Below are 510,781 nucleotides of genomic sequence, written 5' to 3'. Positions count from 1 at the left end.
GTTTAAACTTACTGCTCCTCATGGCTAATTTCCAATGGTGTTCTTTGTTAAATGTATCATTGTGGCCACCAGAATATAAGTACATCTAAAAAGAATAATTACAATTTAACACATGAGTTCTTATATCTACAAATAATTTTCTTTTCAAAGCTTCTCATTAGAAAAAAATGTAACCTCAAGTCTATTTTTTTTTATTTGTGCACACACATACACACAATAAATATTTCTATCCTACCAAGTATACATTTAACAATCACAAATGTTAAAAATATTTACAGAGGACCTATTGAGATTGAATTTAAAATATATAGGTATACCTGTAAATATATAAACTATTGCTTTTTTTAAAGTATATTTTATTATGTTGTTACAGTAGTTCCAGTTTTTTTTCCTTTGCTCCCCTCTGCCTAGTACCCACCTTCCTTCCAGCTATTCCATACCCCTTCCCCTTAGTTCATGTCCATGGGTCGTGCATATAACTTCTTTGGCTTCACCCTTTCCTATATTATTCTTAACATCCCCCTGTCTATTTTTTACCAACCAATTATGCTTCTTAGTCCCTGCTCCATTTCCGCATTTCTCCTCCTCCCCCCTCCCAGCTGATAACTCCCCAAATGATCCCCATACCTATGATTCTGTTCCTATTCTGGTTTGCTTGGTTGGATTTTGTTTTTATTATTTAGATTCAGTTGTTGATAGTTGTGAGATTGTTGTCATTTTTAGTGTTCATAGTTTTGATCTTTTTCTTAAGTAAGTCCCTTTGACATTTCATATAATAATGGCTTGGTGATGATGAACTCCTTTAGCTTCACCTTGTCTGGGAAGCACTTCATCTGCCCTTCCATTCCAAATGGTAGCTTTGCTGGATAGCGTAATCTTGGTTGTCGGTTGCTTTTCATCACATTGAATACTGCTTGCCAGTCCCTTCCTGCTTGCAAGGTGTCCTCTGAGAAATCAGCTGATAGTCCTATAGGCACCCCCTGTAGGCAACTCTCCACCTCTCTATTGCTGCCCCCAGGACTTTGTCTTTATCTTTCACCTTTGGCATCTCAATCATGATGTGTCCTGGTGTGGCCCCCTCTGGGTCCAGCTCACCCAGGACCCTCCGTGCTTCCCGGACCTGTATGTCCATCTCCTTTGCAAAATTTGGGAAGTTTTTCTCATTTTTTTAAGTTCTTGCTTCCTCATTCTGCATTGGTTGACTGTTTTTCTCTTCCTTATGTTCCAAAACATTGATTTGAACCCCAGTTTCCTTCCCTTCACCATTGGTTTTGTGTGGATTTTCCTTCGTTTCACTTAGCATAGCCTTCACTTCTTCTCTTATGCGTTTGCCATACTCAAGCATATCTATCAAGCCTGTGAGCATCTTTATCACCAGTGTTTTGAATTCTGCATCTGTTAGGTTGGCTATCTCCTCGTCACTTAGTTCTCCCACTGGAACCTTGATCCACTCCCCTTTTTTGGGCCATACTTCTCTCTCTCCTCATTCTGACAGGCTCCTGTGTTTGTTTGCCTCCACATCCCAGGTAGAGCTGTCGCTCCTATTATGTTGTAAGTGGCGGAGCCTTAGGGATTTTTCAGTACAGGGTGACCTGTTTCACCATGTTGTGGTGCTGTATGTGGGGGGAGGGGTCCGAGAGGGAACAATGCCACCTGCCCAGCACTCGCCCTTTTCCAGGCACCTCTCCCACTTCCGCACCAGACTGGCGCCCTTCTAGCTGCTGCCCTGGACATTGTTCCCAGAGTGGGTAGGTCTGCAGATGTTCTAGGACCATGGGGGCCCTTTAAACAAGCAGACTCTGCTGAGACTGGCAGTTTCTGCCTCCACCCCAATCCCCACTGGTCTGCACAGTCAGAAGCAATGAGGCTTGATTTTCCCTGGTGCTGGGACTGTGAGCTGCTAGGTCCGGTGAGGAGCTGGGAATGCTCCCCAGGTGTCCCTCCTGACTTTAAAGCATGTGACTGCACTTTCTGCCACCCTGCCACTGCTGCTGCTGCACCTGTCATCACATCGCGTCCTCTCCACCCCGGCTCTGCCCCTCCTACCTGTCTGGATGAGTATTTCTTTTTTATAGCTTTGTTTTCTGGATTTCCATGCAGTTTGACTTTCCAGAACTTCTGGTTGTTTCTAGTTTTGAGATAATTGTATTCCTTCTTAGTTGTGGAGTGAGATGCAGCGTGTCTGTCTACACCTTCATCTTGGCCAGAAGTTCTATTGCTTATTATTTTTGTGGTGAGTAGTATAAATCCGGGGTAAGAGGAGAGGGACAAAGGCAGGCTACTTTAATGGGAAGAAAATAAATTTAGATTCATGTAATAGATGAGAAAATGATGGACAATATTCATCAGAAGACAAATAACTTAGGTTAATTATAAGTGTGTAAATGTATTTGCTTACAGGGTTTATAAGCATATAATTATGTAATTATGTATGTTTGGGCATATTATGTATTATGTGGCAATAAAAACAGAATGTACAAATTAGTGCATTTATGAGAACATGTCTTGGTCAATTAGATGTATGAGGACACTGGCAGAATAAAGAGGAGGCAACCACTTGTTTATAATCCTATAACCATAAAAATTAGACACAGTTGGATTTCATCAAATTGGAACGAAGGGTGCAGCTGAGACTTAACTATCTAGACACCATGTCTAATTGCCCCAACAATTTAGGTAAAAATTAGTTTCAACTGAAAACCCAAACTAACAGTCACTTAAGATAGATATAAGTACTTCTTTCTCACAGAGCACTGGAAAGGTGGTCCAGGGCAAGGCACTCCATTGTGACTAGGCTCCTTCTACTTCTCTGTGCCTTAATTTTATTGTATCTAGTGGTGGTAACTCTTTCCAAGCCACCAACTAGGAAGGGTGTGAGAGATTTTCAACATAAGAAATATCCAAACCTGTAGAGAGTTTTTGTGACTTTATCTGAGCCATACTGACATCAATTTCTGGGAAGCAAAATCTCAACAGATTGAGAAAGTGCTCTGGAGAATGGCAGTTTTCTCCTTATTTTATACATTAGAACCAAAGGAGGAGACATACGGGCGTTACATGAAATCCATTGGTGATAAGAGCAAGGAGGCCAGAGAAAGCAAAGTGGGAAAACCTCTGGGATTGAATAAAACTTAAAATGAATAGATAGAAACTTCTTCTACACTGGTGGGAGAGGATAATGAACAATTAACATTTACAGCACATAGAGATGGTACAGAAGAACAAATTAATGAGGAGGGGTTCTGTGGTCTGCTCCGGTGAGAGATTGTACCCTAAGAGGTCTGGAAAAATTGGGTTTTTCTGACATTCCGGAGCTATGAAAATTCTGAAAAAATAATTGGTATCTTGTTTTTATATGCATAAAGAATATAAAGAAATAAAAACATTGTAATAGCTGCACCAGAATAGGAGTGCAGAATGAAAAATGTGAAATCAGATGTATACATATAAAATTACTTAGTATATGATAAGGAGCCTTTAAAACTAGTAAGGAAGAAAGGGCCTGATCAACAAGTTAAGTTCATATTGCAAAACTTTTTATATGCCACAGCATACACCCAGAGATAGGTGTATGAATGGGTATCCCACATATTTATATACATATGTTTTTAGTACAGAAAAATGGTGGCAAGTTATAAGGAGAAAAGGCATAGTTTGCTAAATTCATGGCACTGGGATAATTGATTATTTTTGGAGGCAGCCGTCCGTCTCGAGAGACGATGGTGTAGCTTCTTAAGAGTCTATCTGCACCGCCGAGAATGGCTGTGCAGTCCGACTCGGGAGTGACACAGTATCTGTCTCCTCCCGTGTTGAATCGACATCTTGCGATGACGCTGGAGTGTCCTCTCCAGTGAAGCTGAAGCTACAGAGCCTGGGCAGGGTGATATGGAGGGTCTGCTGTTGCCCATGCAGCAGACCCCCCCTCTCTTCGCAGCTGAAGGGTCCAAGGGAAAGACGGAGTCAATACAGCTTGCCTTCAGGTGCGCCACAGGAGTTGCCGGTGTTGACTACAACGTCAAACCGCCTTAGGGACTCCGGCTCCGGATTTTCTGTCGGGGTTTACTCCCTTAGCCTTTCCCCTGAAGAGGTATGCCGCAAGGCAGCGGAGGTTTTTTTTTTTTTGGAGTCAGAGTTTTCCTTCTCTGATGTGCCCTGACTGGAAGATCGAACCAGCGACACTTAGCTCGCAGGCCGACGCTCAATCCACTGAGCCAAACCAGCCAGGGCATAATTGATTATATGGCAAAATAAAATAGTAACCTACCTCTATATCTAACAAAATAGTATATTCTAAAAACATTAAAATGTTTATGGGATGGAAATGCAAATTAAAATGAAAATGTGATACTTTCTTAAATTTGTCAGGTAGAAAGTTTGAAATCACATCATGTTGGTGAAGGTGTAAGGGATACAGGCACTCTTAAATATTGCTTGTAAGTATATAAATCTGTTTAGAAAACTATTTGGCAATATCCATGAAAATTAAAAATACTCATCCTCTTTGACTTACAGTATCAGTTAGGGTTCTCCACTGAAACAGAACCAATAGGCAATATGTGTAAAGAGATTTATTTTAAGGAATTGGTGCACATGATTGCAGGGGCTAGCAAGTCCAAATATAGAGCAGGCCAGCAGGCTGGAAACTCTGGCAGCAGTTAATGCTGTAGTTGTGAGGTGGAACTACTCCTTGTTTGGGAAAACCTGCTTTTCTTCTCTGATTGAATGAGACTCATTCACATTTACTTGAAGTCAACTGAGTGTAGATGTTAACCATATTGACAATACACCTTCACAGCAACACTTGGATTAATCTTGGTATCCTAGCCAGGTGATACGTAAAAAATCATATCGTACTCACTAAAATCACTTCTGAGAGTTTACTCTAAAGGTATACTTGTGCATGCAAAATTTTACATATACACATGCATACATATGAAATAATTGTGCATTTTTTATAAAAGACCAGTAACAACCTAACTGTACAGAAACAGAAGACTTTAGTACAATTGTACAAGAATATTCTTAATAGCTTTATTCTCAAGAATCAAATCTTAAACAAATATTGAACTCTAGTTAATAATATTCAGGCACAGTTAATACATAGTAAATATATATTAATTATAGTAAATAGTAAATATATTTTCACTTATCAAAAAGCAAAGTTTGTTTTCTATGTAAATATACAGTTATTGACTATGGTTCAGTGAAATGGGCACTCTTATACATGATTGATGTGAATGTTAATGTGTAAATAATGTTTATTATGTTAATATTCATAAATTAAATTAATTGAAATTGATTTCTCTAATTGACAAAATCAATTATTATAGGTGTACAAGATGGAATACTAAGCAAACTAAAATTCTAAAAAAATTTTAGAGTATCAATTGCAAAATCACAAAATGTTTGAAAATAAAATTTTTATTTAAAAAGAGAATAACTTTTTGGGTTGGTCAAAAATTCTGTTTAGTTTTTTCTGTAAAGACACATTTTTCATTTTCACCAATAACTTTATTGATTTGAATATTTTGAGAATGTTGACTATCTCCCATGTGGTATAATGTTGATTGTTCTCAATTAATGTCTTGATTTGATCACTATCAACTTCAACTTGTTAACCCGACCATGGAGCATCATCCAGGGAGAAATCTCCAGCACAAAACTTCGCAAACCACTTTCGACATGTTTGATCAGTCACAGCACCTTATTTATACTGCACAACTCTTTTTTTTTTTTTTGCATTTCAGTTACATTTTTACCTATTTTGAAATAATAAAGCATAATATGCCAGAAATGTTGCTCATTTTCTTCCATCTTCAGTATTAAAATGGCTACACAAAAATTCACCAATTTTGATAAGTTGTTTTCTAAACACACATTGATATGACAGCTGTCACAATACAATCTAACAAAATTGTTTTGAATGAAATTAAAGACAACTAAATGCTACTAGAGCCAGTGTATGGGAGAACTGAACAAACTTTTTGGCCAACCCAATATCTAAAATATTTAGAAAATAGACTAGAAAAACATACACTAAAATTTTATCAGGAATTATCTTGCAGTAGAATATTGTATAATATTTTATTCTTGGAAGGAAGTACTCTAAATATTTGAGTCAGTCAGGAAATTAAAACAAGTTTAATTGAGAATAGTAGTTAGTTTTGCTGCATAACAAACCACCCAAAACTTAGACTTTAAAACAATAACCATTTATTTAAATCATGATTCTGTGGATCAGTAATGTGGGTTAGGCTAAATCAAATGACTGTGTGCAGTGGCCAGATTGACCAGGGGTGGCTAGTTGTTACCTGGGGTGTCTTGGCACACTTCCATATTGTTTCTCATTCTCTAGTAGACTAGACCAGGCTTGTCCACACAGTCACTCAGCAAGATTCCAAAAGAGCTACTGGAAGTGTGCAAGGACTGTTCAGGTCCTGGTGAAACTGACTCACGTTGCTTCTCTATTTTTCCTTTGACCAAAGCAAGTCACAAGACCAGCCCAGAGTACAGAGGTAGAAAAAAAAAAAAAGAGATAGAGAGTGAGATTCCACCTATTAATGGAAAGAGCTAAAAGGTCACATCATAAAGGGGTTTGGATACAGGTAAGAGTATATTTGTGGTCATTTTTGCTATTATGCCATTAATGCTATTATATTATAAACAGATAATATATTGAATGTTAAGGATATGAATAGTATATAAAGATCTTTATTGATAAAATTATAATTAACCAATTTATATGTAATTGATTATAAAATTAATTTAAAATCTACTTTTATAATAGTTATTGATCATGGTAAGGTATACCCATGACTTGTTATTTTTAGATTTAGGAAACCTTAGTCCTAAAAAGTTTAATGGGCCTGATTCATTATAGGAAAAAAGGAATGTGGGAAGCAAAAATAAGAATTTAAAATCAGACAAAAACATCAAGCAGGGTCCACTTCATTGTCAATTTTTACTATTTGTATTAAATTTCTGCCAGTTTGCTTTTACCTAATCTTAAGAAATTTTATTAATGAGAAGCTTTAGTTGACTTGAGTTTACATGCACAATACATTTACATATGTATGCTCACATGCATTCCTATACAAAATCTCCCCTCCAAAATGTACATCTACTTTATGCACCTCTTTGAACTCCAGCAAGTTGAAAGTTTACTAGTGTTAGCATAGAAGTGCTGTGGAACTTCTATCCAGTATCTTTTCTCAAGGACGTCTAGGAAACTATGTGGATATATACTAGTAGAAAATATATTTGCATGTACAGATTTATACATGGTTAAAAGATTCAGAATTTTAAAATACAGAGTATATCATGGAGACCACCTACATTCTTAGTTCTATAGAGATGACTAGGTCCCAGAAATTATGTAATTTAAAAATCTAATACTGGTAATATTTTAATTAAAGTAAGAATTTCACAAACTATCTGTAGTAGATATAGTGGATTGGTACTTAATATCTGTCCTGTCTTTCGGTACTATGGAGGATGGAAAACTAATAACTATCATGTCCAGGCTCCCTTGCAGCTAGGGTTCTGGATATGATTTTTGGATCAACCAGCCAGATGCTCTTGCCACTGTGAAACATTGGTTGTGTTTCTGCTGCATTTTTTCCTCCATTGATAAAAAAACAATGATAGAGACATTTTCTTTTTCTGTGGGAATGCTAGCTAAAATCCCACTGTTCAAAAATTATTCCCTGGTCTCTTAAGACAAGGTGTGAACAGTTTGCCTCAGTTGTGGCACAGTTGTGGAGTCAGCAGCAGTGATGACACTTCCTAAGCATGGCAGGTTCCTTCATCTGGTTGATTTACTGACTGTGGTACTACCTTCCTGGTCTTTAAGTCTTATTAATTAAGGAAGTAAAAATGTGGCTCTGGAACTGGAGATTCTCTTACTATGAAAGTTTCAGCAACTCCCTTGGTGCCCGTATTAGTTTTCTAGGGCTGCCCTAACAACATACCACAAATTGGTACTTTTAAAACAACAAAAATTTAATTTTTAACAATTCTGAAATCAAGGCATCATTAGAGCCATGATCTTTCTAAGGCTTTGTGGACAATTGTTCCTTGCCTCTTCTAGTTTCTGGTGGTTGTGGCAATTCTTGGAGTTCCTTGGCTTGCAGATGCATCACTCCAGTCTTTGCATCCAGCTTCCCATGTTTTTCTCTTATGTAAGTCTGTGTCTTTCGTTTTCTTTTAAGGACATCAGTAGTTGGATTAAGGCCCACTCTAATCCACTTCAACCTCATCTTAACTTGATTACATCTCCAAGGTCCTATTCCTAAATAAGGTCACATTTGCAGATTTCAGGAAAACATAAATTGGGGCAGGGGGGATAGTATTCAACCCCATACAATGCTCTAATACTGCAATGTAGCGATTGGAATCTTTTCTGAAAGTTCAATACAGACTCAGTTCATTTATTCCTCCCCCCAAATCTGAAAAATCTTTTAATATCCTGTAATAAATATATCTTCAACTAACTAGAATGGATTCTATTCTTTGAAAGTGAACTCTGACAATATGTTTTTATACATTATTTTTCCTTAAGTGTTCAACTTAGGATTTTTGTTTTGTATCATAGGTATTAGTAAAAAAAAAAAAAAAAAAAGCCTCTTAATTTGAAATATGTCTTTCATAACCAGTACTTTTGAAATCTCAAGAATTTTTTTTTTAATTGATACTTCTGGATCTACCAATAAAGTCCTAGTTAGATACATTTGGGAGGAAGAGAACCAGCATTTATTGAGAGAATATTATGTGACAAAGACTTTATTGGTTAATTTTGCCATACAATTTGTTATCTGAATGTAACAGAAAGCTGAGGCCCAGAAAAAGAGAAATAACTTTAACAATATTTTACAGCTAATATGTGGGAGTCTAATTAATTAACTAATAATGTTCTTTCTACTACTCTATTGTCCCATGAAATACTTTATTGGGCGGGGGTAGTTAAAGGATTTTAAGAATCCATGATTGATAGATCAACATGGCATAAATGATGTAATTAACCAATTTAAAATAAGAACCTATAAATCTAAAGAAGTATTGTTCCCTTAAAATAAGTCAAAGTGGGAACTACATAGTGATTTCAATTATTGCCCCAGGTAGATTCAATTTTTTCTGTTGGAATTGCCATTAGAACTGGAATCACACTCATTTGAATATCCTCAATGGTTGAGTTTTCTTTTCTTTTGGGTTGCTTAGGTTGCTTTTTTTTCTATGTAAGAGTGGCTCTGGTTTTAAAGACCAAGCAAAAGTTGTTCAGAGCAAAGTGTAGTGAATAAAATGGGTGATCAAGCAATGATTTGTGCAGCACACAATGCCCACAAATATTTTAGAATTTCTGCATAATAACCCTGCCTGACTGTTTGACCTTGTAGATTACCGTATTTTTTGCTCCATAAGATGCACTTTTATTTTCCCCAGAAGTGGGGGGAAGTGTCCATGTGTCTTATAGAGTAAATATTGCGTCACAGACCATGATGTTTGTTACCTGACCTGTCAGCGGTGGCAACAGCTATTAGAAGAGGAAGTGGTGGGTCCATGCAAAACCCTTGGGGACGCTTAAATGTCCCACTTTACTGCTGAATCTCAAGGTGTCTGATCAGTATGAAGATAGTGAAGAAAGTTATATCAGCGATTATGAGAAACTGAGCTTCATAAATTCTGATATAGCGATGATGAGTTCTTGGGGTTCCCAGAAAATTAGAAGAGTACTTGAACCTTAAAGACTCTCCTCATTTGTAAATGACAGTGATGATGGTTCTTAATACTGCTGTTGACTGCTGTTCACTTTACATGGTTGAAATATTATTCTGTTATATTTTATTATATATTTTTGTACACCATTGGGTTCAGAATTTTTTTTCTTGTTTTTCTCCTCTAAACCTAGGTGCATCTTATGGTCAGGTATATCTTACAGTGTGAAAAATACGGTAATTTTGCACAGACAATACCACTGATATTGAAGAAGAAAATTAACACAGTCTTCATTTGTGATTTGGGCAAGCATACTTTCTTAGGTCTTTGGTTTCTTGAAATTTTTCACTTGAGGTTTTGGCACCTAGTTTTTGGATTATACTGGAAATACCAAGTTTCCTCAAGTTTCTATTGTCCTCAAAAAAGCGTTACTTTGTCCAGCTTCTCTTGAAAGCTCAGAATAAATGTTAAGTCTTCTGTGTGTCTGTTCATAACTCCAAATGCATGGCAGACTCTTCACAGTACCTTTGCTTTTGCTTAAATTTTCTTTTATAATGAAGGTGTTTCATGGCTTTTAAATACAGAAAAAAGATGCTCAGCATTCCTCCAAATAAGAAAAGCAAAGGTAAGGCTACAATTACACTTTTTCACTTACCTGATGAGCAAAGATAAAAAAGTTTAGTAATCACAGTATACTGCAACAGAAGCCTTCATAAGTTTAACAGGAGTATAAATTAGTATAACCCCTATGGTAAGTAAGTTGTCAATATCCTTCTAAATTAAAAACATACATACCCTTTGATTCAGCAATTTTACTTCTAGGAATTTTTCCATAGGTATATTTGTACACATGCAATATTATGTGTACATATTATTCACTGAGACTGTGTTTATAACAGCAAAAGTTCATCAATAAAGGTTTGGTTAAATCAATCATGGCACATCCATGCAATGGACTATTAGCTTTTAGGAAGAATAATTATTGAATATTCTATATCTTTCTTTGGAAAGCGGTTATACCATGTATTCAATTCTCAAAATGTATCAGACTGTATCTGTGCATCTTAGTAATTGCAAATTATGCCTCAATTTAAAAGAAAAGAAAGAAAAAAGCATGGTCAGCATAAGAGGTTAAAAACAAAAAATTAAGACTCTATGATATCTTTGCCAAGACATTTATTAAGTGGAGAAAAAAAATAGAGTTGTGGATCATCGTCGGCAGCCGTCCGTCTCGAGAGACGATGGTGTAGCTTCTTAAGAGTCTATCTGCACCGCCGAGAATGGTTGTGCAGTCCGACTCGGGAGTGACACGGTATCTGTCTCCTCCCGTGTTGAATCGACATCTTGCGATGACGCTGGAGTGTCCTCTCCAGTGAAGCTGAAGCTACAGAGCCTGGGCAGGGTGATATGGAGGGTCTGCTGTTGCCCATGTTGGACCCTCTCTTCGCAGCTGAAGGATCCAAAGGAAAGACGGAGTCAATATAGCTTGGCTTCAGGTGCGCCGCAGGAGTTGCCGATGTTGACTACAACGTCAAACCGCCTTAGGGACTCCGGCTCCGGATTTTCTGTCGGGGTTTACTCCCTTAGCCTTTCCCCTGAAGAGGTATGCCGCAAGGCAGCGGAGGTTTTTTGGAGTCAGAGTTTTCCTTCTCTGATGTGCCCTGACTGGAGGATCGAACCAGCGACACTTAGCTCGCAGGCCGACGCTCAATCCACTGAGCCAAACCAGCCAGGATCAGGGTGTATGTTATTATTAGTATAGAAAACAACATGTGAATACAGTTGTAAATGCAAAGTATTTCTTGAATGATGCAAGAACAAGGTAATAGTAGTTGATTCAAGGAGAGAGAATAATGTGGGTGGAAGATAATGGCAGGAGAGAGATTAAGTTTTCACTCTATACTCTTTGTACCTTTAAATTTTTATAACTTGTACCTGTAATATGTATTCAAAAGGAAAACAATTTTTTTTAAGTGAAGCACCTCTGTAATCAGCCACTATTCCAATAGTTAGTTGCTTATTTGAAAGAACAAATCTCTGATTCTGTCAATAGACATATAAACCCTTTGGGTTACTGGACTGCTACTTTCCACTTCACAATAAATATTTTTGCTATTGTGCCAAATAAAAAAGTTTTGGCATCATATTACCTCTGTGAGATCTTTCTTTTAATATGGTGAGTATCTCACTTGCTGAATTAAATCCATACAGTATCTATAGAAAATACAAAATGGGCCATACATTTTCATGAGAAAGGATAAAATAATAGCCAACACACAGCTGGTTAAGGCAGTGACCAACCTGCTCTTATAGCCCAGCCACAGGAACACAGAATGGTAACATTCATATAATATGTGCATTAAATGATTTGAGAATAACACCAACAATCATAATGTTAATTTTTTTCAAATTTTTCTTTTATGTTTTAGTGTAATTTTTAAAGATGTAAACTAAATAAAATTAAAAATACTATTGGGTTATTTATTAAAATAGTTCAAAGTTCTTTAGCATTATCTGGCTTTTTGTACTCTCTTGAATTATTTATACCACTATCCTTTGTATCTGAAGAACAATTGATTTGAAGATTATTCACTACTTGACTGAATTAACTGCTCCATTTAGCTAATGAGCTATGAAATACTGTTATATAGCTTTTACTTGATTTGGAGACCAAACTAATAGGTTAATTATATTGATAGTTCAAACTAAGAATCACTTTACCATTTTTAAAAACAGATTAATAATGGCCATTGTTCACAGAGTATTGTCAAGGGTGCATAAAGATAGTTTTGGAACTAATATTAATAATATTTGGATGGAGGAATAGAGGTACATATGAAATATTTGTCTCCAAACTCAACATTGCCAAAAATTGGTGCTTTAAGAAGGAATGCTGTACTCCGTTCTTGGTGATTGTTTCCTGGCTATCTACATAGCCTTACCTTCTAGTTTTAAATGCCACTAATCTGCATAGCACATCAGTAGTCAGTTTTAATTAAAATTACATTGTAATTTAATTTAATACAATTTTGTTTAAAAGTTTTAATGTAATGATAGCAAATATGCCTTTGTCAAGCGATGGAATGGAATATAGTGCAGTGTAATTTTAAGGCTTTAGAGTTGAACAGAGCAAATTTGAATCTTGGTTCTGCTACAGATAAACTCTGATTATGTTTTGGTTTAAGTTATTTAACCATTATGACCTTCAGTTACTCCATCTAGTAAAATGTGATCTACATCATCGGGTTAGATGAAGATCACTGACAATGTATCTAAAATGCTTCTTACAGTGTCTCCATAACTTGTAGCTATAGTTATTGTTGTAAAAGGAAAGGCTTTGCATTGTAGACATTCCCGAAAATTATCCTAAAGCAATAAATGAAGATTCAACGTTATCTTTGTTATGAGGATTCAAATTTCATTTATTCACTCGTGATTCATTCACATGCGGGGTTCTGAAAGAGAAAGTCACACGATGTCTCCTTTGTGTCAAAGAAAAAAATCTCTAAATATCAAGGGAAAAGCTGAATTTTGTGTATGAAGATGATTAATTTGTGGTAAGAGCATTCTTTCAAGACTGATCGTTTTTGAACCTTTCCCATATTAACAACGACCGAAGTTTCAGCCGTTTTCAGCTGCCATTTCTCTTCGTGTATTCTTCTCTCCCAGCCTCAGGGGTCTCTCCACCACCCCCAAGCCACCAGGGAATGGTTACAACAGGACCCTTTGGGCCACTAATTTGAATGTTCTAGTTTTGGAAGCTTTGAGGCAAAACTATAATCTCACTCACATGACCAGTCTATCTCCCTATCCCCGAGGGACAAATTATTTACCTCCATCAATGTCCCTATTAGCTGTTAAGCTCCTCGAAGAGTAGGGATGTGTCCCATTTATCTTCCATTGTTCCTTGGCCCCACACACAAAGCTTGCACATGGTAGTCACCCAGTTTGCTTTTTAAAAATAGTTCAATAAATATTATTTTATTTTAACTGCTTTGATGAAATTGTTTTTAAAAATAATTACTATTTCAACAGTTATTTCAGAAAGATTGAGTCTTTTTTAATGGGTATTTTGCTTTCATTGTCATTTGTTACGATTAATTCAGGAAAGCCACGGATGACCATTGAGCGTTTGCAGGGTGTCACCTCGCTGGGAGCCCCTTGACTCGGGCGCTTTTCTAGTTGTTGTGGCTTTACTGTGTCAGAGTGGTGTTCTCAGGGCTATCACTATTATTTTCAACTCTGGCTGCACATCAGAATAATCTAGCTGTTTCTACTTGCAGGTTATTGTTTAGTAGAATATAGGTGATGCCCAGGCATGAGGAATTTTAATAAGCTGCAGGTGACTCTGATGCCCAACCAGGCTGAAAAACACTTGGATCACTTGTGTTTTACTTTGGGGATGACTGGAGTGCTGTTCTCCCTGGTCTAACCTGAGCACAGGCTGTGAAATGGTGCTCCACTGGTCCGATGGGGACTACAAAGGTTTAGCCTACATAGTACTATTGTTTATAATTGTGAAATATCTCAAACATACAGAGCAGTAGCAACAGTGATGTAACAAAAACTTATGGACCTACCAACCAGCCTAATAAATATTATTTTGTTATATTTAACGCAGATTTTTATTAAAGGAATAAAACGTTACAGGTACCATAGAAGCCCTTTTTGAGTGTCTTTCCTCTGCCTCTCCTCTCCAGGGGTATTGACTGCCATGAATTTAGAGTTTATCATTCTGACCCATGTTTTACTAAATATGTATTTATTCAAAGACTGTGCTTAGTGTTTTCTTGTTTTTAAACATTATGTAGGTGGTATTAGATTCTGTGCAATATTTTATAAAGTTGGGCCAATATTTAAAAACTGAAAAATTTCACATACAATCAGATTTGTTGGCTTCCCTTGAAACAACCAGGAGATCTGGCAACATTAGGCTAGCTTTCTGGCATGACAGCGTGCCATGCTGGTCCAGCGCTGTTCTGTGTGACACGGTCCCCCAGCTCACACTGTGGAGCCATATGCGCTCGCACCTGGACTGTGTCTCCTTTGATGCATGTTTGGTCCCTGATGCTGAACTTCCTTGTATTATAATCCTTCTCTTTCTTCAAGGCCATTTCTGTGGTGCTCTCCTAACTGCTTAATATCAAAGGCATTTACCTCTCAATGTATCCCTGGCTGCCTCTGATACCCACCGCTCCTGCTGTGGACTCTCTTTTGTCTAGTCTTCACTTGAATCTTCCTGCCATTTTCTGTCATTTTGCTTAGGATTCCTAACTTTAGCACCAGAAAGGCATGCGTTTTTTGTTTTCAATTAAGATTTTGCCAGTCAATAGTAAAAGAACTTATTTATTTTGGTCAGCGGATGAAGCCATCATATTACATTTATTTCTGTGACAGCTGGCTTTGGCTATTCTCCACATTTTAAGTGTTGTTCACATGTTTTGGTAACTTTGGGGGACAGCTGGGGTGCCTGAAGACTGGCCATTAAATAAAGTGGGGTTTTGTGGGTTACACAATTCTTAAGGCTGAAATAAGTTTGTCTTTTATTTTCCTACAGCATTTGGCGAAGTGCCATGCAAATTATAGTCCCTAAAATATGTTTAATGAATGAAAGGGTATTAATAAGTTAAATTTTAAGTGTTTTATTACATACACCTTCTCACAAGCCAGAGCAGCCCCTGGCCCTCCTTTGTTTTTCAGAATGCATGTAACCCAAGAGGCCTCTCCTGATAAAGATCTGGGCCTGCCTGGCAGGGAGGCCAGAAAGGCAGAGATGGAAGAATGTTCAGGCTTGGTGGAAGTGTTTTTTAATAAAGAGAAAGAAAGAAACCTTGAGACATTCTTGGTGTTTGGAAAATTCTGAAGGTGAGAGGACCGAACAAAATAATTTCAGAAGGTGCTGTTTTATGTACTGAGTGGGATTTGTATATGTGGTTCTTCAATGGAGACAAAACTGAAGAATCAAATTGCTTTTAATTGCATTTTTATAATATTCTACCTGGGACAGGACTATCAGGTTTCAGATAGATTACATTGTAAAAGGAATACATATGCCGAGTACATTGACTATAGCACCTTTGGATGTTTTAGCAAAGGACAAGCTTTGCTAAATACAGAGGGCTTCCATTATGGGTAGAGAAAGTAGGGCTTCTAGTGAGACCTCTCTCACCAGGAGTCAAATCATGGTCAGAATCCTCTGAGATTAATGAAGAGGCATTAACTAGAACCAGAGAAATTTTGTCTGTAATATCAAATATAATAGAAAGTCAACTTCAAGAGCTGGTTGGGAAATAAATGAAATCACATGTCTGGAAGTTATAATTCATATAAGTTTAATTCCTTAAATCACAAGTTATGAATTTAAAACAGTGTCTTTGCAATAATTCACCCTAAAATAGACTTAAGCCTCTCTTTTCATTTATGGTTGGGAAATAGGCACTAATGTCACCTTAATACTACATCGTGTTAAACCTAATAAAATCAAATCACACCAGCTCTGGACTTTGGGAAATCAGTAACATCAGCTGTGTCAATGAAAAGCACATGACATCCTCTATCAGTATACTAAAGTGTAAGATGGCTTGGTCTTCCAAGTTGGAAAGGTTCATATATTCTCGAATACATTTTTCAGATGGACATTTACCATCTTTGCCAATAATTCATTCACACATTTACTCTGCTGTTTTTTTTTTTTTATTTAAAATAACATTAATAAGAAGTTGTAGTATAAAGTTCAGGGCTTTGGTAGAGTGGTGGTTCCAAAATAGTGCACATTGTTAAAGTCGGTCTGAATAAAATGCAGTTAGCTAAAGAACAAATCTCTTAATCCCGCTGTATTAGTTTGCTAGGGCTGCCGTAACAAAGTACCAGTAACTGCATGGCTTACAGCAACGGAAATTTATTCTCTCACAGTCTGGAGGCTAGGAGTCCACGATGAAGGTGTTGGCAGCGTTGGTGCCTACTGGAGGCTCTGAGGGAGAATCTGTTCCATGCTTCTCTCCTAGCTTCTGGTTGCTGCCAGCAGCCTTTGGCATTCTTTGACTTGTAGACATATCACTCCAATCTCTGCTTTTCTCGTAGTCACATGGCATTCTCCCTGTGCGTGTCTGTGCCTCTGGGTCCAAACTTCCTTTTCTTTTAAGAATACTAGTAATTGGAATACACCCAGCTTAACCCAGTATTACCTAACCTTAACTCAGTTACATTTGCCAAGACTCTATTTGCAAATAAGGTCACATTCACAAGTATCAGGGTTTAGGACTTCAATATATCTTTTTAGGGGACACAAGTTAACCTATAATGCCTACCTTCCCCTGAGACCACCACCCCTGAGTCCCTCCCAGTTGTAAATTCTGGAGCCACTTCTGTACTACCACAGTGTATGCTGTGGGTCAGGTGCATTGTACACACCAACTCACTTCATTCTTATGGCAACCCAGTCATCTTGGGATGACTGTCCCCATGTTAAGGAAACAGAGTCTCAGAGAGTTTAAGCTGCCACTTAATAAGTACAGAGCAAATATTTACATCCAGCTACTACTGACTTAAACCCGTATCTTTTCTGTTATGCCCGGCCATCACCCTCATTCAAAAAAGCATTGTATTCTTGTCTTTGGAAGCAATCATTTAAATCAAATTCAGCTTTTTAAGCAACTTCCCCCAGAACACAATTACTAAAACAGTCACTAGGAGAGAGCTGGATATGGAAAATACCATGATAGATTTTCTACAGACCTGGTACTTTCCACGTAGTCAGGGCAGTAACTTTAGAGTAAATTATAAGATTAGCCACGGGAGAAAGACCATCTGCCAATCAAGAGGGCCTCCTTTTCTTCAGTAGATGAATTTATAAAACATTTAATGAATTGCACTTGTGTATCTCCTTTCTAATGTGTTGAGGCAATTTGATATTTATTCATTTATTTGTAAAGGAATTCTTTTTAAATTAATGAAAGAGAAATGGAGATAAACATTAATTTCTTGTCCCACTTATTTATGCATTCATTCATTGGTTGATTCTTGTATGTGCCCTGACTGGGGCTCAAACCCTCAACCTTGGTGTATTGGGATGATGTTCTAACCAACTGAGCTACCTTGCTAGGGCCCCATTTGACTTTTAAAGGAATCTCATCTGTCATCAAGTTCCATCTCTCTGTTCTTTAAATAATTCTTAAATCCACCCCCTCATTATTATCCTCAATATCATGGCTTTATTCATATAGATGTTTCTCTAACTTGACTACTGCATTGGCTTCTAAATAGGTCTCTCTGCCTCCACTTTTATTCCATCTAATCCACCATTGATACTGCTGATTCATTCTGATGCCTAAAAGCATGTTTTTTTACATGTAAAAAGTGTTATATTCATTGGACAAATATTTACTTGAGTATATTCTGTGCCAAATGTTATTCCAGGCAGTGGGATATAGTCGTGAACCAAAGAAACAAAAATTCCTACCCTGAGGGAGCTTATATTCTTTACAGTTCATGATTGCCATTATTATATATTTTTCTCCTATATATTTTGCTACAAATCTTGGCAGATAAGAATACTGAACATTTCATTTTATTGAACATTTACTGTATGTCAGCAATTATGCTAAGCTGCTTATATATAGATTATGTTGTAACAACTCATGTGCAAGTTATTATGATGCTCATTCTGTAAAGGAGCAAATTGAGACTCAGAGCATTTAAGTCCAAAATCAGAGATTAAAAAGAAAAAGTTGGAGGCAAAATTTGAATCTGACACTGTCTCTCTTTTAGGCCTTGGCCCCTACACTGCACGTCTTCTCTTAGATGCTTTAAGTGTTTTAGAGGATGAGAACAGTTTTCCTCTAACCTCTTAAATTTAATAACAGGAGGGCTGCAACTTAAACCAACAGAAGACATTAGCAAGAGGAGAAAAGGTTTATTTGCCTATGCAATGCACAAACACAAGGGAGTACTCAATGATGCATAACTCAAAGGGTGATTGGAATTGGGGGCCCATACACCATTTTTTAAAAGGCTGATAAATTGTGGAGAAGTGACTAGACAAAGGAAAAGGGGATGTGGGCTCCTAGGCAAGATAAATTGTGGGAAAGTGACTAGGAAATATATGGGGAAAACTAAAGGTAGACATGTATTGTTTATGCAGATTCATCTCAGTGCCTCCTCTGGTGACTAAACTCATTCTCATCTTCCTGGTATGGGGGTGGGGGCGTGCCTTTACTAATGGCAATTTCCTTTATAAATGGAAATTTGTACCCTACTTGTAGGCAATAAGGGGAGGGCAGAGAGCTCTTCCTGTGTTTGTCGCTTCTTCCTTTCTTTTTTTAAATGGACACACTTTTAATACAGCTCAGGTATGCAAAATACCGTACACTGTAAAAGATCTAGAAAACTAGAGTTTCAAGTTTGTTTTAAAAAACAGCCATTAAGCTTAGTTGAAAACCCAAGTATATCAAACAAAACTGAAACAAGGGCCATGGTGAGTCCATGGCCTCTACACCCCAAGTCCTTCATGCAGAGCAGCAGCCTTACTCAGTGGACAGGATGCTGATGGACTGAGTAGACACAAGAAATGTCCTGCTGGGGAGCTGCATCGGAGGCCCATTGTCACTTGGGTATTTCGAACTGGAGCAGGATGCATAAGACCAAGAACCAAAATAAATAAATAAATACATAAATAAAAGAAAAACAAACAATAAAACACCAAGAATGACCTGGCACGAAGTACACACTGTCCACGGTAGGGCCTTATGCCTTGGTCTAATGGTGGTGACTTCTGTAACCTTCTCACAGACCGCAGTCTGATCAACCCTCCTGGAACATCTCACAGGTGAGTCACTTGCAATATTCTGGAAGATCAGCATATTCATTTCCATAAAAGCAAATATAAATCCCCTTGTCCTCCATGTCTTTTTGAAGCTTCTTGAGCTCATCTGCATCTCCTTTCTGAACTGGCATGAAATGTTGTATGTCAGATTTATGCTTGATGGCCTCTGGAAGAGTGCTTGGAAAGTGAGATCATCCAGAGTCTTGCCACAAACCAGGAAAAGAAATGACTTGTTTTTATAGAGTTTCTGAATCTCTCTCAGAACTTCAGTATTCCAGAGCACATTCTTATCCCAGCTGGATGAAGGACATGACCCTAGGCTTGGTGTAGACATCATGGATGTGTAACATGCTCTGTTTCTGCTTCTCTTCCGCCCACTCCAGGATCCTTTTTTCATCAGTAAAGTCGAGGGATTTCAAGTTGTTTTCCCTGATCTGCTACATACAGTTCCAAGAGACTATTGAGAATTTTAGTCAATACCAGGGCTCCATTTTCCACCAGGTGGAGAAATGACTGAAGTAGCTCTTTTCCAGAATCTTCCATCTTTGACACAAAGCTATGGGATGCTGCATATATACGGTCCTTGAACCTCATGGCTTCAACAGTGCTAACATGAGTAGAGTCCCTAAAAAAGGTCCTGGGCAACATGAACAGGATTCTTGTTTTCACAGAGACGTCTCTGAAAATTGTCGTGGTCCTCACATGTTGGAAGTGCAGCATCAATGTCTTCCAGGATCTTGGGGTTGGAACCTGAGGTGTAACCATGGCACTAATGCCTGTTCCAATTACCAGCACAAGTCCCCCAGGCTTCTCATTTGTTAAGCCTGGATGCTGCACATGCATCCTTTTGGTTGGGGGTGCATCACAGAAAAAATCCAAAATGGTGCCTGGATCTGTAAGATCCATTGAGTTTTCTGGTCTGTTCCAAATGCTGGTGTGCGCTAACTATTGTCATTTAATTGCCTTTAACTCAAAACAATTCTCATGTCAAAGTGTCATATTTTGGGGTAGCATTATCTGATCCCCTTCAGGATTTATGAATAAATACCTGAACACTATTTAAACTCTTCGTAAAGCAAATAACTGGCAACCCAGCCAAGGGTCATGCCTAAATTATACCCTAAGGTGAAACCCTGGCTGGTTTGGCTCAGTGGATTGAGCGTCGGCCTGCGAGCTAAGTGTCGCTGGTTCGATCTTCCAGTCAGGGCACATCAGAGAAGGAAAACTCTGACTCAAAAAAACCTCCGCTGCCTTGCGGCATACCTCTTCAGGGGAAAGGCTAAGGGAGTAAACCCCGACAGAAAATCCGGAGTCGGAGTCCCTAAGGCGGTTTGACGTTGTAGACAATACTGGCAACTCCTGCGGCGCACCTGAAGCCAAGCTGTATTGACTCCGTCTTTCCCTTGGACCCTTCAGCTGCGAAGAGAGGGGGGGTCTGCTGCATGGGCAACAGCAGACCCTCCATATCACCCTGCCCAGGCTCTGTAGCTTCAGCTTCACTGGAGAGGACACTCTAGCGTCATTGCAAGATGTTGATTCAACACAGGAGGAGACAGATACCGTGTCACTCCCGAGTCGGACTGCACAACCATTCTCAGCGGTGCAGATAGACTCTTAAGAAGCTACACCATCGTCTCTCGAGACGGACGGCTGCCGATGACGACGAAAGCAAATAACAAGTGCAATGATCTGTTTATAAAATGACAATGTTGTATATTCAGTTTACCTGAAGCTGTGCTATCTGGCGGGTTCTACAATGTAGATAATTATCTGGCACTAAATAATGAGAGTGCTGAAGTTGAGGAACCCTGAGGCAATTGTAAGCACAACAAAATTTCGACTTTTTTTTTTTTTTTTTAAATCTTTTAAAGTCTGATTAAATGTATTGGAATAAATCTTGTTTTTATCTTAAAGGTTTCCTCCCCTGACACCTTTTAGTAATGGGTTTTTCTCTGAATTCACTGCATATCAGTTGAATACAATTTAAATACAAATATTTCTGCGTTTTAAGTACCATTTCACTCAATTGTTTATGGAAACATTAACTTAAAGTTCTAACCTGACACTGTTATATAGCTTAAATATATAATTTACATTGTTCTTCATATATAAAAATGATGCCAAAGGCCACTGAGAGTAGATAATCTTCTTTAAACTAATTTACTGGTAGTGGTGGTGAGTCTGCATAGAGTCATCAGTGCTTGCAAGTCATAATCCTGGTAGCCATTTGGAAAGTGATCAGCTGGGTACAAAGATCTGGTACGTGGCTATGGAACAGATGTTCTTTGTGGGAAATTAAGTGATCAGTGTTTGATAAAATCTTATTGATATTAATAGCATCCTGTTTTCCTAGTAATTTCCAAGAACTTTTCTGGCCTTCACAGTTCCACTTTGTGGTTTGAAAGTAAAAATTTAAATTCATGTCACAAAATAGAAGTTATATTCAGGTAATCATTTTTCTTTCCCCTTAAAAATAGTTCTTAGGAATTCTTTGGGGTGGGGAGCAGCCTGTGAAAAGGTGCACAGGTATAGAAAGCTCCCCCGTTCCCTATTCCTCTCCACTTAAAACATCAGAGGCCTAGAATTTATTGGTTCATGAAGTTGTCTGTTTCTTGACATTAAAATCAATAGTTTTAAACACCCATGCATAAAAGTACTTTCTTAATTTAGCATAAATTTCTGCTCATAGACCAGCGCACCATTGTTGCTTTATGTTTGCTAACTGTTCCATAATGCTAAAAGATGAACTCATTTTCAGTTTACATCAATGTTTTGATTAGACATATAAAGAATTTCTGGGTTTCCTCTGAATTAACTTTAAAAAAAAGTAAGGTGATTTTTTTTGTGTGTGCATAAATACAGGAGACAAAGTATCACAATTAAATAAATTATGTTCATTATTTTTATTTATTCAGTGGTCATCACCATGAAAACTACATAAAATAATTTTGGTCAAATGACCAATAGAGCATTGGGTCACTGCATCTTTTCAGTTTAAGACGAGAATGGTGTAATCTTGGTTATCTGAACCAACCAAACACAAAGAACATTCAACGTTAAATAGGACACATATAATTAGGAAGATCTATGGTTATACCATAGCAATTTTAAGGATGAGGTAATTTGGGGAGAGTTGAAAAAGCAGCAATTAATTAAAAGTTTTCAAAGCAGTTTATTTATGCCGCAGGACATTCTTGGACATCCAGAATGCTCTGTAAAAGAAACGCCTGCTACCTGTTGTCCTAACGGGTTAATGTGGCATGTAATCAATGGTATAGAAATAGTGTCCAAATCTCTCTTACATTTCTTATTCTAACTTCACAGGCCCTAATATCACCTCCCTGAGATCTACGCGGCTTGGAACAAACAAAAAAAGTCTGTGAAACAGCCAGGGGCCTAAGGAATCATGTTTCACTAAGAAAAAGTAGAAGGGCGGCGATTAGATTAGGCAAGGTGGGAAAGTGATATTGGCAGGTAAAGCGTTGGAAAGTTACAACTTGGGTTATTTTTTAACCGGCGTCCTACAAACGGTCGGCGTGTAGGTGTCTCACTCGCTAACTTGTAAATGAACTTGAGGTTCTCTTTAGTTGGGGAGACTGCTGAATCTGAGAACCTGGCGGCGGTTCAACGACCCCGCCCCCGGGGTTTCCAGGGGGCTTCTTCTGGAGAGCCTGATTGTCTGGGGCGAAGGTGCAAGGAAAGCACGGAGTCCAGGGAGCGAGAGACGCGGGCCTCGAAAGCAAACACAAACCGGCCTTGCTCCCCTTGGGTGGAAACTTCCCCGGCCGCAAGCAGAGCAGGAGGGGGTGGCTGGGCGGCGGTTCCCTTTGCGGAGGCAGAGAACCGCGCGCACGAGGTTCGGGGCGCGCGGCGAGCGCGGCGGCCGCCGCCTCCTCCCCTCCCCGCCTCCGCTGCCTCCTCCCTCCGCCGGGCTCGGCCTCCCTAGCTCCCTCCCCTTGTTGCTGGCTCAGGCGGCGGCGGCGGCAGGCGGGGAGGGCGTGCGCCGGCCGAGAGGTGTCGGCTGCGAGGAAAGGGAAGTTTCAAGTGGAAGGTTGTCTGTCGACCGGCGCGTCCTCCTGCTCTCCTCCGGCAGCATCATGGCGCAGCCAAGCGGGTCGCCCGTGCACGTCCAGCAGCCCCAGCAGGCAGCTCCGGTGACAGCGGCGCCGGCCACGGCGGTCCCAGCGGCCGCTACAGCAGTGCCGGTCCCAGCGGCGCCCGCGGCCCCGGCCCCGGCTCCGGCTCCGGCCCCAGCCCCGGCCCCGGCCCCGGCCCCGGCCCCGGCCCCAGCCCCGGCCCCAGCCCCAGCCGCAGCCCCAGCCCCGGCGGCGCAGGCAGTCGGCTGGCCCATCTGCAGGGACGCGTACGAGCTGCAGGAGGTTATCGGTTAGTGCAGCGGGCGCGGCAGGGCCGATCCAGGATGGGCGCGGAGGCCGGGTGGGAGGTGCGGCTGGGAGCGGGAGGGGGCGCGGGATACTGGGCTCGCCTGCATGCACGCCCGGGAGGCAGAGCGGCCGGCTTCGGGGCCTACCGGCTTCAGTAGTTTTTTTTTTTTTTTAAATGTATTTGTTCGTCTGAGAGCGCTGGTGCTGCAGGAGGCGGCGCGGCGGATGTGACTCGCACTGCAGACAAGCCGCATGCTGCAAACTTTTATCTCCCAGGTCGCCGGGGCGGAGGAGCAGGGGGCCCGGCAACGCCGCATCTCCCTCCACCCGCACGCCGGGGCTGCAGCCCGTGGCCAGTGGCCACGCGGGTAGGCAGCTGCGGGAGGGGTGGGGTTGCGGGGGCGCCGCCCTGGGTTCCAGCGACCCCGCCTCGCGTCCCGGGGGACCCTGCGGGCGCAGCCGCACCTCTGCTTTCAAGCTCCGAGCCTCTGCCCCTAGTCAGCAGCGTCTTGCTGGTGGTAACAGAGCTACGTAGAGGTCGCGGAGGCCCAGGTTCTTTTTACTCGAGGCCAGGAGGATGCTGGCCTCCCTCCCCGTCAGCCGCTGCTCCAAGTCTGCCGTGCAACCCGGCTCTCCGCGAAGCGCCGGTACCCGCCTCTCTCGGTGGCCGGGCGCGCCGCCTGCTGCCCAGCCCGGCTGCCCTGGGAAGGCAGGCGCCCTGGCCTCCTGCCCTGCACCAGGCGGATGCTTTCTTCTGGTACGGGGTTGAGCTGCAAGGGTGAAACCCGAGGCTGTCGGTGATCTACTCCCTGCCTTCGGTGCCTTCTAGTCTGCTCACAATATCACCTTATTTTACATTTAAGAAAACCCGGCACAGTCAACCGGCAAGAAGCCAGTTACCTTCCTTGGGCCAAGCACGTGAAGGGCCAGGAGATTCGTGTTGACCCTTCACATAGAACCTTCCCTATTGGATCCTAGCATTTGAGCGGCTTGTTAAACCCAGTTGGTGAAGCCTCAGGTCTAGTGCGCCCTCAGCTTCTAACCTTCCTGAAGCTGGGATGGGATGCAGCCTTCCCATATTTTGATAGTTAAAAGTACGCTGATGAAAAAGGGATTCAGAATATTTATCTTAATTTTTTTTTTCTTTTCGTTAAAAAGTCTCTAACCCTCTCTTTAAAAATACTAAAATGGGTAAGAGTTTCATCAGATGTTTAAATAAGCTTTTATTACTTGCTACAGTGTGAAGGAAACATAGTGAAGATTGGAATTATATGTATATATGAGAAAATGATGGGCAGAACAGTAACCTAGGATATAAAAGCTTCAAATAACCTAAAATGGCATCTCTACATAAAATTCTTTGAAATCCCAAAACTTTCATAACTTTTGGCCAGAGACTCTCAAGGGATGAGTCTTAGTTACTGCGTGGATTAAATAACTTCAAGGGTGTTTGAAAGTCTGGAGTATTCAATGAAAATCCCTTGAACCTGGCATATAAATCCCTTCATCTTTCCAGTTTTACTGCCTGCCCTCAACCTGTTGGCCCCTTCCCATATTGTGCTTACATTAATTGTGCCTGGAATGGTCATCTGTCCTAGGACACATCTGGCCTTTTAGTCCTTGCTGCTTTTGCACAGGTTCTTTAAGAGCCCATCTTTGTAGTGAATCTCATTCAGCTTCCAAGGCTGCCACAGGGCGTGTTCTTGAGAAGCCTTCTGCTTCTCCTGAGGCGAAGTACTGTGCTGCTTCTTCCCCTCTTTTTACATACACCTCATGGCGTGTAACCCTGTAGTTTATGTGCTCTACAAAATCTGACAGTCTACTATGTCCCAAGCATTGTGCTAGGCGGATGAAACCAAACTTGGTGTCATTAGAAAAAAGTGTAAAGTTGAGGTTTTGCGGGACCCTTCAGAAGTCCAGGCCCAGGGCACTCGCCTGGTGCACCTGCCGTTAAATCCGCCTCTGGTGCTAGGTACTCACAGTATAGAAGTTAATAAGAATGGTCCCTGCCCACAAGGACTTCAGGTATTTATGTAAATGATTCTATAGATGTGATGAGTGAGTACTGGGAGAGCACAAAGGAGGGAGTAACAGCTGAAAGAAAGAAGCAGGATATTCAACAGAAGACGTGGAATTTGAGCCAGATTCTGAAGTCTGAGTAAGAGTTTGTAAGGTGCTTAATTATTTCTGTTACCACCCTCTCTAACCAATTGTGAACTCCAGGGCAGTCTTATTTAACCCTCTGTCTGCAACTTGTAGGGATGGTCCATACAAGTTGAGTGAAAGTACATACCTCATAGTTTTCTATAGGAGTGGGACCAGATTTTACTTATAATCAATTTATATGCTTATTTTGTTAATTTTTAGGGTTAAAATTTAAGCTTTGTCTTTAGAAAACGTAAGACTTTTAGTTAACCAGTTTTATGAACAAATGAGTAAAATCTTATTTTAGTTTAATTTATGTGATGGTATTAATTGCAGGGCTTCCTCTGGCTTGCAGTAACAGCATTGTGAATATGGTCGGCCAATTTAATAATAATCAAAAGAAATTTACCTGAGGAATTTGAGAGTAGAAACACCTGCTCATTACTTCTATCCTGATTTTTTCACGTTCATACTGTGGGAAGAACTTTTCCATATTTTATATTTATCTCATTTTTTTCAACTAAAATAGATGTCCTGTGTGGAGGACATGCTATACTGAAAAATTGTTGGAATAGGATTTTACAAGGGCTTAATGTTTATAGGGAATTACAAACCCGTATTCACTTAGTGTGTAATGCTAGTTGAGTAATTAGTGAATGTGGTTAAGCACTTTTGCTTAAACATTACACGCAGAAGTTAGTAGTTGAAACACTGAAGCAATGTGGACATGAATGTGGGGGTCAGCCTTTGCCTCTCTCTGCCAAACAGCAGGTGACATCTGATAGGGCTCCAGCAGTGTGAACTGTGACCAGCAGGAGGCTCAGATGTGCCTGAGCAGAAGGCCAAGGTGTTCTAACTTTCCAGAGTGGCACCGAGTATTTTTTCTTCATTTCCTTCTGGGCAGAGGTTGGGGCTTCAAGATTGGGAGCGAATGGGTTTGCTAATGTCTAAACAAAGTAGGTTCAGTCGCCTGACTTCAGTTTTAGAAAAATAAACGCAGGATTTTGCAAGTCTAAAAAGAAAGTTTTTGTTGTATTGCTCTTGTGTTGTAAAAGATCAGTGGAGAATTTGTAATGCTCTTAGGGGTAATCTGGTTCAGAAAGTTTTACATAAGCTAGAAATGATGTAAACTCTGTGGGAGGGAGATTTATACTTAGGGGTTAGCAGTGTTGTGAAATTATTAAGTTTTCTTTTAGCCATTGGTATTCTTTGTAGATTTCAAATATTTATGTCTTCTATAGGCAAAACTGCACTTCGGAGGCTTTCTAACCTCTTTATACTCTTCAGCCTCATTAATCTTTGTTCCTCACCTCTCCCCCCAACTCACTCTTAAATTCCTTTTTTAGAAGTATACAGGGCACCCAAAGATAGACCATTTGAAAACGTAGTTTGTAGGTGATGTTACTACGATCACCTTGATTTACTAAATAACAAAGAATTAAAGTGAGTCGTGTACATGATGACCTGGGCATCCCTCATAGAATTGAACAACCTCAAGGAACCTTTCTGTCAAAGAGTGGTAGTGATTGCCACACCAGCTTCTGTGTTTGAATCAGACAGTTCCAGCAAGGGCTGTTATCTGCTGATTTTCCTCAGAGAAACCATAAATAAATACACTTGTGCCTCATAGTAGGTTTGGTTTTCTTAGATTCTTTTGCAGGATGAGTCTTTCTGTAGTTTTGCACTTGATTTCTCAGTGTTGTTTTACTTTTATCCTGGGTCATCTTTTAGAATGATCTAGAAGTAACACCTACTGAATTTGTCATCCTAGGAAACAAAAAGAATTCGATTCCTAGACTCCCGGCCATAGTTTGAGGAGGGAACCTTTGAATACTTAGTTCAGCTCTCTTCTCTGAGGCTTTGTTTAACCATTCAGGTGCAACTTCCCCAGGCCCCAGTAGTAGGCCTATGGCCAAGTCTTTAAGAAGAAACAGCCTTTCCCAAAAGGAGACCCACAACAGCGCGAAGCACTCCCGCTTTGCTCTGGGCCCTTAAGAGTTTCTGCACAGTTCTGTGGTTTAGGGATTAGATCTGGTATCAGTGGAGTTCTGGAGGGATCTTGAGGACAGTAGGAGCCACACTGGGTCACTGTTGTTTTTGAAGGACCTCAGAGAGCCAGAGCACTGAGTGTGTATTCTGGTCTCTCAGACCTTTTGGTCCAGCTTGCTTTGCTCCTGCGGCTAGTTTGTTAGTTTGGCATTTTGTTTTTTGTTTTTGTTTTTAACTAAAGGAGGCCTGAGATGCTTAGCCTAAGACAGGACTCTTAATTTTCATATAATTTCATTTTACTTTTGATAAAGAGAAAATTTATCGAGAAATATTCTTTTTGTATTTTTTAAATCATTGCGGTAAAGTAGACACATATACATAGATTTTAACATTTTCTAAGTGTACAATTCAGTGGCATTAATTACACTCACAACAATAATGCTCTTTTGCATGAGCTCTTCAAACTACCACATAAGAAAAATCTTAAAATAAAAAGACACTTATGGTAGAATTACTATAATACTTTATATATGTATTTGATTTGTGATTGATAACATTATGAAATTTTTCCTGACTCTTATAGTCTGTAGTAGACTACATTTTTGATGGTATTTGAGAGTAAATTAAAACATCGCAGGCTCTGGAGTCAGAGGGCCTGGTCTGTTTCACATCTTGGCAATGGCAGTCACTGGCCTTGCGACCTTGAGCAAATTACTTAGATGTGTCTGCATTCAGATCCCTCATTTATAACATTGAGATGATAAAAATAGGGCTGTGAGGATGGAGAGAATGTAAAGCACTTAGAATAGTGCCTGGCAGAGTGCGTTGTCTCAATGAGTCTTAGCCGTAACTACTCTAAACCGTATTTGCTAATCAGATTCAGGTTATCAGGAGAGAACACAGTCTGTCTCTGGCGAGATTTTGGCATGGCTTGGAGAGTTTCCTCTGCTGAGTTTCTATCAGGGAGGAGCAGGAGGAAGAGGGTGCCTGGTAGTCTCCTCCTTCCAGTAGGTGGTTAGAAGGTGGCTTTCAGAGGCCCACATGGGCCTGGCTGCCCCTCGCACCTCTGCCCCTCTGCTGTGGGAGGAAGCTGGAGAGGCCTGTGGAGCTCCTGGTGATTTGGACAGCTCAGGGGTGTAGGTGCCAAATGGCCCTCTGACAAGTGGTGAGAGCATCCTGCGGGAAGGTTGCTAGGAGGAACGGCCCATGATGAAAGGGCTCTGGGAACAACCTGCTAAGACTGCACTTTTCTTCCACCTCTGAGTGTGCCCTGCGGAGGCTGCCATGCTGGCAGGAAATGCTGCTGACTAAAAGAAATAGTCACTGTCCCAGTGAGTGAAAGGACAGGGGCATTTGTTTTCAGATAAAGTCATCACTACTGCTCCTCTATTGCCTTCCTTCCCTCTCTGCTTTTCCCTCAGCTTATAAATATTCTTAACTCTCTCTCTCTCTTATCTTGAACAACAAAAGAGGACAAAACAAGACACTTATGACTCCTTCCTCCTCAAGCTACAAAGACCTTATCTCTTTCTTTCCTTTGACACAGCTGAGCCCTTTGAAAGAACCTCCATTCACTTCTCAGCCCACTGCAGCCTGGCTTGTGCCCTTCTGCTAAGAAACCAAAGTTGCAGTCTCCACAGTTACGGTGGCCCTTCTGCGGCCAGAGCCCGTGGACATGGCAGCCTTCTCCCATCTCCTCTCTGTGCAGGATTTGACACCATTTTTCCTTCTGCTTTCGTGCTTGACCCTGCTCCAGATCCACTTCTCTTTCTGTCTGCGGCTTCAACCACCACCTACAATGCCGAGGGTCTCCCTGGTCTTTGGATTCGTGTGTGGGCTTCCTTTTAAGTGTATTTGTTTAGATATTCCACAGAACTTCATACTCAAAATTCAATTCACTATCTTTTCACTTTTGCTTCCATCTGAATTCTACTCCTTCAACATTCTCTATCTGAAGACCCTCCGATGTGAAACGGAAACATGCCTGTCATCCTCCACTTTCCCATCTTCCTCCATTTCCCACATGTAACTGGTCCCCAGTCCTAACTATTTGGCATACTTGATGTCCTTGCTCCGTCTCTAACTCTTCCTCTTGACCATCACCAGTTTAGTTTAGGCCCTTCCCCAGTTCTTATTTGGATTATTGTAATGACTTCCTGACCAGGGCCTTATCTCCTTTCTTGCTTCCAGCTCCGGTATGCATGGCTACCAAAGTGATGCTGCTCTGCCAAAATTCTTATCAAGTTACCCTCTGGCTTAAATACCTTCAGTGGCTTTCCCATCCTCCTCAAGATTAACTCTGAGCACGGTGTTTTAGGCCTTTTGGAACTGTCTGTTGCCTCCCTTTCCAGTGGTACCGTAACATTTCCATTCTCAACCCAGACTCCCAGCCAGTAGGAGTCTTTTGCACCTGCTGAAATGCTTCATGCTTTCCTAGCTTCTGCTAGGTAAGTTTTCCCTTCCTTGGAAAACTCTTCCACCACCTTTTCCTTCCATTTTCATCTATTTAGCACAGACCTCTGTGTCTCCTTTTGTCTCACTTCTATTGAAATATACTATGCCTGTGGAAAAGTGTACACATCATAAATGTATATATAGCTTGGTGCATGTTCGTAAATTGAACACGTCCTGATCCTTTTAAGACTTGGAGTAAATGATCCCTCTTCACAGAAACTATCTCGGTCCCTGAGCCTCCTTTCTCCTTGGCCCCTGCTCTGCCCGGCATATCACCCCCTATCAGTCCTTGCAGTATATGAAAATCGTTTGCCTTCTTGCCCATCCTGGCACTAGATGTTAATTCTTAATTCCTTCTTGAGTGTAGCATCTCTTGCCTCCATACTCTACACCCCATATTAACTGTTTGATAAGTGTTTTCTGGATGAAAATCTGAATTCTGGGAACAAATACTCCTTTTCTCCTTGTGGAAGAGGAACATTGTCTGACTTCTAAAAATTTGCCTCCCTGGTCCTGAAGAGTTGTTCTTGTCTATGGCTAATGATAATGCTTATTTAGTTGCGTTTGGACCAGTCAGTTTAATGGGTTCTGTGTAAATTAGCTCATTACTTTTCCCAGATCAAGAGTAAACACTTTGAGTGCTTCCACCTGCCTGCGTTGTACAGGTAGGCAGGGAGGCAGCCAGAGGCCAGGCTTTCCTGGGATCATCTGACTGTGCAGTGGCCTCTCTGGACTAAAGGACCCAGAGCTCCCTGCCACCGTTGTGGCATCCTTTTACTTAGGCATTGCAGAGCAGGATGGGAAAGTCCCAACACTGCTCTTTTCTCCTCTCGAGCTTCCCTTTCTTGAGAGTACCCACATTCTCTCTGGTATGTCTTTCTATAGAACCCAGCCTTACAGAACTCTGGGGCCTCTTGCTGTGTGGAAGTGAGGACTGCTGGAGAAAGTCAGGGACACAGGTGAAACACAGGAGCAGACTCTCAGGACAGGTGGTTTTCAAAGGTGGTTAAAATGGCAGGCATTGCATTTTTGTAAATGACAGGGGACTGAGGGTACTAGGATTGGTGTGGTACGTGCTAAAACCATAGAACTGGGTCTTTTTAAGTGAAAACCAATCTAATAGGTATTATAATTCTTTTATGGTTTATTTTTTGGGAACTTTTTTTTTCTGTGTAAATAGAAGTCTCCCTGTCATCACATGACATTTTACACCCCCACCCCCACCCCATCTTACCCCAGGACAGTTTTATTTAACACCAAAACAACTCCAAGATGGTTGGAGTGATTCAAGTGTTTCTTTTTCCAAATCTGGTCTCCATTGGTCAAGTTTTTGCTACTAAAGAATTCACTCTGTTAATTAAAAAGGCATTTTAGATTTGGCTTAACAGGGAAGCAGAGGAGAAACAGCCATCCTTTAGAGAATGGATTGGCAGTGCTTAGCTCTAGAATTGATTGAAGTACGTAAACACTTTGTAATCTGATGTGAGTAAATGCTGATGTATTTCACGTTTCTTCTCACTTGCCAAACAGTTAGTTGAGAATAAAGTCTGGCTAAGCTTTAAGAAACTTCTTAGATCTTGAGGAATGAGATGAATTGACCTTTTAAGCTGACTGTATATTTTGATGTATGGGAAAACATCATTTTAAGGTAGTTTTATTTTCAAACTTTTTCCAAGTAAGTGACATTTATTGTAACTCTCAGAGGCCTAGTACTGGGCGTGCTCATGCAGTTCTCCCCTTAGGTGAAAATTTACATTTTGGTGACATTTGCAGGATTTAGGTTTCCCAATCTGTAGGCACTACTAGAGAGAGCTATTTACCAGAAGAACTGGTATGATGAGTAGAGACTGATGACTTTCTGTCATATGAATGCTAGATCTTCATTTCGGGAGTAATTTGAAGCCAGTGACCTGTGACAATTCTGAGACTTCTCACAATCACTCTATTGATGGTTGAGGTCTTAGCAGAATTTGTGATCTTGTTTTGAACTGGTAACAGCAGTTTGTGTATTCCGATTGCTTTTGTTTCTGCCCTGTTTGGAGATTGAAAAAGGGTTATGTTTTCTGGCTTGGTGCCTATTGGCCTATCTTGTGTTGCTTATTTTAATTTAAATGATCTGGTCTGTTTATCTGCCCTCCCTCTGTCCTTCCCTCCCTCCCTCTCCTCCCTCGCTCCCTCCTTCCCTCCCTCCCTCCCTTCCTTCTTTCCTTCCTTCCTTCCTTTCTCCCTCCCTCCCTCCCTTCCTTCCTTCCTTCCTTCCTTCCTTCCTTCCTTCCTTCCTTCCTTCCTTCTTTCCTTCCTTCCTTCCTTCCTTCCTTCCCAATTGGCAATGTCACCATCCCCCCTTTGCTTAATTGTGAGGTGACTTAAGAAATCAGGGGAGAGTGTTCAAAGGAAGGAATGATAGGTCTGTGCTGGCTTTTATAAATCAGCTCCTAAGTGAGGAATGACAGAAAAACATAGAGGGATAATGAAATTTAATTTTGGAGGAGACTGAAGAGAAAATCCATTCCTGCTCCTTTGTTTTACAACTGAAGACCCTAACACCCTAATCTGAAGTAATTTGTGGTCCAGAAGTCCTTAGAATCTCAGGCTCATGATTCCTACCTAGTTCACTACATTTTCTACTTACATCACATTGATCCTCATTGGTGGTAAGGAAGAAGTTGGAAAAAGTATTGACTCAGTGAATTTTATAACTATCTGGGAATATATTTACCATGTAGATATCATAGTAAAAGTCTTATGTTTTTCATTTAAAGATGTCAAAATGCTCTTTATATTTCATTCTTTACCAGGGCATGTTTATTTAACTTGTAAACCAGGTGTAGTATAAACATAAAATAGCTTCATTTCAACCATCATCTTTTGCTTGGTCTGTTACAATACTATATTTTTAATCTTTGGTTAGAACCTGTCACTGAGGAGGCAGAGGAAGGTCTGTGTGTGTGTGTGTGTGTGTGTGTGTGCGCACGTGTGTGTGTGCGCATGTGTGTGTGTGTTCACTGCAAAGTATTGTAAAAGGTTGAGGAGCAGCAAGTTGAGGGTGAAGACAGCATATGAAGTAGGTGAACTTCACGGCTGCTCATTGCTGGAGCAAAGTTTCTGCACTAGAGCCAGGTCCCTTCGGCCAGGCTGATAACTTTATAACAGTCAGAGTGGCAACAGCATTCCTAGCAAGGTGTCTAGCTTTAAGCTGCCCAGTACCATAGCCACTAACCACATGTAGCTATTTAAATTTAAATGAATGAAAATTAAATAAATTTGGGGAAGGGAGAGGGATGACTAGACAGAGCCCAGAGGATGTTCAGGGCAGTGAAACTGCTCTGTATGATACTGTAACGATGGATAGAGGTCATTATAGATTTGTCCAAATCCATGGAACATAAAATACGAAGAGCGAACCCAAATGTGAACTGTGGGCTTTGGGTGGTAATGGTGTGTCAATGTAGGTTCATCAGTTGTGACAAATGTACCACTCTGAGGCGGGGGGCATGGAATGTTGCTAATGGGGGAGCTATGCATGTGTCAGGGGAGGGGCTATATGGGCAATCTCTACTTTCCTCTCAGTTTTGCTGTGAACCTAAACTGCTTTAAAAAAAACTTTAAAAAAATTAAATAAAATACAGTCCCTCAGCTGCACTAGCCACATTTCAAGCGCTCAATAGCCAGTTGTGGCTAGTGTAGCTGGGGAACTGTATTTTAATTAATTTTGAGTATAATTCTTATTATTCTGTACTCTTTGGGTGCAGCTACAGACTATTTCTGTCAATATGAAAGTTTTATTAGCCCTGGATGGTCATTTCTCAGAAATGTTAAAAAAAAAAAAACTGACTAAATATTACCGTGATGGCTGTAACATGCCAAGGCAGTGCCACTGACTTAGAAGTGCAAAACGGAGACAGGCAATGCTAACCTGATTAAAAAATAATCTTTCATGTTTCCTCTGTGCTCCACTTGAAAGCTAATTGATTCATATTTTCAGAACAACAGTCATTCCCTTTTGAGTGTGGTGAAACAGATACCCCTCTTGACGTAGGAAGATAGTTTTGAAGCATGACTTTTTTATCTTATCCACTTAACTCATTCTGGGATGTTCTTGTGATTACTGTAAACACAAGAGAATCCTCCCAAAGGAAATCCGGTATTTTCAGAAATACCAAAATGTTACACTTTCTTAAGAAATCACTTCAGAGGCTTGGGGTTGGATGTGGTAGACAGAATCACTTCAGTTTATCTTCTTGTATGCTGTTAAGAAGGAACTGACTAGGTTTTTGTTTTTAAATGAAATTTCAGAAAAATTGTGAAATTATCTCTACCTAAACAAAATACCTGTATCAATTTTAGTCACTTAAACCATGTGCCTGAATCATGGTCCCTTCTTTTCCCTTGAGTTTTAAACATTTTGGTATTTGAATAATTAAAGAATTAATGGTTTTGCCTAAGTTATATATTACAAAATAAATAAAGCACCCAATATTAAGTCGATCCATTAATAGAAGTTCAGGCTCAATAACCACTGTTTGGGTAGGATACCTACTTTGTTGGGAAAGGGAATTAATAACTGAGGGGTGAAAAAAGCTATGTAAAGAGGTTAACCAGATTTAATTTTGGACATTTCAGAAACAATCTCTGCTTTCTCACATTTAGTATCCCTTGGGTGACTGGGGCTGTGAAAGAGAATGTTTTACTGTGCAGTCCTTTATTTTTCCTTGTAGATGCCCTTTCGCGTTTTGGAGCTCTAAATCCAGTGCCTGACCTTCAACAAGGGTTGTTGTGGAAACATTTTTAATAGGGCAACTTTCCTGGGCACTTGGGTGGCTGAAATAGGGCTAGGAGGAGTGTTTCTGTGTAGTTTCAAATTGTGATCATTAGGACAAACAGTATTTTTGGCATAAGGCAAGATCAGAGCTAGATTGTTTATCTTTACTAAAATAAATATTCATTAGTTTTTTTTTAAAGTGACAGTCTCTAGGGCTACGAGATAATGAGCCTTCCAGTTCATCTGTAGTTATCTTCCTGTTTCCATAGAAGCAGCAAGACCTTTTAAGGGCTATAATTTCGTGTCCTGCTCTTTGAACACCCATTAGAAACAGACAGTATAGGCAGCTTTGTAGCTTGTGTATTTGCTTAAGTAGTCTTAAAGGTAAAGGGGGATTGTTGACGTGGTCACTAGAACAGGTAAAAATTACAATCGGGCACTTGTTTTGCTGTGCTTGTAGGTGAGAGCCCATTTAATTTTCCATAGTAAGAGTGAATTGTTTTCAGTTGTATGTTGTTGTTTTAAAATTAAATATTCCTCTGTCTCTTAGAGCTATTTGGAAGCAGGAGAGGGACAAAAATATGAAATGTGATCTTTATGAGGGATGACTGACTTTAAAATGGATCTTAACAGAATTTATTACATATAAAGAAGTAGTGTTTCTTTCAAGGGGACATGGAGGAGGGTGTCAACTTACAATTTATAGCTACATTTTATTTTAGATTAAAAAAATTACCCATTTCTATTAGCCCTCCTAATGAAGAAATGAGACTGATTTTCTAATGTGACATTAATTTGCTATTAAGATATTTCTAGAAGTGTTTGAAACAGTTTTGCCCCTACTGGAGCCATTACTTAACGTTATGAAATGGTTCTAGCCTGAAGAGTGCTGTTATTTGTTTAAAGTCAGATTTGTTTCCAGTTATTTTTAATAGATTGCACATCACTACTTCCTAGAGGTAATGAGATTATCCAGGACTGATGATTGCGATTCCAAGGAGCTGTTTGTCTAAGGCAGAGACAGCCAAAGCAAAAGCTGATGGTGGACTGAGAGGATGGGGGTGGGGGTTGGGGTTGGGATTCCAGAGTCAGCCCTGTAAAGCCAGAGACAAGACGGGATCACTGAAACGCAAAGACTAACTCAAGGAAGCAGCAGACCTCACACCTGAGCAGGGGTAAGAGAGACCAAAATCAGGAGCGTTTATCCAAGTTTAAAATTTCCAGGGGTTCAGCAAGAGGTCAAGGCAAATGGGGACAATGTGAGTTGTTTTTCCAGAAAGTTTTCATGGCCACATTTTGTTGAGCGGGGCACATCATTCGAAGCTTCGCCTTGGGTACCTCTGACACACTGAAAGCCTTTGAGTGTGGATTCCAACCATCTCTGTGTCCGCTATGTATAGCTGTGTAACAAACTGCCCCCAAATTTAGTGCCTTAACATAACGGCCACTTTACGTGCTTACAATTCTGTGGGTTGGCAATTTGGGCTTGGCTGGGCTGGGCCATTCTGTTGGTCTCACTTAGCTGGACCTGGGTGACCTATTTGAAGATGGCCTTACTTGTGTGTGTGTGGTGGTTGGTGCTGGCTTGTTGGCTGGCCCTCTCTTTCCGTGGGTTCCTCATTGTCAAGGAGGCTTGCGTATACTTTATTCTTCACCTGTGGCAGTGTTCCATGGTTGCTGGAGAGGAGCTGCAAGGACTCTTGAGGCCTAGGCTTGGTAGTCACACAGCAAGGCCAGCTGAGATTCAAGGGGAATTGACTTCCCTACTTGTTGGGAGGAGAGTTAGAATCACATGGCAAAGTGACATGTGTACAGGAATGGGAGGAGTTCTTATTGTACTTTCTAGCACAGCTGCTTTTTTAGCTCAGGGGAGATGAGTATACATCATTTCTCATTCATTTAACTTTTGTCTTTAAATTGTGATGGAGAACTAAATCTCCAATCACCTTTACTCTGGTTGTGGTAGTGTGGTTGATTATAGGTTTCACAAACCAATTTGCTGTGTGAACAGTCCATCAAAGTGATTTTTGCTCAAAAAGTGACTTTAGAAATGTATTTTTTGCTAGAAAATCTAAAGATGTTGATTCTAATGTGATGTTTGAAGGGTGAAAGAGGGTGTGTGCGTGTGCATGTGCTGCTGATCCTTTTTAGCCTTGAGGCATTTTATTTCAGACTGACTTTCTTAAACCTCAACACCACATTAAAAATATAGTTTGTTTGCATGCATATGTAATTATTTCTCCTGCCACCTAGAAGTCAGCGAAGTAGATCTGTCACAGCCCTAAGAATCACGTCTATGCAGCATTACTTGGTTTAAGGGTAGATTGGTGCTTATACAATTATGAACATTACTTTGAAGTCAGTCCAGCAATATTTTCCTGCCAGTTGTATTGTCAGAGATTTTTTTTAATTGTCAGCCTATTTGGTTACAATGATGAGAAACCTAGTAATAATTATTGACAGAGTCTGTGCATTTTTCTTTAGTTTGTCATATACTGTGGCAGAAATAGTAGAAGGGCGAGAGATGTGCCAGTATACCTTTTATTAAATAGCAAAGTTTCTGGTAAGAGCCCTATCATAAAATATATGCTGTTAGATGTGTAAAGAGGATTGAATGTTATCTTTATAAGTTTACAGATTTAAAAGCTAAGTGACTCGCCCCTTATTTCAAAAGAGATACAGATTTGTGGGGTGCCCTTCTGTGCTTGGCCAACGCCTCTTTGTCATGTGAGGAAGAATGAGAAAAGAATGTTACCTAGACCTCTGAGTGATAAAAAAATCCTCCAAGCTGATTTATTTCAAATTTCCCAAATATTATACAGATAATTTAAATGATCATTATAGAAAATTTGTATAACAGAGAGGGAGTAAAAAGGGGAAAAGTCACTATTTACCTCGTCACCCAGGGCTAGATAATGTTTGAATTTTGGTGTAAGAGTGTAATTTTAAGTGGGATAGGACCTTTTTTTTAAAGTAAATTGATATTTTTGGAAATTGATATTTTTTAACATGCCAAGAACTTTCACATTTAATTTGTTTACAGTAAGAAAAATAAAAGTCTTAGATTAATAGTTATTTGGCAAAAGTAATTTGTTTCTTGAGAATTTGGTACACACTGAGAGCCAAGCATACTTTATCATTACTGGACAGAGTTTGTATGTGTATTTCTCTTACATTTAAGTGTTTGCAGAATCCCAGAATACATTTATAAACTAATCTTTAACACCTGTGTTACATTTTAGTATTTCTTAGAAGTACTTGTTATACTTTGCCTTCTGTCCTCTGGGTGTTATGGATTACCTTATTTTGATATTTGTTAATTTGCTGTTTGGAAGTTCTGGGATAGAAGGAAGTTAAGAGTAAGTAACTTTCTCATTGTTTGTGGGTGCATTTGATCTGAGAGGTCATATAAAACATAGAGCTGGTAGCATGAGAATTTTCTAGGCTGGTTAAATATGTAATCTCTTTTTGTACAACTAGTTACTGATCCTGTGGGAATGTGAGAGAAATGAATGTCTACAAATTTAATTTGATGGTCTGAATGTTGAATTATTTTGTCTTTTAAGTTTCAAGGATTTCATAGCCTTTTGAACAAAATCGCTATTGGCATGACTAGTCTTTATTGAAAAAAATTTTAAACTACAGAGATATAATAAATACTTTTGTATCAAGTAGGTCAAAATAACATCCCTCAATTTTCATTTCTCAGAGATTTCCCTCTGTGGTCATTTTGGTGTGTATCCTTCCAGATGTTATTCTCTTCATACACATACATATAGATTTTTCCAAAATACAATTATTTTACATGTAATGTGGTAGCTAGGCATATTATTCTACAATTATAAACTTTACTACTACAGAGTAATGTATTTTATATGTATATTTTACTTCTATGTATTTTCTGAATATATTTATTGTAAAATACATGTTAAAAACATTCACAGCTATAATTCTAGGTCATTTCTCATAGATCCACCTCATTAAAAATATGCCAGTTTATTTCTGTTCTGGGTCCACTTCTGTTCTGTGGCTGTATCAATACTTTAACTAATCCTTTATTGATTAACTTACTGGTTGCCTCTAGGTTTCCATATGTCTGTGGGATGGTATCCAGAAGGAGGATCGCAGGGGACAAATGGTATTGCATTTGTACTTTTGATAGATGCTGTGAAAATTCCCTCCGATTGTTTCACTAATGATTGCCTTCTTAATTTTTCCCATTTCTTCCTTAAAGGTAGGTGGGGAATTAGACTGAGAAGGCATCTTGCCTTACTCCCTACTTGACCCAGACCCACAATATCTATGACCACCAGGAGAAAATGGTGGAGGGGGTGGGTATGGTGGATTGGGAAAAAGAACAATTACATCCGAGTTTAGGAAATGGAAGTTGCATCATTTTATGGACCAAATATATGCACTGTCATGAAATTTAATACTATGAACAAATTTATGGAAAGATGTTCTGGATTGATGAAAAGTTTGGAGTATTGAATGTAACAAATTTGATTAATATGGCCTTTTGGTTACAAGCACTAAGGACTCACTAAAATTACCCATAAGTAATAGGTCATTCCTTAAAAAGATAGATGTGGGACTAGGGAGACAGGAAGCTCACCCTTAATCCCAGGTTGTGCAGCAGCCCAGGTCTTCGGGAATTCCAGTCAAGTGTGTTCTCATGATCCCTGGGAGTGGACCTGACCTCAGCAGCAGAATTTGCACCTCACTTCTGGGTCCTCTGCCCTGAGTGTGACTTAGCCAATCAGTGTGTGTGTGTGTCTGCCATTGTTCATGACTACCTGTTCATTCTTTCTATCCTGTAGTTTCGGCTGAGTCAGAATTTTGGCTCATTGAGAGCCCTTATCGTTCCTCCAGCTCCCCTCTTTCTCTCCCTTTTAGCTACAGCTGCTAATTGCTGTGTTCTCCTTTTATTTCACACTTTGAATCTCAAAGATTCAGAATCCAGTTTTTACCAGGGTCCCCTGTATAGGACACCTGCCAACCTATGAATTGCTGCCCTTAGCCCAGGTGCTTTCCTCCTGTAAGGGTGATAAAGGCATAATATGGAAGGCTCTTGCCTGGGAAGGGAAGTTGGGTGTTGTGTCAGGTACTACGAGTTAGTATCTTTGTAACATTACCCTTAGGTAAGGAGCCTATCCAAAATGTAATCCAGATTAGCGGACTTCGTTGTTAAAAATATTTATACTTATAATGTCTTGAAAAGCATTTCATTCTTTGAAGTCATTAGATACCTTCCTGGGAAGCACCCTCTCTTTTTCCATATGGCGTGTAAGTTGGGAAAACTTGTGTCCCTTCTCAGTTGTAAAATGTCGTCAGTTCTAAAGTACCAATGCCTGGGTTATGAGACAGGGCTATGCCTCTCCGCTGGGTTTAAAAGTACCGTTAAATAGTTCATTCGCTTTGTGTGAAGACGGCGAAGTTCTAAAACACCTGGAACCTGATATTGCTGGAACAACTCTTTTTCCTGTATGAATACGTTTATCTCAGATGTGTCTTCTCTTTGTATATTGGGAAGAGTATCCAGTCCTACCTAATTTTATTAGGTGTTTGGTACTCCATTGTTTAAAAAAAAAAAAGTTGTTACTATTTCTCTGGAAGACTTCCCTTGGATGCTTTCTTTTCTTCTTGAGGTTACAGTCAGGCATCCCCTTCTTTCCTGTCCTCCCTCCTCAACTCCAGTCCACGTCTCTTTCAGAATAATGCTGGTGGATTGAATGATTTAGTGACTCTTGAATTCCCGAGCCCTTAACTTTGGTGTCTCGTCTTCAGCACCTCAAAGGGCAGTTTCCTTGTTATTTTAAAAAATGAGAGCAATGCTCATAAAATGCTGTTATAGTTTGATTTACGATCACTTGAAATGTAATCCGATTTGAGAGGCAGCATTTAAGCTCATGTTTAATGAAAGGTTTTGATGATTTTGTAGGAATTTTTATTGGGTAAAAGAAAGATGAACAATTTATTTGCTCTTTGGAAAAGACAACCAAATGGTTTTATTTCAATTTGAAAAATTTCTTCTGATAGTGTTGGATTCTGTGTTTTAATTTGCTTTAAAATGCCTTTTAGCACATAAACAACACTAAACACTGTTTTATTAACGTCTATGCAATGTTCTTTATTATTTAGGAGAAAAAAATTTTTAATTACTTTTTGGTAAGGACATGTGTAATTTAAAACTCTGATTTTGACAGCCTGATCTTAGCTGATAGGCATGTTAATCTCGATTTGATTGCTTTGGTGGGGAGTTGAAAATGACCTCGTGCCTGGCTTAGAGTACACTTATAAATGTTCTTTATTTTGGTTTTCATTTTGTGGAATAATACAGTAAATTTTCCTGCATGCTGTTTTATTATAGATTTGAATTTTTTAAAAAATCTGATTACCAGATTTAAAGAAAAAGTTGACCATTTTCCCTCTTGGCTGTATGTCCCCTTGTTTATGTTTTTTTTTTTTTTTTTCACCTCAAATTCTGGTGTATGTGTGTATGTGTAGCGAGCTGCCCTTTCATCAGTTACTGTGTAGCATGATAGTGCTCCAGGCAAGTGAATTTTCTTGTTTTGTAAGAGTTTCCCATTCTTTTCTATTTAGGTTTAATTTTCATTACACTTTTCTCTCTCCCTTTGGAAGTGCCAAAAGGTGTGTAAAAGTATTGTATATAACTATTATGTGTGTAGAGGCAAAAGATATATGTCTGTAATATTATATACGACTGAAGAAAAGTTATTTGACTCTTGGGGGAGAATTTATTATTATATTTCTTGAGATATAGCAATCTTTGGGGAAAAAGTAGAGAATTAAAATTCTTGGAGGTTTTTTTTTTTTTCCTCTCTACCATTAAGATTTGAGGACATACATGTAAAGGCGATTTAAGCCGACAGGATGATTCTGGTACGAACTTATGGCGCACCCCGTGTGCCAAGGGCTAAACCGAGTACTTTACAAATTTTGCCTCATCCTTATCTCATTCCTGTCAGGATTGGTATGATTATCCCAATTTTATAAATTAAGAAGCAGACTTGGGCAATCACATGATCTCTTGAAGGTCAGACAGCTGGACCTGAACCCAGTGACCTCTGGTTGGAAAGCCCCCACCTTTCCTGGGTTCTGTTTGCCTCTGGTGATCTGCCTTTAGGATGCTCAAGCTATCAGGGCAAGGAGTTAATTTCTAGAAGAAGGGTCCCTAATTTTAAAGCAGCATCACATGGCAGTTAGAACTGAAACTTGCACATCAGGCTGACTCTGGCTTGGATCCCTTTGGCATCGTTTACCGGCTTTGTGACTGAGCTGGTTTCTTGGCCTCATTGTATTTCATGGTGTTTTATCATCAAAATCAGGACCATCATTTGGCCTTGCAGGGTACTATAATGCATAATAAATAATAATGATGATGTTGATTGTAATAATAGCATTTAGCGCCGTGGAGCTATTATGTGTCAATCCTTGGGCTAAAAGCTTTCATTTAATCCTCAGAACAACCTAGTGAGGCAGGTTCAGTTATCTCTGCTTTATATACAGAATTATCACTATATTAAGGCTTTTTAAGTATATATTTTCCACACCATGTGCCCTTCCATTGGTATAGATAGTTGAGTGTTCACTGACTTAGAGAATTCACTGTCATTCAGTAATTTTAATTGACACCTATTATATAGTCATTAAAAGAGATAAAATTTCTTACTCCAAGCCTTTTATTTTAGTGATAACTTTTTACATATAACTAACATTTTAACACGTTTCTGTTGTTACAAAAGATTAATCTTATGATAACTTAAGCACTGATTTAAACATTTCACAAACGGAAGATAATGGACAGAAGTACCTATATTCTAAACCAAATTTTTTGTGCCCTCAAAATAAAGTAATGCTACTCTATTGGTAGAAATGGTTCTGGAAATTATATGAGAGGACAAGGAATCTTTTAAAATATCCTCTACAATTCAATCTCTCATCCTTTCTTCTCTATCATACTAAGTACCTAAGAACTTAATCAGAAAATAGTTGCATAAAGCAGCAGTCCTGAGGGCCTGTCATCTACCTAAATCAATGATGGGGACATTGAGAGGTTTAAGAAAGTTATTAGCATTAATGCTAACGTGTTGACAACTGTAAAGAACACAGAAGTTTGGCAGTGAACTCAAATACATTTCATTATAGAAGAGGGAGACAACCATAGCTTTGTTCATGTACTTCCCAGCACTGAGACCCAACTAAAGAATTTAGCCCAAACACCAGACTATTAAACATTTGAAAGAAAAAAAAAATCATGCAAACACACCTCTCTAAACACTCCTGTAATATCCTGGAATTGCCTGGCAGACAGTACGAGACTTGATATTGGTTAAAGAAGTTCTTACATCCTGGAGAAGGTGGAAGCATGCTTCTCAGAACATGAGCAAGATGATGGGGAGGGTGATGAACCTGTTCTTTAGAAAGACTTGAGCAGTTCTGAGGGGGCTGGAGGTGAACATCTGTACTTGCCTGTGTTCACTTCATCAGAGGGTAGGTTGATTATCCTCTGTCTGTTTAGTTGGTGTAGTTTGAGATCCAGTGTGTGCCAGGCATTGCTACATCTTGGTGACATAAAGAGGAAGCTGTCTCCCTTTGGGGTCTGATCTTGAAGAACTTAAAAAATCTACAGGAGAAAATAGAGAGGGACCCAAGTCCACCCCAGTGAGGCAATGCTCTAGTGGAAGTGTGTAAATTTAGAGCTAATTGCCCCATCTCCAAAGTCCTTCTATTTTTCATCAACAGCATGTCACATATTTATTGTCAGAATCTTAAAGGAAGGAATTTTAATCCAGTTTGTGAAATTCTTGCTATGTGCTCTGTGTGTGTTGTAAAGTTTGTTCTGAGGCAGAATTATAGACAGAAATAGACAGGACTAATGTTTTGATCAATCGTGGTAATTCTCAGAATAAAAACAATTTCTGTAGTTTAGTGCTGTCTGTACAAATACGGGTTAAATGCTAATATTGGCTGAATATACAGGGTGGGGCAAAAGTAGGTTTACAGTTGTGAGTACATGAAACACAGGGTTTATTCTTGTATTATTATTTATTAATTATTGTATTTTTCCATGCAAACAACTGTAAACCTACTTTGGCCCCACTGTGTGTGTATGTATCTATCTGGCTTTTTGATGTGCATATATTAACATAATGCTTTTATCTTATATGTAAACTGTGGACTCTGAGACAATCAGTGTTTAAACTTTCAACAAGGAAGAGAAATAATGGAAAGGAACAATAGTTTCTTGTTTTCCCAGTAACTAAATTTACCATTGTTCTGAGAACTCAACAAATGACTACAGGATGTGAATTTAATCAAGTTGTGCCTTTGAACAAAGCTATCCTGGGTGTAGTGGAATTTTTTTACTTCCCATTATCCTGTTCACATGTCTCTCTGTGTTGAAATGAACAGTTCACGATGATTTAACCGAGCTAACAAATAATAATTTCAGTACAAAAGAAATGGACTTGGGAAACAAAAGGAAGGGTTATTTCTGACTCTGTCTTTTAGATCAGCATTTGAAGTGGAAGATTTATACTGTTTACTGGGAAAATGTCTTTCTGTGTCAGGTGGCCCCACCTTAGAATATATAACCCCTTCAGTGCAGCTTCAATTTAATTGGAGGCACTTTGATTGGCAGTGAGCCAGGGTGTATAATCTTAATCTTTCATCTCCTCAATTGCACACACATACGGTTATATTATCTTTGACAATTTAAATAGGAGTGGTTTTTTTTTTTTTTCATTCGAAAGAAACTTAAGTATTTAGTGGAGAACAAGTTTAGAACTAGAACCTTCTTTAGAAATGTTGGCTTTCATGCCTTGCCTTTGATTTTGATGTCCTGGCACGGCCTGTGCATGTCACCTTGGAGAGAAAAGCTCTGAGCCTGTGTGGCTCATTGTCTCTTCCATTTCATTAGTGCTGCGTTCGTAGGGCCTCTGCCGAGGACTGGGCATGCCCATCTCAGTTAATACTCACAGCAAGCCAATGAGGAAACCAAAGCCCGAAGATTAAAAAACTTGCTGGGGTCTCTTCAGAGCCCCCCCCTCTTCACCATTACTGCAGCAGAGCTTGGATCGGTTGTCTCTCTGTACCCAGGAGAACTCTCACCAGCTAAACCCAACAACATGGTCACTGCATCCCTGTCAAAATGCTTTGTTTGGTATTTATTATTGTTGCTAATTGAAGCGTTTAGTTTCACTCCATTACTTCTTCTCACATTGAAATTTGTTGATTATCATGATTATTCAAATACACAGGGAAATTGGGACTCTTGATCTCTGTTCTGTGTGAGTGCTCCATAGTGTGCCATTCTGTTTGGAGGGGCATTCCACAGTAACATAAGCAAATAAATGCTTACATGATACAGTTCAGATAGCTTGTGAATCAAAATCAGCAATATACGAGTATTTATAAAAAACTAATTGACAGCCAGAAAAACAGGTTCAAGAAACTTGACTTATCTTCCGTCCTAATGTCAAGGTAAGCAAGGACCTGGATGTTACCTGTTAAGCTGGGCATGCAGCCTCATCTTTTTTACAGGTGGAGTCTTAAGAAATGGCTTCTTTTGTCCCTAAGTCTGAATCCATTACACAGCACTGGGATTGCTCGGAAAGCAATTAAATGACCAGAGGGTGGTTTTTCTTTATTTTCTTTTATTATTATTATTTTTTGTACTGAGAGAGGAGTGCCAGCTTGCTGCACACCACTTGGAGAGATCAGAGATTAGTTAGAAGTGTTTTTTAGCAGAAGGCATCTGAGTGGCAGGGTTGGCACGATGGAGGACAGAGCAGGCCTACAAACAGCCCCCTGTGATCTGATAGGAGAGAAGCAAAAGAAGCTGAAGGAAAGTCTTCCTATCTCCCTGAGGAAGGGGATAGGTGGGGGTTGGGCTATGCGACCTCAGCACGGGCTGCAAGGAATACCCCTTAGTCATGACTTACCTGTGCTCTCTAAGGCAGCTGACCAACACATTGAAAGTTCAGTATATGTGAAAAGTGTCTGAACACACCCAAAATATATGAAATATTTGTTTTCTTTTTTTTCACTTACTGGACATAAGGAGACATGTTTGGGCCACCAAGGTGCCTTAGGTAGCACATGAGACTGGTAAGAGGGTTGAGATTTTGCCTGGCTAAGATAACAGTGCTCCATAGTGACTGATGTTACCTTCCTGGGTACCTGGGGTCATGGCTCATCTGTTAGGCCAGTTGAGTATCTTTTCTTTCCTGAACAAATAGTGCTCAATGGAAAAGGAACAGAGAAAAAAAAAGCAAGAGTCATGGCACATTTCACACTGGGAGAGGAGAGGACGCGGACACCTTTGTCCTTACCTGGTATGTGTGGTGCTTCTGAAACCCCAAGGACACTACTTTTGATGGTAGGACTTTGTCCAGTCAGCTTCCTGGAAGAGATGATGCATGTAGACACTGCGAAAGTGAACTTTCCCAAGACATTCTCTTGCGAATTTTCTCAGCTTCTGTGGTTCTGTACAAGTTCCTTGCCTACTTTGGATACCCAGGGCAGGCTACTGAACCCTCTACAAAAATGAAACAAAGACCTCCGCTGTCCTCTGGGCCTTCCGTGAATGACTGGCAGTGCCGATGATTCAGAAGAGAAAGGCTTCGGTGGGCAGAGCACAGGCCTGCTCTCAATCCTTTGTCCCTCAGGATTCCCCTCAGCAAGAGGCATCCCAGTAACTCCCGTTTATTGCCTCCTTAATGATGACGCTGTATTATAAGATGTTTAAGTGATCCTTATATACCCTAGTATGTTTAAAGTCTAGAGAATTTACATTATTTGCTGTTAGTAAGCTGTTTCTGTGTAAATCATGATGCTAACATGAATTTGACCTTGAAATCTATAGTTATGCTTTATATATATTTCTTATATATGTACATATGTCTATATGCATGTACACACACACACACACACACACATAAAGAACACATGAGTTTCCAGGGCTGGCTTTGAAATCTATACTTATATGTCCTATATGTGAATTTCCTTCTCTGATAATGAAGGTCAGTAGGAAATTGAATTAGGTAGATCTATAATGGAATGCATTCCCTGTGTGACTGAAGGAATTCCAATTCCTTTACTTTCCAGGCACCTTGAATGTTCTTCTTAGATCACTTGGGAGAGTGGGATGCTTTTGAAGATACTGGTAGAGCTGCAGTGAAGCACATCATCACTTATTTGGGTTTTGGTAGTTTGTTCAGATTCACAAGGAAGTGTCTTGTGGCAATATAGCCCTAGCAGGCCTCCGAGGTCTCCTTCGCCTGACACAGCACATCTGCTGTGGCACCTGGGCTGACTTTTAAAAGAGCTTTGTCCCCAGACACTGTTGGGGGAAATGTCCCTGCACTGAGAAGGGGCGGGGTATGCGGGCAGTCAGCAGGCTGGGCGCCTGCTGCAGCCCTGGTGTAGGCCTCCTTAGGGCGACCTAAGTCCTCGCCTGTGCTTGCATCATCCCCGGACCAGAGATGCCCTGGTGGGATGAGCTTCCCCTGTAGAAGCTCGAAGCATGTGGGTTAATGTCTTCTTTTGAAGGTGGCTTATAACAACATTTCTTTGCCCAAAGACTTGAATTTCTGTAGGGTTTATCCAGGCTAAGAATGGGGATTCACCATGTTCTTAGATGACTGACTTCCCTGAAAAATGCCATTGATCCCCTCCTGGACCGCCCCGATCCGCGAACTTCTGGCAGGGATTCCAAGGAAATTTTTAAACAACCAAACACTACTTGTGTCTGTGTGTAGGCACACTTCTGTTCTGTCAAAATAAATTAGACTGGTAAGTCATAACTTAGGAAAATATTTTTGTGACTTGTGTTTATTATTTAACAAGTAGCATAAATAGTGGGCCTCAAGAAAATGAAAAACAAACATAAATCTAAACCAATCCTGGGTTGCTTGACAGAAGGTCATTTTACTCTTCGCCAGCAGTGACGATGTGCCTTCTCTGGGAGAAGGGAGGCCTTTCCTATATCATCCTCTGATTTTGGTCATTGTTCCCTTGAGTCTTTCTTTGGTCCCCTTGCTCCTGATTGACTGTGCCCTGTGGTTTGGGTGGGGAGGTGAAAACTGAGGAGGGAAGTGCCTGGGAACCCTTTCTATATCTTCACTGTTTATTTCCCTTCTTTGCTCCTTGTTACAAAGTTTCTCCTTACTTTGCTTTTATCAAGTCTATGAATGACTCCCTTTGTTAAGACTATTGGAATGCCCTGTGGGAGGGATGCTATGCAAAAAAAATAATTGTATTGCATAACTGTCCAGTCCTCAGAGATGCCAGATCGCCCTTGGCACAGGAACAGACCCTCTTCTCTGGCAGGTCCTATGAGAGCTGGGAGCAGTGCATCTGAGAGGTGGCTCTGTCCTCCACCCAAGTACCACGGGGATGACCTTTACCCTCGCTCTGATAAAAGGCTTATTTTAGATTTCTGAGATGCCTGTCTTTCCTTAGCCCAGAAGGGAATGTTTCCGTGTGTCTGTTTTCCCTGTGTGATTCTTTCCAGCTGCTGTTTTTTCACAAATGTCAAGTTTGTCTCTCCTGTGTCACCTTGAGGCAACTGACATTCGTGACTAATTATTGAAAAGGGCAGCTTTTTCGTTTATTTTGATGAAAACAGAATCCCAGAGAACTCTATTAGATACACTACACTTGAGCAGGTGACACGTTGGTGTTTTGGGTTTGGAAAGTAGATCCAAAAAGCAGGTTTTTGGCCTGGTAGTTGGAGGAGCCAGCGGGTCCTAGGCGAACTTCATGGACTTATTACTGACACTGTGTGTATCCTCTGAACTAATTCCAGGCCTTTAAACTTAGTACCAAACAGCCAGGCCAGGCGGCCACTGGGCTTAGAGGAGAGCCATCTTGAAGCAGAGAAGCATACAATGAACTCCTATGCAGCTAACTCCCCATGCCTGTGTAAAATCAAATTAAACCAACATCAGTTTGGAGGGTGTGGAATTGGAGGGGGCTTCATTGCACTCTTTTAGCTGTTTGTGGGAAGCCGTAGTGGTTGAAGAGGGGGTTTGGCTATGAAGTATGCATATAAAATAGCTCTAAGAACTAAATTTATTGCAGAATAGGGTTTGATTTTCGTATAGGCAGTTGCATACCATATTTGATACTTCATTATGAAACTTTATTAATTGGCATATTATGTATGATCAAGTAAAGGAAGTTGAAAATGTGTGCATCATGCTACCAGCCTAGAGCTTCAAAATGATTAAGGATGGTACATACTAACAAGGGAATTACAAGATATACAAACTCTGTCTGGAAAAAGTCCAGCCATTGTTAGTATATAATGCAAATGGTTTGCGTGACATCAGTGTAACCTGGCAGCCAAGGAGAGTGGACTGGGATGTGCATGCGTGAACAATGGCAACTTTACGGTACTAGTCAGTGAGGGCAGTAGACGCAGTTGAGTGAACCTGTGCACTGTGTGGCCATTGCATTCAAAATGACTGAGTCAGTAGAGGAAGGAATCTACATCAAATTATGTGGTAAGATTGAACATTCCTCTGTGGAAACTATTGGGGTGATTCAGAAGACCCCAGCTATGTGCAGCGGTGACTGGCAGCTTCATCAGGACAGTGCACCTGCTCTATCACATCTTGTGCAAAGTTTTTTGGCAAAATATCAAAATCACCCAGGTGACTCAGCCCCCCTACAGCCCCGATTTGGCACCCTGTCACTTCTGACTTTTTTCAAAACTAAAATCACCTTTGAAAGGGAAGAGATTGCAGACCATTAATGAGATTCAAGAAAATATGATGAGCCAACTGATGACGACTGGGAGAACGGTGTGAGGTCCCAAGGTGCCTACTTTGACGGGGACTGAGGTATCATTGTCCTATGTACCATGTTTCTTGTATCTTGTATTTTCTTCAGTAAATGTCTTTATTTTTCATGTTACATGGTTGGATACCTTCTGGACAGACCTTGTATACCAGTGGGTAGAAATAACAAATGGCAAAGAATATAGGTGAATATCATTTCTTAAAAAAAAAAAAAAAAAAAAAAAAGGCAGCCAAGCAAGACTGTTTGACCACCAGGTGCAGAGGATTTACCTGTCCTGTGTCACATGGCACATTGTCATCAGTGGGCTGGGCAGGGCTCTTCCAAGAATTATGCTGTGTCATATGATTTTTTGGCTTTCATTTATGGGTGTTCCCAATACTCATCGTTTCCCCCCTTTGAACCTTTGTAAATGTTTATGTTTACCATTTAATTTGTATTTATTCTTGTAAAACATTTTTTTGTTTTACATGCATGTATATTTCTTGCATAAAGTTAACCCTTTTTAAGCAAACAAAAATCAATTGCATTGAGTGCATTCACAGTATTATGCAAACACTGCCTCTGTCTAGTTCCAGAACTTCCATCACTCTACGGTGACACCCAGGACTCACTCAGCACTTATTCCTTCATCTTCCCTTTCTCCAGCCTCTGGTAACCACCAATCTCCTTTCTATTTCTATTTACCTGTTCTGGATATTTCATAGAAATGGAATTATACAATATGTGACCTTTTGTGCACGTATGTATATTTTAAAATCAAGTTTATTGAGGTTTAATTTACATAAATAAAATACACACCTTCTTTAGTGGGCCTTATGCATAGGTTGTTTTTTATTTTTGTTTTTGTTTTTCCGTCTTTCACATTTCTTTACAGCAGCCTCGTGAGGGGCACTGTCACCCCCCTGGTTTGGTAGATGAGGACTGAGGTTCAGAGAGGCTGGGTGATCTGCCATTGCCCAGCTTCTGAGTGGTAGACAGGATGCGAGCGTGGCTGGGCTGGCTCCACAGGCTGTGCTGCTGACCACTGTTTTTCCCCACCTCTCAGGTCTCTGACATGTGCATTTCCGGAGCTTTTTCCTCTCACACAACAGTATGGATTTTCCCACATTGACAAAAATTGGCTATGGAATATTCTGCTATTTGCATGTACCATAACATTGATGGATTTGGGGATGTTTCTTTCTTTGGTCTTGAATTAAATAGTTTTATTTTTATTAAATTACATATTTTTGTTATGAATTATGAAAGGAACACTAAAGACCAAAGAAAGCTCTAAAGTAATATTTATTCATTTTAGAAATATGGCCGAGCAAGGAGAATAAGCTAAAGCACATACAATTCCCATCAGAGGTAACTACTGTAAATATCTTTAGCATATCTTTTCAGTCTCTCATACATTTTTTTAAATAGGGGGAAAAAAAGCCCTTTAGGGAAAGATGGTACTGTAAATGAAGTTTTGTAATAGAAGGTTTACAATATATTGTGAACATCTTTTAATCTAACAATAGTGAATATTTACTAAGTGCTTAAAATGTGACAGGAACTCTTTTTAGTGTTTTCCACCATTTCACAGGAATCATGTGATGTATGTGCGGTTATTATAGCAGATGAGAAGATTTATGTGTGTTTTAAATTTACACACGTTTTTTGTGCCCTAGCTCTTAACTATTTCTTGCTTTAAAATTCAGCCCTACGTTCTTATGATTAACCTGTTTACGTTGCTATGTTTACCTAACATGGGTCCCCACCATGGATTTCCTTATCTTTTCCTCACACTCCATGCAGAGGACTACAGGGAACATCCTTGGACAGGCCCTCGTGGACCCGTGAGTGGAGTTGTTGGGATGTATGTCCAGGAGCTAGATAAGTGGATCATGAGAGTATAGACAGGGGTGGGCAAAGGTAGGTTTGCAGTTGCCATACAAACAAATAATACAATACTTAATAAATAATAATATAAGAATAAATTCTGTTTCCTGTACTCACAAGTGTATGTACTTATGACTAAGTATTCACAGCGTCAGATTCTTCTCCAGAATGACTGCTGGAGTCTCCACTCCTATATGTTTTGTGTGGTTTCAAAGATACATGTATAAATACCTAGGAAAAGGACAGCAACCCTGGGACATGTCCAAGGGCACCAGGAGGGCAATGATGGGCAGAGGGCACCTGAGTCTTATTGGTCGTGATTTGATATATTATAAGGAGAATGTCTTTGTGTGTAATGTGTCATTATAATTTACTATTTAAGAAAGAAGTGGACAGATGACCTTTATCTGAAGTTTACAGTTTTATTTTGTGAACACATGTGGAATTGTGAATGTGTGGGTTAACATTAGTCATGGCACATGGGTGGGTTCTTTGGCAGCTTGGTGCTTTCTGAGGCATGCCCTGAACAGTTATCCTAGTAATTACTACTTGTAAGCCCTCTTTAGACATTTAATTCTAGTCCGCCACCTGTCTGGTGGCTCAGAGAGATTCGGTGATATTCCAAGGGTCCAGGGGCAGGAGAGCTGGCTACATTTGATGTGGAGACCTGGTGCTGGAGAGGTGGGCCCAAGTAGAAGACTTCTTTCTGGAGGCCTTACTGATTTCAGACCAAGTTTGGGGGGAGAACTGGATACAGTTTTTCTGCAGGTGAGATGAGGAGGAAACATTCTCAAGAACAGTAAGTTTCAGTAACTTCCTTGTGCAAACACTTAACTGAATGAATGTATTAGTTTGGTCTGTTGACCAAGCACAAGGTATTAAGGTAATTTTTGCCAAGTACTTCTCTATAAAAGTGAAAGTGTGTGGTCTTCAAGTCAGGACTCAAGCTTCCTTCTTTTCACCTCTTCTAAAGTGAGAGAAATTAAGATCTGGTTGACTGAAGTGATACTTTTTAAAAGTACCTTTCAGGTTCCTCTTGGATTTCTTTTTTTTAATCCTCACCCAAGGACATGCTCATTGATTTTTAGAAAAAGGGGAAGAGAGGGAGAAGGAAAGGGAGAGGAACATCAATGTGAGAGAGAAACAGCAATGGTTGCCTCTTGTATGCCTATGACTGGGGACCAAACCTGCAAGCTAGGCATGTGCCCTGACCAGGAATCAGACCTGCAGCCTTTTTACAGGACAACGCTCCAAGCAACTGATTTACACCATTCAGGGCTCCTCTCGGATTTTAGTTTCAACTGAGATGCCTCATTCTTTATGTAGAGCCCAAAATGAATAATAACAAGGCACACTTTAAATAATGGTGATAGAGCAGGGCAGTTTTCTCCAAGGACCTCTTTTAAGCCTCTGGTCCCATCACCTTCATCACGCCAGTGAGTGTTTGTGTCTGAATTTCACTTTCAGAACTAAGAATAGGAATATTTACACAAATGCATTGTGCTGAAAGAGGAGGTGTTTGCACACAGCTATACTGATAGATTCTTTTTCACTCTAACCCAGTGATAATATATGTAGATGATAAGACAGATGAGCTACTTGGAGGCAGAAGGCAGGATGTTCATGATACCTTATGAAGTACACATGTGTTTTCTACTTACAACTAAGTAAAGTAAAAAAATTTAAAAAATATTGGAAGGCAGATGCAGCTCTAAAGTCACATCTCTAAGACAGAAATGTATCCCTACTACTAAATAGATGTAGGAACTCACTCGTTCAGAGGTTAAAAGCACTAAGCATCGTTGAAAAGGCAGACCTTCCCCACTTGTTTGTTGTTCCCAGGGTTGGTGAACTCTGTGTAAACGTTAGAACAGAAATGACCCTTATAAACAGTTGCACACATGTGATAAGTACCTGATGGATGTGTGCTAACCAATAAATAATTAGTACTACTTCCTCTTGACTCATAGGGTTGAAATAAAGGATAGTCACTCTGATGGCAATATATACTTGTTCTTGAGCAAGGAAGTTGGGCAATCCTGCCACATTTGGTAACTCTTGAGGTGAAATAGGTGGGTCTGTCATGGTTTTCCTTTTGGGTTAATCTAGTTAAAACCTTTTTATTGTCTAGGTTTATAGCTACTTCGTAATCTTTTGTCCTAGAATAGTAAAGGTGCAAGATTTTTAAACTGGGTTGAGAGGAACTGAAGTTTCAGTTTGCTTGGTGTGATTAGATGAACATAGAGAAAATGGGCTAATTAATTACTCTTTCTTTTTAAACTATGTAATGGTTGTTCATGATTGAAATGTTGGTTAGCACATTTGTGCTTTATTTCAGAGAAAGACAAGTAGAGTAATAATTAAATTCTATATCCTTTTGTGTAGATTGTCTTTTAGATAGAAAGCAAACAAAAGGATTGAAGATTTTTCCGAGTGCAGATTTTAGATCCCTTATTCAAAGTGTGACAGTTTGCTTCACTGGTAGATAAACAAATGGGAGTGTGTGTCTTTCTTGATGTTTCTGAGTAGCTTGTAAGATCTGGGAACTGAATTTTACACTTGTAAGCTAGACCTTTTTTTATGAAACCACATATATATTTTCTTTCAAAGCTATTCTCTGAGCCTGCAGGAAGGAGTAGGAAAAATGACGATAAATGACTTTTGAAGTAAACCTTTGGTATTTGCATTACAGTTTTGTGGGTTTAAGCTTTTAATTTTTACAATTGCAGGTGATATTTGTAAGACATGTCAGTTTTCAGTATGTTCCGAGTAGTGGCAGTATGACCCTTAAAAAAAATGTAAGCATGTGCCTTTTTTATCTGTTCTTGCACCTTCAGAGTTGGCATGCCCTTGCAGCCTGGGTGGGAATTGAGATTGTTTCAGTTACATTATTAATTTATGGTAAGGGAAAAGTTTCAAAGTGATATATCTAAGTAGACGTTCAACTTCATAATTGAGCTCCCCCCCACCAATTAAATGTTTTTCTGGTGATCTCTTGATAATTTCCATTATTTTTTTGTCTAAGTTATTAAAATCCATTTAGCTTTTGCTTAAGACTTTCATCACCAGCAATAAATATTTATCCAACTGCTCTGTGCAATTTCTTCATCCATACCTGTGGATACAAAGGAGAGGGGCAGAACCTAAGATTCTGGGAGTTAACTAGGATAGAACGTAGGTAGGCTTCTCTGGATTTAGGCGGCAGTAGGTGGAAAATATAATTTTAGATGGATTTTCGGTGCCCTTGGGATGTCCAGGCTAGGCTTTGCTGTGGTGACAGACAGCCCTCAAATCACAGGGACCTACCACAACCAACCGTACTGTATTTCTTACTCTGAATCCTCTGTGAATCTGGGAGATGCTCCAGGTCATCTGTCCTTCCTGCAGCAACTCAGTGATCCAGGTTGCTTCTGTCTTGTGGCTCTGTCATCCAGTTGCTGTGGGGGGTGGTGTGGGTGGCAGTTGTGAGGAGCTTTCCTCTGCCTCCTTGATGGAGAGTTATTTGTCACAACTCACATTTTGTTGCCTCAGTCATTTACATGGCCCTGTCTTTTGCAAGGTAATGCAGTGCTTTTGTGCTTAGGAAGTGAAATTGGTGAGCCCCCATAATGTCTACCACATGTGTCTCACTGGGGATTGGGATAGCAGAGAAGAGATTGGAACTAGAGGTGAAGATGTGAGAGAAGTCATTTACAGTAAAGGAAGTGGTGGGGTGAATTTATGAGGGAAAGGGTACACTTAGAGAGGATGGAGTATCCCATGATGGTTTCTCTACATGAAGTTTTCTTCACCACCCAGGCAGTGTAGTGCTCTAGAAGGGTGTTAAGGATAACTATTGCTGCTTTCAGTAAAGTCCAAAAGGTTCTCTTGGTCCTATTGTTGATTTTAGTTCCATGTTGACATTGTCTGCCTCCAAAAGCATACTTGCATTTGGTGGATTGATCATTTTAGGGTGATGTGATCTTGTAGTAGGTAGCAGATCCTTAAATATTGATGACAACAGGTTGTCTTAGCCAGAGTTTAGGTCATGATCAGGTAAAAATGCCTCTTCTTCTTCTTCTTCCTCCTCTTCTTCCTTTTCCTCCTCCTCCTCCTCCCTCTTACCTCCTCCCTTCTCCCTTCTTTTATTATTATTATTATCAATGGGATTAGGAGAGAGTTTGTATGTACTCTTATGCACATTAAACATTATGAGGACACTGGTTTTCTCTTATCTTTTCTTCCAAGACTGTTTGTTACTTGACTTTCACATTGGAATGCATAACCCTACTACTTCTGCCACTACACCTGGAACATCCACAGAGAAGCAATCTACTGGGTCAGAGGATGAGCCACTTTTTGTGGGTGTTTGTTTGCTGCTCTGGTTCTTCATCTCTGATCTAGCCTTTCCCACCCCTGATTTTTCTTCTCAGCAACTCTTCCCATTTATTCTCCCCTCCATGGTCCTTGGGAGCAGGCAGACCTGAATTTGGAGCTTATTGCTGTGACCAGCTGTTTTACTTTGGGCAAATCATTCTCCAAGCCTTAGGGTCTTTATCTGTAATATGGGACCAAATAAAATAGCTGCCTCATAAGATTCTTAGTGTTTAGGAGTGCATGCAAAATATCACAGTACCTTGTACATTCAAATTGCTCAATAAATGTCATTTCCCATAGTTCAAGGCACATGATAAATAGTTTTTTCATGAAAACTTTTTATTACTTCACCAGACAGTGGATATGATTTATTCTATTGAGCTGCCAAAGCACTTTAGATCTTTGTTGAAATTTTGTGTTATTCTTTTTATATGCTTATACTGTGTACTGAGAATTAACATCCCACAGGACAATGGGTATCAGTCACTCATTGTTATATCTGCTGCATTGCATTGTGCAAGTAATAGGTGTTCAATTAAAAGTTAAAGTTTATCAAAATGAGGTGTAAGGGGAGAGGGCTCTAATATATGAGGTATGTCCAGAAAGTATCCAGCCATATGTTATGAAAATGGCATTTATTCAAGAAGATGCAAGATACGAGAAACATCGTACAAAGGACAATGATGCCTCAGTCCCTTCAAAGTAGACACCTTGGGGGCTCACACAGTTCTCCCGATCACTATCAGCTGCCCTGTTGTATTTTCATGAATCTCATTGACGGTCCGAAATCTCTTTTCTCTCAAAGGTGATTTTAGTTTTGGGAAAAGCCTTAAGTCGCACGGCACCAAATCTGGGTCGTAATGGGGCTGAGTCATGTGGATGATTTGATGTTTTGTCAAAAACTCTGCAGGAGACTTGATGTGTGAGTGGGCATGTTGTTATGATGAAGCTGCCAATCACCAGTTGCCCATAGCTGCGGCCTTCTGAGTCATCCCAGTAGTTTCCGCGGAGGAATGTTCGAGCTTAACACAAAACTTGATGCAGATTATTGCTCTACTCAGTCGTTTTGAATGTGACAGCCACACAGTACACATGCTTACTGACTAGTACAGTGAAGTCATCATAATTCACGCATGCACATCCCAGTCCACTCTCTTTGGCTGCCAGGTTATGTCGATGTTGCCCAAACTATTCTTGCTATATTAACAATGGCTGGACTTTTTCTGGACAAACCTCGTATTTATAAAATTATCTCCCTATTTGAGAGAATTCTCATAAGGTGGAAAATATAACCAGTTTTGAAATAGTACTCAGTTACTTCTCTGGTTAGAGAACATATATGATTCTCACTGTTTATGTAATTGAAACTTTCATGTAAAAAGGGAAATGAAAAGAAATAATGAAAACGATGCAAATGGCATAAAAGATTATCACTATCATAAAGTAACAGATCATGAGTACTCAGAGGAGAACTTAATATGACCTTGGTCATTCATACAGCTGAGAAGGTAGCTTTCATTTCTCTGTGTTCAGCAGCTTGCAAGACTCACAACTTTCTGACTGGTTCTGCATATGGGAAATTGTATCTGGTAAAGCAGAAGAGGGGTATTAAATGAATCTCTCCTGAAGTTGGAGACTTATAAAGTGGGTGGATTTACCTAGAGTTGTGCTCATATTTTGGACCCAACTTGTGTTAATGGAATTGGTTTACTTTAATCTGGAAGGGCATGGCTGGTCTTCTTGCCTCTCTGCCCAAGGGCATCACAGGAAGCTTTGGAGATGGTGGATGAGGTCTCTCCCTCCTCAGTATCTACCTCAGACTGATCACCAACCATCTCTGAACACTGGATCCTCAAAGATATCCTTGAGAAAACCTTTGTTTTTTCATTCCTTTATTCTCTCCCAGAAGTGAGTGCAATGTTGGGTATCTATACCACCATGAAATGTTAACGAAGAGAGGGACACCTTAGGATGTTGAGACAAGCGCTCTTCTTGTTTTACAGTCTTATGGTTGGTTTGCTTACCCAAGGAATCAGGCATCTTGACCTCATGCCTGCTACAATGCGACTCATCAAGGATATTTTTTTGTTCGTGCTGGAAAGTAGATATTGTGCTCTCTGTGCTGGACAGAGAAGCAAACGTAGACATGCCAGCTGTCTTCGTGGAGACCAAAGGAGGCCTCCATGAGGGCGTTGCTGTCAGGGATTGTGCTATGGGTTGGTGGTGAACCTTATGGGGCTGGTAAGAATGATATGAATTGGGGGCTTTGACTTAAAGGAACTGACTGCTAAAACATAGTACCTTATTTTCTTTTCTTAATTGTCAAGAGTGGGACATAGAGCATCATCTTCTCCTGAGCTGCTTCTTCAAAAGTTTGCTACTAAGGGAGTTGAACCTATATATAAAAAAATGCAGTAAAACTCATGGTCCATATAATTCTCAATAGTGAATAATTTAGGTTTGGCTGTAGAGATTTTGTTTTCTTAAACTTTAATGTTATAGAGTAATGTTTTTTAATTTCATGACAATGCATGTTCATTGAGGAAAAATAGGAAAGTTTAGGAAAGCACAAAGAAGAAAAAAGTCACCCCTAATCCCATCTTTAAAGGAGAAACAGTATTTTGGTGTTTACTGTATATTCACAAAATTGGGATTATATTGTATATAATACTTTATAACTCTTACTTCTATTGAATATATTATTAACGTTCTCCTTGTCATTACATAAAAACAGGGTTATTTTAAAATGGCTTTCAACATCTTCTTATGAATAATTTTCAAACATGCAACCAAGTCAGAGGGAATTTCCAGTGTCCATCACCTATATTGCACCATCTACTCCCCTCCACCCCCCACTCCATTCATCAGTCTATCTTACTGCTTTTTCCCTGCATTTCTAAGTACATTTTAGTGTGGCATATTACTTTTAATCAAGCTAGTTTACTTTCATAATTGTGTTTGGTTGACACCAATATTCAAGGGGGTTTGTATTCGCTGAGTACACACAAAGGAAAGCCCAGAAAACTTTCCAAGCGAATTTTGTTGGGTGTAGTGAGAAAGGACATCCGGGGATTTAAAATTTGCCCTTTAGCTGAGTATGCATCATTAGTATCTGAGGAGGCAAAGAACCAGGAAGAATGACTTCCTTCTCACTCATCTGCTTTTATGCTGATTCATACTCCAGCAGGGGTCAAGGAAATCTTTAGAGGGGCTAATGCCTTTCTCCCTTGTAATTCTCCACACTGTTAGAAACCCTGATGCTTGGTCAATGGTCAACATAGACTGACTGGGTAGGAAGAGCACTTTAGCCTGGGATCCACCAGCCTGCACGTGAGGTTGTTGACTCGCAACTGCTCTGTGGACCCAGGATCCTGCCCCCACCCCACCCTCTCCCCATCGCTCTGTGTCACTTTCTTCCACAGCTTCCCTGGGTAGGAGGCCAAGGCACCGTTGCTGTGTAACTTCTGTAACTTTGCTCTGCTGCAGACAAATTTCCAGCCAGTTTACCTGGCCTCTCTGTTTGAGTGACAGGTTCTTTTGTATTTTGGTGGCAGTGGTGGTGGAATGTTGAGGGGCCAGCACAGGATGACCTCAGAGGCACAGAAAACCCGTTTTGCTTGTATTTCTCCAATGCTCTCTTTTAAAGTTGCCTCAAGCTGTAGGTTCCAAGGGGTAAAGGCCAGTTGTGAGGACCTTGCTTGGTGTACAGTTCCCACCGTAGTACCTTGTGTATTTAGGCACTTAAATGCTGACTGACAAGGGGCCTGCCCCAATTAAACCCTCCCAAATCCCTGTGCTGGTGGTTCTCTGTGAGCCTGTGGTACCTTTCACCGGCAGACACACATGGGTTCTCCAGGTCGTATAACCTTTACTTGTGCTTTCAGATGACTGGAGGCCCTTAAGAGAGCGCAGGCTCTGTGTTTCTCCCCCCTCTTCCTTCTCACGTTTCATGTTCCAGGGTGTCCAATCTCAGTGTTACGTCAGCCTCGTTGAAAATGATAAGTCTCAACTCTGACATTGGTGACAGCTCTGACACATTCTTTCTCACAAACTCAGCCTCAGCGAGAACTCCTCCCTAGGAACTGAGGTTTTGGAGCCCTGGCTTTACATAACCGGGTCCCATGGCCAAAGCGAGTCCTCTTCCCGTCTTTGGCCTCCATCTCTTCTTTTTTGTTGCTTTCCCGAGGGCAGTCTGTTGTTGGCCATCTCAGGCAGATCACTCAGTTTCTGGGCTATGCAGATACCTTGATTTTTCCCTCAGGCAGTTTCAGTTCTCAGTGACTGGGTTGGCCAGGACCTTCACACTTGGATAGGACGTCTGGTTTCTCTCTCACCCACCTCCCTCTTCTTCCCTCTTTCAGACAGATACCCCCTCCAGCTCAGACTTGTGGTCATCAACTGAGGGAGATTTTCACCCCTTCTCCCTCTACTTCCTGGGACATTTGTCAATGTCTGGAGACACCTTTGATTGTTACACTTGGGGAGGGGTGCGGAAATGCTACTGACCAGGAATGCTGTTAAACATCCTGCAGTCCAGAGGACAGGTTCCACAACAGCAAATTATCTGGCCCCGCCTGTCAGTAGTGTCGGGGTTGAGAAACCCTGCCCTAACTGTAAAGGTGCTGTTTTAGAAAATCTTCGCATCAGTAGTAGTATATAACCTCCATGCCGGTATTACACTGTTTCCTATCAGAAAGTTCACGTACACATCTACCCTGAGTCCCTTATGTTTCAGTCAGTTGGTCTGATGTGAAGGTGAAATGTGTTCTCACCACCTTATGCATATGATCATATTCTCTGAACCTGATCTGTTAACTTTAAAAATTTATTCTCTTATAGCCTCTTTTTTTTTCTTATTTTGTTAATTTTTGATTTTAGAGGGGAAGGGAGGGAGAAAGAGAGGAAGAGAAACATCGATGGGCTGCCTTCCGTATACACCCTGGCTGGGGATTGAACATGTGACCCAGGTTTGTGCCCTGACTGGGAATTTAACTGTCAACCTTTCGGTTTGTGGGACAACAGCCAACCAACTAAGCCACACTGGTTGGGGCTCTTTTGTAATCTTTTCATGGCGTTCTACGAACTTTTCATGTATTATGTCTCATAAATTGTAGTGACCCAATCCAGAGGTAGCTTTCTGGTGGTTTGGCCACTGCAGCATATGATGGAAGTGTTTATCCTTGGTTGGAATTGGGGGTGCGGCACATATCATGACCGACCATGTAAGTGACCAAGAGGAGGGTAGATAAACAGTCGATTACTTCTCCTGCTTAGTAGAGGGAGTCACGTCCACATTAGAAAGACCGGGGTACAGACCTTTGCCACTTAAAAATGACCTTGGGCCTCAGTTTTCTGAGGCATAAAATGGGCACAAAATACTTCCTAGGGTTGTTGGGAGTATAAATGAATAGGACTGTGTCTGTACTGATAATCATTAGCACTTCTGAGTAAGCAGGGACTTGGCATTTTAATTTACTGCGCCTATGATTTCTGTTGAAGGAGGTGCCTCAGCCTTCTTAGGAAGCTTCATCTCTGGCTAGTAGTTTTCTGTTTTCCTGGGACCATTGACAGAGAATAATGCTTTAGAACGATTTCAAGAAGGACAAAACTGTTCTTTGTTCTTGTTTTTGATGACAACTGGAGATATCTTTTTATTGGATGGTCTCCTTGGGCATTACTTTGACTTAAGATTCCTAAGTCTTTTGGGCATCAGCTCAGAAACCCAGGCTGGGAAAATCTCCTTGTTCATTGGCTGATGGAATTGTGATTTGGGGTGGGGATGGGGAGGTTGGACAGAGATGGTATTTATTCTCAACAGGGGTTTTGGAAGGCGTTGGGGAAAAATAGGTGAGACACGGACAGCATTTTATCCTAGCTCTGAATTGCATTTCTTTAGGAATGGGATGAAAACAACCATACTCCATCCACTTGCAAATTGCTTGTGTCTAGTTCATCTTTTCTCTCATTGCATTTTGCCTGGCAATCTAGAATATTGACCGTATTTGTATGTTAAAGAGTTTATGTTTGCAGTTGAGATTTGAGGGGTGGGAGACTGGCTCACCGAGTGGACCTGTGATGACCAGAGTTTGCTAAGGCCTAAAATGCGTGTTTGTAATTTCCTGACATAAGGACAAAATAAACATGCCAGGCTTGCCCAGAAATACATTTTAGTGCTTCTCCTGTGCTGCTCTGCTGGGACTGTGAGTGTTCTCACAGAGCTCTTGTGCTGTGGGATAGTTTTACCCACACTCTTCTTCCAGGCACAGTCTTGCTGCCAGCCAAGGTTTGGCCTCTGCAATGTGGGACTTGAATCAGAAATGTTTAAAAAGAAAATCTTGGAAGGAATTTTCATCATTTATTTAATAAATGGAAGTGTGAGGTAGAAATTAAAAGTCAACTGGGGAATGTAGCTGGAAAATGTAAACCATGTGAGACGTGCCTTTTGAGTTTTAACTCCTTGTTAACATTTTTTTCCCTCTAAGAACTCCCTTGAAAGTCCTGTCAGTTGAATTTAGTGAGCTCGAAGTTGTGAATGGGAATCTTACTTGAAAAGCCTACAAACCAAAGAGTCAAGTTATTCCAGGTTGCTCTTTTTCAATCGTACATGTAAGATGTTTGTTAAATAAGTCTTAGCTTGACAGAGTTAATAGGATTGTTCTGTTGGATACCACTAAGTCCCTGAGCCTGTGGCAGGTCGACACTTCTGTGGGTCTCATCATAATAAAACCAAGTGGATGACATAAAATTATTTATAAACTGATACAAATACAAAAGATGAGTGTTGAGTGGTTAAATGGTAGTGAAAAATGAGAAAGGAAGAATTAACTGAATAGTTTTTAATTCCAATTTTAGTTAGAGGTATTTTTTAAGTACATTTGGTGTAGAGTTGAGAGTGAGGTAAGATGGTAGTTCGGTATGCATGTTTCTTGCAGATTTACAGTGTTCTGACATTGCATTTAATATTTCCATGGAGTTTTTGGTCTGGTTAAGTATAGCCTTTCCCACTTCTTAAATATTTGGTGTATAGTTTTTGAAATACAGATGAAAAAAAAGCATGGAGATGTTACTTTAAAGTTCAAGAGAAAAATGAAAATGCATGGAAAATAAACATTTTTTGTTGGCCCTGTTTGGTCATTTTGGTTCTGGCTGGAGAACGTGAGGAATTGTAATGCAGGTCAGATACTATCGTGAAACATAATATGACATCCAGATACTCTTATAGCCAAACATTTCCAAGGCCCTGCTGACAGCTTAATTATTTCAAGCAGTATTTGATAGGGCCGAATGCCAGTTGTCCAAGAATGTGGACATCCCTTGGAGTCTTTGTCCCGTGTAAGCCCTCGAAGTTGTGGAAGTCTGTACTGACATAATGTGAAAACCCAGGGTTGCCATTTCCCTTTACAAGGGAATCATCATGGAATGCCTTAAAGCAGCATGTCTCTACCAGTGGCTTTGAAATATGGCACAGTTTGCAAAACTGCCTCCGTTTTCCAGGATGAAGTAGGCTCTCCCGTGATGAGATTGAAACTGTCTTGTAGCTAGCCCTCCCGTTTTCTCCTTCACATGTTCTCCTGAAATGGTTGGACATGCAAGTTAAGGATCTTGAATAAAAACATGGGAGAGGTGACCCATTTTGGCCTCCAAGGCTTGTGAGAGGCTTTGCAGACTTGCCTTGGCCTCCTTTTCAAGCTGGGAACAAACTTCTGTGGAGTCAGCCGCATGTCTGCTGACCAGTGTGTAACCCCTTGAGTAACAGGGTATCAAGGGATATGAGACTTTTCTTCTAAATGTTTCCTGAAGCTAAAGCCCTGAAGTTTCCCTGCCCCTCTGCTACTTTTAGCATTGCTTGAAATATGGTACCAGAGTGAGGACGTGGAGGACAGCTGGGACCCTGGCGGTTGCGTGAGCATGTGACCTTTTTTTAGACATGCTCTGAGGGGATAGGAAGCCTTAAAGGAAAGACACCTTTAGAACACAGTACAGTATTCTCTCTATATAACATGTATCTGTATGTTATGTACATGTCTAAATTACCCACATGTTTAAATATAGTTAACTATTTTAATGTAGTACTATTCTTAAACCATTCAAAGAGTTGTCCTTGCAGTGTTTCATCTGTGGACTCTTAACAGTACTTAGCCACCTGGCGAAGGCTAAGACTTTGGTGAAATTATAGTGCAGAGAATGTGATGTCCCATCTCAGTCCATAGTCCATTTACTCATTAAAAAAAAAAAAAAAGAGTTCACACTTTCTGGTTCAGGTTCAGCTGATTTTGTGTTGTGCTTTGTGAGTTATTCTAGTGTCCTAGGTAAATAATCCCAGAATGAAATTGCAGTATTTCTTTTTACTCACTTGGTTTGGCAAGTCATTGACACATAAATGATTTTATTAGCAATTTAATGCGTTACCAACTATAGTGAGTCTCAATGCTTATGCACTTGACATTGTTTTAACGTTTATTTGCACCAAAGATGGGTTAACCTTTTAAAATTATACAAAACTGAGAGAAAGGAGGATTTAAGTGCCCAATTTTAGGCTTAAACACAATAATTTATGGTTCAGTAACAAATTGGGATGCTGTGTAGCAACTAATATAAACATATTTTAGAAACATGAAAAAGGTTTACAATCTAATTCACAATGCAAATAGCAGAATACACAGCATAATTATTTTGACTATATACATATATGTGAGTATAAGTTATGCATGTCTATGTATGAATAAGGATTAGAATGTAATATGCTATCATGAAAATAGTTGTGTTTGGGTAATGGAATTTTTAAAAATTGTATTTAAAACACTCTATGTTGTTGTTATTTAGTATGGTTTAATTTTAAGAAAGGGAGGGAAAAGGTTTCAATTGACTGGTTAATTACTTCTTTTCCGCCTCCAAAAGCAAAATAGTGGGATGGAAAAAAATACCTTTAAATATCAAATATTTGTATTTCTTCATTTGTTTTAATAAAATGTTTCTTGCTTGCCTCCCCTCACTTACCAAGTGGGAGAGAGCTCGAAGGAGGTTTTCATATCTCCTTCCCCTGTATCCTCACCCTTCCTTGTTCTTGATGTTGGAGGTTGATCCTACAATGCATGCAATGAGAATATAGTCTGGTGGATGGACCAGCTCCAGACCAGCCCTGGACCAGTTCTGGTGGCAGAGTTTTGGGCAGGACTATTCATTATATAATGCGCTGGTGACTGTAGTAGAGATGATCACGTATTTCGTTTCAGTACCTCGATGATTTCTTCCCCCTGCTGCAGATACTTTCCAATCCATCAGCGAAACCTGTGGCCCTACCTCCAAATATCTCCCTAAGTCAGCCACTTTTCTCCTCCTCCACCCAGCCCCCCTAGCTCCGGCCATCATGTTGTTGTGCCTGGACGTCCACAGTAGCTCCCTGACCCAGTATGCTGCTTCTGCGCTTGCCCCACCTGCAACCTTACTGCCGCAGAGCAGCCAGAGTGAGCTTTGTAAAATGAGAGGCAGGTCACGTAGTTCTTCTTTTCAAACTTCTCCAGAGCACTTATTTCAGTCTCCAGGGCTCGCTGCTTGTGTTCAGTCCCCTTCCCACCTGTCCGGCCATCCATTTTCCAGCAGCTCTCTCAGTCAGCCAGCTGTAGCTGCATCTCCCTTGTTTGTGTCCCTGGGGCTCTCCACACTCATGCCTGTATATGCTGGAGGCTGATTGAACAGTGCGTGGGGGCCCAGGACTTTGAAATTATTGTCTGGAGCAATGAGAATATAGTCTGGTGGATGGAGCAGCTCTGGTGGCAGAGTTTTGGGAAGGACTGTTCATTATAAAATGCAGTGATGATTGTATGAGAGGTGATCACGTATTTTGTTTTGATACCTCAATGTGTCGTGCCCCCCCCACCCCCAGATAATTTTCTAGGGGAGGGGGGAGGGACCTTGGGCCCTTTATACATGCTGCCCCTTTCCTTGGAATGCTTCACTCATGGGTGATTGCTTGGTGACTCCTTCAGCCCAGATGTCAGCACCTCAGAGAGGTCTCTGACCATCGCAGGTCAGGTGCTGTCCTCACCAGATGGTAGCATCCTTCATTTTATTTTGGTCATAGCACTTATCACAAAATGAAATGATCTTATTTATAATTTAAAAAAAAAAACTACCCCTCCCATTAAAATGTAAACCATATGGGAGGAGACACTTTTTGCTGTCTTCATTTTTTCCAGCACTTTAAGGAGTACCTGGCACATTTCAGAAGCTCAGTAAAATCTGCTAAATGAGTAAGCAAGTACATATTCTCTGTCATTACATGATGGTATGAGCTATAAACTCCAAGTTGCTATTCTTTGTGTGTGAAGGCATTGATTGTTACAGTTGTTTTATGTGCAGTGCATAGTATAGTTTGAGTTGCTCGAGTGCTCCAGTCACTCCTGCCCACGCCAGCTACATTAGTGGCATTGTTACACATGTCTCTCTGTTTTGTTCTCCTTACTGGGACCAGATAGGCTGAAGTAACAAAGGGAATCTAATTGACATACATGGAGACTGAATCTGAAACTTGGGCTTTTTCAGGATTTTGGTCCATATACTGTAGGTTGTAAGCCACAGCCTAGAGCCCAGCCCTGAGGGTTTGGCCATTATCACCAACAGGCTTTTATTACACTGTGTCCAAGAGGGGTCATCTTGCTGGTGAACAAGGCAAATCAAGGGTGTGGGTAACTACCTTCTGAGAGCTTAGAGTTCAAGGTGGACATATTAGTTGACCAAAAACTTGACAGCAAATACATAAAATTAAATACTATCATTTGTTGAGTAAATGAAACAGAAAAGAAACAAACAAGTTTGTTAAAACATCAGTTTAACAAGTACTTATCAATCTAATCAGCCTAGCTATCAAAAAAAGTCATAAATGAGTAACCATAAGTCATATTTAAACATCAACCACCCTCATCAGCGCTCCATAGAATACACACCTGATTCCCATTGGAGATATGGTCACAGATATTGAGACTTCATGCTGTAAGGAAGTAGTTTTAATTAAAAAAACAACAGCAATATTTGTAATGACTTTTTTCCTGGAAGTATTGTACCAGGTAGTCTGTCTGCGTTGCATTTGGATACAGTATTGCTGTGATGAAACTGAGCTGTTTAGTGTGAGTGTGATCGAGGGCTCAATATGTGTTAAATTAAAAGTGTGTACAGTGTTTACTATGTATCTTACCCATTATCGTTGAAGAATTATGTTTTCTGGGTTACTAAAATAAGTTTCTAGATAACTGAAGCTCAATTAAATTTCACCCGTAGTGCTGGAAGTAGCTCTGAAGCTTAATTGCACTTCATCTTTTGAGGCAGGAAAGTGTAGTTGTCCTCACCTTTCATTTGGAGTGACTTTCTGAAAACATACCTAAACAATGGGATAGTAAGCTTACATGTTATGGGGCGGAGTATTGAATCTTCATTTCTGAAGGGCTAAATGCACATATAATTCCCCAGTGTGATTTCCCGGAGAGGAAGTTGCTCCTTCGGGACTCCTGCGAGCCAGGGCTCACCATCCTCAGGCTGGTGCCTCTCACCCCCGAGTCCCCCAGTGTCTGCTTTCCCAGGGCTCACGCTTCCCTCCCCAGTCAGCCACAGGGGACTAGGAGTGGGGCAGGACGTTTCTGTTAGGAGGTGGGTGCTGGGAAGCTTCTGGGTGATTGTGTCAGCTGTATCCCCTCTGCTCTAGCAATTCCAAGTGTGGTCTGTGGACTAGATGCATCAGAAGCTTGTGCAAACAGGGACTCTCAGACCCCTCCCAAACCTATGAAATCAGCATCTACATTTTCATAGGCTATTCAGGTGACCCCCATGCTCTCTGTGCATCTTCCAGCTCTAACACTTTGGCCCCAAGGCCCAAGACTATGGGGGTAACATGGGATCTTGGTGGTGGCTTCCATTAGGAGGACCCACAGGGTGGGGCTGTTGGAGGCAGGAACTGAAAGCATGCTGCTGCATCCGTCAGGGCCCAGTGGGCTCTCGGGGCCCTTCATGGGGTGTCTCTGCTGTCCTTGCAAACTGTGGCATCATCCCCCTGTTTCTGGGTGAGAGTGCATCAAAAGAGGCGAGAAAGGAAGAACTCTACGCTATAGGGGTTGCCTTTACTTCCTGTTGTATGGTTGTAACTTGGGGTAGAACCTCAGGTTACTAGGGGCGACCAGATAAGCAGGAATTTGATTACAAGTAAAATCAAATCAGATGGAGAGATGGGGAGGGGTGGGTGGCATTAATGTGAAGGATATCTTTCCCTTCTGTCCTTGAGCTAGGAGACATTTTTTTTTCGGTACTTGCTGCTTCATGGATGTGATAGCCAAGGATATTTGATTACCGGAGAAGTGGATCTGGAATAATGAATCATTTCCCTTCCTAATTTCCTGTACACCCAATCATGTGGTATAGAAGGTAGTTTTCAGTTCTGGCTGCCCAAAGCAGGGTTTGATGAGGTGGGCTTAACAAGAAGCTGGCAGGAACTGGGGCTCTGTGGGAGCTGAGGTGACAGGGGATCGAGGTAAAAAGGCGTTTTTTTAGAAGCCATAGTAGAGCTGGTGTCCGTCTAGGTGTCTAGGATAATCATATTGTTTATAATATTAACAGTCAAAAGGTAATTAAACACTTAAGTGCCAGGCACATGTTCATTTGTACGGTTATGTTTGCATGCATCATCTCACTTAACATTAACAGCCACCCTGTGAGGTAGATGCTGTTGTCATTCCCTTTTTATAATTGATGAAATTGAGGCACAAATACACAGCAGCTTGCCCAAAGGTCACATGGATAGAAGAGCTGTCTGGCCACAGACTCCCACTCATTAAGTACTTACATGACCAAGAGGAAGTACCATGGGGCTGGGCTGGGTTTGGAAGTTCAGAGTGTTAGACATTAAAAAGGGTCATATGAAGAATTATGTTTGAAAACAGAGTGAAATGAGAATTGGGGGCGGGGGGAGCTTGTCCTTTGTTAGGTGAGCTTGGAATAGGCCGACCTCTCCTGGGCACTGATGCATGCTGTGCTCCTGGGCTTCTGGTTAAGTGGTTGCCTGGAAGCGTTAGATAGACCTTTCTAGACTGGCTTGTGTATTGGACTGGTACTAGGCAAAGCACATTCCTTCTCTGCCTGCTGCTCCCTGTTAAACCCTTCTCATAGGGGGTGCTAGGGCAGTGCTGGGAGCTGGAGGAGGGAGAAGGGACATGCTTCATCCTGTTCGCTTACTGTTCCTGTCAGCTCTTTCCTGGCAGCAGTGGCTCTGGTCACTGGCTTCTTTCTATATCCTGACCCCCCTCAGAGGTGCCATTCCCAGCCGGTCTTCAGAAACTTGGTCCCAGCCCGATGTGGGCTGTTACTGATAGTCTTTCCTCAGAGATCCTGAGGGTCAGCCCTTGCCCCTCTGAGGTCTGAGTCCTGCCCTTGTGGGTCTTCTCTAAACTGTTAGATTCCGATAACCCCATCCCCCCTCTTTGATTTTGCCAGCCCTGGGGGTGGCAGCTGCTTCCTAAAGTTACTTTGGTCTGTATCACTCAGTATTTTCAGGCCTCTAACACCTATTGAACCAATCCTTTATATTAATAATATTTGTTACAGTATGTAGTGCACCTGATTTTCCCAACTGACCACTGGCTGAAACATGTTCTCAAGTTCTGGCCTTCTGGCGTCCTGACTCCCTGGCAGGGGAGGAGGGGAGAGAAGCTAGTATCCCAGATCCATGGTTCTCAAGAGGGTAGGGGAATTGTTGGAGAAACTTATTAAAAATGCAGATTGCAAGCCTCCAGTTGTAATAATTCTGACTCAATAGATTGGATATGGGCTCAAGAATCAGCTTTATAAACAGACATCTTAGATGTGTCTAATATAGTTTTCCGGTCTCAGGGGCTTTGAGAAAATCTGCCTTAAACCCAGGGCCTTCTCATAGGGCTATTTTTTGAGTCTGGGGTTGTTGTCCTGGGCCTAGAAACAAACTTTATTTGTTTAATAGAAAATTATAGGGGCTATGGATATGCTAATCTTTGCCCAAAGGCCACCAAAGTCATACATTGCTCCTAGAGGCTGAACATCTAACTTGTTCAGCCCAATGAGCTCTGATGCGATTTGCTGGAGAAAGGAGCAACCCCCCCCCCCCCCAATTGGGCACTGTCTACTCATCAGGGCTCGCACTCCCAGGTTGCTGTCCATTCCGAGGGACACGTTTTTCTTCTTCATACAAAGGCAACATTCATGCAGTTGAGAAGGGGTGAACGGGACTGATGTCAAAGTATGGTAGATACTGGTTCATCTGTTTGCATTTAGAGCCCTTCCCATTTCCATGTGGCTCAGGTTGGAGCAGTAAGGACCTGGAGACCACCATCATACCATATTAGAACCAGGACATTTGTGTCTTTTGGCCCATGCCAGTGGGTGTATCTGTTTATCTGTGTGAATAGCAATGGACATTCCTTTGTGGAATGTTGGCTTCTATGGTTGATTTAATCAGTAAAACGAGTGGGTTTTGCTGGGAGTTTTTGCTACCCCCTCAGAGCAGAACAGGAAGTTTTTCAGTCCTGCCAGATCATGGGGCTTTGAGTTTGCAGGGTACAAGGACTTCAATGTGATCTTTAACTGAGCATAAAAATCCAGTTTGCTCTGTAGGAATGTGTCTCTCCTTCAGGCAAGGGTGTGATGCTGTGTCTCCTGAGATGGATTTTGAGGGCTGTCATCAGCTCCTCTCTGTCACCTCCTCACGTTGTTAGGTGTTTTATATCACCTCTTTATACTCAAGTAGAATTAAAGAAGCTCCTGCTTTATTTTAGCCTACCTCATCTCGTATGGCTTCTGTGTGCTGAGCAGTGGCCAGGGGGTTGTTATTTTTTTAATTGAGGTTCCCGATTCATTCCAGTGGAACATTGCTCTTCAGTATGAGCTTTTCAGTGACGCTTGAGTCTAGAACTGAAAGGGGTGTCCTGCAGATCAGAACAGCCTTCAGGCAGATGACAGATGGTCTTCTTAGGTTCATTCTTGAAGGTAACTGCCACATCCACCAAGCGTATTGAAAAAGGTGCTCTTCTTCTTTGCATCTAGGTTGTAGAGCCGCTATCTAGGTGTACTCTCCTGTGTGCAGACCCGGCCGTGAGCATAGCTTCACCTCCTGTGTCCACAGGTGGCCTCCCCAGGGGTGGGTTGATGTGAGCTTCATTCACGTAGCAAACACTTACTGAGGGCCTCCTGCTTGCCAGGCAGGGGCCTCAGTGAAAGGGCTGCTTCTAGAAGTAACAAGGCTGAGGGAGACTGCAGGTGGGTGTTACAGTGAGGCAGTAATGAATCTGTGGGAGCAGAGAGGAAGTGACTAACTCCGCTTGGGGTTGTTAAAGAAGGTAGCATCTCAGATGATTCATAGCCAACCCCTGGGACCAGCCTACCAACAGCTGAGTCCCCCCGAATTAAAATAGGAAAATCTTTTTCTTAAGAAACACACATCCACTGATAGCGATTATATGATTACTCCAGGTTTTGTGTTGGTCAGTGTCAATATTAGGGTTAGAATCCTAGAATACAGTCTCACCTTTGAGGGTCTAACCTCTGAGTGCTCTTCAGACTTATTATTCTTTTTACCTGGCAATTAAATATATTCACAGAATGATTTTTTAGCTAGTGTGTATCATTAAGAAAACAAAACAAAAATGACTAGGTATAAATCTCAATATTAATCACATTCAATTAGAAGGAAATTAAAGTTTGTTATTTAAGAACTCCTTATCATATACAAACCATTCCCCTTTAAACTGGTGCTTAGAATTTCTTTGTACCTCCTTATAACTTCTTTAATGGTTTTCTTTATGTCAGACAATCCCAATCCATCTGCTTCTGATTTTATTAAGTGTAATATAAGTTTTTTGAATGGTTTAATTTTTTTTTTTTTTTTTTTAGTTTAGATGTAGCTTGAGATCCAAGGTGAGTTTATTGACATTTCATTTGTTCCAATTTGATTCCACACACCCGTTTCCCTCTCTCTCTCTCATGATCAGAACCCCAGGGTACTTTCTGTTCTTCTGCGCTATCAGATGGTTCTTGCTGAGTTATATAAGTGCTGATTTTCTTTGGTGAGGTCTATGACCTCTAAAGGTATTAACAAGCCACACTTTCCCAAGTAAGGTGGTTTATCCAGGCCAGTGGTGAAATGTAAGCACATTCACTGAGTGGCCATTTCTCTACCTCATCCTGGTCCCTTCCTTCCTTCCTCCCTCCCTCCCTCCCTTCTTTCTTTTCTTCCTTCCGTCCTTCCTTCCTTCCATCTTTCCTCCCTCCCTTCCTCCCTCCCTCCCTGCCTGCCTTCCTTCTTTCATTCCTTCCTTCCTCCTTCCTTCCTTTTTTGGGTAAGCTCTAAATCTGCTCCAACAACCTCAGAAGGAAATTCTACTAACTGGGTCTTTTGATGGAAGCAGAAGGATGTAACTCAGTCAACTTTACTGTAACACAAACCAGGTCACTCAGGAGGGTCACCTGTTCATAGCTGCCTGGAGAAGCAAGGCCTTCCTGAGCTCAGCTTGGTGTGTACACGAAGTCTGTGTATTGTCTATCTGGACAGGCCAGCAGTAGCGTCTGTTTAGTACGGGAATCTGTATAGCAGGTTGCACACAACACCTGCTTCACTGTTTCTGTTCTTTGCATTTGACTGGAGAGTTTACTATGTACATATTCCCTTCCTCTACAATGCATGCAGTGACAGATGAATAGCTCTGATACTTTTCTCTGTGAAATGGTAGGAGGAGGTGGGCGGTGACATGCAGTGGATCATCTTGGGCCCATATTTTGATTATGTTTCTGTGTTACGTTGAACCATAGGAAATGTGATCATTTTTAATCTAGAAGAATGGCAACTTCATATGTGTAATCTAATCAATAACTTAAAATGTGGACCATCCAGTAAGGAAGGATGCACTTTGAAGCTCAACAGCTGTAATGCAGGAAGGCAGATCATGGCCTACAGCAAGCTTTTATGTGACTCACAATATTTTAGTATTTTAAAAATTAATTGCTACCATTGTCATATTAGGAGGTCTCACGCAAAATTCTGAATTTTCAGCTTTCCTGCAAAAATCAGAATCTTGACCTGCTAGGTCAGCCATCTCACATAGGGACAGTGGGAGGAAGCAGAGTGGCAGCTGCCCCCTGTAGGTGCGTCCGTTCACACACTGGCCAGCTCTGGCCCTCATGTGACCTGATTGCCCACAGGGGCTCTGCGGTTGGACACACGAGATCAACAGAGCACATAGAATCAGTTGGGGCAAGAGAGAAGTGGAAGAAATCATCAGCGGGATCCAAAGCCATTGGTTTTGTTTACTACACCCCCCCCCCCCCCCCCCCCCCCAGCCAGCACCTCCAAAAGGAAAGCCTGATACAGCCCTGGATGATGACTGAGAAAGGACAGGGGAGCATACCATGAAGGAGTTCTTTCATGGGCTGAGGAGGCGGGCAAATGCTCATTGAACTTTCGGCCTGCCGCTCCTCGTTTTAGTGGGATGTAATGACAGAACTTTCTCCCGCTGGCCACCATTCATGCCAGAGGCTAATGTAATACCTTTTACTGGTTTATTTCTTATATCCTGACATTTACGGGTTACTGGACAGTTGACTACTTTATGCCCTAACTTTAACATACAGAAATTTGTGTAGACTAATCTATATTTTGAAAGTACCAGATGTTTATTGCTATATTTTTCTTATGGGTAGGGGGAGGCTTGAAAAAAAGAGAATACTCATCAACAGAAGAAGGACTGAGTAAATTGTGGTACATCAACATCATGAAATATTATGTCGCATTAAAACGACAAGTTGGCAGGACACCTGTTGACCTGGAGGAATTTCTCTGAGTAGTAAGGCTAGCTAAGATGGAATTAGTGCTTCCTACGTGCTAGTCACCGTTCCAGGGACTTTCACTATATTAACTCACTTGCTCATCACAGCCACCCTGTAAGCTCGAGGCTGTTCTCACCATCTTGTAAATAAAGAGACTGAGGCATGGAGAAGTAAATAAAGTCATCCAGGATAAGCAGTTAATACATGACAGGGCTAGGATATGAACTCATGGAGTCTGAATGGACAAAGATTTTTTAAAATCATTTTTTAGGGTAGTAAAGTACATTATCAATGAGACGTTTAACTATAGAAAATTCATAGTTGTTCCTTAATTTTATGGTTTATTCTCTTATATTTTAGATACCTAGACATTATGTTGTATCAGACCTTAGACATCATTTCGTCTTTAGCCCTTCTCCCCCCTTTTAAACCAACTGAATGTTTTTGGTAAGCAAAGTAAAACTTATTCATAACCTGGAACTACTTTGCCCTTTCTCTTTTCTCTTGGGCACCATATAAATTACAGACATAGTCTACCCCTTTCATATTACAGATGCAGAAATGAGCTCCAGAGAGAGAGCCGAACATTTATTGAGTGGATGTTTCCAGGGATGTGAAGCCCATTATGTTATTAGGCCTTACAAGTAGATTTTATGATACCCATTAAGGAATCCGAGGTTTAGAGAAAAATTAGGCCCAACATTACAGTGGGAATCTATAGTAGGGTGGGGTAGAATCCTTGTCTAACCTGCTTTTCAAGGGTCTTGCTAACCTAAGACTTGGCAACGACAGTGGCCTACCAGAGGCCCTTCAGTTGACTACTTATTGCTATAAACTTAATCAGGAGGTTTTCGAGAACTTCTAATTTGTATGGCATTATTCACCACAGGTGATGGTGGGACAGTGACTTAGAATAGACAAAGAAAGCTTTTGGATTAGTCAGTTTGGGTTGCCATAATAAAATGCCAAAGAATGGTGCCTTAAACAGGAGTTTATTTCTCAATGTTTGGAAGCTGGTAAGTCCTGACTGGGTGTCAAGGGAGTGGTCTCTCTCCTTCCCGACCCTCCTTCATTAAGGGAAAGGTTGAACTTGATGGTCTTGAAGGCTCCCTGCACCTCTGGTATTGTTCTAGATCTCTGTGTAGTTGAAGGAAATCTTTGGATTCAAAGCAGGATCTCCTAAATTGTCCAATGAATGGTTAAACCCAGTCACGCTACAACAATAATCTCAGGTCATGAAGTTTCATATTTATTCTCTCTGGAGAGGAGAAGCTGCCAGTTGTTCTTCAGGCAGCTGTAGTCGTAAAGCAATAACAATTCTCTAGTTGTAAAGCTTTAAAAAAAGCTCCCCCCCCCACTCCCTCCTGCTTTGTGGAATTCTTATTTGTGTCCATTTTCTTGCAAGTGTCTGTGGACGTCAGGAGACTTTCATAGCCAAGGACTTGACTATGAGAGGTAGCCCCCCATTATATGCACTTGTTTTATCCTTTGTGGGAATTTGTTTTGTTTTTCAGTTCCCCAATTTGAGAATGTTCTGGAATGCAGATTAAGGTTGGAGGGGTAGGATTGGAGGGGCATTTACCACAGGTAGGGCTGAGAAGGGCTGCTTAGAGATGTTTGTTGATTTCTCCGCTGGACACCAGACCTAGAGCTGACTCGCTACGAATCCCTTTTGGTGCAGCTCCTTCAGTGATGGTCTCCTGCTCTGGAGACCTCGGCTGGGAAATGCACTTCGTTGTCAGCAGGGCGCTTTGTAGTGTTTGGCTCTGGTATCTGGAGCATTCTGGATTGAGCCCAGCGTGCTGTGATCTGCAGGGCAGCAAGGCCAATCCAGTGGCACTTGGAGTAGCAGCTCATGGAGCAGGCATTGAGGTGAGGTGCTGGGAGGCCCTTTTCAACAGCTTCTGACAATAGAACTCTCTCCTGGAGCTGAGCTCTAGAGAGAGTCATCCATACCTTCCCCTCCGGGTTGTTTCTCTTTTCTTCAACGGTATAGGACAGAAGAATATATCTTCTTAGCAAGGCCACATGAGTGAGGAAGGGAGGAGCGTGCTCTAGCTTGTGTGAGGTAGGAAAATATCTGGAGTTTGGGGTCTGGCAGGTCTGACTCAGATTCCAGCTCAGGTGCTTATCCGAGTCCCAGTCTTCTTACATACAAAATGCGTCTAATAAAAAAAATCTAAGGCTTGTAAGGAGAATTATATGAGCAAAGTGCCCACTGTCCAGTGGAGGTCAGTATGTGTAGGTTTTCTTCCTCAGTGAACATAGGTTTGACTTCCTGGCACGGGGTCTTGAAGTTGGAAACCTGGGTTTGGCACATTAAGGTGATCTGCTTGACTCACCAGATCAGTCAGGGGCCAGAGCTGTTGATGAGACCACAGGGCAACAGAAAGGGCAGAACCTTAGCTCTAAAGGACACCCATTTGGCCACTTCCTAGGTTTGGTAAAGCCTTGATCTGCACTAGAGATGTCCCGCCTTTCTGTCAATACTGGTCTCTCTTCTTTATGCCAAAAGATGCTCCTTCTCCCTTCTGAATATATTTCATGACTCATTTGGGAAGTCATGTCTGAAAAAAACTTTAAGGAGAAAGGTAATGGTCACACTTGGCCCCCTTTTGCACAATCCTGAGCACAGGCTGTTTTTCTCATTGACAGTCTTATAGTGGCAGAGGATTTATGAGATTACAATGAGATTTTTAGTATTCCTTGCAGAATTGAGATGCCTTAACCTAGAGGTCGTTTTTGTCCCCATAGAATATAAATCTGATTAGGAGTTCTTTGTGCTCTGCTACAAATCATTACATGTCTACATTTTGCTCTCATAAAATATGAATAAAGACATGACTCGGTCTCCTAGGAGTTTGAGTGCATTAGCTAACGATCACTAAATCTTAGGAATAGGAAATTCACGTGAATGCTGAGAGAGCTTTTGTAATTACACATTTGCATCTTCTTGCTTGACATCTTTGAAAGTTGTACTTTCCACATGAGAATGCTCAGGTTGATTCCTGGTTTTCTAACTGTAGAGCAAGCTTGGAAGAAATAACCTCAAAGAGTGCTCAGAGCAGCACCTCATGAAAACTCTGAAGTGGCTCAGGCTGGAGAGGTTTGTGTTGGGCTGAAGTGGAAGAAGAAAGAGCCTGAGCTTTTTAAAAGGCACTGAAGTTAGAAAATATCAGGACCTGGGGATGGTGAGGCTTCCATGCAGGGTTGTGCTTAGATGCTCATGTCCCTTGTCCCTGTTTCCTCAGACCTGGCCCTTTCTTAGCCTTTGTTCTGGGTGGCAGTAAACATGCTGTATTTCAGTGGGCTCTTTTGATGGGGGTCACCTTCCTGGATTGTGAGCTTCTGGAGCTCAGATATTGTCTTTTTTATTTATTTTTTTTAAGATTTTATTTATTTAGTTTTAGGGAGAGGGTAAGGGAGAGAGAAAGAGAGGGAGAGAAACATCAATATGTGGTTTCCTCTTGTGCACCCCCATTGGGGACCTGGCACACAACTCAAGGATGTCCCCTGACTGGCAATCAAACCAACAACCCTTTGGTTCACAGGCCAGCATTCAACCCACACCAGCCAGGGCAGATACTGTCTTTATATCCTGTAGCAAAGTCCAGTTTTTCCTTTTTTTCCCATCCAGATAATTATGTTCATACTTAAGAAATTCTTTAAAAAGATGTCAAAAGAACCCTGGCCTGAGTGGCTCAGTTGGTTGGGCATCTTCCTGCAACCTGAAAGGTTCAATTCCTGGTCAGAGCACATGCCTAGGTTGTGGATTCAGTCCTGGTTAGGGCGCATCTGATCAATGTTTCTCTCTCTAATATTGATGTTTCTTCCCTCTATCCCTCTGTCTCCCACTCTCTCTCTCAGAAAAATAAAAGATGTCAAAAGAAATTCTTTAAAATGATGTCAAATGATAATGTGTTGAATACCTTGAGTAGAAGACCTTTTTTTAAAAAGTAAATATTTATGAAGAGGTTCATGAATAGTTGCCAGAAAGTGTGCCGTTTGATAGCTGATGCTGTTTTTATTTTGTTTCAGGCAGTGGAGCTACTGCTGTGGTTCAGGCTGCCCTGTGCAAACCCAGGCAGGAACGGGTGGCGATAAAGCGGATCAACCTGGAAAAATGCCAGACCAGTATGGATGAACTACTAGTAAGTAAAAGTGACGGGGATGCCTGCTGGTTACTTCTTTGAACTTGCAGTATGGGTATGGGGAGAGCTAAGGCCGCTTGGTGTGATTCCTATTTTGACACATGTGCATTTCTTGGAACGCAGCCCGCACCACTTTGCCTCCGCCATTAATTACACTGTACCTTGTGACTGTGTTGTATAGTGTACAACTCACTTTGCTTTGACAATCAGTATTTTGCTCAGTCCTCATAATTCCTAGGTGGGGTTGGTCTCAGTGTTGACACTGTTTTATGAAACAGGGGAACAGACTCAGTTAGATGATCGAAGGTCATATGATACTGAGTGCAGGGTTGGATGGGGAGCTTTGGCACTTGGCCTAGAATTCTGACACAAATAGGAATTACTCTCTAAACAATTCATTGGTCATTTTGGTTTTCATAAATTACAACATCACCTACAAATTCCAATTATTCAAAATACTACTGGTTAGCTTGCATTTGGCTAAAGAGGACTTCACTGTTTTTATTTACAGCAACTTGTACTTCTTATTGTAAACGAAGTACGTCACATAAATAATTGGAGCTTGTCAGTGTGTCTATGCCTAGTAGCATTGGTTGGTTGAAGGAACATTTGCTTTTGGCTTAACTGACTCATTAAAAGAACAGCTTGGCAAATGGTTATAAGTTGTCCAGCAAACTACGAAGGGTTTGAAAGTTTAATCTCATAAATATAGTTGTTGTTCTGCCTGCCAATTTTCTTCTTTGCCTTTTGGCCATTTATGTGAGGATAATAGAAGACTGCAGTGGAGGAGTTAACTGATTGGTTATCCCAACACTAATCCCAGTACAAATATTAGTCCAATAGCCCCATACAAGCTACAAACTATAATGACGGTTGGCTGCAAATGAAGAAGGCTTTTGTTATATTCTACATTGGGAATGGAATGCCATTAACAAGAGCTTTTTGTCTTTACTCAGAATATAGCTTTTATTTCAGGCTTAATTACAGCACACTATAGTATAAATTAAGTACAAGGATAGGCTGTACTTTTCCAGATCTGTTTGGCCTTACATTTTAAATAAGGCTACACAAGGCATTAGATTTCACTGGGATTGAAGCAACAGATTGCCAGCTAAAACTCAGATTAAAGCAAGGGTTTCCATAATTTAATGTTAAGTTTAAAAAAATTTGCACTTATTTAAGGCTTTTACTCTTTTTGTGCTTTGCTCTTTCTGAAACTATTACTGTGTACTTGTGTTGCTTGCTATTCCCGTGACCAATAAAATTGTGCCTTTGTCATCTGACCAGTTTTCAAGGTCACTTTCCCTGAGTGGAAAAAGTGTTGAACAAACCGTGGAGAGTCAGGTCCTGCTTTTGCCACTAACTTGTTTTTTTAACTGTAGCCAAGATACCTAACCACTTTGTCCTATTTACAAAGAGACTTGAATTGGAAGATCTCTAAGATGCGTTTAGGAGCCTCGAATTCTGTGGCTATACATTAGTTGTTTGTTTGTTTTAAACTTGGAGTACACCTTTACGCTTATGCACTGTTTATAAACATCACTGAAGAATTTGCCCCCGCCTTTGGTTGTGGTGCTCTGTGGTAGGTCTCACAGCCACCTTTTTGCCATCAGTTGAATACCATACAGAACATGTGTCAGGTTTATGTGCACTGGGTCTGACCGTTCTAGAACCAGGCTTCTGGGCCAGCACTGTGGTCCCTGGTCTTGACCAAGACCTCATAGTTGCTCAAAGCTTCCATGTTTTCCCTCTCCTGGCTTTTTATCATTATCTGGCTATAAGGGATGGTAACTTTTAAGGGTCCAAGTGGAGGTGATCGGGAGATCATCATTCCAGCCCTTTCCTCTGTTACCCTGGGACCAGGAAGCCGATCAGTGTCACTTGAAAGTATGAGTAATTTAGGCCAGGGGTCCCCAACTCCTGGGCCATGGACCAGTAGCAGTCTGTGGCCTGTTAGGAACCAGGACGCACAGCAGCTGGTGAGTGGCCAGCAAGCAAAGCTTCCCTTACATTTCTGCCCGAGTTCCGCCTTCTGTCTCCCCCGCCCCCCAAAACTGGACCCTGGTAGCAAAAAGGTTCGGGACCGCTGACTTAGGCAGAGCTGACAGTGTATGGACTAGCGCTTTTATGGTTTTGTACTTAACTCTGTTAATCTGAGGATTTAGTATTTATGAGTTTATTGCCAGTTAATTTATCTCTCTCATTTGTTTTCCTCCCTTAATACCCATGTTGTGTTAATAAATTAATATCTGCGCAATTATTTTTATTTAAAAAGCTATGTTGTTTTATTGCTTCAATCTTTTTTAAAAATCTAGAGCCTTTGACCTTGATATTTCTAGAGATGAGGTGGTGACGGCTATATACTTTAGGATGTATTTATTATTCCAGTATCCTTTTTAAGCAAAAAGAAACGGAATTTATGGCATAGATTGTCTAATGTTGCCAGGCTTCTGTGGACTAGCTGTTGGCACATGAGATTGTGTGGCGCAAAGTTGCTGTAATCCTTTCCGTTTCTAGTACTGCTGTTGCCCGCATTTTTATTATCTCCGTGGGTTCACATTTTGGCAGTGTTTGGGCATCCGGTCTCCTAATAATCCTTTAATTCCATGTTTGTGTGTATTATATACAGGTCAGTGCTCGGCATCATTTCACACTGTGCCATGTGTTAACTGGAAACCATTGTTCTTAGGAGAGACAATAGTCACTGGAATCCTTATCTTGTGTGTGTTATGTCATAGAAGTCACAGTTATCAACTGTCTGCTGGCTATTGGAACATCTGCCTCCCCTGCTGGAGTTATATCACTTCCCGCCCCTACTCTTGACCCTTCCCTACTGGCCTTGAACTCTTAACTCCCATAATAAGTAAGGTGGGATTTCCACACAGAGGTCAGATGTGATGGCATAGAAGTTTTAGAACACTGGCCCTGAACCCTGCTTCTTGATAGCATGGAGACTATTAGATTTCCCTAAAGTCATGGCATTTGTTCCGGGTTTTGCTGAAGAAGGATTCAAGTGATTTCATAATTTCTGAAACAAAATTATAATTACAGTGTCAGCTTCTCTTAACATGAAGGGAAGAATGTTAGATAAGATCATTGGTGCTAAATAATTGGCCATTTAAGTAAAATGTGTACTATTGAAATGAGTATAATACTATTCCTCAAAGATAGTTTGCTTTTAGATCTAATATACATTTATTAATTTATTTGATAAATACTTAATGAGTCTACATTGTATTTAGGCCCATAAAAAGATTGAGTGTTAGGTATAAATATGGGAGGACAAAAATATATGCTCACTAAAAATTCACTTTATTTTAACAGCAATTAAAACACTTTAGAATAAATGTTTTCCTTGGCAGCACATGAATGGCATTCATTAATCTAAGCTAACTATTTTTGCTATTCATTCTTTTAAATTTTCATATATGTTTTGGCCTTTGGCCTTTAACCATATCCTAATCTCTTTAGGTATGATGATCTTGGTGGTTAACTTTCCAAAAGCCAGGATAGTGTTACTGGTTTGTTCTATATTCCTGACCATCCCAACATAGATGTTTAGATCATTTCTGAAATTTGTTAATCCCACATTTGTTATTTGTTGTGAATCCCATATCTGTTAATCTTACAGTAGTGTATAAATGACTATAATTAGCTTAATACCTTTTGGGAAATATAGTTGTAGAGCAGAACTTGTTAAATCCATAATTATTAAACCCTACTAGGTGGTAGGAACTGAACTAGGTGAGGGGAAAACAAAGAGCGTTCCTGTTCCTTGGGGAGCCTTTGACTAGTAACTGAGTCATATGAGTCATTTCATTTTTGTTTTGCCTGAGTGAGGATTTTTTTTAAGCTATGGTTATCTTTCTGCACCTTTAGCCTCCATTTGCTTCAAAATGTTTAGCAGATTGATAGATTCTCTCATGTATATTCCATTGGGGGAGTTCTTGCTTTCCAATAGGAATTTAAGACTTGCTAAAAGGGTCTCACTTACTGTCATGGCCTTGAGGTTTCTTGAGAAAGCTGGTTTTCTGGTTTGTGGTCAGCCTCAGAGGTTAGGGATGCTCCTCTGGGGCATACTTGGCTTCCCTTCAAGTCCATTACATGAGCCAGGAATTAATCTGCTCCTTCTGAAATCATCTGTCTTTTCAATCTCTATCACCAGGTGACAGTGGGTTCCATAGATGTGAATCGTCCTTATATTTATCCTAAAACCCACTTTTCCAAACTCTGGGGGCACTCTCCTTTATTTTTTTTCCAGAGATTGATTAACATTTTAATTCATTATTGTACTTGACTTTATTTATGATTTTTAGACTTGAACCCTATCCTCTTTTTTTCCTCTAGATGTGTGTTCTCATAGAAACCTGAGTAGCATTTTCTCATTCTTTATCATACAACAGTGCCACCAAAATGTAAAGTTTAATTCTTAGGAGCATGTGAGCTATACCTGTAGAAGTCATGGCCCTGGGACCAGGCAAAGTGCTTGTTTCTTAAAAAAAGAAAAGAAAAAGAAAAAAAAAATTGAGTTCAGTGATTATGAAATAATATGTAATGATCACTGAAATAGTTTGTGGTGGGTAACAAATGTGAGCAAAGTCATTTAAAAAAAGGAAGAAGGACTCATGGGCGGCATGCACAACAGTGTGGTGATTGCAGGGAGCAGGGTGTAATGGTAATAGAAAAAACACAAGAAAAAATAAATTAAAAGAAAAAAATAACTGTACAAAAGGGATGAATGCTGAAACTTACGATAACAGGAAAGAGGCCCCCAGGTCAGAGGGCCTTTGTTCTTCACTGGGATGATGGGCTTTGGACAAATCAGTTTCACCTCTGGTTTTTGTGTCCTCGTTCATTCAGTGAGGAATTCTATTTGATGGTAAAAACTTATGCTCATTATCGAAGTTCTATGACTCTGTGTATTTTAAAATTAATTACTGAATGAAATCACTTTAAAATTGCTTGAAGAGAAACATTAATTACTAGAAAAGTATGCTTCATAACTTAGGAGCCAAGTCGCTCCGGTAATGTGGGATAACAATAAAAATCCACTCTCAATTTGTAGATTTGAGTTGAGAGCGTGCCATCTGTTTCTCCTACGCCCCTAATGAAAGAGTTTCTCAGTTGAACTAGAAAAATTCTGCTCTATTCCCTTCTCTTTCTGTATTATCTCTATGAACACATTTTATTCATGTCATCAAATAATTATAGTTGATAAATCAAGAACTTTATTTCCTCCGAAAAAAGCCACTGCCCTCATTTTGTTTTTTGCTGTAGTGTTATTATTTCTCATTCTCTTGATCTGCAGTTTGCAGTTCCCTCTCTACTCCCCCCTCCCTCCCTCTCCCCCGCCTTTCTCTCTCTCTCCCTTCCTTTCTCCTGCCCTTCCTTCTTTTTAGTGGAATGAATTAGCTATGATTTATAGGTTATTTTGGAGAATAATGCTCTATATATTTACTTTGCCTAATGGTAAATTTTTTGCTATTTTTACTACATCTTATTCTTATTTACTTATTAATTAAATTAGAGAGAATACTTATTCCCTAACCATTACTGACATAGGCTTTTCTCATCATTTAAAAATTAAATTATGTGGGGACCTCTGAGTAGTTCCTCTAGTCAGAGGGTGTTTTTTTAATTTCTTTTAAATTGAACTTAAAAAATTTTTTTAAAATATTTTTTGTGCAGTTTTACCTAGTCTCTGTAATTATTTTGATATTTCTGCATTTCTTATTTATTTATTTATTTTATTTACAATTATTTATTTATTTGTTTTGTTTTATTTATTTATTTATTTAGAGAGAGGGAAAGGAGAAAGAGAGGGAGAGAAACATCACTGTGTGGTTGCCTCTCACTCGCGCCCCCAACTGGGGACCTGACGTGCAACCTAGTCATGTGCCCTGACTGGGAATTGAACCAGTGACACTTGGCTCGCAGGCTGACGCTCAATCCACTGAGCCACAGCAGCCAGGGCTTTCTTATTTATTGTAGGAAAAAATCATACCAGTTTGAGGACGTCAGCTTAAAAAGCTGGAAGCTATAATGTGTGTGTGTGTTTTCTTTTTTGTATCAATGAAAGTATTTCCATTCTTCTTGAACTAAAGAACTGTCTAATTAGTAAATTAATCACATTCCAGCTCATTCTTTATCATATGTGGTGACAAATTACATTTGGCTGTTTCGTGCAGAATATTTTATACCAAGGATACAGAATTAAAATACAAGACTACTTAACTGTATATGGTACTGTTTTGAGCATTTCGGGTCTCAGTCATTGAATTTTGTGCTGTCATTTGTCCCTTGCCACTTAGCTTTATAATTATTTTCCCCTTTACCACTTAGTTTTGTAATTATTTTCATGTAATTTGGTGTGTGCATGTACCCAAGTACAGTCCAGCTAATAGCAGAATTAGAAATGGGAAGTTCTTGGATATTTTGAAGAGATACATTTTTAAGAAGTTAGAGAATAAATACTATATATGTAAAACTAATGTATTTTTATAGCCGTGAAGTTATATTATCTTAGGAATGTGTGATTTGGTTGGAGAAAACAATTTTTCTTTTTGGAACATAATTAAAAGTTAAATCATAATTGACTTAGATAATTAAATAAACTAAGGGAATTTATGTTTTTTTTAAATATGTTTTATTGAATATGCTGTTACAGTTGTCCCAATTTCCCTTCCCTCTGCTCCCCTCCACCCGGTGGCCCCCCTCCCTCCAGTTGTCTCCCTCTTTTAGTCCATGCCCATTGGTTGTGCATATAGTTCTTCTCAGCCTCTTCCTGTCTACTCCACTCCCTCCTACTATGCTTCTTAATTCCTGTACCATCTTCTTCCCTTTCACCCCTTCCTCCTCCCTGCTGATCTCCCTCCATAATTTCCCCCATACCTATAGTTCTTTTTCCACTCTCGTTGCCTAGTTAATTTGCCTTTGTTTCAATTCCCTAGTTTCTGTTGTTGGTTCTTGTGATGCAGTTTTCATTTTAATGTTCAGAGTTTTGATCCTTCTTCTTCTAAACTAGTCCCTTTAACATCTCATATAACAGTGGTTTGGATCTGATGAACTCCTTCAATTTTACTTTGTCCTGGAAGCACTTTCTCTGCTCTTCTATTCTGAATGACAGTTTTGCTGGATAGAGTATTCGTGGCTGTAGGTTTCTGATTTTCATTACTTTGAATATTTCTTGCCAGTCCCTTCTTGCCTGCAGGGTCTCTTTTGAGAAATCAGCTTATATTCTGATTGGGACCCCTTTGTACATGATTCTTTTCTTCTCTCTTGCTGCTTTTAAAATTCTTTATCTTTAATTTTTGACAATTTGATTATAATGTGTCTTGGTGTGGTTCTCCCTGGGTCCAGTTTATCTGAAACTCTCTGGGCCTGTAAGTCTATTTCCTTCCCCAAGTTTGGGAAGTTCCGCTTCATTATTTTTTCACATAATTTTTCAATTTCTAGTTCTTTTTCTTCGCCCTCTGGCAATCCTATAATCCAAATGTTCGGTCTCTTATAGCTGTCCCAGAGGTTTCTGATCCTCTCCTCACTTTCCTCACTTTTTGTTTCCTCTTTCTGCACTGGTTGTCTGTTTTTTCCTTCCCTATGTTCTGGTTTGTTGATTTGATCTCTGGATTTTATTTCCTCACCACTTGTCTCATATGTGTTTTTGTTTGTTTCAGTATGAGTAGCTTTCGTTCCTTCCCTGTCCTGTTCCAAATCTTTTGTTAATTCTGTAAGCCACCTTAGAACAATAGCTCTGAACTGAGCCTCTGAAAGGTTTTTTATTTGTTCGTCTCTCAGGTCTCTCATCTGCTGCCTGGTGAGCTGCATCACCGGGATTTCAATCGTTGTCTGCTTCATTCTAACAGATTTGTGTTTAGCTTTCTTCCAGGGCAGGCTATAGGGGGCGGAGTCCCATGCACTCATCACTGCCCAGGGACTGGCGGCAATGGGCGACCTTTTTCGCCGCTCTGCGGAGCTTTGTGTCAGGGTGGGGGTCCAAGATGGATTCCCGCCATTACTCTCCACTGAGAAAACAGGAGGCTCCTTCCCCACAGCCTCACTGTTCAAGGCAGTGGTGGGGTTGCCTTCCCCAGCGTTGGAATCGCGAGCTGCCCGGTCTCGACTGCAGCCGGGATTGCTCCCCTGGCGTTTCTCACAGTCCCGCCGCTATTCCCACTGCTGCCGAGGACAGCTCAGCCCGACCCTTCTGTCTGATCTCGCCCTTCCTACCTGTCCAGGCGAGCGCTGCTGGTTTATAACTTAATATGTTGGGCTTCCATGTAGTTTCATTTTCTGGATTTTCTAGTTATCTTTTGTTTTGAGGTAGTTGTATTCCTTCTTAGTTGTAGAGGGAGACTGAGCGTGTCAGTCTAAGCCTCCATCTTGGCCGGAAGTTGGAATTTACTTTTTAAGTGGTTTTACACATTTGTTGGAACTGGCTGGCCGATATGTTTACCATCTCATTTTTAAAAAAGAGGAAATGAACTTTGCAAGGACATTCTGGACTTACACAAGCTCAGTAACGAAGAGACCCAACACATACTCATTTTCAGAGTAGGAGAAAATGGCAAAATCCTTCCCAGACTGAATACAACTTCAGCCACCTCTCTCTCTCTTTTTTTTGTACCTCAGTTTTGCCATCTTTGTCGACGTCTGGAAAAATGCTGTTGTGTGGGTTGTTTTTTCCTACGTTATCTTCTTTTATTTTGGTTTGGTTGTTTCTACAATTCATTAAGCTGCTCCTGAAAGAGACAGACTCAGAAATACACAGAAAGAAGGCGGGAGAGCTTTAGGCGAGGTTTCTGCCACCTTCACGGGAGGGTTGTTCCGTGGCAGAATCCCTGACTGCAGATGTACCCCAGTGTGGGACAGAGCACAGCACAACAAAAGGAGACACCTTTCTTTTACCCCACTTCTCGTCTTTCCATGACGGAACCACACGCAGAGCAGTGCTAAAGGCTGGCCTGGTGGTTTCCAGAAGCATTGATTGGCTGGCAAGAAAATTTCTTCGTGATGCTGTCAATGAAGACTTCCACTTTACTTTTTCCACACTCCCAATCCTTGACAATTAAATGACCACACAGTAGTTGTTGATGGCTGAGCCTGATTCACATTCCATGATGGCCAGCTGCAAAGCTTTCAGGACATAAGACATGCTTATGACTGTTTGCTGAAGAAATTTTTAGCCAACACTAGAAGAAAATGCCTCTTCCCTGTGGAGTTATCCTATAGTATTCCAACATCATTCTTTTCTTCTTTGCTTTCTTCCCCCTCCTTGTTTCTTTTTAAGAAAATAACCATAGCAGCGGCCTCTACATTTCCAAGCAAAATTCTTTAGTTTGTTTTCAGACAGTTTTTGCAGAGCATCCGATTTCATACATTATAACCAAGCTTCTGGGATATATGTTCTATTCTGTCAGCAAGTAGATATTTACCCAATATGATTTTCCTGGGGATTTTGAGGGATTTTCCAGACCTCCAACTCCCATGATGCTTTCCCTTTTCACAAGTGCTCTCTATAGCTTTAAAAACTTCTACAAACACTGATTAAGGCTATCACAGAATTTATGCTTCCCTTTTTCTGACTTCTTAAAATGTTTCTCTGTCTTCAAAATATGTAGACTTCCTCCGTTTCTAATCCTGCCTTCAGTTGGACTGTACTCAGATAAACACAGATATCAAATCATATGAAAATAATTAGAAAACTAAGTGGTAAGGGACATCCGGTTGATTCATTTGGAAGTGGTACAAGTCAGAATATTTGATTTACTCTTCCTTGAGTTTTCCTCTATTGTTTCTGTTATTCTAAAAGAGGCAAGAGTTTTCTACATATGTGGTATACAGTTTCTTATAATTAAAAATATCTCAAGGATATTTTTCTCTACTGAAAATGATCGTGCAGAAAAATGTCAATCTTCTTTTTCATTGCTTGGCTGACATTTGAAATCATTGAAGTTTATGAGGTTTTTCCTTTTTGAAAAATTCCACTAACAGTATTTGGTTGTTTAGAATATTGATTAGGTTACCCTTCATAATGATGGTGATGTTGTGGAAGTACAGGCTGGAAAACAACTCTCTGCAAAGTTTTTGTTTTATTTTTTTAACATGGTTACCCTCCTATCATTTAGGGAATTCTTTCAGTACTTGGAGGGTGTTCAATACATTTTAAAGATGTATATGGTTATCTCCTGTATTTGGAAATCCATATTTCATTTAATAGTAATTGTAGATCATATCTATTTTTTCCTTTTTAGATTAAGTTGCAGAGCGGCAGTGCGCCTGGGTGGTAGATGTTTTCTCTCAGCATTTCACTGGAAGAGTAATGCATCTCAGTGCTTAGCTTGAAAGCAGTGGTCTTCAACTTTGGCTGCACATTAGCATCACCTGGGAGCTTTTGAACACTTTTATTCTTAGGCTGTATCCTAAACCAATTTACATCAGCATCCCTGGGGCTGGGAACCAGGCGTTAGGACTGTTTAAAGCTCCCCAGGCAATTTCAGTATGCCGCCATGGTTGAGAACCCTGCTTTAGAATGAAGTTAGATATAGCATCTCCTCAGATTTAACTGCATATAATGTTGGAGCGAGCGTAGGTTTGATGTCTTAACTAAGGCGGAGTAGGATATTTTGCCATCAATATCAGATAAAGAAGAATTTACTTAGAATTTACATAAGTTGTGAAAATATGCTAAATTTGGTTAAGTATAGTTTAATATTTTGAATTCAGAATTCATTTAAATTTTTTATTTTTTTCAGTGCGACTCTCATAGTCTTAAGGGACAAAAATAATCTAGGTATTAACTTTTTCCTAATTTTTATATCTTCAAACTCACTTTAGACTTCTTATTCCAAAGGGCTTGCGGCAGTGTACCAGGATACGTGAAGCATGACAAGGCTGTGTAAATTACACAGGGTGAGATAACTAGGAAAATCACAGGCGGGGCCATGGAGGCTCAGGAATAAAGCTACAAATTCACAGCCCCGTGCACGTAAGACACTCCCTGAAACAGCGGGCTGTGTTCTGTGACATTTCTGTAGGAAAGGTGAGTGCCACTGCCAGGGTCAGGCTCTGTGTCTTTGAGGTTCAGTCTGGAACTTGGGACACTGGAGATTAGTGATCAATACGGGGATGTTCACAAGCTAAGGAGGAACTGAGACATTGAGAGACTGACTTGTGACATCTCTTCTATGCTCTAGGCATTTTGCAAGGAGCTTTATACATCTCATTTCGCTTACGTCACAACAATTGTACATAGATGGCATTATTAAGCTCCTTTTACAGAAAAGGAAACTGAGGTTCAAAGATGTTGCGTAATTTGCCCAGGTTATCAGGCTGGTCAGTGGCATAGCCACGCTTCCAAGCCAGCTGTGTCTTAGACTGTCACCCTTCTTACATGGCTCCTGCTGGGTCACACATCCTCATTAATTACGGCTTCTTCATGTCCTCAGTACTATTTATAGGAGAATAATTTTTTTGGCAAGGGGAGGGGAAACAAATGCCATATAGCAGTATCAAAAAACCCCTTATAAATATTTAGAGGTCCCCCCCCCCCCATTTTTCCAGGTTTTGTTTTTTTTGGCAGTGTTTTTTCCTCCCAACCCATCAAATTTCCAGGCTAGGATACTCTTTTTTGTGTCCCACACCAAACCTAGTGTATCCCACCCGAGACGCCCGTGTCATGCCCTGGTGTGACAGATTTGGCGGGGCAGGCGCAGCAGCAGTGTGGTGGCCCTCTTGGTTCTGTCTCCCGCCCACTCGCTCCCAGCAGAGGTGCGCTGCTGCAGCTGCCACTTGAGTTTCAGCAGATGGAAAGGCCTTTTACTTGCTATCCCATTTTAGGTTGGTTTTCTCACTCTTGTGACATCTGATTTGTGACATGTTTCAGAAGAAGCTGCACCAGCTCTGCAAGCCCCAGGGAAGAGTACTGCTGTGCCGTGGCTTGGTTTGGTACTTGGTAGCATGTCTGGGTCTCATTTCACTAGATTTCTGTGGGAGCCACTGCTATATTCCGTGGCTATAGTTCTGGCAGATGCATTGCCTGGGTTTCAGAGTCCTTTGCATTCTTCCAACTTTGACCTCGTGTTCTTTTTCTCCCTTTGAATTTTTCACCCTTTCCTGTAGTTGTGAAATCCAAACCACTTCAGTGCTACAGGCTCCCTTACTCCCAGCTTTGCTTTCTACCCTGTTTCTCAGGTCAGACTCAGTGGTGATGCTGGGCCTACTCTCCTGCCAAGGCTTTCCTTTCTCGTTCCTGCCACCCACGTGCCTCTCTGCCTGCCCTCTACCACTGTGCGCCTCAAAGTCTGGTTTTTGAACCTGAAGCCTATTAGAAATGCAGACTCTTGGGGCCCACCCCATGCCTCCTGGATCAGAACCTGCATTTTCACAAGGTTTCTAGGGGATCTGTGTGCATAACTGAGTTGGAGAAGCAGGACTGTGAATCCTGCTTCTTCCTTAGATTGTTTGCTAATTTCGGGAATAGAATATCAGCACCCATTTATTCTTTGGCCAATACTTTTGTCACTTTTAGAGATGGGAAGAAATGAATGTGTTTGGGAATGAGTGTGTTTGGGAATGAATGGCTTTGCCTACCCTGTGAGTGAAGTTAGGGCATTGGGAAAAGTTGGATAATTTAGCTCATAGATTGTCACCAAGAAAGGATTCAAATAGCAGCCATTATCACTATTTTGAAAAGAAACAGAGAAAATCGTTCTGTGGAAAGACTACTTGATGCAAGAAATATTGATATTTTTCAAAATATAAAGTATAAAAATATACAAAATTGTTCTAATTAGTTTGGACTGTTATAACAAAAATACCACAGGCTGGGTGGCTTATAAACTACAGAAATTTCTCTCTCACATTTCTGGGGGCTGGGGTCTGAGGTCAGGGTGCCTGAATGGTTGGGGGCATCTTTCAGGCTGCAGACTTCTGATGGCTTCACCCTGATGATCCAGTCACCCTTCAGGGGCTGCCCCTCCTAATCCCATTGACTTGAGAATTTTGGTGAGGACACCAACATTCAGACCAGAGCAAAAATATAAACACAGACATTTTGTACCTCTCCAGAAGAAAACTACACGAAAAGTTTAAATATGAACTAAAATGAGGGTTGGATAGGCAGGTAGAGCACCTAGTTCTTTCTTCTTTAAGTTTCTTTCTACCCCACTCGTGGAAATATTTCTTGCCGTGGGGGTTCAATGGTAGCACAAGGCAGAGTGACTCGTGTCTTCCTTTAAGGCAAGTGGTATTGTTCTTTAAGCTTTAGAGGCTCTACTGCATGGAAAAGTTGTGCAGTAAAATGCATGGTATAGGAACGGGGGATATGGACCCCGTAGCCAGGCATTAAAGAGGAATGACGAGGCTGCCTGGAAAATGAATGTGGGTTACGAGTGGTCAGACTGATGCAAGTCAACTCACTCTCAGACCCTCCGTCTCGTCTTTGATCTTCCATGGGGGTGTGTTAGTAGGGTTCATATCTGTACTCTTTGCGCTTTTTTCCTTTTAAATCCTCAGGGCCTTTGATTATCCAGCTGGTACCTCTAAGACCCCGAATTCTGAGGGAATAGAATTTGTTGGGTTATAGCAATAGCTTATCTAAAATAATTTCTCCCCAGGTTAATTGAAAGTGCTTCTCTCTCTGTTCCTCCATCTCCCCACAACCCCCAACACACACCCCCGCCCACACCCCGCCATGCGCACACACAGTTTCCCAGTTTGCTCACTACCATATCAGAGAACCTGATACTCTGGGTAGGAAATGGCACAGGCCATCTAAATGCAAAGGGGTAAGAAAACGTGTTTTTCCATACTCTAACCCAACTTTGCATCGGTGCAAAAGCATTTCTTTTCATGTGGCAGTTGGTTGTTTATTGTGTATTTTGAGTAATGATTTAAAAGTTTGAAATCTGAAAGCTAGAAAGGCATTCATGTACATTGAATATGGAATGGTGAGAATGTAGAGCGCACATATTATTCCCATTTCTGTGAAAAATGGAGGCATCTCCTGAAACTGGACTCTACCTGATGCTGCAGGCCTTCAAAGTGGGCCATCCCCCCAATGAGCAGATGCTAGGGACTTGAAATAGGAATGGCTGGGCAGTGTTCCATTTCTCCTTCAGAAGCATCTTATGGCATCAAAACCTAACACCAGAGACAGATGGAAACTGGAACTCAGGTTTCAGATCTTGTTCAAAGCACAGGAGTCGCCGAATTGAAAACTGTCAGATTTAGGAAACCTGTCATCAGTTAAACGAGGGAAACAATGAAGGGAAAATGTTGTTAAATAATGAAAAGAAAACAGAAAACTTAGTGATTTTCTTAGGGGTTTATTAATTATTAAGTCACTTAAGTAAGCACATATATTAAGATGTATATATGTGTTACATGTCATGGTGTTTTAGCAAAGCTATCTGACATACGGGGTCTTAGTGATTGGAGTATTAAATAGTACTGAATATGCAAAGATTGTGGCCCAGATTGGAATATTATTGTCAAGCAATTTTATGTGAACTTGAAGTTAACTAGATGCTCATTGTTATTGAAAATATTTATAGGATATGTAAATACACTTTTCTTTTCATCATTAACACATAATAGCACTAATGAGGTTTCTCCGATCATTTAAGGTTATTCTTGTGACTTGTGCGCAGCACCTTAAAAGCGAGTTACACTTGTCTGATACTTTTGAGGGTTTTCCTTGGGCTGAAGCTTTTTATGAGTCATCTGGCAATAACTTAAAATTGCAAACACCAATATGAACTTGACTATTACAGAAATATACAGTTTATTAAAGTTTTCCATTTGTCTGATTTCAAAACTTTGATGTTTTAGGTCTCTGTAAAACATCTATCTCTGCTGTGGTGTTTTCTGAACTGTGACACATAAGGATGGTTTTCCTTCCTGCGTGGTTAATTTGGATTCACCTCTCACAGTTCATCTGCTGCAGGACTTCTCAGGGCTTTCGGCAGTACTCACATTCCTTGTGACTGACTCCTTTAGAGTGAGATTTAGTATCTGCTGTTCCCCAAGCCGATTTCACTTTACCAGTCCCCCCTGCTCCTTTATTTTCTTGATGGGATATCTCCCATGGAAGGTAGTTGGGGAAATGATACTCGAGCATTTTCTTATGTGTTCTCTATCTTCACAGCAGTCCTGAGAAACAGAAACAGTTTTGTTATCCTGTTTTAGAGGAGGGAGGAGCTAATCCACGCCCCAGAGGTCAGGCCAGCCTAGCACCCATGTCTCCTAATGCACATAGTCTTGTCTCTCTGTGGAGGTCTCTTCTGGTCGGAGGCACCTAGTCATGTGTGGCAGGGGCTTGTGCTGGCAGAGTAGGGGGTCATCTGTCCTGTGGCTGGTGAGCAGGGCTCTGTGGTCTCCTGGAGGTAATGAGGGTAAGTGGGTTAGTTCTTGTGTAGCTTCTTTGAAGTAAAGGTTTAGGCAGGCCCCCTCACCCCCACCCCCAGGTGTACTTTTCAGTAGGAAAGTTAGCCAGATATTTGGCTGTGGTTCATTTGTGTTTTGCTTCCTGATTCTCACCTCATGGTACTACTATGTCATGTTTTCCTTTTTTATAGAAAGAAATTCAAGCCATGAGTCAGTGCAGCCATCCCAACGTAGTGACCTATTATACCTCTTTTGTGGTAAAAGATGAACTTTGGCTGGTCATGAAATTACTAAGTGGAGGTAAGTGGATTTTGCCATTGTTTGTTTGTTTTCCTTCTGTGCAAGCCAGCATATTGAATAAGATTTGAGATTTGATGCCCTTACTCCTGTATGTAAAAGTTTTGCTTCATTTATTATTTGCGTAGAGAATAAAGTCCAGTTCAGCTTAACTTCTAGAAATATGTGTCCCCTTGTATCCTGGCTTCCTGACATGGGTTAGTCTCCCTCAATACCTTCTGCACTCTGGCGTCTCTGTGGCCTCCCCTGCCCTGCTCCTCAGCACTAGATCTGTCCTTCCCTCTCCATGCATTCAAGTCCTAAAAGGTCACCTCCTCTCTGTAGCTATCCTGTTCTCTCTCCAAAATGTAACCAGTCCTTCCTCTTTAAAACCGTCATTTTAAACATTATTCAAGTCCTTAAAGCATTGCCATATGATGAATTATTTCAGTGCTGTGGTGATGGAAATGCTCTGTAGCTGTGCCCTCCAGCTTCTGCTAGTTACCTGTGTCTCTTGAGCACTTGACATGTGGCTAGTGTTACTGAGGGACTGATTTCTATTCCATTTTAATTACCTTCTCCTTAAATAACTTAGGTGGCTAGTGGCTACGGTGTTGGACAGTGCATATTTATGTTGAGACTTCATGAAGAAAGCACAGTCAAATGCACTTCTAATTCGTTGAACCTGGTACCCAGTGGGTGCTCGGTAAACGTTGTCTCCATTGAGGTGGAGAGAGACTGCATGCTAACTTATTTGTGTGCAGCGTTGGTCAGAAGTGGTACTGTTTTCATCACCTGTTTGCACGTGGGCAGGGAAAGTAATGTGCCCTCACTGGCCTCAGTTCACTGAGGTTATAAATGCCATGGACGTTATAATTAATAAGGCACTTTTACAAGATTGTATTTTATTTTTTATTTTTTGTATTAATAGTCACTTTAGGTTTTATTAGATTATTTTTAACTATTTCTTTTTATCTTTTAACATTATTAATTGATAGCGAATGAAATGATAACTGTTAACTTTGCTGAACATTTAGTCTGTGGCTAGATCCTGTTCAATTTACTTACCTTGTTCCATTTAATGTGCACAACATCCTTACATGGCAGTTGGCACCATCCCTGATTCTCAGAAAGTTCACCAAAACTCAAGAGAGTTAAGCAGCTTGCCCATGGTCACATACGTAGTCACTGTTAGAGCTGGAATTTGTGACCGTAGGACCTGTTGACTTAAAAGCAGCTCTGGGGGGTATTATCACCTTCATTTTACAGACCCGAAAATTGAAGCTCAGGAAGCATGAGCTATTCCCTTCATAACACCCAGCATACCCCCTTTTCCAGTGTGTTCTCTCTCCAGGATGTCACTCACTGTGTATCTTCCTGAGACATGAAATGCGCTTTAGGAGCAGAGGAGAACATTTTGTGGTGCTGGAACAGAGCCAGAACTGGCATAGCAGAACTTACATTGTGCAGCCCAGTTTTATCTGCAGACCCATTTCCAACTAAAGCTCAACCAGGGCAATGCATTAAGGACTTGATTTTAATTTTTTTTTTTTTTTTTAAGAAAGTGCCTTGGATTAAGCAGCGGCCAGGAATGAGATGATGGATGTGTTGTAATAGCCTCTGGTCTGCTGTGTAGGGCTCAGTAGGGAGCCTGGGAGCTCTTAGCCAGGTTCTTTTCCCAGTCTTGTCATCAGTTCTGTTCGTCATTGTTTCTTTGAGTGCCTACTTGATTTTTAATTAAAAAGTGAAAGAAAAAGGAAAGAAAAAAGCAAAAGGAAGCCTGTTGGAGCCAGACCACCTTCTTGGTTCTTTGGAGGATGGTGCTTTATCAATAAGAGATCTTAATCTGGTCTCTTCTTGTGGGGTCCAACTGTGAGGAAATGGGAAATTGTGGTAACCTGGGACCCTGGATAGCCCCAAATATTCTGTTCAGGCAGAGGATTTGACTTCCTCTTTTCATTTATTTTTATCCCAATTAACCTTTTATAAGCCTGAGAATATCTCCTGTCCACTTTCCTGAGGACCTGACAGAAAATGTCATTGTCTTTTTAAAAGAATATTATTTAATCTAGTGGGCTTTAGTGGGTAAGAGGAACTGGTTTTAAACAGGTTTCCACAGGGAAGGGAATGTGGGTAGATGTGGACTCTTGCTCAGCTTTCCTTCAGCAAGCCAGAAGTGCATATATGCCTGGTGTGGTATATCCTTATAAGATAAAAATACTATGTTTTTGGAAGTATAGTGTTCTGAATGATCCAAAAATCCGAGTCTATGAATAAACAGATGTTTTGTTTCTCTCTGAGGTAGACAAATGTGCGTTTGTTTTCTTCTATAATATTTTATCACATTAAATCTCTTAATGAGGGGTGGGCGGTAGTCTGGTGTACTAATATCTGATGGGGAAACTCAGTCCTTTTAGTTAATCATTGAGAGCCAAGAGCCAAATTCGGGTCCTGAGGTAAGCTATTTGTTAATGCTTCAGAAATGTTGAACCCCCAGGTAATTATGGGTTTTAAAATGACCTGGAGGTTTGGAATATTAATTGATATGTGTTGAAACATGAATTCACAGTGCCAAGGATACTAATCTGTTTATTGTAACAGAGTACTGTGTATTCATTTCTTTTTATTTTAAAAGTCAGTATATCAGGAACCAAGTAAGTAAAAATAAAGATTGCTAGAGTCACAGAAAGGAATCATCCGGCTATAAGCAGGTTCTAGAGGCAATATACCCTTTTTTTCCTCCCCTTCCACCTGTGCTTGGGACGTCACAGAAGAGCTGTGCCGCTTGTTCTGAAAAGTTCACCGCTGCCTCTCTCCTGGCCTCCTGTTCCTTTCCTGTTCAGTTAGACATCTTGAACCCTCTTTTGAGTCTGTGACCAGTTGCGTGTCTAGGGAAAAGGAACTAACTGCGAACTGGCCCTGAATAGTCTTCTGGTTCCTGACCCAGAATCCTCATTTCCTTCAGCTGAAAGTGAACTTACAAACTTGCATTTAGTGTGTCTGGCCATGGGCTGCCTTGCACTTGTTTATATGCCTTGGGAATATTTGTGTTAAATAAACAAAAACCATTATTATGTCTTCATTTACATTTCTAAATAGGGTGCCCTGTTCTGGAAAGGTAATGAAGATGCTTACCTGATTTTTTCAATTCTTCTGTCTGCCCACTTAGGTTCAATGTTGGATATCATAAAATACATTGTCAATCGAGGAGAACATAAGAATGGAGTTCTGGAAGAGGCAATAATAGCAACAATTCTTAAAGAGGTTTTGGAAGGCCTAGACTATCTACACAGAAATGGTCAGATTCACAGGTATGACCTCTGCAGAAATGTTTAAATTCTGCTGTATCTTTAGTCCTACCTAGTCAGTAAAGAGTATAAAGGAAAGACATATTGCAGGTAGGTAAGTATTGGCATTATTTCTAACTTAGGCTAAATAGATGAAGGAAAAAAAGTACTTAAGAAAGAAATAAGAAAGAGTTTTGATGAAATTATATTGGTATCCTCAGTCTTGGTTTATCTGCTTTCACTGAAATAAGAACAATATGAAATGTACTGCATGAAGTCATTAAAAACCATCCGTTAACATACTGCTCTTGAAGTATGCTCATTTGAACTGGAGATCATTTCTAACTAATACAGGCAAGGCTGTTTCAAACATTGTTATATGTTACTTATTTTTGACATGATAGTGAGAGGGAAGGAGGAGGCACTGGTTTCATCTTCTTTGTGACATAAAGTGCCAATTTAGATAACCAAACAGCATGGAAGGTGATTGCCTGGTGTTTCTAAGGGTTCTTAGGACTAGCTGCAGGTAAATGACCATTTATCAGTGGTACTAATTTTAACTTCCCTACCCTGACCTAAGTGAACTATTTACTTTCTTTCAGTAATTAGAAAAAATATCACTTTAGAAATCAAACTTATAGATTGTCATTTTTCTTTTTTTTAAGTGTTAAGCCTACTCAGCACATTTACATATAGTGAAGAAATATATTCTAGAATATTATAATTAGTGTTCATAATCAGTATCTCTCCAGAGGACAGACTGATGAAAGCAATTGTTTAAGAGGCTGATAGGGTTAATTTGGAATTATACCACAGACAAATTTAAATGGAAATAGAATAGGTTTACATAAGCTGGGCTTTAATTTTGGATAAAATGATAGTATTGTGAGTACACAGACAATCTCTAACTCTAACATAAAATAAAGAATCTACTCACTATTGATTTAATTAAATTTAGATAATGATTTCACATAAAATATTTGTACTAAAATCCTAACCATTCCCTAGGAGCAAACTGTAAAATCACGTGTATCTTGTAATGTTTAAAATATGTGATATAATTTTAGTATTTATAAAATCATGTCAAATAGCTGCTTATTGATATGTTTTTAAATCTCCCTGAGTGAATAAATGCAATATAATATCTGTATTGCATAATTTATTCTTTTATTTCTTCTAATAGGGATTTGAAAGCTGGTAATATTCTTCTGGGTGAGGATGGTTCAGTGCAAATAGCAGGTAAAGTTGATAAAGATAAAAAAATTCTTGTTCACAGAAATGGCACATTTTTAAGGATTATAGAATCATTCATAAGAAATGACTAAATGCATGTAAACTGTTTTAAGAATGTATCTGGGCTACCATGTTATAGAATGTTCGGTTCTTAGGTGTAACACGTTTTCGTGTTATTCTGATAAATCTTTGTTAGATCATATTATAAATGCTATTTTAGAACATAGGCCTTTGATAAAGAACAGTTTTACTTTTTATTATATTTTCTATCTTTTAGATTGAATAATGGCGATATTTATATAACTGTAAGAAAAGCACTTTGAGTTTTTGATGAGTTTGAAAGTTTAAAACATTGTACACATTAATTTAAAACCTTTTTATTTCTGAAGAGGTGGCTGAAAGAATTGTGAGCTCTTAAAATCCAGGGCTTACTTTGCTCTAAAATCTGACCCTGCCTGGCTATTCTTGACAGTTGTTTGGCAGGCAGCCAAGTAAATGTCTACTGAGTAAGTGCATCAGCCAGGCCCCTTCTATGTATAGAACCTCTCCTTTCCTTGTTGCTGCTGGAGTAACCTGAATGGCCTGGGGTAAAATGTAGCCACATCCGTATTGACTCTTGTTTTACCTCATGTCCATGGAGGTTGTCTCAGCAATCCTCTCACTTATCAGTGCTTTTGGAATTTTTGCCTGAACAGTCCCTCTGTAATGGACTGTCCCTCCTGTCATGGAAGGGTATTCAGCCTTCTGTCTCCAGGCATTAAATATTACTAGCAGCATCTTTGGTGAGAATCTGTTGTTGAAGAATGTTGAAGTTGGCCCCAAATGTTGAATCAACCTAATCTGCTTCTTTTTGAGCTGGAATGAAAGAACTCATTTTTTTTTTTTTTTTTTAGCATAGGTTTAGGCTCCTCATAGGAATTTAGTTATTAGGCCAAAGTTGATCACAGCCCTTGGTTCTAGTCTTCCTTCTAGACAAATCTGAGGGTTTGGGGTTATTATGAGAAATACAAGAGTTCCAACAGAAAATGAACACCCAACACAAGGATAAGCCTTGAGTTATCTCTTGGATTTATTGCTTGCCCCCCTTTGCTTAGTGTATAACTTTTATAACATTTTGAATTTTAAGTCATGTAAAGTCTGACCTAGTAAAACAAATGAAAGGAAATGATTCAGTAAACTTAATGAATTCCCAGTAGTCAAAGCCATTTTCAAACCTCTTACGAAGATTTTCAAGCATAGCCCAAAGTAGACATTGGAAGAACCTTCTTGTACCAATCACCTAGCTTTAATAATTACAAATATGGGGGCATTCTTGATTTATCTATCTTCTTCTCTCTCCCTACTTTGGTGGCTCTTATTATTAATGCTGAGTTTTGTTTGTGAGGCATACAAGTTAGTGCCTTATATATGTGTATCTTGTCCTCATTCTAAAAAGTGGCCCTTATTCCACAAGCTGGGGGCAGTCTGGGGGGAAAAATACTTCAACTAAACAAGTGACAACTGGAAAACTTTGTGGACAAAAGCTTCAAACCATCCAGCACCAGAGTAGTTGTTAAGAGTACAATCTCTGGGATCATCAGGATTGGCTGAATTCCCAAGTCATTGCTCAAGCTCTGTGACCTTGGTCAAGTTACCTAACCTCTTTAAGACTCAGTTTCCTTAAAGGGGACTACAAATGTAACCTGCCTCATCATTTTGTGTGAGTGTGTGTGTGTGTGTGTGTGTGTTAAATCAAATGAGGCTTTTTATATTCAGTGACCTTGACAATGGCTAGCATGCATATAACAGGCATGCAGTGAAGATCAACAGCTGTTGCTCTACTGTATCTATTGCTGGTATTTACTTCTATTGCTATTACTACTGTTACTACCGTTATTACAACCAAGAAGATCACATTGACTCCCTTGCACTGCCTAGACATCATAGGTGCCTCAAATTTGTCTTCTAAGAGGTTTAACACTGAGGAGCTTTATGAGTTATAAAAAGATAATGCTTACTAATTATGGAAACTTAGAAGTTAGCTTATTAATCTTGCTCTAAGATGATAAGGAAGTATAACTAACTTTCTCTGTTTTGTGATAAAATGGCCATTTCTCACTAAGAGGATCAAAATAGCAGTGAACTGTCTTTGAAACCTGGAGGTGGGTCAACCCCTGCCTTCTTCTGCCACTTGGTACCCTGCCAGTCACCTCATCCCTTTATTCTCATCAGATTAATGACCTGAGGTCCTTCCCTGGGCCTTCTGGTCTTATTTTTATCAGCTAGGATCCCCTGAGGTTAGATCTCCTGACCTTATTTCTCCCTCTCAGGCCTTTGGGATTTTTCCTCACTGTGGGTGGCGGTTTTGGGTGTAACCCACGACACACTTGCTCTGAGGGGGCTTCTGGGTTCTGAAGGGCACGTGTAGAAAGCCACCACCTTGGTTCTTGTGAGGATTAAATTAGTCTCTGTGAAGTGACTGGAACAGTTCCTGGCAGGTAGTAAGGTTTTGTGTACAGCCACTCTGGGCTTTCCTTGGTACCCTTTTTGTGCCTGTGACCTCAGGCTTGTGTAATAAAGAACATAAACTGGAATTGCCATTCCCAGATACATCGTGGTGGGTTAACAAGTATTTACATTGCAATCTCTACATCCTTGGAGCTATAACTTTCGAGAATTCACATTTAATTTTTTCCATATTCTCTGACCTGAGCACAAGATTAAATTCATACAGTATTTAAAATTAATTTTTTTGTTTTAACTATAAAATAAGAATATTGTTTTAAAAACAGTTGGAGTGTTTCCTTGGAACAGGTAGATGCTGCTGCTATCCCTGTTTGATAGGAGTTTGGCTACTTGGTCAGGCAGTTGGTCACAGAACAGAAAGTGGACCTGGAGCCGTGGGTCTGTTGCTGGCATCTGTGTCCGGAGGCAGAGCTGGAAGTGGCGACTCACAGCAACAGCAGAGCTGAACGGGCTCTTTTTGTTGCTGCCTGTTATCCTATTATATTTGAACAAATAGCACATTGCTTTCACCCAGGCTATTTGTGCCCTCTTCCCTTTCCATCTTTATGCTCGTTAGGTCTTGTCTTTTGAAATAAAAGTTAAGCGGACGGGGAGTGTATATGTGTGTGTAAGTTTGCATTTATTACTTTGAATGTAAGGTTTGTATACCTTGAGAATATTATTATGAGCATTGTTTTTAAAGAGAGTATTTTTGCTATTCTAATAGAAAACAGAATTTCTATTAAAAAAAAACAAACTCCCTCTACTGTATATACATATATTCCCTTTCTCAGAACTTCTTGTTAAGAAATGGAAAATTAAGGGGCCTGGTTCAAACCATGAAAAACTCCCACCATGTTTTGCAGCCAACAAATGAGAATAAGGCTAGTGCACTTGGTTCTATTTCCAATGGTACAAATTTGTGGAAATAATACATGCTTTTTTGACTGTGGAGATAAAATCAGGAACTAGGGTAATGTGTATTGAGTGCTTCCTGTGCGCCAGGCCAGGTTCTGTGTGCTGACGCTTTGTGACTCATTCTGTCCTCACCACAGCCCCTCGGGGAATGTGCTGTTTTTATACCCATATCACAGGTGTGAAGCTGAGGTTCTGAGGGGGGAAGGTAGTTGCTCACATCACATGTGGAATAAGTGGTGGAGTCAGGCTTCAGATCTGGATTGTCTAACTGCAGACCCATGACTCCATGTCTGGGATTTCCCAGAAGAGAATCCCAAATCTGGATTGAAATTTCAGTTTTGGGTGGAAGCCCAAGAGCAATCACTAACTGTTCTCCATTTCTGCATAAGTTGATTTTATTTGGGGCTATGGAATGTATTCAGCACCTTTTCCCTGTTTTTCTTTTTTCTGTTTTAGTTTTTTAAAAAATGTTTTTTAAATTTATTTTTTAGAGAGGAAGGGAGGGAGGAAGAGAGGCAGAGAAACACCAATGTGTGATTGCCTCTCGTGCACCCCCAACTGGGGACCTGGCCCCGCAACCCAGGCATGTGCCGTGACCGGGAATTGAACCGGTGACCCTTTGGTTCACAGGTTAGTGCTTAATCCACCGAGCCACACCAGCCAGGGCGTCCCCCCCCCCCCACGCCCCCCCCATTTTTCAGGCTGAGACACACAGCACTGTTTCTAAGGTTTAGGAGAAGCAGTCATCTTAGGTTTCATTTGGTGCAGAACTAAGCACAGTAGTGATACCACACTCTTTTTAGCCTGGGAAACTTCAGGTTTGATGTAGTGAATGAAAACCTGAGGACTGTCTCCTCAGGGTTTAAAAGAAAATGCTTCACTTATTATTTCTTCTGTGCTCAGTGAACCTGTATTATGACTCTGATAATAAACTTGGTTAGGAAGCCTTGTTTAAGTGTAATCATTTTTGCTGTAATATGACAGAAGGAGTGGCACTTTGAAAGTCATGCTCTTCCCATGGCCTAGCTTTTTTTTTTCAGGTTTGATGCTCTGTCATACTGTCAGGAAGAGCTTAGTGCTTTGTCTGGCAAGTGACTAAGCCAGTTTGTCCAGAATTAATGAGCAATGGTATTCTAAGCAAACAAATTCATATAAAACAGGTGCCTTTGGGATGGTCACTGTAGATATATTTATCTTAGGAGTCTTTTAAATAGTGACCGCTCTTAATGTACTATAAAAATGTTGATTTCACAACATTTCTAAAGAACTTTCTAGAAGCATACTACTATATTATATAAGGTGGAACTCATGCTCATTTTTCACTTTTGCTTTTTTTAGGTGTGTGTGTATATGTGTGAATCTGAATTTCCCATCCCCAGTTTTCCTAATAGAAATCAGATCTGGTGCTACGTTAAGGCAGCCCGAACTCTAGAATGTCATCATCACGTCTCTCTCCATGTGTCTGAGGCCATCAGATCAAACTTAAGCACTGGGTCTTTCACTGTCTAAGGCACATTGCTATGACTTTGGGTAGCATCTTGATTTTCTAGAAGGGAGATACATCCTTAGTCAGCCTTTCAGCTATAGTCCGCGTCTCAAATAACTGAAAACCCTATGAGTAAAACCTCTGCCAGGAGAACATACAACTAAACTTGCTTCCAGTATCAGACATTATTCTCAAGGAGCCAGAGGTTAGTGTGTAAGGTGGAGTTTTTATGCCCATCGCTGCTAGGTTCTATTGTCATCCTTCTGTGTCCTCTGGCTCCAGTAAAGTGCTCTTTGATGGGGGCGGGGGAAGGGGAAGAGTATTTCTTGTGTTGTGGGGAAGACAGGCTGCTGCTTCCAGTAGGTGCTGTGGGCCCCTTGAATGCATTCTGGCTAGTGTCAGCAAACTCAGAAAGCTCCTAAGGCATCCCGATCAGGAAGTGAGTCATTGTATTTAGGACTGTGGGCTCTGACACCAGACTACTGTGGTTCACATCCTGGCTGTGAACTTCTAACCCTGTAACCAAGATACTTAACCTATCTGCACCTCAGTTTCCACATCTGTACAATGGGAAAGTGCTAGAGGGTTGAAGGAGTTAACACACATTCCAGTTTATAATTAGTCCGGTTGTATTGCTTTTGTGTTGAAACAGAGATGGTGTCCGTTAATTATTTAAGCTGTTGTAACATCACAGGAGGCAGCTAGGGAGGCCTAGCTCTAAGTACCCTGTCTGACCTTCTGCCATGTCATTTTGCTCTTCATTCTTTCTTACCCCTTCAATTTCCCTAATATCACCAGAGTAAAAAATCTACAATGCCAATCTGACCATATAATTCCCTGGCGTCAAGTTAAAAACCGTTGTTGATAGAATAAAGCTCCAGTTCCCTGATATGGCACATGGAGCCCCGCCTGTTTCTCCCACCCCCACTTCCTCATCTCCCCCCACCCCCCTCCGCCCCCGTGCTTTCTGCTTCCCTCTTCCATGATCCCTCTTCTTTACCTGGCTCACTTCTCTTTCATGACTAGGTTTGGGGCGCTCTCTTCTTGAGAAACCTTTTCCCACCCTTTCTCTATTGTCCCCCCGTCACCGTGTCTAGCCCCTTACTCTCATGGCACACTCCCGCTGGATGGCCTGTGACATACGCTAGTGAACTTGGGTCTGTGCGTCCCCCCCTTCCCTGCAGGCCATATACTTACCAGTGGTAGATGCTCAGTGGGGTTCATCTCAACACATCCCAGGAGTGCCTGACACCCGGCAGGGGCTCCCAAACCTTTGGTTCGTGTGATCTGAACCGTAGCTGTGTTGGACGCCCTGTCTCAGCCGGCTGCGCATGGGCACAGGCCTGATGGTGGGAGGGGGCGAATGTCAGCCACAGCTAAGAACTCACACAAGTCCGAATGGATCAACTTAACAGAGAGGGAGGCAAACATATTTAGAATAGTTAGGTATGCATACTAGTGCATAGTTTTAAGGCTGGAAATAGTTTTTTAATCACCATTTTTCGGCTCAGATTTTAGGCAAGCTCTGCCTTAGCCGAATGACGGTAAAATGATTAATAACACTAAGGAAGAGTGAGGCAGAGCATGAATTAAGAGACATTGGGTACACTCAGAAAGCAGATGAGAAGTGCCAATTCAGACCTTTGGGGCTATAAAGTGCTTTGCAGTGAGTCACAATATATGGTTTGAGTTTCAGGAAGTTCATAATTATGGGAGTTATGGTTTGACACACTTGCCAAAATTCTCATATGTTCTTTTTTTGGGGGGCGGGGGGGTGTAAGTAAATAAGATCAGCAAAGTAATGTGGCCCCCTGAATTTGGCATCGGTGGTAAATGGGAACATCTGTGAAACATCCAGCAGGAACTGAGAATGCAGCCAATTCTGGAAACTTGGTTTTCCATTCCATCTGTACACCATCGGTGAGAAATACTTGGGGAGACTTTAAGCAGCTTCCCGCCCCTGTAACAGCTGCTAGCAGTTGTTTGAGCAACAACGTTAGGGAGTCTTACCGGGTGAACCCGATGGGGGAGGGTAGCTTTGCTTGCTCTCCTGCTGGAGGTTTTCCTCAGCTGTGCATGTCCAGCTGCGTGGGGGACAGCGTTGAGCTTCACGGAAGAGTGTCCAGGAGGACGTGAGGCAGATGGCCTCAGTCGTTCCTCTCCCTCCCCCATCTCCCTTCTTTTTTTTGTCCTGCCTTAAAGGGCCTTCTGTGTCATTATTAAATTAAATTTTATATATACTACCATAAGCTGTTAAAGTCAGGGCAAAACAAGGGTTTTTAGACTGAGAGCAGAGCAATTCAAGTCAGTTCTCTGATGGATTTTGCTTTTGTTTTTTTAATTTAAAACCTTTTTCTGTTTCCCAGACCTCCCTTTGTTAAAAAATGATCCATCCCTGGTGAAAAGGTGAAGATCAGGTGTTTGGGTTCAGAGCATCCTTGAGTGGTCAGCTGACAGATATTTTTTGAGCACTTACTATGTCCCAGGTACAGTTGTTTGAGCTGATACTGTGGTAAGCAATGGAGACATTATGTCTGCTCTCATGGAGTTTACAATTCAGGTGAAACAGACATTAAAAAGTTAGCTATAGAATTTAATTTTAAGCACTTGTAAGTGCACACACTTGAGAAATCTAAGTTAGCCACATTGGGTCTAGTTTAGTAGATTGTCCTGGGGATAAATCCTAAATATGTATTGTAGCTGTGAATGATTTAGCAAGAGGTGTTTTTGACTAATAACATCTTATAAGTTACTGCATATGTCATAAGTGGATTAGAAGTTTTTAGGAAATTTAAATAGAGTTCACAAGAGTTTATACTCTATAGAATATGGTTTAACACTTGGTTTTATAGAGTACCCTTGATACCAGTAGCCAAGGATTACCTAGCCCCCTGGGTTACTAACTTACCCTGTGCTCTCCACCAGGTTCTTCGCTGGCCTTGTATCACCTGTGAAATGATGTTCTTGGGTTCTTGAGTTTTCTTTCACCTTTGCAGGTTGTATAACTGCCATACAGGAGAACTGTGTCACCCCACACCCCGAACAAACTGCCCTTCTCACAGTCTTCCCCACTTCTCTTAATGGCAGGGCTGTCCTCCTATTGAACAGGCCATACCTTTGCTGTTCCTCGACACTTCTCTTTTTCTTCTGCCCCACGTCCTGTCCAGTTTGTCAGCACATCCTGTTGTTAACCATGTCACACTACGTCCCCTGCTGTCATCTTGGTCCCAGCCACCGTCAGTTCTTGCCTGGATTAATTTGCCCCCCTCCTGAGAGACGCTATTCTTCCGCTCTTCCCCTCTGCGCTGTGTTCTGGTGAACAGAATGATGCTGTTAGCTAAGTTCAAGAATGGTCTCACAGCTTTACTCAAAACCCTCGAATGTCTCTCCATCTGAGAGCGAAGTCAAAAATCCTTGTGGTGGCCTTACGAGGTCTGGGTGATTGATATCTTGTTGACCTCATCTCCTGCTTTCTTCTCTTCTTCTCTCCATTCCAGGCAGACTGGCCTCCTTGCCCAGCCTGCTTTTGCCTCAGCACCTTTCCATTCGCTGCTCCCTTTATCTGGAATACTCTTTGTACTCTCCCCTTCAGATTCTTGCCTCAAATGTCACAGCATGAGGCTTCCATGGCCATCCTGTGGTAAACTGCAGCTCCCTTTCCCCTACTCCCTGTCCCCTGATCTAAGAGTGGTTCTCAAGCTGTGATTCCAGACCAGCAGCTATCACCATCACCTGGGAATCTTGATAACAATGCAAATTCTTGTGCTTTTTCACCCTCATATCTGCTAAGTCAAGATAGTGGAGATAGGGCCCAACAATCTGTAATTTAAGAGCCCTCCAATGATTCTGATGCAAACTGAAGTCTGAAAACCACTGATATATATTATAATTCATAATTTTGTTTATTATCTGCATTTACCTTTTCATCCCACCCCTACCCCAGTTTAAAGTTCACCTCCATGAAGATAGGGGTTTCTGCTCTATCATCCCAGTGTTTAGAACTGGAAATGACAGTAAAGAGCTCAGTAAACAGTTGCTGAGTGAATTACTGAACATATGACTAGTAAATTCAGATTAAAGAATACTGAGCGACATAGTTTAATGTGTAATCCTCAAGTTTTAGTGATTTTCAGGGTTAGGAGTTTTATTGTAGGTGTAAAGTTATTTAAATCACAGATTTAAAAAAACTCTAGATTCTTTGAAGATGCTTTAAGTGCCATCTATTCCTTTGCAAAACTATGTGGAAATGATGTAAATTGTTGCTTTAAATACTTGTGGCAACTGGAATTGTGCTATTTTAATCATCTCCCATAGGGACCATCTCTCTAAAAGTGTACAGATGGGTTATTCTGGTTTATTGGAAGCTTCTAATAGTTGAGTGGAGATTTGTATGAAGAAGACCACCTGCAGGTATATATGAATATTGCATTGGAAATTTAGACATTAATATTTGATCTAAGTTACTTGTGGCTGTCTTTGCAGATATGACCAGCCAGGAGCCTCCATTGACTCCAGAGCATGTGCCTGGCTTGGGAAATGAAAACACCCATATAATATGCTTACCTAGTGCTCTCCTTATAGTACCTCTATTACTTCAGCTGAGTAGGTCTTACAGATGAGGCGACTTGAGGGCTGCTGGGTGATCGAGACTTGCCGAAGGTCATTCTGAAGACTGTAAAAGCAGATCACTCTCAGATCTCCTGGTGTCACTTTCAGACCTTGTCCTTAGCTGGCCCCCTACCCCCTAACCCCCACCGTCTTGCTTCTTAAGTTTATACCTTTTGACAGTTCAGCCGGCCAGAGGCTCAGTTTTTTCAGCTGTAAAATAAGGAAGGCTGACAAGACTTTCTCTAAGACCTGTCTTGCATCAAAATGTTCTGAGTGTCCCTTGATTAGTCTTAGTCCCAAATTGAAAGCATTCAAATCAGAGGATGGCAAGGAGAGGAGAGGAGGCCACGTATCTGTGCTGTGGCTACCTTTACTGGAGCATCTTTAAAAAATATCCCTCCTGCCTCCCACTGGGGAGCCAAGGAATAATGGATTTGTGATTTGGAGATTATCTGTCACTTTCCTTTATGCACTGTAATCATCAGGCTTGATGGAAAGTTGACCACTAACGAGTTCCTGGTCATGTCTCTCATTGGGCTTGCCAGAGCCGGCCCTTACCTGGCTCCTGCAGCACAGCTGGCCTGGGATTACGGCTCCATCCTTTGCGGCCCTCCTCCCTTCTAGAAGCGGCTGCCCTGCCAGGTGTGGCCTCTGGCTCCAGTCCCACCAGAAATTCACCTGGTCTGGGGAAGGCTCCTGTGGCTCTTACACAGATTATCTGCAGTTTGCTCAGAAGCTAATACTCTCCGTCACACTGTGTCTAATGATCTGTATTAGTCAACTGAACCTTGAACCAAATGTGAATTGACATCACCCACCACTTTTTCCTATCTCTTTGTCCCCCCTAAGCCTGTGTTGTCTTGACTATGAGAAGGTTGAGGAATTGCAGAGAGGGAGGCAGTTTCTGTAGCCTTGGCATTTTTACCAAGAATCCTCCTGTTGAATTTTTCTTATAATTTGTGCCATTGTAAATTGATATTGATTCCAGGTACTAAGTGTGAGCAAGTGCTATTTCCTCCTTATGAGTAAAAATATAACACATTTGAAGGAGACTAGTTGATGGCAATTTCAAGAGACTACCCTCCTGAGACACCAGTCATGGGAAGGTTTGTTTCTTTGTGTGACTTTTTTTTTGAAAGGTGAAATTTTACCTTTAGGGAATAAAAGTATGATGCCTTCTGATTTCTTCTTTTGCTGTCAGGAAAGGCTATGAAATGTCATTCTCTGATGTTTCAAAGAAGGTCAGGACTGCCTCTCTCTCATTCATAGATGGGAGACGTGGATTTGTTCCAAGCAGCCGAGAAGTCACTCTCTAGATCCCAGACTCTGGAAATAGGGCAGATTGTATTTTCTCACTGTGAAAGCCTTGGACATCATGCCTTGGGTGGGAGGGGGCTGCAGCCTATATAGAACCAAACCAGGTCATTGAGCACCATTTCCTTGCAAGAAGGAATAAATAGCATTGAAAACCAGGAGTATTGTGGGAGGAAAGGTGAGTGGGCGAAGAGCAAGGGTTTCAGAAAACTCTTTCGTTCTGTCTGGTCCCTCTTGGAGTCCCTTCCCCCCAACAGGACAGGTGGTGTTTCCCGATCCATAATGAAATGATGTGTGAGTAATTGATTACTAATTGTAGATAAGGGGCCTACATAATTATTACTGACTTGCTTCAAAGATGAGCAGATTCTGCGTTATCACTTCAGTAATATACTGGTGCCCCCTGCACACAGCTGCATTTCAGAGGTTCTCATGAGTGGCAGAGAAAGGAGTATGTAGTGTTACAAACATCTGTGCCGAGAGTGGTGCCCACCTTCAGCTTATCTCCTCTGGGCCCTGGCATCTCCAGTGAGCAGCTGTTACTAATAGACTGTTAATAAGTGTTATGATTATACATTATTTTTATGTATTTAAAAAAAAGATTTTGTACAAATCTGACTATTCCCATAGATGTGTGCCGTGTATGTGAATTTGTTTGTCCTGCTTGACACGTTAGAATCGCTGAGTTAGACAGTTCTGTGTAGGATGTGATTTTTCTTTTTAGTATAGTAGTCATTTCTTATCTGTAGGGAATATGTTCCAAGACCCCCAGGGAATGCCTGAAACCACGGATAGCACGGAACCCGAATATACTATGTTTTTCCCTGTACACACATACTTGTGGTAACGTTTAAACTATTCTTGCCCTTCGGGCCATTATTAAGTAAAATAAGGGCTACTTGATCACCAGCACTGCCGTACCTTGACAGCCAATCTGACAACTGAGATGGCTACCACGTGACTGGTGGGTGGGTAGGATATACAGGGTGGATATCCTAGACAAAGGGATGATTCACATACGGGCTGGGACAGAGTGGGACAGCGAGAGGTTTTGTCACACTAAGACCGTATGCAATTTAAAACTTAAGCATTTCACCCCCCCCCCCGGAATTTTATTTCTGGAACTTTCCATTTAATATTTTTGGACTGCGGTTGACCACAGGTAACTGAAGCCGTGGAAAGTGAAATCTTGGACAAGGGAGGACTACTGTATTGCCCTTGTGCTTACTGTCATAAGATACATGAATGTGCACTAAACTTTTTTCCTGCTACTCTTTCCACTCCTGTGGTTCTTTCCATCTCAGGGGTGAAGGAGGGAAGCTGTGCACTGACTGTGCTTTGAGGGCTTCCAGTCAGACTGGGTCAGGCCAAAGCCCTGGTAGGAAGACAGTACTCTGGAGCCAGGCGTCTCCAACTTGGTGCATTAAATCAGCTGGGATCTTGCGACAATGCAGAGTCTGATTCAGTGGGACCGGGGGGAGGGGAGGGCGGGGGCCGTGATTCTGCACTTCTTCATGGGTCCCAGATGATGCTGGTGACTGTGGTCTGGGGACCCCACTTTGAGTAGCAAGGGTCTAGATTAGAACGTTGAAGACACTTTTCTCTCCTATTTTCCTAGATTTGTATTCTTCTGTTTCTGGAACATTTATGTAAGTATAGCCCCAAACAGAAACAACTGGCAAAGAAGTGAAATAGAATCTTCTTGCAGTGCGTTTTTACCCCTTGAGACGCCTGTGCATTTATTTGTTTTGATTTGTGCCCCTGGCATTAAAAGCCACGCTTAATATTGGAGCTGTTTAAAACTCCAGAATTGCATAGTGTGCTAAATTGTTTTCTTGCTGATTTTTTACCAAGTCCTTTTGGGGATTGCAACCACTTCGGTTTCTGACGCAAGGCTTAACCCTGAGCAGTCAGGGAGTATGAACACATGTGGCTAGACTGGGCAAGGATGGGGCTATAAGAGTTCAGAAGCCTTTGGGTACAACTTCCAGAGTGCTTGACTAGCAGGCAATTAAGCCGTGTGGACATTTAATGATCTCACATAACTGAAGTCTCGGGCATTCGTTTCTAGGGTTGGTGCAGAAGCCATGGGTGTCACAGAGGTCATGGGCTCTTTCCTGCTTTCTGTCCTGCACCCCAGTAATGTCAGGCAGCTCGTGTCCCCATGGGCTGCTCTTGCTCCCAGCATCACATCCTCACATGACAGTGTCCCAAACAGGCAGGTGGGAGGGGAACAAAGGAGCCTTATAGGGTGGTTCCTGCATTCAGGTGGAAAATTTCCCCACTAAAGCCTGTGCCATGTTTCCCTTGGATCTCATGGGCTAGGACGAGGGCAGACCCTCAGACCCTCTGCTGGTGGGAGGGACCAAGCACCTCGATTATCTAGGTCACTACGATTAAAACAGTCTGGTATCAAGTAGGCAGCAAATAGTGTGCACTACAGTATTCCTGAGAACCTAAAGTGGATATTCTTTGCTCCCCATTTTATAGCTTGTGAAACTGCTGTTCAAAGACGCTATGTACATTAGCAGGGAGTGTAATTGGGATCACATGTGGGCCCGTTAGATTCCAGAGGGTCTCCTCGGGTGGAGATGCAGCTCCTTCCTACTCCACGTCCGCCCCTCTCTGCCACTCCTCTTCCTTTTAGTTTCCGAGATGGCTGGTGGGAACCTGCCTAGAAAGGGTCGGGACCCCGTGGTACTCCTCTGCAGCGGGCTGCCGTCCCACACCAAGGCACTGCTGTTTGACTTCTTGCTCGGTATGCTCACATCCAGGGTACAGTGGGATATCACTGTTAGATGGTGAGAAAACTGTCCCTATGAGCAAAGCAGCATTGTTTCGGGGGGAAATGAGCCCAGTGAGTGCTGGCGCTGCTCTCCTAGATGCTGCCATGTCCTGACTCGGTCCCTAGGCTCTGGGCTGTGCCTCTTGCTCTGGGTTTGCTGAGTTCTGCTCAGCACAGCCCAGGTACGCAGCAGAGGTGTGGCGCCCACCTGGAGGACTCAACTCGTGCCCTCTGCACCACGCTCTCCCGGCCTCGGTTTGCAGGGATTCCCAGCAGGCACAAGGGGACAGCCTTCTGCCAGTTTTCACTCTCTTGCCTGGAGGTCTGATGACAGCTCTGAAGGTGGCAGGGTTTCGGGAGAATGAGGAGTTATTCCAATTTAACCTAAAAACAAAAAGACAAGCAAACGGAAAACCTGGTAGCAAGACTGGGTTTAATTATACGTTAAAGATTATATTCAGTATACTACACTCAGAACTGAAAGTGTCATCTTCTGTTTGCTGGTCATTCCTAGATGCCCTTTCCCCCAGATTCTCTTGGTGGCAGAAGGCAGACTCGGAGCAGGGAACATCACAGCTCTCACAGTTACGGACTCAGAGGCACGCCTCTTCCAACTGCGAGCCAGGCTCCTTGTACCATCCAGATTAACTTTCCTAAAATGCACTTCGGATCATAGCCCTCGGGTCAAAATGTCTCTCCCCACAGGCACTTGGAGAAGAACAAGGCAGCCATCCCGGCCATAATTCCTCATGTGTGTGGAAGCTAACAGGCTTCTGGTACTGTTTTCTGACTGCAACGCTTACCCAATTATCACATCCTAGCAGAGTGCATGTAGCTTCTTTAACTCACCAAGTCATCCAACGTTGGTGGTATAATGTTTATGGAAACCCGTGGGACTCAGGTGGGCCGGATGCTGGCAGCCCTGACAGTGTTCCTGGGTGTTGAGAAGTACATTTCAGTTTTGCCAATGAAGTCTTGAGAGTCTCTCGTGAGAAACAAAACAAAACAAAACAAAACAAAACTGGGAATCAAACCAAATTATAAAGGGATTGTTTTTTGATGATATAAACATGACATTTAGGATTAACGAGAGAATCTCAAACTAGTTTTTCTTTGTTGGGTAATCACAACTTGATCTTTACTCAGGGAAGAGCTTAGGAGTTGTGGAGTATTAACCCCATTATTTCATTCTGCATTTCCATTTCATTACGGAAAAATACACCGACTTTTTCCAAAAAGGAGGTTGAGGCTCAGTGGCTAACTTCTCTGTGAAGCACCGTCCATTTCATTCAGGCCCTTGCTAACTTGCTGTGTGGTCTTTGGCAAGTCATTTAATCCTTTTTTATTCCTTCCTCTCTTTCAATTCCAATAGCTACAAAATCATCATATTTTCTTAAAGATTCATCTATTCTTTTCCATTTCCAGAATCTCTATTCACATACAGACCTTGTTGCTTTTCCTCCCGGGCTGTTGCTGTGATAATCTCGTCTTCCTCGTTTCCAGAACACCTCTGCATGATGCCTTTTCCCCAATTTTCTCCTTCACTAGAGAGAGAGCAGCAGTAGTCCAGGCTGCTGATAGGATCAGGTACAGCTTCCCTTACCTGCTGTCAGACTCTGTGGCTGGGCTCCTCAGCAGTCACAGTGCTTCTGTGCTTTTCTTGATCATGGCCTCTGGAGAAAAGAGGCTGCTTCCCGCGAGGAACCGCCAGGGGCCCCTGCAGCTCTGGTGGCTCCCGCTACCCCAGCCCCAGCCAGCCACTTGGAGATGTCAAGGGATCGGTATGTACTGTAACCCATTTGGAATATATTTCAGGAAGCTCTGAACTATCAAATGTTGATTCCATTACTCCCTAGCCAAGTGCTGAGGTGACCTGAGCCATTTTCTTCACATACAACTTGGGCTCCTTTCTCGGGTACTAGTAGAGGTGGTAGATGTTGGACGCAGGTAGGGACTGACTGCTCGGTGACAGCGTCTCTCCCAAGTTTTAAGGAAATCAAGTTTCAGGCCAAATTTTGCCATTCATCAGCACGCAAGCCCCTCAAGAGTCCTCACAATTTGTTCTGTAAGGTCAAGGGAATCCCTGCTCTCTGTTCTCCTAGATGAAATAAAAATTTATTAGAAGCACATACATGAAATTCCAGATGCAGTTTTCTTGTACACTTGTGCTTGGCTGGCATCTAGATGCTCCCTAGATGTAGAACTTGTAAGGGATTTAGCTTATACTTAGGCCTCACTGTAATCTTCCTTTCTATTCATGCAAGAGTGGGGAATAGATCTAAAATATTTTAGCCACTCTCTGTGTGCTAACTACCTTGACTTTCACCAATGAAACATGCATCCTGCCTGTCAACATGACTGTTTTCCCTGATAAGATCCTCGTTTGGGGCATTCACCTGGCTCATGCTTATCTTTACTTAGATACAGAAAACAGAAGTACCTCCTGCAGCTGCCTCTGGCGTCCTGGTCCCACTGCTGCCAAACCTCCCCACACTGGCCGCCCCGGGTCAGAATGCCAGGTGACCGCCTGGGTTGCAGCATCACAGCGGTATCATGTGGTGCGTGAATGTATTTTAGGTAAATTTTAGACATCATAACACAGTTGGCAGACTAGTTTTGCAGGCTAAATCAGGCAGGCAGAATTGCTTTATTTTGCTTTCCCACTTAAAAACAAAACAAACAAAAAAACTTATTCCAACAACAACAACAAAAAAGAGGTTTTACCTGAAAATCTCAGTGTTTGGCCTTCTCTGGGAAAACTGGGACACCTGCAACACCCAGTCTGCATTCCTCTGCGGCAACTTTCTTTTCCAGCTGAGTAGCAGAAGCCTGTTTTAGACTGAGAATGGGCTCCTGGGAAGGACCCAGCACGTCCTAACAGCTCCCTGCACTGAGACTAAGTACCAAGTGCCCGTCAGCACTGAGGTTGTGCTGCTGGTTTTCAGGACCCTCTTCTCCCTCTTCATTTTCCTGCCTGGCCCCTGTAGGTTCTTGAGCTTTTGACCCTTGCAGCTGTCAGGCAGCCTTTCTCGTTGGCTCAACACTTGTGCTGTAATCACACTGTTTCTCTGGAATGTCGTTTCCTTTCTGGCTCACCTCTCCAGATCTTACCCTCATCCTCAAGGCCGGGCCCGCGGCCCACTTGGATGCGGAGTCTCACATGGCTCTCGAGGTCCTGGCTCCTCTGCTTGTGCTCAGACAGCATGGCGTAGCGTGTGGTTCAGCGCACATTGTTCTGTTGTTTATTATTTCACATCTTCTTCCTCTTAACGTGGCGATATGTTTCCTTAATGTCAGGAAACTTATCTTTCTCATATTGTGTATTGATCACTGTGAAAATGTTAATGCTCAGCCTAGTTACCTCATTTTTAAAAGGCAGAGAACAGTACTTTATTGATCTACTTAACTGTTATTGTAAAGCATGTTTATACACAGTGAAAAAGAAGTGGGACAGTGCTATAAATATGAAAGTAATATAAAAATAGGTATACCCAAGAAGTCTGAGAGGGGAGCAGAGGCCCAGGAAGGGTGAGTGCCTTGCCGGAGTCAAACAGTTGGTGGATAGGCGAGTCTGCTCTAACTGTGGTGTACCCGCCCTTGCCAGCAGGACTGTGCTGTTTCCTGGAGGATCTGCCACTCTGCAAACCATGTAGCTAGCAACGCGGCCAAACCCTGCGGACCCTCCTCAAGGCTTAGCATTCACATATCAAAATAAAACAATTCCCACAGTTACGGAAGTGGTATACCACAAATTAAGCAAAGGTGATGGACGCCCATCAAACTCACCCCACCCTGACACAAACAGGGCTGTGAAAAAGCCCCAAGGCACCAAGAGTCAAGATGCCAAAGATCCTTCCCTCAAGCAGAACGGCCTCTGCTGATGGCCCGCCCCTCAGAGGAGGAAGCAGTGTGGACTGGACTGGATGATGCCAGAGCCTCAGGTGCAGAGGCACCCCTGCAAGGTCAGGGAGTAAAAAGTACGCGTTTTAGCAGGGCTAGGGCTCGAGGTCTGCATTTGAGAGTAGTGAGTAGAGCAGGCAAGGAAAAGAGAGACCGATTTGCACGTTGTGCTGAGGGCCTTTGACTTTATCCTGGGGGAGCCAGGAGGAAGCAGGGTCTAGTCTGGTTGCTGGAGCATGGCTCTGGGGAAAGCAGGGGGCTGGTGACTGAGGAGGCTGCCACAGGAATCTCGGCTTAACCAAAGTGGGAAGGAGAGCAGTGGATGGATTCAAAGAAGTGAGAGCCTTTTAAAAACTTAATAGGGTGACAGCGTTCTTTCTAGGGTGAGGTGCAGTTATTCCTGGAGACAAGACGCAGGGCTGGCTAACTGTGTGCAGCCTTGGATTCCATGTGTCCAGAGAGATGTTCATGGCTCCTGACTCACATGTCGCTGGCTCCACTCCCTTTGGCTGTATAGATCGATCTCTTAGGAAACAAGGACGCTTTTCACTGTTCCCGCTCAGCCATCCCCTTCTCAATGTCATATATAAGCTGTCTGCAAAGAACATACCAATTTTCCTGTTTATACAAGCACACTATGTACTTTGGTCAAAATGTCCTGTTTCTCAGTACATATAAGTCTTTCTGTATACACATTAGCCATACATGGGAGCAAATTGTGTATTTATTCTGTAGTCATAAGTGTGAGTAGATGTTAAGAGTGGTGTTTTCTGTGAAGAGTGAATTTTTTGTTTTAAGCTTTAAAGACATTTAACCATCTGTTTATGACTTTAAAGTGAGTGTTATAAGTGGAGGCTATGAATAAATATGTGAATCATGACGGATATGTTGAAGGGGTATTGTCAATAATGAATTGCTTACATCTTATTTAGCTGTTTTTGCAACTTAAAAATAAAAAGGTCTAATGTAATCAGATGATATTTTTAAGGAATTAAAAAAATTAATATTAAATGTAGATTTTTTTAATCTACTATATCTTTTAGGAAGAGACTTGAGGTTGCTTCAACCACATTTAAAATAATCTTTTTTTTCTCTTACAGCAACTTTTACTCATGTCCTTAATTATTTACAGATTATATGTATTTATATAACATTATTTTACAAAATCATATTAACAAAAATGGATGTCTGATTCATTGTTGAACTTCTTTTCAGAAATATAAATTAAGTTGAAAGTAATAGTTTTAAAGCCTTATTATATTGTCTTTCCTTCCAGCTGAACAAATGAGTCCATTCACTTGCTCTTCTATAAAAGAATGAATTTTATCTTCTCCTCCCTGCAGGTGACTGATTCACAGGTTCCAGAACTTTTTTCCCCACAAAACTTCATTTTTCTGACCACGATATGAAAATTCTAAGACTTTTAGAGTTTTGCACAAATGTGCAAATTAAATTTTATAGCATTTTCAAAATATACTTCTCAATGTTAATATGAGAGTAGCTGTTAGAACAGAGACTCCATTTGTCAAGTTTTATTCCTTTTGCTTGTAGTTGATGTCCAGTGGGAGTTGAGTAAATTTAAATGTAAATAAAATAAAATAGTAAACATATTTCAACCCAGGAAACAGTGTTATTGCAAAACTTAATACTATAGACCTAAAGCTAATGCTAATAGATTTTGACCTTGGTTTGTCCTCAACATTGTTCTTTGGTAATTGCTGACATCCTGGCAATCAACAGAGGGGGTCCACAAAGGAGAATTATATGAGAACAATTTGAAGGGGCTCACACTGCAGGAGTTTGAGGTGTTGACTGCCCTTTCTCTTACTATTTACCAGCTTACTATCGAGCTGTTCTTGGGTTGGCTCTTAATGGTAGGTCTGAGTAGCCCTAAGTAATTGATGTTTACTAACTAATTTTAACCTTTAGTAAAAATCTAAAAAATGCATGCATTAATAATCATTGGATATTTCCTTCTCTACTGTCATATACAAACATCATTTTTGCATATATGCATGTATATACAATGTGCCTAATTAATTCATTTTCTCACAAAAAGAACTTCCAGTGTATGTATAGTGGATATGAAGAACAGTATAACTTCATTCCATCTATACCTAGGAAAACTGTCCAGAAAGCAGATATTGGGAAAAAACAACCTTTGCTGATTGAGCTTTTCCTTTGTGTTGAATTGGTACATGGAGATAAACCTGGGCATGCTGGCTCTTAAGTATCTGGGTTTGTGGATTTGCTATTAAGATTTTGGGCTAAAGTGTTAGAGAACACTGTTGAAGCAAGAGCACGGGAATGTGGAAAAAGGATGTTATTCATCCATTGTTTTAAAAAAAATTTACTTTTTGAACATTGATGACATGGAATTAAAGAGGCTAGAAAAAATCATAATAAAAGAAAAACAAAAAGAAACTACATCACATACTGGTTTTATTGCCTCTGGTGCTTTTCTTATAAATTATTTTCTAGAATGAATCTTAGCTAAATGCTAAGATCCTTTATATTTAGGGCTTCGGGAATGTGCCGATATTTTCATTGATGTAACCATTTGTGGTTCGTTATGACTCTGGATACCCTTTTGATGGGAGCTCTTAATTTGGTATGCTGAGGTTTTGCACCATTGGGCTTGCTAGCCCATTACCATCATGGTGTTCTCTGAAGTGCAGCGGATGGTGGATGGCGGGGCTGCCCTGGTGTAGAACAGAGAGCTCCATGGTGTCAGGGACAATTCATCACCACTGTAAAGCTCACCAGAAAAAGAGGTGTTCATAAAGTCAGAATTTGTAAGCAGTGATGTCTTACATAAAATAAGGGTGATATTTTTTTTTCTTTTCAGATTTTGGGGTAAGTGCATTCTTAGCAACAGGGGGTGATGTTACCCGGAATAAAGTAAGAAAAACATTCGTTGGCACCCCGTGCTGGATGGCCCCTGAAGTCATGGAACAGGTAAAAAAAAAAAAAAAATGAGAGAGAGATGATTTGATTGATGTAGTACAGTAGTACGTATTAGTAATATACTAACATTTCATTCAGATCAATCATTTTACTAGAATACATCATGTAACTAAATTTTAATTCCCAGTTGCTGGGCCTTAACAAACTAATATCAGAGGTCTGCATTCACAACCGTGGGCTTGCAACACAATGTGGACTTCATGATGTGTGATGTGCCTGTTGTATAATTTTGTTTTTTCCCCCGGTTCCTTTCTTAGGTGAGAGGCTATGACTTCAAGGCTGACATGTGGAGTTTTGGAATAACTGCCATTGAATTAGCAACAGGAGCAGCTCCATATCACAAGTATCCTCCCATGAAAGTAATTACCTTTGGAAATAATGTGTCGGGTTTGAAATATGCTTTGACGGAATCTGTTCTGTAGTCCTCTTAAACATAGTCATTTTTCTCGAAGACCTGAGGAGAATTAATGGAGGAATGCAGCCAAGTTCAATGTTGTCTGCTGTTCTCAGTGGACAGAATAGGACAAAAGTAGTAAAATGCCTGGCTTGGAAGCTTGCTTTGCATTCTCAGCACAGAGCTGAGTCAAGAATAGGATCAGATTGGCTGATGGAGGCTGACGGCTGTGACTGCTGGCCCTTAGCCTTATAGCAGAATGTCTCCAGCATCCCAAGGAAAAATCTAAAAATAGATTATAGTGATATCATCGTCTTTGTAGATGGGTTTCCCAAAGTTTCAGGCCTTTTAAAAAATTGTGTATACATTTTGCTTCTGTTTTCATAGTGTAATATTGGTGACTCAGTTGAAATAAGTAAGCCCAGTATTTTTAGGAAACAATATGTATTTGGATATTATTTTCAGAGTTTTGTTATTCTTTTAACTGGCCTATATTGTTATTTCTCTTAGTTTTTGAGAGAGTGGTATCAGGGCGAATTTACCCAACTGGATTTCGTTTTAAGGAAGTAGTTGAGTGAAAATTATGAAGGTATTTTACAGAGAATATGACCCATGTTTGTTTCAACTTTTTCCTAGGAAAATACTGGGAAAATTTAGGAGGATTAAAAATAATCCCTGAGGATAAAAAAGTTAAATAATTTTACTGATTAGAAAGTTAATACATACTTAGTGTTGAAAATCTGGAAGTACAAATAATAATAAAGAAGAAAACAATCATTTATAATCTCATCAACTACAAATAATCCCTGTTAAGGTTTTAGTATAATTCATTACACTGTTTCTCTCTCTCTCTCTCTCTCTCTTTCTCTCTCTCTATATTATTATTATTTTTAATATAATTAAGATTTTGGTGTGCATACTTGATTTTGTTAGTATGTTGAGGTGTAAACAATTGAACTTACCGTTCAAAGGCAAGCACTGAAGGAACTCTTAAGGATCATTTTCTTCCATTTGGTTTTTCTGTATTATTTTTTATTTCTTTTTTTCTTTCTTCCCCTACGCAGTGTTTCCCACCTGAATCCAGAGTCACATTGCTAATCCCTAAATCCTGAGGACATTTCTTCAGACTTTACAGCTCTCCCACTTTCTTCTGTTTGCTATTATCCTCCCTGAACAATAAACTGTCACTTTAATCCTTCATCTATTCACACATTTGAAAAGTGTTTGAAAAGTGGCTTGGCATGTATAACATTTGCATAAATTAGGGCTGATTTATGCATTAATCAGCTTTATTCATTGTATAGGTCAATAGTTTCCTACAAATTCTTTTTCTTAAGCAAATAATTTTGATGTGTGAAAGAATACAGTTTTTACGTTTTTGACTTGAAGTTGTATTTTGTTCTGTCCCTTCCAGGAGCAGCTTGGCCTTTTGCTCTGGTGATGGTTTTAGCAACTCAGCTGTTTTCTGGCTATCTTTCAGTGTCTTTAACTCTCAGTTTTGCCAAGCCTATAAGCAACTTTCTGTATGTTTTTTTCACTTAAAAAAAAAAAAAAAAGGAAATCATGTGCTACCTTCTGGGATGTTGTGAATTTATTTTTAGGGTTGGTAATGTTACAGAAGCCTTGAGTACAGGCAGTTCTTTGCTTATGAATGACCTGTACTCATGAACATTCACTGCTGCTCTGGCCCCCCCCCACCCCCACCCCAACCCCTTTTCCAGCCAGAGCCCTGTCTTCACTAAGCCGGGGCTGGAGCTACGTGCTCCCCGTGGCTGTGTGAGAGCCAGTTCCCAGGAAGCTCTGTCCCCGTGGCTTTGGGAGATCATTCTTAACACATAGAGCAGATTTTGTAAGCTCTGTCAATGGAATAACAAAAAGGTTAAAGGGCACGTGAACAGATTTGCAAAGAGAAATGCATACTTTCAGCACACATTTTCTGTAAACTTATAATCATGGGAAAGCACATTTGTATCTAATCAAGGTTGGTCTTTGATGCTTTTGTGAAAAATTAAAACCTCAATTGTAGCAATTGCTGTACTGAGGTTTTATCTTTGTTTGTTTCTGCTGCAGGTGTTAATGTTGACTTTGCAAAATGATCCACCCACTTTAGAAACAGGAGTAGAGGATAAGGAAATGATGAAAAAGTACGGCAAGTCCTTTAGAAAATTACTTTCATTGTGTCTTCAGAAAGATCCTTCCAAAAGGTATGTCAGACTTGGTGGATGAGTTATTGACCTGGTTTGAGTCACAACAAAGCTTTGTTTGTGGGGGGCAGGGGAAGGCTGGATGAGGACACCTGCAAGGTACTTCTAGTTCAAGGGAAATCCTGCTCCGGCCCCCAGATTTCCAACCTGTTAGTGGAAGACAGCGTGGGTCCAAAGGGAAAGAAGTAGGTGGGGATGGAGGAGAGGCAGAGGAAAATTTTAGTGTCAATATAATTCACTGTGCTTGTTAGTGTGTGGGCTCTGTCATCCAAGGAAATGAAGTAAAACAAATCAAAAGAAATTGGCAGCGGTGCATTCGGAAGCTGAGCTAATATTCTGCACTGTGTAGGTTGAGCTGACCTCTCAGGATTAGAACATCCTGCTAGCTCCAGTTTAAACCAGGCAAAGCTATAGAATTTTACATGAGCTTCCTTTTAGTTGCAGAACAAGTTGTTTGAACTGTTTAAAAGATTATCAGTAAAGAAGATTAATATTTTTACATTAGAAAGACAAATCATATACACAAAAGTAAATTATTTTAAATCAACTTCAGAATTTCCTCTTTATTCTCAGGCAATCACTCCCATACCGTAGCGTGTCTGAGTTTGTTTCTTCCTTCCGAATTTCTGTGACTGCAATATTCTGAGTGGTAATTATAGAGTAGGTGTCCTTTGTCACTCAAAGGAGAATGTGGGCAACATGAACCACACACAGGCCTGGCCTGGGTAGAGTCCCTCTGTAGGGCTCGGCTGTGTGTGGCACCATCCTACCGCACAGCGAGTGTAGATGACAGACCTGGAGAAGACTCGGAAAGTGACCTGTTACCTTCACCCACCCTGGGGTCCAATTTGATACTTCTATTTTAAAATGTGAAAGCTGGCTTCTTTTCTGAAACTTTCTTTTTTAGGGAAGGACCCTGCTCTTTACAAAAGAATTCCTTTATTCTTATCTTAAATTCTTTGTGAAACTTAAGACTTTTAGCTTTATACTGTTTGAGGAGCCTACCCTTCTCTACATTAAACATAGTTGGCATTATTTTACCCACTCGTTGTAGCTGCTCTCTTCATTCCTTCACATTTTACTGATTTGGCTTCAGTCTTTTCTGTATCAGTTGCCTTTCTCTTGGAGCCAGGTCTAAAGACTGCTGTTAAGTATCTTGAAATTATTTATTGTAAAAGGGATGATTATTTTGTCACACTCGTAGACTGTTTCTACTTAAACATCTTAGTTGCCCTTTTTATTTGATTTGTAAGGCTTGTTTTTCTCACGAAGTTATATTGATCTTTCATTAAGTTTACTTATTCACTCCAGTTGAGTAAAAATGCTCCTAGATTTTAATTATGTTCTTCAACACTTGTTTGCCTTCCCCTTGTATTTGGTGTCATCTCCAAACATAAATTTTTGGCATCACCAAGGAAACAACTGAATTCTCCAAAGTCCAATGAGAGAAGTACTTGTCTTCCCAGATGTGTTATTACTGATGGTCTTTGTGGTTCTTGAGCTAGTTGAGATCCCACCTAGTGGTGGTGATGTGTAATGTCACACAATTCCAGTTCTTCCAATCAGTGATTCTGTAGTGTAGAATTGTTAGTGTGCTTAATGATGTAATAATATCTTTCTTTAGAAGATTTGTAATTTGGTAAAAACAAATTAGATTAGATCATCATATATTATATTTAACACGCCATCCTTAGTTCTTAATAAGCTTGAAAGTCTTTCCAGGTTTTATTTATTTTATGAACTCAAAAATCAGGTTTCCACTACCTCACCGCAAAAAATTTTTTAGAAAAGAGCCATGCACTCAGATTTTTACATAATCTTTCCCTCCGAGTCCTCTCTTAAGTAACATTATTGATCTATGAAGTATTACTAGTTTAAGGACATCTTTTAGATATTTCCTTCTTATCGTAATCTATTCTCACTATTTGTACAGTTGTCCTCTGTAACAGAGTGCACAAACTTCCCATGTGATTCTTTCTTTTAATAAAAAGACATGGATGTGGGAGTTTTGGGGAGGGGGGAGCTTCATGAAATGTGAGAATGAAAAAAAGGGAATATTGTTGAATTACTTCTCATATGGGATGGAATTTTAAAATATGTATTCATTCTTGAATTAGTAAGTCAACATTAAATTACTATACAATTCTAAAGAAATCATAACTATTTCCTGCCTTCTATGCCTTGGCTTATGTTGCCGAAGGGTTCTTCCTTTTCCTCTGTCCCCCTCCCAGCTGCTTTTTGATGCTGAGTTCAAAGCCTCCATCTTGCTAGGGTGGCATGTCCATGGGTGAGATCCTAGCTCTGCCTTATCATCACCTGCATGACTTAGTTTCCTTGTCTGTAAAATAGGCCTCATCACACCTACTTCACAAGATTGCTATGAGGATGGAGTAAGATAATGCACTTAGAAAGGATAGCACAGTGCTTGGGCTTCCTAAATATTCAGGAGATCGGGATTGCCATTCATCATTTGCCTTTTCCTTCCTGACCGAATGGAGTTCTGGCAAGGCTTAGTTTTCCTACTGTATGTTGAATACATGTCCCTTGTAGCACTTATTACACATGTATCGACTTACATAGCGATTTCCTCCCAAGTTTGTAATTTTAAGGAAGAAAGCCTGTGCCACTCATTTTTATATCTTTCTACCCACAGTGTCTGGTCTGTCTTACGTAGTGGCATTTCTTGAATAGCTGGAGGACACTTGGGTGTTTGCAGCTTGGGGATGATTTTGGACTCATTGAGAAGCATTTCAGAAACAAACCTGACTCTAGTGGGTTGAGGAGTGAGTGCAAGATTTTTGATAATTTGTAGTTATTTGTTGCCTGCATATCGATTATATACGTGTAATCTGAAAGCAGTTGAATGGCACCGAAACCCTGGCCTTGCTAAGTACCTTTTCAGCAGAGCATGAAAACATATCGCAGGGCAGCGGGAACCAGGACTGAGTCGCTCCTACACAGGAGCTCTCGGGCCAGCCAGGAGGAGTGATGCTTTCTTCCACCCTGAGACTCATGGAACTTGCCTAAAAAATGAGAGTTGGCATGTTGCAGCTGTTTGCCTCATTTAAGTCTGTGTGCTCTACATAGGCATAGACCAAGAATTACTTATGTTTGCATAGCAGAACGTCTTGCTATTTCTTTTTAAAAAATGAGCCTGAATCTTGTGGATTACGTGCTTCCTATGGATGGCAATGTCAAAGGAACCAACATTTCCTTTGAGCAACAAGGGTGTGGATGTTGCATTGTTAAATCTAATAGAAACGAATAAAACTTGAATATTTCATTTGGCGGGGGGGGAGAGGTAGGGGAAGAAATGCAGCTAAGCCTGAGGTCAGTGAGCTATTAGGAATTATAACGCAAATTGATAGAATGACTTAAACTGTGTTGTATTTATCCCGAGCCCTTTGAAAATTACTTTAAATCTCAGAGGACTCTGGTTCATCCATATATATTAACTGAATTCTTTAACAGAATTTCTTCTGAGAATGCTGCTACTTGCAGACTACCACATTGTTTTTAAGGCTTTAAAATTGAATCATCTTTCAAAACCGAGACCATTATTTCAGTTGCTGGTATAACATGTCTCATAAAACATTGTTTGTATTTATTCCACATTGTATTGCTTGAAAATTGATAGCAGCTATGTTTCTCCTGTAGTACTTAGCATGGGCGGTTCCATGTTAACTCTACACGGGCAGTTGCTATGGCATAAAACAAAAACAAAACACACAAAAAACTGAAATCAGGTGGATAGCACACACCTCAAGCTTCTTTCATACTTTCTATCACTTTCTTCTCTGTCTTATTTTCTTCATTCCTTCCCATTCTGTTTTTCCGTACTTTCTCATGGGGTCAGTTTGGCACATGGATTTGACTCCAAAGCTATAGGCACCTGAGCTAATTTGAGCAGCAAAGGACATGCTATTTAGTACTCTGGAGCAAGTAGAAATCATCTATTGGTTAACCTAAATATTAAGCCTATAAAAAAAGAATGTGCCTTCTTAAAACCCTTTCTCAATTTTCCTGTCATTGCATTTATGTATTTATTGATGAAAGCTAAGAGTGGAGTATAAAGAAAAGTTTTCTCTGTAGCCTGCTTTTTCCCTTTATAGTTTGGTTACCATGGAAATGACCTTGCTGGGGAAAGGAAAGTATTTTCCCAGCCCTGTGTCTCAAGGTATGCCTGGCATTTCCCAGCCTTCTCTTTACATTGGTCCTACACTTGACCCTTAATGTGCAGAAGGAGGAGGTGGGGGTGCAAAGAAGAGATGGAAATATTTGGGTCTCCACTTCAGTATATCTACTGTGCATGGACTTTCCCCCTTTCCTTTTTTTGGGGATTGGGGGACTAGCATGAGTCTTATTTTCATCACATCATTCTGCTATTTCCTACTATAGTGAACAGATGCTTAGACTTTTAAGTACTGACCAAATCTAGCCCAAGGAGTTATGGTTCTGTGTCTGAATGGCTAGTAGCATCTCTTTTACTCTCTATTTTATTGTGGTATGAAATTGAGCTGTAGCTGTTTTCTGCTCTGTGCTAGGCATTGGGTATATAAAAATGAATACTGTGTGGGCCCTGTCATGGAAGGGGTTATAACCGAGTGTCAGGGGGAGGTGGGGAAACAGGAACAGAAAGTTAAGAGAGTGGGAGTGTGGCTGGATTGGTGTGTGACCACTGAGTAGGGTGCAGTGAATTTGACTTGTAGGAACTGGGAGGAGTATCTCTGAAGATGCCTAAATTGGCTCTTAACCTTTGAACAATGGTGTACCAGTTATTTACAAAAAAATATTAAAGCTAGAAAAGCAGGGTGTGCTTTGTCATGAAAGAGCAAGGAGGGTGAGAACATCATGGTAACTGGAAGATAGAGTTCACGTAGGATGTGATGGGAAATGAGGTTGGACAAGTCAGAGCCTCTCAGGCCACTGGAATCTATTAAGACAAATAAGAAATTGGGTCTTTTTAAAGGCTGAGTTTAGGGCTGCTGGAGACGTGCACAGTGTACCTCGTTGCACTCAGTGATGTTTCCTGATTCTTTTATGTGCTTGGATGGTGGGTTGGAACGAGGAAGAGAGAAGTCGCAGAGAGTCTTAACTGGGAGGCTAACCTAATGGTTTCGGCCAGAGACAATGCGAGTTTCGACCAAAACAGCGGCCCTGAGTTCTTCAATCATCTTAACGAGCCTATAGGTTTCTTTTCACTTAAAAAAAATTCAACCTGAGTTATTTTGTATGCCTTCTGTTTTTTTGAAATTTTGTGTTATATTTTGAAGTTCCAAACATGGCACCAGATCTTGCTCAGTCCCTTGTATACCCCTTCCTTCCGAACACAGGTCTGACGCTCCTCTTTCAGTCCAATCTCAGACTCTCTTATTTGCTAGATATCAGTTGCTGAAGGTCAAATTTATGTCTGTCATATTCACTTCTTGTATAGTAAGCCTAGCATCTTCTATAATACCTGACAATTAATAGATGCTCAATAAATATGCATTTACTGAGAGAATGAAAGGATCAATTTGGAGTAACCGGAGGCCAAAAACATTGCCAATGATCAATAAGAATACACGTTAAAATAACAACCAAAGTTAAATCATGTAAAAGAGTAGTATCATTTTTAGTTCTAGTGGCTGTTTAACAAGGTACATACTCATGAATTTGAACGAGCTTACCAGGGGATATTGCACACAAAATGTAAACCGTGGCCCACCTGTTGTTTACACCTTTATTTACTCAAAGCAGTGAGCAATTCATGCTTGTTTTTTGCAGTGGCTATGACCATCAGGAATCTTTTCAGGTACTTTTAGCCAGTGTTCCACTTGATCATGAGGAAAGAGCAGTAACAATGTAAATTGCTATTTCTTTGCACAGAAATACAGGTTAGAGCCCTTGCAGACTTAGGTAGTTTGTGCATTGTTGCACTTAGTGATGTTGCCTGATTCTTTTATATGCTTGGTTTTGATCCTTGGAAACATTTTAATGGAGCTTCCTGGTTCCAAAGAAGTGGTTTCTAACCTCTTCAAATACGAGAATCTTTTTAAACTTGCCCCCCCCAACATAATACTATTTGTACCTCTGCTAATCATTGCCTGAGAGAATACCTAATCATGCTTCTCTCTCTCCTCCTGTTTTTTATTATGAAAAACTTAAAACGTACAGAAAAGGTAAAAAAACAGTACAATGTTTACTTCTATGCCACCACCTAGAGTCAGCAATTATTAACATTTTTCATATCTGTTATACCTATCTATCTTCCTTTTACTTGCTGACCAGTTTAAAAATAAGTAACAGACTTAGTACTTCAGCTTGCATTCCGTACAAATAGAGAAATGTTCCTACCTCACCACAGTACTTTTCCACATCTAAGAAAATGAGCAGTAATTTCCTAAAATTGTCTAATACCTGGCATATTCACTTATCTCTAATTATTTCCAAATGTCTTGTGCAACTTCTCTTTCCCTTTCAAATGCAGGATTCAGGCCAGGGTGACATGCTGCGTTTGGTGTTACGTTTCTTTAGCCTTTTAAAATCTGTAGCAGTGTCCTCATGTCTCCCCTGTTCCTCTTTGACACTGATTTTTGAGGAGATCGGGCCCAGTTGTCTTGCTGACGGTCCTATTGTCTAGATTTATGTGATTTTTTTCTGCATTGCTGCTGCTTTTAGAAGGAACTGGTGATGAAGGATGTTCTTCTTTATGGAATAATGACAGTTAATAAACAACAGAAGTAGAAATTCAGTATTTTGCCACCTCCTGTGAAATATTTATTTAAGGCAAAGATGCTAACATCATCAGGTGAAATGTTTTGGGGAATAGGATGTTCATATAGTGGAGAGATTGCAAGCCTGGGGACCATAGGGAAACGTAGCCTCCCTCCCAGTGAGATCTCCTGACCTCAAGCGCGGCTGCCGTGCTGCGGGAAGATTGCACAACATCATCCAGGTAGTATTTTCCCCCAGATGCTCCATTCAGCCTAGTCAAGCCTTCAGACCTGACGTCCAGTTAATAAGAAATGAATTTACATTTTATTAATTACCATTACATTTACCTTCTCCTGAAGAACAGTGAGTGGTCTGTCTACACTTGAGACAGTGTTATGTGGGGAGCAGACAGAGCTTGCACGCATGGTGTGTGGACCCCCTTTGCAGTTCCTGCCTCTCTGGGGAAACCTCAAGCACTGGGGACTGTAATTTCTTGCAGAGTCATACTGCAGCTTGTACGGCTTCTTAATAGATACAGGGATGTAGCTCACAGGTGTGTCAGTGTGCCACCTCTTAAAAACACTGCACTCGCTTACTGAAGTGTGAGGATGAAGGATCATGCCCCAAATCCTTAACTTAGAGGAGCTGGTGTGTTTTGCAGTAGAGGAGTTTGGAAGGAACTAGAAAATTAGCCCTATTTTATGTGGTGCCAGCTTGTGATTAATTTAGTGTCAGGTTTTGTGATTCCTAAAACTGGTCTTCCAGAAATACTCTAGGATTAAGTTGTTTCATCAAGGCAGTGTATTTATCGAGTGGTCATTGTTTCAACTCTAATTTATTATTGATCTTTCAGGCCCACAGCAGCAGAACTTTTAAAATGCAAATTCTTCCAGAAAGCCAAGGTAACATGCTTAAAAACCCAAGTAAATATGCTATTTTGAAATCACTGTGAATTTCTATGTATCATATTAGATGTTAAAGTGTTGGGAATATTTGTTTTGCAGAACAGAGAGTACCTGATTGAGAAGCTGCTTACGAGAACACCAGACATAGCCCAGAGAGCCAAAAAGGTAAGCACATGAGCCCTTCTGACCCAGGATGGCTGCTCCCCACACAGGGAAATGAAACCCATAGAAAAAGGAGGAAAAAGATTTCCACCTACTCAGGATTGGGTGTAGAGGCTTTCTGACCAGTGACTACTCACACAACTGCGTTCTGCCTTTTGGTTATCTCGGCTTGCTGTTCTGCATTTGGGTGCAGGAACAATGGGAAACGCCAATGATTTCATTTTTTCCGTTGATCAGCTTTGCTTCAAGGTCGAAGGGGAGGGGATTGTCATCAGTTTTGAACACTGGAGAGGTAAAATGTCCATGAATACCTTTCATTTAGATTTTACAGAAGAGGAACAGTCTTTTTCAAGTAGATTGAAGTGAGAAAAGGGAAAACAAAACTTTTGTTTTTAAGGGTTATTTGGACTATATGTGGTGTATAGGTTCTTTCCTCATAAAAGACCCTCTGGTGCCTTTTATAGTCTACCTTATGTTAACTAAATTATTTTAATGATGGCTTGAAAAACGTTTCATTCTAGCTTTGAGATTTTTAAAATGGAAGGTATGTGTGAGTATATTTATGTGTTTAACCAGAGTTTTATTAATCTGTAATTACTGATTTCATTATGGTATGAAACCTAACAAAATTTAAGCTCTGTTTTGGCTTACTTGGGTTTTAAAATTATATTAGATATTTATCATTAAAAATAGTTATGTAGTCACAGATTTAGAAAGGGAGGCCCTGTTTCCCTCTGTTCTACAGTTATTAGGAAAGCTGACATGACTGAGTTGTCTGAGAAGTATGCATTAGTGATTGCATCTTATCACGCCTCACTACACGTAACTTGGAATGTTAACTTCCAGACATTGCCTTTTCGAAAACATTTAGTCTGAAATGTGTTTAGCTTATGCTTTAGAACTGTTTTAAATAGATTTTAAATAGACTTCAAGAATTGGCCCATTCTGTACAGGCATCTGAGCTCCTTGGCTGGACCAGCAGACTTCTGTGGGGTGTTCTGGGGCTGTGGGCCTGGGCTGGGGAAAGGGGGTGCTATGCAGGGACCTGAGCAAGGTTGGCCTGTGGGACATCTCTGAGGGGAAAGTGAACGCTGGGCAGATAGCCTGTCAGAGTGGCACATCTCCAGGGCACAGAGAGAGTGAAAGCTTCAGTTAGAGGCAACAGCAACTAGAAGTGCCTGGCCAGAGTCTGAGGGCGCCATGGAGAAGCATGAAGGAGGAGTCTGGAGAGAGTCCCTGGGGCGCTAGAGCGGAGCAGGAGGCCTTTTGATCAGATGTCTCAAATGTCAGCCAGAGTTGAAAAAAAAAAAAAATCTGTTAGAAAGCCATTGGTTTGTACAAGCTGTGTCCCCAAAGAACATTTTCTTTGTCTTTGCTTTTTTTTTTTTTTTTTCTTTTTGCTGAAAGTTTTGTTTGATCTCTTCCTGTAGCTATTCCCTGAGAAAACGCTTTCCAAGCCTGCTCTCTCTGCAGAGCTTCAGCGTCACGCCTCCGGCTCCTTGTTAAGTGGTCCGCCAGCCTCGCGGGGGCAGTGTTTCCAAAGGGGTCACCTTCCCTCCCAAACCTGACCTCCTTGTGCTCTGTGCATCTTGCTGAGTCGCCCAGCCTCGGAACACGGGGATTATTTTTGTACTGCACACTCCTTGTCTTTCCCATCTAGGCCGCCTGTCTTCACTTCCCTCTGCAGCATGGCTCCGAACGTGTTTTTAACTGGGCGATGCAGTAGATTTCTAACGGTTCTCCCTCTAGGCCTCCTTTCTATTCCTTCTTAGACATTAGTGCCAGATTGACTTTCTGATCTCGCCACTTAATTGCTCAAATTGGTTTCCAAAATTAAAGGAAATACTAAAGCAAACAACTGGGTGTGTGTGTGGGGGGGGGGGTGGGGGTTTCCTATCAAAAGCCGAGCTCCTTAGCCTTGACTTCATTAACACCATTTCAAGTTCTAGCCTTATATTCTAAACTCCAGCTGACTTGAAACACTTAAAGAGTTTTCAGTGCAGAATCCATACTTTCCTTTAGAACTTCTTCTATCGGTATGAGAAAAAGAATACTCTGTTCAGGCTGTAACTTTATTTCCTTCCTTTAAAAAATATATTTCAACGATTTAATACATACCAGGGTCCTATGCGTTCTAGGTCTCATTTTGCACGTATCTGAAACAAGAGGCAACTAGAGTTTGGGGAGATGTGATTTTCCAACCATGTCATTTGTCGTTTTCTTGCTCTGTGATTTTAGGCCTAAACCTTGGTGATTGTTTTGTCATCCATCCCTTCAAATGGAAAATGGCCACACATCTCAGTGTCACATGGAAGAGTAAAGGGAGGATGTAAATTAGTTCCTTAAACATCGTATAGAAAAGAGAGTGGCTCATTGTAATGTTACCCCGAGCTTCGTTAAGTTGGTCTGTTTTCCTGTCATAATTCTCATTTTAAAGTGCATTTGGGTTATGAGCTTCACTCCACTCCTTGCCCACAGGTTTGATGGCAGGCACACTGACCACATCAGCATTGATCACAGTAAGTGCCCAAGGATGTTTGCTTGCTCGGTGGACACATGTGCTTGAGTGTCACTCCTGAATCCCCAACATGCTTGGCGTACCCTTGTTCCTAGGATCCTTAAGAACAGTGGGGCTCATGATGTTGTAAGCAGCCAGGCTGTTCTTTATTGACACTTCTCCTGCAGCTTGGCCACTAGGACGTCAATATTACATTAATCACCATGCACACTGAAAACCATTGTTGTAGGGTGTCTTTGCTTGTGTTAGGTTTTTCTGTGTCTAAGTAAATTTAATTTAAAAGTTGGTTCAGGGGCGTCTTTGTGTTCTTTCCGTGACTCATTTTTGGACTTTTCTCCATCGACATCTGCTCAGCTGCTGACTTTCCTGTTTGCAGGTGCCTCCCTGTGGATCAAGTTCTGGTTTCCTGGTGTTGGTTTGCTCCTCAGAGGCTACTTGTTGATGTTAGTCCTTTGGTTTTTGTCTCCTCAGTTTGTTGTTATTTAAAACTAGAAACAGACGGTCCATTGATATACCAGTGTTTACGTGGCCGCTGCGCCTTTGGACCTCACTCTGGACATCTAGGCAGCCATGTTGATTTGAAATTGGGTGTCCTCAACAGTCTCTTCCCCTCTCTTATGGTAACCAAAGTTAAGAAATATTTTTCAGTATGTCTTTTTCTTTACCATGAATAATTCTCACATTGAAAAGAGAGGGACTGTTACTGTAACATCCTCAGCAAGTTGCATGGAGCGCTGTCCTTTGGTGTGAGAGAGACAGAAGCCTCTCACACTCGTGAGTTTGCCAGAATGCAAAACATTAGTTGGGAGCCACAGCATTCCAACATGTGAGTAGGTGCTCTTGTCTTCTTCCTGATTGACTCCTTTAAACCAGGAGAAAAATTACTAAAAAAATAGAAACATACCAGTGTGGCGTCCCTGCTGATGTAGTCATGTAAAATGATTTTTTGTGTATGATAATTAGAGAAATTAGGGATATTTGTCTTCTTCCTGAAGGCAGAGTACTTGATCCATTTTGGGTTCTTCTGCTGATAGACAGTGTGATTTAGGGATCATCTTAATTTTCTTTTACCCTAATTTTTCTGTCTGTGAAACGGAAGTTCTGTCTAACCTAGGCATGTGGTAAAGAATAATGAGAGATTTGATATTCCTGGACCATAGTACACTCTGTAAATTCTAAATGAGGACATGCTACTGACTCATGAGACAAGAGCCAAATGCAGCTATATAATTTCTCTTCAACTTTTCACTTATCCTTGTGCATGAGAAGAAAAGGCATCATAGCCATTACTGCTTCTCATGTGAGTTTTTAGGAGCCTGTCTCCAGCCACCTTTTGGGGTCTGAAATTTGACCATGTGTAGTCCTACCATTTACTGGATTAACTGGCTGGGGAAGGGTGTCAAGTATTCTGTTACAATCCCATGCTTAGAGCTGAGTGTATTTTCTGTTGGAGGATCTAAGCTCAGAGTTAGCTGATGTCTCTGATTGATGTTAGTGAGATGAACCCAGAGTCGCCACATTCATACCCATATTCATATATTTTCTGTTGCCAAACCCGCCAATGACAGGACAAGGGACAAAGGGTTAGGAGTTACACAGATGTCTAAATGCCAACTGCTCAGCGGAAAGCACATTGGCCAGGGAAGGGGTGAGGTGAGGAAACATAACGCATGGTTCTTTTTATGGCAGTTGCTTGTGTTTCCATGGGAAGTAGAATCAATGGAAGATTTTTTGTTTGAATTTTCTGAATTACGAAACCGAGAAGTTAGGAATAGTCATTATCAGAAGGAGGAGAGGGATATTTTATCACTGCTACATTTGGATAGAACTATTGTGAATTGGGACAACTGAGATAGTCTCTGTGAGTCCCAGAATTTCTTACATCAACCTGTACAATTGGTTTCATAGGAAGGACCCAAGGTATTGACTTCATTTCATCCTCCTTCATGTTTAGGAATAAATGATTGGGATATTAGAATTCACATTTATTTAATATAGTTGACCCTTGAACAACACTGGTTTGAACTGTGCGGGTCCACTTATATGCCACTCTTTTTCAATAAATACACAGCCCACTGTGCCTATGGATTTCACATCCACGAACTCAACCAACCTCAGATCAAAAACAGTACTTATTTCCAATCTTTAATTGGGAATCTGTGTATGTCAAGGGCTGGTTATACTTAATATGTGTTCAATTATTGTCCTTTCTATTTTTGTCTTTTATTTTGAAATAACTCCAGACTTAGAAAAAAGCTACAGAAACAGTAAAACAAAATTTCTCACTGTTTTTAAAAAAAATTTCAAAATTGTAGATATGATGCTCTTTATCTTTAAATATACTTCTGTGTATATTTCCTAAAAACAAGGACATTCTTTACATAGCAGTATAATTATCAAAATCAAGAAATTAACACTGACACGATACTATTATTTAATTTTCAAATCTTATAAAAATTTTTGCCAGTTTTGCCACAAGTGACTTATCTGGTCCAGCATCTAATCCAGAATCATTTGGTTATGATGTCTCCTTTCATCTCCTTTACTCGGGAATAGTCTTTTCTTTCACAACTGTGACACTTCTGAAGAGTACAGGCCAATACTTTGTAGAATGGCCGTCAATTTGGGTTTTCCTGATATTTCTTCATGATTAGATTCAGTTCATGCATTTTTTGACAGGAATATGCTGCTTTGTTCTTCTCAGTTCATCAGTTAAGAGGCACATGGTATTGATCAGTTGCTTTACTGGTGATGTTAACTTTGACATGTTTAAGGTGGTGCCCACTATTGCAAAAACTTCATCTTATACACGATTATATTCTTTTATTATATTAAACGTGGAAAGGTCAAGTGAGTATACTTACTATATAGGCTCATTAGTCTTTTTTCCAGGAAACATTTATGTTGTATGTCATGCTGATTTGTACATTCATAGGATACTGATGATAGAATTTCCCTGTGATTTCTAAGCCGTCTTGCAGACAAGGAACACTTTGCTAGTGTGTGATGTTCAGATTTAGTTGGGAGGTGGGAATGGCCTCGGTGCCTGGTGTGGAAGCAGCGGTAACTGGATCTGTCTGTATGCTTCTTTGGAGGAGATGACTGATCTCTCTGAGCCTAACATGTCAGATGGAGCCAAGTACACTTACATTGTGTTGCACTGAAGATGAGATTGTCCACATAGGATGCCTGGTCCTGTGTTTGGCATGTAGGGGGCGCTCAGTCCAACAGAGGCTGCTGTGACCATCATGTAAATAAAGACAATGATTACTGTGGTTACTTTTGAAGTATGTAGTGAGTTAGGAAGTGAGGAAAGAGTAGTGGTAGAGGGGCAGGTGGGGGTGGGGGATGAAGGTTCCTTTGGATGGAGTGCAGATAAAGCCTGCGAGGCCTACCAAAAGCGTGGCATTGCCATTGCCTGTTCACCTGTCTCATGTTCTTTTTTCTGTCCCGCCGAGGTGCTGGCTACCATCTTCTCCACTGTGAGAAGTACAGGCTGTGTTTGTGAAGTTTTAAGAATAGTAAGAGTTAAATAGACATGTAGCTGATACTCATTTACAGCTTTTAGAACACTTTCCTATCTACTTCCTTATGTATTCTAAACAATTGTGCTTAAAGACAGGTAGTATCACACATGACAGATGAATGTGTAAGAGCTGAAATGACTTGCCTGAAGTCACGTGGCTAATAAGAGGCAATCCTTATTTCCTGTTCCATGCTCTTTCCACTAAATCATACCTCAGAAGGGAGAGGTTAGGAAGGAAATACAGATGGAGATGCGTGGCGGAGTTCAATGGCGTAAGTAGGAAAGAGGGGCTACTTTTGTCATCCTCGGTGTCAGTAGTCAGCCAGTTCAGACGTGCTGGGGTGTCCACGCCATTCACAGGCTCTCGGAGCTGCTGTGGGCATCATTGTAGGGGCCTGGAAGTTTGCCAGAGTTCTAGCAGACGTGGAGAGAATAGGTAATAAAAGGGCATTACAGTTCTGAAGGGAAGAGAGATGGCTAATGAGAGTTTGAAAAATCTGCCCAGAGGCTCAACTTCTCATTCATAAAATTGTAAAGGTAAGAATATCTATCTGTGTTTTTTGAGGCTACATTAGAAAAGATAGAAGTGTATATAGTACAGTGGTCGGCCCCAAATAATAAATAGCACTCAGTGTTATTAAAATTACAGTAAATTTTAGTATTTCTTATGATCACATATATTGCTTTATTACAGTTTTGTTATTATATTATCATTATTGTGGACGTCACTGCTGCCATCATGTTTCTGCGGCTGCCGTAACAGTGGCTGCCATTACAACCACTGCTACCAGTAAGGGGCACTGAGGTGCAGGCAGATAAAGGACACAGGCCAGTCAGTGAAGCTCACCTTTCAGTGGGGAACATGGTGCAAGCATCACAAGACATGTAAAATTCAAGGAGCAGCAGAGAGTGAGTGCTTCAGGATACGGTCCTAGAATGTGTCATACAGGGATGGACAAGGCCATGGAGGCACCGGGGGAGAGGAGAAGGAGAAAAACTCATACTTATTGTGCACCATGCTAGACACTTGGCTTACATTTATCAATTACTGCAGCCTTATAATAATCAATGAAGTGAGTAACAGGACTGAGGATGAGATACATTAGGTTACTAAGAGTGATTTAAAAAAAAAAAATTTGAACTATGTGTGGAAAAGAGCAATGAGGATCATAGATATCTCCTGGTTCACAAGCCTCTAATTTGAAGACCTGATAATTGAGACCTAGGGGGATTGGTTCTTGACCAAAGCCACATTGTCATATAGTGGCAGTCCAAAGCCAGGTGACCAGTTTGCTACCGTTCAATCTCTCGGTCAATAAAGAGGGGAAATCACTCTGAATTTCTGAAAATATACCTTTTCCCCCTCCTGACATCTTATATTAATTTATAAGATATTGAAGATTACATACTATCAAGAAACTGGAGAAGAAATAAGGTGATTTCAAATGCTTTATAAATGGATTTTAGTTTTGTTCCAAGTCTGCCCAGTAGAGGGCAACAATGGGTTTTAATTCTGGGAGGTTGTACAAAGCAAACTGGAGAAGCTTTTGGCTTTGTTGAAGGTCTCAGATTTAGAGTAGAAGGCGCAAAGGTCCGTTAGGTCCTTACTGAGCCATGAATGTTAGACATCTTAGTCAGCGGGAGGGTTTTTGTTTGTTTGGTTTTGTTTGTTTTTTTACTGGTCAGGAGTTTGAAGGGTACTGATTTTAAGCACTTGTAACTTACTGATTTTATTTTAACTTACAAAGCAAAGTAATCTAACGTTCGTATTTTACGTAATTCATGTCAAAACTGAAAATCTAAATTTTGAAGGTGGGTTTAGAGCGTTTCTAGTACTTTGTGGTCATACCAATGCAGTTCTGGGTGGTGCCAGGCTATTTGCAGAAAGTTCTTTAGTTCCTGCAGGTCTCAGGGCTGCGTAAATGGAGGAAGGAGGGAGTCCAAGTGTTTGATAACTCTGAAGGCGGAGTGAACCGACCTCTGTAATTATCACATTTATTATGGATTTAATATAAAATACTCCTGAGCATTCAGGTAGGCCTGAGGGTGTATGTTGCCTTATTACTTTGTGCCCCTGCACCCTGTCGTTTACACACAGCCATCTGTGTTAGTAATGTAGTTCACTGAGGAGCTCACCTGCTCAAAGGGGTGAAGGAGTAGTGTGGCGATTGAGGTGGTTATTTTTCCTATTTTAAAGGGAACAGGTGGCCATAGAGGTTCAAATTATTGTCTTAACTGGGCCTGTGACGGGCACAGATGTCCCGCTAGTATTAGTCCATGGCCGTTTTCATTAATATTTTATTTTAAATGCATTATTTTAGTCAGTTTAGAATGTAGTCAGAAAAATGCTTTTGGCCACTAGGGGGTGCTATCAGAATAGTTCATTCAAGAATCTGTGGCCAGGAATAGTTTACTAGTCTGAAAACTCTGGCAGTTACAGATTTGTTCCTTTTGCACTGTGCCTGCTGTGAGGAGCTTGACTGGTGTTTGTGCTGGGGATGAACTAAGCAGAGTGAGGACAGACGAAAACACAAGTGATTGGAACTATTGTAACAATATAATCAATAAAGAAAAGCTGGGAAAAAAAAAAAAGAAAAGAAAACACAAGTGAAAAAGCATCGAGTAAGAAATGCATATATTCTGGGTCAGTGGCTCTTTCTGGTAAGCCAAAGAATCCACTCTGGAAAGTGTGATGTGCTAATCCTGGTAGTCCCATTAGGGGGAATATTTGTATTTTCAGACTGAGGTGTCTTTTACAGATACCAGTTGCCTGAGAGAGCTTTCTAAAATTTTACAGATTTCACAGATCCTCTTTTAGAAATTTAAAAATAATGACATACATTTTGTAAATAGTATTGTGAGCAATACTCTTTGTACAACTGTAGTCTGTAGAGAGCCGACTGTTTTCTTTCCCTGGAAATGAAAAGGCGGAATCAAGGACCTTATTTTATATTTAGTTAGCTGTTTGAGATCTGTGTGTTCCAATGCATTGTGTGACTCATTTTTTTGCCTTTGGGGTGTTTGCTAACTCTTCCAAAGCTTGTGTACATCAGCAACTTTTCTGAAACTTCACAGGCATACATGTGCCCAGAGAAGTCCTCAACTACCTTCTCACCCAGCGTCTGCTGAGCATCACTGACAGTGAAGGAGGACTGACTGCCACAAGGCTGGTTTGCCTTTGTTCACTTGTCCAGCTCACTCGAATACTAGCATACTCTTTCTTTTGAAAGGAGATAAACTGGGAAGAATGGAAAGGAAGTGGGCTAAAGTTGCAGAAAAACTAGTATAAAAAGTTAGATGCTTTTTTGGTCTTATGAAAACTGATAGTGTGATTGTGCCTTCTCCCCAGTTTAAAACCCTTCCATGGCCTCTTGTTAGTTATAGGATAAACCCCAAGTTCCTGCCACTTTGAGCATGAGGTCCACATCACTTGTAGGGTAGGGACCACTCAAGGCTCCCATGACCTGTGTTCTGGCCACCCACCATCTCACCCTTAACACACATCCTTAGAGAATTACTGACTTTGCCTTTCTATCCGAGCACTCCTGAAATTCTCACACGTGTTTTCCATGAAGGGGCATGTACTGGTCCCTCTGTTTAGAAGGCTTCTCCCTGAACTTGTGTCTTTCCAAGTCTAGCACCTCTTCAGTGAGGCTTTCTCATACTGTCCCCCCTGCCCCCGAGACTGTTCATCAGCCTTTTGTCTGTGTTGCTTCTCTACCTTGTTGCACTTAGCATCATATATAGTATATTTCCTCACAATTGTGACTTCTGTACCAGACTGTGAGCTCCTTGGGTGCAGGAATGGTGTCATATTATTCCCTGTGTCCTGAGAACCCAGCACAGTATCTTGGTCAATCAACCGCTGTGTGCGGAATTGAAGTTCGGTGAGCCAGATTGCAAAGTGATGATGATGGCCTTTAATGGGAGTCGATGGGAGCTTATGAGGGGAGGCAAAGTAAGCCTGCTTTCAGTTTGAAAGGAGACTAGTTAAGATGTTTTTCAGTTGGTGCTGTATTTTAGTATTGCACATCTAGGATGCAAAGTTTAGGTTTAAAATCGTTTGTTATCACCAGTTTGCTATTGGTCTTGACTGAGCCTGTTAATTTGACACACCCTTGCCACCTTATCATAAAACAGAATGGTTAGATTTTATTATCTACCAGTTGTGGATTTTCTCTTTTGGATTATTTAACAGCAAAAATTTAGTCCCTGGCACTCAGCATATTCTGTATTGGCACCTTCATCTCCAGTTAGCATACACATTAAATTTTCCTGTTACCTGAAGCCACATCTAATTAGGAAGATTTTTCAAAACTATATTTAAATTTACTTTTAGTTCTTTATAATTTTGGATTAGTTATTATTTATCCCCTCATTTAGAGGAAATAATTTAAACTTAAAAAAATTTATATATCATGATCCTGTAAGTCTTTAAAATGAGTATGATATTTTGGAGATGGAAAAGTGAAGGAGAGAAGGTAAGGGAACTTTTGTGTGTAACTGGGAAAGGAAGAAGTCTATGCCAGTAGAAGGAATCCAGACATCTTCCCTGTCCCCTTATGTTGTAGTCATTCAGGGAATGTGGTGAGGCCAGCAGAGGGCGCAATATACATGCTTAAAAATTCATTGTGTGTTTGTGTGTGTGTGTGGGGGGGGTTCTACTTGTTTTATTGTATGTTAATCAAATTTGATTGTTATAATAGAGAGGGATGACTTTATTATATTTTTAAGGCCAGAATTTTATTTTGCAATTCCTTTTTACTTTGAAATTAAATAGTTTTAAAACAAATTAAAATTGAAGAGGCACAGTAAAGGTTGCACTTTGATACAGGATTTTCTAAGCTTCCCAAAATATCCAGCTCAATAATGTTATTGGTGAAAATGAAAAATGTGTTTTTTATTTTACGGAAAAAACTAAACGGACTTTTTGGCCAACCCAGTATTTCATTTTTTCCCCCTTGATATGCAGGTAGCTATTTTGAAGAGAACATTCCAGGCCTTCTGGCAGTTTTTGCAACCTTGAGCCTTTGAGTAACTTTAGAAGAGATAAGAATGTACCACGTACTAAAAGCTGGTTGACACAGAGCCTGTTGTCGAGGTCCCAGCTTCGGGTCCAGAACTCTCAGGGCCACTAAAGGAAGCTAGAGAGCCGTTGGCGGTGAGAAGTATGGGGAGCCCCATTGTGCTGCAGCCTGTTCTTGGAGAAGTAGGGACAGGGCTGAGTGTGTGCTGTCACGAGCTGTTTTTCTCATTATTCTGTCACTGCAGTGTCTATCCTGACCTGAACAGACCAATGATACAGCAGCTGCCCACCTGAGAGTAACGGCCACACCGTTGCCACCCTCCCCGGGTTTCTGGTTTTCAAGTGCTTGTTACAGAAGTTCAATGCCAGCCGTTGGTGCTGCACCGGCACCTGCAGCCACAGGACAGCACTGCCCAGTTTGGATATTGAGCTTTTTCCTTTTTCTCTTTGCTTTTGCCATATACTAGTGACCTGGTTCAGATCCCCTATGATCTCAATTATTTATAGCCTTTAGAGTTGGAAACCCCATTTTTCTGAATCATTGCACAGGATGTTTTTAAAAGTATAACCTTATGAGTACATCCTTACTGCCCCTTGGTTGGCATTGAACCTTGGGTGAGTCACTTGGCTTCTCCAAGTCTTGCTTTCTTCACCTCCCCAATCTCCGAGGGTTTTTGTGAAGTTTAAACATCACAGTTTATATCAAATGCTTATGCAGCATTGGGAACATAACAGGGATCCCATAAATGCTTTTACCTTCTCTCTTCCCTCATGTGTAAGGGATGTTTTCTAAGGAGAGAGTTGTGTGTTATACAAGAGGGCAAACAAAGTGTTTAAATGTCATGCGAGGATTGCCTTTCATTTTCTTAAGGAAATTAATGTCTAAGGTTAGTGAATTTCATCTCACTCTTTGCTTCCTTCTTTCTGTCTCTTTAGAGCCCCAGCAGCTAATCCTTATTCTTCAAATAAAACTGTTTGTTCTCCCTCTTCTGCTAATACTTACAGTCTTGCTAGTTTCCTTAAGGACTTCACATTACTGAAGTTTATTTAGAATTTATTGTTTATTTCTGTTTTTAATTGTAAGATTTCTGATTTCATTTATTTATGGATTTTTAAAGTTATAATTAGAAAGGTTTCCTATTTAGTATATTCTATTAACAATTATAGTGAACTTATCTATTAGGACCAATTAAAAGGTTTCCAAAATAAATGACCTCGAAATTAGCCTCTCCCACTGATTTTCCTATAATATGCTATTAGTTCTATGGGTTACCACTTTGAGAGATATTCTCCTTTCTCTCTTCCTTACAGAAGCTTAATGCCTATTTGTTCTGAAACTTACTCTGTGGATACCCAGACTCCTTAACCAAAGATTCACATTCAGCAGTCAAGGCAATTCCCCAGGCCCCTGCAAGTGACTGAGGCAGACCTTCTGGTGTGTCTCCAGGTTTGGAAGGAAACCATATTGCTAAGCTCACTTTAATTATATAGACATAATTAAATGCCTATATTTCATCTCTGGCTTTTCTCCCTTTGCCTACTGGCCTTCAGGCAAAGCTGTCCCACCTCTCTGTCACTTACACTCTGACCTCTACCACAGCAGCCCCTCCTGGTTGTTGCATATACGTGTAACTTATCTGTATCCCACCAGTTGCAGGCTGAGCTATTCACTGTGAAGCAGAGCTGCAGCATCTTCTTAAACCATGGCTTCTTTGCTTAATACATCTTATATTCATTATTAAAGTGGACATATCTGTCTTCAGAGTGCTCTGTTACTAGCATTATTACTGTAGGCACTCATCTTTACCATATTCATGGCACTAGTTTCTTCGATGCATAACCTAGAAAGTGTGTAGCAGTCTAACAAGGCAAGGTGGATGAATGAGCCTTTGTTTTACCCTTGTACAGGGGGGCGGTGCAGTCATGTGGATGGAGAGTTTATATTTGGGCAGTGAAGAGAGGGTTGGGAAGCAGTTTTGAGCTCATACTAGAGGAGAGATTCTAATAATGTAAACTAAAGATTAAATAGGTTGGAATTAAAACTTGTGAAGGACCTACAGGAATGAAAGAGACCATGGCTGTCATCTCAACCAGAGCTCCCCCACCAGTGGCCAGCACACACTGGTGGACTGGGAGTGGCTCACAGGTGAGCCAGAGCATTGACGCCCTCATCCCTCAGGGCCGTTGAGCAGGGCTTGGGATGGCTGGAGCTCTGGGGCCAGTTGCTATGAGTCGTTTTAGCCCAGCGTGCTGGATAGGTATTATCATTTTCTACACGTGCCACGAACTGCACAGTTTGTGAATTAATCTTCCAAATTAAAAGTCTGTGAATCATCAAAGATATTTCACCTGTCAGTCCAGAAATTTTAATATAGATTTTGAGAAAGCTTAGGAGTTCAAAGAGTTCAGTTTGAAGGCTTCTACTGGTCTGAGCCTGTCAGATAGTGAGTTCTAGGGAGTGAATGGATTGTTGGTCAGTGACCAAGACCTAGATCACTGCCTTTGGCTCTTGGTTCAGTGATTTTTTTTTTAATTGCTTAAGCTGAAGCTGGATGACACAAATTAGAAGAACAGATGGGCAGTAAGGTCATTGAAGAGCGGGAACTACCCTGTTTGGTTATCTTCAGTGCTTACCATGTTCCATGGCAAAATAGGGACTTAGCAGATGTTGGCCAATGAATAAATGTGATAGGGTGTATTTTTGACTCTACTGGAGACTAGGCTAGATGTCTTTTAATTCTCCTCCAATAACAATTCAATTTTTTATTTTTAATCAGTGTTGGGAAGGAAGGAGGGCAGGTTTTCTTTCTGTTGGAATTGAGGATAGCGAAAGCTCTTACATTGCAAATCACATTTAAACTTCCAAGAGCCTTAGTAAGTGCCGAAGCATTTGAAAGTGGAATTTAAATAGATATTGAAAACTTCTCTTTGAATTTGTGAGGAGAAGATTGCTCATTTTTTGGAATAAATTTTGCTTTAAGTTTTAGAGTATTTTTTCCCTACCTTAAGCATAGATTACATTGTATTTCTGGGTTCGGAGACAGTGGAGACACTATGTAAAGACTGAGTAGAAAAAGAAAAAACTGGAAGCTGAAATGTGAGTAGTGTGTTACATCTGAGGGTAAACATCTGTATCACTCTGCAGCAGCAAGAGAAGAGAGCTGTGGATGGATGTTTTTATTCAATTTTAAAGATGACAATTAAAAGTTGAAACTGAGACTTCTGAATTAAGCTGATAAAAAGGTGGCTAAAATGTCCCTGATGGATGGTGCCTCTTGGGCTTTTGGCAGAAGCAGACACAAATATTCTTGGAAGGAACAATTTTTTCTAAAGATAAATAGAACATTAGAAATAAACAACTAATTTAGGTACCCCTAAGGAAATTCAGATACCGGACTTTTCTATAGTATGTATTCTATATAAGCAATTATATATGAAATGTTTAAGTAACTAAAGGATAGAATCATAAAAATTAACAAGAAACAAAATATAAAAACTGACCGGGTAGATCTGAAAAAGAAACAGCTTTTAGAAATGGGTCTTACAACTGTTAAAGTAATACAAATAAAAACACACAAACAAGTAAAATCCTCAAAGCAAGGAGTTACCTGAAAAAATATTTGCTGAATGGACAGATTAGCCATAGATGAAAAGAAAATTGGTGAAAAGAAGAAATTGCCAAGAATGCCACACAGAGGGCCAGGAATGTGGAAATTACGGAAGAAGAGGAAGATGGTAGATGTAGTGGACAGGCTGAGAAATGGCGACGTAAATCTAATGATTGATTCAGAGCAATGTAGAGACAATACGGGTGAAGTAATAGTTGAATAATTTTTCAGAATTAATGAGAGAGCCATCCACAGAAACAGGAAAAATATTGTGAACAATCAAGATAAATAAAAAGAAATCTGCAGTTTGTTATTTTGATGCAAAACTACAGAACTCAAGAGGTAAAAAAGAAGATCTTAAAGTCAGGCAGAGAAGTAGAACAGGTCACCTGTGAGGGAGTGGTCACCCGAAGGACAGCAGATATCTCAATGGCAACAATCAAAGCCTCTACGCAGAGGAATAACAGTGTCTTCAAAATATTGAGAGGAAATTAAGATTTTTGTAAGTGAGGATGAAATAAGGACATTTTAATATGAACAAAAACTGAGGAAATTGATAATAGATCTACATAAAAGGAACCTTTAGGAGGAAGGAAAGTGAGAAGGAAGGAGTTGATACAGATATGAGCAAAAATTAATGAAATTTGGAACAACAAAAAGATGTAACAAATTAATCTACAATTTCAGTAGAGATGCCATATATCTAAAGGAGATAGATAAGTAGTGTAAAAAAAATAAATAAATAAATAAATAAAGGAGATAGATAAATTTTAAGAAAAATATAACTTACCAAAACTGAGTCAAGAAACAAAAAGAAAAACTGAGTAATCCTAAAGGTTAACAAAACAGTATATTATTTATTATTTCTAGTACCTTATTAAATAAATCTAACAAAAGGTATATAAGAATTTCAGATAGAAAAAGTATAAAACTTATTAAGAAGATATTGAAGAAAACCTAACAACTGGACAGAAAAATCATGCTCATCAATAAGAAAACAGTATACTTATAGTTTGTTCATTGGTTTATTTTGTTCATTAGATTCTTGTGTAACCACAGGCAAGGAAACATGAATCAGACTGAAAGTAACCAGAGGAAAGAGGGGAGGGGGATCATGGTGGAAGGACAGGAAGGGACGAGACAAAGAATGTATATGAATGACCCATAGACATGGACAACAGGGTGGGAATTGACTGTGGGAGAGGGGGTGGGATGGTGAAGGAGGGCAAAGGGGGAAAAATTGAGACAACTGTAATAGAATAGCAATAAAAATTATTAAAAGCACACACACACATAAAAGTAGACTCAGTATAAAAAGGAAATCAGTTATCCTCAAATTGATAGAGTCAGTGCTGTTCCAAATCAGATTTTCTACTAAGATTTTTGAGAAACTTGACAAGCTAATTCCAAAATGTATTTGAGTAAAAATGTCTCAAGAATACACAATGTCACTCCATAAGATACTGTGATACTGGGAGAGACAAATGATCAATGGAATAAAATAAAGACCCCAGAAACAGCCGTGGCATATGGCAGAGATGTATTGCAGATCTGTGTGGAAAGAGAGCCTGTTATATTCAGTAAATAGTTCTGGGACAAGATATGCATACATATGGAAAAAAAAATCCTATGTTAAAAATCTAATGTAAAGGCAAAAGTTTAAAACTTTTAGAGAAAAAATGAACATACTACTTTAGAGAAGGAAAAGTTTTCTTAAACAAGATTCAGAAGGCTTATCTGTAAAAGAAAAGACTACTAACGTCACCTGCATTAAAATTAAGGACAACTGTTCATCAGGGGACAATATTACTTTAGTAAAAAATAAAACTTGGCCTGGGAAAAGATATTTCAAAGACATACAACAGACAAGTGATTGGTATCTATAATATAGAGAAATTGTTCAGATCAATAGAAAAATGAATGTAAATATACAAACAGGCATTTTCCAGATGAAGAAATACAAATGGCCCAGAAACATATCAATGTTGCTCTCAATGGTATGTTTGAAGTAGGAAAAAAATGTTAATTTGAAGAAAATGGAAGATAGGAGTTGATAAAGGCATGAGCAAAAATTGGTGAAATTTGGAACAAGAAATATACCGCAAATTAAACTACAGTTTCAGCACAGATTAAAAAGAAACTAGGTGATATCAAACTTATCAACATCATTAGTATTTCACAAAATGTGAACCAGATAAACAATGTGGTACCATTTTACCCATATTAGATCAGCACACATTAAGTAACTATATTTTGTTCAGGATGTAGACCTACCACACCTCTTCTAAATAGCTGGGGAGTAAAAAGTAGTACAATTTATTTGAAAGAGAACGTGGCACATTCTTATAAATTTTATTTCTATATCTCACACCCCATGCATGAGAATGCTCAGAACAGCAATGTTTGTAATTATAAATGCACAAAATTGCCTAGATATCTTTATGCAGGAGAACCATTAAATGTGTGCCCACACATTAGAATATCGTACAGCAGTGAAAATGAACAGGTAAATTTCAGAAAATAAGCACACTGCTGAAGACTACAGAGAATGATACCATTTTTAGAAAGCTCAAAAACAAGCAAAACTAATGGTAAAATATTTAAGGATATGTATTTGAGGTATTATTATTTTTAAAAAAGAGATAGACGATGAACAGAAAATTCATAGCGGTGGCCAGGACTGGCACGTAACTTTCATTTCTGATGCATACATATATTCATTTGTATGTATCAGATATCAGATAACATCAGCATAAAGGGTGAGTCATGGCACCTCTGTTCACTAAAGGTTGAACAGTGGACCAGTTACCTGACCTCTTCAAAGCTCAGTTTCCTTATCTGCAAAAGGAGTGACAGTCATAGTACCTGCGTCACTGAGTTGTGACCATTAAATGGGACGCTCCACAAGACTTAAGTTAGCGCCTGATACGGGATAAGTGTGCAGCCTAGTTAGCTTTTGTTATTTCCTTATTTTTTTTTAAAACCTACTGTGTGATGCTGTGTACTTCACCTAGGATCAAAGGGGATAGTGCTTCGACACAGAGTGCACTTCTGTTCTGGTTGTATGACAGAGATGAGATGTTTACAAAATGCATTTAAGTGTGCATCAGTGATATATACTGATTTATTTAGAAAGGGTAATGAGTTTAGTAGCGATTCCTTGCTTCTGACAGACCAAAGAGGAGGCCTTCTGAAGGGAGAAGGAACCTGTATGCCCCGTAAGACTTTTAAATTCTGAAATCTTAGCAACTCTTAAGTGCTGCATCATTGCTGAACTACAGCTAGTGGATACTGGGGAAAGGCAGTTTTCTAGAAGTGGGTCACAGGTTGCTACACTGTGGGGTTAAAGCCTTGCAAAGGGTTTGTGCTCTTGACTTGGTGATCACATTTAACTCCAGCAGTTATGAATGCAGTTCAGCAATGCCGGCAGGCATTTTAGAAAGTGTGCGAGGGATCATGTAAGTGGCATCTTGTTGCTTCCGGGAGCTTCCTGGGTGGAATCTGAAACCAGCCCCATACTCAGAGGGCAGGGAGCGACTGAAGAAAGAGGCAGCCCACTGCAGGTTGATAGGTGGCAGTTCCATAAGCAAGAAACCTGACTTCTCAGGCTTGTCTTGGGTGGTCACATGATGAGCACTTTTCCGCCCCTGCCTGCCAGAATCTTAAAAGTTTACATAGAGGCCTTAATGGGGTTCAGTCATATGTACTGTTCAGGTGGTCTTAACACCACATGACTCTCTCAAGGCTGTGACCTTGAACACTGCTCCCGCTGTGAGAACAGCAAACAGAGTGGACATTCTAAGCAGAGGACAGGGTCCCTGGGTCTAGCTCACAGGTCAACTGACAGGTCATGCCCTCTTGATTAGCTCCTCCAACACATTCTGTAGCAAGTAAGATTTTTCCAAAGTTGTTAAAACAGTAATTGTGTAGAATTAGGAAGAGAATATCTAAAAATGGCAGTTTGAAAAGTTTTGACTGCACACATTGGTAAACACTAACTAGAGTCATCAAAAATGGAATTACTATTGCAAGAACAGGAGTCACTATAAAGGGAGAATGATTGTTTGGTCCTTTGCCTGAAGCTTAGGTAAATATAAAAATGTTTCTTTATGAGTGGTCACAGGACACGGTCCCCATAAATAATATTACATTAGCTGTTACCACTTATGGTGGGTTAATAAAGAATGTGAAAATGAGTAAAATTCCCAATAACGTCCCACAGTTTGGGTTTTATTTGCACATATTTTTATTTTACTGTTTCATGTAACTTCAAGGCAAAGAAAAGACCAGATGTTACACAGGGCGGTTTGTGTGTTGCAAAGTTGAACGTAGGTACTTAATAGATGTGAAGTGATTTTTTTAAAGGTAAGATTTCCTTTATTTGAGGGCAATTTCCTGATAAGAAGAAATGTTTGAGCTAATTCCACACGTTAAGTGCTTTACAGAGGCTGACAAATGAAGATGGTGCTTGCGGAGCTGTAGGTGTCATTAGTCTCATGTCTTTTAGGACAGAAGCTTTCTCCTTTCAAGTAGGTATGTGGTGCGACATCGTCTGGAAAGCTCCAGATTCCCAAAAGATTTCCCCGTAGCAAGCTGTGTTACAGAAGAGCCCCAAGTTCAACCCAAGGGTTTTCGAGAGACCAATCCATCATGTCTGAAGTTATTCATCTAAGAATTAGAGTCAGAAAAAAGCAAAGGTTGCAATATTTGAGAATAAAGCCTGAGGATAAAATCGCAGTCACCCTCTGATTTTCAATTAAATAGCCATGAAGTTAACCAAAGCTCACTTTAAAAGTATTTTGTAAGCAGTGTCATGAATGCTAAATAGATGTTTATGGTAAAAATCGCTGGGATAATTTTTTAAAGTTAAAGCCATTTCATATGAAATAACTGCCATTCTACGTATGACTCTTCTATTATAAAAAATAACAGGTCATCAAAATGATTTCTTGATTACTTTTGAGTGAGTTTTATATTATCATGTATTCTATAATTCTGGATTACAGTATAAGCTTTAACTTGGGTGCAGCTTAATCTGGAATATAACCTATTCTTTCAAATTTTAGTTCCTGTATGTGTATAGTCAGTAGGAGAGGAGGTAACAACTACAACAGTAAACGAGAATAATAACAATAATAACCCATCTTTATTGAGCTTAAACTACACTAAATACCGTGCCAAGTGCTTGACTGACATTTTCTTATTGAATCATTATCACAAGATCTGTATAAGGCAGGTACTAATGAATCTCCAAATTGTAGATAAGGAAACTGAGGTGCATAGAATGGAATTTATCTGGAGTCTCACAGCTGATGTTAGGTTGGGGATTTGTACAGAGAAGTCTGATTCTAAAGCTAATGTTTTAAAATATTATGCAGTCTTGCCTCTGCTCTGAGCTTGTCATATTAGACATGCATTGGAGTCTTGATATATTACTGTTCTCAAAATCCATGCTCTAGCACAGCAAGGCAAGATTGCTTTGAACAAAATCCTTATTGTTCTTTCAAGAAAAACAGCATTCTTATCTTAAATTTTAGTGCCAAAGTGAGGGTCTAGAATAAATATAGTCCTCAACAGAACACAGCCGATTTCATTTCTCCAAGAATTGGGGTCATTACTCACACAAGGTCTTGCCCTTTTGGTTATGAATCCTGCAAACCCTGGTTTTAAGAATCTCAATTAAACGTGTACCGCTTCACACAATCCTTCTAAAAGACACAGTTACTATTTCCTGTGGATGTAAGTTCCTCTAAGAAATGACGTTTGCTTATTTAAAAATTTCCTTTCAATTTTTCAGGTTTTATAACTGCACCATGTCTGTTTGAGCTTGCCTTTGAAATTGATTAACAAGCCCAGACTCCCTTTCCAAAGACCCTTTACTTTTATGCCAGTCAGATCACAGCGCATTGTGGGGATTTTCTGAAGTATGCCCACTGGAAGAAGGGAGTTCTGAGGCCTGATCTGCTGACTTTTGTTATTTTATAAAATGATTTCAAGGTACCTGCAGCGGCTGGAGCTGTTTTGCAGTTTGCTGAATCGTTGAGTGATGTTGTACCCAATGGAGCAGAGGCCTTGTTTAGTTCCCAGTGCAAATCAAGCTGGAAAAGATAATGGGAAGGCTGTGATGTTATTTGGAATGAATAGGGTGGATTGAGTACTCTTTTAAAATCTCCTATTAACGAATTTTCTGGTGGTAAAGGTTATAATGAAGAAGCACTTAAATCCAGCCTGCCTACCACTGCCAGAGTCGCCTTTTTGAATTTGTTTTTCATATGTTTATATGCCCAATATGAACATAGAATCTTAGTTTTCACTCATTTTCAGTTCTTTGCCTTGCCTTTTTTCACTGACTGTATTTCCACACCTGCATACAACTTCCCTCGTTCCTTTTTTATCGCCACCTAACACAGATATTCTAGTGTAAAGACCTCTTACCATTTATCTAACCAGTTCCCTACTGTTGGGCTTCTGGGTACGTATTTCTAAAGGTTTGCAGTCACAAGTATTGCTTCATTCATTATTCTTATATACATTTCATTTCACATGTGTTTCAGTTTTTCTGTGGAATAAATACTCAAACCAGAAATGCAGAATCAAACGGTGCATGTGTATGTAATACTGGTAGATACCGCCAAGTTATCTTCCAGAACATCATGGGTTTTCAAACCCTCATTTCCTGCCACTCTTCAGTCAGAATGCTAAGCTTCAGCTGAACTAACTAGGAGCCCTAATTAGCGGGACTGGAAAAATATATAGATTTTCAGCTGTTTTTTGATTGTATGAAAACATCACTTCCTTGTAGTCTGTTCTACTGCTTCACAATTTTTTTCCAAATACACAGGAAACTCCTTTCTCTTATGGGCTCTCAGCTTCACAGTTCATGTTGCTTTTCTTTTCTGAGTTTTTATGGTCTGTGCACACTACTGATGTTGAAGCTCTATCTTATACTGCTTGCAACTTAATTGTTTCTTTGGCAATGTCTGGCCTTTTTAGCAGGACTCTCAGCTGTTTGAGAGCTCTTTGCTTTTTTTTATCTCATTTTGTATTCCTTCTTCATGCCCAGGACAATGCTTAGCACATTGTGGGATTCTTTCTTAATCTGCTGAAGAAAATAGATTTATTGCTTTGGTAAAAAATAATACATGCTTATTATGAAGAAAGAAATGATACAGAAGAGGACTAGATAAGTAAAAACTCCCTGAAATAGCACTATGAAGAAAAAATTACTCTTGACATTTTGTTACATGTTCTGCCAATTATCTCTCTACACACACACACACACACACACACACACACACACACATTCAGTTGTGCATGGTCTTCCACATGACCTCACCCTATTACAACTGTTGGGTACCTTGCTTTTCTTCAACAGAAGCGTTAGATCTTTCCCCATGTCAACTGGTGTCACTAATTTGTAATGACTACAAAGCAGTTATTTCTGTAAACAAACCCTAGTTTATTTTAGGCAGTGCTGAAGTGATTGACATTTGTGATTTATAGTTTTCTGTTTGAGTCACTGTAGCTGTTGGCACTAGTGCACTTATCTCCTCAGGTAAGGTAAAATCTTGGACATGAAAGAGTTGGGTTAAAGCATGGGTTCACCTTGTGGGATCTAAGTAAATACTTGTATAAGAGGAGAAAGTTTAAAGAACTGTTGAGAATTTTTTCCTAGGCAGCTGTCAAATTCTGTTAGTGGAGGCCTTCAGTGGCAGCATTTAGTCACCAAAAAATATCGAGAAATCTTATTATGCAAATAAAAGGAAAAATCTCAAAGAGATCGTCGTCGTCGGCAGCCGTCCGTCTCGAGAGACGATGGTGTAGCTTCTCAAGAGTCTATCTGCACCTCCGAGAATGGCTGTGCAGTCCGACTCGGGAGTGACACGGTATCTGTCTCCTCCCGTATTGAATCGACATCTTGCGATGACGCTGGAGTGTCCTCTCCAGTGAAGCTGAAGCTACAGAGCCTGGGCAGGGTGATATGGAGGGTCTGCTGTTGCCCATGCAGCAGACCCCCCCCCCCTCTCTTCGCAGCTGAAGGGTCCAAGGGAAAGACGGAGTCAATACAGCTTGGCTTCAGGTGCGCTGCAGGAGTTGCCGGTGTTGACTACAACGTCAAACTGCCTTAGGGACTCCGGCTCCGGATTTTCTGTCGGGGTTTACTCCCTTAGCCTTTCCCCTGAAGAGGTATGCCGCAAGGCAGCGGAGGTTTTTTTTTTTTGGAGTCAGAGTTTTCCTTCTCTGATGTGCCCTGACTGGAAGATCGAACCAGCGACACTTAGCTCGCAGGCCGACGCTCAATCCACTGAGCCAAACCAGCCAGGGGCAATCTCAAAGAGATACTCTAGGAGAAATAACCTTTGCATGTATTCTTGAGTGTACAAATGAATCATTGCTTGCTTTTTTGTATCCTGCTGGGTGGGAACTACCTGTCTTTCTCCTTCCCCAAACAATTTTGGAAAGCTTATCTAATTTAGAATATTATAAAAGCATTTCCCCTCCTGTCAAGGTACAGGAAAGAGCAATGTTTTCTGTTCTTAGAGGACACTTTGCTTAGGAAAATACATACTCTAATGAAAGGGCCTAAAGCTGGGGACTATTTTGAAGCCCAATTAAAAACATTTTGGTGTGTTTATTTCTTTACTGCTAATCCACTTGATTTCAGAGAAGGTTAGAGATGGTTTACAAAGATGCAAACAGCAGGCTGGATAAAATCTGATAGATGGCAAAAAGGAAGAAGAGGGAAAATAATGATAAAAAAGTGAAAGAAGGCCCAGGAATAAGGTTAGTTCACAAAATACACATGAAACATGAAATGTCCATCTCTGGAGTTCTAAAAAGCTTGAAAACGGGCAATTCTCTGTCATTTTACCACAATCTTAAGTCCTTTGTACTTGCTTGAGGTGAACCTCAGATTTGGTTGTGAGCCAGCATGAGGAGGTTGTAGCCTCGTTATGATTAGAACACAAACCTCTGACTTAGAAGAAGTCCAAATATTCCTGACACTGAGGCCAAAGAGAAAATTCTTCTGGAGAAGAGATTTTTAAACAGTGTAAATTCATGATCCCAGAAAGTCAAAGCTGGAAGGGCACTGAGGGGCTGCCCTATTCAGCCTTCTTAGGGTCTTGCGAGGCTTTGTGGTTGTGCATTACAGGGGCCTCTGGGGGGGCGGGGGACATGCAGAGCCTGCATGTGACTGTGACCTTGAGCCCAGTGGCTTAACCTCTCCAATCCACAGCTTCCTTGTTTACCAAACAGGAATGAGGATTGTCCTTACCTCCTAAGGTAATGCAGGAGAGGGAAATGCAAACCAAAACCGCAGTGAGCTTCCACTTCATACCCAGATGGTTGGCCAGAATCCAACAGACAGATAACATGTGTTGGCGAGGATGTGAAGAAATTATAACCCTCGTACATTGCTGGTGGGAATGTGAAATGGAGCAGCTGCTTTGGAAAAGAAAGTCTGGCAGTTCCTCACAAGGTTAACATGTGACTCAGAAATTCCACTCCTGTGTACATATTGAGGAGAAAACACCAAATTTTGTATACGAATGTTCATAGCAACATTATTCATAAGAGCCCAAGTGGAAACAACCCAAATTATCATCAACTAATTAATGGAAAAAGCAATGCTGCATTGCTTGATTTTATGTGAGATGTCCAGAATAGGCAAATCCATAGAGACAGAAGGTAGATCAGTGTTTGCCTAGGGCTAGAGGCTAGGGGGAAATGGAGAGTAATTGCTAATGGGCAGGGAGTTTCTTTGGGGGTTGGTAAAAGTTTTTCTAAAATTGATTATGGTGATGGTTGCACAGTTTTGTGAATGTACTGAAAACCATTGAATTGTACACTTTAAACTGGTGAATCGTATGGTAGGTGACTTCTCTCTCTCTCCACACACACATGCACACACACACACACACACACACACAATAATACATGGCAAAGTTCTTAGTATAGTATAGTCAGCAGTATACTACCTAGGCACTCCATAAATGTTTTTTTTTTTTAACCTTTATGAACAAATGATGAAACTGAGGTCCAGAGTGGTGAAATGCCTTGTCCCGATCATGTGGCTCCATCTGCATAAACTTGACCCTAGTCCTATTGCAGACTTGAGTCAGCACGCCCCCCCAAGGACGAGCAGCTGCGAATGTCCGAACTGGCTTGCTTTCCCTTCTAGCGTGGTCCTCAATTGTTTAGACTTCAGTTGGCCTTCGTTTGGTCTTGAACTTTTCTGTTATAAAGATTTTCAAGTTTCTCAATTTTGGATGCAATATAAACCTTGATATAATTAGCAAAATTTTCAATTAGCCATGACAAACTGTTTGAAAAAAAATTGATTCATGGCCCTGCCTGCTATTGACTTCAGAGACTGATTTGCCCATTTAAGAATCACCCAGGCACTTTGTTTTCTTCCTTTTTTTTCCATGCAGCCTGCCTTTGTCCATTTCACTTTTCAAACTTTTCTTTGTGAAATCGGCAGGGCACTCAAAACCAATGGAGATGCATGTCTCTTGAGTTTTCTTAGAAGCGAATCTGGCATAACTTTTGAATTTGTAGTGTTGGCGTGAAATGAAGTTTGTGTTTCCTATTATATATAATTTTTTGTATGTTTACGTTATAGTATGAAAAGAAATTCTTTTTGACCACTACCTCCGGGTGATGCCAAGTCATTGTGACATGAAGACATTATGAGGCTCGATATCAACCTAATATTCTCAATCCAGTGAAACTGATGGGGTTGTAGATTTTTTGAATTACATTAGTTGGCTATGGATTGGTGTTAAGAAAAACAAGTTGTCAATAACCTGAACAGTGTGTATGGTTTACTTTGTATAAAGTTTAGTGCTTTAAAGGATGTAGCTGAGGGTTAGACAAATATTACAGTAAAATAGAAGCTTTCTGCAAATCAGATTTTGGGAATTCTCATGGTTCTGGAATAGCTCTCTCTTTACAAGTTGAGGAATAAAGTAATAGGACCCCTCTTTGGAGCATGAAATTAGCTACCAAGTAATAAACAGTAACTAATACAAAATTAACAAAAAGATGAACTCTTCATTATAATTGCCCACTTGTTATTGGATTGGTGTTTTCACTCTGTAGATGTTAAGGCACATATTGTATTAGGCTTTATTGATTATTATCTATTGGATATCTATTGCTGTATAATGAATCATCCCAAAATGCAGAGGTTTAACTCAATGGTAGTCGTTTTATTACTATCTCTTGTGGAGCATTACTGGGTTCTGCCAGGTGGATCTTGCTTGAGCTATCCCATGTCATTGCAGCCATGAGTGACTTACTGGTGGCTTCTTGAAGTTGGCCCACTGACATGCTGGAGACAATTGAAGTTGGCTGTTGTCTGGGATGTCATCTGGGACAGTTGGCTAGGCACCTACACATGGCCTGGCCATGGGGTTTCTCTTCCTTACAGCATAGTGACTGGGTTCCTAGAGTGAGCTTCCCAAGTGTACTGTGGCCTTTTATGACCTATCCTAGGAAGGCAGGTAGCATCGCTGCTTCTGCAGTGACGGGCTTACCCGGGTTAAAGAGGAGGGAATAGAGATTATACAATGAGTGTCAACGATACATTGTAGGACGAGAATGTGGGATGAGAGATCCTGTGATTCTGTTGGAAAACACAATCTGTGCAGTCACTTTTTGAGTAAAAGGCAACAGGAGGAGGAGGTGGCAAAAAGAATGAGTAAATTAACTTCCAGGGTTGGTCGTGTAGTGGCAACAGTGAGCTGCAGCTGGCAAACATGAGAGCAGGAGATAAAGGCAGGAGACATCACAGCTGGGATGGACGTGTAGGGGTGGCAGGACAGACACTCCCTGGTGAATAGGGCGTCCCTGATACTTACTGGGACCCGGTCACAGGAACTAACCTGAGGGTATGCCATTGACAGTATCCCACTGAGAACAAGGCATATTAAGTAATCATGTCCAGAGTCTGGGACACACACAGTAGGCCAGGAAGTGGTGAAGTATCAGGTGAAGTATCCAAATCACCTTGTGATTGAATCAGATTTCTGCTCGCCCTGTAAGGGTCAGTAAAAGATATTAGTATAAAAGGAGTGTGTGGACCTTGAGTGAGAAAATGGGCAGTTACAGTGTTTTTTCTCACCTCCTTTCTTATAACAAATACTTTTATTATTAAAATGGGCACACTTAATTAAAAAGTCAAATATTTATCAGGTGCTTACAACATGCTGGGTACTATTTTAGTTTGGGGTGCTTTACTAAAGAAGAGCAAAGAAGAATAAATCTAGTGGTCATTTAGTATTTTGTTTTATACAATCATTTCATTTACCTTTTGTGAATTCTGAGAAAGGGTTAGTGTTATCTTGCTCTTAGTCAGCCAGTAAATCATTTAGCTTCTGAAAGACTCCATTTTTCAGCTCTTATAGGTATCGGGGGCATGTAAGTAAAATGAAAAGCACACAAGGAAATACTGAATTTTATACCTTTATAGACAGTGATTCAATCAGATGCCCTGAAGCAGCATTCTGTGGCATACTGATACAGACTCAAGCATTTCATGATTGCATGCATTCATTCACCCCACTAATCTTGGTTGAACACCTGGTACGTGCGAGTTAGCCTTCCAGGCTCTGGGATTCGGGGATGTACGAGCTGGACTAGTATCTGTTCTGTGGAACCTACAAGAGGAGGGTTCCTCTCTGAAAAAGATCTGAAAATGCTTTAAGACTGAGTGAAAAGGTGAAATGGATACATAGGAAATAGAGTCACCTGTGTGCATTTTCAGAAGGGATAAACGTGGTGTGGAAAGGGTTTTGAGTGGCTGAAAAAGCAGTTGCCAGTCATCTATGGTGTGGTAGGATTCGGGTGTTTCAAAGAAGTCACCTCCGAGTGCAGTGCATTGCCTGCATGGTTTTGGAATGCTGGGGAAAATGGTTTACTTGGCGGTATCCAGGCTGGTGTTAGGAAATCAGTTTAGTAGGACAAGAACACGTAGTAGCGTGTGGTAAGAAGGAAGGATCCTGGAATAGCCAGGTAACAGCCAGTTTTTCTCTCTCCTTTATATTTTTTGAGCACAATTGTATCTGTTGCAAGATATTTTTTCTCTGCTCACTGATTAGATATATGTATATGAATATAATTCAGGGTGTAAATATGAAAAAAGTTCTCATAAGGAAGTTTATCTTTAACTCAGCCATTATATCATGAATAATTTAAATCTCATTATAACATTATAACCTGAGTGCCACATCCTTCTTCCTGTATGAAGACTTCAGAGAAAAATTGTGGCCTGATGCCATCTTCATTCATTCAGTTATTATCAGTGTTCATAATGATGATCTCAAATGTCCAAAAATAGCTTCATTAGGCCACATATGTCTAAGAAAATTGATAATTCTGTGGTAGGTTTTTAAGGTCCATGTATTTGGATGTAGTCCACAGTGATTCATTCTCTTGAGAGTTTTTGAAGCTGAAGACATACCCTTTTTTCCCCTCAGGGTATAATTAAATACAAACCAGAATTTTTAGGCACATCCTCCATTTGGGGCACTGGACTAGATGTTTTACACATTTGTTCTTATAATAACTTGTTGAGGTTGGCATTATCACTCGGTTTTCCAGGTGAAGAAACCAAGGCTCAGTGTAAGAAATGATGTCCTAGTGAGTAGTCAAGTGGGAATGTAGTGTCAGATCTGTCTCACGCGTAAGTTCTTTGGTTGGCAACTGCTGTGTTGTACTGTGGAAGGATGCTAATTCTGTCCTTGCTCTCTTCTTATTTCCTAAATTTTCTATAATAAATGTGAATCAATTTTATATTCCAAAAATATAAACCGATATAATTTAAAATATATTGTGATACAGCTAGATTAAAAAACATTTTTGTGTGTGTGGTATGAAAAGTATCAAACTACATAAACCTAAACACTATAACCCTATGTTTTAACAATTTAATAGGTACTATAACTAATGCTTAAAATGGAATGCAGTAGACATATACTTTGAGTATTAAGGTTTCTCCTTCAGTTATTTTTCTTGGGAAGATAACAACTATTGATTTAAGATTTTTAGTCCCAGATTCCAAATAGATTTTATTTCATTGACAACAAAAGCACATTCTTCCTGTTTGTAGGCATTTATGTATATAAAGAGGTTATAGATGATTTTTGCGGAAGTTTGATTTTGAAAGGAAGAGGTGCCCGAGTGGCCAGAAGACTCAGTGATGGATTCTGATGGCAGTGGGGGTTTGAGCATGTTTTTCCTCCCCCCGCCCCCACCGCAATTTGATTTCCAGTTCTACTCTCAGTACTGTGGGAGACAAATTAATTCAGATTATTAAATCAGCTAAACTTATGCTATTTCTTTAGTTCTCCCTCTCTCTCCTGCCCCCCGCCCCACACACCTACTCCGAAAATCACCCTCCTTTTTGGCCGTGAGTTTGTCCCAAAGATCCTTTGAAGGTTTTGTCTCCGTGGGTCTTGGACCTGGAAATCTGAATTTTTAACAAATGACCCAGGTAAGGTGTACGATCAGGCATATTTGAGAACTCCTAGGCTAAAGCCTGTATGAAGAAAAGCAGTAGGAAATGAGGTGTTAAAGCCGGATCAGCCCAGGATGTGTAGAGCCCTAGGTCATAAGCTGTGGGTTTGGGAGGCGGTGCTGTAAGCCGTGGGGAGCCAGCGATGGGCACCCTGGGAGCGGGGAAGCAACTGTAGAAGTTGGATTGGGAGGGGTGGAGAGTAGGGGTCAGTCTGAAGGAGGAGGTACGGGTGGCAGACGTTGTGAAGGACCTCCCTGCGTGAAACAATGAGAGTCTGGACCAGCAGCGGGGCAGAGGTGCAGGGAGGAAGGAGCAAGAGTGAGTGCTACTGGAGTTCTGGGCTTGGAAGAGCCTGGTGAGCGATGGGGCGTGGACGACAGAAGCCCAGGAAGGGCGCGACAGAAGGAGTTAGAGGCTGTGTGGATAGGAGGAAGGTCACGGGGGCCATTTAGGAGGGAAGATGGATACAAGTGCATTGGCATCCTGTAGGCGGACGGAAATGTGTCGCTCAGGAGAGACCGTCTCTGAAGAGAATTATATTGGGCGCTTTTCTCCATGGAGGTGATTGTGGAAACCATGTGATTAGGTGAGATTGCCGAGGAGGACGTTACAGAGGGGTTGAGATGTCCTGGGGGAACAGGCCAGGGACAGGTGGAGGAGGAGAGAGCTGGTAGAGGACAGAAAGAAAGTGCTGTCACAGGAACCGAGAAGGTGGAGGTGGTCAGCAGTTCTGAATTTTGCAGGGAGGGTAGGGAGAATGAGGTTGATGAAAGGACATTGGACTTCGGTCAGATTTAATAATAAAGGGAGGGGCTGGACAGTGAGATTTAATGAGTAAAAAGATGGGGAGGAAATTCAAGTAGGTAATTTTTTAAAGGTTTGTGGGAACGGGCAGACAGAGACCTTCACAGCCTGGGATGTGAGATGGTGTTTGAGGTGGGCGGAGACTTGTGTGTATTCAGAAGCTGCATGTGCAGGAGAACGGTGAGCAGGCAGGGTGTGCGTCACAGAGGCTCCCAGAGGGCAGTGGGTCACAAGCACAGCCACTCACTTGGCGCACAGCTACTCTTCATGTTCAGGTTCCAGGGCAGCACGTGGTGTCTCTGTAAGTGAGCACAGAGGAGCGCGGAAGTTGGCAGCATGGATTGGAGCCTGGGTGACTCTGTGGGGCCCCACAGACTGGGGGAGGACTTGGTCAGGAGACAGCCGTCGGGCATCAGGAACGAATACTATGATGACATGGTGCACAGAGTGCAGGGCTTGTAGACAAGGGTGGAGGGTGAGGGGGGCAAGGACTTCATCAAGGATGCGGTGCTTTAGGTACCCTGTGCAGGATATGTGGCAGTCTTCCTTCGCCAGAGGCAAGGAAGCATATCTCAAGTTTGGGGGACCAGCATGGGCAGATACTCGGCAATGTATTGGAAGAACGACTGTCTGTATGATTGAAGCAGAGAGAAGGTACTCACCGCTGAGGCTGTGAAGGTGGGCAGGAGCCAGAGGAAAAAATGTCATGTCTCTTGACAAGAAGTTGAGATCCTTCATTTTTTATTTTTGTGTGTTTGTTTTTCCTGGAAGCTCTGGGGGACCTGTGGTAAGGATTTAAGCAGAAATGTGCAATGATGAAGTTTGTCTTTAGAAAGACTACCCTGCTGGGATTATAGAGGGGGTGTTTAAGAGGGGCAAGACTGGAAGCAGCAGCCAGGTTTATAGGCTGGTCTTTAGTCCAGGTGAGAATTGGTGGGACCTGAGGTAGAGAAGGCAGAGAACAGGTAGAAGAGATTTAGGAAGCAAAGTTGGTGTGACTTAGGTTTTGAAAGCTTTTCATGGGGATGGGAGATGTTGGGAAAAGCTGGGGTTGACTTCCTGCATTCTGCAGAGACTGTTCGGAAGGTAGGAGGAAAGAATTTACAGGGGAAGATGCTGAATGTTTTGAATATGTTGGGCTTGTGGTGCTCTGGGATGCCTCATCTCAAGTAGACATGGAGGGCAGGTGAGTGTATGTGTCTGCAGGTCACTGGGGGGTGAGGCCTGCAGGGGGAACGTGGATGCCCTCCGCACAGCAGTGGTAGCTGAGACGGGTAAGCGCAAAGGATGTCCTAGGAGCGTGTGGTCCCCCAGCGCCCCACCACACACACACGCGGCCTCCCACTCAGGAACTAGTGATCCGTTTTCTGTATTTTCTGGGTGCTCTCTGCCTTTCTGTTCTCAGCTACCTACCAGTTAGCCGTTGGGCTCTTACTGGGATTAGGCAGAAAAAGAAAAAGGTGGTGGTACTCAGGTATACGTAGTTTCACTGCCAATTAGCCGTTGTGATGGGACGGTTAGATCCTTAGAGGAAGAGGATCTTATCCCACAGTGAGACTTGGGCTCCTTGTGAAACTCTTTTATGTGTTAATTCTTTCTCTCCCCCACTCCCTCCCACGGATGCTGAAGCTCCTATTTATAAGAAAAAAATCACCCCATGAAAATATTCAACTATATTATTTCTTTGTTTCTTTTTAAAATCAGTGGTTGGACAGATACAGTCTTTGTTTGGAAAAATACATGGATTAGAATATATAGTTTTTCTGAATCTTTTATTTTGCTGCTCTGGCAGTCTCTTTTTTGTACTAAATGAACTAACGAAAATAGAATTTATGGACCTTTTCAGCATTGAAATGAAGCACAGTTGAGACATTGCCCCAGAAATAAAACTCCTGTCTAGGGCATTTTTACACTGGAGCTTTTATCATGGCTTTCATTTATTACTGAGAATTAATTTTCCCAGTGATGTAAAGGACGTGAATGCTATCCCTGTGGGGGTGGTATTTCCTGTTAGCGATAGAAAAACAGCGAAGCTCTTACACTGTCCTTTTAGGTGAAAAAGCAACATCTAAATCAGAGCTTGCTTAAGTGGCTCGGATGGCCAGCTTCCTAAGAAAGACCCTAATAAGGACTGTTTATAAATTTAAGAGTGGGAACCAGATGTGGGCCTTCTTTAGATCCTGTTTTGAATAAATAAGATGAAAAAGACATTTTTGAGACCATGGGGCAAGATTGAACACTGGCTGATACTACATTCCACTGAGGAATTATTGGTGACTTTGGTGTGTGTGAAAATGATATCGTAATCATGTTTTAAAAGGTTCTTATCTATGAGAGATATGTGTTGAAGCATTTGCAGGCAAAATGGTGTGATATATGAGATTTACTTTAACACACTGAAGCAAGAAGAGCTTGGATGTTAAGATGGACTCTCAATGGCAGAATGCTGATAATTGTTGATGTGGATGAATAAGGTTTATTATAGTGTTCTCACTTTATAGGAATTTATGAACAGTTCCATTTTAAATGGCTTTATCAAAAGTGAGTAAGGTGATAATCCTTCTGCCTTTCTGACCCAGGAATCAAGGAATGTGGCACTGCAGCGGGAATGTGTTTCTGAGGTAATGACGCTGCAGCCCCGAACTTGGGCAGTGGTCTGGTCAGCTCCTGTTTCCTCCTCCTCAGAGGCTTTGGTGTCCAGTGGAAATGACCATGCAGGCGATTCCTTGTCTCCTCATATTTCTGAGACTTTTGAATGAGTGAGACATGGGATGGTAAGTTGGACTGAGTGATCTGTAAAGAGTGGGGACAATTAGAAATTTCAATATGAGGCATGTTTCCACCTGCAGACCTTGTGATGGAGTCATGGGTTCTTCTTATCTTCTTAATTTTGGCCTGTGCTGGAATCACACCCTTCACTCTCTCAAGGCAGTGTGAGTCGGTGCTGTGTGGGTGCTTCTTTCTGACTGAACGCCATCTGAAGTCTCTGCTCTTTGTGGACAGCAGGATAGCGAAGAGTTGGTTACAAAGGGACTGTGATTTCAGCGACCCCACGTGACCCTGGTTAGTTCTTTGAATTATTCCCAGCACAACAGGGCATTAATATCTCATCTCCAAAGTAAATTGGCACATCCATTTTGATCATCATCATTGCTGTTTGGCATTTGGAACCATGCCTGTCCTCTCAGGATCTTCAGGTGCTTAGAGGAAGGCCGAGCATTTTCTTGACGCCAGCTGCTGCTTGGCTTATGGAGGCAGAATAAATGAAGCCCTTAGTCTCCCTGTACTTATCTATGCTCTGTCACCATGCTCTCATGGTCCATGGTGTCAAGTGGTCATGATTTTCTGAGGACATGATAAAATGTCTTTGTGTTGCAGGTTGATATATCTAGGCCTAGAACAATCCTGTGCCTTTGTGTTTTAGCCTAGAATTACTTATTCATTCATTTGGTCAACTAACATCTCTTAAGTACCCATGCACTAGTAGTCTGTGGGGTGCTGGTTCACAGACCAAGGTTTTGTTCGTGGTAGCAAATTTCAGTTAGGTCCTGGATCTGGGGAATATGGACATGAAGATCTAAAAGCGTTTCAGACCCTGGCTGGTGTGGCTCAGTGGATTGAGCACTGGTCTGCAAACCAAAGGGTCGCTGGTTTGATTCCCAGTCAGGGCACATGCCTGGGTTGTGGGCCAGGTCCCCATTGAGGGTGTGCAAGAGGCAACCACACACTGATGTTTCTCTCCCTCTTTTTCTACCTCCTTCCTCTTCTCTCTAAAAATAAATAAATAAGATTTTTAAGAAAGTAATAAAAGGATTTCAGGAAGTAATGGGGTCTTGCCTTTCCCTTTATATCCCTTCAGTAACTCCTTGACGCTATGTCCCCAGCCTCTGACATCCCTCTCGAAGGGGGAATGGTGGGAGATGGGTGGGGAGACGCTCCCTCCTGGTGCAGGATTTTCTTCTGGCAAAGCCTTTTTTGGGGGGGGTGAGGGGAGGTGGTGGGCAACAGAAAAAGGTTATTCATACATTTGACAAATTTATATTTGGTGCTTACTAAGTATAAGATACTCTAAATATAAAGATTCAGAACAGTAGTCCCTCTATATTGTGGTTCACTTATTGCGGCCTTACTGTATCGCAGGATTTTAAAAAATATTATATTTAATTACTTATAGCAGATTTTTTGCTATATCGCGGGATTTTGCGGGACTGTATATGTATGTTGTTAAAGTTACTAGGTTTAAGAGTGTAGGATATGTTTAAGAACATCAGTAGTGTTTATAAAAGTGTGGAAAAGGTTAATAAGGGAGTGGGAAAGGTTAGTAAGGGGCTGGGAACAGTTTATAAGTGTGTGGGAAGGGTTTATAAAGCCTTAAAATATATATAAATACTAAAATAGATGTAAGGTTCCTACTTCGCGGATTTTCACCTGTTGCGGGTGTCTAGAGCCTAATACCTGTGGTAAGTAAGGGAAGACTGTAGATTTAACTACCCGCAGAGCATGTGCTTTCCCAGTTTCAAATTTTCTTGATTTGTAGCAAATACCATATTAACAAAAACAACAGAATCCGTTATTCTGTAGACATAATTTAGAAGAACACAAACTCATGTACCTAGCTAAGAGAAGTGTAAAGATAGAGCATCAGTAAGCATGAACTCTTACCATTACAAATCCTATGTGTTCAAAAACTTGATGATAGTTTCATGGACTGGACCAATAGTTTATGATGAGTTTATTCCAGAATTCATTGCATAAACATCAAATATTAAAATTTTTAGGAATCCTAAATTGTTACATTTATTGTACTAAAAGCTGATGAACATATAAATTAATATTCTTGTTTTGATTCCATTGTTATGTCAAGGTTTCAGAATTTTTTTGTATTTGTATCTCTTGAAAATTTGTTTGGCAACTCATCTTTCTATCAGTCCTTCCTCTCTGGGAAGAGTCACAATGTTTAAACATATTTTTAGAAGTAGGAAGCGGTTATTTACTCTCTGTTTTATGCACTACCATGTTGTCTGAATCTTTTAAAAGAAGTATGCCTTTAATTATTAAATACTTGGGTTTTGACTGACAGCATTATACGTAATTATGATAAAAATTCAAGTGATGCTAAAGGATATACCAGGTGAAGAGGCAGAGGGAATGTTTCTTCCCCACTGCTTAACATCCGTTAGCAACATATGCTTGGCGTCTCTCCGCCCAGTGGCTTATCTGATTGGTGAGTCTGAAGCGAGAAATGAGGCACAAGGGGCCCCGCCTTTTCCCCTCCCTTTCTCAGAGAGAGAGGTGCTGTCAGTCACTGTGGCCCTGCCTGGTGAGGGAGGAATGTGCCGGTCATCCTTGCTGGGGACCAGGTAGGTAAGTCTTGTCTAAACGCAAGGGTCAGTTCAGCAGAAAAGGTTGCTGGCACACCATTTAAGGCTACGTTCTCAAATATCACCTTTATAAGGAATGCGGGTGATATTTTGACCCTCTATGCTTATTGGTCTTTTTTCTAAATTACTTCAGAACTTGGGAGGGGGAGAGGGGTGTTACTTGTTGTGGTTCCTTAACGTGCATAGGGTAGTGGGAAAGAAGTCCCCCGCTCAACCCAGGCACCATCACTGAGTCCTGTTAAATTCTCCCAGAAATGCTCTGTCCATGTACAGATGTATCTAGAAATATATATGTATACCTCCCTTCTTTTTGTGTTAAACAATGACTAATGCCCTGTTCTCTACCAGCTTTTTCCATTTTGATGATCTATTTGATCCTTGTTATTGGCTGCGTATTATTCCATAATGTGGCTATTGTATTGATTTTTATAACCAGACAGAATAAATGTGCCTCCATTTGAGCCTCACACCCTGATAAAGCATGAGAAACCATTAAGGCTCTGCTGCTGGCTGCTTTGCATAGTTTCTTTTTTATAGTGAAGAAACATGCTATGTATCTCAAACTGTGAAGACTTGGTCCTTGGAAGTGGAGAGCATGCTGGAAATCCTGTGTGTAGGGACCTACTTTTTCAGAGAACCTTCTGCTGACATTTAACTGGGAACTCTATGCTGAGAAATAGCTAAAATGTGTCATTAGGGCAGTTAGCTTTCATGAAGGAAGTCCTTGGTTCTGGCATCTAAAAGTTATTCTAAAGTGTTTAAAACATAAAAAAATAAAATTATAAATTTGTATGTTTTAAAAGTCAGGTATCTTAGAGATATTATAATGCTACAGATAAGTTCTATACTACAGTCTGTGTAAGAGTTGCAAATCTAGATGCAGTTTCCATTCTGCAAAACTCAATGCATTTGGCTGTCTTTCATGGGTCGTTATTCCCTGTGCAGATTTAGTTCTTGCCAGAATGTCTGCTATGGTGCTGGTGTGGATTATATTAGTATTCAGAATTAACAGAATGATGTTTAACCAGTAACCCCTAATCTTTATGTTGAGTGTTTTTACAAGGTAAGAATACAGTTTGTATTAAGTTATAGTAGCTCATATCATCTCAGTTACTTTTTGTTTTATTGTCCGTTCTCCTCAACTCTCTTTTCTGTTTCATTTGGGGGCATTAACATATTTCGTTACCAAAGACCAGTGGTATTGGTCTTCTGCTTGCTAACTTGCCTTTGTTTTTCAGTACCAATGGTGAGGTCGCTGGATTTAGTGTGTGCATCGGTCAGGCCACAACCAGAGAAACAGACCAGCAGGAGATATATAAAGAGATTTACTATTGCTAGAAATTGGCTTATGTGATTATGGGGTCAGGCGAAGGAGTTTGAAATCTGTAATGCAGGCCTTCAGGAAGGGCGGGCCGGAACCCCAGGGCAGGGCTGACGCTCTTGTCCACAGGTGGAATTTCTTCTCCAGAGAAACTTCAGCTGAGCTGTTAAGGCCTTTCAACTATTGAACCAGACACACCGAGATTATCAAGGATAATTTCCCTGTTTAAAGTCAATAATGGACTTGACTCATATCTATTACAAGCCGTCACAACCACATCCAGGTCCCTGGTTGGTGGAATAGCTGTGGTCTGTAGCACAGCTATGTTGACACCTAAAACCGACCATCTCAGTGCGTTTCGCTGTTGCTTGTTAAAATTCTTCTGGGTCTAGTAGTCAGTTACGCTGCCTGCCTAGAGTTGTATTCAGCTGGCTGTATGCTCTTCTTTCTCTTTCCCACCCCTCCTTTTTCTGCAATTAAGTTAACTTTGCAACTTATTGCTGTAGCCAGAGCAGCTTTGACTCTGCTTCGGTGCCAAACGTTTATTTTTCTCTCTTTTATTTTCCCTTTTCCTTTTACAGGAAGTGTGTTTTCTCGTTTGCGTTATTTGTCTAATCAGGACAGAGCGTTCCATTGTTTTCTTTATTAGCTAAAGTTACAGATCACCTTGGCACCCATTCCAGCAGGATCTTTACTTCTCAAAGACAATAGTAGCAAAATTGGATGCTGCTTTCTTGGCTCCTGGTTGTTGTCATTGTTCATTGTCACCCTAACTTGGGAAAATGCCATATTGGAGGTTTGATAGGACTAAATTGGAATAAGGAGTTTAATTGCTTCTGTGTTTTGTGCTGCTTCTTCAGAATAGCTCCCTTCTAGCTTCCAGAACATTCTCTTTCAAGACATTGCCCTTTCATGTTGGATTTTCAAAGTTAAATTCCTTTATCATTATCTGAAGAGCAACATTTATCAAATTGGATTTTTTTCACATGAGAAAATGTTAAAATATTATAAGGAAGTTGCTACAAGTATATCCTTCACTGAACTGACCCAGTGTTTTGAATTGTTATTATTGAATTATAAAAGTCTTTGTTTCTCTAAGTTTTTTTTTCTAATTGCCTACAGAACATTTAAATATTCTCATTCCTTTATTCTATCCATTTATGTTCTAGAAAAAAGAAATGCCAGATTTTAGTAGAACTAGATAAGCATAAAATTAATTCTAAGAGGTCAAAAAAAAGTTAATGTGAATCAGGGGCAAAAAGGTCTAAGATTTAGTTGTAGCCACTTATCTGTGATTAGTAGATATGGACATTTTTCTTCTTGGTATTTTAATAAGTAATAACACGGTCAGATGGAAAAAAATTGTAAGGATAAATTAAAATCTGAGTGTTCAGAGGCCCAGGAAACAAAGTGTGGTAGAGTCTGTTACTTTTATGGTAAGGGGTATCAACTCTGACCTACAAATTTTTAAAGAATTACTAAGTATACCGAAATGAAAATGAACTTCAATAACTCACCGTATGACTATCTTTGCTTTATCTGTTGCTGTGTAACAAATAAACTTACATTTGGCAGCTGACAAATAAACCTAAATTTAGCAGCGTAAGACAACAGGCATTTTATTAAGCTTCTGTGGGCCAGGGTCTCAGGAGAGCCCGGCAGGCTGGTTTCTGTTCTCAGGCAGCTGCAGTCGGCCAGGCCTTCTCTCCGGGGGGCCTGCGTCTTCTGGGCCGTGGGATGGCATGGAGGCCTGGAGGCAGTCAGACTGCTCACCAGTTGTGAGTACTCGGTGAGCAAGGTGGAAATTGCGTTACTTTTTCTGACCCGGCCCTGGTAGCCACATTGCTTAGTTCTGTTGGTTAGAAGTGAGTCACAAACCCACCAAAATTTATGGAGAGGGCACTGGACTCCGTCTTTTGATCGTGGACTGGCAAGATTTTGGAAGAACACATGGGACCAAAGATATTGTTATGGGCACCTTTGGAAAAAACACTCTGCCATGATCTACCAACTGGCCTCAATAATTCTCATCTCTCCCGTGTTCAGAACATACTCTTGTGCTTCCAAGAACCTCCAGAAGTCTCATCCCATTAATGGCGTTAGGGTCAGGCTCATCAGAGTCAAAGTCCTGCCATCCAAATCAGATACAAACGAGACTCCTCAGAACCAGCCCCTTGGGAATAACAGCTCCTTAAAGGTTCTTATCACATATCTGCCCAATAAATACCCAAAGCACAGCAGGAGGACAGGTACCTTAAAGGCCCGCCCCAGCGTGGGAGATGGGAGCACTTGGTCCATGGCAGTTCTGGATTCCAGCCAGGTCCTCCTTGTCAGCTCCCGTTCAGCTCTTTTCTGTGGCTCTGGCTTCCACTCTCTGCGCTCTTGGTTCTGCTCTTTAGGTCATCCTTTTTCCTAAGAGCGAGCCAGCATTTGCAGCTGAATAGTCTTCTCATATCACTTCCTGCCCATAAAAGTTTAGGGATCTGAGTGCTCTTTTAACTTTGTATCCTCTGTGTCTTTTAATCTAACCTGGCAATAATTTTATAGTACAATTTTTTTTTTTTTTTTTTTTAATGTGGGTTTTCTGTGAATCTTGTTGGGTTCATGCCATTAGGCAAGAGCCATGACCACAAGATTGCTTTGTCTACCTTGGGCTCCTTGTGTGACTACTGAGGCCAATACCCTTAAGAGTCTTAGAAGCTTTATTATTTATTGTAGAGTTTTTGCAAGGTGTGCTCTTAAGATCCTTAGAAGTCCTTGAGTCAGTTTGAAAGTGTCTAGGAGGCAGTCAGTGCCTTAAATCGTTCTGAAGTCTTGAAAGTGTCAGACAGTCAGGCCCAGATTTGATCCTTGCCATGAGCAGCCTCTTGAATTGAGAATTGCGACATCTGGAGAGGCTGGGAATGAGGAACAGTTTTATATTTAACAGTGTGTGCTTTAGCTCTTCTTTTTCTGCTCACATTTTATCTTAGGCAACAGGCAGAATCCAGGTGTCACTTTTAAGTATTTTGCCTGAAAATCTCTTTAGTTACATCATTGAGTTCATCATGTATGTTTCCCTTTCTCACTTTCCCGTTCGTATCAGTGTTGCCAGACCGTCACTGCATCGTGGCTCCTCCTGTCCTCTAGCTTCCGATAACATTTTCCTCACTTTCATGTAAAGCCCTCACTGACAACCTGCTTACAACAACAGTCCTTTCACCGTCTCGCCTGGTGTTTGTGTGCCAGGAATTTGGGAAGGCTTGTCCTGACTTGGGGTCCTCCTATGTTTGCTGTTGGAGGGGAGCTGGCACGCTTGTGCTGGGGGCCTGAGCCACCAAGGACGCCAGTCTGGCTGTCCCGGAGCCTCTGTGGGCGTTGCTGCTGTAAGTCTCTCAGTTTGGGGGTTATTGGTGACATATGAGTAGTAACTAGAAAAATGAACACTACTGTTTCCTTTCTGGCCTTTGTCACCCACAAGCCCCAGTATGTGTTCAGCTGAGAAATCCAATCATGATCATTCGCTTTCTGTGTTTTCCCATTGTCTGAATTCTAAGCCCTCTGACTTGGTGTACAGTAGAAGGTACAAACTAACACACAAGTTTATCCCATGGACACATACATCATTATTTAGGCTGTGCAAAAGAAAAATTTTCAACTTGACATGCTTGTTTAACATTTTAAAAAAACCAAAAACATTCACATAGAAGTCCACATTATCCCCTTCTCTGAAAGAGTCAGAAGACCTGGCAGCACTGAGTCTGCCTTCCTGCGGCAGCAGTCAGTGAAGGCTGGCACACCCCGTGGGAGGGGCGGGTCCTCTCCAGATCACCGGGCCCTCCCTGGCTCTGCTTTCCATCTCCTGCCTCATACGCTAAGCCTTGGAATTTGCCAGTCTTCCTGTACCGGTTCTTCATCCAGCTTTTCCAGCCTTGTTCTTAGTTGTTTTCTTAACCTGCCCCCCAGACCCCAGGACATGTGACCTAGCCAGTTCCACGAGTCAGCAGAATTTGCAAAGCCCCAACCTTTTCTTGGGGTGGTATGATTTATCCGCTTTCTCTGCCTGGTGAGCTCTTCTGTCCATCAACAACCAGCCTCCGTGCGGTCCCGGACAGATGGACAGCTGTTCTGCACTCTCACAGCACTCGCACCTTTCTTGTTCACATTTTATTGAAATTATTAGCATAAATATCTGTTCACGTCTCTGGATTGTGAACTATTCCAAGGCATAGGCTTTCATTTTATTCACCTTTTCTCTAGAACTTGACACATAGCTATTAAATAAAACTCTGTTGACTTAATGAATCAATAGGTGATTGATTCTTTAAAAAGGCTAAGGCTAGCTTTCTACCCTGAAGGAATTTACAGTTTGGTATATCATTCGTTAACTGTAATACAGAGAAGAATGATGTAAAAAGGTGCAGGCAAAATACCAATTAAGAGACTGGCAGAAGCCTTTTTGATTAGAAGAAAAGAAATAAGTAGAGGATGCAGAAGGGCAGATGAGGCCAAGGTATGTATATAATACATATGTAAAAAGGTAGAGTCTTGAAAGTATGTAATTTACCCTCAACTGATTGTGGGGTATTTAAAGGAATAGGGTGGGAAATAAGTCTTGAAAAGGTAATTTGGAGCTTGGGTGTGGAGAGACTTGAATACTAAGGAGTCTGGACTCATTCTGTAGGCAGTAGTGAACTCTTAGGTTTCTTTTTTGTTTGTTTGTTTTGTTTTGTTTCTGAGAAAGTGCTAATGTGGGACTAGCAGCAGTATAAAGGATAAAGTAGGCAAGAGATTAAAGGTCAGAAGATTGACTAGTAGTTTGTCTGGGTAGGAGAGACAAGAGATCAGCATTGAAGGGGAATGACCTTCAAAGGGGAAGCTGAGGAGGTAAAATTTGCTGAATATGACGTTTGATAGATTTGGGTTGTGAGAAAGAGAAAATGTATTATGATAATAGCACCTGTTATGTCTTGAGTGCTTTTCATGTGCCAGGCGTCATGTTACGGACTTTATATGACTGCGCCCTTTGCCAAGATGACAGGTGGGAGAGTTTTGCAGGGTTTTTTTAAACCCAAAATTGAATTTTATTTTAAATTCTTTGTGATTAAAACAATTTATAGGAACTATGTGCCTTGTTAAGCCAATATCCAGTGAATGCTACAAACGGACAGTTTCTGCAGCCATATATATATGTATATATAGAGAGACATGCTTAGTAGAAACAATATATTTATGTACTTCTGTTCTTCTGGGATTACAAGGTACGAACAGTAATGTCAAACAGACCAGTGAGTAGTTCTCCATTTTTTACACTTTACTTTTCCCAAATATCCTATCAAATAACTAAGGTTCCAAATTGTTATAAACAAAATGAATAATTTTTCAATGACATTTATGTTTATCATCAACCTGTTCTCATATTTATGGCAAGTTTGGTAACCTCATTTTATGCTTTAATTGACAAGGATCTATGTTTCTATTTTGCAGAAAAATTATCAGGTGTAAAGTTCTTGATCCCGTTTGCAAAATTCATCTTGCATTTCTAATTATAAAGGAAACTTGAAAATAATGTGATACTTTTCCAAATCTAAAGATTAGGGAAAAAGTTCTCTGGTCAGTTTAAACATATGAACACTTGGGAACATACATAAAATAAAGTATCTACTTATAATAATATATTAGTATAACTATATAGTTATATATAATTACACAGAACATTTTTATTTAGAAATACATCAGTAGTTTTTCTTTCTTACGTTGTAAGAAGCAATATGACTTAGGCTCTTAATGTGCAGTACTGGCATCAATCATCATAGAGCTGGCTTTTGCATCATCCTAATGGTTTTTCACAGGACACCCCTTCACTTTCATCAAAAATACACAGCACTGTGCTTCTTCATGATGTTTTTATAAGAAATGTTATCCAAGCCATATGTATCAATTTGAGTAATATTAAAATTATCCCCCCGCCCCCCAGTACTTAGGTTGGTATATGTTTGGTACATAAAAATCAATTAGCATGTCACTTTTAAAGGTGGAATTTGATAGACTTGTACAATAAAATTGAGATATTTGCCATTGTAAAGTAAAGCACTTATTCCCTGGAATAACTGCTACATCCATGTTAGATATGTCTGTCAGGTTTTATAAGAGTTTTATGATCAGTGGTATGCTGGCACGTGGTCAGGGACACGGGGTACAGAATGCTCTCATTTCCATTGTGTTAATACTCCTGCTCTGGCCAATCTTAAGTGACGAACGTGAACTCCACTGTCTGGTGAGCTTTCTGAAAGTTTAACAGTGGGCTCTCCTGAGCCAGCATGAGCCACCTCCAGCACGAGGTGTTGATTAACACAGCCCTGGAGAAGTAGCAGAATGAGGCTGAGGGTGGAGCAATAAATGGGTTGGAGATGGCGAACGAGAATTGGATCAGTTGTTCATATCCCAAAGAGCATTTGGAGAACACTAAGAGATGAAGTTTCTAAAGTCATCAGCTTAAAATGAGCAAGGAGAGGGCATGGAGAAGAAGGTGTGTTCACTCAGGAAGACAGTGCATAGTGAGCTAAGAGCATGCAGTGTGTTAAGAGCAGCTGGGTGTGTGGTAAAGACAGCACAAAGAACAGTAAGAGGTGGGGAAGGATGAGAAAAGCAGGAGAAATGTTATGAACGCAGGTTTGGTGAAAGCATGAAATGAAAGAATGGGATTCAGCTGTGTCTACAAGATAGCATTGCGGCAACAGAGAGGGGCCTGGGGAATGAATGAGAGGGAGAGAGAGACAGAGAAAGTTCTGGAAAACAGATGTAGAGAACCCAGGGCCTGCTTGTCGATGTCTTGAAGGAGTAAATGAGTAGATGTACGAAGAAAAGGAATCCAGTTACCTTACACAGGAGAGAAGGAGGCTAAGAGCAGGGAAGGCGTGAAGCTTATTAGGAATAGAAGGGTTGGGTGTAAGTTGGGTAGCATGTGAAGTTATTCAGTTGATTGGAGCTGGGTGAGTTGGGGGCTCTCCTGTGAGTAACAGAGGCAGAGGCCAGCAGTGGAGAGCTGGGGTCAGACCACTGGCTCCAGTTCCCAGCACTGTCTCTCCCAGCTGTATGAACTTGAGCTAGTAGGAGCTGCACCTGTTTTCCCTCTGGAAAGTGGGGTAATAAGATGATTGTCAGCTCACACGGCTACTGTGAAGATTAAATTAGCCAATGTATTTACAGTGCTCAGAGTGTGGTTAACTATCGTTTTATTGACCACAGCTTATATTATGGGTTGGCGAGAGGAATAGGCTAACAATGAGCAAAAGTGTTGTCTAGCACAGTGTTTATCACACCTGCGTGAGAATATGAGTCACCTGGGGGTCTTGCTAGAAGGATTCGGATTTAATGGGACCTGGGTGTGTGGGGCCCAGATTCAGCGTTTCTAACAAGTTGCTGCTGTTGCTGCTGATCCTGGGACCCCACTTGTCATGGCAGAGTTGTGGCAGGGTTCTAGCAGTGTTAGTGCCCCAGCCAGGAGTGGCCAGTGATCATCTGTAACAGCACCAGGCAGCATCGCTGTTCTCCGTTTGTTCAGGGACACAGAGTGACTGTCTTGGCTGAGCCCGCGGCTTTCCTGCCAGGTGTGGATAGGACAGGCGAGGGCGTAGGCGTGTGGGGTACTAGTAAGTGTGACATCAAGAGAGTCAGCTGTGAGCTCCAGACCTTATATGATGTGGGCGCAGCCAGCAGGGGCTGAGGGAAGAGGCAGGCGAGGACGGAGGGCCGCAGAGCACGGTGAGGCCAGGCAGTAGGTGTGGGATGGGACCGAGGTGTCAGAGAGGCGACAGTCACGGGGACAGTGTCAGAATATAAGATTTGGGAAAAGTAAAATATTTACCGCTGAAACCTCACTGGGTCTAATTTTATTTTTAAATTTTTGATGATTTAGAAAATTGTTTTGCTTGGCAGTGCCTCAAGCACATTATAAACAGCAATTGATTCAAGACATGTCTTATACTCCTGGTGAGTAGGATTCCTGACACAAGAAAAATGACTGGGTGTTTTCTGCCATGTTCAGTCTGTCCTGGGTGGGCAGGCATGAGCTGGGTGGGCGTCCTGGCCCACTCTGGGTCAGGGTGCAGTCAGGCATGTGGCCTGTCCAACCAGTGGAGAAGTGGAGTACAGGGTCTCCTGATGGGAATGTCATTCCGTGGAGATTCCGAAGTCCCACCTCCATGGGAAGCTACTGTGGCGGTGGGAGCTGCTGGTGTGTGCCTTGAGTGGGGGGTGGGGGCATGTGCAATTGGACAGATGCTGTACAGTCTGGTCAGTATGTCTTTGTTTTCTGTCTTCTTGGGGTCAGCGGTAAAAATCTTTAAACAAACAAAGCAATCACATCTATTCCTTGTTTAGAGCGTGTGAGAGACACATACTTCAATTTCTAACATGTAACACCCTGTTCGGCTGGTTTGGCTCAGTGGATTGAGCGTCGGCCTGCGAGCTAAGTGTCGCTGGTTCGATCTTCCAGTCAGGGCACATCAGAGAAGGAAAACTCTGACTCCAAAAAACCTCCGCTGCCTTGCGGCATACCTCTTCAGGGGAAAGGCTAAGGGAGTAAACCCCGACAGAAAATCCGGAGCCGGAGTCCCTAAGGCGGTTCGACGTTGTAGTCAACACCGGCAGCTCCTGCGGCGCACCTGAAGCCAAGCTGTATTGACTCCGTCTTTCCCTTGGACCCTTCAGCTGCGAAGAGGGGGGGGGGTCTGCTGCATGGGCAACAGCAGACCCTCCATATCACCCTGCCCAGGCTCTGTAGCTTCAGCTTCACTGGAGAGGACACTCCAGCGTCATCGCAAGATGTCGATTCAACACGGGAGGAGACAGATACCGTGTCACTCCCGAGTCAGACTGCACAACCATTCTCGGCGGTGCAGATAGACTCTTAAGAAGCTACACCATCGTCTCTCGAGACGGACGGCTGCTGCCGCCGCCGACGACGACGAACACCCTGTTCACTTAGTTCATCCGCTGGCTCTCTCATGTTCTTCATATCCTTCTTCCTGTCCTGGGGTCGGGGGCTAGGTGGCCTCCAGAACCATGGTATGGAGATCCTGGATCCTAATGTTTACAGAGAGCTCCTGTTCAGAGGGGCACCGTTGGGGAAGACCAGTCAGACCACTCCGGCTGTTGCCATTCCCCGCTCTGGCTGCTCCACCCTCGCTGCCTATGACATCTGCCGCCAGCCAGCCAGCCAGCCCCACATTCCTCTGTCCGTCAGAGCCTCACTTCTTTTCTTGGGAGAATCAGGACTTCAGTTCGTATCTTTATTGGTTTTTCATGAAGATGCTATTTCAAGAAAGAGAAGAAGACATTACTTTCCTTTTCAGATATAGATAGAATTGCTCAGTTGTGGTTTACTTCCAGTCTTGGGAATAAATGTTTCTGCACGTAAAACTTTTCTAACCTCTCTCTTGCCAGCTGTGACCTAAGGAATTTGTGGGCTTATGACTATCTCGCTGTCACTTAAATTGAGCTAATTTCTCTTGAGAACCATTGGATTATGTTTTTAAACTAGCACAGAGAAAATTTTATTCTACTGCCTCCTTCTTGGCTTTACTAAGTAAGTAAATCATTTAATAGAATAAAGAGCAACATAATGATAATGCAGAGGTCTGAGGGTGAAAACCTTCATTCTCGTCACTGTAGGGATTGAGGAGAAGAGCAGCATTTACACTTCTTGTTTTGAAGTTTTTATTTTGTAGAATATTCTTCAGTTCCCAAATAAGAAGCCCATTTGTTAAACTGTATGAAACTTAATTGCCGGGGCTCTCTAAGGTAGAATTTGTTTCTTGTCCTCTCTACAAACTCCGTGCAAGGACGTAACTTGGTAAAATTGTTTTCTGGTCTCTTCAGTAGAGGTCAATATCACATAAATACACAATGAGGCCTGGGTGTAAATTGTGCAGCAAGTTTTTTCCCTTGCAGTAAACTGAGAGGACATTCTTAATGAACAAATTTGCATTGTTATACCAATATCTTATGCTACACAGATTTTTGAATGTTCTTTGTCTTAATTTCTATATTTGTTCAGCCAATATTTATTACTTAAAAGCCCACTCTACCATTTTTTTCAATGTTTGAGCCTATAGTCCTAGACATTTTGCTTTATCTTTCTCTCTTCCAGCAAATAAAATCAGGAGGGAGACAGCCAGGCCTCTAAAAGGACATAGAAATAGGAGGTGACCATTTTATTGTCTGTAGTTGGATTCTGCTTGTAGAAAGGAAACTGACAGATCTTATAAACAGAGTGAGAGGAAAAGGAACATAAATAAGTTTTACGGTGTTAGCCTGTAATATCTTTGAGTATTTTCAAAAAAAAGAGATTTCCTTAGTATAATCTCTTATATGAGTACTTGAAGAACTCTTAATTCATCAGCCATGGTTGGGTTTACAATTTCAGTAAAAGTAGTTTGAATTCTGTTTCTAAAAAAATTTAGTGATTTCTCACTGTTATCTGTTTTGTAATAAATGTGGCTTTAAATTCTTTCTTTTAGATGTAATCATTAACAGACTTTCTCTTATGCTGCTATCATGATTAGTGTTAAGAAAATAATTAATTTCATTGTATGTCAACAGAAAATTATTTTCTATCAATTTCTTTGTAGCTTTAAAGAGAACAATCTGTTTTGAAAGGAATAAAGTGCATTTGAGGATTTCTTTCTACTGTCCTTTGCCAGCCTCTATAAACACCATTAAAGTCACTATCTTTAGGTCTTTTCAATGACTCAAAATGCAAGTGGAAAAAATAACTTATGCCGAGCACAGAAGGGGTTTTACTAAGTGCTAAGTGTTTCGAAGGAGAATTAGTGAAAAAACATTTTTTTGAGAGGCTGGAGAAAAAGCTTTTCTTTTTCTTTTTAAATTGAGTAACTGTTTGCAGTTACAAGAAAGAACTTTTTTTTACCTGCCGTTGAACTTTCCATGTTGGAGCTTACATCTTCAAGACAAGTGGTCAGGCTCGCTGTTGCAGACTCCACATGGTAATGTCTTAAACTCAGGCCCAAACCCTAAGCTTGCATTGTTATGACTTCACACTGACAGACATGTGTGTAAGTGCTTACTTTACATACAAGTTCTGTGCTGTTTTCCTTGGGATTAATGAAGCTCCCCTGGTATAACTAAATAGTTTCTATTATGGAAAACGGCCTTTCTTCACAAGCACAATCTTTCAAAATCTTCACAGGACATTTTTAGACAACTTCTTTTTCAAGTCACCATTCAGTGGCATAAGAAGACGAAGAAGATGCTCACATTCAAATGGAAGCCTGAAGGCTTTTTTCTTGCCTTAATTCTGCCCTTGTATCTGTGGTCTTGGGTCAATTTCGGGGCCTTTTTTTAATCTATAAAATGGGGTTGGACTAGATAGTCTCCAAGGTCCCTTTCCACTTGAAGTTTCTCCGACTCACTGGGCTACTGGCTGTTATGTTCACATCATGTTCATCTGTTACATTGCTTTGTGTAATTATGTCTCAGAAGTTCATCCTTCTCAGTCACCCTGTCCTTTTCAAAGTTGTGCTTTTTCAACCACAAAGATGTTTGGAAAGCAAGCCCCATGGATGACATCTCCACCCTAGTTTAAAAACCTTTTTTTAAAATAATTGCGGAAGACTGATCATGATCTCTTTAGGTACATGGTGTGACTGCTCATTGTCTTGCTGAGTCCCCGCAGTCTCACAAGTCCCAGGATGTGCTCTGAGGGGCGTCAAGGGTGGTCAGATGCTGTTTTGTTTTGCTCTGAGCAGCATCCTGGGGAAAACAAGCATGATGTCAGTTTCTGAAAAAGAGCAAGGTGGCAGCAGAAGGGTATTTGCTTCCAGGACTTAGATTTCAGATTGCAGATACCTCTCAGCTAGTGTGCATCGTTCGGCTGCCTGATGCCCGCCTTCTCTCAGCAGCAGTCTGTTGCTTGAATGCCTTTCCTTAGGCACTTTTGAGGCTTACCACATGGCCTTTTATGTGTAGTAATTAGTAGTGTTAACTGAAGCAAAAGCTAAAGTTGAACTTGACCCTTAATGGCTGATGCATGTGATAGTCTTCCACATTGTTTGGTTCTACATGCGTATAGTAAAGCATCTCAGGAAGACAGTATCTTGGGAAGGGGGTAAGTATGGGAGTTTAGAGGCTGTGTCATGTGTCTGGGTATTAGCGATCCGGGATTCCTAACCACTTGTTATTTTCTGGGTAGGTGTCTGCTGTGTGACCCAAGTAGCAACACTAGTGAGCGCTGTTCACATTCACTTGTTTTTTTTTTTTTTTCCTATTCAGGTGAGAAGAGTTCCTGGATCAAGCGGTCACCTTCATAAAACTGAAGACGGTGACTGGGAGTGGAGTGACGACGAGATGGATGAAAAAAGTGAAGAGGGGAAAGCAGCTTTTTCGCAAGAAAAAGTAAATGGCACTGATAATGATTAGTCTACCAGTATAAATTTTATTTGTGTGGTATTCTTGTGTGTGTGTGTGTGTGTGTGTGTGTGTGTATTAATGGATTCTTAATTATTTTACAGTCACGAAGAGTAAAAGAAGAAAATCCAGAGGTGAGTGATGGTTATTAATTGATTTAAAAAATGTTTTTGCCGGTTCATTCCGCACCGCCCCCACAGTGTCAGAGTTTGATCCATTTGGGGAGGAGGCTTGAAAATACTGTTCTCATGCTGTTGTGGAAAAAAAGAAAATGGACATAGATTTCCCAGGTCCTGATTCTCTCAGAGTTACTTTTGAACTGTATAAATTGGGGCAGGTTACACGACTCTCAGCCTCAGTTTCCTCCTCTGTCGAATGGGGATGATCATGATGCTTACAAAGCTGCCATTAGGATTGATGGAAGCATTTACATAATACAGTCAGTGGAGACCTTAGTGCAGACTAGTAACACAATTTTAACTCTTGGTATGATTGTCACGTAGAAAACAGTAGGCATACAGGAAAAATTTCCTTTAGGTTATAGTTTTCAATAAAGCAGGGTATTGAAACGGTTAGCAACTCTAGGTTGAATCTGTTGGTCTTGATTTTTAAATCTCCTGGGCAACAAAGTTGACAAGGAACAGTCTTTTATCAGCTTCCCTTTGAGACCTGGTCATCTTTTCATTAACTTCACTTCCTCCATCTGCGTAATTATCCTAATGCCTAATGACTAATGATGACTGTAGTTCAAAGGACTTGCCATTTCTCCTAGAGGAAATATGAGCATATTTAAATAGTTCCAAATATTTTTCATACCTAGTAATTAATGTGTACCTTGATAAATTCTCATTAAGGAAACAGAAGACTTTGGGTTATAAATGAATCCATCTTAACTTTTTTTTAATTAGCAGACATTTCCTTTTCTTTTTTTGTGATTTATTTATTTTTCTATCACAGTTGTCCCACTTTTCCCCCCATTGCTCCCCACCCCCAGCCCACCCTTTCTCCCACAGTCAGTCCCCACTCCATTGTTCATGTCCATGACTCTGATTTTCTTTTGATTAAGTGGAGTAAATCTTATTCCACTTTAAGTGGCAGTAGCCAACGAACCTTCTAGGAAGACAACATAAGAGCCACAAGTCACTCCTTCCCCTGCTATTGTCCCCTCCCTCTGCTTCCTCTTCATCCTCATGCCACACTGATAGGCCTTTTCAAGGGGTTTTTCAGTCTGCCTTCTTGCCACAGGTAACTCTTTCAGATCTTGTTTCCTCCTGTCTTATCAATTTTTCTTTTCATTTTATACATGAAATATAAGCTCTGGTCATGGAGGGTATACCATGAGTTAGGTATGATGGTGATGAACTCCACGATAGGACGCGTTAACTACACAGGTGTGCTGGACATTTAGCATGATCTTAACCAGGTATCATGGACTCTTCCCCCCTTTTGCCCACTTCCAGGGTGGTGTCCAATATTAATCTATTATTTTCCCCTCTCCTATCAAAACATCATTCTCTCAAATGTTCTTCTTATAAGCAAACTATTTAAGAGCCAAAAAATTCCAATAGACAAATTTATAGTATCCTGTTGAGGAAAGGCAGCTGCTTATTGTGTTTTTACATGTGAAAACGTGTGCCCCAAAGGCATGCTCTAAACATGTAGAATGGAGCTTATAATGGTGAGACTTGGGGGACTACAGTTGGTTGTCAAGGACGATGTTTTGTAGAGGGAGTCCCCCACCACCACTCCTGTGCATCTCTGCACATTTTCAGAAGAGTCGCCCATATTGCTTGTGAGCCAATGAGAGCCTGAGGCTGATCCCTTTGTTCTATGTGTGGTTACATCCGCACAGTGAGGGAGGTTACAGAGCACACAGGGTCCAGCCCCAGTCCCGTTAGCGCTTGCTCTCTCCTGATGATCGCCCAGGAATAAGGGGGCTTCTCAGGGGAAAGAGGAGTTGTCACCTCTAATAAATGCCATTAAGGTTTTTCAGATTACAAAGATTCTTTGCCTAAAAGTGGGACATTCTGGTAGTGCTGATGTGTCTTTTGGTTGTATCTCAGGCCTTAAGTAGACTATGGACTCAGCCCAAAAGATCCTTCACAAGAAGGTGTTGGTCATAGGCCCAGACCCTCTGGCTGGTTAAAGAACACAGGTTGTTTGCTCTCCTAATGTAGTCATTTTCCCCTGACAATTTAGTATGAACATTTTTGTAGATATAGGAACATTAAAAATATGTTACAGTGAATATCCACATACCTATCGCCTAGATCCTACCATTACTATATTTGCTTTATCACATGCACGTATATCTGTTCACCCATCAGTCTTATCTTCATTTTGTGACACATTTCAAAGTAAGGTACAGACGTCCATACTCTTCCCCCTATTACTTCATTACTAACATAGTTATTGTTGAGGAAACACAGAGACTTAAGACTTTTGTGCCCTTAACCTTTAGAGGAATTTCTGATGACTTCTGATTATTTTAGAATTGATAGTAACTCTATAAATGGGAATTCCTTTTTATTTATTGTTTTCATTGCTGTTCCTCTTTGAGGTTTTTTTCTGTTTTTTTGTTTGTTTGTTTGTTTTTGTCTTTCAATGTTCAGGGCAGAGTTTACAAAAGTGGGGCTTGAGGCCAGAATATTTGGGGTATCACATTTGGGTGGGGTTTCCAACTTTGAGAGAAACATAGAACCTATCACTCTGGCATTCCTGTCTGAGAAAATGTTTTAAAAACCTAACTACCCTTTTGTATTTTTGAAGTCCAGTGAATAAATTGTTCAAAGTAATCATGACAAGGGCAGGTTGTGTTAATGCTAACATCCTTTCATTATTAGGAGGCCCTTAACTTTAGATGAAATCATGGGATAAGAAAAAATGGATGGTCATCTCTCTGTTAGGGCGTTTAAAGTATTAAATAGCCATGCCTTTCACTTTAGCTCAGTGGTTCTGTGAAAGCATAAGGATTAGCCAGGGCACTTGTTAAAAACACAGCTCTTTCCCATCTTCATGAAATTCTGAATCAGTGTGGGTGGGGTGCAGGGATCTTTAATACGTGTCCTTGGTAATTCCAATGTGTGAGTGAAAGGACAGAACTTTGGGAAATAGTGCTTTAAAATTACTTAAATTACTTAAAATTTTTGTCTTTGGTAATTGGAACTTCATGTAATCACACCGACCCTAATGTCTCATTTTGGTTTCCCTAAGTGCTGTAATGGTGGCTCTCTTAACAGATGGCGGTGAATGCTAGCAGTATACCCGAGCAAATACAGTCCCTTTCTGTGCAGGACTCTCAGGTAGGTTTCTCCACCAGTTGTTTATCTTTAAGATGCTTGGTGAACAGAATTTTTTTTTTTTTTAAGAAAAATTCACTTTAGAAAGATAGACAATTTCAGGGTAGTGCATCCCTATCAGGGTCTTGTAAAATTCTCCTTTTTAAATAGATATGGAGAAAATAATACTGTCACTATTGACCGTGATTTTCAGGGCCTCCAACCTTTAAATGATGGGTTCAAGAGAGGGACTTGATTACCAGAGTGCTTCTGAAATTGCTGGACCTATGTGAAATAAGGAAAGGAAACAAAATGACTCACCGTTCTGTTAGATTCCAACCACAGATCACTGTAGTTAATTGATACTTTTTTTCTTTGCTCCTGGTTGGATTTCTGTAACCTGCTTTCATAATTCTTTTATCATTGAATTTTATGGGCCAATTTTTCTCCACAACTTGCCCTGTAAAAATAATAGTTCAGTGACTATGAAACACATTAATATTAAACGTGTGATGGGAGACATGCACCATGAGTGGTGGGCAGGGGTGAGCAGCAGCACAGAGAGAGACGATGGACGTGGGGCCAGAGTGCCGGCGCCATGCTGGTTTTACTGTAAAATGACAGGCACGCCCTCTGCTCTCAAGCCGGTTATACTGTCAAGCTTTACTGGCCTTAGCAATCGCAAGTGTTTTTTCCCCCAAATCCATTCCATTGAAATTTGTTTCTGTCCTCCATGATGTGTGTTTTATGAAACAGCTGTAAACTGAGGAGGTAGAGCCTGATTTCATGGTTGCAGGAAGCCTGTCTGGGGTGAGATATCTAGTCCTTGGCTCTTATTTTATAGCTGAGGAAGCAAAGATTGGCAGAGGGTAAGTGGCTCACCCAAGGTCACAGCTGGTTAGAGGCGGAGGCAGGTTCAATTTAGGTCTTTACACTGTGCCAAGCAACTCAGTAAAACAGCTGGAAATAAACTTGAGGGATCGGTTGAATGATGAGAGGCAAGTTAGGAATGATGTCTCAGAAGGCAAAGAGAGTAAACAGGAAAAGGGATGAGGATAACTAGTGTTGTATAACCTGTTGTAGCTTATACCTTATTTTCAGTTATTATTATTTTGTTCTCCCAGCAACCTTTCGAAGGAGGCATTATCCCCATTTTGTAAATGGAAAAATTGGTTCAGAGAATGACATGCCCACAGTTACATAGCTAATCAGTGGCAGAGCCAAGGTTTGCCCTGAAATCCCTTATTCTTCTACTCTTAACAGGATGGTGTACTCATGTCCAGAGATTCATTGGAGGAGGGATAGGCTATATAGCAGAGGCATTCGTGAATGATAATCTATATTCAAGGAAGTACCATCTAGGCCAGAAAGGCAGGAAAGCTAAACAGTGGCCTGATCTACTGGGTTCTACCTTGCTGTGCATCCTGAGGTTTTAGGTGCCCCAACAAATCTTTGAGCATCCCCTGTGGGGGACAGTCCATGGCTCTGGCTGCAATGTGCCCAATTAGATGGTTGAACCTTCTTTGGACTTATTGAAATTTATACCAATTTTTTAAAGGTATCATCCTACAATGAGCCTTCCTGTATGGCATATTAGTGTTCACAGTTGTGATGAGAATGAAGAATTATTCCAACCTTTACACAGAAGTGTTATGTGGCTAAATAAGACTAGCACATGTTAAGATGTAGTTTTGAAATTTTCAGAAAGAAAGGGATCTATGAATTAAGGGATGTCATGATTTTATTTGTTTCCTAAGTTTATAACACTGTTGATTTCTTTCTAAAGGGCCTACGCAACGCTAGTGAGGACTATAGAGGATCTTCTTGTGCTGTAAACCTCGTTTTAAGATTAAGGTAAGCAATATTGTTGTTTGTTTTGCATTGCTTATCCTGCTGTACAGTACTCTGATATCCTTTATTAACTTTTCATAATATTAGCATAAAATGAAAGTATTCAACTTTCCGAAACAGCCAGTGCTTCCTGTGTTCCCAGGACTAAGAGCTCTCTTCGAGTTGCCTACTGAAAAGAGTAAGAAAGAAAAGCACCATCACGTGTGTCTGCAGGCTCAGTGAACCTTTATTACATTTTCTTCCTTGCTTTTCATTCTTGGGTTTTTCTTGCTTCTATTTTACAAAGTGAGATCACAGTAAGAGATTTTTAATGAGTTTCTGTCACTCTTCAGCAGTCAGTCTCTGTCAGAAAAAAACCACACTTGTACTACAAGTTGCCTGTTCAGAACATTTTTCAGTGACACGTTTGATCAGCCACTGTGGAGAAATGACAGATCTGTTTTGAAAGAAACCTCAGTCATCTAGGAGATGGATACAAACAGAGTGCCTGCCAGGATAGTGTTTGTATCTATCTAGTGAATGAAAGCTCTTCCCAGTTCAAGGATTTTCAAATTTTAAGAGTTCATCTTAAAGTTTATATTGGGTAAGAACTTGGTATCTCAAAGCAAAAGAAATTAGCTTACATTTCCTTGTAAGCAGCTTAATTTACCAGCTCAATCAGAAATATGGTCACATTCTTGAAGGTGTTTTAAGATAAGTTATACATGTTTTCTTTGACAATTAAACACATAAAGCACAAGGCTAATGGACTGTTTTCAGAACTGTGGCTGTAGAGCGCAGGTTCATTTTCAAGGTCAGTTTCCAGCCCTCTGCGTTATCATAGTCTGTCAAGGCCGATTATCGTAGCCATGATCACCCCTTCCTGCCGATGGTCATTTACAGTCTGTGGTGCATTTTCACATACTTACCAGGGGACCCTCACAACAACTCTTGGTGTGCTTTAATTCCGAGTTGATTTCCCAGTCAAGAAATGAAATTATTATAAGACTGCTTTCCTTATATTTGAAAGTAGGCTTGATTATGAATCACAATTAGTGTATTTTGCAATCCCCGAAGAATGAAATTGCTCATTCCCTTCTCGTTTGACTTTGGAACCAGGTATTCCTTTCATTTATTTTTCACTTGTTTGTTTATTCATTCAGTCCACTGGTATTTATAAGAAACCCACTCTGTGCCTGGCCCAGTGTTTGTCACTGAGATGCAGGGGTGAGCAAGACTGAAGGTAACAGTGTAGTCCACTGAGTGTGCAGTGTTGGAAGTGACCTTTAGAATCCAATCATCCAGTTTCCTGCTTGGTTTATGCAGGAATCTCTAGTGTCCCTGCGGGATCTTGATCCAGCCTCTGTGCATCCTTCAACCCACTCTTTTTCCATGATCACCCCTATGAACCTGAAAAGCTGTCATTGTGAGAGTTAATCTTTCTCCTGAAGATTCAGCTGACCTTCCTATTCTGGGCTATTATGGGCTCAAATTCTCGCCCTCACAGCAACTGTCAGCCTCTCTGGATAAAAGTCTCCTGAAAGGTGTGTTAACAATGCATATTTAGAGCCTCACCTTCAAATATTGTGTTGCTCTAGGTACTAGAACAATATAGAACTAATACATTTCCACACTTTTCTGAGAGCTTTTTGTACCATATAATCCATGCCTCAGTACTTGTGGGCTTCAGAACTCGTCACAACCTGTATTTGTCGCATTTTAACGAGAAAAAGAAGTGTCAGCACTCAGTGCTTGCTCAGGACCCATCACACTTGCTAGAACTTATATGAGTCATGAACCATTCCTCAAGGCAAAATGCTTCATCTCGGTGCTCGTCAGTTTTGGCACTTGTCACAAGTTCCGGAGCGAATGACGAGTACTGAGGAACCACGGTATTTGCAAGACCTGTTCCGCTCTTTTCTGAGGCACAACAGTGCATGCACCTTCAGCAGTGCTTCTCATAGTATAGTTCTGTATCCCCATCATAATCCTGGTGCTTCAGTTTTATTGACATTTAGTCTGCACATGCTTTTGTTGCTTCATGGGTCTAGGTGGTGGTTTTCCTGAGTTTGTAAGTTAAGAAACAGTGTGCATGGTATCCACATATTGTGTACACACACACACACACACACACATACTTTTTTGGAAATCACAAGGAACATTAACATTAAAGTTCTAAGAAAAGTGTTATAGGAAAGGAATTTACTCTAAAAGTTATTTTATCTCATAGTTCTCTTTATGGAATTGTTTCTGGTTTAACATGGTCCCTTTTAAATGTAGCACTTATATTTACCACTAGGCCTCCAGATGTGGTCTGAGCAGGCTGGAATTCAGTAGCAAGATCATGTGATTTTTGCAAGTCATGGGCTTTATTTTTCCTAAATTGGCTCAAGTTTTCATTGCCTTTTGAAATATCCATGTATCTTGGTGGCAAATTTAGCATGACCTAACACTCAAACTAAACCTGATTTTGATTTTTCTCATTTGAAGGGTTATCAAGCCTAATTCTGAACTGCAGCTCTTTTAACACTCTCTCTGTCTTAACATTTATCACTATAATAATGAATCTGTTGGTTTTGACTCACTGCTTGCCCCCCATGCATTTCATCCTTGATTGTCAATGTGTCATATTAGTTACAGTGTTTGGATATCATCACTTGCCAATCCAAAGACCTATCTTTGACACCTTTATCTAAAACACTACTTAACATGTTCTCAAGTAGGACAGCCTCAGGCATCTGTTAGAAACTGCTCACTAAGTGACTTCCATAATTAACTAGTATTTTATATTATAGTTGCTCAACCAGAACCAAACCCTATAGACTCCCTGCCTTTTAGTGGTTGTTAACTCTTCAGCAGGATATCATAAAGGATCCATTGAAAGTGTTGCTGAAATTAAGACATACTATAACAATGGTATTTCCCTCAATCTAACCACCTAGAAACACCTTCAAAATATGGAAAATATTTTTAGTATAACTTATTTTCAGCAAATATATGGTGTTGCTCAGTTGTGTATATACATTTTTCCCCTATAGTTTTACAAGATTTTTGTTTAAATGTGTTTTTCATAGTTGAGAACTTGTGAATCTTTCAGAATATACTGTTAGACTTCTTGAAGGGCAATCCTTCCTTATACTTTAGTTTGAGAAATAGCCTTGAAAGTTAAAGGTTAACTGCTATTAACTTTTTGTGATCACTCTGTGCTGATATAAATGGAAATAGCAAATACATTTATTCTTCCTATAAGTATTTATTAGGCACCTACTATGTGCATGGCACTATTCTAGGTGCAGTGATGCAACAGGAGCAAAAAAAAAACAAAACAAAAACCAAAAGACATTTCTTGCCCTCCAGAAGCTTACAATTTAGAGGTGGGGAGAGAAGCAATTCAAATATTTATATTATTATGATATAGCAAACTCTCTGAAGGAAAAGCTATGTCAGGAGGATAGGAAAGCACATGGAGTGCTATTCTATATTGAAGAATACATATTAGTTTTCTACTGCTGTGTAGCAAGTTGCTACAATTCTATCTCACAGTTTCTTTAGGTTGGGGGCGCCCAGTCCAGGTGGTTTCCCTGATGTGTCTCTCAGGCTGTATTTCATGTGGAGCTTGAGGTCTTCTTCCAAGCTCATCTGGGTGATGTTGGAATTCAGTTCCCTGCAGTGTGAACTGAGATCCTCAGCTCATTCAGATGACCTCATTCCACAGAGAGTTTGCAACATGACTTTGCTTTTTTCAAGGGCAACAGGAGACCATCTCTCTTCTGCTCCAAGGCCTCAGTCTCCTGTTAAAGGTTTAAGCCAGTCCTGTTAAGCCAGTGCTATCTAGGAATATCTCCCTTTTAACTAAGTTAAATTAGCCAATTTGGAAATTTAATTACATGTGCAAAATCCCTTCACCTTTTCTTAATCATGGGAACATAACTTAATCATGGGAATGACAGCCCATCATATTTAAAGATCTTATTTGCTTTTAGGGGAGAGGATTATGCTGGACATACAAGAAGAGGGACCCCCAAAATTATATTTATAAAAAACTTTGGCCTGGGTGGTGTGGCTCAGTGGATTGAGTGCCGGCCTGTGAGCCAAAGGGTCGCTGGTTTGATTCCCAGTCAGGGCACATGCCTGGGTTGTGGGCCAGGTTCCCAGTTAGGTGCGTATGAGAAGCAACCACACAGAGGTGTTTCTTCACCTCTTTTCTTCCCTCTTCTTCCCTCTCTCTAAAAATAAAAAAATAAAATCTTTTAAAAAATTGTGTATTTATTCTTACATGTTTAAACTTCAATCACCTTCAAAATACTTCCATTTGATGCGGTACACCTATTGAGATGTTTTTTCCACTGCTCAAAATAGTGTTTGAAACCGTCAGTTTTGATGCCCTTTAGTGCTTCTGCCGTGTTTTGTTTCACCTCTTCCACATCAGCAAAATATGTCCCTTTGAGGACTTCTTTCATCTGGGGAAACAAAAAGTCAGTTGGGGTGAGATTGGGTGAACAGGGAGGGTTGGATTTGGAGGTCTTGGGCTGTTTTTGGTCAAAAACTGCTGAACACTCAGTGCAGTGTGGGCAGGTGAGTTCATAAATCACCCGTCATGAAATGGGCAAACACGTTGAAAGAGTCTTAAAATTTTTTCACTGAAGCTGAACTCAGTTTCTCACAACAACACCAGCTGGTACACTGATATAGATGGGTTTCTAGAACACTGGCCTAGTGAGGGAAGCCTGTACTACAAGGGGCCCGCCCTCCAGAAGATAATTCTGTTTTTTGGACACCCCCTTGTATACCTGGGGATGGGAATATTTGAGGCATCATCAAATTCTGCTTCCACAGAATGGCCCTCTAAATAAAGTGACATTCAAGCAGACCACTAATGGAACTGGGAATCCCAACCATAAAGTTATCTGGAGGAAAAGAGTTCTGGGCGGAGCAAACAGTAATTGCAAATGTTCTGAGTGGGATGCATGTTATAAGCAGTTATGAAAACAGCCAGGGCACCGTAGTGGACATAGAGGTAGGGGGATAAGGTCATAAAGTTAGCAGGAGCTGAATTATGTAGCACCGTGTAGCCTGTGGTTAAGATTTTGGATTTCACTATTAGTAGGTGGGAACCATTGGAGGTTGGTGAGCAGAGTGTGATATGATGTGAGTTAAATTTTAAAATGAGCACTGTGGTTGCTTTATGTAGGGACCTTTAGGGGAGAAGCAGAAAGTATGATGGGACCTGGACTAGGGTTTGGAGTAATGGAGGTGGCATGCAATTGCAGGACTCTGGTTGGAGGAGTGAAAACTCAAAGATGACTCAAAGTTTAGGCCTGGAAACATGGATGAATAGAGTTGTTATTTCCTGGGATGAAGAAGAGAGGTGGAGTTGCAGATTGGGGTAGAGTCAAGAGTTCAGTTTCAGACATAATAATATGGGTTGTTTAGTGGATATTTATGTGATGATATAGGGTATGTGCATCTAGCTTTCAAAGGGAATATATTTCTGGGATAGAAGTACAAGTTGGAGAACTGTTGGTACATATGGTACTTAAAGCTATGAAATGATAAATGAGATCATCTCAGGAGTGGTGCAGGTAAAGATGAGTAGTGGTCTGGTGTGCTCTCAGGTGGTGCCTGGATGTGGAGCAATCAACTGATTGACAAGGAGAGGCTGGTAAAAGCAGAGGGAAGAATGGGGGTCCTGTAAACCGGAGGAAGTGTCTTAAGAAAGGAGGAGTGAAAAGCTGCATCTATTACTCAGGTACAATGGGAACTAAGAATTCACCATTGTATTTGGCAAAGTGCAGCACATTATTGACCTTGGCAAGAGTTTGGAGTGATAGAGACAAAAGCCTGATTGAACTGGATTCAGGACACAGTAGCAAGAGAAAACATGAGGAAGAAAAGGATAAATAACTTGTTAGTACATCTAACTCTTGCTAGAAATTTGCTATATACAGGGGACTAATGAAATGGGGTGATAGCTCATTGAAAATATGGGGTGAAGGGATTTTTTTGTTTAAAGCATATTTATAGAGAAGGGAAAATGTAGTGAGAGAAGGGTCAGTGTAACATTGATGTCCTCAGGTGGGTAGGAAGGGATGATAGCTAGGTGTGCACCGTGATGTCAGCCTTAGGAGCATGGAGGGGCCACCTGTTGGACAGTGCAGTCACCACCATAATGGAGGGCAGGTGGAGGTGCAAGGAGCAGGATGGATTTGGGTCAGGACATGTGGAAGTCCTCTTCTGTTGTTTCTGTTTTTGCAGCAGAGTAAGTAAGGCATGTCAGCATTTGAGAGTGAGGAAGAAGATGATTAGGGTTTGAGAAGTGGGGAGATAATTGTGTAGGTGAGCTGGAGGGTAGATTGACCATGGAAACATGGCGGGATGGACAGGCTGCACCTGTGATCACTTGAGGTTAGTGATTGTTAGTTTAAGGTCACAGTATAAATGTATGTGTGCCTGATTGTGATTGAACTAGGAACACAACATTGAGAACATTCATAGAAGCTTCTGTGGGCACACACACAGGCCCCAGTTTTATAATTACTCTTTACATTATAAACAAATATGGGTTATAGAACTACTCTTAGTGATCTCTTGTGTACAGGGTGGTGGTCTCCTGCCCTCTTCTCTCACCACCAGCACCCACTCATGGGCCTGACTTCCTTCTCTCAGAACCTGCAAAGTCATGTGCTCATTGAGTACCAGAACCCTGCTGTACAGTTTCTTCATGCCTCACTCCCCATGTGAAATTTACTCTGGATCACTTGCACTACCTGTGGGGCCAGAAAAGACATTTCCTTAACCAATCTGTGTGAAACGAAGCTGAAAGGTTGTTCTGGCCAATATTTGTCAGCTTTTAGAAAATCCATGACCTCTTTCACGCTTCTCATTCCTTTTCTTTTCCACATCAAGATTCTGATATATGTGTATTCATATATATATATAAATACACACATACATACATAGACACACACACACACACACACACACACCAATTTATCCTCGCTCTTTGTAATCACTGGTCTAGACAACGTGTGGGTCTTGAGTATTAGAGAGTGTGCTTGCCTTTCTTATCCCGAGGTCGTTTGGATATGACATTTATGGGTATTATGTTCCACAGGCTAGTGGGTAGAAACTTCAGTTCAGGCCAGCCTTTCATTAGTTCTTAACTAATGCTGTATGGATGGCTGCCCTCTCCACCTCTTGGAAAGGTCACTCTGACTTTCTTTTTGACATAGCATTTTACGGACCTACCTGCTAGGAATGTGCTTCCCCCACGCCTGCCCCCGGTTGCCAGGTAAACCTCACCTTCATTCTGTAAGTAGGAAACTGGGAAATATTTTACTTTTCAAAATGTCATATGCTACAAGAAAAGACAAATACATAGTAGCTACAAGTAGTGTATTTATTTCTCCATTAATTTCATTATTCATTTTTGGTAATCATAGGCAACAGACTCAGGAGGCAAAGGCTGATTCCTTTCTTTAAAAAAAAAATACTATAACTTCCTTTTAAAACTGACTTGTTATATGTAAGGTTGGAGAAAAAGGATTAGACCTTAGGTCTCAAAGTTAAATACTGGATGGAGATAATTAAAACGTAGATTTTTTTGATGTGCTTTTCTGCAAATGTTCTCATGTCCCCTGTGTATATCGTAATGTAATCTATTATTTAAAAAAATGTATCATAAAGTTAGGTACAAGATTAAGGAAATTCTTTTAAACATATTTCAGGAGGAAAATCCCAAATAGGCCACCTCATAATTTACATATTGTCAGTAGATGGTAGTTCAATTTCTTCTGGCTTGAGCTATACATTATACCCATATTTTTCCATTAGTATATTTTATATTTTTCATAAAATAGAATAGTCATGTATTTGACAAAAAAACATGTTTTTTAGAATCAGGCTCAATGATTTGGAAAAACAATGAACTTGATTAAATTGTTAATTCCTCTGTTGGATGCTGTCCATACTTTGACAGCTCAGCCCTGTGGATTAGGGTTACATTTTGCTGAAGGCAGCCACGCTAGGCGTTGTCATACATGATGCTCTGGTATGGTCTGACTCATCAATTTGCTCAGAATAAATTTACCTTGTCATTATGTAGCACTATCATTATTCCTTGCTGGGCCAGTTAAAGACCCCAGACCAACAAAACAGTTCTCCTGCTGATAGGGAAAAATGATCTTTAGAATACGATATTTATTTTAACAGTAATTCTTTGGCATGACAATATGGCCTCATTTGACTTGTTATTTCAGTTTACTAAACAAAGAACTGAGCTTATAATTAGTAAATTATAGTTTCATAAAGAAAGTTGAAGTTGATAAAAACAAGGTTGATCACTGTTTTAACATCAGTATGCCTGAATTCAAATTCCATATCCTCATCATTCAGGAAGGAGTATAATTCTTAAGTCATTCTCTAGCCTGTAAAATCAGGTTAATTGCATAATATTGCATATTCTTACTAGTCAAGTGGTTTGAAGGCTTGATTAATTTTTCCCCAAAAGGTTAAGTAGTATTCCCCAAAAGGCATAGTATTCAATTGTGGCAATGCTTTTAACACATTGTATGTGGGCATTTTGTGCTGACGCATCATGGTAAGAGCGGGAGATTTTTTGAAATATGCGCGCGAATTTTGTTGTTAAATAAAATCACTATAAATTGAAAATGACTTTGAATTTTCCATATGAAACTTTGATTTTCTTACCTTAGAATGTATTCTTCGTCGTTATTATGAAAGATAAAGGCACTCTGTGCACAGCTTGTGAAAAATGTAATTTTCCATGTCCCGTATACAATGTGTTAAGAACATGTTGGTTTGGGTTTCCCCCCCCCCCAACAGACTACTTATTTATGGCTTGTTCTGTGTGCATGGCTTTTTTGAAAATCCAGAGATGAATAAGCAGGGTTTCTGCACTCAAAGAGCTTACTGGGTAGGCGGAGAGATCACACCCTGCACAAATGACTCTTTTAACACAAGTTAGAAAGTGATAAATGCAATAAGAAGATGGATGAAAAGAAGAGCTGTGGGTAGTTAAAGGAAGGTGAGAGCTCTTTTCTCTGAATCTGCCTTTGGGTTACTTGTTCCCATAGTAACCAGTGTTTATTTTTTTCATCATCCAAATTTTGAGAAGAGTGATGGTAAGGTTGAATCCAGGGGCAGTGTCAGGCTGTGGTCTTTGAGAAGAGCCTTATATTATTTCTAACAAGACCATATTTGTTTTCCAGTAGCTGTATGTAATGCAGTTCTTTAACATGAAAAGTATTTGGCATTTTACTAAATTTTTTTCATGTTCTTTCTGTTATTTCCGCTCCTCTGAGAAGTGAAGTCATTGTTGAACATGTTGGCTTTTTTGTCAGTGGGGTCCCTCAGAAAGCTGGCGTTCCTGTGTGCGTTTTGTGTTGTTTAATCATCATTACTGTTACTGCCATTTCATGGCTGGGGAGATCAAGGTGTAAAGTCATGGGAATAATTTTTCCAATTCTGCGCAGCTCGGAAGAAGCAGGGATGGGCCTTGAATTGAGGTCTGTTTAACGCTGGTCGATCCCTGCTCTTTTCCGCTTGACCCTGTGGCCGGACTCTATTCAGTTCCATTTTGAATGCAATAAGAAGCTCGTGTACTTTTAGGATCGTTATATTTACCTGTCTTTTCATTAACATTTCACATAAATGCTCTTTGAATAGTGTTTCCTGATAAACTCATCATTAAATATTGTGACAGGAATACCTGAAAATATTTTGGAGGAGATGCTCAAGATGGCGATGTGCAGATCAGCCAGCATCTGTGGTGTTTTATAATTTTGAAAGCACTGTCACATCACTTGCCCGATTTACTTTTTCCTTTCATTCTGTGTTTGTTGCCCACAGATTAAAAGAAAGGTTGAAAATGTAAAGTAACTCCCCTACCGTCACAGAGCTTGAACACCCAGGCTGGAGACTGGGTCTTCCGATGTTAATTGAGTATTGTGGAAGGTATGGTGCAGGGAGATAGGGTCAGTATAGATGATACAAGGTAGTAGAGCATTGCAGGCCTTTTGTATAAACTAAATTTTCCTGCAAGTAAACATGCTAAAGGAAGGCAAATTTACATTCATAAAAAATGTCGTAATGTAAGGGAAGCAAAATAGAAGAATTAAAAAACATTTATTGTGAGATAATGTCATTTGTTTTCTGACAGGAAGTTGTTTGAGAACAAATTCCTTCAGCAATAGGAAATGTATAGAGTTTTTAAATATTTTTAGCCATAGATGGTCATCTTAGAAATTTAGAAAATCAAAATAAATTTAAAGAAAAATAAGAACAAGAAATAGTCAGTTGGCCAAAAACTTTGTTTAGTTTTTTCTGTACAATGGCTCTAGTAGTGCTTAGCTGTCTTTTAACTTCATTCGAAACAATTTTGTTAAAACTTATCAAAATTGGTGACTTTTTCTGCAGCCATTTTAATATTGAAAATGGAAGAAAACACGTGTTTTCATATAGTATGATTTATTATTTTAAGATAGGTAAAAATCCAACTGATACAAAAAAAAGAAAAGATTTGTGCAGTGCGTGGAGAAGGTGCTGTGATAGAGCAAGTGTGTCAAAGTGTTTGCACGTTTTCTTGGTACTATTGGCATTTTGGCCAAGTAATTCTTTGCTGTGGGGCTGTCTTAGGCATTGGAAGCACCCTGGCCTCACCAACTAGAAGCCAATAGCAGGAGATAGCCAACATACTCAAAATACCCAAATCAGTGAAGTTATTGGTGAAAATGAAAAATGTGTTTTTCATTTTATGGAACAAATGTAACAGACTTTTTGGTCAACTCAATAAAACCCTTTTTTCTAGACTTACATTAATGTATAGTTTAAATTTTTTAACTGTCGTATAATTATTTTCTTTATTTTTATTAAACGTAGTGTTTTATGATCTTCATTTAGTAATACCTTTGATATCATATGAATGAGTATGTATCTATGCAATCCTTTTAACTGGCTGCCTTATATTTTCACTGGATGTGTCAAAACATATTACTTACAAATTATTATTTGATATTTACAGAATTCCCAGTTTTTAAGTATAGCAACATATAAAAGCTTATATGTGCCAAAATGGTGTTTGAGAACTGCCCAATAGAAAAATTTCTTTTAGCATTGAATTTTGACCATGGTGAAATGCTCTCAGACTCTGAGAAACCTGGAGATACGTAACTGAGTAGGCCCAGTATCAAAGCTTACAGAGATGACGAGGGCTGGCTGTGGCTCTTGGGCCGACGGAGGATGCCACTATCCATGTAGCTTCTGACCCTGCCTCCTTACCCTGTGTTGGGGCTGGATTCTTAGGGCAGTGCTTTAACTAAGGCTCTGCAGGGAAGGCACACAAGTGCAGGATACCTGAGTGTGACTTGCAAGGATAGAACACAAACACAGGGTTCCATATTCGCCGCTGCTTTTCAGGTTTCTTCCTTCCAGTGCATGTTCTTTAAGAGATCCTCTCCTGTCGGCTTTCTGGGCTTAGAGGAAGAGATGTGTGAGATACACATTTGGAGAGATGAGGCTATATTTATCCTTTTAGAGCCTTCCACAGTGCCTCGCTTGCGACAGACCCTTCGTGAGTGTGTGTGACACCGGTGCCGACTGCAGGATTCCTAAACAGCCGTGTTCACCAGTGTTTAATATCAAGATGCTTCGCAAGACCTAGGTGTGTGCAGCTCTTTATTTGTGATGTAGTAGAAATGCGTACAAAACAAAACTCTATACTAAATTTCCTCTACGATAACTCCCAAGTAAGGTAATACTTTGGATATAGTATCTATATCTTAGTTTGTAAAACACATATGGACTCCAAGCTGTAAGAACTGTGAGACATACTTTCTGTGGCAGAATTACAAGTCGTACTCAGCGATGGTCCGTGCAGGAGCATTCTCTTCCCTTCCTCCCTGCCCTGCTGGGATTACTTATCCTTGGGTACCCATTGGCTGTTCCTGCTGCAGGGTCTCAGGACCGAGGCTCAACGTGAGAGTTTGGAAATGTCAGTGTGATATACTTCTTCCTTCAGACCCCCTCCTCTCTGGTAGAACTGTCCCTAGTTAAAAAAAAAAGTTTTTCTGACTCCTCAGGCTGTATAAAGGTGGAGCTTATCCAGAACTGCAGTGTCGATGCAGGCTGTTTTCAGGGGGCTCTTACCTGACCTCAGAGAACTGCAGTGACTTGTGCAGTGCCGCATGACCAGTCACTGTCAGCGCCAGCAACAGCACCCTAGCAACAGCCTGCATAGGCGTAAGTTCCTTGCTCTCCTCACTCTCATAATAAAGCCCCCGGTGCTCTGGCCTGCTGATCCTACTTGCTGGACTCATTGTTGGGTCACTTTCCTGGACTTTCACATCTTCCCTGAACTCTTTCTTCTCATGAACTTTTTAATGTCATTGCACACATAGACATGAAGAGGAAATGTACTGAAAACAGTGGGTACCTTAAAAAGCTTAGGTGGCATTTACATGAATGTTAATTATGTGATGACTGATAATAGCCAAAATTTTAGCAAATGCCTTAGTGTCTCAAGTTCTCCTTTCTGTGACTATGCAGAGGCTGTCTCCCTTACCCTTTTTTTATATTCTACGTTTCCTAGCGGCTGCAGAAGTAACCTGCTGCTCTTAGCATTCTAAAAATTCTTCTCTCCAGTTTTATTGGGGAAGGTTGTCTCTTAGGACTTGTCCTCTCGATCAGAGCTGAATACTTCTGAGGATTGTTTGCAAAGTTATTTCAGTTCTCAGTTACCATATCCCTGGAGATGATGAGTGGTGCGATTTTGTTCTTGAAATGTTGAAGGTAACAAGCATCTTTCAGTTTGGGGGCTTTCTTTGCCTTAACTTTTCTTTCCCCATTGAAACCAAACTTCCTGGAATATACATTCAACCTCATTTTGCAATTTCCAGAGTTCTAGAAGATTTTGTCCTTCCTACAGTTGTTAACTGGTGGTATAGTGGGAAATCTCTGCTGCTCAGTGAATTTCACTGGTTGGTCTTTGCATTAGTTCTCTGCCTTAAGAGATTACCACACACCTAGTGGCTTAAAACAGCACACATTTATTATCTTGTGGTTCTGTTAGAGGACTAACATGGTCTCAGTGGACTAAAATCAAGTAGTTAGCTGGGCTGTGTCCCTTTCAGGAGGCTGTAGAGGAGAATATGCTTCCTGGACTTTTTTTTCTGAAGACTTTATTTTTCTTAATAGAAATTGTAGGTTCGCATCAAAATTAAGAAGATATGCAGACTTTTAATTTACCTCCTGACCCACACATTTACCCCCTACCCCCCCTCCAGCAACATCCCCAACAGAGTGGTGTATTTGTCACAATCTGTGAACTTATTTTGACACATCCTTATTACTGAAAGTCCATAATCTACTTTAGGGTTCACCCCTGGTTTTGTAAATCCTGTGAGTCTGGGCAAATGTATAATGGCATGTATCCACCATTATGCTATAATACCGTATTTTCACTCCCTAAAAAACCTTAGTGTTCCATCTATTAACCTTCTCCCACACTCCTGTCAACCACTGATCTTTTAACTGTCTCCATAGATTTGCCTTTTCCCAGGATGCCGTATAGTTGGAATCATGCAGTATGTGGCCTTTCAGATTGGCTTCTTTCGCTTAGTAGTATTCCTTTAAGGCCCCTCCTTGTCTTTTCATGTCTTAATAGCTTGTTTCCTTTTAGTTATGAATAATATGCATTGACTGTATGTTGCAGTTTACTTATTCATTCACCTACTGCAGGCCATCTTGGTTGCTTCCAAGTTTTGCAATTAGGAATAAAGCTGCTGTAAACATCCAGGGGCAGGTTTTTGTGTGGACGTAAGTTTTCATTTCCTTTGGGTAAATACCAAGGAACGCAATTGCTGGGTTTTTGTTGAGACTGTGTTAGTTTTGTTAATGCAAAATTGTCTTCCAAAGTGGCTGTATCATTTTGTGTTCCTCCAGCAAAGAATGAGAGCTCCTGTTGCTTCGCTGTTAGTGTTCCAGAATGTGGCGTCTCATAGGTGTGTAATGTAGCTCGTCGTTGTCTTAATGTGCGTTTCCCTGATGACATGTGATGTGGAACATCTTTTTACTTGTTTATTTGCCATTTTTATATCTTCTTTGGTGTGAGGTGTCTTTTAAGTTATTTGGCCCAATTTTCTTTTTTTTTTTTCTGTGTTTTCTTACCATTGAGTTTCAAGAGTTCTTTGTATGTTTTGGACCACTGTCATTTATCATATATGTCTTCTACAAACGTCTTCTCCTGGTCAGTGGCTTGTCTTCTCATTCTCTTGATATTGTCTTTCACAGAGCAGAAGTTTTTAAATTTAATGAAGTCTAGATTGTCAGGTATTTATTTTATGGATTGTGACTTTGGTATTGTATCTAAAAAGGCAGTACCATACCCAGGGTCATCTCTGTTTTCTCCTAGGATTGTTGTAGTTTGCATTTTACATTTAGTCTATAATCCATTCGGAGCAAACTTTTATGAAGAATGGCAGGTCTGTGTCTAGATGTTCTTTTGCATGTGCACATCCTATTGTTCAAGTACCACTTCTTGAGAAGATAGATAGTCCTTCCTTCATTCTGTTGTCTTTACTCCTTTGTCAAAGCTCAGATGACAGTATTTATAGAGTATATTTTGGGGTTTTCTATTCTGTTTCTTTGATCTATTTTTTTTATTATTTCACCAATACTACACTGTCATGATTATTACAACTTTATAATAAGTTTTAAATTTGGGAAGTGTCAGTCTTCCATTCTTCTCCTTTAATATTATGATGGCTATTCTAGGTCTTTAGCCTCTTCCTATAAACTTTAGAGTAGGTTTGTTGGTATCTGCAAAATAACTTGCTGGGATTTTGTTATAATTGAATCTAGTAGGGAAGAACTGAAATCTTGACGATATGGGCCTTTTTATCTAGGAATATAGAATATAGCTCCATTTATTTAGTTCTTTGATTTCTTTCATCGGAGTTTTGAAGTTTTCCTCATATGGATCTTGTACATATTTTATTAGATTTATACCTAAGTATTCCATTTGGGGAGGTGCTTATGTAACTGATATTTTTTTTAATCACTTTTTTTAACATATGTTTTTTATTTAATTTTTTATCCTTACCCAAAGACATTTTTTTCATTCCTTTTAGAGACAGAGGGATCTAGAGAGAGAAACATGGATGCAAGAGAGAAATGTCCATTGGTTGCCTTCTCATACACGCCTTTACTAGAGGTTGAACATGTAGCCAGGGTATATGCTCTGACCAGGAATCAAACCTGTGACCTTTTGGTCTTTGGAATGATGCTCCAACCAACTAGCCACACCAGCCAGGTTGATATTATGTTTTTAATTTCCAGTTTTCTTGTTTGTTGCCAGTATATGAGGGGGTCCCCACAATACCAGAATTATGTTCTGGAGGGCAACTCCCTTATAGTATAGGCATCCCCTGCAGAGTGAGTATTCTGGGAACCCATCTGTATCAGTGTGCCAGCTGCCATTGTTGTGAGAGCCTGCATTCAACTTCATTGAATTTTTTGAAGACTTTCAGCGCATTTGCCCGTTTCACCATGGGTGATTTACAAGTGCTCCTGCCCACACCATGCTGAGTGTTCGGCATTTTTTGACCAAAAACAACACGACCCCTGTCTCGCCCCGAGCAACAACTTTTGTTTTGCGGGGATGGAAATAGTTCTCAAAGGGAAACATTTTGCTTATGTTGAAGAGGTGAAACAAAAAAAAATAGCAGAAGCACTAGAAAACATCAAAATCAACAAGTTCAAAAACTTTTGAGCAGTGGAAAAAATCTCTAAATAGGTGTATTGCATCAAATTGAGAGTACTTTGAAAGTGACTGAAGTTTAAATATGTAAGAATAAACACACAATTTTTAATACATAAATTTCAGGTGTTTTGGGGTGTCCCCCCCCCCATATAGGAAAGCAGTTGGCTTCTGTATGTTAACTTTGAATTCTGTAACCTTGCTATTATTACTTATTAGTTCCAGGAGTCCTTTTTCTTTTTCTTCTTTTTTTTTTTTTTTGAATTTTTTATATAGATGATCTTACCTATGAAGACAATAAGTTTTATTTCTTTATCTCCAATCTGTATACTTTTTCTTCTGCTTCTTTTTTTTAATCTTAATGCATTAGCTAGGGCTTCCAGGACAATATTGAAAACAAGTGTTGAGAGGGGACATCCTGTCCTTTTCCCCAATATAAGTGAGAAACTTCGAGTCTCTCGACATCAAGTATGATATTTTCTGTAGGTATTTAGGTATTCTTTATCAACTTCAGGAAGTCCCCCTCTAATCCTAGTTTCCTGAGAGTTTTTATCATTAATTTACCTGAACTTAAAAGCATAGACTGAAGAAGAGGTAGAAAATATCCACTATATCTTAGGGAACAGTAACGAAATAAAAACCCAGTACATGATAAGGATCTTAATTATATCAGAATTTGGCTTCGTAGAGTAGAGATTATTTTAAGAGTTCCCAGTCTCTGGGCCATGTGGAAATCAGACTATCACACAAATATAAGAACTACCCCTTTTAAAACTTTTCAGAGAGTAAAACTCTGAACTCTCCTCTGGTCATCTAAGTGAGTTTCCCCAGTGAGGTAAGTAGTTAAGTAACTGTAATCTCCAAAAGAAAATAGGAGTTTTGGTGGATTTTTAAGTGAATTTGGATCCTGGAGATGCCGGAAAGCATACCTGGCCAAAAGGTCTGTACAAGTCCTCTTCTAAACTCTTTGGCTCATTTTTATTTTCAGAAGTCTGTCTCTTTTCAAGGAAGTGCGGGAGGGCTCCTGCCTGGGTAAGAAAGCAAACCCCTTCTCTGACACAGGGAGGCCTGAGGGTCTGGAGCTGGTTTTCCACACCCATCAGTTTGGGGCCCATGTTTGCACTGATTGTACAAGTCAGAGCACATGGCAGTGGGTACTTTTAAGATGACTTTTTAACTCCCTACACAGAAAATTTTCCTGTGTGCCAGCTGATTGCTTTGTTGTCTTAATGGAGAAGCTCTGGGGATTCAGTAAAATCATACCCTGCACATTTGTCTGGAATTGGTTCTAGATTTTCTGGCAGTGGAGTAGATAAAAGGTCAGTTCAGTGAAAAAGCCTTTGGGATTTTGTACTTTGATACCGTCTCATTTTATGGCTTCATTGTGCCATTTTGCTCCCTCCCGCAAAGAGAGAGCTTTCTCGGAGAATGTTCAGATGAAGTATTAGTCCTTTAAAAGGCTTAAAATGAATGTTTATTGCCACAGCACAGGCTACACCATTTTAAACTCTTACATTGTAAATCACACCAAGGCTCCTTGTCACATTGGCCTTTTGACTGCATTAGCTAACTGCTCTGTTGAAGGGAAGTATAGATTTTTCTTAAGAGTATTTTTAGCAATATCCAGGTAACTAAAATGAACCTTCTTTGTTTCTCAAAATATTTTGTCTCTCTCGCCCCTCCCCCACCGCTTCCCAGTAAAATCTAAAAGAAAATGAGAAACTGAAAAAAATTGGGGCTACTAGATATTTATTTTATTTCTTCATTCTTTCTTTTGTAGTCATTTTATTGAATAATCTATACTTTCTGGTATAAAAAAATGAAAGTTTTATTTTTCTCTAGTTATTGACCTCAAAGAGCTTTGTTGAATCTTTCATTCTCATATTTTAATGGCATGTTGGGCAGTCAGCCATCGTTTTCCAGACTGGATATGAAAGTCAAGTCTAGTCTAGACTTCAGTCTTATATTCAATTTAACCTTTATCTCCTCCCCAACCTGTCCCCTGTGGCAGAAAAGTGGACATAGCTCTTTCACCCTTTCCACACTGCTTTCTGCACTACTTTCTCCTCTTGGTTGTCCTTTTTTCTAAAAGACTAACTGCCTATTAATGTCCTCTGAGGCAATTGTGCAAGGTGGCTCTTTGGTAGGGACCTGGGTGGGACACTGAAAAGTCCTGCACCAGTTCCACTTCTTCCTGTCACCTGGGCTGGTGGGAAATAGGTCCTCGGGGATAGAGTCATGGCAAGATGGCTTGATTTGGCTACCTTCCAGCTGACCCCTTTGGCAAAGTATGCCATGAGTATGTGTATAGGCTCTGCAATTGCTCCTTCTATCTGCTATGCTATGTGTTACCAGTTTTCTTTTCTTCATTCAGGTAGTTTGGGGTAGGTCCAATAGATAAAGTTTCCTCATAGCAGATATACAACCACCTTTTATTCTCTACTGTATTATTAGTGCAGAAACTGTGGAAAGGTCCATGAAGTCAAAACTTACCTTTAAGGGAGGGTATCTCTGCCATTCAATTATCAATGCCCTTTATATACTCAACAGTATTTCAGGAACCTTTCCCTGGCCCTCAAAGTCAGCTGCTGTTATTTACTATGCCCCTGCATAATTAAGGAAAAAGGGAGCCATGTAAGACGATACGTTTTAATTGGCTTATGGATACACTTAGTGGCATATAGAGGTGCCATCAAGGAATATAGGCTGTGGACGCCATCCTAGCACTGCCTCTCTGCCTTGCTCCAGCTCCCTGGTATCTCCCAGAAGGAAACTTATACACTTATTGGGAGCCCCAATGTTTGCAATTGCCACCAGGGACAACTCTAGATTACCTGGTACTGGTAGCTAGTGGGGCTTACACTTGCAGTCCCCCAGGACTTTATATATTGGCATACTTTTATTTATTTTTTAATTAAACTCATTGGGATGAAAATGGTTAATAAGGTTATATAGGTTTCAAGTGAATGATTTTATGATACGTCACCTATATATTGCATTGTGTGCCCACCACCCAAAGTCAAAACTTCTCCATCATCATATATTTGACCCCCTTGACCTTTTACTACTACCTCCCTTCTTCCCTCTGGTAATCAACATACTCTTTATTGTCTCTGTCTATGACTTTGTGTTCATTTGTTTTTCTTGTTCATTTGTTGCTTTCAGTTTTATATCCCACATATAATTGAAATCATATTGTTCTTTTTCTGTCTGACTTATTTCACTTCGCATGATACTCTCAAGATCCATCCATGTTGTCACAAGTGTCAGTATTTCATCTGGCTGAGTAGGTATTCCATTGTATATATGTACCGTGTCTTCTTTATCTAATCATCTATTGAAGGACACTTTGGTTGTTCCATGTCTGGGCCATCGTGAATAATGCTACAGTGAACACAGCTGCTGCCCGAGGGTCTGGGTTCTAGTCAGCCTGAGTATAAATGCTGAATCTAGGTGTCAGTTTGGGACACTGACAGGTCTTGGCACATCCTCAACTACTGGGAGCTGTTAAAATGTAATAGGCTGCTTGGACAAACACAGAGGTTACAGAAGACCAAGATTTGGGGCAGGCCTAATTAAAAAGTTTCATTTCTTACATAAGTCTACTCCTTCAAAACTGGGAGAACTGGTTTTCTTATATACCATCACAGAGAGTCAAGCAAATTGAAAAAGTGAAATACAGGGTGGGCAAAAGTAGGTTTATGGTTTTGAGTACCTGAAACACAGAGTTTATTCTTTTATTGTTACTTACTAATTATTGTAGTATTTTCCATACAAAGAACTGAAAACCTACTTTTGCCCCACCCTGTATATTCCAAATGGAAGAATAAGATGAAACCTCAGAAAAAAAATCTTACTAAAATGGAGATAACTAATTTACCTGACAAAGAGTTCAAAGTAATTGATATAGAGATGTTCACCAAACTGGGAAAAGTAATGAATTAACACAGTGAGAATGTCAACAAAAAGATGGAAAATATAAGAAAGTACCAAACAGAAGTCAGAGACCTGAAGAATACAGTAATTGAACAGAAAAAATATACTAGAGGGGTTCAGAAGCAAACTAGTTGAAGCAGAAGAAATGATCAGTCATCTTGAAGAAAAGGAAGTGGAACTCACCCGATTAGAGCAGAAAAAAGAATGACAAAATGTGAAGATAGCTTGAAGGACTTTGGGGACAACATCAAATGGATTAATTTGCACTATAGGGGTCTCAGAAGGAGGAGAGAGAGAGAAAGGTGCAGAAATCTTATTTGAAGAAAAAATGGCTGAAAACTCCCCTATGTTGGGGATGGAAGCAGTCATTCAGACCCAGAAATTCCAGAGAGTTTGAAATAAGATGAACCCAAAGAGATCCACACAGTGACACATTATAAGTAAACCATCAAAAGTTAAGATGAGAAAATATAAAAAGCAGCAAGACCAAATACAACTTGTGTACAAGGAGACCCCCATAAGACAGAGCAGATTTTTCAGCACAGACTTTGCAGCTCAGAAGAATGTTGTGATATATTGAAAATTTTGAAAGAAAATAACTTCCTACCAAAAATACTCTACCTGGCAAAGTTACCATTCAGATTTAGAGAGTTTTTCAGACAAGCAAAAGCTAAAAGAGTTTATCACAACTAAAGTGACCTTATAAGAAATGTTAATGGTACTTTAAGCTGAAAAGAAGGGGTGCTAAGGAGTAACAAGAACACATATTAAAGAATAAGTCTCATTGAAAAGGTAAATATAACAGATTAATTACTTATACAGCTAGGATGAAGTTTAAAAGACAAAAGCAGTAAAAATAAATGTGATTACAATATGTAGTTAAGGGGAACACACAGGGTGAAATACGACACCAAAAACTTAAAACATGGGAGGAGAGTTAAACTATTGAGCTCCAGAATGGGATAAAACTTGTTGTTATCAACTTAAAATTCACTGTCATAGATATAAGTTGTTATATGGAAACCACAAAGCAAAACTATATAGTAAATACACAAAGTATAAAGAGAAAGAAATACAAGCATATCACTAAGAAAGTCATTAAACCACAAAGAGAGCAAGAGAAGACTAAAGAAGCTAAGAGGAACTACAAAAACAGCTAGAAAACAATTAACAAAATATCAATAAGCACATACCTATAAATAGTAACTTTAAATGTAAATGAATAAATTATACAATCAAAAGACATAGAATGGCTGAAAGTATTAAAAAAAGAGAACCCATCTATAAAGGGGTCAGTCCAAAAAGAGGATATAACATTTGCAAATATTTATGCACCCAACATAGTACATAATATATATAGCAGATGTTAACAGACTTAAGGGAGTAATGGACAGCCTTACAATAATAATAGAGGACATTAATCCCCCGACTTAAATCAATGAATAGATCATCCACCATGATCATGTGGGATTTATTTCAGGGATGCAGAGATGGTTCAACATCTGCAAATCAGACCACATTAACAAATTGAAGGGTGAAAATCCTATGCTCATTTCAATAGATGTAAAAAAAGCATTAGACACAATTCAACATCCATTTATGATTTTTAAAAATTCAATAAAGTGGGTATAGAGGGAACATACCTCAACATAATAAAGGCCATATATGACAGGCCCATAGCTAACATCTACTCAATAGTGAAAAGCTGAAATCTTCATCTTGGATCAGAAACAAGGTAACTATGTTCACTCTTGCCAATTCTATTTAACATAGTATTGGAAGTCCTAGCCAGAGAAATTGGGAAATTAAGAAAAAAAAGTAAAAAGCATCCAAATTGGAAAGGAGGCAGAAAACTGTATTTGCAGACAATATGATTTTATACATGGGAAATCCTAAAGATCCCACCAAAAAACGGTTAGACCTAATAAATGAATTAAGTAAAGTTTCAGGGTACAAAATCAATACACAAAAACTTGTTTCTTTATATACAGTAACAATCAGAGAAATTATAAAAACAATCCCATATAATTGCATCAAAAAGAATAAAATAACTAGGAATTAATATAACCGAGGAGGTGAAAGACCTATATATTGTAAACTACAAGGCATTAATGAAAGAAATTGAAAAAGAAAAATAAAAGCTCATGGATTGGAAGACTTAACATTACTAAAATGTTCATACTACCCAAAGCAATATACAGATTCAATGCAATCTTTATTAAAACTCAGTGGAATTTTGCACAGAAATACAAAAAGCAACCCTAAATTTTTATGGAACCACAAAGGTCCCAAGTAGCCAAAGCAATCTTGAGAATCAGGAGTCATCACTGTCCCTGATTTCAAACTATATTATAAAACTATAGTAATTAAAACAGTATGGTATTGGCATAAAAACTGACAAAGAGCAATGGACTAGAATAAGGAGCCCAGGAATAAATCCACATGTGTATGGTCAATTATTTATGGTAAAGAAGGTGAGAATATACAATGGGGAAATGACAGTTTCTCAAATGGTATTGAGAAAATTGGACAGCCATCTGCAAAAGAACGAAACTGTACCACCATCTTACACTATACACAAAAATTAACTCAAAATGAGTAAAGACTTGAACAAAAGACCTGAAACCATAAAACTCCTATAAGAAAACATAGCAAGTTCCTTGACATAGGTCTTGAGATGATTTTTTGACTCTGACCAAAAGCAAAACAACAAAAACAAAAAATAAATGTGCTACTGTATCAAACTAAAAAAATCTTTTGCACAGCAAATGAAACCAAATTGAAAAAGTGACCTATGGAATGGGAGGAAATAATTGCAAATTATATATCTGGTAAGAGGCTAGTACTCAAACATACAAAGAACTCATAATTCAACAGCAAAAACATCTAATTAAAACATGGGCAGAAAATCTGAATAGACATTTTTCCAAAGAATATGTAAGATGGTCAATCGTCGGCAGCCGTCCGTCTCGAGAGACGATGGTGTAGCTTCTTAAGAGTCTATCTGCACCGCCGAGAATGGCTGTGCAGTCTGACTCGGGAGTGACATGGTATCTGTCTCCTCCCGTGTTGAATCGACATCTTGTGATGACGCTGAAGCTACAGAGCCTGGGCAGGGTGATATGGAGGGTCTGCTGTTGCCCATGCAGCAGACCCCCCCTCTCTTCGCAGCTGAAGGGTCCAAGGGAAAGACGGAGTCAATACAGCTTGGCTTCAGGTGCGCCGCAGGAGTTGCCGGTGTTAACTACAACGTCAAACCGCCTTAGGGACTCCGGCTCCGGATTTTCTGTCGGGGTTTACTCCCTTAGCCTTTCCCCTGAAGAGGTATGCCGCAAGGCAGCGGAGGTTTTTTGGAGTCAGAGTTTTCCTTCTCTGATGTGCCCTGACTGGAAGATCGAACCAGCGACACTTAGCTCGCAGGCCGACACTCAATCCACTGAGCCAAACCAGCCAGGGGATGTAAGATGGTCAATAGGTACATGGTAAGATGCTATATACCACTGATGATCAGGGAAATACAAATCAAAACTGTAATGAGATATCACCTCCCAACTAATAGAATGCTATTATAATAAAGACCTAAGATAGCAGGTGTTGGTGATTATGTGGAGAAAAGGCAACCCCTGTGCACTGTTGATGGGAATGTAAATTGGTGCAGCCACTATAGAAAACAGTATGGAGGTTACTTTAAAAATAACAAATAGAATTACCACATGATCTAGCAATTCTACTTCTAAGTATTTAGAGAAAGTGAAAAGTCTTAATTCAAAAAGATATCTGCATCACAATGTTTTTTGCAGCATTATTTACAGCAGACAAGATATGGAAACAACCTAAATGTTCATCTGTGGTTGAATGTATAAAGAAGTGGTGGTATATATATGGAAAGGAATATTATTCAGCCATAATAAAGAATAAAATCTTGCCACTTGTGACAACACAGATGGAACTCAAGGGCATTATGCTAAGTGAAATAGAGAAAGACAAATAACTGTGATTTCTCTTATATGTGGAATCCAAAACAAAACACAACAAGGTCATAGATACCAGAGAAGATTGCAGTGAAAGAGTGTTGAGAAATTGCTGAACTGGATTTTCTGTTGTTTATTTTTAAAAATATTTTTATCTATTTTTGAAGAGGGGAAGGGAGGGGGAAAGAAAGGGAGAGAAACATCAATGTGCAGGAGGTATATTGATCAGTTGCCTCTGGCATGCACCCAACTGGGGACCTGACCCACAACCCAGGCATGTGCCCCAACTGGGAATCAAACTGGTGACCTTTTAGTTCGCAGACTGTCACTCAATCCACTGAGCCACACCAGCCAGGATGGTACCTCTGTTTAAATAAATTGAATAATTGTTTTTAAAACTTGAGGCAATGAATAAAATAGAAATGATACATTATACCAAGCTACAGATGTGAACAAGGGCTTACAGCAACTTCTCTAGAGAACTGAATAATTATTTTTATAAAATGCTATCCTCTCCCTGAATGAAAGGTTGCTTTCCACTAGCTAAATCCTCAATAATAATGCCTGTGTTTATTACTGTTCTTATATAAAGAATCATGGGAATTATTTAGTATAAAGTGATTCTCCCTCTAGGGGATTTGAAAATCTGCAGCCTCTTGAGTTCACATAAAAAAATGGAAATTAGAACCCTTCATATTTCAAGTACATATAAAAACGCAGCCAAAAGTACAAGGTCAGAAATGGTGAGAAGAAAAGTCTGCACAAACTAGTATGTGCTTATAGACGAAGTTCAGGAGAGAAACCAGGGAAAGGCCTGAAAAAGGACTGGTGGCATTAGCAGCATCTTTAACAGGGTCAGAGGTCGTGCATGTTTTGTGCTTTTGACGTCATTGTAAGCTAATGGAGCACTTCCTGTGGCATCACTCCTGCAGGGGAGTTTGCAGTGAAAATTCACATTTGCACTGCTTCCTTGTTTTAAGGTTTAGAAGCAGCTGCAACATGATTTAATCAAGCAGGGAAATATTATTTAGCTATACTTGGGGGGTTGTTTGTTTGCTTTTTTCCCTTTACATACACACTTAATTGCTCCTATTACTGAGGTTTATGTTTATTTTCAATTAAAAATTAGGAATCATTAGCCTCCAGATTAGACTTACCTCTCTTAGTTATTGGTGAGTGTTTTTTGGAGTGTTTTGTTTTTGCTATCAACAACTAGTAAATAGAACTCCTCAGATTAATTAATTTTGTTTGTTCAACAGTTTTTTTAGTGCCCACCGTATGTCAAGCACTGTGCCTGGGGGTACAAAAACGAAGAAAACTAGTTAAAAGATCAAGGGAAACGTGCTGTTTTCTGAGCAAAAGGTGGCTGTTGTGTTTGTTGTCTGCATTCTGGTGGTTCACGATTGATTGGGTAGGGACATGTGGGTAAAAAAGGTAACAGTTCTTAACCTTTGTGGGGGGTGGTTACAGACTCTAAAAGATCCAATTAAGCTGTGGTGTGTGCCCCCCACGTGCCTGTTTAACATTTACGCAGCATTTTGTGTGCAGCTTAGGTGGGCTTGCGGATCCTCAGAAATATGCTCAAAATAACCCCAAATCTCTCGGGTTAGAAGGAAGGGAGCTAGAATTAAGGCCCTTATAATCTGTTAACTGTTTTCCGTAAATGCCCAGACTCCATCAAACCCCTGTCTTTGAACTGTGCTAAACTGACGCAAATATAAATTTGTGTTGTCACATATTTGTTGGCTGTTTTGAATATGCCAAGGGAAGACTGCTCATGTCTACAGTAGAGTGTAGGCAGCGTGCAAAGTTGAGTTTTCAATGGAGAACTCTTTTGTGGAAAGATGGACAGATGGGCTGTTATTAATCCAGTGGCAGAGCAGAAGAATGAAAATTGCCCTAAATGTTCTGAAAATAATTTCTATGCATTTGATCCCTCTTTTAGTTTTAACTTCTGCTTATTGATAATTAAAATAATTAGATATTTGTGAAGAACGGAGCAGGGAAGGAGGTAAGTACCTATTCAAGCTGCGAGGCTTAACAAAACAAAACAATAAAATCACAGTGAAACCCATGCATTTAACTCCGGTGCCCACTGAAGCCCCACAGCTTCAGCCAGCATTATCCTTTGCTTCCTGCTTGCTTCCCTTTCTCCATTCCCAGAGCCCTGGATTGCACTCTGGCTTCTTACCTTGTTTTTCACTGATCTGGTTTGGTGAGCCCATTGGCTTTCCTTCCAGAGTTTCTTTTAATTATCAGCCCTACTTTCTTCTCTATCTGGATTTGTGCCCTCCTTTGTCAGAGGCCATTTCTCATGTCATTAAAAATCCTTTATAAATAATGTGTTAATAACTATAATATTGCACCCTGTGGTTATTCCACTGCAATTTATTTAACTTTCTATCATTGGAGATTTAACTTGGTTCCAGATTTTTGCTAATAAAGAAATGCTCTAAGATTGGCCTTATGCAGAAAACTCAGATGTTTAATTAATTTTTTTATGTTAGATTCATAGATATAGAATTGATATATCAAGGAGTAAAAGTCTTTTAAAATTCTGGGAACATATTGCCAACCAACCTTCTCAGAAGGCAGTTATCACTTTTTACTTTCAACAGCAGTGAAGGAAGGTCTGCTCGACTACCCTTGTGAGCATTTCACCTTTCCTATTATACTCTTCTGTAATCTCTGTTAATTTAATTTGGTAGATTAAAAAGTAGTGATTAGGCTGGTTTGGCTCAGTGGATTGAGCGTCGGCCTGCGAGCTAAGTGTCGCTGGTTCGATCTTCCAGTCAGGGCACATCAGAGAAGGAAAACTCTGACTCCAAAAAACCTCCGCTGCCTTGCGGCATACCTCTTCAGGGGAAAGGCTAAGGGAGTAAACCCCGACAGAAAATCCGGAGCCGGAGTCCCTAAGGCGGTTTGACGTTGTAGTCAACACCGGCAACTCCTGCGGCGCACCTGAAGCCAAGCTGTATTGACTCCGTCTTTCCCTTGGACCCTTCAGCTGCGAAGAGAGGGGGGGTCTGCTGCATGGGCAACAGCAGACCCTCCATATCACCCTGCCCAGGCTCTGTAGCTTCAGCTTCACTGGAGAGGACACTCCAGCGTCATCGCAAGATGTTGATTCAACACGGGAGGAGACAGATACCGTGTCACTCCCGAGTCGAACTGCACAGCCATTCTCGGCGGTGCAGATAGACTCTTAAGAAGCTACACCATCGTCTCTCGAGACGGACGGCTGCCGACGACGATTAGACTTTTTAGTTTGCATTTCTGCTGAGTCAAATCTCAAATTCCCCATGTGGACAGAGTTAGGAAGGACGTAAAAAGACGCTTTGGTCATTACAGGGTTTCCAAGCCCAGTAAAATAATTTTTCCTCATAAGTAGAAATTGATATTTCTATTATTATTCTAACAGAATTCACACCATGTCCCAAAATGTGCTTTAGTATTAACAAAGCACACTGTGGCTTTCCTTTGGAATTGAAAGTTTATCGTAATAACAGAGAAAGAAATTGGATTACTCCAAACTTATTGTTCTTAGTGATTACTTGCTAAAGTCCAGTGATCATTGTTTTTTCTTTTGAGTGCTCTCAAATCATCCCTTTAATACTGAGGTGCTGAGGAGAAGGCTCTTTCTAGCCACCCCTTTGTTTCTTCTCCTTCCCTGACTTTTCCATGAAAAGACTTTGTGCATGCTCTTGCCCTCACCTGGCTCCTCTGTGGCCAGTAGGAATGCTGTCGCCCAGTGTACTCACTGGCTTGTGGAATGCAGAAGCAGAACAGCGGAGAGAGTGTCGAGTGGATACTACTCTTCCGAGAGCTTGACCAGCCAGAGATACCCAGACAGGTTTGGAAATACCTCAACTTCTCCCCCTTAAAACCTCTGCTCCTGAACCTGTTCTCTCTAATTATTTGAGTAAACATTTTTGCTCTGCTGAGAATAGTAAAGCCCATTTTTAGAGAGAGCTTAGCAGAGCTATGGGGGCCAGTACTGTTTTCTCAACTCTGGGCCTTTCCTGATGACAGGAAGACATCAATAATATGGCACCTGTTTTCCACATGGTGGTATGTTTCTGCCTCTGCTGGGTTCTGTTTTAAACCTTCTAATGATTAAAAATTACTAGACCAGGTAAAGGTGAGGAGCCCGCTCTGTGAGCCTTCTTCATCAGCTTTATCATATTTCGACTAAGGCAGCAGGTTCTTTGCCTGTGTGGCCGCACAGCGCTGCAGTTTCGCCACTGGCAGAGTAGCCACCGGACTTGGACCCAACCCACAGAAAATATTCTGAGTGATGCATTTTTCCTTAGTAACCCTGTTCTCATCTGCCTTAACATAAGAAACCTACAAAGCGACAATGAAATTCCTCCGTCACTTTTTCCCTAGTTTGATAGACGTGTGCCCTGATCAGGAATTGAACCAGTGATCTTTCGCTTTGTAGGACAACGCCCAACCCACTGAGCCATACCAGTCAGGGCCTAAACACTTTTAATGCACCTCAGCTATTCACCTGCAGTTTCTTTCCAGATCTGAATTCTCTGATTGGTCATAAGCTCGTTGAGCACAGCTGGTGCACTCATTCACCTCTTTATGTCCTTTCTTCCCAAGTCTTGCACATTGCCTGAACTGAGTGGGTCAGTTTCTCTGCTCACCTCATTTCTGTCTCAGCATCCATGTAACACCTATCTTAGTTCCCAGATTTCATCACATCTACCCAATCAAATGACATATTATGTATTTTGAAGTTTAAAGAATTATATTTAATGTATATTTTTACTTCGTTATTTTTGTCAGATGAAAGGGAAGGCAAAGTAAAATATCCAATTCTTATTTTAAGAACTACCCATTAGGATATTTTAGAATTGTAAGAGTAATAATATTTTTATTTTAAATTCTTATTCTACAATTGAAATAAGCTTATAAGAAAGCATGTTGGTGCTCCTACATCAGACACTAAGGTGAAATTAAATCAAGTCATAATGTGTCCTGAGCAAAGCAAGGTTCTCATCACAGGCGTCCTTACTTCCATCTTTTACAGTTCCTCAGGAGTGGAAATCTCTTTTCATTTGTAACCAATCAAAAGTGCAAACAGCATTCTGAGTACAGGAGGTTCCCAGAACAAGCCTGTATCATCAACAGCCAACCATGATACCAATTCCAAGTCTTTCAAGCACACAGCTGTTTGGCAGCCAGATCCAGGCTCTAGTTCATAAAAAGCCTTTTCAGGTCACTTTAAAATGTTTTATTAATGGCCACATCAACAAGCTGGAGGAGGTCAGAATGCTGAGATGCAGATAAAAATGAGTATCATGGGTTTTTTCCCTCCCAGTTGGCCCAGTGGGAGATACTATTAGTGTTCTAGAAAGTTATATAATTAGCGTGGCACCCGCTGCTCATGTGCTGAGCCAAACTGGTTTTTAATGTTCAGAATACAAAACATGGAAATGTCATCCTCATAACGCTCCATGCTGTCACTGATAGCCCAGAGCATTTCTGAATGACAGATCAGTAATAACAGTGATGATGAGAGCCACAATTAAATAGCACTCTGAGCTTGGAGCACTGTTCCTTCAGGCCTTCCTGAGTCCAAAGAGGCCCTGGACAGTGGAGAATGTACTGTGATGTGTGCGCTGCATGGTCTTCTGGTGCAAAGGACGAAAGTTGCCAGAAATGCTGGCCGAACCACCGACGAGATGGATGCTTTTCTCGTGTCTCTTTTCTTAGGGAGTTCCCCTACTCTGGGTGGATCTGCATCCCTTAGGCCCGTTTCCATCTTAACTGCTATACGTCATAAGGGAAAGGGGTGTGGGCTGGATTACCAGGATTCTCTCTCCCTCATGTGTCCATTGCACCCACTGATGATTATCAAGGATTCCAGAGCAGCGCCGGTTACCAGTCTGTTTTCTCCACACTCTAAGCTGGAAAGTGCCATTCTCTAATTCCAAAAGATAAGGCCCCATTTATTACATCGTTACTGGGATTCTTAAGGAGATGTAGAGACTGTTACCCCCTGAAATCTTGTGTTGGGGTTTATGGTTAGCGTCGTTCCTGCTCAGGGTAGGGGAAGGGATGAGAAAGAGTGGGTCTCAGGCAGGATCCAATATCTGACAATGAGAACTCTAATTAAAGATTATATTTATTCTTACTGTTGTTGTTGTTTAACAAATGCTGACTGAGTGCTGGCTGTGTGTCACTGCCTATGTCTTCTCATACCTAATCCTCTTAGGTACCTATGAAGTGCTTACCATTACTACCTTATGCCACAGATAGAGATACTAAGACTTGGAAAGTTAAGCGAATTGCCAGAGGGTCTCATAGTTAGTCAATGCTACGGTTGGTATTTAAATTCATGAATGTTTTCTTCAGAAACCAGAAACCAAACTGCGACAGGCTGAGTGGACCTAATAAAAAAGGATATTTTCTTCTCCTTTGATTCCCCATAAAACCAATTCAAAGCTTAGAGGTAGCGGGTAAGGGAGGAGATGAGGTGGGAAAGAACTCTGTTATTAAGAGATGTGCTCCCTTGCCTTCTATACTTAAATAAAAATAAGTGTGCTGTAGACATTAGAATAGCCTGGAGCTCAGCACACAGGTGGCATAGCCGCTGCATTTTCTAACTGTAGATGTAAAACCTTTTCAGCCACCCCAAGCCTTGGTGTCAGGCAGACTAGTCCACTGCTTCTATTTAATGTGAGTCTTATTCAGGTTGAACTCACAAGCTCGGATGTTGACCGTTGGCTCCCTGCTCATGGGGAATAGCTTCTTGGCCAGAAATTTCTTCAATATACCAGACCCTGTTTACCTCCCCCGCAGTCATTCTTAATGTGACATCTATTGATCATAGCTGTGGCCTGCGTAGCAACCTGAGTGGCCTCTTCCCCAAAACTTTTTTTTTGTTGTTGTTAGTGAGTTGTTTATATAAGGTTGGTTAGCTCCGTATCTAGGAGCTTTGTCAGATGTGCTTACATTTAATATGATGTCATGCAGTAGGTAAGGAGGAATAATGTACTGCTTGATTCAGTTCAGTTTCTTGAACATTCAGCTTCCTTATAAGCTCAGCCCTATGCGAAGCACTCGTGGGGAGAGGCACGGCACAGCATCATAGCTTCCGTGGCCCATCTTTTGAATTCTGTGTATTTGCCTGGAATGCCTGGAATTGTTCACCTTTACCATTTCTTTATCTTTCTTATGGATATTCAGTGGCATGCTTAATTTATTTTTTAATCAACTAATGCTCTTAAATATGACTAATAATCACTGGTTATTTTGCCTGAAATCAGTAGAGAAAGGTTCTATTGTTTCAGTCATTTTGGAGCGCCCTTGTCTTCCCTTCTGAACTCCTCCCCCTTCCTTTATGAAAAGCATAGCCATCAATTTACTGTAAAGAAGCAAATAGAAATTAGTTTGTAGGGTGCACTGTATAAATATTTCTGTAGGTGAGAACTCTTTTTTTTATCCAGTTTGACCTACTTTATTAAATTTTCACTTAAGTCGAGATCTAGAAAGCTAATTAGTCTTAAAACTTGTCAGAGATCAATAGACAGGATTTAAAGGTCAGTTACTGGAAAAAAAAAAAGCCATCATGAAGGGAATTTGGGGGTATATCTTTTTTATTAGTGATTCTTAGATAAGAAAAATGTATGATTCCCACAGTCTTGATAAGAGGTCCTTCAGTTTGTGGTGCAGTTATATACATGCAAGTTGCTAATTACACATTGTCAAGCATGTTTTCCAAAAATCATCAAAATGTGAGTATGGTTCTAAAATAGGGATTCCATGACTCACACATGAAAACCAGTTTTATTATTTGACAACCATGCAGCGTGTATTTGAACACAGGCAGACAATCATTTTGAGCATTTGGAATGAGGTCATATATTACATGCATCTGCTTTTGAGTCTTGTCCTCAGCTACACCATTCATGGTGGAGGTGGTGTTGCAGTTAGCTTTATGATTAAGCCAGGGGTCCTTCCAGTTTTGGTAACTTAGAGGTACTTGGAATTTTCCAGTTAGGATGGTTTGATGTCTATCTATGCTAAGTGATTAATGCCATTTTATTTACTTTACCTGTGTCTATTGAAGGGGGATGTTGTTATTTATTTATTTAACCTGAAACATTATAGTAACGAGTGCCATAAATTAGTGCTCCAAACACCAAGAACAAGTTTAGTGTTTGTTAATGGTATAAATGTTGACCTTTAAAGCCTTGCCAGGATCAGAGGAGAAGAAAAAAGGCATCACACGGTGGCTGCATTTCAAGGACCACTTGGCAGTAGTGGGACGAGTTGTGCATCGCAGCCCGCAGTGGGGCTTTTGAAAGGGCATCCAAGAGATGCGGATAAGACCGAACTTCTGATTTCTTTTCTCTCACTTGGGGCAATCTTCAGATTTAAAAAGAAAATCAATCTTGTAAAAATACTGGAAACATTTTCAGATATTAATCTTCACTTTAAATCTTGCAAATAAGGAACTCCTTTACATCCCCTTGCCTTTCTGGGGCGTGTTAACCCAGAGAAAGGTTCTCACACTTGCTCCCAGGCGCCCGCTCTGCTCCTCGTGGCTTTTCAGCCCTGGTGCTGTCTCTGTCTGCCGCGACTGGGCAGTCGCCTCACTTGAAGCCAGTGGATGGTTTTTGGCTTGTTTGCCTTGAGAAAGTTTTTGGATTTTTTAAATGGTTTTTATATTATTCAGAATAAAAGTCCTGTCCTAATCCAGCCTCCTGAGAACTGTGGCCTGGAGTGCTCTAACAGACATGTATTTCCTTCTGCTGCCCATCAACATCCTATCAGATACCTAGTAACAAGATTATTCTGCTGAAGCAATTTCAGAGAAATCCATCCTGAGGATTAATGATGTCTTCGCCAAAGGGTCATCTGCACTAGACTGTATGTACATTTACTTGTAGGTCATTTCTGTGACATAGATCCAAAGGGAAAATACTTGCTCATTCTCATTTATCATTAAATTTGATTATCTTAATATGCCACCTATGGGAAAGCCGGGATGGATTCTGCTTACCTAGAGGACACTGATTATTCATTAGTCCTTCATACTTTTCTCCTTTGTTGGGTGGGGATTTTAAACCTAGTTGAAAGTGATCATGTTTCATTTAAATTTGCTCATTTTAAATATAGCTTCCCCTAGATATGACTATACATATAAATTAATAGGAAAATTACAAGAATAGAAAAGTTAAAGTAAAACCTGGCTCTTGCTGCTTTTGTGATCACCTGGCTGAAGTTTAAAGAGTTTTATTGTTGTCTGCTCACTTTATAGTATTGAAACTTATACTGAAGTTTTATTTGTTTGTTTGTTTATGGCTAACTCTCTTGATTAGTAGCACACATTCTTTAAAACTTTTAAGCAAATGTTATCCTTTCTCTGTTCTGAAACAACAAAGTTTGACGTTCCCCTGAGCACACGTTCGAGTCCTTGGCCGGCACAGCTTCCTTTTGAAGTTCTGACAGCCTGCAGCCCACCTCTGCCAGCAGTTAGCCAGCTCTCCAGGGGAGGACATAAGTCTGTCTCCTGCATGTTCACAGCAGAATGTTACTCCTACATCTCTCATATGTTTTAGATAAGGTGAAAGGTCTATGTTTAATCAACACACAGAATGCCAGACGCCTTCGAATACTTGTCAGAGTTCAGTCATGAAATCACCCATCACAGAACTTAACAAAGATATGTTTGGGGCATCAGGCATCAGTCTATATAGGCCTTTCATCTCTCCTGGTTCTTGGAGCTTCCTTTATTGAGGTAAATCATCAGGAAACAATGTACCTCAGCTATATTATTTCTGCTCCCAGCAGAAATGCCATCACTCAGGTAAGATTTAATATTGTGCCTTCAGCACATTGGAGAAAAAAATCCCTGTCTTTTGCACCACATAGTTGAAGACATTTATATGAAAAAGTTTCTATCTTTTGCAACACAGAGTTGAAGACATTACTCAGTGTCTCTTATAAAGTGGCTTCCATAAAAAGTTTCTCCTTGGCGTTAATGCCAAGGGGGAAAATGTTTTGTCTTGCATGTTTCTTTTTTGATAAAGTAAGAACTGTATCACGCAATATCCCCCACTACTTTTTCCTTAGATGCAAATAAAGCTCAATTCAGTGCTCAGTGGGAGTCATTGATATCTCTAGTCTGTATAGTATCTCTTTTACCATTCTCTTTAATTTCTGTTATTTATAACGATCAAATGTTCACTTATATATTTGGTTTAATTTTGAAGCTACTTATTTTTTGCATGAATTAAAGCAAATAAATTGTTGGCAAGGAAGCTAACTTCCATTATCTTGAAAATTTACTCATCCTGGAATCTGTAAATATGTGCAGCACCAACCACCTTGCCATATAATGTATTGGTCTGTATGAATATACCAACTATAACATGATATCTAGAGCCCAAATGGACATTTATTGAATCCATTGCTTAGAGACGCATTTTCATTTTAAGTATAATGGACTCGGCATGTTGACTTGGGAGTGTGATGTGTTGAAGAGAGCTATCCATCATGGAAACATCAACGGGTCTGGTTTTCTGCAGTAAGTCCTAACACACTGCAAACTTGCAAGCACAAATGCTGCTAATGAAGCCTGCTTCTGTATTTCTGTCAGTAGGTTTCTATCAGGAGACATACACAAAAACCCCTGACAGATAAGTGTACTTAACCATTTTCCTGCTGCTAAAAAATGTGAACTTGGATTAGCCATGTTTCTGCTCCTACCAGCTGTACATATGTTTATAGTTTTTATTTTGCCACTCCATTTTCTTTTCATCCTACATGTAGAAAATTAGTTCAGTAAATATATTGAAAGGACATTCTAAATGCTAAAAAGGACTGCTACCCATGAAAATACAGTTCTGTTATCCTGACAGGAAGCAGAGCCCTTCTATAGTAATCTGTTCACTCATGATTTGCCACAGCTGGGATATAACACAATTAATTTTGTATTGTGTAAGTAAAACAATATTAAAAATTTATGTACTAAGTTCTGAAGTAAATATGACAACATGTTACCATTTCAAAAGTTCTGGATGGTAGGTCATGTGTATTTATATTATTACTGTTTCCACTTTCTTGTATCTTGAGATGATTTTCCAAAGCATGTGCTAGAACAAAAAATAAACATGTTTGTTTAGGTTGGAGAGTGGGAGAGTAAGGGAGAGGAAACAGCCATGCCTTCCTCCTGGCAGGCATGGGGATTTTCAAAAAGTTTCTGTTAAAGGTAAAAACACTTAACTTAGTTTGGTGAAACTACTTTTTTTTTTTTTTTTTTTTTTGTAGACAGTAAAGACATTTATGATAATATTTTTGCATGTGATTTATTCATGGGTATCAACATTTTACAGAGTGTCAATTTCTCTGGAGGGGGGGCTCTGCACATGTACCTAATTTAGCTATCAGCTGTGTGAAATCATATGCAACCAGATTGCTCCCTGCAGCTTACATATCTGAGGGTCCCTCACGCTGCCTGATAGCCGAGGAGATGCATCCGAGTCTCTAAGCCTGAGGGTTTAGTTGCAGAAAACCCTGGAGACAACCAGTGTGTAAGGTCAAATTGTTTAAGTTATGTCCAGATACCTTTTTTGAAGAAAAAAAGTTTTTTTTGTGTGTGCACGTATGTACATATGTATGTCAGTCCCTGCTCTTTGTTGTTGTTGTTAAAGGGAACAACAAGAGGTCCTTCTGATCGGTTTGACACTGATCATGGTCATGTGATGCTGCATGGCTTGGTACAGACTAGAATTCTGGATGCTACAAAGTTACAGTAATTTCTAGGTCATAGGCATATTTCTGGGTGTCTGGGACTACAGCGCTGAAAGGAATCTTCATTATCACTTTTTAAGCTCTTTTGAGGCAAGTCAAATACAAGGCCAGGGTTGGGGGTGGGGGAGCCTATGACTGAGTTGTTCACACACTCTCGGAGCATATGGCTCATGGTAGATGGAGATGTAGACTTCCGGAGACTTTCCGTTTCGGGCAGGGCTTCAGAGCGCGGTTAGATGGGCACAGCAATGGCTCTCGCCTTTTATTCCTGCCACCACAGCAATTGATGCAAAACACATTCTCCTCTGTAACATCTCCCACTGCGTGCAGTACCTCATTGTGTCGGGGGTTCTTTCTTTAGAGGCTGCCCTTCAGTTCACCCTGCCTGCATTTTGGGAACCAGCAATTGAGATTAGAAAGCTGTCATCTAGAAGGGTTTGTTCCACGTTTGGGTATTGTTTCTGCTATTAATGGCTCTGAGGATAGTCCGGATACCTAGTAGATCAATTAAGTATTTATAAAGTGTGGCGTGAATTAACCAGCTGTGTAATCTTAAGCCACTAATCTCTTTGGCTTTGGTTTCTTCACTTATGGAATGAGGGAAATGGATTAGGTGACCTCTTGGGCCCCTTCTAGTTGTGAAATTCCATGATTCCATGATTGGACCTTTCTTTATCTCAGAGAAGATGAATTTGACAGAAATGTGGAGGATGAATAAAGTGAGGGGAGAAATGCTCCTTTCTCTGAATTAGCCTAGTATTTCTTTCTTGACTACTATTTTTAAGCGCTTATGTAAGTCAGGGTCTTCCTGGTAGTTTTACACATGTCAGCTGTCATTCTCTGGGGAAATTGTAAGCTCTTTAAGGACCAGAACCATGACTTCCCCCTACTTCTGTGCACCTCAAAATATGACATCGTAATGCCAAACAGCGATGTGAGGGGGTCCGCACAGTGTTTTCACACAGCTCACCCCCTTTTTCCTGTGGAAGAAACTGAAGGTTAAAGAGGTGAAGTGGCCAAGAGAACATCACTGCTGCTGAGTGGCTGAATCGCAGTCGAGCTCCTCGGACCAGTCAACTGGCAAGAGTCTCCAGGTCTGAGGCAGCTTGGTTAGCTGACTCCGAGACCCAGCTCTAGGAGGCCCAGAACTGAGCATAAACACGGCGACAGAGCAGCCAGCCACCTGCAGGGCCACACGAAGCTTGTTTTTACTGTTACTGATTTCTTTGTTTCTGGCCTTATGTGTCCTTCAACTTACTATTATAGTGGCATCATTTTTCACGTCTCAAAGCCCAACAGTTTTCTTCCTGGGCTACAACACATTCATCTGTCAAAGATTACCCTGAACAATAGGCCCCGTCACATTTTAAGGCCCTTTTCCTTTTGCAGTTCCTCTTTCACTTCTCCAGGTGCATATGGTTGGGGTCCATGAGTGTGGATAAAGTAGCCTTTGTTCATTAAATCTTTTCTTCTCATCTTTGGCAGATAATGGTGATCTGTCCTGGGTCAGTAGTAATAGTAGAGTTTAAGAGAAGTTGATGATTTGAGAAATCTTAAGGGAAGGGAATATAACTCACAAGTCATGCTAGTTGGCTGTTACCACCATTTACTGCCACAGGGAGCAAAGGAAGAAAGTGCATTTGAAAGGAAAAATGATGTGTTCTATTTTGGATATGGTGAGTTTCCTCGTGTCTGTTCAGACGTCGCATGGAGATGCTGCGGAGCAGTACCTGGCTTTGAGTCAGGGCCTTGGACTCCATCATCCAGGGAGAGAATGAGATGGTGGAGAATGAACATTAGCACTGAAGGGACAGGCAGACAGAGAAAGGGCAGCTAGGGAACTGGGGACGACCGGAAAAAGGTGACATCACGGAGGCCGTGACTTGTAAACTCTTCATCCATTCATTTATTCATGTATTGACTCATTCAACAAATACTATATCTGTGTGTTCCCTAGGCCACTGCTGGATGCTGAGGGGAAGAACAGTGAACAGGCAATCTGAGGGTCTTCGTCTTTTGGAACTCATTGTCTAGTGGATGAGACGGGCATTAAAGTAATAACCATACGATTATATTTGTACCACATTGAGCACAGAACTAGCGGCTAGGATAGCAAACAGGAAAGGGGCTCACCCTCTTCTGGCGCCCATGCCTCCTTTCCTGGTCTCCCCAGAAAGACACAGCCAGGTCTCTGAGAGGCTGAGAGTGACAAATTTCCAAGCTGGGGGAGCAACTGGCTCTTCCAGAAGAGATCTTCTGTTCCTTCCCTTGTCATCTATTTTCCTCTTTACTAGCTGTGTTTTACTGGCACATATGTTTCTTTCCTCCCATCGTTTAAAAGCCTTCTCTTTACCTCGTTACAACTATTCTCTTCATCCCCTTACAGATGAACGTCTCAAAAGAATTGCCCCCACTTCAATTCCTTTTCTACCATGATCTCCTGAACCCACTCCTGGCAGGGTTTTGACTTCTCTGCTCCATTCAAAGTATTCTTTGCAAGTTTATGTTTGGGAAAGGAGGCCAGGTGAGCAGGGGTTCGCATGGAAGAGATGAGGGTAGGCAGACAGGCAGAAGCAGGTCCTGGAGGATCACATTTTGAATTTTGTGTTAAGAATAAGGGCGAGAAATGGAGTCTTTCAGCAAAGGAGTGACATGATCAGATCCCTGGGGAACAAGCTGGCTGGCTGCACTGCTTGAATGTGGAAAGACAAGTTAGGAACACCTGCAGGAGTGCAGGGCGGGGCCGATGCCGGCTCGGTGAGGGCTCCGGCCTGCAGGAGAGAGTGGGTAACATTTATCAGGTTCTACATTTAATTCTGATCTGCTGTCCAGAAACATGTTTTCGATGCATCCTTTCCCTTTCCTAATCCTCATCCGTAAAAGAATGGGGGATCCCAGTCGTCCTTATTTCCAGGGTTGTTTCCAGCATGGAATGAAATTACCTCTGTGAAGCACTGAATATGTACCAGCAGATACCACATCCTATTAATTTTTATTTTTCCATCTCACAGTTGAGGAAACAGATTACAGAGGCCATGTAAGTAGCAACTGGATTTGAACACAGACCTCTGTCTGCACAGCTCACGTTATTGCCTCGTTCTGCACCTGGCTGCCTCCTGGTATGGAGGCAAATGCCCAGCTCACTCAGTGGGAACTGCAGTCCTATCTCTCTTCCTAAACCTGTGGGAAAGGACTTCGTTCCAAGAGTAGGAAAGATGCAAGCTGAACTAAAAATGTAGTCCTGTTTCCTGGTCCAGCCTGTTTGGAAGATCCCCATCCAGTTCCAATAGTGGGAGAATATTCCAGGAGTATGTGGGAGTCCCCCTGGAATTCCTTGGACACCAACAGCTTCCCCCTGGCCTGGAATCAGGTGGAAGTCAGCAAGAAAAGCACTTGTTAGCTAAGAAAATCCTCATCTGCTAAGGAGGGAGGGGCCACCTCTGGATCTCTGGGAAACACTGTACCTACCTTGCAGGTTTCATGGGCAATGTTACCCCAACTGCATCCCTCCCCTGAGGTTGGGAAAATGGTTGACTTTTAACCTCATTTGACAACACCCCTGTGATGGAGGGTATGCAGTGCACAGTTACACTTTATGATACCCTTTGTCGACATCTGGTTCTTAGGGTGTGTACCCCCCACCCCCCGCATTGGTTGGCTTGGGCAATCAGTGTGGAGCTGGAGAATGCAAATAGTCCTCAGCAGGCATTTTGCCTCCAGAGCCCTCCAGGAGCGATAGTTCTGCCATATTGTCCTGACAGGGTGTATTAAGAGGTGCAGAAAAATGCTATATCCTGTCAGACATGTCTGTCTACTGCACAGGCCTTTTGCACCTGTACCACCAGAAAGGGTTACATGTGCACCTGTGTGTTTGTTGTCACCACACTCATAGCCAGCTGCCTCGTCTGAGTGGTCACTGTGTCCCTTGCAGATGAACCGAAAGAGCAGGAAGAAAAACCGACAGTCTGCATCTCTGAACTTTACACTCTGCATGGCCACAGCAATATTTATTTGATACAACTGAGCCCACACTCCTACTGGCCCAACCAGCTGGTCCTGAGTAGTAGTGACCCCCCTTAAATGGCTGATAAGCTTTTCAGCTGGCAGAGTTCCCCCATCTCCATGGTTTTTTGTTTTTGTTTTTTTTTCTTTAAAGTACATTTCCTGCTTTAACTCATTTGAAGTTCGTACAGTGGTGCTTACAAATAGCTTCTGAGGGTGTAAATCGGTACAACTTAAATGAAGGGAAATTTGACAGTATTTATCAAATTGCAAATGCATAGGTCCTTTGATCAAGCAGTTTGCTTCTAGAAATTTGCTTTTATACTATATTTGCAAAATGGCATAAGAACAAGGCTATTCATTGAAGCATTGTTTATACTAATGAGAGACTACAAATAATCTGTAGAATGGGAACTGGCTTTTAAAAAGGATATAGCCTGCAGTGGCATACTGTATAGCTATAAATAAGGCATGCAAACACTCTCCATGAACCAATATGGATAAATCATTCCATGTATATTATTGAATTTTGAAAAAAAGGCAAGTGCAGCACAGTGGGCATAGTCCACTGCCATCTTTATTAAACAGAGAGAACCGTGTGTGTACATCTGTTTGTTTATGCATAAAAGCTCTCAGGGAGGGTGCAGAGAGGGCCTATAGCACTGAGCTCCGCTTTGAGAGCTGCCTGGTAGCTGAGTGGCAGGAGTTGGAGAGCTAGTTTTTACACAATATCCTGTCATACTTTTTTATTTTTAAACCATGTAATAGTATCACCTATTTAAAAAATATTTCTTACCTGAGCCCTGTAGGCTTTGCATTTGTGATGCAGTACATATATACAATGAGAAATAAGGGGCTATGCCTTACCAAATTCAAGTGTTTGTTGTTGTTTTTTAAGGTTTGGGGATTTTTAATAAAAGTTTTCAAAGGTGACCTGTTACTCTTAAGTTTTTAATGTTTCCTCTACTGAATTACACAGATTTATTATAGTTTCTGGCCTTAAATGGTACCTGTGTTCAGCTTCCTTGAAAGCAAGGATACCCTGTGCCATATCAATTAAGGTAAATGTACTTTCAATTAAAGGTGTTAAGTATGAGTCTGAAAAGATTAATCCTTTATAAAAGGATGACCTTCAATAGTTAGATCCAATTAGGCATTTTCCCAAAGACATTTCATCCTGATGGGATGTCTACTACTCACAATCAATCATGGTGATCTTTTCAGTGGTGGGTATTTTAGGTTCAGTGTCATAAAAGGGTGACTTGACTAGGCAACCTCTATAACTTGAGCCACTGTTGATGTAGATAACAGATTATGGGCGTTGGATATTACTTTTGTGGTATTAACATTTAAAGAGTCAGGGTGTGCCTTTAGATATTCTAAGTACAGTCCTTATAACTCTCTTCTTATGGCCTTAGTAGAACAAAATAATTTAGACAGGATTAATGGAAGGAAAAGAACAATGACATACAGAAGCATCAAACCAAATTCCTTTTCATGTTTTTATTCTTCTGTCATTTCATTATTAAGGCAATGTAAGTACTAGCTTTTTTTGGTGCCCTTTTTTCATATTGGATAGTTTTAGTTCTAATCCAACCTTTGCTGATATACAGCACACAAAACCAAGGCTATTAGATAAATGAATACTTGCTGATCTTTCTATGTAACATAAAATCTTGGGGAATGTGATTTTCTTTCCCTCAAAAATGAAAGGAATCGGGGATTTCTGTTTGTATTAGGTATTTCCAATATAAAAGCCTTGGTCCTCACTCTGCCACTCATCAGATTTGTAAACTTAGAAAAGCCATGAATGTATTTTAAACAAAACAAAACAAAACAAAAAAAAACACCCCAAAAAACAACAAAAAAAGGAAAACAGGTAATACCTAGTTTGTATACCTCAAAGGTTGATTGTGGTATAAAATGAGATTTGATAACAGTGTTTCTTGAAAGTGTGGTCCTATGATCCCTAGCAATCCTTGAGAGCCTTTCAAGGAGTCCATGAGGTCAAAGCTATTTTTATGACGATATTAAGAAATTATTTGCCTGTTACTGTCATTCTTTCACACATATACAGTGAAATTTCTCAGTGGCTGGCTACTGATATGTGTGATATTGCAACAGATCGAATACAGAAGGAAATATAAGATTCCAGCCATCTTAAGCAGGACGTTAAAGAGGTTTACAAAAATAGAAAACAATGCACTCTCTTTACTGATTTGTTTTTCTTTTGGTAAGTAAAGTAATTTTTCATAAAAAATTTTTACATTATCATATGATGGGTCAGTGTCATTTTCAAATCAGGTAATATGCATTTTAAAATTTATCAGTTTTAATTTCCAATACAATAGATCTTGATAGATATAATCAATATAAACAAAAGCTCCTCAGGGGTTCTTAATACTTTCTAAGACTGGAAAGAGGTTCTAAGAACAAAAAATTTAGCGACAGCTCTACCTAAGACACAGAGGCAAATACACACAGGAGACTTACGGCCAAGATGGAGGCCTAGACTGACACGCTCTGTCTCCCTCTACAACTAAGAAGGACTACAACTACCGCAAAACCAGAAATAAACAGAAGTTCCAGAAAATAAGTGGAAGTCCAACATATGAAGTTATAAAGAGGTGGTGCTCATCTGGATGCGTAGGAGGGGCGAAGCCGGGGAGGAGAGGTCAAGCTGTGCTGATGGCAGCAGCAGTGGCGATGGTGGCAGGACGGCAGTAAGCACAAACACCCATATTTAAGGGGAGGCAAGAATCACCTGTGGAGCACCCCTGGCTGCAGACCAGACCCGTCGGCTTGCAATTTCAATGCCAGGGAAGGCAGACCCCCATTGCCTCGGATTGTGAAGGCCCAGAGGGTGTGGGGACGGAGGAGAAGGCTCCCAGTCTCTCAGCAGAGAGTAAACAGTAAGAATCCATCTTGGACCCCCGCCCCCACACAAAACGCCATAGTGTGGTGAGGAGGGTCACCCGGTTGTGACAAGTGCATGGGGCTCCGCACCATATAGCGTAGGAGGTGTGACAGTCCTGCCCAGGAAGCAAAGGTAAACACAAAACTTTCAGGATGGCACAGATCATGATAGAGATCCCGGTGACTCAGCTGACCAGACAGCAAATATCTAAACAAAGCAGCAGACAGGAAATCTTTCTGAGGCACAGTTCAGAGCTCTGGTTGTAAAAATGCTTACAGACCTAACAGCAGATATTAAACAAGACAGGGAAGGAGTGAAGGCTAGTCCTGCTGAAATGAACAAAAGTACATATGAAACTAGTGGTGAGGGAAAGAAAACCAGGGATCAAATCAACAAATCGGAACATAGGGAAGGAACAAACAGTCAATCAGTGCAGAAAGAGGAAACAAAAAGAGGAAAATGAGGAGAGGCTCAGAAACTTATCGGACAGGTATAAGCAGGCCAATATCTGAATCATAGGGTTGCCAGAAGGTGAAGAAGAAGAACTAGAAATTGAAAAATTATATGAAAAAATAATGAAGCAGAACTTCCCTAACTTGGGGAAGGAAATAGACTTATAGGTCCAGGAAGCACAGAGAGTTCCAAAAAAACTGGACCCAGGGAGAACCACACCAAAACACATTATAATCAAAATGTCAAAAATTAAGGATAAGGAGAGAATCTTAAAAGCAGCAAGAGAGAAGAGAATTACATACAAAGGGGTCCCAATAAGACTATCAACTGATTTCTCAAAAGAAACTCTGTATGCAAGAAGGGACTGGCAAAAAATATTCAAAGTAATGAAAAGCAAAAACCTACAACCACTATTACTCTATCCAGTGAAACTGTCATTCAGGATAGAAGGGCAGAGAAAGTATTTCCAGGATAAAGTAAAACTGAAGGAGTTCATCAGACCCAAACCACTGTTATATGAGATGTTAAAGGGACTCGTTTAGGAGAAAGACGATCAAAACTATGAACATTAAAATGAAATCAAAACAAAGGCAAACTAAGTAGGCAACGAGAGTGGAAAAAGAATTATAGGTATGGGGAACATATTGGGGGAAGGTCAGCAGGGAGGGGGAAAGGGGGAGGGAGGGAGATGGTACAGGAATTAGGAAGCATAGTAGGAGAGAGTGTAGTAGACAGGAAGATGTTGAGAAGAACCATATGCACAACCAATGGGCATGGACTAATGGGGGGACAACTGGAGGGAGGGGGGTCACTGGGTGGAGGTGAACAAAGGGAAAAGAAATTGGGATAACTGTAACAGCATAATTAATAAAGCATAGTTAAAAAAATATTTGAGAACTGCTTATATATATGAAAGCAGTATGTAACTATATGGTACTTTGGTACCAAATTTAGGCTGTTCAAACAATCCAGCATGCAAACTGTCTTTCCTCAGGCACTGATGTTCTTGGCATGCTCCACCTCAAGAGTAGGGTTGCTTATTCCAGGGTGCAAGATGCTCTCTGAACCATCCACAGTTGTCTGCAATTTCAGGTGTCATTCATGTGTTGTTTTTTTTTCTTTTTTCTTTTAGTGAGTTCAGAATTTTTCAGTGTTCAGATTCTCAGGAGGAAAAGGAGCACAGCTGCAGGAATTGCTGATGTCTCGTAGTCCCGTTCTATCTCAGAGAGCCTGAAAGGAGATGCAGAGTTGTTTGATGTTCTTATGCCTGTGGCCTGGGCTTAGGCATCCCTTGATTTCTTGACTCTTTACTTCTCTCTTTGTGGAAGGGTGTTAGACATGGGCCAGCTTCCTAGGCACTGGGGAGAAGGTCTTTCTCGCAAGTCCGTAACATGCCTTTATTATCTTTCTGGGTCTCCTTATGCTTAGTGTGGTAGGATGTGGTAGGACAGAGACCAGGAGATAGCACCCATAGTTTTAGAGTACCAAGGCTGGAGTACTAAACAGGATTTGATGAGACTTCAGGCACTGGAGTATTTAGGGATGGTTATTCAGGCTGTTGCTGTGTCTGTCTCGGACACCATAGGCAACTGAGCAAGTAGGTATGTGCTTACAGATGTTACTATTTCATATTTTCTACTGCAGTTTTTAAGATGTTTTTATTAACTTTAATTTAGCATCCGTTGAGTTAGTTGTAACATTTAAGTGTTCTTATGAACATCTAAAACCATTCTAATTATAGCTCATTTCTGCTTATTATCATTTTTTGAAAATAATATGAATGGAAAACTCACATCTTAGCTACTTGTTCCATAATTCCTGTGTCACTTAATTTTTTGATTGAATCTACACAGGGTGGGGGAAAACAGGTTTACAGTTGTTCGTATAGAAAATAATATAATAATAAAACAAGAATAAGCTGTTTCATGAATTTATAACTGTAAACTACTTTTTCTTTACCCAGTATGTATATATTATAGTTTTATGTAAGTGTTTTATATTTACTTAAATGACGTTTTATATATTCAATGGGTAATTTCACAACATTCAGAAGTCCCCTACTATTTAGATTTTTAAATATTTAACAAAACACATACCTTATTTGGGGCATTTTGTTGCATGATTTCATGTGTTGTGCTCTTATGAACTTTATTGCCATAACTATCTTATTTGTTTCTGTTTAAAAGATAATTTGGTAAAATACTGTTTTCTCAGAAAAATATGAAAAATGTATTGAATATCATTTATTCTAACATAGAAATGTCTGAAAATTTCTATTATGAAAAGATGGAAAATATCTTGACTATCATTTTTAACTAAAAGTTCTGAAATTTTCTATTATGAGTTATATTTAAGATTACTAATTTAGTGTAGATTTATAGAATGAACATTTTATTTTTGAAACTTTGTGATATGAGCAGGTTTATATAAGGTGAATTCAATCAAACCAAACAAATATCTCCTTTTATTGTCATAACTATCACTTTCAGTTGAGGAAGTATTTGGAGGTAACCCAAGACTGTAAAATGCTATCTACATGTTAGTAACATCTCCAAAAAATTATAATACCTTTAGTTTGATTAAACTCTATTCATTATATATTAATGTTCTACTTTGTTATGTGTTTCAGAAACTCCAGAAAGGAACTTAATGATATACGGTTTGAGTTTACTCCAGGAAGAGGTGAGTTTTAATTGGAATTATTTTTTTATTGCCACAAAGAACATTTCAGAAATTGGTTACAAGCATGTTTATAACTTGTTACTCAAGAAATACTTTCTCTAAAAAGAGAGGAAAGAGGGAGGGAGGGAGAGAGGCAAGGAAGGACTTAAGATTATTGTAGGAAATCCAAACTGAACCACTACTGACTACATAAATTCCAGTGGCATGTGCTACATGGTGTGTGTGTGTTTGTATAAATTAAGCACATTAGCTCAACCATGAAGGGAAGTACTGGCGTGGTGATGCAGGCCCTAAAGGATATTATTATGAATGCAGTGGGAAGCATGTAGCAGTTCTAATGAGGACTGAGCAGCAAATAGTGATACCATGCCAAGAGGTAACATGCTTGGCCTCTGTACTCAGTTCCGATTACACAGAGTCTGTGTTGGGGAGTGTCTGTGGCTTCTGTTTGTTGCAGGCACAGCTGGTAAGCTTGGTAGGAATAATGCAAGTATTGCAGCTGAACACAGTTTTAATGTTTTAAATAGTATGAAAACAGCTTAAAGACTAGACTGGTTGCTTTTTTGGCTCCTGGATGCCTGGAAGGCATAGAACCGTGGCATATTTCGTGGTATGTCTATCACTGGCAAAAGGTGATTTTGGTTAATTAATGGATAAATAACATAAATGAACAGGCTTCAGAGACCACAAGACTAACTGTTTAATAAAAATTGCTATTTTTACTATGTAGTATATAACCAAAACAACCAACAAAAGTGTAAATAAGATGCAAATGTTAAGGCTTTATTATCCTTGACCTCTGGTTTTGGATTTTTATGTACATGAAAACAGCCTTGATGGTTATATTGAATATCTTTCTAAAATACATTACACTCCTACATTTGATTGTATTAATAGATAAGTTAATAACATTGTATTTATTTTATGTATTAGATCTCCATGTAGATTTTGATTAATAAATAAATTGTATTTTCTAAACTTTCACAAGCTGTGAATTACAAGACATTTTTTAAAATTGGGGTGACATTGGTTAACTACTTGAAAAACACAAACTGAAATGTTTACAGGAGCCAGAGTTAACGGTGGGGACTTCAGGAAACTAGAGCATTTTGTCTAAATACATTTGAGTTCAGATTTTTAAAAACATGGCCAGTCAAAGTATGTTCCTGGGCCACACATGCTCATAGACTCACTAGCTCTGATCTCTAGTCCCGTGTAAGCACAGAGATCTACTAATTCCCTTCATATTTGAATTAAACTGACATATGGTGCACCTTTTACAAAATAAATGTAAATAAGGCCCTAATGAATTTGCTGATTGATATTTCTAGGAACATCCATCTTTGACAGTTTATAGAGTCAGTCTATGAAACTGTACAGTGCCGGTTACTGTTATCAAAAAGCTACCTACACATAAAAATACTGACCAGTCAATGCATTGATAAAATCTGGTAATTATAAAATAAATGCTTCAAGTATAATAAGTAAAAAAATAGATTCTTATTTTAAGGTTTGTTCTTTTCATCTGATTGTGTAAAATTGACGGTGGCAATAAAAATCAATTTTAATTTAAAGCACTAATGAAGAAATGAATTTCTGAGTGGAGGATATTTGGTGATAAGACAGCCCTATCAGCATTACCTGGCCCTTTGTGCTGGCTTTGGCAGCCTCGTTTGTCTTAGTTAGATCCAGAGTCTCTGCTTTTGTTGCCCAGACAGAAACCATAGAATTAGCTTCTAGATGATGGCTGGCCTTCCCTGGGCAGTGAGCACAGGCCTGTTAGTAACGGAAACATCATGGATACATCACTGTGCCTCTGTGGTTACTGATGCCTAATGCATTTCAGACATTGTCCGCCAGACTTCTATGCATGTACACCACAGTGCACTATGTCTGTGCTGTATAGACACGGAAGTATGTACATAGGGCTACAATATATAACTCAAACCTACCCAATATTCTCTGTCCCCCTTTGAGGGCAAGCCCTTTGTGTTAATTATGTCGCTCTATGCTCTGGAATCCAGAGTAGATACGGTTATTTAACTTGTTTACACGTCAGAAATGTTAAGCAGCTTAAAGAAAAATAAATTACCAATTGCCTTCATGTTTCTGTTCTAACCTATTACTGATGTATTACTTATGTGCATACAAAATAACTGCTTAATGGCACGCGCGCGCACACACACACACACACACAAATATGGAGCATTTCCATTTTTGGCCAGCTAGCATGATCTATCTGCTATTTTAATATGACTCATTTGGTACCTAGGAGTCCTGAAGATAGTAGGAGATGCTGTGCACTTTAGCCATTTGTGAATGTCATTTCCTTTGGTTCTGTTTGAGTGCCAGCCCTCGATGTGTCTTTGATTATTCCATTTTTAACTACATTCTGTGATTGTAGCTCCTTACTCAAGTGCAAGACTTACCAGTACTTTGGAGGTGATGGTAACACATTTAGGTGCTCTAACAGATGATCAGTCAATAGAAATGTAATGACTGCCTGCTGTGTGCCCTAGTAAGCCCTTTAATTCAATAGGCTTCTTTCCCTGAAGTTTCTGGTTGCACCCAGGAAGATGGAGATTGCGAGACTGAATGTTCTAGCCGACTTTCTAAGTCCAAACCACATTCAGAGTAGAACCTTTCATTATGCTACCGTAGGTTTCATAGTAGGGAATCATTTTGTTCCGAAGAGAATTTTGTAAGATGTTTTCTAGCAGTAAGGGCAAGAAAAGTCTACCTTATATGGAATTTTATAGTTTAGTAAGATCTCTATATATTTATTCCCCCTTTCCATTTTATTTTATTTTACTCATTATGAAATGGAATGAATGAAATGATAGAATCCACAATTTCTTGGAAGTACAAAGAATATACATTGACTCTCAAATTTTTATTGGAGATTTGGGAATTCAGGCCACATATGAAAGAAAGAAGGAGAGTATACAGGAATGTAAGATGTGTCTCGGATGATCTTGGCTGCTCCATCATCACCACAGTTTGTTTCCTGAGTAATTACTGTGTGTCAGGCACTGGGCTGAGCCTTTGAAAGCCCAAGAATTGTGAAAGATAATTGTGCCTCCACTTACATGCCCGTGTGTGCGTGCATACACACATGGTTACAACACCTAAAGCACAGATTAAGCACAGAGACCCTGTGTGGAGGGCAGCTGGTGGCACAGCAAGCGGCAGCTCAGCTTCCAGGCTTGTTCGCTTCAGCAGCTACACTTTCACGTCCTCCCCGATGTTAGAGGATACAAAGTCAAACGTCCATGTAGGTTGTTACTGGCTGCTGAGCTGGTTTATTTTTATCCAGCTTCAATTTTGGGTGTTTGTGAGAATGTCAGAAGGCCCTGGGGACCATGTCCTCTCCCTTAGAAAAACTTAGGGGTTCATAATGGTTCTTTTGAGCACATGGCCGATTATCAATTTCTGTTTACAAGGTCTTCAAGCAGACTTCTTCTCACTATTACCATATTCATTCATAGCCTTTCAGTTAAGTAACTCAGCCATAGTCACTTGCTGCGGTCCCATCTTTGTGAGATTGCTAACTTCTGTCACTTACCCCTGAGAACTATATTCTTTTATTCAACCATATTTTCTAAGGCTATCAATCAGTTGCTGTCAAGTGATCAGTGTCATGTTAAAGGAGTTTCCTAAGAGCTTAAATTTAAATCTCTCATTTAATAGTCCAACAAACACATAGATGTTTGTACCAAATTAAGGGTATATCAAATGCTACCTTTTCAACTTTTGCCATAAATTCTGACTTGGTAGCTGCTAATGATAGAGAAGGATTGATGCTGGCTGGAGTTGATCTAGGAAGGGAAAGAGAGAAGCAGTTGTAACAGAAACCAGTTACAGGATAACTTTTGGAGGTGCATATGAGGGTTAATTTAGACAGTAGCCTAGGTGCAAAACTTTCTCGATTCACCAAAACTGAAACAGTAATTTTGTCTAACATCTGTTGAATAGATAGCAAGATGCAAATTTTACATGGCAATGATTTTTCCTCTGGATAGAATCTGAATTGTTGAATTAAAACACATGTGGGTAATTTTTGTACATTAAAATGTATTTTTTACATTGTACTGGATTGCTGATTTTTTTGGTTACTAATACATATTCATTTCATATTTGGACAGATACGGCAGATGGCGTTTCTCAGGAGCTCTTCTCCGCTGGCTTGGTTGATGGCCATGATGTAGTAATAGGTAAATCATTTTTAGTATGCAGTGTCATTTTGTTGATATCAAAGGGAAATGCACTTAGAAACAAAAGTTTCATAAAAGGGTTAATGTATTCTATGAATTTTTAAGCATTTCTTTTTGAATTCTCATCTTTTATGTGAAGGGAATATGTATATTTGAGTCATTTAATTTTCTTTTTAAGAAAGCTTTTACTGTAACTCTGTCCCATTTATCTGGATGTGTTTTAGCCAATAAGGAACCTCACTTGTTAGAAATATAACAAAGAACCTAGAAGTCAGAACCAAAAGTCCATGACATAGCAAAAATAAGGTGCTGTAAATTCTGTGCATCGGAGTGTGGGACCTCTTAGGTCCTTTTATGAAAGCTTCTCTGTTCTTTCTTTGCACTCCGTTCTAATAAACTCAGATGTTAGTTTTCTCAGCCCTTAGCAAGGTTCCTCACAAAATCTAAGGTTGAACTTAAAGATCGTGCAGGCCAGTTCTGTCACGTAGACAAGGAAACAAATTCCTCCCGCGATTCAGTGGTTTGCCCCGGCCACACTGCAGGGTGGTGGCAGACCCACTTCACTTTGGGACTGTGGCTCTTTCTAAAAAAAGAGAGCTCCACGGAGACAGGGAAGCCTGCTAAATAACAACTATATGAAGGGTGCAAGCAGTGACTGGTGGCCTCTGACAAGGCAGAGGAGGCAGAAAGCTGTCAGAAGCAAACACTGCTGTCCAAGCAAAAGTGTAGCCTGATTCTATTTAGGGTGAGGGTGAATAGCTCCACATTCCTCTGCAAATTCTCAGTTATGAATATAACTAAATTCTTAGTTATGAATATTGTGTTGCTAGATATTCAGAATGGCGTCCTTGAGTAATACAAATCAGTTAACATTATGTTAATGTTAATTATGGCATTACGTTTTAATTAGATTGTGGGTTATATTATTAGGGAAATGTGTATTATGATAAAACTTTCTTCAAAAATATTCAAATCAAAAACGATGCTTGAAATGAGTGGGGCCCCTTAAATGATACACTTTCACTAAGAAACATCACTTACTCAAAATAAGTTCTTCCCTATTAATACTGTAGTGTGTGACTGAGAGAGAGCTTGAAGCAGATATACTCACCCATCAGAATAAGGTCTTCCTAGAAGCTTATTATAAAGTGGGTTATTTTGTTTAAATCAGAGTACGGTCATAACTCAGTACTTGTTGGCTTCATAACTCACCCTGTGCTCATTGCATTTTGATGAGAAAAAAAAATGTTTCAGCACTCGGCTCGCTCGCCACCCGGCGCCCCTCTCGTGATGAAACAGGCAACACAGCGGTCTCGTGGTAGCTCGGGAACAGTTCAGTGCTCATGGGTTTCAGCACGGAAACCCATAGGACGAGAAAGTAGATGAGTGGTTGCCCGGGCCTGAGAGACAGGTGGGAAAGGAACGTGACTGTTAATGGATATGGGTTACTGTAGGGGGTGATGGGAATGTTCTGGAATTAGAAATAGTAATGCTTACACAGCCTTCTGACTATACTAAAAACCAGTGAATTGTGCACTTTAAATGGGTGAATTTTATGACATGCGAATTATATCTCAAGGAGAGTAAGCCAGATCACATTAATGCTTTAAATAAAACTCTTAATGGCTTTCTGTCCCCTACAAGATCTGTCCCCATCACTTCTCACATCTTTTCCTCTCTCCCTCCCCGCCTCGCTCATTCTCCGCCAGCCACACTGGCTTTTGCACTTCCTGTTTCTTATGCGGGATGCTCCTTCCCTGGGTCCATCTGTGTATCACCTGGTTCTTAAATCCTTCTCAAAGGGGTCTTCCCTGACCAGGCTAGTTAAAATTGCAGCCTACTCCCAACTCTCTACCTGCCTCTCTTCAATATTTTACCTAGTCTTTCCCCATCTAATAGGTTCTGTGTTTCATTTATTTATTTTGTTAAATATATCAGGTTTCCCTTGAAAATACGTCTCTTGAAGGCCAGGATTTTTATCTGCTTCTTTAACTGCTGTGTTCCCAGTGCCCTAAACTGTGCATTTTCCATAAACACTTGTTAGAGATAATCTCCATTTTGAAATAGACAGATAGATATCTCATGACATTTACTTTTGAAACATAATATTTGGAATATAGGATTCCAATATTTGAAGAATCTTACTTTTGAGAGTGCAGAATTCAAATAGCATTTATAAATATGAAATACATCCACTTGGCAAAAGCTGTGCATGAAAAATCCAGTTCAGCTTAGAACATTGGCTTATAAAGGTTTGAGTGATTTCTTGTGTGTCCTTTTTTTTTTTTCAATGCTCACACTATAAAACAAGCAACATTTAAATAGATTAAAAATCTTTTATTTTTCCAGTAGAATTTTCTCTTGAATTGGAGTAAATGCTTAAGGCACCATGAAAAACCTGGTAAAAAGCAATAGTGTTATGTTACGGAGCAGTGAATATTACAACTTTTACTATAATGTAGCAAACGTTCCAAAAAAAATCTTCAGTAGCTGGCTCCGGGGTCATCTGCCTTTGGCGTGTGAGCCTGTGTGAAGCGGAGCTTGGCTTGGGCGCTGGGGTAGTGGTGTGGAGTGATTGCTTTTGTGCGGGAGCAGAGCAGTGTAGAAATTCAGTGCAGTGGTTATAGATAGACTCTGGGAGCTAAAAAAAATAATTTCCCTCCCACCGTCTCAGTTCTTCTAGCTGGGCTAATAATCAGATTAACGGACAGATGAACAGGAGAAAATGTCTAAAGTTTGTGATACGCATGCCCACCCAGGGATGCCGTAAGAATGAGGCCTGAGATGCACTGGGCAATTGAGGCTGCTGTGCCATGTGGACAGGGAAGAAAAGGAGGCAGGGATCTGGGATTTCAAAGGCGAAATAGGCAGTTTACAGGTAGCCAAGACAGAGCCGAATGTGTGGTTAAACAAATTCCTGCTAGGCAACCCAGGAACAGTGGGACGCTGGGGTCAGTGCAGCTAACAGGATTCCTTTCCCAGGCAGGCCTTTCCATCTTCCTCTCTTAGGCGGGAAAGGGGGAAGGTCAAAGGCTCTTTCTGAGCCTTTTGTTTCGTAATAACAAGCATAAAATCAATATCCCAAAAGGCACATTGTGGGGAGGGAAAACTTTAGTCCCCTTTAACTGAAATCATAAACCTCCTTCAGTTGGGCTTAAATGCTGCACTACCCTAGGCAAGAAACAGGAAATTTTTTTAGGCCTTATATGAAATGAAAACTGATAAGGTTGGTTAAAGGCCTCCTGGGTGGGTGTTGGTTTAAAAAATTAAGTCAACTTGGCAAGATGCAAAACTTAATGATGTGCATGTATAAATTTGCTTATCAGCAAGGCTGGGATGTCCAACAAGTCAAAGTGGACCCACCCATCCGAGCCCCCATTCCAGTTGTTTCAAAGAGGGGTCCCAGGGATGATTGATACAGTGAGGCAGCAGGGAATCTTATTTTTGCTTCCCAGTGAAAAAACAGCAATCAGAAGTTTTCTCTGCAATAGAAGCACTGGGGAGAAAAACAGACCTCATCTATAAAAGACAACCAAAGTTCTGAATTCTGTTCAGGCCTTGTGATACGTAGTATTTTTAAGTCTCTCTTGAATAAATGTTAGAACTTCAGCCAAGGAAGGAGCACCTATAGGCGTTTTCCTAGTTGCCTGGCATGCTCACTAGCTCCTACCAAGCTGCCCCATCCTGGGGCCAGGGTGCTGCAGGGAGTGAGTGTGGCAGAGGAAGCGACCTGGCAGCTGTGCTTTGGGCCTACCAACTGCTCTTTGCTCGGTTTTTATAGCACCATTTCCTGGCTTTGTAACATATGTCTCCTTTTTTTCCCTTCAAGGGGAGTTTAGAACCAGATGTTCGCATTTATGTTTCCTGACAAAGGAGCTGTGTTTCTGCACCCATTTGTATAATTTTCCTTGGATGGCTTTGGAGCCTAGCTGACTAGTTACCACTGCACTTGAAGCTGATATTAGCTATAGATGTCCTCATAAGCTCTGTCAGAGGACTTTTGAGATGCTGCTGTGTCCCTGGTGTGCTCTTTTCCTGCATGTGGGCAATTCTTTTCAACACCTGGTCTGCCCTTCAAGATTCACCATGAATGCCACCTCCAGGAAGCCTTCTCTGATGCTTGCCCTCTCCCTAACAGACTCTGGAGGACATCTTTTTTTTGTCTTGAATGCCAGAGAACTGTATTTTCACCATTTTCAGTGGCACATACATCCCACTTTTCTTCCTGGTGCCTGTGTTCTGTGTGTGTGTGAGTTGTAGGCCCCTTTAGAGCAGGCCTGTAACAGAACCCCTGGGCTGCTCCGATTGAAACAGAACCCACGGGCTGTTTAGTTAGGGGTCCGATTGCCTGCCGCCAGAATCATAACTCTGAATACCAGAGTTTGGTGAAAAGGAAAAGAATTGTTTATTTGCACATAGTTCTGCCTCCCCCTCCCAGACCTGGCCAATCTTACGGAAGTCAGAAACACCGTTTCCCTACTTCCTAGGCACAGTTCAGCTTTACCAGTAGCTGCCAATCACTCAGTTCTGACTGGGGAGGTCCTTTCTGTGCTGTGGTGCCCTCCAGCTCTCAATGCAGGACCACCTGGATTCTCAGCCTCCTTGTAAACTGCCTTCTTCCTGCAAACCGCATGGATCTCCTCTCCTTCTCCAAGCAGCCTGGCAAGAGCCTCTTCTTAAAGCAGCCTGGAGACCCCTGCTCCAAGCCAGATGGAGGGAGCCCACAAGAGCCAGAGAGTGAGGGCGTGAGGGCCAGAGAGAGCCTGAGAGAGAGAGCCTCCTAGAGCCAGAACCTGCCCAAAATGTCTGCAGCTCCTTCTCTCTTCCTCCCTGCCTCCTTTCTCCCCCTGCGTCCTCTCCTGCAGTGGGTGTTGCAAACAGTTCCGACCATTCACAGAACCCTACACAGGCTCTGTCTGCTTCTTCCATACCAGCCCACAGTCCAAGATCCCTCCCATCTTCCTGAGTCTTGGAAGTAAAGCGGATCTTTGCAACAATGTATCCAGCCACTAGCTCCAGGCATGCAAGGGCATCCTGAAAGCTGCTTCCTGCTCCCTATCTCCCAGCCGCAAACTCTGGGGTTTGTTTTTGGACTCCCCTGTCTCTGTAACAGGCCTGTCTTCTGTTTTATTCTGTTCTTTACCATCCTTGCTACACATGGGCACTTAATTCTTAGCCTATGCATAAATGAATACGTTTAATTCTGTCTAGCAAACTGAATACTGGAATAGTTAATGAATTGATGATTTGGACAATACAAGTAGTTGTGCTCTCTCAAAGCTGAAGAGTAATTCACCATGAATGATTTTTTTCCTCTCTCTGCTCCTCTTTTACTTCCTTCTTTCCTTCTTTCCTTCTTTCCTTCCTTCCTTCCTTCCTTCCTTCCTTCTGTGAGAAATGGTCACAATAAAAACATCAGGACACAGGACTTCAGCAGTAGCCGAGGCTTTGTTTATTCACAGATCTGCAGAGCTGGGTGCACAGCAAAGCTTTGCACACCCAAACAGAAAAACAAACTGGTTTTATACTAACGTGAGTAGCATCCCCCGGCCCCTGCCACTTCCCCTTCCTCCTCTGTTTTTCCATGCTTGGATACTCCGGAGTTAAAATCTATCATGATTAACTGAATTAACGGAGGGTAGTAATTTCCTAAATTGTTTGTTGAGCTGTCTAGCTACATTTTCCCATTTCCCGGTGTTTGGAGCTGAATATCTTCCCCCTTTGATCTCAGAGGCATTTATGCTGAGCTGTGGAAAATATCACTTCCTGACTTGTAGGCATGCTGATACTGTTGACTCTGACTCAGAAACCCCCTACTTCAAGATCTAATTACATTTGTTCTTTGCTGCTAATTATTTCCCACTCTGGTTTGAGAGTCACCAGTTTCTTTGTATCTAATCTTTCCTTCCTTCCTTCCTTCCTTCCTTCCTTCCTTTCCTCCCACCCTCCCTGCCTCCCTCCCTCCCTCCCTCCCTTCCTTCCTTCCTTCCTTCTTCCTTCCTTCCTTCCTTCCTTCCTTCCTTCCTTCCTTCCTTCCTTCCTTCCTTCCTTCCTTCCTTCCTTCCTTCCTTCCTTCCTTCCTTCCTTCCCAAACTGACTATTCACATGACTTTTGTATCCTGCCTCTAGGAAAGGAAGTGTGGTTGGTGCATAGTCCTCTGTCCTCCGGTGCTTGCTGAAACTACAGTATTTGTCTCAAAGTATGGACTGTGAGATGCCTGCATCAGGATCTCATCTTGGGTCCTAATTAAAAGTACACATTTTTGAGTTACAGCCTGTAACTATAGAATCTGGGAGTCTTGGGCATAGAGTATGGAAATCTGCTTTGAACAAGCATCTAGGCGAACACAGTAGAATTTCTGTGGCCACTTCTTTAGTTCCTACTTGCAGTACTTTCGAGACTGTTTTCGCTCATTTCATCATCTGTATCTTTTTTCTAATTGCGCGAATTTCCTTTGGGTTTCCGCTTTACTTGATTCTCCTCTTTTTTAGGAGTTTATTTTAAAACTGTGCCAGGTGACTTTTTAAAATTGTGTGTGAGTGAAGTAGATGTGTGCAAGAGCATCGCTGATATAAATTCTCACCTTAACGAGACATCACAGTTTTTATTAAAACTGCTGTTGCTGCAGTGGATGCTGCAGGTGGCCTTGGCATTTATATTTCTATAAAACAGCAAAGTACCTTTGGGTTTCAGCATATGCTGGCAACAGAATCTTTGCTCATTCATGAACACATGGCTGGATGTGTGAAGTGCTTTGTTCCCTCAGCTATAGTCAGGATATCTAAGTCAGTTGTGAGCGATCCAGGATTTATTGACCAGCAGTGAACTCTTACAATGAAAGGCTTGGAAAAGAGTGAACATATTCTCTCTTTCTTATATTCAGTTCAGTGATTATGGGGTGATGTTTACTGATGCTGAAGTTCACTGAAGAAAAACTTTCATGCACAAAATAGTGTCTCTATTACACAACTGTACTTTGATTTTAAAATGGTGACAGATAAAAAAAAAAAGTAAGAGAACTCCTTAAGAAGCCCTTTCTGCATTTAGACAGGCTCAGGGTTAGTTGAATGATATCAATAAATACAGTCCAGTGATTTCTGATTAAAAGTTGTTTGTATGTTAATTTTAATAGTCTAGGGCACTAGGAACTAGAAGTGACTTGGGAGCCCTATACGATTACTTTTCTTATCTATTTTTAGCAGAAATAAATATTGAACAGTTTAATGTGGCACAGGGTTACCATTTTTAAAAATGTGCCACTGCTTCAGGTTTCCCAAATATCTTTTTTTCCTTTAAAATATCTTTATTGTGGTATTCCCTACATTAGAAAAATTTAAGATTAATTTGAATATAAAAATTAGTAAACAGTTGTTTTTAAATATTTACAAATGATAGCCTAGACCAGCTAATATAAAAAGACCATGCATAACTACCATTTCTAGATGAATTAAAGTGGTTGAACTCTGTGGAAAGCTGGTAGAATCACACACAGCAATGCTGTGTAAATAGCCAAAGAGCTGCTTGCTCTGTGAAATGCTGGGGGCGAGGCCTGAATAAATGTGCAGAGAGATGGCTCTCTCCCATGTGCATGCATGTCTTCTCTCTCTCTCTCTCTCTCTCTCTCTCTCTCTCTCTCTCTCTCTCTTGCTCTCGCTCTCCCCCCACCCCCTCCCTCCCCACCCCCACCCTTTGCATTAGGTTGATATTAATGGCTTAGGAGTTAATATATAGTATAAGTTCATTCCGTTGCAACAGAAAGACAGATGGACTGAAGTAAAATATATTTCTTGTTTTAAAGAGCATCATTTTTATAATCTGGTGACCATACTCCCCTGACCCCAAAATTCAAGACAATTAAACAGAAGAAAAAAATTCCTAACAAACCATGTCAGAAGCTAAAAGTAGTTGCCCACTCCTGTGACTGAATCCACTGCAAGCCCCAGCCGCTCCCTTACCCCATGCTTGCTTATATGCCAGTTATAGTGACAAATGATTGGCTATCCAGATCAGAGTTGAGAGAATTGTTTATAAAGACATTCTGATTTGGAGGGGAGGGGGACAATTCAAGATTATCTTTCAAAATAAGAGCAAATGTTACCTCCAGGGAATTCTAAAAAGTGTAAAATAACATTTATAATTTCCCCAAAGATGTTCTCAGTTTCTGTGTTAACATGGTTATGAATCAGCGCAGCAGTAAACCACACTGTAAGCCCTGATTTTCTAATTAACTTTGTCACTTTTTATTTAGTTAGGAGTTATGGATCCTCTTTAAAACCATTGCTATAGCTAGACTCCAGTTTAGATCTATAATTTCACTTGCATGAAACTAGAACTTAGCTTGTAGATTAGTCTTAGATATTCATTAATTCAATAGAGTCTTGCTTTTTTTCAACTACTTTAAATTCTTCTGCTTTAATTTGTAACCTTTCTTTTAACTCCAGAATCAGATATACCTTAAGATTACACTCAGTCTAACCAAACTTTCTGACTACATAATTACAATAAGCCCCCAAATACTGGCCCCTATCTGTAACAAGATAATACCTGTTCAGTAGAAGTAAAGTAGGTTTATCTGCTGCAGGAAACTTCATCTTTCTGATAATATACATTTTTCTAACTCTACCAGGTTTGTAGGATTTAAATTAAATGACTCTTTTCCTGAACAGTCTACTCCATTAGAAGATTGATCTGTTTTTGGGTCTGGTTACAGTGCATGCACACATGTGTTCGTGTGTGTATTTACCCACTTCAGAAATCTTTGGGCTATTTGACTTTTAACCATTCCATTAGTAGTACAATATTGTTAATATAAGTAGATGCCCAGTTGTGCTTGTTAATAGATTGATAGGTGGATCTAATCTCAAACCAGATCTCTCTGCTGGTATTTTTTACACTCTATTAGGTGAGATAAAAGAGAAGTCACTGCCTTATATAACAGAGGATACAACTCCTTCTTTAACAAATCAAACAAATTCTAAAGTAAAGAAACAAAAGTAGGTTAACATTTTTGATGCAATATAGGCTTATCACTTTTTGGCTTCATGTCTAATTATAATCTTAAATTTGATCCTGTATCTTACATTTGGTTACCATTAAAACAAAACAAAACAAAAAAAACAAAGAGGACCTTTCTGACAACCCTAAGAAAACCTACTGCTTAATTTTACACTCCTTAACGTTCGCATCCCGAAGGAATATAAGAATGCTTTCACCCCAGATTCATTTGAAGACAAGAGAGATCCTGAGTCGTCACACGCGTGAGAAACATGTCCTTTCCATCTTGTCCAATTTTGTTCTTGAACTAATGGGTTTTAAAAGTACCCACTATACTGTGCAACTCATGGCAAACATTCCTTAAAAGCAAGTTTTCTGGGAGGATTCCATATCTGATGAGCTGTAGAACCATCCAGCTCTGGAAAGCACTTGCGTAGTCTTGGTCACAAACTCATGGGCCTGGCTCTGTACCCCTTCTGGCCAGGGTACATTGTGGCAGCAAGTAAAGAAGGAGCTGTCCATTAAATGTGGCAGGCAGATGATTTTTTTTTTTTTTTTTTGGTATAATTTTTAATAGCAAAATGCTTTAATCTTCACCCTAGGGAACTTGGTCAGCCATGAGAAGTTTGTTAGTTGAAATGAGGGTAGTAGATTTAAAGTATCTTTTCAGTAATAGATCCCAGGAGGGCTAATTTATAACAGATTTTGAGACTTCTTACAAGTCTGTGATTGTTACCTGGGTCTTTAGAAACTCAGTGTTCTCATGAGTCATTTCTTCATTGGATGGAGGGATCTGGGGTCAGAATTCTACTGCCAAATCTCTACAGGTTCTCATCTGTGATACGCAGGGCCAGAAGGACAGGAAAGGACTTGAAAATTGCTTAGGCACTTGCCTTGCTCTCCCTCCCTGTGAACTAACTGTTAATTCCTCACATACCCTTCTCACTGTTTTGCTTCTATTGCCAGTGGAACTGAGCGACAAGGTAAGAATGGCATACACTACAAATTTAACATCTAATAGAAAGGTAATACAGATTAAGGGACTTGATTTAGACAGGATTACTCTTGGGAAGTGAAAAAATGCTAAGATCATTCTGACTAATGGGCTTCTCAACTGGCATGGTAGACTAGCTGGGGCTCTCCGAATTTCTTTTTAAAATTCCCCTTTCTATTTAGTACTTATGAAAATTGTTATTAGGTAAGGAATGGGTATGAGAAATTAATTTTTATTTTTTCAGGATGGATTGTCAATGTCAAAAATATAGAGTTCTGCACTCAATATAACTCTAAAGTGGTTTCGTATGGTTAATTAGCAATAATTAAATATAACAGTTTAGGCTTTTTGATATAATCTGAAATATTCATGCTATTCAAATGACTGCTGACTAAATGGTCCCAATCTAATTATAACAGATACTCCCCTGGAATATTCCTGGGAGTTCCCAGAAGGACCTGTCCTTAAGTGCCTTTGCCAGTGCTAGTTACCATGTGGTGGGCTTACTGGCTCCCCTTTGTTACCTGCCCAAGAGACGGCTTGAGAAGTGCTCACCAGTACCACTGGCCAGCATGAAGGATGCAGTGCCCACAACAGTGGGCTGCCTGCACAGTGTCCCATGGTGCTTCCTTTTGTTAGTGGGCCAAAGGGGCACTCACTTCATTGCAGAAGTGGCCAGAAGGGCCGTCTGCCACAATTTGTCATCCAGGCCCCAGAGATGCCCTACTCCATTTATTCAGTAAAGTATCTAATCCACTCTGTGCTGGGCATACCAGGTGAACGAAACAGACAGGGTTCTTACCCCTCATGAATCTTCCAGTCTAACAGGAAAGGCAGGCATTAGGTAAGTTAATACACAGGTGTAAGTGAAATTACAAATAGCGAGAAGTGCTCTAAAGGAGAAACAGTGCAATAAAGAAAGATAGTAATAAACAATTAGACTCAAGAGCAGGGTCACTGCTCTGAGGGAGCAACATCTGAGTGAAATCTTAGATTTAGCCTGGCCCTGCTGGGCAGAGGGATGGCATGTGCAAAGATAGGGACCTTTGGAAAAGGTGACTGGTGTGGCCAGAACTGGTGAATGAGGAGAGGGTGACCTGATGGTGACCCAGGCTGTAAGCAGGGGCCAGATAGTGCAGGGCTTTGCAAATAGCCATTTGCCATAATGCCTTGTGAAAACTAAGTCCTGATCATTCAATTTCAGTTGAGTCTCTCTATAGGTAAAGTATAAATCTTGTACCTTCCCTTCCTTTTTTGCAATCAAAGAAGGCAAATTAATGCCTCCGTTAGCCTCATTCATTCTGCTGATAGTCTAAATATGCAGTTAATGTGAGCTCAGATTCCTGTGCTGCCCAGACTTGACTCTCATTTCAGCGAGGGAGCAGGGCCACAGAAGGACAGGACAGTAAGCCCAGGGGACTGGAAAGGTAAACGCTGAAATGATGTTTCCGCATTCTAGGTTCATTTAAATTAAGGGGAATTGAAGAGTGACTTGTATTTTAACGTTTGGGGACCAGGAGAACTTCAGAGATACCTTCCAATAATTCTGAACCCAATTATTCTATCAAAAGGAAATTTGGATTCCTAGAAAGGACAAAAGGTGGACGTTAATTGAAGGCATTTTCTTTATATTAATTGGTAACCAAAAAGCCTTCATATATATTCCCAAAGAGGATGGAGTATATTTTCCATTTTATAAATATTATTCTTCTCATACAAATTATAGTGCGGGTTAAGGTAACACTTGCCATTTCAAAGTCATTAATTGCAGTTGAGTTTAGTGAATTTTCTTGGAGGAACTGAGACTCTGTAATTACCCAAATTTAAGTAGGAATTCAAGTGGCCTCAGGTTCAGAATGCAGGCACAGTATGCAAGGTTCTCAGTTAGCTTACCTTTGTTCTGGTGAACCGGATAGAGCTGGAATAGTGTTTTCTCACAGTAGCAATTTCTAGATTGTTGGTAAACAAGCAAAGCTCTCTGATAGTGCTGGTCATTCCTTTTTATTGGCTTTATTCTCTATGCAACATTTTATTTCTAGGGAAAAAGTAGAAATTACTATATAGGACTCTGTGTAAACTCCAGTACTACACAGGCTCCGTTAACTGACATCACCAGTAATTATTTAAAAACTGATTGCAGATTGATTGATTATTGGCAAATATTAGCTCAGTCATTTTTTACATGTCTCTTTAGTGGCCACATGGCTTTCCACGTTGTTTACTGCTTTTTGTAATTAAACTGATGAAACATTCCCCATCTTATTTCGTAGCCTCTCCAAGTCTGAAACGCGTGGAGACCTTGAGGTGTAGGGAAGGAGTGCTGGCTCTCGGGTCAGACGCAGGTGCAGATCCCTGCTCTGTCAGCTAATGGATGTGACTTGGGAAGTTACTTAATCTCTCTAGTCCTCATTCCTTCTTTACTCGTGGACTGACCCACCTGTAGAGCTGTTTTGAGTCTGTTGATTACGTGGAGTGATTACTGTAATGGCAGGGCTATACGGCACTCCTATTTTGGAGTCAATTCATCTGGCCTATACAATGGAAGACTACTTTTATGAATGGAAGGCAGCCTGTGGTTTCCCCAAATAAGATGAGGCTCAGGTCCCTGGTGGGAGCACAGGCAGACTCCAGGTGGGGAGAATGACTGAAGCACTTGCCTCCCTGAGACTTACCATGTCTGCCACCGCCACCTCCATGCTGGCAGGGGGCTTACTTTCTCCTGTCACTGCTCTGGCCCCAGCAGTGCTGGGAAGTGGTACAAAACAACAGAATGAAAACAAACACTCAGAATTGGGTAACTAGATCATTGGTCCTACCAAACAGCTTACTTGGTTCACCTTGGAGGTGACTCTGGGGGCACCTCCTTGTCGGGTTTTCTGCTGCTCACCTTTGGAGCTCTAGGTCCTTAGACGATGACTTACCTCTTTCTCTCTCACCTAGTTTCTTCACTGAAAACCTCCCTCTTTCTCTGATGCTTGACAGCAGGAATGTCTGTTAGCTTCCCGGAGGTTACCCCCCTACCTCAAGGAAACTCACTGTTTTTCCCATGGGAGTGCGGTTATGCTCATGGCCTCAACAGGACAATCCAGACAGAAGGCAAAGCCAAAAGCCGAGGGTTTTTACAGGGGACCAGCCAGCCTCTGTGACCTTGACCCATTGAACCTGTCAGTTCCCTCTGTGAAATGCACTGGTGGTGCCCAGGGCACGCAGGATGCTCCCTGCTGAGAAAAAATACCCTCGTGTGTCCCCAACTGCACCCCCATATCTGTTCCCACCAGGTATGATCTATGTTAAACAAGAGTTTCTCCCCTAATTTGTTTATGCAAGCTTACATCTTATTAAAATTATATCATTTAAATAATTGATAAAACATGAGTTCAAAAATGAGTTGTTTCTTAAAAAAAAAACAGGTGGGATGCTTTAGGAAATCTAATGATGAAGGCAGGTTGTTAAAATAAACACAAACAGTTGTTAAATTAGGTATGGAAAAGATAACCTTAAAAATAGACATTTTATCATCAGCCTGCGAGCCAAGTGTCGCTGGTTTGATTCCCAGTCGGGGCACATTACTAGGTTGTACGTCAAGTCTCCAGTTGGAGGTGCGTGAGAGGTAACCACACAGTGATGTTTCTCTCCCTCTCTTTCTCCTTTCCAGCTCTCTAATAAAATAAAATAAAATAAAATAAAGAAACAAACAAACAAATAAATAATAAAAAAAATAGACATTTTAAAAATCTAGGACTTTTTAAATGGCCTTGACCCTACGTCACAAGATTGGTAAATAAATGTACATTAATATGGTTTCAGTTAAAACATTAAATTTAAGGTTTATCTTTATCATAGTTTCATGTTCCCTTGCTTAAACTGCCTTTTTGCATTAAACAGTCAGGTATCCCTGCCAGCTCCATCAGGGAAGAGCGTTTTTTCCGTAGCTGCACACAGAATCAGCTACATAACCTGCAGGACCCAGTGCGAGATGAAAATGCAGGGTCCCTCGTTCTAAAATTAATAAGTTTAAAATGGTGACAGCAGAGCATTAAAGCAAGTGCAGAGCCCTTGTAACCTGGGGGCCTGTGTCTGCACATCCATGCCAGCCAGTGCAGGGGCTGGGAAGGGAAGGTGTTTGGGGCTGCGGCCCCGCTCTCTGACCACTGTCAGTGCCAAAGAGCTTCCCCTGGTGGGATGCACCTGCTCATTGCTGAATTGCCGGTTAGACTGTCTTTACACTGAGCTAAATCCACTGTCCTCTAATGCTGTGCTCTGAAACAATGCAGATCACACCTAGTCTCTTTTTCAAATATTTAAAACTGCCAAAGCTTCTCCCTATTTCCTCCTCTTAATGAACTTCGTTGGGTGGCAGAATAGTTCTTTCAACCACCTTCATTTCATCTCTCTTGATGGTCTCTAGTTTTTCTGTGTCTTTCTGAAGGATAGTGCCCATCATTATCATACACGGGCTCCAAGTTCCTAATGGGATATGGGAGACTTCTCATTCATAGTAGGAATACTGCATTTCTGCTAATGGCATCAGGTACTGTATTAGAACGTTAGAGCATATAGATACCTTTTTTATACTGAACTTAATTATTAGCAAAGAAAACCACCACACTGTTAAAAGTTTTAAATGTTTTATTATGAAATAATTCAAATTTACTGAAAAGTATGTAAAAATACTATAGGCTTACACACTTGTTGTTGGGATTTTAATGTTATTGACATGTTTGCTACAGATCGCTCTCCCTTTCCCACATCCCCTTTTGAAATCTTTTTCCAGCCAGCTGCTACTCACCCAGTGTACTCTTATTCTGTGTTTGTATAGTTGGTATTTTGTGAACTGAAGTCTTTAACTTCGTCTAATATTTTTTTTTGTTTGGGTCTACGTATATAGAGTCTCTGTAGCTGTACTGGAGACTTCTTCCCAAGGAGCTCTAAAACCAACACTCCTTCTGGCATAATTTTTAAGTTCATTAAAATTCTGTGAAACAAACCTTTAAAGCATTATGCTAAGTGAAAAAAGCTAGATGCCAAAGGTCACATATTATATGATTCCACTTATCTGAAGTACCCAGAATAGGTAAATCCATAGAGACATAATACAGTTTACGAGTTACTGGGAGCTGGGGGAGAGGGGCGGGGAGCGGGGAGCAAGAAGCTGCTGCTTAATGAGTACGGGTTTTCTCTCAGAGTGATGAAAACGTTTTTGAACGCGGTAGAGGTGGTGGTTGCATGGCATTTTGAATATACAAAATGCCACTGAATTGTTCATTTTTAAATAGTTAATTTTATGTTATTTAAGTCTCATCTTTAAAAATATTTTATGAAATGATATTAAAATATTTGAAATGTAGCATTGTATATACATATTGGAATCAGTAATGTTGACCTTTCTTTACGGGAAACTGAGTAACCATGTATAAATGTTGTTTACCGCACACCCAACCTGAAGTACTACATTTTCTTGGTAGGGGGAAGGTGGTTTTTGACAGTGTAGCAGTCCTTGCAGATATATAGTGTTTTAAGAACAAATGAAGTTCATGTAACATTTGAGACTGTGGCTTCATTGTGCCAACAGCAATGGGAAGTTCTGTAACTTTTTAGCAAGGTCTTGACTACTGGTACGCACTTTCTTGCCACTCACCTAAGCTGCTCACTGGCTGGTGTAAGACTGTACTCCAGAATGACAAATGAAAGTGGATGGGTCAGCTCCAGAAAGTTTTTCTATGGGGAAACTCCAAAGGAATGTCTCTTGGACAGAACTGTAAATATTGCTCTATTTGTATTTAGCCTATTAACATTTATTTCCAAATAAAATACATTATTCTTGCCCTGATCTGTGTGGCTCAATTGATTGGAACATTGTTCCATAAACCAGAAGGTCATGGGTTCGATTCCTGGTCAGGGCACAAGTCTAGGTTGTGGGTTCAGTCCCTGGTTGGAGCGTGTACAAGAGGCAACCAATTAATGTTTCTCTCTCGTATCAGTGTTTCTCTCCTTCTGTCTCTCCCTCCCTTCCTCTATTTCTGAAATCAATAAGCATGTCCTCAAGTGAGGATAAATATATATATATATATATATATATATTGTTTTAGTAGATTATGGTGTTTTAAGAAATTGAGAAGATAAGAAAAAAGGAATAGTTTCTTCTAATTGTATATGTTGTAAATATGAACACAGCCAATACCTATTAGAAAACCACAGTGGGAAATCTCCAGGAGAAAGTACATTGTCAGTTGGAGTGATTTAGGCTACAAATAGCAGAAAGCTCTGTTAAAATGATTAAAACAAGAAGGACTTTTAGCTTACAAAACTAGAAATCCAGAGAAAGGGAAGGTGTCAGGGTTGCTTAGCATCTCAGCGGCACCTGTCCTAACCTGGATCTTTCCTCTCTCAGTCCAGCTCTCTGCAGCTCTGCCTTTAGACCAAGGCTCAAACCCTTCAACTTCTTCAGAGGCTGCTGGTGGCAAGCAGTGCCACACGTTTCCTAAGTCACATTTGGCTTTTCGTGGTCCTCACTAAGGGGCAAGAACGGTTCTCTCTTAGAAGCCCCCAACAGGCCTTTCCTCCTGTGCCACTGGTCAGTCTTGTCATACCACCCACCCTTAGACAGGCCCAGTGCGTGGCGGGGAAGGACCCCAAGAACTCACAGTGGGGCACCAGCCACAGTATTCACTGCTGGCCCCAGAATATTTTATATTCTTGTTAAATAGTCCTAGATCTGCTTTTTAAATTGTCTCCTTTTTTAAATTGACTACATTTTAGGACTAAACAGGTTTCAGAATAGTGTGTTGTTTTCAGGTTATACCGTGGTAGTGCCACTTATCTTTTAAATATGCCATTGAGATGTGCTCTTCGAAGCCCATTTTTGAAAAGTGAGGAATAATAAAAAGGAAAAAACAAAATGTACTTTTATTTGTGCTCGTATTTTCTGGTGAGTGTTCTCATACTTGACAGAAGAGCAAAATCTAGTTTGTTCACGTACCTTTTTATGGATTTTGCATGCTATATAGGTTTGTTTTTAATAGACAAACCTTGGTTTTAAAGTCAGTATACACTTGGTGCGTCATTGCTGCTTGTCTTTTTCCCTTTACTCAACTACATTTGGTACGCAAAAATTCATCCTTAATTATATATTATAGACTGTCCCCTGACTTTAAGCCATGACTCCTTTTGTCTGAATATTTAAGTAAATAAACCCAAAACTGTGAAAAACTAATTTTTAATACTGCTTCAGCCCACATTTTCTTGGTGTTAATTTAATCACAGTTCTTGAGGCAGTGAACCTAAGCAGTCTTAATTCCGTGTCTGTCTGCCTGCGGAAGTCTTCCTCTGTTGGCATACCAAAATTGAAATCTGTGGAGCTCCTCAGAGTTTTTACCGCAAAGCCTTTAAACCACACTTTAATCAATAATCCACCCCACATTCTTTTTTTCTTCTCTGACTGCAGTTCCTGATAGTTCCTTCAGGGATTTTTTCCCTCTTGGATTTTTTTTTTTTTTTTTTAGATGCAGAAGTTGCAACCTAGTTGCCCAAGGCTTGGATCTTGTCTACAAATGTATTTTGTTTGGCTTGGGCAAAATTGTTAAATCTTGGAATTAGTTCCAACATTTAAAAATGGCAAGAGTTGATATATTGACATAGCTAATCCAGATCTGACTCAGTCTTAGAAAAACCAGGTGCTCTGGCCCTGGCCAGGTAGCTCAGTTGGTTGGAGCATTGTCCCGGTATGCCATGGTCCAGGTTAGATCTCTGGTCAGGGACCATACAGGAATCAACCAGAATCAACCAATGAATGCATAAGTGGAACAGCAAGTTGATCTCTCTCTCTCTCTCTCTCTCTCTCTCTCTCTGTAATCAATAAATAATTTTTAAAGAACAAGAAAAACCAGGAGATCTGAGAACAATTGGGCATAAAATCCCATGTGGCAGAAGTTCTGCCCCTCGTCTCCCAATTACATGATCTCCCTGGCCCGTGAAGGCATTTGAGTTTCTGACACCTGTAGATTGCATTAGTGCTAACTGGTACCATCTTGTTTTCTTTCTAAACACACATCATGTTGTCTCTGCAGATCTAGATAAAGTTAAAGAATATTTTTCTAAGCAAAATTTAAGTATGATTGTTCCTCTATCGCTGTAAGGCTCTACAGCTTCTTAAAGACTGCCATCCCCCTTATAATCCATCAGAAATCACCTGCATCCTTAGACAGGCTCTTGGACCAAAAGAATTCAGTGTGGCCCTAATTGTTTAGTTTTGGAAAAGGTTTAATACCATACTACTAGGACATAAAGTCCTAAACTGTTTCCTTTAAGGGAGGAGAAGTCATAGGTACCCACAAAGACTGGTCATATGTAGCCAAAGAGACCCACAATTCTCAGGGAGCTAGGCCCTTACTCAGTCATAGCTTAGATACACCCCCTCCTTAAGAACACCTGCTGTGGGAGGGGTCGTTCCTGCTGATTCCCTGCTCACTTATTAATACTTTATTGATAGAGCTCATCATTGCTAAACTCAGTATGTGCTCCCTACCTAATATGTAAAGCTGTGGCAGTAACGTACAGGCCATATTCATATGACTAGATAATAAAGCAGCAGCAGCAACACACAGTCTTCTTACTCAAAGGTAATTGCAGTATCATCCTGACATCCCCTCAGTGCTCTTAAAGAGTATAATTTTGACCTAATTCCAAACTTATTTTAAAACTAACTCACATCCATAGATACCTTTACATATTTTTAGGCAGACTGTCAGTCCTTAGGTCACCCTACCCCTAAAACGACCCCCCCCCACACATCTTTCTGAACAGCAGGGTTGAATATTACAACACTAACAACCACCTCAGACCATGCACTTGAAGTAATGTTCTGGTGTTGGCTTAGTTTTTCTAGTCTGACTTAGATGTTTATTATGGGGAGTCCTATCGTTGGAGAAGAGTATAAGATGGAAGAAACACTTATATTCTCTCAGTAGTGACTTAGTTGGCCATTGTAACATTTTTATGATAAACAAGATTTAGTAGACTAACAAGTTTTGAACAGTGATTGCAAACACCTGCTAAGCGTTTGTTCCTTTACCCAATGGGCACTCTGGATTGTCCTTGAAGGTGAAGCCAGTTGCTATGCATCGTTTCACTGTGACATCCCCTCCCAGTCCAGGTGTCTGATGGGTTGCTGTCACTGAGGACTCTGAGCACTGTGGCTGGGTAATGCCTGGGAACACGTAATTTCTGGAGAGTGCTCTGCTCCTTCAGTGGTTTTGTTGAGAGAGCTTTCTAATCGCTGGACTAAGCTCTATGCACATAGGGGAGTTTTGTCAGCTTTGTTGACTGCTGTGTTCGGGAACAATAGAATAGAAGAATAAATAGTAAGGAGTGCTTAGTAATTACTCAATAAATATTTGTTGAGGGAATGATTGCATTAACTTAAAACATACCACTGTACATGCTATAAAAATGTATGAAGTACTTTGGCTATTGGATTTTGTAGGTTTTAATCAAATCGTGGGCATATGTTAGCAGCAAAAATTGGGGGTCCATATCTGTACTGTTCATATTTATTGATTAAGCGGGAGGGGCATTCCAGAGGTTTCTGTCTTCCAGAATTATGTCTCAGAAACCAGAAGCTGGAATATAATCGTTTTTTACTACATTACCCAGGCAAGAATTAATTCATCATTTTTATCTCACCATTCCTCATTAAAAACTTAATGCCAATATCTCATCCAGAATGGTACCAAGTTTAGCATCCTGCTTAATCTAAGAGGTAAATGTCTGTTTGAACAGCACACTGTGGTCCTATGGCAGATTAACTCTTTGGAAATGGAAAATACATATATTTGACTGACCTCCAGCCTGTCAGAAATAAATCCTCTGCTTAATCTTTCCAAAATGTCATTTGGTTGTGAACAGGGCCCTCATTTGTCTTATGAGAGCCTGCAGACCACGTGCTGGCCACTGCAGTCCTCTGCTTCTCCTTGGCCCTCCTGGGCGGCTGCGTCTTTGATAAGGTGAAGAAATAGAACTGTCCTCCTTTGCTTTGTCATTAGCTGCATTCTCACCTCACTGCGACATCTGTGGATTCAGGGTTCTGTTTTAGTTCAGCTTCTTGTCATCATTTAGTTGGTGTTTAGCCATGTTTCCCATTTGTTTTTCAACTTTCAACCTATCGCTTCTTTTTAGTTAGTCCTGGTATTATATCTCACATTAAGTTCTATTCTCATAACAACTGGAAATTTTAATCCACTTCCACTACGTTTAAAAATAAGTGGACAACTTTGATCATGATTTCCTATTGCTTAACACCCTATTTATTTAGCTATGCTTCTAATGGGAGATTGATGTGTTTTCTTTTTTTAGTTCAGAATTTTCTGCAATTAAAAAAAATTCTCTGTAATGTGTATGATATTAATAACACTTAATTAGACTGAGGGACTATTTCATTTTTGCTCGTGTAGAAAAACATCCCTGTTTCTGGATATTATACAGACAGATGAAAACTTACAATGTCCTTTTAAATTTTCTGGAGTAATGATTCTGTGTCTAAAATCCAAATCTTCAACTCGACTCCATCAACTTCATCACCCACTGCTGTTGGTCCATCCTTACAGGGACCTCTTAGGTGTCAGTTTTACCACCTTGCTTTCAGATTTGGTTGAGTATTTAGCATCTTGATTTTTCTTGTTTTTCCTTCTTGCATAAAAAATCAAATGAATTCCCTGAACCAGGCACTGTCAGTTCTTTGGGGACAGCGGATAAGAATGCCTTGGGTACCGGAGGGAATTCCACCTGAGAATAGCTGTTTAGTATAGACCATTCACGTGAGTACTCTCCATAAGGATCCATTCCCTGGTGTTACGACCAAGCATTGGACCTTTGAAACCACATGTATGGACCCACATTCGCCACAGTTTTACTGTTCCTCGTGTGAGCGAGTGACTAGCTTTTTTGCTTAGAGGATGATCCAGGTGGTCATTCCTCATGATGCCTGGGAGTGGGTTTGAAGCCTGGAAGCAGCTGGTGAGTGATGGGACCTGGATCGCACTCCTCAGCCCCTCTCTAGCCCAGTCTCAGCTGTTCCAGCTAGCGATGTCAGTGTCAAGGGAGGAAGGTAACAATGGGGGCGCCCCTCCCCCGTGGTCTGTGTGGCGGAGCGCTGTGGTCTGAGGCTGGCGGGCGTCTTCAGCACTGCTCTTGGTTAAAACCACAGGCCTTCGATTGCTCTCTGTGTGTCGTGGCTGCCCTTCCCACAAAGCAGGAAGCATAAGCCAGCAGTGGAGCTGCCCATCTTCTAACCCCCTTGCCTGCTAGAGGCATTTTTTCTCAATATACCCAAATATAATAGTTTTTTAGATGGTTTTAAACATACTCATGATCTCTCATTGTGCATGTGAATTTCTAAAATCATCACTTAATGTAAACTAAATCAGCTCTGACACCATCTTCTATTCCAGTGATACTTTTTGTCCCCCTTATATAAACAAAATGAAGCCTTCACGTAAGGAAAAAGGTGTTATTATTTTTCTTAAAACGGGGGAAAAAGCACAGAAGCATCAACAACAAAAATAATCCTCAAAGCAGCTTTACTTTTGTGCAGCTATCCCTGGGACCAGCTGTTGAGTTTTTGAGTGTTAGGTGTTCAAAAAGTCATGCCTGAAAGGCACTAAGATTAAAAAAGATGATGGTGTTTCATGTTGGGAGATATTATCCCCAATTTTTTCTAAGAGGGTCGTGCTGGAGAACATGGAGGGCTGTTTGATGTGTGTTTCACTTCCTCTCATGGTTCACTCACTATTCAGGTCCCCGACGGGAACTTCATATGAGTCTCGTGACTGCTTCACAGAAACAAAAGTAGCTTGTACATGAGACAGAAGCCCAACTGTCACCTGCTCTTTGATATAGGGGAAGGGACCCAAGACAGGAGGGGCACCGGTACTGCCTCTTAAGTCCTGATGATGATTTTATGTACCTGCCTTAACACAGTAACTCTTTTGAGAGGGCAGGTACCTGAGAGGCAGCGTCCACCGTGGTCACGTGCCCAGACCCTGGAGAGCCAGTCTGATTGTGTCCAGGTCCTGCTCAGCCCCCGCCTGGCTGTGTGACCTTGGGTGAGGTGCTTCATCTCTCTGTGCCTCAATTTCCTCTGTAAAATAGGACCGATGCTAGTTCTAGCCTCAAGTTGATACATAGAATGTTTGATAAGACGCAGTCAGTGTTATCATTAATCATTAATGATAATTTATTTATTCAGAACTATTCCATTATTCCAGTTTGCAGAATTCCTCAGTCCAATTGAGAGGCTGTCAGCTCAGGGACCTGCTCAGCCAGTGGTCATTAGCACTCAGTGAAATTAAAATCTCATTAAAAGGAACACAGAAGGACATAACTTATTTGGGGGTTACTGGGGGGTTTCAGTATTCCCTGGATGGCTTAGGGCATAATGGTCTTTGATGGTGAGCATATCAGGATCTCAGCCAGTTGCTATTGCCTCTGCCATGCCGTCTCTAGGATCTGATTAGAATTTCAAGAGATCATCTCATTCACGATCTGTTTTATGAAATGATTGAACAGCCATGAACAAAATGCATCAATAAAAAAGAGAAATATTATTTGCCTTTTGTCTCCAGATTAACATATCTTTATTTTTTTTCTCACAAATACTCCACAGCCTTCCATAGTTAACTGCTGCCATAGAGGTTTTTATGAAGAAGAGTGATGTTATCACAGTTTTAAAAAGACGCAGAGTCTGTACATCCTGGCTCTTCTCACAGTTGGCTAATCTAAGTCTCTTAATCCTCTTCTTAACACCCTACAAATACAGGATTATGATAAGCCTGGGGAAGGAGAAAGAGGGAGGGAGGGCCTTGGTTTCACAGGAGCTCTGCAGTGGGGCTGGGACTGCATTGTCTTTGCTTGTGCCCCAACTTTTGAACCAGGAACGGACATTAGTTGCAACTCACAGCTTTTAATTTCATTTCTTCCAATGTGTAGGAAAAGGCAGATATGCCCGGAGTTAATGAGATCTTGCTGCCTTAAATAGCATCGGGAAAAGCAGTGCTGACTTGCTCTCGCTGAGGCTGCACGTACAGCCCCCAGTCTTGTTTGCACTTTTCAGTGCTGTCAAGCGTTCTTCTGATTTTTATTCCTTAGTGCATTATTGATGATCATCCTCAAGTCAGCATCTCTGTCCTGGCTTCTCTTCTGGGTTTTGATTGCTTATGAATCTTCTTAGCCCTCAGTCTCATTACTGCCCAGGCTGAGCCCCTTCTCCAGGTCCTCCTGCAAATGGCACCTTCCCTAAGATAATCAAGAGCTTTATTTACATGGATAGCAAACTGCCCACATCTCATAATGACCTCGTGGTGTTCCTTTCTTCTCTCCCTCTGCCAGAAGTGTTTTGTTTGTCTCCTTCTGTTTTTACTCCCCAAATCAATGTGACATCCAGTCTACTTATTTTTTACCTGCTGCCTGGCATAAAAAGTCTAAATCCATTTGTTGTGCTCAAGTATCTAAGGCTGAAAGACAGCGAATCAGTCTCATCACTCTATTCATTAGGAAGGGACTGGAAATCTGAAATTCAAATAGCTTTATGATGTTTCATATACTTGTGAGGAACCTGTGCTATCTGACCCCTTTATGAATACATAGCATTTTGAAAGTTTGGTCATCTTTAGTTCAGAAATTCCAAGATCATTGCAAGGACCAAAGCAAAAATTGCAGTAGTTGCTTCCCAGATTGCCTGGGTTGCTATATTTAAGCATAAGAATGATTTGTTTCCACACCAGTCCTTAGAGACCCAGTACATCCTCACTGCAGGCTGTCTTATTTCCCTGCCATTCTTTCAAATAGTTTCTGATAATGGTAACAAAAAAGTCATAACTCTGTGGGCATTGAGGGAGATGTTCCTGAAGCGTACATTTAAGATCATCTCTGCTTTCCCCACCCCAAACAAGACTGGAATTGCCACAGTGCCGGCCAAGCACATATATATAACTGGTAGATTCCAATCCAGGGAAATATTAGTGGGATAAAGATTGAGAAATGCTGTGACTATGGACACTATAATCAAAGTATATGACATACTCAGTGTTTTCTTTCTTTTCAAATACTGTTTAGTTAATGAATGAGTTAGAAGTGCAGTGAGTGTTAGGCCACCAAGAGTTTTAAATATAAGGCTGCTTTGAAGCTTTGGAATTCTTTGGATATTTATTTACCAAAAATCCTTTTTATAACTTGTAGTAGGTGCTGAATGAGTGTCTTGATACCCTCAAGCATGCAAGTTAATGTTTCGTATTAATAATAATAGTAAATGCATATGCGGAGGCTTTGGGGCTATGCGTCACTGTTTAGATAACTGCTTTTCCCCCTAAGTTAATGTCAAGTATCCACCGGAGTTAAGTGAGGCTAGTAGTTTCATTCAGATGCGCTACCAGGTGATAAAGATGTAGCCAGTGTGTTATGGAAATGGGTAATGAAGGAAGATGGGGACTCTCTTCTATAGACAATCTCAAATGTAGGATAGACAGCTTCCTCTTGGTCTTGAATGATGTACAGACAGTCCTGCCTGAAGTAACCCTGGGATGTCCCTTCTAACATCAGCACACGTGATAAGCTGCTTTTCCCTTGCTGATGGCATTCATACAGTGTTGTGGGGAAACAAATGTACTAACAAAATATCAATTCGGAATTTCTTCCACCACAAGTGGTTTTTTTTCCCCAGTGTTGTTTTTATTGTCTTTGTAATAATAGCTCTTCTTTCCCTATTACCCTGGTGATAAGGGAATAGTATCTAAGAAAAATGAATTCCCTGATAGGGGTTTTTATCTGTTCAATTAGGGCAACTAATATGGAGAGATACAGTGATTTCTCAATTAATGAATCATCCGAGGTGAACAGCTCCCCCACCTAACGCTAGATAGATACGTTAAAACCCATTCCCCATGCACACGGGCGTCTTAGAGTATATGAGGCAGATCTACCTGCCAAAGTCAGGTGTTTTAACACCTACTTTATCTTAATCCAGGCAATGGGCTTTATTTTTTTCATATTCTACATGAGAATTCTACATTTTACATGGGCAGTAAATATGAATACTGACTGTACATGTATAAAGCTCTCACTTTGTAGGGTATAAAAAGGTTGATGTAGTTAATGTGCTTAATTCTAGTCAACACATCAGATGACAATATTTTCACTTTTACAACGCCAGATTAAAATTTTGGGTTTCTTTCTCCAAAGGTTTTTTTTTTTTTAAGATTTTTTAAAATTTATTTTTAGGGAGGGGAAAGGAGGGAGAAAGGGAGAGAAACATGGATGTACAACAGAAACACTGGTTGCCTCTCACATACCCATGTGGGGGACTGGAGTTTTATCACTGACCCAAAGAACACCAGGAAACACAGGGTGGCTAAAGAAGCATCGGAATCTCCTTCAAGAAAGAGACGGCAGTTCCTTTTAAAGGCTTTTCCTGAAGAAAATGACTTAAACCTGTAAGGAGAGTTCAGGCATTCAAGTACACCTTCAGATTCTAGTATATTGACCTTGAAGCATCCTTGTCTCTCCCTCTGCTAGGTCTCTCAGATGCTGGAAGCTGAGTACAGAGCACTAACTCTTGTAAGATTATTCATTCTACCCTGACAACGTGCCCTGGGTCTTCTCTCCCTAAATACTGACAAATATTTTGCATGGGTTACATGGCTTACACCAGGAACAAAGTCAGTACCTAATTTTTTATTAAACATGCACTTTTACAAAGCTCATTGGTTTCTAAAGGGTTTAATGCATAATGGAAAATGATTACTAAATAAGAAAGGAAGTAAATAGTTGTATACTGACCTCATACAACAAATCTCAGAAACACTATAACGAGAATGTTCAAACTATCCTTTCTCTGTTCTGTGGCAGGACTGGCCGGCCAGCCTTTAAATTGTGCACCTATTTTATATTCACTAACCTCTTAATTTTCTGATGACTCCACCAAGTGGTGGCTAACAGCTTTCTGTATTTTTCGGGTTACTCAGTGCACCTTAGCACAACTATCAGGTACCGCAAATTTCTGGCAGGGGCATCAGCATTGGCTATTTCTCCCAATACCACCCTGTCCAGAGCAATTAGCTATACCTGGCCCTCCCTTTCTGTTATCAGCAAGCTCTTCCCACTCTTCTTCAGAGAGTGGTGGAGTCAGCTTGTGCCAGGGAGAGTGGGGGTGAGTGGGTAAAGGAGAAGATTGCAGAAATGAAAGGGCCTTTTAGATTTCACTGCTGAAGTGGGGCCTTTGTTCAGGGCAATCATGTCTCTCACTTTACTGGATAAGATCAAAGCTTCAGGTCAAAGTAAATGTCTGCCAAACCCATCCCAACTTGCTCTCATGCGATTAACAATACTTTGTTTTAAAAGTAAAAATACAGGATAAATGTTCAATTGAATATGATGTTGGGACAAGAAGCTTCTTTATGAAGTATTTAGCTTTTATATTCCATAAGTTCTTTTCCACGTTCCCATACGTTTTTTCTGCATTTCTTATTCTACCGCTAATTGTGAAGGTTCTGCAAAAACTTCCATTTAAATACTTCACCTTGTTATTGGAGATACTGTATAACACAGTCAGCCAGTTTTCTTACACTGATCCAAACCAATGCATCAAGGATGGTGGCGGCTAATATTATTTTGGAAACAAGCTAAAATAGTACTTTCTAAGTGTGATCTGTGCACTGTCTTATGCTGCAATGTCAACCAACTACATTATTAAGCATGGGCAGTACACCTTTTTTTTTCAGTAAGACTTTCTCAGTGAAGGGAGCAGTGGTTGATTTATATTCTGGTGCTCGCTGCATACCTCGTGTGGATGGGTAAACATGTTGGCAGCTGGGTACTGAGTTTCACTGGTCTCAAGCACAGGGAAGGTGTTTTCTAGTTTCCTATTAAGTATTATGAACAGGATTAGATTTCATGTCCCTTATTTTTTAGGTTATGGCCTAACCTAGAGAAAAGTCCCAGTTAACCTTGCTCTGTACCTTTTACTGGTTACTGAACCTTTACTTTAAATGCTTTGAATATGCCACTAAGGAAAAAAAAAAAAAACTCAAGAAATGAAAATAAAATTGATAAAATAGATGTCCTCCGGGGCATTGCCACAAAACGTGAACAAAGCCCAGCTCTCTTCCGTGTGAGCTGGCCACTGGTATGAGAAACGCGTCTCTGTGGGAGGCGGCAGTCACAGGCCAGGCTCAGCGTCCTGCAGTCTCCCCACTCAGTGCTTACGCCAGATGGCTCTACCTTAGTTGGCTGCATTGCCCATAATTTAAGTAGCATTTCCTGTATCAGTGTGATTACTGTCTCATTAATCTTAACTTTTCCAAAGCTTCTCTCAGTCGAGAAGCCACCAGGTTAACTCTCAAGCTGTGTCCTACTAATATGTGACTATTAAAAAACCTTTATAAAACAGACCAGGATAAAGCAGGTGTGACAATAAGAAGTTCATCCTATTAAGTTCAGTGTTTCAGTTCCATTTGGCATATTTTCGCTGACTGATTAGAACTTTTCTAGAATTTGTATGATTCGACAAGGTCACCAAAACAGCTTAAAACTGTTACTATTGTTATTGAAGGAGACACACATTATTTTTAGTCTGATGCACAGTTGCCCTGTTGTCTTAATTGTAGTACTTGCTGCATGTAAGTCTTCCATCAACAGTGGTTGTGAGATTGTCAGTGGAATCCCAGTGTGTGTTTTATCCTCACACCTTAATATACATAAAGTTTTCACTAATATTTCCAGAATGTGATCCTGGGTGGAAAACTCTTCTTGGAATCTAGATATCTAGCATAATTAAATAGACCTTATTGCTGTAGGCAGCGAAGACCTGGAAAGGCTTTCTTTGTGCCTCTGGAAATCAGAGTTGAATAGATTTCCTCTGTCTTATTGCTTTGGCCTTCCATGATATGATCACTTCCTTCTCTTAATTCTACTTTCTCATGACCCACACATTTAAAAAGCCCTAGTGGAAGATGGTTGTGTTTTCTGAGCTGTACAGGAAGCTCTAGGGGATTTTCTAAGGCACTGGCTGAAGTTGCTTGAGCTCTGTCTGGGGATGTGTGTGTGTGTGGGTGTGTGTGTGTGCATGTGCACATGCACATGTTGTTTACCCAATGAGCTAGAAGATCTGATAGGCACACTCCGAACATGTTACTGTTTGGATGAAGAAACATGTGTGGTTCCTTAACAAATGCTTTTGGGTTTTTTTGTTTTGTTTTGTTTTTAGAAAAAGCCTCTACTTAACCCAGAAAAAAAATACATGGGTTTATGAAAATCCCTAATACTTTCATATACTCTTTTACTTATCACTTCTAATACCCTTTTCCTTTTTGTGTGATAAGTCAGCCATTAAAATACTCCACCAAATTATGCATGTGCAGAGATACTCTATTAGAGAAATACCAATTAAAACTACAATGAGAAACCACAATACATTAATTAGAATGGCTAAAATTTAAATGACTGATCATACCATATGTTGGAAACTATATAAGAAACTGAAACTCTCAGACAATGCTGGTGGAAGTATAAAAATGGTACAATCACCCTAGAAAACACTTTGGCAATTTTTTAAAAAGTTAAACATACATCTGCCATATGATCCAGCCATCGATCCAGCCATTCTAATCCTAAACATTTACCTGAGTAAAAGAAAAATGTATGTCTAGATGAAGACTTGTAAAAGCTTTACATGTAATAGCTAAAGCTCAAAACAACCAAAACATCCATCAAGAAGTGAAAATAGACTTCCAGCCAAGATGGAGGTAAATACAGAAAATTGAAACTATGGGGAAGTTCAGCAAAAAAAATAAAGAAGAAATAATCAGCCAGAAAGGTTGGAAGGGCGGAGCAGCAGCTACCAGGGCGGTGCTTGGCCTTCGTGTGGCTGGCTGACGCAGCTGGTGGCATGGCTAGCAGTACAGAGACTGTAGCCATGGGGAGAAACAGTCATACAGCTTAAATCCGAAAAGCGATCCCAGCCCCAAACCAGATGGATCTGAGCCCCAGACCAGACCGGGTAGCTTGCAGTTCCAGCACCAGGGAAAATAGAGCCGCATTGCTTCTGACTGTGAAAGCCAGTGGGCGTTGGGGCAGAGGAAGAAGCCACCAGTCTGGAAAAGGAGGCAGCTTGCTTAGTGCGGAAAGCGGGATAAGCGCCTGGAAAAGTGGCGGCAGCTGGCACTGTTCCCTCTCAGACCCCTCCCCAACATACAGGACAAAAACCTAGTGAAACAAGTGCAACAGCCCTACCCAAATCATAGAGGCAAACACAGAAAACTGTCAAGATGAGGAGACAGAGAAGTACGGCCCAGAAAGGGGGGCAGATCAAGGTCCCAGTGACACAACTAAATAATGAGCAGATAACATGCCTAACAGATGAGGAGATAGAGAACTTAACAGATGCACAGCTTAAGACATTGGTGATAAAGATGCTCACAGACTTGACAGGAAAGATTAAGCAGGACGGGGAAAGAATGAAGGCTATCCTGGCTGCAATGAAGGAAAATCCATATGAAACAATTGGTGAAGGAAAGGAAACCAGGGTTCAAATCAACAAACTGGAACATAATGAAGAAACAGTCAACCCATACAGAAGGAGAAAATGAGAATTAAAAAAATGAGGAGAGGCTTAGAAACCTCTGGGATAGCTTTAAACATGCCAACATCTGAATCATAGGGTTGCCAGAAGGTGAAGAGGGAGAGCAAGAAATCGAAGAACTATGTGAAAAAATAATGAAGGAAAACTTCCCTAATTTGGGGAAGGAAATGGATATATGAGTCCAGGAAGCACAGAGACTCCCAAACAAACTAGACCCAGGGAGGACCACACCAAGACACATCATAATCAAAATGCCAAAGGTTAAGGATAAAGAGAGAATCTTAAAAGCAGCAAGAAAGAAGAGGAGAATTGCCTACAAAGGAGTATCTATAAGACTGTCAGCTGATTTCTTAAGAGAAACTGCAGGCAAGAAGGGACTGGCAGGAAATATTCAAAGTGATGAAAAGCAGAGACCTACAACTTAGATTACTCTATCCAGCAAAGCTATCATTCAGAATGGAAGGGCAGATGAAGTGCTTCCCAGACAAGGTAAAGCTAAAGGAGTTCATCACCACCAAGCCATTACTATATGAAATGTTAAAGGGACTTATTTAAGAAAAAGAAGTTCAAAACTATGAACTTTAAAATGAAAACAGTATCACAACTATCAACAACAGAAGCTGAGGAATGGAAACAAAGGGAAACTAAGCAGATAACCAGAGCAGGAACAGAATCATAGGTATGGGGAGCATGAGGTAGGGGGAGAAGGGGGGAAATGGTGCAGGAATTAAGAAACATAGTGGGAGGGTGCAGAATAGACAGGGGGATATAGAAAAGAGCTTATATGCACGACCCATGGACATGGACCAAGGGGGGGTGCTACTAGAGGGAGGGGCGTTGCTGGGTGGAAGGGAACAAGGGAACAAGAAATCGGGACAAGTGTAACATAATATATACATATACGTATGTATGTATGTGTATATATATATATATATATATATATATATATATATATATATAGTGAAAATATGAACAGACTGTAGTGTGTAGTGCATCCATACAATGGAATGCTACTTAGCAATAAGCAGGAAAGAATTACTGATAGATGCTACAACGTGGATGGATTTCAAAGCAATTATGATGTGTGAAAAAAGCCAGACAAAATGAGTATATGCTATATGACTCCATTTATACACAATTTTGGAAAATGCAAACTAATCTATAGTGATGGAAAGTGATTTTCAGGTGAGAGTAGAAAGGAGGGCAGGGAGGGGAAGGTAGGGGAGTTACAAAAGACGAGGAAATATCTGGATGTGGTGAATATGCTTATTATCTTGCGCGTGGTGACCATTTCACTAGAGTGTACACACATGTCAAAACTTATCAAATTGTACACTTTAAATATGTGTAGTTTATTATATGCCAGCTCTAGTAAGACTGTTATAAACAAAAGGGCCCACCTCTAAGAGAAGATGTTAGGAAGCATTTGGGACAGTGACTGTTAAGATTATAAAGGACATGACCCTAGAGCGAATCTGGTGAAAGCTACACACCCTCTGCCCAGAGATGTGCACACAAAGTATTGCCTACAGTTTAGAGGGCTAAACACTGAAAACCCCAGGTCAGGACGCCTATACATTTTTCATAACTTTTGAAGAATCAAAGTACTTTTCAACTGTGTCTCCCAACCAATAATCCTCTCTGTTTTCACAAAGCAAATAAATCAATTTTCCCTTCATCTCAGATGAATGTTGGATATTTTTGGCAAACCTGATTTTAAAGTTTAGCTATTCTTCACATAGTTAATTTATTGTATTTTATTTTTTTACTCTCTTCATCCTCAGTCTAAAGAGGAATTAAACTATACACACACTGGTATATCACCTCCACCAGCTAAATGAAGCTATAATTTCGTTAATTATACCATTGAATTGCTTTCAAAATGGGCAATAATAGAAAGCATAATGATTATTGGGCAGTTCCATTTCTACCCTGTGGTTCAGTTTATAAAACTGTATCTTAAAACTGTGAAGAAAAATTTAGGATCAAAGTATCAATTTTATGGTTACATTTCAAAGGACAGATTTAATACCAGCCAGTTTAGCTATTCTAAGCTGTATCACAATTTTTTATTATGCCAAGATAATACAAATGAACTAGAATTTACCTGAACCTTAAGGAAAATGGCAAGTATATTTCTGTTTATTTCCCATAACCCCTTCCTGTTATATGTAAATAATACTAATATTCAAGTCTGTTTGACATTTTGGTCTCAAAGCTGCTTGCTTATTGTACCTGTAATACTCCTAAAATCTCTTCTAACTCCTGCTTTTTATCACCGTCCAGAATTCTGAGTGAAATGCAAGAAAAATGGCATGTAATATACATATTTCACCTTCCCTCTAATATTTCCTTTATCACTTACACTGTCTTACACATTTGATAATGGAAGTGTCTTCTAGGGTGATTGTCCTGAGTTCATCCTTGGACAGAGTCTTAAGTTTTCCCAGGAAAGACTCTGAGACATCGGTTTGCATGCAGGCAGGTTTTGAGTAGTGCTTCCATGATCAACCTCTGAAGGAACACAGGAAGCAAAATTTCGCAGGTAGAGGAATTACATTGCCACTGAATCACAGAAAATTCCTCAGCTAAGTCCACAGTGAGCTTGGGATCTGCAGAAACCCTTAGAGTTGTCCTTTTTTGAGGGAATGAGGCCTTTCTTCTCTCATTACCAGTCACTGGATGCAGGCTACCTTTGGGGAGTGGCCTGACTTTGGATGAGACAGCACTCTTTGCCTAAAGGGAATTCCCTAGAAGGAATGAAGCTGAGTCATCAGCCACCAATAACCCCAGCAAATGGGAGGACAATTGCCTCATTCTTGAAGAGAAGAATCCAGGCTGCACACCGCAGTACCCATGACAGTCCACCCCTTGTACCACATGGATGCGCCTGTGGATGGTTTCTCTAGCGGTGGCTGGTCTTTTCCTGGGAAAGCCATAAGGGAGAGAGTTAAGTTAGTGTGACTTTTAGTCTCCGCTACTGCATCTAGTCTTGAGGCCACACTGATAGTCATCAGCTCATCCTCTACTACCCATTATAGATTCCCTTCATCTGGGCTACCACCTGGGCTGGTATGGGTATGAGCTGGGGAGTCAATTAGATGCTCATCTCTAAAAAATACAAACAAAACCTGAATGAAAAGTGGCCAATCTCTAAAGTCATGATTGCCTAGGGATGCCCAATATTCATTTGAGAGGAGCGTAGAATTCATTTATTTGCTTTCAGAAAAACTAAATGGGACTGTTGCTTAAGAGACACATTTGTAGAAATATTTCTAAGATGTGAATAATTCTTTGGGTCTTAACTTGGGGTTTTTAGAACCTTGGAGCACTGTAAATTGACAGGCACTATATGTCAGGCACTAGGAACATAGCAGTGAACAAGATAGACAGAGTTCCTGTACTCATTGGAGCTTATGTTCTAGGTGTGGGAGCTAAATGAAGGGCCATATCCAAAATTTATTCATGAATATATAGCATGTTTGATGCCATGAAAGGAGAGAGGGCGAGGTGAGAGTGGAGATGTTAACAGACTAGCCAGGGGCATTTGAGCAGAAGCTGGAAGGAGGGAGACAGTCATGGAGGAGGAACCTCTATTTCAGCCTTGGGAATGGCAGGTATAGAGGTTCTTGGGGAGCCGCCTACTTTGAGTGCTCAAAGGTTGGCACGGAGTCTGTTGTGGCTGCAGCTCAAGGGTGAGGGGTGAGTCCCAGAGGGAGCAGGAGGCCTGATCGGGTAGGTTTTGTAGACCATTGTAGAGACTGGCTTTTGCTCTGAGCTGTAATGCCGTCAGAGGGTTTTGAAGTGACATGGTCTGATTATGCGTTAGAAGGCTCGCCTGACTGCTGGGCGATGGCTAGGCCACTGAGCGACAAGAGCAGAAGCAGAGAGGCAGCAGGCTATTGCACTAGTCCAGACAGGCAGTGGTGGGGGCCACGCTTGGTAGTAGCTGCAGAGTTTCTGTGCTTGTGGATATACTTCAAAGATTAACCTTTTGCAGAGGTGAATAAGATTTTGTCTGGGTTATAAAAGAGTTTGAATCTAGGGAGGATATGAGATGTGTCGTGAGTTATTTCATCACATAATGTTACGAGCAGTGGTAGAGATCTAGAGGATAGTGGCGGTTTATGGAGCACTTCTTGGGAAAATCCAGGAAATAAACTGAAGAGGTAGGGTGACACTGGACCATGGAGAGTCTCATGGACCGCATTAAAAGCTTAGAGTTTATCCTGAAGTTGCTGTGAACAGTTGAATGGTATTACCTAAGGAGACAACACATTCCCACTGATGACTTAATTCTCCCAGTAACCCTGCAGAGCGTGAGAAAGAAGGGCTCATGATGAGTTAACACAAGGAGACTGGTTAGTAAATATATGCAGTTGTCCAGAGTAGAGAGAATAAGCTAATAAGCTAATATTTATTATGCACTTGGGGTACATTAAGCACTGTTCTAAGCTCTTTATGTGTATTAGCTCAGTTATTGAAACAACTCTATCAGGGAGGCACTGTTAATACCACATTTTACAAATGTGTAGCCACAAGCACAGATGGGCTGAGTAAACTTGCTAGTTTATGGGGTCACACAGCTCTAAGCAGGAGGCAGGATTTGAACCCAGGCCCTCTGACTGGAGAATTCAAGCTCTCCTACACTATGCTACACTCATCTCATAAATATAAGAGCCTGGAGATTTAGGGGAAATAATAGGAAAAATCTCTTTTATTTTGTCCTAACTGCATTGTTAGTAAACCATGTATTTACATTAGTGTTATAACAGTATCCATAAGAAATCCCTTCCTATCATCTTTTTCCCCTTACTTAGAGCTTGGATTCTCTTTTGCCACACATTTCTTTTTCTTTCTGTGTAATCTCATGCTGCTTTCTGTATCAATGCAGTGTATGGAGCAGGTGTCCAGGTTGTCTCTTTGGATGAAACAATATTGTGACATCACCTTCTCAGGTAACCCAAGTCTGCTTTTGTGTTACCTCAGAAGTTCTTACTAGGGAAATACATCAGACTTGGTGTTCACTGGTGATATCTCAAATTAAGTAAATAAATTCACTGCCACCACTACATAAGTATTCTATGAGGTTGTGAAATATGCTGGTACCTAGGGAGAAAGTGTATATTTTGACTAATCCCTCAGTACAAACACAGACTGTAACATAGTCATTATATGACTGTTGTTTTTCTACCTATCAAGATGTGGGGAGTTTGAGTCGTACAAGGGTTTTATAGAGAAAACCATCTGGGGAATGCCTGACTTTGTGTGCCAGAGAAATGGTGGCTCTGCGGCCTCGCCTCTATTTAGGTTCAGGGAGGAACCAAGCAGCAGCATCTTTCTCATGTGCTTGTTAATGACATTCTTACATTTCATAAAGTAGACTTCTTGCTGTACGTTAGGGCAAAATGTTATCCAAAAGAGGAAATAGAAACTTCTAGTCCTGATAGGTATTCAAGCCTAAAGCACGACGCAGGGGTACAAAAATGGCAAGAAATAGCTTGCTCGGACAAAGGTATTGTGTAGCCCCAGAGGCGGGGCAAAATGTTATCCAAAAGAGGAAATAGAAACTTCTAGTCCTGATAGGTATTCAAGCCTAAAGCACGACGCAGGGGTACAAAAATGGCAAGAAATAGCTTGCTCGGACAAAGGTATTGTGTAGCCCCAGAGGCGGGGCAAGAAGGTCACAATTCCAGGGGCCTCAGTGAGTATTAGCTGTATCCTGTGTGACCGCAGACAAGAGGGCTGGGAGGAGGGAAGGGGCGAGCTCAAAGATGATTGCACAGGGCCTGCATTAGAAACCAGGGGAATGAGTTTTATTTTAGGAAAGCTGGGAGGGACGGGAAGTGAGTTGATGGCCACTGAGTAAATAGGGTTCACAAGCCCCATAGTTTTGGGGAACTTGAATACCTTAAAACATGAAGTTTAGTGTTATGAGTACATACTCGAGAAGCTCTCAAGTAACAAGCAGCCCTCCCCAGCCCTTTTGTCTCAGCTCACGTTCCAGGTAAGGAGCACTTTTATTTTTGACACCCAGGTGTGCCGTCAGTGACACAGATCTCTTTAATGAGCATTGCTACTGGAAGAGAAATTAGCATCACCCTGAGTTTTATGTGATGTCACTTAAGTGAGGGTATTTTATAGCACTTTACAACAAATTAGAATCAACTAAATTGAAAATAAGCCTAGCAGCTGGGATAAGTAATCAGGTAAGAGGCCAGTTTTGCTATTTTTGCTTTGAGCTAAAGACAGAATTTGAATCTCTAATGACCCTGAGGTTCACAGTTGGGGAGCGTGGTTTCTGGGATGATTGTTTAAGATGCCAGCAGCTCAGTCTCACCCTCCAGTCCACTATTCACTTAGCCGTGTTCCTTGAAAATGGGCCCTAGCACAAGGTCACACAGGCACATACACCAGAGAGCAGGGTGTGACTTAGTGCAGGACAGAGCTCTGCTTTTGGGGACACATTAGAGAACAGATTGGAAATAGGTGACCCAGAACAAGGCAGTAAATCATCCACATTAACTGAGAGACTTTAGTGAAAGGACTGAAATTCACATGAAGACTTTATGGCCACTCGTGAAATCAGCCCAGATCTGAGGAACTAGTAGAACACTGTCATGTTTTGAGAAAACAGTGACTGTTCAGTGGCTGCAGTTTGCATGGGGTCAAGGTGCCCTGACACCGTAAATACTGGCTTTTGTGGACAGAATTTCACAGCAGAGCTTTTCATTCCATAGCTCATGTTTCTGGCTTGAATTACTAGATGATTTTAGTATCAGAAATATGTCAGGAAACTGTCAAAGAGGCCAAAAGAAATTTGGTGATGATAACTGTACAGATTGGTGGTCCAGGATATACCTGACGTGTGTGTAAGTTTGCTTGTGTGGACAAAAGAAAGAGGAGACAAAGATGAGTGGGAGAGGACTGTTACGGCCAATGAAACTTTAAAGATCACTCAGAATGGAAGTGTTAAGATGGCAACAGAGGAAGATTAAATGATGCTTGTAGCTATGGCTTATAAAGAGAAATAGGCCATCCTGAGTACAGTAGTCCCTCCTCACCTGTGGCTTTCTGTGGTTTCAGTTACCCACGGCCAACCCCAGTCTGAAAATATTAAATGGAAGATTCCGAAAATAAACAGAGCATGAGTTTTCAATTGCACACTCCATTCTGAGTGGTATAAAGTTTAACACCGTCCAGCTCTGTCCTGACCCTGATTGGGATTCTCCCTTTTTCCAGTGTATCCACCCTGTATACGCTCCCCACCTGCTGGTCACTTAGTAGCCCCTATTGTTATCATATCAACTGTGGCAGTATCACAGTGGTTTTGCTCAGGGAACCCTTAATTTGCTTAATAATGGCCCCCAAAAGCAAGAGTAGTGATGCTGGCAATTCAGAAATGCAAAACGGAAGTTGTAAAGGGCTTCCTTTAAGTGAAAAGGTGTGTATGTATAGGGAAAAACATAGAATATATGTAGTGTTCTGTACTGTTCACAGTTTGAAATATCCACTAGGCATCTTAGGACATATCCCCTGTACATAAGGGGGGATTGCTGTACATAATTTTCATTTTTTCCCCTTTGCAGCTGATGCATTAAATGAAATAAATTAATTTACATAAAATCTATATATCTAGGTTTTCAGTTACCCTTATGGAAAAATAAAATTTGCAGATTTCTTTCTATATACTTATAAACTTTCTACCTGAAACCCTTTTCTCAAAATATTTATACATTTATTACTTAAATGTTTTTATTTTTAAATATTCCAATAATTTTTCAGATACCTAATTACTAAAGCAGCAGATAATTTGATAATGAAAGACGAGACCTTCCTTAGTCCCTAATTTTTTTATAGTAACTTCTCCTTCCCCAGCCAATAGTCCTTACTTGATTTTCAGTACTGTATACTTTAGATTTGGGTATGGAAAGAAGAAGGTACTAAGTTTCCGTCACTACTTTTGGATAGTCGTCGTCGGCAGCCGTCTGTCTCGAGAGACGATGGTGTAGCTTCCTAAGAGTCTATCTGCACCACCGAGAATGGCTGTGCAGTCCGACTCGGGAGTGACACGGTATCTGTCTCCTCCCGTGTTGAATCGACATCTTGCGATGACGCTGGAGTGTCCTCTCCAGTGAAGCTGAAGCTACAGAGCCTGGGCAGGGTGATATGGAGGGTCTGCTGTTGCCCATGCAGCAGACCCCCCCTCTCTTCGCAGCTGAAGGGTCCAAGGGAAAGACGGAGTCAATACAGCTTGGGTTCAGGTGCGCCGCAGGAGTTGCCGGTGTTGACTACAACGTCAAACCGCCTTAGGGACTCCGGCTCCGGATTTTCTGTCGGGGTTTACTCCCCTAGCCTTCCCCTAAAGAGGTATGCCGCAAGGCAGCGGAGGTTTTTTGGAGTCAGAGTTTTCCTTCTCTGATGTGCCCTGACTGGAAGATCGAACCAGCGACACTTAGCTCGCAGGCCGACGCTCAATCCACTGAGCTAAACCAGCCAGGGCATACTTTTGGATAATACTGTTCATAATCTGTACAGTAAGCCAGAGGAGTAAGCAGGAAGAGTGACGACTCTACTAGAGTAGCAAATACATCATGAGCCCCTGGAGAACGGGACGGCTCTGATGAATCTGGCTAGTAGTGAACACGTATCTTCACTATTGAGCTCCAAACTGACAGCCTTCAGTGCTTGATTCTGCTCAGCCAACTTGGGAATTGTTCAAGGTGGCACTTCACTGGTTTGACAGATCACTGTCTTCTGAAAACATTAAAACATATGCCCAAGTCATAAAGATTATCCATTGTACTTTGTGGCTTTGCTAAAAATGGGCACAGAGATTTGAGTGAATTTATAGGACAGAAGTTCAAATGTGCTGCCTATTACTTCCGAGGAAACGGTGCCTTGCAGGACCTCTCCTCTGTTTTGTGCTGCCCTCTCCTGGCGAACACATCTCTTAGTAACGAGGGCTGAGAAAAACCGAGTGGTGGAAACACTGCTATCATTTCTACTTTCCATTACAAAGTAATTTCTCATTTTATTTTCTGAAAGTGAGGTCAGTGTACGGTTAATTCAGATTAACTGTATTTTAATTCAGATGTGTTGAAGATATAAGTCAGTGTGAGAGTAATTTGGTCATTTAAATGGGTTTCATAATATCTGTAAAAAGTGATTTTGCAGCTAATTCCATCATTAGTCAAATTTTCCGAATCATTGATGTGAAAACCCATTGTTATTGGAAACAGTCTGGACACTTTTCTCCATGTTTGTATTTTACAGTGGCTGCTAATTTACAGAAGATTGTAGATGATCCCAAAGCTTTAAAAACCTTGACATTTAAGTTGGTAAGTGGAAAGTTATAGAAATAAGGTAAATATTTTGCCAAGTGGAATAATAGCATTTCATACCCTGCTCTATAATTTTGTTGCTGTAGTTGTTTTCATTTGGGATCCAGTTTCGCATTCGTCATCTGCCTGTTTAACATTTGGGAACATTTACTGATCATTACCAGAAACGTTCTCTTCCATCAGCATAGCATGTTCTTTTACCATTGCATCTGCAATCTTGAACACTATTCCATTTTGCTTCCAGTTTGTATGGCAACTTGACCATACAAAACAAAATTAACCTGAATTCCAAGCAACACTCTTGGTTTTTTTTTTTTGTTTGTTTTGTTTTTTAGGACTAAAATATTTATTATTTGGATGATGTATTTCATAGCTTTTAGTAATTTGTTTTGAAAGAGTGCTTTTTGTTTCTGTCACAGTTGACATACAATGTTACATTAGTTTCAGGTGTACAACATAGTGATAACACAACAATACATGTTGTACACAGCAAGGTATTGGCTATGTAGACCTTAAATTGTTTCAGCATTCTGACAGGACCTTGATACAATTAATTTATAATTTTTAAAATGAGTCACTTAATGTACTGTTTGCTAAAACTTTTATTAAAGCATTCATGGACCGAAAGCTAAGTGGTTCTACCTTTTAAAAATTGAGGCTGATTTTTGGAGAAATGGTTTAGGTAATTGGAAGCGATGGTAGAAGAGCTCACTGAAGGCTAGTGGACAAAGACAGCATTTTAACTCCACATTTCAGGTCACAGTAACAGCTTCTCATAGAGGGGAGATATCCCAGCAGTATTTCTGCACAGGTAGATTTTTAATTTAATAGCTGGGATGGCCACAGAGATACAGAATACTGAGCATTCTGGGGTCATTGTGAAATCAAGAGATGGTGATCATGACCGGAAATGGAGAAAGGTCCTAATAGTCAAAAGTGACTATTTCTTGAAAGTTTTAACAAACATCACATTATGTAACTTGTTTTTAAACTGCAAATTAATCTTAACAAGGGCCAGTCAGAATGCTGCAAGTAATTTAAGGTCTGGATAACCAACACTTTGCTGTGTACAACATACATTGATGATATGTCTTTTGATTTCTTGTGAAAATTTAATGGAAAAGGTATGTGGCCAAAATTGCTGAATGATTTTTAGTTTCAGTAAATGTTAACGTGGTACTAATTAACTTTCTGGGTCTTGCTTCTCACCTAATTTCAGGTAGGTAGGCTGTGATAAAAGAAAAACACAAAGATTTGCAGATAATTTATATGAAGACATTTGTTTTGATAATTAAAATCTTTAGACTTGGAGTAATAAACTGATCGAAAGTTTCACCTTCTTGCTTAGGACTGTTCTGTCACCTCTTAGGTTTCTAACTCACCTAGATCTTTGTAAACATGTTTAATTTTATGAAAATATACTTATGAGAAAATGACACCCTGTGCCCCCATGTGAAACAATATTGTTTCTTTATTCATTTTTATACCATTAGAAAGAAGTTATAACATACAACCTCAAGGACACCTGCCTAATTTTGAACATGTAAACAGGGAGATGAGAGACTAAAATTTGCACGCTGGTTATTCCTACTGTGTCTAAACTTGCTTACCTGTAACTCAGGATGAGCAACCCTGACCATTTCCTACCACTAAAGGTTTTATAAAAATGGCGGCTATACTGTCTGTGAACAGAAGAGTAATGTGGAACTCCCCCTCATCTCCTACTCTAACCAGTTTTCTACTTCCTGGATTCTCTCTCTCTCTTGAGTCTGTCCTCGTCTCTTCATCCCCATTTCCAGCCCCGTAGTGGGATCCTCTTACCTTCCAAAACTGACCTTCCTTCCTACAGTGTGCCAGCCTCCAGCTCCGCTCACCACACTGTGGCTACAGCCAGAGTAACTACAATTCCCAAATGCACCAGACACTTGAGTGGCTCTCTGCTGCCCTCTTCCAAAACTCAGAGCCTGAACGTGGCTAAGGAAGCCCTCCCTAATCAGGCCTCCCTGTACGTCTCCTGCTTTACCTTTCTTATTTCGCTTCATCCTCCTCCGCCCCATTCGTTCATTCTCTCTTTCCCTGTCTCCCCTTGTTCCCTCCACTTTTCATCCGTTGGTACTTTGCATGTACTTTTTCCTCTCAGTAAAATATCCTTCTTTCCCAACTTCTTCAGGCCTCTCTTTCACCAAAGCCTAGACATGTTCCAATTTTCTGCCTAATATTCACTTTCTCTGAGAAGCTTTCTCTGATTTCCAGTCCTGGGTTAGGTGCTTCTATATTCCTCCCCCACAAGGATTATATTATATTGAAATTGTATAGAATCTTACTTGTATCTCCAGTAAGTCTAGAGACTCCAAGTGGGCAGAGATTTCTATCTTGGATTTCCCAGTGCCTAGCACAGTGTCCTGATAGTAATAAAAATATATCAGAATAATACAAATCTCATTTAGAAAAACTTCAGCCTAATTTTCATAGGGCACTAGCCATCTTAGTTAAACCAGATATTTAAATATCAAATTGGTTATTTTGTTGAAGAATAAAAGATCAAAGTATTTCATAAGCATTTTTCCTCATAAGTCACTGCTACTTGTAGCCCTTTTATCTCGCAGTGGTTTATCATTTTAATCTCACAGCTTTTTTGGGTTTTCTGAGGGAGAACGTTAGGGGCCTGACATTTGTCTAATGAACCATAGTATCTTGATACTGTGGTCTATATTTTGCTAGCCAGTGGTTTCACTCAGGGCATGATAGGGACACTTTAAAAAATGACTAGTACCTGGGTCCTCCACCAAATATCCTAAATACAATTGCTCTTGGTGCAGCCTGGGATTTGGGAATTTTGAAAACACCCCTGGTTCTTCCAGTGTTGACCTGAGAAGCATTCCATGTGTAGGCTCCTTCTGCAGCCTCTGTCCTCTCCCTGCTCCCACCGCTATTAGAGGTACTTGGCTCAAGTTTGAAATGGTGTCTGTTCTTATCTTGTCCATCTGTTTATATAAGAAAAACCATGCCACAAGGTGAAAGGATAATGGTACATAAAGAAGTGCCTTTCCTTTTTTCTCTGCCCAATATTTAGCTTTAAAGATAATGAGATTCATTTGACAGATGAGTGAGGTATGATTTCCATTGTTGACATGGCCAGGGACAGACAGATCAGAAAACTTTTGAAATCACTTCTAACAAAGTGGTTCAGGTGTCGAGGGCATTTCTGCTCAAGTACAATATGCTTCGGGTTTGACCTATCCTGTTTTGTTGTTGTAAGTCTTAAGACAAGGCTTCATAAATGTTTTTAACTCGTTTTTAACTTGTTACCTTGCCATTTTATAAAGCAAATGAGTCTTGCTGCTTCCATGTAGAATTTTTGAAATTATGTTAGTGAAAATCTGAAGGTATTTAATTTGCCCTTGAAGGTAGAATACAAATAGTAATTACATGTAATTAACATCCAATTGATGCACATTTACATGAGCATTATAGATTTTAGTTACTGAAGGTGAATAACATGAGTTGCAGAGAACAGCTTCATAAGCATTTGGTAATTAACAAGGAAAGGGCTTTCACCTTTGACATAGTTGGAGGTGCGCGTGAGTAAGGTGACATTTTCCCAAGAACATAAAGCTGTCAGTTCGGGAAGGTCCTTGTAGCAGCTCTCCACCTCTTGCTGCAGGTCTCAGACAGTGGTTCTCCACATGTGGTCCTGAGACTGTCCGTGTCAGCTTCACCTAGAAACCTGACACGAATGTCTACTCTGGGGCCCATCTCAGGCCTGAAGAATCAGAATCTCTGGGGGGGATGAGGCATAGGAATCTGTGTTCTAACAGGCTCTCCAGGGGATTCTGGTGCAGGCTCAAGTTTGAGAACCATTGCTTTAAAGGACCCTTGGAAGTTCACTAGGGTAGAACAGTGGTGCTCAAAACATCCCTGTGCCCAAGCCTCATCCCCAGACCAATCACAGCCTCAGGGGTGGACACGGGCATTGGTGTCTTTTCAAATGCTCCAGGTGGGTCCAAAGTGCACCTAGGTTTGGGGTGAAGGGAATCCCTGTGGTTGACATTGGAAGATTCAGTTCCTCCACAGGCAGCAGGCCGAGGGGTGAGAGTTTCAGGAGTACAGACACTTGAGTGAAAGCGTGCATCATCGTACTGTCATGTATCATTGTGCTGTCATGCATGCATCATTTTCCTGTCATGCCAAGTTCCTGAAAACGCATACATTTCCCTTTGAAGCGGAGCCTCACAAGGTGTGGGTCTTAGAATTCTGAGGTTCCTTTGAGACCCTTTTTAGGGGATACCTGGTGTGAAAACTCTTCATAACATTACTAAGCTGTTGCTTTTTCCATTGTATTAATATTGGTAGAAAAGCCACAGTGGATAAGACTTCAATGTTGGCGTGAATCAAGGCAGGAACATCTGACTGTACCCACAGCTGTCATGTTCTTCAAAGCCAGGCATGCCCTCACTCAGTCACTGGAAAAAATAAAAAGTATAAATACAAAAAAGCCAGTTTCATTTAAGAATTTTCCTAATAAGGCAAGAAACATTATAGATGTTATTAAACCTCTACCTGAGGACACATATTTTTCTAATAATCTGTTTGGCAATGAAATGGGAAGCGCTGCCTTAGTGTACTGAAGTCCACTGATTGTGTCCAGGAGCAGCACCTGTGAGACTGAGTTTCAGGCTGACCTGTCCAGTAGGGCCCCCCCCCCCCCAGTGGAATACCACTTGTACTTGGAAGTATAGCTAACAAACTATGGCTATTTAGACAAGGGATGTGACAGATGTTTTTTTCCAAAATGAATTGAATAATCCTGGCAACTCAAGGAAAACAACTGACAGTATTTATTGTCAATAATAAATTTTAGCTTTTGAGCAAAAATAGGAGTTTGGAACATTTGTATCTGCCACTTTGTATTTGACAGTACCCCAGCCTCCAGTACTTAGACTTTTCTGAGGAGATGGGTGATATTAATAAATATGCTTTCTTGACATGTTGATATTGTATAATGGAATACATCAACATTGGAAAATCTGCATAACTTAGGTGGAAAAATCACTCATGAGTGAAAGATCCATTCATACTTCCATGCAAGATAGCAGAGTAGATAAACCCTGTGCTTGCCTTCCCCCATGAGTATATCAATATTGTAGAACAACCATCACTGAGAACCACATGAAGACTAGCTGAACAGAAGTTCTCTAAGGATATAAAGAAGCAGCCACGACGAGACTGGTAGGAGGGCTGAATACACAAAACCACACCCACAGTGTGGCGATTAAGACTCAGGAGGGAGATCTTGGCTGCACAGATCCCCCCGGAGGAGGAAGGGTGCCAGCCCTGAAAACCAGTGCCGGGAAGAGGATTCCTCCTAACATCTGGCTGTGTAAACAGTGAAGATTGCATCTGAGTGAGCCAGAGGGCTTCTGGAGTCCCAGGAGTTCCTCTTGAAGAGCCTGTGCATGGATTTGCTCTCTCAAAAACTCACTTAATCTGGGCTCCAGGGATATTGGGAAGGAAATGAGTTGACTAGCCTTAGAGTGAGGGCTGGGGTGGCAGTGACCAGCGCAGCTCTATAAGGGGTTAGAAGCACTGGCAGGTCGTGGTCCTTAGTTGAGTTTTTTCCCCACCCTGCTGGCAGGCATGCACCAAACCTGAGCTCTCCATTAACCTGGCAAACACCATCCCCCTCTGCACTGGTGAGTCCCTAAGACCCCACCCCACACAACCCAACTTGTGTGTCAGGTTCAACCAAGTCTTCCAGTGGCTTTTCTACATAAGCAGCCTGCCTTGGCTCACACTATGGACTTCCCCAAATACCTCAGAAGTATACAAACTTCAAACAAGTGGTGACTAGTCTCAGTGGGCCTGTACCTTTTCTAATACTAGGCAGACCCAACCAAGCTTGGCAAAATTAGCACCTGGTCTCAATTTGCATGTAACGTCCATCAGATGATCCCAAGCCTGGCATAAGGAGTGGCCAGTGTTGGCTTAGAATGTAGTTTCAACTGAGCAGTCACAAGCCTGGCACAAATGACAGCTGGCTTCAGTCCACATTGTGGTGCCCATCAAAGGGTCCCAAGTTCAGCACTGGTAGCAGCCAGCCTTGGTTCACAGCATAGCCTCTCCCAAGTGCCTCTAAGTCACAGGCAGCAACCAACTGCAAATCACTTTGTAGCTCCCACCAGGTGGCCCAAACTGGGCACAAATGGAGGCTGACCTTGGCCTGTACCAGAGCACCTCCCAAGAGGCCCCAGAACTGGCAAACTGGATGGCTGACTTCAGATGACACCAGGGCACCACCCAAACAGCTCCACAAACAAATCCAAAGGGTGGAGCCAGCTGGCACATGAGTCCCTGCACAACAGCTTGTCCACTGTAGTCATGCCCAGCCCTCACAGCCAGTCATCCTGAGGGTCAGTACCACCCACTGATGTGCCAACAGCAATCCAGGCTCAACTACAACAGGTGGGTGGGCACACAAGGGACACTCCTGGAGCACTCAGCTTAGGAAGCCACCCACGGAGACTACAGCACAGGACCCCTATTACATAAGGCCACTCTGCCAAAACCAGGAGATATAGCAGATCTACCTAATACATAGAAACAAATACAGGGTGTCAGCCAAAATGAGGTGACAAATATCCAGAAAAAGAATGAAATGAAATGAAGACAAGCAATCTATCAAATACAGAATTCAAAACACTGGTTTTTAAGGATTCTCTGTGAACTTGGGGAAAGAACAGATTAACTCAGTGAGACTTTCAACAGAGATAGAAACCATAAAAAAGAACCAGTCAGAAATGAGAATACAATAACAAGTGAAGAATACATTGGAGGTTAGCTAAAATTAGTGATCTGGAAGACAAGGCAGCAGAAAACACCTAATTGGCACAGCAAAAAGAAGAAAGAACTTTTAAAAATTAGAATAGTTTAAGGGACCCCGGGACAACATCAGGTGTAACAACATTTGCATTGTAGTTGTACCAGAATAAGAAAGAGGACAAGGGATTGAAAACTGTCTGTAGAAATGGTGACTGGAAACTTCCATAACTTGGCAAAAGAAATAGACATACACGTCCAGCAAGTACAGAGGGTCCAAAACATAATGAACCCAAAGAGGACCACACCAAGACACATCATAATTAAAATGCCAAAGGTTAAACAGAGGGAATCTTAATAGTAGCAAAAGTTATTACAAGAGAGCTCCCATAAGATTATCAGCTGATTTTTTTAACAGAAACTTAACAAGCCAGAGGTATTGACACAAAATAGTCAAAGTGATGAAAAGTAAGGACCTACAACCAAGATTACTCTACCCAGCAGGCTGTCATTTAGAATAGAAGGAGAGAGAAGCTGCTTCCCAGACAAGATAAGGCTAAAGGGGTTCATCATCACTAAAACAATATTAAAGGGACTTCTTTAAGTAGAAAAGATTTAAAACATAGGAATAAAAAACATGGAAGAGAAAAAATTCTCACTGACAAAGGCAAACACTTAATAAAAGCAGTGAAACAAACAACTATGAACCTAGTAATGGTTAAAAGGCAAAAGTGGGATGATCATCTGTAATTACAGCAGCAATTACGGCATAAATGCAAACACATGCAAAAGAAGTAAATAATGACAAAAACGTTGATGTGGGGGTAAGTAAAATTTATAGTGATTTTTATGATGTGTGCCTATATAAGTGTTTGCTTAAATAGACTGCTCTAAACATAGTTTGGTATCTAGGAACCACATGGTAACCCAAATCAAGAATCTACAAGAGATATATAAGAAATAAAGAGAAGGAATTCAAATAACACTAAAGAAAGTAATCAGTGAACAAGAGAATAAGAAAGGAATAGAGAACTTCAAAAATAATGAGAAAACAAAGTAGCAATAACTACATGCCTATCAATAAATACTTTAAATGTGAATGAACTAAATGCTCCAATCAGAAGACACAAGGGTGGCTGAATGGGTTAAAAAAACAAGACCTGTAAATATTCTGCTTACAAGAAACCCACACAGGTCAAAAGATACACAGACTCTAAGTAAAGGGATGGAAAAGATATTCCATGCAAATAAAAAATATAAAAATTGCTGAGGTAGCAATACTTAGACAAAGTAAACTTTAAAACAAAGGCTGAAATAAGAGAGAAGGAAGGACATTTCATAATGATAAAGTATCAGCCCAACAGGAGGGTATAACTCATAAACATCTGTGCACCCAACATAGGAAACCTAAATATATAAAGCAAATATTGATGGACATAAAGGGAGATCAACAGTCATAGTAGGTAACTTTAACACCCCATTGACATCAGTGGATACATCATCCAGACTTAACTGACATTTTTAGAACATTTTACCCTAAAGCAGCAGAATATATGTTCTTTTCAAGTACATATGTAACATTTTCCAGGATAAACCACATGTTAGGCCACAAAAAAAGTCTCAATAAATTTTCAGAATTACAATTCTATCATGATTATTCCCTATCACAATGGTATGAAACTAGAAATCAGTTACTATTAGGAAATTGTAAAACACACAAACACATGGAGGCTAAATAACATGCTATTAAACAATGACGGAGTTAACAGTGACTATAAGGAAGAAATTGAAAGCTATCTTGAGACAAATGAAAATGAAAACACAATGACCTAAAATATATGGGACATATAGCCAAAGCAATTCTCACTGGGAAACTTATAACAACACAAGCCTACCTCAAGAAACAAGAAAAATCTCAAACAATCCAACTTTTAACCTAAAGGAACTAGAAAAAGAGGAACAAAGCCTAAAGTGGGTAGAAGGGAGGAAATAATAAAGATCAGAGCAGAAATAAAAGACACAGAATCTAAAAACAATAGAAAAGATCAAGGAAATGAAAACTTCATTCTTGGAAAGATAAGCAAAATCAATAAACTTTTATATAGCCAGATTCATCAAGACAAAAAAGAGAGGACAAATAAAATCAGAAATGAAAGAGAAGTGATATTAGATTCAGAGAATCCTAAAGAATCCACCAAAAAACTATTAGAACTAATAAATGAATCCAGTCAAGTAGCAGTATACAAAATAAGTATCCAGAAATTAGTTGTATTTTTATACATCAATGACAGACTATCAGAAAGAGATATTAAGAAAACAATATCACTTAAAATTGTGTCAAAAACAATGCCTAGGAATAAACTTAAGTGAGGTAAAAGACGTACTCAAAAAACTGTAAAACATTGAAGAATGAAATTGAATAAGATACAATAAATGGAGAGATATACTATGCTCATGGATAGGAAGAACTGACATCATCAAAATGTCCATACTGCCCAAAGAAATCTACAGATTTGGTGCAAGCCATATTGAGGCTGAGCTGCCTCCAATGCCTCAGCTCGTTTGGAAACTTCTCTGTCTAGCAGAGGTTTCAGGACCATGGTGGAACAAATTTATCCAGGATATTTTGTCTGAGGGGAATGGGAGGTGGCTGTTCCCTCTAGTGGAGAAAGTGCAAGACCTCCATTCCTCATGCTTTTTATTGAGAAAGGTATGCATGGAAGGTACAAAGTCAAAATCCATAAATCATCTAGCTTTTAGGTACCTGGATTATAGTTGGCAGTTACAGATTACAGATATCAATATAGAGGGCACAGTGACCAACCAGTCTGTGTCAGGATCTATTAAACATCTTGATGCCACACTGGCATTAGATGCAAGGTTTCACACATTTCTCTGCTACAGATAGTTTATAGCTAACTAAGAGATAAGAAAAGCAGAGCAAGCTCTAAAAGCATGATAGCTTTTAAAATCCAATTCCCATGGGAACCCTCTGAGTGGCCTTCGGTCCTGTCTGCCGCAAAGCCTTTCGGTTTTCCACAGAGACTTAGAGGCTTCCTGGGGGGCTCCTGGCTCACTGCTTGGGCTACAATTCCCCAGTTCCCGAAATCACAAGGAGCAGTCCCCCACACCATGTCAAAATACCAATAATATGTTTACACAACTAGAACAAATAATATTAAAACTTCTGTAGAACCACAAAGTTTCCCAAATAGCCAAAGCAATTGTATATATAAAAAAAAAGTTGGAAGTATCATGCTATCTAATACCGAACTATACTTCAAGGCTATAGTAATGAAAACAGCATAAAAAGACACATAGATCAATGGAGCAGAACAGAGAGCCCAGAAATAAACCCATGCCTATGTGGTCAATTAATCTATGGCAAAGGAGGCAAGGATACACAAATATACAATAGGGAAATGACAGGTTCTTCCATATGGTGTTAAAAAGTGGTGGCGACATGGCAGAGCCTTCCGAGGCTGGTGATGCCCCTCCTGACGATGGGCCTCCTGGGGAGCTGGGTCCAGATGGCCCTGATGGTCCAGAGGAGAAGGGCCGGGATCGTGACCGGGAACGACGTCGGAGCCACCGCAGTGAGCGGGATCGGCGCCGGGACCGAGACCGGGATCGCGAGCACAAGCGGGGGGAGCGGGGCGGTGAACGAGGCAGGGATGAGGCGCGAGGTGCGGGTGGGGGTGGCCAGGACAACGGGTTGGAGGGTCTGGGCAATGACAGCCGAGACATGTACATGGAGTCTGAGGGAGGCGACGGGTATCTTGCTCCAGAGAACGGGTATTTGATGGAGGCTGCACCAGAGTGAAGAGGCCTCTCACCTGTGTGGACGTGTTCCTACCCACCCCGTTGCTGTCAGCCTCTTCCCCCCAATCTTGGTCAACACCTAGGTCTGCCAGCCAAGCGTAGAAGTTTCCTTATTTGTTCTGGTTCCTTGGATTTAAAAATAAAATTAATTTCCTGTTAAAAAAAAAAAAAAGATGTCAAAAGAATGACAGTACATCACTTTCTTACACCATATACAATAATCAAAATGGGTTAAAGATTAAATGTAAGACTAGAAACCATAAAACTCCTAGAAGGAACCATAGGCAGTAAACTCTTTGACATTGTTCTTAGTAATTTTTTTTGGATATATCCCCTCAGGCGAGGGAAACAGAAAAAAATAAACATATGGGATTACATCAGTCTAAAGTTTTTGCACACCAAAGGAAACCATCAACAAAATATAAAGATAACCTACTGAATGGGAGAAAATATTCACCAATTATTTATTCAGTAAGACATTAAAATCCAAAAAGTATAAGGAATGCATACAATTTAACACAAAGAAAACAAAGAATCTGCTTTAAAAATAGGCAGAGGATCTGAATAGACATTTCTCAAAGAGGACATAGGATGGCCAGTAGACATCACTAATCATCAAGAAATGCAAACTAAAACAATACTGAGATACCACCTCACATCTGTCAGAATGGCAAGAAACAAATGTTGGGAAAGTGGAGAGAAGGGAGCCTTGGTGCACTCTTGGTGGAACTGCATATTGATGCCACCCCTTTGGAAAATAGTATGGAGGTTCCTCAAAAAACTAAACTAGAACAACCATATGACCCAACAATCCTACGTCTGGGTATTTATCCCAGGAAGTCCTAATCACTAAAAGATATATGATATGTATCCCAATGTTCATTGCAGCATTATTTATAATAACAAAGATACAGAAGCAACATAAGTGTTCATCATTAAAGGAATGGATAAAGAAGTAGTACATATAGACAATGGAATATTACACAGCCATAAAAGAAAGAAAGAAAGAAAGAAAGAAATCTTACCATTTGTAACAACATGAATGGACCTAAAAGGTACTATGCTAAGTGTAATAAGTCAGAGAAAGACAAATACCATATACTTTCACTTATACAATATGTGTAATCTAAAATTCAAAAACCAACAAAACAGAAACAAGTCACAGATACAGAGAACAAATTGAAGGTTGCCAGATAGCAGGGGGAGTCATTGAAAAAGATGAAGGGATTAAGTACAAATTGCCAGTTATAAAAAAAGTCACAGGGAAGTGAATATAGTCACTATATTTTTATTACTATGTATGTTGTCAGGTAGGTACTAGACTCTTTAGAGTGATCACTTTGTAAGTTATATAAATGTCTAATCACTATGGTGTACATCAGAAACTAATACAATATTGTATGTCAACCGTAATGGAAAAATTAAAAATAAATTTAAAGATCCATTCAAAGTGCAGAGTCAACCAATGGATTTCAATACAGCAGAAAAGTTCAGTGCTTGGTTTCAGATTCCACATTACAACTAAACTCTAAGAAACTACCAGTTCACCAGTTTTGGTATAATAAGAGACAATATCCACAAATGTCTAGAAAGGCTATTAAAATATTCATCCCTTCTTGAACTACATATTTATGTAAGGCTGGGTTATCTGTATATACTATTCAAGGAAAATAACATAAAGCAATAGATTGAATGCAGAAGGACCTATGAGAATCCAGCCATCTTCCATTAAGCAAGACATTGAAAAGATTTGCAAAATGTAAACCAATACCAGTCTTCTCAAATACTGTATTTCCTTTTCTTTGTATAAACTGTAGTTATTTTTCATGAAGAATTTTATTTATAGCATGTAATGGGTTTATTTTATGTTTGAGGGATTAGTAAATGATATTTCAGAAATTTCTCAGTTTTAATTTCTAAGGTGGTATAATAAATATAACCTACATAAACATGTTTTGTTTTTAAGTATATTTTAAGAATACTTTAACATTAATAAATTTTTTAAGTAAATAAAAATTTTCTCTTCTAATTTCTAAGTGAAGTTAGTACAATAAATATAACTGACTTTATAAGCTTTTGAAGTCCTCAAGAATTTAAGACAATAAAGGGATCCTGAGACCAAAAAGTTTGGAAAATGCTGCTTTGAGGGTCTCTGCTTGCTGTTCTCTAGATTTCAGCACCCTTTGCTTGTTGCCCCCACTAGTGTTTTGCAGGCCACAGTGAGAACGACAAGGACTCAGCTTTGGTTAGAAAGAATGAGCAAGGCAGAGGTGAGGGAAGTGCTGGGGGCCCTGAGGCAGAGCCACACAACGGGGCCTGTCCCTCTTGGCTGGGAAACGGAACTTCCCAGTCTAGCTGCAGGAGGTGCTGCAGACGCGGGTGGAGTGTGGAACCCCTGAAGACTCCCTGTGTGATGTGCCCACAGTAACCACGGGTTTGATCACCCACTCTCATTGGAAATTCTCACTTCCATTACTCTTCACAAAAAGGATTTAACATGTTTCTTTTATTTCTATTCGGTTTAACTATTATGGGATATTTTGTTTTACTTTCTAATCATTTTGACGTCCTGCTAATCACAGTACCAGATTCCTGGCGTAGCTTTCAAATGCAGTGATGTGCTTCACACTTGCTGGTCTGACCTTTTGGTACTTTGTCCTCAGGTGTTTGTCACTTGTGCATTAATGACACAAATTGTCTCTGCCCCCATTTAGTGGGTTGCGTGAATGACATTGTTCACAGTAGCTAAACAGGATGGAAGGCAAGGTTAAAGGAGATTGATAAAGAAACAGTGAAAGTAGAATGAGAAAATTGGTAGGGAGGTGACTGTTACAGTATCAGTATGAAAAACACCCACCAGGAAATCTCAGCTGAAAAGCCTTCTGTACCTATAGTCCTTTGTTAAAAGTGGTAAGGAAAGGAATGTTTCTGATCTGCCCTTAGCAATGCAAACAATGAAAATTGCACTTCACTGAGTATCTTATCTGTCAAGTAAAACTAGAGAAATCATTGGATAAGTACAAAGTAAATTTTTTTAAATGCTAACTAATGTTCCCCTTAGGCTACATATTTTCTTACATAAGCATATACTCAATGTTATTTTAAAGGTAATTATTTTAAAATATTCAAATTATATGTCCTAATTAGCTGCTTATTTTAAAGGAAAATGCTGGGTTGACAAAGGGCTGAGTTTATGTATTGATTTGTGGAGTAGCGCTAAAGTAAGCGGGCTCATTGTGATGTTTGGAAAGGGCCACTCATGTCACACACACACCCCTCAGGAAACTTATTATTTTGACAATAATTTAACAAGAATTAGGCCAAGAAAAGGTTTGTATTGTCCTTTGGAAATTAGTTGCCCATTTCCAGTCATTTATGAGATGTTTTCTCTCTACTTGTAGTACTTACATAATGTCCAATTCTGGTTTCTGTACTAGGGTTATCTAGTACTGTGTGTGTGTGTGTGAGAGAGAGAGAGAGAGAGAGAGGAGGGTGAGAAGGAAAATAGAAATAACTTATGAATTAGGACCAGTGTGAGGTTTGATGGGCAATGGCTTATTTCCACGTCCTTTTGATTTTGAAGAAAAATAATAACGTATTTAAGCCAATTATTACAGATAAAATTCTGTTTTGGAAAAAAATAACTATTATTCTTTGGTACCTTTTCCTGAAAAATTACTCACTGGTATTTAAATAACAGTTACCGATGAAGAACCATTCCACTACTTGGTGACTGCTATTTTTTCCTGGTCAGTCTTACAGGGGAGATGGTTTTGGTAAAAAACAAATTACCCCCTGAATGACTTGCTGGATCTTTTCTGCTCATTTTCATAATCTTTTAAAAAGTATTATTGAGGAGCTCTAATTGAAAGTATATTTAAAAATCACCGAGTTTTGTAAACTTATGTGTTGTTTCTTGACAGTCATATGGTTCTTGGGAGTCTCAAAGCTGAGTGCCTGGGCACAGTGGTGTTTGAACGGGTAGCAAATCCCTTCCCCTGTTTTCTGTATGTCATTTGCATGATGACCAGATTTCTTATAGCATTGGCACCCAGTAGTCATTTATGAGTTTGATTCTCCTGGAAGAAGGGGAAACACGTGGCCCCATGTTAAATATGCCATTACATGAAGAAGTCTGTAAAGACAGCAATGACAAACCAGCACTCAAGGTTTTTGGGTTTTGTTTTGTTTTCCCCCATTTTCAGGCTTCTGGCTGCGATGGATCCGAGATTCCTGATGAAGTGAAGCTGATTGGGTTTGCTCAGTTGAGTGTCAGCTGATAAATGTCCCCTGATGGGCCCTGATCTGTCATGCCTCCCCTCCCCACACTCCCCCTCAACCTTTCCTTCCCCACATCCTCCCACCCCCTCACTCCCAGTGCCCAGCAAAACCAGAAGATTGTGAAGAGGCCGGCTTCGATGAAATGGGATAAAAGAAAGAATTTTTTTAAACTTAACACTCCGAATTCTGCTTTATTCTCTAGCAATCCACAGTATAAGAACAAGCAAATGCCACAGCTGCACGACTGTTGCTAATTTTTCCAAAAGCTATTTAATATTCTCAGCAAATAATTTGGATATCCCTTAAGTGAAAAGAATCTGAAATACACTCAGGTGGTCCTATTTATTGGCAACAAAAAGCAGTTTTTTTCTATCAGAAGCTATTTCTTCTTTCATTGTTGTTCTTTCTGTTATACTTTAACTGTATATCTGACAATGCTGCCTCTTTTATGTTGTACTTAGAAATTAATATACTTATAAAATTAAGATTTATTAGCCAAACTTGAATTCTAGTTTTAAAACTGACTGTGAATTTTATTTTTCATATATTTATGCATTACACACCTTAGCTATGAGAAGAAAAGTTTTTGATTATATGCTTCTTGCAGTAAATCTCTTGTTATTTAAACAAAAAGTTTCAGGTCTATCTTTGGAATATTTATAACTTCTGATTTTTGAAATGACTGAATTAAGAAGTAGGATGCTTATTCTTTTGGTTTGTTTGCCTAAAAAACAGTCCACAATCTGATTGTCTCTTGGGAGAGGGAGGTGCCTTGCAAACTTTCATATTAAGAATGTGCCTGAGGCTGCTTTACTCTGGAATAGTCTCAGATTTAAAATTTCCTCTACATAAAGTGGCATCTGTAAGTTTTGCTTCATGGGAACATTTAGAATGCTATATAAAGTGTTGCCATTCTATTAGATTGCTAATTATGTACCCATCTCTGATTTGACTTCTCCTTAAATGATAGAATTTGTTATCCCAAAGGTGATACACTTGAAAATACCGGAATCTGAGTTTTACTTGAAATTCTGCAGAATACCCAGATGGAGTTGGGGAAAAAAACCAGAAAGGGTTTTATGCAATGAAAAAAAGGTTGAATGATGTTAATTTTCAAGAATAAATATCAGTACTTTCAATTCAAGTAGCCCTCTGCTTGACTATAAATTATGGAATAGTAAACCTTAGGATTTTCAAAATTGGAATCTAAAACTTTCAGGGAGGTGGGCTCCCAGGATGGTACCATTTGCTCTTTCCTTGCTAACCCTAGATATGGCAGCTCTTTAATGTCCTTTAAAAAGCAAATATATATTACTAAGGAAAACAAAGTTATTTATAATTGCCTTGTCATAATGGTTAAGGTGTTCTAGAGCCATTTGCATACAATTTAATGTAATATCATTCCATTCTATTGTTTACACAACGATTACGCAAAGATGACTGCAAAGGTGAAAGGAAAATAAAAGTGTATTGCACAGAGAAATTGTGTCACATTGTTTTGTTCCTCCTTTAGCTCTTATCTGCATTGCTACAGTGATGTTTAAACACTTCCGTAAAAATACCTAACTAGAGGAAAGTGTTCTGGAGGAAGAATAAGACATCCATCCAGTCACAGAGAATCATATTTGACGAATAACTTCATGCAGACAGTATTTGAATTAAAACCATAGGGCTAAGGAGACAAAGCAATTCTCCATGAAGAAGAACTGAGAGGTGAATGCACACTTTCTGCACAATTCTGCACAATTCTGCACAACAAATGAGAGAGAGAGAGCACATAGGGTTGGTGGGAGGGTTGGAGACACAGTATCATGGGAACCCTCCCTCAACAAACTGACGTGCAGTAGGAAGGGATCGCTGAGGGGCCTGCGCACAGACTCACACACCATGAGACACAGCAAAGGATGGTTTAAAGGGCACCTGAACAACATAAGAAGGAAATTCATTTACTAACCAAAAAGCATCTGCCAAACAGAAGGGAACTGAGGGAATGCTCCATTGTCAGAGGCACCAAGGATGCCATTTGTTGTACCACCCCATCACCTTGATCGTTTGGGCAGGATCATAATCCAGGTGCTCTAACCAGCTGGCCAAGGCTATCCCAGTGTGCGCCAGGCCAACTCATCAGCTCCCACAACACACGCCTGCTTCAGCTACACCTCCAGGCCCCAGCATAGCTCTCCCAGGGCCCACCGAGGTCTCTTGCAAGTACAGCTCCAACCATCCTGCTAAGGTGACCCTGGCACAGCTTGCACCTGGTACTCCACACATCCTGTTTCTGCTTCACTATGGGCCCTGGTAGGACTTGCCTCTGGAATTTCCTGTGGCCAAAACTCACTCCAGGTCCATCTACAACCTGCTTGCCAAGGCAGCCCCAGCTTGCCTTTCCTCCAGTCTTCTCACAGGCCACACTCACTTAAGCTCCAATTCTAGCTCAACTGCCAGAGGTACACGGTGCACTCAGTTTACAAAAGGAAAGCTACAGAAGGCCATCCATCAAGACCTAGAGAGGTTGCTGTTTCACTTAATTCCAGAAATGCAGAGACAGTCAAAATGAGGAGAGAGAAATACTTTCCAAATGAAAGACAAGGACAAAACCTCAGGAAAAAGTAATGAAACAGAGGCAAGTAATCTTCCAGATAGAGTTCAAAACAGTGGTAATAAATTTGCTCAGTGAACTCTGGAGAATAGATAAACTCACTACAGCAAAGAGGAAGAATATATGAAAAAGAACCAATCAGAACTGAAGAATATAATAACAAATGAAAAATACAGTAGAGGTAATTAACACATTAGATGATGCAGGAGAATGAATCAGTGAGCTGGAAGACATGGTAGTGGAAATTACACAATGAAAACAGCAGAAAAAAAAATTGTAATGAGGATAGTAAGGGACTTCTAGGACATCAAGCATACCAGCATTCACATAGGTGCATCCCAGAAGGAGAAGAGAGAGAGAAAAACCTAATTGAAAAATGAATAGCTGAACTCCCCTAACCTGGTGAAGAAAACAGACCTCCAAGTACAGGAAGCATAGGGAGTCTCACAAAAAGATCCTAAATAGGCTCGAACGAAGACATATCATAATTAAAATGCTCAAAGTAAGAGAATCTTAAAAGCAGCAAGAGGAAAGCAGCTAGTTGAGTACATATCAACTCATTTTTAGTAGCAACTTTGTAGCCAAGAAGAAATAGCACAATATATTCAAAGCGATGAAAGGGAAACTTAGAACCAAAAATACTCTACTGAGCAAGATTATCATTTGGAATTAAAGGAGTGATAAAGTTTCCTGAACAAACAAGAGCTAAAGAAATCTATCACCCTAAAACAGTACTATAAGAAATGTTAAAGGGACTTAAGAGGAAAAGCTGAAACTAAAAATAATAAAATAGATGAATGAAAATAAACGGTTAAGGTAAAGATTTAGTAAAAATAGTGGATCGTGCAATTATAAAGCTAGCATGAAGGGTAAGTGACAAAAGTAGTAAGATCATATATCAGTAGAGTAGTGAATTAAGAAATACAAGGATACAAAAGATATAAAACATCAAAAAATAGTGGGTAAAAATATACTTTAAGAATGTTCAAACTAAGCAACTATCAATTTAGATTGCTATAAACATAGCTTGTTATGCATGACTCGTAGTATAATATGAGAGTCTGTGTGTGTGTATAATCGATAATAAAAATAAAAAATGAACCCAAAACATCACTAAGGAGAGCATTCAATATGTGAGAGAAGAGAGAAATGGAGATCTACAAAAACAACCTAAAAACAAGAAAATGGCAATGAATACATAGCTATTAATATTACTTTAAATGTAAATGGACTAAATGCTCCAATAAAAAGACATAAGGACACTGATAGATAAAACACACACATATGCTGCCTACAAGAAGCTTACTTAAGATAGAAAGAAGAGTGAAAGTAAAGAGATGGAAAAAAATATTTTATGGAAATGGAAATGAAAAGAAAGTTGGGGTAGCAGTGCTTCTATCAGACAAAATAAATTTTAAGACAAAGATTGTAACGAGACAAAGAATGGCATTTCATAATGATAAAGGGATCAGTCTAACAAGAAGATATAATTATCCACCCAGTGTAGGAGCACCTAAACACACACACACACACACACACACACACACACACACACACAAAGGGAGAGGCTGACAGTAATACAGTAAGAGTAGTATTCTTTAACAGCTTATTGACATCAATGGTTAGATCTTGCAGACAGAAAATCAACGAAACAGTGGGTTTAAACAACACATTAATCCACATGAAATTAATAGCTATTTACAGAACATTCTACTCCAAACTAGCAGAATACACATTATTTTCAAATGCACATTTTCCAGGACAGAGCACATGTTAGGCCACAAAACAAGTCTCAATACATTTAAAATGATAGAAATTATATCAGCCATCTTTTCTGATCACAATGGTATGAAACCAGGTATCAATTAAAAGAAGAAAAAAATGGGAATAACACAAAAATAGGGAGGCTAAACAACCTGCTACTAACCAGTCAATGAGTTAATGAATAAATTAAGGATGAAATAAAATATCTTCAGGCAAATGAAAATGGAAACACAATGACCCAAAATCTTTGGGACACAACCAAAGCAGTGTTAAGAAGGAAACCCATAGTGATATAGGCCTACCTCAAGGAACAAGAAAAACCTTAAACAATCTAACTTTTCATCTAAAGGAAATAGAAAAAGAACAAAGCCCCAAGTGAGTAGAAGGAAGGAAATACAGATCAGTGAGGAAATAAATACAATAGAGCCTAAAAAATAATAGAAAAAACACACACACACACAAAACTAAAAGCTGGTTCTCTGAAAGATAAATAAAACAAATGAAAGCTTAACCAGACTCAAGGAAAAAAATGAAGCCCCAAGTAAAATATCAGAAATGAAAAAGGAGAGATGTAAATGGACACCACAGAAAAACAAAGGATTATAAAAGAATATATAAACAATTATATAACAATAAATGGAGAACCTAGAAGAAATGGATAAAACACTAGAAATAAAATCTACCAAGACTAAATCAGAAAGAAACAAAATCTCAACAGGCAAATAACAGCTAATAAAATCAAATCAGTAATCAGAAGCCCCAACAAACAAAAGTCCTTGACCAAATCACTTCATAGGTGATTCTGCCAAAAATGCAAGAATTAATACCTGTCCTTCTCAAACTATTCCCCCCCAAAAAAATGAAGAGGAGGAAAAGCTTCCAAACTCATTCTACAAGGCAATATTACTCTAATACCAAACCCAGACAAAACACTACAGAAAAAGCAAATTACAGCATAAATGTAAAAATCCTCAACAAACTATTAGCAAACCAAATTCATCAATACATTAAAAAGGTCATAAACCATGGTGGGATTTGTTCCTGGGATGCAAGGTTCATTCAATATCTGCAAATCAATAAACATGATACACCACATAAATAAAATGAATAAAATATAAATATCGCTCCCTGACCAGGTAGCTCAGTTGGTCAGATCATTGTCTCAATGCACCAAAGTTATAGGTTCAATCCTTGGTCAGGGAACATACAAGAAGCAACCAATGAATACATAAATAGGTGGAACAACAAATCAATGCTTTTCTCTCTCTCTCTCTTTCTCTCTCCTCAACCTTCCCTCTCTAAAAAGGTCAATAAGTTTTTAAAAAATTAAATATGATCATTTCAACATATTCAGAAAAAGCATTTGATGAAATTTAACATCCATTTATTATATAAACTGTCAGCAGAGTGAGTAAAGAGGGAACATATGTCAACATAATAAAGGCCATATATGACAAACCAACAGCTAACATCATACTCAGTGGTGAAAAGCTGAAAGCTTTTTCTTTCAGATGAGGAACAAGACAAGGATTTCCATTCTCACCACTCTTATTCAACACAGTATTGGAAATTCTAGCCATAGCATTAGATAAGAAAAGAAAGAAAAGGCATGCAAATTGGAAAGGAAGAAATAAAGTTGTCACTGTTTGGGAATGACATGATACTATATATAGAAAACCCCAAATACTCCACATAAAACTAAAAATAATTCAGGAAAGTTTCAGTATACAAAATTAATATTCAGAAATCAGTTGCATTTTTAAGCAATAATAAAGTGTCAGAAAGAAACTAAGAATCCCATTTATAATTGCATCAGAAAAGAATAAAATACTCAGGAATAAATTTTACCAAGGGGGTAAAAGACCTGTACCCTGAAAACTATAACACATTGATGAAAGAAATGGAAGAAGACACAAATAAATTGTAAGATGTATACTATGTTCCTGGATTGGAAGAAGTCATATCATTAAAAGTTTAATATTACCCAAAGTAATTTACAGGTTGAATGCATTCTCTATCAAAATACTGATGGCATTTTTCACAGAACTAGGACAAATAATCCTAAAATTTATATGGAACCACAAAAGGCCCCAAATGGCCAAAGAAATTTGAGAAAAAAAGACTAAAGTTTGAGGTATCATGTTACTCAATTTCAAATTATTCTACAAAGTTATACTAATCAAAAAGTATGGTACTAGTACACAAACAGACACAGAGTTAATAGAACAGAATAGGAGCCCAGAAATAAATCCACGCTTATATGGTCAATTAATCTTTGTCAAAGAAGGAAAGAGTATACATTGGGGGAAATTACAGTCTCTAATACATGGTGCTATCAGATACAAAAATAAACTCAAAATAGATTAAAGACTTAATCATTAAACTCTTAGAAGAAAACGTAGGCAGTGAACTCTTTGACATTGTTCTTTAGCAATAATTTTTTTGGATATATCTCCTCAGGCATAATAGCAAAATCTATTGGATAGAAGAAGATATTTTCAAATTATGTATCCAATAAGAGGTTAATCTCCAAAAACATATAAAGAACTCTTACAACTCAACATCTAAAACAAATAAGCCTGTTTTAAAATGGGCAGAGTACCTGAATAGACATTTTTCCAAAAAGGACATACAGATACAGATATGAAAAGATGCTCAACATCACTAATCATCTGAGAAATGCAAAAAAAAGATACCACTCCACATCTGTCAGAATGGCCATTATCAAAAACTCAACAAAGAGTGTTGTGAGGATGCAGAGAAAAGCGAACTGTTGGTGGTGTTATAAACCGGTACAGCCGCTGTGGAAAACAATATGGAGTTTCTTCAAGAAAGTAAAAATAATACTAACATATGATACTGTAATTCCACTTCTGCATATTTATTTGAAGAAACAAAACACTATGTGCCCTCCTATGTTCACTGTAGCATTGTTTACGATAGGCAACATATGGAAAAAACCCATGAATAGATGGATGGAAAAGAAGTGGGATGTATATACTATGGACTATTACTCTACTATAAAAAAGAATGAAATCTTGGCATTTGTGACAGCATAGGTGGACCTAGAGAGTATCATGTTAAGAGAAATAAGTTGGACAGAAAAAGACAAATGCCATATGATTTCACTTATATGTGGAATCTAAAAACAGAGAAAATGAAACAGAAACAAACAGATAGATGGCAGAGAACAATTTGGTAGTTGCCAAAGGGGTGCTGTGTAAAAGTGGAAGGGGATTAAGAAATACAAACTTGTAATAGAAAATAAGTTATTCATATGTAATGCAGAGTATAGGGAATATAGTCAATAATAAGTATACACAGTGACAGATGGTTACTAGATTTATTGTGGTGGTCACTATGTTGTACCTGAAACTAATATAATATTGTATGTCAGCTATAATTTAAAATAAAATTTTTAGGTTTTGGAGACTTCCAATCAAGATGGAGGCATGGTAAACACAGCTCACCTTCTTGCATGACCACAGCAAAAATTACAACTAAACTACAAACAACTATTACTCAGAATCGTCAGGAAGTTGAGCTGTATAGAAGTCCAACAACTAAGGAATTAAAGAAGTTGCATTATTCAGATAGGTAGGAGGGGCAGCGATGCAGAGACATGGAACACACTGGTCCCATACCCACGTGTGGCAGATAAAAATCGGAAGGGATATCTTGGGAGCAAGGGATCCCAGCACCACACCAGGCCACCCAGCTTAGGGTGCCAGTGCCAGGAAGGTAAGTCCCCATAACTTCTGGCTGTAAAAACCATTGGGGGTTGGGGCAGCAGAAGGAACTGTGGGATTCTCAGGCATCTCCTCTTAAAGGGACCACAACAAACTTAGAGTTACTGCTTCTGGGCTCCAACACTGGGGCAGCAGCTTGAAGGGCACTGGTGGCATACAGGGAGAAAGTGAAGTGTCTCACATCAGGGCAAGTGCTGGGGGACAACTTCCTTCTGGGAAAAACTTCAGAGGCCAGGCAACAGCCATTGTTCCCTTTCTGAGTCCTCCCCCACACACAGCCAAAGTGCAGCAGCACCATAACTGAGACTCCATCAATCTGGTTCACACAGGTTGCCCCGCCCTGGCAACTTACAGGCCCATCCAAGCAGTTAATTTTGGCTTTTCTACATTAGGCCATGCTACTAAGAAAGGGAGTCAAAGCAGCTCTACCTAATACATGGAAACAAACACAGGGAGGCTGCCAAAATGAGGAGACAAAGAAATATGGCCCAAATGAAGGATCAGAACAAACACCAGAAAAATAACTTAATGAAATGTAGATAAGCAATGTATCAGATGCAGAGTTCAAAACACTGGCTATTAAGATGTTGAAGGAACTCAGTGGGTACTTAAACAGCATAAAAATGATCCAATCAGAAATAAAGGTTACACTAACTGAAATGAAAATTTACAGGGAATCAACAGTGGAATGAATGAAACCAAGAGTCAAAACAATGATTTGGGACATAAGGAAGAAAAAAATGTCAATCAGAACAGTGAGAAGAAATAATAATAAATAAAAAAAAACTAGGATGGGTAAGGGGCCTCTAGGACAACTTCAGGTGTACCAACATTTGAATCATAGGGGTGCTAGAAGAAGAGAAAGAGCAAGAAATTGAAAACTTATTTGAAAAAGTAATGAAAGAAAAAACCCTTAATTTGGTGAAGGAAATAGATATACAAGTCCAGGAAGCACAGAGTCCCAAACAAGATGGCTGCAAAGAGAACCATACCAAGTCACATCATAATGAAAGTTCCAGAGATTAAAGATAAAGAGAGAACCTTAAAAGCAGCAAGAAAAGATAGTTACCTACAAAGGAGTTCCCATAAGTCTGTCAGCTGATTTCTCAAAAGAAACTTTGCAGGCAAGAAGTATTCAAAGTGATGAAAAGCAAGGACCTACAACCAGGATTACTCTATCCAGTGAAACTATCATTTAGAATAGAAGGGCAGATAAAGTACTTCCCAGATAAAGTAAAGCTAAAGGAGTTTGTCATCACTAAGCCCTTATTATATGAAATGTTAAAGGACTTATTTAAGAAAAAGATCAAAACTATGAACAGTAAAATGGCAATTAATTCACAACTATCAACAATTGAATCTAAAAAACAAACTAAGCCAACAAGCAGAACAGGAACAGAATCATAGATATGGAGATCATTTGAATGGTTACCAACTGGGAGTAGGGAGGGGCAGAATGGGGGAACAGGTGTGAGGATTAAAAAGAAAAAATTGGTAGTAACAGGATAGGCAGGAGGGATGTTAAGGACAGTATAGGAAATGGAGAAGCCAAAGAGCTTCTATGCATGACCCATGGACATGAACTAAGCAGGGAAGGATTGCTGGAGGAGTGGAGGATGCTGGGTGTGGGGGGGAAGGGGCAAAGGGAAAAATTGGGACAACTGTAGTAGCATAATAAAATATATTTTAAATAAATAAAACCATTGGGCTGCAGGGGACAAGAGAAGATAGTTTCTAACAACCGCTTCCATTGGATGCTTAGCCTTGGTTTGGCTAAGTGACTTGTGCAAGTCTCTTTACAGAGCTCCCACCAGAACTAGACTCCCAGGGCCCTGGTTTCTGGACATCCAGAGCATGTTCTTAACACTCTTCTGTACAAAATCGTGGGCAGAAACAGTATAAAGACCATCATCTTCTACTCAGTAAAAATACATGAATAACTGGAGGACCCTTATTTTGCAACGTGTCATATATCATTTAATATCTATATTTAATTTATACCCATACTTTCTTCTAATGGTATTTGAGGATTTCATATACATTCATATAATAGGATAAAGATTTAAAAATACATAAAGAAATTAGGATGGATGGACAATAAAAACTGGTCAATCACATAAAGGCAAGGGTAAAATTAGCACACAGAAATTAATGAAGTCCATAATGGCTAGAGGAGGGCACAGAGTTAGATTAGAGCTTCCAACCCACCAATAGTGGCATGTCTGGTCAGATACAGCCTACTCTTTTTGTAACTTTTCTTTTAACATTAGGAGAAACATGATTTTTCCCAGTACTAAAGCCTGATATGAATTCTTCTGGCAAGTTGGAATTATAAGTTCTGAAACTTAAAAAAATCTCAAAATATGCATAGAATACATACAAAGTTTTGAACACTTCCTTTCTCTAGTACTTACAATGGAAGCCTAGAGGTGAGTCACATGGTAGGGTAGGTGGTCAGCAAGGAGCTGAGAGCATGGTCCAAGCAGTTAACACTCGCCTGTGGTTTAAAAAGATACAGTGATCAAAGTTCAAGTTTAAAGGAATGACCAGACTACATATTCTTTAGCCAACCTGCTGTGACGGTTTCTCTTAATGAAGCTTTCGATGAAAATGACATGCAGCAATACAGTGCGGTTCTGTTCACTGCCAAGGACCTAAAGCAACCACTAAATTCAGATATGTCGTCGTCGGCAGCCGTCCGTCTCGAGAGACGATGGTGTAGCTTCTTAAGAGTCTATCTGCACCGCCGAGAATGGTTGTGCAGTCCGACTTGGGAGTGACACGGTATCTGTCTCCTCCCATGTTGAATCGACATCTTGCGATGACGCTGGAATGTCCTCTCCAGTGAAGCTGAAGCTACAGAGCCTGGGCAGGGTGATATGGAGGGTCTGCTGTTGCCCATGCAGCAGACCCCCCCTCTCTTCGCAGCTGAAGGATCCAAGGGAAAGACGGAGTCAATACAGCTTGGCTCCAGGTGTGCCGCAGGAGTTGCCGGTATTGACTACAACGTCAAACCGCCTTAGGGACTCCGGCTCTGGATTTTCTGTCGGGGTTTACTCCCTTAGCCTTTCCCCTGAAGAGGTATGCCGCAAGGCAGCGGAGGTTTTTTGGAATCAGAGTTTTCCTTCTCTGATGTGCCCTGACTGGAAGATCGAACCAGCGACACTTAGCTCGCAGGCCAACGCTCAATCCACTGAGCCAAACCAGCCAGGGTTATTCAGATATGTACTCGGTGCATATTCACATGGATTCATAAGCTTTGACAAACAGCGGAGTGCACAGTCATTTAGTGAAACCAAGGCACTCACATCTCATCCACCTAAATACATACCGAAGCTGTCTGCATCCATTGTGCCTCTATTGTGGTGAACTGGCAAAGATGTAAAATGGAAGCACCCTTTTATCTCATCTGAACTCTTAATATACAGTAGTCCCTCTCTATGCTGTGGTTCACTTATTGTGGCCTCACTGTACAGGGGATTTTTAAAAATATTATATTTACATATTTATCGTGGATTTTTCACTATATCGCAGGATTTTGCGGTACTGTATACGTATGTTGTTAAAGTTATGTAGGTTTAAGAGTGTAGAATATGTTTAAGAACATAAATAGTGTTTATAAAAGTGGAAAAGGTTAATAAGGGAGTGGAAAAGGTTAATAAGGGACTGGGAATGGTTTATAAGTGTGCGGGAAGGGTTTATAAAGTCTTAAAATATGTATAAATACTAAAATAAATGTAAGTTTCCTACTTCATGGAGTTTCACCTATGGGGGGGCAGGGGTCTAGAACGTAATACCCGCAATAAGTGAGGGAATACTGTATTGCTCTTAATATGAACAAAATGGTTTTCTGAATTTACAACAACTTTTAAATTGGCCTATAAACTGTATGTGATAGAATTTCCTAATTGAAAAAAAATTTCTCTTGTAAAGTTGCCAGGTTCCCAATACCTTACGCATCAGGTACTGGTAAATATGTTAGATGCCCACTTCATCTTGTCTGACTGAGTAGGGTGCAGCAGTAGTCTGTAGGTGAAGAGCCAAGAATTCCCACACACACACACACACAAAAAAAGTAACCTTATATACAGTCATCTTAGCATAGAAAGATTTCCTATCAAGGTTTTCAGTAACTCATCCCAATAATGTACCTATGGTCTGATTTAGTGTTAAACAATATACCTCCCTGCTGAACCATCCAAGTTAGTAAGCAGAGACCTTGGCTGGGTAGTTCAGTTGGTTAGAGCATCATCTTGATATGCTAATATGCTAAGGTTGTGGGTTTAATCCAGGTCAGGGCACATACAAGAATCAACCAATGAATAAATAGATAAGTGGAATAAATTGATGTTTCTCTCTCTCTCTCTCTCTCTCTCTCTCTCGCTCTCTCTCGCTCTCTCTCGCTCTCTCCCTCCCTCCCTCCCTCCTCCTCCTTCTCCCTCTCTCTCCCTCTAAAATCAATAAGTAAATATTGTAACAATATAATCAATAAAATATACTTTAAAATTTTTTTTTTAAATAAAACAAAATTAGTAGGGAGAATCTACCATTAAGTAAACAATAGGGATGGTGATCATGAGCCAATTATCATTGAAGGGCTTCTGCCAAAAATTGGGATTTGCATTCAATAGTAAATGATCTTAGATCTTTTTTTCTTAGAAGTATATTTGATAAGGGAAGCCATTGCTTAGTGAGGCCCATTTCGTTTTATAGTAAACTCATATGATCAGTTTAAAATACAATGTTTATCCATTCCTTATAGCTGAGAGCATACTTCTAGATTATCTAAAAGTGGGTTTATACTATTAAAAATTAGCTTTAAGGGAACTCAAATATGCCCCTCTTTTTCTGCTGCACACATTTTTTGGTCAGATGTACCTAACAACTCTGACTCTCACGAGGATATTAAGGGGCAGCTTGGCTGTTAAGTCGTGAGCCCTGGTGGGTGGTACTAAAACATTCCCCAAGGGCCACAATATCCCCAACTAGAACTATGTAATGCTTTCCAGGTTCTAGGTTTCCAGAGGTCTATCATTCAGCCCAATAGCCATAAACAAATGGCTTTTAAGTGACAATGTCCATTGTGTATTGGCATGAACTAAAAATTCAAGTGTAAAACCTATGAGAGGGTTTCCTTTAAGCTGATGAAATGCTTCTAGGAGTTTGCTGCGTGGGATGTACACTACCAGGAATGATTAAAATGTTTAATGCATGTAAAGTGTGTGGACTATAAGAGCATACATTTAAAATATGATAAAGTGGCTGACTCCCTCAAGGGCCCTAGATAAAATGTCTATCCATTAACATCCAAAACACCACACAGAAAAAAGACTTACATTCCACCAGAACAGACAAGCCATTGAAAAAAATGGTCCAAAGAAACTGTTTCTAAAATCTCCCACTGATTGCCTAGATGCTATTTTGCTGTGGGTAAGTGCATAGTCAAGTAACAGTGATGTCCCTTTATCTGCCTTCCAGTGCCATGATTGCCGGTCCTGACCAGGGTTAGTTTGGGGATCTTAGAGCCATGAAGAATAATTTGCAAAATTAGGTTATCAGCTACTGTGCACTTTGTGCCAAACCAATGGATGCTGTTTGTATTGTGCATCCATCCCGAGGTGAACAAGCTAAGAAAGACAAATAAAACCTGCTCTACATGGAGGACTTCTGGCCAAGATGGAGGCTTATACAGACACGCTCGGTCTCCCTCTACAACTAGAAAGGAATACAACTACCTCAAAACAAAAGATAACCAGAAATTCCAGAAAATAAAACTACATGGAAGCCCAACATATGAAGTTATAAACCAGCGGTGCTCGCCTGGACGAGTAGGAGGGGCGAAATCGGAGCGGGAAGGGAAAGGTTGGGTGGGGCTGTTTGCGGTAGCAGTGGGGAGAGCGGCAGGGAGAGCATTTACAGCTGCAGTCGAGCCCCAGCAGCTCACGACCCCAACGCTGGGAAGGGCAGCCCCCTCATTGCCTCAGACAGAGAGGCCCAGAGGGCGGGAGCATGGATCCCGGTCTCCCAGCGGAGAATAACAGCAGGAATCCATCTTGGACCCCCACCCCCACACAAAGCACTGCAGCACGGCGAAAAAGGTCGGGATCACCACCGGTCACCAGGTAGTAATGAGCACAGGGGGTTCTGCCCCCCACAGCCTGCCCAGGAAGCAAAGCAAACCAGAAATCTGTCAAAATGAAGCAGACAACGTTTGAAATCCCGGTGAAGCAGCTCACCAGGCAGCAGATGAAGAACCTGACAGACGAACAAATAAGAAACCTGTCAGAGGCTCAGTTCAGAGCTATTGTTATAAAGAGGCTTGTAGAATAAAAAAAGATTTGGAACAGGACCGGGAAGGAAAGAAAACCACTCATACTGAAAAGAACGAAAAGACCTACGAGACAGATGGTGAGGAAATAAAATCCAGAGATCAAATCAACAAACCGGAACATAGAGAAGGAACAGTCAACCAGTGCGGAAAGAGGAAACAAAGAGAAAAGAAAATGAGAAGAGGATCAGAAACCTCTGGGACAGCTATAAGAGATCAAACATTCGAATAATAGGATTGCCAGAGGGCGAAGAAGAAGAACTAGAAATTGAAAAATTATGTGAAAAAATAATGAAGTAGAAGTTCCTGAACTTGGGGAAGGAAATAGACTTACAGGTCCAGAGAGTTTCAGATAAACTGGACCCAGGGAGAACCACTCCAAGATGCATTGTAATCAAATTGTCTAAAATTAAAGATAAAGAGAGAATCTTAAAAGCAGCAAGAGAGAAGGAAAGAATCATGTACAAAGGGGTCCCAATTAGACTATCAGCTGACTTCTCAAGGGAGACCCTGCAGGCAAGAAGGGACTGGCAAGAAATATTCAAAGTAATGAAAATCCAAAGCCTACAACCACAAATACTCTATCCAGCGAAGCTGTCATTCAGAATAGAAGGGCAGAGAAAGTGCTTCCAGGACAAAGTAAAACTGAAGGAGTTCATTAGATCCAAACCACTATTATATGAGATGTTAAAGGGATTGGTTTAGAAGAAGGAGGATCAAAACTATGAAGATTAAAATGAAAACTGCATCACAAGAACCAACAACAGAAGCTAGAGAATCGAAATAAAGACAAACTAAATAAGCAATGAGAGTGGAAAAAGAACTATAGGTATAGGGAACATATTGGGGGGAGGTCAGCATGGAGGGGGAAAGGGGAGAGAGAGGGAGATGGTACAGGAATTAAAAAGCATAGTAGGAAGGAGTGGAATAGACAGGAAGAGGTTGAGAAGAACTATATGCACAACCAATGGACATGGACTAAAACGGGGGGACAACTGGAGGGAGGGGGGCCACTGGGTGGAGGGGAACAGAGGGAAGGGAAATTGGAACAACTGTAACAGCATAATCAATGAAACATATTTAAAAAAAAAAAAACTGCTCTACATGAGTTGCAGTTGACAAAACAAGCATCATTAGCTCAAGAGACATAGGAACCCATAAAATTTAGCTCATAACTCATCAAAGGGCAAGGAATGTTATTAAAAGTTACAGTCGTATGCTGTTATTTGGATTTGCTACAGAATAATGAAAGGTCAGTAACAGAATAATCATTCCTATAGTGTATTTATTTATTCATGTAGAAAACTGGTTTGAGAAACCAACCAAGACTTGCAATTTGTCAAGAGGCAACATGCTACTTGTTTAGGCAGAATGTTCAGTAAATAAGTGGGCCTATACTCTGTGACAAGATAGTGCCTTTCTTTAAAAAGTGGTCTAGACAATGCTCTGACACAGATTTTACCCTGATTAACAATTTGGCATTGAACAATTCTGGCCACAGCACTTAGATGTGTTAAATAGCATTACATTCACAATGAACAGGTGACCAAGTTTAGTACATTCAGGTAGATTTTTACATACTTAAGTCTTTTTTTCACCTCTAAATTCTATGGGATACTGAAGTGAATCAGAATGAAACGGAGGACTGAGAAAAGTACAAATGTGTAGCTTTCTGAGATGCCAACGCCATCCATGTATATTATTGGGCAAGCATGAATTCCCATCCAGCACTCCTTATCTTCCCATTCGAGAGCATTGTATGAAGCATACAATGTAATAAAAGCATATACATATTTGATAACTTATGCTATCAAATTTGATTCACGCAATAGTCCTGTCGTAATGTGTATATGTGCACTGAGTAACAGTGTAAGATATATTTCTTACTGTGGGTTGTAAGCAAAAAGTTTGAAAGCCACTGCTTTTAGGCACTTTGAGTATTGTTGTTACTTGCAGCCAAAAGCAGTCACTCTGCTAAGCACTCATCTCATTTAACCTTAAACAACTCTATTGGTTAGGTTTTGTTACCTCACTTTAAAGATGAGAAGACTAAGGCTTAAGAAGAGTATGCTGTCAGGGTAACACATACAGTACTGGAATATGAAACAGTCATTTGAATATAGATACCTATATCTGGTTCTAAAGCCTGCTCTCTTAATCATATCAGGCAACCTCTCTACATTATACAGATACACTTTATTGCAGGTTTGTTCTGGCCAGGCACTAAACCAAAGACTTTTCTTACCTCCCCTTATTGAAACCTCACACAACTCTAGAATATTGGTTTCATTATTTGCATTTTTAAATTTTTAAAAAAATTTATTTTAGAAAGAGAAACATTTGTTGTTCTGCTTATTCCACTGATTTATGCATCCATTGGTTAAGTCTTGTATGTGCCCTGACCTGTGATCGAACCTACAACCTTGCTGTATTACGACAACATTCCAGCCAACTGAGCTACCTGGCCAGGGCTCATTATCTGCATTTTATAGATGAGGAAATAAGATGTACAGAGGTCTCAAGTTCTCCAAGGTCAGCCAGCTAATAGTCAGTGGTGGGGAACTGAACCCAAGTCAGTCTGACTCCAAAGCATTTCCACTATATCTTAGAGAGCTCCCTGTCTAAGGGCAAATCCAGGTTTGATGGGGCCTGAAGTTTATAAAGTTTGGGGTAAGGGTCTCTTTAAGTTTGGGATGCAAAATTATTCTTAGAAAATGAGGTACTGAGTTGTGGAAGGAGACCTTAACATTACTCCTGGTAACTCTGCCACTGAGTCATAGATGTTGCTCTTCTGTTTCGTTTCATGATTTGTATTTCAACTAAGTTTTGTGTATATCAGAACCTTTTGTGATGTGGCTTCCAAATCGAGGAAAGTAAGCAATTTTCCCAAGACCAAAGAACCAAGAACACTTGTTCGAGAAGAGATAGTGTCCATCTGATTCTTTATTTTAAATGCCTTTAAAAAAAACTAAAAGGAGGCATACCAGGAGAATAAACCACATAAAAAAAAAACTAAAAGAATTTAAATTAAAAATAAAGTGTATTATTTGATATTAACGTTGTAACACGAACGTGGCTTCTGCTCAGGCTTTGTTGCTGACTTTCAGTGTGACCTCACCCAAGTTCCATTCCACTTCCCTAAGCCCCAGCATCCTATTTTTATATTGAAGGGGATTAATTAGTTGATGATAACTTCCTTTTCATCACGAACATTCTAAAAGCCTAATTGAGCAAGGAACAAATCATCTGGTTCCTCTTGACTGAACTGGTCCATTCTTTCCGCTGTACCAGTTTAGTTGTTGCTGAATTGGGTTTGAGAAATTCCAATCAGCTAATTAGAATCCTTCCTTATAGAAAGAGTTGTGCAGGAAGTCAGGAGCCACCTCGGGAAGTTAAACGATGGATATGTTAATTTGTTTCCTTGATTGCAGTGACTGTTTCACAGTGTATATCAAAACTGAGTTGTATAGTGTAAATACAAACAATTTTTATTTGTCAGTTATACCTGCACAGAATAATGCTGAGGGGGAATAAGAAGTGGAGAGTTGTAATCTACAACACGGCTTTACTGCTTTTTCTTCTTCCGCTGGAGCTTCTTGGAGAGAGCTGGCTGACAGGAGAGAGAAGGGTTGGGAAGAAGAAACGGTAGAAATGGCAGTCTTCTTGCCTCTGGAAGCACCAGGCAGCTCTGGGCCCCTTACTTGCATTCATAAGTACAGTATTTTCTTTGGATGCTGTATTAGCTTGTGGAGGTGATCTTAAAATATGTCAAATGTTTCCATTTCTGGGGCTTTCCCCTAACTACATATGCAATGGCACTGCATAAGGGCCATTTCTCCACCCTCTTTCCGCCAGAGCTTCCGTCACAGGAGTACAGGATGAGCAGGAGTGTGCTGAGGAAGGGACAGCAAGGAGGGAGACACCTGACAAATGGTCCTGCCCCACGTGGATAAAAGCTCTCAGTGTCCTTATGGACCCCTGGGATCTAGGTCAGAACCAAAATCTTACAAACTGCATACTCCTAGCATTTTTGTTTTGTGAAGCATTAATAATAATTTACCAATTTTAAATTGGTAAACTACTTAACATTACTGAAAATAATAACCAGAGTGTTCACCTTATTCCAGGTATTTTTCATATGTATTATATCTCAATCTTGTAACTACACCAAGTAGGTGTACCTGTTCAATTTACAGATGAAAAAAAATGAAGTTCAGAGAAGTTAGGTAACTTATCCAAGGTGAACAGCTAGTAAGTTAATGACAGGATTGGAATTTGAATTCACATGTGTAATGCCTTCCGATATCATACCACCTTGCCTCCCAATTAAATCTACATTTTCCTATATTTATTATAATGTTATTTGATTACCTTTCAACCCACCAATAGGGTATAAGGATCTGTTTCAAATGAAACTTGATGATATTAAATTGTCTGGTACCAGACCCTTACTCAACATGTGTTGGAAAATCTAATACTATAACTGCCCCTCCTTCAAAAAATCCATGAGGAGAAATATATTGTTGAAAACCAATGACTATAATTAGACCAGCAAATGATATAAGCTATAAAAATGGCAAATTGTAGTTGTAAGCCAGTTAGGAAAAAGACAGTCTGGATGGGAAGTAGCACTTTTCAGCTGTTTCCCTGTGTTGGCAAGCTTTCAAAGCCACACGACTATTAAATGCATTAGTATAAGGAAGACTATGATAACACCAGAGTCAGCTGTGCAAAATGAATTTTAAAGTGATTGACAGATAAGTAGACTTGAAGAAGCAAATTGCTAAAAAGATCAGCTCAGACCTGAGGAACACACAATGTTCCTTTACTATGGGTTAAAAGAGAAAGAATTGATTTGTCCCTCACTAGAGCTATATTGGGGATCAGTCAAGTATTTCTTGAACTTCTCAGTACCAGCATGATATAGAAGAACATTAAAGTTCTCCTTGAAATATCATCACTTTGCCAATGCCCCCTACCATAAAAAAATCACTTTTGAGTCTAAATCCTTTCTGTCCCTCCTTTAATACTAAAGCTCATTGCCCTCTATCAGGAAGATAGGAGACTTGTTTTTAAACAATGATATAATGCTGGACTTTAGGTGGGAGAGTCCTGTAAATTTCAGGAACTACTCCAGTGTTGCCTCTTAAAAACAGTATCATCAGTGCTTATGCTCCTTTTGTATAAGGAGACTTTGCATTTCCTCAGGGCAGGCATGGCTAAGTAATCACAGCCAATATCTTAATTGATCCTCAGAGTATTTTTCAAAACAACAATCCAGACAATTCCAACAATGAGGAGTCTGTGAAGAGAGCTAAGCCATGAAAACAAGCACCTCAGATCTATTTTATTAACAGCCATGTAATAGGATTTAGCTTAGAATAATTACACAATAATTGTCAAATGAATAAATACATGGCATGGCTGATTTCTAACAATTCCCTCAAAGATAGACTCATTGAATTTATTTTTTAAAAGATCCCAAGATTTCAGAGATCATCTGATATCTCCTGGCAATCTTCCTTGGAATCCAAATTTTATAATTCCCTACCTTGTATCTTACACAGTCTTCATTGAAAGATATTCTGTTATTATTAAATGCGGACTATCACACAAGTAGGAGGCCAGTCAGTTTTCTGAGTTAGAGTCAGCATTTGTGTTTCTGAAGTTTTTAATTACAGAGAAAACATTAAACGTAGGAGGATCTCCAGACTATCATCCCCAAAGACATCTGGTCTGGGGAAGAAGCCCATTTATACACAAGGAAATGTTTCACCAAATCACCTTGAAGCCCATAACAGCAGAGAAATGGTAAATCTATTAATGACTGGGCCAGGGAAATTTTTCTATTCCTATGTCCTCTCTTGAAGACTGTTGAGGCTCTGTATTCATTCCTGTCCTTGAATTTGCAATTGATATCTATGAGGTGACCATACATGGAAAGTCAACCTCAAAGGAGACCTCTGACCAAAGTCCATCTAGTATGAGAAAGGAGAGCCCATCCTTCTTAGGAAATTAGGGCCATGGCTGGTGTGGCTCAGTGGATTGAGCGCCAGCCTGTGAATTGAAAGGTCGCTGGTTCGATTCCCAGTCAGGGCACATGCCTGGGTTGCTGGCCAGGTCCCCAGTTGGAGGCGTGCTAGAGGCAACCACACATTGATGTTTCTCTCCCTTTTTCTCTCCCTCCCTTCCCCTCTCTTTAAAAATAAAATATTTTTAAAAATAAAATAACAATCTTCAACCCACTTACCCAGCACTTGCATACCCCCTTACTCTGCTACTTTTTTCCCCAAAGCACTTATCACTTTCAAAATCTCTAAAATATACTTATTATGTCCAGTATACAGTTTTTCATTCTGCTCCCCAAGGATAGAGATCTTTGTTTTGTTTACTGATGTATTTAAACTCCTAGAACAGTAACAGAAATATTTTAGTCTCTCAATAAATACTTGCTGAATTCTTAACAGAAAACATGGGAAAAGCTGTAAAACGAGGGCAACAACTCCGAGAAGCTAACCAAGAGAGCTCCCTTTCACTTGGCCTGAAATTTCACAAATTATAGGTTGATTTAAGGAATGTTATCTTTTAAAATGCAAACACTGTCGTAGTGTTGCTAAGGACTGTCGGTTACTGACACAATACTGTGAATTGATTTTAGCTCATCACTCTCTCCCAGTCTGTAATGGAGATCAGCCTCCTGACAAGCATAGGAATGGTAGATGAAGCTGGGACATTTTAGAACACAGACCCCTCCAGAGAGTGTGGAAACCCTGGGTGGGAGCCCAAGTGGGGAAGCTTACGGCCTCATAATAGGGCTCAGTCTGGAGAGATGGAAATGGTAATACCACATTTACATATTAATGTTTAGTTCTGTGATGATCTTTTCGAAATCCCTCCAAGAAAAGGTTGTTTAGATCAATGACCTCCCTTCAGTAACATCTCTTGGCCAGGTATAGCCTATGTCTCAAAATGTGCCAGCAGGAACTTGTTTAAAAGCATAAATGGGAACAGGGATGGACATTTGGCTCCCTGGATCTCTCCTTGTGTCTCTCCCCTGGAGACTGAAAATGCATATCAGATTTGCTTCATCTAGAAAGAATGGTTCTGTATTTCCCCTGCAGCTCTCTTCAGGCTGGTGCAGCGATTAGCTATCCAGATTTCACTGCCTCACATTGTGGCACTTCAGTAATTTATTTGGCCACTGTGAATAAAACCAATGTTACAGCCCACACAAGCACTATTTTATGGCTATTCTATGATCATTACATTGTTGATGGTCAAGCTGTTCTCAGAGTCCACCTATCATCCTTTAATGCCCAGATTTCAGACCCAGTCAAAGATTTCAATCAAATAACTTTGGGGTAGTGGTGAGGGGCTATGTGGGGCTGGCATAACCGGCAGTATATATTGAAGAGCTGAAGCTTAAAAGTTTATGGCCATTGAAGTTTTCGCACTCTATAGGGACACAGAGGCTTAACGAAATACCTTTCCTCCCATCCTTCCTGGAAACGAAATGACTATTGGTAAAATAATTTGAGAACTTTGAGAAAATAGGAAAAGAGAATGGGATGAGAAACCTGTGAGCCAAATAAAGCGATATTTTTACAGGAGAGCTGAAAATTCCTCTACAAACTCTCTGGATTAAAAATCTTCTGCAATAAATAATAGCTATCAACTACTGAATGCTCACTCATTGCCAAGCACTGTATACATGAGACTGCATTTATGTGTTATCCTTGTTCTACAGAAGAAAAAACTAAGTTCCAGCTCACTGGATATCTGCTTCGGTTCCCAAAGTGAGGGTGGGACAGGACCAGGGCCTAAACCAGTGACTGAGCTAACTAGCACCCACCGCATCTTCCCCTGATTATACTGTCCCCATACAGGGAGTATGAAGGGGTATCTAGATCCCTTGGCTCTGTCTGTGGAGGGTTTCAAGAGAATCCCCCCATTAGAGCTTGATGTCAGGTTTCAGAAAGAGAATTCCCTTATCCTTGTCTTTTCTTCAAGCCCTGTGACTAAAAGGGTGGTAAGAACTCAGCCTCTTCCTCCCACCTGGGCATTCAACTGCCCATAGAAAGTGCACATTCTTTTCTGCTGCTCAGGTCCATACGCTTCACACAGCCAGGCTTATGGATTTTATCTAGAGAGCAAAGTCACCGAGATGACAACATAGGATGTTCCTGACTTCACTCCCCGTTAGAGGAAAAACAACTAACAACTATTCATGAACAGGACACCACTGAGAGAATCCTAGAACAGCCCTCTGCACCACAGAGACCAAGATTGATTGCATTAAAGGGGTAAGAGAAATAGCTACACACTGACCACACTGACCCTCCCCAGGCCAGGGCTGCACTGTGCAGAATGGTTTCCACTGAAACTTCAGTTCCTCCAGTGGTAAAAGAGAGAAGAAGGGGAGACAACCTGCTCCCCCAGCTCTGCGGGAGTTGCTACTCTGGCCATATCAAATGGGGATTACAAGGACATCTGTAAGGCTCAACCACTGATAGATAATCTAACTGTGATGGAATAGTGGGGAGGAGCTTGCAATAACCAGCATGTGGATCTTGGACCAAAGAAATACCTGAAGTGCCCAAGTATAATAGATATCCCAACCAGCGGCTTTGGTCATCCACAGAGCCAAGTTGTTAATGCACTCTGACAGGGGAACCTGGTAGAGTGGCGTACAGATTTACCTGATTAGAATCCTCAAAGAAAGAGTTTTGTGGGGCCCTAAAGGTGGTTTGCTCATGCTCAGAAATGGAGCTGAGTCACAGCCCCATCCACTGGGAAGAACATTTCCTCAGGCCCATCTGGCCAGAGGGGCTGGAAGTGGTGTAACCCAGAAACACTCAAGCCAACAGGCAGTGAGGCAGAGCTCATTGCCCCCAGAGCAAAGCCAGTACTGGGCATGGAGTATGTCCTATTTTATCCATGCAGGGTGATTAGCTCATAGTCGAGGCTAAGGGTAGTTCCTAGATCCTCCTGATTGGAAAGCCCATTTTGGAAAAATTGGGTGGCCTACAATAGCCCCTTCCCATCCTGCCCAGACAAAGGAACTGAGACATAGCCCTACCTGCTATGGAGAGTGTCTCCCAGCGCCATGTGACCAGAAGGGCTGACGAGAACACCTGAAAGCTGCATTAGACAGCAACGCTCTAGCCAAGAGACAGGCAGGCATAGCAAATAGTTCACAGAGCAAAGCCAGTGGTCCTGTATGGCCAGGGAACTTATGGTATGGGTGACTTGAGTTAAGACAACAAGGAGCTTTACCAGCTTGAGAGCTGCCTCTCCCACGGTACTCTGGCAGGGAACTACTTCATAGCCCCGTTCACCACTGAATACAGCCTTCAGTCTGTCCAAGTGAGAAACCTAACCAGAGCACATGGGAAGCTGTGAAGCCCGTTCAACAGTCCTATGTGTTCGAGTAGCACTTGAACAGATAGCACAGCCTGTGACTTCCTTATCTGTAGAGCAAAAGGAATGGCCTTGTCTGACCAGGTAATTCAGTGCACATTCTTGCTTGATTGGAGTCCTCAAACAATAAGCTATACAGGCTCTGGGTCCTGTCCTGCTCCCCTGCCACAGTGAGGAAGCTAATTCATAGCCCCATCTACTACTGAATATTGGATCCAGTCCCTATAAGTTAGTATGCCTGACCAGAGAATCCAGGCAACTATGGAGTCCATTCGACAGCCTCACTTGGGTAGCAGTCCCATCCAACTACTCTCAACCAGTTGCACACCTCCCTATCCCCAACTAAAGAGCTCAGACAGTTGCCTCACCCCAGTATAGACCATAGTTAGCAGCCCCATGTGCTCAAGGATATTATCAGCAAACACACCCAGAAACCCAAACTGACCAGACATGTGAAAATCTGTCTATGACAAAGTAAGCCTGTAAAGTTTCGAAGAGGAGCATGATTACTTAAATGTTCATATACCAATGTAAGGAATCAAGGATTTAAAAATCAGGAAATATGATATCACCAAAGGAAACTAACAAAGCTACAATAACTGACCCTAAGGAAATGGAGATGTGTGAACTGTCAGGCAATGAATTCAGAATAGTCCTCTTAAAGAAATTTGGCAAACTACAAGAACACACAGACAGATAACTAAATGAAATTAAGAAAACAATGCAAGTTTGACAAAGAAACAAAGTATAAAAATACATAAATTTAAAAACCCAAGTAAAAATCCCAGAATTGAAATATATAATAACTGAGCTCAAGAACTCAGTAGAGTTTCAAAGGTAGACTTGACCATGCAGAAGAAAGAATCAGCAACCTGAATAATAGGATATTTGAAATTATCTAGTCAGAGGAGCAAAAACCTGAAAAAGAGTAAAGAAAGCCTAAGGGAATTATGGGACACAATGAAAATAAAAAATATTTGCATTATCGAAATTTTAGGAAATGAAAAAGAGAAAGGGAAAGAAAATATATTTAAAACAATAAAACTTCCCAAATCTGGGCAGAGAAATGGAAACCTAGATTCATGAGTCCCAAAAGACACCAAATAGGTTAAACCCAAATATGGCTACTCTGAGACACATTATAATTAAATTATCAAAAGTCAAAAACAGAGAATTTTAAAAACATCAAGAGGAAAGAGAGAAGTTACATACAAGGGAGTCCCCATAAGACTATCAGCAGATTTCTCAACAGAAACTTTTCAGGCCAGAAGGAATGAAATGACATATTAAAATTACTTAAAGAAAAAGAAAACTGTTTACCAAGCATTCTATATTTCAAAAATCTGTCCTTTAGAAACGAAGGAGCGATAAAGATTCTCCTGAAAAACAAAACATGAGAGAATTTATTACCACTATATCTGCCTTACCAGAATGCTAAAGGGAAGCAAAAGGATGCTAATTGACATCATAAAACATAAGAAGAAGCACAAAACTTATTGGTAATGATAAAAAGACAGTCAAAGTTAAATTCTGTAACGTAACGGTGGTGCATAATTCACTTAGAACTCTAATTAAAAAGTTAAGAATATATGTAGTAAAGTAACCATTATTATAATAATGTTATTAGTTACACAATATAAAAATATGTAAATTATAACAGCAATAACCTAAAATATGAGGAGGAATAGAAGTAAACCTGTGAACTATAGGAATGCCAACTGAAGTTAAGTTGTTGTCAGCTTAAAATAAAGTGCTATAACTTTAGGCTGTTTTATGTAAGCCTCATGGTGACAAGGAAAAACCTATACTAATTACACTAAAACACCTGATAAAGGCAAAACCATACTAATATCAAAAGTCATCAAAACATTTTTAAAAGATAGCAGATTAAGGAACAGGAAACAACAGAGCTTAGAAAGCAACCAGAAAACAATTGATAAAATGACAGTAACTACATACCTATTAGTAATTACTTTAAATGTAAATGGACTAGATGCTTCAATCAAAAGACATAGCATGGGCTTAGTGAATAATAAAACAACACCTGTACATATGCTGCTTGCAAGATATTCCAGATTAGAAGACACACACAGACTGAAAGTGAAGGGATGAAAAAGATATTTCATGTAAATGGGAACAAACAAAAGCTGGGATAGCAGTACTTGTATCAGACAAAATAGACTTTAAAACAAAGGCTGTAACGGGAACAAAAAACAGCATTATATAATGAAGAAGGTTTCAATCTGACATAGGATACGTCTTGTAAACACCTATGCACACAATGTAGGAACACCTACATACATAAAGCAAATATTAACAAAAATAAAAGTAGGTACCTGGCCAAGGCAGAGTACACTTTTCAAGCACACATGGAACATTTTCCAGGATAGACCACACAGGACACACATAAAAAAGTTTCAATAAATTTAATAAGATTGAAATCATACCAAGTATCTTTTGATCACAATAGTGTGAAACTAAAACTCAATTACTAGAAGAAAAAAACACAGACATGTACTACTAAATGATAAATGAGTTAATAAAGAAATCAAGGAAGAAATTAAAAATATCTTGAGACAAATGAAGAAACACAATGTCCAAAATCAATGGAAACAGCAGGAGCTGTGCTAAGAGAAAATTCATAGTGATGCAGGCCTACCTCAGAAAACAAGAAAATTCTCAATATAAGATATAACTTTACAACTAAAGGAACTAGAAAAAGAAGAACAAATTATTGCCAAAGTAAATAAGAAATAATAAAGAGAGGGAGCGGTGGATGGAGGCCCAGTAGGTGGAAGCTGAGCCCACTTTCTCATGCTTTCAGCACTGATTTTCAGCTGATCTTCTAACAAGTGACCTGAACACTCAATGGAATCTTAGCTGGTAGGGATTTTTGAGGCCAAGGATATAGTGATTTTATAAATTGAGGTGGAAACACCCTGTGCAAGACACCTGCAGCAGAGGAGACCAGGGAGAAAACAGAGCTCAGTGGCTCCCTCCCCTCCCAGAGCAGGGGCCCTCGTCCTACACAGGGAACCCCCAGGCCTAATCAGGAGAGACTTGAGAGGCTAAAAGACGTCAGGCTGCACACACAGTGAGCAGCATGTCCATGGCTTCAGCATCAACTGGGAGAATTTAAGCGAGAAATTCTATCTTCTAAAACTTTTGGATGCACTGGCAGGCTATGGCCAGCCCTGACTGAGAGAGACTTGCTTTTTGGAGAGGCAGAGTGCATGGACAACTGGTCAGTGACTCAGTACTGCAGTGTGGATGCCACGTAGAGACTTTTTAAAAGGGTAGCTGAAGTGTGGCTGGGCAGGGATGCTGCACAAGTGTGCGCAGTAGCTCTGCCAGCCAGGAAACCAGATTGAAAATGCAGTTTGTTCTCACTGAACCCAGCTGTGCATGAAGAACAGAAAGTGGCATGGTAAAGGGATTGTGGGACCCCACCCAGCAGGGGGCTGTGCATAACGGAGAGTTCAGGTCTGTGTCTTCTGGGAGAGCAGCAGGCTTGGAACTAGACAAGCAAGAGCTGAGCACCTGAGATTCTTTGCAGCCAGGCACGTCCCCTCACAGGCAGACCTGCCCAACCCTGACCTGTGGGATTCAGGACCTGCAGAACAGTGAGGCCAGGCTCAGGAGCCCCCTGCAGGTGAAAGAAGAAGCTCTAAAAGGGCCCTTTTCTGAACTTTTATCAGATGCTACTGGCTACACTGGTTCCTTGTGCCATAATCCACTAAAAGCAGCAGAGCAGAGAGATTAGAGACAGGTACAGCAAGGGGTGTTCAGGACCCTGCCCAGCCTCAACTCTTATATAGACCTGCCATCAGTGCCAAGCAGGAAAGCGCTGACCCTTTTACATAGATTGGCTCCTCACATGAAATGGACAGCTAATTCATCAGAAACTACATTACTGGAAATAATTTGGGACAGACCAAGACATGTGGCACAGAGGCAGGGGAACACAGCTACCGTCTTCCCGGAAGACTGAATAGCCTGTCCTGGGGATGATCCAGGAGTTCTACCCTCTCAGTTGCACCAGAGGCCTCCTCTGGAGGCGGGTAGAGGTGGTATTTGCAGTGTGGTTGGATGTTAGATGAACCACCCCTGGACCTTGTGCTGATGGAAGCTGGCAGGACAGAACAGTGAGGACTGGCCAGGACTGAAGGATACAGCCACAGACTGTGGATCACTTGTAGCTTCAAACGGGCTGCCTGGGGCTACACTGGGACACCATCTGATATTACCAGAGCAGATCCAGAAGGAAAAATACAGTGACAAATACTAGACTCTGCTGAGGTGAATTTACCTTGTTCTTCTTCATTATTTGCATTATATTTTTTGGTCTGCATAGTATTTTAACATTTTTTCTTTTCAATTTTTTTCTATTATTTCACTTTTTTTGAATTTCAGTTTTGTTTCAGATCTTATATTTTACTCCTCCTTTCTCTTACTTTGCCTTCTTCCTTACCTTTCTTATTTTCATTTTAATTCTTTTCCTTTCTGCACCCTGTTACTATTTCTCATTCTATTTCTTCTCCCTCCAGCCTCTCAAAACCATTTTTCTTGCCATTACTCATCTCACATTCTTTTTCCTTTTCATATAATATCCTTATTCTCTCTTCACCTTTATTAATCTTTGCTCATTTGTCATTGATATTGTGGTTGTTTCATTTCTTCAATTTTATTCCTAGATATTCACTATTTTTGTATTTCAAATCTCAAATTCTACTGTTCCCCTGTCCTATTCTATTTTGCTTTCCTCCTATCTTTTATTTTCATTTTAAATTTTATTTTTCCCTCTCTTATCCTGGTTTTTATTCCTTGCTCTTATTATTTGTCCTCCCTCTATCATCTCAAAATCACTTTTCTTTCCTTTAGACATCTCATAATCTTTTCTTTTTTCATTCTTATAGTATTTTTATTCTCTTTCCACCTTTATTAATCTTTGCTCATTTGTCATTGATATTGCTGTGGTGGTTGGTTTCTTCAATTTTGTTCCTATTGTTTCACTTTAAAAAAATTTTAAAACTCATATTATACTCTTGCCCTTTCTTACTCCATTTTTCCTTCTTCCCTCCCTTTTTATTTACATTATAACTTTTATTTCTCCTCTTCTTCACCTTGTTTCTATTCCCCACTCTTATTTCTCTTCCCTCTACCTTCTCAAAATCATTTTTTCAGTAGTCATCTCATATTCTTTTTCCTTTTTTACAATATTCTTACTCTTTCCACTTTTAATATTTACTCATTTGTTGTTGATATTGAAGTTGTGGTTAGAGGGTATTTTTGCTGGTGTGGGTTTTGTTTACCTGGTTTTTTTTTTTTTTTGTACTGTCAACACCTGTACAACAACATACAAGATGTGGTGGGTGGTATGACTCTCAGTCAGCCAGCCAGAGGGGAGAACCCACCAACAAATGAGCCAACAACAACCAAAACCAATTACAATAAGAGAGCCCACATGAATGGCATAAAGTGCATCTCCTGGATGCTCAGGAGATGAAGGAAATTGCACCACTGAGTCCCACAGGTCTCCTACCACAGAAGGCCACCACATGAAAACAGGGATTTAAAGCAGATCAATCTGATATGCAGAAACAAACAAAAAGACTCACCTAAAATGGAGAGATGAAGAAACAACCCTAATCAAAAGGAAAGGAAGACTCCCCCCCAAAAAAGTGAAATTGAGGCAAACAATTTATCAGACATAGAGTTCAAGTAATGATTATAAGGATGCTCAGGGAACTCAGTGAAAACTACAAGGAAATTTATGGGAGCTGCAAGGAACTTAATGGGAACTAAATCAGCATGAAAAAGGACAAAAAACTATGAATCAGAACTGAGAAAAATGAAGAATACAATATCTGAAGTGAAGAATATACTAGAAGGAAATAAAAGCAGGCAAGGTGAAGCAAAGGATTGAATTAGTAAGCTGGAAGACAAGGTAGGAAAAAACACCCAGTCAGATCAACAAAACAATAAAAGACTCAAAAGAGAATGAAGAGAGTTTAAGGGAGTTTCAGGACAACATGAAACGTAATATATGCATCATAGGGATACCAGAAGAAGAAGTAAAGGAGCAAGGGTTAGAAAACCTGTTTGAAAAAATGACAGAAACTTCCCTAACTTTGAGAGGGAAAAAGTCACACAACTTCAGGAAGCACAGAGGTTCCTAATCAAGATGAATCCAAAGAGGCCCACTCCAAGACACATAATAATTAAAATGGCAAAATTTAAAAACAAAGAGAATCTTGAAGGCAGCAAAGGGAGAAAGAGCTAGTAACATACAATGGAACTCTAATAAAGCTATCAGATGAATTCTCAACAGAAACTCTACAAGCCAGAGGGAATGATATAATACATTCCAAGTAATGAGAAGCAAAGACTGGCAATCAAGACTATTCGATCCAGCAAAGCTCTCATTTAAAGTGAAAGGTAAAATAAGGAGACTCCCAGAAAGAAAGAAAAAAACCCTACAAGAGTACATCTCCACCAATCCAGCATTGCAAGAAGTGCTAAAGGGGCTGCTTTAAGAAGAGGAAGAAATAGAGAGAGGGAGGGAAACACAGGTACAAAAGGAAAAAGTCATAATGAATAAATACCTATCAATAATAACCTTAAATGTAAATGGATTAAATGATCCAATCAAAAGACATAGGGTAACTGAATGAATAAGAAAATATGACCCACATACATGCTATCTAAAGAGTACCACCTCAGAACAAAACATCTACACAGGCTGAATGTGAAGGGGTGGAAAAAATATTCCAAGCAAATGGTCATGCAAAAAAAAGAAGCTGGGGTAGCAATACTTCTATCACACAAAGTAGAATTCAAAACAAAGGCCATACCAAGAGACAAAGGAAGCCCTACATAATACTTAAGGGAGTAGTCCAACAAGAAGATATAACCCTTGTAAACATTTATACGCCCAACTTAGGGTCACCTAAATATATAAGGAAAATCTTAGAGGACTGTAAGAAAGAGATCAATAGCAATACAGTCATTGTAGGGGATTTTTAATACCCTACTGCCAACAATGGATAGATCATCCAAACAAAAAATCAACAAGGATATTGTAGCACTGAAGGACACTATAGGTCAAATGGACTTAATTGATATTTACAGAGCATTTCACCCCAAAGAAGCAAAATATACATTCTTTTCAAATGTACATGGATTGTTTTTAAAGATAAATCACATGACAGGGCACAAAACAAGCCTCAGCAAATCCAAGAAAACTGAAATCATATCAAGCATCTTCTCGGATTACAATGGCTTGACTCTAAAAAACAACCTTAAGGAAAAAACTCAAAAACATTCAAATACATGGAGACTGAATAACATATTATTAGATAATGAATGGGTCAAGATTGAAATCAAAGAAGAAATCAAAAAAGTATCTGGAAACAAATGAAAATGAATATAACACAACCCAAAACCTATGGGACACAGCAAAGGCTGTCCTGGAACAGAAGTTCATAGCAATACAGGCCCACATATAGAAGATAAAAAAATCTCAAATAAACAACCTAAACCTACATCTACAAGAACTAGAGGAACAACAACAAACAAAGCGCAGAGCCAGTAGAAGGAAGAAATAATCAAGATCAGAGCAGAATTAAATGACACAGAGACCAAAAAAGAGAAAAAAAAAATATATATATATATATATATATACATATATATATATCAAAGGATCATTGAATCCAGGAGCTGGTTCTTTGAAAAGATGAACAAAATTGACAAACCTTTTAGCAGACTCATTAAGAAAAAAAGAGAGAGGACCTAAATAAATAAAACCAGAAACTAAAGTGGAGAAGTAATAACTGTTACCACAAAAATACAAAGGATTGTAAGAAATTGCTATAAACAATTATATGCCAAGAAATTGGACAACCTGGGTGAAATGGATAAATTTCTAGAAACATACAATCTTCCAAAACTGAATAAAAAAGAAGCAGAAAGCCTGAATAGACCTATAACAACTAGTGAAATTGAAGCAGCAATAAAAAAACTTCCAGCACACAAAAGCCCTGAACTGGATGGTTTTACAGGCAATTTCACCAAACATTTAAAAAAGAACTAGCTCCTATCCTTTTCAAACTATTCCAAAAAATTCAAGAAGAGGGAAGACTCCCAAACTCTTTTTATGAGGCCAGTATTATTCTAATTCAAAACCAGGTAAAGACACAACAAAGAAAATTACAGACCAGCATCACTGATTGACATAAATGCTAAAATCCTCAACAAAATATTGGCAATCTGGATCCAAGAATACATTAAAAAGATTACACACCATGATCAAGTGGGATTTATCCTGGGATTGCAAGGATGGTACAATATTTACAAATCAATAAATGTAATACACCAGGTAAACAAAATGAAAGACAGATGTCATAGGATCATATCAATAGATGCTGAAAAAGCATTTGATAAAGTACAGCACCCATTTATGATAAAAACACTCAGCAGAGTGGGAATAGAGAGAGCATACCTCAGTATAATAAAGGCCATATAGGAGACACCTACTGCCAACATCATACTCAATGGGCAAAAACTAAAAGCTTTTCCCTTAAGATCAGGAACAAGACAAGGGTGTCCACTGTCACCACTCTTATTCAACATAGTACTGGAAGTTCTTGCCATAGCTATCAGACAAGAAATAAAAGGCATCCAAATTGGAAAGGATGAAGTAAAACTGTCATTATTTGCAGGCAACATGATGGTATACATAGAAAACCCTATAGGCTCCACCAGAAAACTACTTTACCTAATAAGTGAAGTGGGCAAAATAGTGGGATACAAAGTCAATATTCAGAAACTGATGGCATTTCTGTATACCAAGATGAACTATCAGAAAGAGAAACTAAGAAAAATTCCATTTACTATAGCAACAAGAAAAATGAAGTGTCTAAGAATAAACTTAACAAAGGAGGTAAAAGACCTGTACTCAAAAAACTATAGAACACTGAAGGAAGAAATTAAGATACAAATAAATAGAAGCATACACTGTGTTAATGGATTGGAAGAATTAACATAATTAAAATGTCCATATTACCTAAAGCAATCTATAGATTCAATGCAATCCCTATTAAAATATCAATGGCATATTTCAGAGATGTAGAACAAATATTTCAAAAATTTATATGGAACCAAAAAGGCCCCAAATAGCCTGAGCAATCTTGAGAAAGAACAAAGTTGAAGGGATCACAATACCTGATATCAAACTATGTTATGAGACCACTGTAATCAAAACAGTCTGGTACTGGTGTAGGAAAGACACATAGATCAATGGAACAGAACAGAGAGCCCAGAAATAAACCCATGTCTCTGTGGTCAAATAATATTTGACAAAGGGAACACAAGCATACAATGGAATTAAAATAACCTCTTCAATATATAGTGTTGGCAGAACTGGACTGGTACATGACAAAAAAAAAAAAAGGGAAATAGACCACCATACAACAGAAGAAACTGAAAATGCTTAAGAGACTTAAATATGTTATGATACCAGAGGAGTTTGAGGGGAAAACAGTCAGTAAAATTTCAGATATCACACATAGCAATATTTTTGCCAGTATAACTCCTAGGGCAAGGGAAATAAAGGGAAAAAAAAATAAACAAATGGGACTACATCAAATTAAAAAGCTCCTGTACAGTTCAAGAAAATATAAGCAAAATAAAAAAGGAACTGATGGTACAGGAGAATGTATTTGCCAATAATACATCGAACAAGGTTTTAATCTCCAAGATATATAAAGGATTCATACAACTCAACACCATACTTTTTTCCAAAGTGGGTGCACAAGTCTGCATTCCCACCAACAGTTCACTAGGATTCCCTTTTCTCCACATCCTCACCAGCACATGTTGTTTCTTGATTTGTTAATGATGGGCATTCTGACAGGTGTGAGGTGGTATCTCATTGTGGTTTTAATTTGCATCTCTCTGATGGTTAGTGATGTTGAACATCCTTTCATATGTCTATGGGCCCTCTGTATGTCCTCCTTGGAGAAGTGTTTATTCAGGTCCTTTGCCCATTTTTTAATTGGATTGTTTGTCTTCCTATGGAAAGACAAATACCATATAAACAAAATAAATTAACAAACAAAATAGAACTAGAGACATGGAAACATGAAACAGAGGGGTGAGGTAAGGGGGGCAATGGTGGAAAGAAGAGGAAGGAATTAGTCAAAGAACATGTATGAATGACCTATGGACATAGACAATGGTGTGGGGAATGACTGTGGGAGTGGTGGTTGGGCTGAGTGCAGGAGAGCATGGGGGAAAATGTGGGACAACTGCAATAGAACAAACTAGAATAATGATAATAATAATAAATAACAAAGGACAGAAATAAATAGAATATTTAAAAAGCCAATGGAAAATATCAATAATTCTAAGAGCTGGTTCTTTGAAAAGTCAACCAAATAGATAAACCATTAGCTGGACTCATCAAGAAAAAGAAAAAGAGAACCCAAATAAATATAATCTGAGATGGAAGGAAAGTTAACTAACATCACAGAAATACAGAGGTTAAAAGGAATACATGAACAATTATATGGCAACAAATTGGACAACATAGGAGAATGGGTAAATTACTAGAAACATGCAATCTTCCAAGACTGAATCAGGAATAAATAGAAAATCTAAAACAGAGTGATTACTAATAACAAAGTTAAATAGATAATCAATACACTCCCAACAAACAAAAGTCTTGGATCAGATGTTTGCACAGGTAAATTCTACCAAACATTCAAAGAAGCATTAATACCTATCCTTCTTAAAATATTCCCAAAAAATAAAGAGAAGAGGATTTTCCCAAAGTCATTCCACAAGGCCAGAAGTACCCTGATACCAAAATCAGACAAAAGCATTATGTGAAAGAAAATTACTGGCTAAATTCCATGATAAACAAGATGCAAAATTCCTCAACAATGTTTTAGCAAACCAAATTCTGTAATACATTAAAAAGTTCATACGCCATAATCAAGTGGGATTTATTCCAGTTGCGGGAGTTTGGTTCCCTATCCCTAATTCAATATGTAATACACCATATAAACAAATCAAAGGATAAAAATCATATGATCATGTCAATAGATGCAGAAAAAGCATTTGACAAAATTCAACATCAGTATATAATGAAAACATTCAACAAGAGAGAACTAGACCATATATAACATACATAGCTATCATATTCAATGGTAAAAAGCTGAAATATTTTTCTCTAAGATCAGGAACAAGACAAGATGCCAATTCTCACCACTTTTATTCAGCATCATTTTGGAAGTTCTAACCACAGTAACAAGACCAGAAAAAGAAATTAAAGGTATCCAAATTGAAAAGGTAGAAGTAAAACTATTTGCAGTTGACATGATACTACATATAGAAAACCCTGAAGATTCTACCAATTAATTATTAGAACTAGTAAATGAATTCAGGAAAATTTTGGAATACAAAATTAATGTTCAGAAATCTGTTACATTTTTATACAGTAATAACAAACTAACAGAAAGAGAAATTAAGAATCCCTTTACAACTGCATCAAAAAGAATAGAATACATACCTACAAATAAATTGCCTATATTATCCAAAGCAATCTACTGATTCAATGCAGTACCTATTAAAATGCCAATGGCATTTTTCACATAGCTAGAAAAAAGAATCCTAAAATTTACATAAAACTACAACAGACTCTGGAGAACCAAAGCAATCTTGAGAAAGAACAAAGTTGAAGATATCACATTATTTTATTTCAAACTATACTACATACTATAGTTATCAAAACAATATACTTGCACAAAAACCAGACACAAAATAGAAAGTCCAGAAGACAACCCACACCTATATGGCCAATTAATCTATAATAAAAGGAGGCAAGAATATACAGTGAGGTAAAGACAGTCTCTTCAATATATGGTGTTGGAAAACTAGACAGATACATGAAAATAATGAATGCTGGACCACTGTCTTAAAAACAACAACAAAAAACAACCTCAAAATAAATTAAAGACTTAAATGTAAGACCTTAAACCATAAAGTTCCTAGAAGAAAACACAGGCAATAAACTCTAACATTGGTATTAGCAATATCTTCTTGGAAATGACTTCTCAAAGTCAAAAGCAGTAATGAACAAATGAGACTAAATCAAACTAAAAAGCTTTTGCACTATGAAATAACCCATCAACAAAAAGGCAACCTACTGAATAGGAGAAGATATTTGCAAATAACTTATCTAATAAGGGGTTAATATCCAAAATATGTAAAGAACTCATACAACTCAATATAGAACAAACAATCTGATTTAAAAATGGACAGAATTCCTCAGTAGACATTTCTCCAAAGATGACATACACATGGCCAGCAGACTCATGAAAAGATGCTCAATATCCCTAATCATCATGGAATTGCAAATCAAAACTACAGTATCACCTCACAACAGTCAGAATGGTAATTATCAGAAAGACAACAATGAATAAGTGTTGGTGAAAATGTCCAGGAAATAAAATCCTTGTGCACTATTGGCGGGATTTAAAGCTGCTGTAGCCACTATGAATAATAACAGTATAAATAGTCCACAAAAAGTTAAAAATGGAACTACATTATGACTCATCAATCCCACTTCTTGGTATTTATTTGAAAAAAAAAATACTAATTTGAAAATATACGAGTATATCCATCCTTATTTTTACTGTAGCATTATTTATAATAGCCAAGATATGGAAAAAATCTAGGTGTTTATCAATAGACTAATGGATAGAGAGGAAGTGCTACAAATACAGAGAGTGAAATATTGTTCAGCCATAAAAAAGAATGAAATCTTTCCCTGGCCAGTGGCTCAGTTGTTTGGAACATCACCCCATACACGAAAAGGTTGCAGGTTCTATCCCTGGTTGGGGTGCAAATGGAAGACAACCATTCAATGTTTCTGTCTTTCTTTCTCTTTCTCTCCTTCCTTCCTCTCTTTCTAAGATTAATTAACATATTTCTTGGTGAGGATTATAAAAAAGAGAGAGAGTGAAATCTTGCCATTTGTGACAACATGGATGGACTTAGAAGGTCTCATGCTAAGTTAAAAAAAAAGTGAGACAGAAAGACAAATGCAGTATGATTTCACTTATATGCGGAATCTATTGGATAAAAAACAAAATAAATGAACAAACTAAACAGAAAGAAACTTATAGATACAGAGAACAAACTCAGTTGCAAGATAGGAAGAGGGCTGGGAATGGATGAAAAAGATAAAGGGGATTAATAACTAAAAACCAGTTATAGATTAGTCATGGGAATGTGAAGCACAGATAGGGAATATAGTCAGTAATATTTTAACAACTATGTATGGTGTCAGGTGGGTGCCAGACTTACCATGGTGATCACTTCATAAAATATAGGAGGTCTGTCCAGAAAGTACCCAGCCATGTAATATGAAAAATAGAGACATTTATTGAAGAATACACAAGATACAAGAAACATTGTACATAGGACAATGACACCTCAGTCCCCTTCAAAGTAGGCACCTTGGGACCTCACACAGTTCTCCCAATAGCCATCAGCTGCCTCATTGTATTTTCCTGAATCTCACTGAGGGTCTGATATCTCTTCCCTTTCAAAGGTGATTTTAGTTTTGGGAAAAGCCAGAAGTCCCAGGGTGCCAAATCTGGTTTGTAGTGGTGCTGAGTCACTTGGGTGATGTGATGTTTCATCAAAACCCTCTGCACCAGATGTGATGCATGAGCAGGTGCATTGTCGTAATGAAGCTGCCAATCACCAGTTGCTCATAGCCATGGCCTTCTGAATCATCCCAATAGTTTCCACAGAGGAATGGTCAAACTTAATGCAAAATTTGACGCAGATTTGCTGCTCTAATCGCTCATTTTGAATGTGACAGCCACACAGCACACATGGTCACTCAACGGTGTCTGCTGCCCCCACTGACTAGTACAGTGAAGTTGTCATTGTTCACACATGCGCATTCCAGTCCACTTTCCTTGGCTGCCAGGTTACATTGATGTCATGCAAAACATTTTTAATGATGTTAACAATGGCTGGACTTTTTTAAGGCAGATCTCGTGTAAGTATCTAATGACTATGTTGTATACATATAACTAATATGTCAACTACACAAAACTATAATTTAAAAGTAAGTTTAAAAAGTTGATATATATATATTTCAACCCAAATACATGTATATTTACATATGAATTTGTGACAACATGGATGGATCTTTAAAAAAATCCCAAACTAGAAGAAGAGATTAGATTTGTGGTTACCAGAGGCAGGGTGTGAAGGGAGGAAGGTAGTCAAAGTACAAACTTCCAGTTATAAGATAAATAAGTACTAAGGATGTAATGTACAGCATGGTGACAATAGTTTAACACTGCTGCATGTTATATAGGGAGGTTGTTAGCAGAGTTTTCATCTCAAGGAGAATATTTTTTACTTGTATCTGTGTGAGATGGGATATTAACTAAATCTACTGTTATCATTTTACAATATATGTAAATCAAACCTTCATGCTGTATAGTTAAATCTTATGCAGTGATGCATGTCAATTTTCAAAACTGGATAAAAACCTGAATTGAATGAAAAAAAAAAGAGAGTGGTGTTTTGTTGGTGATAAAGGGGTTCACACTCAAAAATTGAATTCACTGGGGTGTATACATTAATACAGAAAAAGTAAGAAGAGGGGTTAGTTTTTTGAAATAAAAGTACTCTTAGACTAAGGTGGGCTGTTCATGATCAGCAAGGTTTGTCTAGCTTCTCCATTAAGACATGAAATTCTTTTGAACATTCCTAGAGTTGCCTTTCTACTCTCATTTAACAAAACACTGTCACCACTGGTGCCTGGAAATTTAAAGAATAACAGGGAAAGCAGATGAGGCAAGGTCTCGGTTTGTTTCCTTCACAAAATGAACCAAATGTTTTCTCTTCTGAAGCAAGAACCCAGAGAGTTGTTATTAGCTGGTAGCACTGATATGGGGATCACGAGACCTCACGTTGCCTCTTTAAATGCTTTTAAGATGGGTTAATGTGAGTGAACACGACATTTCTCTGTTGCCAGATGTCTTTGGGGATCTGAAAATAAATAATTTGGGTAAAAATTGGGAAAATGTTTAAGATAAATGCTTCCCTTTGATTGAACTGGGACTGGTTGTACGTGCCCTAATGTGCTGTAATTTGGAAGGGCTGCTGGAGAGGAGCCATGTGTCTCATTAAGTATACACTGTGCTTTTATGCTAAACTTTGTTACTTATACCAGTGGGTATCACAGAAGGGAAGTTGAATTAGAAAGGCTATAGAGCAACATATGAGCAAAAGAAAAAATAGAGTAAAATTTTTCTCTTAATTTTTTTCTTGACCCATAAAATGCCCTGGATCCATTTGACTATTTGGTGAAGAATTTCTCTACTCTGTATGGTTTCTTGTACTATCCATATGGTATCGTTGCCACAGGATGCTTTTTTGTACTACTATTGAGTTGGCCAAAAAGTCCACTTAGTTTTTGTTTTTTAAGTAAATGACACAGTTTTCATTTCAGCAATAACTTTATTGATTTGGATATTTTGAGTATGTCAGCTGTTTCCTGCTATTGGCTCCTAGTAGTCAGAGGCCAGAGGTGCTGCTAAGCATCTCCCAATGCATAAGACAGCCCCACAGCAAATAATTATTTGGCCAAAATGTCAGTAGCACCAAGTACTTTGCAAACCACTTCTGAGATATTCAATAAGTCACAACATCTTCTCCATATGCTGCACAAATCTTCTTGCATTTCAGTTGCATTTTTACCTTTCTTGAAATAATAAAGCTTAATATGCCAAAAATTTTGCAAATTTTCTTCCATCTTCAATATTACAATGGCTGCACAAAAATGCACCAATTTTGATGATTTTTTTCAACACACACTGATAGGACAGCTGTCACAATCTAACAAAAAATTTTTTAAGGTTTTACTTATTTATTTTCAGAGAGAGGGGATGGGAGGGAAAAAGAGAGGGAAAGCAACATCAATGTCTGATTGGCTCTCATACGCCCCCAACTGGGGATGTCGCCTGCAACCCAGGGATGTGCCCTGACTGGGAATTGAACTAGCAACCCTTTGGTTCACAGGCCAGCTCTCAATCCACTGAACCTCACCAGCCAGGGCTAACAAAATTGTTTTAAATGAAGTTAAAGTCAACTAAGCACTGCTAGAGTCAACATACAAAAAAATTAAATGAACTTTTCTGGCCAACCTAATAAAAACAAGTCATAAAAACCAATCCATAATGAAAACCATAAAAGCCCACAACTCAGAAATGAAGCATACATATTTCCAAGTATAGGATGGGGCAGTAATAGGTTTACAGTTTTTCTTATGGAAAATAATATAATTAATAAAAAATAATACAAGAACAAACTGTTTCATGTACTTACAACTGTAAACCTACTTTTGCTCAATGCTATATATTATTTTTTCTTAAATACAACATATATAGCACACTTCTAAACTCCATCAAATGGTCAGATTAGAGGCTAGTGAAATACTGTTCTCTAGTGAGGGAATTAAGTCTTTTGTCTCTGTGACAATCCTAAATAGGAAACTTTGTTCATGCCTATCTTATTCCTGCAATCCCATCTTGGAACTAGATCTATGCATACCTTGGGCAATATGTACGTTTTTGTGTGTGTGTGCTTGTATTACAAAGCATGTAGCCAACAATTATTTTTATAATAGCACTCAAACTGAATGCCAAGAACCCTTGGTGATTAAATAGAAACAAATATATAAAACATTAGGAAATACAGAATACCTAGCCAGCGAAACTCTCCATTTAACTAAAAGGAACATAAAAGGTCAGAATTTTCAGTGTGACTGAAAAAGTAGGGTAGAATGAGTCCTCCATTGGATATACTCTACCACCAGCCTGTTTATCAGGTGTCTTTCTGGAATCACCTATAAATGGAACTGAAGCTAGACATCTACTTTCTCATCCACAATATCGATTACCAACATAGAACCAGAGCAAACTGGAGACAACAGAGATTCTTTGCATAATCAGTACTCAATTGTTACCAAGCCAACTATAGCTCAGGAAACAAGTAGACACTCAAAAAATACTTGTGAATAAGAGAAGGAATGAGAAAACACAGGGATGGAGTCACACTAAGCTCTTTTAAAAATGTGTCTTTTCCCATTTCTTGGCTCTTAAAAATAATGAACATATAATACCTGAGAGGACAGACTCAGGAGAACATCCTTACAGAAATCATGAATTTGAAAAGATCTGTGCTCTAGCATGTCTCTTCACATATGAAGAAAGCTGGGCCGAGATAGATGAAGCACATTGTCCTACACAAAGTCGTAGTGGCAGGTCCAGGACTAGAACTCAAATAAGTTTACCTGAAGGCCCACACTCTTCCTTTTGCCAGGTTGCCTCCTCTTCACTGTGACCAGCGTGGTGCCATTAACTACATTATCCCTCCCTCCCGTACTATTCCAGTAATTTACCAGCTCTCTATAAATGCTAACTCATCTGAGTTACTTGTAAAGGCAATATCTCAATTATACATGGAAGCAATGTATAACTTTGTATCACATTTCAGTAGTTCTTCCAGTGTCCTGAATGTTTGACAGGCCATTGAATGGGCCAACCAAGTTGATTACTGGTACCTGATCTGTTTATATTTGACATTTTTGTAGCTGACTTCATGATAAATTTTTTTCTTTCTTTTTCTAGCTTTAATGGGGTATAACTGAAAAAAATTGTATGTATTTAAGGTGTGCAACTTGATGTTTTGATATATGTATGTATTCTGAAATAATCACCATGGTAAAAATATTTTATAGTGGCTTGTAATTTCACAAGGTTCAACCCCAAAGAAAATACGTTGTGAAGAAGTACTATTGATTCCAAAATGACAGTGTTAAAGTAGCAGAAGAAAGAAACATTTTGATGTGGAGAAAGAGTTGATTATTTTTTCACGTTGAAAGCTCAGTTATGCTCATTTAGCAGAGCATGTTTACAGTGTTAACAGCAGTTAATGTGTTAGCACATGTCAGCCATTCTATTCCTGACAGCAAACTGAACAGATAAATGGGACCTTAGCGAAACTGACTCCCGAGTCCTTACTTAGACTGGGAGACAGAGAAAAGGCAAAGAATACACATAAATATGCCTGCCTGGCAGTGGAGTGATGTTCAGCTGCCTTTTTGGCACCAACAAAGCTAGTTGAACAAATGTAGATGTTACACACAGATTTATTTTTTTTAACATGGAAGTTATTTTTTCCTCAATGCATTTCTGCCACATATGGTCATTTTCATGAGTTGAGTAGGTAGTTTTCTGAAGCTGCTTTACCTTCTGTATTAGTTTGTCAAGGCTACCACAAAGTACCACAAACTGGTGGCATACACAACAGAAAGGCATGGTGTTATAGTTCTGGCGACTGGAAGTCCCAGATCAAGGTGTCAGCGGGGTTGTATCCTCCAAGGGCTGTGAGGGAGAATCCGATCCTTGCCTCTCCCCTACCTCCTGGTCGCTTGCTGGCACTTTTTGCCACTCCTCCTTGCAGGGCTTGGCCAGGTAACACTATTCTGGCCAATGAGAGCAGGTTCATGGCAACATCTCCACTTCCTGCCCCCCTTCCCTCCTGCCGGTGTGAGGACATGCTACGAGCCAGCTTCAGCCTTATAGACAGCGGCGCTTCCCAGACTTCATTTTCTGGGCTCCTTTACACTCTAAAAATTGAGGATCCCAAAGAACTTGTATTTATGTGCATCACGTCTATTGATATTTATCAGATTTGAAATTAAAAAGGGAGAACATTGAAAAATATTTATTATTTATTTCAAAATAACAATGAACTCATTACATGAAATGTAACATTTTTAGGTAAAAATAACACTTCTAAAAAATTAAGTGAAAATATGCCATTGTTTTGCATTTTTCTAAATCTCTTTAAAGTCTGACAATATAAGACAGCCACCTTTGCATTTAGTTTACTGTAATTTCATGTCATGTAACCTGTAGAATATACCACTGTGTATTCATGATAAAATAAAAATAAAAAAGGCAAAAAATGCCTTTGTATTCTTATAATTTTGATCTTGCAAGCCCTTGAAGGGATCTCAGGGGCTTCCCAGGAGTCCCTAAACCAGAGGTTGAGAAGCACCGCTGAGGACAAAAAAGAAGAAACTGGAGCTCCCCTGACACTGAATGGAACCGAACCCTCCACCTACCCACATGGACCTTCATGCAAATGATAACGTCTTCGGTCTTAAGTACGCCACTGTACCCCTGTCTCTGTGTAAGCAGTCAAATCAGCATTCTAACTGAGAATCATTTCCATGGCACAGTGTTTTTCTCAAACAGAGTTAAGAATGAGGTGATATTTCTTGTGCCAAGTCTGAACTAAAAGTGGGCAACGACCTAATCTAGAAAGCCTCCATTTTCAAGGTAAGTGGGAGGAAGTGCATTTCTTTGTAGAAGTTACAAGTGTTTCCAGGCTTTCAGACCCAAAGTGAGCCTGTCTCACTTTGTTCTGCCCACTCCACTCAGTTATGATACAGGCCTACCTCAGAGGTGTGGCAGGTACATCGCCAATCCACCACAATAAAGTGAGTATCACAATATATCGGGTCTTTCTCTCTCTTTCCCTCTCTCTCTCTCTTTCTCATTCTCTCTTTTTCTCTTTCTCCCTTCTTTCCTTCCTTCCTTCCTTTAGCTGGTGGAGGGCCTGGCCTTCAGTTTGTTAAAAAACCGCAAAATCTGTGAAGCACAGTGAAGGGAAGTGCAATAAAACGAGGAAGGCCCCAGTCGGGGAAATGAACATGGAGACTATGGAGGTTTTGTGGTAGGAAGGTGACATGATCAGAGCAATGCTTCAGGTAGATCAATCTAACAGCCCTGGGGGCTGGGAGCTGACAATGGAAAGGAGAGAGGTAGCAATGGAGAGCCAGGCAGCTAGCTGTAGGCTACCAGAAGATTCTAGGGGAATCAATGAGGAGTCAGGGTTAGGTTGGTGGCAGGAGCAAAGTGGATTAAAACTGCTCCTGCCTGAATCTTGGTTACCAGCACTGTGATAGTTGCAGAGAACCATGGCCCAGAACACTGCCCTTCTCTGCATGCAGACTCGTCTTTATTACAAAATCCTGACTACTGGCCTGACCACGAAGGAACATTAAAGATCCCTTTACGTGTTTTCCAAAACTGCCAGTAGCAAGACCAGGTTTCTTTCCCCAGAGCCTAATTACCTCCCACGCCCATGCCCTGCCCCTCTCTGTGCTGCAGAACCTGAAGCAGGACGCACGTGCTGCCATGTTTCATCACTAAATAGGCCAGAGAGGAACAAGAGTTGCCCACAACTCCAGGCTGTCTGCATTACAGTCCCACTAAAGGTCTTGCCTCCCAGTCTTGGGACAGGAATAAGGGGGTCACTGGCCAGGTTGGTAGCCCCTACCTGTGTCCATTATATCCTTGATGGCTTTTTCATTTATCATAGCTCCTCCTTCCTGAAAGCTGGAATGAAATATGAAGATGTGTTTTAATAATAGTCAACGTGTAGATAGTTTATCATGTGCCAGGTACACCTTTAGATGCTTTTTATACATCAAGTTATTTAGTCCTCATAACAACCACTTAAAACATGTACTAATATCATCCCCATGTTACAGCTGAGGGAACTTAGGGAGAGGATGTTTAAAAACTTGCCAAGGTCATATCTCTAGCAACTGGAGGAGCTTGGAGTTAAGCCAGGACATCTGTCTCCAAAAGCCAGCAGTCTTAACCACAGCATTCTTCCCTCTCATACATCGTTCCATGTATTCCAGCCTGGGTTCTGGAGCTTAGCTGTTCCCAAGAACGTGAGCAAAAGAGGAGGCAGGGAAAGCTTGATGTTATGTACCCATTTCCAGTACCTGACATCCAAGCAAACAGAACTGGAGAAGAATCAACTCAATTTTCTTTTGTACCTTTATAGCACATGCCCAAATTCATCAGGATCTCATGTGCCAGACACAGAATGGAATCAAATATAAGTCTAAAGTGATGAATCTGGAGTGCTGGACTCCTGGTTTTGAATCCAATCGGGAGCTTTCAATTATAAGCTGTTGACTACTAGGGAGAATTGTCCCCGGTTCTAGGTTGCTACTGGGCTTCTAATTACACATACCTCAAAGAAGAATCTGTCATCAGGGCAATATCTTGGTGCGGACACAGTCTTACCTGTGTGCTCTGAGGAAGCCAGTGCGCTGTCTTTGTCCAGGAGTGGCCTGATGGCCAGCGTCCTAGAATCTTCAGCTTTTCTCACTAGATGGGAAAGAATTTGGCACAGCTGATCAAAGGCCATCTATGTGTTTTTCTTCCGGTATAAGTTCTTATTTGTTGAATCCATATTTATGCCCTTTGCAACCACAACACTTTTCTACTTATTTTTAAAATACCAACTCAGATCTTACAAACTCTGATACCCTTTTTCTCCTGCAACAGGAAAACTCCCCATCTTAGAATTTTTCACTGCACCCTGACCATAGCTTTACTTTGGCACTGACTAAACTGCATTGTAACAGGTTGCTTACATACTTGTTCTTTCACTAGATTATGAGCCTAACATCAGGGCTGTTTCTCATCTATCTTTGGGCCTCTGTACTGAGCACAGTGGTCTTACACATAGTAGGCCCTATGGTTAATGAAGAAAATACATAAGAATAGAAAGTAAGAATGAGAGGCAGATAATGGCACTAACACCTTTATGAGATGATTCAAGATGTCCTGAGAATAGCTCTCCTGTCCCCCAAAATCTTCCTGGCCCTGCTTCTGTATGACATGCTACCCTAATCAAGGAGTTGTCAAAACGCAAATAGCATTGATAAAATAGATAAGTCTTTGTCAGCCCACAGCTATTAGATAGGGAATGATTTTTAAAAGATAAGTTTCATGGAAGAAGAGACTGGTATGTGATGGTGCCTGCAACAGGTTGTCCCTGGCAGAAGGGAAAAAAGCCAGAGACATTGAATTTCGTGGTAGATAAAAGAGAAAGGGTAAAGGAAGGAGATGGGGGGATTTCACACAAATTTCCTTATATCACAATTGTCTCTAGAACTAGCCCATAGAGGGGGAAAATGTGATTATTCTGCATATCCCATTGACACATTTTTGGAATTCTGGTGCTTATTTTTAGCCTCAAGTTTATGTGTAGATATCAGGGTTATACCAACTAGTCTAATTCTCTTGGCAATGTGGGACCCAATGAACTGAACTGTTGAAGTGTATAATTCAGTGCTTTCAAGGCCAAGGCAAATGCTGCCTATTTAGCCTTCTTTTTTCTGAATAAATGAACTAATCAACCCACTGGATGAATCAACATTTCCTTTTCACAGCCAAATCCCACATAACGTGATAATGATTCTCCAGTTCCCAATGGTAGTTTAGTCTGGAATTGGTTGTTGCTATACCATTTGGTGGCTTATTAAGCACTTCAAGAGACCTCCATGACTGCATCAGACCTGGCCAAACAAAGCATCCTGCACTGCTGTGAACTGTGGATATGAGGTTCATTTCTGCAGGGACTCCAGTATTCCCACTCCCTAACCACCACTTCCCTTCCACTGTCATTGGCTTCTCTCCCCTCCACTGGGCTGCTTACCTTCAGGGTCATTTATTTACTCTTCCAAAGCCACCTGCTCTTCCTTGTCTTTGAGTTCCCAGGGGCGGGGTCTCTAAGCTTTAACCTTGGGAACTGCTAACTCAGAGCTGGGACGGGCTTTTTCCCTCTGCAGCAAAATCCATTTCAAAAAGCAGAGAACTGGGCTTCTCATACTTCCCTTGCTGGATGTGCTTGTGGCTGCAAAAACCAATTACTGAAGCTCAGCTGTAAGAAATGAAATGTATTTAGTCACAGGTAAAGTTCAGGAACATGGTATTAGCTGCAGAATGTGTGTCATGGTATCTTTTACAAATGAATGCATATCCTAGATCTGGCTCGTTTTACAAAGAAGCCATCTCCAGAATGATATTGATGGCAAAAACAGAAGCAAGTCTAATGGCCTGGCAGCCTGAAAGCGGCTCAGAATAATGAGCTATGGCACATCGCACTTTATCTTCATCAGATTTTTCCCTCTGCTTGTTGAAAGCATCTGAAATGCCCATATTCTCTTGGGATCAAACAGACTAATGGCCCCACAGGACAAACTCTCCCATCCACACTTTCTGGGTTAGTATCTGGAGTTGCTGCGCCAAGAGAAATTGCTGCCTAGAGAACTCGGAAGGCAGATGAAGGCGCATATGGAGGACACTCTGGCTCCGCCAGCACCACTCCTGAGAATGACTGTGTGCTCCCTTCCAACTGGCCGAGAACCATTCGGGCAACAAAGGAATAAACTACCAGATTTAGTTGGACTGTGCACACTAGATATGGATTTTGGTGAAAATGATTTTTTAATTGAGAGGGTATCTTGCTTTTGATGAATTGTGGTTTCAAAGAGAAATTAAACCTGAAAGACCACCCAGTATCAAATGTTATTCTAGGTGAAAAGGGAAAGCTTTCTAAAACCACAGATCTAAAAGGACCTTGAAGAGGCCTTGAGAAGTCAGGCTGTCCAGGCTGTTGGCTTATTGTTCAAACCATTAGATGAAAGGTATTTGTGTAGTTGACTTTGGGCTTTCAGCCATGGCCTCTGCAGTAGTTTGTCCTCCTGGTTTTCCTCCCGACATGGGGCAACCTGGCTTCTCAGGCTGAATGCTGGTTATATTGTCAGCTCCCTCATCAATACTGCTCAGAGGCACTAGGTTAATCCTACAATTTCATAATTGTTTTTAACTCTCCTTTGTTCTTTCATTTCTACTTGGAACCACTATGAAAATTTTTAAAAAGTCTGAAGGAAGTTTAAACTTGAAAAAAAAAAAAAGAATTTGTTAGATTACAGCAAATGCTAGCAGAGACCTTTGTCCCACTCTACTCTTCTCACTTTTGGACAACAGCCTCATTGCTTCCTTTACTGGGAGGACAGATGTCCTCAGGGGTGTTTCTTGTTCTTTCCCTGGTATGGTGAAGTCTAGCTCCATACATATCTCTTTTTCCATAATCTCAGATGGTGTTTGGCCCTTCTTTCCCAGGCTAATTAGTCAACCTGAATTCTTAAACCCATACTCTTCTCTTTGTTCCCTCAGTGGCTTCACTCCTGTACATTTCCTCTTCTGGCACATCAGTTCCTACTCCTGCCCTTCCTCACTTTCCCAGTTTCCTGCAGATGTGCACACACCTGTCCCTGGGAAGATTTCACAAGCTATCCTGCCAGTTTACTTTGGCTTTTCCCTACCAACACCCTTGGCCAAATGTCACCAAGCATCCCCTTCCAGTGATAGTAATAATAAGAAGAAATGGTATCTAACATTTGGGTGCCTACTTACTGTGCCTACACAGTGTTGAGCAACTTACATACATTGTCCGTTAGCCTCACAAAACCCTAAGAAGTAGCTACTATTGTTCCCATTATCTTCATTTTAAACATGGGGGAAATGGAGGCGTAAGGAGTTAAACAACCTTCACAAGATCACACAGTGAGCTTGTAACAGAGACAGGATTGAAATCCAGGAAGTATGATCTCTGCCTGCAGCTCACAGCACTATTGTATACTCCTGTTTTCTCTCCTGCCGTCAACCGTTCCGGCGTTCTGAATCCATGTGCAGGAAGTGCACTGACCTCATAAGAGCTTCATCTGTTGACATTATCAATTCTTCATTTTCTTCAACCTTTTCTGCAGTATCTATCTGATAGGGCTGATCTTCTGTCCCCAACTTCCTGTTGACCTCCCCTCTCCTCTGGCACACATGCCACCGCACTATTATAGTTCGTATCCATTCTATTTGCTCTGACCTTTCTTTCTCTCTCTTCCTCACTAGCTCTATTTTCTTCTCTTAATAAAAATGAGCATGACCCATGTTTTAATCATGAAGATTGTGTCACTCTCAATATAAAGTCTCTGACCCCATGCCTTTAATTGTGTCCTTTGTTGACGGATCTTAGCTCTTTAGCTCCAATCTTGGATCCCCAACTATATGGTGAACTTCTCCACTAGATTAGGATATCTGCACTTCAAATTCAATATGGCTTAATATAAATGAATCATACTTTCCCCCAATTACTAGGACATTGTTCTCTGTCCTCTGCTTTTGTTCAATGGTACTGTTACTCAGCCAGTCACCCAGGCTAAACACGTGGGTGTCATCTCTGAAATGCCCTCATCATCACCACTGAGCATTATCTAATTAAAACTGTCTTTTTAGTTCTTTCTTGCATGATTCTAGCAACCTTCTCCCCAATTCCATTCTCTTTCCCCTCCCAGAATCCAGTAGATGCCCTTATTAGCTAATGTTTCATCTATGGTTCAAGCCTGTCTTTGACCTTCTTGCCTCTCCTGCTGACCTCAAATATAAGGCTGGCTGCCAAAATGTCATCTAAAACACTACTTCCATCCTGCTATTACCCTGCTCATAAATCTAAAGAGGTTTCCTATGAGCAAAACCAAAACTCATTAGCCTGGCATTTAATTCTCTCTTTAACCACAATTTATCTTTCCAGGTTTCTGTTCTTTACTCCAGGTGGGCTCTTGCCTATATCCAAACATTCTCAGCTCACTGTTGTGTTTCGGGTCGGCAGCCGTCCGTCTCGAGAGACGATGGTGTAGCTTCTTAAGAGTCTATCTGCACCGCCGAGAATGGCTGTGCAGTCCGACTCGGGAGTGACACGGTATCTGTCTCCCCCCGTGTTGAATCGACATCTTGCGATGATGCTGGAGTGTCCTCTCCAGTGAAGCTGAAGCTACAGAGCCTGGGCAGGGTGATATGGAGGGTCTGCTCTTGCCCATGCAGCAGACCCCCCCCTCTCTTCGCAGCTGAAGGGTCCAAGGGAAAGACGGAGTCAATACAGCTTGGCTTCAGGTGCGCCGCAGCAGTTGCCGGTGTTGACTACAACGTCAAACCGCCTTAGGGACTCCGGCTCCGGATTTTCTGTCGGGGTTTACTCCCTTAGCCTTTCCCCTGAAGAGGTATGCCGCAAGGCAGCGGAGGTTTTTTGGAGTCAGAGTTTTCCTTCTCTGATGTGCCCTGACTGGAAGATCGAACCAGCGACACTTAGCTCGCAGGCCGACGCTCAATCCACTGAGCCAAACCAGCCAGACTGTTGTGTTTACACCATTGCTTTTCTACTCAGGATGGTGCCCTTCTGTTCTCCACAGACCACCTCCCTTTCAGGATCCAGTTTCAGTTCTCATTTCTTCCATCAATATGTTATGACCACATTCCCCAAGAAATGACCTGCTTCCTCTGAATTTTATGGTAATGATCATCTATGCTATCAGCTTAGCACCTAGCATTTCCCACCTATACATAAGTGTGATATACATTTCCTCCCCAATTATTTTTTTTTAAAAATACATCAAGCAGTTGTTAGAGTCTGGGCATTATACTAGATGTTTTAAAGTCATCATATTTTAGCAATAATCATGAGAAGTAGTGCTTTATCTGTATTTTACAGCTAAGGCAATTGCTATCCGAGTGGGTAAGTAAACTGGCTAAGGAAGCTGCTAACATGGGTCTAGCGGAGATTTGCTCAGGGAATTTGACTCTAGGGCACATTCTCTTTCTGTGGCACCAGGCCACGTCCTTTCACTGGCCTTGAGGGGGACAACACCGTTTTCTATCTCCCTGTGTGCTCCTGACACCCAGCCCAGCTCTTAACATAGGATGGTGCTCAAAATGTTGCTGTAGGAAAACTGTGCTGCCAAATTTAAAAATTTCCTTCATAAAAAGTGATGAATAAAGTAAGAAGAAAAATTATAAAATGGGAAGTTTATTGTCATATTGAAAAGAACAAGAGTTAACATCAATAATATAGGGAAAAAGAAACTTAATTTAAAAAAATTTTAAAATGTAGTTATTCATTAACTAATTTATATAAATGGCCCCTCAAGATCCAGAATTCAAAAGGTTCAGAAAAATATTTTCTTAGGATGGACATCATCGGGGCCAGTAGACACTGAGGTGGAAATTTGCTTGTAGGAGTTTACTGGGGGAATACTTGGGTATCTGCATGGGTGCGTGAGTGAAGGAAATGGGTTTGGGCAGAGGAAAAGGCTGAACAGTGATGCACTTAAAAACCAAGTCACCAGCTGGTAACATAATCCCAGGACCCATGAGGAATCCTGAGATGTTGCTTCTAGTTTGTCCCTCCTTGAGGTGAGGGGCAAGCTTTTATAACTCCCTCTCCACACCACTCCATTAAGTCTGGCTATCCTGGCCAGCCGAGGGCAGTTCCCAGAGAGGGACTCACCTGAGAACCATATGCTTCAGCAGCTGGGAAAATGAGTGCCTCTGATCGGAAGAGGAATCTGGTGGCACATCAGAGCACTCCCTACAGATGTATAAGGATAGTCTCTCCTACCAGTGGCCCATAGGCACCAAGTTACCTCCTCCAGAGTTGACCAGTGTTAATCACTTCTTTTTCTGTCTTTCCAGAGATGTTTACGACATTTAAGCAAATACACATAAACATTATTTTCCTCATTTTTATTACAGAATTGTTTGCTCTTTGAAAATTTGCAAGAAATCTACTACAACCATTTGATCTTTTTGATTTTGGGGGAATGAGGTGGGATAGCTTTTTGAAATGTTCTCTATTTCTTCTGTTTAATATGTTTTTATATTTTATCTGTACTTGAATATGTTTTGATGTAAAATCTTATATTTGCCTAGAAAATTATTTATTTTATCTAGGTTTTCAAACTTAACTGAAATTGAGTGAAGTTAGGTTTTATGATTCCTTTAATTATTTCTGTAAATATAATTTCTTCCTCTTTAATTTCTTACTTTGTATATTTTTCACTTCATATTTTCTTTATTTGTTTCCAAATATATTTTATGTTTCCAAATAATGTAATTGGTTTCTGTATTCATTTATTAGTTCTATTTTGTCTGTCTTATTAGCTTCTGCATTGATCTTTATTGATTATTTTATTCTGCTTTCCTTTATAGTTTATTTTGTTACTCTTTTTCTAAATTATTATATTGGATATTAGTGATTTGTTTTTATTATTATTTTAAATTAATATCGGTATTGAAGTCTCTGCATTTTCTTCTGAGTACTGCTCCATCCAATCACACAGATTCTGACATGTATTTTTATTATTATTGTTTGTGATATTTTAAAATTTGTTTTGGAGTTTCTCTTTTCTATATAGTTGGTTAAAAGAAAGTGTTTAACTTTCCATGTAGTTTTCTGGTTTTGCTATTAATTCCAGGTTTTAATACATTAAGGTCAGTGATTATATTACCTCTACTACTACCTCTATCTTGGGAACATAAAGAATTTCTCTTTGTGACTTAATCAGTTTTTTGGCCATTCTATAGATTCTTGAAAAGTAGAAATGTTCTCTGTTTCCAATATGGAGTTTGACATCCCTATTTATTGTTTTATATAGTTGCTCAGTATACCCTGGCTGGTTTGGCTCAGTGGATTGAGCGTCGGCCTGCGAGCTAAGTGTCGCTGGTTCGATCTTCCAGTCAGGGCACATCAGAGAAGGAAAACTCTGATTCCAAAAAACCTCCGCTGCCTTGCGGCATACCTCTTCAGGGGAAAGGCTAAGGGAGTAAACCCCGACAGAAAATCCGGAGCCGGAGTCCCTAAGGCGGTTTGACGTTGTAGTCAACACCGGCAACTGCTGCGGCGCACCTGAAGCCAAGCTGTATTGACTCCGTCTTTCCCTTGGACCCTTCAGCTGCGAAGAGAGGGGGGGGTCTGCTGCATGGGCAACAGCAGATCCTCCATATCACCCTGCCCAGGCTCTGTAGCTTCAGCTTCACTGGAGAGGACACTCCAGCGTCATCGCAAGATGTCGATTCAACACGGGAGGAGACAGATACCGTGTCACTCCCGAGTTGGACTGCACAGCCATTCTTGGCGGTGCAGATAGACTCTTAAGAAGCTACACCATCGTCTCTCGAGACGGACGGCTGCCGACGGACAGTTGCTCAGTCATTCCCTGACAGAAATGAATTAAACTTTTCTTTTTAATGGATTTCTGTTTTATCTCCTTTGGAGTTTATGACTTATGAATGTTGCTGCAAGTTACTTGCTTCATAATTATATTTATCACTACTTTATTAGGCATGTTTAATATTATAAAGTAGCTATCTGTGTTCTAATTATTGCTTTTGGTGCTGAATTATACCATTTCTGTTACAAAGATTGTGAGCTCTGCTTTCTTTTTGTTTGCATTCCTCTGTGTCCTAAGCAGTTCTTTCATTTTCAATCTGTTTGAATTACTTTTTTTTAAGAGAAATATCTCTTGAGTCTTTACCATAGAGTTTGGTTTAGCAATTTTAATTTAAATGATTTAGTCAATTAAAAAATCAGAGGTATTTACAGTTATGCATTGTTTAATGATGGGGATGCATTCACAGAAATGCATCATCAGGAAATGACAGCATTCTGTGAACATCATAGAGTGCACTTACAGAAACCTACAGGGTACAGCCTATTACACAAAGGCAGTGTGGTAGAGCCCCTTACTCCTACACTACAAAACTGTACAGCATGTTACTGTACTGAACACTGTAGGTAACTGTAACACAATGGCAAGTATTTGTGTATCTAAACATAGACAAGGTACAGTAAAAATATAGTATAAAAGATTAAAAATCTTTCCTTGTCTTCCTCACTAGCTCTAATTTCTTCTCTTAATAAAAATGAGCATGACACTTAGTGTGACTGGAGCTCGCAGGACTGGAAGTTGCTCTGGGTGAGTCAGTGAGTGAGTGGTGAGTGAATGTGGAGGCCTAGCATATTACAGCAGACTTTATAAACACTGTTCTACCAGCCTCCCCCTGCTTCCTTCCAACAGGATCATGAATAGACCATCAAAGTGTCAGTTGTACTTCTTGAGCTGGATTGACTGAAAATATTCAAGAGAAACTGGCTGCATAAGACATAGATCAACATAATAGTGACTATCAGGAGGGACTGACAGGTGGCCTGAGCACCAGTAGGAATGAGAAATCAAAGTGGAGAGATAAAGGAATAGACGTGGTTGTCATGGCAATGCAGTTTTGGCTACTACGTGTTGGAGCAGTGGGCAGATGAAGGACATTTGTGGTATTCAAGAAGAGAGGTTGTCTAACATGGAGACAGTGTAGAACTGAGAACTGATATTTTGATTTTGGAAATTTGATTTTGGTTCCATTAACCCTATCTGGCACATAGGACTCTCTCTGGCATTGAATTGATGGGAGAAATAAAACTTATCTATGCTTTACATTATTACAACCTGAAAACATGTCCAAAGTACAGGGACAGGCTGGCTCAACAACACCAAAGAAAGCTCTTACTCAGGTGGCCGTGGCCCTTACTACTCGTTAAGGTAGCTCCTGCAGACCTGTGTCCTTGCACAGGATCTTAGGTTCTCGACAAAGAACTTACAGCAATGTGCTCTGATGAACCATCTGCTAGATCCAGGAGGAGTGTAGCGCCCTCTGAATGTATGGTGCTGGTGGGACAGGCTTCTCTGTGCTGTAACAGGTCAATGGCTGATGGATTGGGATTCACCTGTGCACTGAAATTTCAGGTGCTGTGAGTGAGAAGGAATCTGTTGTTAAGCCCCACAGATATTGCTCCCATTAGAGAAAAAAAATTTCTCCTGAATCACACATCCTTCCATTTCTTACAGAAAATTCAGTTCCATTATAATCTTAGGGGACCACTGTCACACATGTGTTTCATAGTTGACTGCAGTGTCACTACGTGACACGTGACTGTACAAACATTCATATGCAAGAATAATCATCAAATGGAGGGTTGATTAAATAAATTATTCTATACTCAAAATATGCAATAATATATAAACATTAAAATCAGATGGAATAAAAATACTTGATGACTTAAACTGTGTAAAATATAAAGATATTTCACATACTATGTAAAATATATTAAGTGATAAAGCCAGTTAACAAATAAGTGTGTAGTTTGAATCCAATATTGATATCTTTTCCCATATCTTTTTAAATATGCTTTATTGATTATGATATTACAGTTGTTCCAATTTCTTCTTCCTTTGTTCCCCTCCACCCAGTGACATCCCTCCCTCCAGTTGTCTGCCCCACCTTAGTCCATGCCCATTGGTTGTGCATATAGTTCTTCTCAACATCTTTCTATCTACTCCACTCCCTCCTACTATGCTTCCCAATTCCTGCACCATCTCCCTCCCTTTCCCCCTTTCCCCCTCCCTGCTGACCTCACCCCATAATGTTCCCCATACCTATAATTTTTTTCGCACTCTCATTGCCTACTTAGTTTACCTTTGTTTTGGTTCCCTAGCTTCTGTTGTTGGTTGTTGTGATACAGCTTTCATTTTAATGTTCATAGTTTTGATCCTCCTTCTTCTAAACCAGTCCCTTTAACATCTCATATAACAGTGGTTTGGGTCTGATGAACTCCTTCAGTTTTACTTTGTCATGGAAGCACTTTCTCTGCCCATCTATTCTGAATGACAGCTTCACTGGACAGAGTAATCAGGGCTGTAGGTTTTTGCTTTGCATTACTTTGAATATTTCTTGCCAGTCCCTTCTTGCCTGCAGAGTTTCTTTTGAGAAATCAGCTGACAGTCTTATTGGGATGCCTTTGTATGTAATTCTCTTCTCTCTTGCTGCTTTTAAGATTCTTTTCTTATCCTTAATTTTTGACATTTTGATTATAATGTGTCTTGGTGTGGTTCTCCCTGGGTCCAGTTTTTTTGGAACTCTCTGTGCTTCCCGGACCTGTAAGTCTGTTTCCTTCCCCAAGTTAGGGAAGTTCTGCTTCATTATTTTTTCACATAATTTTTCAATTTCTAGTTCTTCTTCTTCACCTTCTGGCAACCCTATGATTCGGATGTTGGCCCGCTTATAGCTGTCCGATAAGTTTCTGAGCCTCTCATTTTCCTCACTTCTCATTTCCTCTTTCTGCACTGGTTGACTGTTTGTTCCTTCCCTATGTTCTGATATGTTGATTTGATCCCTGGTTTTCTTGCCCTCACGACTAGTTTCGTATGTATTTTTGTTCATTTCAGCAGGACTAGCCTTTATTCCTTCCCTGTCTTGTTTAAGATCTGCTGTTAGATCTGTAAGCACTTTTATAAGCAAAGCTCTGAACTGTGCCTCAGAAATATTTTCTATCTGCTGCTTCATTAGATTAGAAATTTGCTGTCTGGTCAGCTGAGTCACCGGGATCTCTATCATGATCTGTGCCATCCTGAACAGTTTTGTGTTAACCTTTGCTTCCTGGGCAGGGCTGTCACACCTCTTACGCTATAGGTGGGGGAGCCCTGTGCACTTGTCACAACCGGGCATTTTCTGCGGGGGTGGGGGGTCTAAGATGAATTCCTGCCATTCAATCTCCTCTGAGGGACTGGGAGCCTCCTCCTCCCTGCCCACCCCCACTGGGCCTCACAGTCCAAGGCAATGCGGGTCTGCCTTCCCTGGCTTTGGAATCACAAGCCGATGGGTCTGGTCTGCAGCTGGGGGTGCTCTCCAGGCGCTTCTTGCCTCCCCTTAAATACGGGTGTCTGTGCTTACCACTATCCTGCCACGGACAGCACAGCTTGATGTCTCCTCGCCGGCTTTGCCCCTCCTACCTGTCTGGATGAGCACCACTTCTTTATAACTTCATACGTTGGACTTCTATTTATTTTCTGGAACTTCTGGTTATTTCTGGTTTTGCGGTAGCTGTATTCCTTCTTAGTTGTGGCGGGAGACACAGCATATCAGTCTAGGCCTCTGTCTTGGCCGGAAGTCTCCTGTGTTTGTTTGCTTGCGTGTCCCAGGGAGAGCTGTCGCTCTTACTGCGTTGTAAGGGGCAGAGCCTTAGGGATTCGTCAGTAACAGGTGACCTGTTTCACCACGTTGTGGTGCTGTATGTGAGGGAGAGGTCTGAGCAGGAACAATGCCATTTGCCCAGCACTCGTCCCTTTTCTAGGCACTTCTCCCACTTCCGCACCAGACTGGCGCCCTTCTAGCTGCTGCTCTGGCCGTCGTACCCAGAGTGGGTGGGTCTGCGGACGTTCTAGGCCTGTGGGGGCCCTTTAAACAAGCGGACTCTGCCAAGACCAGCAGTTCCTGCCTCCTTCTCAACCCCCACTGGTTTGCACAGTCAAAGGCAATGAGGCTTAATTTTTCCTGGAGCTGGGACAGTGAGCTGCTCTGGTGAGGAGCTGGGAACGCTCCCCTGGTGTCCTTCCTGACTTTTTAAAATGTGTAACTTTACTTTCCGCCGGCCTGCTGCGGTTGCTGCTGCAGCCATCACCACACCGTGTCCTCGCCACCCCGGCTCTGCCCCTCCTACCTGTCTGGATGAGTATTTCTTCTTTATATCCTTGTTTGCTGGACTTCCATGCACTTTGATTTTCTGGAACTTCTGGTTGTCTCTAGTTTTGAGGTAGGTGTATTCCTTCTTAGTTGTGGAGGGAGATGCAGCATGTCTGTCTACACCTCCATCTTGGCCAGAAGTCCTTTCCCATATCTTTATACCTAAATAACTGTATAATATAGCGATATAAAAACTGGAAGATGTGTATAAAACAATAACAGTTGTTACATCTAAGTGGTAGTCTTGAAGTTGGTTTTAATTTTCTTCCTTGTGATTTTTATATTTTCTTAAGTTTTAATATTTACATATATTACTTTTATAATCTCTAAAATGTGTTTTTTTCCTAAAAATCAAAGAAGAAAACTCTCCCTTTAAAAATTATTTGACACTAAAATCCTAGCAACAGTTTCCACTAGGCCACCTTACTGCATGCCGAATTGCCTCAGCATTCTAGCAGAAATCTAGCAAGTATATGGTTTCCTTTTGTGAGAAATGTTCACAATAAAAACACTGGGACACAGGACTTCCACAGTAACTGAGGCATTTGTTTATTCACGTATATGCAGGACCAGGCTCAGCCCGCCAAGGCATGTGCCCTGAAGCAGAAAAAGCAAACTGGTTTTATACTAACGCAAGTAGCACCCTCAACTCCCCTTTTTCTACATTACTGGATACTAAGGAGTTATAATCTAACCTGATTAACTAAGGGTAAGGGGAATTTAGTGAGGGGTCTGTTTCCAGCTCTCTCTTGCCCTGTGTTTGGATTTGGTGATAAAGCTGTCCCAACTTTCCTTTGAAGAGTCCCTGCATTTGGGTTGAATATCTTCCCCCTTTGACCTTAGAGACATTTGTGATGAGCTGTGGAATGTTCTTTCCTGACTTGTATGCTAATATTTTGCCTTGCTTTACTGTTGACTCAGAGACTGACCCCCTAAGTCAAGATTCAATTACATTTGTCCTTTGCTGTTAATTATTTTCTACTGGTTTGACAGTCACCAGTTTCTTTGTCCCTTACACTTTGAGTAGAGTCCTCAAGACTTTGGCACCTGAAGGAAACTCAATCACTGTCCTCACACTCTCCTAGAAACTTACATCTGACTATCTGCAATGGGGTGAAGCGCCTTCTGCCTCCTCTCCTAGGGTCCCCATTTCCTTCAGGCTCAACACATGTAGCTTCATTTTACCTGCATATCTCTGAAGCTTCCCCTTCCCAAAAATTCCTCACATAATAGTTCCCAGAAGAACAGGATGTGCTTTTTCTTCCTTTTATTTGCTCACTAGTCTTTGTTTACTTGGGAGACATGAACATTCCTTTGACAAAAAGCTGTCGATTTTGTTTTTCAGCTCTTTCAATGGGTAATTTAACTGTCATATTAGCGTTTTTATGTGCAGATTTTAAAAGACTTCCTTGGAATTTTGTTGTCCTTTTAGTTGATGTGTAGACACAAGCTATCATTATAAAGCCTCTTTAATAAATTAAAACCATTGCTCTGAAACAATATCCATAAAGAACTCTCAAGATGTGTGTTTTCTATCTTAGGCAGGACTTCTCTGAGTAAATGCTTTATTTGTCAGCTTCTGAGACTGAAATGAAGCTTGTTAGTGCTTTGGGTGTATTTCTACTTTTGGGAGGGGTGTCATGAAAGCACTTGCAGTGTTTTTTTTTTTGTTTTGATTTTTGCTCTTGTTTTGTTTTTAAAGATGTAGCTATTTCCATATCCAGGTTTGGGCAATTATATAACCACTAAAATAAAATAACTGTCTAAAAACAAAACTAGACAAAACAAAAGACAGTCCTTCAAACCATTAATTTCAACTTCTCTTAGTATAATTTGGTGTTGATATGATAGAGTAAAAACCTATAATTTTGTTGTAAGTGTATTATACTCCTTCCTCCTATTAAATTTCTATATCTGATTCCCAGGGAGTTCTTAAAACAAATACTGTATTGATTAGTTTTTTTTTTTATTGTACTTTTATTTTATTTTATTTTTTTCTCCAACCCCTTTTTATTGTTCATTCTATTACAGTTGCCCCAAGTTTTTCCCTCCCCCTACCCAGCCCAGCCCCACTCCCACAGTCAATCCCTACACCGTTGTCCATGTCCATGGGTCATTCACACTTGCTATTTGACTGATCCCTTCCTCTTCCTTTCACTGTTACCCTCCTCCCTCCTCCCCTCCTACAGCTGTCAGTCTGTCCCATGTTCCCATGTCTCTGGTTCTATTTTTCTTGTTTATTTATTTTGTTCATTAGATTCCAGTTATAAGTGAGGTCATATGGTGCTTGTCTTGCCGACTGGCTTATTTCACTTAGCATAACACTCTCCAGTTCCATCCATGTTGTCACAAAAGGTAGAACTTCCTTCTTTCTCTCTGCTGCATAGTACTCCACTGTGTAAATGTACCACAGTTTTTTAAACCACTCATCTCCTGAAGGGCGCTTGGGCTGTTAGCAGCACTTGGCTATTGTAAATAAGGCTGCTGTGAACATAGGGGTGTGTAAGTTCTTTATATCAAATCCACTGCTAGCCTGAGATAAATCCGACCTAGTTGACAAAACTAAATACTTCCTCCTTCAACCAGGGCCAATTCTAGAAAAAAATATCAAGTAGTCACAGAGTATTATTTGTTGTCTCTTCCCCTATTTTGGTTTTTGCTTGGGGTCCCTGCAATAAACCCCAAGCGTCTGTGTTGCCTTGAAACATGCTCTACAGCAAACACTTCCCACAGGTTGCATTTGTTTGGCAGATATATTTTGTGAGGCTTGTACATTGTGAGCAATTGGTAAATGTCACATCAAATTTCAAGTATCAGATTCTCTTGGAAAATAGAAAATATTTGGCCATAGAATAGAGTGCTACAGAATAGCAGCTTGCCTCTTTTTTAAATTTTTGTTCTTTTATATCTGCAAATAAAATTGTATATATTTAAAGTATGAAATGTGATGTTTTGATACATGTATATGTGTTAAAATGACTCCTACAATGAATTTTACTAATATATATATCATCATCTCCCCCAGTTACTTTTTTATGTATATGGTAAAAATACTTTAGCTCTATTATCTTATCAGATTTCAAGTTGTTATTATTATTAACCATAGACACTATGATGTACAATAGGACTCCAGAATTTATTAATCTTATAAGTGAAAGTTTGTACCCTTTGATCACTGTCATTTCTTTTCCTTTTTCCCTCTGTTAGTATGAGTTTAGCCTTTTTAAACTGTAGATTCCACATTTAAGTGAAATCATGATATATTTACGTTTCTGTGTCTGACTTATTTTATTTAGAACCTGTCCTCCTGGTTCATTCATGTTGCTGCAAATGACAGAATTTCCTTATTTTTTAAGGTTAAATAATATTCTATTGTATTTTCTTTATTCATCTTTTGAGGGACACTTAGGTTGTTTTCCACACCTTGGTTGCTGAGAATAATGTTTCAATGAACATGAAATGTACATATCTCTTCATGACAAGGAATTTTATTTCCTTCAAATATATACACAGAGGTGAGATTGCTGGGTAATATAGTACTTCAACGTTTAATTTTTTGAGGAACATCAATCATGTTTTCCATAATGGTTGAACCAATTTACATTTCTATCAACAGTGCATAAGGGTTCCCTTTTCTCCACATTCTCTGTAATACTTGTTATTTTTTGAATTTTTGATAAGAGCCACCCTGACAGGTATGAGGTACCTCGTGGTGGTTTTGGTTTTCATTTTCTTGATGATTAGTGATATTGAGCAGCTTTTTAATAAACCTGTTGACCATTTGTAAGTCTCCTTTGGAAATGTGTTTATTCAAGTCCATGCTTATTTTTAAATTTGGTTATTTGTTTTTGTGCTATTGAGTTTTAAAAATTACTTATATATTTTGGATAGTAAGCACTTATGAGATACATGGTTTGCAAATCTTTTCTTTCACTTCAGCTTTCCTTTTACTTTTGTTCATTGTTTCCTTTGCTGTGCAGAAATGTTTTAGTTTGATATAGTCCCACTTGTTTGTTTTTGTTTTTGTTGCCTGTTTTTTTTTGTTGTCAATTCCAAAAAATCATTGCCAAGACCAATGCCCAAGTGCTCTCCCCTGATGTTCTCCTCTGAAAGTATTATGGTTTCAGGTATTGTCTAAATCTTTACCCCACTTTGAGCTGCTTTTTGTGTATGGTGTAAGGTAAGGGTCCGATTTTCATATCAATGACGAGAGTCACGACCTGCTCTGGGCTCCAGAGTGGGTGTGTGGTCCCGTGGTGGTGTTGAGCAGCCCACAGCTTCAGGGGCTGGGGCTGGCTGAGGTCTGGGGGGCTGTGCTGGATCCAGGCCTGGTGTCCATAGACTCCGATGGGGGCGGGAGCCTTCAGCAGTGAAGACTGCAGGTGGTCTGCGGCATCTGTGCTGGCTGTTGGCTTCCTCAGGCCCCAGCGCTGTCTGCCGTGGTCCCTGATGGGATCTTCAGGAATGAATGTCACCAAGCCACCAGGGCTGTGAGGTTCTCAGGGGTGATGGCTGCTAGGGTCCTCAGCAGAGCGAGCCATTGGGAACTGTGGTTGCTTTCACCCAGTGGCTGATACTGATAGCTTTGCCCTTCTTGGTTCCTAACCGTCTTCAGATGTCTTCGCTATGTTGGTCTCTGGGTGGGGTGAAATCAGAGCAGGTCCTTCCTGCAGTGCCCCAAAGTGCTGAGAAAGCTGGATATTCACCCCACTTTCCTCTTCCCAGTGAGAGAGCTCCTTCAGGGTGCTGAACTCTGCCAACCTGGGGGATGTGCTGGGGCAGGAAAAGCAAACTGTTCCTCCACCCTCTTGGTGGGTTCATCTCAGGTGTTTTTCTCCCTTGTGTTATTGAAGCTTCTTAGGTGGACTTCTGAACTCTCCCAGAGTTTTTTCATTTATAGATAGCTAATTGCTGTTCTTTGTGGGGCTGAGGGCCCAGGGTGGGTCCTCCTCCTCTGCCATCCTGGTGAGGTCACTCGCAGCTTGCTCTTTAGCTTGAGCATATGTTCTTTCTATTTTGCTGTGGTCCCCACCTCTTGTTATTTTATACCTTGTTCCCTTTATTTCACTCATTTATGCAACTTCCATTATTCCTGAAGGTCTCTGAGTGTGTGTTTCCTTCCCTAAAGAAGAAAATGATTAAGAATTAACTTTAAGGTTGTGGTTCTTAACATTTAGCCCATATCAAAATCTTATGGAGAGTTTGTTAAGACATGGTGACTGGGCTCAGCCCCCATTTAGTAGATCTTGGTGGGGGGGGCGGGAATTACATGCTAACAAATTCTTAGGTAATGCAGATAGTGTTGTGGCAAGGCCTACAGTATGAGAACCCCTGCTTTAAGGTATTAGTCCTCTATGGGATATCTATAGTTTCATTCATTCAGACAACATTTATTGCAAAGTGCTTTGCTCTATACTGAAGATTCATTAGTGGTCACATATATATGGTTCTTGATAAATAGGCAAAAAAAGTTTCACTTTGTACACAGATGTACAATTACACCTGTGGCAGTGCTGTGAACTCAGGTATGGCTTCCTTGAGGAATGACATTAAGCCAATCTGCGGAGAGTAAGTAGGGCTGGGCCAGACAGATTAGGGAGGAAAAGGAGCTTCCTAGGTCACAGGAAGAGCATGTGTGAGGTAGGCAGATCAATCTCCTATGTCTTCATCTTGACTCTCTGATGGGGATCGCAAAGACTGTGGCAGAGATCTCAGGTTGGGCTAGTTCCCAGGCATCATTACAAGAAGCCAGGTGCCTATTCTGATGACTTCTGAAGCTGAGTGTTTCCAAAATTGCAGGGTATGGAGGCAGGAGAGAAGGAACCATCAGTCCTGGTGGTCTGATCCATCAGTCCTAATGAAGTGGGCTGCATGCGGGAGCCATGGCAAATGTTATTTAGAAATCCTTCTGCTCTGGAGGAAATGCCAGTGGCATATTGACAACTCATCCCAGTTTCCCTACCCAGTTTCTGGGCTCTGAGCATTGCTAGGGAAAGAAAAAGGGTACCAAACTGCAAGACCGGATTATAAAAATTTCCAGCTCGGTTCACCGGTGTCTCAGCCCTGGCTCATTAGTCCTTTATTCCTTGTTACCTAAGCCATGCACGCCACAGTTCCTCATCACATCTCCAGTCTCAGTCCCTCCCTCTCACCTGCGGCTGGTGACCTCCTACCTCATCTGTGGATTCTCCTTCTGTGCCATCTGAAAGCATTTATTTTTAATTCTTGGCCTCATAGCTCTTTCTTCTTATTCTCAAATGTTTAAATATAGAAGAGGTTTTTTTCCTTCTATTTTTTTTCTTTTCTTTTTGTCACAACCTGTAAACAAGTATACCCTCTATTTAAAAATTTTCCTATATTTGCTCTTGAACTATTTTTTCTATTTATTTATACACATTAAATTTATTCACAAATAAGAACATCTAACTCAGATCTCCATGTTGCAGGAACACAGATCTCTGGGTAGGGGCATTTCAGGAGATGAGCCGATCTTGTCTCCGCCTGCACCTTTAGGCTGTTCAGGCCACTGGGTCATAGAATCCTGAGAACAAAGAGGTCTGTTGAATACTCCATCCGCCTCCTTGTAAATAAAGTCTTAAGTTCGAGCTGGCCTTGAGGATTAGGGGGTCTGCTTTGTATCCCTGATAGGTGCTATCTAAACCATAAGTTACCCTGGCTGTATTTTACACATTAATGATACATTGTAAGAATTCTTTCACTTGTAAAAATTCTTTTATTGTTGGCTGTAAAGCTCACACCCCCTGTTCTATTTTTAGTAACTTTTGAAATCCTAATAAAAGGACGGTGAGGCTTCCCACTCTCCACTGATGGTCTGAGCAAGCCACAGTCCTCCGTTTGTTACTGGCCAATCATCCTGCTTGCTGGATTCATCTCAGTGTCCCTGACCATATTCAACACTTCATCTCCAAGCCTTTGTTTACTTCACTTCTGCCTTGCAAATTAATTATATCAATGCTACTAGCCAACTTCTTTTTAAGTGCTTTTATTCTAAACCCTTAAAGTGGATACCAAAAAATATGTCTTTTCCTAAAAGTATATCTTTACACACTGATTTTAGATATTTAATCAGTAGGTTGCTTTTGTTCCTATCCAGATTTTCCTCAAGGCAGTAGAATCCTTATGCCATCTTTCTTATGTGCAGAAAAGATAGCAGAGCCTTAAATAACTTTCTCCTCACATTTCTTTAGGGCGTACATACGTTTTACAAATTTGGTCTTGTGCCCATCCAGTTCATCTCTGTGCTTTCTCTTTCCAATACAGATTTCATGGATCTTTCAGTATCTGACTGATAATTCAACCTTCACAAAGAAATAAGCCCTGTAGGTTCCTTTTTAAATGTGCTTTTTAAAAGGTGCAAAAACCAGTCCCTACTTCCCTTGTATGCTGTAAATTTTGTCTCCCTTCTCATATATGACATGTGCCACATTTTTTTCTAATGGTCTAAGAGCATGGGCAGTTTTCAACTGCCTTACCCTGTTTGTATTATTTTTCCAGTTTATGTGATTTTTATTGAGTTGGTTAAGGTTTCTTTGACCTCACTCTTTTCTTTTGACTCCTTGAGTTCTAACTCTTGACCTTATTGAGGGTGCTGTGTAATTCTTTTCTCCTGTGTTTGATTTTTTATAGTCTGCCTTATTGTTTTCATTTTCTTTGATATTTTCATCAATGCTCTTTCCTTTCCTACCTCCCTTCAGGATTTTTAAATGAAGATATGTCATTATCCTTGGGTAACTTGTGATGTATTCATATCATCTTGAATTCTATTACTGGTAATCTTTATGTTGAACTTGTTTTGATTTATATTTCTTCAATTGCCCAAAAGATAGAAAACATAAAACCTTTACTTTTTTCTACTTAGGCTAAGGAATTTAGTAAAGCTTTGCTTCCCCTCGCCTTTTAAAAAACATACATTCTAGTACTTCTTATAATATGTGAACTCTTTCACTATGATTATTTTCAATTCATTATTAATTTAACACTTTGTATCTTCTTTTAATTTCTGTTTTTAAAATATGTATTTAGTTATATACAATATTATATGGCCATATTATAACAAATTTTATTTAATCATTTGTTTAAACACTTTCAATACTAGCCATCAAGACTTTTCCTATTCTGAGTTCAATATTTTTACTCATCTCTACATCAACTTGAATATATCTTTAATTTTATCAGAGATGTTCAATCAAAATACATAGGACTCTCTTACTGTTGAGTGCTCCTAAGAAAGACAACTTGAATATGTATAGATTTTCGGTAATACAAATTTTCACCTTGATAACTCTACTAAGTGGAAAGAGCACAGATATTCATCAACATGGGGTTAGTTAGCTATAGTATACTGGTTCATCAATACAACAAAACACTATATACTATTTTTTTAAAAGAAGGAAACAAAAAGCTCTCCATACATAATAGGGAGAAAGCTCCAAGTTATAACACTGATGAAATAAAACCATCATGGCACACTGCACACCAATGTTCATAGCAGCACTATTCACAATAGCTAAGCAGTGAAAGCAATTCAAGTATATCCATGGATGAATGGATCGACAAAATGTGGTGTATGCACACAATGGAATTATTCAGCCTTAAAAGGAAGGAAAATCTGACACATGCTACAACATGAATCGTGAAGATATCATGTTAAATGACATAGTCCCCGAAAGACTAATACTGTATAATTCTGCTTATATGAAGTATCTAGATTAGTCAGATTCATAGTAAGAGAAAGTAAAGTAGTAATTGCCTAAAGTTGTTGGGGGGAGTGCGGTGTTTTTGTTTAATGGATTTATTTATTTATTATTATTTAAAAATATTATTTATTACTATTTTTAAATAATTTATTTATTTTTAGAGAGAAGGGAAAGAGGAAAGAGAGGGAGAGAAACATCACTGTGTGGTTGCCTCTCACTCACACCCCCAACTGGGGACCTGACGTGCAACCTAGTCATGTGCCCTGACTGGGAATTGAACCAGCGACACTTGTTTCGCAGGCCGGCGCTCAATCCACTGAGCCTCAGCATCCAGAGCTTTGTTTAATGGATTTAGAATGTCAATTTTGCAAGATGAAAACATTCTAGAGATTGGTTACTCAATAATGTGAATGTACATAACCCTTCTGAACTGTGCACTTAAATATGGTTAAGAAGGTAAATGTTTTGTCATGAAATTTTTACCACAATAAAAAAACAATCATGGCATAGCATATGAAAACTTCAAAGTAAAAAATGGTTAAAATATATATGTACTTGTAATTACTTGAATAGTCACAAACAATATAGCATATGTGAGAATATATTAATAGAGCTTGTAAGTTCTAAGTGGGCAGAAGTTTGGAACATGTAGATGTGTGAATCATTGGGAGGGAGATTGTTCACTGGAATATTCTATTTTCAACCATGAGCACCTAGTACTAATTTAATAAAAACAAAACGAATAAACCCAAATAGTGAGTAGATGGAGGTCGTGTTTATGCTCCCCCAAATCAATCTCCCATTTTTCAGTAACTGAGGTTATGTGTCTGATAGGTAAGGAATACCTCATGAAGGCCCCATTTCCTGGGCCCTGAATGTTTCTTTTTACTGATAAAACCTGTTCATTGGCTGTGGTAGGCAGAATCATAGCCCCGAAAGATGTCTTCATCCTGATAGCTGGAAACTGTGAACATATGACTTTACATGGCAGGGAGGAATTAAGGTTGCAGATGGAATTAAGTGCCTAATCAGCTGACTTGAAGATAGGGAGGTTACTAACGGTGGAAAATTGTAACCCACCCCACCATTCTTTTGGCATTGTTTCTCTAAGTGCTGACTCTGACTAATACGTAGCTCGTACACGAACAGCATGTTTGTATAAGAATCCTAGGAACTAACTTCAAAAATACAGACTCTGACCTTCAGACACCCCAGCTCTGGGATATTTGCTGACCTTCAACAGTGGAGCCAGGATGACGTGAAACCAGGATGACGAACACCAGACCATCACTGTCCTTATCAGAATGAACTGTGCTCTTCTGCATTTGGAAAACTTCTTAATCTCCTCCCTTGATCTCTTTGTTCTGTTCCCCTTTCCTTCCTTATAAAAACCTCAGCCACAACTGAGACAAAGAGATGGGCTTTGAGACATGAGTCTCCCATCTTCCAGGTGGCCAGCACCTGAAAATAAACCACTTTCTTTAAATCAGCACCTGCCTCTTGAGTATGGGCTTTGCAGTGGCAGGCAGCTGGACTTGCCTCAGTTACAGTTATTCTGGGCTATCTGGTAGGCTCAAGTGTCATCACAAGAGTTCATTAAAGGGGAAGGGAGGCAGGAGAGGAAGTCAGAGTGGTGTGATGTGAGAAAGACTGTACCTGCTGTTGCTGGCTTTGAAGATAGAGGAAGGAGCCATAATCCACGGAATGTGGGAGCCTCTAGCAGTGGGAAAAGGCCAGAAAACGTATTCTTCTCTAGAGCCTCCAGAAGAAATGCAGACCTGCCGTCACCTTGATTTTAGCCCATCAGGACTTGGGTAGGAACTCTGACCTACAAAACTGTAAGATTTTAAATTTGGTTTGTTCAAAGCCACTAAGTTAGGGCTCATTTGTTGCAATACCAAAAAATACAGTGACTGTGGAGTGGGCTGAGGAGATGAATGGGAACAAAATAAACTGACTAGTCTCTCTAAAAACCTAATTGCTTATCACTTTCTGAATTCAATTTAGGTAAAGTTGAAAAATAAATAAACCTCCAAGAATATTGGCATATTGTCATCTCTTCTTTAATATAGGAAAGAAGATTGAAATCAGAGTGATTCTCTCCCTTCAAAAGTAACATATTTCTCTAGTTTCCTAATTGTATGATTTCCTTTCTCCCTTCATCCTTGAAATAATAATTAGAATATTCTGTCAATACTCAACAGAAAATAGAAAATAGAAAGGAACAAGAATCACTCTTGTAATTAAAAACAAATCAGTACATGTTTAGGTAGGGATTCCCCCCCCCCCCCCCCCAGAAATATAGTTATTTTGGAATTCTTCCTTGGTGTCAGGCATGGTGCTTTAATTCTGAAAACAACCACATCAAGTAGGAATGATTAGTATCCTCATTTTACAGGTGATAAACCCAAAGCTGTAAAAAGATGATTCATTTTTCCAAGCTAAATGGTTTTGCATCCAGACTGTTGACTTGGGGCCCAAGCTCTTTTATTTTTTAATCTTTAAAATATGTTTATTGATGAGAGAGAGAGAGACAGACAGACACAACTGGTTGTCTCTCCCACCTGGCTGGATCAGGGATCAATGCCCTGACTGGGAATTGAACCTCCAACCAACCGAATCATGCCAACCAGGGCTCATTCTTAACCACAGAGGGCCTCTGCTACCACGCTTGGCTTCATTGTCTTCCTGGCTGTTCTTTAGGAGCATTGCCCTCCATACATTGCTTCTGGTCTCTCAGCATATAGTATTTCTTGTCCATAGACTTCCTTACGTTATTTCCCCCTCACATTCTGTCTTTCAAATCATTAATCCCCATTTTCCTAATATCATCTCGGCTCTTTACTACTTTTAATGTAGATTTTAATGTACTATTGTTCTCCTGGTGCCCCTGTGTATTACTATTATTTTTAATTTGACCTTTATAAAAATCCATTATCTCAAATAATTCTTTGAGCTTATTTTCTCTTTCATCCCTTGACTTATAGAAACACAGGAAGGCACAAAGTAAATGCTTTCTAACGTTTTCTTCTGTTTCCTATGACAGAGTTCCCTGCCTGTTTCAAACCCATGGCACCATTTCTCTTCACTGGGATTTTGCACCCTACAGCATGGCTAGCTCTAGCAGCACCAAACATCAGAAACTGATGGCTCCCTCGCCTTCCACCTGGAGACCGGTGGCACCTGCCGGGCAGACCTTGACCTGCAGGGACTGCCCAGTGCTGATCCTGACAAACATGATCTAATGCAGCTCTCTTGAACTGTGGAAAAATTGCCTACTGCTTCCTGCTATTCTGACTCACTGGAAAGAAATCTGTCCTTTCATATTAGACGTTTTCTGAACATTTTGCTTATATGTAGCCCCTTTTATCCTTAAGGCTGCACACGATGTTCTTTCCAGGAGGCCCTGCTCTGCCCTTTTCTCCATCCTAACATGCTCTTCCTCACTGTAAGTTGTACTCAGATGATTTATTGAGCATCATCTGTAACATGTCTTTGATTCCCTTATACTCGCCAAGAACCTCTGTGTCCCTAAATGAAAAGTACTTGGCAGGTAGTTGACCTTATCTTCCTTTGACACAGTTCTATTCATGCTAGTATCGATGAAACCAACTCCTAAACTGTCTGCTACTTTTACTGAAAACATCCATTATGTCACAATCTGTCCTTAAGTCATAGAATCATTGATCCTCAGAGTTGAAAGAGGCCTTAAAAGGAGATTAGTTATACATGCCCTGACTGGTGTGGCTTGGTTGGTTGTCATCACACACAGTGAAGGCTTGCCAGTTAAATTCCTGGTCAGAGTGCATGCCTGGGTTGCGGACCTGGTCCCTGTTCAGGGTACGTGTGAGAGGCAACTGATCAATGCTTCTCTCACACATTGATGTTTCTCTTCCATCTCTTTCTCCCTCCCTTCCCTTCTAAGAATAAATAAAATAATATTTTTTAGAAAAGGAGATTAGTTATATGTGATATGAGGATAGCATGATATAAAATTATAATAAAGTCATGATGTGAAACTGTAGGTACAGTACGACTGTGTGTTTGTGTGTGTGTGTCCTGGAAAGTTCAAAGGTGTACATACATCACAATGTTAACAGGGTTGTGTCTGGGTGGTATGATTCCGGCACTTCTAATCTTCTTTCAGATACCCATACTTTCCAGATTTTCTTTAATAAGCAATACCAGATTATAGAAAACACTGGAGAATTGCCTTTAAAATTCTAAGGTAAAAAATTCAGCCTAAAATTTTATGTTGATCTAATTAATTATCAGTTCAGGCTAGAATAAATACATGTTTGACATGGATATACTAAAACAAATAAAGCTTCAATTTTTAGGCAGCTCAGTGAAAATGATTTATTACAAAACAAGGGGATAAACCAATGAAGCCAAACACAGGATACAGGAAACAAAAAACCTAAACCAAAGAAAGGTTTTGAAGAAATTCCGAGGACAACAGACATGTAAATAGTCATGGGAAATAATCACCTTAAATTAAAGCAGCGGGGGCGGAGAGGGAAAGCTTAGTTCCCCCTGCTCCTTTGGGAGAAATATTTACAAAATTCGTTTGATATGTCCCTAAATGTCAATTTCAATGGTATTGTCATTCACACTTTCATTTACTCAACATCTATTTATTAATCACTTATTATGTGCCATTGCTTAGCTAAGTGTTATATACGTAATAGTTAACCAAAAAAATATTTTGTTTTTATGTAGCATAAGGAGATAATGGCTATTATCTCTTAACTTCCCTCACAGCCCCCTCTTATAAATGAAGTCTTCTCCCATGTTACAAATAAGAAAGGCAAGTGCAGAGGGTATATGTAACTTGCTCAAGGTTGCCAATTAGCCAGTGACAGAGTTGGGATTCAAGCAAGGACCTACAGCCTGGCTTTCTTTGCTCTGTTTAAAGTTTTTTCTTCAGGGGGGAAAACGTCTTTGCTAAGAAATCTGCTTTCTTAGAATTGTATACTTAGCAAAACTGGTGAGGAAAATGATTTTGAAAACTCTCCTGGCTGGCCACATTGCGGATGATGTGTCTGGATAAATCTGCACCTGACCGTCAGTGACAGCGCGCTCTCGGTCCAGATGGAAGCTCAGCAGATGAGGCTGCGGACCTGCCGCGCCGCTGCCTGAATTACCGCTGTACTCCCTAAGATGTCTGCTCAGCAGAGCCGCAAACTGAAAATAAACTTGTCAACCATGGTCGGTGATGTAGTTCAAAGATGTTACGGGCTGAGGGTCTTTAAAGTCGTTTTGCATTACAGTCTGCCCCTTGTCAATGGGCAGAATTCACTTGCTTTGCTTTAAGTGTGCTCAGTGAGGGCAAAACAGATCTTGAAAGAAAGACGTGGGTCTTAGTTCTGGGTACCGTGTGTGAAATGCGTCCTCTTTTATTGCTGGTATCGTTGTCTTCCGTCCTCTCCCCACCCCACAGCACCTCACCCCACCCCACAAAACTCCTTCTCCAACAGCCTGTCACTCAGGCAAGCTGCTCCAAGGTACTCAACTCTGCATGCAGCCCAGAGATACCTCCTGGATGTGGACAAGTGTCTGTTCAGTCCACAGCTTCTCTGAAATTAGGTTTGATATTAGGCTCTAAGCCAGCCTCAGGCTTGGTCAGCACAATGATTTCAGACTTTGACCCTTGAACCCAGTACTGCCTGGGTTCTAATCGAAGCTCCAACTCTGTCTAATGAGCTTTGTGACCTAAGACATGCCGCCTAGTTTTTCTGTAAAAAGGAATGATAATAGCCCTTTCTTGTAGCATTTTAATGGGCACTAAGTGAGGTAATGTTATGTAAAGCACTATAACAATGTCTGGCAAAGAGTATGAGTGATTTGGGGGTTTTAAGACATTATTTGCTTTCCTCACCAACTTTCTTTCACCATGCTTTCTGATCCTCAAAATACTTTGCCCAGGATTTTAAACAAAAGATTCCCCATAGACAATATGATCTATGTGGAAAAACAATCAGTTTCACTTCCAATCTGTTCTCCCTGATCAGACACTGATTCTTAAGAAAAAGTAGTTAGCACAGATGCCTTGTGGCTGGTAGGTTCCTTCTCTGGAAGAGCAATAAATCCTTAGACATGTCTTTCTCAACAGAGAGAGTGATGCCTCTCTGTCTACAGCTGCTCTTCTCATAGCACCGCACAATACCTGGTAACTTGGAAAATCTGTGTCTAGGATTCCAGAAAGGATTTAATTGGTAACCTTCTCAAAGTTTGATGTTACTACGAGGTTTGTAATGGTCAGACCTGATTTCAAAAAGGAAAACACTTACTCTTAAACCTAGAAAGTGTTCTACATTAGCTGTATGGGTGTCTTCAGTCTTGAACACTTAAGGCCATTTACCTGTTGGCCAAAACACCTCCGCGTGCTTCCTGGGCAAGCTCGAGTTTCTGGCAGTTCGTTATCAGAAATTAAGGAGAAAAACCTGTGTCCAGTCTGCTACTAACCTTCAAAGGCTGTGCAAACTAAAGCCAACAAAACCTGTGACGGAAAAGAAAGCCTACTCTTTCCTTAAAAATTGGGGCTCCCCCAGGATCTGTTGTAGGCCCATCTCTGTCTCCATTTCTCTTTTCTCAACTCCCCTCTTCTTGCTTTACATACTTTTATGAACCAAATTCACATCCAAGATTACAAACACTATCCCTAAATTTGTAGCTATCTGGGAGAAAGTTGGTCTCCACCTTCTCCATATTCTCCTCCAAGGCAGAGGAATACTCACCTGATGAAAGGCCCCCTCGCAAAAGCAGACAGAATCACTGCTATCTGGATTCTCAGGTGGGTCCCCTCACCCCAAGCAGTTCTCCAACACCAGCTGGGTGTCCCACAATTCAGGTCAACTCTGGCACTGTCTACCTGGAGATCACATCAGATCCCACCAGTAAGGGCTCAGTCCCATGAGACGGCCTCCCACTTCAGATGCTAATTCCAAGTCCAGCTTGTCACCTGTGCTCTGACTGACACCTTGGCTATAAATCAGAGGTTCCTATAACCTCCTTCCTTTTTGGATTTGATTAATTTACTAGAGCATCTCAAAGAAGTCAGGAAAACACTTACATTTGTTTATCAGCTTGTTAAAGAACACGATGAAGGACACAGATGAACAGCTAAGTGAAGAGATACATAGGGCAAGGTCTGGGAGGGTTCTAGGCACAGAAGCTTCTGTCCCCATGGAGATGGGGTACCTCACCCTTCCCCTGTGGGTGTGTTCATCCCCCTGAAAGATCTCCAAACCTCCTATTTTCGGATTCGTATGGAGGCCATCTCTTGTGATAGGCATTTCCAGCCCCTTTCCCTCCCTGGAGAAGTTGGGGTGGAGCTGGAAATTCCAAGCTTCTAATTGCGGCTTGGTCTTTCTGGTGACCACCCCCCCCATGCAGGATCCATCCAGAAGCCCATCCAGAGTCACCTCATCAGAACAAAAATTGCTTCTACTGCTCAGATTAATTAAGAAATTACAAGGGTTTTAGGAGTTCTGTGCCTTGAACTAGGACAGAGACCGATATATATCTTTTCTGTTATCTCACAACTGGGTGTGCTTTGTTCATTTGTTTTTTCCTTTCTCCTGGTTTGAATATTGAAGACTGATTTTCGGTTATTCATGAGAGGGGGCTCTGCCACTTTGCTCTGTCTCCTCTCTCGGTGCAGCTGCCCTGGTTGGCTACTCCAGGGCCTGCTGCTTCCAGAAGGAGCTGGCCACCATCTGCTGTTGTTGACTCTTCCTGGGCTACTTTCTTTCTCTGCACCGTGGTAGGTAGGATTAGGGCCAGGGTGCATTTTGCATGGGATAAAGAGTCACTTCTACTTCTTTCCCTCTTACTCAGCTTCTCTCTCCCTTTCTTTCTTTTTTTTCTCCCACATAGCCGCTGAGCTGTGGCAGCTGCTGTAGTTGGGGCCTTGTCTGGTTAAGCAGCAGAGCTTGGGAACAAATGTCCTATATAAAATTTTTGTCATTGTTTTCCCTGTATTTACTTACTTATTTTTAAATATTTGATTTTTTTTTTAGAGAGAGGGATGAGACACACACACACACACGCACACACACACACACACACACACACACATCAGTTTGTTGTTCCACTTAGTTATGCATTCATTGGTTGCTTCTTGTACATGCCCTGACCAGAGATCAACCCCAGAATCTTGCTGTTTTGGGTCAATGCTCTAACCAGCTGAGCTACCCAGCCAGAGCCTAAATATTTGATTTTTCAAATATACATTTTACTTCTTGTCTTCTCTCTCTTTTCCTTGATCTGATGGATATTTTCTAGTTGTATTTTCAAATTGAGATTTATTAGCTTAGAAGAATAAGGTTGTAATGGACCTCTTGTTTTTACCTCCTAGCATTCTCTTACTCTTCTCCTGGAAACAGTTACCCAGTTTATCTCCCGGAAGCTACCCTGTTCCCTCAATTCATGTCCCCATCCCACGGAGCACATGGCTCAGGCCGAAGCAAGTGCTGTGTTGCCTGGCCACAGTGCTTGTTTCGGGGTCCAGAAACTTTGAGACCTTTTCTGGGAGTATTAGGAAAATATCCTTTTCCACTAGTCTGGAGATGGGAGGATGTGATGTTGGAACTCCTGGCAGCCATCTTCAATCACACAGGGGCAGCCTGTCCGAGAATGGAGCCAAGCCACAGAGATGTGTTAAGCTATGAAATAGAGGAACATCTGTAATAATGTCAACAATAAAAATAAAGTTAAAAAAGATATGAAATAGAAAGATTCCTGGACAAAGTATCCCTGAAACCAGCAACACTTTTTATTTGTAACCAATAAATTCTCTCTTTTCTTAGGCCAATATGGATTAGATTGTCTGTCCCTTAAAATGGGAAAATGCCAGTTGAAGAAGGGGCTCTCTGATTCGTTTTACCAGAGTTTTATCATTTAGATTTGAGATCCATACCCAGTTAATCATACTATAGTGCTGTTCATTTCTTTAGCTATCGCTCCCTTGTGCTTTTGTCTTCCCCAGGATATTATTAATGGGGCAGATACTGTCACCTGGATTCCCTGGTGACAATATCTTATCAACACAATTAAAATTTCATCCCAGTTTGATAATTCTTAGTTCTATATTTTCAGACCAGGCTTTTAGCTCTTACAATTATGTATATGATCCATTTTGAGTTAATTTTTGTACATGGTGTGGGGTAACTTCCTAATATGTGTGTGTGTGTGTGTATGTATGTACATATATATGTATTTTTGCATAAGAATATCCAACTGTGGCAGATCATTTGTTAAAATGACTATTCATTTCCTACTGAATTACCTTGGCACCTTTATTGAATATTGGTGGACCATAAATATTAAGGATTTATTTCTGAACCCTCAATTTAATTCCATTGATCTATATTTCCATCCTTACACTGAAACCACACTATTGTGATTCACTTTGTATTGTTTTAAAATTAGATACTATAAGTCATCCAGGTTCTTTTCTTTCCTTCCTTTCTTTTCCTTTCTTTTCCCTTTCCTTCCCTTTCTTTTCTTTTCCAAAATGGTCTTGGCCATTCTAGGTTCTTTACATTTTCATAAAAATCTTAGGATTAGGTTGTCATTTGAAAAAAAAAAAGGTAATATATTCTATGTATGCCTATACTTTGTTTCTGATATTATGAATGGAATCGAGAGCAGTATGATCTAATGAAAAAAAGCATTTGGACTCAGGTCAAAAACCTGGGGTTAAAGTCCTATATTTCCGGTTATCAATGACCAACTCTGGAGAAGTCACTTAACTTTACCTAGTTTCTGATTTCATGCCCCAAAGCTTCCTTTCTCCCACCCTAGTCTTTCTTCTTCTTCCAGTGTTCAGATTATTAATCTGAACAGTCATTTTATGACCATGATTAGGACATAGTTATACCTGTGAGGGGTCACTATTTGTCAACAGATGACATATATGTGTGTTTCTCTCTCTGCTAGTTCCCTTCTGTTCCTACTGTTTCCTGCTCTAGTTCCAGGAGCCTTGAAGTCTGGACATCCATGCATCTCCTCTGTGCGCTGCATAGTGCTCCGACCCTTAGGCTTGGTAAGAGTTTGGTGGTTTGGTGGTTGGTGGGAAAACGAAGCCATCTTTGGCCTGCACCTAAGTTATGAGTTCCGACTTGGTTTTAAGATAGAATCTTATAGTATTGGGCTTCCCATTGTTTTTGTTTTTTGGTGGTATTACTTCCTTTAGGACCTTAACCTTATTCCAAAAATGTCTTACAGAAATTTGTATACAAGACATAAAAAAGAGTGAGTTTCTGCCCCACGACTATACTAGAGACTTAAATTTCACCTTAATTTTTAATACCTTCCAACAAGTTTCTGTGAAAATTTAAAGAGGTGATGTATGCAAAAGCCCCTGGTATGGTCCATAATAGGTGCTTAACAAATGCTAGTAGCTCTGTCTTGAATCTAGCCTGCAATACTAGAGTCTTGCTATTAAGGGCAGTCCATGTATAAGCAGCATCAGTATTATCTGAAAGCTTATAAGAAAATCAGGAACTTGGATTGTACGGAACAACCAGGCTGCACTTTCACAAGATCTCTGGGTAATTACAAGGCACTTGACAATCTGAGAAGCATTGCTGCGGAGTGTATGTGTCCCTCACATTGTCCTTCCTGCTCCCACAGCCGTGCTGTCTGTTGCCTGGATTGTCTGTAGGACCGAGGAGCACATGGTTACAAACGGCACGCTTTCCTAGTTAACTCGGGTACTTATGTCGATAAAGTTTGAAGAGAAGCTTGTAGCTGTGAATTTATCTTCTCCTGAAGGAAATGTGAACTAGCATAGGTTGAAGAAACCAGCAGAAAGGACGCACTGGCAGATAACAGCAGGAGAGCTCCTCTGAGTGTGGTGTGAGACAGGTGTGGAGACAAATCCCTGATGCAGAGAGGGCTTGCCTTTTTAATGAGCTCGTGGGTGATGGATGCCTCTCCAGAGGATCCTTTGCTTCCAAGAGGGAAAAAAGTATAATTGAATTTATAGATTGTTCTTTCTACTCCACAGAAATGTGTGTGTGAGCTCTGAAGGACAGAGGCTCTGTTACGTTCCTTGTGAGCTGGGCTAGACTCTCAGTGTGTTAGGGTTATAGATTTTTGACTTGTATCTTCTTATTAATATTCATTAAATTTGAATAATATCAAATCAATGGTGGTTTACTGTAAAACTCCTAAATTTTTTCCTTGTTCTTTTATGTTGTTTAAGTATTTTCTTAAGATTTTTTGTCTTTTTCTATTTTTTTCCTTTCCAGATTTTTCCTTTACTTTGTACTAAGTTGTCATAATGGGGAATCTGAAGAGCATTTTTCTAAACATTAAACATTATGTATGATGACTACTGAATAAAATACGAATCTCATGTAAAACAGAAGTTTGAAAAGAGATCAGTGAATGCCAGAAGCCGAGAGTCAGGCGCTGGTTACAAAGGAGCACGAGAGAATCTGGGGGAGGTGATAGAACTGTCCTATAGCTTGATTATGGTGGTGGTTATCCAAATTATGCATTCGTTAAAACTTACAGGAGGGTGAATTTTAAAGTATATAAAGTATTATGCAGATGAGGGGCAGGGAGTTCCAATCTGAAAACAAATTAAAATAATTACACTAAGTTCCACAGGAATGGGAACGGTGGGGGTTGGGGATATATGTTCTTACTTTTTAGAGGCCGTGTGCTATTTTGGTTAAGAATATAGTCTTGTGAGCCAGGGGGACTGAGTTCACCCTCTAAGTTACAGAATTCTCTGTTGCCTTCCTTTCCTGGTCTGTTAATTGAGTTAACCTGAGTTAACCGCAGAATCTACTTAATGGAGCTATTGTTAGGATTAAACCACAATGACAAAGCAGAAGCATGGGCACTGGAAGTGTAAGGCTTGTAATGGGAGACAGTCTCTGACGTTTTCTTTTCCCTCACCTCACTCTTGGTGAGGTCATCCTTGTCTCTGCTGAAAAATAGTCTTCATTACAAACCCCCCACACGCAACTCTGCCCAGCCTGCCATGTCAGGCAGCCACTGCTGAGTAAACGCTCTGGAATAAACCTTAGAGAGAGAATAAATTACCTCTTATGCCATGCTCCCTCCAGGTGAGGACTGAGGTCAGTGCAAGAGGCATAACAAATAGTCGACATAATGTACCCAACTGATAGATTCTATAAGGAAAACTAAATGGAAAATTTTTCTTAAGCACCAGGCACCTCTGACTGAAAAGATAGCAGAGCCAGTGCTATTATAGATGTAGTTGAATCAATAATACTTTTTCATTCATTTATTTTTCATTTCACAAAAATGCCTGTTTTAACCAGCAAAGAGGTAAGGAGATATTATCAAGGACAATTTTTCATTCTCACATGGATTATATTCTGGGACATTGTTCTTCTAAATAGCCCCATTTGTTTTTTGCTTTTTTTTCCCTTCTCAGAAATGTATTCAATTTTTTTCCAGCAGTGTGAATTCATCTGGAAAGCTATGACAATCAATTAAATAAATGAGAAAATAGAATGCTTGTAATTATGATAATCAAGCTATATGAAACCCCCTGCCCTCTTAGGTCTGATACCCATACATCTTTAAGCAATATATTAATTAAACTTCAGGTAATTGTTACAATTAGAATCAAGCTTTTATAATTTTTAAAAATTACTCCGAGAGAAAAAGGGAATTTTTATAAAATACATGCAGCTGTTGCTTTTTACTGCAATTCAGTATCACGACTACATTGACATTTCCCTGGACGCATGGAGACAATTCCAGTATGCCTTATTGATATGACTCCTCATATACAATTGGAGGAATTTTGTATGTAGCACCTTTTCAGATGTTTCCCTGTTCTTCCAAGTAAGAGGTTGGCAAATTTTTCCTGTAAAGGACCAGATAATCAGTATTTTAAGCTTCAAGAGTCTAAGATGAAGATATATGAAAGTACTTATACAACAAATTTCCACAATTTCTTCATTGGTGGAATTAAACATATAATAAAATTATAATTAAGTAATTTTTTTTTTTTTTTTTGCAATACACATCTACTAATGAGAAGGGCAAACTTTTTAATCCTGGGATAATATTTTGCTTAGTTGGGGTTCAATGTTAGTGTCCCCTTTCATCAAGTCATTGCAAATATTCATCATAAAACCATTCTTAGCTCCTGGGCAGCAGGCTAGATGTGGTTCAAAGTGTAGTTTGTTAATCCCTGTTCTTCATCAGTATTCCCAACTTTATTGTGCATCAAAACCACCAACAGGGCTTGTTAAAACAAACTGCTGAGCCCCACCCCCACGTTTCTGGTGGAGCCTTTATAACCAGTTCCCACCTGATGCTGATGCTTCTAGTCTCAGACGATACTTGTAGAACACTGCTCTTGATGTCCGTCCTTTAGTGAAATAAAGAAAAACATACAGGGAACCAACAGTGATGGGAAGGAAGCTGGGATTCAAATCAACAATTTGAAACATAAGGAAGAAATAAACATTCACCCAGAACAGAAAGAAGAAACAAGAATTGAAAAAAATGAGGAACAGATTAGAAACTCTGGAAAACTTTAAATCTAACAACATCCGGATCATAGGGGTGCCAGAAGGAGAAGAGGAAGCAAAGGAAATAGTCATATAAGTCCAGGAAGCACAGAGAGTCCCAAACAAGTTGGACCCAGAGAGGACCACACCAAAACACATAATAATTAAAATGTCAAAGGCTAAAGATAAAGAGAGAATCTTAAAAGAAGCAAGAGAAAAGCAGAGATTTACCTACAAAGGAGTTCCCATAAGAATATCAAAGGATTTCTGAATAGAAATTTTGCAGGCTAGAATGGACTGGCAAGAAGTATTCAAAGTGATGAATAACAAAGGCCTACAACCTAGATTACTTTATCCAGCAAAGCTATCATTTAGAATGGAAGGGCAGATAAAGTGCTTCCCAGACAAGGTAAAGCTAAAGGAGTTCATCATCACCAATCCCTTATGATATGCAATGTTAAAGGGACTTATTTAAGAAAGAGTTCAAACTATGAATATTAAAATGACAACAAACTCACAACTATCAACAACTGAATCTAAAAAATTAAAACAAAAACAAAAATAAACTAAGCAAACAACCAGAATAAGAACAGAATCATAGATATGGGGATCATTTGGAGAGTTCTCAGCTGGGAGTGGAGACAGGGAGAATGGGGAAATGGCGCAGAGATCAAGAAGCATAATTGGTAGGAACAAAATAGACAGGGCAATGTTAAGAATAGTATAGGAAAGGGTGAAGCCAAAGAACTTACATGCATGACCCATGGACATGAACTAAAGGGAGTGGGTATTACTGGAGGAAAGGGGGGTACTGGGTGGAGGGGAGCAAAGGGAAAAATTGGGACAACTGTAACAGCATAATCAATAATATATACTTCACAAAGTCACATTGAATACAAATCTATTTTATGTGTTCATTTATTGTTTTGAACTCTGAGGCACAGGGATAGTAAATTCAAACTTAAATTTCCTTTAAAAAATATAATGAACTATTTAGCTAGATCAGGAACTTTGTCTCTTAAATAGCTAGCAGTCTCTTGCTTGCACTGTCAGGCATCAGCAATCAGCATCTACTTGTCTGCTATAAAGAATGCCTGAACTGAATTTTTCCAGTCAGATCAAACTTTTAAAATAGTATGCAATATTCTAAAGGATGTATGTGGGTGAAACATAAGAATGACAGTTTTGCCCTAGATACATGTACTAACTCACCAACCACATTAACAACATAATGCTCTCTGGATAGAATTTGTTGGTATGTACAGTCCACAGAATTTAACACAAAGACTTTCTTGAGAGTACCAAGGGGAAAGGGAAATACTAGTTTCCTAAATCCAGAGTTGCCCATGGCCTACTAAGATCAAATCACCTCTAAGTTGACTGTCAAGTTGCACTGGGCTCTCATGATGAGCTCCAAAAGGTTTGAACTATTACCTATATTGAGGTTGTGGAGAAGCTTAATGATGCCAAGGCATTGGCTAATTGTAATGATCACATCTCACACACACACACACACACACAAAAAAAAAAAAAAAAAGAAAGAAAGAAAGAAAAATTCTTTCAGGAAAGAAGCAAAGTGGAAAATACGTTCCCCTTCTGTTTATTTGTCCCAATGGTTTAAAAAATCAGCTTTATGGACCCATAATCTTCCTCATGAGAGATGGGCTTATACATTAGCATCGTGCTTTCAATCAACAATTTACATTTCAAGAGGGAGGTGAAGAAACCGAATGTAAAGACATCTTTAGCATCTATTTGTCATTTTCAGTTTTATAACATTGATACAAAAAATAGTATTCTGATTAGCAGCTTGATTGGCAACCCATGTAACCCTAAACAGTACTACAAACCTGGAGAGTGCACTTTTACAGACAATTACATTTGGCGAAACAGTATGTACAATTTTGACAAATAAATACATAAATACAATCATTCATATATAACGATATACCTAAATGTCAATTATCATCAACAAGGGTTTCTAGTAAATTACTTCCTTCACTCACAAGTTACTTTTGTTACTTATAAAAACTATCTTCACCTTTACAGAAGAAATGACATAATCAATTCCCCCACTAACCCCACACATTAGGAAAGGTAGAAAATGAATCCCAGGTGCTTTATGTAAATATTTCATTGTCTTTTGCTAGAAGAGATTTGATTGAAAAACTCCTTTCTTAGCTTCTCTGTAAAGAGTATATTTTCCCCATATCATATCACACAAAGGGGTTTTGTTCTTGAGTTTAGTCCAAATCAAAAATGATCTTCATTTTTTTTATTCTAGTTATTTAAAAATACAAATTACATATTGAAACTGGCATTTGAGCCAATATAAAAAGACACAAAACCACAGAAACTAGCCACCAAAGATAAAACATATTTTTCCCAAAATAAATTTAAGAAAGAAAATGTACAGACACTAATTATTGATACTTTTTGTTATCCAATGCAAAATGAACAAAACATGTAGCAGGGGAAAAGTCAGAAGGTTTTGTAAAAACTGTCTGAATGATTCCTAGTACAATAGTGTCTGAAATATTATTTTATACCAGAGAAACAATATTAAAATTTTCAAAAATGGCATCACAAATAAAACCATAATTGGGCCAGTTTCATAAAATTAACAGTAGAAAATTAGAGCTTTTTCTGATCACTGGACTTACACATTTTTTTGAACATTCAGAAAACAAAGGGCAGACATGCTTTAGGCTATTGAAACTGGACAAATGGCCTTGCTTCACCAAGCTCCATGCAGAAGAAAATATACCCAGCAAGCACATCCTAGCTATATGTGAAGTTGGGGAGAAGAAAAAGATGCCTTTAAAATATATACATATGGTCTTGGATGAATATTTACATGTTTGTCACATGGGCACGACCTAGCATAAAAGAGTTAGGAAATAATTCTTTAAGACATGATTCTCTGATTTTTGCTCCTTTTAAAGATTAGGGCTCTCTATTCATAATGTACACACATACACACACACACCCCAATTCATAGATGTACATGTATGATGTTTATAATACGTAATTCCTTGACACCAAAGGTGATCTGACTGAGCATAAGGTAAATGCAAGACGGTACTATGGGGCAGAGGCTTGACTCAGGCATGTGACTGAGAGGCGAACCCAGTACAAAGTCATGAGACTTCTGCAGTGACCGGAACTCCCCGCAGTTAAAGGCTGGGGCTGAGTGTGGCTCACCTGTGCTAACCCGTCTCTCCCCAGGCTGCCCAGTGCTGTCTTCTAATCAAACTCAGCAGGACTGCTGACTGTAAAATGGAGCTGTGCTGAAGGACTCAAGAGGTCTGACTGATACTGGGCTCCTTTGCGCTGACAATGAGAGATCCAGTGTTTTCAGAAAGTAAGCCGTGACTTCCATTTATTCATTTTTTTTTCTCTCTACCCGTTTGCTATCAATGTCTAGGGCGGCTTTCAAAGGTTAGATTAAAAAAAAAAGGTATATATTTTCAGTTGTGGGCCTTTTTTTAAAAAATGAAAAAGTTTTCTATTGAATGGTAGAAGATGTGGAATGTGTGGGTTTGCTGAGAGCCTGTTTTTCTGATAGAAATGGACGAGCTCTACCCATCCTCAAAGTTTACTGAGGATTCAGATCAAGTGTTTCCTAAGATCCAAGTTGATGTGATACATTTTGCAAAGCAGGTGCTTCCATTGCTCTAATATACCCCTGGCCAGAAAGCCAGCTGCCTTCACTTTCAGAGCCCTGGGATATCAAGGCAATGCACTGAAATGATAACTTATTTATTGAAACCAGAAGAAATGACAGAGAAATTGAAGCTTTCCCAAACCCCTAACATTTCTAAGGAAAAGTCTTAGAAGAATCAGGTTCACTAATGGTTCATATCTGATCTTTATTTTGGCAGATTTTATACTAAACAATGTCACTACTACTTATGACCATCATTGCGATTATGTAAGTATCTTAGCATTTAGCACAATGCATGGTACATTGCATTACATAGCACCTTTTAAACCAAGGATCTCAAAATACTAAGCAAATGGGATTTGCTCTCACAGCACCTGTGAGGTAGGTGTTTTTTTCCAGCCATTTTAGAAATCAGCATATCTGAAGCACAGGAAGGTAAAGATGCCTGCTCCCATGACCCAACAAGTAGGACGGCATCAGTAGAACCTGCAGTGAAGCTTCCCCCATCTTCTTTCCCATGACCTTCAATTCTGGAGCCTCAGAATACCCCCTACCGGCATGGCTGTTAGAGGTACTTGGATGTGTTGAATATTAGAGAATATGACATCTGTCAACTGTAGGGGTAAATCCTTCCGTAACATTGGTATCTGTTAAAAGATTTTCTTATGTACTTTTGCAAATGGGGGGGGGGGCGTATTATACTATTGCTAAGCTTGTTAATTACAATGTATATATAAATTTGTATTTTCTCTATGTGATTTATTGTTCTTCTGGCCTCCCACCAACTTATTTCTACATATGTGCCTGCCTGAGACAGCAACTTTAAGATGCACTTAGCCACACGGTATAGAGGGTAGCAGAAAAGATTACATTTGGCAAAATCTACTCAGAGGCACCAGGTAATGTGTGTTGAATGAGCAAGCAGAATCATCTTCCAAATATACAGAGTATTTGATTCTCAAGTTTAAATTTCCATTTATTTAACTGCAGCCTCCCTACCAATATTAAGTTCACTTCTTGTTGGAACCACAAGTACTGTACACGTTATGTGGCAATATATGTAAAAATTCAACACAATAGCACACCAATATTAATAGTCACACCCAGTGTGTCTTCCTGACTGTGCATTATTTCTGAATTGTTTTTGAGAAAGAACTATTTTTGAAAAAGAATTATTTTATTTACTTCCGCAGAGATGCTATGAAGACATTACTGTGAGTTTCGTTTCCCAGAACCAAATTTTTATCTCAGATGCACAGTATGTAAGTCCTAGCAGTTGTTAGGAAGTTTCTTTTTGAGATAAATGCAAGGCCTTAGGACCTGAGAGTAAAATCTGGCCCTTCTAACTTATGCATTGTTTCTATGATCAGAGCCTGACATTTGTAAATTGGTAATCCAAGAAAGGAACTAGGAGCAGGAAGAAAAAGCTTTTTACAAAACCCCTTTACCAGTTCACTTCTGGTAACACTTGTAAAATACCGACACCTTAAGCCCCATTTCTTAAAAAAGAGAAAAAATGTATTTACATTGGTAAAAATCCTAACATCTGAGATGTTTCTTGCTCGACATGTCATTCCAGATTCTGTGCATTTCTTCGGGAGAGATCTGGTGCACAGTGATAACTCGGCGGTACCTACACAAACTATAGGCCATTTTCCAGTGATTGAAGCCACTGTTCTGAAAAGGATGTATGCCCAGTTTTCGGAGACACAGTCCTACATATACATCTTCAAGGTGAAGCAGCCTTGTGTGGAGCGAGGTCTTGTAAATGAGTTCTGCTACATCAGCTGAGAAGATATAGCCGGTTCCCGAACAGAATGGTGGGTAGTTACTGTCAGGGTACAAATCCCTGGGCATATACCACTTACTGCGGACGTCCCGGATTGGCCCTCCATTGATGACATAACCAGTAAAATACCTTCTTCTTGGCTTGGTGGAAGGTTTTAGTAGTTTATAAATAAGGTTGTCCATGTTTACAAAAATGTCACTGTCTGTTTTCATGACATACTTGGCTTTTGAACAAAAAGTAGCCACCCATCTCATGCCCATTAATGTTTTGAGGGTAAGGTTGTGGTAGGAGTCAATAAAGTCCTCCACGATAATGTCATGGAAGATTTGGCTCTCTTGCTCCACCATCTGATTCAGAACGGGGTCAGTGTTCTTGCCCAGGAGGAACAGGGTGGCTATCTTGATCCCTTTGAAGTTGTTCTCATCCCCCCACGTCTCTCGGATTGCCTGGCGGGCATCGAATTCTTTGTGGGTGGTGCTGATGAGGATAACAAGGAAGGGAATGTTTTTCTCACATTTGTTGGGCTCGTTTATAAGAAATTCAAAAGAATGTGGGTTTATAGGTCGAGTTCTTATGTTGCCAAATGTGAAGTTTTTCCTGGCAACTGTCAGGTGGCTGAATGGCTTGGAGCCAGTGTAGGAAGAAGTAGGACGAGTTACGCTCAAGTACCAGAGAGCACTGGCCCAGCACACAACTGTCAAAACATACAAACAGGAGACCTTTGAAGCCATGGTCTTGAGAACACGTCTATTCCAAACACTGAAGAATATGTCTTCTTGGCATTAGTTTCTTTTCATCTTGCAAAGGTAGCATATTACTAATTAATCTTAAAGTTCGACAGAGACATGTGAGTGTAGGATTGTCCATGGGCCTTAGTGGCAGTCTGGTATCGCTGCATCCATTCTACTTTTTTCCAAACCTGAAGGAAGGTCCCATGCTTCATAGGTCTTCCTCTGAACTCTGCAAAATCAATAAAGTAAAGTTGTTCAGATTCATGCAGTCATTCGTATTCTCAAATAAACATAATAAAGGTATAAGAATTGTCCATGATGACAAAAATGAACATAATCATTCATTTCTATCAGTACCAAAAACTCTCTGACACAACTGTCCTCTCTCTTCTTCCCTTGACAGAACAAGTTTATGGATAATCACACCCAATAACAAGTACATAGATCATAAGCTCTAGATGACTATGATGTCAGCTGAACATGAGTAACAAACTAGTTGCCCGCTCTTCACAGAAGGCCTTTGTGGTTAAACACTTTCTGACACTATCGTCTTCTTTCAAGCAGGGAATTCTCGCACATGGCCTCATATCTCTTTTTCATTTTTCCACCTCTGAGTTTTTTTTTTTTTTGCTTGATTCCGATGAAGTAATCAGTTTTCAACATCTCTTTGCTTTCTTTAGCCTCATATTTGAAAATGTGTCGCTCACCATTGGAAAATCTCTGCTAAAATTGTTTTCTTTGGTTTAAACTTAGAAGAAATTCCCAACTTTCCCTCCCTTTTTCTTTACTTTGTCTCTCACAAATGTTAGTTCCTACTTCTCAGTTTTCTCTGAGGCATCATAGAGAGAATATCTTTGCTTCTCATGCATGAAGACCATCACAAAAGTGTCTTTTCAGACAGCTGGGAGCTTTCATTTGGGAGTTGGTGTAAATTGTATCACTTTTTGTGGTGTTCAACAATTCACCCTTATGTTCCCTTGATGAAATTATATGGTCCCTTTTAATTCTTTTTACTTAGTTACACTTCCTGTAAACACATCAGGAATAGGCAAGAGAGACAATTGAGTCTGGGGGCCGGCCACAAATTCAATGAAGTTGTGACACAGCACTTTAATTGATATTCAAATAAAAAAGTTGTCCTTTGGAACTCAAATTATTTCTAGAATTATAGCTGCTCTCATGCCAGTTAAAAATATGTGCCAAGTTACAAAGTCCATTCATGTAAAAAAAAAAAAAAAAAAAAAGTCTCTTCCTTTCTAGGTAGAGCAAAATGGGTAGTCCTGGAAGACAGAGGTAGCAGGTAATGAACATCGATTTCAACAAAGTCTGCTTCAAAGAAAACCGTGCACTTAAATGTACAGACTGTGTTGAAAAAATTTAACTGGGATTACAGACTGAAAATCATGCTTCCAAGCACAATGGCCATTATGAAATGAAAAGACATGATGGGCATCAGGAGAGAGAATACACATCCTCATCCTCTTGCCTAAGTCAAGATCTGACTGAATATATGATCCATGTGAGGCCAGCAATAACTCAGTGTGGTTACAGTTCTAACTAAATGAATATTAGAATGGCTTCAAGCAGCAGGACTCTGGGCATAGGCAGGGCTTCTCACCTTGGGATCTACAGACATCACTTCCATTTGAATTCCAAAGGGGTGTGAGGATACTAGAAACCAAACTTTCTCCGCTATTATTCTGCCCTATTTAGCTGATTCCTATTGGCCTATCTTTATCATCAGATAGCCCTGTTGCCTTTCATACTTTCCTACTAAATTGGAAGCCACCTATTACTAAGCTCTTAAGGGGCCCAAAGAGTCTCATGTGGAAGAGGCCTTGTCGAGTTTGCTACTGGAACCACTAACCAACCAGGCTATTAATGGAGAATTATTGGTGTGTGAGAAGTATTGGAAAAACAGAAATAGAACCCATACTCCTCACCAAGGAATTCATAGTTTTGAGGAAAGGATTAAAATAAATGGTTAAAACAGTAGGATATAGATTTCCATCACAAAGCAACGAGACTGCACAGGTGAGGTGGGCTGGTGGGCAGGGTGTGAGCGAACCAGGCACAGGCCTGCAGGCCGAGCACAGTGCAGCTCCAGAGGGCACCGTTCTCATAGACTGCAGTGGAACCCCACTCCTCCATCCTGTCCTGGAGTGAAGGCATGAGTTAGCCCTGTGGGGGGCGGGGGTGCCATGGAACCTTCAGAAAAGTTATCTGAGCTGAATCTTCACGGACCACTACGGATTATCTGGATAAGAGCTGGGAGTTCTAGGTAAAGGGAGCAGAATATTCAAAGGCAAAAATGAGGGAACAGGTCTGTGCCCGGACTGCCAACAGTGGAGAGAAGGAAGAGAACAGGTGATGTGGAGGAGGGTGGAAGTGGTGAGGTTTGGGGCTGCCGAGGTAAGCTGGGCTCAGGTGGTGGGTGGCGCTCAGAAACTGTCCTGAGCTGAGTAGCTGGTTATCCATCTTTGCAATCTAAAGGGTTTAAGGGAAGGTGTTACCTTCCCCAAGCGCTATACACTGATTTCAATAGCAATTTATTCTTCTATATTAAAGATTTCTTCCTCCCATAGTTCCATGTCTCAGAAGGGCAGTGAGCATTTGTTTTAGCCCGTACCTGACTGTGTGGTTTTCTGGGGGACAGGACTCCATAAACACAGGTACCAGGAGAGTTAGAAAGAGCTGAAGGAAGGAGAAATAGAAGAGAAATAGGTGAGGTCATGAACAAGTTTATGTACTTATAAAGACTTTTTATTGAAGAATAAGCATTTTCCCCTAGACAGCTAACAAACGTGATGCTTTATACCATTGTTATTATAGGCCTCATTTTAAAATGTGGATGTACGCCAGGCACTGTGCTGTATTCTATGCCATCTATTTTATAGAGCTTCATTCCGTACAGTGTTATGAGAGGTATTTTCTCCATTTTACAGATGACAGACTTGAAACTCAGAAATATGAAGTAGCTTGCTTAAGAGCACACAATCTGTGAGTGAGTGGTGAGTGGTCATTTCAAGCTTCCCAAGGCCTGTTAGGTCAATAGGCAAAACCTTGGGTGGGAAAGCCCATGGTGGCAGGGAGCATCTCAGGCTGCCAGGCTTCCAGGGATCCATATTTTCATTTTCTTAGATGTGTGTTCACTGCTTGGATTTTTTCTAGTTCATTTTGCTTTGCTATTCTGTGGGGATTCTTAATCATGAAAAAACAATGACTGACAAAGAACACATTAAAGCTTAAAGATGCTGGGGGTGGAGAGAGAGCTGCAACTGTAGAAGAAGTTCAGAAATACTCTGCAGTCCCCTGTCTCTGAGCTCCCGAAACACACACGCACATGCATGCACACACACACACACATTGAAAGAATGTCTCTTTCCACTGACAATTTTTTTCAAACATGAAAACAAAAGTAGGCACAGTGTCATATCTTGTCACTTGTCAGTGCAAGCTATCACCTATACAAACAGAGGATATGAAATGGGAAGAGGAACCAGCCTAGAAGTTGAAGAGCAGTCAATGATACTGATAAAAGGGTGCTAAAATGTCCCTTTTGCTTACAACAAAGCAGAGTTTTCAGGTGACCAAACAAGTACAGATATCAGCCTCTTGACCAGAACTAGGAACATAAGTAAAGAGATAAGAGAGTACTAAGTAGCATGGTGCATTTAACTCTAAAGAGCAATTTTCTATGTGCTGGATGAAGTTGTTGGTATGTCCAAGTTTTACTTTTTGAGTAATCCTAACTTGCTACGTGGCTTTCTGTGCCTCGGTAGCCTTAAGAATAAAATAAGGGCGAAAACGACACCTGCTTTATCTCCAAATACATTACAGGTATTTATGACTGTTGCCAATGGTTTGAGTTTCTGGGGGCAGGCTGCTGTATAGGTAGATGCAATTATGATACAAAGAGCAGGATCTAACGGGGATAAAGGGATTAGATCAGCTCGTCAGGTCCTGATTTGGGATCCAGAGCACATATATCAATCGATTCATCTAAACACATAGGGTTGGAATCAGTTTTTTTTGTTTGTTTGTTTGTTTGCCTAAGGTTAGTGATTACACTCAGAGAAGGAAAACTCTGACCCCAAAAAACCTCCGCTGCCTTGCGGCATACCTCTTCAGGGGAAAGGCTAAGGGAGTAAACCCCGACAGAAAATCCGGAGCCGGAGTCCCTACGGCGGTTTGACGTTGTAGTCAACACCGGCAACTCCTGCGGCGCACCTGAAGCCAAGCTGTATTGACTCCGTCTTTCCCTTGGGCCCTTCAGCTGCGAAGAGAGGGGGGGGTCTGCTGCATGGGCAACAGCAGACCCTCCATATCACCCTGCCCAGGCTCTGTAGCTTCAGCTTCACTGGAGAGGACACTCCAGCGTCATCACAAGATGTCGATTCAACACGGGAGGAGACAGATACCGTGTCACTCCCAAGTTGGACTGCACAGCCATTCTTGGCGGTGCAGATAGACTCTTAAGAAGCTACACCATCGTCTCTCGAGACGGACGACTGCCGACGACGACGAGTGATTACACTGTATAGATTTTCCTGCGAGAGAATTCTATTTTCCTTCTGGAAAACTAAAAGCCAAAGGTCCACTGAAAAGCAAAACTCAACTGAAAAAGTTCTGGAGAAGGAGCTGAGTTTCACAAAGCAAAATCCTCTGGAGGGTTCTTTCAGTTTCACAAGATTTAAAATCTTGTTGAACCGACTTGTTAATGTATCAGTAAAATAGCAAGTTGCACTTACGTTTGTCATTCCTTTTAGCAGCCCTTCCACAACCACAGACATCGATGACACATTAACTTGTCATCCATTAAATACAAATCCCTCCAAATATCAACGTTTACTAGAACACTTGAAAGATAGTTCCCTCAGGGGCCTTAGTGTATCTAAGATTGCCACATTCGAAGAACTCTCCAGTAACTATCCACATGCAGTTTGCAGGAGGTTAACGAGGCAGAGTTTTCAATTAAAGAAGCACATGCTTCTCTGAAGAAATGCATGGTAGATAGTCTGTTATTTTGAGTACTTTATTTATTTTTATAAGTCCCTAAATTTGATCATGTTCTGTTGTGTGGCCAGAGGTAAGTCCTCAAAGCAGTGGGCAGTGTCTGTCTCTTTGGTGGCCTGTGCTTAGCTAGGGGTGCCAAGTTCTTGTCTTTCCCTGGTAGGGTTCAGTCAGGTATAAATCAACACTGATTTTCTATGCCTTGGCCACCAGTTAGTTGGTTTGGCAAATCTTCCATGTTCTCTACTCTCACGGGCAAGGATACAGGGCCCCACCAAATGGCCTGCTTGCACTCTCTGGTACCTCAAAAGTATAGTATCTCTAGGTTCAGATTTTCCTTGGATTTTCAAATCTACTTCATTTGTTCATCAAAGATGTACTGACCACCTGTTTGATGCCAGGCACCGTTCTACTAGAGGTACAGCAGACGGGGAACTTCCTTTCTAGGAGAGGCAGGCAGAAAATAAAACACATGATAAATAAACACAAAAGTAATTTCAGGTAGCAGTAAGTGCTGTGATTCAAATAAAGTGGAAGTCGTGGAATAGAGACCGAATGGAAGTGGCAGGTGTTGGGGGCTATTTTATAAAAATCGGTCCCTCTCTGAGGAGGTGACATTTGAGCTGAGAACAGGATGCCTTGCAAACTCTGGTTCTGTCTATGAGTCTTTAAGGTTTTGTTTCTTTGGTTGGCTCTTTGAAATTAAAGTTTTTTAAAAATGATTTTTATTTATTTACTTATTTATTTAATTTATTTTTAGAGGGAGGGGAAGGGAGGGATAAGGAGAGGGAGAAAAACATCAATGTGCGATGTATGAGTTGCATGCCTGCGACCAGGGACCTGGCCTGCAACCCAGGCACATGCTCTGACTGGGAGTCCAACTGGCAACCTTTTGGGTTTCAGGACAACACCCAACCCATTGAGCCATGCCAGTCAGGGCTGGGATTAATGCTTTATTAGGAATATCTTTTTGGTCTTGACCTCTGCCCCTCTCTGGTCTTCTGGATCCTTTTGGCTTCCCGTTTTACAACTGTGGCCATTCCACCCACTCCTGCAAATGCCGTCAGCTTCTGGAGACGTAAGTTATGTACTGTGTTGGTTTTCTAGGACCTCTGTAACAAAGCATCCCAAACTGGGTAGCTTGAAGAACAGAATGTGTTGTGCAGAGGTTCTGAAGGCTAGAAGTCAAAGACGGTGTTGGCAGGGCTGGTTTCTTCTGAGGCCTGTGAGGCTGAATCTATTTCAGGTTTCTCCCCTGGCACCTGGTGGTTTTCTGGTAATCTCTGACACATCTGGCTTAGAGATACATCACCCAGATCCCTGCTTCATCTTTATTTGGTGTCATTGTCCCTGTGTGTTTGTGTCCAAATTTCCCTGTTTAATAAGGACATCAGTCATATTTGATTAGGGCCCACCCTAATGACCTCATTTTAACTTGATTATCTCTAGAAAGGTCACATTCTGGATTACTGGCAGTTTGGATTTCAATATACCTTTTTAAAGGACATGATTCCCCCCAAAACATATACTTTCCTGGGTAGCAACACAATGAAATATTTTGGTCTACAAGACTTTACATTTTATTTTCTTGACCTGAGCAGGTAAATTCTTGAGTTTTGGTAAACCAAGTTTTAAAGGGTGAAAAATCTGTAATTAACATTCAAAGAAGAATGACACATGAGTGTAAAAAGGGACACCAATTTTGATTTATTGCTAAGATTTTTAAACTATTACAGATTATATATTTAAGAGCACATGAAGATTATGGCATATTTTAAAGCAGTCCCTTGCTCCTGCCACTTTCTCTTTCCTTTTAGAAACAATAATTAGTTTAGAAAGATAAGCCAGGACTGTGGCAACTTTCCAAAAGGATGGGTCCAACAGTTCCTGAGATACCAACTCGTGTCCGGGTAATAAAAACAAGGCTCCTGTCACCTGTGCAGGTGTAAAACATGACCAGCATTTCTATTATTCAGAGAATAACAGAATATTATTATAGTTTTATATAATATTTTATAATAATAATAATAGTTTTATTATTATAGTTTTGAATATTCAGAGATCATATGACTCTACAAAAGTGATTTTAAGATTAAAATCCACACATAGTAACTTTAAAAATATGGTGCAGCAAGATAAGACAGTTGGGAAAAAGCAATTTTGTCCAGTTAAAAGAGAGAAGCTGAGAAGCTGGCCGTATAGTAGTACATGATATTAAGCAGGGTAAAAGAGATTCTTTCTGAAAAAATGTTTTGATCTCAAATGACTTTCCTCAGAGCTTGTATATGAGTTAAATTGAGAAACAAACAAACAAACAAAAGAAAACCAAAATACTTCATTCTATGGGGAAATACAGGAACTCAGACAGCAGTAGAACTAACTGATAAAGGAGCCCCAAAGGCCAGAAAATCTACTTGGCTGCATTAATTGGGCAAATGATTATCTTGATGCCCAACTCCCTCCCTTCCTCTTGCTCTTGTAATTATGCTCTAAATAAGCACAGGAAAGGAAGAAATAAAGCACTAGTAGCCTTAGATAATGGCCCTTGAAGGAAGAATTTCATAAACCATTATGTTATACAGCTTGCTAAATTATTATCTCCCCAAATCACAAGAGGGCTGGCTTTCTCTCCTAGTCGTTCTTTGAAGTAATACTACTTGGCCATGGAAGGCGTGATACCCATAGAAGTCAAAATCCCTGAGTACCCATAGAAGCGTTCTGACTCCGCTGCCTCAGAAAGACAAAGAGCTAATTTGTTCCTTCTAAAATTTAAATTATGAATCCTTTCAAAGAGACCCCATAATTGAACTTCCCCAACAGATCATTTGCTATGAGGAGGTGGCAGAAAGCAAAAGGTGGTATTCATCATGATTTGGCAATTGAAATCATTTCTCTCCTAAATCTGGAAGAAAAATTATTTGAACTATTCTCCTTTTAGTTCGATATACCTTGAAGTTCATTGAAAAAGACCTTTATAAATGCCTGCATTCAGAAGAATGGGACCCCCTTGAAAGAGGAGGGGTTGGGATGAGGACAGCTCTCGCTATTCTGTTTCACTGCCAAGAAAGTGAACTTCAAACTAGAAGGGATGATCACAACTTTCTTCAAATCACTGTGTTGCCCTAGTTCTAGGCAGGACCCAGAGAATTTTTAAACCTCTCTACAATCCTCTCAGGGAAACATGAAAATTGGGATATTTTGTTATTTTAAATAAATGCTTGGATTCTTTTGCAGTGATGGATACTGTATCTTGACTGCCTGATATGAGAGATATTTTTAAAGAGGCAAAGAGCAATCACTTATTTAATCCTAGGAGGCTAGGAGCCTGGCAGTGTGGCTGGGTAGGGCTTCTCCACTGGGAAAGGAAATGCCGGGATTTTTTATTACAGCTGTAGAAGAGGATGAGAAGAAAGTCATTCTACTAATATAATCAGCAGCTGGGATAATTTAAAAATGATGAGCTATGTGATACCACAAAGAGTAGTCACTTGGCTCATTATTTGGGGAGAGGAAATGATATAAATATTTTTATTTTTATTTATTTTTTAATGTGTATTTCATTGATTATGCTGTTACAGATGTCCCGATTTCTTTTCCCTTTGCTCCCCTCCACCCAGTACAATGCTTCCCTCCAGCAATCCCATCCCCCTTAGTTCATGTCCATGGGTTGTGCATGAAAAGTCTTTGGCTTCTTCCTTTCCTATAGTATTCTTAAAATCCCCCTATCTATTCTGTACCTACCAATTATGCTTCTTAATCCCCACACCAATTTCCCATTTTCCCCCTTCCCCCTCCCAGCTGATAACCCTCCAAATGATCCCCATACCTATGATTTCTGTTCCTGTTCTGGTTGTTTGCTTAGTTTGTTTTTACAGTTTTGATTTTTTTAGATTCTGTTGTTGATAGTTGTGAATTTGTTGTCATTTTAATATTCATGGTTTGACTTTCTTTTTCTTAAATAAGTCCCTTTAACATGTCATATAATAATGGCTTGGTGATGATGAGCTCCTTTAGCTCTACCTTACCTGGGAAGCACTTTATCTGTCCTTCCATTCTAAATGACAGCTTTGCTGGATAGAGTAATCTTGGTCCTTGCTTTTTATCACTTTGAATACTTATTGCCAGTCCCTTCTTGCCTGCGCAGTGTCTTTTGAGAAATCAGCTGACAGTCTTAATGGAAACTCCTTTGTAGGTAACTCTTCTTTTCTCTTGCTGCTTTTAAGTTTCTCTCTTTATCTTTAGCCTTTGGCATTTTAATTATGACATGTCTTGCTGTGGTCCTCTTTGAGTCTAGCTTGGTCGGGACTCTCTATGTTTCCTGGACTTGTATGTCTATTTCCTTCGCCAAATTAGGGAAGTTTTCCTTCATTATTTTTCACATGTTTTCAGTTTCTTGCTCTTCCTCTTCTTCTGGCACTCCTATGATTCAGATGTTGGTTATGTTTAAAGTTGTCCCAGAAATTCCTAAGCCTCTCCTTGTTTTTCTCAATTTTTGTTTCCTCATTCTATACTGGTTTACTGTTTATTTCTTCCTTATGTTCCAAATCATTGATCTGAGCCCTGGCTTCCTTCCCTTCACCATTGGTTTTGTGTGTCTTTTCCTTCGTTTCACTTAGCATAGCCTTCACTTCTTCCCTTATGCGTTTGCTGTACTCAAGCATGTCTGTCAAGTCTGTGAGCATTTTTACCACCCATGTTTTGAACTCTACGTATGTGAGGTTGGCTATCTCCTCATCTGTTAGCTTGGCTATCTCGTCATCATTCAGTTCTCCCACTGGAACCTTGATCTGCTCCCTCTTTTGGGCCATACTTCTCTGTCTCCTTAACTTGACAGGCTCCTGTGTTTGCCTCTGTGTCTTAGGTAGAGCTGTCACACCTGTTACATTGTAAGGGGCAAAGCCTTAGGTATTTTTAAGTGTGGGGGCAACTTGTTTTTCCATGTTGTGGTGCTGTATGTGGGGAAGGGGTCTGAGAGGAAACAATGCCGCTTGCTCAGCACTTAACCCTTCTCCTTACACTTCTTCCACTTCTTGTATAGGACTGGCACCTCTCTAGCTGTTGCCCTGACCATGATTCTCAGAGTGGGTGTGTTTGCGGATGTTCTAGGACCATGGGAGCCTCTAAACAAACAGACCCTGCTGAGAGACCTGTGGTTCTTCCTCTGCCTCAACCCCTACTGGTTTTCACAGTCACAAGCAATGAGGCTTTATTTTCCTGGAGCTGGAGTCATGAGCTGCAAGGTCTGGCCTGGGACTGGGAGCACTCCCTAGATGTCCCTCCAGGCTTTTATAATGTGTGACTGTGCTTTCCACTGGTCTTGCTGCTGCCACGCAGCATCCTCTCTGCCACAGCTCTGCCCCTCCTACCTGTCTGGATGAGTATTACTTCTTTGTATCTTTGTTGGACTTCCATACAGTTCTATTTTCTGGTAGTTCTCATCATTTTTAGTTTTGAGGCAGTTGTATACATTTTTATGGTTGTGGAGAGAGGTGAAGCATGTCTACCTGCACTTTCATCTTGGCCAGAAGTAAAATAGATACTTTTAGAAACTAGAAAGATGTTTATATATTTGCTATCTAAAATTGACAAAATCTAATGTGATATTTCTTAGACAGTTCATCACAGAGAGGTAGTTTTATTTTGGGTCATATCTAAAAGAATGATATTAGCACCATGCAGCAACTGATAACATATGGAAGAGAATTTACGATTTTTATTTTCCTTTTCTAACTCAAATGCTTCTTTATACATATCAGTTAACTGGACTACATAATAGTCAACAATAACTTTATATAGCTGCTGTCAATGAAAATTATTTTTGTAGGCAATCTTATGGCACTGGGAGACAAGGATTTGACTTCCAGATTTTTAGTCATTGGTTCTGAACTAAGTGCATCTCTGTGCCTTGTTTCTTCATCTATAAAATGAGAATGATAACATTTGACCATACTTTGCAGGAACAAATGAGATACTGTATATGCAAATATTTTGTAAGCTGAATACTGTTACATGAATGAAAAGTATTATCATGATAAATAAAGACAAATCCAGAGATTAGCAATGGCCAGTCAATGCATCCTGACTATTTAGTCCAAAAGCAGAATTTTTAACTTGGCTGTTGCTCAAAAGGAAAAAAAGGTTGGCATTTCCAGCTCACTGTTTTCATAAGAACTTCCAATTTCATTTTCTAATGCCTATATAGAAAGGTCTTGCACTTCAGTTAAAAAAGTGAGGGACACACAAGTTAGAGAAAATGTTATTATGACTATTAGTATTAGCACTAACTAATATAATGTAGAATTATATTTTTTTCAAATATAATTTTAGACTTCCAGTCAAGATGGAGGCATATGTAAACATGGCTTGCCTCCTCATACAACCACAGCAAAAATCAAATGTAACTTTAGAATATCAAGAATTCACCAGATTTAAATAACACTGAGTAGTATTTACATAGCCATAATTAACGTTCTTAGATAGCCTGAAATGGCTACATCATGATTATTTTATAGATATTTAAGTCAAAGTCAATACAAGATTCATCATTTTTTTCTTCATAAGCTTGTTAGATTGTAATAAACCTACCCAAAATATAATATTACAAGATATATTATCATTTCACCACTTACCTAAAGGACTTATCAATGTTTATGATTAAAATCAGCTTTATGAATTGTTCTAGAAATGCACCCAAAGGAAAGCCTGGGTGACAACAACAGTTTTGTTTGGCAGAGTAGGTTTTCTGTCTGAAATCTGTAGTTTTGTGTATAATTTTCTTAAATTAGTACCTACTGGCCAATCAGATGAAAACGCGGCCCTTTGTTTCATTCTCATTTTTAGTCATCGATGTTGGTTCTTCACAGTTCCTATCTCTGCCAGTCCCCAGCACGTCTCCCCAAAAGCTGCTCACCAAACATTTGTTCAGCTTCACCCTCGCCAGACATGATTTGATGCTTGAGATTTCTATTTCTACACAGTCTCCTCTTTTTACAATTTCTTTTTTGCTTAAGAATCTTGTTTTCCCCCAAGGTTAGAAAGCCAGTCTGACAGTTCTCAACCCCCTGACATGTTGAACTCTTCACCTCAATCGGTGCCTTGAATTCTTCACAACCGACCTCATATAGCTCTTGAGTCTATCTCAGGCTACACTGGCCTCATCCCACTTGGATTATGTGGGCAGGGGTTACAATACCAATCTCCTCCAAGACCTTTGCTGTTCAGGTCTCTTTCCTGTGTCACTTCCATTCTTTCTTCCCCACTGCGTAAATTCTCCACTATTGTCCATCATCTTTATTCTTACTCACGAGCCTTTAAATAGTGTGGGGTAAGGTCTCATTATCAAAAAGACTGAGACAATTTAGTCTCCTGGCCAAAGCACAGGACTGACAGTCAACAGAAAAAGATTTAAGTTGTAGCTTTACTATGAAATCTTTTTGGGAACATTTCCCCCCTAAAAATCTCTTAGTTTTAAAATTGCATTAATCTTCACTGATCAGAACGTCTCCCACTGATCTATGTTTTCTCAAACCACTGGATGAAAGATGCATCTAGATTTGGCATCTTCAGTCCCCCATTCCCAGAAGTACTTTTCTGCCTTTGCTTTCAAACAACAAGAACAAGAATTACAACAAAACCTTTTCTTGACCCTGGCATCACTTTCAATTATTGTCATAATTTTCTCCTTCATTTCATATGAAGAGCTCCTAAATGCGTGCATTCTCCTCCTGCTCTTCTCTCTCCCCTCACCTGTTTAACTATTACAGTCTATCAGTATGACACATGAAGTCATTCTGAGTAAAGCCATGAGACCTTCTCAGTCCAAGCCTCCCTGCTCTCACCTGCTTTGACACACTTGGTCACTTTCTCCTTCAACTCTTGCCTAGGATTCCTTCTTACTGCCCTCTCATGTTGCCCTGCTCGCCCTTCCGGTGGACCTTTGTGCTTTCTTCTCTTCACCCCTTTCTGCCTGCTCTTCACATTCTATCAACTTTCCAACAATGTTCATAGAAAGGTAGATGAGAGACCAATGAGTTTTACATCCTTCCCATTCCAGCATTCTTCTCTCTTTCAGACAGGGGAAAATGTGAGTTTATACCAACACAGGGAGTTATTTGTCTTCCTTCTGTTTTTTAGCTATTTTTTTTTTCTTATAGAAAATACATTTGCAAACACAGGTTTTAGTCCAATTTCTTTAAACTAAGAAGTTTGTATGGTAGATGAAATTATCAGATATATAGGATAGGTTTTGTTAATGACAACAAAAGGTAAACAATGTTTCTGTGTGTTTTTTCACCTTCATATCCAAGAGTTTTACTTTTCTTTACATCTGAGATGTCAGGCTGTCTCTGAAACTATTGAAATGTTCTGAAGTCCTATGCAGAGTATGTTTTTACTTGGCTCATTAGAGATGACTTTCCATGAAATTCTGAACAAAATTCCACATTTTGTTTAACGTCTAGATTTTAACAGTCATTTTTTTCAATAAGTCCTACAGAGATTGTACAGGTGACTTTTCTAAGAGATTTCAAGATATTTGCTTTTCTTTCCCCTTATTACATAAATTGAAAACCTATTAGATTATTGAAAAATTTTGTAAAAGTAGAATTTAGAAAATGTCTCTCAGTATAATTGGAAACAGGTCAATTGTGAAAGGTCAGTCTCTTTCTTCTTTTTAAAGAAACACATGAAACCACACAAATGTAAAACTATCCAGTTAGAGGAAACAAAATCTCACTTTCCACTCTCTACCATGTCTCTTCAGTCAAAAGTGTAACCATGTTCATGAGTTGGTAGGTTATTAAGGCACTTCATTATTAAGATTTGTTAAGTCAAGATCATGACATTCAGTAACTAATTATTTTGAACCATTTTTATGTTTTTCAATTTATTTAAACTAAAAAAACAACAAAAGAGTTCACCCATTTCTCCCACACCCGATTCCCAGCTTCTGGCACCACCAATCTGTTCTCTGTGTCTAGGAACTTAATTAAAAAAAATTTTTTTAAATTCCACATGTAAGAGAGATCATGTGGTATTTATCTTTACCTACTTGATTTATTTCACTTAGCATAATGCCCTGAATGTCCAGCCATGTTGTTGCAAATGGAAAGATTTCACTTTTTTTTTTTTAATTTTATTTTTTGGTTATTTTTATGGTTGAATTATATATATATATATATATATATATATATATATATATATATATATATATATATATTTCTTTTTCCATTCATCCATCAATGTACATTTAGGCTGTTTCCATATCTTAGCTACTGTAAGTAATGGTGCAGTGATCAAGAGGGTACATAGATCTTTTAAAATTAGTGTTTTTGTTTTCTTTGGATATATGCCCAGGATTGGAATTAATGGATCATATGGTAGTACTACTTTAAAATTTTTGAATAACTGCTATACTGATTTCCAAGTATAGTAGTATATATTCCCACCAATATATATTCCCACCAATAGTGCACTAGGATTCTCTTTTCCCCACATCCTCACCAACACGTATTTCTAGTCTTTTTGGTAACTGCCATTCTAACAGATACAAGGTGAGATCTCACTGTGGCTTTGATTTGCACTTCCCTGATGAGTAATGATGTAGAGCAGAGGTCCCCAAACACTGACTCATGGACTGGTACTGGTCCGTGGCCTATTAGGAACTGGGCCACACAGCAGGAGGTGAGCAGTGGGTGAGTGAGTGAAGCTTTGCTTACATTACTGCCTGAGCTCTACCTCCTTTGCCTCACTTCTTCCCAACTCTATCTGTGGAAAATTGCCTTCTACAAAACCAGTCCCTGTCAAAAAGACTGAGAACCACTGCCAAACATTATGTCAAGAAACTTACTAATTTGTCTTGTAGGAGTTTATAGTTTCAGGTCTTATGTTCAAGTGTTTAATCCGTTTTGAGTTAATTTTTGAGAATGGTGTAAAATAGGGGTACAGTGTCTTTCTTTTGTATGCGTCTGTCCCATTTGTCTAGCACCATTTATTGAAGAGACTGTTCTTTCCCCATTGTATAGTCTTGCCTCCTTTTTTGTAAATTACTGGTAGTTGATCATATATGTATGAGTTTATTTCTGGGCTCTCTATTTTGATCCATTGATTTGTGTGCCTCTATTTATGACAACACCATACTGTTTTAATTAATATAGCTTTGTAATATAGTTTAAAATCAGAAAGCATGACGCCTCCCGCTTTGCTCTTTCTGAAAATTGTTTGGCTACTTGGGGTCTTTTATAGTTACATACAAATTTTGGATTGTTTGTTCTATGTCTGTAAAAAGTGTCATTGGAATTTTGACAGAGATTGCACTACATCTACATATTGCTTTGGGTATTGTAGACATTTTAACAACATTAATTCTTCCAGTCCATGAGCACAAAATATCTTCCCTTTTATTTATGCCTTCTTTAATTTTTCTTTAATGTCCCATAGTTTTTAATATACAGGTTTTCACCGCCTTGGATAAATTTATTCCTAGATATTTTATTCTTTTAGATGAAACTGTAAATGGGTTTCAAATTATTTTTTCTTTCTGACAGTTCATTATTAGTGTACAGAAATGCAATAGACATTGCATACTGATATTGTGTCCTGCAACTTTACTGAATTTATTTATTTGCTTTATATACTTAGACCATCCTATGTTAAGTGCATAATTATTTACAAATATTATATCTTCTTGCTGGATTGATCTCTTTATCATTAAGTAATGTTCTTCTTTGTCCCCTAATATAGTCTTTGTTTTAAAGTCTATTTGTCTAATATATTAAAACTGCTCCAACCTCCTTTGGTTTCCATTTGCATGGAATATCTTTTTCCACCCTTTCCGCTTCAGTCTGTGTACATATTTACATCCAAAATGAGTCTCTTCTAGCAGCATATTGATGGGTCTTTTTTTTTTTTTTCAATTCATTCAACCACTCTTTGTCTTTTGATTAAAGAATTTAGTCCATTTACCTTTAAAGTAATTATTGCCATTTTGTTAACTGTTTTCTGGCTGATTTTGTAGTTCCTCTCTATTGCTTTCTTCTCTTGCTCTCTTCTGAAGTTTGAAAACTTTTTTAGTAGCACGCTTATATTCCCCTCTCTTTATATTTTGTGTATTTACTATAGGTTTTTGTTTTGTGGTTACCATGAGACTTACATATTACCATTTATATCTATAACAATTTACTTTAAGTTGATAAATGTATACCATTGTAAAGCTCAACACTATTACCCTCCCCACATTTTATGTTGTTGATGTCATATTTCACATGTTTATATCTTGTGTAGCCCTTAACTAATTCCTGTGATCATAGTTATTTTTATGTTATATTTTAACCTTTGTACCAGCTTTATAAGTGATTAATCCACTACCTTTACTATATATTTACCTTTAAGTAAGATTTATTCTCCATATCTGTTCTTATTACTAAGTAGCGCCCCTTTTTTCAACTTAAAGAAGTCCCCTACACGTGAGAGGCAACCACACATTGATGTTTCTCTCCCTCTATCTCTCCTTTCCCCTCTCTCTAAAAACAAATAAATAAAATAAAATAATTTAAAAAAAAAAGAGTGTAGGAAACAGTATGTGAATAAACAACCTTAATTAAAAAGAAAAGAAGAAGTCCCTTAATGATTTCTTATAAGCCTGTTTGTTGGTGAAGAATTCCTTTTGCTTTGCTTGTTTGGAAAACTCTCTCCTTCACTTCTCAAGGGTACCTTTGCTGGGTAGAGTATCCCTGGTTGGAATTTTTTTCTTTCAACAGTTTGAATATAATACATTGTGCCACCCCGTTTTGGCCTACAAAGTTTCTGCTGATTGTCATATGGAGGTTCCTTGTATGTAACAAGCTGTTTTTCTCTTGCTGCTTTTAATATTTTCTCCTTGTCTTAACTTCTGATATTTTAATTATGCTATGACTTGGTGTGATTCTCTTTGGATTCCTCTTATTTGGAACATTCTGGGTTTTCTGGATCTGGATGTCTGTTTCCTTCCCAGGTTAGGGACGTTTTCAGCCATTATTCTTTCAAATAAGATTTCTGCCCCTTTCTCTTCTCCTTCTGGGTGTCTTAGGATGTAAATGTTAGTCTTTTGGTGTCCCATAGTCCCTTAAGTTATTTTTAGTTTTTTTCCATTAGTTTTTAATCTTTTTGCTCTCTGATTTTGTGTGTTTCATTGCCTTATATTCAAGTTGACGTATCCTTTCTTCTGCTTCATCTAGTTTGTTGCTGAACCATTCTAGTGTATTTTTCAGTTCAGTTATTGTATTCTTTACTTCTGTGATGTCAGTTTGGTACTGTCTCATATTTTCCATCTCTTTGTTGAAGATCTCATTGTATTCATCCATGCTTCTCCCAAGTTCAGTGAGCATCTTTATGACCATTAATTTAAACTCTTTATCAGAAAAACAACTTATCTACATTTTATTAAGGTTGTTTTCTAGTTTTATCTTTTTTTTTAAATTTTGAATATAGCTTTTGTTTCTTCATTTTGATTAACTGTCTCTGATGTTCCCATATAGTAAATGAAACAACCACCTCTCTCCGTCTTTAGGGAGTAGACTTTTGTAGGAGTTGAATATTGTCATTCAACCCTGCCTCAGTTCTTGGTTGTCTCTCAAATCTTTGTGCTTGTGCTTTGAAATAATATTTATAAACAATAGTTTCTATTTAATTAAAACTTTATTCATTGTTAAGACTACATAAAGTGCTTTAGAAATAACTGGTTGTACATATAATTTACACATTGAGAGGCACATCATTGCTTACTGCTTCTACTCGCATCTATGATGTTCTCTATAATTTACATTCAACTTTATTAACAATTATAAGAAGAAGAAACTGAGACCTAAAGAGATTAAGTTATAAAAACTGGATTTGAACACGTCTGTTAAATACTATTGTGTGGGTCCATACACTATATTCTGTATTTCATTTTTTTACATGACAGTCAAATTAAATTTTTTGTTTCTCTTATTTCCTTTATATGAAACTAGGAAAAAAAAAACCTCACAGCTGCTATGGATATTACCATGGTTCAAGGGTCTTTCTGGCCCAGAGATCCTTAGTTTCATAACTTAAGTATGTTAATCATTATTTTGTAATGAGAACTGGATCAAGGATGAAAGAATTATCTCCATTCACAAGACTACTCCCTTCACAATATTAAGATATCTAGAAACCAAACCAATAATGATGCTTGGAATTCAAGCAATTACAAGTCAAAAGTAAATAGCTGCTAAGATGGGAACAAGACATGAATGTCCGCTTTCACCTGTCTTATTCAACATAGTACTGGAAGTCCTAGCCACAGCAATCAGACAAGAAAAAGAAAAAAGGCATCCAAATTAGGAAGAAGTAAAATTGTCTTTATTTGCAGATGACATGATACTGTAGATAGAAAACCCCAAAGATTCCACCAAAAGAATTCTAGAACTGATAAATGAATTCATCAAAGTAGCAGGATACAAAATTAATATCCAGAAATCAGTTGCATTTTTATATGCCAATAACAAACTAACAGAAAGGGAAATTAAGAAAACAATCCCATTCATGATAGAAAAAGAGTAAAATACCTAGGAATAAACCTAACCAAGGATGTAAAAGACCTGTAATTGGAAAATTATATGACACTGAAGAACAAAATTGAAGAATATATAAATAAGTGGAAGTACATATCATGTTCATGGATAGGAAGAATTAACAACTTTAAAATGCCCATATTACCCCCAAAAATCTATTGACTCAATGCAATTCCTATCAAGAGTCCAGTGATGTATTTTACAGAACTAGAACAAATATTACAAAAATGTATATGGAATCATAAAAGGCTCCATATAGTAACAATGATCCTGAGAAAGAAGAACAAAGTTGGGGGACTCACACTACCTAATATCAAACTATATTATAAGGCCATAATAATCAAAACAGCATTGTACTGGCATAAAAACAGACACACAGATCAATGGAACAGAACAGAGGGCCCAGAAATAAACCACATCTTTATAGTCAATTAATATTTGACAGAGGAAGCAAGCACACACAATAAGCTAAAAATAATTTATTCAATAAATAGTGTTGAGAAAATTGGACAGATAAGGACAGAAAAATGAAACTAGACCACCTTCTTACACTACACACAAGAATAAATTCAAAATGGATCAAAGACTTAAATATTAGACCTGAAACCATAAAAATCATAGAAGAAAACATAGGCAGCAAAATCTCAGACATTGCTCATAGCAATATTTTATTGGATACATCTCCCCAGGTGAGGAAAATAAATGAGATGATGATAATCTAGTTTTCAGACTGTCTGCAGTAACTTTAAAATGATATATGACATATAGTATTAAATTTTTGTTATTATTAATTGCTAGCCACCTAAGCATTGCTTGATAAAACTACTAACTATTATAAAATAAACAAGTCCCTGCTGTACTCATCTTGGAAATGCTACATAGCATTGCTTGTGTGAGGAGTAGTCTACTGAATTGAGGATCATATTTAAAAACTATTTTTTTCTCTCTGATGTTTAAAATGCATGGCATGTGTTTTTTTCACTAAATGTCACATGACCTGTTGTTATCTTGCTTAGGGCAAGATGACCTGGACTGATTATCTCTTTCAGAGAACTCTCATACCCCTTTCTTCTGTGTGAATTCACTGAGAACAAGGCAGTCTTCATTTTAAAATAGGCCACCATAAATACACTCTCAAAAACTGTTGAAAATTCACTGGTTCTTTTTTTGTGGTATGTTCATTTTACTTATAAAATTTCACATGTCATCATACATGTGCCTATTCTTGAGTATGGAGACATGCTGACAACTTATTATTCTCTGTACTTTTTTCTTTGGTACTCAAAAGGAAGCACTATGCTTTTGTTTTAGTTTATTATTATAATACTTGACAATCCCACGATTAAAACTTATAAATATTATATTACATACATAAACTAAAATGAAAATTCCCTATGTTTAAGGAGCTTATAGCTATATTAACTATATGTGAGAAGAAAGAAGAACTAATTAGAGGTATGCTACTATAACTGAAATAGTTAATTCTTAATGGAGATGATTGGGCTAGGTTCATCAAAAAGACAAAATTTGACTTTGATATCAAATTTAAAAGAATGGATGAAAGAACCCCAATAGAAAAAAAAATTAATTGTGGGGAGAGACATTCAGTGCTAAGACGAAAGCATCTGCAAAGAAACAAAGGTGCTATTTGATTTATTTGGAGTATAGGGAACAGTTCAATTTGGCAGAGTGTTGGATTCATCATTGACAGCTGTTGAAATTGAGACTGCAAAGGTAGTCTCATGAGTATATTTTTTTCTCCACTACACCTTTATCATTTCTCCATCTTCAGTGTACTTTCAAATTTGTATTTTAGGTTGATTGTTACCTTATGTCATATGAAAAGACCCTTCCATCAATAGGCTAGTTTCCTCAACTGCTTTTAACAGTGTCTTCTTGATAAACTATAACCTTTGTAAAGGAAAAGATTTTATCTGGCTTTATCACAATTTTATTACTCTCATTATTATGCCTATCTTTAGCATTCTGCCTAAACTTAATAGAGTAGTGCATGAAGTATTGTAGTTGATGAAAAAATAATTGCTGAATAAATGTCTTCCAGAGAGCCATGAACAGATATCTGTCATCCAACAGCAGCCTCAAGAAGAGCCCCTTGCTGAGATATCAGAGAAGCAGACCCTATTTTAGAGCACATATTTATGTGACGTGCTAGAACGGTACACTGAAAGGTGATTTGTAGTTTGAGTGTATGATACCTTCTCCCACACCTGGCCCTTTTCACTATGCCATTCAAAGCAAACTTCAGCCTCTGATTTAATTCCTGAATTCATGACTTTATTATAATGTTTCTAGATAAAAAAGGTTTTTTTTGAATAAAAGATAAAGTTTCTATTGAAGACAACAGACATACACAAACACACATGCAGCACTGATAAAAGAGAAATTCAGGAAATATAATGTAGAATCTGAACCTTTTCTGGGGTGAATATTTTTCATAGTTTTTCACAAGTTGTCAGCTGTCAAAATTTTGAATTATTCTTTCCCAAATGTCTTTCTGAACTGATTTTTAAATAAATTATCTCACTTGCTGTTGTGCTGGGTCATTTGTGATTACATCCATCTTGTCCAGTTACAGCAGTAACATGTGTAAATTGGAGCTCCAAGGAGTGATAAATTAATGCAAATAGTGCTTTTCACCTTGGGTTACCATAGCCACAGTCATTATTTGCAATAGCTACTGCACTGTGTTCTCCTATGAAATACCCTAACAAGACGCTTCACCTGGTGTCACATCCAAGCTGCTGATAAGAGTATCTATATTGAGAAATTTGGAGCCAATACAACTTCACTGCCAAAATTGTCCTTCCAGGATGTTATTTTCAGGACTACTGTAGGTTGGTTTTAACATGCTTGGAAATTCTCTGGAGACCATATGTTGTCATATTCAAGAGGATAATCTGCATTTTGAGATACTAGGACTGCGATGAGGAATAACCCTCTAATAACTGGAAAGTTTTCAAGGCAGGAAGCCCAACAGCAATAATGGGTTCCACGGTTCCCTGGGCATGTGTCAGTCCCAGAAGACTAATAGAGAAGTGTAGATGCTTCTGGGTCCCTGGGAGCTCTAGGGCAATTGTCAGAAATCAGCATTATTATTTATCTTCCATTTGGGTCACAGAGTTAGGAAAATAAGTAAATGCCCAATAGAAATAATGTATTCATGTAGTCTGAAAGAAGTTTTTCAAAGTGCCGCCTTATAGGTGGAGTATATTTATTTGCATATCCTTATTACTTGGGTTGTGAGATATGAATGGGTGGAAACACTAGGTTAATGAAAGGTTTTCAGACTTGTTTACCACAGGACTGCTCAGAGCCTCTAATATAGCCTATTCCTTTGAGAATCTCAAAACAGAAATATAATATGGCTTACAGAAGTTTGTTATTAATGGGAGCTTCTAAGGAACACAATTTGGGATGCCATACCATGTTGGACAGTTAAGATGCTCTATTACTTCTGTTTTGGAGTTATAAATTAGTATCATTTTTTTTTTCTTTTGGTATTGTATTTTTTGTTTCTTAAAAAAGTGATCTAAAAATGCAGATTGGTCACAACCATTTGATTACTTTCTGGGGCAAATATAGTTCTATTAGAGGATCTATTTTTAAAAAATTCGTGTAAGCCTAATATTTTACTTCTCCTGATTTTATTTTTTTAAGTATATTTTATTGACTATGTTGTTACAGTAGTTCTAATTTTTATTCTCTTTGCTCCCCTCTGCCCGGTACCCCACTTCCCTCCAGCAATCCCGCCCCCTCTTAGTTCATGTCCATGGGTCATGCATATAAGTTCTTTGGCTTCACCCTTTCCTATATTATTCTTAACTTCCCCCTATCTATTTTGTACCAACTTATTATGCTTCTTAGTCCCTGCACCATTTCCTCATTTCTCCCCCTTCCCCCTCTCAGCTGATAACCCTCCAAATGATCCCCGTACCTATGATTCTGTTCCTATTCTGGTTTGCTTAGTTGGATTTTTTTTTTTTTTTTTTTTTAGATTCAGTTGTTGATAGTTGTGAGTTGTTGTCATTTTAGTGTTCATAGTTTTGATCTTCTTTTTCTTAAGTAAGTCCCTCTGACGTTTCATATAATAAATGTTTGGTGATGATGAACTCCTTTAGCTTTACCTTGTCTGGAAAGCATTTCATCTGCCCTTCCATACCAAATGATAGCCTTGCTGGATAGAGTAATCTTGGTTGCAGGCTGCCTTTCATCACATTGAATACTGCTTGCCAGTCCCTTCCTGCCTGCAAAGTGTCCTCTGAGAAATGAGCTGATAGTCCTCTAGGCATCCCTTTTTACTGATTTCCTTAACTTTTCTTTTTCTAACAGTGTATTTTTTAAAATTTATTGCTTTTCAGAAAGCTTCTGTTTTACTAGTACAAAAAAACAATGCATACTTAAGATGAAAAATTTAGAGGCTCAATATAAGCAAAAAGGAAATAAAAATCAAGCAAATATGAGCACTGTTGAAAAGTAGATGTAGACCTTTTCTTTATTGCATTTTACATATTTTAATTTATAAAGATAGGGTCATGCTGTATGAACCATTTTATGTACTTCTTTCCCACTTAGCAAGCACCACCAACACCTTTGCGTGCCATATTTCAAACACCGCCGTATTCTTTTATGTAACCCTCCCTCCACTGCTGGATATTTAGTCTAACACGCTTCCTATTCTTCTCAAGTTTACTCTCTTAGCATTCGCAGAGAGTCCAGTGATATGAATATTAGAACGGATGACAGTGTTCTTGGTTCTGTAAAGCTTTGTCCTAGAAACTTCACCTGTCTTAATTGCAGTGTCAGAAAATAAAAGCACCAACAATGATCTGCTGCCTAGAGTCCCTGAAATCATACTCATGGTGCTACTGATAGTCATAACTTCCCAACGTGGCTCATCAATCTGCAAATACAACTTATTCCCAGGCCACTAATATTTCAAAGAAGCAATGCAAGCACTTGAAGCCTGCAATTTATGGGTCAAATCCACAGAATAGGACAAAGTCAACCCATCCACCTCTTGGGATGAGGATAGTATGGGATCTGCGGGCTTTTAGGATGAGATATTCCCATATTGTGTGAAGTGTTCTAGGCTACATATCTTAGAGCTGGTTCTGGAATGAATGCCCACATCACTTACACTATATATAGTATCTTCAGCACCACAGGGGAAGTTACTAAGAGGCTGAAATCAGCATATCCTGGTAGTTAGTTTGATGAGCCAACTCCAATAATGATTGGAGCTGACTGTCAAATATTGAGGATCCCTATCAGGAGTCATTATAGACATTCCACTAGGCATCTGGTCAGGCATGACAGGAGGGAGCCTGGTGGGTTGGACTTTCCTGGTCTAAATGGAGCTCTACCTTAGACATGCTATCTTGGGAGGATAAGCCATTACTTGCCTTTCATCCAAGTTTCTTTAATTGTGAAACACCCTGAAATAATACTTCTTATAAAGGAAGTCATACTGGACTAGAAATACCTTGACTATGTTTATGAAAATTTGCAGCTACAAACTTTTTAAATTCCAGGATTTTGGCTTTTGTTAGTAATTCTGAAAAGCCCTGGTTAAAGAATTGTACCATGAGGCAGTATTATGCGGTGTCAGACAACCTGAGTTCAATTTCTGCCATGTACTAGCTGTTATCACTGTTCTGCAATTATTTCCTCAGCTGGAAGACAGAAAAAGTGTGCTTATTTCAGATTCATGAAAAGGGAATGAAAGAAATGTTAGGAAAGCATTCTTGTTTTCATTAGTGATTAATAAATGCTATGATCATCACTTAATGTTTAAATAAAATTACAACTACATTTAAATATTTTAATACAATTTATTATCAATAAGGATGCTATTATTATCTCTACTATGTGCAGGTGCTTGTGTTAGTTCCTGGGGATAATATATGTTGAATAACATACAGTCTAAGGAGTTCAAGTCTAGAGAGTAGTCACCTTCAGTTTAATTTAAGAGTGTTATAAGCAATGAAATGAATAACATAAAAGCATGTGTGAGAAGTTGTGAAGACGGAAGCAGGGAAGACTGGTTGGAATCAAACAGCGTGGGCAATGGACTTTTACTTGCCAGCTTCACACGGGTTAGTACAATCCTGTGGGTGGGGCCTCTCTTGGGAGCTTTACACTCAGGCTTAAATTGAAAGAACTGGACAGACCTCAAGTGTTTCTGTTTTGTTTTGACCATTGACTTTTATTGTTTTAAAGAAGATGTCGTAAAATGAGTCCCTACTATTCTCTGTCAGGGTAGCTTTTGTAATACTATGTATCTTCATAATAGCCTAGTTCAGGGAATAAATACAAATTCTTTTTTTTTTTTTCAGGTTCTTTAAAATTTAATACCAAACCAAATACTATTCAAGTGTTTAAAAAACCTGGACCAAGTCAAGGTAATAGTTTCTGGTGTTTAATTAAGCAAAACAAGCAAAAAAAAAAAAAAAAAACATTTTAAAGGAAACACATTATGATAAGGAAAATTATTTAAAACTATCCCTCCATCCTTACTTCCTGCAGTTTACCATATTTTTCCTTTGGCCTGAGATATTCTCTTGGCAGCAAATACAGAATCTCAAAATCTATAATCACAGTAATCATTCAGATTTCTTGTCTTTGTCTGGGGCATTGTACTTGCCTGATTAGGAACATGCTTCAGTGTCTGCTGGTTAAAAAAAATAGTCTGGTATTGCTTTTCACCCGTTAGAAAAAGGGGGAGTTGGCCTGGAACTCATTAGATGGCTGATACGTTTCAATTGCACATTTTGCAGATGCTGCTCAGGCAAGTGTGGCAATGCCATTGTGGTCAAGTTTGCTAATTGGAGAGTGTGAAAGAGTATTCATGTAATCTCCATGTCTCTGGGGGATTTGCCGAACTGGAGATTTAAGCACATTCTCTTTCTTATCCTAAAGGCATAAAAAGGCACTATCTCCAATATTTCATTTCCATTTAGACAAGTGGCTCACAATGATCAGATGCCAGATGTGAATGAACCACAAAGTCAACCTTCTTGTCTTAAGGGTGAAGACCTAGGGCAGATGCATATTGTATTCTAACACTGGATGAAGGAGATTGCTCTGGAGTAGTAGCCTTTTTAAAAATCTGTTCAAGGAAGTTGTGACTATCACATAGGTTTGTTTATCAAGTTGTCATTCTCAGTGAAATGAATGGCAGTATGTAAGGCAGTGGCAGAGTTTCTTAGCTTGTATAAACAGGATTTCGATGTGTTTGTAAGCATGGTTCATTTAGAAAACTTTATTGCTGCAGTTTATAGGGAAAAGGTCTGTAGAGAGAACAATCATTTGTAACCAAAGTAAAAGAACCAGTGGAATCTAGAGCTAGAATTTGGGTCTCTGGTTCTATAAAGAAACTTTCTGCCTTCTGGAAAACAGACTACACAGTATCTTTCAAGGACAGACAAGCCCATGTAAGCTGGTCTTCCTTCATATTCCCATGTTATGCCTTTACACAGGATGCGCATTAAGAAGACCATTCAGACAGGGCTGACCTTTTATGAAGAAAAATCTAGGCTCCATTGGGATGCCATTTATTTATTGACTTCAAGCTTAAGTTTTCTACAGGGGGCACAAGTGTTTATACAGAAAACAGTTACAGGCACTAAGTCTCCATGATACAAAAAGGAAGCTCCTGTTAGTCTGAGCAGGTATAAACGTCCTATGACTCACAAATACAGCACTGTCCTGACCTGTGTTAGTGTTTGTTTGTTTTTTAATGGAGAACACACCCTCTTTGTCCAATAAACTTTTATTTTTAGATAATATCCACTCTATAGTACACTTTAATTCTTCACTGATATAGAAGTCCAACATTGAGCTTGTTTATGTTAAAAACTATGATTTCATCCTTACAGTCTGAATTTCAGTGCTGGAAGTAGTCTTAAGAGATGACGTCAGACAATCATCTACCCCAGGAATAAATCACATTTTAGATGTATCTTTGGGGCTATAGGAAGGGAGTTTCCAGAATTTCTCCTGGAAATTTGTACTAGGATCTGATCATGTTCACTTACAGATGCCATTTTTCATGTATAGACTAGCTATATTCCTTTAATTTTACCCTGAGACTTGGTGGGGGTCATAGCAATTCTGTCTTATAGTACTTTTCAGCATAGATCACTGACTTTCCGCTTTGCTTTCTCTGGATTAAGACATGTCCATTTCAATGGTAGGAGAAAAGAAGAGTTTACACCACACATAGTTGTTTCAATATTGTCCAGTGTCAGTTTTCAATGAGCAATTCAGGAAATAGCTTTCTTTGCATAGTGATTTTCATCTGATTCATCAGCATGAAGCATCATCAGGATCTGTCTGAATTTAATTTAAGGAATTGAATTTTTTTTGAGACCCTCACTGTATGATTTCCAAGTCATAGTTTCCTCTATTTTTGTTCTTGTTCATTTCCTCATCTGGGAGTTTTGACCTTATAACCTCTGTGAGGAGATGTGACCATCTGCCATATATATAGCTTAACCTCTGAGCTGTGGGCTTGGAGGAGTGTATCGCCAGGACAAGGAAGCCAGGAGGGGAAGGGAGACAGTTTATTTTCAGTTTACATAGACAACAGCGGAAGAGAATCTAAATTCTGGCAGGAGACTTCATTAGGTGCCAAACTGCCATGGTCATTTGCCTAATGTATAATTTGAGGTGGTGATTCATCTCTAATAGACAGGTATGTTAAGTGAGGAGAGGTGAAATTATGCATCACCCCTCTGCCTGCCCCTAAGAAACCAATCCAATTTCTTCCCTCCATCAGCTCCACAGAGACAGAGACCTTTCTGCTGCATGGAACTTGCTTCTTGTCTTTACCTAGCAAACTGAATGACGGTGTTAGCTCTTCCCTGTTGCGCCCTCTGATGCTGCTGACTGCAGCTGCTCCTCTCCCCAAAGAAAGGAACCGACATAAATGTTTCCAGTGGGTTTGGATGCATTTTTAAAATTTAATTCAAATAGGACTTCCCTTTTGAAGACTGTGGCAGAACATATATGTTCAAAAAGTGCTGTGATATTGAAATTGAACCATTTGAAGTTAATGTAATTGCAGAGTAACTGATTTTAATAGGTTGTTTGTTGAAAGTGGATGTTTGGCATAGAATTTTTGTTTTAGAGACTGGACTTAATCTTTTTACAAGTTTATGCAGCAGCAAATGCCTTTGTTTTAACAAATGGTTTCATATTAATAAATTTTGTAATGTTAATATTTAGTGAAACTTGTATTTTTAAATATACAATGAACAGCTTTGACTTTTACAACATTGTCTCACCTTTGTCCCCATTCCCATCTATAAAGTAATGGTGTTGTTTAGCAAATTCTCTGGGGGACCAAGGATAGGAGGTTTCTATATCCCTTCTACCATAAACATTTGCTAAGTATTTATATAAACATTTATTATAAACATTTTCTCTAATTCTCATATAATCATCCTTTTTAGCAATGAGGAAACTGAGGCCCAGAGTATTTAAGAGACTTTCCCAAATCCTTTTCATTGAACAACATGAAATTGCCATTTATGTAGCTTAGGAATGGTTGACTATCAGCAGCTTTATTTGCTCAACCCAACAGCTATTCAAGAGAGCCAGGATTCAAACTCAAGTCAACCAGAATCAAAGTCAGCCTTCCTACGCCTAGTTCATGCTGCTGTCTTGTTTATTTGTATTCTTGTGTTGCTCTAAATATCTAGCCTTGGATGTATTGCACACTTTATATAATACATGGTTAATAAATATTTGTTGATTGGCTTTTTAAAAATGAATTTAGAGGAAGCAACTTAGAGCTATGTTTTGTAAACATTTAGCAAAGTATTAGGCCCCTCTGTTATTACTGCTGTAAATCGGGGTGGTCATAAAGTACTATTAGATACTATCTCTTGAATCATTAATTCCTCTGCTTTCTACATATGGTACAGTTTCCCAGTGTCCAAATTGCTATGACTAGTTATGGGCTCTTTTTGGGACAGGTGAAATCCTGCATCTCTGATCTCTTTTCCTCCTGTGTTTTTTCCTGCTAGGCAGGTTTAGCAATTTCACAAGTTTTATGAAATGACTGAGAAAGCACATAGATAATCCACCTTCAAAATACCCCTCCTCTGTTCTTCTTACTCAATTAACTTTTCCATTCCACACTTCCATTTCTTCCTTCTTTAACATTTTGTCTCTTCTAGAGATAATGCTTTAATTTTTTTGGTCACAGGTGTTTAGCTCAAGCCCTTATATTGACCATTTTAAGGACATATACATCTTGGAAGAATCCAGGTGGTTTTCCTATTTAGTGTGTCCAAAAGATATGAATTTTCAGAGCAAATCAATAACTGCACAATTTATAGTGTAATTACATAGTAATTACTCAGTTTGCTTGTGAACATTTAATCCTTTCCATGGGTTTTAAACAGATGTCACAGCAGATGCACCTCATTTAAGGGAGAATTTCTATTAACTATATCAGTAGTTGGGCTTATTATCTTCAGTGGTGCTGAATTAAATTGATAATAGAGGGCACTGTTGAAAACCATTAGGAAGTATCATTCAGACAGGAGAGGGACAGAAGTTGTCAAACATCAGGAAGTTTCAATTCTCTTGAGTAAGCATATCAAATATAGTGTCAGCATCTCAAAGGTTGACGATGGGGTTATGTGACAGTTGTTGACAGTAATAACTGAATTATTTAATTTGGTTATCACTATAACACAGGTATGCATGTCCTCAGGCTCAGAGGTCACCCAGGTTCTTAAAGGTAGTGCACAGTGGGGCCCAAACCAGAGCCCACGCTGCCTGCCTCCCCAGCCATTTACCATCACATCACACTGCTTCTTCAAGCAAATAGTCAGTTAAGTCAACAGATCAATTAGACTGTGCATGTGTGTTTAAACAAATTGACTGGTCTTTTGATTTGTTAATTTAAAATCAAAATGATCGACTCACTTGTTTGTGAAAATACAGACTAAGAAGCACTTGTTTATTTTCACATCAAACTCTCGGTTTTGTTAGTATGTATTTTCAAACAGCTACAATTTGAAATCAGTTCTTTGGGCAACATAGGAGACTGCCAGACATGCACTGGTCTCTTCAACTAAATTCATATATATCCAGGATAATCATGCCTAGTAGCGTCATCTTCAGATATGTAGAACAATGTGCCCATGTTGATATTGATGGTTTAAAATTATGAGCAAGTTTGGAAATCTTGATAGCATTTTCCTGAAGGCTGGAAAGAGCCTGCATATGTCCTTGACAGTCCTTTCCGACTTTTCTTTCTTTCCTTTTCCTTTCTGGTACCTTATTTTATTATTTTTATTTTTAGCAGGAGTTGATCCCAACTCTACCCTATTCCATCTTAATGTCTTTTCTCATCCAAACCTGGGCAATGGTATGTTTACCCAACAGCCTGCCCACTGCGGACCCCTTGTCCCTTCTCCCTGTGAGAAAATGCCTGGCCCACTTGTCAGTTGGGAGGCTGCTCAAGTGACAAGGGCTTGCGAGCATTCACTTTTGCTAAGTTCCTGAAGGCATGTACCCGGGACACGACTTCCAGAAGAGGGTGGTGACTGGAGAGAATAACAAAAAGAAACAACCTGACTGTCTGTCAATAGGACTCTCAGAGAAATGTCAGAGCTTGGCTGGGAAAAGCTGCTTTTTCTCTTCCTGTGTGGCTCTTCTTCTTTGTAAAAAAAAAAAAAAATCAGCAGTGCTCTCTAGAGATTTCTTTTCCTTCCCTTTCTTCCCAAGAGACTTTCTGGCTGCTTGTTGCCTCTTCTTCTGTTGTTTCTGCTTTTTCAGTTGAAAGACTGGCTGCCCCCTGTGCTCTGCCCCCGGCCCACCTTCCTTGCTCCTTTATTCATCCTCCTTGAGACTTATACTCCTTGTCGGAACACTTATCCTCCTACAGCTTCTCTTGCTGACATTCTGTCCTGTCCTCTCACCCTCCTCCTACACGGCTGAGGACTGTTTCCCGGACTCTCTCGGCAGAGCCCGTAGTTAGCCAACACATTAGTCACAGCTGAGGAGGAAGTGGAGCTGGGGCCCATGGAGAAGGATACCAACAAAGGAGGAGGAAAGACATCAAATGAGACTTGCTAAGAAAGGGAGAAGGGGAAATCAGAGGCCCCTGGATCCTAAAAATAAAACCAATATGTGGGGCAGGACTTGGCTTTTCTGTCCTGCTCCAACTTTATATATAACAGTCTGAATATTAGAAATATATCAATTGATATAATAAAAACTAATAAGCATAATGCTAGAACTAGTTAACAATAATAATTAATAGAAAGAATTTTTGTAAAATGTCTGATATAGCGAGGGGAACATAACAGATACGCAATGCAAGATGCTTATTACCTTATTGCTTTTTTTAAGACCCAAAATGACTCAAATAAATATAGAATTGTGTTCAAACCATGGAGCAAAATCTAGTTTTAAAATAGCAGCACCATTTTCTTAGTTCTCTGTTATAATATCTAGGCTGTGGCAGTCAGTTATGAGGGATGTCAGGAAATTTATAATAATAATCACCAAGTACTGAAATTTGAATATAATGATTTTAGAGACAGGAGTGTAGAAAGGTGAAGACCTGGACTACAGCCCTGGACATATGTTAGTCTTGGGAATGCTTTGTAGCCTTGACAGATTTTCATTTCCTAATGTGCGTTAGGAAGGCCCTATAGAGCCAACCGCACAGGGTTTTCTTCGCTCACATGGGGTTACATGTGCAAAGCCCCTGGCATGGCGCTTTTCAAATCGTGAGCACTCTGTGAAGGCTGTCCATTATTGGGCGGCGATTTTTAAAATTAGAACAGATTCTAGTTTATTATTATCAAAACACTAATTTACTCACTTGCCTTCTGATAGATTTTCTTGAGAAATAAAAACGTAGAGTTGTTTAGCTCACCTGTTGGGAGTCTGTGACCCATGAGAAATTCATCTCTAGTGTGGACAGTAGAAGAAGAAATATCATGTACCACTATGGGTGGTTTATCGTCAACTATCTGCCACCTGCCTACTGTATTTCTGGCTATTTCGAATGCCCGTAGAACATTTCCCAACAGGGCGGTGTTCATTAATTTGTAAGGGACTTCATCATATGCTAGACTTACTTCACTGGGGTCCGAGGGATATTCTGTGTTATTAGGAAAGACTTGAGAAGCCATTTGTGGGATTGCAGTAGACTTTGTTAGTGAAGGAGGTCTTGTTGACCATTTCATATGATAGTGCATTTTCTAAAACCTGAAACTCTATGGTGTATGCTAATTCTTGTGACCAATACCTATAGAGCACCTGCTGCTTTCCTGCTCTGGGCTGTGTGCCAGGGAATCAAAGATGCATTACACAGGTCAGAGGCTGTGGAGAAAGCATGGGGCCTTGCACACAGCTGAATAAATATTTGTTGAGACAACTGGGAAATAAGCCCTTACATAACCATAAATGTTGTCTGTTAGAGAGCTAAGGACAAACTACCCCAGGTGGGCAGGGAAGGGACCAACTACCCTGGGTTGTGACAGGTTTGCTGCCTGGAAAATCCTCACTGTGCTTAAATATCCCTTTGTGCTGTCTTTCCAGGACTCAGGGAAAATCTGCTGAAAATACCCACAAAGTCCCAGATCAAAGCACTGTGATGTGGCCAACCTCAAATCCAACTTTCTTTTTTTCTTTCTTCAACCTAGGAATTGTGTAATGTTTTGGTTTCCATTTCAGCCTGCTCTGTGGCTGAGGCCCAGCTGGGGAAGGACTTTGGTTATACAGCATCCAAGGCCATAAGCAAACACAGCATCAGAAAGCAAACTTCTAGGCAGCAGCCAGGCAATGAGGGGAGCTGCCCTGACCATGGCCCGAGAGAGCAGGGCTGAGTGTTATTTGCAGGGAACAAGCCTGGCTCCTGGCTTCTCAGCCCCTCAATGGCAGCAGCAGGAGCTGTGTAGCTTCATCTCACTCATTCGGTTTCACCCTGGTACCTGCCCAGGCCAGTAACACAGTAGCTGAGGACCGCCTCAGATACCCACTGACCACACGCTCCTCCTTTGCGAATGGAACCAACTGTATTTTGCTCTGTTCTCTGTGACTAACTGGACCATCCTATCTTCTGCGTACTGTAACTGGCACATGCCACTCTCTGGAGCTTTGTCTCCCCCCATCAGGAGAATGTGTGAACACTGACTTGCAGGGCTGGTGTTAGCAATAAACGAGATGACCTGTGAGGCACTGGCGTGGCGAAGATGCACAATTTGCATTGGTGTCTGAGTCGGATCTTTCTATGTTTTGTCACATCAGTGTTCTTGGCACCTGGAGCTGTGCCTTTGAACATGAAGCCTAACTGTTTTGGTGTGGAGGATATCTGGTAGAGCGCAGTGTAAAATAAGTGTCTTATTGACCAATATTCCTGTGTGCTAGAGGCATCCCTGACTCCCCCCCACCAATCCTGTCCCTGAGCCTCATTCTTCCCTGAGCCTCATTCTCTTACCCTCACCCTACTCAGGACAGAGTGTCTCTTAACAAACTTCCCTTGAGAGTTTGGTCTGAGGTCTCTGAGCCAGAGTAAAGGCGCTTGAGTTTACCCCAGTATCTCCTGTCTCTCCTCTTCTTCAGCATCGCCTCTGCTGCTTGTGGAGTTGATCTGGAAGTGGACCACCAGAGACCAGAGAGCACTGGCATCTGCCCTTCCCGTCTCTCCCCTTCCTAGGGTTCTGGAGGCTGGAAGGGAAACCTTCCCAGGTTTTGGTCTTCAAGCAGAAGACTAGCATGTTGTGAGCCCTGGAGGCAGAGTGGTGGTGGGCAGAGCACAGGACTGCAAGTCAAGTTACAACCCATTCCCAGCTCTGTGACCAAGGCCACCTGAGGAATGTAGAAACCAAATGCAGATGGGGCTTACTATTCTGCCCAGCTGAAGAATGTCAAGAGAACTCCATCTGGAGGGGAAATGCATGGCCGACATCTCTATCTAAATAAAAAAAGAAACTACGCCTAAATTAATGCCTCAGCTTGCAGGACTGAAAGAGAAGAAATCAGGGAAAACATTTGAACACTTAGCTCTGAATTTCTCATGGTACAAGATCTTTATCAGTGTTTCATTTAAAGAGAAAAATGAAACAACCTGCAGCCTCACAAAGGATACTAAATTACACGCTGGCTAATTCATGAAATACTTTAGCAGAGAGATTAGAGTGAGCCCTAGTACTGTGGCACAGCTCCCCCGCCCCAAAGCCCAGAGCAGGTGGAGGAGCAAATGCACAATCACTAATTCTCCAAATGCTGTGGGGGCTGGAGCAATGGATGGTGAGCTCTGAACAACTGCCAGGGGCAGGACAGAGAAGAGGGGTGGCTCCCCTTTCAGAAGTGAAAATGAAAAGGATGTGCTAAGGGGGAAATTTTTTCTGATGTAATCTGAATCTGATAACATGAAACTAGCAAGCAAATTGTCTTCCATTGGCTGCTTCTCTCTGGACAAACTACTTTGGCCCATAGCAGGGAAAAAAAGAAAAAAAAAAAAAAAACCTTAAAATTAATCTTATTTAAAACAAAGTGATAAAAGATTTGGGAAAACATTCCTGGGTGTGAGTGGGCATGAGGCATGGAGGAGAGTAAATCAGGGGAAGGGGTAACAAGAGGGTCCCTGCTGTCCTCTGGCTTCCCTAACACAGACCTTGTTCCCTCCCTTTCCTTCCCATTTACCTTATTCTGTCTCCCCGGCTATTTGTTAGCTACCAGGAGCCTCTGTGGCCCTGCTTTATGTTTCAGCCTGATGAGGACCTTGTTCTATCAAACCGAATTGTTTATTTAAAAGGGAATTCACATAAGCTAGTGGAGGCTGATACTGATAGTCTGTTAGGTGATATTTGTAATTTACCAGGGAGTCCTTTAGGGCCTTATCAGAAAAAAGGGGAGGAGGCTTTTATTTAACAAGTGTCTCAAGTCATTCATAGGGCAGGTATCTTTTCTAAAATTATATTTTATTGATTATGCTACTAGAGTAGTCCCAATGCTTCCCCCTCTGCCCACCTCTGCCCAGTACCCCCTTCCCTCCAGCAATCCCCCATGTTAGTTCATATCCATGGGTCGTGTGTGTAAATTCTTTGGCTTCTCCATTTCCTGTACTATTCTGAACATCCCCCTGTCTATTTGGTTCCTACCAATTATGCTTCCTAATCCATGCACCATTTCCCCATCCTCCCCCATACCCCTCCCCACTGATAACCCCCCATATGATCTCCATACCTATGATTCTGTTCCTGTTCTGGTTATTTGCTTAGTTTGTTTGAAAACTTCCCTAATTTGGTGAAGGAACTAGACATACAAGTCCAGGAAGCATAGAGAGCCCCAAACAATTTGGACCCAAAGAGGACCACACCAAGACACATCATAATTAAAATGCCAAAGGCTAAAGATAAAGATAAAGAAAGAATCTTAAAAGCAGCAAGAGGAAAGCAGAGAGTTACCTACAAAGGAGTTTCCATAGACTATCAGCTGATTTCTCAGAAGGAACTTTGCAGACAAGAAGGGACTGGCAAGAAGTACTCAAAATGATGAAAAGCAAGGATTACTCTATCCAGCAAAGCTATCATTTATAATGGAAGAGCAGATAAAGTGCTTCACAGGGCAGGTATCTTTGAATGGAGAAACAGTATGGGAAAGTTCCACCATTCCTGAAATCACTGCTGTGGACAGCTACCTGGTCCCCTGTAGACCACATGTGATGTGGCACAAGGGTGGGCACTCTAGCCGCCTCTGCCTTCCTTGTCATTACTGTCTGCTTGTGACGCTTTCCAGAACACTGTGACTCCATGATGAAAAAGACTGTCTCTGTCTTTAAAAAAAGGAAGGACATTGATTGAACACTTATTATGTTCAATCATTTCTATAAGCCCTTTATGTTCATTGACTAATTTAGTTTTACAACCATCAGAGATGAGGCATGGAGTCATTGAACTGTCTGCCTAAGGTCACAGGGCAAGTAAATGGCAAAGTCAGGATTGAAACCCAAGCTGTCTGACTCCCAGGCTCGTACTGGAAACCAGGATCTATTTTTATCCCTAGCAACTGGTACAGTAGCTCCTTCCGATATTCCTGTTATGTCTTGGGTGATGGTTAGTTTCACGGGTCAACATGACCGGGACACAATGCTCAGGTATTTGATCAAACACTCTGGATGTTCCTGTGGGGCGTTTTTTTAGATAAGATTTACATTTAAATCAGTGGACATTTGAGTAAAGCAGTTTGCTCACCATAATGCAGGTGGGGCCTCATCCAGTTAGGTAAACTTCTGGATAGAACAAAAGGCTGATCTTCCTCAAGAGGAGGGGATTCTCCAGCAGCCTGGCTTAGGACCCCAGGGACAGCTCTTTCATGAGTCTCTAGCCTGCCAGCTGGACTTCTCAGGCCTCCACAATTGTGAGCCATTTCTTAAAATAAAACTCTTCTTATATATACACATCCTCTTGGGTCTGTTTGTCCTGAGAGCCCTGATGAATGCAGTATCCTTTGCTGAGGGGTTCCTCCAAGTTAGATCCTAGGCCCTTTTTTTTTTCGCAGTCTAAATTTTGCTTATTTTCTATGCAAATTTTTCCTTCCTGTGGTGGTCTCAGTTACTACAATATGCCAATAATTCTGAAATTTATACTCTAGCTCAGATGTCTCTACAGAGCTACAGATGTATGTATCTAACTGTGTACTTGGCATGTGTTCTTTGATAGCTGAGAGGCACCTGCATGCAGTATGTACAGAAGTAAATTCATGATCTTGAATTCCTGATTCTTTTCCAAGGTTCTCCATCTCTGCAAAATGCATCTGTCTCTATCTGAAAGATCAGCAACAGCTCTCTCTACCTTATCTCCTTACTTGATCCATCACCATATCTTGCCAATGTCACTGTAGAAATTTTTCAGATCTTTTTACTGCAGTCCATCTCCACTACCACCACCTTACTTAACCTACGGGTATTTCTTATTTTACTCCTATGGTTAGGGCCCTGGCTGGTTTAGCTCAGTGGATTGAGCGTCGGCCTGCGAGCTAAGTGTCGCTGGTTCGATCTTCCAGTCAGGGCACATCAGAGAAGGAAAACTCTGACTCCAAAAAACCTCCGCTGCCTTGCGGCATACCTCTTCAGGGGAAAGGCTAAGGGAGTAAACCCCGACAGAAAATCCGGAGCCGGAGTCCCTAAGGCGGTTTGACGTTGTAGTCAACACCGGCAACTCCTGCAGCGCACCTGAAGCCAAGCTGTATTGACTCCGTCTTTCCCTTGGACCCTTCAGCTGCGAAGAGAGGGGGGGTCTGCTGCATGGGCAACAGCAGACCCTCCATATCACCCTGCCCAGGCTCTGTAGCTTCAGCGTCATCGCAAGATGTCGATTCAACACGGGAGGAGACAGATACCGTGTCACTCCCGAGTCGGACTGCACAGCCATTCTCGGCGGTGCAGATAGACTCTTGAGAAGCTACACCATCGTCTCTCGAGACGGACGGCTGCCGACGACTCCTATGGTTAACTTTTTAAGTGGTCTAGTTGCCCATTATGGTTCCCCTTTAATCTTCTTTTTTCACACTCCAGTCACAGTGATTTTTTAAAAATATAAAGCTGACCATACCATCCTGTCTCATACCTGTTTGAAACCATTCAATGACTTTCCACTGTGCTCAGGAAGAAGGATGAATTCTTAGCATTGTTACAGAGTGGGGTCCCTGCCAAAAATCCCCAGAGCCTTCAGGTTGGGGGATGGGAGGGAAGGGGGTAGCTTTCAAGATGCCTTTGCATATCTATAGCTGGTAGTTAGTGTCTTCATTATGCAAATGGCTTTGGTTCCTCCAAGGCCCCAAGGGAACCAGTTACCATGCCCACTGTGTCACAGGCCACGTTCAGGGCTTTAAAATAAGATGACAGGATGGGTGGGAGAGAGAGAGAGAGATCAGAGAGAGAGAGAGAGAGAGAGAGAGAGAGAGAGAGAGAGAGAGAGAGAGAGAGATCCATGTGGTTTCCAAGGAGGTAGAAGAAGAGATCCATGTAACTTTGAAAAGGCAGAGAGAGAGAGAACCATGCGTGATCCAGTGCAACACGGCACGTTTCCCTGGACTGTTATACAGAGGCTCATGACATCATAACCCAGATCCTGAAGGAGAGAGCTGACAGATAAGGGATGGGGAACTTCTGGGCATGTTTTTGGCTTATGTCCTTTTGGGGAGCAAGGGAAGTGCTGGGTCCCGTGGGAGAACAGGGCTCTGAGCTGAAGTGCTCACTGCCCTCCCTAGGTTGGAATATTGTAAATAAAAACCTGTTTTCCTCAACACTAGTTGCTGGGTTTTACATCAAGGCGCCACATGAAAGAACCCCCTTTCACTCTGTAACAACATGACCACATGGTGGTTCCCAAGGCTCTGCATGGTCTCAACCTGAAGCAATTTTCTTTTTGCTCTTTAAATTTTCTTTTAGTTCCTTGAAAATGCTTCCTCATATCACTGGTCCTTCGCACATACTTTTTTTATTTTTTTATTTTTGAAAATATAGACCTATTCCCAACCTCTCAACTCATATCATGAGTCACTTCAAGGGGAACCTGTTGTGTTCCATGCACCCCTCCCTAGTCATATTGTTACAGAAACAGGGGTGTTCCAAAAAACCCCAGAGTTTGCGGCTGGGGGTTGGGGAAAAGGAAGCAGCTTTTAGAATGCCTCCACATGCCTGAGGCTGGTGGCTAGTGTCTTTTTTTAATGCAAAATGGCTTTAATGCATCCAAAGCCTCAGGTAGATGGCAGGGGACTTGGACCAGGGGACGGTATGGAGAAAGCACACAGAGCCTGCGTGAGGTTCTGTGAATGGTCAGAGCTGGTTACTGCACCCACTGCATCAGAGGATGTAGTCAGGGATTTAAAAATAAGCGGCAGACATTCTAGGCAGGCTGACTGTGCGGATTTGACTAAGGTTGAGGCTGACTATGTGCATTTGACTAAGATTAAGGCTGACTGTGCAGATTTGACTGAGGCTGAGGCTGACTGTGCGGATTACAAAAGGACTAACTATGCAGTTTACAAGGAGGCTGAGACTCCACGAGGTTCTGGATTAAAAAGCTGGTGGACCCCATAACACAGACGAGGTCTCCCCAGTCAGGATTGAATGATTGGCAGCTACTGGTAAAGCTGAACTGTGTTTAGGAAGTAGGGAAACGGTTTCTCTAACTTTTCTAAAACTAGCCTGGTTTGGTAGGGGGGAAGCAAGGATATGTGTTTGTGGGTGTCTTAAAGAACATAAGACTTAATGGCAGAAATCCGCAAATAACTAAATCTATATGACTGTTAAATAAACTATTCTTTTTCTTTTCACTAAACTCTGGTATTGAGAGTTATAATTTCGGCGGCGGGCAATCGGGCCCCTAACTAAAGAACCCGTGGGTTTGTTTTCAATGGAGCAGCCCAGGGGTTCTGTAACAATATTCCTTTGTTATATCATCTCATAGGACTTATCTAAATTAATAGGAATCATAGCTAAGATTTACTGAGTGCTTATCAAGTTCAAGTGTAAGCACAGTGCTGAATATTTTACAATCATTTTGTAAATATTTTCTAACTAAAATTACAAAAGAATCTGAGAAGTAGGTGATATTATTCTCTTTGACACAAGAGAAACCCGAGAACCCAGACAGGAATCTGAGTGCATATGCAGAAATGTGATGACTGGGTAGATATTTGGATCTCCCATTGGAATGTGTGTTTGGAGTGAGCTGGGACCACGTAAATTATTGATCAGCACTGTTAAGAGGACTGCCAGGCACATAGAATGTGTTCAATACCTACCTGTTGATTGAAATAATGATGAGAATTTGAATTATTAATGAACTAGAACACATTTTAATATTGAGACTAACTGGGTAGCCCTTTCATTCTCCACTCTAAATTAGCTGCCTATGAGATTATTTACAAAAAAAGACAGTTCCTTGCAAATGAGAAAATGGCATTCCCAATACTAGAGATGTACCCTCTGCTCCATTTCTAAATGAGGCAGCAATTTAGTTTAATTTTGCTCACAGTGTAGGATACTTCTTTTGGTACCACTTCTTCTGAGGCTTCTAAAATAGAAGTCACACTTACACAGACACACTTACAAGGATGTACATGCTGTGTTAGGTAAGTCCACACTAGCAGCTGTAACAAATAGACCCTAAATTTCCAATCTTAACAAAACAATTATTTCTTATCTGTGTAACAGTCTACTGGGAGTGTTCTTGCTCTGCCTGACAGCTTTTCACCTGGTGAGCGGGCAGCCCAGTCTCCCTCCATCCCTGAGGGCTTGAGTTCTCTTACCCAGGCAGCAGCAAGGAGAGCCAGCATGGAGAGGGCACATCTATTCCTAAAAATTCTGGCCCCAAATAAAGCATGTCATGTGCACTCATATTCCATCGCTAGAAATTTGTCATGTGGTCATACCCGACTCTAAGGAAGGAAAGTAAATACTGTGTAATTGTATGCCCAGGAAGAAAAAAGAGAAAACATATTTGAATGAGTCACCAGCCATCTGTGCCTACCTCCCATTCCTATAATACAAAGCCGAGAGATGCTTTAAGATTAGCACAAAGTGCTCTGGAGTAGTATAGGAAGATGGAGCTTAATTTTAACAGTGGGCATTGGAAAGGCATGTAGAAGGGAGGATTTTCAGTGAGTCTTGAAGAATAGGTAAGTCCTTAATAGAAACATATCCTAACAGGCATAACTGAGAACAGTGTCAAAAATGGTGATGTCTGAAGTCAGCAGGGAATGAGTATGTGAGAAAGCAGGTATGCTTGTGCCTTGGTCTGTGTGTGCATATCTCAGCATCAAGTTGACATTATTTTAATAATCTCTTTTCCTGAATTCCTTCCACAAGTAAGTAAATAACAAACAGAATTAGCCCCTCCGCCATAAGTATCTTAGTCCCTAATGTGAAGATATGAAATAATTAGAGGGTATTCTGTGTAAGAATTTTAATGTCATGGAAAACTTCTATTTTCAAGACTGTGCTAATTATACAGGATGAAGCTGAACAAAGGGAAAATGTATAATTAGCAAAGCACAGCTCATTATTATACAACCAGATCTGTTTAGAGGCTCTTCTGAATCTAGATATGTAATAAATCAAGAGTGATCTAGTATTTATCTTTTAGTGGACAACTCTGGAGATTTTAGAAATGTAAGGCTTGGCCACTTTGGATCTGACTGTGATGATGATATAGGGAAACTTTTACATTCTAGTCTAAGTGGCATAGAGGAAAGAGCAGGGTCTTTGGAGGGAGAACTCTGTTCCTTCCTTGGTCTCCTACTTGTTGGCTGGGTTATCATAACCTCTATGGGCTGCTTTCTCCACTGTATGCAGATAATGATACATAAGAAAGTGTCATTTATGCCAGCCAGACCCAATAACAAAAAACACAATGAGAGCCAGACAAATCCAAGATAGAGGTGAAACTGACCAGACAGTGATGCTCATGTTGATGCATCAGCATATTGAAGGACACACCTGGAAAGCTGGAGAATATTTGTTGAGATCCTCCTCTGAGATCTCCTCTAAAATTCCTGCTTTTAGAAAACAGATAAAAACCCTCAAGGCAAAGGATCCAGTACCTACCCTCCCTTAAGCCATGTCCATGCTTCCCTTTCCTCAGGCATGAACTTACACTTTCTTTATCGGAAGCTCCAAGGGCCCTTCTCTTGCCTAACCTTTCAGTAAGCCTAAAGCAGCCCCACGGTGTCTCACTTCTGTCACTGTGACTTACTTCTCAGTAAGTGAAGGCAGCCCAGCCTTGGCTTGCTGCTGTTACTGTGATTTCCTGAGTCTAGGCAGCACAGCACAACCTAGGCTCACTTCTGTTACTGTGATCTTGCTGCTTCTATCCTAAGCCTTTCCTCTGTTTCACTGTCCCTGGCTTTAATAAGTTCACTCTCAAAATCACCTGGACTCAAGTTGTGAATTCTTTTTTCCATGAAATCAAGAATCCACACATTCTAAACCATGCTGGGATAGACCTGCCTTGGCCCAGTCCCTTTCCAGTGACAAAAGCACTTAGCCCCGAACCTGAACTATATTAAAGATCAATTATAAAATGTTAGATCCATTTCCCTTTTCTTTTCCTACTTTATTTTTCTTAAGAAAAATTTCATTCACCTCAATAAAAGTCCTTAAGACTTTAAGAACTTTATAAGAATGACTGTAATATCAAATAGATGTACTTCCTTTAAATCTACCAAACTTTAATAATAAGGCAGTTATAATATCAATGACTCTCTCTGAGTGGTGTCAAGGATAAAAAAATACCTTAGTTGTCAAATCCAAGGAGGGCTGACTCAGCTCTTCTTTTCTTTCCAAGAAGATAAATTGCATCTCATACGATTTGTTTTTGGCTAGGGGGTTTTCGTTTTGTTTTCAAACAAGATCTCCAGTGCAAAAGACATACATTAAAAAGGGCTATGATGAGTATCATAAAAGTTTGGGCTTCTCCCTAGATTCTGTTGGCAGAATATTAGAAATTGATATGAAAAGCTGAGCGCTTAAAAATTGCACAATGTTACATATAATTCAATTGCAAAATACAAAATTGCTGCCCATCCCAAGCCACACTCAGCTATGAACAGTCTATATACTCAAGTGCATCTCAGTGTTGACTGAAAGGATAGAGGCCCTCAGCTCCTGAGAAGGCATTAGGATTGCATTATCATATCAATGGCCCATATGCAAAGTTCTTGATAAATGATCACAATCTAGAGGCAAGAGACAAAATACGAGAGTTTGATTTGTGTAAACAAATCAAAGGTATTTAAAGTCAAGCTACTTAATCTATGTTAAAGCACTGCCAGGAATATAAACTTCAGAACAGCTTCAGAGCCAGAACAGGAAAGAATTAAGAGGATAGAAGGGACTCTAAAGATTATTTGCTCCTTTTCCCTGATTTACTATAATCCAGCCCTATTGGCCTTCTTTTAGTTCTGTGAAGCAGCCAAGCTCAAAGCATCTTGTCTTAAAGCCTGTATAAATCATCCTTCTGCCTCTTCAGAGATGCCTCTTATAATAGTCAGGATTGTCTCCATTAAGCTGCATTAACAAATAGCTTCCATATCTCAGTGGCTTAAGGCAATTAAAGTCTGTTTTTGTTTTCTCATGCTACATGTTCAGAGTGGGTTGGCTGAGGGTCTCTGCTCTTTGAAGTTACATAAGTTCCAGGCTAAAGGAGTAACCACATCTTGGACCACACCACCAGTCCAAATGCCATAGGAAGCTAGAACAACAATTAAATGCTCCAGAAATGACACATGTCATTTCTAAGCATAACACACTGGGAAGACCAAATCCCATGGCCCTATGAAACCCCTGGGAGACCCAAGGCAATGCAATCCTATCCTGTGCCTAGAAAGGAAAGAGAGTAGGAACAGCTCTCTTGACCCTTACCCCTCTCCTGACCAACCTTTTTGAAGAAGGTTCTTGCTCTTCACTGCCTTAGCACTCCCTTTTGCAATTTTCATAATGCTTATCACAATTCCTAATTGCATTCTTATTTAATAAATAAATAATGTTTTGTTTTTAGTCTTTTTCCACTATTGAACTGTAAGGTCCCTAAGAGGAAGGACCATGTCAGCATACCAATTCAATAACACAGTTATCAAACCTGGTCAATCTGCCTAATGTATTTGTATACTGGGTACTGTATTTTTGTCTGGAATTTGGAGAATCCTTATGGCGATAATCTCATGTCTCTCAGCTTAAGTCCTTTCTGGCTGTGTGCTGACGCCTCTCCATGGCTCCCTGTCTGAAGATTCTCTCTCTACACAACGGCGGGGGCTAAATAAAGCAAAGACTAACTGGGCATTCCTTCAAATGCTGTTTTGAAACAGACTGGGAAACTATCAACTAAAATCTCACAGAAATCTCCAAAGGCAGCGAAAATCAACATATCCAATTCAAATTGCTGTACACTTGGTAAATAATGAAAAAAATACAGAAATTTGGTGAATTGGCATGTTCTTGAATTTACTTTTGGCAAGTTAGCTTGCAGGGAATTTGCTCAGAGCTACCCTCTCACCCTCCACTAACAGATGTACTTTATTGTCAAGCTGAGCCTGGAATTTGGAAGACTCTCTGAAATAACTGTCCTTTTTATGGGCAAAAGACTGTAGTTTAAAGAGCTTAAGTTACTGGCCCAAATCACAGAGGTGATGGTGGGAAAGATAAAAGTAGGATGCAGGTCTCTCCTGCCCTGTGGTGCTCTTTTCCCTGAGTCACCAGGAGGAAGACTGCAACCATTTTCACAAACCTGTCATGCTATTTAGGGCAAACAGTAAGTATATAAAGGAACATTAGAGTATTTCTCTTGCTTTTTAAAATCACTTTAAACAAAAATATTTTAATGATTACTTGTTATTTTTAGATACTTGTTTATAACTATACCATCATTTTTATACTCTAATTTTCAAGCAAAATAAGAAATAATTGAAGTATAATTGCCTGTGAGACAAGGTTATTTCACCAAAGAAGTTTCAAAAATCAATTCGCTATGGCCTTAAAGAAATGGATCTTTAAGTAGGTGTTCTCTCAGGTCACCTAAGGCATGTAAGTTTCCTAATATTTTACGTCAAAAGTGGCCACCACTAAAATCAGCTGAAGGTTTCTTAGCTAGTAAACATGAATTTTAAAAAAGGACTTTTTAAAAAAGCTATCATGTTCTTTCTCCTATCTCACACAGGAACACAGCTTTTATGTCAACATTAATAAAAGGAAAATTTGAACTTTTCTTTTTCTTATACATCCTTAGATGCTGATTTCTAATTTTATAGAATGGCTGTTATTTTCCCACAGCGACGGCCCACATGACGAACAGTGTGTTCTGCTCCTACCTGCTGGGCCTGGCTTGCTGTGCTCTTCTTACTGCAGGTGCAGGGCACAGAGCACGGTCTCATCTGTGATGAGGATTGCAATGGCTCATGCCAGGAGAGACTGCTGCTTAAAAACTGCAGAATCCTATGGGGGTGACAAGGAAAGAGAAAACTTTAGAAAAAAATGAAAATTAATCAGGCTCTGAGAAATCAAGACAAGCCTGTCATTAAAAAAAATGTATTTAGTCTTTAAGCACAGTACAGAGAATGGCATGTGGGGAAGCACTAAATAGAGGTTGATCAAATGAAAAAGAGAATGAATAGATGAACAAATGAAGGTCAGAGCTGGTCCTGGAATTGCAAAACCATCTGCCTGCAAGACCGGGTGAGCAGGGTGAATGAGGGAGCAGGCTGGGTGTCAGGCAACAGAGAACAGCAGGGCTGTGGTGAGCTAGTGCACTCATATGTCATCTGAAGGGGGCAGCGTGCTTGCGTCTAACTGATGGTCTTCAAGAATGCCATAAGAAGAAACAAGTTCAATAATGCCACTACTGCAGATTTTCAAGGGAAGACAGAAATACGGATTTCTGTGTGAAATCTCTTGAATTTAAATTTAGAATTCAATGAAACAAAACGAAATGTTGTATGGGTCAAACAAGGCTGAAGTGAAAGCCTGCCTAAGATCTAGGGTGACATCTTTAATTGCCAAACAATGAAAGGGGGTCCACAGAGCTGAAGACACGTGGGCAAACACACTCGGCTCATTGATGGCAGAGCTGGGGGGTTTAGGCATGAGTATCTTCTCTTTGAACTTAAGATCTTCACTTTCACTTATGAAAACTCTCAGACTGGCTGAATCTGATCAGACCTGTCAAAAGAACAGTTCAGAAGCCAACCAGAAGCTCCCTTCAGATGATCTGATCCTTGGGTCTCAAGTTGTATTTATATAGATCTTTATAATGGGAGGTGTAGTTTTCTGTTCTCACCATTTGTGTTATAAGAAGCTGAGTGACTGAGAGATATGATGGTTCCTCATAGGAAATAATACTCTGATTACAGGCATTTGTTTGGGATGGTGTTTGAGCAGATGTGAACAGTAGCAGTAAGGGGTATGGGCAGAGGTGCCATCAGGACCCACTGGATCCATCTGCTGGTTCTGGTTTCTGTCAAGATGCTTCTCTGTTTATATGAAGGTGATGTTGTGTGATGGTTAAGTGTATGAAATGGCTTTAAACATTGACTCAGCTGTTTAGTGTGACTTAAGCTCTTTGGATCCCATTTATAAAATAGTGACAGCAACAACACCTGAATTGTAGAGTTGTATTGCACAGAAAGTGCTTAGAATGGTATGGTACAAGGTAGGCACTCAGTATATATTTGTAACCAATGCCAACATTTATTGAATGCCTACTATCCACTAATTTACTTATAGTTATTATCTGTAACCATCACTACAATCCTATTCATGTTATATATTATCTTTAATAATGAGAAAATAATGGTCTTAGGAGATCAAGTCTTTTGTCTAATGTCACCCTGGTAGGTAGTGAACCCAATGTTTCAACCTAGGTCTATACAGCTTAGACATTTGTTTAACCCACCTCTCCAGTGCCTTGTCAGTGTTCCAATGAAGGTCGTATTCAGATCTTTAAGTGGAGATAAAAATCAGCTTTGGTCAAACAACAAATACTTATCAAGTCAGACACCAAAGCAAAGGAATTCCAAAACAAACAATCAAAAACACTGCATGATTGATAATCTTCTGCTTCATGTAAAAGTGTATTGTTCCAGAATGGGAGTGTGCCACATGGCTAAGAATAATACAGGAGAGCATATGGTAAATTTTCAGTCTGCCCCGATTCTTACCCTTAAAAATGCTATGGCAACTTCCGGTCAAGATGGCAGCGTAGAAAGATATGGCTCACCTCTTCGCACAAGCAAATCAAAATTACAACTAAAATACAGAACAATCATCATCTAGAATGGTCAGAAATTGAGCTGAATGGAAGTCTGACAACTACGGAACTAAAAACCACATCCATCCAGACTGGTAGGAGGGATGCAGACATGGAATGGGCTGGACCATCATCTACGTGTGGTGGATGAAAATTCAGAAGGGATATCTCAGGAACGAGGAGTCCCAGCCCTGCACCAGGCCCCCAAGCCCAGAATTCCAGTGTGAGGAAGATAAGTCCCCACAACTTCTGGCTGCAAAAACCAGCAGGAATTGAGTTGGTGGAAGAAACTGCAGGAACACCAAGCAGTTCCTCTTAAAGAACCCACACACGGACTCACCTACTCAGACTCACTTCCTCTGGACTCCAGCACTGTGGTAGCAGCTTGAAGGGCACCAGTGGCATACTGGGAGAAACTAAAGTGTTTGGCATCAAGGTGAGCAGAGGCCATTATCCTTTTTCTACACACTCCACCGACAGAGCCGCAGAGCTGGTAAGTTGGTGGCATATCTGAGACTCCATCAACCTGGCTAACACTCTTTGACCTTCCTTGGAGACCCCCAGAGACTCTGCCTTACCCAATTTATGGGCCTACCCAAGCCGCTTTTCCATATGAATGGCTGGTCTTGGCTCATGCTTCACAACTTCCTAAATCCTCTCAAATAAGCAACAGCTGACCTCAGTGAGTCACAGGCCTGGCACTAGCAGCAGCCAACCTAGATTCGTAGCTTGGCTTCACCTGGGAATCTAAGCCCAGCACAAGTAGCAGCCATCTCAGATTGCTTTATAACTCAGGAAAAGTAGTCCCAGGCAAAACAGCTGTGGGATGACCTTGGCCTGTACCACACAGGAAATCCCAGGGCCAGCTCACCCAGTGAACACCTACAGACCACGTTGGAGCACCATTACCCTTCCTCTGCACAGCTGATCCTCCACGGAGGATGGAGGTTGGTGGTCAGTGGTTGCAGCCAATGTTTGCAGCTATCTGGCCTGGGTAATCCCTCCTATTGATCTACCAACAGCAACCAAGGCTCAGCTCTAAGAGGAGTGGGTACTCAGCCCACATGAAAAGCACACTTCAAGTACCCAGCTTGGGTAATAGGGGAGGCTGTGCCATTGGACCCTACAGGACACCTACTACATTAGGCCACACTACCAAGACACAGGGTCAAAGCAGCTCTACTTAATACATAGAAACAGACACAGGGAGGCTGACAAAATAAGGAGACAAAGAAATATGACCCAAATGAAAGAACAGAACTAAACTCCAAAAAAAGAGTTAATTGAAATGGAGATAAGCAATCTATCAGATACAGAGTTCAAAACACTTGTTATAAGGATTCTGGAGGAATTTAGTGAGGATCTCAGTAGCATAAAAAAGATCCAGTCAGACATGAAAGATACACTAATTGAAATAAAGAACAATTTATAGGGAAACAACATTAGAGTGGATGAAGCCGAGAATCAAATCAATGATTTGGAACATAAGGAAGCAAAAAACAAATCAATCAGAACAACAAGAGGAAAAAATAATTCAAAAAAGTGAGGATAGTATAAGCAGCCTCCGTGACAACTATAAGAGGTCCAACATTTGCATCACAGGGGTGCCAGAAGGAGAAGTGAAAGAACAAGAAATTGGAAATCTGTTTGAAAAAATAATGCAAGAAAACTTCCCATATTTGGTGAAGGAAATAGACATGCAAGTCCAGGAAGCATAGAGAGTCCCAAACAAGATGGATGCAAAAAGGCCCATTCCAAGGCACATCATAATTAAAATGGCAAAGGTTAAAGAGAAAGAGAGAATCTTAAAAGCAGCAAAAGAAAAGAAATTAGTTATCTATAGGGGAGTTCCCATAAGTCTGTCAGCTGATTTCTCGAAAGAAACTTTATAGGCTAGAAGGGAGTAGCAAGAACTATTCAAAGTCATGAAAAGCAGGGACCTACAGCCAAGATTGCTCTACCCAGCAAAGCTATTATTTAGAATCGAAGTGCAGATAAAGAGCTTCCCAGACTTGAAAAAATGAAGGACTTCATCATCACCAAACCATTATTATATGAAATGGTAAAAGGACTTATTTAAGGAAAAGGAAAAGATCAAAACTATGAACAATAAAATGGCAAAAATACATATCTATCTACAGATGAATCCAAAAAACAAACTGAGCAAACAAGAAGAACAGAGAAGCCCTGGCTGGTGTGGCTGTGTATTGAGCACCGGCCTGCGAACTAAAGGGTCACAGGTTGGATTCCCAGTGAGGGCACATGCCTGTATTGCAGGCCAGGTCCCCAGTTGGGGGTGCTTGAGAGGCAACCTAACATTGATGTTCCTCCTTCCCTTACCTTCTCTCTGCAAAAATAAATAAATAAAAAATTAAAAAAGAAGGAGAACAGAGACAGAATCATGGATATAGAGAGTGTTTTGATGGTTGCCAAATGGGAGGTGGATGTAGGGGAATGGGTGAAGAGGTGAGAGGATCAAGAAGTACAAATAGGTAGTCATAGAATAGCCATGGGGATGTAAAGTACAGTATAGTACAGTAGCTAAAGAACTTATACTCATGACCCATGGACATGAACAATGGTGTGGGATTTGCCTCAGGGATTGGGGGGTGCTGGGTGGAGGTGGGCAAAGGGGGAAATCAGGACAACTGTTATAACATAATCAATAAAATACAATGAATAAAATACTATGGCACTTAATTATTTGCTTAATACTGATCAATCAATTTCCATGGCGCTGGCTTTTAGAGTTAAAACACATATTGAATGTCGACAGTGGAAAAGTAACACCAGGAATATTGTACTCTAGCATATTTTTTTCTAAAAAAGTTGTTTGCTTTTGTATAATTTTCTATGCAAAGAAAGAGTGGAATAACATATAAACATATATTAAAGCATATGAAGCATCTTATATAAAAATACTGAATGAAGAAAAGAAAGGAAAAAAAAGGAATGAAAGAAATAAGCAGTTACTGACTACTAACATGAGCCAGGCCCTACTCCAGGTGCTATTACATACATATTATACATATTAGCATTTACTCAAGGAAAAGTAACCAAACCAGGGCCAAAATACATGTGGAAGTGTATATATAGCAAACTCAATTTTCCATGGGCAGATATTTCAATTTAAACACCTCAAATCTTACTTTGACAAAACTCCTTACCTTGACCACTCATTTTATTTAATTTTTTGACACAAAATATTTTTAAACTGACTTTAACCAAGGAAGAGCAGGGAAGGAGAGTGCCCTTTCAACCAAAATATTTAATTATCATCAGTGCTGGGAAAATATAAACTAGAAACCATATAGGTAAAAATTTTTTCCTGCTTTAGGATGAACTTAACATTAGATAATGATACCTATTCTCAGCAATAATATAGACAGCAGGAATGTATTATACAAAAAAAGATAAATAACATAAGCCACTCTCTTTATCTTGATTCTAAAGCATAATTTCAGTATTTAAGTTAGAGGCATTGCAACTTTCCAGAATAAAAAAAATGCATCTACATTCAAGTGTTGGTTTTAGAATGCAAAACAATATTTTAAAAGCAAGTAAAAATGAATTTGTTCACTAACCTCTCTTTTGGACAATTACCATTATTGCAATTTTTTTTCATGGGCAGGTAATTGAAAATCGACTATATTAATTGTCATGTTTTTCTGGGGAAATAGCCTAGACTCAAAATTTCTCACCCACATTTCTATCTGTTACAATTTTACCAGGCCTAAAAATTATAGCTATTCTAGTACATTATGCTATTACATCTCATTAATATCTTCTCTTCTTTTTAGCTTTATGTGGCATGAAGGAATTTTGCCAGTGTCATTTTTGTCTAAGGAATCCATTCATTGTTCCTCCACACCAGAGTTAGCAATCAAGTATCATATTTTAGTGACCGACTAGGACAAATAAGATAATAATAATATTTGAACATGTTATATAGTCTTTCTAGTTTTGCAATAACCCTCTTTATGACAACAAAGAAATTTGCACTGTGAATCTCAAATGTCAGCACCTGGTCCATTTGCCCCAATGTGTGTGGTCTGTCTGCAACCAAAGACTTGACTAAAGACCAACAAAACAAAATGGAAAGCACCACTGAGTTGCTTATTTATTAATTTATCAAGATGAATTCTGTGATTCCTTAGGAAACCAGGTTGAAGTAATAGTGGCTCTAATTAGTTAATGGATTTAGTAGAGAGAACTGAAGGTTTTCACTCTCTGAAGTGTCAATAATAATAAACTTAACTTTCTATTTCTCCTTGTCATAGGTCAGGTCTCTGGGAAACTGACTTGGAGAATAAGATGCCAACGCAGGAAGCTTATGGGAGCATATTATCAGGAGCAACATCTGTGCTGAGAAGAGTAGGAAGAAGGGGAGGGAGAGATTAAAATGTGTCACAGTCACAGCAGAGGCTGAGATCCCCTAGGGAGCTGAAGCGGGGATGGGCCTATAGAGGTCCCATGTGTGCTAGAGCTGGCACAAATGGGTTTGGGCAGAGCTGACCGCTCATCTCTTCCTGAATGCACAGTAACATCATGGTGATACCTTAAGTTTGGAGACTTGTATATTGGGTATTTACAACACGGTGACCGGCAGATTCTAGAATCAGAGCTTCTGTCACTCCCCTCTCAAGTCCTCAACCTCTGGAGAGCTGGTTTACCAGCAAACCTCAAGTTAAGGAAGATTGATTGGCACATCTCTTTGCCCAAATCCATGTGTAAGTACTTAATTGCACAAATTCCTATTACAGGGAGAGAATGATATATTGGGTTGGTCAAAAAGTCCATTTAGTTTAAAAATACATATATTTTATTTATTTTTAGAGAGAGGGAGAGAAAGGGAGACAGAGAAGGAGAGAAACATCAATCGGTTGCCTCTCATATGCCCTCAACTGGGGAACTGGCCTGCAACCCAGGCTTGTGCCCTGACTGGGAAATGAACCTGACTGAAAAATAAACCGGTGACCTTTTGGTTCACAGGCGCCAGCACTCAAAGCACTAAGTCACACCAGCCAGGGCCCATTTAGTTTTTTCTGTAGAATAAAAGACACATTTTTTATTTTCACCAAGAACTTTATTGATTTGGATATTTTGAGTATTTTGGCTATCTCCTGCATGGTATAACATTGATTGTTCTCAATTAATGTCTTGATTTGATTGCTATCAATTTCAACTGGTCTACCCAACTGTGGATCACTGTCCAGTGAGAAATCTCCAGCACAAAACTTTGCAAACCACTTTTGACATGTTCAAGCAGTAACAACACCTTCTCAATACACTGCATAAATCTTTTTTTGTGTTTCAATTACATTTTTACCTTTCTTGAAATAATAAATAAAGCATAATATGCTGAAAATGTCCCTTATTTTCTTCCATCTTCAATATTAAAATGGCTACACAAAAATTCACCAATTTTGATTTTTAAAAAATGCATGCTGATATGACAGCTGTCACCATACAATATAACAAAATTGTTCTGAATGAAGTTAAAGACAGCTAAGTGCTACTATAGCCATCTTATGGGGGAAAAAAAAAGCAACAGATTTTTTTGACCAACCAAATACTATACTTCTAGGTCTTGTATTGCTGTAACTTCTCCAGGCAAAGTGTCCCCTATTCTACACAGAGTATTATTCTAATCCCAGGATTTCTAGACCTGCTGTGTTGTCAGTGATCTTATGGTTGCCTTTCTGAAAGAAGCAACCAAACCCCAATGGAAATGAAACTATCTCTATGTGACACAACTTGATAATATGACCACTGAAGCCTAACTGACAAAGTTATAAAAGGAGTAAGTACTGACAATGATTGAACAATATCCTGGATAAAATACTTAGAAAAAGCTAAGAGAAATGATTTTAAAAGTAATACCATTTCTTCACTTATAAACATGGTCATTCATACCAATAAAGTAGAATGATAATACTGCTACTTGTCTTTGTTTAATGAACTCATAAAATACTTCTCAAGCCACTTTAGAATATATACCATAGGTAGGAGATAATTTTAAATATATTAGTGAAGGCACACAATGAATTCGAGTTAAAAATCACTCCAGCTTTTAAAAAAGTTAATTCTTAAGGAGATGAACTAAGCTGATTTCTCTTTGCAAATATTGGTCTCTTTCGTAAACTAAGAGAGGTGAAGTAAGAGAGCTCACCATTCCGTGGGGGAGCAGAAACACTTAGGGAGACCATTCTGAACGAGGCTGCACACCTCTCATAATTCTTTCTTCTTCTCCATCTTTTACTCCATAGAAAAAGAAACTAAGGGAATACCCAAGATTTGACGAACAGGCATTATACAGAAACTCTTCTCAGCTTTGTCCCTTACGTCGTCCTACCCTCACACTAAAGCTTGGCGGTGTGGCAAGTGCGCAAACACCGTTTAGGCATCCAATTTAGGAAAAAACAATAGACATCAAGTGGAGGAGAACTTATAATTTTAATATACGAGGCTAGATTTAGGAAACTCAGTAAGAAAATTGTGGATGATTCTGAAATTCAATGATTAAAAAGTAACTCAGCATTGACTATCTATTCTACCATCTATCACATTTCTGTAACAGGCAAAAAAGCAGACAGGAAGTGAGGTTCCCAACAAATGTTCTTTCACAATGTAAAAATCATTGGGCGCAAACTCTTATGTACTATAACTTAGCACCGAGTATCATTCACAGCAGGGGCTCAGTCTTGCTCAATATCTTGTTCTTATATAAACTGCTGAAATATAGTTAAGGCCCCATTCATATTCTATAATCAGCTTAACTCCTCTCCTATAATGTCCTTTGTTTTATTCAACAAAATTATGTTGAGTATCTTCTATAGTATGGTATGTTAACCAGGAGCTCAAAATACAAAGGAGCTTATATCCTATTTGAGACATAAAATTCAGATATTTAGGTGCAGTAATAGAGTTACCGAAGCACAGAGGAGAGACATGCAACCATGTGTGTATATGTGTATGTCTTTGTATGTAATCAAATGCACTTTTCTCCTAAATGAAGTATTCAGAATATTGATAAGAGTAATAGCTTCTCTTGCGCTGACTGTGAAACATGAATGCAGCTAATTTTCTGTTAATCAAACAGAGGATATTGTGAGGATGAAGAAATGTAGTATGGAGTTCTAAGAATAATATTGCTTATTTTTCCTGATTTAAAAAAATGGATCTGCCTTTTGACCCAGTGATCCCACTTTGAGGAATATATCTGAAGGAACCCAAAACACTAATTCAAAAGAACATAAGCACCCCTGCATTCATTGCAGCATTATTTACAATAGCGAAGATACAGAAGCAGCCCAAGTGCCCATCAGTTGATGAGTGGATAAAACAACTACGGGCCATTTACACAATGGGATACTACTCAGCCATAAAAAAAGAAGAAAATTTCACCCTTTGCAACAGTATGGACCTGGTGAACATTATGCTAAAGGAAATAAGCCAGTTAGAGAAAGACAAAAGCCATATGATTTCACTTATATGTGGAATCTAATGAACAAACTGAACTAACAAGCAAAATAGAGAGAAATGGCAATAAGTCGTCGTCGTCGGCAGCCGTCCGTCTCGAGAGACGATGGTGTAGCTTCTTAAGAGTCTATCTGCACCGCCGAGAATGGCTGTGCAGTCCGACTCGGGAGTGACATGGTATCTGTCTCCTCCCGTGTTGAATCGACATCTTGCGATGACGCTGAAGCTACAGAGCCTGGGCAGGGTGATATGGAGGGTCTGCTGTTGCCCATGCAGCAGACCCCCCCTCTCTTCGCAGCTGAAGGGTCCAAGGGAAAGACGGAGTCAATACAGCTTGGCTTCAGGTGCGCCGCAGGAGTTGCCGGTGTTGACTACAACATCAAACCGCCTTAGGGACTCCGGCTCCGGATTTTCTGTCGGGGTTTACTCCCTTAGCCTTTCCCCTGAAGAGGTATGCCGCAAGGCAGCGGAGGTTTTTTGGAGTCAGAGTTTTCCTTCTCTGATGTACCCTGACTGGAAGATCGAACCAGCGACACTTAGCTCGCAGGCCGACGCTCAATCCACTGAGCTAAACCAAAATAGAGAGAGACTACTAGATAAAGAGCAAGAAGACAGCTAAGTTGGGGGGGAGGTGATGATAGCGGGCGGAGGGATAGAGCAAAATGAAAAAAGGACTCACAGACATGGACAACAGTGTGGTGATTGTGGGAAGGGAGGGGGATATAAGGAGACTAAATGGTAATGGAAAAAGTACAATAAAAAGGTAAATGCATATTCCCGGGCCTCATCCTAGGTTCACTGAAAAATAAAATAAAATAAAACTGAATACCTCTGAGCTTGTCATTCAACTGTTCAACAATATTTTTATTTCTCTTTTAAGTACAATTCATATGCTAGGTCCCAGGGTCTTAAAGAAGAAGGAAGAATATCCAAATTGCTTTCAAAATCCTACTAAGCAAGAAATTCCAAATAGCTGATATGCTATGAGCCTTTTAAAAGTTTGATACAACTTTATAATACTTTTCAGGATAAAAAATATTCTAATTGGTCTTTTTATAAAATTTGAGCCTGTATAAATGAGTTATTTCACAAATGATTTTGGTAGAACATGAATTTACATTAATAACAAGGAAACGTGAAACAATGGAATAGATCCTTGTTTGTATTTGGCTGTCAGACTTTTTACCTTCAGCCTTAGGTCTCTGCCTTTATAGATGACAGAAGCTGGTTCTGAAACTTAAGACTATTCCAGAGCATGTATACAAAGGAATTTTGCAAAACTTGCATATCGACTGAGTCAACTGCTGTCTTGCTGGCTTTTTCAGGCCATGCTCACCTTACCTTGCAAACATTTGTTATAGTAAATCATGCCATGTAAGCTCATGGAATTTGAACATGACATCTGACTTTGACATAGACTGTTTCCAACCAGCTAGCTCCCATGAAACTGAGTACGACCAATTTATAGGCAGTTGCTTTGCTCCCCTCCTTTTTCTATAGGCATTTTATGCTAGATCAGCCTTTTCAGAAATGAATATGGCATCTGTCACTGGAGACAATGGGTGACAGAATAGGCCAGTGTCTGTACAAATACCTTACCACTGTTAAAAAATGGGAAAACAAAACCAACAGCCTAAAGTGCATGCCCTACAGACAACTGAAGCAGCAAAAGTATCTTTTAATTTAAAGGGTAGCATCCTGACCTGACACATGCCTGGAAAACAGTCCTCCTCCTGACCTAAGAGATGCCCAGGCACATTTAGTGCAGGTGTCAGCAGCCATACTGACTGGAGAGAGGAAGGAGAGACCCTGCAGCAGCTCCTGCAGGGAGGGGGACGTTAGGTGGTAGGACCTACAGAGAGGTCCCCTTTGCTCCTGATGGGTCATACTGCATGGGGATTTTTGTATTCCGAGATCAATGAGACTTGGTGAAGTTGTGACATGGCAAGCAACAGGCCCTACGGGAGGACTGCATGTTTTTCTCTGAAATATAAATCTCTCCTCTCTCTCTTTATGCTTTATTGATGGACAGTCAGATGTCAAAAGGAAATACACACCTGTTACTTCCAAACTGGGCATATTTTCCTTAGCAGACCCTTCCAAAGGCATGGGGAGTTAAACCTATCACTGTGAAAGTGTTTTCCATGCCTTGGCTGAGCTGTGAAGGAAGTCAGTTTGGAGATGTCATGAGTCAACGGGGAGATGACTATAATTTATGTTAGTCCTTTTGTTTGGAAAACAAAGATAACTGAAGCCTCTAAGACTAATGATCTCATAGAAGGCCTAAATCTGAACATCAGACACTCAAGAAAGCTTACAATTTTCACTGCAGCTATGCTACATGAATCATGAATGTGTTTTATACCTGTTATTCCAGTACTTTAATTAATGCTATTTTTTAAAAAAACTCACTTACTCACTAAGAGTCCTGGAATCCACTTATACTTCACTCCCTGACAGCAAAATCACCTGTTACCATTCTTTGCTGCCTTGACCTTCTCTGATGTTTAGGCAGCCCACTGTGGCACTGATAACACCCTCATGTTTTCTTATTGTACTATTATTTTTGCATGAGTTCTTCCCAGGGGGAAATTGTACATTTTCACTAGGCATATATAAAAAAAAGAAACTATTTTTTTCTCCCAAGATAGCATATGATGACCTTGGGCAATATGTGCAGAGTTTCCTGGAATTTTATTAAAATATTATCTGATAAGCTGCCTTTGGGTCTGCATTGTTCTTTTTATGTGGGGCAAGAAGTGGGATCCACTAAGCTTAGCAAGCTTAGCTGGATGTTACTTAAACTTTAGGTGGTAAACGAAGACATGCTTTCTAGAGCACAGATGGCTGGAATGATCAAATTTAGAGTAGAAAGTTGCGGTAGTCTCCTGTTACCTAGGGAGATATGTTCCAAGAGCCTGAGTGGATACTTGAAACTATGGATGGTACCGAATGAAGCCTATGCAGACATCAGCTCCTTGAATATTTGTTTCATTGTATCATCGATGAGATTACATAAGAACTTAACTCTCGTCTATATCAAATAGATTATGGTAAAACTGGTTTTGCTGTACATCCTTTGGCTTCAAGTTGTAGGACCAAATGACATTAAGTGAGGACTTATAGTTCTATGTTTTTTCTTATACATGTATATGTATGATCAAATTTAATTTATAAATTAGGCACAGTAGCAGATTAACAACAAAAACTACTAGCAAAATAGAACAAGTATAACAATATACTGTAATAAAAGTTATGGAAATGGCTTTGGGACCATTCATTGTTAAGTAAAACAAGTTACTTGCACACAAGCATTTGGGATACCGTAAAAGTCATCCGATAACTGAGATGGCTACTAAGTGACTAAATGGGCAGGTTGCTTATACGGCATGGATAGGCTGGACAAAGGATGATTCACGTCCCAGGTGGGATGGGGCTGGGTGGTATGAGATTTTTGTCATGCTACCCAGAATGGTACTCAATTTAAAATCTATGAATTATTTCTGGAAATTTCCATTTAATGTTTTTGGACTGCAGTTGACCTTGGGTAACTGAAACCATGGAAGGAGAAATGGTGCATAAGGGTAAGACTACTGTGCATTAAGAATTACCTGGTTTTGCCTATATTCATTAAAATGAGTGCAATAGTAGCCCTGAAGATTTGGCATCTGAAGCAGTCCTTTTGTTCCCTCTATTAAAAGCTTTTTGGTCTGGCTCTTAAAAACCAATCCATTCATTTTTCTCTTTCAATAAAAAATAAAAAATAAATTTTGAGAAAAGTTACAAATCAGGGCAACTTGTAATTTATTTTCCCTTGGAAAGAATGGTAATAAATAGAAAGGGCTTGTGAAATATGCCTCCCTCAAAGGAAAGCACAACTCTTTCATGGGCTAAATCATGCCGAGAACTGCTCATTACTCCATTGGATTGTGATACATATGATAGAACAGGCGTGTAAATGGGTCACTCAGAGTGCACTTGATTAAAAAGAAATGTATCTCTTGGGAAATTTTTGGTAAATGGACTGAGTGTTCTTTCATTTCTGAGGCCCTTGCTTAGGAGAACAATGAAGCCAGGTATTCAGAGCAGAACCATCTGCTGAAGACCATGCAGGTGGGTGTGCTGCTGCAAGCCCCTGTCATCTGGGTGAGGCTCTGCCAGAAGCACAGGCCCCAGCCAATTTTGCCTTTTTCTTTGCTGGGAAGATGCAGATACAGGCAGAAGCAAACACTTATTTTCCAAAATCAATAAAGCTGATCACATTGTGAAGTCTCTAGGATGATAGAAAACACCACATATACCCACACTATACCATCACCACAGAGCCAATTTTTATTTCTGTAAAGCAATTATCAACTCACATATAAATGAATACAGTATTTGAGATCAGAGATCCTTGGAAATTCTGATATTGTAATCAAACCATAATTGAGCTATTTTGGAACAGAAAGTCTCTTTGCTCTTCAAAACACATAAATATCTAAAAATTAAAAGATGACCCATTTAGAACAGTATTGCTTCAGCTGTAAGTTTTAAGGGGTTTAATGTAGGTGAATTTCCCTGCTTGATATAAAGTTTCTATAGTCCAGTACTGATATTTCTGAACCTGGTGTGTGTGTGTGTGTGTGTGTGTGTGTGTGTGTGTGTGTTTGTCTGTGTTGGGGTTGAGTGGACATGATCAGCGGTGACGAATTATTTTTCTCAAGTGATCTGATCCACAAATCCATCTGCACACCAATCATTATTTTCAGCCTGAATAAATAATATCTTGTGCATGTAGATATTATTTTTCAAAAGTGTATATATGCTCTCGTTATCAGAAAAATGTGAAATCATTTTAAAGTGTTGTAGAATTCATTGTAGATTTTGTTATTTCTATTTTTCACTACATGGATTATAAAAACATAGCAATTACCTACAGAGCCAACCACAATGTTTTAAATGTTAAGAAGTTCTTCTTCCTGAATTAAGTGCATTGGGTAATATATTTCAAGAGTTACTGATAAAATAGTTATAATAGGGACTTACTGGAGATATACAATATAATGGGGGATATGATAGATATAATGGGATTTTCAATTATAAATGAGTACCATTATAAGAGTCATTAAACCATTTGGTTATATTAACTTTAAATGTTTAGCCCTAGCCCCAAAATAAAATGCTCAGAAAGCAATTACTATCCATTACCTCTGGGGTAGGGACTCCGCTGCCTTGCGGCATACCTCTTCAGGGGAAAGGCTAAGGGAGTAAACCCCGACAGAAAATCCGGAGCCGGAGTCCCTAAGGCGGTTTGACGTTGTAGTCAACACCGGCAACTCCTGCGGCGCACCTGAAGCCAAGCTGTATTGACTCCGTCTTTCCCTTGGACCCTTCAGCTGCGAAGAGAGGGGGGGTCTGCTGCATGGGCAACAGCAGACCCTCCATATCACCCAGCCCAGGCTCTGTAGCTTCAGCTCCACTGGAGAGGGCACTCCAGCGTTATCGCAAGATGTCGATTCAACATGGGAGGAGACAGATACTGTGTCACTCCCGAGTCGGACTGCACAGCCATTCTCAGCGGTGCAGATAGACTCTTAAGAAGCTACACCATCGTCTCTCGAGATGGACGGCTGCCGAGGAGGAGTGGAATAGTATGAGCAGTCACTGAGAAGGCACTTATTTCTACTCTTTATACTTCTATATTGTTTGAATTGTTTACAACAAACATAAATTCAAATATTAGTTTTATATTTAAAAAGATTAAAATAAAAATGAGCCCCTTGAGGTGCTGACTCCTGGGCGCCTCTCTCGCATCCATTCTCTTCCCTTAGGCTTGTTCTAGGAGCCTGAGAATGACTTCTCATCCCTTGCATCTTTGAAGGAGGCTGCCCATTTGACAATCATGTTCCCCACATGCTGAGCCCCCCCGTGGGCACTGGGCTTCACACTTCCCGTGAAGTCTGATTTCACAGGGAGGACCACAGTACAGGCTGCCACATCAGCACATCCGTGTGTTTGGTGGCTACGGCATAATAGCCAATCCCCACCTAACTGTGCCTTGCAGTTCAGCTGCTTGTGGGTGCAGAGCGAAAAGTGATTCTTGCCTCCTGCCATCAAATGTGCTGGGACAACTGGGGAGCATTTATGAAATTCCACTCTGCCCTGTACCAGAAGATTATAGCTGCCTGGTTCATGGTGTCTTCTCCCCACAATAACTCCATGATAGCTGCTACTCAGTGTGGATCATGTGATATCTGACATGTGTAGACTCAAAAAGCTGCAGCAAATTCTGTGCAACACTCACTAATATGTTAACTTAATCTAAAATACTTTAAAATTCTGTCCCCAAATAATGCTGCCATGCTGAATTACCCCATATTAAGTATTGTCATGTTGTATTATGGCATGACATTCAGGTAGCTCATTGCAGCAACTAAAAACACCAAAATCCTCTAGGGAGATTTCATGGAAAGCAGATGCACTGTTATATTTTTTCCTAAGGAATTCAGTCCAATTTTAGTAATGCATATGTGAAGTGGATAAAACATCACAAATATAAGACATGCACATTTCATTTTATGTGTAACTAGACCTTTACATTTTAAGTATCTAGTCTGAGGAAAAAGAATTATTTAAATCTAAGGTTCACATTTTCTCTTCTTTCTTCTATGTTTACAATGAGTTGCCTTATTCAAAGGGAGGACAAAAGAGATGGGGTGATTTTCCTAATTGATGAGTTTTTTGATTTAAGGCCCAAATACACCAACTGGCTTTATTTTCACTAGACTCCTTAAGAGTCTAAAATAGCCTCAGGCCTCAATCTTTGCAGTAGGGTGTTAAAAACTATATATTTATATATACTATATACTACATATATATGAAAACTATATACAGGGTGGGAGCCCTGGCTGGTTTGGCTCAGTGGATTGAGCATCGGCCTGCGAGCTAAGTGTCGCTGGTTCGATCTTCCAGTCAGGGCACATCAGAGAAGGAAAACTCTGACTCCAAAAAACCTCCACTGCCTTGTGGCATACCTCTTCAGGGGAAAGGCTAAGGGAGTAAACCCCGACAGAAAATCCGGAGCCGGAGTCCCTAAGGCGGTTTGACGTTGTAGTCAACACCGGCAACTCCTGCAGCGCACCTGAAGCCAAGCTGTATTGACTCCGTCTTTCCCTTGGACCCTTCAGCTGCGAAGAGAGGGGAGGTCTGCTGCATGGGCAACAGCAGACCCTCCATATCACCCTGCCCAGGCTCTGTAGCTTCAGCTTCACTGGAGAGGACACTCCAGCGTCATCGCAAGATGTCGATTCAACACGGGAGGAGACAGATACCGTGTCACTCCCGAGTCGGACTGCACAACCATTCTCGGCGGTGCAGATAGACTCTTAAGAAGCTACACCATCGTCTCTCGAGACGGACGGCTGCTGACGATACAGGGTGGGATGAAGGTAGGGTTACAGTTGTTTGTATGGAAAATAATACAATAATTAAGAATACAAGAAAAAAGTTATGTTTTGCATCCTCACAATTATAAACCTACTTTTGCCCCATCCTGTATTGTAGTTTTAAAGTCTTTCAATTCCTTCTCTTCTACCATATATATACCTTTAATTTATACAGAGTATGATTATATAATCTAGCCAAAGCAGGCATTGTTAAATAGCCAGTGCATTAATTCATTATTCACCTTTCACTGTGATGAATTTCTATCACATAAAAACAGCCGTTGATGAAAATATTCAGTAAGTCACTCTTTTAAAATAGTTTTTCATGTATGGTTTTTAAATTCAGGTCCAGAGAATATTTCCATCCTACTCGTACTTTCTCTAGACTCCACTCTTCAAAGCTAAGTGAAGCCAGGGGCCCCTAGGGTAGCGAGTAAATGCTGTGTGTCTAGGCTCTACGTGGTCTGTGAGCACTCACAAGGACAGGTCTCATTCACACAATTTTCCATCCCCAGGCACAGACAAAGACAAGGATCAACAGACTCTTTTGGCTCCCCAACAAACCTCTCTTCTGTGAAGGTGAAAGATAAGTTTATATAGAGTGTGAGGCCATGATCCCAGAGGGCTTTTCAATACTAAATAATAATTCCAAAGCTCAAAGATCTATTAGCACAGGTTGGGAGGCTGAGTTGCAGATAATACTTTTAGTGTATTTACTATATACTTTCATTTTAGTTTAGGACTTCTAGTGGCATATCTTTATTTTTGTTTTGATTTTGCTGTTTTGGGGAGGATTCAGGGAGAGGGCTGTGAATAGGATGGCGTGATAATGGGTTGTGGGGAGAATGGTGCGGTGGCAGTTTTCTCGTCATAAGTACTTAAGTTAATGGCAAAAAAAAGACCACAGAGGTTGGTTGATCATGAGAATAAATGATCTTGAGGTGCCAAATTTTAGAAGGCATTACGGAGGCTGCTCAGTGCTGCCTACCCTGGAAGCTGCTTGTATGTCCCAAGATTTTCCTCCTGGGGTGCCCGTCTCAATGACTTTATGTCTCTGATAAAAATAATGGAAAAGATTTGAATGGAAATGGAGCTAATAATAAAATGCTGTTATTATCTGAGCATGAACTTTTTATATTAACTCAACAAATGTCTAAGGAGAATAGATTAGTGTTGGGCATTATTCTAGGCACTTGGAAATACATCAGTGAACAAAACAGATAAAATTCCCTGTTCTGGCAATGTTTATATTCCAGCAGGAAAAACTCTGTGTATATATATCTAGTGTATTACATAATTCATTAACAGAACTTTTATTAAGTTAGACAGCAATTTTGTTAAAACCAAGAATTTTTGTTTGGGGGTCTTTCCAGATTTCACAAAGTAATTAGGTTGCCCTTTGACATTTGCTTTAAACTTTCCCCTCATTTTTTGTTGGGGAGCCAAAAGAATCTGTTAATCCTTGTCTTTGTCTGTGCCTGGGGATGGAAAATTGTGTGAATGAGACCTGTCCTTGTGAGTGCTCACAGACCACGTAGAGCCTAGACACATAGCATTTATGTGCTACCCTAGGGGCCCCTGGCTTCACTTAGCCTTCAGGGGTGGAGTCTAGAGAAAGTACGAGTGGGATGGAAATAGTCTCTGGACCTGAATTTAGAAACCATACATGAAAAACTATTTCAAAAGAGTTACTTACTGAATCTCTTCACAGCTTGACAAGAGCAGGCACCAGCCACAAGGAATAAAACCACAAAGAGTCATTGAGATTGTTCTAGAAAGCATGACTTCTCAAAACTGAAGGGGGGGTGGTGGTTCAAAATGCTGACATAGAAAGGTCTTGAACTCACCTCCTCCCATGGACACATTGAATCTACGGCTACATATGAAATAGTTTCCTCTGAAAAAGACTGAAAACTGACTGAACAGCTCCTTTACAACAAACAATGAAAGAGACACAGTGAGATGGATAGGAGAGGTCGAAACGTGCTCTTGCTAAAAACCCGACCTTCTGCGGTGTGAACCTACCATTGGGAGAAGCCTCACAACTCCAGAGTTCCTCCCTGAGGAACGAGGGGTTTGTGCCACATCAGGCACTTCGTAAGGCCTGCAGAGAGATGAGCCTCCAGAGCACCTGTCTTTAAAAACCAACAGGGCTTATATCTAGGAGACCCAAAAGGCTTGAACACTGAGATTGCTCTTAAAGGGCCTGCATACACACTCACTCTCCCTGGGACCCAGCACACAAGCTCAGCTTGAAAGGCACCAAGACCATGTATGAAGTTTCATTTGCTAATCTTGAAGCATCTGCCAGAGGGGCAGGAACATGTTGGGACTCTCCAGGGATGGAAGTGTTGCTAGGCAACATTTTTGTGCTCTTCTTCTACATTGGCGTTGGTGGCACACACAGTCCCTGTGCTCTCCGGCTGCCTAGCTAAAGCCCGTGGGTATGCCTGGGCCCTGCACACTCCCACTGCTTTGCTAAGCTCTCTGGCTACCTCACTAAAGCTGGTGGGGTCATGCAGTCCACACGGGATGCTTCTTGATCACCTGCTTTGGTGGCAAGGGGGACTTGGATTTCTGGGTGCCACAAAAGTATAACAATCAGAAAGATACTTCTCAGGAGGCCAACACCCCCAGGACACTGCACAGACAGTCAACTGAAACACACCAGTCTTTTTGTGAAAAAGTCCAATTTACTTGTCCTGGGGCTTCAGCCTGAGGGAGAGGTTTTAGGTTTGCTATACACCTAGAGGCTACAAAGGTGCCCTCAAGGGAAAGTAGGCCAGGGGATGCCACCTTTACATCCCTCAGCCTTACTGGGAGTTTGCAGGAATGTCCCAGGGGAGCCCCAGTTTCTGCAACTGTTGCTCAGGGGAGCTCTCCAGATCACCTGGTCTGGAGGCCAGCAGGGTTTATGATTGTGGACCCACAGAATTATATATATTTTCATACTTTGAATGCTGCTGTCTAAAGGTCTGGCTTCTAGTCAGCCTGAAACTGGATGCTGACTGAAATACCTCACTTTGGAAAACTGACAGGTCTTGACACACCCTTAGCAATGGGGACCCATCAAGAATAAATATGGCTGCTTAGATGATCACAAAGGTTTGAGAGCTAGCCAAAAGCTAGGACAATGTTGAACAATAAGGCTTATTACCTAGACAAGGCCACTCCTCCAAGACTGAAAGAGGTAGCTGTTTTACCTTATACATAGTAACAAAGAAACACAGAGTGAAATAAAATGAAGAAACAAAAGAATATGCTTCAAACAAAAGAGCAAGACAAAAACTTCAGCAAGAAAACTTTAATGAAATGAAAATAAGAAATATACTTGATAAACAGTTCAAAGCAAGGGTCATGTAGATATGCTCACCAAATATTGGAGAAGAATGGATGAATGCAGTGAGAACTCCAGAGAGATGAAAAATATAAGAAAGTACCAAACAAAAGGTACAGATCTGACAATACAATAACCGAACTAAAGAAATACACCAGCAGACTGGATGAAGTAGAAGAAAGGATTAGTAATTTGGAAGAAGGGCAGTGGAACCCGCCCTGAAAGAACAGAAGCAAGATCAGAAACAAGACAAGGATGCCCACTCTTGCTACTTCTATTCAACACAGTATTGGAAGTCCTACCCAGAGCAATTAGGCAATCACGAAAAGAAATCCAAACTGGAAAGGAAGAAGTAGAAATGTAACTCTCTGTGAACAACACAAGTTTACATATAGAAATGCTAAAGACTCCACCAAAAAAGTGTCAGACATAATAAACACATCAGTAAATTTGTAGGGTCCAAGATCAATATATGTAAAATCCATTATGTTTTTATATACTAATAACGAACGATTAGAAACAGAAATTAAGAAAACAATCTTTTACACTGCATCAAGAAGAATAAAATACCGAGTAATAAGTGTAACCCAGGAAATGAAATGAAAGCCTGTACACAGAAAGTGACAGGACACTGATGAAATATATCGAAGAAAATACAAATAAATGGAAAGATATTCTGTACTCATGCACTAGAAGAATTATTATTGTTAAAATGTCCATATTACCCAAAGCAATCTACAGATTCAATGTAATCTCTATCAAAATTCCATTTCTACAGAAATAGAACAATCTTAAAATTTATATGGAACTACAAAAGAACCTAAATAGGCAAAGCAATGTGGGAGGCTCCTTGATTTCATACTATTTTACAAAGTCGTAGTAATTAAGACACTATGGTATTGGCACAAAAACACATAGATCAGTAGAACAGAATAGACAGTCCAGAAATAAACCCATGCATATATGGTCAATTAGTTTATGACAAAGGCAAGAATATACAATGGGAAATGATAGTCTCTTCAATAAATAGTGCTGGGAAAACTGGACAGCCACATGCAAAAGAATAAAACTAGACTACTATCTTATACCATATACAAAAATTAACACAAAATGGATTAAAGACTTGAATGAAAACCTAAGACAATAAAACTTCTGTAAGATAACATTGGTAGTAGGTTTCTTGACATTGGTCTTGAAGATAATTTTTTGGCTCTGACTCCAAAAGCAGAGGCAACAAAAGCAAAAATAACCAAGTGGGACTATACCGAACTAAAAAGCTCCTACACAGCAAAGGAAGCCATCAGTGAAATAAAAAGGCAACCTACTGAATGAGAGAAAATATTTGCAAATCAAGTAACTGATAGGGGGGTAATATTCAAAATATATAAAGAACTCATACAACTCGATAGCATAAATACAAACAATCTGACAGATAAAGTGAATACAGGATCTGAATATACCTTTTTCTAACAGGCACATGAAAAGATTCTCAACATCACTAATCAACAGGGAAATGCAAATCAAAACTACAATGAGATATCACCTCATACTCATTAGAATGACTATTATAAAAAAGACAAGAAATATCAAGTGCTGGTGAGAATGTGGAAAAAAGGGAGCTCTTGTGTACTGTTGGTGGGAGTGTAAATTGGTGCAGCCTCTATGAAAAATAGTATGGAGGTTTCTCAAAAAATTTAAAATGGAACTACTGTTTAATCTAACAAGTCCACTTCTGGGATTTATTCAAAGAACACAAAAACACTAATTCTATGGAGGAAGATGGCACAGCTGTAGAGACAGAAGAGTATTTCCAGACCCTGGCAGATGACATGGTGTTCATGGTCCTCCAGAAGGGGCAGAAATGGCAGCCCCCAACAGAGAAGGACTCTAGATACCAACTCTCTCCCTCTCGTAAGCCTGCTAAGAAGATCGATGTGGCCCGTGTAACTTTTGACCTGTACAAGGTGAACCCACAGGACTTCATTGGCTGCCTGAATGTAAAGGCGACTCTATGGCACATACTCCCTTTCCTACAATCTGAACTGCTATGGGGCCAAGCGCATCATGAAGGAAGCTCTTCGCTGGGCCCTTTTCAGCACGCAGGCCACAGGCCACATGCTGCTCGGCACCTCCTGTTACATGCAGCAGCTTCTGGATACCACAGAGGGCGAACAGCCTCCCAAGGGCAAGGACCCATCCCTCATCCCCACCTGTCTGAAGATGCTGCAATGAAGGCCCTAGTCTCTGGAGGCCTTCTCCTGCCAAGGACTAGACTGGAGACTCCATGCTCAGCTGGTAGCACCCACAAGCCTGGCAGTTAGAGAGGTTCTTACCTCCCTACTCCTCCCTCATCCCCACAGGACTATGAAAGTGGAAGCAGAGGGAAAGGCTGGAAACCTGGGGTGAGCTGGCCAAAGGCAAACTGAGGGGTTTTGGCCTGGCCCAACTCCTTCCTGTCCAAGGTAGCTTAGCTGACCATGACTGGTCACCAACAGGCTAGGCAGGAAGTCTGCCCCTCAGTCTTCACATACTGTACTTCCATCACACTCCTTACCTCCTGGACACCGTCCCTAATTCTCCTGAGTGAATTATCAGGCCCACTAGTGTACGATATTAGAGAGTTCACAATAAATGATTTACACTGATAAAAAAAAAAAACAAAACACTAATTCTAAAAGATACACAGAGTAGGACAAAAGTAGGTTTACAGTTGTTCATAGGGAAAATACAATAATTAATAAATAGTAAATCAAGAATAAACTGTGTTTTGCATACCCACAACTGTAAAACTACTTTTGCCCCAACCTATATGTACCATTATGTTCACTGCAGCATTATTTATAATAGTCAAGATATGGATACAACCTAAGTTTCCATCTGTGGATGAATGTCTAATGTAGATGCAGTATATAATTGTCAGCCATAATAAAGAATGAAATCTTGCTATTTGTGATAACATGGATGAACCTTGAGGATATTATGCTAAGTGAAATAAATCAAAGACAAATACCATATGATTTGACTTACAAGTGGAGTCTAAAAAACAAAACTAATGAAAAAACAAAACAAAACTCATAGATACAGAGAACAGAGTGGTGGTTGCCTAATGGGAGGTGGTTTGGGGCATGGGATGAAGGGGGTCAAGACATTCAAACTTCCATTTAGAAAATAAATGTCATGGGAAGTAACGTACACCATACGGCTATAGATAATAATGTCATAGTGAGTATTTGCTAGTTATGGAAAAATAAATCTTAAAAGTTCTCACCATGAGGACAAAAATTTTTTATCATTTTGTATGGTGATATATGGTAACTAGAGTTACTGTGGTGATCATTTTGCAGTGTATACAAATATAGAATCACTATGGCATTCATCTGAAACTAATAAAATACTACATGTCAATTATATCTCAATTAAAAAGCACTTGAAAATCAGGTTTAATGACTTGGTTTGAAAAAATTGTTCCAACTTCATCTTTATATTTGCTGGACTATCCTTTTTTTTCAGAAGTTAAAAAGTCTTCCCAATATAGTGTTAATTTTCCTTGGCTTCTGAAAATGATGGTCAGTTTTTGACAGTTGATTCTGACACATTTTATGAATAGCTAGACAAAAGGTTTACTATAGACTTACTCTGATAATATATGATCCATTCACAGAAAAAACCATTACAGAAGCAAGAGCCTGCATCAAGCACCATATTATGAAATGGTATCTATGTCAACATAAATTAAATTGTTTTTATTGAAATCATAAGATTGGAAAGCACTTTGAAATATTACTTTACACAGGAATGCCTCTGAATTAATAAAAACTCATTTGGCATTGAAAATATTTATTGAAGACCTACTATGGGTCAGATATTGTGCTATATATTGGTAATGAATAAATCATCAGTCATGTTTTTTAGAAGCCAACAGCTAACAAGGTGTCAGAAGTACAGACAATCTATAACTCAGTGTTAATATAATGGCATTTTTAAGGTGATGTGAAAAAGTTGCCAGAATTGTTCTTTATTTCATGGCCTCTCAAATATGTTCCTTCAATCTCCCTCATCAATCTAGCACACTAGATAAAAACCTTTATTTTTACTAATTGCTGCTTAGTGTGTCTTGCAATCCATTATGTTCATTTATGTTTAATCTTGTTCTCAGAGAAAAATATATAATATCTGATTACTATTTCTTTATAAAATCCTTCATATGTTTTAAAATCTGAAAATTATTATACTAAAACAAGAATATTTTAATTGTTGAATTTATTTGTACACCACCTCTCACCTCTTTCCAACAAAATATTCAGGGGCATAAAGAAGACGATATAATTATAAGGCAAATAAAAAAGAAATAAAAAAAATAGATCCAAGTTATAAATGATCAGGTAAGTTAAACTTTAAGAGTTATTTTTACTGATAGCAGGAGGCCTTACTTATATTTGCATTTGAGCTTCCTGGCACCCAGTACAAAAATGAGAAACATAACAAGTTAGTTACATTTTAAATATGAAAGGAATAAACATGCCAGTTTCTCAGAGGAGAGCAAGTTATATTTTACATTAAACTACCAGATAACTTTTACATAGTAAGGGGAGATTAAATTATATAATGGCCACTATCCAAATGTTGAGGCATAATTCATGCAACCAATTATTAAATCAAGTTCAATAAAATCCAAAGACAAATATTAAAGCACAATTTAGTGAAGGCAATTTGAGAAGGCAGAAGATCACTAGGACATAAACACGTGGCCCAAGATATGAATACATGGACAGATGAACTGCCTTCCCTTTCCCTTCATATCGTTCTTTCATCTGGTATTAGAAATACCTACATCACTGACAATTGAAGGTTCAGTCTCTGGAAAAATCCTTGGAGAGCTGGTTTTCTATAATGCTAACGATGGTGAATGGATGGTATATAAACTTTGAAATTTAAATCAAACAGTGGTAGGACTGTGAGTTTACTATGAAAGATGAGAAAAACATGCCAGCATGGGTCTCTGCTTGTACAGGATGTTGGGGACAGTCCATCTTCACACAAGAAACCAGATTTCCCTCAGACACAGCACTGGACTCTTTCTAAGATTTGAATATAAATTCCCGAAAGTACCATAGAGCAGAGAAAAAAAATAATCTTATGGGAGAGTTATTTTTAAGACAGATATACAATAACCAATTATTTTAGTTAAATCATGCAAATAAAAGGACAATTCTGCCAAAGAAGCATTGATTACTCTACCCAAGACAAAAAGAAAACCATCCAAATGCAAAATAGAGTTGTTCAGTTTTTTGTTTTTGTTTTCCTAATTAAAATTTTCAATAGGGAACAACAGAATCATGGTCCCAGAATATTCTTCCCCTTTGGTTTCAGATCTGGGACAATGTAATATCAAATTGTTCCCACCTTTCCTTATAATTTGAATCTCTTTTAATGACTGTTTAATTCTCTTAACCATATATCTGCTACAGAGGTGCTTGGAAAGATGCAAATAATAGTTTGCCAAAAGAAGCAAAGGCAAGTTGAGTTTGAGAGTACATGCCTGTCTGTGCTCTCATGGTACCGTAGTCCCTCTCTATATCACTGTTCACTTATTGCAGCCTCATTGTATCGCGGGATTTTTAAAAATATTATATTTATTTATTTATTGCGGATTTTTCACTGTATCACAGGATTTTCCGGTCCTGTATATGTATGTTGTTAAAGTTATGTAGGTTTAAGAGTGTAGAATATGTTTAAGAACATAAGTAGTGTTTATAAAAGTGTGGAAAAGGTTAATAAGGGAGTGGGAAAGGTTAATAAGGGACTGGGAACAGTTTATAAGTGTATGGGAAGGTTTTATAAAGCCTTAAAAAATATATAAATACTAAAGTAAATGTAAGGTTCCTACTTCGCGGATTTTTACCTATCGCAGGGGTGTCTAGAATGGAATACCTGCGATAAATAAGGGAACACTGTACTCACTGAGACGCCTAGAAACCTGATTCCCTCTCTTCCTTCACCCATTTATTGTGTTCTTATTCAGAACCCACTCTTGAGTACTTGAGGCTCTTAAATTTATTTTACATCAATCCATTTATAATTTCAAAGGTGGAAAAGGAAAACCATTTCTTTTTTATCTTGATATTGGTAATTGGGGCTCTGTGTGACTGTTTACTTCCATCTTCCATGGAAGCAGTGAGATTAAAGAAAAGTGAGAAATAGCTTAGTCTTTGATCATTTTGACTTTGTGGAAGTGGGTGACCAGGATGAAAGTCAATAGTTTATCACATTACTGCATTCCAACTTAAACTTTTTAAAAGGGGGAAAATAAAAAGAATTTATTCAACAAATAGCATGTTAGGAAAACAGTGACAATGAAGTTGACCTTTCTGTTACAACAAAGGGGCCTTACTAAGTGGCTTATGATGAATTTCAAGGTTGTGGGAAATAACTGATAGCAAAACTGTCTGTTTTTTTGATCTACTGGCTTACTTAGAGAAGGGTTAAAATCTTAAACTATCGATTAAATTGGGTGCCTGCTAAATGAGGGAATTATCAAAATACGGTTTATTAAATGCTCTGCTTAATGTTATGCAAAGCACAACAAAGGACCAGGCAAGTCCTATTATGGTTTTTACACAACAGTGAATCAACAGGCTCTCTGAAGGGTTTTAGTTTATTCAGCAATAATAAGGTAAAAAATTGAGTCAGACTAATGTTAAACACAGAGGAACAAATTTATGTTTCAGGAGACATTAAAAATATTTCTAAGTCATTAGAGACATAACCCTGAAATATAAGAACTCAGAGGACTGGGGCTTAAGCAGCAAAAATTGTATAACATGCTTACTAAGGCTCTTTCTTCCTACTGAAATATCTGGTGGTGGAGAATCATCAAAATTCCCCCCTTTTGGAAAATCTCAGTTGAAAAATGGACTGGCTTGGAAGTAACAAGTGAATATTCTTTGTATTTGCATGTCTGTTTGCTTCAATAAACCAGCAACTCCTTGAAGCCAGGGGCCATGCCTAGCCACGCCTATTTATTTTTGAGTCTCTAGTCCTCGACCCAGTGATTTACTCCTACTAGCTGTCTAATAAGTAAATTGTGGTGGCTTCTAGAGGGAAGGAGAAAGAGAGCTTAAGTTTCAGTGTCAGAAATGTATATAGTGTCTCTGCTATCTTTACCTTAAGCTAATGCTTATGTCGTGATATGGGGGAATTCAATATTACAATAACCAGAAGCTCATCAAAGAAATTAGAGCTACTGACCACCCTGCAGTTTGCAGGGCTGCACACATGCCTTTGAAAGCCAGGAGGACAAGAGCAGTTGTGGAGTGCATGTGTTGGCTGGTGGTCACTGAGGTAGCCACAGGATCCTGCTGGGGGCCACTTGGAGCCAGTTTTTAAGACAGCCTTAGCTTGAATCTCTTGTCATCTGGCTCCTTTTCTGCCTGGAAAGTGACTACTGCACCACATGGCTCAGGGCCTAGAGTGATTATTACAATGAAAGAAATTAATAATTTCAAGACACCAGCAAATTACCTGAAAAAAGGAAATCTGCACTATGTTCAATTCCATGTATACACAGAAGCTTGGCTTTGGCACAGGGTAAATGTCTACCTTATGAAAAGATCTCCAAGAGGCTTGTCTAATTCTCTTTGGGCTGTGAAAAAGATTAATTCTAGCTGTAAGGGTCACTACCAAGGTATGTATCAAAAGAGACTAACTGATGAAGGTAAGATTTTGAAAAGCCTTCATCATCCAAATATTATATATAGGCTACCTGCTCTCACTGAAACCAGTGATGGTAGTCTGTGTCTTGCTATAGAAAATGGGGGGTGAAAGTCTCTAAATGACTTAATAGAAGAATGAAATAAAGACAGCCAAGGTCCTTTTCTAGCAGCCATACTTGAAAAAAAGTTGCTTTGAACATGGCAAGAGGGTTAAAGTATCTGTACCAAGATGAGAAATTGCTTCATTGAGACATATAGTCTTCAAATGTTGTAATTAAAGGTGATTTTGAAACAATGAAAACCTTTGATGTAGGAGTCTCTTTACCACTGAATAAAAATATGACTGTAACTGGCCCTGAGGCCTATTATACTGGCACTGAGCTTTGGAAACCCAAGGAAGCTCTGGAGAATGGTATTACTGACAAGGCAGACATAGTTGCCTTCGACCTTACTCTGGGAAATAATGACTTTGTCTGTTCAACACATCACTCTTTCAGATGATGATGATGAAGGTAAAATTTTTGATAAAAGTGACCTTGATGATGAAGCATACTATGCAGCGTTGGGAACTAGGCCACTTTTTAATATGGAAGAACTGAATAAAATGTACCAGAAAATAATCAAACTCTTCTGTGTGCACTAATGAAGATTCTAAAGATCATCCTTGTACTGTGCACATTGTTGAAGCATTGAAATAGATGTCCATTGATCTCTTCATATTTATAACTATATGGGCTTCAAGTATGGCTCATGAATTTAACTGTTCTGTTTACTGTAATACATTCATATAGTCACTATGATAATCCATTATTAATAGAGTCTTTGAAAGTGGCCTATTTTCGGACCATAGTTCCTTGTTAACATTCAGACAACTATTTCTTATAAAGGTATTTCATGTATACTTACAATGATCAGCATTTGATATTATAGTGGGTTTCCTATAAAGTTTAAGAAACTATTTTGCAAACCACTTTTGACTAAATTATTTGGCCCTGGCCAGGTGACTCAGTTCGTTACAATATTGTCCTATACACCAAAAGGTAGTGGGTTTGATTTCTGGTCAGGGCACATACCTAGGTGGCAGGTTTGATCCCTGGTTGGGGTGTGTAGAGGAGGCAGCCAGTCAATGTTTCTCTCTCACATATACAATTTTATCCCTCTATTTTCCTCTCTCTAAAGTCAATAAACATATCCTCAGGTGAGGATTAAAAAATTTTTTTAAAGAAGCAATTATTTGAACTTGTTCATAAAGATTTACAACATTAGCAATAAAATGCTGTAAATTCTTATGTTCAACATTAATTTGAGTAAAGTGACCAATATTTTTATTAATGATCTTAAGCAAATAGTCTCTATTTCAAGGGGTCTACTGAAATTAGTAATTTGTGCAGTACAAAATATTGGGTTGGCCAAAAATTTCATTTTATTTTTTTTCCATAAGATGGCTTTAGTAGTGCTTAGTTGTCTTTAACTTCATTTGAAACAATTTTGTTAGATTGTATTGTGACAGGTGTCATATCAGCATGCATTAGAAAAAAAAACTAATCAAAATTGGTAAATTTTTGTGTAGCCATTTTAATATTGAAGGGGGAAGAAAATATGCAATATTTTCAGCATATTATGCTTTATTATTTCAAGAAATGTAAAAAAGTAACTGAAACACCAAAAAATATTTGTTCAGTATATGGAGAAGGTGCTGTGACTGATTGAACAAGTCAAAGGTTGTTTGCAAAGTATTGTGCTGGACATTTCTCAATGGATGATGCTCCCCAGTCGGGTAAACTAGCTGAAGTTGATAGCAATCAAATTAAGACATTGAGAACAATCAACGTTATACCATGTGGGAGATAATTGACACACTCAAAATATCCAAATCAATAAAGTTATTGGTGAAAATGAAAATATGTCTTTTATTTTATGGAAAAAACTAAACAGATCTTCTGGCCAACCCAATAAGTCCACATTTGTTTATTATTTAAAACATTAAACTTTTTCTTGGTCTTTCTTGGCTGAAGTACTTATTTAATATGGTCACTGGAAGCTGAGGGAATATGGCTTAAAAGAGTAGCTCCTTGGGTGTTTCCAAAACATTTTTGGTTAAGGCTTATTTTGCCCTCTTGGATCTCCCCAGATCCTTGGTTTTTGCTTTCATTTATTAAACATATTTTCCATATTGAGATTCCTTAAAATTTTTTAAATTAATTTATCTATATCCAAGCAGTTCAGAGTTCTGCTGTAAAAATAATAAAACTTTAATATGATGATAAAGAATAAAGGACACTTTAGTTACCACCCCCCAAAAATAAATGAATAAGAAAGAAAGAAAGAAGAAAAAAAAGAAATTACAGTTATTGACAAATGTCCTCTGAGAAGTCACAAATTGCACTAAAAATGATCAAAATATGAATTGCTCAATTCATAAAGAAGTAGTACATGTCTATTGCATATTCAATATTTTTGCTTTTTTATATTTCTCCTTTCTAAGAGCAGGTTAAATGACTGTTGACCTCTGTGAATTCTTTTGAGAAATATATAAAATAAATATAAGATCCAATGATCCAATGGTCAAAACAATGTAATGTTTATCCCTGTTTTCAGGGAGAAAATAGAATTCTGGTTAAGGTGTATCACAATGTTCTCAGCAATATGGCAGCCTTGTCTGTGCTCACTTATGAAGAGATAATTCATAGCTTTCTCTGTAATTTACAAAAGGGGTCATTACAGGATGCCTTGGGCACTTGTGCTCTGCATTAGAGGCCCGATCAAATGGTTATACTGCATTGAAGTCAGTGAGGAAATAAAATCCTATAGCAAAAATGCCTTCATGTTCATCCTTCAGAGATTACCAGAATAGTCCTAGGCAGGCAGAGGGCAGAATATTGAAGTCAGATTTTGGATTTATAAGACTGTTCTAAATTTGAGATTTTTCTAATTGTGTCTTGGAAAGGCACTCAGCCATTTAGAACCCAGTTCCTTCCAGATCTAAAATGATAATAAAATCGCCTAGGTCAGGAATTCTTTTTTCAGAAGATAAAGAATGAGAAAATGTCTTGTATGAAACAATCAAGCAATGTAGTGTGTTGGTTAATGAATGATTCCCAGAGCAAGGCTGCCTGGGTATAAACTCTGCTACTCACCAGTTGTGTGTTCTTGGTTGATTATGTACTCTTGCTCTACTGCATTTCCCCATGTGTAAGTGGAGGTGATAATAATGCCTAACTACAGGGTTATCATGAGGAGTAAATGTACTAATGCTTGTAAAACACTTAGAACACTGGCTGTCACATAGGAAGTTCTATATAAGTATTTGGTGAATACACAGTAATTTGAATTCATCTCTTGATACAGTTCCAGCACATAAAAATCTCAAGTGGAGCTCTTTGCATTTATGCCACATCTACATAAAAAGGCAACCAGAAGAAAATAATATAATAATATAACTAGGAGAAAAGGGAGGCATCTTGTTTAAGAACTTAATTAGGTCAATATTAATGGTAATCTCAAAGCTTTGGCTGGGCATTTTTGTAGTTAAGGGAACAGCGACTAAAAGTTTAGAAAAATTGTTATTTTAAACAGTTCATGATGGAACAAGTGTTGGTACAATTAGACAGGTAAAGGAGGAACAGAAGGTTGATGGTTGGCTTTGCATAAGAATGTGGGCACTGACCCCATTTTCGGGAGGGTGGGAGAGATGAAGTCTTTCAACTAGAAAAATGGTTCTCTTCCTTGGTATCAGTTTCAAAGTCCTGCCTCTAAGTTCGTGCTTGGAAAGCGTGTAGTTGTATTGGTCAGGGTTGAGGTGCGCTGGGTGGTCCAACCTGCTAGACACACAGAAGAATAGGAGGGCTTGGCCCCAGCCTGCCCAGGTGTAGAGATTTCAGATGGAACCCACTCACAGTATTCATCCTGGCCTAGAAGGCCGGTGGATGTCTAATATCCAAGCCCACTCCAATTGCCCTAGTTGAGCCCCAGTGGAGTGATAGTCTAAACTGAACAACTCAATCTTACGGAAGTAAACCTTCAGAAAAAAGTGCTAAAATCTCAGGTGAGACCAACTCACTGGCTAGAATTAGATTTCCCAAAAGATGGGTTAAAATGTTCTCAGTAGAATATAGATGATGTATTGCAGAATTGTATACCTGAAGGCTAATATAATTTTAATATCACCCTGATAATTTCAAGTTAAAAGAAATGTTCTCAGTTGATGTAAAAAAGAGTGGTGGGAAACTCTGAGTTCAAAGGAGCAAGACTGGGAATTTGAGTGTGCCTTCAAGGACACAGCAGTGAAGGGACTGACTTCTGAGACTTTATTATACTAGGGGATAGTCTGATGAAGTATATAGTTAAAAAGAAATCCAGGCCTCGTTCATAATTCTCTTTTGTCATTGCTAACCCCCGGGAAGTCTGGATCAGTTGCCCATTCTTGTGTGGTGGTGGCTGAGGAAAATAAAGGAATGTGGCAAAGGGGAAGTGGGCCTGTCCCACACTCACCCTTGTGTTTGCATTTGTGCAGATTTGATAATGTTGTTCCAAGGGGCCATGTCCATAATTTCTGCACTGTAACCACTGGGCACAGAGGGCCTGTGGATCCACGGTAGAATGGGGGAGATGTGGGAGGAGCAAGAAATATAGAGAAGCAGTGGAGAGGGATGGAAAACTCTGGATGGATCTACAACATTCTTCTTCCCAATATATATAAGGGGAAAGAGTCTACTTTGTGTTATATATTAAATATAACTGCTTCTTTTGAAAAGATCCTTTCAAAACAATGGATATGAATGTAATCATCACCATCATTAGTATGCTGCAATCTACAATTGTTGAGAACTTATGTGCTAGGCACTGTGCCAAAGGCTTTATTTATACTCCTTCACTTAATCCTTAAAATAATCCTGTAAAATGGATATTATGCCAGTTTTGTTAAGAAAACCAAGGCCAAACAGGTTAAGAAACATACCAGTGTTATGATGTTGTCACTGACAGAACCAGGATTAAAATTCGGGTCAGTCTGACCCTCAAGCCTGTGCTCCTAACATTCTCTACATCCCTGTATATTTCACCGGATTAGGAGCATCAGGAGAAATGCCCTACAGAACAAAACCACAAAGACGGCAGGAACAGCTCTGAGTGATCCAATAGATCTGCCTCCTGCTGTGTCATAAGAATTGAATAAGTTATATGACGTGCAACCTAATGGTGGGCACCAATTTTAAAAAATGTCAGGAACATTTCAGCTTGAAGGAAATAAAGAGAGCTGTTATAGAAGTAGGGTGATCTGTGTCAGAAGAGACTTGAAGCTGTTTCAAGTCATCTGTGCATTTAAAGTCTGGCACTGGCGGGGAGAATGGAACCCTCTGCATGGGAGGAGATACACACAAGAATAGAATATGAACTGGTCTTGGTAGGAGGCAGTCAGAAATACCATTAATTTTTCTGAAATCTTTTCCTCAAATCTGTTCTGCTGGTTCTCCCTTGCCCTCCACTGATTGTTATCTTGGGTTCATCCACATAGGGTTTCTATTTCATCCCATACATTCCACTTTGGGGCAGTAGAAGAGTTTCATTTTCTGGTTATTGAAAAGTCAAGTGTCATCTAAATGAAGGCTCCAATCTCTTATCCAATTTAAAGAAACCATTTTCCTGTTCAGACCTGGAATGCAGTCAGGCAGGGGTGGAGGCATCCTCTTTTGTTTCACTTTTGTTCTTCCCCCCGCTACTTTCCTCTCCTCTGCATGCCACTCATTGTGCTGCTTCTGGCTCAGCCAGGGTCAGGAAGAAGGGGAGGGATGAAAGAAAGGCAGGGAGCTCTTACCTGAATGGGCTAATGTCATCTGGCATCAATATCCTTGGTAATGGCAGATGCCTGAAAGGTGGGCCTTTGGCTTACGGGTCAGGTGTATGATTTCCTCATGTCTCTAACTACCACTCCGTTCCTCACCACCGGGACCCTCTGGCACAGCACTCATTATTGACATTGGTGGTGCACTCTCCAGCTGGCCTCTCAGAGCCTGATCTTTGGTCTAAGGCTGCCCTGCCCTCAAGGGAACCTCTTGGGAATGACCCGTTAAAGACAGACCTAGCCCACAGCATTTAGCAACATGCCGCGTTCTTTAATTGGAGATAGACTAAAGGATTATAGAACCAAGTTCACTACACCTTGGCATGTCTTACACGAATGGGGAGGCATCTCTCTTTGAAATGTGATTGTATATAATTTCTAATTGGTCAGCTCTGAGCTCAGTAGAAATGTAAGATATTGAAAAAAGTTCCATTTAATCTCTTATTTCAAGAGAAATATGATCAGATACCATAGAACCAGAAAGTTTTCATTTGATTTAGCTGGTAGACCCTCCTCTGCAGTGTCAGCATCAAGGTGATTGTTCTGACCTTTATTCAATTTACTTCTAATGAGGAAATTGGGACATCTTTTGGTGCATTAGAACGATCATTTTTGAGTGCCTACTAGCAACTATATTTCCTGATATAAACCTGTATGCTAAGGGGCAGTCACTGACGGTCACAGTTAGAATGAGGCAAGGCCAGATTTTGCCCAATGCCAGCTCCACAGTCTGCTTTTCTTCATATAACTGCATGTCCGCAGCAGAACTGAGGAAGCAGCTATGGTAGTCTTCCAGTTGGTGTCACTATATACTGGCCAGACCATAATTATGGCCCAAGGACTTCTTACTTCTAGTTAGTCAGAGTGTAAAGCACTGATTCCAGCCTTGATTCTACATTTGAATTATGAAGGGAGCTTTAAAAAAAAAGAGAGACATGCCTGAGACTAATTCACAACCAATAAAATCAAAATCTCTGGCGCTGGGAATGGGCTTATAGAAGTATTATGCCCAAGCTCTTGAGGTGTTTCTAAATGCAGGCAGGGATTGAGAACCACTCATTTACATAAAGAGATAATTCGTACTTTAAGAACTTGCCTGCCTTGTAAGTGATAATCATTGTCTCTAAAAGTAGACAAAAGGTTTGAAAAATAAAACCAAGACATACTTCTATGTAATCAAAAGGGAAGACATACTTGATATTTAAGTTGTAAGTGTTCCATGCTCCTAATTGACACTCTATGTTAATATATGTGATGAAAGAATAAAGTTACAGTTATTATATTTATTCGTGCCTGCTACTTAACTTACTTCAAGTTACCATTTAACTTACTTATAACATGGAGAGAAGACCAAACAAGATTTTTTTTGGCAATAACCTGAGGCCACATTATTAAATAAGCCCTGAATAAGGATAGTAAGAATGCAGCCAACATAGAAAATGAACACATTAACTACCAAAATACCATTCCTTTAAAGAGAATAAAATAATGCTGTAGGGATTAATTACCATTTCCTTATTAATGAGTATTTCATTTGATTTTCATAACATCCCTGGAAGGCAAGTAATGCTATTACTCCTGTGTAACAGGTGAGGATCCTGAGATTCCGTGTGTGAACAACATACCTGAGGTGGAACTAAAACCCAGGTTTCCTGGCTGAAAATTGTCCTCTTTTTACTGCTTGGCACTACCAGAAAAAAAATCTAGATTCAGCATATTCTTAGTGATGTCAAAGCCAATCCAAATTCACAGAGTGAGAGGCAGATCTGCCACTTCAATATGTGTTGATCTAATAGCTATAGTGATTCAGAAAAGCTGACTTGTGGGAATGATTAGAAATGACCAGTGGGAATTGCTTTCAATGTAGCTCCCATGAATCAATGGTTCTTGCTGATTTGAACAGCTGAAAAAAGTTTACTCATTCAAAATTGGAAAAGTGGTTGTAGAAAAGCCCTAAGGGTGAACAGAGTTTCATCAGCCTTCACAGAGGGATTTTTGCCTTCCTGTTTGACCTGATGAACAGTGAGCAAAATGAAGACAGATGCCTCTTCTTAAAGGAGAACCACAGCAAGAAGGAATCTGGAGTTTGGCCACTAAATCATGACTAATTCTATATCAAAGCACTGCTGCTAAATGCTTAGCAAGGCATGCCATTCAAGGATTTTATGCATTTTGTTCCAATTAACTACTTGATTTATTCCAGTCACAGGAATAAATTATTTCTTCTTCTTTTTAAAAAATTTACTGATTCTATTGAGAGAGAGAGAGAGAGAGAGAGAGAGAGAGAGAGAGAGAGAGAGAGAGAAAGAGAGAGAGGTGTTGTTCCACTTGTTTATGTATTCATTGGTTGTTTCTTAGATGAGCCCTGACTGATGGGACCTCAAACATGCAACATTGGTGTATCAGGACAATGCTCTAACCAACTGAGCTACTGGCCAGGGGAAAAAATAATAATTCTAATAATATGACCTAGACCAGTGTATTGTTGTGTTCACCACTGAAAATTATTTTGTTTATTTCAAACTCTGAATTTACATGACTTTATTGCTTAACAACCTGATTGGAAAGGTACACGAACTCTTTTTAGAAGAGCTAAAATGGGTCCTGTCCAAGGGTTTCCCGCATCATATCATCTAAAATCTGAAAACAAGGACTAAAGAGAATAAAAAGCTTCCCCTGAGATGTTAACCTAATACCAAGACCTCTTTGGGATCTGCTTCTCAGTAAATTCCTTATTCCAATATGTATGTCTGGGTGTTCTCCCTTTGATCTAACCTCCTACGATCCAGCCATCTTCCCACATGTCCCTCACCTGTGCTTCTAACTCAGTTCTGGCTATCTGGCTCTGATACTCCCTTTGATTCAAACCGTGACCACAACTGAAAGCAAAGTCAACACTTAATTTTAGGTAAGGCCAATTATAATTTTTTCTAGTGCATTGACTTCTCCAGGGCCACCAATGTATGTTGATCTTGCAGTATGTCAAAAGTACATATTAAATGAATGGACAGGCTAATGAATGTGTCTGGTTTCAATGCTTTTTATACTACAGTAATAAATACTATCTTTAAACACTATATTTTAAAACAGCGTTATAGTTTTATGTTAAAGACAACCAACCTTAAACTACCATAAAAATAATACAAAGTTCTCATTTACTCCAAGCATTAACTATATAGAAGAGGATGACCCCTTTTGTTCCTATCATTATTCAGATGCGGTTTTCACATTATCATAACATTTTATCAATGTGCTTGGAATATTGTATGTTTTCTTCTTTCATATAGCATTGTTTTTCATAGGCTCTCTAAATATGTACATGGTCCAGATATTCATCATTTTCATTGTCACAGACTTTATCACCATATTAAAGTTACAAAGTTTGTTTAATCACTCCCTAATTGTTAAACATCCAGTTAGAGGCTATTACAAATAAGGTAGCTATAAACACCTTTGTACAAGTAGGCTTAACAGCTATTTCCTTTAGATAATTCCCCAAGGTGGGGACAGTAGCTCAAAAGGCATCATCGTTTTATTTAGCTCTTGCAGTGCCAGAATACTCTCTAAAAATAACATACTGGATTAGCAGCGCCACTGTCAATGAAAGGGGGCACCTGGCCATCGCTCTCCTTTTCACCTCCATGAATGTTTTATACTGTCATTAAAAAAACAAAATAAAACCAACAAACAAAAAGAACACTGACATGGCAACAGATCTCAACAAAGTAACAGGCTGCAAACATTTTCTGCAGCCCAGTGTGCCCACAGGACTCCTCAAAGGCACATGTCTCCTTGTGGCAGCCCACCGATCTGTGAGCCCAGTGGTGGGCTGCTATATCTGCTCACCACTCAGCCTCGTACCCTTGGTGCATTTAGGCTGACTTCCTGGAATTCAGTATTCCAGGGAAAGCTTGGGGAACAGAATCAGGGGGTGATGGTTTGGAGTCTGAGAAGGAACCAAGCTAGGTTAGTCGCCTGGAATTCTCTCAGTACTCCCAGCTTTAAATTCCTTTTGTAACCTATTGTCATGCACATTTATAGCTACTGTTGCTGGTTCAACCCCAGACCAACCCTCCCAGTACTGCCATTGCAAATGGTTGTGCTTATTTCTGCTCCATGTAGTCACCAGCCCTGGCTTCTGCCAGAAATTACTTGGAAAAATTATCTTTAAATCTAATGAGATGGGTGTTGTCCTCCAGACAGAGGAAGTTAATGACCACAGCAACTCTGCTGACTTCCATTTCACTTGCCTGCAGGAGTTGGCATTTGGAACCAAGATTAGCTAGAAAGGCACATTGTCTCTTTGACCTCTATTCTTGGTCAACTAGAGCTGTCAGAGAGCCATATGGACCGGATCATAGAGTTTCTCCCCCCTCTCCTCCACCCATGCTAAGTAGTCACTTCATTTTTCCATAGTATTTGGTCTTAAAGGCATCAGCTCTATTGGGGATAAGAAAATAAATTCCCAACTAGCTTCACTGTAAGGAAATATGTGGAAAGTGAGTATACTTTTCTTTTCTTTCCGATTCCAGAAGAATAATTTCCACTCTGCTGGTGGATGCATCACATAGTGAGTCAGAGTCAGGGGTCAGGCAGGGTGGAAAGGGAATATAATGGACTTCATTTGGTTCAAGAAAAAAATAACTGCATAGACCCTCAGATTTTACCATCTTTTCTCTCACAATTATCAGTTGTAGTTGACATGAAGATAAACAGAAAATTGTCCTCTTGTGGGCCACAAATGTTTGGCATTTTTCCCCTCTATTCACTCTTGTTGAGTTCAATGATAAAACCTCATTGAAAGAAGTATTACATTTTTTATACCTTCTTTATTCTTTCTAATCACTTTCCCTTTCCTTTCAAACCCCACTGTTTGGTCTGAGATCAGAGGCATAACAGAAGGCAGAAGCAGTACATTTAAAGCTGTCTACCTTATTCCCCTGCCAGTGCCCACTGCAGTGGACAGGCTGCTTTCTTGTTCTCTGCTGAACCCCCATGAATTAGACATCCCACCAGAGTCTGTGCCCACACAGTAATAAAATGAATCATACTCTCAGAATCTGTCTCATATTTAATCTAAAGTGTCAAGTTCCTTAATATATTTTCACTATCTCTTTATTCTTACTATTAAGATAATTTCATGACCATATAAACACAGCTTTCAAAGGGGCTTTGATAGAAAATATAACTTTAGTCACATTTTTAGGCAGGTTTCATTGCCAATTTCAGGTTTTTAGAAATTGCATTTAGAAAAGTATTTGCATTTTTTTAACTGAGAATCTTAAAGTGCATGCTCTATTAAAATAACTTTCCCAACAGGCATTCAGAAGGATAAATAATGACCCATTATATTTATGGAATAATCGAGATAACACATCACATTCATTTGAATGAGCAGATCCCTTTACCATGTTGTGTTTAAAAGCCTGGAGTTGATTTTGTATGGAAAGGATATTTGTAAGATGGGATTTATATTATGAAAACACATGAACTATTTGCCTAGAATATCAAGGGTTGTACCCTATCTTACCAGACAGGTGCTGAGGTTTCTTGCTGTAGCCTTAGAAGATGCCATGTCCTGTCTCCTGGCCTCTTTGCTAGGTCTCAGAGTTCCCTCAGTCTGCCCTCCTGGGCCCCTTTAAACAAGCCCTGCACCCAGTCAGGCCCATGTAAGGGTGTAACATACAGTCACCAGGGGCATCACCATCCTTTTCAAAATTTCCCCTTGCTGCCTTCATTTGCCTCCTCCACTGTTGCTCTCTCATCTTCTTAGCTTCTTGCTCAAGCCTCAAACTGGATTCATATGTCCCACCCAGGCTCTGCATCCTGGACTTAATATGGAATTTGGTATTCTAGTTTTAGCCTTCAGCATTCTGTAGTCTTCATAGCTTTTGGTCTCTTATCTCTGGCTTCCTCCATCACAGTCCGTACTGCGAGAAATCAACCACAGTCCATTCTGTATCCAAGAGGGGAAGGGGATTAGGCCCTCAGAAATAAGCTGAAAATGGCATGTGGAAATAAATGAACACTGAAGTGTAAGCTAAAATTCTTTTGAGTTTTCAGATGCTTCATAGCTTTATCTTCCTCTCTGGTTCCTGAAATTTATATATAGACATAACTGACAAGGAAATGACAATGTGCCTTATTAAATGGAGTGTTGTACTCATCTGGGCAGACTAACTTCAGGTAGAAACACGAGACAAACCCCAAGCTTTAGAAAAGGGCTTGCAAGAAAACCAATTAGATTTTGCTATGGGAGAGAGGATGCCCCCATATCTCCTAGGAGGAGTCACTGACTAAAATAATTTGAAAAATATTACTCTTTGCTTGATTAAAAAAAAAAAGACACACCATCATTATCTTTCCTACCCCTAAATTTAATAATATTATAGAAACCTGTGTGATATAAAATACTAATAACTCCTTAATGGAGCTTATTTATAATCATTTATTTATTGCAGATGACTGATAAACTTGTGATTATCAGTAGTTTAAAAATTTTTGTGTGTAACTTTAGTTGTCCTGAAAGGCTTTCTTTCTCAACTATGTGCTTGGCTCCAGGCTCTAATATTGGATTTCTTTGATTCTCAATGTATGTTTTTATTTTTAATTTTAAAAATTGAAGTGAAATTCACAGAACATATTGATAAAATTAACCATTTTGAAGTGAACAATTCAGTGGCCTTGAGCACATTCACAATATTGTGCATCACCATATCTATTTTCTTCCAAAATATTTTCATCACCCCAAAAGGAAACCCTGTACTGATTAATCAGTCATTGTCCATTCTTACCTCCCTTCAGTCCCTGGCAATCACCACTTGTCTTTCTGTTTCTATGGGTTTACCTATTCTAGATATAACATAGGAATGGGATCATACAATATATGACCATTTGTGCCTAGCTTCTTTCACTTAGCATAATGTTTTCAAGGTCTATCCATTTGTAGCATGATCAGTAGTTCATTTCTATAATACATGTGTCTTTAATAGCATAAAACTGATTCTTCCCAGACATCACTTGACAAATAAAAGACAAGAAATTCATTGGGTCATATTTCATATTTAACTTCTCGAAAAAGCAAAGTACTGTTTACCCAAGAGCTGTAGGATGCTTCTGTCCATCACGTGCGCCCCCTGTCCCCGCCATTTATTTGGCCTTCTCTAGTGTTACTCAAATATTATAAATGACTAGCCTACAGCCTATTGGAGACTTTCAATGTTGAAATTCTCCTTTTTATTTTAAAGGATTTTCTTCAATGGTTTTGAGCCCTGTGTTATACATACATGAACATGGCAACTTTTTAGGTAGCTCTGGCCCCTTTGCATTCTGTTCATGACATAAAATGAGACCTTCCGCATTCATTGAGGCTGCCTATCAGACACAATAACACCTGCAGAGAAAAATCAACTTGAAGTCCATCACTGAGACTTCAGCATAAATCCCTTCTCTGGTTTCAGAAAAGTGGTGTTTTGGTAGTGTCAGGAAAAAGTTCCAGGGGAAACTGTGCTTCCAAAGTATAGCAATCTTGTCAACAAGTAGGGCTTTATGAACAAAGTGTGCATCTGTTAAGTCTGTCAAGATGTACTAACAAAAATATGTGAAAGAGTCCCTAGAAGCTTTAAGAACAGAGTTCTGTTGTTGGGCCTGACTGCACATTTAAAAGTGCTTGGCAATGAACAGCTGTGTATAGATGTCATCACAATAGTTGCTCTCTTTGTTAACGAGTTCTTACAATTTTAGTTGCCCTTGAAGAGTATAAAATGCTTTTCTGAGAGCATGAGTACTAAAGTTAACCATTGAAAACGGTGTTGTCAACCTTTCTATACCAATAAACACATAGGAAATTATATTAGAATAGCACATTCAGGTCAAAGGTCAAGCTGATCATGCTTAGAGATGAATGGATCAGAGGTTCTGGCCACTCTGGTCCCTATAAGCCCCTCCTAGGCTCATACTTCAATATCTCAGCACACCAGCTTGGTAATTCTGACCTAAAACATGGTGTACAATTCTTTTTATTCTTTTTATTTTTTTTTTATTTTGGTTTTTCAATTTGGTGTACAATTTAATAGCATGCATAAGCATTTGTTCTTAAGATGGTCAACATATACATGAAATGATGCTCAACATCACTAATCACCAAGGGAATGTAAATCAAAGTCACAAAGAGATATCACCTAGCACCTGTTAGAAAGGCAATTATAAAGAAAAACAAACCCATAAGTGTTTGTGAAATATGGAGAAAAGGGAACCCTTATGCACCGTTGGTGGGAATATAAATTGGTGCAGTCACTGTGGAAAGCAGTATGGTGTTTACTCAAAAAATGAGAAATAGAACTATCATATGATCCAGCAGTTCCACATCTGGGTGTTTACCCAAAGAAAACAAAAACACTACTAAAAAAGATATATGCAGTCCCATACTCATCGCAGCATTATTTACAAAAGCTGAGATATAGAGATAATCTAAGTGCCCACTGATGAGTGAATGGACAAAGACGATTTGGTATATATACAAAGAAATACTGCTCGTCCATAAAAAAAGGATGACATTTTGCCATTCACAACAACATGGACAAACCTCAAGGATGTTATATAAGTGAGATAAACCAGACAGAGGAAAGACAAATATGGTATTATCTCTCATATGTGGAATCTGGGGGGAAAAGCCAAAAACAAAAAAGCCCAAGCTCATCGATACTGATAATTAGTGGTTGCCAGAGGCAGGTAGTGAGGGGTGGGAGAAACAGGTGAAGAGGGTCAAATTATTCAAGACAAAAGAAAATGAGAAGAAAAAGTTAAAATATTCTTTTAGTCACAGAAAGTCTGTGCTTGTAAAACCTGCTTTGAAGTCTTGATCCACTGACTTGAACTGCTGTCTTGAATATGGTGTAGCAAACACAGCAAAGATAAAAAACAAAACAAACAAAAAAACCCCCTCTTGTATTATATTTTCTTGAATCTCTTTGAAACTTCTCTGAGATTTTTGATTCATGTAGTGAGACAGACCTTGGCAGTTAGCAAGCAAATGATTTTTCTAATGTTTACATTGACATTTTGATTTAAAACTTTAAAATGTTGAATGTTTTTAGTATACATGATATTAAGGGTAAGGGTCTACATATTTGGTAAATCTTTTACTAGTTCTCCACAATTCTGTGAACAGATGGATAGAACTCTATTATCAAGTGATTACTCTGAAATTAATAATTATGGGTTTCAATGTCACTGTGAGAATACTATATGTGATACTTCAGTTCTTATTTTTTTGTGCGTGATTGTTTTCATAAACAAACATTCAGATTTGACCCTGCCTGCTACGCACTGAACCACAGAGCCGCTGCACAGTGAAATGACTAGTACTTATGCATTAGTCCCTCAAAGCATGCACACCAAAAGGTTTGCATTTCAAAAGTCATTCTCAGTGTAGTAGCTATGATCAATAAATACCAAACAATGAGAAAAAAAGCTTATTAGTCAGGGCTAACTGCATCAGAAAAACAGTAAATCACTGTGGATGTATTTATGCAAGTCAGAACCATTCCACACCAAAAGAAAATGCAGCCATCATAGCAGGTAACTTAAAGAAATCTGTTGTTAAAATATTTACCAGTCGGAGACATTTCCACTACCTTCCCGATGAGTTTGCCATTCCCTTCCCATCATGAGGATCATTAAATTCAGATTATCTACCCATGGCAAGCAATTCCATGTGGCTCTAAATGTCTTTTTTCTGCTATATAGCTCGTTTTAAACGCCTGAAAAATATGTGTGGAGAGGGAGGAAAAAAATAAACTGAATATGCTATCCAAATACTTCATTTATTTTTGGCATATAGTAACATTCAATAAATGAAAGAAAAAAGTGAATGAAAAAAAGTTGCATTTCTGCTTGGTAAACCCCTTTTATGCTTTTCTGGACTTTCAGGTCATAGAGCACTTGCATAATTTATCCTCCTTTCAATTCTGTGACCAAAATCTTTGCCTTTGATGTCACTGTTAATTGATAGGTGTCTCATCAGGAGGTAAACAGAAGATGGTTGAACGAATCAGCCCATGTACACTGTCTTTCCAAGGAGACACTAGAGAGCTGCTCTGACTGCACCTACCCCTCAGTCCAGCAGAATGGGATAAGTTAGAGAAAATGGCTTGCTTTAACATTTTTATCAGTTCCTAGAGAATTTCACGCTAAAGGATTTGCCACATACACTCATTTGTGCAGGCTGATACTATTTTATAAGTTCTCTTTTCCTTGTGAAAGTGTGGTCTAAAAGGAAACAAAAGATTCTGCTTATTCAAAGGACATAAATAAGTTACTTATAAATCCAAAGTTTCCTCAAAATCTCAAGACAAGGAGAGAACAAGCAAAACACTGAAGTATTTTGTGCTGATAGAGGCATACAGTCTCCTCTTGTATCTATACAAATAAAACTTAGTTTTGTGTTTCCTTACAGTTTAGGTATTGATAGGAAAGAATACTTAAACACACCTTAGAGGAAAGAAAAGAATGGGAAGATAAAAAGTATGAGTGAGGAAAGGTCTGTAGAGTGGGTTTTAGGGAAGCCAAAGAAAATGGACCCGGAGGAGTAGATGAAAGGAAGAAGTATAGGAAGGAAAGGGAGAAAATAAAACAGAGGAGGTAGTAGAGAGAAGGAAAATAGAACACAGAACGATAAAGCAGTAAAATAGTGAACTGATTTGGAGTTAAGGAAAAAAATGGTTTATAATTTTATGATTCAACTGCAAATGTTCATCCACGGAATGTCTAACTATTTGTCATGCCATGCATTGATATTCAATACACATGGATTGAATGAATGGAGATGACACAGACCACCCCTAAATTCATTCCTTTTCTAGGCGAGTGTTTTTCAGCCTTGGAACTATTGATAATTTGGGCCAGATAATTCTTTATTGTGGGGGCTAACTTACGCATCGTAGGATATTTAGCAGCATCCTGGCTTTTACCCACTAGAACCAGTAGCATGGTGCTCCCTGGACAGTTGTGACAAACAAAAATGTCTCCAGACATTGCCAAGTATTCCTGAGGGCATAATCACCCCTGGTTCATAACCATTGTTATAGATGTATGGCTACACTGGAATATACCTACTTGGTGATATAAAATATACTTGGTAATTAATGACAATAAATTGTATTGACATCAAGATAAAAACATGTCACATTGTTTTAGTTAAGAAATCATAGTATTTAATTGTTTTCATGGGATTATCTGAGTCTTCCTTTGGAGGAATGGTCTAATAATATCATGGGAAGGTTATTATTATTATTTTTTTAAACAGAAAATCATTTAGTTGGAAGATGTGATAATTAATCACAATTACTTATACTTGGTTTATTGATAAATGTTATCAAGTGATGTGTCTATATTACACATGTGGCTTGTTTACATCTTCATTTTACATCATTGTTATTGCAAAAATTCTATTATAAACTGTTTTCCCTAAACTCTATTAAACAGTGGGACTGTATATTTTTAGTTCCAAGTTAAATAGGTGTATGCCTGATCCTCAGAAAAATTAAATGTGATTTTAATGGTCTCTTACTCTTCTTTTCTCCACAATAGTCGTTGGGAAGTTACTGTGATCTACTTTCACTCTGTGTATGTAGATCATTACTTGATCTTAAACAAAAAAAACATAAACAAACAAACAAAAACTTAGTGAATATACAGAGAAGTACATACATAAATGGCAACCAAAACCAAAGGACAGAATTTTAAGTGGAAGGATTTTGTTTTCCCCAAAGACACAACAAAGCCAAGTATGACCAAACTCAATGTATACAAATGTAAAAGGAATTTAGGAAGTTATTTTAAATTTTCTTCCCACTTCTCTTATGATCCAATCATATTTGTAACTATGGTATCTCAGATGTTTAAAAAACAGAAATTAAAATTACATAATGTTCTTATTTCACAGACCAGGAAACCAAGGCAGGGGGTAGAAGAAAATACATTTATGTTCCTCAAGAAGTCTATCAGACGCAAAGAAGCAATGAGAGTGAGGTTCTTGGCCTGCCACACTGTTGGCTAATCCGCATTCAGGCTCTGCCTCAATTTCAACTAAGCCTGTGCAGTACCTATGATGGGTCAGAGCTACATTCCCCCGTGTTCTCTAATGTACTGCTCAGAAAACCCTCTGTCATCAGTGCTGTTGTTCATATATAGAGGAGGAGACAGGTTTAGCAAGGTGAAGTAATTTTCCCACGTTTATAAAAGTCAGTGGCGGAACTAAGTTGTGGACATGGGTCTTTTAAGGTCAGAGTTTTTTTTCTTTTTTAAAAAAATACTTTATTTATTTATTTTTAGAGAGAGGGGAAGGGAGGGAGAGAGGGAGAGAAACATTGACGCATGGTTGCCTCTCACACCTCCCCAACTGGGAACCTGGCCTGCAACCCAGGCCTGTGCCCTGGCTGGGAATTGAAGCAGTGACTCTGGTTCAGAGGCCAGCACTCAATCCACTGAGCCACACCAGCCAGGAGGTCAGGGCCTTTCTTCTTTACCATATTTATTTCCATGGTGAGTTTCATGAACTCATTGAAAATAATTTTCTAACATAACGTGTTACAAGTTTATTATAGGAAATCCTGAAATGACAGAAAAAAATGTAAGAGAGAAAAGACTAAGATCTACCGCTTAGGGACAACTGCTATTACTGTTTTGGGTGATTTTCCTTCAAGTATGATCTCCATATGCATATGCACATACAATCTCTCTCTTTCTCCCTCCTTTCTTCCCTTCCTCCCTCTCTGTGTATACTTTCAAAAATAAACTGGAATTATACTCCTTCCAGTTCATATTTTTATGTAACATATCATGAGCATTTTACTATTGTTGTAAATACACCTTTTACTGGATGAAAAAAATGCCACCATTTCTATGTACTATAATTTAACTAACTTCATACTTTGAACATTTAACTAGCTTAAAATTTTTGTCTCAAATAACAGTGTAAAGTGTTTTCTTATTCACAAATACTTCATCTGCATCTATATTTATCTTCCTTCTTGCAGAGTCTTAAAGCTTAGTTTACTGGATCAAAGGCAGGATGGAGTTAAGCTTCCCAGGAAGGTTAAATTTACTACAAGTTGCATATGCGAATGATTATCTAAAAGTAACCTCATCAGCCGTAAACATTATCATTTAAAAATTAGTGCTTTTCCTCTGAGAAGCAAACGATAATGTCCTATTGTTATTTTAATTGCATTCCTTTGATTTAGTGAGTTTGATTTTTTAAATAAGTTTATTAATGTAATTAAAAATACCCAGTTCATTAGCTTAAGTTGAAATTCTAAGACTAAACACTTGAAAACTACAGAGGCAAATATCCGAAGGATAATGGTTTCTCCACTCATACAAAGAGATAAAACTCTTAGAATGACAACGGCAAGAAATGCTTTATGTGTTTTTGGTAATATTCTCACTTTGATATGGGCTATAGGTGCTCACCTGGGTAAAGTTTTACAAGAATAGTAGGGGACTTTGACTCTTTAATCCATATTTATTCTAATGGTGACTAACAATAAATATTCAAATGATGATTATTATGTACTTTGAATATATTGGGTCACATAGTTGGTTTATTGTAACATGGGATTCTTGAATCATATAGAAATTACTTGCCAAGTGATAGTATTATCACCTGTTTAATAGCTACATGATGTTTCAACAAATAAGTGAGTATTAGGTTATGAAAGAGGTCCTATAAGTTTAGGGATAAACAATAGTCTTTTAAATACTTCTTAAAATGACACACTATTTCAATTGGAATATTTAAAGCATGACTCTTTAAATCGAGCACTTAAAATAGGTAGTTATCAGTTTAACTTTTCAAGTAGTTCATTACCAATACATCCAGGTTTGGGGCTGACTTTCTTTAGGTCAGAGGAATAAGGCTCCCCCAGATGAGTAGATTGGCAAGAATGAATGACCACTTGGATTTGCTCATGGTTGCCCCCATGTTGTTTTACTTTGGAACCAGCTAACAAGCAGAAGAGAGATGGGAGATCAAAATACATGTGATTCTTTGTGGCTCCCACTGCCTTTGGAATTCTTTCCAGATACAGTGAAGTATGGTAGCTGAGCAGCCTATGTGGAGTGAGGAATCTGCCAAAGGAACCTAGAATTATGGGCTCACTGATTTTTGTTACTTTAGCCTAGGGAGGGTTATGTAGAATTGAAGGGTCTGGCCACAATATAGGCCTTGTCTTGCTCTTCTGCAGTTACATTCTTCCTCCTTCTTTTTTTCACTTATCATCAGGACTACTCAAGGCTCCAAACTTCAATTTGTCTACTGCTTGTGCCATCCATTATTTCATGCATTTTTATGCAGTTCTTTGTAGAGGTGATCTAGTTTGTATAGTAAACTACTGAAAAGTACCAGACATGAAGACATATTTATGGGCTGTAAATTTAATATCATGAAAATGTATAGTAAGTTAGGGCAAAGTAAACTTGATACTGTTTTCCTTAAAAATATGTACACATACATATATAATATATACAGTTATGTTTATACCCTCAAATGTGACATATATAGGATCAAAAGATGCTTCTAAATAATCTACTTTTAAAATTCATTCTTTCTTTAAAGAAGATTTTATTTATTTTTAGAGAGAGGGGAAGGGAGGGAGAAAGAGAGGGAGAGAAACATTATGGTGTGGTTGCCTATCGCGCACCCCCAACTGGGGACCTGGCCTGCAACCCAGGCAAGTGCCCTGACTGGGAATTGAACCAGCGACCCCTTGGTTCACAGGCTGGCACTCAATCCACACCAGTCAGAGCTAAAATTCATTCTCAGTGAACAAAACTATGTCTATGAGCTAAAATTTGTAGGTACATTAATTCATTAATTCACCCATCCTAAAAATTTATTGAGTTGAAATTTGCTGACAGACTCATTTATTTATTCATTCATTCATCAACCCAATATACATTTATTAATTCTCTCCTTTAAGTAATGCACTGTGCCACGGTGAATAGAATATTGCTCTTCCCCTATGAAGTTGATAGAAATTTTTTTTATAAAAGTGATGGTAGAGACTCCCAGATCTTCCCTGCCTAAGGGGTTAAAGGAATGTTTTCTTTTGGTTGAGAAAATTCTGCATTTATAAAATTAGGAAACATTCAGACAACTCTATTAAATTATAATTACCTCTTGAAAGGTACCGATAAAGTTTACTCAGTATCACTACATATGTTTTTGATGAGCTTGAGAAGAGTAGTATACACATACTTTGTAAGTTATGCATTTTCAAGTGCTAAAATGTCTAGGAGATTTAAAAAACGTAAGAATGACCTTTAATCTTATAGGAGGGCATTTAAAAATCTATCTGACATCTTAAGTTTTCCATGTCCATTTATAATACTCAGAATTCACAGAGGACTTAACGACCTCATTAAAAGGGGTACTGATACAGAAAACTATAAATCTTTTAAAGATTGTATTTACTTATTTTTAGAGAGAAGGGAAGGGAGAGAGAAAGAGAGGGAAAGAAACATCAATGTGTGGTTTCCTCTCACACGCCCCCAACTGGGGACCTGTCCTGCAACCCAGGCATGTTCCCTGACTGGGAATCGCACCAGCGACACTTTTGTTCAAAGGCTGGTGCTCAATCCACTGAGCCACACCAGGCAGGGAAAAACTATAAATCCTTTAGAGGAAAATAAGAGAAAAAACGTTGAGACCTTGGGTTAGGCAAAGATTTCTTAGATTCAGCGTCAATAGGGTAATCCATGAAAGGGAAAAGTTGATAAATTTGACTTTACCAAGATAAAAATTTTGCTCTGAGAAAGACCACTAGAGGAATAAGACCAACTACACACACTGGGAGAAAATATCTGACAAACAACTTGTATCCAGAATATCTAAAGAATTCTCAAAACTCAATAAAAAACAACCCACTTAAAAAATGAACAGAAGATTTGAATAGACACTTTGCCAAAGAGGACATACAGATGGCAAATAAGTACATGAACGGGTACTCAATTCTCATGAGTCTTTAGGGAAATGCAAATTAAACCCTCAACAAGATATAAGTATATTCCAATGGCTAAAAGAGAAACTATATTAAACAAGCAAGTGAACAGAACACCTGATAATACTAAGTGCAGAGGAGGAGGCAGACAAATTAGGACTTCCCTGCATTTTGGGGGTGGGTGGGTGGAGCAGCAAATGGTACAGATGCTCTGGAGGACAGTTTGGCAGTGTCTACCACAGTTAAATATGCACTTGCTATATGACCCTAAAATTCCACTCCTAATTATTTCAGATGAAATAATACATTTGCTCGCACAAAACCCTGAATGCACTGTTTATGTTTACCGTAATTGGGCAACAACCCAAGGCCCCTCATCTGAGAAACAAATAAATATAAAGGAATAAACTATTGATATATGCAAGAACATATATCTGTCTATATCTCTACATACACATCTATGTATACATATGCCTATACACATACACACACAAATATATATGTATAAAACATACAATGAATTTGGAGACTCTCAAATACATTATACTAAGCAAAAGAACTCAGACTCAAAGGTTATATATACTGTATATTTTCATTCATACGATATTCTGGAAATGACAAAACTATAGACAGAATAGGTCCCTGTTAAGGACGGGGGAGAGTTTGACTGCAAAGGAGTAGCAAAATGGGTTTTTGGAGGGGTTGGGTAATGGAACCATTCTGTATCTTAACCATGGTGGTGGTTATGTGGCTAGATTTGTCAAAACTCATAAAGAGATACACCAGAAGTGAATCACATAGTACAGGAGCTTCTAAGAGATGAACACAAAAATTCAAAACATAAGGTACTGAGATGTAGGAAATCCAACAAAAGACTCTCCTCTTCCCTAGCCTCGGAGGAGAGTGAAAGGCCCTGGTGCAGCTGGGATTTGGCTCCAGGCTTATTTCCTGCAGCACATCACGTCTTGCATTCTTCAGGATTTGAGCAGGCTGCAGTTACAGCTACAAGGTCTCAGAGCTTAGAGGCTTCTTAGCCACTAATGGGACTGGGCCAGGATTCTCAGAGCTACTGGGCTGCCTGTCCATGAGCACCAGGAACAACCAGGAGAGTCCAACTGTTATAATTCAGTAAATTCCAAATATGTTTTCTTCCCTACTGCCACCTACTTCTTTAAAGATAGGTATAATAGAAAAACATTCTTATATTAGTTAATACTTTAAAGGTGAGAAAATTAGGCAATTCTGAAAATACATATCCTCAGTGAAGTAGCAAAAGTAACAAAATTGTTATTTATGATCAAGGCATTAATAAAAGCAGATAGGGTCCAAAGGCCCCATGGCCATTGTTAGAATCATCCCACAATTGCTATCAAGCACAGTTAAACCTTGTGATTTCCAAATGTCTCTCATATACTTTAGGGAACCTTAAGGGCATTTTTAAAAAATAGGGAAATTTTAGGTGTCTCAGTGACTTGTTGGTGACAACACCAAGAAAAAGATGCATTTTATGAAGCTGTCATAGGCAAATGTCTACTTTACACACCAGGAATAACCTTTGTTTTTCCAGGCGTCAGTTTAAGTATGTAACATTTTAATTTATATTCTGGTATCTTTCAGAATAAATGTGTTCCTGTCATCAAAATAATTGCCTCTGCTATGAGTGGAATTGGTAACGGCATCTTCCTTTCATATCCTCTAGAGCGGATATGCCACACAAGTTAACAGGCTTTCATCAGAAGGTAACGCCATGAACACTGAGCAGGGAGGTCTTTGTACTGACCATTTTCCAAACCATGATGCAAATAAACCTACTCCTACTATTGTGAGTAGGGAAAAAATTTGGTTGCAGGGAGATATTGAGTGACTACATTACTTTCAGTGTTTAGAAGTTTCTTTACATATTTAAAGAATACTTTCCTAGCTAGAAACAAAGAAATAAAGTCCATTTGGCCAATAGGCAAATTCTGATTATAAACCGAATTGTTTAGAAATAAAACCTATTCTGAATTACCTTGGATCAAGAACAAAAGATTCATATATTGCCCCTGTTTTTCCACTAACCAGCACGCATTTGTTCCAACTAACTCTGACAGAGATTGCACCTAAGGACTTTGACTTCCCTTTGAACTCACACATTTGCCATGGCTCCAAGCAAAACAATGTAGAGAAGGTTCTCATTAAATTTTCTACCTGTTTCCCTTCAACTTAACTGTTCATCTTTCACACACAAATACAAACAACAATGATTATACACAGCCACATAATAATTCCATAATGAATCATGAATCAGGTGGTGGGCCAATTGCAGGCAGGAATCGCCCTCACACCAGGCCTGGTCTCCTGGCTACATTTTTTTTTAAGTTAAGCCACAGTCACAGAGTTCAAAGGGTGATGATATTTAACCAAGTCTGGTGACCTCAGAACTGGACAGGATCCCTGCTTCCTTCAAAATGCCAGTGAGAAATATTTTCTGAAGTGAGTCAAGGTTCTTGCCTCCACATTATCTGGTGATGGGTCACTCAAAGGCACGGGGTGCCAGCAATTCCCAAAGAAAGAGTCCATACAGCTATAGCGCTTAACTTGCTTCTTCTGGCCTTTGTAGGGCAGGGACTACCAAGGCTCTCCTGGTTCTCACGCAGTCAGTCTACCAGCACAGATCAAGAACCAATGTGGAAAGCCATTACTTATTTTATGTTCTAATGTGCTCATGTTCTAATAAATCTAGGGCTGAAGGAATGCAATATGATAGACTCTTTATAAATTTGCATTCATTATTTGCTCTGTTATGTTCTGGGCCCTAAGGTAATTTGGAATAACTCAAGAAATAATTATTCTTTCTCAAAAAGTATGTTTATCTAGGAATAGAATTATAAAACTCATGTAACTCTTACAATGTGTTTATATTACATATTTATAAAAGTGTATTAAAGATGCATACACAAAATAAATGCCTTTGTGTATTTATGCCAACCTAATTTAGACATTTATAAAAGAACAACAAGCCAGGACTATGTTGGGTACTAACCCAATCACGTCTTTGGGCTTCAGTAAGCATCTGCATACCTATATCTAAGTATGTCCCTCCTCCTCAGCTGTGCAGACAACGACTACCCCACACTCTTATATTACTAATAACTATTTAGTGGAAAGTATGAACTATATCATATAATTGAAAGGGGAAAATGAGAAGGTAACTTTGCAAAATTATAATCTGTTTAAGATAATTTATTAATATAATAATGAGGAGTAATGCTAATAACCAAATGAGGATTATTTGAAATTCAATGACTTGAACAGATCTGGGGAGTTTTGTGAAGAAAAGGGGCACTTTGTGTGTAATGTAGACTAGAGTGCTATTTGGAGCTCTTAAACCTAAAAAAGGGAACTTCTTCATTATAATAAACGCCCTTGTGATCACTATTAATAGAAAAAGCCAACTAAAAGTTGAAAAAAAGTATTAGTCTGGTCTTCACTTTCATGAATATTTTCAGTATTTATTTTATGTTTCAAGAAGAGATTGCATAGTTATCCACTATGACATTTTCAGAATACCTAGGATAATTCTGTATACAACTTAGGTACTTGATAAGCAGTCAATGTTTTAACTTAAGTGTGGCTTAATTATTATAAAACCCAGAGGTCAGTTTAAAAATATAAATTTGTACTTTCTATGAAGAAGAATTTCATTTCAGGAACAGATGTAATTTTACTATATGGCTGAAGAATCTCAGGTTTATTCACCTTCTGGGCAAGAATGATAACAATTGCTTTAAAATCACAACTCTAACAGTTGTTTTTGTGCATTAAAGCAAGCATTCTTGGTGAAAGATTATTTTTTACTGAAGAATTTTGCCTTCGGGACCTTGTGGGTTTTCTCACTATTTTAACTTAAGTTAGCTAAATTGAGCCATTTCTGAAAACCTTCACACAAAATGTTCAACCTAAACTCCTCTATAGCCTCTCAGGGAAAATTTGGTAGAGTTCTTTCATCACAAAAAAGCCAGGACTGTGAAGGACTGTCAGCTTAATCAACACACAAATAAGTCATTAAGCAAGAAATAGATGTCTTCTTAAAATTCACCTTTTCAATCTAGACTTCTTTTGCATTCATAAACCAATTTCTTTCTCTAAAAATATCTTAAGACTTCTATGGTGTTTGGTTGACCTGAGTGGCAGGACAGGTGGCCTGTTCCAGAAGACCCATTTTCATTGTTATTGAAATTAAGTTATAATCTTAGCATTGTCATGGTGACAGTACATTTCCTCTCAAAAGATCATTACATGTGCCAAGCAACCAGAGTAGAAGGGATCGTTCTTTCTTTTTTGAAATGCCATATTCTTGGTCCAGTAACTGAATTTCATGTATTGACAAGTTTGATATTTTTAATGGATTTATATAAAAGTTTAAAATTTTATTTTCACTCAATTATGAAATGCCATTGTGCTAAGAACTGTAGGGAATAAAAGAAAACCATTTAAAATCCAAAACAAAGAGCTTGAAAACTATTGGGTGGTATATATAAGGTTTTACTTTTTAATTACTTATGAAACAGTACATATATCTTATGTACATTTCCCTGTTTTTTTTTTTTAATTGGTAAAGAAAAAACGAGAAGGTGGAATCTAGATCTTCCCCTTTTATATCTAGACTTCCTTCCTTTCTCAACACTCCAGGCTGATCCAACTCTATGTGGAGGCATTGTGGTGGGGAGTCATCAATGAACAAGAGGTAGATTGTTTAGAACTTGGATATTTAGCAGAAGAGGAAGTCCATGAGATCTGACAGTGTTCTTAAATATGAAGATTAAATGTCTCGGTTGAATATATTTGTAGCAATCAGACTTTTTAACATGTAGAGATGTTGAATCAGAAGATGCTTATGGTTAGTTAAAAACATATGAAATACGGGTTCACTTCCTTGGGTTACTATGCAAGAGCTCTTTTCAACAATCTCTCCTCTTCCCATGCTTCAGCTTCCCCTTAAACATCCAGCAGATTAACGGAAAAATACCTTAATTTATAGTATCACCATACACCACCATAAGAATGGGTAAAATAAATATGTACATATATAGAGAAAAGAAAAATGCTGTGAATCTACTGACTGGAAATGTATTCTTCCTAGGAACACACGTTTGTATTTCTAACTTTTACAAATGTACTTTTCCCACATACATGCCATTTCCCGGAGGAGTAAAGGTCTGATAATGACAAAGCAGCAATGTTCTGAGGGAAATGGTGCTTGTAAAAAGCCAGCATCATCATTTGAAAATCTTCCTTTTGCTGAAGAAAAAAAACTGGTTCTAAAATTCAAACTTGAATTTGTTCTTATTTTACAAAGAGGGTGCTGATACCAGGCTGAAGTATCACTAGGTGAGCGCTAGTTCACTATGTCTATTACTTTTTCATTTGCAAATGTTACCTAGAGCCTTAGAACTGTATTGCCATGAGAGGCTGTTCTCAGGGAACTTAAAGTCAAATGTAACATTGAATTATAAAGCACCCTGCTGCACTCCAGGTTCAAATATGCTGCATCCCAAACCATAAGTCTAGTGCATGCAATGGTGTATATATTAAAAATGCCATAAACTCTGTAACATGAGTGCCAAAGACATGCATGACATTTTTATCCCTTTTGCAGAATGTTAAATTATTATCACATGGTATTTATTAAACTTCCTAATGCACAGATAATAACAAAAATGAGTTATACTTATTAGGTAGCTTAAGAAACTACTGGAGAAGTCAAGGCATGTAAATGCCAACTACTATTTTTTAGATCGGCCTATGTGTTAATAAATGTATAAGATAAAATCATCTGGTAATAGAAGACAATTTCCTTACGTCAAAAAGGAAGACCATAGAAACTGAAAAAAAGTTGAGCATTTTGTTTTATCTCATAGAAAAGGGTGACTGTGATGTCATGGGCCTGATTTTTAGCAGGTCCTTCCTGTCATTTTAATGTATGGCACTGTCCTTGATTACCTCCTTGCTCAGCATGTTGCAGGCTGGAGGCTGGCCTGATTATTTCAGAGGACAATAGCTGCTGTGATATCCAGTTTCTTCATTCATCAGAACGATTTGCTTCCCATTCCCAGGGTCCTTATACTCTGAGTAATTCACAGAAGTGTCGCTGTCATCATAACTTCAGGCAATATATATCGTGACCTCTAGTCAAAATTAGTTCTCTTCATTTATTATGAAAGGGGATCTTTTCCTTTAATCAGAAATGTAAACAAGTATAAATTTTCCCTCCCTACTCAAAAACAAATAGCAAAACCAAATCTTTGAGGCTATTACTTTTGTGTTTAATTTTTCATGTGAAGTAAACTAAGTATGACTGTGTCCTTAAAATGAACTCTCAAGTCCTCTAACAACACTTCTGACTTTTAATTAGATTTTCAAACTCATGCCTTGGGTTGAGACTCTAATGATAATAGCAAAACTTGAGCTAAATGAGTCCACGGATGCAGTCATGTAATTTTCATACAATGCTTTCCTCAGGAGCAGTTAAACTTAAGTGAACAAGTCCTCAAAATGGTCTCTCAGTTATAATGACACCCTAATAGGCCTAGAAGAACACAAAACCCATGCAAAGCTGTAGAAATTCTAAGTTATCCCATCATAACAGAATGTTCACTTTGCAAGATAACGGAGATGCTTATTACAGACACCATTGCAGTTGCCCCTTAGCACATGGCAAGCCTCAGATTTCCCTGCATGGTTGCCTCTCACTTCCTGTCAGGATGGAGACAGAAGCCACAGCACCTCAGCATGGAACAGTGGAAAAACCACCACTGTGCTCCTGGGCTTCAGCCGTGGCCCTGCCAGCTACTGGCTTGCTCTGAACAACTACTTCTCAGTAGTGGATTCTCTGACCTCCACTGTCTCCTTTTTTCCTCTCCATGGCACTTCATGGATACTTCCATTTTAACATTTAGGCGACATTAGAAAAAAATGTGGCTATTCTTCAGTAAAATCTCTCCGTGTGCCAGGCACTGTTCTAGGTGATCTGTGTACAAATTTATATATTATAACATCATGCAAGTAAGGGATTACTATCTCCATATTCCAGTTCTCCAGAAGCACCAGGCCGTGTGGCTGTTCAGCTCATTTCCTGAGCCTCCTTCCTTCTCTGTATGTTCCAAGTACAAAGCTGCACATTACAAGTGAGGGAACTGAAGGAACAGAATCCTAAGAAAGTTACAGTCACTCAACTAGTAAGTAGAAAATCCATGATTTGAACTGGTGCCCAAAGCCCATACCCTTAGCCATTGCCATATGCTGCTGCTCTTTGTGGCTTATACATCTGTCTTTTGCTTCTGGTCCATGGGCACCTTGAGAATGAGGACAGCATTTCAGGCAATCATTTTCTCCTTGGTGTCTTATGTAGTGTTAAACTTTAGCAGTTGTATTCAGACTTGTGGTCATCTTTAAAAAAACAATCTGTTATTTGTTATGTCTTAGGCAAAGGCTCAGCCCCCAGAGCCAACTGGCTAATCAGGAAACCTTTTTAAAATTTTATTTTTAAAAAAAATTTTTGATTAGTTTTATTTTGGTATTACTTTGTATTGATTTCAGGTGTAGAGCATAATGATTTAGACAATCATATACTTTACAAAGTTTTTCCCGAATACTTCCAGTACCCACCTGGCACCAGACAGTTATTACCATATTATTGACTATATTCCCAATGCTGTATTTTACATCCCTGTGACTATTCTGTAACTACCAATTTGTACTTCTTAATCCCTTTACCTCTTTCACCCAGTCCCCCAACGTCCCTCTGGCAATCACAGTCTGTTCTCCCTGTCTGTGTCTGAGTCTGTTTCCATTTTGTTTGTTCATTAATTTTGTTCTTTAGATCCCACATAAAAGTAAAATCATATGGTATTTGTCCTTCTCTTACTGACTTAATTCACTGAGCATAATACTTTCTAGGTCCACTCCTGCTGTTGCGAATGGTAAGCTTTCGTTTCTTTTAATGGCCCATCAATAGATGAGTGGATACAAAAGCTCTGGTACATACATACAAAGGAAATGTTTTGGATGGGCTTATTCTTTGCTGGAGGAAAGATGCTGCAAGGCTGAGGACCTCCTACACCCAAAGCTTCTCTCTGTACAAAGAACTCACAAGAGGACTGTGCCCAAGTGGATATGTTTGGTTGCATATCGCACAATTACTCTGGACCACAGCTGCCTGGGTTAGGGATCTGAGCCTGGCCATCTGCAGACCAGCCTCTGTCCTACAAGATAACTTGATGTGGGAGCTCTGTGTAATAATTAAACTAATCAAGTACTCTCCCTGAGAGTTTAAATATGAGACTCCCAAAGGTGGCACTAATACTAAGAGATGCATAGAAAAAAATGCAGTAAAGAAAGATCAGGAAACAACAGAAGACACGAAGGAGCTGGAGTCCGGGCAGAGAGCACATCAGTGGTGGGGAGAAGCACAGGAAGCAAAGTCAACAAGAAGGTTGGAGTCTCTGTTGGGCCCACCAGAGTTGTTGAGGTGTCCTCAGTGATGAACCCGTTCTCCAGGAAGTACCAGCTGCAGACTACACAGCCCACCCCTTGGGCTTCATTGCTTACTTTGTATCCCCATTACTAAGATCATCTCAAAATGTCTCAGAGCCAGTGCCAAGGTAAAGAGGGGTGTGAACTGGGGGTAAAAAATAATAAAAACACGTGATCCCAATCTTTAGGAAGATATGATTTAATGAGGCAGACAGAGATGTCCATACGTGATTATAATCCAAGACTAAATATACTTAGAGGGGCTCCTGGGATGTAGTTACATGTTCTCATTACAGGCCTATTTGACAGAGCTGGGAATAGAGGGAAAAGAAGAGGGGAAAGGGTGAAATCTGGAAAGACTGAAAAAAGCAAAAACCTATTATAATTCTGCTCCTATTTGAATTCATATATTTCAGTACTAAAAGAGAACCTAACTTTCTTCTTAAGAGCATGTTGAATAAAAACTATCTCTTAGTATATTTTGAGTGAGTTCGGTGCTCATTAGAGTGAAAGACAAACAGCAGATGAGTTACAGCGCTGCATAATGAAGAGGAAACCTGTGACAATTTCTTTAATCCTGAGCCAGGGAATTTGCTTCTCTCCTTCACCTGGGGGAACTCAGATCACATTCTGAATTGCGGGCTGGATTAATAATGTGCATCCTGGATGTCCCAGTGCTGGACCTGGCTCACAGTTTCTAAGTAAACTGGAAATCAAATTAAATCAACCAGAGGCTGACCTTTGTATGTACAAGGCCTGGGTAAGAGAAGGGTCCTTCTCTCTTTCTGACTGTGATCAGTCCTGTGATTATGATGAAGATGGCCACATCCTTGCAGAAACTTAACTGCTTATTCTTTTCCAGCCTGTGATCAAGCTACCTATATAGTCAGAAACTTGTGGTCACTAAAGGGAAGCTTTGAGAAAGAGTGTATCTTGTCACTCTAGATGCCTAGGGTCCTAGGATTGCAGAGTTGGCCCACAGTGTAACGATTTAGTTGGAATAAGTGGACTTGGATGCTATTACACATCATTACACTACACTCAATGGCTATGAAAGCAAATTATGTCCCTCAACCTAATAACAGCTTACACTTTGTGAATGCTTATAGAGTGCCAGGCCCCTTGAAGGCATGTCTTCTTTACCGCTTCCTCCAAGGTAGTGATGATAATAGCTATCATTGGTTCCATGTTATAGATAAGGAGAAGGATGCTTGAGAAAATAAGTAACTTTCCCAAACATCATGGCCAATCAGTGGTGCAAGATGCATTTGAGCCCACTCATTTGGACCTGGGAAGCCTCTCTATTTATTGTTCTAATACACAGCTTCCCAACGTTAGAAAGAGAATGGAGTGAAATAGATGAGCATCCAGGTTCTGCAGTAAACTGACCTGTCCTTCCGGCTGATTTTTACTCAAGCCCCAAGATTCTCTTGGCTATCTACATTGTTTCTTTCTCTTTCCACCTCTGGAATCCTGCATTTATTTATTATTAGTATTAATTTCTATAGAAGTTCTCTGGTTGAAATACATCATCAGAGATGTGAAATGATTTATTCCACTCCTAAAGGTTAGCTAATCACTAGTTTAGTGCACAAGTAAAGCAATGCATATTTCAATTTCTATCCCCTGAGTAGCCATGGTCTGCTGTTTTAGCCTGCCAAAGTTAATTACAGATAAGTATCAAAATAGAACAGTATTGAATATAGCGTATCACTAAGAAGTGTATGTTTGTGTTTACATGATTTGCCATCAACGACTAGGTCGTCGGCAGCCGTCCGTCTCGAGAGACGATGGTGTAGCTTCTTAAGAGTCTATCTGCACCGCCGAGAATGGCTGTGCAGTCCGACTCGGGAGTGACATCGTATCTGTCTCCTCCCGTGTTGAATCGACATCTTGCGATGACGCTGAAGCTACAGAGCCTGGGCAGGGTGATATGGAGGGTCTGCTGTTGCCCATGCAGCAGACCCCCCCTCTCTTCGCAGCTGAAGGGTCCAAGGGAAAGACGGAGTCAATACAGCTTGGCTTCAGGTGCGCCGCAGGAGTTGCCGGTGTTGACTACAACGTCAAACCGCCTTAGGGACTCCGGCTCCGGATTTTCTGTCAGGGTTTACTCCCTTAGCCTTTCCCCTGAAGAGGTATGCCGCAAGGCAGCGGAGGTTTTTTGGAGTCAGAGTTTTCCTTCTCTGATGTGCCCTGACTGGAAGATCGAACCAGCGACACTTAGCTCGCAGGCCGACGCTCAATCCACTGAGCTAAACCAGCCAGGGCCAATCAACACTAGGTATATTTATATATAATCACTATGGGTATTTGTCTACATAGGCTGACACACTTTTCAGTACTAGCAGAACTCATCTCAGAAATGATTTCTATTTTCCAATGCTTGTCCCCTTTGCCTCTATACCCAACTCTTGCCCACCACACACACATTAGTGGCCTAACTGCCTTCATCTTGGCTGCTTCAAAGCTTAATGTATGACCTTTGGAAAATCTGAGTATTTGGAAGTAGAGAAATAAAAATTGTTCATATAACTCTGAGAAATATGCTGAGGCACAGACTAGGTAAGGGTGTCTAGATAAGTCCAACCTGCTTAAAATCCCCGGTTCTTCAAATTAATATAAATATTTCTCTTTTATGTTCATGTAGTTGTAACATTATGTTATACTGTATGCCATTTCAACAATTAGATGTATTTTAAAGCTTCTTTTAAAAGGCAAATATACCCTGGAACATCAGGGGATTATTGGTCATTTACCCACCTAATCAAATCGCTTTTTATTACATTTTTGTTCACTCAGATTGATTGAATTTAGGAATGTGAGTTTTGACTGGAGACGGGGAGACAGGCAGAAAATTTTGTCATCCTTGAATCCAGGTCAGAGAAAAAAAAAATTCTTCCTTTCCTCTTCCTCCTCCAGAGGTCTTCATGGAGACACCCTGCTTCCACAATTCAGCCAGGTGATTAATCCATACTCTCCTTTAGCTATGTTATAAATTAAAGGGCCTTTTGCCTACTGGCTGGAGCAGTTAATCAAAGTGTTTGGTTAAGGTTTCCAGAGGAAACTTCACTCTAAATTTAGTTGAACATCTAAGTTACAAACCAACCTATGGGACAGAGTTTGTTTGAAGTCGGGGGCTGTCTGTGCATGACTCCAGGCTGGTCTTCACCCTACACAGTCCACAACATACTCATCAGACACTGTTCAGAGCATGGAAACAAATGAAAATGAAGTCTTGAATGCACTGCATGTCTCTGCACACAAAGTGAAACATCTTGATGAACTGTAGTTTGACTATGAGATGCAGATGTTTTAAATAATTTGTAGGACAGACAATACATTTGTGATTGATGCTTTTACTTTTTTGCTGTTGGTACTGAGTAGGCCTCTGCAGTGTTGCTTACTAAATGCTGCTTTTACTCCTGAGAAAGAGGAAGTATTGAACTCAGTGGGTGCACTGGAGACTGTGGAGGATTAGCCCTGAATTCTCATGTAAGATGTGAACTTGATGTGATCAGGAAAAGGGGAGCCAGGTGAACGGCCTGGCTATCTATCTGTGCTCCTTTTCATCCTTTCTTCCCTTGTGGCTCTCTACTCTGAACTAGAAGCTTGATCTCTGATCTGATTTCAGTTATTTTAAGACTCTTAACTTTCTGTCCTCTTTCTTTTGTGTGTCCTGTGAAACCCAATTCAAAAGCAAGATGTAATTTATTACAGTTTTTCTCAAAATATGATCAATGGCCCCAAGCAGAGAAATGAGTGGTGTATTTAGTATGAATGCTGATCCCTTGCCTTCTCCCCTAGATCTTCTGACTTAGAGGATATGTACTGGGAGTCTGTCTTAAATAAACTCTCCAGGTGAGTCTAGTGCAGACTTAAGAGAACTGCCGCATTACAGCCTTTTTCTGATTATTCTAACTCATGAAATGTTCACTCTGCAATTCTATTAACCTATAGAATCTAGAAATCAAAGTAACAGAAAAAGTTATAAATCTAAGTATCAGGATGCTTCTGAAAATGTAATGTAAGAAAGTTAGGAACATTATAACAATTCAACAGAATTGCTCTAGAATCTATTCTTTAGTATGTCGAGCATTTTTCTATCTGAAATTTGATTTTCATAGAAGATCAATAACAGAACACTGTGTTTACATTGCCAATATGATAACCATTTATTATCTGATTTTTTTTTTTTTTTTTTACAAAATCCTTACCTCTAAGCAATTGGCATTCAAACCAAATCATTCCTTCATTAGCCATACTTTATTGCTTTTGTCCTAAAGTGTTCATTTTATTTCCATTATTGTATAAAGCAGGCACAAAACTAGCAAACCCCAGTTTATCACAGTGCAAATTGAATGGAGAGGCTAAGTCAATGCCTTCTGGTGGGTTGTCCCCTTATATTAGCAACGAGAAAAATTCATCTTCTCTATGAGCCTCATCTTGGTCTGTGGGGAAGCAGTCTGAGTGAAGATCTGCAATATAGAGTTATAACTTCCAAAATCATTGATAAGCGAATTTACTGCAATTAAACCAACTACCAAGTGAGTTATTTGGCATCAAGACAAACCATCTGGTGAGTGAGTTTTTCCACATTTTCACAGGAAGGGCAGAGGGACAGATATGAAGACTGTGGGGACAGTGTATTTCAGAACCTTCTGCAGTAGCCCTGCTCAGTGGAGACACAAGAGCTCCTGGAAATGAAAAACAAACAAACAAAAATCTGCACAGGACATTTTTACTGTCTGAACTCAACTGTCTGCATAAAAAGTGGGAGGTTAAACAGTGGCTTAAGCACCAGGAACCTCATTCAGACCCAAAGTTTCACTTCTGAGCAGAAGGCTTTCCCTGCTGGTTAGCGACTGTCATGGTCTAGCATGACTTTAGACCAATGGCCAGCACAAAATGAGGGACCCAGGGCTCGCTACACTTTCTGCAGAGGGGCAGCGCTCTGGGTATTCCTCTAGTCTAGGCTTCCTCTAGGGGCTATTGCTATTACCTTGGTTTTTTTTTTTTTTCTTTACTTAATGAGTGCTACTCACATTCCTAAGTTTCAAATCTTGGCAACCAGTTGGATTTGGGTTCTCAGTTTCCATGAAGTGGCCCCTCTCTCCAATATTCTACATTCAGTGGGACCTTCCTCAATGTTGGTGGGCTGTCTGTCATATGATTGTTTTCCAGAATCAGTCTTGGACCCATAGGTAGATAGATATTCTAGCCTGGCTCCGACCCAGACCCCACTTTTCACACACAGCGTCATCCTGGGGATGACAGCTGTATGTAGCTGTCACATCTCTCCTGGCTCACTTAGGAGGCATCTCGGTTCTCTTTAGATCAAATTCAGCTCCTCTTCCCTGTCAGTCAAAAAACAGTTCCCCAAATGTAGTTGCCAAAGAGCCATGAAGTTCTGAGCTAAGGGATTGTTTTTTCTTTTACTTTTTAGAGATCTGTTCACATACGCGATATAAATTTCTTGGACCTGGAATGTACTTTTCCTCTCAGGCAAATCTTACTCACAGAAGCCACAAATTATAAAGTTAAAGTGTGGCTATTATCCTCTACTGATAGCAAATACTGCACTTTATTAAAGAATAAATAGAGTACTTCTTTTTGCAAAATGTGTAACAAACCTACACAAATGGTATACAAAGTAATCTAGGTCTCCTCATGGCTAGAAAATTATATGCTTTACTTTTTCATTGTCTTTATACAATTAATATTAAGTGTTCTTCTTTATTTCCATTTGTAAGTACATTGAAATTCTTTTCATAAAAAGTAAAAATGTTTTATGAGTATATAAATATACACATAAAGGATAAAAGTACTGTTCTCTTTATTTAAAAATATTCTTCAATATAATAACTCAACTTGAAATACCCATTATTCTGTTCTTTGTTTCTTCTCTTCAAAATGCTTCCATTTTCAAGTAAAATTCTCACTGAATCTTTTGAAATATTTTTACAATGTAAAAGTTCTTTATGTGAAAAAAAGGTAGACAATGTGACTTTCAGTACCTAAGTTTCTCAGGGAACAATGCAGTGTTAGAATAGTATCTGCCTCTTCTGAGGAGGTATAGATGACATTTCATAAAGTAAGAGCTCATTTCTGACCCTAGTAATTTTGGTTGGATGTAAGTTCAATGCATACAATCCCAGTTTGGTCATATGCTGTCTAGTTCCTGGGTCTTGATGATCCCTTTCTCCAGCCTCTGTAGTGCTACCTATAGACATCTACCTGATTCATAGGTTAGAAGCTCAGTCATACATTCCAGAGATGCCTTAAATAAATGTCGCAATATCCCAGGACTGTCTGGGAAAAACTTGGGTGTCTAAGTTATCTGCTGAGTAATACAAGTTTCCATTTTTCTGAAAGTCTCATCAATCACTCCTTGCTTCCTCCCATCAGCTCCTTCACCTCCATCAGCTCCCCCAGCATTTTCCCAACACAGATACCTTCTATCAGTCCAAAGAGGTGGCTACCAAGCAGTCCAATGTTCCTGCTGGGATAGACTCTCTTCTCTGAACTGTCTACAGGCTAGAGACCAATTATCTTGATAACTCATATTTTCTTGAGCCTGTGGATGGATTCTGATTTGGACTGAACATACTGGCAAGAATGGTTCCTGGTCTGAACTTCTTCCACAGCCAGACTCCTTCTTCTACGCCATTTCAATGTACTCTACCACATATTATTATACCTGTGAAAACATACTAGGTGGGTAGGACTGTCTGGTGCCTCTGCCCAGTTCTCATTCAGTCTCTTTTGCCCTTTAATCAAGCATTTGTTGCCTAGGGTCCTACAAGCCTTGAATAGGGGCTTGCTGATGATAGGGTACATTTTAAATAACTTCATTTTCAAAAAATAATTTCATCACTTTCTCTGCATGGACATTTCAAAAAAATATGTGGTCACTTTCTTTAGTAATGTGTGAAAATATGATTGATCCCCAGAGGGTTCATACAGTAAACTATAGCATGTAGGTCAAATCTATCTTGTTTCCTGTTTTTGTCAATAAAGTTTTATTAGAACACAGTCATCATTACTGCTCATTCATGTGTTGCTTATGCCTGCTTTTGTGCTACCAGCAGAGCTGAGTCGTTGTGACAGACTATATGGCTCACAAAGCCAAAAATATTTACATCTGATCCTTTATACAAAAATTTTGCCAAACTCCACCTTATACTCAACCATTACTTCATCTCTCTGTATCCTAAATAGAATCATACCTAAGGGGCAAGTACCCAGGTACTCAGACACCCACTTTATTGAACTCCAAATTATTTTCAACAAAAAGGACAAAACCTATTTTTAGAATTAGTGACATCTGCCTAAATACATTAGTATATGTAAAAAACAAAAACAAAAAATAAAAACAACCCACAAAGCTGAGCTCAAAAGACTTGTAGAAGAAATTATTTAAATAATTGTAGCCTAGAGAGAGGCAAAGGAGATAAATTATTAATAATTATTGTCATTCAATAGAGATTCAGAAATACCAATCTCACTCTTTGCAGTTTACTTACTCTGACCTTACCCTACTAGGACTAGACAATTGAGCCCCACTGGTTTGAAGAGAGAAGTAGAATTGATTTTCTCCCATTAAATGAAATATTATACAAAGGTATGCTTATAAATGGTTACATCACCAAGGCTTGCAAATAGACAAGATATAAAAAAAATTTTATCTGCTAAATTGAATGTGATAGAAAGAAAGCAAGATTTCTCATATAAATCAAATGACTAGATATGCTGACATTTAGTTTCACAAAGTAGTCATTCTATAAGGGTACACATATAAGTACTAAAATAAAAAATGGCTGAATAAAGGGTTTTATGCCCTATTGTGCCAAGTTTTATTTTTTCCTCTGCACTGATTAAAATAAAGGAGTCATCATAGTCAATCTGCAAAGCCTGTTATACTGCTTTTATCAAATGCAAGAACGTGTAAACACAAACTGTAAAGGAGAAGAGAAAGACCATGACTCATCGTCTGACAGCACAGCTATTAAACATAATCAAAGAGTCAGAGTGAACTCACATTGCTTTACAACACAGTACTAAAAATCCTTTTAGCTGTAAAACTAGCATAAAATGTCACAATCCTGACACTGCTATGGAAGAAACTTGGTTTAAAGTATTTGACACAACTTTCAAACTTCAAATGAAGAGGATTTACTTACCATAGGATCAGCCATGCTGCTTTTAATCTGGACACAGAGCCCCTCCAGTTGTTATAAGTAATTGATTAAAAGTTGATTTTTCAGGGCATTATAATCTGAAACTTTAGGACACTTATTGTGATTAAAGTACACAGCCTGTTGCATGAGCAGAGGCTCACGTATGCTAACAACAAAATCAATGCCTGTTGTCTCTTACAACACACAAGGGCAATGATTTATTCTCAGGAAGTCAGTTAGACCATGAGGTGAAGCACACAGTGCTATATTGAGAAGTGAAAATCCTGCCCATGGCATAGGGTTCCAGGACCTTGAGTGAAAGGAACAGATGGGCAGGAGGCTGGGACATGAAGGTGCAAAAATATGACAATTCAAAAGTTCTCTGAATGTTACCTGAAAAAAGCCTACTTATTTTCTGCTCATCGGTCTTTTAAAGACACATGTTCTTAAGGCCAACTCATTATAGCACATCAGCCTACAAAAAGTCGCGAACCAAGACTTTACAATTTATTATGTGAGTTCTTGGGGCTTAATCATAAATGTTTAAAAGTTGAAGCTTGGCTAGCTACCCTCACTGAAATGCAGGTAATTTAGCTATGCCTGGCTCACCGGCATTTTACACATGCCCTCTGGACTCTAGTTTCTGGAACTCCAACTACTTCCACTTTCCTCTCCATGCACGCTCAGCATAGAGTCCAGAACACAGTAATTGTTTAATAAATGCATGTGGCATAGATTTCTTCAATAGTGATTTTCCTCATTTATTAGTAAGCAATCTGAGAACTCAAAAAGAGATGCTGACCTGTTCAAGGAAGACTTGCTTTGGAAATATCTGGCAATATTCACTCAGCCACTGGCCCAATAAGTTTGACTTCAGGCCTTTCTTCCATACACTCTATAAAAGTAAGCTATAAACATGAACATTTATTGTGGAGTCCAATGTGACTAGCTTAACAGAATTCTGGCTTCATACCCTGACTTCAAACCTGCCTCTGGCTCCTTCTAATTTGTGGTCCATTAAGTTTCCCCTTGGAAAATTCTAGATCATGCACTCCCACATAGTTGTTCCCTTTAAACCCCCCCTTAGCCTTGGTGCCTTCTACTACCTCAGCTCAAAAAGTCCCTTCTGTAACTGTTATAGCACGTCAGCATCTCCCAATCCTAACCCTACTTTACCATGACAAGGAGAGGATCCTGACCCAGAAGGAATAGTCTCAAAAATATCTTCAAGAGATATTCTGTTTCATTTCTTGAAACCTATGGATCTTGAGAATTTCTAGCAAAGGTGGGAGCAGAGATTCTCTTCATCAATGATAAAGTCCCAGGATTTTCTCATTAACTCAACTCAGTGGATAACTGATGTTTTGCCGTAGCTGATCATCATGAAAGTAACTGTCTCCGCCCCCACCTCCCAATTGCCAATCCTTATAGCAACGACCGAACCTTATTTATTAGTAAAAGGTTGAACATTATTTAATGCTCTTGGTATAAGACATTGAGCTTCATCTGTACTTCCTAGAGAGTTCTCATCATAGTCTACCTTATATTTATTGCTTTATTTCCTTTTTGAGGCCCTTTGGTAGCTACATGGGGGCAGTTTTTCTTTTTTTTCTTATTCATGTATTCTCCAGAACACAAGTAATAAACTTATACAAGTAAGTATACTAGGCATGTTTATTAAATATAAGAAGTTGACAGAGGAAGTATATACAAACATATCCAACTCTAGAGTTTGGAGAAATTAAGATTTAATTATTGGATTGAAATGAGACTTTTGATCAGAATACATATGTGTTCTAAAATCCTGTAAATACAATAAATAATCTCTAAGTCCTCAGCCCCTTAACTTATAATTAACTTATAAGTTAATTTCTATGCTTCCCACTCTCCATGATTCTTGCTAATGTGATGCCAGATGAAATTATGCAAGAAACTATACCCCCTGCTCTATGTTCATAGAGTGTTCATGTGAATGCTTTTTTCTTCATTTAAAAAATTTCACAGTGAGGCATAAAAATGGGCAAAAAAGGGAATTAATTAGATGAGTTTCTCTTGAGCCTCTTCAACCTCTAGTTGTGCTTTCCCTCCTGCTGCAATGGCCTCCTACTGCTCTTTGGATGTTCTGTGACCTCATCTGGTCTCTTCTCTCTTTCAAACTGAATCTGTCTGGTTCTCTTGACAAAATCTGATCTCAGGCTAGTTCTGCTGGAAAGATTCCAATATATGAATTAGTCATATGATGTTAATGAATGATAGCAGCTTAGGCATTTTCTGGCCCAGAGGGATTTGCATTTTGATAAGGGGCAATGCCCTAACCCAAAGGATCAAATTGCTAATGGTGGAATTTAAGTCTTCAGGGATGGCATCAAGGGTCATAAAGTCTTCCAACCCCATCATTTTGTGCTGCCAGCTCTAACAGTGCAGAGGACTTTCACTCCTTCAATGCTGTCAACCTTTATCACCATGAATAATCAAGAATTATTTTCTATATAAGCCTCAAATGCTGACATTCACAAATGCTGACCTCATTCTAAAAGGGAACAATGTGAACACAGTGACTCCAAATAATTTCCAGATTTGGTGGTGGTGATGGGGAGAAAGCAAGGAAAGCAGGAAGGGAGGGAAAAAGCAGGCATGAAGAAGGGCAGTCAACACAGAGAGTAAAAGAAGTATCTTTTTATCTGAATGTTATTACAATATATTAGTGGATATATAGAATGTATTTTTTAAAAATCCTTACCTGAGGACACATTTTTTATTGCTGAGAGACAGAAAGAGAGAGAGAGATTGGTTGTCCTTTTGCAAGTGCCCTAACTGGGGCCTGGGCCCACAACCTGGGTATGTGCCCTAACCGAGAATCGAACCTGTGACCTTTTGGTCTACAGAATGACCCTTCAACCAACTGAGTCACACTAGCCAGGGTAAAGAATGTATTTGTAATGCCACTTCTGAGATCAAACTGTATGTGTTAATCCAAATTTTTAAATTAAAAAAAAAAAGTTTTAATCTGTGGGGAAGAGGGACTTAAAACACACAACAAATTTAAGGGTTATTAAACATAATGTGTTAAAAATTAAAAACAAATTTTATAATTGTAGCTCTGTAACTTGTTAGTGTACAGCAAGAAATACTAATTTTGGCAAATACATACCTGAATGCTATTTACCGAATTATTACTAACTGAAGCTTATGACCACTTTGTCACTGCTAGGAACAGTAGGAAAACACTTTTGCAGTCCATATTTTTGAAGAAAGTCAATAGGAAATAAATTTGCTCAATAGCAGGAGATTTCAGCTGTATTTGTTGAACTCATGACTTCTTGATATTTTTGGAAAACAATAAACCACACATTCACAGAACATGGAGCCGGTCTTTTATTAGGTCACCCTTGCCTTCTTACAGATGTGGGTAAAGAGGCTCAAGAAGGTTTAGGAGATGATCTCGTGTCAAGTAAATCAAGGCATTGAGCTTACAAATGAATATTACTGCATTAAGTCTTAACTATAAGTATGAAACTTAAGATCTCATTTTCTTTTGTCTTTTAACACAAATAATAATAGTTAAAAAGCCTTTGAAGCGAAAATTTCACTTAATTGTACAATGTGTTTTCTACAACAAACAGAAAAAAAAGTTCTTAATGGAAATTAACTAGAAAAAAATTAATCTGTTTCCTCTATCTTTGAAATGACTCTACAGCTTCCTAAATCCCCCTTTACAGTACTACTCCATTTTCATCTACAACCAATTTATGAGATTTGGGAGATTAGGTGTAGATGAAGACTTAGATCTGATACAATTATGTAGACACAAGAAGATGGAAATTATTAAACAGAAGAGACATGGAGAATAACATGAGAACATTAATCATATATATGCAAACTAGTCTCCATTAGAAAGGTTGAAGATAATAAAGGAGATATGATAGTTAAATTCAATATTTGGTTGCCGGAGTCCCTAAGGCGGTTTGACGTTGTAGTCAACACCGGCAACTCCTGCGGCGCACCTGAACCCAAGCTGTATCGACTCCGTCTTTCCCTTGGACCCTTCAGCTGCGAAGAGAGGGGGGGTCTGCTGCATGGGCAACAGCAGACCCTCCATATTACCCTGCCCAGGCTCTGTAGCTTCAGCGTCATCGCAAGATGTCGATTCAACACGGGAGGAGACAGATACCATGTCACTCCCGAGTCGGACTGCACAGCCATTCTTGGCGGTGCAGATAGACTCTGAAGAAGCTACACCATCGTCTCTCGAGACGGACGGCTGCCGACGGTTGCAATTTTTCAGAACTGATAAAAATAGCATTAACCCACATAGAATTGAAGCACAGTACATACAAACAATATGTTTTTATAAATCCACAACTAGATATATCTAGCAAAACTTCAGAACACCAAAAATGGAGAGAAATTCTTCAATATAGCCAGAGGAAGACGGAACAGTTAAAAGGATACGAATTCGACTGTAAGATTCTTAACAACAACAATGGAATCAATAAAAGCCTATAGAAGAATATATTCAAAGTGCTGAGGAAAAATAATTTTCAAAATAAATATAAACTATCCTTTCAGAATGAGGATAAAATAGAAGTATTTTCATTAAGAAACAAAACAACAAAATAGAGTTTCTAACAATAGGCAATCACTAAGGAAATACTGAAGTGAGAGTCTTCTTAGGAGAAGAAAAATGTTCTTGAAAGGAAAGTCTGAAGTGCAAGAAACAATGGTGAGAAAATGCTTCTTAATAAGCATATTAATCTAAATAAATACTGCTTATAGAAATAACCATAACAATTTCTAATTTAGGGAATAAAAAAAATAAACAGTAATGTGAAATTAGGAGTGATGGTAAGCAATAATATACATTAAATGTTCCAGGATCCTTGTATAATTTTAGGGTAGGATTAACACTGATTAACATCAGACTTTATTAAGTATGCATGTTAAAATTTCTAGTGCGACTACTAAAATATAAATGAGATAACTTTCAAACCAGTAGATGAAAAAAATGGAATAGAAGAAATACCCTCTGTTAATGCAAAATATAAAGGGGCAAAGTGGGAGAGGGAGAAAGAAGCACAGACAGTGTGTAAAGATGATAAAAATAAGTCTAAGCATATTAGTAATCACAATACATGTAAATGACCCTAAATTGCCAACTAAAAGTAAAGATTATTAGATTGCAAGAGAAAACAAAACCAGCTATTTACTGTGTATAAGAGGCATGCCTGTACAAAAATAGAAAAATTGAAGAAAAAAAGAAGGATGGGAAAGGCATACTGTGTAAATGTTAACCAAAAAAAGGTGGAGAATATAAAGTATTCTTAAAGAAAGACAAACAAACAAACATTTGGAGACAAAGTTAGTACATATGATAAAAAGGGTCGATTCACTAGAGAACTATAATAATAGTTGTAAGCTTGTCTGCACCTAATAAAATAACAAAAAAAAATTTATAAAGCAAAAACTGGAACTACAGTTCTAGTTAGTGCTAGTTAGTGCTAGAGTGCCTAAGTTGCAAAGAAAAACCTCTTATCATTAAAGAGTTCAATATTATCCTTTTAATTATTAATTGATCAAGCAGATAAAAATAATAAATATATAACAAGTCTGATCAATACAATAAATAGGCTTGATTTATTGAACCCTGCATACAGCTAGAGATATTGCATTCTTATCAAGAAACATTGGGCATTTAAAAAAATATCACATACTAAGCCCTTATTGTTTCAATGATAGAAAATCAGTACACATGAACCATTTTCTCTGACAAAAATTCAAATAAATTAGAAGGTAATAACCAAACGATTAACAAAAATTTCGATGTAATTGGAAATGAAATATGTACATCGTTGAATAACTCATAAGTCAAAACATTTTTAATATAAATTAAAAGATTTATATAGAATGATAATGGTATATTCAAATAGTACTCAAAGAATGTTTTCCACCTTAAATGCTGGAGTTTAAGCCAACAAATTAAGAAGTTAGAAAAACTGAGTAAGTCCCAAGAAAGCAGAGTAACAGATGAATTTTTTAAAAATAAGCAAAATAAGAAACATTAAAATAGATGGTTAACAAAGTCAAAGTCGTGTTTTTAAAAGAACTGTTAAAACAGACAAACCAATGGCCAGGTAGATTAAAAGAAAAATAGGGAAGATGCAAATAAAATATTTTTGGAATATAAATAAGAACATAACTATGGCTACCTCAAAGGTTAAAAACACAACGAAAAGACATTAAGAGAAATTATGGCAATAACCTGGAAATTTAGACAAAATGGACAGGAAATATATCTTATCAAAACACGCCATGATACCTGTACCTGCACTGCAGTGTAATCTGTATCCAGCAGGTGGGAAGTAGCCAGGCTGGAATGGTAAAGCCAATGTTTTTCATATGACATCAGATAAAGCCTACACTTAAGTTTTATAACTATGAAAATAATTCAATTGAGAAATGGGCAAAGATAAGAACAGACATTTTAAAAGACACATAATCACACATAAACATGTTTTTGCTCAATTTCATCAGTAACCAGGGAAAGACAAATTAACACTAAAATGATAAAGATTTTGTTTTTTCCTTATTTGGCAGAAAGACAAGAACTTTGACTATACTAAATGCTGCTACTGCTGATGTGTTTCAGCGCTGGCTGGTGTTTAAATTGTTGTAACTACTATAGAAAAAATGGTGCTATCTTGCAAAATTGAACCTTCATAAATGTAAATTCCAGTAATCCTTTTGCTAGGTATACATACCAGAGAAACTCTTGCTTATGTGCACTAGAAGACATTGCTTGTAATAACAAAAAATTTAGAATGTTCAATAGCTTGAGGATAAATAAATGTGGCATATTACATTGGCATATTAGACAGTGATAAAAATGAATGAACTGTAGCTATAACAACTATATATCGATAAACTTTAAAAATAATAGTCACAGAAAAAGCAAGTCATGAAGAGTATATGTAGTATAAATTTTATAATACAAAACCAAGCAAAACTAAGCAGTATATTGTTTAGCGATATATATACATGCTAAATCTTTTCAGCAATATATCTTTTAAGTGATAAAACAAAATCATTACAGTAGATAACTCTGAGCAAGAAGTAAAAAGCAGGTTAGAGGAGAAGTAAAATACATATGCAATAGTGTTAGAATTATTTTAATTCTCTAAGTTGGTGACAGTTTCATTTATTAAGCATATTAATATTCATAACTTACACACTTAAATGTTTGAGTATCCAAATGATATATAATACAAAATTTAAAAACAGAATGATATAATCTCTGTGGTCACTCTTTTTTATGGCTCATTATTTACCAAACAAGGTTCTAAGTAATTAGGACGATGTTCTAGATGCAACTTCATTTCACATCTTTCTGTGTTAGGTCTAACACTGCACCTTTCTGCAATGTTAAAACAGATTTCTTTCCCACACATGTGCCACCACTTACAGTTTAGTACTGCTGCTTTACCCTATTTTACTGAATACACAATATATTACATGCTTTGTATCTTTTCTTAAAATACTTCCTCTGCTTTCATGCCTTCACTTTCTCCTCTTGAGTACACAAATCTTTCTCATCTGTCAGGACCCAGCTCTTCGTCATCTCCCCAGTGGGGACCAACTCCACCAGCATCAGTTCTCCCAGCCCATGTTCCTTGTAGCTACCCTGCGGTGTAATCTGCATTCTGCAGGGAGGAAGTAGCCAGGCTGTAATGGTGAAGCAGCTGTCTTTCATAGTGCAACAGATAGACAACACTTAAAGCCATCCTGGAGCAAGCATTAATGAGAAAGTGAGAGTACAAAGCACTGACAGAGTAAAGTGACCTCCTGGCAAGAGCTAGATGGCAGTCAGAATAAGAGATGCATAGAAGAGCATCAGTGGATTAAGCTACTTCAATAGGAATGTCTACTCCTTCAGAGTCATTATAGAGTCTGTTCTCTTAGCCACACCTGGCTGGGAAATGTCAGCAATTCCTCAGTAAGGACAAATTAAAAGTATATATCAGCTCTCCATTTTATAGCGTTAATATTTTGTGGCTATAATTTTCCTTATCTTATTATGTACTTTTATACAGTCTCAATTAGTTCCTAAGCTGACTTCATATAGTACCGAATGAAATATAATACTTCCTGTTGCCAACGTAGTTATAGTTAGCTAGATGTACTCCATTACTGCAATCAAGATTTTGGTTCCCATGTGACCAAACAACAACATTCTATAAAAGGCTTATCTCTGTAAATGTAAGCTTCAAGCTACAAAGATGATTTAGTGCGACTGATAGGTCGTTTAAGAATGGCAGGCAAGGGTGAGGAGCCTGGAGGTAGTGGGAATGGGCCACCCTGGCAGGAAGGTGAATTTTATCACTGCTGCACTGACATTATTTTGACCTGGTGTTAATAAAAAGACTAACTTCTAGTCAATTTTATTATTTTTTAAAAATTTTCTTTAAACATGCAGCCCCTTACTTCCTGCAGCTGTGGTGGTCTGCTCTCACCTCACCATCACCCCACCTTGGAATGTACTTTCTGTTTCTCCTACCAGATTGTAACTTCTCCGAGGGCTTGAAAGCAATCTTAAATATATTTGGTTGGTAAAGCCCAACATTTAGTAGATTCTTAGTAGATGTTTGTTAAAGAAAGGAAATTCATTTGTTAGGATGTGCTTGGTGACAATCACCAAACATCCGATTAACATTGATATTAACAACAAAGCAGATACACTGACTCGCAATAGAAACTTGGTTCATTCTTAACCATGTTTTTTGATCTCCATTCTACCTTCTGCAGTGTCAGATCACCCATACAAGGTGAGGCACAAGTAGGTTTACAGTTGCTTTTATGAAAAATGATACAATAATTAATAACAATACAAGAATAAACTGTGTTTTGCATACTCAAAACTGTAAACCTACTTTTGCCCCACCCTGTATATATACCATCTGGTTGCCAACAACTCCAGAGGTTATAGAAATCCTTGTCCATGACAAAGAGAATAAATAAGAGTGATTCCAGAAGCTACGCCACAAGATCAAGGAAGCCTCTTTTCCATATCTTACTCTTCAGTCTCATTGACCTGGCTGATGCCATGTACTCACTCCCGAGCCAGGGAAGAAGGGCGCTCCTCCCAGAGACTGGAAGAAAAACTGCAATATTTATCAGATGAGCGGGAATGAAAGTTGAGAGGCCACCACAGTGCCCACCAAAGGAATAGACGTACCTGTATAATAAGTTGTACAATGGGGTTTGAAGGTAGGTTTTGGCTTTGAACAGAACTTACAACATTGGGCAAAACCTAAAAATAAATATATATGAAGCATTCCTAGCACAATTTTTATTTATATATCTGTTTATTTGTGTTTCCTAAAAAAATTTTTTTTAAATTTTTAATGAGAGAGGGGTGGGGGAGGGAGGGAGGGAGAGATATTTGTTTTCTCACCTATTTATGCATTCATTAGATGATTCTTGTATGTGCTCTGACTGGGGATTAAACATGCAACCTTGGTGCATAGGGATGATGCTCTAACCAACTGAGCTATCTAGCCAGAGCCAGTTATCTATATTTCTAATATTTTACTTTTCAGAGTGTTTGCATAAAGATGATCTTATCTGTTCCTTGTTATCATTCAGTGGGGTAGCCAGGAAATATATTTCTGTGCTGTACACTTTTTATTGCCATTTCTATGTATCCTATTTATGTAATGCATTTGCAATGTATCAGAAAAATAGTTATTCATTATCATACTATAATAATACTGCTTTACTTGCCAGATTTGACTTCGATTAAAAGAAAATCCACAAATGACTTTTATTCAGTATTATTTTGCATCCAGGTCAAGAATGCCACATGGGCCAAAGACATCTCACTATCACTGGTGTTCAAGAACAGCATGTATTAACATTCCTGGAAAAAAATAAGCCAAAGAACTCTGAAAATTCTGTATTTATCCATTAAATTATAAGATCTACTTTCTATCATGAAATTAGAGAGACTGTAGATATCATCCATTTTTTGTATTGCAAAAGTGGATACCTGAGAAACAACTAAATGTGTTCCATTCACCCTAATCTGAGTAGTACCAAACACACTGCTTTATTAATTTCCCTAATAGAATTATTTTTAATGTAACATGGGTTATAATAAAAAAAGGCTGTCTTGCTGTTCATTTATTCCTCCATTTAACAAATATGTATGGCCTAATCTTTGAAATGATGGGGAGTTTACACTCCAGTGATATACCCGTAAATATATGTTAGATGGAGAAAGGCACTCTGGAGAAAATAAGGTAGACAAGAATCAGAAAGAAGGGAGAGAAATGCTAAATACCTAGAAGTATGTGAATGAAGAGTATACAAATCATTTTCCCACACTTTTTAAATATGGGAAATAAAGCTACTTGGACCACAATAGTTTTGACAGAAGCTTTCAGCAAAAGTTCTTAGCATTGGCGCTATGAACAAATGTTTCCTGATTCCCGTCTCTACGGTTCTCCCCCATGCTTTTCTTCTTTGGACCGAGGAAGATACTACATTTTATAAATATCTCTCTTACCTCTTAGGGATTATTTAAACATTTTGTCATTACATCTAGCTGTCCTATAAGTTATACCAGAGCTATATGTAAGTGAGGAATTTAGAAATTACATTTGTGTAGAAAAAAGTTAGAAACAATAATTTAATTTGAAAATATTCCCACTTGATAGGGTACAGTTTAGAGTCATAAACAATTTATCCCTCCCCATATCTCTACCCCAACTGTTACAGCTTAGGCAGCTGAAAAAAATCATTTCAATCTAGAGCAAGAAGGGCAGAGGGAGTGGAAACCCCCAACTGAAAAATAGGGTAGGTTGAGCTTAGAGAGACAGACTAGTTCACATCTAACCATAAAGGAAGGACCATTTATAATAGTGGTTTAATAGTTATACATTTCCATACAAGAGCTATCAAGGGAAACCTGGAATGAATGAATGTCAGAAAATAGAAGAGGTTAAGGGTACATGGAGTTCAAAGGCAATTTTTTCTTGGTTTCAAATATATACAAGAGTTGGTTCCATAATGGAAACAATAAATAACAACAGACAATCAGAAGGGAGCTTTTGACATTTTTTCTGAAACTTTTAGGTATTCAGAAAGGTGAAGAAGTCTCAAGGTGCTATTTGAAATCTCTCTTTTCAGAGGTTTGAATTGTAATCCTGTCTGCATGGAGAGGGAATCTAAACTATATTTTGTGCTCATGTATCTGTGTGTGTATGTCGCACAAAAAGATATTGGGATATTTGAAATTGATAGAAGAAAAATATAAAAAGGACACCACTGTAGTGACTATTTTGGAAAATATGTGAAAAAAGCTATGTGAAATTGACTGCAACCTCAGAATATTTGTTGAGTGGGTTTTTATCATTTTCATTGCGTTCATAATTAAGACTGACTTAATGTCATTTTAGAAATGAATTTGAATCTTTCACTCATTAATCATATCTATAAATAGTTGTGTTCAACCAAGAAAGAATCTCTATCAAGTAGAAATGTCACCTCTCTAACTTGTTGATATTATTTATATTCTCTAAAATTTGAGTGAAGTTTTGTTCTTGTCAAAACATTTTCTCAGGAGTTATCTCATTAGTTCTTGCATGAATTTTATTTTTTATTGTGATAAAAAAAGCACATATTTTTATCATCTTAGCTATTTTTAATGTAGAGTTAAGTACACTGATATAGTTGTGCAACAGATTTCTAGAACTTAATCTTGCAAAACTGAAGCTCTATACCCTTCGAATAACAAATTCCATTTCCTCACCCCTATAGCCTCCGGCAACCACCTTTCTGTTTCTAAGGGTTTGACTCTTTAGATAACACATATGAGTGGAAACATGCAATATTTATCTTTTTGTGACTGGCTTATTTCACTTAGCATGATGTCCTCAAGTTTCATTCATGTTGTAGCATATGACAAGGTTTTGTTCTTTTTTAAAGCTGAATAACATCCCATTATAGATGTATCATATTTTGTTCATCCATTCATCTGTTGATGAACATTCAGGTTGCTTTCACTTTTTGGCTGTTATAAATAATTGCATGGATTTTCTTACAAACCTACATAATTTTAGAACTCAAATGCAAGAGCTGAGTGCTGATGCTACTGTCATTATAAACTCTTCTCTCTCATCCTCCCTTTCTATTGGAGGCTCCTTGGGTAGAGGAAACATGGGATCTCAGGCTCAGGAATCAACATATTTTGGGTGTGGGGTGGGTGGGTGTTTTAACCGTTAAGCCTTTGTCTGTCAATTCATGGACTCTCCATTCTGGAAAAGGCATCTAGATCACCCTATATTTAAACTTACCTTCCAAAATTTCTGCAGTGTTTTTCTGACTTATGCTACACATTGTGATGAAGGGTTAAGTCTGAGGCAGAACTGATACCATTAGATTGAACCTAAGCTGACATGCAACTTCCACTGGCTCTACTGAGTGTTTGTATCACCCCAAAATTCATATGTTGAAACCCTAGTGAGATGGTATTGAGAAGTAGAGCCTTTGGGAAGTAATTAGGTCATGAGGGTGAAATCCCATGATTGCACTAGTATCCTTATAAGAAGAGGATAAAAGAAGCCCTCTTTGATCTCTTCCATGTGAGGATACAAAAGATGACCAACAGCAGAGTGTTCTTACCAGATACTGGTTCTGCCAACACCATGATCTTGAAGTTTCCAGGCTCCAGAACCATGAGAAATAAATGGCTTTGTTCTTTAAGCTAGTCTATTGTATCTTGTTATGGTTGCTCCAATTGACTAGTATATACTCCCTGGATTCATAAGAAACATAGTATAGAGTCAGAGAATGTCAAAGAGCCTTGGAAATACTCTCTTCCAGAACCCTCCATTCATAGGCAGCTCTTCAATCTGAATATTGGAACATACTGAGTCTTCTGTTCTTTGGCTAAACATTGTTGGCTCCTAAGATCCCTCTTCAACTGAAAACGTTGGGGGCCCTTTGTCCTCCAATTAGCTTTTTTTCCTGAGCACACTTCATTGACCTGTATTTCTTTTAAACTGTAAAATGTAGAAATGAACAATACACAGCCTTTCCATGCTGACATGCTCTATTAATCCATACCCCCTGAATGCAAATGAAGAGCTCAGTCTTGGTGGTCAGAAAGGCCTGGGTTTGAAGCCAAGCTTTGTATTAGTTATATGACACAGGAAAATTAACTAATCTCATTGTTACCTCAGCCACTGAATAGAAAGTCTGTAGTATTAACCTCACATAACAAAATGCAAGCAATACTTAGCACAATGCTTGGCACACAGTACATAATTAATGTAAGTTCCTGTAAATCCATACTTTTCCACATATTCAAAATTGACATTCTGAGTGACAAGGATCCAAAGAGTTAAAGAAGAGATAATTATTGGAATTACATATTTTCTAATAAGCATTGGTTGTAAGAATAGTTTTATCAAAGACGCTGGCATCATTAATTGCTTTAACCCTATAAAAGGAAGTTATTAGAGTTAACTAGTTTTATTCAGTTTAGAGTTCTAACATGAAACTTATTCTAGTTGAGTTTGTGCAATCCTTTGTATTTATTAATCCAGTTCAACAGAAATCTTCTAATTCTGCATGAGCAATAGAGTTAACTGGATGTGCTGACCCTGAATTTTTAAGACAGCTCTCTCCTCCCACCAATATTACCTCGAATCCCCAATACATTCTGAAGAAGGAGCCCTACATGTATTACAGGGATGACAAGATGTTGATGAACACTTTCCAGGCATGCTGGATTATTCTTTTGACATAGCGCTTACAGTACTTGGGCTACATTGGTGTTTTTTCACATCTCGAACGAAACAGAATTTTAATTTTTCTTAAATATGGCACTAAAATATATTGTTGGTGTTACACTTCCATTGTCTCAAGAGAGTAGTCATTGTGGAATCTGAAGTCAGTTGGCTATGGTTCAAATCCTGGAATTTCCACCCACTAACTCTGTAACTTGGACGGATTATTTTACCTATGCTATCCTTAGGTCTCTCATCAATAACATGGGATTAATAATATTACCTGCTTCAGAAAGTTGTTGTAAATTAAATGTATATAAAATGCTTAATAAATGTTACTTCTCTTTTTTCTTCCTCTTCATGGTCTTCATTATTATCAAAATCTAGATTCATAGATAACTTTATCATTTGGTGACTATCGACAAGTTACTTAACCATCCTATGCCTCCATTTTCTTATCTTATTAAAAGGTATAGTTGTAAATACTTCATAGGAAAACTGTATAATTAAATAAGGTAATATATCTAAAGCACTTTGGACAGAATAGAGCTCAGTGAATCATCATACATCATTTCTTTCCCTTCCTGTCCTTGACACCTTTTTTATCCTTTTACTGATTTAACATATATTATATTAAATATTATTCAGTATATATTTATAGATAAATATATTATTAAATATATTAAGACTATATGACATATTATATATATTTAGTCTGCAGGAAAGATGGGTGCTTTTTTTGTTTTTTTGCACAACTAGCTTTGAGCCAGTGAAAACGTTTCTCAAATATTATGCTACATATTATCAAATATAAGCAGTTCCTCCTAAGAGGCAAAGGTAGAAATAGACTGAAATTTTTATTTTCATTGCTTTTGCTCCATGGTTGGCTAATTGAGATGTTTAGCTGCTGTTGGGGCAAGAGGTCTTCAGACAGTCTATTGGAATTTCAACTGCCAAATGCTGGAGTTAGCAGAGACCAAGGAAATATATTAAAAAGGCATGGCTCTCAGAATTTATTGGCAAGTCCAAAGTAATAAAATAGCAAAATATGATATAACTCAGGAGGCTTCATACTATCATTTTTCACCTTTGCTATATCCTCTGTAGCTGACCTAAGCTATTTCTCAGTGTGGTTTTGGAAATTGGAAGGGGGAAGGGTTAATGTGTTGCTTGAGCATGCTTTCATTTGGCTCAGGATGCTTTATATTTCAGATTGTATGCCTTTCTCCAGAGGTAATTGGAATATTGTTGAAATGATTTGTTAAAAAATATAAAACCATGTGCAAACTCAGTTACTTGAAGTGAGAGTGAGAAAATGATGACAGCATAAGCAGGAAGGGAAGCAAAATAAAAAACACTAAACATATTAAAAACAAGAAGGGGCGGACATATGGCAATTATTAATGAGGTACTATTTGAAAATAGTTGAAAATCAAGCAAAGAAAAATGGACGGAAAACACATATAAAAGAGAAAAACTGTAAAAAACCAAAGATACAGAAACAACAGGATAAACAGAAGTCAACTGCCTTTAGTACATCTTTCTGTCTCCTCTTTACATTATTTGCTTGATTTAATAGAAAAAAGTTTCAGGAATGATATTTGGAAAGCTGGATCACAAAAGAGAAGGAACTTTTAGAAGAGAATCTTTCAAAACTTATTGTCAGTTCTCTAAAATCCATATTTGAGTACTTTTTAAAGAATGACCATTGTGGCTGTTAGGACCATGTATACAACGTCTAGTGTCCTCAGGAACAAATGAATCTTGCAGCTGATTTCTCAGCCAAGGACTCACATGATGCATGGACTCTCACTCACATCATTTATTTTTTGCTGAGGTCTGAGTAAGCTCTGAAGTTTCCCCCTCATTCAGGAGAGAAACTGAAAAGTTGCTATTGCCTTAGAGCAATAATGGCCTGGAAATTGCTTTAACTTGATGTTACAGCAGTAGCCACAAGCAAGAAAAAAACAAAACAAAACTTGTCAGCTGGTCAGAAATGAAATCAAAGACCACTGCTTTTTTCCCCCTTTATATCCTGGCTTGGGTGAATAATGACTGGACCAACACATGTTTAGTTCCTTTCTGATTGGCTCTAGAATATATCACTGGGGAATTTATGCTGCAGAACATTTACTGGACTCATATTTCTGAATCTTTGTAGCAACCAATAACTTTTATAGACCCGTAAATATGACTCTCAGATGTCAATAAATCAATGAGGCCAATGGCCTGCCTGTGCACAAGGGGTAGCCATGTTGCTTAAGGACTTCAACAGCCTGGGCTCTTCTGACTCATTCTATGACTATGAACTTAACACTGCCTGCTTCTTACTTTCCTGGCCTTGCAAGCTGGGTAATATTATGCAGGTTAACCCAGGAAATGGCAAAATGCCTGGTACTCTTGGGTGAAGTTAGTCTAATAACATCACCATGTCCATGGCCTTTGCCTAGTACACTGGGGGAGGAGAAGGGATGGCAGTTCTAATGGATCCTATCAATCACCACAAAATCCCTTCTCAAGACTATCAGCCTTGTTTGTGGAAACCTGAGCCAAAGATTAATGGCCCTGAAGAATGTTAAGTTCAATAGTAGAATGATGGTCCTGAGTTCTCATATTGACTTTACCAGCAACCAATTTGCACTCTTCCAAGACATTTGAAATCTCTCCATGCTTCTGCTGCTAGTGTGTAAAATGGAGATAGTATGCCTTACAGGATTGTAATGGCAATTAAATTGTATTCAATTAAAATGGTTGTAGAAAAAAGTTGGGAACTATCTAAACAAATGAGGCACCAAGAGCTAGGTTACTACCGTGGCTGAAAGCACACTGAGACCAAATTGCCTGCTGAGAGACATTCAGGGTGTCATCCATGTAAGTGAATGTGTATGTGCCCACAGACTCTCCCCATGTGCCTGCCTCCAGAGATCCTGCAGATAAGAAAATCAGGTTCTTTTCTCACCTCCATCCAACAATTCTCTTAAAACTGTTCTCACAGGGGTCACAGATAAACCTCCTCACTGCCAGATCCAGCAGACTCTTTGCAGCCCAGCTCAACCATTTACCAACTGGGAGACTCCCCTTTGTCTAAGTCTCTTCAGGTATAAAATGGGGATAAAAATTGTTTCTAAAAATGGTGGGTACATGACATCATACATTGTTCCAAACCCTCAGAGTGCACAACATCAAGAGTGAGCCCTAATGTAAACTATGGATTTGGGGTGATAATGATATATCAATGCAGGTTCAAATGTATCACTCTGGTGGGGAATGTCAATAATGGCAGAGGCTATGCATGTTGGGGGCAGTGGGGATATGGGAAATCTCTGTATGATCTGCCAAATTTTGCTGTAAATCTAAAATTGCTATAAAAAATAACATCTATTAAAAAAAGAAAAACTATCTCACAGGATGTTATGAGGATTAAAAGATGGAATATATGTAAAGAGCTTATACCATCCCAAATACAGTAAACACTAAAAAAAATGGGATGAATCTCCCAGAGAATATTCTTTGCTTCCTTTTTTTCCAAATTTACTTAATTATCTTCAATATAGGGCCATGACAGATTATTGCTATGTCAACAGAGTATCAAATCCACATGTATAAGAGCTATGTCTTCCATTAAAGAATACTTTGTTTTGCTTACACAAAGCAAATAACCAATTGAACTGGTTCATTGTCCTGTCTTTTCTCTCCCCCCCCCTACTCTATTCAGTTGTGGGTTTCCCACCAAATTGATCATTGTTTTTGTCCTGCAGAAACACTAGGGACTTACAATGGAAGCAGCTGTTCCATTGTAGTTACAGCCACAGCATCAGATTCAGCAATTTCCATCCTACAAGCTTATTTCCAGGTGAAGTTAAATCCTTGACAATGTTAGAACTTACTGCATGGCAGCCTCACTGATGTGGGAAGGCTCACCAGGACTTAAGTCTGGCCATCTGCTGAAAGTTGAAAACTGTAATTGTCTGCAGTGAGTGCTGGGAATCCTGGTGCCCCCAAATGAGGAGAATTGACAGAAAATTCTACCATAATATTTTACAGTATCAATAATGCTTATCCACATGTCCAATTTACAATTTTATGCCTCTTAATGCATTCTACTTTTGGCTACGTTAACTGTGTGGACTGAGGTTACAGAAATATTTAGATCATAAAATGTCTGTTCCAATTAAAGGCAGTTTTCATTTGTTTTATCACAACGGCATGAGGCTCGACATTGAGCTTAGAATTTTTTGTTCTTGATCATATTCATATTCATAAGCATTAGATAAGCTGCAATACTATGTAGGAACACTAGCCTTCAAGTTAGTACAGTGAGGCTTAACAAAAACATTTCACCAAATCATCCCAGGTCAAAAGCAAAGCAAGTTTCTCAAGTTCTAAGGGCTAAAGGGACCAAAATTCTGCCACCCTGAAGCTGCTTTTTATGATACTGATTTTAAGCTCTGTATTAAGAAACAAAAGATTCAGAAGGGATCTCCTCCCTTTCCTGCCTAAGAGATTAAGACAGAGAAACCTGCTTCAGAAAGGAGATTTTAGGATGTTCACCTTTGCCTAATTTGAATTAAGTATAGTAAACAAGAAGGCTTCAGGCTGGGGCCTGTTAAGTAGGTAACCCGCTATTTCTGACTTGTCCAGCAAGGATTTTGCTAACACTGTGTTCTGTTGTTTCTCAACTACCTGTAAATCATCCCCATTCTCACTTCTGAAATCTAATAGCCCATTCCCCTTCCTTTCTCCTTTGTCCAAAAATATCTTACCTTCCCAATGTTGCCTCACTGTCTTTGGAATCTTCATGCCTATATGAATTTCCCGTGCACATGTACTAAACTTTGATTTTCTCCTGTTAACCTGTCTCTGTTAATTTGATAATTAGCTCAGCCAGAAGAATTTAGAAGGTGGGAGGAAAAGTATTGATATTTTTTTAGCCCCCACTGGGCTGAGGAATGGGGAAAACAGAATCTTGGGAAAAGAACTTGACAGCTAGGGCGAAGGGGTCTGGAAACAAATACACTTGCATGTAGAGAGCCATCAAGCACCCCTAATCTGATTCTGAGGCATTAGTCCATAATCCAGTCTATAAGCAGAAAAGAAAGTGAAACGGCAAAAAAGAGGGAGTCTTGGGATGGAAGTGTCTGCTTTTAAATCATATTGTGTAAATGGGCGGTATCTTAGTGAAACAGACTGGTTTCCCCCATGCACAAGAGAGAGTGATCTCATATAGCTCTAGAAAACAGCAAAGTGGCATGTTGAAGGAGGTAGAGTGGTAGTAATGTTGCAAAACAAAAGATGCTGGAGTTACTCCTCTAAACTCATTTGAAACAACGGCAACACCATCCCGGCTCCATATAGTGAGAGAATTGTTTAAATGTGGGAAAGAGGGAAAGTGCTTGGTTAGCCTTGGAAGTTGGTGATCTTGGAGGTACAGAGGAGATGGAGCTTCTAAAGACTGAATGTGCAGAGAAATATAGAGTGACACATTGCAGGTGTTCAATGTGTATTTGAGAAATAAAGACATAAGTGAAGCTGTGTGTAGCATTAGTAGAGCACTGGCTAACATTTATTGACTATTAAGAGGTGCCAGTTTTTGTTAACTTATTAACAAAAACTAAGGAAACACTGACCTTCAGAGAGATTAAATATTTGCCCAATTTAATGCAGCTAGCACCAGTGCAGCTGAAATTCTAACCTAACTGATTACAGAACCAGATACCTTAACCCAATGATTTAGTGGTTAAGGACGGGCTCAGAATCAAACACCCAACCTTTTGGTGTACGGAACAATGCTCCAACCAGCTGCACCATATTTTACTTATATGTGGAACCTAATGAATAAACTGAACTAACAAGCAAAACTAGAGACAAACTCACAGACAGAGAGCAGGCTGACTGCTCAGTGTGTGTGTGTTGGGGGGATGGAGGAATTGAGCAAAAAAGAAAAAAAGAGAAAGAACTTAAGAACAGAGACAACAGTATGGTGATTGTGGGGTTTTTGAGGTAGAATAGGGTATGGGGGGCAATAAATGTTGATGGAAAAAATAATATTAAAATTTTTTTTCTAAAGATTACAGTGAGAAGGCAACTGTTTGTGAACTAAGAGGGCCCTCACCAAAAACCCAATGACACTGGCGCCCTGATCTTGGACTTCCAGCCTCCATAACTCTGAGAAATAAATTGTTTTAAAACAGCCAGTATACAGTATTCTGCTATAACAGCCTGAGTTGACTAAGACCCTAGAATGCTATCTCATAGGTTATGAAGATTAATTGAGATAGTATTTAGAAAGCACTGAGAATAGACTATGGTGCCTTGCGAGTACTTAATAAATGTCAGCTCTTAATATCCTTAAAAGCACCAGCTACTGCTTTTGCGTGCGTTGCTTTTAGGTTAATAGGAACAAAATAACACATTTTTGACTGAAACTTACAGTTGGAACGTCTTTAGACAGAGATTTATTCTCTTACCTGCTCAATAATAACGCATTTGCTATTCATTATTTCCTGTGTGGAAACACGCGGGCAGCAACCCTGACGCAGCCCTGTGTGGTATAAAGGGCATGAGGTTTTGAGCCAGAAGACCAGCTTCAATCTCAACTCTGTTAGTAGCTGTGTAGCGTTTGACAAACCAGTTATGACTTCAAGCCTCAGTGTCTGCTTCGGTAAAAAATAGTTCTGAATAATACCCCCATCTCAGGAGATGATGGGTTTGAAATTATTTTGTAAACTGTAAAGCACTGTACAAATATTAGTTTATATGTTAACACAGTGAGAAGGTTTGAAAAAAGCAAGAAAACAACACATGCTAGTGAAGTTTAAAGAGCTTTCTAATTTGGGAATCGTTGCAGACACCATTAAGAACTGAGACACACTACTAAATTTAGTTTAAAATGAACAAAAAAAATATGATTCAACCTCAAAAAAATGTAACTTGGTTTACATGAAGAAAGGACTCTGAAATAGATTTAGAGAAACCTAGAGAGCAACATTGTGAACTAGCAATGGTTATAGTAAGTCAGAAAATAGATCTGAGCTTTTACAATGTCATGTGGCATTAAAAAGGGCAATTCTATTCTGGGCTTTTATCAAGGACAATGGGCTCCTTTCTACCTTTTGGAGCTGGGACAATGCTGACCCAGTATCCTGCTGGGCACTGCAGGTCAGCTAGAAGGCAAGTGTGTAGATGCCTCATTTCGCAGACACATGCACGCATGCACCCTGGGAATCTGTCCGTGAAGAAGAAATGGGTCTAATTGGAGGAGGAAGACCTGGGGAAGGTTTGGCCACCACCTGCTACCTGTAGGTCAATGGAATGCCCTTAGCTCTTTTCATGCTTTTCCTGAAGGGATTTTCCCACTTCACCTCTGTGCATACTTCTTTTGAATCTGTATGTATCTAATGTCAGTCTAAGTGTAGAGAAAGGCAGTAGAAAAGAGGAGGCCACTGAGAATACATTAGAAAAGATGGAGGGACATGGTAATTGATAAAAATAAATCATAACATTTGGTAAGGCAACATGTTGAATAATAAACCCAGACTTCATTTATTAAAAAATTTAAAGAAAAAAAATTTAAAGATAAGCCTTAAAAATAAGGAGAGGGAGAACTATATATACTGTATCAGACAATTTTTACTCTTAGCAGAAGGTTCTGCAGCTGTCCCTTGGTGTGATGTGTCCCAGTATACAATTGCACGCTTTTGCCTTCCATACTTATGAATTAAATCACTGAGTGGGTCTTTCAGGGCTTCCATTTTTACACAACTTGTCCTTAATTCCATGACATCACCCTTGTGTTCACCATTTGCACCTGCAGTTTATAGGAGAGAAGAGGTAGTGGTCTTAAAATTATGCACGCTGATCAGCTGAATCCCTGGGGTATATTAAGTAGGCAAAGTTTGCTCCCCCAGCTCCATTATTCTAGTTAACACCTGTCACCACTTGCCAATTCAATAAGTTCATCTTCTAATGACTCTTAGATGGCCCTCAGGGTGAGCAAGACTAACTTTCCCTGGCATACCCTCACGGTGCAGGCCTTTCCCTTTATTTATTTATTTATTTATTTATTTATTTATTTATTTGTTTGTTTGTTTGTTTATTTATTTCCTCACATGAGGACATCTTTTTTTTCAGTGCTTTTAGAGAGAGAGAGGAAGGAAGGAAGAGAGGAAACATGGATGTGAGAAAGAACATTGACTGGTTGCCCCTCGTATGTGCCAGGACCAGGGATCATACCTTCAACCTAGGCATATGCCTTGACTGAGACCTGGCCTTTACCTTTTATCTCTCCTCTCCTGTAGCCTCTCCCTTCCCAAGCCCCTTTCATTTGGTCTTTCTAGTGCATCCAAACTGATCTAACAAACAATTACATGGATAAGATGCTAATGATTGATAATGAGTTAATGGGCTGTCTGGTGAATATATTCAAACAAAGAATACAATGGCAAATTAAAATAAGGTTGAGAAAAGTAAGAAATTAAGATAAAAATCTCCCAGCATTTTAATTTGTATATTAACCCAAGATATCTTTTAAATTCCCATTAAGATAGGTTCTGGAATAAATGTTAAATATCTCAACTCTGCCTAACCACCAGGATATTTATCACAAACCTCAGAAAAACATTGGAAATGAACTAAATGCTCAATAAGAAGAGGCCTGTTCTACACAACCATACAATAAAATAATATGCAGTCATGAAAAAGAATATTTCAATAGAATATTGATTTACATAAAAATACCACATCACCTTAGTCTAAGATACATATGGTTTGTTTTTCAACATTTCTGAAATTTTGAAGTATCTCACAAAGTATCTTTTCTTAAAAATATTATTGACTGAGGAGACTTCCGGCCAAGATGGAGACTTAGACAGACACGCTGTGTCTTCCTCCACAACTAAGAAGGAATACAACTACCTCAAAACTAGAGACAACCAGAAGTTCCAGAAAAATAGAGCTGTATGGAAGTCCAACAAACAAAGATATAAAGAAGAAATACTTATCCAGACAGGTAGGGGGGGCAGAGCCAGGGTGTAGAGGATGCGGTGCAGTGGCAGCAGCAGCAGTGGCAGCAGCACCGGCAGCGGCAGGCTGGTGGAAAGCGTAGTCACATATTTTAAAAAGTCAAGAGGGACAACTGGGGAGTGCTCCCAACACCAGACCAGACCACGCAGCTCATGGCCCCAGTGCTGGGGAAAATAAAGCCTCATTGCTTCTGACTGTGGAAACCAGTGGGGGTTGGGGCAGAGGAAGAAACTGCTTATCAGCAGAGTCCACTTGTTTAAAGGGCCCCGCTGTCCTAGAATGTCTGTAGACCCACCCACTCTGGGAACGACAGCCAGGGCAACAGTTAGAGAGGCGCCAGTCCCATACAAAGTGGGAGACTTGACTGGAAAAGGGGCGAGTGCTGAGCAAGCAACATTGTTCCCTCTCAGACCCCCCCCCCCCACAGCACCACAACGTGGTGAAATGGGTCGCCCTCTACTGAGGAATACCTAAGGCTCAGCCCCTTACAACATAACAGGTGTGACAGCTCTACCTAAGACACACAGGCAAACAAACACAGGAGCCTGTCAAGTTGAGGAGACAGAGAAGTATGGCCCCAAAGAGGGAACGAATCAAGGTTCCAGTGGGAGAACTAAGCGACGAGGAGGTGGTGAACCTAACAAATGAGGAGATAGCCAACCTAATAGACACAGAGTTCAAAACACTGGTAATAAAGATGCTCACAGGTTTGACAGATATGCTTAAGTATGGCAAATGCATAAGGGAAGAAGTGAAGGCTATGCTAAATGAAACGAAGGAAAGTCCATACAAGAACAATGGTGAAGGGAAGGAAACTGGGGTCCAAATGAATGATTTGGAACATAAGGAAGAAAAAAACAGTCAAGCAGTACAGAATGAGGAAACAAGAATTGAAAAGAATGAGGAGGCTTAGAAATCTCTGGGACAACTTTAAATGTGCTAACATCTGAACTATAGGGGTGCCAAAAGCAGAAGAGGAAGATCAAGGAATTGAAAACTGATGTGAGAATATAATGAAGGAAAATTCCCCAAATTTGGTGAAGGAAATAGACATACAACTTCAGGAAGCACAGAGAGTCTCAAACAAGCTAGACTCAAAAAGGATCACACCAAGACACATCAAAATTAAAATGCCAAAGGTTCAAGGTAAAGAGAGAATCTTGAAAACAGCAAAAGAAAAGAAGAAAGTTTCCTACACAGGGGTGCTTATAAGACTAACAGCTGATGTCTCAAAAGGAACTTTGCAGGCAAGAAGGGAGTGGCAAGAAGTATTCAAGATGATGAAAAGCAAGACCTTACAACCAAGATTACTCTATCCAGCAAAGCTATCATTCACAATGGAAGGGCAGATAAAGTGCTTCCCAGACAAGGTAAAGCTAAAGGAGTTCATCATCATCAAGCTATTATTATATGAAATGTCTAAGGGACTTACTTAAGAAAAAGATCAAAATTATGAACATTAAAATGGCAACAGACTCACAACTATCAACAACTGAATCTAAAAAATAAAAACAAAACCCAACTAAGCAAACCAGAATAGGAACAGAATCATAGGTAAGGGGATCATTTGGAGGGCTATCAGCTGGGAGGGGGAAGGGGGAGAAATGGCAAAATGGTACAGGGATTAAGAAGCATAATTGGTTGGTACAAAATAGACAGGGGGAAGTTAAGAATAATATAGGAAAGGGTGAAGCCAAAGAACTTATATGCATGACCCATGGACATGAACTAAGTGGGGTGGGATTGCTGGAGGGAAAGGGGGTACTGGGAAGAGGGGAACAAAGGGAAAAATATTGGGACTACTGTAACAATGTAATCAATAAAATATACTTAAAAATAAAAATAAAAGAAACACACAGACAAATTATTGACTGATTTTTGAGGAAGGGGGAGAGAGAGAGAGAAAGAGAGAGAGAGGAAAAGAAAAAGAGAGAGAGATCAATTTGTTCTTCCACTTATTTGTGTATTCATTGATTGATTCTTGTATGTGCCCTGACCGGGGCTCGAACCCCCAACCTTGGCATATCAGGATGACATTCTACCTAATGGAGCTACCTAGCCAGGGCCTCATCACCAGTCTTAAAATAACTGAACACTTCCTAAGCAGGTGAGTAAATTATGACACAAGATGCTGCCTGCATGTGCAAATGTGGCTATATATAAAGAGAAAGGTTTCTGTTTATCTGTGTGTGACCTCAGTTTAAGTCATTTGTAGTGGCACAACCTAATATGTTGAATTTTAACTTTATACTTCTAATCGCCATTTTAATTGTCTGACATGAAAAATAGTGTGTATGAAGAAGACTGTGCATGTTGCATGCCAGACAATACAGTTAAAGACACTAGAAAGAGCCAAATCTCCAGGATTTTCAAAGCCAGGAGAAGCTAGTGTGACTGATTCACACATTACAAAGGACTCTCACTGAGGCCCAACAGATTAAAAGCTTCTGGCACTTTCAAGGGAAGCCGCCTAACTTTCATCTACTTATAATGCAATTAAGCAGAAAACAAAACTGAATCTAGCAAAAAATGAAAAAAAAGGTCTATAAGGCCACTTGATTTGCTTCAAAATTTTAATATCAACCTGAACGTGGGAAGATGATAAGACACAGGTCCTGTGTTGTCACTGGGAAGCAACATGTTAATGGCCAGTAAGATAAGCAAAAGCTTATGACTATAAATGCTTTAGACCACAATTCTTTCATTTTCCCCCTTTGGGATGGGAATGTCTATAACTTTTATCCTACGCCTACCACTGTATTTTGGAAGCTGATAACTTGTTTTCTAGTTTCACAGGTCCATAGATAGGAATTTTGCCTCCAGATGGAACATACTGAGTCTTGACACAAACCTGATTTAAATGATTTATTTGATGAGATTTGGAATTTCTGAACCAACAATATTTAGATGAGATTTGGGCCTTGATTTGATGGTGAAATGGGTTGAGATTTGAGGGCATGCTGGGGTAGGATGCATTTTTGCATGTGGGAATCTTTGGGGACCACAGGATGGACTTCGGTCGAGTGAAAAAAAAATGCCACCTCACCAAAGCTGTAATTCTTTCTAATCTTCAGAACCTGTGAATATTCCCTTACATGGCAAAAGAGTGAGTATTCCCTTATATGACAAGCAATGTGATTAAGTTAAAGATCTTGTGAGTAGGCATTTAACCTGGGTTATCTGAGTGAGCCCCAAATCCACCCACAAGTATACTCATGAGCAGGAGGCAGAGGGAGTTTTGAGATAGACGCACACATATACAGTGGAAAGGCATTAGGAAGATGAGGGCAGAGATTGAAGTGATGTAGCCACAAGTCAAGGAACAGGTCTAGCCAGCATAAGCTAGAAGAGGTAAGAAACAGATTTCGCCTAGAAACTCGGGAGAAAGTGTGGTCTTGCCAAAACCTATATTTCAGACTTCTGGCCTCCAGGTTTGTGAGGTAAAAAGTTTCTGTTTTAAACTATAAAATTTGTGGTGATCCGTTTTAGCAGCCCTTGGAATCTAATGCAAAAGGCAGAGCATATAATAGTATGGTGTGGCATTATCACAAATTATAATACTAAGTAAAAAAGGTTAAAAACATGCTATAATATAATGCTATAATTTTAAAATAGCAGGGAATGAATGAATGAATGGATACACCTAGAAGACAATATGTCTTAGTCTGCTTAGGTTACTATACCAAAATACCATAGACTGGGTGGCTTAAACTACAGAAATTTTTTTCTCCCAATTCTGGAGGACAGAGGTCTGAGATCAGGGTGCTAGCCTGGTTGTGTTTTGATGAGAGCTCTCTTCCTGACTTGCAGTCTTCTTACTGTGTCTTTACATGGTGAAGATGAAGAGAGTTCAGATCTCAATTCTCTTTCTTATAAAGTAATCCCATTACAAGGGCCCTGCCTTTATGAATTCATCTAAACCTAATTACCTACCCCAAAGACGAAACTTCTAATACCATCACATGGGGGTTAGAGTATTAACATATACATTTTTGGGGATATATTCAGTCCATAATACCATTTAATGTGATATCTCTGGAAAGTGAGAGTTTAGGTAATATTTAATCATATTCTTTCACATCTATATATAAGATATAAATATTTAACCTATTGTTGATATGAAAATAACACTTGGCCCTTGAATTTGACCTGTTCAGTGTGAGGAATATAATTCCCTCCAGCAAAGAATGCAGGTAATTCTTTTATTTTACAGGGAATAAAGGTTATAAGACTTCATTGCCCTTGGGAAGCGGGAATCATTTTTTAATGATGAACTCTGGCTTTAGTAGATTTTAAAATATTTCCAGATAACCC

At 39.7% G+C, this 510,781-nt stretch overlaps 2 protein-coding genes, 1 long non-coding RNA gene and 3 pseudogenes across 3 annotated transcripts; 3 read left to right on the top strand and 3 right to left on the bottom strand.

Annotated features, from left to right (window-relative positions):
* Positions 1-19,509: 19,509 nt before the first annotated feature.
* Positions 19,510-20,437, bottom strand: LOC150022172 (protein FAM118B pseudogene; annotated as a pseudogene).
* Positions 20,438-23,402: 2,965 nt separating this feature from the next.
* On the top strand, positions 23,403-287,336 carry STK39 (serine/threonine kinase 39). The gene is made up of 18 exons (XM_090280486.1): positions 23,403-23,917; positions 78,191-78,303; positions 93,879-93,987; positions 97,133-97,274; positions 98,434-98,489; positions 118,827-118,936; positions 119,203-119,304; positions 121,410-121,543; positions 129,093-129,141; positions 129,244-129,309; positions 178,288-178,410; positions 178,527-178,556; positions 181,662-181,724; positions 183,487-183,554; positions 228,989-229,041; positions 233,187-233,255; positions 272,145-272,209; positions 287,056-287,336. The coding sequence occupies exons 1-18, from the start codon at positions 23,629-23,631 to the stop codon at positions 287,128-287,130; spliced, it is 1,716 nt and encodes a 571-aa protein (XP_090136612.1). The 5' UTR covers positions 23,403-23,628; the 3' UTR covers positions 287,131-287,336.
* An 83,623-nt stretch (positions 287,337-370,959) lies between these two features.
* B3GALT1 (beta-1,3-galactosyltransferase 1) lies at positions 370,960-373,009 on the bottom strand. Its single transcript, XM_090267803.1, has one exon. It carries the CDS (start codon positions 372,781-372,783, stop codon positions 371,803-371,805), a length of 981 nt encoding a protein of 326 aa, XP_090123929.1. The 5' UTR covers positions 372,784-373,009; the 3' UTR covers positions 370,960-371,802.
* Positions 373,010-375,418: 2,409 nt separating this feature from the next.
* Positions 375,419-483,808, bottom strand: LOC150022167 (uncharacterized). Its single transcript, XR_016509210.1, has 3 exons — positions 483,663-483,808; positions 417,234-417,357; positions 375,419-375,477 (listed from the first exon to the last, which is right to left on the bottom strand). It is a non-coding gene; the product is annotated as an uncharacterized LOC150022167 (long non-coding RNA).
* Positions 439,183-440,062, top strand: LOC150022169 (lipid transferase CIDEC pseudogene; annotated as a pseudogene).
* Positions 444,896-445,823, top strand: LOC150022168 (lymphokine-activated killer T-cell-originated protein kinase pseudogene; annotated as a pseudogene).
* Positions 483,809-510,781: the final 26,973 nt, after the last annotated feature.

Source organism: Furipterus horrens, unplaced genomic scaffold (assembly GCF_987537825.1).
Source record: "Furipterus horrens unplaced genomic scaffold, mFurHor1.1.pri manual_scaffold_1, whole genome shotgun sequence".
Lineage (NCBI taxonomy): Eukaryota > Metazoa > Chordata > Mammalia > Chiroptera > Furipteridae > Furipterus > Furipterus horrens.
Note: the sequence above shows the minus strand (reverse complement) of the source record. Positions and strands in the feature narration are given on the sequence as shown.

Excerpts from the sequence above, each read along its gene's own strand:
- STK39 (XM_090280486.1), top strand. The coding sequence starts at position 23,629 with ATGGCGCAGCCAAGCGGGTCGCCCGTGCACGTCCAGCAGCCCCAGCAG. Across the intron at positions 129,142-129,243 it reads AATTCTTCCAGAAAGCCAAG|AACAGAGAGTACCTGATTGA; the intron begins GTAACATGCTTA and ends TTTGTTTTGCAG. Across the intron at positions 181,725-183,486 it reads TTTCTGTGCAGGACTCTCAG|GGCCTACGCAACGCTAGTGA; the intron begins GTAGGTTTCTCC and ends TTCTTTCTAAAG.
- B3GALT1 (XM_090267803.1), bottom strand. The coding sequence starts at position 372,783 with ATGGCTTCAAAGGTCTCCTGTTTGTATGTTTTGACAGTTGTGTGCTGG.